The following is a 576,716-nucleotide window of genomic DNA, read 5'->3' as shown; positions in this document are numbered from 1 at the left end:
TTCATAATTTATGTTTTTAAGGTGATACTGGCATGCCCCATGGTTTACAGGGAAGAAAAGCTGTTAAAAGAATAGATCTCTGTAACCAATTAAGCCTTCTTGCTTCCATCAAGTACAGGAGATTTTCATGATAAGACAGGGAAGAGTGTTATCCTTGAGAAGAAAATGCAGAATACTTGCATGATTTTAGTATAAACTTTAACCCTGTGGCTTTACCTGTGAAAACTGCAAGAATTCCAGTGATAACTGCAATTGATGTCTTATGGCTTTTTAGGACACAAGCCTGTCCAAAAATCCCAGATATTAAAGTGGGCTGTCTTCACCTGTATGTAAAATGTAACAGCCTGATAGATGGGGCAGGCTGTATCTCCTTATCAGCTTCATCATTTGCAGAATGTGCAGAACACAGATGTGTCCTCCAATGGCCACAGAGTTTCCAGTTGTATTTTTACCTTAGGGGTCCCTTATTTTTTAACTGTTCTCAGTGAAAGAGATTTTAAAGCTTGATTGGTACTCAACAAAAATGACACCATTCCTCTGTCCCAAATAACAGCCAGAAGTGGATGGAGTTCCACAGAAAAATACCATCTTGGTGAATTTCTGAATTGGTCTCTTGAGGTTTCTGAAGCTGAGAGATGCTTCAGATCCTCTAATCCAAGAGATAAGTGCCAGATGTACTTGAGTTTTCTCATTTTTGTGTTTTTCTTCAGTAAGCAGAACTTAACTCTTTGCTGTGCCAGCATAACCTGCCTTTTTCATGCACTGAGCTTGGTATGAAGACTGACAGCAGCATGACATATCCTGCCCTCCAGAAGAAGCTGTTCCATACAAAGAGGTTCCATTAACAGAGCCAAATGCTGGGATGTGAACGGAAATCTGTTCCTGAAGAGGTAATGCTTGAAGTGGCACCACTCCCATTGGCAGCCTCATATCATCACAAGATCTTTACTCAGAAGAGACTTTGTCATCACCCCCTTATGGTTCTGTCTCCATTTTTCCTCTCTCCACCTTTCCTCTCCATCACATATCACAGCTCTTAGCACTTTGAGATGACTCTGTCAGGCATGCAATTACCCCCCCTGTGATGGCCACTGTGTGCATTCAGCTGCTCACCTTGAGGGGAACCCCAGCTCCTGCTACTGTGTACATCAACAGCCAAGTTCACACAGACAGGCAGGGTGAGGCTTTCCATCCTCCAGTGACCTACAAATGAAGGGCCCTGTAAATCTCATTCAAACTCTCTCACTTAAAATGGCATTAGCCAGTGGCAGCTCTAAATGCACTGTAATGTTTTGACATAAAAAAAAAAAAGATTCTCTACTACACAGCCAATCTGCTCATGAGCTCACACAGCAGCAGGGAAAGTTCAGGCTCATGATATAGTTACAAAAAGATGTTGGCTAAGGACAGCACAATTCCTAAAGCACACTTTTCTTTTTATTGTGCAGTGGTATCCACATCCAGCAGAGAATTTTTTAGAAGAATTGACAGCCGGATCTCTGAGTAAGTATATTTGTCACTTCTGTCCAATATTGTATTTCAGCTTGATCACATTGTCTAACTCAGATCACCACTATAACCACCCCCCCCCCCCCCCCCAAATGAAACTGAGTCCATCACATCAAACACCACAACTGATTTCCTATATACCTGTCAGTGAAAGCCAGGCAATTGCATGTACCTCTCTCTGCTCCAGAGCAGAAGGTGCACAATGCAGATGTACAGGACATTTGGAGTCACCAGCACCAGTGAAAAAATTCAGCTGCTCTCAGCACTGCATTACACAAGCCAACCTTGAAGAACATCTGATACTTATAAAGAAGAGATTAGCTGTGGAAATTTTTAAACAACCAAAAGTCAAAATAACAGTTAAACCTCAATAATTCCCATTTGTGTCTGGGAAAGTTAATTTTGTTAATTAGCAAATAGCAACTGAGTTATAATGGGAGCCTGTAGTTTACCATGTACTGATGCATTATTTTTAAAAGGTCATATTGCATTTCCCTATACCATCAGTATTTACAGCCACAAGAACATTAATAAACTATGAGTTTGCCCTCATATGTAGATAAATAGCTATGTGTGTGTGTATGTATGACATACACACCAACATATATACATTTCTTTAAAACCTGTAAAGCTCTACTTTGAAGCCTCAAAAGTGAAGCCAAACCACTTTTACTGCACAGAGTAGAAGATATTAGCAGCTCTCTGCTGCAGGGTCATTCATGCTTAAGAGACACTTGACAAACACCAATAGGAAATTGCCAGTAAAGTAAAGCAGGACATTGTTCTGCTGGAGGAAAGACTGACTTTCATCACTAATTGTCACTAACTTCCAGGATTAAGTGTGCAAGGAGGAACTAACTCTCAATTATTTCACTTTTAGGTGCTGGCTTGCATTTTCCCCTGGATTGTTGCCTAGGATTCTTGTCCTTCTCTCACACCTGCCAACACAAATTGGAATTTACTCCATTCAAGAAAAAACAGGGAAAGAAACTTAGGCCCTCCATTTGTTTTCCATAAAAAGTATTTGCAGTCACTCCTTACCCTTTTGTGATGACAAAGCAATCTTGGAATTTAACTTGATCAGCTCCTTCATGCTCTTCAAAGAGTGACATTTGGCACAATTACCATAAGGAAGTTTAAAAAAGAACAGGAGCAGCAATAACAACCATACTCTGAACTTGCTCCTTTTGATTAGGAAAATGTCTTATAGCTGTCAACAGCTAAGAATGTCTTGTAGCTCTAACACTTCTTTTAACTGGAGACCTCAAAAGGCCACATACAGCACGAAATGAGTCTGACAAACACTTTTGGTAGCGAGGGGCTGAGCAGACTGCAGGCAGAACTAGCACAAATAATACCCATGAGTGCAGCAGAGTAACTCTCAGGAGCCCACAGCAATATTATGAGTACCTCTGTACTGAATGAGGTGCTGTCAAGATCCTAAGGCTGTTTTGAAGTAGACAAGGTTTCAAGAACAGGAATGTTATTGAGTTCTGTTTTCAGTTTTATCTTAAATACTATTAACATTACTTTTCTCACAATGATTAAATGACATTGGGATAAAGCTCTAACATAAATAGAATATATAATATGAATCGTTGACCCTTGCAGAACAGCTTGCTTCATTTCTAGGTTGCTAGTGCTACTGTAGGAAGAGTTTATTTAAAATAAGTAACAAAGCCTCTGAGCAACAATGTATTCATGCAACGGGGTGGGGGGGAAATAGGAAAGTAAAAACTGCAAAGCTATAGGTTTGATCAGGTTGCCAGCAATACCTCATCCCCCAAGACATCTCACTTGAGATATGTCCATTTAGCAGCACTCTGTATCTGACAAAAGCAGATTTCATCCTCACCTTTCACATACAATGAGGACAAGGTGAAGAAAAGAAGTCAACAAGAAGAAAAGCAGCTGATACATCTAGTGTTCTCTTTACCATAAGAAAGCTTATCTTATAAGGGCTTGACTGAAATGTCCAGGAAATTATGCAGGAGGGGAGTTTCCAGTCCTGCATCAGGAGGAATGTCTCCTGTCTCTTCTGAAGCATGAATGACCCTACAGCAGAGGGCTGCTAGTACTGTCTACTCTGTGCAATAAATGCAGGAGGGGAGTTTCCTGTTGAGGAACTCAAGATTCCCAGGAGAGTGATGATAAGCTGAAATGATGGGTTATGATAGGAGGCATTGCATATACAGACAGGAAAACAAACCAGCTCCAGCTAAAGACATCCAAAACGTGTAAGCCTGAAAGTGCACTTAGAAACTATTAGCCTGGAAACATGCCTGCTTCAGCTTTCCTCCTTGACAGAGCAAAGCAGCCACTTTAGGACTTCTTAATCACTATTTCACAACTGCTGTACTGTCGGCATTCCTCCTGGCAGTATTGCTCACTTGGCTGCCCACATGCCTGATTATAATGGTTGTTTCTTGGCCATATTATTATTACTTCTATGAGGCAGCAGCCTCGCAGCTGCATGACATATGGAGCCCACAGGAATATACTTTTAACATATGCTGCATCTTGTCCTTTGCACTGCTCCCATTAAGCCAACACAAAATGAGGAGAGTGGGACTGCTCTGTCCTCTTAGCAGTCAGTATGTCCTGGAGCAAGAGATGAAAAGCTCCCAGTGTTGCAAGCCTGGCTTGAAGGATTAGGAATGGTAAGGATTAAACACTGCCATGTGTCTAACCAGACCTTCATGCTGAGTGTTCTTGCCTTGACTTTTCCTTGTAAAATACGTGGGGTTTTTCTAACCTACTTTCTCCTTTCAAATAGAAAAGTGCCCCAGAGTACTCTGGTAAAACTCATTCTGAATAAATACTCAAACACATTTTAAATTAGATCACATCACCATTGAGCCTATGAGACTTATCAGAAGGTGAAGTACTGATGTAAGATTTACATGACCTATTCCTGATTTATGCCCATTTAAGTGATAATTAAATCAAAGCAGCTTTTTTACTACAGTCCAAGATCAAAGTCTACCTGGCTGGCTAAAGAAATCGTATCATTCCCTTGGTCATTCATAGTCAGTTTTGAATTCGCAGTTCAACCAGGAGACTTGTATTCTGCTGGATATTGGAAATAAGCATTTGGTTGTGGAAAAAGTCCTTGCTACCTCTCCAGTGAGTTGTATAGAAAGCTTCTAATGCCACTAATCTTAGCCTGAGGTTAAACAATGATGCAGATATCTGTCTAGTCCATAGAAATGAGAAGTGAAATCAGGTAGATAGTCACCCTTAGCTTCTCTCACTTACATATACACCATATATATATGTACCTACACAGCAGAACCTGCTGCATTCAAAACACAGATGGCACAGGGAGGCACAGTCATGTACTGCAGCATTTAAAATAAACCATCACTTTCTGAAACAGCAGGTCACAAAGCATTACTTTGCACTGAGCTTTAAATGGGACCTGAGCAACCTGACTTTCATGCTACAATGTGTTTCCAAACAGCTTGGGTTTATGGATTAGGTGGTTTTCCACTCATATCTACACATAGTCTGCACAGGGAAGGAAGCAATATCTAGGAGGGGAAATTGCTCTCCTATCTCTTCAACTGTCTTCCCCACAAAAGTGTGTGCTCTGATTCTCCATTTCATGATAACTTGCAGAGAGAGCAATATGCACAGGCTCAGCATTACTGAGGGACTCAGTCTTGGCAAAAGGGAAGGAGAAAAGAGGTTTTCAATAACTGGGGTTTTTTTTAGCAACTTCAGAAGTTCTGGGAACAAAAGATCCAGCCTGGCTATACAATTGTAAAACCAGATTGCAGTTTATGAAAGTCTGCTCTCATCAGGAACTCAGAATCTCCTCTTGAAAGGCCAAAGTCCTCTAAGTGCTGGTGACAAGCAGCCCTTTTTCTTTTCCCAATGGCAGTCTTTACTTCCTATTTGAACCTGGGAGTAATGCCAGGCTATTTCTGAAATATTCAGACCTTTAGACCATTTGTCAAACCCCTAAAGCAGAGTACAGCAGAATGAAGAGAACAGGATAAATTTAGCCCATGCTGAGTCTCACAGCTGGATTCTCTGTGATATCCACTGCATTTCATTTAAATCTACCTCAGGAACCTCTGCATTCCACCATGACAGAGGCTGCTTCACAGAGACACACTGCCTCTTTAAAGGGAAGTCTGTGCTCCTGGTGAAAAATCATAAAGCAGGAACCATAGAAGCCCTTTGTGTACACTTCAGCCCAAGTCCTTTCTGCATTAATCTTCCCTAGCTAAATGGTGAAAGGGGTCTTTCCATGGTCATGTTTGGAAGGATGACACCACTGTGTCAGGGCACTGTGAATGACAGAGGCAGTGGGTGCTCCCAGAGGGACCCCAGCCAAGGACCAGAGAAGCCTGGGAGCAGCTCCAGCAACTTCCTGGGAATGGAGATAGGACAAGGCCAGGCCAGGATGTGCCCCCAGGGGTGGGGGTCAGGTTCAGGCTTGGTGCAGGAAACCAGGACCAGCCACAGTCCCAGAATGGCTGGGCAGGGCCTCGGGGATGGAACTGGGCTTGGCAGAGCCACGGCTGTGCTGAGCTGAGCCTCACTTCCTATGGCAGCACTGCAGGGACTCAAGTGGGGTCCTGGCCCATGGCTGGGCTGAGAGAGGCCCCAGGGGAGGCTGGGCAGGGACAGGGAGAGCCCCTGTCAGTGTCCCATGGCCCTGACAGCCTGGAAGTCACACCATGTGCTCCTAGAGCTGTCACAGAGCAGCTGCCTGACACAAGGCTGCAACCATGTTTGAAAGGTTTAAAACACAAGGAGGAAAAAACCTGTATGTAAATCTCTAGCAGGAAATGAAGAGGCAGTAGGGTTTGGATTTTTTGCATTTGGCAGGCAGAGGGCATACTCAGCCTAGACCTAAATATAGCCTTCTTTCTGCTTAGAGGCTATTTATTCTTTCTGTCTCCTGACACCAATACACACAATATTAATTTAACATGCAGCAGACGCAGCACTCATACAAAATCATACAATCTGTTTTGGAGAAATCAGTGTGCTGGGAATGCAGGACTGACCAGCAAGAAGCCACAACTCTGCCCCAAAAACCTGGAACTGGTACTGGGTATTGGGAAATAAGATGTTCAGAACCAGTTGAGGCAACTGGGATGACTGATCAAGAGTTTTCCACATGAAAATTGATTTTTCCAATAAAAAAATCAGACTCTGCTCCCCTCCAAAATTCTTTTTTCTGTCAGAAAGTCAGAACCACAGCTCCCTACCCAGCTTCCTCGACAGCTTTTGCAGCTTTATTCCTGCCTCAAGGAAAATGGTGGGTTTTGTATCTTTGCATGTAAAATAACTGCTTGAAAAAAAAGCAACCATTAATGTGTCAATGCAAAAGCATTATTTTCCAAATAGAGAGACTGCTGTCAGTGATTAAATTAGCAGCCTTAATCTTAGCTCACATATTCATTAAACTAATTTTATTATGTATTAAATAGTACAGGACATATTTCCTCAATTAAATAACTACTCATCTCATGGAAATCTGACAGATCCTTAATTGTTAGAACTGAAGTATTTTGCACACAAGACTGTCCATTTGCTGGCAAACCCTGTTACTGAATACAGTGAGCCAATTTAAATATCTACTGTACATGCCACTAAGATAAATATTTACTGAGATTATTTTTTTTCTTTGCAATATTGTTTGTCTATAAGCAGACACAAGTTGAGTCCCCAGAGGTGGGGTGGGTGCCCCAGATAGTGGGGTCTTTAACATCCCCAAATGACTTGGTCCTGGGAGTCTCTGTGGCTGCTCAGTACCCAAGCTGTGAGGATCCTCGCCCTTCCCAGATCCTGGGATCCCTGCCTTTGGGATGGAAATGCTGCCCCAGCTGTGGCTACAGTTACAGCTGTGGGATGAACCCAGCCCTGATGTCACCACTGCACGGCCAAGTCGGGCACAGAGAGATGGCACGGTTGGGGCACGAGGTGATGCTGCAGCAACGGCACTTTTCTTACCACCAAATCATTTTAAGATGATTCCTTTCCAGGAAAAAGTTGTGTTCCCTTGAACAGAACTATAAACAGGGGGAGGAAATTCAGATATGCTGTTTCTTGTTACCTGACTCTGCTCTCCTCCATGGTGGGTGTGGTTCAAGGGCTGGGGTCTGCTCCCAACACAGGGCTGATTATGGGAGTAGCTTTGTGTGTTGCTGTCAGTGTGTCCACTGATTCTTTAGCAGCACTCACTGCTGGTTGGTATTCACAAATCACATTCAACCAGTTCTTCTTTGCTGTTTGTCCAGGTTCCTTCTGTCCATTCAGTAGATGAGTTTGTACTTCACATTGCTGAGTTTGGGTCTACTTGGCTGCAGCTCCTGAAGGGACTCTGGTCTAAGTGCACTGGCTGCACCATGGCATGTGCCTTCTCAACCTATTCCCTGTCCATTTAAAATCTCAAAACATATCCATGGCAACTGTAGCTCTTGCTTGCAAGAAAACAGAGACGTTAAGAAATGCCTGGCTCTCCTTCCAGAGTTTGGCGTCAAAACATAGGATGCAAATTCAACGTCTCTCAGTTCCCTGGGAACCATGGCCATCTCCTTGGTCTCCATGGTCTTCCACAGGGACTCTGAGCCACTAGAGCACTACAGTTACCCTAAATACACAGCAGCAATCAAGCACAGCACTTGGCTTGAAGAGATCCATTTCATGCTTAAAGAATTCTACAGAGGTGTAGAAAAGATGGGACAGTAGGAGGAAGACAGTGTAGGAAAAGAATAAACTCATGATAAAGGAGCAAGATATGAAATAGCAAGCAGCTTGCATTTCATATGGGCAGAAAGGTGAGGCCTAGGAGAAAAAAACTGATGTGTTGGAACAGGCTGTTCCAGCAAAGCACAAAGTTAAATGTGGCACACAGACATGTTATTCACCCACAAGCTCCAAACCTACAGAGGAAGCATACGCCTGTCAACATTTTGACTTATAATAGAATTAGCATCACATTACAGCAAAACCAAAAGAAGGCTTAAAAAGATGACTCTAAAATGGAAGAGAAAAATGAAGGTATTGAAATGCCTTGTTATACTCTGCTGATCATGGCTGGCACATACCAAGAACAAAGAGGTGAGAGGGGCTTTGTATTTGTAAGAGTCTGCCACACCCCAGTATTTGTGTACAGCCACAAACCATACTGATCCTTTGGAGGGACAACAGAGTGACATTAGGATGATGCACACCTGGCAAGGGAGACTGCTGTCTGCTGTTTGACTAGTCATCAAAATATCTGCTGTTCCTTTTTCTTTCTTTTTGCTATTTTTTTTAAACTGTTGCTCAGACAATCAATGCTTCATTTGTAAATGAAAGCCATGTTTCTTTCTTCCCAGGGATACTACATATAAACAAAGAAAAGGGTGTTTCAAGACATCCTACTAAAATGCATGTCTTGTTCCTTAAGGTTGCAGCGATTCTATCCAAGGCTGAGATTTTAGAGATGTTTCTTAAACCAGCTAATACTATGGAGAAGTAACAAAGTTTTCTCAACCTTCTTGCGTATTCTGTTTTCTTTTTCCCAAGACCACGCAATTTTGTCTTTACTTTTTATTACATCTCTCGACAAAGTTAGGTAGATCATGCTAGTTATAGCATTTTATACAGTAGTCATGCTTGCTAAATCACAGCAAATTCTTTGTGAAAAGACACCACAGACATTAAAGTTAAAAAGAAGTTTTCTGAAAATATCTTATCCTTTTGTGAAGGTTTTGGATCAAGTCATAAGAGCTCAGCATAGATGCTGTAAACTCAGCTGAGAAAAAGGAGTCAACAAGAAAAATGGAATCCTTGGGTGCCTGAGTTCAGGTAGGAGACAGAAAAAGTACCAACAACATCCCACACAGATACAAAATGGTGTCTTTCTTTTCTCCTCACAAAACTGGAATATTTAGCTTTGGTATCTAAAGGATGAAATCATCACTCTTGTTGGATCTTAGCCTCACACTTGTGTTTGATAAGATCAAACAACACATATCACAGCTCAGCTTTACCTCCAACCAAGAGATTCTTTATTGGGATTTCAGTAACAACCAGGCAATAGCTGGTATGGTACAGAAATTGTGACATGCACAGTAACCAAGTATTCCTGCTAAGATTTGAGGGAAATGCAGAGGGTGACCCCTTGGTATTAACCTTCAGACCATGAATAAGACTTTGAAATGTGATTTCACTTGTAATTTTCATTACGGAAATGTAAAACAGCAGGTAAAGGAGGCCCAAATGAGGCTGCTTTTCCAAGTGCAACATCACCTTTGGAAGATTAAAAATCAAGAAGCTGTTTAAGAAAAATGCATTACAGTGCAAGTCAGAAAAACACCTGGGACTATTTCTTCTCTAAAATTAGATGTCTAGTGTGTATTAGATTGGAAAAAAAGGTTGGTTGAAAACAGCTGATGGAAGAACCAAGGGCCAGGAGTAGGAGAACAAACACAAAGCAGGATGCACAAGCAGCAGCAGACTGTGAGAGTGTACCAAGAGGAGGGAACGAAAGTAGGAGTTCTTGAAAGGTAGTAGAGGTACTGATGAGTTTTTCCACACCACCATAATGACACATGCTGTTTGTAATGAGCATTCCCAGCTGCACTGCTGCTATAGCTAAACCTTTATGTCCCACCCTGGTTTTCATTTCCAAGCAGTGGAACACCTCTGTGAAACTCAGCTATCCCAATCCTAAAAGGAAAAGCAAGCAACATTGTCTTTCCTATCTCCCCACATCCTTTGGTATCTCTTTCCACATCTCTGAAACCACTGACATTTAACAAAGGTGGGCATACTCTCATTTTCACAGACAATATTAAGACTCTGCAATCAATGCAGAATAGCACATCACCGCTGAAGGACACCAGGGGCACTTCCAGTGGATCCTTCTGTTCCACAGACAGCTAAGACTGCCAGGGAGGAGTGCCTTTCTGCAGTGATGAGGCTCTAAAGAGGCTGGGGCCTTGACAATTTTCAGACCAGAAATGGGAGGCAAAGAGCAAGAAATGCCAATGATCCTAGAGGGTTTATAGACCTTCTGCTCTTATTGAGTGCTGAGAGATTATTTTGCCTTTACACATCCTGCTGTAACCACATCAGAGCCCAATGGAAATTTGTTAAAGGGTCTCTGTTTAACTTGGAATTCGTTCTAGTTAGTCTGGCCTTTTACCAAGTGCATTTGCCCATCAGAACCCCTCTTGTATGTGCCCCAGCACTGTGAAAGCACTGCATGGCTGATTTATAGCTGATTTATTAGGCTTGAGGAAGAGAGGGGGATCTGACGAATGAAAATGCACCTCTGTTACACCAAATTCTGAGAAGGCCAAAATGTAGCATACACATGAATAATATAAGATAGGCTATAGTCTTCCTCTTGTTTTTCAGACACAACAGAATAACTCTTTAAAAACCTGGGAAAACCAAGCAGTTTTTAGAAAGGAGCCCATCTATATTTACATCAGGAGTGGGGGAAAGGTGAGCAGTGTAAACCTCTTGGGGTAGCTCCAAGTATCTACAGAGGCACACACACACACACACAGTGCCCTGTGTGCAGGCTCCAGGCATGGTGGGAAAACACTGCAGAACTGCAAGGACTGCACAGGAGCGCCAGCGCCTGCATGGCCATGGCTCCATTTCAAACCAAACAGGGACAATATTTGTTGTTCTTAGCTTGTTTCTTAGCACTCAGAAAAATCAAAAACCATGCTATTCTTCCCTTTTATGCTGGGCATTTAGAAGGCTAGTTGTCATTGGAGTGCTATCTCTCAAGAAATTTTAATAGGGTTTCTTTTCTTAAATTTTATCTTTTCCAAGAAATAACTTCAATGGTTTAGAATGAGTTGCTGTGAAAGCTTATCTGCTTGATAAATATTTGTGAAGTTTGATAGATCCTGGAAAACTGACAAGCCTGTGGAAGACTTTACACTGGGTTTCAGTGGGAACATGCTCTGATCCAACACACACTGCCAAATTTCACACCAGACAGCTAAGACTGGATAGAAAAAAACCCAAAAGTAAACAAAAAAACTTTCTTATGAAAATAATCAGTTGTTTGCAACATACAGATGAACATTGGATTTACCCCTAATCTGCCATTGCTCCTTTAAACTCTTAATCACTACTAAAATTACTGTGTCTTCCCTGTAACCCTTCCATGTGTCATTCAGGTCTGTTGCCTCTGTGCTGTTTATTTAAGCCTACTTTGGCATGTCTTTTCCCCTGATATCATTTTTATTGAGTGAGCCCAGCATAGCAGGAGTTTTGATCTCCTGGTGCCAGTTACATAACTCCTCTCCCCTTATCAGGAATTTAGGACACAGGCACATACTGCCCCAGATCCGCCTCAGGAAAGAGCAGCTTAATTCCCTATAGAAAATGAAAAACCCCAGTGTTATGGAAGATAAAACATGCAGATAGTTCTATTCCTCTGAGGATGCTTGACTGGCATAGTTAGGGCCCCTTTACTTCACAACATATAATTAAAATAGACTGGAGGTGAGCAGGTTTCTTTCCTACCCACTCCCTTTTACCACTTCTGCTGATTTGTAGTTAGACTTTCCTCATGAAACTTTACTTTTGCTAAAGAACTCACACAAAACTTTGAGACAGAGCTAAGAACAGATGCTCCACTGAAGAATCAGCCTCATACTGAAATCCCAGCAGCCTCAAAACTGAGACTACCCAGCCCTGAGTGGGAAGACAGGTGCAACAAGCCCTGTGGAACAGGCCACAGCTCTGCCCAGCCACCCACCTGGCTGAGGGCAAATACTCTCAGGCCTCCAGAAAGGTCCAGACATCAGGACAAGACTTCTCCCTGCTCTGGTGAGGAGTTCTGCCTGAGAGAGCAGGCTTGGACAGTGTGGTGACCAACAAACTGCATTGCAAAGCCTAATGTCAGACATCAAGATTTTGTGGATCACTGTAATTAAAACAGGTTCACTGCCAGGTACCTCATTGCAATGTTCCATTAGAAAGTGATAATCCAGAGATCTCCATTTTTGGGGTTAGGTCATACCTCAAGGTCACCAACCCCTTGCCTTGGACCTCTCCTGGGAAACAAGCAGCGAGCAGAGTTCCTGAAACAGCACAGAATCCTTACTTACCTGGTGGACATCCAGCTGCTGAGGGTGCAGCATGCTCAGGAAAAGCTGATTTCTGATTCAGTGGTCTCAAAATAAGGAAACTGTAATCAGGTCCAAGAGATGACTTTGATCCAGCATCTTGTTCAGTACTTTTGTTGCAGGAGACAGGTTATTTTTACAATCAGCATTTGAGTACACTGTCTTTTGGGGCATAAAACATTGTGTACAAAGGGTCCATTTAACATCAGTGCTGAGCCTGGTGCCCCTGGTCACATAAACCCTTTAATGGAACTTTATATGAAACAGAAGCATCACAACTTCTGTGCCCAAAGGCAGCACAGATCAGGTTTCTCCTTGGAGTATGATCCAATCTTTAATAAAGATGGCTCATTGAGGCTCCTATGAAGTCACTGCAATGCAGGCTTTTGCCATATTGCTTTAATAAAACAGCCTGTGAGATGTGGGAGCAAGTTCAGGGGAAGGGAAGCATCCAAGTTCTTTTTGGGCTTGTCTACAAAATGTGACGCATGAAATATATTTCTTGTGATGATCTGCTTTCTGGCAGGCAAGCCAAAAGGATTCAGTCATTGTCCAGTAAAGCTTTCAAGCAGGAATAGCCAGGAAATCAGTGCAAGAAGGAACAAACAATCAAACAAACACAAAAACTTCTGGGATTCTCCAATCCTAAAGCAAGGTCAAGCTTATGCTCAAAATGAACCTTTTTTTTTTCTCCAAACAGTATCTTGGCAAGAAGAAGTGGCCATTTATAAGTACCTTCGGCTTCACTCAGATGACTTCCACTGAAGTCACCACCTTATTCCTTTGTATGTTTGGTTACTGATGATGTGTTCATATGGGACATGTCCATCTCATTTGCTTTGTGGTCTGTCTCTGAAAGAAGCAGGTGCTGTGCATGCTGACCCAGCCAGGATAGCCACAGCAGCACCACAGGGCTGTGCTGGGCCCTGTCCTTAGGCACCACAGGCACAATGCCCTACAAAGGTGAGGTCATGACCAGTTTCCCAAAACAAGCACTCAACAAGCTCCTGCTCAGGCTGCCCCAGAGACTTCCTAATGCTCACGGTGAGCCAGGTGAGCAGGCAGCCCCTCTGGCATGAGAAAGAAGTGAAAAATTCAATGTCTGCTTCTGACACAGATGCACACAGACAGACTTTTATGTGCTTAGACTAGATTTCCCATTAGGACTGGGGTGTGCTGGAGCTGCTGGCCACCTGTGTCTCCCTGCTGCCGCCCTGCAGCTTTTTTCAGAATACTGTGGGAGAAGAAATGCAGATGTATTTCTGGAAATTACACAGTGCTCAGGACATCTGGAACATCTTTCACCCAGCCAGCACAGCCGCTGGCTTCAGCCACTTTGGTTTTATTTCAGCACCATGGTTCAGCAGTGCTGTGACATTAGAACTGTCACTCCCACCATGGTGCTGCTGCTGCCACCCAGGGAACCAGACAGGCTCTGGTTGTGGCTGCTTCCATGGGAGAACAGGTCAGCCACCCAGAGGGGTCGTGCACATGTGCAGCTGCTGGGACCAGAAACACAGGGCTTGAGGCTCCAGTTCTGGGGAAAACACATCCACATCTGGCTCATCTCAAAGCTGTTATCTGTTGGATCTATTTTCTCTAGTTAGCAGGGGGAGAAAGTAGTGACTTTTTTTTTTTTCTTTACTATTTCATAGTTACAATCCTGTGTCTCAGAAGTGCTGCTGGGACAGTTTGAGGCCCAAAAAACTCATCCATCAGCCACAGGACAAGCAGCAATCTTCAAAAGCAGTAAAGCCTGAAATCCTGAGGCAGTGACAGTTGTCAAACAGCTGAATAGCCTTGACCCACAATCCAATGTCCTGGAGAGTAACTTGATGACAGAAGTAATTTTTATATGAACTAGTGTTGTACTTTCCACATTTCAATTTGTATAGGTATCCTACAGTTAAAGCAAGAATTCTCAGCATCTCCAAGATGCTGTGGTGGCAGGACCTCAAACATACAGCACTGCCACTGCCAGGAAGAACTTGCAACAGGAACAGCCCAGCCTCACTAGAAAAGTATAATTTTTAAGAAGTGGACAAGGACTAGGCACTTTTCCAAAACAAGATGAGATATCTCAAACTCAGCTTTAGACTTCAGAGGGCCAAGTCAGTGTGTTCTCTGTAGGCTATGCTTCCTCTTTTGAAGGACAGAGTCAGATTTTACAAAGTTGTAGCAAAATTTTCTTAGGGTTCTAGCTGATTGGGAAAATTGCTCTGCTAGTGGCTGCTCAGCAGGAAAGCAAACATCACAAGTGGGCTGTTTTCCATCCCTTCACATCTTTTAACATTTTAGTGGCAGTGTCAGTAGGGAACAGGAAATCTCAGAAGTACTGAAAATAAAAACCCTACAATTCCTTCACTGCAATACACAATTCTGAGTCATCAGCAAAGTTTGCCCTCAGCTCAGAGCTTTCCCATTCAAATAAGCCCATTGAAACCAGCTGTGATCAGAAGGTCTTTGTCCTGCATCTAATTTACCCTGTCAAAGTGTTTCTTCCATCTGAGTCTCTGCAGGGAAGACAGTCATCTCTCTGTGATTCCACCCCAGTCAATGTGCCCTACTGAAGGTGACAAAGAGAATATTTTCTGGAACATCCAACAATTAACTGGTATTGCACATTAGGAGTATCACTCAGTTCATAATATTCTCCTTTATTCCAATGTAGGTGGAAGCAGGACAGGTTTTGTCCTGCAGTGCTTGAGAAACTGTTCAAATACACTCCCTTTTCTGAACTTTTCAAGGTTCTCTGCTGTTCTGTTCATTTTTGCCATATAAAGACACATTTCCTGTAAATGTCTGTGAACACAGGAGGAAAATACAGACTCTTCCACATATCTGTCTGCACCTGATCAAATCTAGACTCAGTTTGGAGTGGCTGTGTTACTATTTCTACTGCACTTCAAAAGAACAAAGCTTCTCTTCTGTCAGAAAATCATTTTGGGGAAGGGTAAGGCAAAATTATTATCTTGCATACTGCATTCCCAGCAGCCAAGCTTTTGAAAAGGAAAAAGCCTAAGTTTTCTGTATAGTTTGACTGCTCAAATTACTTCTATTAATAATTTGTCAGAAGGATTTAGGATAAGCTTCTTGAAGGCATATTGATTATTTTGAACCCAGAACAGCATGCACAAGGCTGCCAAGTAAAAGTTATCCGTTCAGATAATCATATTCATGAGGTCAGCAGAGGACACTAACTCAGCACTTTGTTTTGTTTCCACATGATCTCTTCTCCCTGGGGTGTGAGATTAGATTGGGAGGAAAACCAGTTACCTCTCATCTCTCAGCCAGGCATTAGCTCTGAATCTCTCAGTGCTGCTATGAGTCAGCTACAGATTGCAGCAACCTGAACTCACACCAGGCCACTGAGAGAGGGAAATGAAAGGACTGACCCCGATGATGTCCCTTGCTCCTTCTTTGCCTCTCTCCTGCACAGCCCACCCAAGAGGGGTTTATGGCACTCCACTGTTCACAGACACTGGCACCCTGCTCTGGCCAGGGCACCCAAGGAGATCAGGGCCTCTGGCAGTGTGAAGGTAGAAGGTGGATTGAGGTTGTTTCCCAACTGGGAAAACAACTGGGACTCCGCTGCCCTTGGAGCCCCAAACACCACCTCTGAGCTGACCCTGAGACACTGGGGGCTCTCCCCATGGAAAATGGCCACTGCTTGTGTCCAGCTGCATGTGGCTGACAGTCACATGAGATTTCAAGGCACAGAGCTGGGAACAGCCAGTAGGAACTCTGGGCCCAGTCCTGCCATAGTACTACTTGGGGATTCAGCGTCCTTCACTACACTGCAACAATCAGTGCAACTTCCTGGGAGCCTGGAGTACAATCCAGTGGCTCAGGCATCCATCTGGGACAGGGGTACTCAGCTTATCATTCTCCAGGACAGCCTGCCCATGTGGCAGACAGCAGGGCAGGCTGGCACATTTGGGATGATGCAACTGGCTCTGCCAGAGGGGCAGAAGAGAAAAGCAGACAGAGATAAGGGTGTTATCTCTATGGAAACTGCCAGGGAGCAGCACCGTGCTCACTGGGGGGGGGGAAGGGAAGAAAGGGAGAGGGGAGAACAAAACACAGAAAGCACAGTCAGGAAATTGCTAACCAGGGGAAAATGGAGGTGGAAGAAGAGCAGCAGAGCCCACTGTTCTGAGGGGAAAACAAAGGGCTCATGGTTTTTGTTCAAGGAGAAGACTCAAGTTCCCAGCACAGGTCGGCTCTGCCAGCCTCGCCCTCCGCATCCTGCAGGACATGGTCTGCTGCAGCCAGGCATGGCTTCTGGCAGGCCAGCAAAAGGTCCCCAGCCTCTAATAGGAGACACCAGAAAATGTGTGAGACTCAGGTAACTGCACAGGTCTTTGAGCCTGAGATGCCAGCAGTGCTGGCATCATACATAATGTACATGCATAATTTAAAGCGTGAAATATTCATTTTACTCAAACCGCAGATGAATATTAAGCTCAGATAAAGATGCCAGATGGGTGGTGAATAAATTATATTCCCTTAAATGCATCTGAAACAATGTAAAATAAATATTGAAAAAATTAGCAGGCTGAAGATCATGCCAGTGGTGTACAACTTGTTTCATGTCTGCATCAGAATACAATGAAAAGGTAGGCTGGATTAAACGAAATCACATTTGTTCAGTTTTGCCCCTTCCAGGAAAGCTTTAGCTGTACAATCTGGAAGTCAAGGTGAGAAATTCACTCCTTATTTCCCACACAGTCACAGCACAAGTTACTCCCCACAGAATGGAAACATACTGTGTTTGCACCAGGCCTCCTGTCCCTTCTCCTCTCCGTTCTGTTAGTCAGCAGTCATTCACACATCCTCATGATTGAGAGAGTAGAAACCAATTCCTCTGGCTTCTCTTGACACAGGTCACAGAAAGGGCTCATTTTACCACCTTACCTGTGTATGTGGTATGGGCTCTGCAGCTTGCCTCAATTTCAGTAGCAGTGACAGAGTGGTTTGCACCACCAAACTCTGCTTCAGAAAAAAAACACAATGCAAAAGCCTTAGCAAGCAGAGAGATGAACAGCCCCTTCAGACCGGTGAGGGCATTCAGATAGCACAGAAAATCTCTCAGCTGCTCATGCAAACAGAGGACAGGCTGCCAGCTCAGCAGTGGGTCAGGCTGAACAACATACAAAACCCAGAAACTCCAGGCTGAAAAATGTGCTTCCCCACAAAACCTAAAGTAAGGCTTCCCAGGCTGAGGTGCATCTGTGCTATTCCCAACCTCCCTCCAAGATGAAGGCAAGGAAAGCTGTTCTCCAGAGGCCATGGGAAGCAGCCAAGTTTACCTGACAGAGGTGTAGGAGATACTGCTCTCACCTTGGTGCCAGAGGAGATGGAGGCACTCAGAAAGTCACATCCCTCCATGTGACAATGGGCTGGCTCAGGTCCCCAAGCTGTGTTCTTGCTGCTGCAGCCTCCTCAGTGGCTGCTTTTTGTGAGGGAGAGATGCTACCCTTCAATGATGGACAGGCTTGGCAGGGTGTCCTCAGCTCCTCCAGAGGTTGGGAACAGGGAGGATGGTGGGTGGTGAACTGAGAGAGCCCTGACCACCAGCCAGCACCTCTGTGCTCCTCTTTTCCTTTTGGCAAGACTTGGGTGATGAAAGCACATCACCACACTTACTGCTGGGGACTAACTGTGCAATACCCTGCTGTGCTCACACAGCCACCCAGTTCAGCAGTGCACCAGCTGACTGTCCTGTGGAGACTGACATCATCTCTTGTTGTCATCTTGTTGCAGGGGTTCCACACTGTTGTCTCCTTATCACAAAAGTTCCATACCTTCTTGGTGTTTTCTCATAGGCTGCTCCTCCAAGCACTGACTCTTTCTTCTTCACAAAGCAGCCAACTGACTCCAGTTCCCCTCTCAACGAGCCACCCCACTCTTTTATAGCACTCTTCTTCTCATTGCTTACAGCTGTGGCCTGTTGAAGTCAGGCCTGTTCCTAATCTTTGATAATTGGCCCAGCTGCAACTCCTTAGGGGTAAGATTACTTTCTACACTATCTTTATGTTCTTCTATTCTACCCCCTACAATCTCTGCCTTGGGGATGAGCTGGGAAAGCTCTCTGCCATACAGCTCAACCAAAGCACAAGGGACTATACTGACAAAACAGAGTCTCTCAGGCTGGAATTTATTTCAGTTAGCTGCCCTATTCTCTCACCTTGCTGCCAGTTTTCCATTGCTCAGCTGTAGCCATCCATTAAAGCAAAGGGAACTGCCCTGAAACCATGGGCAGTTCACCAGCTCAGGACTTGTCAAACAGGAAATTTAGTCTCCATTAACTCAAATCCTGAATTTAAAAGAAATTTGCTAAACTGTATCAAATGCTGTTGGAGACACTCATATTCATAACTACTTTAACCTTGATTATGTTGATCTTAATTAATTTTCAGATCTAGGCTATTTTAGCTGTCCATGTATGTTGAAAACCATTCAACCACTGGAGAATGGAATTTAGGTTTCTTCTTGGTGTATAAACAGGGAACCAAGTTACAGCCCAGAAGCTGAGTCACAGTCACTGCTTGTGCTCACACTGTAACCCTTCACAAACATGATTTCCAACACATGAACACAAATATCTCTCCACCAGGTTTAAATGAAGGCCTTGCCTCACAGCTGCTGCAGGGTGAGAGTACCTGCAGCATTAGCTCAGCTCTTGGAAATAAACGGAATATGATCAAGCCTGTAGGATGAACAGAGAAATGACCCCAGTAAATGCCTATGGGATGAAATGACACGTATGCTCTGTGGAAAGGACACTTGTCCCAGTCAAGGAAAGTCACCTGAAGACCATCAGTTCATCTACAGTTAAGGATGCCTCTTTTCCATGAAGTGAGGGTACACAGGGCACCCGACTCTGGCTCATGTCCTCCACTGGGAAGTGGAACACAATCGTGAAGGGCATTTGCCATCCTCCCACAGGCTCACACAAGGCACCTCACACATGTGCAGCCCAGCTCTCAGCACACCCCTGCCAGTGCAGAGCCCTTTGCACAGATGTCCTACCCACAGTGGCAATGTGCTTCAGCTGCAGGAGACCTTTGGTCTTCTGTGCTCCCCTTCAGCACAGAACTCCCACCACCAGCATGATACATGATCAGTTCCACTGCAGCAAAGTGCAGTCCTTGGTGCACTCAGAGTTTGCTGACCTGCAGCCTGTGCTCAGGCTATGCAGACTGGGGTGTCCACATAGAACAATCTCAGAGGTAAAAAAAGCATATGATCTCGTCCCAAAGGATGAGCTCAGGTACCATTGTATGAAGGGACCAGGACAATTCTGTAACTGAAGCATTTTTGGGCAACTCTCCATAGGGGCATCAGCATAGCACAGGAGGAGATGACTCTGTGGCTACCTATCCTAACAACATAGGTTCCCTTAAATGGTGGAAGCAGTTTACATGCTGGAAACAGCTCTAAATCTCTTTCACATGATAAGTCAAACTCTTGAACTCTCTTGTATAACCTATATTTTTTCCTTCTTAAAAGAAGATTCATTGACCTGAAAGAGGGATTACTAAGTGAAAGACATTAGATTTAGGCTACCAGGCAGAAATCCTTACTAATCTTGGCTAATCTTGTGCCTGCTTAAATTCTGCTTTCAGAAGTTTTTGTCCAATCACTCACAAAACAACCTGTATTTGAAAGACAGACTGATGTCATTAATTACCTTTATCCCTCATCATCTCTCTGTCATCTGTCTTAAAGAAAAGCTTAACCCTGCAGTTAAAGCTTTATCTTGGACAGGGCTGCATGGGAAAGGCAAAGAGCTGCACTTCATTCCTGGGGAGAAGTTTGGTTCCCTGCTCCGCCACTGACCTCAGGTCCCCATCAGCCAAACTCTGCACTATCTCCATGTCCCTTGTTTGTCCAGGGAGCACAAGCTGTCCCACCTGATGGATGCAGGAAGCAGAAATATGGCAGGGTACAATACTGTTAAAATAATAAACAGTAAAATAATGACAGTCCCAGCCACAGGAGCCCAGGAGTCTCACAGCATCTCTTCCAGGAAAAGAGGACAAAACTCTCCCTTCCTTGAATGGGCACTACAGAAGCAGTGCTTTTATGGCCTATTCCACTGCCATCTGGCACAAACCAAGCATTCAGCAGGGACCTCACAGGACTGAGGTGCCTTTTCCAAGATGAAGACATTCACTCTCTAAAGTACAGTGTGAGCTCAGAGGTTGCTCACCCTGCTCTGGCATCCCCCCTGTGCCCGTGCATTGTCCCCAGTGCTGAGCAGGGCACGTGCCAGACCCCAGTGCCCTCTCTGCCCGTGCTCCAGGGCTGACCCTGCCCTGGCAGGAGCCCTGGCAGGGCTGTGCTCCACACTGAGTCTCTCTGGCAGACATAATCACACAGGCAACCGCCCCAAATCCCTGTCTGACGTCTCAGCCCTTCTGGATGCCGTTAGAGGCAATTTTCTGTCCAGCCGCCGGTTTTAATGGGATGTGCAGTTAAACAGATTCATCCTTTCAGCTTCACTCTGCAGAGCCTTCACTCTCCAGCTGCTGCTGCTCCTGTCTCAGGGAATTAGAGTGCTCTTGGTGTTTCTCTGTTGCAGGCAGGCACATTGCTCAGAGAAGCAGCTCTTGCCAAGAAAACTGTATAATCTAGAAAGCCACCTGCTCAGCTTTTGTTCTTTGAACTCCTTACAATCAATTTCCCTTTCCCAGGAGAAGGTGCAAATGTTTTCAGTGAAGTAGGAAATAGAGGATTCATGATATGCTAGAAAAGCATTACCAGTCCAAGGGAAAAGGTTAATTTGCCTCACTGTGGGGGCTGAAACATGTTATGTGGGAAAGCAGAGACACCACAGGATCCCCAGTGCTGACCTCCCAAATTTCAGGAAACTGTCCTTGTGCCTACTGCAGCACCTTGCAGATTATCATGTTCCCATCAGGCCAGGTTGCAATGTCAGTACCACACAAAACAAGATGTGGCACTTCAGCTTCATGACAGGTCTCTATTTCCTCCCTGTGACTTTCTCTGTGACTCCTGCTTGGGACAGGAGTATTTGGCATTTGCTACAGGGGGTTCTCTCAGCTGGTCCCCCCATGGCAGAGCACAGTCCACCTCAGGCCCCAGTGCCTGGGGCAGTGAGCACAAGGGCTGTGGGACTGAAAGCCACCCATTCTGTCTTTTGGTTTTGCAGATGTGCAAATTCATTTCATGATTCAATCATTTATTATGACAAAACTGTTCTTTGCAAACAGCAGCCACATGCACACATCTGCCCCTATGTCTGCAGGGTAACCTGAATCCCCACCAGCTTCCCTGGATTTTCTTGTTCAAAGAACCTGACAAATGACCATAGAGATACATCATGTGACCTTGTACAAGTGTAAACCTTGTGGCAAGCTGTCACAGCCAGTTCTCTTTTACGCAGAATAAAGTTTGGTTTCCCTTGAAAGGTTTCCACTATAAATACTTGTAAGACATGGCATGAAACAGGGATTGTTGGGATAAAACTATTTCTTTCCTGAAGTACACAGTTAAACTAGGTGGGACAAAGGGCTGCCTAAAGTTACCTATTTCAGCAGTGACAATAGAGAGGATTCAGCTGCCCTGGAAAACGTGCCTTGCACAAGGCCAGCAGCCCCATGCCCAGAACTGCTGATCCAGGCAGTGCTCAGGAGACCCCCTGCTCTCCCCATGCTGCTGAGATGCTGCTGTTTGCGCAGTGTCTCTGAGCAGGAGCCCCTTGGCCCCTCTTGAGGAGCTCTCAGTGGCTGGAGGGTACCACACAGGGATGTAGCTGAGCCACTCAGAGTATTGTCTGTGTTCTGTTCACCTAACAGATAAAAGGGCAGGGCTTAGAGGTATCTGCTCCTTTAGGAACTTGGGACATGTGAGCTGTATTTTCCTTGCTGGACAGCTGGGATCCAGAGGCCCTATGGTGTAAAGCCACCCCATAAAAATTCCTCACCAGGCCTAAGCCTCTTTCCCACACACATAATTAATAAATACTATTCAGTCAATTTTCACATCCAAATTCACAAAAATAATGAGAGAAATCAAAACTGATATCACTCTGTCTTCATTGATGCTGTCATCTGACTCCACGCTGGAGACTTTCATCTATCCTTAATTTGATGCCTGATAGAAACATTTTTTCCTGTGGATATTTGTGTTCATTTGATGGTAATTATGACCTTTAAGCATTAACCAAAAAAATACCCAGCCAACAGTCTCCATGCACAAAGAGTGTGACTGACCACAATGTCAGTTCCCACATATCTCCTCAAGACCTGGAGGAGGCAATTCCACCTGAATCACAGCTCCTGGTTAATTGCAACCACCTTGCTAAGAGATATCAAGCTAGAATCAGTTACCAAAAAAGGCACACCTGGGTTTGCTAACTCCCCCAGCCTGCTGGATTGCAGGCAGTCACTTGCACACATTCTGCCTGTGCTCAAACACTAAATACCAAAGCAGGCTTTCCAGAAACACAGGATCATCTTCTGCTTGCCCTAGGGGCCATGTGCCTCGAAGCAACTCCAAGCCAACCTCAAGCAGTTTGCAAACCTCAGCCAGTCTCATGGGAGTCAGCATTTTTGGTTTACTCTGATGACAATTCAATTCTGCATTCTGTTGCTTCCAAAATGCTTCAGCTGATCTGACAAAGGTGCCCTGCCACATCATCAGCTGCCTGTGGGTGTTCACCTCTAGATGGTTTTCTTGGCCAGCACATCAAATCCCTCAGAGTAACTCTGTTTCCACACCACAGTCTAATGGCACTCCTGAAACAGTGGTGCCACCCTCTCCCTCAGGAGCTGGGACAACACACTGCTTGCATTGGCAAGGCAGTGGGAAGCTGGGATGGGTCTCACTAGGAATCAGCAGTTTGTGTGGATAACCAGTTACTTAAAGACAACATACCAACAAAATGTAGTGACAGCATCAGCAGGTGAAATTACAGCTTGGCTTTGGTAGGAGCTGAGCCCCCTCATGCTGTGGTTGATCTGAGCCTCCTAAAAACAGCTTCACCAGGCAATCTCTGAGGAAGCAGCCCCATAGAGAGCTGCCACCTGCCCAGGGCAGCCCCACACATCCCAGAGAAGGGTCCCTGGGGCCACTGGCTGGGTGCCCACCAGCCCTGGCCCAAAAGCATTTCCTTCTTGCTGCTCAGATTCCATAAAAACTGGAGTCCATCAAGGAGCACAAAGAAAAGGAGCAAACCAGATGTCCAAGGGGGAGTTGGTGGCACAGCTCAGCTCTAGTTGTGCTGCCCTGGCTTTGGAAACACCTTGTGCAGGAAGGCTGCTGCAAACCAGCAAAGCACAGCAGAGTCAGGGCTGGTGAATCCTGAAGGCAGAGTACATCAACACCAGCAAGCAATGGACTTGCCAATACTGGTATGTTCTTCAATGCTTTGTTTCTGCCCCTCCAGCACACTCACCTTCCACCTTGGGAGGACCCAGCAATGAAGCACAGCAGCAGCCCCTACTCTGCCCTGCTTGCCAGGTGCAGGAGGCAGCAGCAGCACTTGGCTTCTCCCCCACGCAGGGCATGCTCATGCTGCAACTGCAAAGCTCCCCTCTCCATCCATCAGCACCAAAAATAATCACAGCAACTCCTGCTGTCCAAACCATAACTTCTATCTTGTTTTTGTTTGCATTATGTGTAGCTGGTTCACCAGACACTATCTGAGGAAGCACACAAATAATTCATCTCTAGCCTCCATTCTCCCCATATGTGCTTCCAAACAAGCCAAATTAATCTTCTTTCTCCCACCTCAGTAAACCATGGGTCAGGGATGAGACAAATTCCTATTGCACCTCCAGCCCTCACTGAGGTCTCTGCAAACTTCTGCTGGTGCAAACCAACCTCACTGGTTACCAAACTGCTCCCTGGCCAAGCAGCCCTTTTCTGCCACTGCAGGGGGCTGATGGCTCCTCCTGGGCTCTCATCCAGTGCTCCCCCATGCACAGCCCCACACCCAGCAGCCCCACACTCAACATGCCACCTCCTCTCCAAGCACACTTTTGGCCTGAAGTATCACATCTGCTTCCCAATTCTACTATATTCATGTCTTTCTACATGAATGAGTCTCTGCTGTGAAACTTAACAGGGAAAAAAACTTCTAACATCATCAATAACTCAAACTTGCCTTTGGAATCATTCATTTTTCTTCCAGTTCCCAGAGGAGGGTGGTGTGGACTGTGCACAGCAAACAGCTGTCAAACACAACACTGTCTCCTGCTCAAGATTTGTCTGCTGAGAATTTGTTGTCTGCATGTTTTCTTGGAATTACTCCATGAGTATTTTCTGCAAAAGCAATTTATTCATAAAGTGTTTCAAATAATCAGGAAGAGTGTAACATCCTCATTTAAAACATGACCTGCTTGATCAGGGGCATGTTCACACAGTACTCTCTGTTGCAGAGAAACAGCTGGTGAGACAGAACTTGCACCACATTTCTGACTGGGTCAGTCACATCTTGGTTACTGAACTCACAAAGCCCTCAACATCACTTCAAAAAGGAAACATTTTTTCAGGGACTTGCTATGGAAAGCAAATGCAAGACTGCTCAGCCTGAGACTGTGCAAAGGCAACCTGCCAGGACCGTGCCAGAGCAGTCTCAAAGAGCACTCGGGCTTTGGACCCGTGAAACACCTCCCAGCAGTGCTGTCCTTTGCTTGGTGTGCCAATCTGGAGACAGCTTCACTGGTACAATGTTATGGAAATGATGGATTTTCATGCCTGCCTAGGGCAGGGAGAGGGGCCAAAAAGAACCAAAACCAAATCCTGGTTTATAGAACGTGTACTTCACCTACTGCTGCTGAGATATGAGCCAGGGCCACCATGCTCAGCCCCACAGCAAATGGTGGAGACCTGAAGACACTGCTCCTGTGACCCCCTCACCTTTTTTTTGTGAAGCTTCCTGAGTTAGTCCCCTGCCTAAGGCTGCTGTCTAACCCTCTAGGAGTGGGACTAATGCCAAGGAGGCTATGACCTAATGTTTTAGACTGAACAGAGAGATGGGAGAGATGGCAAATCCTACAGGAAAGCACTCTCTCTATGCATGCAATTATCTGATAATCTATTTTGGGAGATGAATCTCAGAAAGAGGAACAAAACTTTCACCTTCTTTGCACTGGGAAGCTGCATTATCCCTTTAAAAACAGGGAACTAAATACATGAAAAATGATACAGAAAGCAGTGGAACAGCATAGTGCTTTAAGTCACACTGAATTCAGGAAAGGGAGGGGAAAAGGGTCAAGTCCTGCTGGTCATGTCAGCACATGAAATTTGGTAAAAACTACTGCTGATTTAAGACTAATCAGGCCTGTGAACAGCTGGACTAATTCAGCTTCTTCCCATGCTTCATGGCTGGATTCCTTCATGCATGTATATAAGCAGCAAAATCCAAGTGAGACCTCTGCATCCATCTTTTTCTCATGGCCCCCAGTGTCCCCCTCACATGTACAGGTCACACTGCAGCCCTGTGCCCCATGCTGGGGCCTCTCTGAGCTGCCTGCCCCATGCCTGCTTGGGAAACTTGCAGGAATTTAACACCTGTGAGGTGGCTGCCCCTCTGCCACACTTGACCAAGATGCAGTTTGGTAGGGTCAGACACACAAGCATGTGGACAAGACATCCCTGACCCCTGGAGGAACCAAGGCCCTTGGGAGTGGTGATTGTGTGGTGGCTCAGCCCTTCCCACACGTGCGGCCTCACCTGTGCTCACCAGCAGTGGAAGGATTTGGCAGACACTGGTGTTACAGTGCCTGGTTGTCCTCCTGAGAGCAAGAGCAAACTCAAAGGTTTTCCAGAAATTTGTAATTAATCTGTGCCTGGGAAGGAAAACATCATCAGTCTTATCTTACAGTTGAGAGAATGATAGAGAGAAAACAAATACTGTAAAGATGGAGGACTCAGTGGCAGAGAGAACTCAGGTAGATTCACTCCTGTGCTCCCTTCTGACAGACAGCTCCCCACACCAGTCCCTGAGAGCTTCTCTGATTTCCAGCTGTTCAACTACGCTGTAAGCAACTGCAAATGCCTGTAGCACTTTCGTGACTAACTCCCACAGAGGTGATACAGATAATACCCACCCATTCATGTGGGGCATCAGGCAAATCACACCAGCAGAGGGCCCAGAGAAGGCTCTTGTTCCACTGCAAGAAGCCAGGCACACCATGAAACACTTCCCAAAAAGGCCAGGCACTCAGTCCCCTGTGTGTGTTTGTTGCTGAAGCTGGATATGATTTTTCCATGTGTTCGCCCTCAAGGCTGAATTTTTATAACACCAACTGGCACTTGATCATTCACTTCCATTCCCAGTGATTTCAAAGGAACTCAGAGGAAGTGAGATGAGCTTTTGCTGCCAGCCCCTCTCTTGGTGCAGGAGGAAGCTGGAGCTGCTCCAGCTGTGGGGTTCTGGGTGCCAGCACCATGAATAGTCCCAACTGCCCAGGGTAATGCAGGGTGCCCCAAATTCTCTGCTCCTGTATCTTGGTACAGAATGCATGACCGTGGCACAGGACATGACATGAATGCTAAACATGGTATGAAAGCTGTGTGTGCATGCTATGGGATTTCCATCCAGCCACTTTGGGTTTTCCAAATGATCCAGAGTGAGAGCCATGTAGTACCCCCTCTACATGTGAGCACAGAAAGAAAGCCCTTCTCTCTGTAATTTCATGTTCATTTGTTCCTAACATCAGAGAAGGTATTTTGCCAGCAGTTCCCGTACAGACATTAGGACAGCCTTTTAGATTGAGGAAATCAAGATATTTCTAGACTTAAATGAAGCACCAAGAGTTAAGCCACTCACCATTCTTGAAGCAACTTCTCCCTTCTGAGAGGGATGCTTTCCAAAGGCTGATCCTTTGCAGCTGATGATGCTGGGGTAACTATTTCCATCATCCCTAACTGTAAGTAGTGAAGGCCAAGTGTTGTTTTTGTTATGTACAAACATAACCCGAGAGGGCAAAGCGTGAATATGCACCCTTACACCATTGATGTGGCTTTATGCCTTGCCTGAAACACAAAAGACATTTCTCCAGACCTCAGAGAAGTCTGAACACACACATAATCTAATGGAGAGATAAACAGAGCATTTAAGGCTGGATCTGAACAAGTATTGCAAATTTTACTGAAATGGTATTTAAGGCACCTGAGTTATAACCTTTGCAATAACACAGCTGCTGTTAGAGCAGGACCTTCTCTCAAGCAACTTACCCACTCTAATGCACCTTTATCCAGGTTCATGTAAAATCACTGCAAAATCATGGGTCAAAGTTGTTTCATAGCTTTACTCTCTCAGTAATGTGCAACATGAACATAATAGTGTTATTAAGAAGTCAAAAATAACTTAACACAATAGCTATATAAGATTTTTCCAATGATCAAACTTTCAGCAATTACTTTTTGTTAAGTTCAGAAAATTAGCATATTTGTTAATCAAATTAATTTAAAAAGTAGCTTTTAAAAATAAAAGCAATGCTTTAAATAAATATAGTCTTTTTATAACCATAAAACACTTAGTCCTGTTAAAGATAACACAAATATTCCACTCAAGCACAGTACTTAAACAATTGAAATGAATGTTGTGAGCACACGTGGGCTGGACATCGGGAGGGACGAGGATGCTCCGGGACATTCTGTGTCTCCTTTCCACAGCAGCACAAAGAGGCAGGCAATTCTCAGAACTTCCCCAAACACATGACATGTGTTAGGATATTTGTAGCTGCTGCACAAAAATGCTGGCACCCTGTTTTTCCCCAAGCTATTTCTCTACACTACACCTGCAGCAGTTCTTCAGCCCTGCTTTTAAATCTCTAGCATAGCATGATTTTAACCACAAAAACATTCAGCCAGAGCCTGCTTGTTTCACCCAGCTGGCTCCAACATCTACTCAGAAGGTGGCAAGCAAGGCCTGACCTCTCACACATTTTGCACTAAAGCTCACAATTTGTGAAATCTGAAAAACCTTCCTTTTAATACTGGCACCACTGGCTGTTTCAGAACAGCCTGAAGGTCACCTTCAGCGTTCATGACCACCAAAGGGTATTCACAGCTCTTCCCATAATTACAGGGCTGACTAGCTATGGTCATTACTACTCAAGTTAATGCCTATCAGCAAAGACTGTAGCTCTCTTGCAGATCTACAAGGTAGCAATGTTTTTGCTGAAATAAACTAGCTAGTTCTTACGTTAGTATGTGTTGCCTGGGTGTACCCTGAAGAGCAGTTTGCTAAATTCAGCAAAAAATACACCTCAAATCTACTGCTAATCTACTTAGCAACTCTGATCATTTCATATCCTGTTTACTTGGCTGTAATTGTTCACTAAAAATCACCTTCAGGGTCTGCAGCAAACCACCTGCTTTGTCCTCACAAAAACAGCTGTCAGTGAAATTTGTTGTGGTTTGTCTGTTTAAACAGTGTAACAGTAATATAACCTATAAGTAAAATGATAAAAGCTGGAGAGTAAAGTAAAGCCCAAAACTGATACAAGTGCTCTCAATTTGTTTTGATCTTCAGAATGAATAAGCCTATTCAAAGATGACAAAGGAATAAATTAGCAAATGGCTAATGTAATGCATAAAAGGGTGTCTACAGGATTTGCATGTGCGCACACACACGCGCACTTGCATACAGACAGCTTGGCTTCATTAGAAATCTCACTACCAGAGTTTAACTTGGATAAATTAACTGCATTAAAATACTGACATTGTGAGGATTTTAATACTATCACACCCTGTAGAGGGCACTCCTGTGTGAATTTTTAAATGCTTTAAAAAAATAGTTTAGACTTATTGAAATCTGTGACAAATGTGGCAGCTCTGCCTCTCCTCACAGCCTCCCATTCTCATCTCCAGTATCCTTCTCCTGTATTGCCTCCAGGCACCGTTTTGCCTTGGCATCTGCCTGCCCACTCCCAGTTTTGCTCAGTCCGCACGACAGGCACGCCAGCTGGATCTGCTTCATGTTCTCCAGGGCTTCGTTCTTGGCGTTCTTCAGGAGATCTCCTTGGCCCTGGGGATGCACAGACATGCAGGAGAGAGTCAGGGATTGCACACATTGCTCAGGACCAAAAGCAGCAATACTGCTCCTGTGTCCCTACAGGTCCCAGGTCCCGTCTCAAACCATCTCTGCCCCCTGGAAATGGGACTGAAGGCCCTCCTGCAGCTTGGTGCCAGCACAGTGAGGAAGGCAGCAGCCAGCACTGGACAGGGTGGGACAGGCACCAGAGTCCTCCCACTCCATGTCACCAGACTTGGGAGGTAATTTCAGCCTGAACAGAAGGAGGCTGCAGGAGAAGGCATTTCCTCTTCCACAGTCAACAGTAAGGTCCTGCCAGGGCCAGGGCAGTGATGGTACATGGCACCCCTCTCCCCAGGGCACTGCTCCCTCCCTGCTCCCTGGCATCACATCCCCCATGGCAATGGCTGCGTGTTCCCAGCCAGGGGCCCCTTAGGAGCTGAGAGACCCTGATAACCCACCCCTCCTTCCACCTGGATTTGACACCCAGCCTTGGGCCCTCCTTGAGCAGAGCAGGCCCAAGTTGTGCCCATATGAAACACATCATCCCATAGCACTCCAGTGAACCCTTCTGAACCATTTTGTTTGGGAACTTCAAGAAGGCAAATGGGAATGAGACTTCATGAACACACTGCTTCTGTATCTTCTCAGAGCCTGTAAACGTGAGGTGACTAACAGGAGATCAATCCAATTTGTAACAATCAGGAAAACTGTGTTACGTGAAATTTGTATTAAGGAGTTGGGGTTCAGAAATGGCAAAATGAATATTTATGCAATATTGATATCTCAAGTGCCGTGAAGGGACAAGGTTCTGGAGCTACAGGATACAAATAAATAAAAGCCAGGAGATGCATCTGGTTATTAAAACCTCAGTATCAGTAAGAACTCGAGCTCCTCTTCTCCTAATGTCACCCCAAGCACAGCTTGAAGTACATCACATGCTGCAGCTGGTTACATTCATGAGGAATACCTCCACTGACTGAAATGTCACACTCAGATCCCTGCCACCCAGCCTGACCACCTGCAAATCACAGGTACTTTGATGGGCCTCACAGGACACAAGAGACACTTCAGCAGGACCTTGGGCTCACTGGAGGGGTGACAGATCACTTGCCTCTCCTTGGGTTCTCCAAACCAATCAGATGTGTTGGATGAGTCACAGTGTGACACCTTCCAGCAGTAGGAGCATCTCTGCTCTCCCTTTCCCCAGAGCTAAGAGGAAGGATTTATCCTACACTGATGAGCACAGCTTCCTTTTTGCCAGTGCCTGGCACTGGACTCACAGGGTCTGAACCCCTGTACACAATGTTCACAACCAAGAAACAATGGTGGCTTGCAAGGCTGCAGCACTGATAAACACCACGTGGGACACCACGTCATCCAGGGACGACAGCCTGTGCCTGAGAACACGATTGCCTCATCTCCTGGTGTCACAAATTTGTCCCTGCTGAACGATGCAAATCACCATCCAGATGCTGGGAATACAACTCAGTGTGAGAATAACAAAAAGCACTGGGACTGTGTGAGCAGCTCTGTGCTATTTGCTGTGAAGCTCTTTTGAAGGGATTTGTGTCTCAGCAGCATGACAGTTCTGGGGATACACAGACAAAGAGCTTGGGATCCAGTCAGCAGGCACAATGTGAAAAAACAAAACAAGAATAAATTATGCAGCAGATATTTTTCATAGCTCTGAACTTACTTCTGTGTCAGAGGTTTTGCTTATGGTTAAAGACAGTAGGCAGGAATTCAAGAGCCCCAGGGCTGCCTGGAGCATCCAGCCCACCTTGGTGTCCCTCCCTGTCTGCAAATGGCACAGGAATAGTGGCAGTGTGTAGTGACAGAGACAACACCAGCACATAAACAAAGTACGTATCATTAACAACATGATAATGTCATCAGAAAGGGTCCTCAATGTATCTCCTCAACACATCTTCCATTTCTTCAAACTGCACAAATGCAGTTTTAAATAGTTTGGGTTTAGGATTAAATACTCCTGGCTGCTATTTTTTATGCACACAGGACCAAAGACACTAAAGACTTCACTATCAAACAGAGAAAAATCAGTGTGACCATGCTTTGCAGCCTTAACTTCTCCAAGCCAAAACCTGGCACTCTGTGTGCACGTCCAAGAACAGAAAAATCCCCTCAGTGCAAGAAGCAACCCCTTTCCAGGGTGAGGTCAAAGCTTGGAAATGTTCCTCAGGGTGGCCCACCAACTGTGTGTTTGTCCAGGCACTGAGACACACCTAGACTGGTGCTATCTGGGATTAGATGCACTGCCTGGGGGACAGCAGCCCCAGTCTGCCCTGCCAAGACTCTCACCTGCAGTCTGCAGAAGCCAAGGGCCTTCACAGCCCACGTGAAAGTGCCAAGCCACCCACTGTCCCGTATACATATTCTGATTTCACATTTGAGTAAACAGGCAATTCAGATTACAGATTCTGTCTGAGGCAATGCACAACATGTCTTTGGGTTCCAAGAAGAAACACACGCCTCCTGAGCATACTTCCAATATTTTGAAGACATTCTTATTTTACAGTGATCTAAAAACAGAAATGGACTTATCAAAATAGTGCAATTCCATTCATGTACAGACCAATTGATTTATGTCTTAGTCTCCTTGTGATTTTTATTTTTAAACAGCTGGTTCATTTGAGCAACACGAAGAAGCAAAAATTTTGAATCATCTGTCATGAGAAAATTAACGACAAACTAGCCCTCTCTGACAGAGCTGTCATAATTCTAGAGACACCATTAAAAAAAATCTGTGTGCAATGCTCCGTTTGAAGAGCCATCTGTTTGCTTTGAAAACTGGCTGTGAGCATAATCCACTTAAGAAGAATGTCAGCAAAATTGTGTCAACACCTTAACAAACTAAATACTGGATGGAAGCTAGAGTAAACTTTACAAGCATGATTACATTGAAATAACCTTCACAGACCAGTCATTGTGAGCATCTCTGTGCACAGAACCATCCTGCTCACTCTCACAAACAAGGAGAGACCATGACAATCCACCTCAGCATCTATCCATCTATCTGCCTTCTGCTACTGGCATCATCAGCCTTTCTGAAAATAAAAACTCATGAGAAAGTTTAAATTCAGCATTTGGCAGGACAGTGAATTAAGCCAGAAGAGCCTAAGCCAGAAGAGACTAACCAAGTGTTCTAACAAAAACTGATAAAGGGGCCATTTTCCTGTAGCCTTAGGGAATGTTAAAAGTCAGGTTTCATACACCTAACTGCAGAGCCTCAGCACAAATTAACATTACATGACAAATAATGCAGCTTTTCAAGGAACTACAAGATTCTAAGCCTTTACCTTGGCAGGTTTATATTGCTTAGAAAACCCTTAACCTGACATGGTTTTAAACATTGTTCAGTTCCTGTGACAAGCCATGAAAGGCATTAAGAAGCACAAGTAGCTCTAGACAGATACTGGCAATGGCTACAGATGGGACAAATTCCATGTAGTTGTAGGTTCAGTTGTTTTTTTTTCAAATCAAATACCAAAGTTTTTGAGTCAAGATGACAGCTCTAAATCCAACAGCAACCCACTCTGGGGCTCGGGAAATGAAAACCAAGTTTGGTCAGTGGCACCACTTCGTGTTCAACTTCACAATATTATTTATTTTATATACTTTGCACGCATATTTCTGCAAAAATATAAATACTTGGGCATGTACACTAATAATTACTGTTTCTGTGCTTTCTAGGAAGCACCCTGCAACACAGAGGCCAGGCTGTGGGCACCCCCAGCACCAGGGCCCCATTAAGGCACTGGCAGCACCCACAGCCTCTGTGTTGGAAGCTCCCACAGCAGCACCAGGGGCTGCAGGAGGACCCTGAAGGCCAAGAGTGGGCCCATGCAGGAGTGACTGCAGTGCCAGGTGCCCCACACGAGCACCTTGCACTACCTCCTGGTGAAGCAGAAAATCCCACTGAGCTATGGGAATGCCTTCCTGGCATTCCAAACTGGCTGTGTTTCCAGGGAGGCTGAAGCAGTAGCTGTGAAAGCCATTTTCTAATCTGCTGCTTGCTAAAGCAGACAGTAGCTTATCTCCTGAGCAGACACACTCTCTGACAGCACATTATGGGAGCTTTTCTCTCCAATCCTCAAGGGCTGAGTAAATACAAACAAATAACAGAGGCTTTAACACCCATCCCACATCATGCTCGTGATATTACTGTTATTTTTTAACTTATTCTCAAAGAGTCAAGCTCTTTCATTACTATTTAATCACAAAGTAAAATCTCCAGAGGATGCTAGTGTATGCCAGCGGGCGGCTGAAAAAGCCAGACACAGTCAAATGAAACAGCCACTCCACATTTCAGAGGCAACACAGGCACAGCAAAAGCACTGACAATCTGTGCCAAGGGACTCCAAATGCTGGAGAGCTGCTCTCACATTGGGATACTCTGTGTGGAGGCAGCATTTACTGCAAGGGGTGCATTTTCAAAGTGTCATAGTAGGACTAATTGTGTTTAATATTAATAAGGAGGCACACAATTAAATGATTGCATATGGCTTTGAAAATGTAATCTTGGGTAGGAAATCATTAATGAAAAGGTCAGACTGTTATGTTAAACTTATTACAAAAAGCAGATATTTTTCCATGTGTCCTCCAAAGCTAAATGTGGGAACAATTGATTTGAATTTGATTATGATACATTCACATTTCAGAACAGACTTCTCCAAAAACATAGTGTTGCTGAATCAATGCAGACTGTAAAAACCCACCCTTCTCATTATTACTGCAGATAGTTTGTCAACAGCTTTGCTTTATTGTCTGTGACAGAGATCATAATGCACATCCTGGCATGAAAAATTACTGTACACAAAGATTAGACACAAAGCTATAATCACTTCTCACACACTGAAAATAAAGGATTTCAAAAATGAGTTACACCACAGAAAAACCAGGGTCCAAATGTAACTTGCCAATTTATCTTTAAACCCTTGCACAGCAGAAATTCACTTCCTAACAGGAAAATAAAAAGGCCACAAATATAAAAGATGGCACTTAAATGGCATTCCTTGTGCTATTGGTGTATCATTTAAGGTCTGGGTTTTGGACACAGCTGCTCACTTACCCACTGTAAACCAAATGCAAGAGCTTGTTTCTACCTGGCTGAAACCAGCAACAGCTTTGACACTGAGTAAATCAGGTGATCAGACCGAGTGCTCGCTGGGGCCTGAGTCATCACATTTTGCAGGATGTGCTGGTGATTTCAGACATCAAACTGAGCATCTCATTTTGGTATATCAGCATGTTACTGACAGCCAGAGACCTCCTCTCCCATTTCCCAAAGTAGGGTCAAGCAAAAATTTGCAAGAAGGAAACAACTGGGAATCAATTATATCACACAGAGAACAGATCTGAGGTGTACAGAAAAGAAAACATCCACCTAGGGAAAGGCAGTTCCCATTACATATAAAGTGCTAAATCTCTGTAAGCAAGAGCAGCAAAGCGTAACTGCTGTGGAACAGATTATTGTGTGCAGTTTTGACACAAGGTTACACGATGAAAACCAAATGAAATTATCTAAGGTTGTGCCAAGCACCAAGGTCAGAGCTCTAGGGCTGATCTCCTCAATGCACTGTAGCCAGCAGCTGAGACACCTAGGAGAACAAGGCTGAGGATGATGACAAAGAGGAGGAGATGGATCATTTACAGGAACAATCTCCTACTAATTCTGCATCTAACCCAAATTATTCCTCATATTATCTTTTCTCCATTTACTTCATGAATCAGCCATATGGATGCTGGCTCCAGGCTTTCCTGCCTCTCTATTGCACAGGGAGCTGAGTGGGTAGAAACCCAAGCTCCTTTTCCCAGGAAAAGCATTGGGAAGCACAAACCAGCCCTGACTGCTCTGTATATCTCAACTGTTTTACTCCTTACTCAGGGAAAAAAATCCCATTTGGACCTGATATTTGCACGAGTCTGGAAGACAAAACCACACCTGCAAGGAGCACTCAAGGCCTTGAGGGCACTCACTGCCTCACCAAGACACTCAGCCCCAAGGTGACACATCCCAGCAGCCTCCTGCCAGCAAGCACCTAACCTAAGGACAACTGCAGGGACAAGAGCTAAGGAGCAACCATCTCTGCCAGTACCATCTACAAGGCATAGTCTCTTTTTCAGTGCAGCCAGTTGTAAGGGAGAGAGGACAACACCAGCATTACTCCAGGTGGCTGAGAAAATTCACAAGTCAACTCCAAAACAATCTGGTTCCATATAAAAGCAGAAAGGTCTTTTAGTAGTTCTAGGGAAAGAGGGCAGGAATCTTGGATTATGGCACCATTCAGCCATGGCTTGCCCTAAGACCCAGCATTTCCAGGGGATCAGCCTGGTCTTCTTTGAGACACATATCTCTCTAGGTGTTCAGATTCCACAGCAAAGGGACACAGAGGAAGTTAACAAAAATTAATAAATACATGACAATAATGAATAAATAAATAAATAACAAATACATGACAAGAATGAATAAATAAATAAATAACGAGCAAAGGAAACAGAAATTACAATGGCCCTAGCTTGTAACACAAACCAAATGTTCACCTCACATGTGGCTCGGATGCCATTACACACCATGGGCTGCACACACCCAGTGGATATGTGACTGCACGTGGGTAGTCTGACCCAGGGATGGGACCTGATGCTAACCATGTAAATGTGGTGTATTAAAAACAATATTCATGTTACCTGAAAACCAGCTCCATCTGATTTTAATTTTATTTAAACTCCTGAACTAGACCAATCTGACAGTTGCTCGGTATTAGGCCATCCCACGCAAAACCCAAAACTTTTACACTGATTCAATTCTCCATTCACATCTCACCCCAAAGGTCTGCACTGGGGAGGATGACCTAAAGGGATTTCCAGAGCTGTTCTGCATGAGCCTGGTTAGTTTTCTAGGAGGCTGGTGACAGTTCATTGCACAGCCAAGCAGTAAACCCAAAGCACATGGCATGACATAAATGGTTGGGAAGAGGGAACACCATCTGTCTCTGCTGGGATGGCACTCCCTTAAAAAACACCCAAACCATTTTTTGCCTTCTTTTCCAGCTGTTGGAAAGGTGCAATTAAAATCTAAATGGTTGTGCTGGATACCAAGAGACAGCCCCCACTCCACCACACTGGGCAAGGCTCCCCAGTTATTACAGACGTGCCAGTCCACCACTTTTATGTTCCCAAATTATGTGACACAGCCAAATACAGCCTCAGGAGCAGCCTGGGAGATGGAACTGAATAAACAAGGAGAACCTCAATGGGAACGGTCAGGCAACTACCAAAGAAGCAAATACTTAGAAAACCTTCTGATTCTGGCTGCTGGCCTTGCCAGCGTGAGGATATCACTGCTTTGTGCAGCCATGGCAACTTAGGAAAGAGGGTCTATATTTGTAATTCTCTTACAGGATTTGCCTAACAAGACAAAGGCAAAGGACATACATGGCCAGCTTGCTCTCAAACTCAGTTGAGTGCCCCCCCCCAAACCCTTGATCAAAGCCTGACAAGGAATTAACACCAAGCATTTGTTTGAACACCTAAGTGGCAAAAGCACTCATGCTACAGTCTTCCCTACTGATCTTTAAAAAGAGCTCTTCACTGAAATCCAGGGGCTCTTGCAAATCAATTGCACTGTATGGCTGCTAATTTATTCCTTTGAGCAGACATTTTATGTATATAAAAAAGTGGGCTTTTATTTTTGTTTTTTAAATAAATGCCTATGCTTGTGTCTCACATGGGCATTTAAATTAAATTATGTTATATCAGGCTGTCAAAAGCAATGAATGCGAACATTGACTGTAACTGTGCTGCAGCAGGAATTTGCTTTCAGAAATAATGCCATTAATTTGATGTTAGCCATGTGCTGAGCAGCTCAGCTGCCTGTGTCTCTCAGGCACTACGTCAGGCAGACAGTTTGCAAGCACAGCCACAAATGTACAGACTCTTGCTGTCAACCCCTCCATGCTAGGAACCTGCCTTTTCTTCTGGTGATAAGTTTAAAATCATAGGCTTGGCTGGAAGCCCAGGAGTGCACAACTAATACTAAGAAGAAATTTGGGCACTAAGAAGAAATTTTGAGACAAAGCCATGACATGAAAATTGAAGCTGTATGTCCAGGCACTTATTTTTTAGTCCCCTTCTCATCACAAAACCCAATTGCTCACAGGTACCAGTACCAGCACTAACTGGTAACTCCTGTAAGGTCCAGAGAGCCCCAGAAAAACAAAACAAGGGGAATAAAGATGAGGCAGAAAGCGCACAATTTGTTTTTTGCATTTGATTTTTCTGAGTAAATAGACCAGCTGCAAAAAAGAGATGTTTTACAGCTAATGAAAGACCTGTGGAAGGCAAAAAGGCAATCCCCAAGCAAAACATTTGGCTGGCACCCCTTGCTCCCTGGTGCCCTCTGTGCTGACTCTCAAATGCACAGCACACAATTAACACCAAAATTGCGACTCTCAGGCTGCAAGCACACAATTAACACCAAAATCATGTCCTTCATCACAGGGTAGCCAGCAAAGTGTCCCTAAAGTTCATCAGAGCCTGGAAAGGATTTAGTGGCCAACTCTGAGCTGATTCTGTTTTCACAAAAAACATGAAGACAACACGCACCTGTGCTGGTTTGGGTTTTTTTGGAGGGAGGGAGTGTTGCAGCAATGTCACAGTCTCTGCTCTCCTTTGAATTGCTGGAGATACCAGCTTTAAAAATACCTACAGCTGTGCTTAATGCTAACTGAAATAATCTAATCAAGATGAAATCAAATTGTGCCAGAGCAGATTGTTTGTAGACAGAGCACCTTCAGCACTGCTCCCACATGCAGCTCCTAAGGCTCTGCTCCTTTCTGCCTGCCAGAAGCACCAGTGCCTTAGCAACCATGTGGTTTGCAAATGCTGCTGGTGCAGTGGCTGCTGGCCAACACCACCAGCTGACTGGGCCATGGGAATCTGCAGAAGCCGTCCAAGCTCCCTATTCCTACTTGCCCAGATGGGACAAGGCACCCCTCTCCTCCCTTCATGCTAGGAGCTGTGGGCAGCCAGTTTCTAATCAGTTCACAAGCAGCACAGGCCACAAACAACTTTATGCTGATGCAGAAAGCTTGAAGCTGAGACCAAAGCCTCCAAATCACATGAAGGTTTAAGTGCAAAAAGAAAAAAGTAGCACAAACCGCTGTCTAAGTACTAGGAGAAAACAGGTTTTTATAGGATCCCTGAGCAAATGCTCTAACTTGCTTCACCCCTGTCCAGGGATCAGTCCTGTCATTCTGGGGCCCTGCAGTCAAAGGCAGGTTTGCTGGTGAGACTGGACACTGAGCTCAGTAAAAGCAGAGCTGAGCCATCCTCTCTGCTCATGTTGTGCCAGCCAGTGGTTAAAGAGGCTCCTGTGGGCTTAACAGGGCTTGTTTCCCCTGGGAGAATCTCAGTCCTGCCTTCCCAGTGCAGATGTGAAATCAAGTACAAACAGGAGCAGATAGGGTTATTTTTGTAAGCAGAACACTGACTGACCCAGCAGGCAGAGAGCTACTGAAAGGAAGCAACTGAGAGGGGAGGAGAAAATCAGCAGGGGTCAGAAACAGGCCTGGGTTGAAGTGAGAAATCTGTTCCTGTTTTTTACAAGGATGGGAATTGGAACACAGCAAACTGAGTGAGCCAAGCACAAAAGTTAGTCGTGCAGGATAGGGGTCGTATATTTACAAATTGCCCCAATATGTCAATGAGGGAAACTGAACAAGCATAATTTATAATCCATTACAATACCATGCCACGAGAAAATACGAGGCTTTTCAACCAAACTGAACTCAATTTTTAAGCCATTACTACAGCTGGCTGTTATAATAGCTCCACAGTTACTGGGGAGGGTTGGAGAATCTGAGTTTAGACTATCCAGCATCAGACCACTGAGCTACCCTCCAAAGGAAACTGTCCTGCTGCTGCTGGCAGCCTCCAGTCCCAGCCCATTTATACCAGACTGCTAAATTAGTCTCCTCAGGCTGTTCAACTACCACCACTACCAATGTCTGAAAAGGTAAAAAGAAGCACTTTTTTGCTTATCTGTGCCTTCCCCCTTCTCGTGGCTCAGCTCCTCCTCACTGCTACATACACCAGCATCCCTAGGTCACCACCCAACGGAGTGGGAAGCCAGGGAACAGAGTGAGAACTTAGCTGCAATTATCACCTCTATTATTACTATTCAGAGCAATCACAGCCTATCAGTCAGGCTCTTCCTGCCAATACCAGACCTATGTCTTACTGTAGCACAGAGGGTACTGGAGAAAAGAGCTACTAAATATGCATTTTTAACTTACTCCTCTGACTGCTCTCATATAATCGCCTTTCTGACATCAGAAATGCCATATTTTTCTTTTTGTGATCTAAAAATAAATAGCAGCTGCCTCAGCACATGAATCACTGGTTTTGTCTCTCCTTTTCTCCTCAAATGGATCCCACCTGTACCTGGGGAAATGACCCATAAGAAAGTGTCCTTTATCTCCCGCGGGTTTCACCACCTGACACTTGAATTCATCTGACCCACCTAAAAGAAGACTGCAGCTGTCAAAAATACAAGATTGCAGTTTCCCAATCCATTGTTCCTACAGTAAAAACTCACTTCCACCCACAAGTACTTGGGCTTCCCATTTCCCTAGCTCCTATGCAAGGTTTTTGAAATGCCTGCCGCATTTAGGGCTTATGGGGTCTACCATGATCTAGGGGAGAATAACTGCAGAGCAAATGCCTGGTCTCACTGAACACCCACAACTTCCACTTAATGCAGTTTGTGGCTTCTCACTGTTCCAGCTATCCCTGCAGACCCATATTTCCAATAATCACACATGTAAACACACAAGTCTTTACTCCACAGCCCTCTACTGCTAGTGGCTCCAGACAACAAAAATGAATCAATACCACCATTGAGTTAAAGAGTATTTTACTTTAACCACAACCCTCAGAATATGTAGTGGTGTGGATGAACACTTTTCAATGTCAGGAGGCAGTAATGGAATCTAGACTGGCACAATGAAACGGGGAAGGTCGTGCCAGCAAATCACTCCCTGCTGCATTCAGAGTTTGGCTCCCCTGACTCGTGTCACACTCATGCAAGTACAGAAGAAGTCAGAGGTCCTGCCTAACAATTGCATTATGCACATTCTGACATATGGAGAGAGGATTTCTATCAATGCTCAGGAGGGAGAAGGTGAGGACTTGGCTTTCACACAGAGACATGCCAGCCCCCAGCTTCAACCAACACAAGGGCCAGGTACTGCTCCATTACAAAGTACATACCTGGATTGCACTGAGGCCACTGACTGTGCCAGGGAAAACCCAAACACCATCTTAGGAACTGCAGAGGAGGAAGTTCCAATGGAGCAACCAGCAGCTTTCATCACCTCCTGAGCTCCCCTGAGGAACTAGCTTAAATGAGATACCCATTCCACCCCAGGGAGCAGGTTTTGTAGATGCTGGCACCTTGTTGTGTAATTCACACAACAAAAGGGGCAGTCAGCTTGTCATAATTTCTAAACTCTGGGAAACTGTATGTTATCTGCTAACAGGAGCTGTAAGGAGCTCTAAATATACCACAAGAGTAATTTTTAGAAGATGTTGAACCTCTTATCACACACCATTCAAACACAACCATTTTAGGTGACTACCAGTTACAGCTCCCAGGGAATGGCACAGCACAGATCTAACAATAAGCAAATGCTGGGAAAAAGCAATGTACAAGCAATTCTCTCTTACAATTAGTAAAAATCAGTGCCCTGGTCTCTCCCTGATACTCAACAAATTCAGAAAGTAGTTGTGGATGGAGGCTCCCTCATGAAGACCCACCATGGATGTCTTAGAAGCAGAGACCCCACTCCCTGAGGCTTTCAGTGGCATGAATAAACATGCAGGCAAGGTAGTGTGGGCTGCTGCCAGCCCAGGAAGGAAAAGGTCTCTGCAAGCGCCTCGGTGAGTGCCAGGCACTGGGGCAGTGATCCTGCCTTGGGCACTCACCCAGTGCCACCCAAGGGCCCAGAGCAAAGGCTCCCAGCCCTGCAGCACTGCCTGAGCTGTGTGGGCAGGGCTGGCAGCTTTGCTTGGGTTACACTGCAATCCACAACACCTGACAGAGGCAGTGGGTCCTTTTCTCTTCACAACACCTGACAGAGGCAGTGGGTCCTTTTCTCCTGTTCTTTGTTAATACAGCCATTGACAGATAGAAGCAAGAAATGTGTGAATTTCTGCAGAAACTCGTGCTTTCATTACAGCCTTTTTAATTCCTCTGAACAAGGTCACATTGTCAGATTGGCACAAACTAGATTCCCAATTTCCATGTCTTCCAGGTTGTGTTAATTAACTCCACTGCAAGTACAGCAGTGTTTGATATCCATACCTCAGATAAAAACATCCCTGTTACAGGGGAGGGAGTGGGTGGTGGCAGAAGTTGCCTAAGTTCCTGTGTCACCTGCAGTTTCTGCCTGCACTGTCTCTTCTGAGAGTGGTCAGTAAAAACTGACCCAGTTTTTATACCCAAGCAATCCTCCTTTGGTGAGGAATCACCTACATTCATCCATCTTTCCTTCATGCCACCCCTCCTCTTCCCACTGCCTCCCCTCAATAGCACCAACTTTCCAGCACAGTTCTGCAGTTCTGCCCAAGCACATACATGCAGGAATAGCTACTTCTCCTCAAAAGATGACGATCTACAAGAAACTTGTGACCCTACCTGCTGATTTTTCAAATAACCTCTTCATAGGTGATAATCTTGTTGCTGCCCAAAACAGCTTCCAGAGAACAAACTCTCTTTGTATTCCACCTGAACATTATTAATTACTTTTCCAGTTGCAGAGGCTTTGGACCCAACGAACACCCCCGCAGGAGAAGCTGGCCTTCACACCCAGGTGACAAAATCCCTGCCAGGCTGGTAGAGAACAGTGACGTGAGCAGCACAGATGGGACTCAGGCTGTGATGGGTCTGCCCCAAAGACACAAACACAGAAGTGCAAGGTCCCACACAGCCACCCCAGGGCAAAGGTGGCACAAAACACAGAGGAGTTACTCACAGGAACTGCATCTTAGTGAGGGACAGCATTAGAGCTGTGCAAAAATTAATCTAAATCAAGGGTGGGGGTCCATGTGGTTCTCCCCCCACACTGGTATGATTTAGATTATCATCTAAACTGGGGCAATGCAGAGGGAATTGGATTTGAGGCTGAGGAGAAGAAACAGTAAATACTGAGATGACAGTGAGGCCAAGAGAGGTAATGGAGTTAGGACGGACAACCAAGGAGAGGGCTTCGCTGAGCTGCCAGCCACACAAGAGAGCGAGCTGGGCATCTATTTTGCCTTTCAAACATCTTGACAAGCCTCCATTTGTCAAGTGACACTAAAAGTGGTTTTCTATGCACAGCACCTCAGTGTGCCAGCCCTTGGCTGGGCTCAAAGCCCATGCTGCTGAGGTGGCCCTGGCACAAGGGGTACCAGGCACAGTGACCCCACATGCTCCTGGCTCTGTCTCCCACCACAACAAAACCCATCTCACCCTGCAAGCACAGCCAGCAGCTTGGCATCAGATCCATGGCTTTTGGCAATTTGTCACATCACTCAAAATAAAAGGTATCACAAGATTGCTTGAGATCCATCTCTGGCCTATTTTAGTCAAATTCAAGAACTTAGAAAGGTATCACTCAGGGCTTTTCATACCACCTTTCATTTTTTCTACTCTCTTCCTTTTGTGTCAAAGTTACTGATGTTTTGCACATGTATTTGATGGCCTGTCTCACCTCCTGTATACATACATGCACGTGTGTTTGCACACATACAAACCCACCCCAATGCAACTGAAGGACTAATATTTAGACCTGAGTTTCAGAACTCTGTATTACAGTAAAAAAAAAGTTTATATCAAAGGAAGGCATGTCACAGTACTTGTTTTCTGGATGAACTTCAGTGACCCTCCATTTTTGGTCTGTCATACACTTGGGTCCACACTGACTGCAGGAAGGTCTTGTCCCTAATGCCACCATTGTGAAACACCTGGAGGAACAGAGCCCTGGCGCTGAAGGAAGAAGAGCAAAGTGAGAAAATTGGCAGAAACACACATTTCTGCTCAGATGACTCTGGCCATCAGCTCTTTCCCCAACAGCCAGATGGCTCCCTGGGTCTGCCAGGTATTGGGTATCACTGTGGAAAACAGTACAAACTCATACATCCATCAGCAGGAGGAACTACACAGCTTCTCACAGGCCCTTCCAGTCCTATTTTTTTACCCAAATAGGTGATAAAGGCTGGAGAAAAGAGAGAAAACTGTGTGTGCTCCCTGGAAGAGCAGAAACTAATAATTGGCTTTGGTTCTCTGTGTTGCTGGGGAGCAAGTGCTGCTCCTCACAAGCCCAAGCACTGCAGGCAGTTGAGTGCAGGCCTATGTGGGTTCCTGAGCCTGGACAGATAAACACAGACTCTGATCTGAATGTCTGGACAATCATTCCTTGCCAGCCAATGAAACACTCCTGCTGTGACATTTTTCAACAAAACCCCAGCAATAACTGAATAACTGGGGACAAAGTCTCTTCTTTTTGTCAGGCTATCCTGGGACTTCATGCCCTACAGAAACTCACAGGACCATGAAGGAGATCATCAACAGCTGTGAACCCTGGTAATCTTTACTTTCTGCTTAGTCCCTACTATTGCCAGCCATTGGCATTTGAAGATTCAAGATTGTCTGGGTGGCCTTCAAGTGTATTTTAAACGCACACAAATACTAACTTGTTCTAAATCCAACTCGTGTCTCAGAATTTTCCTTGGCCAAGAAAACAGAGACCTTGTCAGAAACATCACTAGGGCTTCAAAAACTCCCAGGGAACAGCCAAGTACCTGGAGAGGTCATGCTGTACTTGTTGAGACCTCTCACTCCATCCTCCCCAGAGCAATGCTCTGGCAGCATGGCTGAGGGCCAAGAATAACAGGATATTCCAGCTGATTAACTAGTACTCCTGATGGACTGGGATTATTCTCCTTTTACCCTAATACACAGTGTTGAAGCAACTTGAGAAGTTTCCATCACCAGATACAACTGACAAAATCCTCAGAGACTGTCTGTTGAAGAGTTCTGGTTCCTGCCTTTGGGCTTGGGCAAAACAAACAACAACCACTGCATTCACCACTTATGGAGGAGGTCTTTATCAACCAAATCAGTAGAGAACAGCACTCTGCTGTTCTCAGGTGTGCAGAAAGATCTGCCTATCCTACCTAATAATTGCATGGTTTGGTTGCCTTGGTTTACAAAATACACTGATCAAAACAGCTTGGCATGTGAAGCACAACACTCACCTCCTTATCTCATAAGTCAAGATCATTCAAAGGACTCTAAATCGCCTATCCAAGAAAAATCTTGCAACACCTCCACATACAGAAGAGCCCTGGAGCCTGTCCTGACAGCCAGGAGCACAGGCTTTGCCCTGGAGCTAGCCCTGAAGCTGAGAGCCTCCACTGCACTCACCTCTGCATTCAGAAAACACAAAGGTCTGGGAACAAGTTGTGCTCCATGTGGCTCCTCCAGACTCTTTCTCAGATTCAATAAAGAAAAACCTATCTACCTCTTCCCTCATCTTTCCCTCTTCTTTTAAATTAATTGCTTCCAAGTAAGCAGGTTGGTATTTAGAGGACTAAATGGATGTTGACCTCGATGCCCTCTTCACCTTGTCTCTAGCACTCTCAGAAAGCCAGCTGGTTTTTATGAATTTTCTCCTTTTTGTCCTTCAGTTCATGTGCAAGAGAGCAAGCTGATCTAGTCACTATGTGAATCATTAGAACAGCTCTGTATTTCCTCATTTTTGTAAAATCTGCCACTCAATCACAAACTGACTGGCTCAGATAATCTCTGCTCTAGCTGAGCACGTCTTGGCATAAGGCAGCAGATCCTTCAAAAGTAGCCAGGGCACACAGTCTGGAGAGGTTTAAAACTTTGATACACTGCTCTTAGTTCAAAAGTTTGAACTCCATCAACAAAACAAATGCAAACAATGTGGGGACTAGAAAGCAGGAAAGATATTTAGTCTCTCTGGAAAAAGGGCCTTTGGGGTAAGCACATTCAAAACACATTTATCTGGGTATGAATAGACATGAGGTGAGTTGATATGGAAAAACACAGCTCCAAGCCACACAAAGCACTCCTGCCTACTGCTCCTGCTGGACTATCACCATCAGAAGATGACAGCAAATAACAAGAATTTGTTGCTAAGACACTATGGCTTATATTTAATCTATTTTTGACATTTCACAAATTGAGCACCAATGTACTTATGTCCACAGAGATATGGCAGGAAAAAAAGGGAGATATGGTTTCAGGAGTTTTTGGGGGTGAGAGGAAAGCCTAAGTGACACTTAGAGTGAATAAAATGTATGTACATAGAATACAGCAGCTTTGTGGGGACTCATGAATCCATCATGCTCTCACTTGAGATCTAGATAGCATAAATTGTCATGCAAATCCTTTAGCAACAATAAATAATATGTGGCAGAAGAGATTGTTACCATTGTGCTTAACTACATATAAGGCTCCTACAATTCTGCTGTGCTGCTCTGCTGTCCACCCTGCAGCCTGCTAAGGAAAAAAGCCATGGTTCATGGCTAACTGCAGGAAAAAGGACTGATATGAAAAGACCCATATAAATGTCTCAAGATTTTATAATACCATAAAGTATCCATTCAAAAACACTTCCATAGTGCATGATAATAATCCTTAAATTAAGGCTGGGAATGGACCTAGTTCTTCCAAAGATCATCAGAAACTCTGTGTTTAAGGTGCTTTAGAATATCAATATCACTATCTGACGAGTAGTTTTTCTTCAAAAAGAAAACAGATACCTTATAGTGATGATAAATTCGCATCAGTTTAGGTGAGGGCAGGCAGCCTGTACGTACATCTGTCAGAAATCTCCTTTTTATCTCTGCAAGTAGCCTTAAAGTGTTCACTTTGGGGCTCTGCCACCCAAGTGAGGGGTCTGGGATGCTGCAGGTCTCCCAGGCAACTAAAGGGCATCATCCTGCAAAAGTGCCATTTCTGCACAGTTCTGCTGCATATAATCACATACACTAGAGCTAACATTGATCACAGCCACATCATAAAATTGTGGAGGCCTCCCCTAAAGAGAGAACTGTATTAGCAATTTAATAATTGTATCCTTCTGCATTTGACAGACTTCTCTTGATATAGTAATCAGCAGCAGGATAATTAACAGATACCCTCATGGATGAGAGCTGAAACAAGCCCTGAAAATGTAACCACTTGATGTCTTGTGTCATGCACTAATAGTTGGAGTCCTAGTCAGACAGAACAGACTTAAGACAGCAGGAACAAAATCTTATCATGGGGAGAAAAAAGATTTAAAAACACATGCGCATTTCAGAGCAGACTAGAATCAAACATTTGAGTCTTTTGCCCTTCAGCAGAAGACCAAAACAGTAAACACCACTTTTATCTTCTTTTCCCCATGTTTTGTCTTTAGATAAGCAGGCATGTTGGCATATTAACTATCTGGATATTTACCATCAACATACAAGTACCTCTTGGTATTGTTTCTAGACTTTGTATGTGCTGACCCACCAAAGCACAAAGAGCCCAGAAAAATCTGTCTGCAGGCTGTCAAAGCATGTCTGCATGAGAGCAGTTAATCTGAATCACAGTCAACATACTCAAACTTTGTTTGACTTACTTGCCAGGCTCTTGGGACTCAGGCAGATCCCAACTTCTTTGCTTGAGTGAACACCTCCTGGCAGTCTGTGACAGTTTTTCCTCAGCAAGGAGAGTAGTTTTGCAGGCTACAACTTTTTTCCCCTCAAACATTCTCAAAACCTCATATAGCAGTCACTGAGCCAGTGGTTTGCTCATGTGACAGATGCTAAGAGTGCCTCAGTTACTGCAAAATGCTTGGTACAATATCCCATGTGAGAGGCAGACCAAGTGGGCTGAAGAGCCCCAGGAGAGGTGGCAGCTGGCTCTGTCCTGTGCTGAGAAGGACAGAAGCAGACCCAACCTGGCTCTGCAGGACATCACCCACATGTACCTGACCTGAAAAGCACCCAGCACTCCACAGCGGCACTGAGGGCAGGGGTTATATCCCTGCTCTCAGGACTCATCAGAACTGCCTCAAGGAGGCTTCTCAGCTTCTGCCTTCCAGGCTCTGGTGCTCCCCTCTCTCCCAGCACAGGCAGGAGGAGCTCACTGCAGAAGCAGCCCCAGGAACCAGAGCAGAGGTGGCCCTGCCAGGCAGGCAGGAGAAGCACCAGCATATGGGGAGAAACAAACACGAGCCCATGCAACCACATAAAGCCTCTGCTCTGGGAAAGGGGGAGCCACCTGCTTTAAAAACATGAAATACCTTATGAAAATTGATAATGACCTTCTGTGACAAGGGAGGATCACACCAGAACAATTGCCTCAGCTGAACTGAGTAGCTTTGTGTGCCTCATAGGGTGAAATTAAGGGTTCCTAACACCATGGTCTCTGTGAGGGGGTTAACACAAGTTCACTACCTTTGTATTCTACTGGCAGTCAAATACAGAGAGGAAAACAAAGAGACAGAGCTGGTGCTGCATGGAAATAAAAGTGAAACTAAATTTAAACTATTCCTGTAATATTGCTGTAAGAGCATGATTCTTCTGTCTAGTGTACTTGAGTTATGCCTCTCAGCATTACTGACTGTGAACCTGACAGTGTTCTACACAGCATGGAACCAAAAGAGGAAGATGTGACATTTTATAAATAATAATGTCAAAGCTGACTGGTTAGACTGTCACCAAGTTATAACATCCATTCTTTTAGTTACAATTTCACCTTCTGGCAAACAGTTTGTCCTTATAGTGGGTATTACTAATATGTAATTAAGTTTATATAAACTAAGGAAGAAATTGACATACTATTTTGATTCACCTCTAAAAAGTACCCCAGGGCATTTTTAAACATGACAAATGACCACAGTTGGGATTTTTATAAAATACACTTTAATCTTGCAGTCTGTAGCTATTTAATGATTTTGCCAGTAGCAATTTCTTATTGCATCTCCTCTTTTATTCAAAGCTTACCTACTGCAATGAGTCTTTATAAAGAAACACATGAATTAAATATGCCTTGGCTTCACTAGCCTAGGAAAAGACTATTAATCATTTCACAGCACCAGAACAACATAATACCTGCTATTGCTCCCAGGCACCTCACACAAACTGACTCCTGCCACGTGATGCAATTGCCTCCAACAACCCTGAGCACACAGAGAGGCTTTCTCTCACCAGCCATTCACTCCCCTCACCTAATGCAGCTGATGCATTTGTGAGATGTTATGGAGTATGTTTTTCCTTGCCTTACAACCCTATAACAACATCAAGTGAAATGTATTTGTGATGTCCACCCTGCCACTGGACACGGGGAGGACACCTACGGCTTGGATGGGGCAGGGCTGCTGGTCCCTTCCCACCAAATCCTCCTGAGTGGCTCTCACCAGCACTGAGAGGACTCAGTGCTAAAGAGGAGATGCAGGTTTGTTTTGGGCAGGGTCACACTGTTTTTAAGGGAAAAAAGAAAAAAATATGAAACAACAATTACTGATAGTTTCATATCACACACCCAAGGCCCAACTTCATTCCCAGTTTTCTAATGTCATCCCTGAATTGGACTTCAGTCAGAATGAAAAGATGTGTCATGTGCATTTCATGAATGGTTGTCACAAACTCTGTTAATATTTTATTGTGTGAGAAAGGAACAAAAAAAAAGTTGTGGCTTACAAATGAAACAAGTAAATTATTCCTTGACCTTAACTAGATCTTTTTAAAAGCTCTTTTAACTAAGTTGACAATATGTTCTAGGCAGCAATTATTTTCCATGGAAACTGTTTCTTTGATACCCTACTTGTACATTCATTAATCATAGGTCACCCTCAGAGGTGCAAACTTCATATTTGACAAACATTTAAAAAATCAAAACATTTAGAGCAACTCTGACCATTAGACATTTATTTTACCTAACACAGCAAAAGGTATTCAGATTAATGTTCAGAACCGCCTAGTTTGCTTTGGGGGCAGGAGCAGGTGACAACTCTAGCTACCAACCTCAATTGCTCTGTGTGGAATAGGTTATCCATTTAAGTCTATAACTTTGAACTGGTTGACTTTTCTCTTCATGAGAGATCCCATTAACTGAGCTGACACTGACTCCATTCCTCACTTTTCCACTCTCTCATGGTGAATCAAGGTATGCAGGAAACCCCAGGTCCTCCAGGTCTTCTCTAACCCTTCTTTACCACTAATGGCCTCTCCCACATACTTCTGCCCTTCAGCCTCTCTCTCCCCAATTCCTTTTTTTCTTCTCCTGCTCAAGGCATGTTAAGGGCTCTTCTCAGTACACAGTGGTGATGCATACCTGTCCTACTGCTGTTGCATGCTACATTTAGGGGTATATTTGATGAGGAACTTAGTGAAAATTCCCTTTCATGAACTGGTTTGCTCTGGGACTTCAGCAAAGGGAAAGGCACTGGGAGGTCACAGGAAAAAGCTGCCAGACAGGGCAGCCTGGGAGCTGGAGGGAAGGGAGCAGCTGGGACAAAGTGAAGGGAAGTGTGATCCATCAGAGCAAGGTGGGAAATGAGGCTGTGAAAGGTGTGAGTTGAATGTTAACAACCTGAATACTTGGCTCAGGCCCTCTCCTTGTGCTGCAGCTCCACCAAATCCTCTCCTCTTTCCATCCCCGGCAATCCCTAGCTGTTTTCACCCTGGCTCAGTCACACAGCTACCATGACAATTTGTGGCTGGTTGGTGCTAAGCCAGTGGCTAAAGCCCAGTGAGTAACAACTTCACCCCGTGGAATGTCCCTGCACAGCCACCATGAAGGGGTGAAAATCCCCTTTTGGCTGTTTGGACAGCACTCCACTTTGGAAACATACTCCTGCAGGATGTACAATATTCCTCGTGTTTTTTCTTGACAGCCTCTCCGCCTCATGTCCCTTCCAAAGAGATGCTCCAGTTCTCATTTTACAAAAGAAGTATTTGACACACAGTGACCTCAAACAGGTCACTTTCAGGGTGCATGGGGCAGAACAGACAACCATACCCATGTCCCTGATCATACAAACCATAAGCAATCTTTCCTCTTCTGTTCAAGGCTTAGATAAATTCCCTTCACAGCTTTCAAATCAGAGGTGTAATTGATATATTTGATAAATATCAGTAAGTGGGGGTAATTGATACTTGCCATTAAAAAAAGGACAATGCGTCTTCAGAATTAGTAAGATGTACAAACAGAGGAGCTAAAAGAGCAAAGGTTTACTTATAAAGCTAATATGAGACAGGAGGTGGTACTTTCTGTGCTTACCTTCAGCACTGTGATATTCCATGCAAAACTCTCAATGGCTTTGCTTAATTTTCTTCCTTTCAAACCTTCTTTTGTCCCAAGGTTATGAAGCTCTTCATGGAATTCCATTCCTAAAAACACAGATTGCCACATCACTCAATGCACAATTGATTTTCCCATAAAAAATGTTGAGTGAGCATTTTCAGTCTTGTTGCTGGGACATCCTACAACCTCCTTCTGTGCTTTCCCCCCTTCCTTTTCTTTTTATTACTCCATCCTGGGAGAACATTTTCCAGAATAAAGGTGCCATGTACAGTTTTGGGGCTGTGCTTCCACTTGGTTTGTGGCTCTCCTTGCCAGTGCTGGGGTTCCACACAGGCACTGGTCCCTGCACAGACACTCCTCCAGCACTTCTGCCTGCAGCCTGCACTGCTGCCAATACTGTGACAAAAGGCTTGTCACTCTCCTTGAGTTGATGACTTTGCACCTTGGAAGGCTGTCTGACATATGTGGAAGATACCTGTTCAGCACAGCAAATGCAGGCTCCAATGCACATCTCCTCATTAATCTTAATCAGTGATACAGAAAAGCCCTTGCACTCCACAATGATAAATTACATCAGAAGCACCTAATTCTAATCACAGGACTGTGACTCCTGCAGCATGGAGAACTGAGACTTCAACCACAGCCCTCTTGCATTTCATTGCTAGTTTCTGTGGCAAATATCTGCAGATATGTTGCTGGATACAAAAATTTGGGAAATCTGGGAGTAAGTTAAAAATCTTAATGTATCCAATTAGCCCACCAATTTCACAAGATCTGCATAGTGTATGCAACCACTTCTCTGAGTCTGGTATGGATTGAGAGACAAAATTGAAAAGAGCTGCTTGTGTTCCCTTAATCTGTAGCTTACAAAGGCCAAACTGGCACTAAATAATTCCAAAGTATCTGAAGCCTATCCTGGCTGAACAACCAAGCTCCACCTGCAGTTGTTTCATAGCTCTCCCTCTCTTAACACTTTAGGATAAATGTCACTGGCGAGTTTGAGCTTCATTGAAATGACATCAAAGAAATGCCAATGGAGAGAACATCTGTACAGTGCAGATGCAGAGGCAGCTTGGCAGGTGGCTGAAGGAGAGTCCAAGGCAGGCTTGCACTCAGCACAGCTTGCCCAAAGCACTCCTGGAAGACCAAAATTGGTTTTCCTTCCTATGCACCAACTCCAGGAGCTCAATAACCCTGAGGCTGTTCACCCTTACACAATGCAAGATTTCTCTATTGTTTATATTCCAAACCTTCACCAACTCACAGGCTTTGCATGTCAAGGCTAACAGAGTTCCTGCAGTACATCCTTTGGAAAACTGTCTAAATAACTGCACCCCGAGCAAGATTTCCTTGTGGGTGTGCCTCATGCCAACTGACTTATAAATCCTTCAATTAGTAAAAGAAAATCTTCAAATTACTTGCTTTGTCCTGGGGAAACATAAGGTGGCTAATGGATCTTAGCTCTACGTGGACAGCCCTGCCTTCATGCAGCATCCTTTTAGTTATTCTTCCCTCTGGACCTCACTTCTCCACCTGTAACATGGACACAGCACTGCTCCAGAAAGAGGGAGCCACAAACATTTGTTAGGCTGCAGGTAGCAACACCAGCTAAAGCTTTTGCAGAGCCAGTCCTCCAGGCTGGTGCTGACCCCTGTGCATTGGCTGAGCCTGCACATTAAAAAAAAAAAAAAAAAAAAAAACAACAATAAAAAACCAGTCACACAAGAACCAGCCTGGGAGAGCCAGCAGGACCCTGAGGCACACGGAACCCAGACCAAAACAGGCTATAAAGCAGAGGTCTGGTGCAACACATGTTCAAAGGAAGCAGCACTGGGGTGAGGTAAAGGACAATGTCACAGGCAATTATACCTCTGACACCTCTTAATTTTGAGTGCTTCATCTCACCACATTTAAAGTGTTAGATAAAAATTTGCCTAGGTAACATTTGCAACAAACTAACTGGCAAATGAGCACAGGGAGAGATATCTCTCTCTTAGTCCTTTCCTTTCTAAATCCCATGGCTTCAGAGAAGCACTTCTTATCTCTCCAGTTGCCTTCTCAATCAGAAATTTTAAGGCTAATAGAGCAAACAGAAATGAAAATACAAGAAGATGGAGCAGCAAACCAAACACACTTGATTTTTTTTTTTTTTCCAGGGGAAAGGGAGGAGAGGGAAACTGCATGGAACTCTGGAAATCAGTGTGGTGGCATGCTACTGCATGGTATTTTCCATAGACATCTCCTGCTCACAAATACTCCAGTGCCCAGGCAAATGTCATAGGTTCATCTCTCTGCGCAGATCAAGCTCAGCAGAAAAATATTGCTGAGAGCCTACATAGCTCAGTGCTAAGTATTGCTCCTAAATTTTACCTTCTAGAGACGCTCCTGGTGCTGCATTTCCTTGTTAAGGTCCCTCTCCTTAACCCTCTGCACACAATAAAGGCTTGGGCAGAGGAATTTTATGCTGCTTATGGAGATCCACAGAACCCAAGGCATGTCACAATGATGAGGCCCATGACCTCCAGCCAGACATGGCCACTTGCCTCTTGTCCCTTTGCTACCACAATGCCAGCATGGCTGAAGAGCAGAGACTGGGTTCCATCCTGCTCTTGCACCACATAAAATCAGTTAAATGCTACTGCTTCCAGTTTCTCCTAATCAAAAAAATGAATTAAAGTATTAACTACAAGACAGCAGTTTCATTCATTATTTACATTTCATAGAAGGAGATGGCTATAGCCTGCATCACTTGCCAAATTCAAAAATGCCCATCAGAAACAATAGTATTTATAATTGTTATGGTCCTGTGGGTATAAAAACCTCTTGCCTGCTCTGTGTTCAAAGGGAAAACTGAGCTTGAGAATGCACTCAGTAAAGGCACCATGCCTTCTCACCCCTCTCTTTTTAGTGCCTTTTTGGTTCATTTGACTAATTTAAATGCTGTCAGACAGTTCAGAGCTGTAGAGCAGATGGAGAAATAACTTCTAAGGTGAAAGCTGAGTATTTTTGTCTGATCCAACTCCTGCATTGCTATTGGAAGATGAGCCTTCAGGAGGGTAGAGCATGCCAGAGAAAGATCAAAATGCTCACTTACATCCAGGTGAAAAATGCTATATTAGTCACAAACTGTAAGTAAATTATGGCACATTATTTCCCATCTTCCACCCAGAACTGCTCACTATAAATGGATTACCTGCTTTCTGGCACTGAACAATCTTGTCATGAGTGGTGTCTGCTGTCTCAATAAGAACCCTGCTCTCTTGAATCATCTGTCAAAAAAAAAAAAAAGGAAAAAAATCAGCATTACCAGGGTTTCCTGCAACATCTAACATACAGAAAGTACAAAGGTTGAAACTGGAGAGGAGGTTTGCTCTGAGAGCAATATAAATATTGGATCCTTCCTTCCTATGGGGGCCTCTCAGATCTGTATCAAGCTAAGTATCAGTTGCTCTGAAAATGTTTTGCTCCAAAAGTTAATGGACAGTTGTTTTACATCCGTGAGACACCACTGCAAACAGTATGAAGGAAACACAAGTGATTCCAGAAGAAAACAGATTTAGCAGACAAACTTCATTCTGCGTTCAACTAAGCCTTTCTAACTGGTGTTTTCTTAAAAGGGGAAGTAAGTATAATCCTCAACATAGGTGGTTTTTAAAAATGTTACCAAGTGTTGAATAGAGCTGATTTCCAGAGGTATTTAAGCCTGTGCTGGATTTTATTCTATGCAACAGTTCAGACACCTATAGCAGTTGTTGAGTTTCTCCTCTGAGAAACTGAGATCCAAATCCTATCCTATCCTCAATATTTCTGTTGAAGTTTAACAGAAAAGACAAAACAAAAAATCAAAACAAAACAAAAAAATCCACCTAAAACCAAACAAACCAAAAGCAGCAGTTTCAACAAGCTTACTCACAAGTTTCAAGACACCTCCCTACTTAGAAATCTTCCTAAAATAGCCCATTAACAGCAAAATGAAGAGTCCATTACCTGACAAGTTTCCTGAGCCTCCCTACATGCACATACTATTCTCCTTTGATGGTTACAAGCCTCCAAAACTTCTCAGAAGCCCAGGCAGACAAGAATATTGTTCCATTGTTCTGTTTTGTGAAATTGCAAAAGGTGGCACATACATCTGTTACGGAAGGCAAGAACATGCTGTTTGACAAACTGTGCCTGAGAATAACCTCACTGTCCTGGGATATCCACAAACCTCAATCAAACCCAAACAGCACGAGAGCAGTGCCAATTAGAAAGGAAGCAAACTCAAGAGTGACTGCCTAAAGTTACACCCTGAAATTAGACAAATCACCACCTGAAAGCTTTGCCAAAATGCAGCAACTGCTAAAAGCCTCCCTGCTTTCAAATACGCTAAATATGAAAACCCAAGTAGTAGGTTTTGATGGTTTTAGTGGAAGACAGCATAACAGTAATAAATTAACACTTGCAAATTAGCACATCTTACTGTTTTAATTAGACACAAGGAATGAGAGACACTTCCACTTGTCACACTCAAAGTTCCAGATTCTGAAGGAATTTAGATCCAAATTTTGCTTCTCATCTCATCTTCATTTCTAATTAAATGCACTAAGGCTGCATTTACCAAAAATACCGATGCCTTTCCTTTGATATAAAAAACAACACATGGAAAACAAAATCCATTATCAGCTTCACAGGCAGAGTGAAAAAAGCCTGATATACCTAGAGAGTGCAAAATTGTTTTTTAACAGAACATGCCCAGTGGATATGCCTGAGATTTAAATTACTTTCAATAGTGTCCTTTGCCTTTCATTCTTATTACTTACTTGTTCATGCATCACATTGATTCTTTTGCTCTTTGATATTTTCCCTTGTCATCTAGAAAGAAATGACAATTTCTACCCACTCTCTGGCTTTTCTGTACCACAGCACACTATCCTTTTGTGCTGAAGGAGCCATTCAGCTGACAGCTACAAATCCCAAAGGTTGAGCAGTGAACGCAGTACAAATCCCAAAAATCCTGCAAGTCACTGGAGAGGCAGCCAGAGGCCAAATGTGCACCACTTACACATGCAGAGCTGGGGCCTGTGAGGCAGTGCCTGCACTGCCCAGTTCAGCCAGGAGATCCCAGCATCTCCATGTAGACATCACCTTGGGCTTGGGTCCCAAGTGGGTCTGTGCCTGCACTTCCTACCCAGCAGCAAGGTTTGCCCTGTGAGGTCAGCTGCAGCCAAGCTGGTACAGGACATCCCATGTGTCAGACTCTCCCGTGCTCAGATCCCACAAGCAGAATGTGACTTGTGAGGTTCCTACATACACACATGCATACATACACACATACTTATGTATATACAGAGCCACAGGAAATTATCCCACCACGCACAAAAGAAGCAGGCTCGAGAATCATGCAACTACTGGGCCTACTCCCAGGAGTTTCTGGTTTGCCTGTTTAAGCATTCTCAGACATGAAGGTATTATATTCATTTTTTAAGAGCAAAGTAGCACCAGGATGTCAATTTTCCCTTACTGCAGAGTAGGTAGAGCAATCCTCTACTCCTTTGATGCTAACATCAAAGTCTCACTACCTTCAGTTCAGCAAGAACAAACAATTAGAAACAGATCATGCAGCAGAATTTAACCTGTTCCCATCTTCCTATCTGCAGTAATCTTGACAAAAATAAGCAGCTTTCGGCCCATGAAAGATCCTGAAAGTGGTTTCAGAGTTCCTCAGCTCGGTAACTAGGGTTAAAAGGCAACCTCAGTTCATCACCTGGCATCCTCCCTCACACACTCTTTAGGATATAATGCACTAGGTAGAAATAATAGGACCCAAAAGCCAGTTACGAGGTAAGATTTTGGCTGGCCTATGGCACCTTTACCAGCTCTGATAACACAGTGTGCAGGACCCTATATGTCTCCATGACAGACCAGACTCTGCCCCCAGCAAGAGCTGCATGTGCAGTTTCAGGGGGCACAAGATCCTGCTTCCTAATGCTGCTGTAAAAGATGGCAACAACAGGACAGGGCAAGGACACAGCCTGGGTGTTCACTTGTTAGAACAGACTGATTCAGTCAAGAGTGTAACAGGCAAGTAACTGCTATCCAAGAATAAATTTATAGCATAGGGGCATGGCATCTAGATACACTGTTCCTTTTTTGTCACTAGTTTTGAAATCAGTCCATGATTTCCCAGTTGGAATCATTCCCTGCTTTTTCAGCTGCCATCACATCTGAAACCCTGCTCAAGGATGTCACCTACTTCTTCTAGAAGGGACAAGAACCAGATGCCTTAAAAACACAACAAGAAAGGCTGTGAGATCTTCTGCTGGGAAGGTAACCTCATACAGGACAGCCTGAGATTTTCAAGCCCACTTTTACCAGTAATATATTGAAATCCACCAACCTATCTCAAAAGTGGAGAGTGAGCTTTCTGATGTTTGCAGCAGGAATTTCCATGCATCTTTGCTCTGCTCAGATATGCAGTGAGCAGCCCTCCAGGCAGCTGGGCAGTCCCAGCCATCTGGCTGGAGCCCATCAGGATGCTGTTTAATGTCAGCTCCCAAATGGCAGCTCGCTTCCATGAGTGACTCTCACAGAGCAAGAGATGTCCCCCTCTCTCGGGACTCCTGTGTTCCACCAGAGTGTGTTAACTCCTGGATGCTGAGCTTCAAGGGATTACCATCCAAGTGACATTGAATGAAAAGCAACCTTTAGAGCATGGATGTTGGTATCTGGGCCCACTCGGAGGGAGGAAATTTTTACAGCTGCTGAAGCTGGCAGGATTTCTTGAAATAACCTGCATTTTCCATGGCAGAAAGGTAGTGATAAACTTTACTGATTGATGTGTTTAACATAACTGGAGAGCTGAGGAGGAAATTGGACAAAAACAAGAATGAAAGCACACAAAACCTGATTCTGGTATAGAGAAGAAGTATAAACTTGATTCATCTCAATCCACCTGAAGCTCTCTGTAACAATCATGGTGGATTCTCAAAAAAAGTATGGGAAGCAGGAGCTGGCACAAACCCAGGAGTTCTCTCCTTATCCTGTATATGAGACCCAGGAATTGAAACAGACCAAGGGCTGAAAACGTAACTGACCTGTCTCACTCTACCATCTAAGAATAGCATAGAATATCAAATTTTAAATCCCAGTGCTTCACACAAAGAACAATGCTTTACTTTGTCACTTCTGTTAAACTAAATAAAATTTAAGTGAAATTTAAAATATCTTAATACTGAGGGCATCATATTACTCACATGAAATGAACAGGGTTATTTATTGCCTGTACTAAGGGCAGTTTAATCACAGGATCAGTACAAACTGAACAAAAGAATGTTCTTTTTACTTTAATGAACTCTTGTGCTAAAGACCAATTTCTTCTTTTCATTGTGAATTATTCTATAAATTGAAAAGGAGAGAGGAAATTAACACAGCAGTCTCACCAAAAGAAGAAAAAAAAAGAGAGGAAAAGCTCCTGGTGGCAAATTAAAGTACTGCTCCTGCTGGAAAGATAAATGAGAAAAAATGAACAGTTCAAGGAAACCTCTCATAAATATTCCAACATTTAAAACTGAAATTGACTGAACATCAGACTACAAGGAAGCTTTCTCTTAGGTGTCTCCTCATGGCCATTGTCCCAATTTTCTATGCCTTTCATTGACAATGAAGAGTTTTGCAAAAAAAACCCAAAAAAACCCCAACCAACCAAGCAAAAAAAAAAAAAAAACCAAAACAAAAAACCCTCAAAAACAAACCAAACCCACCACCAATCAAAAATAAAAGAGGTTACAAAAACACAATCAATTCAAAAAACAGCTGAAGAGAAAACTGAGCTCATGAAAATTTGAAGAGAATTCCCTTTAGCATTGAGTATTTCTTGTACACATCTGGGACAAGAAACAACCAGGCCATCAACTGTGTGTCAGCAAGTTTTGCAAGAAAAGAAAGATGGACATGCAGTGCCAGGACATGGGAAAGAAAGCTGCTGGCCACCTTGCTGTCCCTCACCTTGTCTCTGTCCCAGTATAGTTCAAGACAGATTTCAGTATCTGAGCCTTCTCCTGCAGCAGCCCAGCATGAGGAAGAGCTATCAAGGATGTTTACATAAACTGGAAACATCTGAAATACCTTATTGACTCAAAGTAGAGAAGAAACTGCATAAAATTCACCTTAAATTCCAACTTCCTGTTTTCAGTTAGAAGTATTTCTGGGAAAATATGGAATCATTGTTGCAGGATGTGATCTGTGCACAAAGACCAGTCCTCTACAGAACAGCAGGAGCAGTGGAGGAAAAGAAAGAGGTCAGTTTTCAATATGCTTATGCTAAAACAGTGTAACTGAAGTATCCAACTGGAACTTCCCTTCTCAGGGAAGTTCTGATTTGATTCTTTTCTGGTTCTGTTTTAGAAGTGACTAATGGACACGGGCAATCAGAGCAAGAAACTTTGAGAGCAGTGGGTGAGAGAATTGTAAGAAGCACAGAAAGAAACAGGACTTTCCTTAATAAGAAGTGGAAAAAGAAACTAACTTTCCCAGTTTATGTCCAATTTTGGATGGAAAATTCTTTAAAACAAATACAAATTCAAGACAATGTCCATGTGCTGGGCTGTGTGTGACATCAGTGAATTATGACACTCCTTTGGCAGTGGATGTTCTGCTCTGCAATATCCCTTGTCTTCAACTGCTTAGAGAATTGTGAAAATGCTCCTCTGGGGATGACTATATCCCAGCTGAGGTATGAATTTCAGTGAAAAAACTCACAAAAAATCTACTTAGTCATTTTGCATTTACATAATAATTGGGAAAAAGGATTTTCTTCTTGGGAATGTAGTTGTACCTGCACCAAGACAAACCCAAAAAGACTGAATATGAAAGAACAGCAGACAAAGAGCAGTTCACCTCACACACACTTCAGCAGACCTCTGCTAGCATGCATGGACCTATACCCATGTCAACAAAACCATTGCCATTAAAATACCTCTTCTTATTTCCCAGCAACCTCATAGATGCTTCTTGCCCTCTCAAAAATCCAAAATCCATCTCCATGTTTGCCAAGATGTTCTTAACTACCCTGCATCTCTTAGCAGTACCTGCAGCCACCCTGTCCTTCCATAACTGCTTCAACACAGCAAGATAAGGCTTGAATACAGAGAAAAACATGAATGTCAATGTGAGTTTATATAACAAATAGCTTCATTATTCAATCTTTTTTACACTTCTTGTTATTCACGATTTGAAAACACATAAAGATAACTTGGATGTCTCATTTTTCTTGGAAAAATTTCTATATACATATGACCCAGGAGACTGGGTAAAACCAAGAACATTTATTATCACTAGTTTATTGCTTTTGATTTTCAAATTATTCAATAATTTGATCTTGGAGGAAAATAACGCTTAGCCAATAACCGAAATGCAAAGTGCACAAGTGCCCCTGACTTCATGCATACTTGCATCAGCACATGAATATATCGTGCAGACACAGTAACCACAATCTGTTTCCAAACAATTCTCAACCAAAAAAAATCCTAACTTCACAGGATAACTGTTTGCAATGAATAATTCAACCATCTGTCAGGTCCAGCTGGGCCCCATCCCTTCTCTTCACATGGAGTAACTCCTTTTTAGGTGTGATCAAAGAGCACCAGCATTAATTTGACAGGTTGTGAGGCACACTGCACATGCTGCCCACCTGAGCAACCACCAAGGGGGAGGACACAGGAAGAGGCAGAGTGAGAGCCCTTCCTCATGGGAAAGGAAAGCTCTGAAGAACAACTCTAAAAGTGGCAGAGTACACTATCCTAGGATGTGCGTGTGGGAAGCAATGACAGCATGACCAGAATCCATTCAGCACGCTCTATGTACAGAATCAACTAAAGCTGTAAATTGAAATTACCCATTCTACACTGTATTTCTGATCATTGACACACTTTTCAAAATCGCTGTGTATAGTCAACAGTCCACCTTATTTTCTTAATTTTGGCAAATCCTATTCCCTCCTCTCCTCTGCAGAAATTCCTATACAACCCATTACTATCAGTTATCAACCCAGCCTCTTCATATATGAGACATGGCCAACAGTACAGCTCCACTAAACCACTGCAATGCCTCCATAAAATGAGGGAAACACAGTCCTGAAAAACTGTTCCGGTTCCTTAAACAAAGCACATTAAATTTTATTCTAATAAAGTCTCTCTCAAAAGGAAATATTTAATGCAGAGCACAATGGTAAAAATTGCCCAGGAAAAAAAAACAAAACACAAATGGGTCTTTGTCTATCTCACAGCTGACAAAGGCTGAGCAGGAGGGAACAGACAGTTAATTGTTTTCCAGATCATTGTGGCAGGTTTCTGAGCACTTGCACCTCCATTTCCTTGGACCCTCAGCCCTGTTTATGCCCCATTAAGCACACAGGCAGAGTCTATACTTTCTGTGGTAAAATAAAAAGGTATATTCAGTTGGCAATTTTCTGTAAGGGGGAAAAATTCTAACACATTAGGGCCGTTTTTATCAGAAATTATTTTCAAAGCAGGCTTTTCAAAGAATGTGGCACATGTAGTGTTTTCAGAGCAGCAGCACTCAAGCTGCTGCTTGCCCAGCACTCAAACTCCCTGTGCTGTGGGGCCCAGTGAGTGGGGCAGACCTGCAGTCACACTATGAGATTTAGGGTCAAACTTTTTTCCATTTGACTGTAAAAGGAATTAAGAAGTATAGCCTGTTCATACAAGAGACAAGCCAATATAAACAGATTTTATTTTATGCATTTAAAAATGCTCTTAGGCCTTTTCATTCGAAAAGCGCTTTGAAGTGAAGAGACATGCAGCAAGCACTTGTGGATCCAGTTCCTTGAAGTCATATTTATCAACAATATAAAAGGCTGAACTGTAGCATATCTTGAATTAAAATCAATAAATAAGCTAAAATATTTTATATTACTTTCCACCAACATCTCCTTGTGTTCTCATTTGCACAAAAAATATTAAAAAGAAACACACACCGGATTATATGAAGTTATTATACAGCAAGGAGAAGCCCCTTGTCAACATTGAAAATGCAAACCCCTTCCCAGACTGTGATTTCAAATATCAAGATTGATAGAGACAGTTCATTTATTCAAACACAGAAAAGGCTAAATAGATTTCAATATTCTGCTGCTGGCATTGTCTCAAAAGGCAAAGACCCAAAATGTAGCAAAACCACTTATTAAATCCCCCACGGGCAAAACCACTTGGGCACCCCCACGGCCCAAGAGGCACTTTCTTTTTCAGAAGTGAATAGTTTTAAAAAAAGAGGCAGTCACAGCCAAAGAGGGTAAAAAAAAAAGTATCACGTTCTCCTTAACAGAATTATATCTCAAATCAATCCTTGCATAGGCAAGGCATAACTCCCTTCCTCTCTCTCTGATTTTGAACTGTTTGCACGCTCTCTTGACATTCAAGTTACATTTTCCCCCATCGGAGACAAATGTGAGAACAACCATTATTTAAAACAGTTATACAAGTGTTTCTGTCTACATCCAAAAGAGGCCTTTCACCTATTTAAATTGAAAAACTGTTTCCAAAGTACAAGGAGGCCTTGAAAAGTCCCATGTGTACTCTTCACTATATAATTACAAAGATAAGAGATGACACGTTCATTTTGGTAAAACTCCATTAAGCAGGCCTCCAAAGACAGAAAAATCTCTTATTAATGTGGTATTTGCTCTGTCACAAAGACATGAGACCATGTAGCAAATCTACCCCAGAAAGATTCCATCTAAAATAAGGCAATCAACTGGATTTGCAAATCCTTGTTCTGGTATTGTTACAGCTGGCATTTTATTACCATAACTTAATCACTTCCAAGTACTAGAAACTATTCTGGAAGGAACCCAGGGGTTATTTAAGAGTACTTTTAGTATTTCTGTTTTAATCAACATCAGTGTCTTCTCCCACCCCACAAGAAGATTTTCCCTTGAAAAGTGTTTTATAAAGGCAAAAAAAGAGATGGGAGGGAGGTGGGCATTTGGCACATTGAATAGTTGGTCAAAGCTGTGACTACTCTTTGCAACCCATCGGGGTCTCTGGAAACAATTCGATACTCCCAGCATTATTCACCATTTTATTTCTTATGAGCACAAACTGCAGAAAAAACTGCTGTCCTCTGACCATGAGTGGTGATCCAGCCTGGCTGCCACAGTGCACTATTTCAGTCAGGCCTGGCAGAACTGTGCCTCTTGCTATCAGTAGCTGCACACTGCCAAAAAGGTTGGGAAGCAGCGGGGCACCCCCACGGCCCAAGAGGCACAGTGTGACAGCAACTTCTGCTGCTGGAAGTCACGCACAGCTGTTGCTCAGTCACCCACAGCAGTGACATATGTCATACAACGAGCAGCAGCACTCATCTGGAATGATTCCAGCTCGTGTCTCTACATTTGTGCAAGCATTCCTGTACCATACTGACCTCTCCTTCCCTGTGCAAGAAAATGGGCATTTTAACCTTCCCTTTCCAACACTGCCATGCCCTCCCCAAGAGCAACACTGACTGCATCTGACAGGGACAGGGGCAGCACTTAACATTAGTGCTGCTGCAAAGCATAGGGAAAGGGAGGGCTCAGCTTTGCCTGGGAACTGCCATGCTGTAGCTCCCTATCTACTGGCCTTGTGCTCTGCTGCGGGGAGGCCAGCGAAGGCCGGCACACAGATCCTGCTGCTTCCCAAGGACAAGGACTACCAGTGCCAGCACAGGCTGAATTGCCACTAGTTTTGTAAACAAAGTCCTCTTCAAACACCAACCTGTGCTAGCCACAACCGTGTTTAAAAAAGGAAACAATAACAAAAAGCCCAGTGTGGCATTGTGGTGACTGAAGGCCGACTCACCGAGCCCAAGTCATTTGAAGAGCCTTATTATTTGTTTAACTGGAACATTTGGGTGTGAGAAAGCCAGCGGGCACAGCCTCATTCGAGCAGTGGGGAAAGGCAGAGGGAGCAGTGCTTACCAGGTCATACGCTGCCAGGACCTTTTTCTGCACGTCGGGCACGGTGCCCAGAGGCTCCAGGTAAGGAAAGGTGTCCTTCATGCAGAGGGCCACCGAGGGCGCGTTGTCGCTGGTGACGAGGCGCGAGGACAGGGTCAGGATGCACTGCTTGAGGCTGGCGATGGGCGGCAGCCCACACAGCTCCTTCACCGACACCATGGCGTTCTGGGCAAGGACACAAACACTTCAGCACGTGTGGCCGCTCACCACTCAGTCCCCCCGGCTGCCATCACCGTGACAGCCCTTTCCTCTTCTCCCCTCTGATGGGAGGCAGTGCTATCCTGCTGTTCACCATCCCCAGGCCCTCCACGGACCACGGGATTCCAGCTGACACAGGAATTCCCTGCCAGCCCCATTCTCTTTCCTGAAGCCTACCGCCAGCTCCAGCTTTCTCCCAGGCTCAGGCATCCCAACTGCCAGCTCTTCAGCTACTTTGCATTGCAAACCAGCCCTATCAGGGACAAGTTCTGGTCCCCAGCATATTAAGACATCAGCCTAAAATGCTATTTCTCTTCCCAACTGCTTAGATTCCAATCGCTTTTGATGCTGTAATCACTTTGTTCTCCCATCATTATCATCCTCCAGCAAGAACAAGTTTGACAGACCTTGTATTTCCCATGGGAAAGGCAAGCAGGAAAAACTCACTTTGTTTTCAGCCTTACATTATCACATCATAAAGAAACACACACACTCTTTCTCCTCCATAGGTCACATGTAAGAAAATCAATACTGGATATACAGGTCAAACGAAACTGACACACCAGGATTTATTTATTTACCAGGTCAGAGGATATACAGCTGACATGCACCCATCACTTAGCTTCTTGAGTTGTACAAGAAGTGACCAAGATGCACAAAAACCAAGTAAGATATTATAACAACCCATACCTTGCAAATGTTGCTCCCACAACTTGGTGAAAAAAACCCCAATAATCAGACAATTCCTGGCTATGTTTTTCTCATTAATTAAATATGACAGCATGCAGTTAAATCCAAAAACATGTCTTTACACAGCATTCCCCATAATATGATCTTTTACTGAACTTTTGCTTGGAAGGCACAGTAATACTGTTTCTGAATCAAATTCAGAGAATTTTCATTTATATAGTTCATATATAGTGCCTGACCTAGACAGAAGGTGGAGTCAGCAGTTCCAACTAGTTACTTTCAAGGCCTGAGGAAAGGAAAGGCTGGGAAGAGTTTCCCATTCTTAAAAATATGCTGAGACAATTCCTTTGAGAGTGATTTAAAACTTATGTCATTTTGTAAACTTTTCCAGCTGTCAACATTTCATTTGCTTTAGACTCCATCCAGAAGAGTGGGGTCAATGAAGTGCTACATGTTTTTCTCCTGTTTTTGAGAGAAACAAATGAACTGTTTCTTTTTCTTTACCAAGGAGATAGCTACAGCTGATTCCAGCTATTTATTATGGAAAACCCATTGTTTAATGCAACTCAGTTTTGTTTCTAGGCAGTGCCTGAAGCTCAGAATTGAGCTGTCCTTTAATCAACCCCCAGTCGCTCCCACCACAGAAGAGAGCACTGGGGATGCTGTTGTTTGGCTTTGCTGCCACTTCACATCCTGCCAAGCACCCAGGTCCAACCCAAGCCCTTGTGACAGTGCTGTGCACCTGGGCCCTGATGCTGCTGGCCACAGCAGGCTCTGCTGCACGCAGCAGCACGGGTGCAGGGACAGAGTGCCAGGGGACCTTCTGAGCCAAGACACGGCACTGGTGTCTGTGCCAGCCCTCAACCAGCCCAGACAAAACAGCTATTCAGCAGGGAGGAAACTGCAATCCAAGTGGCATTCACTGCCTATGTTGAACATCTGCAGCCCTGGGGCAAACAGCGGCAACACACACTCAGGAAAACATGCTGCTCTTTGCACAGTGGGTTTCTTTGGTGTACACAAGATCTTAATGACACATTCACTGACTGCTCCTTGTATTTCACCAAAGAAAATTAAGAGCATAACTCTCACTCAATTAGCAAAACAAAAGCTTGTGCATGTTTTTTAGAGCCAACGAGGAAATACAGTATTTGGGACCAGAGGCAGGGGACACTAAAATGTACCCTCAATTCTGCTTCCTCAGGGAAAAAAATCAACCAGTAAAACATATTTGGAGAGGGCATACTGACTTTTAAAACATTTCTGCCTAATCCTACATTTGCTTGTTAGCTAGCACCTGTAACTATCAGCCTGCCAATGTCCATTTATGGGTTGACAAGAGCTGTGGGTCTGAAGTTTCACCAGCTTCCACTAGCTTCAGCAAGCCTGCCCTAGCAGCAGCTCACACTGGGACTTTCACTTCCACACTCAGGCCACACCAACACATACAATGGAAGTCTCATACCTGCATATTTTCTCTCATGTCAGTGGCCTCTCGCAACGGGTGCACTGCCAGCTTAAAGATGTCATCAATAATCTTGAGACCGGTGTTCCTCAGCATGGTGTACTCCCTTGCCTTCTTCCCTATCCTCACTGAGAGGCTACGCTTCTGTGCCTTCCCGCCTCCACTTCGGTTGGTTATTGCAATGTGAACAAAGAGGGTAACGTGCTCCATGATATCGCCAACAAAAGAGCGCAGTGGGATGTGCCTGTATCCGGGCTGTAAGCACTCCAGTGGGATGGTGTACTGTCCTATGAACTCATCCCCAATGTAGTCATCGTCCAAAACAACAAAGCGGATCATGGCCAACTCTGGTAGATTGATCTGGAACTCAAAGCTTTCATCAAAAATAGGGTTATCACTGTTCTGCTGCACAGTTTTAGTTCTTTGTTCAGTGCAGTCTGCAGGAATCCCATGTATTTCTATGCAGACATAGGGGTCTATGACATCCCCTTTTGCACACGCACCCTTGGGCTTTGGAAAATTCTGCCCACTGATAATTTTGACATGTAGGACCTGCGGGGAGACGCCAGGAACAATACCCTTGGTATTTGCACTGAAGTAAGACACCTCGTCACGCATCACTGAAGGCCTGAGAACATACCCGCATCCCCCGTTCTGTAGAAACCAACCAGTGTGTAGGTCCATCATGGGCCCTGGGGTCTGATAGTTCATTGCCACTATCTGGCAACCACAGTTCCAAAAATCTTGAGGATTTAAGTTACTCGAGTCTATCCTCATAGCACTTGGATATACCCTGGACAGAAACTTTTTGTTGTAGTTAACAAAATCTTCAGGGTATTCGTTTGCAATCCGACTGGCTTCTGCCTCACTGAAGGAGCACATTTCCCAATAATTTTGAGATTTCATGGACGTCTCAAAGTCTTTGTACTGGATAGATTTGCATAGGGACACCAAGTCAGACAACTCCTTGCAGAGCCAGATCAGCTTTGGTTCCCTCGAGAAGTCTTCTGACAGTCTTCGGGATATTTCAGCCTCTTCATCTTCATCCGTGACCTCTCCTTCTAATACATCCTGGCCGCAGGGCAGTTTCTTTCCCTTCACAATGATCTTCATTTTCAGTTTCTCAGGTGATGGGAGGTAGGCTTCTGAGGATAAAGGTGCCTCTGTGTACAGTTTGTTTCCAAAGATTCTTTTCATGTGTTGCACCACCACCTTCTGCTGCTGTACAGAGCAGTGGTTCCCCAAGCACAGAATAAGAGGGTATTCTGAGGCAAAGAAGGCCAATTTGTTTATTACTTCGATGACATTTCGAAAGGCAAGTGGCGATGTCATGTTGTTGCGGTTACAAATAATGGGTTCATTATCTGGGCCATCACAGACATCCAGTTCAATACTCCGGCAGCTCATCTTTAAAGCTCTGACATAACCATTGATATCAGCCGGCCCTCTGAGCTGGTCTTCTATTAGATATGTATTGTGGGATGCATTGATGTAGTAATGTGACAAAGGCTGTGTCATGTCTTGGACAATTTTTTTGTGCTCTGGGTCAAAAATATCACATTCTGAGGACAATAAGTATTGAGTAAACCCATCAATGGCAAGAAAACCTTTCAACCGCCCTTCTTCAGAAAGCTCATACCTGCGTATAATATCTAGACACATTTCTTCTGTTATGTGGGTCACTCCTTGCTCAGCCTCTAAAAACAGCATGAGGTCATTGGCATCCAGGTACTCTTTGTTTTTGGATATCTGCACAAGTAAGAAATACACTTCAGGTCTTGTGCAAAGTTCACTGAACGCTTCACAAAACTCTTCTTTTGTCACTCGTGTCGTCAGTTTCTCTTTGCTCTTCTGAATTTCCTTAAATTTTAATCTAATCTTTGATTCCTTTAAGGTGGGGTTAAGCTTCTTTATTAGTTCCACAGCTGTATCTTCTAACATTATGCCATTGCCATCAACATCTGCTGCTTCGAATACAGCTTTTAACCAGGCAAACCGTGGGGTATTATGGCTGTTTTCCATCAAGTCCAGGGGTTGTTTGCTACGAGAAACTAAGTACCTTAATCCTGACACCCAAATATTGGCCACATCAGCTGAATTGGCAACCAAGTCAAGGGACTCATAGTTCTCACCATGAATTACTGACAGTGCACAGTCCTCAGAAATCTGATCTGCTAGTCCATTATTCCTGAATGTCTCTGTGTTCTTCCCTAGTCTGATTTCTTTTATAGCAGAAATATCAAGCTTGGCTTTGTCCAGATCCTTCTTGGAAGGCTCCCAGCGAAGAGCCTGCAGGTCAGGATCCAGAGTAAAAAAACGGTTATAAATCCGGGAATTTGGACGAACTTTCTTCAATTCACACCCAGCCTGCATAAAGCTGATACAGTCGCTGGCACTGCTTATTTTCTTCTCTGATGGCATGCTGCTGAAGGACACTGTTTTCTTTCTTCCACATTTTTGGTTTGAAGGATCCTGTGGAATAATTACATTAAAAGAAAATTAGCGGGTTTTCTTTGGCCATTCCACAAGTGCATAAATAATAGAAAAGGTACATTTATGTAAAGATAATTAATGTTCTTCTGAACCTCAAAACACAACATCTTATTCCTTCCCACGATTCAGTTCCCTACTGAGCTATAAAAATATACCAAGCTATAAAGCAACTTGACTGACTGTGGCATAAGAGATAGCAAGTTTTCATGAGTGACATTTGCAGCTATTAAACTGTCCTCCAGATCTCAGCAACTTGCTACAGCTGTGAGGAAGCAGTACCCAGTTGTATACGTTATGTCCAGTTTCAAAGCAGATATATCACACTCTCTTGTCTCCCCACTTGTTTGGAAAAGTAGCTATTCTGGTCATTTCTGTGTACAACAACTACAAAGCACTGCAGGAAAATAGACAGCCAGACAAGAAATCCAAAGCCTTTGCCTTTAGGATATATTTTCTAACTCCTCTTGAGAAAATACTCAGCCAGACATGTGAGTGTCTTCTCAGTATCAACTACTTCTTGTAAAGCCAGCTGCCTACAAAGCTGTCTGTAATGTTAGTGCAGCAACTAAACTTGAACCTTTCCCTGCATATTATCAATTCAAAACATCTCACAATAATTATGAAGTATAAATCATTCTTTTCTCTGCATGATTTCCATCTACCCCATTAGTAAACTATCCAACAGCTACCAAAAATATTTCTAAAGCATCACTTAAGACTGCAATTAATTGTGAAAGACTTGTTAAAATTGCTTTCCCTCCTATTTCCCTAGCCACTAGCAACACTTCCTTAGTTTTCTGCCTTCTGTTGTTGAAGGGACCTCAGCTGCCTGAATTTTTAATGGAAAAGGAGCTGCAAGGCAAGGAAATGTTGATGCTGGGACTAAGCACTCAGGCCTCCACTCTGCTGCCTCAGGCCCAGACACCAGACCAGCACCAGGAACCAGCTTCCCAACAGCCCCTGGGGATCTGCTCTGAGATGCCAAAACCCCTGACTCCCAAACCCTCTGCAGCCTGGACTTCCCTTCCCTACCCCAGCAGCTGGTTGCTCTCAGCTGCAGTTTATCTGCTGTGTCATTCAACCTGCTCAGGCAATACTCCTCTGCAAATCCTATGAATAAGCTCTAGCAGGGCCCTCCATCTACACATCTCTGTCCTTTGATGCTCTGCACCATCTGAGCAGAATCTTGTGTAGCTGCCCAAGCCACAGAGCATCAGTTCTGGTGCTCACAAGGATCTCTCCACTCTTCATTTGCATGTCTGTATAGACACTTTTAGCAAATTAGTCATATGAATGTTTCTACAGAACTGCTGCTGTCATTCACTCATTTCATTCAATAATATCCAAAATATTTCCAAACCCCCAGGCCCCTAACTACTGAATTTAAAGGCATGGAATCTACTGAGAGCAAAATTAAGACCTCTAAACTTCTTATGACAAAGATTTCTCATTAAACCAGTACAGAGACTTTTACTGACAAGAATAATTACTCTTGCCATTTATTTAGTACTTATGAGAATGGGTCTCAAAGAAACAGGAAGAAAGTCAATGAAGCAAGTGCCTCAGGTCAGCTACTTTTTAAATTACAGTTTTATGCTAAAATATTCTGTTCCTGCATTAACATACTGTGTCTTAATACATAGCTTTGGTTATGAACACCTCCAGGCAGTAGATGCTAATGAATACAGACGAATTTAGCAGATTACTCCGTGGGTTTTAGAAGAGCCTCTTCTTTTTTATTTCCTTATGTTTACAGGAGCAGTATTTAGATTTAACATTGATGATTAATTAGTATTATTTTCCTCAGATATTAGATGTATTAATGTCCTTGGAATCTGCAGTGATTCATTCCTTCATAGGTTCCTCAGGGCCAGACCTGGAAATCTCATCAGAGCAGCCTATCTGATTTATCTACAGGTCTGATATTTTGTCTTAACTAGGGAGGCACAAATGTTATGTAAATGCATTATTTTCTGCAAAAAATAAAAGACATTTATTTTTAGTTCCAAGATACCTGTGTCTTTTGATCAAAGCAAGTCAGGGAATTAATCAGCCCTTTTTCAGGTATTCAGCTGGGAAAAAAAAAACAACCTAATTGACCTCATGGACAAACAACAAAGGTTTCCTTTTAACATTCAGTTTTAACCCCTCAGGGATTTTGGTGGGGATTAGATTATCCTCTGTGTTATCTTTACCTGCTTTTATTTTTGATAGCTATTTCTGGTTTTGTACTTAGTTGTAAGTAAGGAACATCAAAATTGTTAAACAGCACTTCATATCAGAGTGCTTCAACAGCATTCATATCAGAGTGGGACTTCCCCGCATCTTTCAATCAATGGAACAGAATTCAAACCTAATCCACAGACTAATTGCCTACAATTAACAAAATTTAATTATTATTGACAGTGATGGGATTATTTTAACTGATACTAACAATGCCCTCCATCTAATGTATAATACACACTAACCCCACAAAACTGCAATTGCTAAGTGAGCTTACTGCTGCATCAGCTATTCCCCTCTTGGTCTCTCCAGACTAGGAGCAGACTCAGTCTTTCAAAGTGAGAGCTGTTATTTTAGATATAATGTGAAAGTTTTCATTCATAATTATCACTAAGTTAATTATTCTGGTCTTGCAAAAAGTCAAAAGTTGTTTCTGTAAGTTCCAATGCTGTTTTCTCAGACTGACAGCCCGGGCACTCACCTTTGCATTAGCACACTCCTAATGCTTGAACAAGGCACTCTGGATGCTGACACCATGGTTCAGCCAGGCCACACACCTCCAGATCCCCAGTGACCACCCTGGGGAGCAGAGGAGTGTCCTCCCACCACCGGGTCCCACTCACACCGATGCCTGGAGGGGACTATTTCCATACCCTATGTCTCCCCACCGATCTTATGCTTGTTTGACTGAGACTCCAGACTTTGTGCTCTAATTTTAGTGTAGCTATTGCTTTCTCTACCTTAATCCAATTTCAACAGATTGATCTTCTAAAACAAGACATCCAGCTAAGAATACTGTGCTGCAGTGTCTCCAGTGGCTAAACTGCTGCTCCATTTTACTGGATACTAAGAACAGGAACAAGTACAGCCACCCAACAAACTAAAAGCTGCCAACATCTTACATGGATAGATAGGAAACCTGCTACCTGCCAAGAACATTCCCACTGCAAGTTATCAAAAAACCTCTCCTCGGTGTTCATCCATGCAGGAGCACTTGTTCCTCTTCATTAACCAAAGCAATCAGAAAGCACAATTAGATGCAGCCCTGAATCTTGGAACTGGAAAGTCTATCTTCCTCCAAGATGCTAAGGTCATCAAAATTGATCTTGCCTAGGTAACAGGACAGTAACTGGTCTAGGACTGCCCTTTATCCTCAGTCACTTGTACTGATGGAACTGAATTTATTGTGGCAGTGAAAGATGAAGAAGAAAGGATGAAATTTGCTAAAAAAGATCTACATCAATGTGAAAATGAGGACCTAACTTGTAGATTTTTCACTCTAAGATCTTTCCTACCAGAGACAATCAAGCTCTTTACAAAACACTCTTCCTGAAAACAAACTCAATCAGTTTGCATGCAATGTGCAAGCATAGAAAGGAAATCCCTGCTTACATGGGAAACCCTGTGTTTCCAAGGCAAGACACTTTTCAAAGTGACTCAAAACTAGAGTTTCCTCCAGTTCTTTGGTTATCCCCTATAAGGAGATCTAACAGGACAACTCCATCTCCCTCCTGCTCCCAAGCCTGCACAGTATCAATTATATAAAATACCTCAAGACCTCAAACACAAGACCACGTCAATATGCACTCAAATTACAGCATATGCACCCCTGCTCTGAAATCATTAAGGACCAAGGAGATGTATCTGTGTGCTGGCCTGACTGCATCCTAACATTTTCTCAATGCTTCTAAAGGAAGGATTCAGAGCACCACTCTAAGCACACTCCCAAAATAGGAGAAGCTCTCCTGTTGAACACATCATCCTCGTCAGAGGGACTGGATACATAAACAGTAGGATCACTAAGCCATCAGCAGTTGTGGGAAAACTCCACCCCGTTCACCCTGACCTCTGACTGCTCAAACTTCTGCTGTTTAAATCAAAGAGCTAACAGAAATAAATAAGTGGGATTTTAAAAAAATGAGTAAACATGCTCTCCACCTCATCCCATCCTCTTTGTCAAAACTGTAGGACATAAATTGTCCATCTAAAGTTAGGAACCAGAGCAATGATAAGAACTAGATAGCAAACCTGCACAGAAAGGTCAAGCTCATTAATTATTATTTGTCTGAAATTGAGTTTCCTGAAGGCTCTCTAAAGCTTTGACAGTCTTCCAGGATTCTGCTAAAGAGGATAAGAAAGGCAAAAACCATCACTTACCCAAACACACCAAAAACCCTTAAAGATCTGCAGGGCTCCTGTGAAAGGATGTGAAATTCAGCAATAATCCCGAGAGATAAACTCTTTAAATGTGATTAAGAACTATTTCCCCAAAAAACAATTCATATTTTCACCAGATTGATTCTAATATTTGACATTTCTCCTGAACCTAGCACTAAGAATCAGTAATAGACAGCTTAGTCTGTCCTCACAAATAGACTGTAATAAACAGTCCTAAAAGCTATCTGCTCTGGAAACTCCAGATGATCCAGTTAACTGGTCAACTGATTACCAGATTTTCTGTTTTGTAAGAGAAACAAATTAACTCTAAGGATAATCTTGGGGGGCAAACTTTTAGACATTTCAGTTATACAAAGACAGAACCCCAGTCTCTGAAAACCTTAAGGCTTTCTGTACTTGTGGCTTTACTTGTGGTGGAAAATGTACCTTTAACGGGAAAGTAAAGAAGCCAGTGAGTCACTAATGGCACTCAAAGCACTGTGTAGCAGGTTGACAAATGACAGAGTAGTTTTTCTAGAATGAAGTAAGCCAGAGCAGGGAAGATTTATACAAACCATCCAAAAAACCACAAAGTCAAAGCCTGGGCCAGGGCTGCAACTGGATCTCATACACCTGTGAGGCTCAGTCCATTTGATCAGATGTAGGTCAAAGCTTGAACCCACAGTACCAGCACATGATCAGGACAGGTAGCAATGATCACTGGAAGCCAGTGTTCATCCTTAGCACACAAAGCTTTGTTCTGTAAATCTAAATGCCATGTTCTGACCATCCTCAGAGAGTAAGTATCCTTGGACTGCCCATTCTGCAGATTTAATCAACTCTTCTCACAGTCCCTGCTATCACACCAAATTAAGGAGCTAAACTCCCTCTAATCTTTCTTGGCAAGGCCTATAGGATCTAAGCATCAGGTACATACCCACTGTGACAACTCACATGTCAACAAAGAAAAGGCTGCCTACTCAAAATTCATCCAGGCTGACAACTCATGGCACGAAGCAGCTACCTTTGCACAGGGGCTGAACAGCCAAACCACCTTATCCCTGCTGCAGGCAGCTATGAGGATGCTGCCTGTTACACTTGGGCTAACACACAGCTCAGAAGATGGCAAGGGCAATGTTACTGCTGTGAGATCAACCTTGGTAGCCTCTTGAAAGCAAAATTCCTACTAATTCAGGGATTTGCGTACATGGGGAATAAAAACCAGATCCAAAATTTAACACTCACACTGTTAAAAGCTGAGCTACACACGTAATGGAACAAACAGAAAACTTATGGCCGACCAAAAATACAACATGGATACATACAAGAGAAACAGCTTCAGAACACAGAGTCCAACAACTCTCCAAATACCAAAACAGTCCCACTGGCATGTCTGCAAAGCCAGCGAGTTGTCACTAACCAGCAGCTTAACTCAAGCACAAGCTCCACACAGAAGCCTCAGCACTATCACAATTCATAGAGAGCAAGGACTAAGGGAGCTCAGACACAGGAAAGAAAAGTGTCCTGGGGAACTGTGAGTAATATCTGTATTTACAGCAGGCTTTCCTCAGCTCCCCAGGACTACCAGGATATTGGGTTTGGGAACTGGGCTCTCATCAAGACCTACAATAATAACTATGGCCAGCTTCTCATGAAAAAAGTCACCCTGCAAAATGGGTACACTGCAAGGGCAGGAAAACTGAGTGAAGACAATAATATCCCCATGGAGAAGATCAAGAGGAGGCAAGACTATAACGGCTTATCTGATTTCCTCTTTTGCTCCACTACTAAAAAACACTTTCAAGTACTGTTGTGTAAGACTGGAAGGAGATACAAAAGAATGTCTGGAGCAGATCTTCAGGAAAAACACCTGAACCAAAATGATTTGCTGCTTAAGAAATGCTTTGTTGTGTACTTGCTTTTTTCATTTTCTTTTTCAAATGACTAGCGCTACCAAATTTATTCCATTTTACCTTGAAGATGATTTACCTTTGCTGTTTAAATGACAAATTAGAGCAAAATAATAAACCAGCAGCACATAAAGACTCCATCTGGAAATGCTTTTTGGAAATGAAAAGCACACAATGCAAGAAGGGTTTCTTTTCTGGCATGATACCATGCTGAAGTTACTACTTTTCCCTTCTTTTTTAGAAGTAGGGCCATGAAGCCAAGGTTGAAAAGCTTCCAAGAGCACAAAAGAACATGAGAGTCTACAATAAGACTACCACTTTCCAGAGCTTTCTGCCATTGTTGCTGAAGTGTCATCCAACTGGTTTCCATCAGTGCAAGTAGCTCTCCCTTTATGCATTAAGCAACATCTACAGAGAGAAACAGATTCCTGTATGACACTTCAATACACACACACAATGCCTCCATATAAGCCTACAGAAGACACCACCTGATGAAGATTTTTCATGGATAATGTCCATCCTCCCTGAAGAAAAAGCCCCTTCACTAAGGACACCCCAAGTGCCAGATCTACTTCAGTTGGAAAGGAAGCTTATAGTTGGTAAGGGACTGACCCAGCTCATTGGATGTACTGTCTCCAACCACTACTACTCCCAAATATTCTACTATTTTCAAGTGCTTGGGTTGCTCACAGGCTCTAATCCTTCTTGGTCTGCAAGTGCACCTTGGACATGGATTGGACTCATCATCCTGCAGGGAATATAAAGCTGAGAAAGACAGAAAGACACTTTCTGTCTTCAAGCAGAAGTAGTAACATCAAGGTCTGGAAAAAGGGGATCTCAGCTGCAGCATTCCCAGGTGAACTCCATTGTACAAATCCTCATTCTGTAACAGAACCTCCTTTGAAGGCATCTGAGACAAAAATTAAGACAATAAGAGAATGCCAGTAGCAACTCAGGAGGAAAAACCAAATAATTTTAGAAAGACCTAACTAAGGAAAAACATGCCCAAGTGGTACTCCCCTTCATTACATCTCTAAATACTTGATTGGCACTGCATCTATGAGTGGGTAATTTTCACTGTCAAAATAATGGAAAAGCTGAAAAAAGATTTGATTAAGAATAAAAAGATGATTAGCATTACCTATTTCCGACATTATGGAAAACAGAGCTTGTCAGACTAACCTGATATCTGTGCTTTTATGATATTAAAAGTTTGGATGATACACATGAAGTCACTGTAATAGACTCTAATGTATTATGGTTTTTGCAATGTAGTTGACCTGGTAGTGAATGACATTCTGATTAAGAAGATACAGCAATAAAAATAAACTCAGAAGGCATTAAATTAATCAAACACAAGATAAATGATAACTTTCAAATACAGCAGTAAACGTGAAACACTTATCATGAAGAAATGCTTCAAATGGGATCCTGCAGGGACCCATTTTTTATCCCAAGGCTATTTAGCATTTTTAGTGTGACCTGGAAGAAAGCATAAAATCAATACACATGGAGTCTTGAGATGATACAAAGCCAAGTTTCAACAGTGATGAATAACAGAATGTGAGTCAGCAGTCAAAAGACTGCTTGACAGGCAATACATAAAAAAATAAGTATCTTCCAATAAGGAGCAAAATACAAGGTCATAATTCTAAAAACACAAGGGCCAGTCCTTATTTGCAGCACTCTGACACAGGAGAATAATTTTGGGTTAAAAAAGTCAACTTTGTCATCATGGATGATCAGCACAGAATATAACAGAAAGATCACACACAAAACAGTATACTTGGTTGTATAAATATAGTATCTACTCAGGATAGAAAAGTTCTAATATTGTTGTATTTGTCCACCATGTGATGCTCTCAATTTACAAACTACCTTGAAAATTGGAAAGTTCACAAGTGCCACAAGAATCAGGAAGATTTTGGAAAACACATTCAAGTAAGAGATTAGAGATTCTTTTAGTTTAATACATATATTGTCTGTATTGATAATTATTGTATTAGTATTAATAAAAATGTGCATGAATATAAGGAAAAAACTTAACAGACACCCCATGCCCTAATTAAGGGATATCTGGGCACTTTTATTCAGAATGTAATGCTATCAATTGAGTAGTTTAATTAAACCCTTAATAGATGTACTTTAAGAAGTCCTCCAAATTATATTTCCTTATGGATCCCCTAGAAAGTAAAAATGTGGACTAATGTTGTCATAGATTTTAGATCACAGAATATTTTGAGCTGGAAGGGATCCATGAGGATTGATTACGAAGATGATTATATAAAGATTATGTGAAGATCAGTACTATCAAGTGATACATTCTTTTAAATCCTGGAAATTGACACATTCAAAATCAAGCCAAGACTCTAAACAAGAAAAACAAAACTGACAATGGTCATAATGTCCCAAGGATGCTGGAGAGTCTTCATCACTTTTTCATCAGCACCTGACTCCTTCCAAAACGACATCCCACAAGATCAAACATGATCATTTAAGCCCTATTTAATGGGGAGCAGACCAGACTTCAGTGCTATTTTTTGGCCTGATTATTTAGGTATTAACTCAAAAATTAAATCTCGTGCTTTTCCAAGAGAAAACAGTTGAATGGGACTGTGCCTTCTGGTCTGGTATCATGGCACTGGAGATTACCAAGCACTGGAGGCCCAAAATAGGGTGACCAATTTAATTTCATTCTGAATCTTACAGCAGTCCTCCAGGAATAAAATGTGTAATCCAATAAGCCACACAAATCTCAATAGGCTAATCACATTATTTTAAACCCTTTTTAATCAACTTAGATTATTTCTTCATTAATCACATTTATGCCAATTCAGATCAGCCCCTATACCTAAAATTAGCGATGAAGTTACAAAAATCAATAAAATTAGGTAACTAAACTGGTTTAATGGGATTTTTTAAAAAATTCCAATTGTCAGTCATAACTGAATTATTAAATAGGTTGAGATAAAATACATAATGCTGAATATGAAATATATGGGCAAGACAGGGCAGTGTTTTATCTGACCTATAACGCACAGGTCCCTGCGCAGCCCCGGCCCTGCGCAGCTCACCCGTGTGCGTGGAGGTGGCACTGTCCCCTTTGTGATTTATTAACCCTCATGCAGACACCCTGTCAACAAGCTCCATCACAAAGGAAGGATCAGGGAAAGCTTTCTGATTGCTCCTCTACAATATAGGCACCGAAATATGGCTGTACTTAACCACAGGCTCAAAAATTCCTCAAGTATTTTTTATTCTTATTTTACTCCCATCTACAGCTTTTTAGCTTTGCATCTATGGGCACAGTGCATAGCAGACATCCCCCTTCAGCACCCCTGGGCTGAAAAGCAAGGTTTACATAAATCATGCCTGCTGGTATCAGAGCAGTTTCAAGCCATGAAATGTGCTCCTACACTGCTAAATGAGTTGGCAGGGCTGAAAACAACGTACAAGTGAAACAATTATTTCAGTTGTGCACTTAGCAACGGTATGACAAATTAAACATCTCCCTTACAAGCAAAACACAGATTTTTCCATTAATAGAAAGGAAAGAAGGATTCAAGAAACAGCTGTGGTAGCCTCATTAAATCTTATTATGTGACTCTCATAAGTAGGCACATTCCAAATTTTTACCAATGCAGACACAAAATGTTGTCATTACTCATCAAAATAAGTAGTAAATTAGGCAGGTTACAAGCACCTTGATAAGCTGCAAACTGCAGCATCATAAACATCCAATTTTTTTAAAGAATAACTGATTTGCTATGGAGATGTGCTACAATTTTTAATTGCAGTCCTTCAAAATTATCCACCTTCAAGGGCAAAACTCTCCTATTTCCCAGAGCCCATATCTTAGGGAGAAAAAAACCCAATTGCTTATTTGGTTTAGGATTTTTTAACAAATAAAGGAATGCAATTATAATGTAGTTTTGGTCATATAAATACATTTGCTGAATAATCATAAATCTTTTATCTTAGAATTAAACTATGTGCATTCCTGAGTATTACAATCCCTTGGGTTTTATACATGAATTTTTACAGTTTAAGTATATCACCAACCTGGTATAATTGCCTCCATTCAGTTAATATTAATTTTATGAACTAGAGGTTAAAGGGGTTTTAGAAAAAATTGAACTCTAACCACTGTATAACTACACTTCAGCTGCTACATAACTTAGCACTTATGTGGAGAAAGTAACACCTCAAATCTGCAATAGTTTTGTACACTTGCAACATTTAGAAAATGTTGAGCAAGAAGAAAAATGTTGGATTTGCAGCCAGAAGAGTGGGAACCTCCTGGCTTCTAGTTCAGTTCAGAAGCCCAGGAAGACTTTGAGGAAACACTATCTGCTCTGGATTTGTCTCATGGTCTGCACAAGACTCAAAAATGTTTCTGACACACCAATCTCAGCACCTTCGGAGAAAAGGCATCTTCTGCCAGGGTCTTCATCCATCCCCTCATGGGGGACACATGGCAGAAAAAGGGGTGTCTAGCACTGGGGGCAGGAGCAGCTGGGCTGGGGTTTGGAGAAGCTTTTTGTTTTAAGAGGTCCAAGTTTGGTATTTGCCTTCTCGAGGACAGAAAGCCTCAGGCCCCACTGCTAAACCACAAGCTTCCCTTATCTTGCACAGTTGTCATTCACACCAACACTGCCCAGAGCAATTTGAGAGGGCACTCAAGGACACTTAAACACTGGCCACAGTTTTGTGAGTGTGAACAAGTGGTAGCAGAAGAGTGACATAAGTGAGCACTGGGAACCACTTCTGCATAGACAAAAATCAGCTCAGAACTCACGGTTCATTCAATGGGTCCTTTAAAATAGGTTATGATTTGCAACAACTGTGTGATTCAGTTGTTGCTCATTTTAAGCTTTAATCTTACAAATACTTACACACACTTAGTCCCCACGGTCACACTGTTCATTTGTTAATATTGTATTTAGATTAAAATAGCAGTGACTGTGCATTTGTTCATCCAACAGCTCCTCAAATCCTTTTTAAACCCCAGTGCTCTGGCTTTTTGAGACTTTTAAAGGTAATCCCTCCCAGCAGAGAAACAGATTCTAAATTTAATGGTGTTTTTTACAAAAGCAGGTACAGTGAAAAGACAAATGTTGAGAAAAAGTCAGCTTCTTCTTGAATTATCAGCTCCTTTCCTTCTTTCTTGTTATTTTTCATCAATTCCTTAAGTTGGATGTATGAGCAATGAATGCTCCCAAACACATATACTTTTCCCCTTTATTCACCTTAGAGCAACATCTCTATTCAGCTGCAGGACTTGCTAACTCTTGGAAAGAAGAGGCCAGAGGTAAGCAAGAAAGCACCCTGGAGGAAACCAGGAGCAGTGAATGCCCTGGACACAGGGGAGCACACCATTCTCAGGCTGGATGCTCCAAACCCAGCAGACCTGGGAGAGGCCAATGTCTGAGCTCCATTTTTACAGATGACACTAGTTTTTCCTAGCTGGTTGCCTCAGGAAAACAATATTGCTGTAAATAGACTGCTTCAGATTTTTTTTGTGTCTGTCTTTAAATGGAATACTAAAAAGGAGAAAAATAGAAAAATAATAGAAAAATTTAGAAATCACCTGCTTTGCTTGTCAGCTTTCCATTTCAAAGCTCTTGATGAAATTTCTCATCTTAACCCTAAAGCAAAGCTTTATGCAATGAAGGGATAACATATTTTATATCTGTTTAATTATAATAATGAGGACTTTGGTAATGCATTTAGAAGAACTACAGTCTAATCAGGGCTGTAACCAGAGAATTGCTTTGTTATACCCAGGAGAATTTGTCTGTCTTAATTAAGTCTCCTCTCTCAGACACAGAACACAGAGGCTCTTTCATCTGAGCTACCTTATGTAATTGCAGAACAGCTCTACTTGCTTCATACAGCATGCATTGTTTGCAGTGCAGTTTCTAACACTATCATCGTGTTTCCTAAAGCAAAAATATAGAAAAGAAAGAAAACAGCCTGAACAATGTCCTTGGATATGGTAAATGGTATGCACATACTTCTGTCTTGTAGTTCAGCAGAGGCTGCAGTAAAATATGGATGCCCTAATGCTCACATTGATCCAAATCACACTGAATTCCCTTAGTTCACACAAGGCAATTGTTGTTTATTTAGCTCAATTTAATGAATGCAGAATCTAGCCCACAGGAGCAATGTATGAGATCTGTGGAAGTCCCATTCTTAACTGTACCATTTTTTCTGGCTATACTATTTTAAGGCATCTTTGGAATCAGGAGAAAAGTACAAAAGCACTGTAACAGTACCAGATATTTTACACACAGAGTAACAAAAATTAAATATTTTTAGAACTACCATAGACACTAAACTCCAGACCTTATTAATTTCAGTGGGTTTTGTCGCTGCTGTTTTCTCACTTTGAATCAATATTGAAGCTTATTAAAAATATGTTCCTCCTTATGCCTATACATAAGCCAAATCAATTTCTTTTCTTTCCCATAGGGTGTTTTCATCTAGGATCATTAGTAACGAAGAGAAAAATAATCAACTCTTGGTAAAGCAGTAAAGTGGCAAACATGTTTCTTAACTGTGTACTCTGGGAAATAATACATTTCTAACTCATTTTGCAAAGACAATTAAAAGTGACACATGACCTGTCATTGAGTTGCTCAGCTACTAGGTAAATTGAGGCACATCAGATACTCTGTAATTGCTAAATTACTCTGTTGATCAAAGCACACTCTGGTAGCTCAGCAAACTGAAATAACATTACTGCCCTCATATAAAAGGAATGTTCTACCCTGCAACCATTTGCTGGTATTTTAAAACTCAAACACTGATTTCAGAGCTCCAAGTGAAATGTGTAACTCAACAAGCACTGCACTGTGCACCACCACAGCAATACAGAGATTTTGGTTGTAAAGTTGGCATAACCCCACCTCAATCTGTGGTTCCTTCCTAAACTCTCACAGAAAACTGTTTTCTCCTATTAATAAGAATGTTCCCAAAATAAACTCAGGTGCACTTTTCACTGGGAAAGCGTACGAAACTATGAAAACTACACCATCCAGAAATCACCCAAAATACTAAATTACAAAGGACAAATTTTGAAGGGGTCTGAATATATCCTTTGATTTCAGGGTCAACATGGTTATCAGAAGCAGGAGAAGTGATGTAACTAAACCTGTGAAGAACTGAAGGGCAGAACACTTTTAGAGTATTAACTGAGCTGGGCTGTTACCTCCCACAGTTTGGAGTTTACTTTTGGTGACACACTCATTCTGGATATCCTTTATGCTAAGCTTGGAGCTTCCTCTTTCTCTGCTGCCTGAAAATATAGGGCTTGAAATCGAATTCTGAAATCCAATAGGCAAATACACAAGACTGTGTATGAAGCAGGTTTTCCTTGCATCCTGTTTCTGAAAAATTCAAGTACAGATGTCCCATATATTGGACACAGAGTCAGAGGTACTTACAACCACTGAAGCTACAGATCTGACTCCAGAGTGATATCCACATAACAAGTTCCATTACTTCACTTTGCACGAAGCACAGATCTGATGATACATCCCCAGCTCTTGCTGAGTCAATGAAGCGTTTAAACACAGATCAACTGTATTCAGTGAAACTTAAGAGATATTTTAGTGCTTTGCTGATCTCTGAGGCATCTACAATCATGCAGGAAACAGAAGGCAGACATGCTGTGAATGCTGCTGACATGTTGTAATACCGAGCCACAAAGCCACCCTTCTGTTTTCAGAGACTGCTCGAGCTCTGTATCAAACCTACATGTTTTGTGAATCATATCTTCATGGTAGGAATGTGGCAGCACGCAGCAGAAATAAGTCAAACAGTTGTCTTGGTAAAATAAAATGTTTCTTTGCAGAAAAGACACCACACATCATTCCCAAGTGTTTTTTTCAATATGATTGCTTGGAATATCTTCCAGAAAAAAGACAGACTACATACCTGAAAAACAACCCTTTTCATTTCTGACCGTAAAGATAATCTGAGGGCAGGCAGGAGACATGGACTTGAAGCCTCTTAACCTGAACCATAACCCTTTCACTATGAGTTCCCCAATAATTAAGGTACAATAAATGGCTCAGTTTGGATAATACCATATGGTGGTTTCTTAAAAGTTTCATGGTAATTGTTTTTCCTTCTTGTATTTAAGAGCTCTTACTCACATAATACCAGAAAACATACACAGAAGTGCCTCACTACCTCCGCCATTTCCTTTTTAAAGACACTTACACTGATGACATGAAAAAATGTTTCTTTCAGAGACCTTGTGCAGAGCTCCTGCACAAACCCAAAACCAGGTTCCAAAGCAGTCCATATGCACAGCCTCACCATGAAAATTACATGCTGCCCATGGCTTAATCAGAATTTTCAGAGACAGAAAATGTCTCTTAAGTTGATCAGATGCAGGTGTTTATTCTACTGGGAAAAATGGAACTTAAGGCCTGGAAAATCATCTTGTGTTTTCTATTTAAGCCTTTGCAAAGAGACAATGTTTGGCAAATAGATGCATTTTAAATACACATCCTGGACATGTTTATACTCCATTTGTGACTAACACAAGGAGTTGAGAGTAAAGCTGTGCTAAGTCCTGTGGCTTGAGACAGGGTACATGGGTGTGAGCACACAGACACACAAACACCAATGTGCAGCTGTGAGAACGCATCACACAGCTAAGACAAAGCCATGAAGGGATTCCACCAACACCCTTCCAAATGCAACCTGCATAATAATAAAAAAAAACTTGGTACATTCTGAGGCATTGCAAGAGCAAACATTTTCTCCACACAAATCTCTCCTTGAAGCCTAGAGGGCAATAGCATCTTGCAGGGATGATTACACAGCATCCAGAAAGAGACAGAGAAGCAGAACAGGAAAAGAACTCCATCAGAGAGAAACTGGGAAAACCAGCACAAAGCTTCTCCCTCTATAATTATCTTGGTAGAATAATGGCAGAATTATACAAAAAGAGCAACTAGAGCCCCTTCCAGCAAACATTGCTACTGCCTGGATTAATCAGACAGAGCTGTTCCTGAAACTGATACATAAATTGACATTAGTTCAGTCTGCATGTATAATACCAATTCAATCTCATTTTTCATAGCAAATTATGTTGGATTTTAATTAAAATCTTTTAACTGAAAATTAAAATGTCAGTGGTGATGCACAGATGCTGCCGAACCAATTTATCTTCTCCTTAATGCAAATAAAACAAAAAATAAGAAGAAACACCTAAGAGCAAGAGTTTGAAGCAATAGTCTGTTCAGCCAGCAGCAGGGACTGGCACCACAGAATTAAGTTTCAGGGGTCTATTTTCTTTCTATACTCACCTTTCACTACCAGTAATATGCCAGCAGGATCAGGGACTGCCCAGCTGAACTCTATTAGACAAATAGCAGGAAAACAAAAGCAAATAGCTCCTAAATGCAGTATAGCAGTAATAATACATGACTCAGGAAACTCCAAACAGCTTTTTCACTCACCAAGCCAAAAATGGCCCCTTAGCAAAACAGAAGCCTTGAACTCCACTAGCAACCCACACAAACACACACAGTGTGTGATCATCTGCCTCAGCTTCCTCCAGCATTTGGGTGGGACTCAAATGCAGTGGCTGAACACCACCTTCCACCTCTCCAAAAACATTCACCAGGGGAGAAGTGATAACAGGGGAGCCATGCAGTGCAACACCCATTTTCCACAGTCATTGCTCTAGAGAAGCCTAACCCCACTTCTTCCCACTGCTAATTGCTTCAAATGACCTAGAGTGGTTTGACATACCAGCATTTACCTACCAACAGCTCCTGGGGGTGATCCCCAAAGCCCATTTTGGACCTGCTCCTAACTTCAAACTCATAACAATTTTAATCAGACTGTTCAATCTACACATCCACAGGATCACTGTCACAAAGTGAGACCTACAGCTCTTCTCTCCAAAGCTATGGTTTCTGATATTTCCAGAGGTTCATCTGGAAATATGCTTCAGCCTGAATTTCTAAGTGCACACATGTTTTGGGCCCAGCACCATACACAACCAGGCTCTACTGATGCTGCTGGTCATTTGCTGAAACACTTTCTCTGAATCCACAAATAAAGCCCATTCGATGACTTAATTTCATTTTCTAGCCATGAAATAAATAAGAGTGACAATGAAATGTTGCATATTGCAATGTACTCTTACAGTGAGTGAGGAGCCCTTAAGGAGAGTGGGAACATAAACAAAAATAAAGGCATGAGTCACAGAGTTCAAGTCAAAGAAAAAAAGGGAAAAAGACCAGAGAGAATAGCAATACACAAAGAGGGTGAAAAAATTAGAAACAAAGGACAGAAGAAATAAACAGGGGCCCATGTAGAAGTGGCTGTCAGGCATCAGCAGCACACTTCAGAAGGGGACAAGATAGAGCTTTTGACACCTCGCTCAGTTCAGCTTTCCATCCTCATTAAAAAGGCATCTGAAAAAGAAAACCTTGGTTCTCCTGAGAGCACATTTCCTTCTCAACAAATGTTACTGACAGTTGCACTATTGACGTCAATAAAAGGCGGGTACTTTAATCACTAGAGCTAGTTTTGGGTTGCTGATTTGATGGTGAGCTGCTGCTCCTGCTGCTAATGGTTTGAGCCTAATTTTGTGGCAATCTGACTGTATTCATCCTTAGCTTCCTTGCTGCTGAGCTAACATCACTCTAACTGTCAGGTCCTGGGAACTGAAAATTATTTCTCTACAGTATTAAAACAGCTGAAAAAAGAAAATGGATATTACTAATGGGCAGCACCAGCACTGATGTTTGAAAAAAATATGGCAGTTCCACAGAGCTGAATTACATTACATATTTGCACAGGGCAATTTGTACAGGAAATGCTCTTCTCCTTAAGTGAGTCTTGCTGTTAAAACAGATCAGTCTGGGGAAAAAAAAAGAATAGAGGTCAGAATGGGAGAAAAGCCAGCCTGATCTTTTCATCTGCCTGCAGAGCACCAGCACACCCCCATGCAGCCCTGCACAGCTAAGACTGGGGCTTCAGAAGGCAATCAGCAGTTCTTATCCTTAAGACTAAAGGTCAAACTGAACCAAGCCTGCAGTGGCAGCAGAGGCACCAGTGAACGCCCAAAGGCAGAGACGCACCAGGGTAGCCAGAGACACTCAGTGTGTCACCACTTCACCAGCAGTGGCTCTGCCCTAACTTGTCAACAAACAAAAGCATTTTGTGCATGACTGTTTCCAAGGGTTTCCTTCTGCTTGACCTTTGCAGACCTGAGGCAGGTTGGCCAGCTGGGTAAGCCCATCAGCCAGCACAGAGGCAGCAAATGCCTGAGACATGCAAGACACCCCCCACTCATGCGTGCACATGGTGACTCACAGCATCCATTTCAGATGCCAAAACTGTTTAATAAACTACTAGTAGACTTGAGGCTTGAAATTTCACAGGGATGTTTAGACTGAGAGCTTATACAGTGACAAACTTCTGGCTTTGAAAAAGGCTGTTAAAACCTATCTTTGGTCGTTTACACATCCTCTCCTAGTGCGAGACCTGCCATCTGCCTGCTGTGATTTGCCAGTTACGCTGCCTTATCCACAGGCACCGCGCTGCTAAAACACACAGGCAAAAACCTCTCTTGGTGTTCTTACCCACACACTGCTTTAGACCGAGAAGGAGCAAGTGGCTTCGGGTTAGAGGCAGAGGGCAGAAGGACTTGGTCATTTGTACCATAAGCACTGCCCTACAGAGAGGCTTTTCCTCTCCAGGAGCACTGAGAAGCAGTACCACCCCCAAAGTCCATGCAGGGAATCCCAGTGAGCTGGCACCCCTCTGCTGCCAGTGCATTGCCAGCAGCCCCTCTATCACAACTGCACCCACCCCTAACAACTCCACCACCCTGCTTTTTGGACGCTATGCAATGACAACAGCTCATAAAACTGTCATTTTCCAAATTGTCATTTGTCTTCCTCCCACAGACCCCTCATTCGACCTTAGACACAGTCAAATTCTCCTCCCTTGCATCAGTTCATCACCTGCAAGATCAAAACCACTCATGTTATTTCCATTCCTGCTCCAATCCACAAAAGCTGACCTGGGGGACCAGCACATGGAGCAGCAGCAGTTGTGTGTTCAGAGGACTCATTCACCTGGCATACAGTAAAAATTCATGTCCCCTGTTCCCTCTTCACCTGCCTGAACCCAAATGTATACAGTACACTGTTTAAGAGGGAGGTAATTTGAATTAAATAGTAGTCCTAGCACATTCCAGGAGCATTCCTGAAAACCAAGCATTTGGATGAATTTTCTTCAAAAGCCTCTAAACAAACACGCAGCTCTACTGTAACACTGCTGCTTTCCCCTTACCTTAGTAACTGTAGGAGACTATTTAGCTCATTCCCCTTGCAACATAAAAGCCATTTCTCCAGTGAAGCCTCTACATTGTAGATGGCTATTTTTTCCTTTATCATGAGCCTGCTGACAGTCTCTTTCCTAGGGAGGCAAAGCACCCCGCTGAATGATGAAGGTGGCGGCAGAGAAGCAATCACACTTGCACAAGGGACCTCTCCCAGGGTTTTACGCTGTTTGCAAAGGCCTGACTCCAGTGCCAGGCTGGCTGTACATCACTGTGATTACACTGACTAGGTTATTCTGATTTACAGCACAGACAGACAGAGAGGCAGGAAATTGGCCCAGCAATGATGTACTAATGTCTACTCTCCTCCAGAAGCTCAGGGCCTCAAAATACAAACATTTTTAAACCATGTTTTTGATAAGCATGACAAATCATATAAAGTCATTACAATTTTATTAGAGGAAACATTTTCAAATGCATTGATTAAATTAGGAATGATGACTTGGACCTGAAGTTATAAACCTCTAATCTCATCAGCACTAATGACCTCCTGAAATAAAAGGGAGGAAGTCAGCATCCTCACAGCTCAGACAAAGAACGCACAGCACACGACAACAGCTCTTATCAGCCATGCTGCAATGGATAACACTGAGAAGACAAAGACTGTGGAGAGCGAAACCACAACCTACATGTTAAAAATAGCTTCAGCTATCTCAGATTTTAAACCCTGTTTAAAACTACTTAATTCTTGAGCTCCAATCAAGTCTCTCCAAGATTGAGAGACTTACTGTAATCAAAAAGCAGCCTATATAATAGTAATGTTACTCTGTATGTATTCACAATGAAGTATATGGAAAAATATGAAATGTGTTTGACCTATAATTGTCTTCCCAATGCAAATGGCTTCTGACATGCATATTCCAAAGTGTAAGTTATATGCAAATATCCCACGCACCAAACTGCTGATTCTGAAGGACATGCAGCAAGGAGCTAGTCACAAGATGGCATTCACCTTCCCACTCTTCTCTTACTGAAAGTCCCCCTCCTCCTTGATCTCCCTCCACAGTCTACTGAGACAAGAAAGAAAAGGGAAGGTGTAGACTTCCACTGCCTGTAGAGACTAAAGACTGATTAAATTGCCCCTTACCTTCCTGGTGCTGACTGACAAAGAAAAAGTATTGTCATTGAACAGGCCTAACTTGTAACCTGTATTTCGAGGTGCCATTGTCAAGATTAGGGAGACCTGAGCTTGATAAAAAGCAGGAAAAAACCAAATATGACAGTGCGTTTTCTTAAATCTTCCCCTGGGTCCTGGAGGTCATCAGGACCTGTTCTCATCCCTTATGTGACAAAGACAACCTCAGGGTCATGTGAAACCTTAACTCGACTCCAAATACCTGCACACATCCAGCAGAGCAGGTGGAATGCAAAGCATGGTCCTCATGTCCTGCTTCTAGGGCTGCTGCAAAACCTGAGAAGTCTCTTCTCACTGAAGGTACTTCCTCCTGGTGGAAACAGCCTGCTAAAACTAAACTGCTCGTTCACTAATGTGTGCCTAATTGGGGCCTTCTATGCTGAATCCTCCTTTTTATCCTCCCCATCAGCAAACATTATAAAGGGTGTTTTTCAATTTTCTTTTTTTGCCCTCACATGTTTAGCTTGTTTCTCTCTCACTCTATGAAAATTGGAAGCAAGAATAAACAGTGGAATGAATGCATGCTATGTCTGTCAAAATATAATGTATGGGGAGAAAGCAACTGGTCTTCCCTAAGCTCAACAATTATTAGCTCATGTCTTCTGAAACACCAGCAAATATAAGAAACTGGTGATGGAAGAAGGATTGTTTTAATGAAGTTTGCACCTCAAAAAATTTAGCTAGAAGAATAAAGTAATAAATAAAATAAGAACAATAAAATAGCAAATAATGCAATATTGTGGATAACCAGAAAAATTATCTGAGCGCTTTTCCTCATCTTCCCTCATTTATGCAGATTTTAGTTTTATATACTTCTCTTTCTTCTAAGGACTACCTCACAAGATAATGCATTATTATTTGTTCATTAAACTTCAGCAGCGTTGTTTCATCTGTCAGATAAATGGAAAATACTGCTAATACGTAGCTGTGCATTAGCACTATTTTTGCCTGTTTCACCATGAGCTCAAATCCAAGAAACAAGCCTCACCTCTCACAGGGAACAATTTAGTATAACTTCCCTTCAAGACCCAAAAAACTCATCTTGCCCCTTCTCCTCCCCAGTTGAAGTAGCCTACATAGTGAAAAACTGAGTTTCAAAGCTTTGGATCTGAACCTCTGGGACCTTGCTGGCTACAGACACATTCCTGGTTGGTAGAAATTAAAAAGATGCTCTTTTGTACAACTTTAGAATTTCCAGGAACACAACACAGAAATAATCTCACTTGTGCATCCAGGAACAGGAGGGACTCACCTTTCACGCTGTATGCAAATTTGGTCTAAGAAGAGTGCACACAACTAATTACTAGAAGTGGATCACTATAAGATAATTTTCCTTAAACTGAAATTCCAGATTCATTCTATGAGTTCGCTTGCCATTTTTTTTTCCTTTCCTTTATTAGAGGAATAAACTTTCTATTATTAGTCTGTCATTAAATATGCAGTGTGTGCAAACACTGATGAGTGTTTCTTTACCAAATTGCTCTGTTCTAACAACTGAGAACAACATCTTTCACTGCATTACACATAGGAAATATTTAGAACAAACAAAAAGAGAACATTGGCTACCCACGTGCATTAAATATCTGATAGTAAAGTGAAAACAATACATGTGGTAGTGCAGCTGCACAACATTAGGATAATTGAGTCTGTTCTCCATCTCTCCAACCATTGAGTTTCAACTTTTTTCCAGTATTCTTGAGTTATCTTTTTTTGTTGTAAATAGACTTCATTTCCAAACTCTTCCCATCTTTTTTTCTTCCCTTGAACTCACCTCTGAGAGACTTAATGAGGACAGAAAATTGATCAGCGAGTACATTTTATTCCTTATTTGAAAGCACATAATGTTTCTCACAAGTCCTCTTTGTAGGAAGATGTGTCTGGAAGTACTTCTCTTCTATAAATATATTAAGAAAGATGAAAGAGAGACACAGCAAAACCCAATGACTTGGTTAGCACAGATGTGCTCCTGAGATACCAAGGCTGCAATATCTCTTCCAGCTATGCACTGCCAGCCCAGATGGTTTTAGGACTTTCTGAGAGATTTTGCTTACTCAGGTCACGAAACTCCAGTGCCCCAAGTAATTCACTTATGGTGAAACTTGGCTCCCTTTGTGCAGTGTGAAGCTCAATCCTATTCTGTCTTTTCTTATTAAATTAAAAAATATTTGCATTAAAAACAAAGTCACAAACAGCGGTTGGTGCTCAAACACAAATTTTCATCTGTTTATGGACCATTTCTTACATGTGGGAGTTTTGCCTCCCAGAGCTATCCAATTCCAAATTAATTTATAGCCCTGTCATCAGAAAAATAACAACAACCACAGCCTGACAAGACCTCAGCATGGGTGATATAAACAACCTTCAGCAGAACACACTGGGGTGCAAGTTAGCTAACATGCAACTACAAGAGTAGTAGGAAATAAAACCAGCTAGCTACCCTTAAAAATACCAACACAGTATGCTCAACATTTTCTTTTCTATTGTGGAGTGCTATAATTAGTGGTTAGTAAACAGTTGTGTGATGGCAGCAACCAGATGTTGCAACAGGGTGCTGCACAGCACTGGTAGGTGTGTGAAAAAAGAGGCAACAGTTGGCCTAAAAGGTTGAATATTGCTTGCATTATTCTAATTTCTAAAAAAAAAAAAACATCTTAGAAGGAAATTTAATTTAAAAGACACTCGGAAAATCCACTGGCTCATCAGTCAGGCTATTAAAACAGAGTGTGTTAATAATAATTAAAAAGAAATACTGTGTTAACAATAAAGAGAAATTATGCAGAGCAGTAACAATAAATTATATAGTTTGAGATAAAGCCTGGTAAGAGCAGAGATTTTCTTCTCCATATTACTACACATATTCTATGGGGTGGTGGTTTAAGACATGTCTCATGTTATACAAGAGTAATTTTAAAATTGAAGTGGAAAAGAGTTTGTGAAAAATGAAAGTATATTTAAGTGCAAAATGGACTCAAGACTTGCATTAAATGAACTGACCTTATCAGGCTCCATTCATCAGTATTTTTCACCCTCAACAAAAATGGAAAGTGGGTGGGGAGCTGTTTCAAGTGCTGTTAAGCTTCCCACTGATGTGAGCAGCTTACTTTAAACAAAAAGTTCAAGGTTTCTGTGGAAAGAGTAACAAACCCACCAGGATTTCAAGGGTGCATTTTCCCATGAATCCCTCTCAATTCTCAGTGCTGTGGGAACACGATGGCCTGTGTCATTCATGGCTCCTGTGTTTAATGCGACCATATCCTGCTCTCTTCCCATTCTCCCCCAGTTCATGCTAAATTTAACACTTATACTACATTGTTCAACATCTCCTTTGAAACTGCAAAATTTTATATTCATTTGCAAGATATGGAAAACAGGGGTTTAAAACCATTACTCTGGCTATGATCATTAGCCTGCCATTGATTTTCCATTTAGGTCTTTTCACTCATCTGTTACATTACAGACTACAACTCTGTCTCTTGAGCAACCTGAGTGTGCCCAGTCAGTCTCTGGCAGACAGAAATATTTCCCCCAGCCACACTGGGAGGTCAAATAGCACAGCTTAGCACACACTATAAATAAGTGGTCACAGTCAACAAGGTGATTATTTTAAGGAGGGAGATCCAAGCCTCTTGCCCTGCCTGGAGGAGACAAGGGAAGGAGAAGGGAGCCTATGGACCCAGCGGAGCTAAGGAAGGGAAGGTCCTCGCGAGCTCGTCATGCTGCAGCAGGAACACCCCTGCCAAGGCGATGGCAAGTCCCTGCCTAGGGGCTGCTGTTCAACAGGGATGGGGGAGCAATTGCAGGAGGACATGGAAAGGTGAAAGATAAACCAGGATGCACCATTTCCTTTCATACAGATTCAATGCAGCCCACGTGCAAAGCAGTTTCAGCAGGCACACTGCCATGTGCAGCCAGGGGAAGGCAGCCCTTGGCCCACACAAGGGCCGGCAGGATTGAACCTTCAGGAGACACGGGCACTGCTCCCACCCATCTGCCGTGGATGCACAGGCCCTTCCAAGAGCAGGAGGGGAAGCAGGAGCCCAGCCCTGCCACAGTGCAGCTCTGGGTAACAGCTGCTGCTGGGCTTCCCGGGGGCTGCATCCAGCTGCACACACCGAGACACCCTGCTCTGGTTCTGCTCACAGGGACATTTGCCAAGGGGAAGGCAGCTGGCAAAAGCTACTAAATCCTTCAGCTCAAAGTAGCAGAGATCCAACCTGCTGTGCCCCTGCCAGCTCTGATGGTGGGTCACATAAAGGGCTCTGCACTCCAGGTAGCTCATAAAAAAAGATTAAAGCATCACAGTCAATGAGAGAGTTTCCTTCTATTTGCCCACTCAGGCAGAACAACTTCCCCTACAGATTAAATTCTGCCTTCCTCCACTCAGTGGAGGCACCAGGGTGCACAGGTGGGAGGCAGGGGAAAGGCAGACCAGAACAGAGAGTGGCACAGCTGGGAAGGAGGCCCTGTGTTCCTCCTCTCCACTTACTCTCCCAGCAGTGGACCATTCCTATGGGATCAGTGTGCTTCCTGCTGTGGCACTCACACAGACCCATAAGCTGAAATGCAAATATAAGTAAGCCATTACAAAAATAATTTTTAAAGCATTTAGTTGTCACACAACTAAACTATTATTTTCATGGCATTTAGAAAGTCTATCCAGACTGACTGGTCTGGGATGGTCCATCAGACTGGGATGTACTCTCTGCTCCTTGCAAGTGTGGCTTTAACTGATGAGAGATCACAAGACAAGCATTAGTGACATGCCTTGTTAAACACTGCCAATAATGCAACAGGGAAACCAGAACACACAGTATGAAAAAAACAACAGATGGATATTCTGCCAAAGCAATACTGCTTTCCTCCAAGGACAGCCATGACCTACCTCCAAGCTCTGGAGATGGTCATTTATCATGTCAGCATCCCCACCTTCACCAAAAAGGGCAAATCTAGCTCCCCAAAGCTCAATATCCCTTAAACCTCTCCATCAGAAGGGATAAAAGAGAAAAAAAGCAATTAATGAATGTACATTAAATCCACATGAGCTATTCTTTTCCATAAAATCTGCAGAGCACCACCCAACTGAAGTCCATATGAACAAAAAGCACTTGGCCATCTGGTGGAAGGGAATTCACTGGCCAAGTCTCAAGTATGGACCTGCACAAACATTTTTAAAAGATGAAGGTATACAAAGGAATATACACACATATTTTCACCTCTATGTGCTTAATACCTATGTAGTGCTTCATTCCAGGTTACTAATTACACCAGGACAAACACCAACACCGTAGCTTACCAACTGCTTAATAAATCAAAGTTTTGTGGGTGTTAGTTGATATTTCTCAGAAAATGCAGTGTACTACTGAAAAACAGTGTTACAGAATTCTCTTCAAAAGCATTCAGTTTGCTCTTCCAAGCTGACTGACAGGTTAATACCCCTAATGCACTGAAAATATCTGCTGCACAGTCTCCAAGAAGCCCTGCTCCCATTAGCACAGGCTGAGGTTTCTGTTACCACAGTCTCAAGAGCACAGCAAGATAAAGAATCTACATTCTCCTATCTACAGCATCTCTACTGTAACTGCTGCTTACCACACCCAGCACAGTGCCTCCACATTCTTACACCTGGGGTTGCATTTACTGTAAGTTCTTTACAGATAGTAAATCTGAACTTTGTGGCCTGTATAAGAACTTTCATCTTCCAATCTGATTCAGGCTTCTATTAATTAACAGTTAAGTACAATATCTTGAGGCTTAATGGTCAGATTATTAAAAGCTATTTCAAAATTGTGAATAACAGAAAGCATCAGCTTTTAACAGGAGCCTATGTGAGCAAATAAAAAGACAAAAGACCCTTTCTCATCTGTCATATGACTGCTCACATTTTACTTAGTCTGTTTAGCATATTGCTGCTGTTTTCAAATTAAGATCACCACAATTTGCAGACAAGCATAGTTTTATAAAAAGTAACTCCTGTTGAGCTGTACAGGTGTGCCAATATATTTGGCCTCACCCCACAATAATAATGGTCTGCTTTACACTAAGCTCTGCCTAACACCATGGTCTTCTGGCATGCTCTTAATTCAGCTGCACCTTCTGGAAAGAGCCATGGCATTTTTAATATATTTTATATGCTTCAGACTCACTGAGACCAGCCATAGCACCTCCCAAATGGTGCATCTTTCAGGACTCCATTCTTGCAAGAGCCAAAAGCTTTGCCTTAAGCTCCCTCTGAACCATGCTTGCCTGGAGATACTGCAGGGCTCTCACAGCCACACGATAGCCTGGGCACAAGAAGGTCACTTTAATTAGTGGGTGACACTGAGATGACTTCAGAAATGGAGAAGTCTTGCTCTCTCATTTTCTACTTCACAGCCTATCCCCAAGTCTCTAATTATATATATTCACACCTCCACATGGAATTAAATAGGAGTAAAAAGAGATTGTTCATCAGAAGGCAACACATATTTCTCCAAAATGTGGAAAGTTAGGTAAAATGTCACAAGGAAAGAAATTCCAGGTGACTTTAGATAATTTAACTGTCCAGAAAAAGTCCTCACACATACCTTGAAATGAAAAGTTTCTTTCTATTAATAAAGTAATATACTTTTAAGATTTTGGAATTAAAAATGCATCAAGAAAATGTTCTGTCTCCAAGTTGGTGCAAATCTGCATAGTTCTGCTGATTTCAACAGACTGGAGTACAACAAAAATATTTTTAAGTGGAAAAAATCAGTTAAAAATATGTGTACAAATCCTTTATTTCAAAGTTGAGGGAGAAATTCTCTTCTCACACCTATCTCTAGGAGTTTTGCTAAAAAAAAAAAACCCAAGCAAACAACAAAACAAAACTAAACCAAGGCATGAGGGCAGCACCAGCTTCAGAAAGCCAAAGACCATCAAATTTCATCAGAATTGTCTGTTCTGCCTCTATCAAAATAAAATCCATCACTTCATTCTTCTAACAAATTATTCTGGTCAGGTTATTTACTGATGTTTCTACAACTCAGTACAAATTAATATTTTCATCTAGAAACATTTAAGGGATGGGACACCCAATAGATATATCAATGAACTTCCATTTCTTGGTAATCTGCTAAAGCGATCATTTCAACCAGTCACAGAAACCTAAAGTTCACTTTCTGAACACTTTTAAAATTGGACAGTTTTATGCACCTCTGCCACTGTGGAGGGAACATGAAACTCAGCAAGACAACCTCAAGCAAAACAGGAAGTTTTCTTTACCACAAACGAGTTTCTGACATAAGAAGGAAAGGTACGAAGTAGGAAGACTTCACTGACAAATTTCATTAGTAGGACTTCACTGAAAGAGAAAAGCAAACCAAGGCTCCAACATCAAACACAAGTGTGCTACCTCAAGCTCCACCTGGGACTGGGGAAAGCCTGAGGGCACTCAGTGAACCAGGGCTCATGGCAGGAGCACTGCCCAGTGCATTTCTCCTACAGCAGTGCAGCACTCACTGCCAGAGAGGAGCCACCAGCACCCCACAGTGACCCTGCAGCTTCCCACAGGCCATTCCCCACCCTGCCCAAGGGTCTGCTTTGGTTAGCAGGACCATAAACTGCTTCTTCCTCATGCAGATGCTCTGGACTGTGTCCTCCAGCCCACTGTGTTTCCCTGGAAAAGGCCACCACAGCCTTGTGAGTAGAGTAGAAGGACGGCCTCAGCTGAGAGCTGCAGGACACCTGCACAGGGTGGATGAAAAACTAATGCTTACCCCCAGCCACTCCAACACTGGGACATCCAGGCGCCATGCATCAACTCTGCAAGTATCAGCTGGTTTGCTGATTTTTTGGTTGGATTTTTTGTTGCAACAGCAGGTTCTGTGTCCAGCTTCCCTCAAAAACTCTTCTAAAAAGCACATGTCTACCACTGAAAGCTGAAAACCAACTGCAGTTACTGTGATTGTTAGGCTATTCACGTGAATGCATATTCGAGATGGGACATCCTGAACTCTGCAAGACAGAAATACATTTCCAGTGCTTTTAGTTTATTTAAAGAAGGTCAACTGCAGTTCTGTAAACAGAGTATACCTCCAGCACCAAAGGTCTGAAGTCACAAACTGAGCTGGAATATCCATCTCCTCCTTGCAAATCCCTTAGTAACCTCAAAAGCAGGAAATGAAATAAAAGCCCACAAATAAATTGTATTTCATTCGCTGATCAAAATACCGGACGTTTCTTCCCAGAACCTCTGACCCTTCCTCAATATCTCATGGAAAATAAAGATTCGAGGGATTTCTGCTTAGGATCACATTTTCCCCTCCTATGTGAATCTTCAGCCATCAGGTCAAAGAAACCTTAGGACCCAGAAAGAGAAGAAACCACAGTTCCCTCCAGAGCGCAGCTTGCTGTCATTGCTCCTCCAGCTGCACGGAAAGTGATCCCTTCTCCCACTCTCTCGGCAGGGAAGCACCATGTCCTGACCCTGGGGGCTTCCACTCAGCAGGGTGCTGCTGCTCCCCTTCCTCTCGGGATGCTGGCTCAGCAGGATGAAGGCAAAGGTCACCCAGGCACCTGAATCTTCTACCATGTCCATGTCCTGCCACTCCACACCCATATGGCAGAAAACAGAGACACCACATTAATCAGAACCTTCTCCGTTCAAGAAGTGTAAACTATTAGAATTATTTTACCTAATTCTTGTCAACATCTATGCTGCAAGATGTCACAATAGTACTATCAATCCATGGGATCATTTTCCAAATTTTCAGTGATTAAAGTGAAATTGCCCCACTAGCCTCCTTCTTTACTGGGGGAGAACACTTCAGTTGAACTTGGTTTGGGCTCTGTCCTCCCTACTCCTCTGGCATCTTCTCCCTCTCTTCTAGTTTTTACAGAAAACAGCAACCACCTAGTGCTTTCTCTGTGTCAGAACAGTCTCTCTGCATGCTATTAATGCTGCAGCTTCTTTCTGTTCATGACAAGTGCCTTCCAGGACATGTCTGTAGAAGTGAGAGACAAAAGCTTTTTTTTGTGCTAACAGGGTTGGCATCTACTCCTCATGCCACCACTTGCTCACAATTACACTTCACAGATTCAGCTCTCTTGCTCCTTATCACCATTGCTGATTCTGAGACACATTCCCCTACTTAAATTCTGCTTGAGCTCAAGTTGTGAAGTATTAAAATGTTTTTAATTTCTCAGGAAATGAAGATTTAGACAGACTGTTCTCACTTTTCCAAGTCACAAGCACACACAGCCTTCCCCTGCTCAGTACATCATTAGTATTTCTTTCCAAGAACTTCACTACTTGCCAAATATACTATTTTCAGGAAAATATGCTTGGTGTAAAATCTTGCACGGAGGTGTTCATTAGCCAAATGCCACTCATTTTGCATAGTCTTTTTTTTCCTAGTTTGGATCCTTAAGAACATCCTGGAAGGCTAGGGGATGGATAGGAAAGATTTGTGTAAAATGAGCCAAACATTTGCTATGAAATATAGACAAATGGGCATAAGCACCAACTGCGAGGGATAGATGAAGGTAAACATGGACATGGCAGCACACGGAATGAACACAAGGGAAGTGCAGCTCTGAGCAAAAGGTATCTTCAGGAACACCAACCGATGTCCTGCCAGTCACACACTCCAATATGGATGGGACCCCCTGGACAGCTACAGCTTTTATCTTTAGCAGATAAGGAGAAAACAGTCTATTATTGGGCTGCTTCTGAAACAACCCACAGGCACAAGAAAAGAAGACGACTTGAAGAAAATTTTTCTGCCATTCTCATTTATGCGACCTTCTGACAGGAAAATAAAACTCTCAACTCCATCCATTAAAAAATAGGAGGGAATAAACCCCATGTTTCAGTTAAAAAAAAAAAAAAGCCACAGTGTTGACCACAAAGACTTGCCTAACTCTGCTTCTGCAGAATTTATATGTAGGTAAGTTGGTAGTTCGTTACACAGGCGCAGCTTTGGAGGTGAAAAAAAAAGACCCCAAACACAAACATCAGGATTAGTTCAATTTTGCTTTGGTTTTACACCAAAAGGCAGGGGGAAAAATTAACAGAGACATTTTCACATTGGAACGCCAAAGCCATACATCTTAGTACATGTTACATCCCCATATTAAAAGCATAGATTACAGCTGGCGCTGCAAATACTTGAAGCCTTAAAAAAATCAGGTCACTTACTCAAATTGTCATGTTCTAAGACCTCTTTTAAAGCAATTTACCAAACTCACACAACACTTGAGATCTGTTTTACAAAACTGCTTGTTTCAGCCAAGATCAGATTTGACTTCAGAATCTGCTCACATAGCTATGACTACAGAAGGATTCAAACTTTGTGCATCCCATGGCCAATCCACCCACAAACCTGGAATTATTACACTCTAGTATAAAACATTTCTTCTAATTTATAAACTTTATCTGAGATAATATGGTGAGTGATGCTAGATTAAGGAAGTTCCTCCAAATTTCATTTGAGGTTAAATATCAGATGTTCAGCATATGCAAAAGGGGAAAAAAAGTGTTCTGGTTGGAACATGAAGCTGACATTTCTGAAATGCCAGCGGACTGGTTTCTAATTTTTGCCCAAGGAAAGACTACCAATATGTCTTTGCTTCTTTCAGCATTCCTAAATTTTCCCTGTCATCATTTTGAAATAGTGGGAGTCATCCCTCACAGTACACAACCCCCAAGCCTCTCTGATACCAAAACTGACAGCTATGTAGCAGAAGCTGTGAAAATTGTTTTCTCTCAGGTTAAAAGCAGAGCAGAGACATCTTAAAATAGGGCAAAACTCCAGAGATATTGAAAAGAATTCTGAGTGTCTTGAAAAACACCTAAACCAAAACTTTTAGAACAGCCAACAAATATGCTAATTCAGATACACTGAGAGCATGACTGAAAATTGAACCTAACTTAGAAATCCTCTGAAAATGAATAGCTACTGTGCTTCATATTCACAGAGAGCAGCATCAAAAAGGCCACACATTTGCCTACAAACCATGACAGCCTGGATGCTATACCAAAGGCAAGGGAAGCCCTCACTGGAGCTCAGAGAGTCGATGTGATCTATCTTTTCAGTTTACCCAGATGACAAGTAATAAGGGCAAACTGTTCAACTCCTGCAGAAATTATGTGAAATTGCAGTGTACAAAAGCACTTGAGTTGGATTAAGGGTAACTGAAAGAAGCTGGCTGATTAAGAGTGTGTTGCATTAGGCACTGAGGTGTTCAAACAAAGATTAAGAAAGAGTACATGTGTTTCGGTTGGGAGAACTGAAATAATTAAACATCACTAATCCCATTGTGTGGTGCAGCACACAGAGCAGCGCTGGAACAACAGGCCACAAATGGAGACTGTACTAGGACCATCCAGCACAGAATATCAAAGTTACTTTCTGAGCAACATAATAAAGCTTAAGTTTTACCTGAAAAAACAGATTAACATATTGTCCCACAGAAATTTCTCCTTTGGTTTCACCTTTAATATGGAAGATGAGGAAAAACTTAATTTGGAAAAGAAGGAAGATTAAAAAAAAAAAAACAAACCAAAACCAAAAAAACAGAGACAGCTAAGGAGCTTAACTTAGGAAAATAACAACAGGAAGGGGTCTTTCCTATGACCCAAAGCACATCCCCAAAAGACCTCTTCCATCAGCACATTGAAGCAGTATGTTTCCTAGCATGGCAGCAACGCTGCTGCCCAGTCTGTTCTAATAGCATAATTACTCTGTTAACCAAAAATCCCTATGGCAACTCTTTGCTACATAAGCTCTCTTTCTGGAAAAAAACAAAACAAAACCAAAAAAAAAGCCAGCTTTAAAGATCTTTTCCCTTTACCTACATGGTATTTTCATTGAACTGATGAGTTTGGTATTGTAATTGCTACGCTCATTAACGCAGCCTACATTCAGAACCACGACCTGCTCTGGAAGCCATGGTTCCTGTACATCTAGGAGCTGTGTTTACCACAAGAAAGGTGGAAATAAGAAGAAATTCAAACCTTTCTGTGTTCATTAAAACACCTAATGAGAAAATTGCTGCCTAGAGCAGTTAATGGCAACTCTTTATTGCTGACAAAAACAGTAGATCTCCTTTGTAAATACAATGAATGCTATTTCAGCTACTCTGGCCCTGAATAAAAGAGCCAGCATATTGTTTATTCTCAAAGAAAAGAGATGGGATTTGTATGGTCTGCAAGTACCTGAACAATGTACTTATTCCACTGAAGTGCAAAGCTGTACAGAACAGGATCCTCTTCTCACTGAGGAAAGCTTTTAGCTTAACTGGGAGCAAATTAAAATCTGGCACCACTAAGCTGGTAGAACAGTCAAGAGGACCTATCATGTCTAGAGATTTAGGAGCAAAGATAAACCAAAAAAAGCTTGAGTGAATCACTACATTGGGCAACAGCACAGAAAGGAGATGTGTGCCACCATGGCTGAAAAGCACAGCTAACAAATTCAGACAGACTTACAGCCTGGCACCATTTTTATTGTTCTCAATTGCTTGAACCAACCAAACCTCTGAGACAACAGGAAAATCATGCAGGTTTCAATCATGGTTATTTCTGGAACTGCCAAACTCAGAAGGGAACATCCTCTCCCACACATTTTTAATCTGCTTAGAAACACAACACAGGAATGTTTTCTTAATGTCTTGTATCACTGAACAGTAACACCTTCATCCCAAAACAAATTTTGCTACAGGAAGCTATTCACCAGGGTGATGGAAAGAAAATATTGCTAAGCTGCTCCTCACTCTATCAGTAGAGGCTGTAGCATCACATTTGGGCTCCACCACACCAGTGCCCCAGGCAGACACACAGTCACACTATGCCAGCATCCACTCTGGAACAAACCAGTCAATACTGCACTTCCTTGTAATTTATGAAACATAAACTTCAACACCTGTGAATGCCATTATTGCCATACAAACCGCTACAGGCATGGAACCAAAAATGGAACCACCGAGCCCTAACCACAACTTGGATCTGCTTTTCTTTTTGTACAGAGACTTTTCTAGCAGAATCTATTATAACCAGTATGGTATAAACTGGCAAAGTGACAGCAAAGCAAGCTCTGAAGAACATTCATATGGACCTGCTTCAAGGCAAAGGTATCTTTTTTACCATGCTAAGTTTAATACATTGTATTTCACCTGTTACATTAAGCAAGGGCAAGGCACTTTCCCATACTCGTGGCAGTGGAATTAAATTATGCAGAGCTAATTATGTGATGCACTGTTTAAAGCCTGTTATTATACATCTCAAATAAGGTGAATGCAAAAATGTAGCTCCCAGGCAAGTAGGAGAGACATGGATGTGTGTGCAATACAAACTTGCCTAAAGGACTGTAATGCCCAAGACACCAGCTGTCTATGTGCACCATCTGGACAGAGCTCAGGTGTGTGGCAGGGACCATGCAATCCTGATTGCTTTGGTCTCCCAACTGAGGGTGAGGTATTTTGGCAGATGTGGCTGCCTGATCTCTCAAATTCCAGGTGCTCTCTTAAAGGAGGCATGACTGATGAACCATCTTGCAAGGCAGCATAGCAGGCAGTTAGCTTTTCTCCCCTGGTTTTCCTTGTTATGCACATTTTCTGTAGTCTGGAGGAACTGCTAAGTTTTGAAAGCCATGGAAATCATGCAGTCCCAAACTTTCAGTGAGACTTACTCTGGCACATACCAGGAACAATCATCAGTGACCAGTTTGGTTCCCAGCTCCCCTCCTGCTCCCCAGGGCCAGCAGGAGCATCCCCACAGCACCTCTGGAAGCAGCACGGGGAGCCTGCCTGTCAGCCTGCCAGCAGCCACCACTCCTCTTCCACAAAAGGCTGGCAGGGCTGCAGGGAGCTGTGCTGGGAGGAGCCAGCAAGGAGGAAGTGTTCTCTCCTAGCATAAATACAGCTGTTTCCAGATGCATGCCTTGAAACCCACTGCTTCGTTCCAGGCAGGAGTGCAAAATCTGACTGGGCTTGCACATGTGGCCACTGTGGGTAACCACGGCTAGAAATTTTGAGAAAATAATTATTGTTTTTTGACCTGGAAAGGTTTGTCAAGAAGTGATGGCAAAATTAGCCTTCATCTGTCCAAAGACTAAATCATAAGATATCCTGAGTTGGAAGGGATCCATGAGGATCATTGAAATCCAACTCCTAAATGAGAATAAAGAAACTCAGGAAAGCCCCCAGGAACAAGCAGGGACGTGAAGCACAGGACTACCCTGTCATCAGCACTGTGGAATCCCTATCCCTCAGGAAAATAAAGTTCTGGGAGATAATGCTGTCATGGCTCCTGCTGATGTTGCTCCTGTCAGGCTCCATGCTGCTCCACCCTAAGCCTCCCAGGCAGCTCACAGCCAGTGCTGTCCTTCTCCTCCCAGAAGCAAGGAAAAGCTGGGCCTGGGCACAGTGAGCCTGCACCCTCCCAACAGCCCAGCCTGGAGGTCTGTCCATCTGCAATGAAGCCACTGCAGCTCCCCTTATTTACATTAGGACTGACACCAGGCTAAAAATTGAAGCAAGCTTCAGGATAACAACAAATAAATGGTGTCCTTCAGGGCGATGAAGCTGAACTCCAAAAGTAATTTCATCCAAGATAACAACAGTAATTTATAACAGTCCAAAGGATGTTGTACTTCCAAATCCAGCCCTTTTAAAGTTATTTTTAAAAACCTGAAAATGTCTGCTTCTTGGTCACAGTTGATATGTAATGTACTTGATTAAAAAGCTGAGCCACCAGCAGGACACCAGAACTGTTTGCTCTGTCCTGGTTTGTGCTGTGGGTCCAAACAGCCAGTGTGATTACAGATGGCCCAGAAGGTAACAGGCACTGCACAGAGGTAAAACTGCCAAGCAGCAAAAGTAGCCAAGTTCCATTCATCACTGACAAAATGTCCCGATGCTAAATCCTTCACATTCATCTTTTCCTGAGCTTTTCACTTTGCAGTTTATTACAAACAGAGCTTGGCTCCAGAACCTCAGTAACCCCTCCCACAAAGCCACATTTTTCAAACTGTCATCCCAAGCTGTCCTGCCACGCTCCTGATCTCTCACAAATGCTACTCCATATTTACATTATGTACATTAAGAACATTTTTAGTTATTCTTCCAGCCCAACAAATGAGCGTTCACGATAATTTGGACGCTGGCACTGCCTGCCTGCAGCAGGCAGATGCTACTGTGCTCAGTAGAAGAGGAAGCTATTTTTATTTTAGCATGAGAGCAGTAAAAGCTTCTCAGAACAAGCAGACACAAGTGAAATTGTTGCTCTTTTTTTTTTGCTGCTCCCTGTCCCTTGTTCTTTGGGAGAACAGCACTGCGCCTGTTCACAGCAGGGAGCCCTCATGGGGAGATGCAGTGCCAAAGGACAGCTGCTTTTTGATGGTCCACACATGTTTATATGAAAAGTACATATTCCTTAATACATGTGGAAAACCAGCCAGACTGTACACATTGTACATTTCAGTACTTTGAAAGCAGCATTTTTAAAGGATGTCAGGAACCTCTGCTTCTATTAAAATGGTAGCTATCCTGTGGATCAGCTGCAATTATCTTATGACTCACCTTCCAGTGGTGGTGTGAATTTTGAACAATTACATATTTTAACTAAGTAAGAAGATAAGAAAATTTTCATTTTCCACAGAGCACGATCATTAAAACAAAAGCTTAATAGGTTTTTTTTTAATCTTCCTTTCCTCCTCATCACATGATTTGTACCACCCTTTTCCTTAGATCTGACACTAGGTCATTAGGAGATACACACCAGCAAACACTTAATTCCCTTTGTTCTATCTATGCCTCTCAGTACTCCTCTGCCTTTCCTACGTCCATTGGCCTGCAGTTACACAGCCTGGCTCTCCTAGGATTTCACAGAAGGGACCACAGTTTAATGTACAAAATCTCCTGTTGGTCCTTGTCAACCTCAAATAATGAATGCTCAGACCATTCTCCTCACCTGTTTGAAGTTTCCATGTCAGCAAAACGCTCAGCAACTGCTTATACCCAAAAGAACCCAGGGAAACATGTAAGAGTTTTGTCTGCTACCAGAGAAAGGGGAGCTGGACAGACCCATGGATGGGATGCAAACACCTTGCAGCCCAGATCCCCAGGGCAGATACAAGATGCCTTCACCAGCTACTCCTAAAGGGTATGAAGACAACCCAAGTGCTCCATACAATAAAAACCCCTATAACTACAGCACTGCTCAATCAGCTGAGCCAAGCAAAAAGGGTTCTTCAAAAGCCACTCAGGTTCCCCATCACCATGTCATTCCTCAGCTCCACACACAAGCTTTATTGAATTACTGTTATTGAATTAACTGGCACAGCCCAACAACAGCCAAAGACGGCCGATATCTGAGCTGTCAGTAAATGTGAAACTGTAGCCCACGTAGATCTCTTTTCATTGGAAGTGCTTGCACCATCCACCATGCATAGCAAAATTGGTCCCCAAGGTCCCTGACACCAAGGGAAAGCTTCCCATTGATATTAGATTAGGCCAGATAGCAATCTGTTACCTTAGGGTAACTCTGAACTGCAAAGTGAGACTGAACTAGAGACTGCCTTACTGTTATCATCCAATTATCTTTATTTTTAGCTACACTTCTCCTTATCCTCTTCCCAAAACTTCATCTCCTTAGTACAGAAGAAGGCTGTGAGAGCTGAGAGAACATGAAGTACCTTATGACACATCTGTCTGTACATCTTCACAGTGAGAAAGTCTTAAATGCAGGCTGTAATGTCAAAAAATTACTAGGGCAGTTCAAAAGAAAAGACATTCCTGTGCCAGTGTTCAGAAGCTGATAGGATGCTCAAAGGTCACAATTTTCTTGCCATTCAAATGGCAGCTCAGCTGTGCAAATTCAAAATCAGCAGACTGCAGCAACTACAGATAAGAGTCAATGTACCTTGGTTTCCAAGTCAGGGCTATTTAAATTCTAACTCAATAAACTACTTGTGCACTCAGCATTTTGAGATTCAGTGGGCTGCTTGCTCTCCTAAAAGTTAGTGCTTTCCCAGAAATAGTCTCTAACTTACAGAGTAAAAGGGGAGAAAATCTGTTTGCTCAGCTCCACAGAAGCCAAAAACTTCCTGGTTTTGCCAGGAGAAGACTCTCCAATAAAGACACTAAAACTAGCAAAAAAACCCAAAATCCCTTCTGAGGACTTCTCATGCCCTGGGGCAGAAGTTACCACTGTGGAGAACAATGCATTGCAAGGCATGTGCAAGTCCCCAGGGACTTAGGTGGTTCTGGTTCACTGTGGTTTCTGTACTCTGTCCAGAATCAGCAAAGCACAAAAACCTCTTAAAATAATCACTTGATCTTTATAAAAGTCTTCTTCCATGCTAAAATACAACCTAAGGCCTTTTAATTGCTCTCTGAACAAACACCACAGGACAAAGTCCAATGATGCTCTGCTAAAACTCCCAACTGCAGACCACAGACACGTGCCATCAGTGACCACTGAACCCTTCTGCTGGGCTCTGAAGAGGCACTCATACACTAATGCCTCTGCATTCACGATGCAAAGCATTTCTCCAGGCTGGAGCTTCACTGCATGTAGTAACAAGCTGTAAAAACATGCCAGCAGAATGTGAGCGGACGTTGCCAAGCGTCAAAATAGGAAAGCATTTAAACATTTGCAAATCTTGCTTATGATACAGCAGCACAAGGCAAACATACACCATTAGAATTTCAAAAATAGTTTCTGTATGAAAGGAAGCTTTAAAAATAACTTTGCTTTCTCCTGGCATCCCTAGGCTAATAGATTCCTCTTTTAATTAAAAAAGTCTCTTGCATGCAGGCACCAGGCGTCATCATCTACTCAGACAATTCCAGATCCTCTAGCAAAACAAATCAGGATGTGGTGCACCTCTCACTTTCCCCCAGCAAACCTGGGGGATTTTTTGCATAGTCTAGGGTCTCATCCTACTCCAAATGTCCACATTCCACTCACAGGTGACAGTAAATTTGTGGTCATCCTTCCAAGAGAGCTCTTTCAAGTAAGCTACATCTCATCAGTGAAAAACATGATTAACTTCTACAGATAAATCAACTGAGCCAGAGATGAACAGATTCCATCTCTGATAGACTTCATCACTCCTCTTCCCTAATAGTTATTTTTGTTTATCCAAAGCTACCAGATGAATGCTTGTACTATCATTAGTATCATAGCAGACAGTAAAGCATTAAAGCAACAGGAATTAACATTAAATATAAGGTTAAAAAACTGAAAAAGTGAGATTTCTTCTGTAAGAAAGAGTAAGAGTATGTAAAAAACAAAAGTACCGTATTGCACAACTGCAGAGGTGCTGAGTTCCAGTTACACAGGCCTTCCTTACCCATAAGATGCTTTGCTGAGCAGTGCCAACATTTTTCCAGACCATTTTATGCATGTGTTGCAAAACACATTGAGCTGTTTAACCTACCTTTTAGTACACTAAAAGTGTTTTTCCACTTTGCTCTCATCACCTTCTCAAGTACCCAGTCCAGGTCTGGAGTTTGCAAACACTGGTAACTAATCCAAGAATTATCTACCTGGAAATCTCATTAGCTAAGATACAAAAAGCATTGCTAAAATAAAGATGATTCATTTTATTTCTATTAGCTGAAAGGACACAAGAAACAGCTGAGCAGATTTAAAATTACTTAACATGAAACAACACTAAATCTGAGTACAGTACTGAAAGAAAAATCATGAACAAGCAAGAACTGTGCAGGCAAGGTGCTCTGGAAAGGAAGTTAGTTACTAACATGATTTTTAATCTGTTTCATCCAGTACAGCTTTGGTGAAGATACTGTCTGTCACTGTTTTCATCCAGGAATTTAATAGACTTCATCACTCCTCTTCCCTAATAGTTATTTGCTATAGATCAAAAAACACCATCTTACTTAATATAGCCTTTTACTTCCCAGCTCAAAACAAGCAGACAGACAAAAGCACTGGTAGTAGCCACAGGTAGTGAAGAGACTGCAAAGTTTCAAAGTATTTTAGAGCTGGTTGTTAATGAAATTTCTATGTAAAGAAGTTCAGTCATCAGACTTTGACACCAGTTGGGGTAAGGAAGCATTTTTCTCTTACTATCTGAAGAAAGTAAGTTGACCAGCAGGAAAGGAAGGGGACTCTGCTGTAAAACCAGAATTAAGATGTGCCCCAGTGACAAGGCACAGCCTTTCCAGGCTATCATTCACCAATTAGCACTACAAACACCATGCCTAGTTTTAGCTTTAAGGCTTCTCATAACTATATATTTATGTTCATGTTTAAACATTTTAAGAAGTGGGTTCAAATTAATATAAACTGATTAAGTTCCTTAACTTCAAAAGTGATGGGTAAGTTTGGGCCTTTTATTTTAAGATAGCCTCCCTGCCACACCCTGGGAGGAGGGGGCTGATTTTCATGAAATACCAGGAGATCTCCTGCCGTGGATCAGAAGAGCCAGCCAGAACTGCAGGTCATGCTGGAGAGCTCAGGGTGAGCTATGCCAAACAACACATTGATCCAACACTCATCTTCCAATCCTGGCCAACTCATTTCCCTCTCAAGTGTCTGTTCCAGAGCATGGAGGCCGAATCTCTGTACCATATGACACATATACCTTGTGCTCCAGAGTGTGGCATTTAGAGTGATCTCTGCTTTGGCCTAAACAAAGAGGACATTCCCTTTCCAGGTTGCAGCCTTTTACAGCCAGTACCTTGTGGAAAAGCCATGCCCTGACACAGCACATCTCCAGGTGTCACACCTCCAGCCCAAAGAGCACTCACCCTATCAGGAGTGTACACTTCCAAAGAAATTGGCTGCATAGATTTCAAATCCTAAGGTTTTGTTCCAAATCAACAGGCTAAGAGAAAAAAAACAAACAAAAAAAATGCCCAAACAAAACAACAACAAAAATAAACAAACAACTCACACAAAGAAAAAATCCCCCAAAACAGTCCCAAGAAAGAAACACAGCGTAAGCAGGAAGCCATGAGCTTTAGTCAAATCATGTGGGCAGACTGTACAGACACAGAGAGATAAGGAAAACCTACATTTTATGTACAGCAGGGAAGTAGGTCTGGATAGTGGCACCATAAACTGTGCTGGCTGAAGATACAGTGTACAGCTCAAAACAAGTAGAGTAGATTGTACCAGTTCAGGTAATGGAGAAAGCTATACCAGGAGCAAAAAACCTTTTTTTTTCTTGGAAAGTATAACTCCATTCCAGCTAAACTTTTGTTTTCTTTAGACAGTTTTGCCAAAAATATCCAAACTAAAAATAAAATAATCACATGCCACCAACAGCTGCAATACAGCAAATCAACACAGCCTGGGTTTGTACATCTCTATCATATATATAACCAGACTGATCAAGTCAAGATCACATAAGACATACATCAGCACATACTGGCAGTTTTCTATTTCACTCCTAACCTAGGAGCAAGGCAATTAATTTCAGAGGCCTGTGGTGCTCTCAACTCCAAAGCTGCTCTAGGCTCTCCCCAGGCTCCGAACAGCTGGTGGTGCCTGACAGAAGTGGTCACACTGGAGAGGCAGAAGTAGCTATTCCATGTGTGGCTTAAAACATGTCCAAACCCAAACTCCTGCAGAGTGTGTTCTAAGCCCCAAACCAAACATTTCGACACACTCACTCTCTTGTGTCAGCAGTGCAATCCTAAAATCACACGGTCATGCAGGAAACTGATCCAGGTGTGTGCTAAAATACATATGGATGGTGCACACCTGTACCTAAGAGTCAGCAACATCCCTGAAGGAGCATCATGGGACACTTCACCCCTCAAAAAGCACAGAATTTCTCTAGAAGTTTCAGAAATTGTTCATCTGTATTTAAGTCATCTTCCTACATCTTAATACTCACAAAACACCTTGTCAATATTTATCAACAGATTAGACAGCCCTTCCCTAAAACTGCCAAATATTCTTATAGTCATTTTTTTAGGAATTAGCACTGAGGAATATAAAAGCAATTCTGCATAGCACTTTGAGCTGTGGCCCTCATTTCAGCTGAGCCAGTAGAAAAAGTGCAGGGGAAGGACTTACACTATTACACAGAATATTCGTAACACTATACAATACTTATGTTACACTGCAGAACTATTGTATAATAGTGTACTAGATACTGTTACAAAATGTTCTATAGAAACATGATGTAATTGGTACCCTCAACCACACCCCACCACAGGCTAGGGAAGAAGGCAGGGAAGATAAGGAGAATTTATGTGGAAAATTCCCTCCATAGAGAAAAAGTCTACTTTGAATTATAGAAAAGATTGATCTCTTTCCTCCTCTCTCTCCTGCCCAAGAACTGTCCCTGTTGGTCAGGTCAACCACCATCCACCCAACAAGGCACACAGCCAGCTCAAGAGAAGCCTTGGAGGCTGCAGTGCTGAGCCCTGCCAGTCTGGCAGCTTTGGGAAGGACCTGCTGTCTTGAGCCAAAGTCCCAGGCACTGTGCCTCAAGCACCAGCCCAAACAAGGGGCTGCAATCTTGGCTGGTGCCTTGCACTTCAGCATGCCCTGCTCAGGGAGCCACAGCCTCAGCCTTTTTCCAGCACAGCAGCCTCTCCCCTGAATGGTGACCAGCACAGCCCACTGGGCTCAGAAGCCCCCAGCCAAGCTGCCAGACTGAGCCCAAGCTGCCTCCCTTGGGCAGCAAAGGAATAGGACTTTGGACCCTCCATCCCTGTGCAGTGCTGGATGTGCTGCCCCAAGAAACAGCCCAGCACAAGAGATGAGATTCAACGTGAGCATCACAGCTCTGCTTTCATGTCTGCCCTCCAAAGGCCCCCAGACAACACCGTAGCAGTGCTGAATTGAGCCTCATAAATGTAACTGCTGAACACATTTTATGGGCATAATTCCCAGGGTCTGTGAAAACAATGTGTTCTGTCTCAATAGCATCGAAACCAAACAGGCTCTTTAACCACCCAACAAAGGCCTGTTTGATGTGCCACATTCCAGGAAGCACAGCTCAGTATGATTTTATCTGTGCCTTGTCAGGCCCCTTGCGCCTTTTGTTGAAAAACTAATACAGCTCCACAACAGGGGAGAAAATATTCCTCTCAGAGTATGCAGCCAGAACAAAAAAAAAGTTATTAAAAAAAAAGAACCACCACACCAACTTTCTCTGGTGTCACACTGTTTTCTTCCTTCAATGGTCAAATGCTCACCTCCTAGATGAGGGTCTTTTCTCAGGCCACCTGCAGTGACCAAAACATTTGTACTAGCCCAGCCAGTAAGACTAAAACATACATGTGTTTTGTTTACATGCATCCTCTTCAACCTCCAGTATCTTTAAGTTACCTAGTTTGCTTATAAGTCATTAGTCATGATGATTATCTCACTAAATTCAATAGGAGGCCTCACAAGAGACAAGAATGCTTGCTTTCTTCTCCTGAGGGCAGGATACTTGCTCAAGATAAATTTCACTTTTTTATATCCATATAGGCCTACACAAGCAAATAGGCTATGTCCTTCTCTAATGACCGTGCATAACCAGGAGGGAAAAGTCAATACCAGAGAAAAAGAAGTCCTATCCAATCTCTCAAGCACTCAGAAATCGCTGAATGATCACACAAACAATGGCTGAAAGAGGTGAACCAAGAACCTGCTATGCTTTCTTTGACAATTGTGAACATGGGAGACTTAGAGGAGAGCATTAGGTGGGTGACCTTTTTCTAGTATAGGCCCCCTGGACAAATTTTAGATATCTATGACCAAGAGACTTCCTGGGCCAGCAGTGACATTTTTAATAACTTCCAAAGAATTTTTTCATTATGATTTTGCTTTTTTGAAACAAGTTCTGCCTTTAACATTCCCACCAAAATATGTCTGACAGAGTAGTTAAGCTTAGATGTTTCTTGTATGAAAACAAGTACACTCTTTGGGCCTGAAAGTGCCATCTGACATTTTCACTTGGGGTATCTTTGCTTTATTATGAACAAAAATAAGCATTTGTTTCCAATCTATTTTATTCATACTGCTCCAAGTTTGTAGAGTCTGTATCTCCTTTCTGCAGTCTTTTTCCGGGATGAAGACGTTTAATCTCGAAAGTCTATAGTCACTTAGAAGACAACCCATAGCTGGGACCATTCCTGTCACCCCACACTGTGCCTCTCCAGTACCATTTAGACTGGTCCAGCCTGGCTGAGATGAGCAGCTCTGCTCACTGAGTCAGTACTTCAGTAGATTTGAAAGCACCTGAGAGCTGACAACTCATTTAACATATCTCAAAGCAATGTTTAGCAAATGCCTTGGGGTTATTACTAATAGCTGAAGGCAATCAGCATCCGCCAGCAGCTGCTGGCCACATTCTCTACCGATCTAAAGTTCCAGCTCAATTAATAAAGACACATTCCTGACGGCCTGGCTTGTTCTTTTTAATGATTTCATGTTTTCATAGAAGGGTATTGACTAAAGCTTCATTCCTGCAAACAGTGTACACTCAGAGCATTTGCATATCTCATTGGCACTTTGGTGTCCAATGCAGGTGTCACAAAAGAGTAAAATTATCCTTCTTTTAATTTGTTCTCCTTTTTTTTTATTAGTTTCAATTTTTATCTCTGTACTGAGTCCAGGAATGAAAATTTAATTTGCCACTGAGGCACCCACTGAGCTGCAACTGCATCCATGGCAGCCCAGCAGCATGCAGGGCTTTGCAGTGTTAAACACCACGAAGCCCCACTGCTGTGGCTGGTGGCACCCAGCTGTTGAGGCAGGCAGGCGGGCAGGATAGAGGACTCTGCCAAACATCTCCCCAAACACTGCCCTGCTGACTGGCACACCGAGCTGCTCTGGAGCAGATGCTGACATAGCCCCTCCACAAATGGCCCCAGAAAATGAGGAGAGCAGATTAAAAAAAACCAAAACAACTACACAATATCCATGACAGTTGTGACCATTTTGTTCCAGGGCAGCAAGCTGAAAATCCCTCGCATAAGAGAGGGAGAAAATGGGGGAAGAGGGGAAATGTTGAATTAAAGCTGGCACAAAAGGATGCTGCTCTTCCAAGAAGCTGAGTACAGCTATCAGGGCCTCAGAAATGGCCATTTAAAAGAGAAACTCTTTTTTTTAAACACCTTCCCCAGAGTTTGTGCACAAAAAGAAGCCGTTCAACCCATGGGCACTGAATCTGTTGAGCTAAATAACAGCGTAATAACAATTCTGCACTCCCACATATCTATTTTATTCACAAAATATGTACATATTAGTCAGCATGCCTTTGGAGCTGTGGTGGGGTTGTGAAGCAATCCTGACCTCATCAGCCACCACTGCACTGCCAACCATTAACTTCTGCCCACTGTGAGACCCCCTGCGCTGCCTGTGCTGCTGCAGCCTTTGCAATTCAGTGGCTGCTCTGAGAGGAGAGTACAGATGGAGCCATCTGCACATTAGAATTGACTTTCACGGTTCTCTACACTATTTCATTTCTCTGTGGTAGAGATGTGATCCCTTTTCGAGCTCAGCACCTCTCTCCCTGCATTTCAGGTTGCACTTCAGGCTTCAGTTGCTGGACTGCTTATAGCATATGTTTTACAATAGCTCAAGCTAGGCTTGGTTATAATAGCTAAAATCAGCTTGGTTAATATTACTATTTAACAAATACATAATTTCTTACCTTATTTGTGTTAAGTGGGGCTCTTAGTTCCTTCCTATATTACCTTACTTTTGGCTGAATGAAAACAACAGTGATTTACATCATTCTGTAAGCTGATGTCCTCACTATTTGCACTTCCACGTGCAAACTCTACCAACAAAACCTGCACTGTCAACAATAACTATGGGAAGACATGAACAGGTCTCATTGTTTGTATGTACATGCTAAATTAATTTCCAAAATCTCAAGTTTTAAATCCACTTAGCAGGTTAATTGAATATGATGTGAGGTCTCTGGATTTAGTTTTTAATCAAAAAGACACATACGAATAGTTCCAATGATTTAGAGAAATCCAAGCATATTATATAAAGGCTTTTCTTTTATCATGAAAGCATATAACCCTATCAAAAGAAAAAAAGAGCTGACAAATCTACCAGTGGTTAAACCATAGTAAGTAGGAATTATATTTTTAGCCTTTAATACTTTGGAGTATTAAATTAATACAGAGTCCCAAACAAGCTGGCCCCTTTATGCCTGTAGCTAATATTAAGCCAACCTAACCTGCACTCAAGGGTTATGCTTTTCAGCCCTTTTTCAACGCCAGAAGGGCCTAAGAGTCCCACAGGCCTTTGGAATCTTCCAAGTTTGTACAGATTTGTTAAGAATCGATATTGTTTCAGGCTGGTTCCAGAAGTCTCTCCCAAACTCTCCTGGGCATTACTTCTCAGTGCTGAAGGATTTCAAACACCTGAGCAGACACTGCCTTGTCACCTCTGCTCCCACACAGAATCCCTTTCCATACACCCCCACAGCACAACAGGGGACATCCTGCCCTTCAGCCTGGCTGGAGCCTACACCAAGCATCTCCCCTTACCCAGTAGTTAGCTCTCTGGGAAGTGCCATTTAGCCTATTCTCTCCTGAGACTGAATGGCTTATAACAAATTCCCACCTCCATCTTGTATATACTTAAATATACAGCAGACAAAATAGTTTTCAATATGTAATTTTTATAAATACTACCTCAAGATACAGCCACTGGTGTACTGGCACATTATCTTCTTGTGTAGGCACAGTGCATAAGTGAACAGGCAATTGTGGCTTCTCACATATGGATGTGGAAGAAGAGAGAGAAACCCATTGCTCGTTAAGGAAGGGACTGCTTTGAAGTACATCATCAACACACTTAGCATAATGCAGTTTGCTGACTGGGGCTTCCAGCAACAACCAGAATGTAAGCAAATTATAAAGATAAGGTTTCTAGAAATTATTGCAAGACTCATTTTTCTGTTTTACACAGCACCAGTATTTTAACCCAATGACCTGGCACCTAATCTAAATGTGACATTTAATTAACATTGCTTCCACGCATCACTTCCTCTTGCCACCACATCAGAAAGCTGTTCCCTGCATAAGAGAGCATTAACCTTTGAGTGTGTGCTGTTTGCACACACACCCTGCAGAATTTGCATGGAGCTTGATAAAGGACACTGATCCAGTGCACTTTGATGATCTCCCCCACAGCTGTGGTCTCTTTGTGCTGGCTTGCCAGGTGCTTGGCTAGGGTCCCATGGAGAAGAGCTGACCCAGCACGGGCAGGGGACTGATCTGCCTTGTGGGACAGGGGACCTTGCCCTGCCAAGTGGGAGCTGTCTGGTCAACTATTTTGAGCTGATTATGCCTCCTCCCCTGGGTACGGCTGCACCAGCTACTGCAATCTGTGCTCACAAACATTGCTGCCTGATGCCTTTAATGGTCATTTGTGGTCCAAAAAATATTTAAAGGCAGCAACAAGGGGCAACAGACATTTGTTAGTTCTACAGAGCAACTGGAATAAATAGTAAATAACGTATCATATTCCAGACCCATCTTTTGCATTATGCAAACATCAAGACTCCTGTCTGGCTCCAGAGAACTTTCAGTCCCTCTTCCATGCTCCAAAATAGCAAGAAGTCTACAATAAATTTGAAGAGTTGCAGCACAAACTTAAGGATATTTGTATGTGTCCTTTCCAAGATAGCAAGCAGTCTGCCCCTACTGTTATCATTAGCTAGATCTGTGCCTTCTACTACTTCTCACTTTCCACCCTCTCTTTTATTTTCCTTCCTCTGACTTGGAGAGGCACACTGAAACTCTCTGATGTGCTAAAGTAAAGCTCAAAACCAGTCACAATTTAATAAGCAAAACTGTGCCTGTTTTATTTATTTAGGCAGCTTCTGTGAACTCACAGTTGTATTTGCATGAGTGCTCCTCATTTTGACTAAGTGGATGCTATTAAAAAAACCCCAAAAAATTGGTATTTCATGAAAAACATATACTTTATGAGCTATTTTGCTCCTAGAGACCTTTCCCCTGGTTTTATGGTCTTCTTTATTATGAAGGACATTTCTCGACAACAGGATCAGGGGTTCTTAGTGAACATCTTCTATTAAAAGCTATCTCCCAAGAGAAGCAAATCTTACTTGCTATGGCCACACAGTGTTATCAACTTCAATAGAACTGTGTGTGCAAAGCAGACAGGACTGACCTCAGCCAAGAACTGTGTGCCACGTCCCTGAAGGTTGCTCCTGCTACTTTGGTGATCTTGCACCCCAAAGTCTTAAAGTACTACTTTAAGCAGAAAGATGCTAAAGAAAACAATTTCCTGCTGCAGGAATGTATGTATGTAGCTCAAAAGAAGAGAGGAAGACAAAAAACACGTAAGACCTTTTTCTTCCCAAAATGTTTCTATCACATTTCAGTGCCTGTTTCGCATAGATAAATTTCTCCCAATACTGTTTTTCTCTCCAGTACTTGAAATAGGAAAATGCTACAAACTCAATCTTCTTGTGTGGGGTTTTTGATACCAGTTTGGGGATTAGTGAATTAGTCATCATTGTGTTGGGCTGGGACATGGAGTAGAAAGTTACTGCAAAAGGGAAATTAAGGTGAGCCCAACCACACCAGCTGGCAAATCTGCAGCGTCTTGAAGGCCGTTACAAAAACCAGGTTTTACACCAAATCCTCCTGCCATTGTGCCTTGCACAGATACATGACTTCATACATAGAAGTAACACCTGGCAATTTTTGAAATATCTCGGTTTAAAGCTACACATATACAATATCTTCCTACAGGCAGCTCAGGCTGCTGCAATTGGCATGCTTGGGTGACATTGTTACTGTTTCCTTTGTGTTCGTACAGTGGGTGATAAATATAATGCTTAGGAACAAGGAGATTAACCACACAGTATGCAGTGCTGAACTCCTCCATTCAGCCATTAACCACAGCAGTTCCACATTGACATCTCAGCTGTAATGACACATCCTGTCAGAGCTGGACTCCTTTCTATGCATAGTTTAAGTCCAAGCCTCCTTTTTTGTTTAAAGAACGATTGCAAAACAACCCACTACTGCCTAGATGGATCCATACAGCATACATATTTTACCTCTGAAAGTGCTTTTCTTGCATAGCTGATTCATCCAAACACTATCCCAGGATTCAAGTGCGCTCCAGTCACGAAGAGAGCTGGCTAATTCCTCACAAAGTGACAGCAAATCCACTAAATAGTACAGTTTCGTGCTCAGCCTTGCTGTGAAGGAGTGAATCTGTGGCTAATCCTTTTAAGACTGTCCATCACACATTGACTAGTAAGGACCAGTGTCACTACAATGAAAAATGTTGTAAGCAGCAAAGTATTCGTTGCTTTTAGCAATTATTAGAAATAAAGCAACTTTAGTTGCTTTATTTCTAATAATTATAGCTCTTTTCATACATAACAGGTATGAAATATTTTTAAACCATTTAGAATTTTCTTTTAAGTACAGAAGTTAACACTTACTCTTGAGTCCTTTTTTCTGGTAGTTAAAGCATTTTCAATTCAATTTCCTTAACTGATGAACCGTATCAGAAAGAGCTATTTAGAACACAAGCTTTACATTAGGACCTTAATTTGGTTGTGTTCCTCCTGGGGACTATTGCACTGACACTCCTTAAAAGATGCCGCAAGGGCAGCAGCATCATCTTTTACCTGCACCCATACCTCTTCAGCAATGCACCCATAATAACCCCTGGAGGAACAGGGAAAACCCTTGAATTTCATATTTCACATTCATAAGGAAGGGATACCTTCTGAGTAAAATCACCACAAGAAGCAGGCTGGGCTCTAGTGGGGCTGCCGAGTGTCACACACCGCAGCTGCGGGCTCAGCAGCGCGGTCCCGAATTCCCTGGCCAAGGGGAGCAGCGCAGCTTTCCGCAGGCAGCAGCCTCCCTGCACGCCCTGCCCACAGCCCGCAGGCAGAGACACCAACCCGGGCACCTAATGAGGGGAGTTACAGGAGTTCCAATTATCTCTGCAATCACTTCTCTCCCAGCTCCTTTTATGGCATTCTACTGTCCGGCTGGCACCAAAACCAGAAAATGAAATGGAAATATCTGGAACACAAGATATGGATGCTGCTAGTGGGAAATTACCAACTCACTGACTGGAATTCTCTACACATCTTTAAGGGGATTACCAGTAGTTCTACTGAAGTCTAAGAACTGACTAGACATTTGGCTCAGAAAACACATACTTCCTTGGGAAAAAAAATATTATGTATCACTTTCTCATCCATGTCTTTTTTTTTCCATATTAGTGAAGACAGGGAAGCAACATAGCTGCCTGACAATTCCTTTGCTCTACTTTATTGATTTCTCATATGAAGCCATGTTCCCCAGACAGTGATGTCATTTATTTCCATAGCAACTGTATAACATCAGAGGACTATACCTAAGCAGGTGGAGGAAAACCTTTAGGGAACAAGAATATATTATGTCCCTGCAAATCTGCCTAGAAGATGTCTGAAAGCTGGCTCTAAATAGTCTTATTTTAAAAGAGTGAGCAGTAACTGTAACAATTATTATCCATTCTTCATTGGTAGTGGTCAAATCAAATTCAGATGGGCAAAGCCTATTACTCTTCTCTGCAGAGCACTGCTCTGTACATGCCACGTTCCGAGAAGTGGCAGAAGGACACAGCTTTCAGCAGCCCACTCCAACCACCATAATCCCCTTCCTCCTGCACAGAAAGTATTCACCAAGTTACCAGTGAACTCAGGCTGGTTACCAGCTTTTCAGAAGCAGGACTCAGCTTTCCAGATCAATACTTAAAACTCAAATCACCCAGTGTGTGCCATCTCTATTGCTCTATGGCTTTGCAGCACAAACTTGTGCAGCAGCTGGCTCCAGCCACACTCTGAGGTACTCATTAGGCAGACAAGATAGCACATAAGCAGATCAGGGACAGCACCTTTTGATTAAATGAATCCCTAATTATACTCATGATCTCATTCAAAAGGTAGTTTTACCCAAAGTACCACCACAGGTTCTGGTCATCAAAGCTCAACAAAGTCCTAGACATGGCTCCTCTTCAGCAGTCACAGTATTTGAGCCAAATGTCATCTTTTTCCTACCAAGCTGGCCCATTTCTCCCCAAAAGGCACAGCAGCTCCCACACAACATCAAGAAAACAACCCGGCTAGAGTCCTTTCTGCAGCAGGCACTGCAGTGTGCTGGTGTCCAGAGGAGGCACCTGCCCCAAGGTCAGGGGCAGAAGCGCTGGGCCCTGCTGCTCCTGCTCACGTGAGTTAGCAGTGTGAGGAGGGAGAAGGGACAAAGGGGTCAGAGATCACCAGAAGGTGACAGCAGCTGCATAATGCAGAGGCTTCTCAGCAATGCTGGGCTGGGTACAGACTTGCTCCCTTCCAGTTTTCCCATAGGCAAACACAGGATTTATGACAAATGACCAGATGTGATCAACTCTTCCTACCATCAGCAAACACCAAGTAAGCAACTCTACGTCCATCACTGTAAAATACTTTTATAATCTATACTGATTATGTATTCCAGGCTGATTTCTACTTTGTACAGAAAAAGTGAAGATGCTTCACATGACAAATAAAAAGTAAAAAGTAACCTTTTTTTATCTGTAAAAGTCAAGAGATAAACACCTGAAACAACATTCAGCGAATTAATTTCTCATACAACAAAAGCACTCCACTGGTTACAGTTGCCTGTTCAGCAGGTTGCTAAATCCATGACTGTGAACTCCTGATCCAGTTCATTTCAGAAAAGGATAAACTGAGGCTTTTGCTTTTAAAAAATAGCAACAAGATGCTGGTCTTCTCCTTTCCTATTAGCAAAGCAGATAAACTGAAAGGAGATGCTTTGGGTAAATTCAAGATTTGAATTATTCATTAGCTTGACTAATTAATCTGCAGTTCAATTGAGTTAATATTTTCTTTAAAGTAGCCTCAGAACTCGGGGAGATGCAGAGCAACAAATGACAGTGCAAACAGATTTCTCTTTTTTCCTATTACCACCACATTAGGCTGTGCATAAATCTCTCTTTTAACATGCAAATACTTTCCCATTGAGGTAACACACTGTGGATTTAGATTATTGCTGCCAGTAACCAGTATTTTCCATTTTTATGATCTCCATATCCTTCAGACACTTCCCTTCGCTTTATAATTCCATTGCCCATCCATTGTCAGTTCTCTCCTGCATCTGCAACCTGTTGTCAACTGTGATTTGATTTACTTTGTCAGTTATGCATCTTCTTGTGCCCTTTGGTCTGTGCTTACACATAAACTATATTGACAGCTAGAGAGACTTGACTGACAGCCCTGTGCATTCCCCTTTCAGAGCTTAGCCTATACATGCTGGGTATGGTCTCATGAGGGCACAGAGACAAGGGGCTGACATCACTAAAGATGCCTCAGTGGCAGGCAGCCTCCCTGAAATACCCTGCAGATATTCCCCCATTTCAGATGGACCCCAAAGACAACATGAATATTCTTCAGCTGATGGTCCCTGCATGGTTGGATTAGGGAACACATAAAAAAAATTAAATAAACTACTAATGAGTCAAATGATAAAATGCAGTTCTTCCTGCAGAATAGATTATTCTCCAGAGTTGATTGACCGTTTCCTACATTAACTCCTTCTTTTGCATTGAATAATACCAGACATCCTGCATGCTGAGGTGTTCAGCCTGTGCAGCAGTGCCTTACTGCTACTGTACAGCTACTGCAGGAAGGTTGATGGAAAAGCTTGCAGGGCTGCATCCCCTTCCTCCCTTTTCCGGGTACCACAAGAAGGAACTGCTCATCTGGGAGCAGCGACTGAGAGAAAGAATATTAAACTAATCTAGAATCTCTTTCTTACCCCAAATGATACTGGTATGCACCACTATTACCTCTACCACGTAATACCACATGCCTAATGTTCCAAGGGCAATACCGAATTTTGCAGTCTGATATTTGGTGATATTACGTAGAAAAGGGAAGTGGAGCATTTGAAAAGTATTTTCAGCTCTCCATTTAATCTTCACATGTGGAAAAATATTTTTGTTCATGCAATAAGCTACAACCCTAATGTTTTCCTACTGAATTCACCAAGCAACAGCAAGAGCTGAGCCCAAACAGGATCAAAAACAAAGCAAGCTGAAGCAAACCCATTTATGTCTAGTTCTGCTCCTTTGCCTTTTGTGAGCAGAAGGACTACGTATGATGGACAGCTACCAGCCTCATGAAATCAAATCAGTTTCTTTCAAAGAACATTTGTATTTTGTAAACCAATTAAACCACATGAATAATACAAGCATGAATAGGCTTTTGTTTTATTCAAATTAAGATATTTTGGATTTGTGAAGCTGCAAATAGATATGACAAAAAAGGTAACAAGGATACAATAGAAAATTATGGAGCAGGGAGAAATTTAATTACATGCCTCTTTGATTGAAAGTTCAAGGTTCTTTTTGTATTGCTTCATATTTATAAATTCACAGATCCTGTCTCACTGTTGTCCAAATATGTTCAGGAAAATACATTGGTTGAAATTGTCCTTCCATGGCTTTTAATTTCAGTGGCATGCTGTTTAGATCCTTTTATTTCTATAAAATTCAAAAGTAGTTCCAAGCCATGAACTAACACACTTCCTTTTAATGAAGGCTGGATCAAAATCTGCAGTCCCATAAGGGGAAAATCCTGCAAAATTTAACAGTGCACAATAACCCTTCTAAATAAAAAGTTTAAAGAAAATCTAAGTCAGCCAGGCAGAGCTCTATATCACTGTATTCAGCAGCTGGAAGAGGCAGGCTCTCCATCAAACAGTTTTTTAAGCAGACTATTTCATTTCCATAAGTAAAACCCTCTCACTACACTTAAAACAGAAACTCCTACTGACACAACCAATGTGTTCTGTTTACAGCTCAGTTACAGCCTGCAGAGCCGACCACCTTCACTGCATCACCTCCTCAGGGGGGAGTCCCAGCCTCCTTCAGCATCACCCACTAATTCCCATGCAGTTGAATTTACTGGGATGTTTGGGTTTTGCTGGATTAAAAAAAAAAAAAAAAACCCACCACCAAAAAACACCTATACCAAGATGTGAATTTACAAAAATATACGCATGATAATAGCCTTCCTCATTTCAGAGACCATATTCAGGATACTGGGAGTGCTCCAAATGCCAGGAGTTCTGCTCTATGAGTCTTGAACAAGGACTTCAATCATCTGGGCCTAATCATACTCCCATGAAAATCAAGAGTTCAGTCAGTTTTACTAGGAACTGTGTGATGTGCATGACACTGACAAGGGAACAAGACACCTATGGAAAACAAAAGGACTGATCTGAGTCTTTATCAACTTGTGTGAAATGCATGGGGTCACTGCTGAGCCCTGTGGGGCAAGTGAGAACAAGCATTAGGAACATGACTCCAAAGAATAACGTGGTGTCACGAAACACAGAAAACTGCCCCTTTCTTTCAGCAAAGAAAAACAGACTTCAGCCTTTGGGAGTATCTGTTTTCATTCTGCCATCCTTTTGAATGCAATCCACTGCTCTTTGTGGTCCCAGCTGTATAAACAAGCTGCCAGATGACCTAAAGGGATCTGCAGAAGTGGTAGCTCTATCCCTAAAGGTAAACAGCCAAAATATACAGTTTGTCCCGTGCAAGAGGTAAAAAAATCCTGACTGTTACAGAACACAAGCCAAAGAAGCCAATAGTGCAAGGTGCCAAGCATCTCCAGAAAATTAACTCCCCATGTTGCCAGACCTAAAAAAGGACACAGCAATACAGCCTGCTGCTACTGGAAGGACAGTCATATAACACAATTTTTTATCCCTCTACATGACAGAAAAAAGTTGTACAAAAAATGACTTACAACAAATGAATTACATGATGCTGATCTGACTTAGAATTCTGCAGAGGCTGCAGGTGACCTGTCTGTACAGTGTATTTGAATCCAGCTGGCAGCAAGGACACAGCCCTGGTATGCTACCATGTCATTTGGGCAGAGATATTTTCCAAAGAAAAGCTGCACTTGAAATAAACTAAGCTAGAGGAAAAGCAAGAGCACTGGAAGTTATTCCAGTCCATTGGGCTGCACAAAACAGTAGCTTTAGAAGAGCTGTTACAGGGCAATAAATGTGGTGCAATTAATACAAATAAACCCTGGAATACAGCAAAGCACATTTGGAATGAATTGAAGCTGGTGGCACCTATACAGAAGGAAGGATTCAAATAAGAGAAAAGATGTCATAAATGAAGTGAGGTGAAGTTTGTATTTTTGGAGAAACTTTTATGGATTGCAGGGCCGTGTTTGAGAGTGCTGGCAGTGGTGCATTTGCTTGTGCACAGACCTTTTGCTGAGTTTGAGCTGTGCATGGAACAGAGCTGGGGTAGGATTTAGGATTAGGAGACAACTGCATGAAAGCCATGTCATTTTTATGATGCATTTTCTTCTGGGTTTTCTTTCACCTATTTAATGGGGAAGCAACAGAGCCCGTAATGAAGTCCCAGTTTTTAAACCATACCAATCTCATTGTTCATTGCACATTATGAATAGGATTTCATCAGTTTTAGATGACCTGAACAGATACAAACTTCAGAGTGAAAGAGTAGCAAATGTAATATACAAGCTTTATAAACTGTAGATTAAAGGTCCCAGAACTATGAGGAATTAATATTAAACTTTAGCATATTGATGTTTCTGTCAGTCCTGAATTGTTGTTCATACAGCTTGATATGCATAAGGCTCTATATTTCACATAAACTTTTGCTATAAATTACTTTTTCATAAACAGTTCCCATTCCTGACAACTAAAAATACAACAGATGCTTTCTCATAAAAACAAAGTTATTACTTATCATACTGCTGCATTGGTTTAAAGTGATTAAAAAGTGAGCACATGACATGATTAACTATTTAATTGAGTGTAAAAGAAAGCCTGAGCTCTCCAGTTCCCAGCCTCATTGTTGCTGGATCTTGTGTTTTACAAGGCTTTTTAGCTAATATTATAAAAATCAAATCACACTATTGTTTTAGCAGAATCCATTAGTTTTGCTTTTATGAAAGCTTGAAAAACACCTTGGAGCCTTAATGAATGTGTTCTAAGTACAATACTGTGGACTGCTTTTACACAAGTATTAAATGTATAACTCATCCTAGGTTTTTAAACAAAGCAGATTTTTTTAGCATTATTACACAATGATTTGTGCTCTGTTTATGTAGATGTGATATTTGTGTGTACATGGTGTCTTATTTCCAGCAGGTACAACGTGACCTTTGAAGGGCCTTTCTTTAATATCTAAGATATTAAATATCCATCATGTTGGATGGTTTCAGAAACAGAAAAGTTGGACCATCCTCACCTTTTATGTCCTTCAGAAACTCTCCTTCACTGACAACTACTCTCCTTTTCCAATTTTTTTTAAAAATTCATGTTGATGTGCTGCAAATGAATTAAGCTTAAAATACTAGAAACACATAGCTTTGGCAAGTGTTTCAAAAATGTCTTAACAACCTGATGAGATGGGAGTTCCAGCCTTCTTCCCTCAATGTGGGGAATTCTCTGCTTTATGGTGAACTCAGCTGCAGCACCCACACTTCCTCAGGGTGCTCAGGAAGTTGTTCTGAAACCCACAGATGATGAGAAACCCTACTTGAGCTAAGCTGTAGTGAAACCTGCCCGTGCACATGCCTATGCACTCTCCTGCCATTTTCCTACAGGGAGGGACAACATTTGTCTCACTTGAGGTTGCCAGAACAACAGTTTTTCTTTCCCTTCTTTCCCCCACACAAAGTGGTTTTGTAAGATTCAAAACCCTGGTCTGCTTTACAATGTAAGTATGTGAAATGGCCTTTCAACATTCCAGTCTTAAGCATGATACACAGCACAGTGCAGAATAAGGGGAACTTTGTCTCTATAGAGCCTTTGGCACCTTTTTTATAATGTAACAAAATCTATGCACTGAATCTGAAAGCTGCTAAGAATGATGGCAGTTATTCCTCTGGCTCTGAGCCATGCCTTTTGGCACCTTCATTGTGAAGGGATATGCAAGTGCTGGCTGAAAATGCAGAAAGATTATATCACAATTTATCTTCACAAAATATGTGAAGCCTGAGACTCTCTGGCTGATTCCAGCTGCAGAGTTGAAAGTTCATGTCTTCATGCAGAGTGCAAATACAATGCCAAAGGTTTATGCTCAGGCACATGGGCTCCTTTGTATCTTCATGTTGGTCTGTAGAGCAACAACAGAGCAGGGAAGGTGGGTGTGGACGTGTGTTAGTACAGCAGATTGGATCATGACTACAGAGAGGTAAATTGGATTACTTGGCATCTTCCATGAAGCAATCTATTCTATTCTCTTGCTTGCAAATCTTCTTTCCCAGGATTTTTGGTTGACATGTTTCAATTTTTGTCATAGGTGAGCTGAAAGAGCCAAAGGAGTGTCTGCTCTTGTCACACTCAAGGCAGAAGAACATTTGTCTAACAGGATGCTGGATTTCACTGCTGGAGAGTCCTCTGGGCAGCATGGACTCCAGCAGGACCCTTTATACTCCTCTGCCACTGCTGAAGCACTGACAAGAAATGAACATCTACTGTTCATTCAGCAGCTCTTGAAGGTCAGCATGAAGTAAGAGAGGGAAGAGAGCTATGGGTCAGTGCTTTCCCAAAGAGACGTCAGCGTTCTGTGGTGGGAGGTGTTAGGTATTCATCCCTGAGCACACAGTGCCTTTCTGCAGTGCCTGCCCATTAATTCCAGAGAAGCACTAATACATTTTTGCTCATCATTAGCCTCCAAAACAGTAACTGGCACTCAGAATTTTTGAAAAGGAAGCTTTGGAAAGTCCATTTGTTCAACGAAGTATACAATAGCATTTCTTCTTCTGTTAAACCAGTCCAGGATTTGGGGATCATGTTAATACAGAGTGCTGTGAATTGATGCTTCTCTCTCAGCTTTTCTCTGATTGCGAGTCCTCTTCCACAGAGGGGCTCAGCTGTTACATTTACAGGTTTCTCTTGTAAAGCTGGGGGGGGGGGGAGTGTGGTATCTTCCTTAGGATACTCTGCTCTCCTACTGTGTGTGTTTTGGGTTTGTTTTTAAAGAGGGTTGTGGATTTTGAAGTTTATGGTGTCTGAGTGATGTCTGCTTCTCAGAGGTAGGATGAGTTATTGGCATATCTGACTAGCAAATCTGCCTTCCTTAAATACAAGCATGTTGGAGGCAATAGAAAGAGAGTTACATCATTTAAAAATGGGAATGACTATAAAATGCCAGAGGTATTGGAATGACATGTCGTGCTCAGCTTGGGAAGGTCTTTGTCATAATAATTAAAATTTCCAGCCTGCTGTACAAATTATAAATTTGAGCAGTCTTCTGGGGCTAGTGTAGAAGATCTCACAGAAGTAGAGGAGATAATCAATATTTTGCTGACTACCCAAGTATAAGAATGTTTATTGAGCGGAAGTGTGAAGTCACTGAGGTGGAAACCATATGGAAGTGACGGCGATATTAGGGTTGTCATTATTAATAGGACTGTTGACTAGAACTGCCCTTTTTGATCAGCTGCTCCTTTATCCAAAGAGAAGCTTTTAACTGCGAAGAGTGAAGAAAATTGGAATTTATATCCACAGAAAGCAGAATACCAACAACCTCGGGGCTTACAGCACTGCCTGTTATACACACAGCCTGTTTGGGGATTTTAAGGCCATTAAATTCTGCAGTTACTGCAGAGATTGTTTTGCAGAAGTAATGTTCAGCTTCCACTGGGCATCCATCATGGCTAGATTTAATAGGGAAGGGGAAAAAAAACTAAAAAAGCCTTGCTGTCTCCAAGTTGTTATGGAAATTCGGTAAGGGGATGGTACGTGCTGCTGACAAGAGAGCACTAGCTCTTGCTGGACCAAGTCCTGCAGCATTCACTCAGGCAAAGATTGCTCCCAGGATGAAATAATGATCCCATTGGAACCAGCAGCAGGTTCCCCACTGATGTCGTTGCCGGCAAGATTTCACGCTGAGGCTACTGGATAACTACTTGGAAATTTCCACAGGGGACTGTAGGAAGAAGAAAGGAAGGAGCAGTGCTTGCAAGTAAGAAGTCGTACTGTATGGAAGACAGTAACATCTGCCTTTTGTCTGTGCAAAAAGTCTGCAGATGTAATTGAAATAGAGGGCTTCTTCAAAACCCTAACAATAATGCCAATGTAACAAGTGCACAAACCAATAATTGTGGCTGACTTCACAGCAAAGTTCAGCACAACTCTTCTTCTCAATTCAGCCTGCATCCTAAAGCTGAGAACCCCAGAATATTTTGCAAGAAATACAAAATCTCACTCATGTGTTTTCAAAACTTGACCTTAGCAAACTTGGACTCCAGTCTTAAAGTACTCAGATCACCAGAAGTTATATTGAAGATATACTGGCACATTCACCCCCCAGCACCAGCTCTCATCCCACCTCAGTGGGCTCTTCAAGATACACAAAGGGGCTTCTGTTCTTTTCTCACTCTTTCCTCACCACCACTGCCTCAGTGCCCATGCTTACAACAAACCTAAACACCCTCTAGTCCCTCCTGCCAAAACCAACTCTCATGCCACACTAACTGCTCCTGAAGGGGATCCAGCAAGAACCAATTAGTGCTTTCTCCAGGGGAGATAAAGTGGCAGCTCTGACACCTGCCCAGAAGGAAAAAGGGGTCCTCAAGCAGACTCTGATGAACCTGTCAGTATTTCAGGCCTAAAGCAGGCAGCAACTAAGGGACGCTGCCATGTTGACTGTTCAGAAGCTATGGCAATTCTCTGTGCATTTCCACACGCTCCCAGGCCTTAGGCAGGATGATTAATAGTCCTCTCTCACAGCTCTGTGAATGGGAAGATAACGACAGTGACAGATCACGGTAGCTCAGGCTCTCCCAGCTGCTGCTGGAATGTTATAAAATGCTGTGATTTCTTTACCCCCGGGGAAGGTGTGTCAGCAAACCTCGCTCTAGTTAAAACCCACAATTACAGCTTCATGCTGGTAACTCTCAGCTGAGAAAAAATCCTTTAACAGTCTAGCAAAGCACTGATCAGGGTGAGAGAGCTAAAAGGTCAATCACCAACTAAGTCATAAATGTTTCATTTAAATTTGAAAAAGTTAAAACTGTTTAAAAACTCAATTTTTCCTTTTTTAACTGCCGAGCCAGGAAGACAGATCTGCAATTTCTAAAAGGATGGAGAGCCTGTCACTTCGTCCCTTCTACTTCTGCACTTCCCTTTCCTGATTCTAAAAATCTCTAAACACCACTAAATCTAAGCTCCTAGAGGGATTCTGATAACTAATAAAGCCAAATCATTCATGTTATCCTCTCGTAAAATCAAGCCTGCTTTTAGATGTCTTCCCTGCTCAAATCCTTGCAAATTCAATTTGCATGCTTAATTAGCATCTATGCCCTCACACTGCTCTGTTTACATGAAGCAGTCCTATTACACAACTATGAATCTGTATTTCCTCTGCTTCTGAGTATACTTTGTACATTTTTATTCTTGAATCTGGTCACTGGCTGGTTTGGGTGTGAGACACACTTCAGCACTGAAGTGCCAGCCTGCCACCTTTGCATTTGTTTTGCTCAGGTATATTCATGATCCAGCTCTTGAAATTTTTTTCCATAAAGCTTTTCTGAAATACCTGAAATCCATCACAGTTTCACTGTACAACTGTGAAAAGCCTTTTGATCTTAGAAGTAGAAATTACCCTGGAAGCTCACACAAACTTGAAAACTAACTCAAAGGATGGAGGGCAGGGAAGTTGAAATCTAAGTGCTATATCAAAATAATAGCTTTTTAATGAGCATTTTTCCCAGTTGTATACCCTTTCTATTTGGACATGGATTTAGAGCACCTGTCTACCTGCAGCTCTGCTCAGCTTCCAGTGCCCTTTCTTTCCACAGAGAGAGAGGTTCAGCCATGCAAGGGAAAATGACACCTTAGAGACTGGGAATGGGGTACACACCCACAAAGGTCCTGGAAGAATTAGACAGAAGTATTGCAGCAACCTATTGCAAGAGGCAATTAAGAACACCATGAACATATCCTCCTAGGTACATATTAACTTTCTATTTGTGTCCATGATGGATCAACAGAAGTTGTTTAGGAAACAAATTTAACACAACCTGCAAATAGCCCAGATGCTGCTGGTGAAACAGCACCAGAAGAGCTTTATGGCAAAATCATCAGAGCAAGACCAATTAAATAAATAATAATAATAATCCCATAAAAATAATCCTATCCAGTTTATATCCTATGCCTAATAGCTAGCTAATAAGAGACAGCATCATTTTAAGTCTGGGAACATTTTATCTGGGAACATTTTATGTTCCATCACAATACAGTCCTTGGGTAATAAAAGCTTGGAAAACATTGTGTTAAACTGTATTAAAAATATATCTCCATCTTGCAATACACAAAGCCACAATATGTGGTTATTTGTGCACTGGAGTGCAAGGTGCATGTTGCTACAGTAAGGGTGAGCTCCATCAGAAATGACCTCAAAATTCTTTGGTGATCAAGTCCAAGTCATAAAGCTGTTTAATAAAAAGTACAGCATAATAAAGCTTGCACTGAACAACACTGTGTAGTCATTGAAAGAGGGATATCCCATGGAGGGAGGAGGTTTTCTGACATTTCTCTTGCCCAGGAGGAGCACAAGCTCTATTGGGGTTGCTCTGCCCATGTGACACAGCACCAGGGCAATGAGAGGGTCAGACTGAATGCCCATCCAGCCCAGACAGTGGAGAGTCAGCAGCACAGAGCTTGGCCTCAGCACAGAGCCTTTCTCCAGTGTACACTTTCAGTTTTTAGAAATCCAGAAGTTACAAGCTGCCACACAGATTGAAAAAAATGCATCTTTATAGAGACTTAAAGAATTTTATATGCAAGGGTCTGTTACCAATGCTCTTGTTCCTCTAGCAACCAATAAAATATATTCCTCACAATCTGCAGCACCTTATAGCCAAATAAAAGGCATGACTCTGCCTCCAGCAGTTTCCAGTGGATAGAGGAAAACATGGTAAAAGGCAGAGAAGTGGAACAAGAGACTTGATACAGCATAGTGTCAGGAGGGCACCTGCTTTCATGCTTCAAGCATCCTGCTGTTTCTAGCTTTTTAAACACTGGCACAAGCCTTCAGGACTGTGCCCTACTAGCACTAACATGCCAGCATGGCAAGCCTAACTTTCCCATGAATGATTCCCTTCTCTAAATCCTTTTTCCTTTGCTTGCAATGCTATTGTTCCCATAAGATCTCATTACATATTAATAACCATTCACCCATTCATTCTGATTCCAGAAGGGAAGTACCAGCTACATAGTGGCTGACAGAATGAGATTTTATTAACAGGTCTTAACATTTCACTCTTGTTTCCAACTTCACCATGGTTTTTGAAACACGGAGAAAAGAAAGTCTGGCACTCAGCCATGCTAACAATCTACTTGACTTTTTCCAGAACTACAATCTAAATGTGTGCCTGCTTAGATCAACCAAGAGTTTGACTCTTCAACTGTCATCTCATTCCTTCGTCAGCTATGTTTTCCAGCCAGCTATCCTTTCATGCCTTTTTGTCTCCACCTGTTTGATGCAGAAGAGAAAACCAGTGCAGTGGGTTTAATCACGACGCAGCCTTCTGTGATGTAGTCATGAATCTCAAACAAGGATACTGATAAGAAGCATATTAACCACCGTGTGAGAATTTTAATCATTTCACAGTCTTCTCCACAAGAGCTCTGCTTGCCATCTCTCAGTAAAACATAATGGCCCCAGACTGCAGTTTTGCAGCCCTGCTCACTTCAACTGCTTGCATGAAATGCAAACATATCCCTGCAATTCCGCACTTTCACTGCCACCACCCTGCATTGTGACCCTGGTAGTGAATGAAAAGAAACAGTATTTAGAACTCAAATTCTTTGACCTGAGCATTTTTTATCTGTTCATAAAGCCCCATAATGCCTGATTTCTCTGCTCTTTCTACTGTTCTCTCTTTGGAAATGGAACAATCTATTTTCAACAACACTGAAGCCTGTGTAAAAACAAACAGCCATCTCCGTAACACAAGGCAATTATGGCAGTTTAGTGTCCTAGGTCCTCAGGCAAGTTACCCATCTGATGATAACCTAATTACTAGCCAAGGTTTGAGCATACATTTATACCTTAGCTGTGCAAAATGATCATTCGGATTTGAGATGTTCTATTAAAAAAAAAAAAAACCCTACCCTTTTAAACTTGAAAAAAGTAGTTACCAGGACAAAAGGGTTATATACTAAGCATATCACACCTTCAATATTATTTTTTTTAAATATTTTGTTGCTGTGATTTTAAACAGCAGCATGTATATGTGCAAACAGATTCCACTTATCACTATGTGAGTTGCACATATGTGGAAACACATATATGATAAAGAGAAGATTCAGTTACAGATAAATATATTTTCCATGTATGATTCACTTCGATTAACATCTCTTAAAGCTTGAAGGGAATGTACTTTGTAAGTAAAAGGCTAGCACATCCTTTACAACTATTTCAATCCTTTAATGGCCTGCAAGGTTTACTTAACAGTTCATTATTAGGGCGACCACAAAAGTCACCTTCATTCTCACAGGCACCGAACCTGCATGGTTCTTTCCCAGATCTGGGCTTGTTTGTTGGCCTCTTGCACCCTCCACCTTCAGTCCCACCAAACAGGTTGCTTATTCCCCATTTCTTCAAGGGCTGACTAAACTCTTTGCCTTGATATCCAAAGATGCTAATCCATTTGCAAAACTGTGGGATCAATTCAATTTCATGTGGGAGTCACCAGGCATTTTAAACTTGCCCCTCTGTGCTCAAAGAACCTAATTTCCCACATATACTACAGTGTACTACCTGCAGATTTTTCATGATGCCTTTTCACTCTCCCTATTCCAAATCAGACCATTTTTTGGCAACTGGAAGGAAAAACATCTCTCTACCACTATCTCCAGCTTCCTCTGTATGCCTGTCTTAAACTAGAATGTGAGAGAATACTGTAGCCACTATACAGAAACCAGGCTGCCTACATGCATAGAACAATTGGACAATAACCAAGCACATCTCTAGAGGTTATCAGTATCTGCAGTTCTAAAGAAATTATATTTTATCTTTAGGCACCACTTTAGGGACCGCTAGATCATGCTTTCATGCTTCAGTTCATGAAGATGCCCAGAAAGACAAGGCAAATCAATACAGTCATTGACAAGTTGATTTCAATTACTGTAACTCTCACTGCCAAGCAACAGTTTGCAGTTAAACTGCAACTATATCTCATTCTGAAAAACACACCAGTGCACTACAAAGAAAGGCATGTGTTCAAGACAACTCCCCTTAAATAGAAGCATTCCTTTGGCATGAAAAAAACCCCAACCAAGCAAAACCCACTTTCTCAATTACCTATGCCTGGGAAGCTTCCTTTGGCAAGCCCACTTTTTTTATAATTCCAGCAGAATTTAAACTCTGCCTGCAAAACATGAGTTAATAATCTTGGGTGGGTAAAAGACAGGCAGTTTTCAAATTATATCAAATGCAAAGATTCCTGCAGAAACTGCTGGTATCTCTGGCACCTCCAAGCACTGCTATCACCTTGTCAATAGAGTAAAATTGGAATGTCTACAATTCAATCCAGCAGGATTCAACAACACTGAGGGACAAAACACACAGAAATAACAGAAATAAACAAGAACCACATCAACTTGTGAGAACACAGAGCAGCAGCTGAGGGCAGACACATGAAACACTGCAAAATAAAGAGCAGGAAGAGCAGGAAAAGTAGCATGTTCTAGCAAACCCCAGGACTCTAAACCCACTCCCAAATGAAACCAGCACTCTTGTCAGGAGGGGAAGGAAACAAAGCGTCTCTGCTTTGCCTCCAGCTCTCGAGCAGAATATTCCTACCCATGCACTCCTCTAGCACAAGCGTCTATGTAACTGTACAATGAGCCAGAAATAACTCAAATACAAAATAACTAACTATGGATGGAGACTCCAAGGTCAATGAGTAAGAGCAGAGGAAAGAAGGATCGTTTCCTCATCCTCTCCAGTAGTTGAAGGAGGAAGCTGAAATACCTAAAGTACAATGCCAGGGTGTCCACACTCAGCTAACACATCCCATTTCTCCCTAGAGCTGTAGCTCCTCAGCATCCTAAGCACTGCCACTCATGAACAGGGGTTATTCATCAACCCTACCAGTGCCAAAAATATTGACTAGCCCTTTACATTTAAAAGTTCAGACCTTCAGTGCTTTGCATGCAAGCATCCTGCTTTCAGCTGAGTTTTCAGTCGACTCCTTTGCATTACAATGCATATAAACAGTGACTGCATTTTAAAAGGAGCTGTAAGCAACTGGAGATACCTCCCTCTCTCCCCAAGGTAACTGAGTAGTTGCCACCAATGGAAAGAAAAAAGCAATGAAAAATCAAAGTGCATTAATATATGTTATTACAGAGGTGAGCTCTTTAACCTCTTTCTGACCAGTGCCTTTCTTGTGACATTTAGCAGGCAGCCAAAGCTTTTAATGGAGGATTAGTGGAAAACAGCTTTTCAGCAGGCATTGTCCAACAGAATTCTGGCACATCAACTTTCACCACTGTCTCACAAGACAGACAAGCAGGTTTTATACCCAACTGTACTTTATATTACCTATTTAAACATTTCTGCATGTAAAAACAAATAGGTAGAGGCAATTTGTATCTGCTCATCCCAACAACAGCTTCAAGGTTTCTTCTAAAGTAGTATATCCTTTCAACCACCATTTGTGTTTCTCCCCCACTATGTTATACTTTTCAGAAACTCAAGTTCAGTCATTTACAAGCTTGTACTAAAAATCCACTCTAAGACTAAAATCCACTTTATCTCTAAAAAAAAAATAATCCAGCTTTAGTGACATGTGCCCAGTCTTCTGTATACTTATGCCAACTTTAAAAAACAGAAGCTATTTAATACTTAGGTCCACTGGGACTTGTATACAAATAAATCCATCAAAAACCATCATCCTTATTTTCCTTCTTCCTTATGCTAGGCCATCTGTGCAATCCATTGCACAGCTAGAGGGGAAAAAAAAGAAAAACCAAACCAATAGGAGATGCTCTAACATTAAAGGGAAACAGTTGAGACAGGAGCATTTCTGCTGGTGGCAGTGTCTTCAGCAGATAGCACTTTGGAATTGAAGGAGAAAGTAATGCTTGTTTTAGGGGAAGTTTGTCTTTATCCATATCCTGATAGAAACCTCCAGCACACAACTTCCAGCTCCAAAATGTTTCCATCACATTTGGCTCTTCTTAACCACACTAACAGATGTTTAGACCAATGCCTTGTTTAGAGGGGTTGGACCATGGCCTTGCACCTTCTCTGCACACAGAGCATTATTTCATACAGAGCACAAGATTTCTCTGCACAACTCACCCCTGTAAATCAGCTCCACTTTACTCCTCAGTCTTGGTGAAACAGTAAATTGAAGACCATCTTGTCTCTCAGCTAATACTAAATCCAGTTGTTGAGAGACAGCACAGAACATTAAGCCTTATACAGGTCAGTGAGTCATTTCTGCAAAGACAGTTTGGGTCCCTCTTCCTCATATCAGTTTTCTTGGATAATTGTATTTTGGAAGGGAAATAGCATCCTTTAAAACCTTAGCAAATGCACTACAGGAGACAGCCTGCTTGTACTACCTCAGGACAGCACAAGACAGACTTTGGTTGTAGAAGTACCTCTCTCCTTTTAAGGAGTGACACTGGCATTAACCTGTCTCTCTGTACCCTTCCAGGTACAAAAGTCAGCCAGACTCCAGCAACCATTCACTTCAGCTCCCCAGCCCAGCTGTCAGAGAGGCCGAGGCACAAAAGGAGACTGAGCCCTGCCTGTTTTCCAGGGAGGAATGGGGTGGAGAAAGACCAACACCCATTCTTCTCACTGACACCTCCAGGCTTGGCAGACAGATGCACCCTGAAGATGTGGAGCATCACTGCAGGAGGGGAAATAACTGCACTGCCAAGTGACAAGATCAGAACTTTTTCATCCCTCTCTGCTTGCTACATATGGATAGACAATATCAAGGATGCCTAATTGGAACTCTTAACAGATAAGACTCCACATTCTTAATTACGTGCCTGATAGATCTACACTGTGCCTAAATCACTGCATGTAGTATTGCCAGTAAATTAAATGTAAGAGTAACACAAATAAGATGGTCCAGCTGTTTAAGCCCCTGCTTCCACTTGCAAGGAAAACTGCGACTCCTCATCTACACAGCAGTCTTGCAGGAATATAAACTGCCACTGCAGAAGCAGTGAGTATTTTTTCCATATAAAACAAAACAGCTTTGCTAAATGCACAAAATATTCCAAGTTTCCGCATTGTGTCACATTTGTGAATGCTTCCACTGAACGCATCTTCGTTTCAGTATTTAAAGCCACAGAAAATCTGGAAACTGTTTTACATTATTCAAAAAAACAGAAATACATATGTTTCTTTCATATGTAATTAAAATGAAATTGTTTTTCACTGTTCACTGTCATTAAATTAAGTTGCAAGCTTTATTGGAGCTAGCCTGTACCTTATCAGTCTGTTTCAGCTGTTCTGTGTAATAAACAGATTTCAATTTCCACAGAGTCACGTCTAACAGACTGTGGATCTTGCCCGATTAACATAGGGCAATGGATGGACAAACTGAAGTGTGCAAGAGAGGTGATTAAGGTTACAGCAAGTCTGATTGACCATTCCATTAGAACACTGCTGTTTCTATGTTGTCTCTTTCCCATAGGACACTCCTACAGTACTGCAGCCTCAGAAGGGCTACCACTTCTCCATATGCGCTGTTGTGATCCATCCCTAAAAGACACCAAGGGGGCATGGAGCCCAGCAGGGGAGTCACCTGCACAGACCTGCACCTTGTGCTTGCTGACTTTATTCAACCTTGGTTTGCCACTCTCCCCTGTTTCTTCCTTCCCTGCTTGTCAGCTCAAAAAGACATCTGGAGTTTCATGCCCTTTGCAAGTTACAACCCATTATTATGGGACCTACAATCCAGAATCATTTGATATGACTTGCACATCCTGCAGAAAGATAAATGTCTAAAGGATCCCACAAGATGACCTGACTCCAGCCCTTCCACTGATGTGATAAATGAATCCTGCACATGAAGGTCAGAGCAGCAAACATTTTTGCCTATAGCAAGGTTCTGGCATCTGGCACCACTGTATTCTCTATGTATGTTGCAACAGCCTCTATTTTTAACAGAAAATTGAAAACAAATTTTAAAACCTGTTTTTAAGAGTTACATACAACAGAAATGTGCTAGACAGTTCCCCATTTCAACTCTAGATTAAAGCCCAAAGCAGTTAGTTTGATAAGATCCATACTTTACATTACAGCATGCCAGGGGTCCGGACCTTCACTCTGCTGGCACTCCCAAGGCCTGGGAGGCTTCCAGAAAATATAAAAAATATAAACAGTTCAAGATTTCATCTTTTTAAAACAAACCACAGGGAAGCAGGGGGAACACCAAGCATTCCCCATACTTTGTAGCAGATGGAAATTTTCTCCCATGAACATCTACTTGAACAAAAGGTTATTTGTCTTTAGAAGACATTCACCCAAAGATTGCAAACCATCTTTCTCAGCCACTGCCCCAGACAGCTTTGCAGATCTTCAGCTCAGCAATAGAAGTCATTTACTGAGTCAGAACCAGGTATCTATTAAGTTTGAACAGCTTATTAGAAAGATGTTTGCTTTTTTCATCGTAATTTAATTTTACAGTTTCATTGTATCCTCTGCCTAATTTATCACCTCTTTTACTATGTTTTATTATCCTTAAGTCTTTCAATAAGTATCCACCAGTCAAACCTACAAGTACTCCCCATGGACAGCTCTCCCTAGAACATTTGCTGACTACCCCATAATTAATCTCTAGTTGAATGGCTCAGAAACCATTTTCAGCCTCCAGAGAAACAGCTTGCTTTCTATGTTTGTTTCATTCTTCTCAGTACCACTCATAAGAAATAAACAAAAAAACCCTAAAACTACAACATCTAAACAACATGAGACCTTTTGCACTTTTGATTTCAAACAAGAATTAACTCAAGGCATTCCAACAAGTGCTGTCCTCTGTATACTAAGATGGGAAAAGGAACAGCAGAGACTTATGTTTTGGCCTATATTATTTTTCAAACTGCTTTTCAAAACAAGCCAACCATATGGATGTCATTTTTAAAAACTTGAGTCATACTGCCACACACTCTTCAGCATGACCTACCATTATAAATGAAAATTACTGTCAATTGAACATGAATTAGCTCTTTTGTTCCAAAAAGTGAGAGATGACAAATTGTTTGCTCCTAAACTAACATTACCCAAATATCCTCTAGATTGAAATATCGCTATCCCCACTTGTCATCATTACCTAGTAGTGCAAACTAATTATAAAATCATTTCAATTGAGATCTAAAGGGTCCAGGAACAGTAAATAGTAAATTAAAAAAAAATATTTGAATACTTACATTAAGTACATAGATTGTGCAATTATTTCAGCAATTGCAGACTAAAAACTGATTGAATATGTGTGGTTTTATATAGCCTGCCAACCCTGAAGGACCTACAGCCTCTATAAAGCTACTGAATGAGGACTGTCAGCCTTGCAATCTGAAAACCCAAATTTACATCAGCCTCAAAGGAAACCTAACTTGACTTTCTAGAACACAGTTCTTCACCCCAGTTGGTGCTACTTTCATTCCCTAGTCTGTGACAATACTTCAACTGCATCCTCAGGAGCAGCCACATTCCCATGAATGAACTTCCATAAAACAACTGCCTGCAAACACATCACAGCAAGTCCTTCCAAACATCCAGTTTCAAAGACAAGGGCAGCTAACCAGCCATCAGCATCTGTGGGATTTACACTGTGTAAAAAATTGATGACCATTACCCAGATTTTGAAGACGTTCTACAGCATTTATTTTGTCTCCTTTACTACATTCATACTGCATTCATATGTCTCAACACTTCTTTTTTCTTAATTTTAATAGTGGCAAGAAAGAAAAAGGTTCGTGCATATCCTGATAATGTGAGTATCAAACACACAAAAGGGAGTCTTGCTTTCTGAGGCAAGGAAACAAGCCCTCATATCCTCATCAGCTGTACAGCTGGATAGATAGCTCAGTCCTGAGGTAGCCAGAAAGTAAAAATGCAGAGTGAAAATGGTCTCCCTGTATTTCAGTATGAGCTCAAAGGGACAAAATACAGCACAGTCTTAGCAGCTTTTATCAGGGCATATTTGAGGCACTGCAGTATTTTTGTACACTAGGAGCAAAGTAATTACAATATGCCAGACTTTGCAGAGTGCTCTCTGCTGACATGGTAAACATGGCCTTTTCAAACAGTCTGAGGTTATTCAGTCCACTTTACTACTAGTGCTGGATTGCTTTTGACAGGGTTTTTCCCATACTTCATCCAGTTTTGTTTCAGGTGCCCCTAAATGGAATGTGATTATTTTACTTGGGAGATAATCCCCAAACTGAAGAGGTCTCAATGTCTAAGAAGAAATTAAGCCCTGTGAACCCTAAGAGAAACTGACCTTGGCTTTCCTTTTTTCTTTTTTTAATTTCACCTCATCAGTCTTAGTCAGAGCCCCTCATAAGTATAAACCAATTGTACCTGATGCTTTCCTGATAAAAGCTTGTAATCCATTAGAAAGTCATCTGCAACCTCAAAACTCAATTTAAGTATGACCTTTTAAGCCATCTGATCAAAATTATTCCAAGTCACTTTGGGTAATGTCGGGTCTGACCTGCAGACGAAGGAAGCTCATTAAGGCCATACTGAACTGTAGATGCTGATGTTTCTCCCTGCAAAAGAGAGCACATTTCTCAGAGGTTCCTCTTCAATTCCTAGGTGAATCATGAGCCATGTCGTATGTTTTATCTGCAGCTGACATCTGCTTTTGAATTATAGGATCAGGAGAGACAGTCAAGGATACAGGCACAGATGCATTAAAACATTCCCTTAAGCCAATTTGTGGGAAGATCTAACTCTTCTCTCCTAACTAGCACTTATGGCTTATTGTGAAAAGCAATAATATAATGTGAGGGTATTGCAAACTAAGTATGGCTTTATACACAGAAAGAATCTCAGGACTGGTTTGTTCCCATCACTGTGAAGTGATACACCACCCTACTTAGCATTTTTATTTACTTAACTTTACATCAAATAAATCTGAGTAATCAATTACCTAACAGTGTTTCTAGACTTCTCTCCTTGGAAGATGCATCTGATCTTCTGAGAGCTCTGGCTTACAACATAATGATTTGTACTTCTTTCCCTTGGATAAGAGTCCAAAGCAAGCTGCCTTCATACAGCTCAGTTACACAACTGACTAAAATATTAGCAACTTAAGTGTTTATAGAGGCCATAGGATTCATAACACAAAAACTATATGCTCTGACAGCAGATCGCTGCTTAGCCTGGAAAGAAAAAAGTTATTGTCATTCTGCTGCATTTGCTAAGGAGGGCTCTTCTGCTTGGCTAAAATCTGAACGGACTCCACGGCCTAGGAAGAGTCTTATCTCACATAGCCACATCCAAGGGACTTCACAATTCTTCAAAGCAAAATCCCCTGTCCATTAACCAAAAATATCTTCTCAATCAAAGTAAGGATTAAAAAATTCCCAAGGGGAGGCTTTGGATCTGAAAAACCCATAGCTGGGTTGGAAGCCTAGAGGGGAGCCATAGTCCTCTAGATCCAGATTACCTCCTACAAGCACAACACCTGAATGAAAATAAAGAACATAAAAGTCTCCACCAGGAAGCCCTGCCCATGCTGTGAGATAAGGAGCCCATGAAGATAACCCAAATAGACAGAAAGGTAGGTAACAGGATCTTTGTGCTGACTTTCTCATTTCTGTTTATCCCTGCCTTTGTAAAAGGTAAACTGGGGCTGAAGTATCCTCTCAGTGCTCAGAGTTCACTTCTCCGAAGTGCAGCTCACACCCTCAAGCAAGCTGCACTTGCCAGCAGGGTGGCACTGGCTCCTGGCCTATACTGGTACGGTCTCAGGTGTGTGCATTGGCTGGGCACACCCTGATACAGCACAGAGGGAGGGGAGTGCCTGCACCCCGAGCAGGCATTTTTAACAGGCAAACTCAAACAGAGGACTAGCTGTGTAGATGAGGAATTGCCAATCTTTACAGCAGGACCACAAGAGGTAAAGCACAGATGGAACACCACACAAAAATGCATTTCAGGAGAGCTTGCCAGACCTGGACTGAAGCACTGCAATCACACATAGCGGCTGATAAAGTCCACTTCACAGCCAAGGGCCTCACCAAGGCATTAGAAAACACCAAGGCAGCAGGTTGGAGTGAACTTAGTACACTGCCACTAAACAGAGTTTGCAGCATACCCACAGTTTTCGAAGAGCTGTGAATATTAATACACAATACAGCACTTACTTGTTGCTTATGTTTAAAAAACCACCTCATTTTAAATGCAAACCATTCACATCTCATTCTGAGATAGGAATGCAGCAGGCTTGAAACCTGCCAACAGGTTAAGTGGCAATTTGGATAAAACACAAGAGGATGCTTTTCATACTCCCCAGTGTCTGTGGCATCCCTTTCCTGCAGTCCTGCTCTAACAGTCTTCCTGCCACTTATAATTACCTATTTTAAGGCTACCACATCAGTCAAAGCACTGGCCTGACAAAGCAAGATGTCCTTCCTCTTTTCAGGTTAATTGGTCCACAGCCCCTCCACATGCAAGACTGACTTATGTGGCTGAGGATGTAAAGAGGAACTGAGCTCAACACAGCAGCTATCATAAGGCAGCTCATCCTTCTTAACCAAGAATTTTCCTCCCTGTCTCTCTACCCCACACTGCTCTGTGCAGCAGCCTTCCACCTCTTCCTAGCACAGGAGAAGATGACCTGTCTCAAAAGCCAGAGCCAGCCCACAAACTTGGCACTGAACTGCCCTGACACTCAGCAACCAGAGCCCAAGCTGCAATAAAAGTCACTTTCTGCTCTCTGTCCCCAGGCAGCTGGGGCCACACTCTGCAAAATGCAAAGCAGGAAGAGACCAGAGTTTCCAAAAGATTGTCCCTACACAGGGGTGCAGATTAACCATAGCCAACTAACAGCTTATAGAACGTGCAGTGAAAACAGGAGAATGAGGGACATGTAAAAGTCTGAAAGAGAAAGAAATTAGGACACAGGAAAGGAGGTGCACTTGGCTTAATTAGCAAAGCAGCCAGAAAAGCTGGGCTATGGGAAGTCTAACAACAGCCTTTCAAAATAGGAATGATCCCCCTCCAACCTGTCTGGGAAGCACCTCCCCTCTCAGTGCAGCATTTGCAGTACTTTTATCTAATTACCACCAACAGGCATCTGCTGCTGTTTGCATCCTCGCTCTAATGAGCAATGCAGCAGCCAGATAGGGCTGGAGCTGGGGACCAGAACTGTGACTGCAGAGTTTCTTTTGTCCTAAAGTTCATCAGAAGTACCTGCTCCTCAAGGAGGATCCAGGACTTTCTCAAACCTGGGAAAAGGAGCATGAAGTGCACCAAAGATATTAAAATAAGAAGAGTTTTAAAAGCAGGCAGTGAGTGCAACATTGACAGGTACACCCAGGGCTAACTGCTAACCCCCACTGCTCAAACCACAGGGAGATATTTTGGAAGGGATCAAAACCTATAGCTGCCTTTTGTGAAGGCTGACAAATTCAAGCTTGGGGAAATCCACTAGGTTGTTTTTTCTAGTACTCCACAAAGGAGCTGTATCCTATTTCCAACGTAAAAACGAGACAAGGTGCTCCAATTAGAGGTGTCTCTAGCTCCTAATGCAACTCTTAAGTGACATTTCTGGTTTACCAGCTTTAACAAAGTCTATTTTGGAAAGCCTCACAATGCACAAGGTGCTCTGGGAATAATCTCTCAGCACAGAAGCAAAGAAAAGACGGTTAGACTTCCTCATTCAAAAAATTAGGTATTTAACTTCTTACAAACACACCTTTTTTTAAAAATGTAGTAACTACTCCATGATTTTGTTAAAAATGTACATTGGCACAAGGTTACTTACATTGCTGGAAAAACCAAGTCCTCTCCAAAAAAAATGCTTAGGAAAAGCTATTACTGACCCTGACAGAAAGGCACAGATGGTGAATTTAGTTCCAATAAGTCTGATAAAATGCTGCACGGTCAATAGATGGAATTACTCTTTCTCCCTTTCACGTCATTTAGGCCATCAGCCCTAGATAACAGATGTAAAACATTTGCCTCAAAAGAATCACTTTTAAAACATGTTTTCCTATCATACACAGACTGAGATTTTAGAGTAGGAGAGAAGTATGGGTATTTTCTCTTTTATTTCACTGTAATAACCTGAGGTATTTCCTCTTACATTTTGAGAAGCTCCTACAGGCCTCGCCTTAGTAGGAGTTTGAGTCATTCAGTTACCTTGGGTAGGATTATTATGTGAACTGTCAGTCTCCCTCAAATATAATAAACGTTTTCCATGTAGCACTTACTAAGTTCATTGTTGATTTCTTTGTGCAAGAGCCTTGCAAAACTTAAGTCTGAGCACAAGCACCAATCTGAAAAGATTTGCCTGTATTTATCCCCTTCTAATCATATAACCTAGGGGCACAAGGGTCCACCAACAACGTCAAGGCAGAGCCCTGGGCAGACAAAAGGAATCTAAATTCTGAGAGTATGAAACTGGGGAAATTGGAATTGCAGGGCTCTAACAGCTACAGAAGTGTCACTACCTGCTCATACCAAATATCAAAGTATCAAAGGAGACCTCTGGATGCCCCATAGCTGGATTTTCATAAATCCTTTTCTCCAAGACAGTAACATGCTGAAGTAGTAGCTGTACTTTACTTCAGGTACTACTTCCAGTAGTAGGTCCAGTTCCACAGTTATGAGTGTCCATGACTTCACTACCATGAATAAAATTGCAATGTATTTCCAGCATAAGCACACTGGTTAGCAAAACTGTCCTTCATCAATAGTTTAGGACACCTTCCTTCTTTGCACCAACAAGTACAAAGGAATTAAAAAGAGTCAAAGGAGTCAAAATGCTTCCCTCAGAATGTAACACCCCCACCCTGCTGTATTGCAGAGCTGTCCAGTTTGGTTTTCCAAACTTAGATGACTGCTCATACTGGTAACAGACCTTCCTATTCTGTTTTCTCAAGCCTGCTTTACCCCCCAAAATAAGAAAAAATACTTTTTTTTCAATTGCTGTTCCTAAAAATCTAGCCGGAAGACGTTTTATACCCTGACTCAAGTGTTTGCATAACATTTCCTTAAAAATGCTCTCAGACTACATACTCACTCATAAAAGCTGTCAGAACATGATGAAACTGTTCTAAGCAACAATTCAAGAAAATGCAGAGATATTATCCTGCTTGTGCTGAACCATTCTTTTTCCAAAAACAGATTGTGGGGAGGAGACAGATTCTTTCCTGTGAGAAAACAGTGTGGGGGGAAGATTATCTATCCCTCTCTATTCCCAAATGAGGGTGCTAAGGAAGAGTTGCCTCTGCGAGGAAGACCCCCTCACACTCAGCAGAGCACCAGGCAGCTACTGGTGCAAATATTTGACTTTAGGCTGCTGCACACAAGCCCTCATCAGTACAACTTCAAACTTGAACCAATCTTACCAGCATGTTGAGAAGGAAGTCTCCCCAAACACTACCAAAATTATGAATAAAGTACAGGTATTAGCCATTCTCCAGTGACACAACCTGCTTCAGAAGCTGAATGAGACTTGAGGAGACTACTGAGGCAGAACAATTTTTCCTGCAGAGAGATGCTGGGAGATCAGGACCACCTCTGCCTCCTGCTGCTACGCACCTGATCCTTTGAAATACATGTTGCTTAACACAGGGTAGTAAAGTCACTTACAGAGTGAGGTGCTCATTAAAGGACTGGGTCCACAAAAATAGTCCTTCCATAAACAGTGAATACATTCATGGCTTCCCAGTGGCAACTGTTGTGATTGCAGGATATAAGAAACATTCACAATTACAGCTGGATTGCAGCCATGCCCTTTGGATATATTCTCCGTGAAGGGCACGTCTACTAATTAGAATGCTACCGCTTTAAAGTAACAAATATCGAGCAGAAACTTCTGATTTTTCTAACTTCTTCATGCTTTTATTTTAATGCCTGTTTCACACTAATCATATAGTATGCAATTTGGGTGCAAAACCACAAGTATTTACTTCTTAACCTAGCTGAGACCCTTCTCTCCTAAGACATTTGAACACTGTAAACCATACAAAAGAAGTAAGATCCAGTTTCAAAATAAAACCTAGAAAGTGTTCTATACATAGTCTGCTAATGGATCAGTGTCTGAACTGTAAAGACCTTAACCACACACCTCCTCAAATCTACTTACTTGACATGCTAAAGTTTGACTGGCATGCACCAACTACACTACCAAAGAGCTGCCTTAAGACAATTACATTTCCAGTTGCCTGAGTCAGCCTAGGTTTATCACATAAGTTCTTCCATTCCTGACATTTTGATTCTGCAACCTAGACACTATCACTTAGAAAACCAAAGCAAAGCTTTTCATTTTTAAAAAGGTGTTCTCAACAGAGCCATTTGACTTTTTTTTACGAACAGCTCACTCCTTAAAAAAAACACTTTGAAATATACAAAACCCTTATTTTAAAATCATGCCTCCATGCTAATTTTGGAAAAAATGTCTGGCTCACAGCAGGGTCACCAAAAGTCCTGTAGGCAATGTAACAGAGATAGATGCTGGCATGTCTTTTCAGCTGCACACCAAGCTCCTGCTGCTCTCCCTTCCCATCATCAGCCCCAAGTCCTTTCCAGTACTGCTGTTTTCTAAGGGTCTTCTTTCACAGAGTATCTGCATTTTTAATTAATTATTTCCCCAAAAACATGCCAACTTGCATTTTCCACTTTAAACCTCATTTTATTTCTTAAGTATGTTTTTAAGCTTCCAGAAACTCTCAATTTACATTATTTCTCTGACTTGCCAAGCAGCATGAGCAAATAAATTCCACCACCAAGTTCAACCACCTCTGCAGCTCACTTGTGCCTTTACAGAGAAACTGTTAAACATTATGAAATCATCCCCAGTCTGGGTCAGGACTCTGCACACACCACCAGCTAGTCAGGCTGGGAAGAAGACCCAGGTCTACATGTCTGACAGCCTCAGTGAAAAATCTGCTTTCATTCTCCTCAGCTGAGCCATGACACAAAACCTGATCTCTGGATACTCCTCCCAGCACTGCATACTGCTGTTCCCCACTCCTTCCTTGAGTGGGAACACTCACTTCATCCCACAGCTGAGCAAGAAGCTCCTGCAAGACTAATCCCTTCATTACAAAGCAGTTTCATCCTTTCCTAGATAGAGCAAGCACTTCATCACTTACTTGTGTAATTTGATCTAAAGTTTTGATCAAATCTGCCTGGCAGAATTTGTCCTTTATAACCTGATGTTGTTTATTGCTCTTGATCTTCTCCAGACTTCCCTTCCTAGCTCAGAGCCAAGAAACTGTCTCATTTGCTACACAGCTATACATAATTGTGTGACTTTGAGGCCTGTTGATTTTCTTTTCCCCACACCCCCCCAGGGTGCACCTCTTCCTTCTTTTCACCCAGAAAAGAAGGCTGTGGGTTTACATAGCTCATCTGGCTGTGTGTATCTATTAAGTGTGGTTTATAATTATTTTTGTAATTTGGCTGCATAAGGCAATTTTTTTTTCAGATTTCTCAAAGGAGGTGTTCCCTAGTCTGTTAGCATTATAGGATTATATAGATCATTCAAGGGCCTGTTAACAGCTGCTTTGAATCTCCTGCATTTAAGGGACAAAACTGACCTTGGTGTGTGTGAAGAAGTGAAGAAATGCAGGTTATCAGAAATACAGCTCATCCCAGCTACCTGTGCTAAGCCATTGCCAGGCCATGCCCCACTTCCAGGACTGCCCTTCAACCCAGTGGGGGACCATAAAAAGTGCCTGCAGGGCGAAGGATGGGGGGGGGATACCTCCACCAGACCCTGCAGAAAGAAGCAATGATCCCAGCCCTGCCTCCCCCACCACATCCCTTGGCCTCCAGGCAGGGCAACAGTGCGAGCTGCCGCTGGCTCCTGTGGCAGCTAATGGTTTTTGCAGGTATTTTTCCACAGCTAGCCTAAATTTCTGTAGAGCCACCAGTGAAATAGCCCAGAGCCTGCTTCCCAATAGTGAGCATCCTTTAAAAACAGACTCATACACTGTTGGCAAAAGGGGGTTCTCTGGTACAGATCAAGTTTTTCCTAGAGCTTTTCTGAGATCAGTTCACAGTGTAGCTCTATCTGGAGACAGTGATAACTTTTACTATGTTCCACTGCACTGGGATTATAATTTTTTTAAGACACTAAAATAACACTTTACATACTCTATTAACACTTTACATACTCTATTCTCTTTGTGCACATAAATCCTTCTGTTGATAATGAGTGTTATTTTTTTCACATATTTAAAGGAAAAGCAGCCTTGTTTAGAGGGTTAAAAGGGCTCATAAAAAAGGACACTAAGCCAATAGAGAAATTACGAACACTTCTAAGGACAGTTCCTACGGAGTAATGTCACAAAATAGACAACTCTAGCACTAATTGTGTCTCATTCTGAGCATCAGGTTAGTATGATACTTATGTCACATTTTTATTTTTCCTGACTAACAAGGTGGAGAAAGTATTACTGACATTGAACAGTCTATGTGTTAATCACAGGAAGGACCAGTCCATTCTTTCCTTGTACATTGCAGCTCTGTTGAAAACAAGAATTACTTGCATGTGTCTGAGCTCAGCCCTGAAGGCCTCCTCTTGCCAAGACTCATTTATCAGTTTAAGTAAACTGTAATGCAATTTCAAACAAAAGTTATTTGAACTAGTAGCTGTAGTATTTCAACAAATAGCTGGCCTGCTTTCCATGGCTATCTTGTAGCAGCTTTCAAGACCAAAATTAGTACAGAATATGTATTTTCTTCATAAAATAGTCATCTTTAAGGAGCTCTACTTTTTTCTGAATTTATTGGCCACATATTCCAGTGCATAAAGTTGGCATCTTCCCAGTAAAAGCCAATGGAGCTATATGGCCTTAGTATAACTAAAATCCCAACATTAGCTGTGCTGTACATTTCATTTGTCAGTATATTGTTTTGGATTAATCATACCAGAACAGGATGAAAAAATACATTACTACTGTAAAAAGAATCACATGCCCTAACTATCTCCTCAATCCTCTCCCATAGCCCTATTAATCATGTTGCTTTCTCTGAGCTAACGTACAGCATCTGTGAGGGTAATTGTCTTCTAAAAAATGTGTGAAAAATACATTTCTTGGCTTATACTATGCAGTGAAGGGGATCACATGAAATGTTGCAACTTTCATATAAATACAGCTGTTCTCATCTTTTTCCTAGAATATTAACTTGTCCTAATATACACTTACATGAATCAGAAGATTGCATCTAACAATTTATGCCTGCTGGTAGCAGTTACTTGGAAAGGAATTATTTCAGCAAAGCCAGTATAATTACTAATGATCTCATGACTAGTTACTCTTTTTAGATGCTCAGTAAACCATCCGTAAATTCATTCCACCTACTATCTGTTTAACTTGTCAGGCAAGCTTACTGACAAGGGAGCAAAGAACAGCTTTTAAAAGGAAGGAACCAAACCAAACACGTACACCTTTGCCCTGAGCAATAAGTGCAACTACTGAGGCAAACCCAAAAAAATCTTTTAATCTGCTGTTGTAAATGCCTGTTGTAACATCAAGCACCACTCCAAACAAGCGTGCGGCCACGTGCAATGACCACATGCACAGCAGCTTAAGCTAGTGGGTTCTTTCTTTTTGTTTTTCTTGGTTTTGCACAATTAACTCTTTTCCCACTTTTCAACCTCTGACCCATTCCATGCCCTTTGCCACCTCTTCTTCCTTTCTTGTGGCTCAGCAGAGCTGGCAGCAGCTTGGTTCCTCCAGAGCTGAGAAGCAGAAGTCACCTGCAATTACAAGCTGCAAGAGCAGCTCCTCCCCAGCTTCTACAGGATGGAGTGGATGAAGCAAACGAAGCAGTTACCAACAATCTGCTCCTTCCTGATCCATTTAAACACTTTGCAATCTCCTTTAAACTTTCCCACAGCTCTGCTAGAAGACAAAACCCACTTGGATAAATGCAAGCTGGAGGCAGTATTTCTGTCTGTTCACAGAGCACTGTGAGGTGGCAGAGCAAACCCAATTCTTCACCAGCCGGGTGCTTCCAGGTTCTGCCCTTGTGACTCACTCCAGAAGCATTCAGTGCTGCTGGCTGCCCTTCCAAACACATGCTGGCATACACAGTCTAAATTCAGCTCCACAGAAACATGTTCTGGGAGCAAACAGAAGCTCTTGATCAAGTTGCGTTGTTTGCAGTTCAGCTAGTTGAATATGAGCTAGATACAACCTGTTCTCCTCCTCAAAACCAATCCCATGGCAATCATGTTTTCTTTTAAATAGATTTAAGTCTAATGTTGCTTATACTCTTAGTAGAGCTACAATCATCCCTTTTCCAATTATTCTGTACTCCTGCAGGTTGCCTAAGTTGTACAGCTATCAAAAGCCCCCTATCCTTTTACTTGTTTACTTTCCATATTCTTTTGTGTTTATTTTTAAATAATTTAAAGGAAAATTCCATGGGGTTGGTTTCTGTTTTGTTTTATTGTTTTGATTTTTTTTTAATAACCAATACTCCTGGCTCCATGAGTTAGTCACAACGGACTGCTCATTTTTTGGCATGTCTTCTGAGTATTTTTCAGCACATTCTCAATGGCATTATGCAATCATTTTGTTAGTCTCCACTGTTTCACTTGGCAGTAAGGTGAGTTATAAAATTATGTCAACTGCTGGAAAAATAGAACAGTCAGAGGACAGTTTCAGGGGTACACAAACACTAAAATCACATCCACCTGGAATTCAGAAATCTCCACTTGAATATTTGTGATCAGTTTTTCATTAACAGCCATATCATCATGTCACAGTTATCTAACACATATGGAGCTACACAGCTACTCCCATCACCACTCCATTACCCACCCCTAACCCAATTAAAAAAGGGCACATTCGGTCCTATTTTTAGAGAACCTTTCAGACAACCAAAAGTGAACTCGCATCCAGTTCCATGCACAAGACAAAGCAATGATGTACAGCCTCCCTCTCTGTGCTCTTCACTATTGGGGTTTGGTATGATAAGCATGACATGAGTCAGCACAAGGCAACAAAGCATAATTTGTCATCACCTTGCCACCTGACAACCCTACTGAGCAGTTCTTCTTCTAGAAATAAAGATGTAACTAGATCTTCCAGATGGCTGAATACAGGTAGTCTTTCACAGAAGATACACAACCTGTTTTTGCCTCAAGTCAGTCAGTTTTGCAAGCCAAATGTTTCCAGAGGAAACAAAAATAAGCATCGATGTGGTGCTGACAGAAAAAAAGCTGTTTCTTGAGCAGGCAATCTCCTTCCCCCCGTCTTCCATGACACTGGATGCCAGGTGGAATCACCTCTTCAAGGGCTAGGGAATTGAAAACTGAATGCCCAGGATTAAAAAGTAAAATGTGAAAAAGTTGATTTTATTATTGAAGTGCAATTATCTGAAGGCCACCTGACACATTCAAGAACTGCTGGCAAACATGAGACATGGGAATGGACGTTTTGCCTCTTATCTCTAGACATCTACAATTAAACAAGTAACACAGCAGAGCTTCCCTCACACACAGATCCCAAAACAGTCCAATACTAGTGCTGTTTTTGCAAAACAGGCTCTGAGCATTTGGATCTTTTCCCAACTCCAAAGCAGCTGGCACTGCAGTCTGGAGATCACATTGCTTCTGTCAGCATCAGGGTTTGTCATTAGCTGTTAGTGCTCCAGGGGGACAGGGTAATCTTCACAGGAAGTAAGGCAAAAAGAAAGAGCCTCATGGGTGGGGAGAGCCTCTCATCCCCAGTTCAGCCCTCTCGAAACAGCCTGACATAATGTGGCAAAAAGAAGACGAGGGAAAATCCTATTGTGAGAGGAACAGTCACAAACTGAGAGCCCCCAGAAATGCATTGTGCTCTCTCATACAGCCGAGCATGCAATTTTATAAGGAACAATTAGGGCAATGCATAACAGCCAGCAGAGCAAAGAACTGCTGACAAAAGCTAGTGCACCTATATATGTCAATATTTTTTAACCAATATCTACAGGAGTCTCTCTAAACTCCTGTCAGAATGAAATATGCCCCAAACAAGAATTCACATTTTTAAACAATGTCACTGAAATTAAATACCATACATCAAGTGGATAAATAAGAGACTACAAGTAAAATCTGTGGGGTACAGGCAGAGCAAACCAAAACCCATGCCTCATTTTTGTAGCTAGAAGAAACTATTGTTCTTTTTTCAGTGACTGCATTCCATTCTTAACACATGTGAGACCTGGAGAAGAAATGATCCTGAAAGCCTTTAAAAATAAAATTGAGCTACTATTTGTACTTTTCCTCTAAGCCAAGCTCTCCTCTGCCAAGCACTTGTGTAGGTATTTAATTGCAGCCTCACTCATTAATCAGAATCATTGGGAGCACAGAGAAAAAATCCACAAGTATCTGCAAAGACCACAAAGGTCAAAGTAACAAAAATTTAAATAGTTAGGCTCTGTTTCAAATGCACCTTTAAATACCCTCATAACGAAGACAAAAATTTTTAAAAAGGCAAACTGTATGAAAAGCTAAGAGAAGATGTAGAAGTTATTTATGGCACTACAAGAGTATTTATTTTTTTCTTATTTAAAATACAGAAACAGCCCTGGATGCATCGTCTGTGCTTACAGTGTCTAGTGCACCATACAAGTCCCTGCCAAATCTGCTATAGCAATGCATTCAGCACACATATGCTGACCTGGATTTTTTTCCTCAAACTTTATAATTTTGCCTTCAGGGTATTTCAATTCCAACACTGTTCAGAAAACCATTACTCAGGTAAGCATCTTTCCCTGTGTTTTATGTAATACACACTCAAAGGAGAGCAAAATAAGATCCTGAGAAAGAAGAGCCAACTACTTGTACATCCTTAGAGAAGCTCAGCAGGAGCCATGGTTTGGTGCTTGTAGAGGAATTTCAGGCATCACTGTTGCATTAACCAGTGCTCTTCCAGTTTAGAGGCTCCCACTGATTAAATCTACAGGGGATGCCCAAACTAAGAGAGACTCAAGTCAGCCCACATGGACAAGTGCTAAGTTCATGGCCCCACTCTGAACTAGGGGATTGTGTTCGCTTTATCACTGGATGCAGCTCTCTGTGATGGGCCTCCCACAACAGTCACAGCCAGCTGCAATGAAGGAAGAGGAGGCAACAGTCAGAAAAAGAAGCAAAGAGATAATCTGGTACAAAGCAGAAATAAGGGAAGGAGAAGACCTCAAAATACTTCTCAGAGGCCTTGCTCCTCAGAGCTTGCTGTTCTGGGATTCATCTAAATGGAGTCAGCAGACACTTCTCTGCACTCACAGCTTTGATAAGCTCTCACAGTCTGGTAGCTCCAATAAAGCAGAAAGAAAGAGTGACTTTGCCTTTATTACGGCACTATGTGGTACACCATAAATAACTGCTTAGAAAGAATAACTAGACAAACACTTCAAACTGCATTTGTCAGATAAACTGGGTAGAAAACATTTGGTGATCATATCAGCCTTGCTATTGTACTTATTAATTTGCTTTTAAATCCAGCAAGCAACAGCACCGACAGCATGTCTCTTAGTCATTCATGAACTCTCGTTGTTCTTTTTACTCCTCATCCCCCAGAGGCCCACAAAAAAGAATGGGGCATTAGAGAGAGGAAGGCTTGCTAACCCTGCCAAATCCAGGGAATGCAGCCCAGCCATCAGAGCTCGACCTCTGGGCCAAGGTAGCAGTGTGCTGTGGGTTCTGGTGCATAGGTTCTCTGCCTGGCAGAAAGGAGACACCTCCTCCCCCCCACTCAACATCTGCACCTCCTCTGCAGGCACCACGAGGCAATGCCAAGGGCTCTGGGGACAGCAGCCACAGAAAGACTTGAACCCATTGGTGATTTAAGCCCTATACAGGATTCACTGTATAGGGCTTAAATCACCAATTCACTGATCTATCAACAGCATAATGTGTATAACTTCAAGAAATATAACTACATGGATGGAGTTGCTTAGCTGTTTTAAATAATCTGAAAACATGCAAAAAAACCCAAAAAACTTCCTAACAATCAGGTGTGCATAGCTGATAGTTTATTCTTCTATTATTTCTATCTGTTAATTTTTTTTTCTATTGGCATACCCTAACATTTGAAAATGGGCCACAGAAAACTGCAATAGAAACTGTAAAACGCTCTCTCAAACCTGCGCAGTTAGAAAAAAATGTTTCATTGCCATACATTACTCTCTTTCATGCTAATTTTGTGGGTGAAAAACTGGTTAACACACCATCTTCTATGCTGAAAGCAGCCCAACTGGATTTTCTTTAGAAAGGGAGCAGGGGGCACGTGGAGGACAAGGAGCAGGGTCAGGGCTCCTGGAGGGCAGCACTGCAGCTCCCTGCACAACTTCAACAACACAACTGCAGCTCTCAAATGGGCTCAGCTGCACCTGCTCCCACTTTGAAGCAGCTACTCCATCACTGTGCCATAGCTTGCTTGCAGTTGCAACCAGGCTAAAAGCCTGTTCTTAAAAAGATGGGATTTCTCCAAGACAGGGGTTAATTTTCATGATGGCATTAACAAAGTAACCTCTACCCATAGCAATGCCTTGGATGAAAAGGGACATTTGTTTGCTGAGTTTATTCCCTGTCAGCTGAGTTTTCAGCCATAGTAACTATTTATTTAGCACCAATCCTTTATGTGACTGAAGTCACATCTCCTTTTCAATAATAACTTTATATTTCATATTCATCTTGTGGAAGGAGCCACTTGACCACACTGAAAACTCTGATGCTTGGAACGGCTTTACTACCCCCAACACAGCTTTTCTCAAGGCTCAACCAAAGATGAGAACCTCTGTAAACCATCCCAGAGGCATTAATTTTAGTCACTCAAATCTTTTTAAAGGCTCATCAGTGCTAATGAGCATCTTTATTACATTCTCAGCAGTAAGTAACTCAAGCAATAGCTCGCAATTAACTAATTGTATGTGCACCAAGAAAGAAACACTTGAGTTTCTTTTAATAATGCATCATTATTCATTTACCAGTAGCCTAATAACACCATGACTATTATATTCAAAAAAAGTTCTTCCCATCATAACAGACAACCAGCCTGTATAAAAGAAAAACATCTAGTAACCTCTCTTCTAAAATCAGGAAATCATAAGTATCCCTGCAAGTTCCTACAACAACTATTTTATTGCTTTAGGAAGAGGAAAACAAAAAAATCACTCACAAAGTTAAACAGCTATCATTTCTGCTTGGCATTTTCAAAACAATAAACGTATGTGGTAACTGTTTGTGCCTTCAGGCCACTGAGCTCTGACTTGACACCACTAACTAAAGCAAACCTACATCATAAGAAACATCTCAGCAACAAGCATGGTTTGAATTATTCAAATCCAAAATGTGAGCTAACAAATTCCCTTTTTTAAAGAAAAAGTGCTAAAAAATTATCCTTTCTAATCTGGCACTGCAAGCAAGAGATTTTTCGTGATTTTTTTAATGCTAACAGCCTTAGCTGAAGGATGGGAGTGGCTAATCCTTAAGCAAATGTTGGAGTTGTCTTGGCTGCTTCCAAGAGCTCCAGAGCATTTAGTGGCATTTAGCCACAGTGAAAGCACTGACAGAGTACAATGTACTTGGATCCTGCAAATGCCATGGCAAACTTGTTCACCCTTTGGGAGGTCTGTACCCTCAAATGCAAACATTTGGACCATGATTCCTCCTATACAAATGCAGAGTGGTGGGTGGGCTACACTCCATGTGGCCGTGTTCAAACCTCCTGGCTTGGCAGCAATCCTCAGTCCAGCAGATTCCCTCAGCATATGCATAATTTTAACACACACTACAACAACATTTAAAATATGGACATGCTTAGTTTATTGGATCAAGGCATGAGTATCTACGCCTGTGCCTCTACACAGATGAAATATTTTCTGTGAGACTTGCTTTGGGCAAAACTCCTAAGCTTTTGCATTGAAGGTTTTCTTTCCTGTGCTGCCCAAAAACAGTAAAAGCAACCATGAAATGGATTATATAAAACCATTTCTTCCTCCTTCCCTTCAATCACCTTGCAAGTCAGAAAAAAAAAAAAAAAAAAGGCCTGAACACAGTCTGTTCCAACAGGCACAAGTCTGGGGTTTTTTCCATTATAAATATTTGTTTCGGCAGCCTATCCCAATTTGGTATAATTTTGATGTGATACAACCCTGTTTACTTCTGGTCTCTGCCAACATTATCTTCCTTTTCTATTTTGGTTCCACTAAACAAAGCATTTAAATGAAAAGCACACTAATTTCTTTTGTGTTCTAAAATACACACGTCTGTTATAAATACCTATCCCTTTCTAGAGCCCTCAAAACACACACCTCACACTCCAACATCCCTAGATTTCCCCTTGGCAATATGCACCAAACCAAACTGAGCAAAGCTGATCCTAACATGGGAAGCTGCAGCAAAGAAAAACGTTCAGGTTCTTGAGGTTATTTCTGGCAGATTCATCAGTATGAACTTTTTACACCCACTAAACAAGTTCGAGATTGCCAAGTAGCAACATACACTGGAAGTATCAACAGAGTCTTTCAGGGTGAAACAACATCCTGAGGTCATGTAACTGCTCCATTTTTGAGGAATCTGAGGGAAATGTATAAACAAACAGGCATACCTCCTGTATAGCACAGATATGTTACTTGTGTTAAAAATAAAGAAGCGTGGCAGAGGGGGGAACCCAACCCAAACCAATGGTAACTACAATATCAACTCCTTTAATCTGAGCCATTAATAATTCATTTTTTGCAAGCATAAATGATGGGCAGTTCTGCAAGCTCCTAGATGCTGAATCCCCGTGTACATAACCATGATTTCAACTGTTACTTCAAAATAAAGAAACCAAAAAAGGGTTAGACCTCAAGGTCAGAAAAACAAGCAACTTGCCAAAAGGGCCAACTGAGTTCTCTATGCATACAGGACAGATAATACCCCATCAAACTTTATGGGCTATTGGATCTACAACATCATGCTACATCTAAGAGTTCTGTTTCTTTATAAGGACCTAATCCAGCCTAACTCCAAAGCGTTCACTTCTATGAATTATCAGATGCTGGCAGCAAATGCCATATTCTTAAGATTTCGCCAGTGTTTCCACAAGTAGACTGGAAACACATGAGACTGACAGTAGCTCCATCCCAATATCCTCAAAGTGCCCTTCCCCTCACTATACTCAGAGACACAGAACATATTCACAGGTGGCTCTCCACCAAACATCTTCCAGATGCAAATCAGAGTCAGCTGTCCTCAGTAGCTAACAGCATTTAAAACAAAGCAGAGTTCTCGGGGCAGGACCCATTTTTATGGTCTGAGATGGGGCATTTTAGGTCATGACAATCGCTGGGAAGCCTTTCAAAGAGGGTGGGTCTTGAGGCTCCATAAATTTTAAATTTGCATCGCCCCTATATCCCAAAACTCCTGTTACCCTAACACCTACTTTCAGTGGTAACACTACTTAGTTTGTAGAGGTCAAGCTTCCCCCCAGACTAGAACCAGCATCTCCTTCACAACCACAGCAATGGAACAGATGATTGATCAAAGTCAATAACTCTGTCCCCTTCTTCCCCCAGCCAAATATCCAGGGAAGTCCAGGCAGTGATTGATTGCATTCCATTTAGCTGAACTGGTAAATGTACAGTATAATATTTCTACATAAATCTGACAGCAACTGCATACAGAATCTCAGGCTGTGCAGCTGAATACTCAGTATGGGTGTTCAGATTCATACAGTGCTTCTCTCTGCTTTCCCAAAATGCCTTTTTTCCCATTTCCCTTTATTCTTTATAGATGACAACAGTGCAGGAGCTGTGGCAGACAGACAGTTTGCTCCAAATATGGAATGGCTTTGATTCAATTTTATCTTGTAGAGTAGCTTAGCCAAGAGTCACTGCTTTTGGTAGGAAAACACTTCAGGCTCCGCTTTCATCAGCTCCACTCCAGCCGTCCTAAAAGACATTTTCAATCAACCAAGCAGCTCGTTGTCCTGACCTCGACTGCAGGCAAGGGATGACTTCTCAGAACCTCAAATATTCTTCTGGGGAGCAGAGATGGGGATCACAGGAGTGTTCATGTGAGGAAGCATTACTCAAGCCCTGTACAGCATTACCAGACCAAAGATTGTAAAGAAACTAAACCAGTGCAGCAATCAGATAATCAGTAAGAGCCTTGTGCACCATAAACCACAGGTTATCTGAGGATCATGGAGATCTTGCTTCCTCCTGAAGCTGCAGGTGCCTTGGCCATGTGGGTACAATGTTAGGGGCTCTGCCAGCCCTGCGCCTTGAGGAAGGATGTGGCTGTAACCCAGCTCCACAAAAGGCAGGCAGTGTCAGGGGACCACAGGGTGGGTGCAAGCAGAGCCCTGCAGGACTCCCCAGGTGCAGCACCAGGAGCACTTGGCTGTATCCTAGATAAACATCAGTGCAGCCAACAGAGTCTTTGGAGCTGGCAGAAAAGCTTGTTTGCTCTGGAGTTGGGTTTCTTAATTTCTTTGTTTTGTTAGGAAACAAATAAAACCTTACCAGTGGCAAACTATGCAAAACAGAGAAAACCTCTTGGACTGCCTCAAGACAGTCTCCACAGCAGAAGGAGTTTTAACATCAAGATTACTTACATTGCTAATTTAAATCAAGATACACTGCAACATAAAACTTTAAAAAAACAGATTTAAATCACTGTGCTATTTTATCAAGTCTGCTTCATTCCTTAATTACTTTCCAAGGAAAAGCCCATTCAATCTATGAGAGCACAGCTCAGTTCAGTAATGAAATTGCAGCTCTGTACATCCAATATAATCCTGTCCATTTTCCAGTTTGTAAAGAAGCAACAAAAAGAAATAAACAAAAAAAAAAAAAACCAAAAAACCCACAAACAAGACAAAACCTTAAAATTTAAAACAACACCTAGCAATATTTTCTATAATACAATGAGTCATACCTGCTAATGTCGTTTGCTAATGCAAACGAATAAAAATAATGGCTAAAGTCTAATCTCCTGCATTTCCCAGTTTCTGCTTTTGGGGGTTTTTTAATCCTCATCTTCTCCATGTGATTCCTCTCTATATTTGGTATTTTATCATGCTCTTCTAGCCTAATTTTAAAGCTAAACCATTTTAACCAGCAGAATTACTCTCATTTCAGTCTCCAGCACCTGGTGTTCCTTGAGCTTTGCATCTTGTTTGTTGCCTTCATGATTGTTTGCACTCTGGCTTCATGGAGATCCTGCTTCTGCAGTCTGACTTCTTCAGGCAGAGCCAGGCCTACAGAGCTCTATCACACCCAATGGCCAGAACAATGTGCTCACATATCCAGCAGCAATGCTGCACTCCCTTCCTTGCTATTACACTCAAATGGGTGTAGATTTATAGCTTTCCACAGTCTACACTTTGCCAAACTTAATCTGTACTTGCTTCATTCTTCAGACTCTCCTACAACATTTTAGTTATTTATTGCTTTCTTATCTTAACTCCTTCCCGTTAATCTGTGTCTTTCTGACACTGAAAAAGCACAGAAATAAATCAGCATTTTAAATGCAGATACCACAGCTTTATAAACCAGGTCTGTAAGTTACAAGCAGGCTCTCATTTAACTTTGACCAAAGTCTCCTTGACCACTGTTGCTTGTCAAATGTCTTGCCCCACTGAAACGTCTGCTTCGGCTTTCTTCTATAGAGAACCACACAATACACTTGATTACATACAAGGCTGAATTTCATTGTCTCTTATTCACATTCCTCATGTCTAAAGCTGTCATATTTTACTATTTTCCCCATCTTTAAATGCACTTGCAATTCCTGTCAATATGCTATGATCTGCAAGTGGTCTTGTCTCTGGTGTTCCAGCCTGGAAGCCAGGTCTCCATGCTTGCCTAGTGGAAACCTCAGGCAGATTGAGGACCTGGACAAGGTACACAACAGCTCCCTCCTATTCCAGATGTCTGTATTTCCTTCCAATACAGACCAAGCATCACATATGAAGGCTGACAGCCATTCTCCACTCAAAATATTTCTCCTGTTACCCCCTCCAGCAGGTCACCCCTAGTGCAGATTGACTGACTTTTGCACAAGTCCTGTACAACAGTAACACCTCCTTAAGGACATCTGTATGATTTACTAAGGAACAGTAGCATTCCAAAAACTGGGATTCATCCATCCTCTCCATGAGGCTCCTGTATTACTACAGAGAGCTCTACGCAAGTGCAAGCAGATGAGTTCTTCACAACCCAGAAGTTTGTTAAGTCCCCCACAGTCATTTTTCTGTGCTTTTCCAGACTTCCTCATTTACCAGTGTTGAGAATCTCAGCCCACACCAGCAGCACCCATCACTCTGTCACTGTGCCAGTGCAAGCGAGCACCAGAGAAGAAGATGTGATGTCTGGAATTCACTGCTGCTCAGTACACAGCTGTGTTTGCTCATGCCTTTAAGGAGAGAGCCCACATCCACTCCCTGCAAAGGCTCAGGCCACAGAGACCTCCACAGCCTTTGTTCAGCACCTCTTGCTGAACACCAACCTTGTGTCTGCCACCATCACTCTTCCTCACTTCTTTCTGGCATGGCCAGAATCCCAGCCACACTCCTGCATACTCTAAATAATTAGTAACCCATGTGTGACACAATATAACCTGCATTATTTTTCCTCCCTCTTTTCTAGTATCACTCCTTACTACAGTAGCTGAGTATCTTCCTGTAAAAATCAATGCTATGGCAATCCCGAATGTATTGGTGGAAGCCTCTGGCACTTCTATTTTTGGCCAAAATTACTTCCCAATGTAGGATGTAAAACATTTATATTTTAATAATAGCAGTTTCTCATATTGTGGCTACATTTTATGTATATTTTTTTAATAAACTTAATGGCAATTCTGTGATTTTAATTTCACTTGGAATATAGCTAAACCACTAAGTCTACTCCAGAGACCTACTGATTTATGATCATCTTTTAATAAGTTGTATTTGCTCTGTTGAAGCACCTCTGGGTGCTATTGCAATGGAACTATTTGTAATTGCAAATGAACAGTAAGGCAGATTTTCTAAGCAAAAGAAATCCAGAGGGCTGCAGAAAATACACACAAGAGATACAGCTTCGCCTACATGATTGCATATAATTCAGTGAAATGCCAAATTGCTACATACTGTAGCAATGTTGTTTGAACTAGACTACCACAGCCCTTAGGAAGAAATGTGGGTTTTTGAGTGCTTCTGTAGGGAAACCTGGACAAACCTGTGTCACAGATGCATTATTCACAAGATGCATAGCAGAATTATAATACATTTTTATATTAACCCTTAAGATACTTCTAAACAAAAAAGGGATCTAATACAGCCTGTGAAATTAAATCAGCAGTGCCAGGAAATGAAGCAAACCTCCAAAAAGCACTAAAACTAACAAAGAGATGGTGGTACTCAGTTTGTAGAAAATATAGCACAAGTGCTGGCCACACTACATTTACAATTGCCTTGAAACAGTTTAAAGGAGGCTGATAGACCTCTGTCAAAGCTGGATCCATCCCATCCTAGTATCTTCTGTCAAACCAAAAGGAAAGAGGAAATAAACACAGAAAAAACTAGCAAATAAAAAAAACACACCATGAATTGATTTGGCCTATTGCACCCTCCGTGGTTTTTGGTTTTGCCACCTCCTTCACATGATTAATTCTTCTGCAGACATTATTACGTTTTATGGTACAATGGGGATTTTAGAATCAAAGACAAACTGCTGTTATAACCAAGTAAACACTGCATGGGATAACAATACATTCCATTGTATTTTGAAACTGCAAAATCAAGACTGCAGCCAAACTGGCAACGTGACGAGGAGGTCAGACAAATACGTAGAAAGTAAAAGCTACAAGCTGTACTATAAACTAACCACCTCAATAAATTTAATTTTGATCCTTCTCCAAAAAGGTTCCTCTTCTCACCTCCCCATCCCTGAAAAAAAGCACTCCAAAATCAAAAGACAAAACCATTGGTCAGCTATAGATGCCTTCAACTCTTCTGGTACTATGCAGAGAAGGCACTACAGAAAATTCAACTTCACCTTGGGATTCAATAACATTATTCAGCATGATAAGAGGGTATTTCAAAAACTTGAAGTAGGATTCCAGACAAACAAGCTGCTTCTCAGGAATACTGCATACCTAAGAGCTACTAGATAATTTCCACTTGCCAACATAAGAAGCCAGGCACTACCTCCAGTGTGACAAGCTGTGCCAGAATCTGTCTCACGAGGATCAAGAGAGCTCTGAAAGTAGTTGGCAAAAAATTCTGACTCCTAGAAAAACTGGAACCTCAGAGGGCACAGAATATGGGAGAGGGAAAACTATCCAGAATCTTTCTTTGGGTTTTTCAACATTTACTGCAGCATTTGAATGACCTCTCCTGTCCTGCAGGGAAACAAAGACAGCACCAGCAGCTACAACCACATCCACAATCCAGTCATTCCTAGCGTGTGGAACAAGTTAAGGTTTGACATAAGTCTTCAAAAACATACTGAATGATAAATCAAATAGCACAGAAATTAAGTCTAAATACAAGCTATCATATTGCTTAGAGCATAAATCAGGGCCCTGAAGAGGATGGAGAACACAAGCACATCAATAGAAAGAAAAATGCTGAGTCAGACTGATCACTTATTCCTTAAGCAAAAACCTGATTGCATTTTGGCCTTTGCCCCACTCAACCCTCAGAAGAGATTTATTCAGCTGATAAGTAGGAGAGAGTAGCAGAAATGGCATATCCATTCCTCTCCCACAGATGAACATCCCATGGAAGCAGAAAAGGACGATTTCTGGATGGTGATAGTGAAACAGCTGTGTTTAATAATGGTTTTCAAACTTCTTTTACCAACTAGGCTCCTGCATTTTTTTTCTAGAGGCAGTCTGAAGTGTAAGTCTAACAAAAAAAAGGTTCAAAAAATCCCATAAAAGTCCATGAACTGGGTATCTGTGCCCACATGCTACCCAGGCTCTCCAACTCCCTGACACACTCAGCTCCAATCACTGCCAAACCCTCAGCTCCCTTTTTGTCCCACAGGGCTACTGCCATCACACAACTTTGGAGGTGGTGAAGCCAGGAAGACTTGCTTTAGCCTAAAGAGTAGTGTTTGACTGTTTCCCTCCTGAAATATGATTACTATGTTTTTAAACAGACAAGCCCAACAAGCATTTGCTCCCCCACCATAATTTCAGGCAATTCACTCCTGATTTCCACCAGACCCTGCTCTAGCACTTCTTGCTCACAGGAGGCAAGAAAACCACTGCCTAGGACAAAATAAAATAGCTCAGTGATGAAATGAGAAATTTGAAAGGCCTGATCCATCTCCACCTAATGAATATGTGCTCTGCTCACTCCAGGACAACATTTAGAAACGTGTTCTATATAGTTCTCATGAGTTTTATAGCCCTGGGAGGCTGCATCACAAACCTGACCCCTTTGGACTCATCCAAATCACAGCATCTCACCATGCAGCACAAATGCTGACAGTGAAAGCCTGTTTCCTTGTTTACAAGAATAGCTTCAGTGGATACAGGACATTACATAAAGGATTTCAATTTTTATTATAGCTCTCATAGAAGGGCTATGAATAATTGCTGCCTTCTAATCTTTATAATCTTTAATTTTTGTTTCATAGCAGACTGACTTTTGTGGTTATGGCAGAGAAGGAAAGAGAATGAATAGGAATGGGGAGTAACTCAAAATCAAACCAGAAAACAGATACACCAGCAAATCCTACCCTTTCCTATTAGCAGAAGTATTTAAACAGAAAAAGAGCTTCCCTTACAGGAAGGATGAACAAGAAATAAAGTGAAAGAATATAGTAAGATCATTTTAAAATCCTTTAAGAATGGGTCCCTTCCAATTCAGCATATTCTATGAGCTGACTTGAATAGTGCTTGCCCTAAAAAGTTCTTAACAAAAAAACCCAATGTATTGTGCATATATGAGATGCTCAGAGGTGTAAAGCCAGACTGAGATGTGCAGATTTCTTCTCCCTCTCCCAGACTAAATGGATCCTAGCTGACAGCTCAATCTTTATAAGAAAAATCATACATGCCCCAAGACCCTAGGAAAGACTTAAAGATACATAGGACTCTGAGTATAATGGTGATTACAAGACAGTAAACAACCTATACATGTTGATTTATGATGAGGAGTCCAAACTTTCTTAGTTCATACTAATTTGTATACATCAATCTCCAAGCAGCAAATATTCTATTTTTTTTTTAGTGCAAAACAAAAGCTATGTTTATTTTGGAGTGTTCCTGGGCCTATTTGTTTGCATAGTATAATGCAAACATGATTTTTGTTTGAGCCAACTGAACACAGTTTGCAGAACACAGGTACAGAGGCAATGCTCCAGCAACATGCTCTGAAAAACAGACCTTTCCTCTATTGCTCCTAAGAGAGGAGGCAGAACAAGCTCTCAGGCCCAGTGGGAACTGTGGTCTGACAAGCAGGGATAAGTACAAAAATCATGCAGTGCCTGAGGTTATAAACACAGTGTGCAATTGCTGCTTGCAAAGCTTCAGATACACAGGACACTGGCCATTATCGTTGTGCTTTATTTTCCCCATATGTCATCTGTGAAGCCAGATAAAACAGTACCAGGCTATAAGAGGTGTGGTATCTTCAAGGACAGGTTAAATCAAACTGTGCCATGAAAACACCATTTTCACACATGTATTTTTAGCATAATCCCAAGGATATAATTTTATCTTGCTCCCACACAGTGTCTTCTTATCAAGTCCTGCAGTCTGTGTTATAATTCAGAGCAAACAGCCCCAGCTGCTGCATGCTGCTGTTGCAAAAAGCCAGGGCTATTTATTGGCTTTCAAGCACCACAAAGTGAACTGCATTGCTTGCATGAAAAATGTGACAGAAATATTCTTAAACTATTGCCCTTTTATTCCAAATAGGAAAGAAGTCACCTCAAAGAACTATAAATTCAGAGTAGGAGGACCAGATCTAAGCACACCTCATTAAGTGATGCCATGATTTTAAAAAATTAATCAGAGAGTCACAGAAAGGTTGGTCAGAAAGAGACCTTAAATATTATCTAATCCCAACCTCCCTGCCACAGACAGGGACACCTCCCACTAGACCAGGTTGCTTAAAGCCCCATCTAACCTGGCCTTGAAAACCTCCAGGGATGGGGCATCCACAACCTCTCCGGGGAACTGGTTTCAGTGCCTTGCTACCCCTATAATCTCAGGGTTTGGTTAGAAAAATAAGGGTTTAGCCCTCAAACTGGGAGATTTCAAAGTGTGAACTATGTGAAATCTCTATGTAATTATTCGTCCAGTCCACAGTCCCTCTGAAGTTGTTCCAAATAGAGTGAAGGGCATTGTGTATTTGGATTTTTTTAAGTTGGTAGTCTTGGTGACAGTGGAGAGAGTCTCAAAAAAACATGAGCACTTTTTTTTTAATAAGCCAAAATTTTACTGGTTCAGATTGCACCTCCATTTCCTTCCCTTCTGTTCCGGTTTCTACAACCGCTAATAAACTTGGGCCTTGGTACTAAGCTGTGTAAACCCTTTTACATTGCAAATATTTCAGAACTACTCTGCAAGCATGACAGATCCAAGAAACAAATCACTGTAGCAGAAGGCATTAGTAACATCTTCCTCCCCCACTTCATTTTAACCAAACATGAGAAATTTAGATATTTCCATAGTTCTCTCACTGTGGGGAAGTCCTTGTCATTGACAAAATAAATACAAATTGTAGTACTAGACAATGAGGTACTGTAATGAACCATCTCAAGGTTAAAACCTTGGAGAAGGAACTGGATGTAAGCTGTGGATTCATTATTACAGGCTACAGCTACAGTGCTAGTATTCTCTAGGAAAAAATCTAAAACATGCTATCATATTTCCTGACTAAGTTCTATTGCTCTGGAGTGAACTGATGGGATCACAGCACCTTCACTGCTGATTAAAGGTAAAACAGTGTTCCCCCTCAAAACATTAAATATAAAAGCTATTAATAAGCACATACATGGGAATAAAAATGACTGGTACATCTGAAGCTCTACATCTGAAGATCAAAGAATAAAGCAACAGCAAAAGAACTTCAAAGTGTTTCCTAACTGCTGAAGTTTTTACAAGGACATTTCCTTTCTCTTTTAATCCCTGATTAAATGTGTGCCAAACGGTCTGGCAAAAACTCCATCACCAAACATGGAAAAACCATTTGATGCAGGTCTCTGTATACACAAGTGAGTGCACACACATTTCTGAGAAATTGAGTTTTATCTTCCCCCAGAACCAGCAAGGTCAGTCTCACATACAACAAGCTGGCAGATAAAGCACAGCAATAGGATTCCTTGCAACACTTCTGTTCTAATGCCCCTGCCTAGACACGGTTTGTGGTATTTCAGTGCTGGGGCAGCATGAGCAGGGCATGTACCTTCTCCTGAAGGGGCAGCTCATGGGGCCAGAGAGCTGTAGCTGCAAAAGCAAGGCTGTCATCCTGCAAAGTAGACTTGACTGCCTTTCAAATGGGAAAAGGAATTCTCAGAAACAATACCTTCCTAATATGATTTTTTGCTAGAGCAGACTTATCTAAGGGATGCTGATGGCCCAGGCCCATAGCTGTACTTTGAATAATCAGGCTCTGTGCCAGGCTGTGGGGGGCTGCTGACTGAGACTAGCACTTGGACAGCTTGCCTGGGCTCTGCACTGAAACAGAGGCCCCCTTCAGAAGCTCATCAGCATGGCAATAAATTAAAAAGCAAGTGAAAACTTATTTGATGTCTGAAAAGTCAATAAACCTTTCATCGCAAAACCAGCAGTAGGTAAACTCCTTTTATCTCAACACTACCATTTTTCTTCTCTACAATACAGAAACCATAGAGCTTTTCTACTTAACAGGCCTCTTGATCTGTGTAAATCCCTGCTGTCTTCATTCTCAGTTATTTTAATAGGTACATGCAATTCTAAAGTACCCAAGCCTATAAACTGTGTGTATGGCTCAAGCCACATCATCTTTCCACTAATCTGGTTTAAAAAAAGCACAGGATGTAAGGCTAACATTTTCATTTCATGTTCAAGATACAGGTCTTGCTAGAGTGTTACCAACTGCTTTCCTTTTCTCTGGTCTCCACCCACAAACAGCATCAGTCTCCAGAAACTTTCTAGAGTTTTTGTTCATTTTGGGGTGTTTCATTGGGTTTTAAGAGTTGAGTGAATGTTTTAGTCTGTCTTGCCTGTTTTCTATAAAAGCAGAACATGAAGAATGAACACTTTCCATCCATCTGGCACTTCACATATATAAAGTTTAACATAAATACACGGTTAACGTGTTTGCTTTTTATTTTTTAAACAAAATTATTTTAGGGTCTTACTTTTAAAGCAGTTCTCTAACATAGTAAATCCTAGTGTGCCTGATTTCAACAAGATATACAATAAGATGAACTCATTAATAGCCATAGCATCACATGCATAAAGCATGCATGAATGGAAACCAGCATGTGTTGCATTGGCTATAAAATCTGAAGAATTTAATTAATTCATTACTACGTGTCAAACTGGTAGTGCAGTGGCACAGGACATCATTGGACCAATATCCCAACATTAATTAGGTTTTATTTGGAAGGAGATCATTGGCCAAGGGGAAAAAAAGATACTGAACCCTGCAGTCACAAGTGTACAGCCAAATTTTGGAAGGCTCTTATACACGAGAGACCTAGATTAAAATCTACCAGATGGCAAATCATTCTGAGGAATAACAAAACCTTTTCTTGATCACTGTTTAAGGGCTGAATACTGTAGTCTTCTACATGGCCGGATACTGCTTAAAGTTTTATCTTGTCATAATCTGAAGGAAAACAAGTGTTTATTTCAACTGGCTCCCCTCACTGTTTTAACTATTAAGCAGATGATTAATACTAACAGTGATTAGTATTTTTCTGCCACCTCTAATTATATTCTTTGCTTCCACAAAGATTAATATAAAATTGGTACCAAAAAACCTAAATATAAGTGTGACTACCACACACGTACAAAAAAAAGCTTTATCTGGGGAAAAACTAAAAGTATCATGTATGAGCATCATACTTGGCCAATTTACTTGAAGAAGGAGGCCCTTAAAAGAAGATTTCATATTCAGACTTCACTTGACAAATACTTTTAAATTAATCTGCAGGCTGAAAAGTAGAGCAGTATAACTGGGAAGGTAAAAGCTACCTTCAGTTATATTTAAAATATCATTTGCCTACTTTATCAAAACAAGGACTGGTATATGTGATGCCAGAGCCTCTCTTTCTCCTCCAGCTTCTGTGCTCCGACTGAACTGATAGCCAAGTCACACTGCTACAGCAGTAGGAATTGCTCAAAATACCACCCCAGTCCTATTTCCAAGCCAATATACCCCAAAGACAAAGAGGGGCAAAGTGTTCAGTGCCCCAGCCATCCTCAGCCCTCTCCTGGATCCCTGAGAACCCTGATAAGGCTAAGCTTTAGCCAAGTGACAGCATTGACTATCCAAGTTCACCAAATGCTAACACGGCCTTACAAACTGGTTGAACTTTCAACCTAGAGACAAAAGACTCACTTCTGAGCTACACTGTCCCTAGGGTTTTCCTCTTTTAAATAATTCAGTCATACATAGCATAAGTGAATCATGAAATCGTTTAACAGTGTATCAAACCAAAAGAACAAGCAGTTATAGCTATTTTTGTACCTTGTACAAACTAGGAATTACCCACCTGTTGCACTATTTAGTTTATTCACATTTACCTTTACCTGGCTTCCATTTTCATGCTAAGATGAGAGAAGTAAGTTGTCTAAACAGCTACATTCAAATATATCTGCATTCAGATTCAGTGGAGGTAGAAGGGGGAGCAAAACCAGAAAAAAACCTGCTAAACAAAAATATATCAAGTTCAGCATTCATACAAAGCGTGTGATAAAGAAATGCAACAAATGGTTTGCTGGAGCAGAGCCTTCTCACATTTCTACAAAGTTGTTGTTTGTAACAATCAGCCAAGGACCAAAGTAGGCAGTGCTGGGATTTTTGATCCTGCAGTAACTTTTGCTCCTTAGTGTTTTCAGAGATCATTAGCTCTCACTGCCAGGATATACACAGGAGACCAGCCAACTACATTGACACATGCTCCTCTCAGCTGTGCAGACTCATTTTTTTCCCTCAAAACACAACTAAGCTAATTCTACAACTTCTTTTTTCTCCCCTAAACAAAGACATCATTTAATTTCATAATAAAATGGAAACCATCTAAGCCCTTCTCCCCCACTGGTAATAAAAAATACCACCCTCAGGGGTGAAGTGGCAAAAGCACCTGGAGCTGCAATGACCTAGGTGCTGCAGGACATCAGGCCCCAGGCTCTGCAGCAGAGGAACTGACCACTGCTCTTCACTGGCAACAAAGGTATGTTTCCCTGGAAGGTGATGTTTGTGTAGATGAGTCACATTAGTTTTATTTCAAAGTAAACTAAATAGGGAGAATGTTCAGAACGAGCTCATTAGCTGCCTTCAGTAGTATATAAATGGTTTGCCTTTAACTGCAGTTTCACAGCAAAGTCCCTATCATTGCATTTCCTACCTTTCCAGAGGAACCTTCCCCAGGGTTTTAAAGAAAATCAAGTTGTCCCAACTGTTATATATCAGATGTCAAAAACGATTATAAATTCACAAGCTAAAAAGGACTGTCTTTGTAGAATACCCCTCCAGGCATTCCCATCATACTAGAATTGTCCTTGGATAGCTGGAAGGATCTTTCTCATGGAACAATCTTGCAGCTGTTACCTCACTTCCACATTCTCATTAGGTTGAGCTATTTTAGTTGGCATTGCAATAAAATTTTTTCTTAAATGTCTTTGGCCCAGCAAGAAGAAATTGAGCCCCAGGGACTGACATCCAGAAATAAATAATAAAATCTATACAACTAAAGCACAATATGCAAGCAGTGAATTTTCAGACAAACTGATGTCCTGGTGGGGCCAGCTTTGCCCGTCCTTACAATGAACAAAGCCCTCATATGAAAACAATGTTCAAACTGTTCAAAACTGTTCAAACTGTTTATCTATGGCAACAGCATCAACTGCACCTTGCACTAGTAAGAGGTTATGGCACAAGCCAGTAGTGACAGCACTGAGTGTGCAGGTCCAGCCGAAGTGACCCCAGTCCCCATGCTTGCTTCAAACATCTGCTTTGTCTGTTGTCCTGGACCACAAGCTCTTGAGAATAAAGATAATTCTCTGCTTTATATAAATACCAGGTTTAAATGGATGTTGAGGCCTTTGGACTATAATTAAAACGTCAAAGCAAAATAGCTACCAAGGAACACTGCAGGAACATTTTAGCTTCATATTTTTAGGGGTTTGGGTTGGCTTGGGTTTTTGGTTATTTGGGGGGTTTTTTTGCTTCTTTTCTTTTTAAAGGACATGTAGTACCATGTGCCTTCAAAAAAAAGTACTCATGGCTGTAGAATAGAATAGTAAACAACAGCTTGAAACAGTCTTAAACTTTTTTTTAATCAAAAATGCAATTAAAATCTCCCTAAGAAGATAAAAGTCTAGTTTTTGTTCGAAGACTTATCATGTGTACAAGTTTCCTGCCAAGAAGAATGATTATGATACTGCCTATCAACAACTTGATCTATTTTCTCTTCCTGCTGTCAAAAAATTAAATTTTATTATTTTACAAAGATGAATATCATCACTATGACAACAAACCTATGACCTGGAGGATGCCATGAAATTACGTGGCAATAAAAATCAACAAAAGGAAACAAAGAATGATAATGGTTCTGGAAGCATTCCTCTTTCTGGGAATGTTCCTTTTGCAACAAACCCACTTCAGGAAATCTGCAGGTCCACTTAACAAGGAATGTTCTCTTCTCCTAAGTACCAAGTGATAGGCCAAATTGTGTCAGAGGAGTTTTAGACTGGATATTAGCAAACATAACTTCACCAGAAGGGTTGTCAAGCACTGGAACATGCTACCCAAGAAACGGGTGGAGCTGCCATCCCAGGAGGTATTTAAAATGCGAAGATGTGGCACTTAGGGACATGGTTTAATGGTGGATTTGACAGTGGACTTGACAGTGTTGGGTTAATGGTGGGACTCAATGATCTTAAAGATCTTTTCCAACCTAAAGGATTTTATGATTCTGTAAATTGCCTTCAAAGCAGTCAGGTCTTGAAGCAAAAGGTCACCTCTGAGTTATTTTGGTTCCTCACTTAAAGCATTTTTATGTGAGCTACAGTGGAACAAAGCCTGTACTTTGCACATGGGCATTTTTAAACTCATAGCACAGGTGCCTTGAATATATGTGACAAATATGGAAAGAAATCAAGATGTATCCCCTTGTCATTCAGAATTGCCTTTGACTCCTCTTATGTAAATTTAAAAGAAAAATGTGACCCTACTTTATATACTCTAAATACCAATTACCCTCTTTTACTTTCCATAACTTAAAATCTTTTCATATCTGTTTCATACCTTTTTTTAATGGCATACAGAAATATTGCCTAAGGCTATCCAGATGTAATAAAGCATCTTTATCATCTTGAGTCATTCCACTTATTAAATCCTAAACCAATGTCAAATTAATATTTATGGAAGAAGTGGATTTCCATAAGTATTTCACAGCCAACACTATAAATGTCATTCCTAGTCCATATTTCTAACTCCTCAGTCTCAGCTACTTTGTGAATGATAATCAGTTCACCGCTGTTACTGTTCTATGACTGTGGTGCTGCATGTACCACAAACAAGGAAATGCAATGGAAATTAAAATATTTTTTTTACATTATCACAAAGTTTCATGCTAACAGTCTTATTTTTAATTCATGTAACCACTGAATTAATTTATAAAATGCATAGCCAGTAGAAAAGACAGTTGGCATTTCTCTCTAAAATGAGAACCAGACTTAATATTTTTCAGCTTTTGTTTTAGACAGTTTACTTTGTCAAAATGTGTACTTCAGAGTAACTGAAATAACATGGTGAATTTTCCCAAACACTCTGGCCACAACAAAATGAAAAATGTTTTGAAAATGTTGGGCTTATTTAGTTCAGATTCAGCAAAACAGTACACCTCTGAAGAAAAAATACCTCTTAACTGTTTATTCCAGCAGTTCCAGAATAAACTATAAATATTTCCACAACATTACATTTTCAAGCTCTTGTAATAAACACCTGCCCACTAACAAATTAATGTTAGATTTGCAAACCACTGTTCCCTGTTACCCTTCAAACCCTCCTCACTGTAGAGAATCCACATGATCCTGGTTTCACTACTCTTGTCCTACATGAGAAGTTGTGGAAAATCCCAGTTTCCACTGCCACTCTGAACCTGCTAAAGGATGGTGGCTGTTCATGGTGGCCATGGAGTGCTGGGAATTGGCTCCACAGCCCCTCCAACAACAATGAAAACCCTGCACACTGCACTTAGTTCAAGCTTGCACAAGCTTGAATTCAGAGAACTTCACTTCCCTTTGCAAGGGGAAACCAACACACTTTTGAAAATGTCAATGCAATTAGCTTCACATACATCAGAATCAATTATTTTGACACATCAAAAACGCTGCATTTGACCCAAAATTAAAAATTCCATTTTCCTTTATTTCAGTAAGAATAACCTTTGAATTACTTCTTTTTTTTCCTCCATCCTCCCAGTTTGATCAACTGGAAACATCAGGCATTTGCATCAAGTAGATGTTTTTCTTATCCAAAATAAAGAGAAAAGCTGAATAAGACTATCAGTAGTAAAGTAACAGCAGAAACACAATGTTAGTGCTTTTCACAGTCAAAGTTCTTCAACTACAGAGGAAAAAAATCCCTCTTTTTCATCTGGATTACAATAATACTTGATGACCCATCTAAGGCAAGCTTTCCATTGTGCTCAGTAAATGATACCATCCCAACTAACAAAAGAAAAGAGCAAAGAGTAGGAGAAGAAACAAAAGCATGAAGATATTTAATAACTCACCCAAGGTCACCTGAACTTATTGGAAGAGCCCATGACAAAGCCTCTGTGTTGTGCTTCCCATGCACAGCTCATATTGAGCCTAAAAGCCTTCTCTGGGAAGCTGTTCTGGAAGAAACACTCCATATATGCAAGAACTACATACAAGCAATTTAGAGAAGAATAAGTGACCAGTGCCCCTCCACCAGCACTGCTACCACGGGACCTGCAGTTTCCAGCAAGGGGAGCAATGCCAGGAGGGCCAGGATGCCCTACACAGCTCAGGAAAGTAACCACAACCAAGAATGGTATTTGTACCTACAGCAGCTTCCTCTGCAGTCTCAAAGCCTTTGAAACACTCAAGCCCTAGATGGTTAAATCTCACCAAACTCTTAAATCTAAACAACAAAAAGGTGATTTATCTGCCTAGTTTCCACAGTGCCTGTAACATAAATCCTGCCCTTCCAAGCTAAACCAGGCAGACATCCCTGGAGACACTTCTTTGGCAATCAGAGTGTGTTTTGAGAAGCTAACAAAGATCCAAACATCATATTCCATTCATCAAGGCACTTCCTTCTCTTGCATAGAGCTGTGCTGCTTAAGTAATTTCATTTAAATAAAAACTCAGGGTCCCTTAGAGAGCAACCTCAATTTTGAGTATTGAAATGACAACTTTAGAATATCAGCTCAAAGCATGTTCAATTTAATTCATTTTGTGTTGGACACTCAAATAAAATCAAGCAGCAAACCCAGAGTTTAAGTTACATGAAAGAAACTAACATGCTACTGTAGGGGCCAACAAAACACAGATCAGTGTTTGTCTGTCATTCTCCACTACAGATCAGCAAAACACTTGGGGAATGTGACTTAAAAGCAGTTTTCCCTCCTCCTGAACTTTCTGCACGCTCATTTTCATCAAGCCATGAGAAGGCTAACAAAAACATTAGTACAAACTGAATTCACTTACAGATAACTGAAGGAGACAATACAAAAATTTCAGGTTCTCTTTCAGCTCTATTTATCTAGCTTTGAGCAACTGCCATAAATGCATTTCACAAAATTAAAGCCATGTTGATTTTACAAGTAAATAGTGCTGCCTACTTCCAAATACAACTCTGACTAAAGTAGCAATAACTTGATATTTAACAGGAAGCAACCAATTTCCTCCTCTGTCAGTAAATTCTAATATAGCAATGGATTTCTTTTATATATACATACATTGATGTTGCTATTCATCATTAGGCACTGATTCCCTACATGAAGAACACATATTTCCCTATTTCCCTAGTGAGGCATTATGAAGGTCTCCTCTCTGAAGATTATAAACCAAATGCAACTTGCATTTGTCCCTCTGAAGAGAAAATTGTTTAGAGAATGTGACATGCATTCATTCATGCTCTTCCTTATGAGTCAATTTACCTCTGGCTTTCCATTTTGCAAGACTTGTATAACTTAAAGGGATGTGAGGCAAAAACTTGTGAATCAAATTTCTTAATTCTTTAGTGTTTTCCTTCCAAATCAACTTCCAAATAGTGTTTATATTTCAAATCACCAAGAGCCCTCGTACCTGCAGCCTTCTCCTGTTAGCTCCATCTCTCCAGACTCTTTCTTGCTATGTATCTTCCTGCATACCCCTTTTTCTAGATAAAGTCTCTTCTTTTTTTGGACAGCAGCACCTATTTTCCCGGCTTTTGCCCTTTTACCCTAGTACTCAGATCTCTCTCCAAATCTCCTCTGTCACATTGACTTCATATTGTGAGTAGTTTTTCCCTTCCAGCTGAGCACCTCAATATTTCAGAAGACAAACATCTACAATAAGAGACCAAGTTCTCCAAAAGTTTTATGTGCCACTCTAGTCAACCTTCTTGGTACATTATCAAAACAAACCCTTGGTCAGTTTGCCTTCATTCCCCTGCTTCTCTAACACCCCCTCAACCCCTTCCTTTCCTTTACCCCTTCTGAGAAAAAAAAACCAACAACAACAAAAATCAAAATTAAACATAAGGGTGCTCTAAAACTTGTGAAGACAGTTTCCTTGTGCCCACACAGCACACCTGGGTGGGTGACAGCAGTAGGGCAAACACACTGCCCATCCTCGCTGCTTGGCCACACTGAAAACATGACATGACACAGCAGTCCCAGCCATTTCAGGCTTCTGCACCACAGTGTGTATCTTTTGTGATTTGGGTATTTGAGTCTAAAATAAAAGGGAAAGAGCGCAAAAACAAAGAAGCAAAATCACTCCAGCCAGATAAGCACATTAATCAAAACCTAACTGCACAGCAATCACTTACCTGCATGCAACATCTACAAACCTTAATAGCAATGAACAAGGGTAATAGAGCAATGAATGAGGGTAATAAGTGGCACAGCTACACGCTTTTTTGGATCACTTGGTTGAGTGCACAAAATACTAAAAACTTGAGGTGTGTTATTTCTTATTAAAAAAATAAAACCAGAACAGTCTGCATCTCTACTGCATAAAAAGTAACTTCAGAAGAGAAAAATTTCTGCAAATACTTCTATCTTTATTTCAAAAACAACGCCAGAACAGCAAGCAACAGGACAAACAGTTAACCCACCTAACCAACACACAGTTATTTAAGAACCAGGAGGTACAACTGAACATCCTTCCCATACCAGTAGAGGATATTTTAAAAACAAGTCCAGCCCAAGCCACACTGGAAACCAAGGGTCTCCACTTAATTCACAGAGAGTTTTGAGCTAAATCAGAAAAACAGTCAGAACACCTAATAACTTGAGCACCAACAGGGCAGAGTGGATGTCAAGGCAGTGGGAAACAAGGTCATTTTGGCCTACAGCAGTGCTCCCCTGAAGGGACAGCAGTCCTGAGGAGGTGGCAGAAGGAAGGAAGGACTGGCAGGGTGCATGGCAGGCACAGGGCAGCAGCTCCTGGTGCCTGGCTGCCTGCTGTGCCCATCCAGCCAGCCCTGCTGCCTCTCCCTGCCCCTTCTCAGGCCACAGCATTTCAGAAGAAATTACCTAGGTGAAGGATAAAGCACTCCTCTGTGTGTGCCTTGTTTTAGCACTGCAACCACCACCTGTACTGCAGAGACCTCTGGGTATCCTTACCAACAACATGATAAGGAATAAAGAGTAAAACTGGGAAATGGGAAAAACAGTCTCCTTGGTAAGGGTTATTTTTTTCCCTCTTTAGACTTGATATTTTGTTACATGAAGAAGTATTCCTTCCCTACACAGTTACCCATCAGGCTTCAATTTAGAATCCATATTCAGAATAGAAAAAGACATGCTGAAATTCAAACAAGGGATTAAATCCAGCTCTTACAGGGTTTAACAACAGGAAAATATTAAAAGGCTGGTCTTGAATAACAATATCCTTAAGACTAATATTAAAGTGCTCTCTTGAACAGGGGCCATGAGAAACTGTGACCCTGATGATTGGGCAGGTGGAATGGGGAGTTAGAATAAAACCAGTTGTAAATTATTATTAACATCAGGAGCTGCAGGAGTCTATTTGTGTGTTTTGGTTCATTTTGTTCCATATTTGTGTCTTGCGATCAGCAAGAGGAGATGTGTTCATGCAAATGAGTGGTTTGACTCAGAAGGGTTTCAATCCTGCCTGCTAAGAGAAGTTACACTGTGCTGCACCCAACAGCTTACAAAGGAATAGAAAGAATAAATGTCAGTGAGTTACAAAAATTGGTACTGAATAAATATATGCTAAGTACACATCCACCACTATTACACAAGCACGGGTGCTGTGAAATCTTGACACTCAAGCATATAATGCAAGGAAACTGAGGAAACAAAACACGTACACCTAATTTCTTTTGCTCTCTAAATAGTCTTCCTTACCTGCCCAGTCTACATGAAAAATTAACACATAAATACAAAAATCCCCCCAAATAGCAAATTTTTTGTATTACTGCAATACACATGTCTATTTACTCCAAAGGACACTTGCTAATACAGCCATTTGATTTCCACTGGCCTTCACAACATGATTCACTATGAACTATGATTGCTGTTTCTGCACTGGATGCATATTATATTGTAGTCAGAAAGCATTCACAATCAGATGAGCTAGATCACTCTGGCCATGGCTCTCCTTACACTAAAGCCCTTTACATTCTTCTGGCATCAAAAAGGAAAAACATTAAAGCAACTATAAATCTAATTGGTCCCCATTTAACTGCTTTTATTAATATGCAAACATCCATTTTCACACTGTCAGAGACAAAGCTGGACTGAGAGACAACCCTCCACTGAGTCCCTAGGCTCTTTTAAAAGAAAAAGCAAAACAAACAGCTTCATAAGGAGAAAGCCCACAGCTAAATGTAATTATTAGCATTTTACTTTGGGTCCCAGGAAAACAATGCAAAAAAGCTGATTGGTTGACTGAACTGAGAAGTTAGTACCAGATCCCATGGAATAAGATGGTAAATGGATTTCTCCTGCAACACAGCTCATGGTAAATGGATTTCTCCTGCAACACAGCCCACAGGAACACCCAGCCATGGTGCCATCCTGCATCACATTCAGGGACTCCCAAGGCTGCCCAAGAGCTGCCCTGGGCACCCACTCCCATAGCATGGGTTAGCCAGCCTCGCTTGGTGCATCCCAAAAGCCTTGGAAGCTCCAGCAAACAACATTCAGAGGAGGAGAAGGGGGCAGCAACCTGATGCCACCTGTTAGTCTTCAGTGCTGCAAGGATTGTAGCTGGTATGGAGGTGGTAGCAACCATCTGCCACTGCCACAAGTGAGCGTGCAGATCATCACCAGCTCAGAGCAGACAAACTGCAGGGAAAGAGCAGACATCTCCTGATAAAATAGACTTAATTGTTGATGGGCCTGATTAATCCTAAGGTTACTTAACACTCTCTACCTTGTGCAAATTAAGTGTTGTCTTTCACCAGCTGAATTTCAAATCAGACACATCTGCAATTTACAAGAAAGACATTAGAGGGGGGAAAAAGCCCAGCTCTTCTTCCTTGTCTTCATGTGTCAGAAAAACATTATAACCCTCTCTTTGATCTATTCTTGTAGATATATAATACTAAGGACTCTTCAAAACAAAACCTTTTAAATCAGGTTCTAAGTAACACTCTTTTCTCCATGTCTCAGTTACTATGCTTATAAAATTAAAGATATGCCCTCAGTTTGTAGGCACAAGTAATTACTGCCTGAGCAACACTAAGCTATTATACTAATGAGAACCAAGGGACATCTCGTGAGTTAGTTAATAATCCTATCCCGAAAGCATCACTTCAACAGCACGCAGGAAATACAGCCTGGGGTATACAAACAACAATGACAAAAACATACAAGAGATGGTCATCAGGTAAAAACTACACACTCCTGTGTGCTGGTTAAATAGGAGTCTCAGAGAAAACATTCTGTGGGTAACCATAGAGGAGAGGATGAAAACATATACATGTGGTAAGCTATGGCATGATCACCCAGGCAATAATCTGCCACAGTCTCCCTTCCAAGAGCTGACTTCACCACCACACTGATGATCTTTCAATGCAGGAAGAGCTGTTTGTTTATGAGAGATAAAGGAAAGCACGTCCCTGCTCAATTATTTAGGTGAGTTTTAAAGGAAAATACCACACATGGCAAAATGTCCCATGTCCCAGCCCTCACGAGGCTGAGAACTGCTTTCCTGAGGAAACAGGAGCTACAACCCAGCTGTCTCCAAATACAGAGCAGCCCAGGAGGACCCCAGAGGCCAAGGAGTGGGCGTGTTCACAGGCTGGATGAAGGAGCAGCACTTCTTCCCTGGCCCTCACAAAGCAAATAAAAATTACATGGAAATAGTGAGGGGAGAAATATCCAGCATGTTCTTCCAAAACAAGTGGGAGAAGAGACAGAGAGAGTGCACTGTGTGGAGAGCTGGAAAGAAAGATGCCAAACAGCTCTGGCACAAGCTGCCAGTACTGCAAGACAGCAGTACCAGCACAGCTTTGGTTAAAAAGCAAAGTGCCTCAATACTATTTGGTCTGATGTCAGGGCACAGAATCAGACCTACAGACCACTACAAGAATGATGGAATATAATCAAAAACCAAACCTGTTCTGCAAGATTTAACAGCACACAATGCAGAACAGAACAATTTTTCAGTGGATTAAACCTCATCTATACAGAGGGGTCAAACTAAAATTAGAAAATAAATTAAATTAATCTTAGCATCTAGCAATTCTGACAAGGCAAAAGTAAGCCTTAAGCATCAATATTAACTTACTTTAGGTTTTCCTAAATACTGCTTTTAATTCCTCTTTTTTAATGCTTTGGTTATTTTAAATATATATGAAGGCAGAGAAAAGAATCCATGTTTATCTGTTTCTTTCCTGAGAATTAAAATTGTTTAATTATACATTTCCATATTAATTAATAGCAAAGATATTTATCTGGTTCACCTCAGTCACATAAAACCACGATATAATCATGTTCATGAAACATCCAAAAAAAATAGATCTACACCTTATAATAGAAATTTAAGGTGAAGTATCTTATAAGAAGGAATTAATCAAAAATCCAGCCCAAATTAATTCCAGTAAGATTTTGCTGATTGACTTAAATGGACTTTGGATTGCATGTTTACTAGCTGTGCTCTCAGAAAGCAGCAATGAACATTAATTAACAAACGTGTTTTGATTTAGAGTACTCTCATTTTCAATGTACTGTTCAGCTCCATTGCACTGTTCCCCCACAAGTACTCACAACCAATTTTACACTTGAACTTGCCAACAATCAGCGCTTTCCCACTTATGGGATTTCAAACCAAAGTCTTTTAGCAAGTTAAATATTTTAAATCCTGGGGGAAAGGGAGGGAGGGTAGAAATCAGGAAGCATGCAGTATTCAAACAGTCCCTCCAATTTCAAGAAGCAAACAACACAACCACAAAAGGATTCTCAGTTTTCCATTCATCTCCCTCACCACCAGGAACCGTCTGGGTCAGTGCCTGCTGACTGCCTCCACAGCAATTTACAGCACAGTACAGGTTTGAATATTGTCCTTTGTATGCACAGGATGGAGGACTGCAGGGACTGCAGAGGTGACAGTACCATGTGATTTGTTTCATTAAAAGCCACAGATAAGAAAGAAAATGTGTTTACAAATGCTGCTTTCTTTACTCAAGATAAAAAAAAAAAGTACAAAAGAAAACCCAAAAAGCATTTTTTGTCCATCATGATTCAAATTAAATTGGAGAAACAAACAGCAGCTGATAAGGTATCCAGTGATTGCTTTTTTCCTTAGGAATATCAATATGTGATAGCCACACATGATGCTTCTTTAGATAAGACTTGATATTAAGGGTTACCTTAGGATCTATTTTAGTAATCAAGTTGACTATGACCATACAGGTTCACACAGTGGGCACCCCAGAGGGATGTTCTGGGTCTTCATCTGGCACCTACAAATGCTGTGGTGCTTCCACCAACAGCCCACACAGACAATATCCACTCCAAGGTGATTCTTTGTGTTACCTAAGCCTAAGCTTCCCAAGTCTTGGTGGCTCCAAGGTACATCCACAAATATCAGTCATTTGGTCAATGACTGCTATATTTGCTGTCCCCAAGAAAGGGGGAAAAACACTAGAATTGTAAAGGAACAGAACTGATTTAACAAACATAAAGCTGGAAATGCTTTCTATGATCTGGGTTTAAACATGGTCTTACCTCAGATTATCCTGAGCAGAGCCACAATAAATATTTAGCATAGTTATTGTATTTGGTTTTGGAGGCAGTCCTAAGCCACTATACTTTGAAATACAAACTTCCTCTGCCAGACTACAAACAAACAAAATGCTAATACTACAGTCTCCACAGCCAAGAAGGGTCCAAAACCCAAAACACAGCGCGTGTGCTGCTCTGACAGGAGGGTCTCACCAGGTCCCAAAACTGGAAGAGCCAGCATGGAGGGCAGAGGAACACATTTGCACACGCTTGTGGTGGCCACAATTCCCACTGGCTGTAAGGAACAAAGATTTCTGCCTCTCTTCAGCATAATTGTCTCCTCCTACCTTGAAAAAGGAAAGAGGCCGTTGTTTCACAGAAGTGCAACAAACTAAGTACATCTATGTGAAGAAATATTGACCAGTTGTCAGGAGGGTTTAACCAAACCATTAGGGCTTTGGGAAGAAGTAAATGCATTCTCCCTCATTTCTTAATCCAATTGCCTATATGTGTAACAAGGCATTAGCACTAAGAAGATGCATTATCTCTGTGTTAATTATCTTTGGTACAGACTATGAAAAATTCTGTAAGAATGAACAATACCTCTATTTCAACTCTATAAACAATACATGCTTGTGAAAACACACTACCACTGGGGTGTGCTGAGTGGGTAATGACAAGATATTGTACATGCCATTTTTTTTCTCACAAACAATTCAAAAGAAACAGGTCTACTATTTCCCCTTAAGGGGAAAATAGGTAAATAGGAAAACAGGTGATGTGTAAAGCACAGAATTGAGCTGTGCTTTACACATCACCTGATTCCCCATAACCTGGCACCAGAACTGCCCAACTCAGCTCAGTGATGCTACCTTTGAGGGACTGCATTCCTTTGATCCAGTAAACCACAGTTCATTGGTGACAGAGCCATGGTTCCCAGAAAAGGGCTGGAAGACCAAGATGACTACCAGCTCAGCAGAATGCTTTCTCTGAATTTTTCACAGTTGAGATTTGTCTGCAGTTTGCTGCCTAGAGAATAGGAACCAAACAGCAAAGCTTTGTGTGCATGTAAGCAAAATTACAGTCCTGCTCACCTAAAAACTTCAGTAGAAAACAGAATTTTTCAGAGATAATAAGATCAAATGGAGCCACAAATGCTCTCCTAATGCAGAGAAGATGGAAGGGGCTTTTTGCATTTGAGGGTACACAGTTTTTATTTTACTTTCTTTACACCCCATGAAAGCTTTATAATGTTAATGCAAACCCATTACTCGGGAAAGTGAAAATACAAGGATATCAGTGTGACCTGTACTACATGTGAGCAAATTGAAAAAGCAAAACTGATGCTGACTTCCTTGTGATTGTCTTCAAGATTTTTTCAGCAGATTAGACTGCTGTTAGGTAAACTCTGATTAAATAGTGTTGACAAAATATTTTTAGCTCTTTTGAACTGTATGTTCAGAAGTCATTTACAGTGAAGGCCAAGCCAATGAAACCATCTACTGATAATTTTGCTCACTAGCAAAAGCTTGCCTTTTTCAGTTTCTTTTACATTTGCCAGTTTTCAATTCTGAGCTGAAATTTTCCCTATCAGCTACCTACCTTTAGAGAACAAAAAAAGAAATTAAAATACCAAAATAATTCAGCAGGAAAGCTAGGAAAAATAAGTTGCCTTGCCAACATCTGGAGAAAGGTCAGGAAAAAGTTTCAAAGGCATAATTGCACACAAGCACCTACACTTTGAACATCTGACTTTGTGACCTTACTCTAAGACTACTTGAAGGAGCTTTTTGTGTGTCATGTACTATTAGATGAGGAGTCATGTACCAGTTGAGCTTACCTCAACTCGTAGTTTAAAGCACACGTAGTGGAAAGCATACAATGCTGCTGTTGAAAGTTGTGTTTTCCCAAGAAGGCAGAGATGGGGCAATCACTTGTAGAAAGCTTGTAAGAATCAGGCCCTGGAACATTTGTCTTTGCTTCCTGGAATCTGTTTCTATTTAAAAAAAAATATTGCACATATAGCCAAAGAGTTAAAGAACTCCTTACTTACATTAATACCTACCCTTACTGATAGCTACCCTCGACCAGGAAACAGAGCAGAGTCCATATCTGATGTCTGCTCTTCCCTGCAGCCTTCCAAGAACATCAAGATCATGTACCAATATTCAGATCAAGCATGAAGAGCAATGCAAGGGACAAGGAAATGAAGAATCATCTCTTGTCATCTTTGTGCTGCAGCAAACCCAGCAGAAGCTGAGTGTGTCAAGAAACAGAATGAGTAAGCAGTCAAGTGGGTGGTTCAATATGTTCATTTTCCTCCACTATTTCCATTTTAAGTGTCAGCTTCCCAAAATGTATTTAATTTGTACTATAAATTTTGATTTCCAAACGCTTACCATGCTGTTCAATGAAACAGTCTGTACATACACATGTAAAAGGAAATAGTGCACAAAACCATAACGACAGAAAAGGCCTTTGTATGGAATCTGTTGCAGCTACATTTACTTCCAGACCTAAAAAACTGTAAAAGGTTTTTTGACTGGATGGATCTAAAGATAAATAAGAAGCAACCCCCTACCATCTTTCCTTCACTATGCAGTCTGCACCAAGCAATCATCCAACAACAGCAGCAGACTGCTGACAGTGTAATTAAAGAGGCTTCTGTAGGCTCTTAATCACAACTGTAGCCTCTATTACAGCAATATCCTTCTGACTCCTCATTAAAGCACAGCACTATATTGGAATAACCACATTCCATCACTCCAGTTATTTAACCTTTGGGATGTCCTGTAAATGCAACAGAACTAATGAAAATGCTAGTCTCAAGGTAGCTTCATTGTAACATGGAGAACCCAAAGAAGGACTCCTTGTTTTAATAGACAGATGAAACATCCCTTGCCATAGTCCCAGAAGGAATGACAGCATTGGTAAAAGCCCACTCCTCCCTACCCCTTGCCATGGCAGAATCTCACCCACCCTACTCCTGGCTACTTCAGCAATATGCATCAAGTAGTTTAATCAGAGAGAAAAGGGTCAAATGTGAGAAAATAGCCATACCCAAGTGAGCAGGAGAGCAGCAAAAGGGAGGGCAGCACATGGCACATGGTCCCCAGCAAACAACCACAGCAGAGTTTGCCAACCTGTACCTCTGCCAGCCTGGTGCTCACCTCAGCAGGCTTCCCACAAGCCCACACAGCACCATGGTAATCGAGGGTGCCCACTGCAGTCCTGTCCTACATCTGCAAACCATAAATATCTGCCTCCAGCAATAGAAGCACGCCCACTGCAGCAGAACCCCTGCAGAAATCCAGTATGGCAGGCATTTGCTTCCACCAAACCTCAGGAGGCTCAGGCTGGCAGGGCAGCCAATGAACTCCTTTCATCTCAGAGGCAGACAAAGACTCAGCTCCCTAACACTCCGGGATGCAGCAGTGAGCGGATGAGAACAATCTGCACACCACCTGTACTGAGAGAACCAGAGGGACAGCATAAAAAGCAGGTTCTCATAAGTTAGAATTGGAACTAACAGTAACGCAACATTTAATGAAAAGTAGGAAAACTCACTGATCCAAGCTCAGAACACATCAGTACATAGATAGTAAAGGGGGAGGAAATCCCTAATGATACACTGCACACCATCAAACCCCATTACTCACTCTAGCTGAATGGGAAAGGGGAATTCTGCAAGCCTGTCATAGAGAGGGATATACTGTACAAGCTCTAAATCTAATTGTCACTTTGTTTCGGAAATGTGATAAAAAAGGGTGAATAAATATTAAATAATTGATTGCAGACTTAAAGCTTCAATAACTGCAAAAACTGTTAATCCCCTTATATTTACACTGTTAAAAACAGCATCTCTCTTTGTGCCTATCCAAATACTGCTGCAGAAGTGGTGAGTTTGAAAATGTACATGGAGCAGACAGACAAAAGTTACTCATTATCAATACCATGGTCAGTCCTTCTTGTTCTAGATCAAGTATGTACTGGGGCAGAAGCAGTACTGCATTAGGAGAGCTACAGGATCCCCTCCTGAACTCCAAAGTCCAGCAACAGGGGGTGACAAAAACTGCATGAGCTAAGTCTAGGCTTTTTCCTTACCTGCAAACACAGCTCTCATTGGTGAGTCTTCTGCTTCACTGGCTTTTCTTTCAGAGCATTACAGACCGAGTTGGAGGGTAACAGAAAGAAAAGCCACAATTTTTTTCACTTACAGGATGTTTTCCTCCCTGTCTATCAAGAGACAAGGCTGATTCACTTCTCTGCTGGAAAGGCTGGAGAACAACCTGAGGAACAGAACTATTAGGATTAACTGGGTAGTCCATAATCAAGAGGTTTATGGGCATTCCTCCATAGCTGTGCAACATAGGTGAAACCTTGAGTTTGCCAAGAACTCCAGCAGTTTTTAGGAGTTCTTTCCCTGATATCACTGAACCATGAGTCTTACATATGAATCAGTTTACATCAACAATGCTCACAAATGGAGAGGGATCTCCAAATCCTTTTTGCTGACAGTTGCTGCTAAACTCTAGTTCACAATTATCCCACTATTATCCTTTAATCATTTATGCTGATTAAAATAATTTCCTCCAAGTACTTGCAACATCCCTGTTAGCAATGCATCCGTTATGGTGGTTCCCCATTCAGGTTTCCACATCCATACCAGTCAATGACCTCAAAAATTGCAGGTCAACGATCAGCTGAAGCACGAACCCAGATACAACTTCTGTATATGATGAAATCCCTGATTTGAGACTGAAAAATATTCTACTTTGTGAAAACAATGCTATCTGCCTAGCACTCCATCTCCTTATGAGATGCAAAACTGCTCCTCTGCAGTACTTCACCCTTTTTGTCCTGTTTGTACAAATACTGGACAAAGACATCTAACAGCAGCTGGTATGGAGAGAAGTCAAATAGTTCAGTCCCCAAATAGATTTTCGATAATTCAAATTCTACCTTGCTGTTTATTCCTATAAGCTTATTCACAAAATCAAGTTATTGCCCACAGAGCCACAAACTTTCACCACAACTGACCCTGAATTTTTCAAAAGCAATACTAAATTGTGAGCTTAACAGTTGTCTGCAGGCTCCAGAGTACACAGTGAAACCAATTTAGAAGGTTTTTTTGTCTTCTTAAGACCAAAGTAACTGCATAAGCCTAAATTTCCTTCCCAGGCCACTTAAGGCCATTTAGAACACTGGGAAACAGCTAAGACAGTAGCAATCATTCAATTTATTTTCATTTGTAAAGAAAAAGTTACCTGTTAAAAAACCTCATTAAAAGTTTAAGGATGACACACACCCCTACACAAGTCCCACCCCAAGTGACACTCAACATGTTTTGCTTGTCTTTTTGTTCAGCAGAAGAGTGAGAAGCCCAAGTACACCTTGGAGCTGGGCAAAAGGTACTTGTGCACTCTGTGTACCCAGAGTGCCTGTAAACCCCAATTATGGACCTTGCTGATGCAGTCTGTGCTCTTCACACTCATTCAGTCTCCTACCGAGGCACTGGACTTGAAATGCGTGAAGAGTCACGAACAGATGATCGGCTGCACGTGGGCTCACAACAGACATGTTCCAAGCAAAGCCTTGACCCACATCATGTCAAAGACACTTTTAGATCATACAACATTTCATAGTTCTGCTTTCTTCTAGATCCCTCGTTTGTGTTGATATCAGAAAAGGGATAAACAAATGCAACTGCTGGTTTTTAAATCTACATACAGTGAGTTTGACATGAATATCTGTGTCAGGCAAATCAGTCTCACATCCTTTCCTGACTTATTGCACATCTCAAATAGTAATCACATCTTTAAGAACAGCTTTACCGCTGAGCATGAGCTACATGAAGCTAAATTTACATAGTATTGTGGGGTTTATCCTGACAGTATTAACTCACTCAAATCAGTTTGGACTAGAGCACGTAATTCACTTTTTAGCTCCAGAAAAACAGGCCAAATAAATTCAAGATTAAGATTATCAAGTGGTGAGAAAATGTGTATATTTTTATAGTTTACATAGTATTCTCTGAACATATTCATCCACACGCAATGACTTTTTTCACCAATTAAGAAAATTGCCAACTCATAAAATGAATGTCAGAGAGGTCTAAGAACAACCAGAATCATTTAGGTTGGAAAAGTCCATCAAGTCAAACTGTAATAACACATTGGTATTACAACACAAATGTTTATGCTTATTTCATAAATTTATCATTCTCAGTGTGGACAAACAGAAAACCTTACTCCATCTCTGCTTTCTTCCTGCTTCTGAAAGGAGCTGCACTCAAAGCTGGGGGTCCTTTTACTCCTTGCCTATATACACAAAGGCTTTAGATCACAGGGAACACCCTATGGATCAGCAACAAAGCAATTTTACTGAATCTATAAATTTATCTGTTGCTCATGGCAAACATCAGAGCTGATTTTACTTGCTTCTAGAAACAGTAAGTGACACGAGATTTTACAAAGATGACGTATCCAAACCAGCATTTTTGCACACATTAACAGAAGATGCAGCACTCAAGAACAATTTGTATTCAAATGTTGAGCGTGAAGACTGCAAAGATGTATTTACTTCAGACATTCACCAGGACATGGATAGGATTCCTCTTCAAACATTAACCATCACTGGGTGAGCCACAGGCTTACCAGGTGTTTCTTATCCAACATTAGAACTGTCAGTAAAACTGCCCAAAGAGACTTGAAATATATGCAACCTAGAGATTAATATTTAGTGTGCATGTGGGCAAATTGTTTCCTGTCTCAGTCTTATTTTTAAAAATGTCTCCATTATTATCTCTGAAGTCCCATCCACAAGTGTGCAGTGGATTAAAAAAGGCAGTATCTGGCTTAGTCTACTTTCGTAGTGATTTACATCACAAATTCAGTGGGAGATCGTCTGGTTGACGCAGATGGCAAAGAACAGAGCTAGGCATACATAAGTGGTGTTTTACAAGTCCATTGCCATGATTAAAATGAATAATCCAAGAGATAAGCCTCTCATTTCTCCAAGTACTCTAGTCCATACTGCATCACTCTGCAGCAGAACATACTAAGCTTCTGTTTACATCACACAAATTGCTGGGGTAGGAATAAAAATACTTATGAATTACTTTAGTATTTAGACTAACACCTCTGTCTCAGTGACCATGTTTTCTTCTTCACCTCTGATGCATAGCTGTTGACAAATTCTGAATCTGAATTTCTCAGCAGAGCAGTACCACTTAGGAGAATTGTATCATCTCCTTTTTCTAACATAGTTCTCGCCTCAAAAAATTTTGTCTAGTCCAAATTTATCTTTGAAATTTACTTTTATAGAAACTTATGTAAGAGCAACACAATTTAATAGCTCCAACTTAGTTTTCTTTCCAAGGGTAGGCACTGCTACTACAGTAAGTCCTACAGTCATCTGCCAAAGCAATGAGAACTTTGCTACCCTGGACTATTTTGTTTCACACCTTTTTAAAGCTGTCAGCTTTATCATTGTTGAGAGGCTGCTGAGGAGACCAGAAGTCAATCAGAGGCATATCACAATGAGTACATGCACCAGTTTAACTGCAAGGCTTCCTGAGGTTGCTTCAGCTCAGCAGCAGTAATATCTCGCTGATGCCAGAAAAACTTATCCTTTAAACATAATCTCTAATTCATCTTGATCAACATACATAAACATTTTGTAAAAACATTTTCACAAGGCCTAACTAACCATTTAAAGACCTTCCTTGGATTAACAGCCAAACCCCAAGGTTTTACTAAATAAGAACATATTAGTACAAAAAAAAATCCATGAAAAGCCAGAAGTATTTAATTTACAACCAAGCCTGCAGTTCTCTGCTTCCTACTTTCACAACAAAGTTGAAAAAATGAAGACAGGAAGAGGAAATAATAATTCATCCATCAGCTTTGAAACCTTTCTAGGCCTTGGAATTATCACCAAGACAGTATTTAGAGGAAGGTCCCCACCCAGCACAAGAAAAGTTGGCCTCGTCCACTTCTCTCAAATCGGAACTAAAAAAAGGAAACAATCAGTTTCCATTTATAATTATGAGATAATCCAAGAAATAAAACATTTTCTTCATGTTTTTAGTTAACTGGATCTTTGAAATATCTCAATATGAAATAATAAGCTAAAATGCATCTTTCCCAAATCATAACACTGTAAGAGCTATATTACGTCTAAATTAATTGCATCTAGACCTATTTTGATCCAATAGTTTCTATAGGACAAAAAATTACCAGTAAACTAACCCAAGGGAGGGTGCTTGTTCTAAACCATCACATTCTTTTAATTTAATGGTCATGTTAGTGAATTAGTTTACCATGCTGCTTTAATGTTGAAACTACATTTGACATCCAAAATTTTGTAGCTCCCAGGGAAAAAAAGGAAAGCACATTAGCTTCCTTTATTTGGAACTGAAGGACTGTCATAACATGCTCTGCAGTAATGTTGCTTAACAAAGATGAAATAAAAATATTTACAGATTCAACTATTACAAGGCTTGGATCATCAACAAAATAGCTATCATAAAACAAAGCATCTGGAGGAACAGTGAGCAAAAGGACACTTCAGTACATGAACTCCATGGCAAGGCCAAACACAGCAACTCCAGTGAGGAGAAAATCAAGGCAGTTGGGATGGTCATTATAAACCACTGCAAAATAAACTAACACGAGAAAGATAAGAAATGACACTTCTGAACAAACATCCTCTGAAAATTAGAGGCAAAATAACGTTCTATATGCCTTGTCCCATATCCCCTCAGCTGCACAGCAACATCCTCAGCCTCTGCAGCCTTCTTTGCTTCCAACTGCAGTTCCCCACCTGTGAGAGCCTGAGGCTGCTCCTCACATACCCCTAATTCCCTAGAACACCCCCCTGGACTGAGCAGGGCTGCCTGTCCCAATGCAGGGGCAGGGCACCAACAGAGCTCCCTAGACAGTCTCCACACCCAACAGGGAGCTGCAGGGACTCTGCCAGAAGTTACAAATCCCACCTCCCTGGCAGCCAGTTCAAAAGGATGGTCACATTAGCAACTGGACCTTGGCAAGAAAATACTGCTTGGAATATTTTGCAATATGCATCTTGCAGAGCTTTTCCTCACACAAACTAAGTATGGCATTAAGAAACAAGAAACCAGTTCCTCCAGAAAATACATCCCATTGATTACCTGAAAAGTTGTAATAGCCTCTTAAAAAAAAAAAAAAATAATCAGTTGGTTACCAGAAATTGCAGATAGGACCTGAGAATTTCATTGCCTTAAATACCGCTCTGGTGGCAAAAATTAGTAACAGGAAGTTAGTTATGAAAACATTTGCATAAGAAGTACCATAGTTACACCTCTGTCACTCAAATCAAAGTAATAGTTCAAACGGTTTTTACATGCTCTGAAGCTCTTACATCCACCATTTGCTTCTTCAAAGGAAGAAAGAACTGAGAACTCTATTTATATGTTAACTAGTTTTGTGTCATTACTAGAATAGTCTTGGAGGGGGCTTTTCTGTGGAGGGGGTTGTTTTAGCTCATATTTCTCCATCTTTGCAAAAAAATATTAGAGCTTTTATATGCAAAAACATTCAGAAAAACAAGCATCAGGAAGAAATTAAACCAGACTCAATTTCAGGATTTTCAATTGTCACTAATACCCACACTAAACTATACCTTCTAGACCTGGCTACAGTAATGCAGATTCTTCTCAGTGCTTTTCATATACTTTGCAATTACACCTTTTAATGAACTGATTTTTCAATAAGATCTCATTTAGATTTGACAACACACTAAAATAAGTTTTCCTGTTCAGCAGACCCTTTCATGGATAAAACAATCTTGGAAGAATAAACAGATTACCAGTTCAGAATCTGTATATTCTGGCAATATACATATACATATATACATATATATGTCCAATACATAACATGCAGTATCCAGAATAACAGCTATTTGGTGCCTAACACCAAGAATATTTCTCCTTGGTGTGTCTCTCTTGTGGAAGAAGGAGGTTTCACCGCCGTGAAAGTATAAAATGTTTTGAGAAAGCAATCCACCTTTTCTATAGTAACACATATGTCAAAGTATTTTGCAAAAGCAGCAGAAGTACATATTTTGTAGTCAGCAAATTTCAGTTCACATGGTTGTAACCTTATCAAGCAAGATATATTTGAAAAACAAAGCAGAACTACATAGATTTTAAGTAAAATAATAACTGCTGACTTCTGGTAACAGTAGCCTCCAGTTTTGCTTGGCTACAGAAGCAATCATTCTAAAACCCCTTTCAGTTTGTATCCAACATAAACATCTTAGGAAAGTTTATTTCCCCTCCTAAAAACTGCAGGTTGAGATTATTTTATCCTTCCTCAAAAACATGCTTAAAGTAACTCATTATGCTGGTCCATCACTTCAGCTCTTGCCATTGCTTCCTATGAAACTGATTAGCATAGTACTACTTGCATCCTTCAGTTATTTTCTGTATCCACTGAAGTATAGATAATTTCATTCTGAAAATATTTTCAAGGTAGTGTTTTTCTTCATAGTAAAAACTTCTAATTTATAGGACCCGTAGAATATAACAACATTTGGGGGCTTCTTTCCAAAATAATGGAGTTTTAACAGTGCTGGCAAATTCCAAAGGCCATGTAGGAAGACAACTGAATTAATCTTTGAGACAACTCTACAGGGCAGAGCAGGAAAGAATAAAATATCAGACTGATATCAGTTCTGATTCCCTACATGGCAGTAGGAGGTCTTGATTTCAGGAACTGGCAATCAAGGATTTGTTCTCTGACTGAAGGATTCCCAAATAGCCAAAAACTTTAGCTTATAGCAACACCTCCGTCAAGGGTTATTTATGATCTGCCCGAATTACCACACCACCAAAGCAGCTCCAGGAGGCGAGAGCAAGTCCAAAGGGAAGGTATCCAACCCAGTGAGAACACACAGACTCCAAGAGAGCAATCAAATACCACAGTGAAATGGCCTCAAGCATTGAAAAATTCAGAAAAACGTTGGAGAACAATGAAGCCAAGAGAGTGTCATTATTACACTGAAAAGAAAAATTCTGGGGCTAAAGAGATTCCATCAGTCTGCAAAAATACGAAGCCTAAATAGCTCCAGGACACATTCCAACAAAAGGTGAATGCTGAATACTAAGTAGGATCAGCCTCCAAGAATATTCAGCTTTTCACAGTTGCTTGGGAGAGTAACGTACACAACCTCCACCCTTCCATGCAAAAAGGAAGAACCACTTGCAGAAATAGAACATGACATAAATACACTAAGATTTAAAGCCAACTGCTGCCCGAAGAGTACCTAACAACTTGGCACACAAAGCAGTACATGTCATATTTGAGACAAAGGGGTCTACTTCAGTAAAAGCTGTTCCAAAGGAAACCCTGATTTCCTCACCTGTACAGCTGTGGCCAGCAAGGACACTGGCTGTGCAGGCTGGAGCTAGAGCCAAAAGCCCAGCACCAGAGACACTGTACCCTCTTTAACCTCACTGACTGCAAATGCAAAAGAGGTATCTGACATCCTCAAAGCCCAATGAAGAAGAACATAAATTTATTTCTGTTCTCATATAGTGGTTTAAAAGTTTCATCCTTCTACAGTATGATCACAAAAACCCCTCTCATATTCAGTAAAATAATCTCTTTGCTGTTCTCATTTGTCTCTCCAGCATACTCTTCTTAATCAGCATTGCAGACATACTGCTTTTGGGGAAGAAGCTTATTTAAAAAAGCAAACAACCTTTTATTGTGCTGCATCGTGTCCTTAGGGAGTTTCTGCCTTTCTTTCTCTTACCATCTAATCTTAAACACACATGAAGGATGGGGTTTTCATCTCTGAAACTATAACACATGAACTAAAGACTCACCACTATGTTATCATGGTAACATGGCAACAAAAATAAAAACTTTCAACACTACTGTGGAGGTAAAAGAAATCAACACAGTAACTTCTACATGATCCAAAGTTAGTTTGTTTGCTTGAAAACTATCTAGCTTATTCCATATTCTGAAGTCAGGGGACACTGGAAGGGTCTCACTTTTGTTAAATACAGCAGAAGTTTTTAAAAGCGTGATAAAAAAATCCCAGAACTTACTGGGATCAACAAGTCTGCTGACAATGTGATATTGTCATTCTCAGTAGTCCAGTGCTAGCACCATAGTGCAACACTCCTGCAAGTCTTGGCAAACCCTACTGTTGTAAAGGTGCTGCAGGGTGATCTTGGGCAGAACCCCAAACACACTGAAAGAACTGGGTCAATACTTAGCTTTGATCTGCTCAGGGACAGCACAGATACAAGAGTGACAAGATAAATGCATCAAGTCAAAATATGTCTTAGAGCTGAACCCACACTTAGCAGGGAATCACAGTGACAGTGAACTTAATGGTTTTTTTTCTTCTTTTCTCTCTGATAATCTGGACTTCTATGGGTAGTTTTTACATCTTTAGTCAAATTGTCTTCCAGTATAGGCAAGGCCACAGACCAAGATCAAGGAGCAGATTTTGAGTTGACGGTAACATGGTTATGATGGGGGGGAATAAAAAAATCTGAGCAAATATTCAGAGGTTGAGCACCATCCCTGTGGCTTTTCCAGACATTAGGAAAACAGTGATCACATTGCAAATTGTTTCAAAGCAGAATACATTTAAATCCAACATACAGGGCAAATACCATGATTATGTGGAAAAAATACTGCAGATATACAGTTTTTAACCTGACAATGTCATTAATGATCTTCGCCATTAACTGATGACTGTTTGCTTCGCAGTAAAATAAAAGGTTCTAATTTTAAGTGGCAAGATAAGATTGAAAAAAAAAAAAACCAGGAAAGAGCAAAGGTATTTGGCCATAAAATGAGGTAGAGAAGCGGCTATTTAAAAATGGCAAGCAGCCTCTAGCGAAGGTTAAAAATACTTACCCCAAGGCCACATTAGGTTCCATTGCAAGAATTCTGCACTGCTCCCTCCTCTACACATCCAGCCTATTCCCCCAGGCTGCCAGACACATGCAGACATGCAAGGCTCCTGTGTTCCTGACTTTCAACACCAGGCACTGGCTTCACAGGATGGACAAAATGTGGCTAGCCAGGATGAAGCTTTCACACATGAACTATTCTTGCTTACAGAATAAAAATTACAGGAAAAATGTTATGAAAAAAATTTAACTGGGCTCATGAGACATTTTCCCCCCTTTGCTGCCCCAGTCCAAGGGAAGGATTTTGTAGGTCCACCAAAAGCCTTGGCTGTCTGTGTGAATACATCCTTCCATACTATCCTGTATCTCCATGTATTTTGCCAGTAATAGATACACCAACACCATCCTGAAAATCCCTGTGTTTTGGCTCGATGCATACAGTAATTAACACAAGCAACAATTTCTCCAGCAGATTATTTATACAGGATTACATGGGAAAGGTCCTTCCACCAACATTTTCCAAGCTCTGCTTTCTCTTTTGGCCAAACAGTCCTCCCCCTAAAAGTAACCATTTCACAACACACTTTGAAGTGAGCAGAAGCATGGAATTATTTCCTGAGCTGTTCTCTTCCAAGTCTCTGAATGCTCCTATGTGCAGTTATTTGGCAGTTAAACTTTTCTTCTTGCTTTTCACACCTCTCAGAATAAGGTACAGTGGTGTCCTCAGGGAAGAAGGCACTCAGACAGATTTGTAAAACCAACTACAAATCCATTATTGTAATGACTCAATTAATTAAGCAGTTAGGCATGGCTGGAAGTGACCTGCTGGGAGAGACAGTGCTAAACTTCTCCTATAGTATATAAACTACCAAGAAACAAACCCTAGAGCAGTCAACAGCAAAGGAAGCATTAATCATGGAAACACCATGAAGCTTATCTTGAAAGTTAAAGAACCACTTGAGAAAAGCAGCAATTCTCCCTGATGCATTGCCTGGATTATTTTACTGCTATTGAGCACTAAATCATCACAGAAAAGAGAGAAGCCTGGCATTCACTGGTTCTTAGTGGCTCATCTGACACCATTAGAAGCTCGTTTAACAGCTGTTATGGGTCCAGCCATCTCAGGTCTTTCCAGAAGGATGGTAAATACCTCCCTGATGTCTTGAGTCCAATGCTCCTGAATTTAGCCTCTCCAGCCTTTTTTAAGGGGATTTAAAATTATAATTGCAATTGAACTGCCACAACCCATTCATCCAAGAATGACAGGTATCCCAAAAACCTTCCTGATGTAGTAAAATCTTTTACACAGCAACCAAAATGCATATCATATATGCAATGGTAAAACAGTAAAAACAAAAAAGTTAAAAAATAAAAAAATAAAAATAAAGAAATAAAATAAAAAATAAAAAGAAAACAAAACAAAACCCACAACCAACCAAAACAAACAAACAAAAAAAAACACCAAACCAAATGGAAAACAAAACCCATTGTATTTTCAAAAACATGAAAGAGGGAGGAAATCTTCAAGTTTTGTACTTCAACAAAATCTGGTGTAGAGATTAATGGGTAGCCAAGTCACTTGAGAAGCAACTGATGACATCATAACTTAATGATATCAAGTTATACATACATGCAGCATGTTTGCATCTCTTCTACAACATTATTCTTTCATATAATTTAATTTCATATTTGCATTCATCCATTAATTACTTTACTGGAGCACAATAAACTCAAAGGGGCAATACAAGGTTATACCCAAATGCTCCCCATGGATTCCGATATCAGCTTCTAATTAGAAACATACAAAATTCATGAAGGGAAAATGCATTTTGAACAACCACTAAAATACAGGTAGGCACAACAACCAGCCCCCAAAAATAAACACAAACAACAAAGAAAAACCACCACACAAACTATTTTATTAATTCAACTGTCTAGCTGACCTTTTACATACACAGCCAGGAAGATCAAACAACAATTTGCCCTGCCCAAACTGCAAGTAACTGTAACATTTGTTGCCATCTTATTACAAAAGTTCTATACCTTCTTGGTGATTTCTCATAGGCATCTCCTCACAGCACTGACTCCTTCTTCACAGCACCGCCAACAAACTCCAGCTCTCTCCTCACCCAGCTAACCCACTCTTTTGTAGCACTCATCCTCACTGGACACAGCTGTGGCCTGTTAAGGGCAGGGCTGTTCCTAATCTTCTGTAATTAGTACAGCTGCAGCTCCTCAGGAGTGAGATTACCTTCTGCACTATCTTTTTTTTCTTACATTCTATCCTCCCACAAGTAACTGCTATTTTGCTGCTGGGGGCATTCATTGGTCCTACCCTGAAAGAGGGCATTCATTGCTAACTCCCACTACCCAGCACTCACAAAGGTAACACTCATTTGGGATACCAAGCTCTTTGTCAAATTAGTCTTTTCTACCTAAGAACCATACAGATCAAATCCTACTTTGGTGTAGCAGGCCAGAAGAACAGACAACCTCTGGCCTGCAACACCTCTGTCCAAGCAATTCTGTTGGCAAGAGGAGTGCTCTGTATCTCAGTCTGCCACAGCAGCACGAGTCAGTCTGCACCTCTCTTCCTGCTATAGCAGCTTTTTGCAGAAAACACCAGCTCAGGATGTAGGTAAGCACACCAGTTTTGCAGCACACACACACCAGTCTATGGATGCAATGTTTGCTCTTCTTCATTTTCTGATTTGTTATAAATGATCAAATCGAGAGCCAAACTTATAAGAAAATTTAGCAATGATTTATTAATTTGTCCACAAGACCGAATTTTGATCGTCAAAAACCACCACAGCCAAGGGCAGCATCAAGCCCGGGTTCGGCGCTGGGTGAACACAGATCTGACTTCCGAGTGTCAGAGTCTTCCCTGTTCACAAATGCTGCTTCACACAGCAAGTTCTTGTACAGTTTATTCTGCCTGAGGCAGAGATGACCGAATGTTCTTTGTGTCCCTTCACATGCAGAACCAGGGCTTTACATGTGCAGAGGCAGACAAAAGTCCAGTCCAGGTGTCTAGATGTTGTCAGAGAACTTTGGGGAAGTCGGCATTCACATGTAACAGGGTGGAGCCCGTTTATCATCATGGTAGATATAATCTTCGAGGTGATAATCACTCTCGAGTGGTCCTGGTGACCCAGGGAAGCCGGCGATTATCACCCTGGAAGTCTCCATTCTTACGATGCTATCTAAACGTAGTCCAAGAACTGGATGTATATGAATAAGACACTGCTCCCGGCCAGGGTGGTCAAAAGACATAGTTTGGATCTTACAATATTTTATACATTAATAGCATGAATTATCTCTATCATATACTACATGGTTGTTCTCATTCTTATTTTCATCTCCATCTTACAAGAAATGGGGCCCTTGGCCTTTGTTCCACACAGAAACTTGTTTTAATGAAGACCCAGTGTAAATCACTATATAGGCACTCTAGTACCAGCTTTAGTTTTAGCTACCTCCTGATGACCATCAGTTCTAAACTTGAGACTTGTCCATACACCTTTTTTTTTTTTTAAACCTTTCAAATAAACCATTCCAAGTTGTATTTACATTATGCCAAAAAGAGCAGGAGATGGAAAGAAATATTTCCAATACATGCAAGTAATTTAGCAGTGTAAAGTATACTTGACCTTCTTATTCATATACTTCTGCTGAAATACTGAATTTAAATGCCCTTTTCTTCCTTTTGAAAAGAAGTTGTATCTTCCAATAACTACGACATTCAGTTCTTGGATTCATGCAAGGAAAAAACACCATAATTTCCCACTGCCAAAATTATGCAATAATGCATAGTTTTGTGCATAAAAAGTCAATTTAACATGTTCTGTGAATTTCTACTATCATGCAAAGTATATACAATACTTATATACATAGATGAAGGGGAAGATAATAAACTGAGCAAGTGGGAACTATGTTCTTTAGAACATACACATATCCAGACACAAACACTTCAGTGTTTTCCTTGAGTAGTATTTGGAGAACTGTGCAATATGTGCTCCTGGCTGCAATATGTCACAACACAAGCTAGAGACATTCTGCGATCCTTGAGTAGGTGTACAGATAAATAAACAAACGAAATGGTATTTCAAATGAAATGTAAAGTTCGAGATTATACCCTACCAATGGTGGATTTCAGCAGGGTCCTATCTTTTTCCTCACAACTGTTCAAAGCAGACAGAAAATGCTGCAACCTTCTTAGGTTAGAAAGCTGATATTTCTTCTCCTGGTGAACAGAACACTGTGCCCACACTGTTCCTTTCAAATCCTCAAATTTCTAAAAACTATGCCAAATGCACTTGCAGTAGGATATAGCTAGCTGTTTATTCAAGCTGAGAGCCGTGTATCATTGCAGAAGTTAAAAGCTGCTCTGAAGTGAGATACAGTTTCCTCTTTGCAGAGCAGGGCTGTGTGGAAGCCAGGCACCAGCTTTACACCAATTTTCTTAAGTAAGCTAAGAAAAATGTCTGGTCCTCCATACTGGGAAGGCAAGGTACTGCTATACAGGATAAGAGTGTACTCTTAAACTCCATTTTTTTTTTATTTATCAGGATTAAAGTCTTGATAATTTCAAAAGGAACAGAAGTGCTCTCTTCCCCAGACATCACGGGCACTGCCACAAGCAGGTACAAGGTGCAGCTTCCCAACATCTCAGCTCTGTGCTCTGCCTTGCCCCGTTTAACATGCTCCCTGTTCCTCAGTCTCACCTCTTCTGGGTAAACAGGATCATCCATCCAGCCCCAGCTCACACCTAAACATGATACTGGCCATTAGCCCTCAGAAAGGTGAGCTCTTTGGGCAAAGTCACAAGATTTTATCACAAGTGCTTGTATGTCAGCATTTCACAGCACATGGGGACATGTTACAGTCTTTATGCTGGTCAATGCAAATGAGGATGTTAACCTCATCTCATTAAACCAACCTTTTTTCCTATCACTTAAGCTTTACCTGCTCCCCACACCCATGCCCCTCCCAGCAGAGCTGCTGAGCCTAGGCAAAGCAAGATGCTTAACTTGCTCACATATCACTCTCCCAAGCCAAACAATTTACTTATCCTCCCCATCTACTGCTACAGCCCAGCTTCTTCTGCAAGAAAACACCACAGTCCTTGGACTGATCTATGTAATCTATGCTCAGCAAGAGAATGTAAAATAATTTAAGTCGTTATAATGGTTAAAATTCTAAAAGAAGTGTTCAAAGTTGGAAGGTACTGCTGCAGGACACACTCCTCTGGCAACCAAGGGTACCAGGAGAATTTTCTGAAGGCCACAAACAGCTCCAGTTTGATCTCAAAATCAAACAGAGATTTGGATAAGTCCATTGAAATCACTCCCTTCTAAGCACTAGCCTTGTCCATCAAAGTAGTGTACCTCACTACCGGGTATGAGAGTACCTCCCTTTCATCCATAAGGATGTAGCAAAAACAAGTATTGAATATGAACAGAATTGTAAACCTGCATCCAGCACACAGATGCTGCAGCAGCACTGCCAAGCAAACAAATGTATTTGCTGTGAGTTAAGCCATCTATTTTTTTCTCAGTTCTAATAGAAACTTAGTCTTTTTTGTGTTTCTAATAAGAACAACTTATCTAGAAATAATCCCCCAAAATTCATTCTTCAGCAGTATTAGTGCTGATATTTAAAGTCATACAGTTTTGCCAAACAAACCTTGCCTAGCTCAAAGTAGAATCAGCATAACATAATTAACCACATTTTGAGAGTCTGAAAAAGAAAATTGTGAGGTAAAATAACAGGGTTTAGTGATTGGCTATTTGTGTTCAATCCAATCCCTCCTCCGTTGATGGCAATGGGAAAATTGCCACTGATTTCAGACTGCAGAAACTATGTTTATACTGAAAATCTGCATTGCTTTAGGGAGCAACTGCCACTGTGAATCATAACACTGAGGAAGAAATTCACAAGCTACGTGAATGCCATAACTTGCATTTCCAAATCATACACAAATACAACCGATTTTACATAACACTAGAAGACAAGCCTTCCTTCAGGATGCACCCATGTGTATGTCTCAGGACAAACCTGTCCTTACCCCCGTGCCAAGGCTTGGGTGTCACCCACAGAGCAAGGCTGGCTCCAGCAAATGAAGGCTCCATTCCCAATGAAGGCAGTGCTGCTTCCAGGCAGTCTAGGGGACAGGGCTCCATCTACCACTGAACACAAAATGTTGGCAGAGTCTTTTTTCTTATGTTGCATGAATTCCAACATCTATTTCTTAGCCAGTGCTCAGAGAATTTTTATGACAGTATTTACATGAGGTAGCCTGGAGGTGTGTCATACTCCAATGGAATATAGTACTTTTATTAAACTATTATATTTGCTAAATTAATGCAATAACCTCCTACATAATCTCATTCAGAAAAAGAGGAAGGATCTTACAATAATCCATTCACAGTGCTTTCTCCTGATAGCTCTCGTTCAAAGAGTTCAGCAGTCCCTCCAGGTGAGCAAATACAACTTCTAATCCGATATTCATGGAAGTTGTTATAAAATCAAATTAAAATAACAACAAAAAAATTCACGTGTCTTCCAAGCAAAACTACAGCTTATAAAAAAATTAAATGCAAGGACCCAGAACTCATCTACATTTATGATAAGTGATGCCCATAATGTATTTTGTGTCCTAAGAGAAAAATTAACATTAAGTAAAAATTATTCTTCTCCTTCTTCTATCCAAGTAGGCTAAAACTGACAGAATCACTAAGATAATGTATTTCCTCAAAAAAAATCCCAACAAAGAAAACAAAACGAAAACATCACTGTGATATTAAAATTCAGTATTAAGCTTGCCTAAATGCTACAGGGGGTATGGAAAGCTTAATAGGTGATACCCAAACAGGCACCAATCTTCACTTAAGAAGAGAGAGATGCAAGGAATAATCACTGCCAAGCTGACAAGAGCAGGACCAAGGCAGCCCTCAATCATCCTCCCACTGCTCTCTCAACCAGAGCTGCTGTAAATGTTTGTGGCATAAAAACCCTCTGGCTTCTGGCAGCCACCTTGTACCCTTTTCCAGGTTCCCCAAAGCTGACATCATTCAGCAGCCAATCCCCTCAAACACTTCACCTACACACCTCTAGCACAGTACATGCCCAAATGACCATGAAACCAGAGCAACCCAGCTCAGGCAATGAACTGGTATTGTCCTGTGTGACTTTTCCTGAGCAGAGCTCAGAGCTGCATCTGAAAATGTGATCCCCATGGCTGTGCTCAAAATTCTTCCTCAAATCTGGTCCCCCACCTCACCCCTGTCCTGCTTGTGCACCCTTGGTTGACTCCTGACTCCAGTGCCCAACCTCGCAGCCAGGCTCCCTGGTTTTATTTCAGCCTTGCCTGCTCCCCGTGACAGCCCTGCTCTCAGCAGCACTCTGATTACATATAATCCAATTTTCTGAATTTCACTTGAGCTTCTAGACATGCTCTCACCCTGCTCTGGCCTGTGGCTTTTCTGGGGTACTCAAGCACTAGCATCTGATTCCTGATCAAGGAGTTTTACCTCTTATTGCTATTTACTTCCTGCCTTTTTCTTGCAAGCATGTCCTACCTGTCATTCTCAGGCAGTCTCCAAAGCACATCTACTCTTCAAAATGCATTGACTGCAGTAGGACCCAATATAAGAGAATTTCTTAAATACATGGCATCATGTTCATCAATACTCCTGGCAGAAGTTTTTGTCTGGCTGCTTGCTCTTCTGGTTTGCTTTTTAAGCAGACACACTCTCTAGAAGATGCATCAACACAAAATGGAAAAAAGTCCACCAGTATACACAAAAGCAAGATAGATATTTCCATGAGCAGCAGGCATCTCATACAACAAGTGCACCCTGCATTTTACTTAAGAAACTTCCTTTTTAGTTGTATTTACCCTCCAAACTACCTGAAAGAGTGAAATAGCATTAAAACTTTTCATAGTCTACAAGCAAAACAAATTAGTACTCCAGCAAACCCATCTAATGAATTAAAAACACTCTGTGTTTTCAGCACAATACAGGTAATTAGGTCCAAATGACTCTGGGAGAATCACCATTCAACACTAGTTTAACAGACTTTGGGTCCATAAAATAATAAATACTGAGCACTGCATTTTACCTGATTCTAGACTTATTTGAAAGGTATACAATAGAGCAGCCAGCTTCATACTGAATAGATTTCCAACTGATGTTCTTACTGCCCATTCAGAAGTTGGATCCCAGTTACCCAAACAGGCATCCACTGAACAATGATTATTTGAGTCCTAATTACCAACCACTCTGCATCTTCCATAGCCATTTACACCCACACAAATCAATGAATGACAACAAATATCTGAATAAAGAACTGGGCAGCAAACACATGCTCCTTTTACCCCTTCAAAGAGTACCAAAGCAGCATAACATAGGTCAACCTGAAGGACAACCAGGATCCAGCAGGATGGAGAGATTCTGGAGAAAATTCAATATGACTCTAATGAATGTTTTCTGTAGCTGTTTCAGCTGGGATTATCTAAAACATGGTGCCTCAGTACACCCCTGAGCAGGCCACTCAGGAGAAGAATCCAATCTTCACGGGACATACTTACAGCTAGAATATATTTTTTTAAATCCCCTCAGTACAGTAACACTTTGATGCCAGTTACCTTTTAGACTGAGGTACACCTTTAAATAGGCATCCCACAATAACATTACCTGATGCATGCTGCCTCAAATAATAATCCCAAGGCTAATTTCATTGATGTATGTGGCTCTGGAAGAGGAGGAATATTTTACCTCCATTTGATTCCAGTACAAAGTCTTAATGGTCAGAGACTTTCAACTTAATAAATCCACGCTAAGCAGTGAACCATGACTGAAGAAATTAATAATGAAGATATTACAATAATCTCAGCAATTTGAACACATTTCAGGGAGGGGTTTAATAATCACTTAAAACTGCAAACTTTGGACATAAGACTCTTCCAGAAAACAGGATTCTATATAAGTAGGCTTCAAACCCCAGAATATTTATGATACAAAAAGATTTAATAACAAGGCTTTGATTGTAAATACATTTCCAACCTATACAAAGACCTTTATGAGTCCTCAGAACTTGTTAGCATTTAGTAAAGGCATTTAGCTATTTGTGGCACTTATTTTTAAAGTCTGAGTAGCTCTTGAATTGTCATGCATGTAAAAACCTTCGAGTCACATTAACTAAAAAAAAAAACCCAAAACTAGAATACATGTGTTATTAAAAGTAATGTTAATCATCCTTCCTCGTGTCTTAGAAAAATCACCCAGTATTACCAGAAATTACACCAACCCATCAAATATGTTGATTAAGTTTACAAGAATGACCAGCTAAATGGTTCACTACAGCAGATGTATTATTGGTTCTACAGTAACTGCCTGCATTTTCACATCTACTGTAGGGAAGAACAGAAAAAAAAAAAATACCATTAACTCAATTAAAACATTTTTGTTACAGATGGCGATGATCTCAGTGGAACTACAAAATGAATAAAATATTAGCATGAGAAACAGGATTTGCATCTCCACACAGATATGAAAACTTAATTTTATTAACAGCTGCTTAACATATTTGGAAAGCAATAGAAAGCTTTCCACCTCTGCCACTGCTCTGTCCACCAGCCCCATTACTTCAGAATACTATTTTTAATCATTTCTGTACTTCTGCACAAAAGTCTTTATGCACATAATTTAAAAACAAATCAACCAGTATCACCAACTTCATCTCTTACTCCCAACCTTAACAGCTCCTACCTCTTACCTAGAAAACCTATCAAACAACTTCCTGAAAAACCTGCCAGAACTTGTGTTTGCAGACCACTGGACTTGCTGTTATCCTACAGAAAGGTCACCTTTCAGTAATTCCAGTGCAAGACACTCAAATCACCTTGACTCCTATGAACTGGTACAGAAAAACACCCCAAACACAAGGCTTCATCCATCTGTACCCACATGTTCACTGAGATCACTGGTTTTGTGTTACATTATGTGCCAAGTGGAACCAAACCAAGAAATATGGACTACTACTAGAATAGTTAGCAGACATTTTTACTATAAACTTCAAAGGAAGCAGTTTGGCCTGGATGTAGGTTGTTTGGATTTGTTTAAAATTTTCAAGCAGTAAAGTTTAGACAAGTCAGTGTAAAGGCACCCATTAACTTTTAGCTTTTAGCCAGATGAGCCTTTAGGACAGCTTCCTAAGACCTACACGCCCAAATCTTGTACTTGAATCATTTTATATATAGTGGTTTCCACTGCTATGATAATTATTACTGATAGGTTTAGGTCTTGTGGAATTTTTTATGTCAAGCTTTCTCATTACAATGTTACCAACTTAGGCACAGCTATACTGGGTCTACTGATGTTGCTCTAAGAACAAAGAGATGGAAGTTAAACCCCAGTCTGAAATGCCTACTGCACCCCATGAGAATGTATGTCAGTGATAAACACAACAGGTCAAAGAAAAACTGCCCAGCTTCACTGATACTAATTACTGACCATAACTCATTTGACAAAAGCAGGTCTATAACCAGTATTTGTTCTGTCCAAAATTGTCTTGAATAGATGCTTAAGGAAAAACAATGGTGTATGGAATAGAGGCACAGTGTTATGAAAATATAAACAGCTATGCCACAACAATCCAAAAAATATCTTTAAACCACTTCTCTTCTGTAAAGGTGGCAAATATTAATTCTAAATAACTAAATGAACAAAGATTCTTTAATTTCTAAGGAAATTTTGTACTAGCAGTAATAGGAACCAGTTTCCTGGGTCTCTTCACAATTCATTTAATTTTTTTTTAACAAACAGATACTGAGTTAGATAAAGATCAACCTAGTCTGGTATCCCAAGATGAGTACATGCCTGGGAGACATATAAGAAGCAAGGAAGTACAAACTGGTCAATTCTTTGCTGCAGCTTCCCAGAGTTCAAGCACTTGTAGTTCAGGAACTTTCAAAGCCAGATGCTTTTGGTGCATAGTGAAGCTCTCTTCATCAATTTGTCATTTCAAACCTGCTCAAACCCATTTACATGTCTGACTGCACAGATTTCTGGGGCTGTAAAGTGCAGATTTACTCACACACTGCATCAGGAAATAGTCATTTATTTTCAACCTGCTGCTAAAGAACTACCACTGTTTTTTTCCCTGACTTCATATTCTGTGAAACGAGCAAATATCAGTTCCCTGTTTACCACAATGTTTGGAAATTTACATACATAAAAATATCACCCACCAGTTACCTTTTACCAGATCTATCTGGTGAATTTCCCATTTTGTAGCAGTCTTTGCATGGCTAGACGTGTCATTCTTGCCCTTCCAAATGCCTTTTTAGGTTCTACCACATTATTTAATGTAATCTCAACTTACATATTCTCCTTTTTTCCTTCTGGTACATATACATAAAAGAATGCATTCATGATAAAATCAGCATTGGACTATCAAGTAGTTTATCAGCTTTAATGAATCTTACATAGTCATAGTTTAAGATTATTAAGCAGCAAGTGCCTAAATGCAAGCTCGCACAACAAAAAGCTACGTAAAAGCTTCTGGAGAATCATTACAGTCCTGAAAAACTGTCTTCTGAAAACAATCTTAAATAGTTACATTGCATAGACAGATGTGGTGTGTATTCAAAATACTTGAATTCTGTCACCACACATCAGAACAAACTGAAAGAAACTAAGCCTCACTGCTTTCATTGCAGGGTTGTTTTTTTTTTTACAACTGAGAACATCACAAACATAAATACAAGTCTTGAAATAAGACAGCTGGCTATCTTGATACACTTCCACTGATTAAACTGCAAAACCCTAAATAAGACTTGCAGTTCTTAGGCTAGTAGTGTATTATAAGCAAGGACAACTCAACCAGCTTTTAAAGGAAAAGAAATCTCTACATGAAGCAGGCAAATAGCCTTTGGAAGAACTTCAGTGAAAGGACTCACAGCTCTACTGCGACTGAAGTTAAAGTCTCTGAGTTAGAGAGTCTGCAGCTGCTACTTGAAGTTCATTTCATGGGCACAGTCTGCTGCGTTATCTGCTACAGTATCTTAAAACAAAGATCCAGGAAGAAAACAAACACATGATCCCAAAAGTTTGTCTTGCATGCAAACAAAGCAGAGAGAGATGCCTGATAAGAATTGACAGAGAAGTATTTTGGTAGAAAGCTACAAAGTATTTCAGTAGCATTACATAACAAATTACACAGCCTTCCTACTCATTTATTAAAGTGCTCATACATGGCAATGGCAGAAGGAACATGCCAGAAGGAAAACAACATCCATTTACTCTGTTTAGAGGCCCCCACACAGGAAGGCTTGCAAAACATTACATGCAAAGAAAGCAGAAATCCAGTTCTCCAAGCACTGTCTTCTGCTCTCCTGGCCTAAAAGTGGTTCCAATTATTATTCTATTTGCAAACAACTGAGCCTGGATTATTCACAAGCAACAACAACAACAAACCACGTGGCAAATCATTTAGTCAATGTATACTCCATCTTTAGGCTTCCTAGAAAACAGGTCAAGTTCTATGATCTCTTGCCATTTCTCTAGTTTTATCTCCAAGCATTCTTGTCTGCCGATTTCAGGTTCCTCACGGCAAACTCCCATTCTCATTCCAGTTCTGTAGTAAGACCACTTACCTCTTCTATGCATTAGGAAAAAAAAACACAAAACCAAAATACAAAACCTAAAATAAACCAACTAACACACGTTAGTGAAACAACCTAATGCACAAGAACAGCTACAACTATTTCTCATTAATCTTATTTTACATTTACCTCAATATACAAAGCTGTGAACATCAGCAAAGCAAAATGGGAATAACAATTTTCTGGCTACACTTTGTTCTTTTTATATAAATGAGTTCTCTTGTTACTGAAGCCAAATATAGAGCACATGAACATACTGAAGATTATTTAGAAGGGCTCATATTTTACTTGCAATATATGCCAAGTGGATTTTGCTGCAGGGAAGGTTTTTAAAACAAGTCCCTGTTCAGCCTTTGTACTTCACAGTAATACTGTGGGTGCCAGAACACTCCAATGTAAGCAAGTCTGGCTTCCACTGGAACTGAACTCTCAGATGCTAACCTTGAGACTTCCAAAGTTCCAAAAGACAGCTGCGGAAAAAATGCTGTTAGAGGTGTACTTTGACCATGTAAATTTACAGAATTTTAACTTTTTGCTTAACTGAGCAAGAACACTCATGTTTAAAGTACACCTTTAAATAGTTGAGAGGTAAATGGGAAAACAGAGCAAGAATGTTCAACTCCTGCAGAGTAAGAGTTTGTCCTTGCTGTGCAACTTCCTTTGCTTTCTTAAGTCACATTTTTCAGCAGATAAGATCAGCTTAGAGGAAGCAATGGAATACTATTTTGACTATATATTTATATGAACATATGGACATTTTAGAGTAAAATAAATATAATAAATCATTAGCAAATTCATTTCCCTGTAAAACATAATGCTTGTGCAGAAAGCCTGCATGTTGAAGTCCTGAAAAAAAAAAAAGTAAGTTGGAGGGTCTTATCTTAATTCCAACTAAAATTTGCATTTAACACCTGATGAATATGTCCTATTACATTAAAAAATACTGAAAATGCAGTCAAATACATTATTTAATTTCTACCCCAAGTTAATAGTACTTCCTAGTATAATGCCAATGGAAAACTGAGATTCAAAACACTTTTATATACCACTGAGACAACTTGAGGGAAAAGAAATGCAATGCTTTCTATGGGGTCCCAACACTGTGCCTTAGAGATGCACAGTCTGTGAATTCTCAAGTTCAGACACCTGCTATGAGACACAGCCATGTTATCTAATTTAAACCATCTATTTAACAATTAAATTTAAGATTAACAATGGTATTTTTCATTCCACTCCTATCAAAAGACCATTCCAAACCCTTACAGGGCCCAGAGTAACTTTGTAGTTTCCAGACTCGGTCTACACATAAGAGTCCTTTGCTTTTGTCCAAGAAATCTATTTCCCCTCTCATACAGTATTCACTCCAGAGACCTTATCAGCCCATTCTAGCTGTCCTTCTGTGCATCTGCTCCAGTTTGAATGCACCATTCCTGAGCACAGGAAACTGAGTTTACTCACTATTTCAGATGAGGCCTTACCAGTTCCCTGTATAAGAACATTAATACTTTCTTACCTCTATCAGGAATCTTTCTCCTTCTAAACACCGTCCTGAAATAGGTCTCAAGGAACTTCCTCCAGTTAGAAGAGTGATCGTTACCACTATGTGCTAATGTGCTGATCATTATCAGATGTGCTAAATTATCAATATCAATTACCAACCAGTAGTGAAAATGATACTCAGTCATTAACAATTACACATCCTTTATGACGTTAAAACCTCTACCACATGGAACTGGTATAGTCTGTAAAAATAATGATACATTTTCAACTGAAATCCAAGATTGTGTATTTTCAATTTCTGAAACCTTCACACGATTCTAAGAGAAAACATCATCTTCTTACCAGTACAGTTACAGAACTTTGGTCCTGATTTAGCAAAGCATTTATACCTTTATGCAACTTCAGACTGAAGCATTCCCATGTAAAGACATAGTGGATGTCTTTACAAAACTAAAACCACCCTTAACGCTTTGCTGGACTTAATGGGTTAATACTTCAACGTGAAACTTACAAAGGACCCTCGAGGCTCTTTTGCATTTAACCACCTCGGTCTCTTCTGAACGTTTATGGACTTAAAATGCAAAAAGCAAGTATTTCGAGTATCTGTTCTTCCGCTGAATAGACATATTAAGCTGCAAGAGCTAAGCATGCGTCCTGAGCTTCCAGCATTAAGGTAGAGCTCTACCCAGCGCCTTCACACATTTACAGATGAGAAGTCTTCTTTTCCGCTGTTCTTCCGATGCCTCCCAAGTGCAAATCACTAACAAGAGGATCACGTGTGACCATATGCTAAATTAAGTTCGCCCAGAAGATTTCATTCATCGGTTCCCCAGAAACTGACGATTAAGCCTACACACTTGCAAGGAGATGCCATTTAATTCAAAACCACAGAGTTTATTTAAAAAAAAAATTAAACCGGAAAAAAAGGAAGAATCAACATAATCATAAAACCATTTTCCTTACCAAACAATAACAAAGGCGAAGGCTTTAAGGTCACGCCCGACCTATTAATTTCACATTAAAGGTGCTAAACACCCGGGGCAGCTCCGCAACAACCTGTACTACAGTCCGTCTCCAAACACACCTTCTGTTAATTTGTGACACTGCATATTTTGCTGCTCAAGAACTAAGAAAGCCAGCGCTGTAGAAGCTATTTATTCTGCCTTCCAGGTACTTCATCAATATTAAATAAGAACAGATACGAGCTGCTATGCAAAAACTTTACAGCTGGGCGGGAAGCTGCCCCATGGGTCACGCAAGAGCCCTTTCAGCGCTAGCAGGAGCAGCACCCCAGCACAGACCCGGAGAGCCGCTCGCTCCGGGCACGCACCTTGCCCCGGGGGCTCCGGGGAGGCGGCGCCGCGGCCCCGCTGTCCTTGCTCGCCGCAGGCAGGGCAGCGGCGCTGCGCGGCCGCTTCACCTGCGCGGGGGGTGCGGGCAGCCCGTCCCCGGAGGGCTCCCACCACCCCTCTGCCCACCCCAGCCCCCTCCCACGGGCAGGGACGCACCGAAGGGCGGCTTCAGCCTGGGTAACCCGGCGGCGGGACCCGCACAAACTTCGCGGCGGCGCGGCACACCCTCACCTTGATGATGCTGCTCCTCCGCGGGGTGGCCTTGGCCGCCTCCAGCAGGCAGGCGTCGGGGTCGGGCGCTGCCGCTGGCCCCAGGCTGCCGCCGGGGAAGCGCTCCGCGGTACCCACGGCCGAAACGCCGCTCCGGCGCTCCCGCCTCCTGCCCCCGGCGTCCAGGGATGCCGGCTCGGGCTCCTCTTCAGCACGGTAAGCGGCGTCAGGAGGAGCACGGCTCGCCGCCGGCTGCTCTCTGCCGCCAGCAGCCTCTGCCATCGCCCCGCCGAGCGGTGTCAACTTCTCCGGGGTGCTGAGAGGGCGGGGGAGTCACACGGACGGAGGAACGGACGGCGTCCCGCCGCGCTCCTCTCAGGGCACGGCGGCGGCAGCGCCAACTTTCCCCGGAGGAGCCATGTCGGTCCCCGGGGCGGAGGGTGCCCTCAGGGAACTCCGCGGAGCCAGAGGAGCGGGGCGGGGGACGCGGACAGCGCGCAGGAAGTGCGGCCACAGCCCCGCGCTGTTGTGACAGGAGCCGGGCTTATGTTGACGGACGGCGAGCTCGGCCAATCGGCGGCGCGGCCGCCCCCCGGCGGCGCAGAGGCAGCCAATGGCCCTGGGGAGGGGCGTGCCCGCGGGACGCCTGGACGGGCGGTCGGGGCGGTGCGCGGGGGGCGGCTGGGGCGCTGGAGGAGGATTCGTAACACCTGGTCGCCCTCGCCACAACCTTGACGAAGAGGGCCTGTGGAGGACCGTGCTGTCTGCCGAGAGCGTTCGTGTGCCAAGGCGGCCGGGGAATGCTTCCCCGTGCGTGTTTGAGGCAGGTTTGGGCTGCCTCTGTAAAAGCAGCGTGTGGAAGGGGTGACTTAGGTTAAATACCCTGCAGTGGTAGCACCGAGTGGAGGCACCGTGGTAGGAACAGGGACGCTGCCAGCGGCGGTTGTGAGGGCTGCTGCTGTAAGGGGCACCTTGAGGCTGCTGACGGCGGGCCGGCAGAGTGGATGCGAGCCGTAAGAGACAGCTCACAAAAGACATCGAAGACTCACGTTGGGATTCCTCTGCCGCTTAAAAACGAGCCAAAAGAGAAGCAGGTTGTGCGGGGCTGCTCCGCTCTCGGCCGCCGGCCCGGGGCGGTCCCGCTCCTGCCCTGCCCCTCACAGCCCCGGGCCCGGCAGCGCTGGCAGGGCCGACATCGCCCCCTGGCGGCCGCAGACCCGCTCGGTGCCGGTGCGGGGATCCAGAGGGAGCCTCAGGGAAAGGGCAGCCTTGGGAAGAGTTCATGCCAGCGTGGTGCTGTCCCTTGTAATTCTTCAGGGGGTATTTAGTTATAATGAGATTATCCACGTGGACACGTCAGGAAAGGTGGGGTGGAGTGCAGCAAGGGTGAAAGCCCAGGAAAGAGGTGAGGAAGAGATTATACAGCGAGATGGAAAATAGAACGGGTAGGGCTGGGCGAGCTGGTAGTTCACTGGGGATATAAGACTATTCAAAATTATAGTTACCAGCTTTAAAGGCAGTCAGGCTCTGTAGGAATATTAATTTCTCCCTGTTTTCTAAAGTAATTCCCTAATGAATGTGTTTGGCACCTGTTGGCAGTCATGGATTAAGGAAGAAAATAAAAGAAAACCTCCTTACCTTAACCAGTTATTAGCTACTAGCAAATGCCTGGCTACAGGGCATAATTGCTACTTAAAGGATGTGAAATTTGTATATGTATATACACACACAATATAAAAATTTAAAATTCCATGTTTAAAAAGGTCTAGAACTTTTGTCAAAGGTATTGAGGCATTTATCATATTCAACACAAAGAAATGCTAATTGAGGGACAGATCTAGATATCACTGAACTTTTTTTCATTAGCTTCCTTATAAATTTTATGTTAAAATGTAAAAATACATGTATACCACAGTTACTTTGCTTTGTTTCAGAGAAAAAAGTCACAAAATAAGTAACACTAAAAGATAGAAAATATTCACATTGAAGAAACATTTATGGAAAGAAGAGACTGTAAGGGAATGAAGAATTTAACCCCAGCCTGCATTGTACAAGACAGAATATCATACCAAGTCACTGCAATAAAGAGGAGGGGAAACACCCCAAACCAACTAAAAAAACTTATCTACAGACTGACTTAAGAAGACTAATTTAAAGACAACAGAGAAGATAATTACCATGAAGTATTTTAATGGGAATTATTGCTTCATGTAGAAATATGTTGGAGATCTTTCCTGTATGTTGTGAAATCATACTAAGTTTAATCATTGGTTTAATTATTTGGGAACAACACAGTGCTGTCATAGCTCAAGTCTGCATCTACCAAAAACTCTGCATTGTGTTTCAAAGACAGATTTGTATTACTTATTAAAGAACTTTATCCTTCCTAGGATATGTTTTACACATTTAACATTAGAAAGAGATTTATTGTCAAACAAATTGTCTTCTGACATCAAAATTAAAACCTTTTAATTTTCCCCTTATATCACAACCTTTGACACCTGAAGTCTTTAACTGGAAAAGGTCTACAGGGAATCTACAGATTTTAAGTTTCATAAAAATCAAACCTACAGGGAACACTGGGCAAATTGTATTTTTTATCTGTTTGTCCACAAGAGGCAGAGGTTTGAGAATTATGTATAGTACAGCTAAGTGAGGGTTTAGTTAAATTCTTCTCTAGAAGAGAATAAAAGGTTGTCTGTTTTTCTGACTGCATCTCTAGCTGCTTTTGAGACATCTGCATTTATCTCCTTCTCTTTGTATGTAACCATGAATTATGAAGGAAAAGAGCAATTGGTTTTGATACTTCTTGATGTGTAATAAAAAAGAGAGCTGACAAAAAGAAGCTTTACAGTAAAAGTGCTTGCATAGAAAGTTTAAAGAAAGCAAGATTGGTTGGTGGTAAGAGTATGTAACAAGTTCTGTGTTCAGTTTCATGCAGTCCCTGTACAATGACACTGCTGTGTTGTCCATACCTACTTCAGGTATACGAACAGATTTTTGAGAAGAGTCAAGGAGTTCACTCAAACTAAGAAAGGTAAGATTGTTAAAAACATCTATGTGTTTGTCTGAACATAAGTCAGCAAGTGCCTGCAATATCTATTTTAATGTGGATTTTTTTACACTCATTTTGCTCCATCTCCATCCTTAAGGCACACAATTGTTCCTCAGTGGGCGTAGTTTGTATCATAAACTGGCTGAAAATACAGTTGTCTTGGAGCTGTGCTGAAGCACAGCTTACATAAGCCAGTACTTGCACCTAGACACTGCATTTTGGGAATGCCTTAAAATTAAGTGTTAAGCTGGGAGCCAAAAGTGATTCTCCTGTACCAATTGAACAGGGCTGATGAAGTGTGAAAACTGACAGATTTTCCTGTGTGATGAACATCTAACTTCCAAGGCAGGGAAAACAATGGGGGGAAAAGTTTGATTTCTTCACATATGCATTCACACTGACAGCAAATCATAACCAATTTTAGCATTGATGAGACTTAGGCATAGCTATTTATGGGAAAATGTTTTGCTAGATAATTCTTAAAGAAGTGATATTTTAAAGCCTTTGCAGTTATTGTGTCTCTGCTGTTACATCATGAATGTGATATTATAAAACAACTAAAAACAAGAATGATATAATTTATTTATACAAATATGTACTTGTTGCTAAGTTTCACTCACATTTTGGCAAAGGAACCCCCAGTCATATTTTGCCTGTAAAGCTATAATTAAGCTCTGAGGCTGGGTAAAAAATGCAATGTAAAAAAAAATGCAACTGCAAAATGCAATGTAAAGTAAACGTAGTTACATCTTCATTTTAAAACATACTGCATATGTTTTCAATTTTCATATTTTAAATATATTTACACACACAAATTGATTCAATGCCTCCTTTTTTCTTTTTTTTTTGTTAAGTCTTGTTTTGTCTTGCTTCCTAGATCTTTGAAAAAGCTTCACTATACTTACACATCACATTGTATCTTCTAGGTAGTAAAAATGTTGTGTCTTCTCTAACTTAACAAGAGAGACTTTTGTGATATGCCTCTGTCTTAATTATGTTCTTATTCCACATGAAGTCACTGAGGAATTCTTTTCAGTCTGCTGATACTTTCAGGCAAATCCAGTGTTATTAATAATTAAAATGCGGTTGTTATAGAATATTCCTGCAAATTCTTACCTCTGAGGAATAATCCTTTATTTTAGGAGTATTGTTTTCCCCAAAGCTATGCCAATTAAGTGTGAGAAATGGTAAAATCAGGACCTCAAATTATATCATATTTGATCCTATTTCACAGCCTCTGCTTACTATATAGACACAGGCCCAAGCCTGAGTGGAGCCCAGATTAGGTAAAGCCTGGAATGAAAAGTGGGGTAAAATTAGAGATAGATTCTGTAAACAGTCATAGCAGGTAGCAACAATTGAACCAAATTTTATAGACAGGAAAGGGTAGATTCCTGGTAAGAAAGTGATTCTTCCACCAAATTTGGCAGCAGGTATAAAGAAGAAAGTGACATTAGAAATTTAAGGGAGAACAGTAAAATGTCTTATTTAGTTTTGTAAATAAGTAACCATTTTTTTCCAATCTGATTTTCAAGGGTGGATGTTTGCCAAGAATTAAGTTCACTTACATGAAGATTCACGTCATAAGTCACACTCATCTTCAGATTTTTTGGCCACAGTGATTGAAGTTTGAGACATTAACAAGTAACTGAAAATAAGGTTTTTAATGGACAGCCTGAAATGATGCCAGAAGTCATGCTACAATCTAGGTAAAACAGTTTATTCATTTGTGCAAATAGTGAAGCTTTCTCAAGTTGCCATGTTTAGTTTTTGTCTAGTTTTTAGGGAGGGAAGAGAAGGCATGCCATATACATTATAGCAGAAAATTTCTTGAGGATTTTAAGGAGTCTTGACAATGAATTCTTATTCAAGTCTAATGATAATAATAATGACTCTTTTTTAAGGTAGGTGTAATTCCACTTAATGAGAACATTTACCAATGACTGTTTTTCAGAGTTCTTTTTAACTCCTCTGATCATTGCTTTTAGTATTTCTTCAGCTGTGACACATACATAGAAATTTAATTGTAGTTGTTGCTAACTTTCAGGCTATGTGAACTTCTTAACTACTGTGAAGAGTATGATCCAATAGATGTATTTCATTTCCTCCATTCTTTGGTAATTGCTTAAAAGTAGGTTCAAGTGTACTGTGTACCTTGCTAGCTCAATGGATATATTCAGAGTTAGAAATGTACATGGCACCCACACACTTACCTGCAATTTTTTGGGATTATTTGGCTTATCATGAACTGCACAGTTGCTGGGGAAGCAGCATTAGTTGCAAATGATACCTATTAGCCAGGAATTCATCCTACTAAGGCTGGAAAGTATTCTGGTAATATTCTAGTTCAAAATCTACCCTTACAGTCTCTAATCTTACTACCTCAGAAGGTAAGTGCTACCAACATCAGAAGGAATAATGTAAAGAGTTTTGAGAAAATCTGGTCAATATACTGAGAATGGAATTGAGACTATTCTTCTGTCTGTTAATCATACAATCTTCCTCCTAACATGTGCTCTCTGAAAGATATTTTGCATTGCCTAACTAGTTTTGGACATAAGTTAATTGTGAGTATCCTGGAGCATTGAGGTGCTATGCAATAGCCTAACCACCAGGAGAAAATAATTCATTTAAATTCTTTTTGCAAGGTCCTGAAGGATGTGAGGGAAAGTATCAAATAACCCAATAGTAGTGGGTCTGTGTGGGGAGAGCATTGGTGATGAGAGCCTGAAATCCATTCCATTGGCACTTCGGTGAAAGTACAGGTCCAGTCCCAAGGACAGAAGATCTGTACATTGGAGAAGATAACAACAGCTCATGGTTTCAACTGAGAGGTCAGTTTGCACTCAGAAACTACTCCATGATGTGAACCAAGTTGGTAAATTAGGATAATCCAGAGATCTGCTTCAAAACTGCCCCTTGATCCAAACAAAAATGCTAAACCAGATGCACCTGAATCAAGTAAGTGTTAAAAGTACATTGCTGTCTTTAGATCACCTGTGCCTGACTGGCCTCACAAGGAAAGAGCTATACCCACATTTGCCTCATGTCAAAGAAAGTTGGTTTCCTGTGAGAAAAAGTCAAGACAGTATTTCCCAGCAATATTTCTGACAGCTTCTACACTGACTAAAGTGGTAGTATATGCAAACAGAGAAAAAATACCATGTAAAGTCCTCCTTTTTAAACTGAAGATAAAATTATATGCAGGCTGGTCTAGTCCTTGATACCACTTCCAAACACAGGGTTACATGAATTTGAAAACTGCTAAAAACATTTTATATTTAGTTCTTTTTCATATGTGTAAAGTTGGCCCCTCTCAATTCATTAAGAAAAGTCACCTCAAAAAAAAAAAAAAAAAAAAAAGCAAGCTGATTATGATCACAATGTAATCCTCAAAATAACTTAAATTCCTCTGGTATTAATTGAACAGGATTTTAAGAAGATTAAAAATATTTTCCATCAGGGATGAAGTGTACTTAATCTTTTATTGCAAAATTTCATGTTTCTTAATGTCAGGTTAGAAGGATGTGGGGAAAAAAGCCTAATGACTAATCTAAGTAAGCTTATTTTCCTCAAATTTGCCACTGTGGGAGTATAAGATGCATAAATTGGAAGAATTGTTAAACACTGTTTATCTGTGTCTTTTCTGAGTGGGGTTCAGTCAGCTGTTGGTTAAGATCTATATGCCATCCTAACTCCCACTGTACTTTACATTAGGATTAGCACAATTGAATCATTCTGCAAAGACAAGGCCAGGAGTGTTTTACTCCCAAATACACAGATTTACAGACTAATCACTAATAAAATGTGTTGGGCAAACTTAGAGTCACCTGTTTCCTTTGTGGTTTGGAAGAATCCTCTCATTCTAACCAGCTACCCTCTCTTCATCTTATCTTAGAGGTATAATCAGACTTGGTAGCAAGATTTAGGAGATTCAGGTGTATTAACTCTTCAGGCTATGCAGATGTCAAAAGGCAGCAGAGCTTTTCTTTTATATACGCTGCATGTTTGATGTTCAAAGATGCCAAGAAATGGTTTTATGAGCAGATATTATACACAATGAGCTTCACTGAGCCATACTTTAACATAGCACTTTTCAAAGGTTTGTGATTTGGGGGAGGATAGGAAAAAATTAAGGAAAAATGGGAGAATGATGTCTCTTGTTTTGTGAATCCCAAGGTCCATAGTGTGGGCCAAAACTACCCTGGATTATTTCCTATGAGCCACTACAAATAAAACAAATTGAATTTAAATTACCTATTTGTCCAAACACTTAAACCCCCTTGAACTGAACGGAAAGCAAAAGGTAAAAAACATTTCAGAGCTCACAGATGCCCTGAGACTGTATTCTACCAAATGTAGGAAAAAGAGTGAATTGCAAATTGAGCAAAATAATATAGAAACAAGCATAAAAATCCTGTAATCACTCACAGAGATAAGTGATCTCATAAAGCTAGATTCTAACTGAAACAATATAGAAAAACCTCTTCAAATTCAGTGTTAAGTAGGAAAATAATAGCAATCCATTTTAAAAATCAATGCTTTCAGTTCTTCCTATGTATCTACTAATTGTTTTTAAATAAGGGGGACAGAGACAAGAGGAGATGAGCAGGAGTGTTGTTAGGGCAACCAGAAACAAAGTAGGAGCTAGAGACAAAGGTTAGAGAGAAGGGTGGAAACTGGGAGGGCGTGAGAAGTCACAGCTCATAGAGAAGAGAGATGTGCCCAACCCAAAAAGGGAATGTTGTGGGGAAAAGGGCCTGCAATATGGAAATATCATATAAAAGAAATACAGCCATTTGAATAAATGGAGAACTTACCAGTAACTTCTGCATTTTTCACATAGCACTGACCATAACTTTTACACAGAGAACTTCTTAGGTGACCATCATCAGTGCTTCTAAGCACTGTTAACTCCCTCAAGAGGCCTCCTCCAAGTCCTTGAAGACCTAAGAGCTCTTGGGTTTTTCAGTTTGGGCTCAGAATGTAGAGAATCCAGTCACAAGCTTGTAAGAGAAATCAGTGTGTACATCTACATAAGATAAATATTTTTCTTTTAATACAGTTGTTTATGCAACAGAGACAGAAGCCAATCTTCTAGTACCATCCTAAGAAACATTATTATGAACTTCAGAGCAGGAAGTAAGTAATCTTTCATGAGGTACGCCTTCTGACAAGGACATATTAATGCTTAAATTTCCATGAAAGAATCTTAAAAGGCTGGTGGGAAAACTAGTGTTGTTATCCACAGATAAAAATAATAGTAGCAAAAATGGTAGCATGTCTTTTCAAGGTCAGTGAATCAGTGAAATAGCAATTTGTGGTAAGGCCCATGTATTACTCATAAAATATACTTGTCTTTTTCTGCCTGGAGAATTCTTTTCCTCCTCCCAATTAATTTTTTCTCCTTATTTTTCTCTCGCTTTTTCTTTGGTTTATTTTTCCTCACTTAACCTCTTTCTCTGATGCTAAAAAAAGGACAAAAGGCAAAAACCTACAGGAACCAGCATAGTCAGACTCTTGTCTTTTACTGCCTTCTTACTGTCCAGCACTGCCTTTTAATTTGTGGGAGAGAACAGCAGGGGAGATAATTTCATGCTGTATATATTGCTGACTTGTGGAATCAGGAAAAACAGTTGCACTCCTGACTTCCTTTGAGGGTGGCTCCCTCAGCCAGGAAACAATTCCCTTAATGAAGCAGCCATGCAGTACCAGGGCAGCCCAGCAGCCTTTGTTGTGATATTCAAATCTTGTATACATGGGAGTATTTTATTTACCAGCTCTTCTCCTAATCTTGCTACATTTATAGGTGTGTTGAATTTTCAGGTTTTAAAGCATCACAGTAAAAAATAGCTCAGTCTCTCTCATTTATTTGCAAAAGTCCCATTTTTGTCACAATTGTCTTAATTTAAATGTAAATGTCCCAGATTTGGGTTTCTTAACTAAAGGAGGAGGTATAATGTAGAAGATACAACAATTAAAACTGTAAAATACACTTTTATGTCTCTGAATGTTTGTTTATTCTTTCAGCTATTCTCACTTTAAATTCTCCAAATCAAGATATGAAGCACATGAAAGGCTTGGGCTATTCTGCCTTTCACATCATTAAAATGTAGTGCTGTTCTCAGGATAAGCTTTGTTGCTGTCTGATAAATATTCATAAAATGAATGCAATTCAGCAGAGTGCTGTAATCTCACAAAATAAGTACTTCTAAAAAATCCTATCAGCTCTGCTAAAATTGCCTTACTTTTATACAACTTTCTCAGCTAAAAAAAAAACCAAACCCAAAAACCAATAGTAAGAGTTAAGCATTATATTGTTATATATTACCGGCACAGAATTATTAGAAACTCTTCTAGGATTGTGGGTTTTTATTCTGTGTAATAAGAGTAACATTACAGAAACTGATAGGTGTTGAAGCAACACCAAAAAAGGAGCAGTGTAGAGTCCCATAAGGACTGCAAGTCTGCTGTCCCTCAGGGAGTCTTACATGATGGGAAGGGCTGTTTGGTTTAGGTGGGATGGGTATAATATGCATAAAGCACAATACAAATATTTGAATTCAACTAAAATATAAGCTAGACATTGTCAAGATATTCTTCCTTGAAGTCTTTATTTTAAAGCAGCAAGAAAACATAAACCACAAGAGTAACTGTTGTCATTATATTACAAGGGCTCTGTATTGCTAGAGTTTCATACCTCCTTGATGTTGTTCATAGGAAGCTCCTCTAAGCACTAACTCCCCCTTGTCCTCACAGCAGCCAACTGACTCCAATTCCCCTTAACCAACCAATCTACCTTTTATAACACTCTTCTTATTGGCTACAGGTGTGGCCTGTTAAAATCAGGCCTGCTCCTAATCCTTAATAATTGGCTCGGCTGCAACTCTTTAGGGGCTAAGATAACATTCTATACTACTTTTGTTTACTTATATTCTATCCTCCTACAAGTAACTAATGAGAGTAGTGAGCCTGACACTGAGTCTCGGGGTGACTTAGCCTGTGCATGTTTGACCACTTTGAAAAAGTTTTCCCTCTGGTGTGGTTCTCTCAGCATACATTTGTCTGAATATCAGCTCCTGCTGTCATCAGATCAAGGATTTTTGTCAGGCTGCACCTTCATACCTGCATTGATTATGAGTTTGTCATTTGAATGACTCTTTTTTTTTCAGACCAGTTTAATTCCAGAGATATTTTAAGGTCAAAATTTATTTGCAGACAGGATGAAATCATGGAACAGGAGGGCAGGTTGTAGTGCAGTTCAGTAAATGACCACAGAAGTACACTTGACACAAGCATTACTGTTGGTGCTTCTCCTCCAGTTCAGGAAGGGTGGAAAAAAGAATATTTTGAGTATTTTGGGGGGTGGTCATTAATGTGCTATTTTCCAGTTCTCTTGAGCAGACCAGAAATTTTATCTCCAAGGTCATCCCTAGCCTGCCTACTCAAGAGTCTTTTGGGAATCTTAGGAAGATTGTTTGAGTTGAAATAGGACTTCTACTTCACACTGATGGCTATTCAGTCTAAACTGTGTTCTAACACCCATCAAGTATAGCCTGGTAAACCAAACACAGGTAACTACATCCCCGGACATTTTTGTTTTTCTCCCACAGAGGCCAGATGAAATATGTTACCCTGTTTTCCTCCCCGTTTCACACCCTAGTTGGGAGGATAAACCCAGCTGGGATTTGCCTCCCCAGGTGATAGGGAAATTGCTGGAGGGAGGTTCCTGGGCTGACTCAGAGCTTCAAAGCACGGTTCCGAGGGGTGGTACCGACACCCTCCTCAGAACTATCACCGCGGGGAGCCAGCCCGGACCACCCGCCCCGGTGCTGCCACGGTACCCGCGGGGAGCGCAGAGCAGCCGGGCCACCCGACACCCGTCGGGGCATCGGCACAAGCGGCTGGGGTTCTGCGCAGCGGAGCGGCCGCGAGCCCGCTCCGGGAGGCGCGGGGACACCGGCAGACCCAAGGCCTTGAGGCGGGGAGGTGCCGGGACAGAAGCACGCCTGGCCGCCCCGTCGCAGCGATCCCGTGAAAGTACTCGGGGACTGCGGGGAGAGGATTTGAGAAAGAGGAGATTTCTCCGCGGAAGGCGAGCTGAGGCGTGCGAGGGAAGGGCCGCTCCGTCGCGCTGAACCTCCAGGCTGCGCCTCCCCCGCCCGTTGCAGGCCCGTCCCCTGCGGGTGCGCGTCAGCTGGGCGCGAGGCGGAGCTGAGGAGCGCGACGCGTGCCGGGAACGTGCCGGGGGCCGAGGCGGCTGCGAGGACCGATGGATCCCGAGGGCGCGGTGAGGAGCCCGGCGGGGCCGCGGGGCCGGGCAGCCGCCCCGGAGGGCGGGCGGGCAGCGGGGCCGTCCCGCTGGGGCGCCCCGGCTCGCGCCCGCCCGCGCGGGGCCGCCATTTTGTCAGTGGCGGCCTCAGGCTGTGGAGAAGCCGCTGGCGGCCCCGGGTGTGCGGGACACGGTGCCGGGGCAACGGGGTCTGGCTCGGACCTTCCAGCACACGGACTCTGGAAAGCAGAGGTGTTTAGGGAGAGAAGTACGCTTAATCACCAGGCCTTCGTGGAGTTAGGTTGTCTGGCTGGGGGTGTGCTCAGTGTAAAGTGAATATTGCGATTCTGCTAACGAACAGCTGCCAGACGCACTAAGTAATCGATAAAAATATTGATGGATGTAAATATCCGTATTAATTGGGGAAATTGATAAAAAGGAAGCTTACAAAACAGTAGAAACAAATATTTAGGCAAGTGATGTGGTGATGGCACGTATTTGGTCTTTTAAATACTGTTTTCTTATTGCCACACTGATGATAAAGAGGTGATTATCGCAATGCAAATTTTAACATGTAACACTTTAAACTCACTGGGATTTACCGTATTTACTATTGTGAGTTCATAAGTGGTATGTTTAATTCCTCATTTCTTCCATTGGGGTATTTGCGTTTGTGGCTTATTTTAATGTATCGGCTCTTAAAACATGTATAGAGAAAATGCAATTTGGCCTCTTTGAGGTACGGAATACGTTTTGGCTGTGCTGTCAACTGCTAATTGTTATAGTTGAATCCAGAAGTTTGTGTGCCGAACACAGTTGCCAGATGATTATACAGTTGGAGTTTGCTGTGAGAGATGGAGACTGTAACCTGTTTTGTTCTTCAGGAATTTTTTGCTGCAAAAACAAATCCTCTTGGGGACTGTAGTGGTTCCTTGCCTGCTAGAGGTGGGGTTGGTTCAGGTTAGTGCTCTAGAGCATTCCCAGTAGGAGAGATGCATACTGGAGTCTCTTGAACAGATTGGGTTAAAAGCCTCAGGTTTTTCTCTTCCCCAAGTGTATGTGTTTTAGTACATTTGGAAAGGACTTGTGTCTTCTCTAAAACTGAAATTGCATGAACTAAGCTGGATTTATTGTCTTTCAGATATCCATAATAATAGCATTAACCCATTACTTAGAATTAGTAGGAGTAACTCTTAGGTAGCTAAAGAAGTATTAAATAATCCTGTTGGAGAAGTTAGTGACAATACTACACGGCTGCTTTCCAGCTATCATCTTCACAGTTAGGGTTGACTTTGTAAGGCAGTATTGTTTTGTTTTGAAAAGAGTTTACAATTAAATTGTTTCACTGTTCACAGGTGTAAGCATGGTGGAACTTAAAACATCAGGCAGGCTTCACCAAATAATGGTTTCCATGACATCCCATTGTGTTATGCTCTTTTACTGGGGCAAGAGCAATCTGGTTGTTCTTCTGCAGAGGGAATTTCTGTTCGGCCCGCTGTGTTGTGTTTGTAGGCTGAGAGGATGTTGAATTAAAATACCAGTCTTCAAGACCTGTTCTCATCGGGTGTGTGGAGATTGTTGATTTCCTGTGGCAGAATTATGGGTGCTCAGCGCTTGGAAAATTAATCAGAGGCTGTTGCAGAGAATAGACTTGTGTAGATGTGTGTGAGAGCATAGATTGAGCTTAAAATGTCCATTCTGTGTAGGTTAAAAGTAAGGGCTTCTAGGAGCGAGAAGATATGTTGTATAATAGAATTCATAACCAGAAATTCATGCAGCAGGGTGCTTTGCAAGTTGAAGCAAGATTGGTGTCCTGTTTGGAAGTGTTTAACATTGGACTTCAGACCATAGTGTATTCACCAAGTTACAGAATTGATTAAGATTGAGTTTGTGTTTAAACACTGAGCTTCATTCTGAATAAATATACATGGTTAATGTTCAATATCTGCTGTGCCTTCTGAAAAATTCTGTATGCATTGTCTGTTGAGAGTTGTTTCATTTACTGATAAATAATGAGTAAGATTTTGAAAATGTTTTCTTTCAATCAGCAGGCCACTGATCAGATGCAAACAGAATCTTTACCTTCATGTCCCAACACTGTGTCACCGGTGAGGTTAAACAATCTGATCGGTTCTCCAAGGTTTGGAACAGTTACCCCAAATCGTGTCTTTGTTGGAGGAATTGATTTTAAGGTACTCTTCCCTCTTTTTGCTGTTAAATTATAATTTATAACTGTATAAAAATCAACAGGGAAAAAAGAGAGACACAGTCATGTGTATTTGTTTTGTTGGTAAGTCCTCTTCACTTTAATAGCCAAACCTACAGTAGAGGATAAAGCTTTAAGCCTTGATTTCCATAACAGTCCTACAAAGTTGACTCTGTACACCTAGCTACTAGAAGCTTTTGATATACCAGTTCTTCAGAGTTTTCTTTTTTCAAAATAAATAGCTTTGTTATCAGCAGAGCTGATGGAAGAAAAACATGTAGAACGTTTTGTTTATGTATACCACTTAGTGTAATTTAATAAACTGTCACAATGTTTCATATGGCCAGTGGAGCAAACCTCAGTGGCTTTTGTTCCTCTAACACTTCTGGTTTACACAAACAATTACAGTGGGCATATTCCTCACCATAGTAATTTTCTTAAAGGCAAGAGTTTGTTTTTAAAAGAAGTGTGTAAGCTTTTCTGGGTAATTTGCATATTGATCTTAATTCCTAGAATGCTTGTGCCTTTGTGTGTTCCCTAAAATCTTTAAAGAGCAGTGAACATTGGGCCACTCTCACCTGCGGGAACTCAGCACATCACTCTGGATGTCCAGAGTTACTGAGAGAACCCTTGGGGGGGCTCAGAAATCCTGGAATGTTGCCAGGAGTGCCTGGTGGCTTGACTTCAATCCCTCTAGGGATGTGCCACCTGTTTGAGGACATGAGAGTCACTTGGGAGTGAATGGTGCAGGAATGATGTATTTACAGGGTGAGATGTAGATTTTAGGGTTTTGGTACAGGGGGGTTATGGAGACAAGATGGAGGGATCGAGGCGTGTCTTGTCCTTCTTCTTTCTTCTTCTTGTCATCCATTTTTTGTGGTGATGTTGGCACTTGGGGATTGGTCCATGGTGAAGGTGCACTTGCTAATACGGGTGAAAGGTATTGGGAAATAAAGGTAAATATGATGTACGTAGTTTTTAGTATAAAAAGACACGACCGCCTCGTGGGTGCTCAGAGTGCCCTTGGCTGCCTTGCAGGTCAGACCTCTGCTGGGCAGAAAGAAAATTCTGTAGATAAGAAATAATGAACAATCTGAAGACCAAAAAACTGAGGAGTCCAGACTCGTCCTCTGAAGCGTGGGCTGCCCCAGGACCACCCTACGCGTGTCTGGGCAGAGACAGACACCCGACTGGACACTCACCTTGTTCAGTTGCTTTTAACATTTGTGATTAGCTTAAGGTTTTTTCTCTCTTCCCCCTTTAGATAACTAATTAAGCCATTGACTTTTGCAAAACATGCTTAGCTTGCTTAGCTGTTGCTTTGTTCCCACCAAGAGTATTTTCTCTGCATCAATCCTCCTAGGCTGAGACCTTCTGAGTACTGGCTCATTTGAAGAGGAACAAGAATTGACAATTCACTTAGACTATTTTACATAACAAGTGCCAGAAATTCCAGAATCTTCTATTTTATTTGGCAGAGATAATTCAGAGGGGTTCATATTCTAAGATCTACAGGACCTTCAGTACATTTAGACTTCATTAAGTGGCACAGTAGCTTTTTGCACCAATAGTAAGCAAATTTCTGGATCTATAAAAAGACTTCTCTTGCACTCTTCTGTCTTCACTGCAATTTCAAAGGTTAAAATACTTTTCTGGCTAAATCAACATTTTTATTAATTATCATACTTATTGTTCATTGTGAAGGGTCTCTTGACTTGGTTCAGTTGCTGATACTTCAAAATTTATTATGAAATTGTATTTTCAACAGCAGTTTAAGCATGTTTGTAATCATAAAGAGGATGGAGTTTTTTTGCAGAGGGGCGAGGAAATAGAAGGGATGAAACCTCTTTAGCCATTTTAGTTGCTTTTCCGTTTGGTATGATTCTTTATATCAAACACAGCCTTAAATTTCTGATCTCATCCTCATAGGGTTTATATGTCAGGCTTGAATTGCTTTCTATTGGCAATCTCATGGCAAAAAGTATCGGCATTTTTGGCATTTTTTTTAAGCCAAAGGTCTTATTCAAGTCACTTGGGGTGATGCAAAAGCTGTTGACTTCATTTTTGTGGGAAAGGGAGACAGTTAATCAACAAAAACTTACTTGCTTTCTAACAAGTTCTTTTATGATTTTGCCATTTTGTCTATCACCATGGCAGTGATTCCTGTTTGCAAGAGGAAACACCTGGTCTCTCAAATTTAGAGAAACAATTCAGCAAGGGAAGTTAGAGTTGGGAACATTTTCATCTTGGTCTGATGATGCATCTTTAGTGGTGCAGGCCATGTGTCACTGACAAAGGCTAATCCTAAGCGTTTACCCTCCTTAAAGAATCTGACAAGGGCCTTTCTATTATCATAAGCAGGAAAAGGCAAGGCAAGTCCTGAATGTGTTTCTGCTAAGTTTCTAAATATTATGTCTGCTCAGATGCTTGCAGATTTCACTGTGCATCTTAGAACAGCATTTCCTTCTTATTCTGCATTAATGCAGTGCTCTGCATGTAAACCTTTGTCTTTCCAAATTCATAGTTCTGTGTAGCAAGCCCTTATGTCCTTGGGTAGTACTTTGAGCACTGATCAATTTCAGACTTGGATGAGGCACATAAACCTTTGATGTGCCGGAGAGGATTCCCTAAATTGTATACAAACAGTCAAAGTCATTAACTTAGAAGTAAAACAATACTTGGTATACTTGAAGGTAAGGAGGAGTATAGATGAGTGGTGTGTGCATATAACTGTGCTTCTCCCAGTGTTAGGTGTAGCATTAACTAAGGGCTATACAGAATAAAACTTAAAACTCAAGAGTGATGCTTACTGCATCATATGTGATATATGCTTACATTGTAAAAAAATATTCATAGAAGGCAGAGGAGTGTTCACAAAGCTTAGGTGAGTCTTTACATTAGAAAGTTGTCTTATTCCCTGCATACTTGGAAAGAGGCAGTTCCTTCCAAGTTGACTTGGACCACTCTCCATTGGAATAACATTTTCTTTCTTACAGTGGGGAGTTTGTGTTGTGTGCTTGTATGTATTTGCAGACTCTCATGTTAAAAACACTTCAGGAGGGATAATGGTATATTGAATGGATTTGACCGCTAAATCACTGTGGTTTAGGGGGATTTATGTGGCCTGTGTATATCTATATGCTCTGTTGTATTGCAGTTGAAAGTATGGCAGTGATTTTTTGTACTGTAAACTGCTCTAGCGTGTAATTAACAGAAAATAAAGTTTGGATCTAGTACACCTGCTTCATTGATCTTAACTGTAAAAGGACAGTTGTTACATAAATCTACTAATGAGAAGTTTCTAGAATTACTGTTGAATAATTAATGTAGTAGTTAAGTGGGCCCTGAGGCTCATACTTACTCATTCTTCTGTCTTCATAAGCAGGGTTATAATTAGTTTGTAGCAAAGTACATCCATTAATAGTCTTTAGGTAAACATTGAACTAATTAATTGAATAACTATGCAAACCAACTTTTCCTTTTTTTTCCCCTCTTGATTTACTGTACTAGACTAATGAAAATGACCTGAAGAAGTTTTTTGCCCAGTATGGCAGTGTGACAGAAGTGAAGATAATAAATGACAGAGCTGGAGTATCAAAGGGGTTGGTATAGAAGAATAAGTGTATTGTGGAAATTGAAAATAACAGAAAGCTGACCATAGTAAATTTCCTTTTTATAGTTCACAATATTTTATCACTGATGTTTCAGTTATTCCATGTGTGTGAAAATCTGTTCTTGCCCTTTAATATCTCTATATAAATGTCTCCAATTTGCATAACTAAAACTCTTAGTCATGTTATAAGATGAAGCTGTGTGTAGCTAGGACAGAATTAATAGTTTCCATTTTTTTCAGGTTTTCTTAGTGACTATTACTTAAGTAGATTATCCTAGCAAGGTTATTTAGTTATTAAATATATTTTTATTACTGAAAGCCAGTATGGAAAGGAGCCTAAAGTGGAGGAAGAGCTGAGATACACCCGATTGTGCTGGAGTGCATGGCAGTAACAGACTTTTGTGTGAAGATTTTTGGAACAGCAGCATAGGGGACAAATCTGATATTAAATCATGATTACTTACAATGGAGACTGAGACTGGAAGTCAGGAGAAATGACAAAGAACAAATACAGAGAAATATTAAGCTTGCATGGTGAAATTATTGCTGCAACCCAAAGGAAGGTGATGTCAATAAGGTGGGGAAGTGCACTGCCAAAGGGAGGAAGAAGGGCTGAAGCAAAAAGGAGTGTGCATGAGAGTTCACCTCTAAAGTTCTCTCCTGAAGAGTAAGGACAGTTTAATGCTGTCAGAGCTTAACATGTGTCAGCAAGTTATGTGCTGAGCTGCAGCTCTTGGCACAGAGTGCACTTGCATGACTTCAGGAATTTGGTCCAGATCTGTCACCAAGCCTCTTGCCCTTTTAGTAAACTCCAAGAAGTTCCAAGAAGTATCTGAAAATAGCATGTGTGTGTGTCCATATAGCCCATAATAATTATGCAGTTGTGATTACCAACTTATGTCTCACAGCACATCTGTTGGAAAATAATTACTTTCCATGCTGTTAGGATTTCTACTGAACTCCAAGCACAGGCTTTGTTGCTTCTGCTTGACAAATTATTTTAAAAACTTACAAGTTTGTGATTACATCTATTAGTTTATTATCCAAACAGTGTACAGAATGAAAATTCTGTGTAGGTAACGTCCCAAGCAGGAGAATACTTTGTCTTCTTTGAACTTGGAAATGTTTCCAGTTAAGAGATGCCAATACAAGAAAAGCCCACAAATTTGAAAGTACAGCTGGTCAGATTTATTGAAGTTCTGTATTAAAATTAACATACAAATGCTCACAAAGAATGATAACCTTGTATTGCAAAATCTGATCTGCTGGCCGGAGGGGTAGGAGCTCGTACCTTCTGTAATGTGACCCTGAGAAATGAGCCATGACCTTAACAAACCATGTGCACAAAAATACACATTTCCTAAATTTCAAATATTTTTGAATCTGTGAAGTCAGATTTATTGGAGGGGGAGGAAGGTTTTTTGGGTTTTTGTATGTATGTGTTGTATACATTCAGATACTTACTTTGCACTGGCAGTGCCACCAAGATTACTCTGGGAATGATTTGAGGGGGTTGGAAAAGCAGGAGTTCTGAGTGGAAAGCCTGTTTGATTTATTGCAGCAGTTAGAAGGGGTATTGTCAAAGACATGCTATGTCACAAAGTATGAGAATTGCTTCATCCTTGATCTCCACAGAACTCTTTTTAATGCTAATCCTATTAAGAATTACAGGAAAATTCACAGATAATGGCTGCATCACTGCTTTTTTGAGAACTCAGTTTAAAATAGTGGATTGTGTTTGTGGCAGTGGGGAGCATTCACAGTTGTTGCTGAAGTAGGTGGGAGCTGTACTATGAATTACAGTAAAATATTAACTTGGAAAAAATCCAAATGTCTCATCTTTGTCACCTCAAGAAGTGAAAGGTTTAGATCAAAATCTTTTTTTAATAGCAATGAAGGAATTTAGGGCATAGGCTACAAGAACAGCTGGTCATTCTTGGTAGTATATTGCCACATACTTGAATGTAATTAAAAAGGTGCTAAGAATGCAGTTGTTAATTCAATCTTTACTTCTAGGGTTGTTTTTTACCCATTAATTTGCCTTGTAATGCCACTTGTAGTGTACATCAAGTAAGTATGTGCTGTGTTTGTAAATACAGACTTTAGAGGCTGAGCTGCTGTCATTTTTGTTTAGGTATGGCTTTGTTACATTTGAAACCCAAGAAGAGGCACAGAAGATTTTACAAGATGTAAGTGACAATCCCCATTATGTTTGTCTCTTAAATGAATTAATTGATTTTGTACTAGGCCTGAGTACTCTGGTCCTCTGTTTGCCAAGTTGCATTTGAAGATAAGTTTGGTCTGATAGTTAAAATGGTTTCAAGAGATCTAATATAAGATTTTTCTTGTATGAAATTCTGATCATCCTCTGATTTTTATTTTTTTCTTTTGTCCTACTCTTCTATTTTGAATAATGTTTCTAGAACTTCCTTTTATGTTGCAGTCTACTAACTGTGTTAGTATTAAAAACAGACCTTGAGGAATTTCACCAGGTTCCAGACACATATCCTAGGATCTGGTTTCAACATAACTGCTCTCATGCTCAAGTGTCTAACCTACTAAGTTATTTTTCACTTCTCAGATACCTAGATCTGTGTAGAAAATAATAATGTCTTATTTCTTTAATTCTAGGCTAAAAAGCTCAACTATAAGGATAAGAAATTGAATATTGGACCAGCAATAAGAAAACAAGTGCGGAGTCCTAATGCTCGTATGTATTTTTACTTGCATTGGTGTATTGTCAATGCGAATAGACGTTTTTAACCAAGATGTACCTGGTCTTGCACTGCATTAATGCTGTGTGTGGCACGTGCTCAGAATGGTTTGCAGTGGAAGCAAATGCATGCAAGTGGAAATGTTGAAATAAATAGATTAATGGTGTCTTGGTTCTTTTATCTCTCAGTGTGTTGTTTCTTTTACTTTATTGGAGAGAATTACCTATCTAGGAACAAACTGAATGGAAGTTCAAGTTGCCTGAGAGAATCTTAAATCTAAACATTCAGTGTGTCCTCACAGGTTCTACAGGATAAAGCAGGCTCTGCTGGTTAGTGGCGTTGTTATTCATTGATTATTTTCTGTTATTAAAACCCATTAGGATTGTTGCATCTTGCTTTCTTTGGTAGAAATCATAAGGAGTGCGTGGTTGTAGTCCCCACTCTCTTCTTGAGCTGTTTCTTCTAAGATACTGAATGGATACTGAAAATGTAGGCTATAAACCACCAACTTTTAAGAAGAGATCTGTCAGTTGTCTTCAGTAAGGGCTGTGTGTCAGAAATGTAAAATAGATTTATTTTTCAAGTGCAGCAGGCAATGAAGTGTACTTTGGGACTTGGCTGCAGTATTTGTCCTATGGTGCCTTTTGGAACAGTTAGGAAAAACCCATCCTTTTGCTCATCTTCATTCTGAGGCCAGAATACAGAAAAATGTTGATTTAATTCTGAAGCTTTCTTTAATTTGTCAGCTCTGTTATTAGTGGTTCACGTATACACTGCTGCTGTTGGTGCAGACAAGCTTGCTGAAGACAGGAAGTCTGCCTCCTCCCCTGCTTGTGCCCAAGTATGCCCCTTTCCCTTGTGTAATTGTATGGGTTATTATTTGCCATGGGGAAATGGAATACTTGTTCCAAATGTATAGTTTCTTTGCTCTAGAAATTATTCAGTATGATCTTTGCTCAGTCATCATCATGAGATTGTATGCCATTTTCTTGCTATGCTTTATTTCACTTTCCATCATTGACTTGTATTTTCTCAGTTGTGTTGCCTGACTTGTGGGAGTTCCTTCCTCTGACTCTTGTAATGAATGTGTAAATTGATAGAAAAGGGGCATATATCTGTTTTAATTGAGACATGAGGCAACAGAGGGGTAACCAAAAATCTTTAAAAAAAAGCTTTTCAAAGAAAGCTGCTGCGTTCTTTTGAGATCTTTATTTGTAGACCTGTTCAACTCCCTGTTGTCATGCCTAGGATAGATCTGTGATATAGGATCATATTGCCATCCAGGTGCTTCCTAGGGCCTGGTTTCAGTAAGTCTGCTCTCATGCTCAGTGTATCTGTCACCAGAATGCTTTGTCCTACTGCAGCTCATCTTGGGTTTGTGAAGCCAGAACACCTGGACTTAAAATGTCACTGTAGAGCTGTGGGTTCCATTATATTACACAGAATTAGAGAGCTGGACAATTAACTACTGTCCTCTGTAGCCCACATATATAGTGCTTGTCTTTCCTACTGCAGAGCAAAATTATTTTTAGCTCTTCTGTCATAGGATCATTTGGGATGAGAGCTTTGAACATAATTGGGAGAGCCACTTGGTTTGCTTTTCCCCAGCATCAAAATGTATTTTTTCATCAGTGAATTTTCTGCGTTTGATGAGGAAGATTTCCTTTTTCTTTGCCAGAGATTTACTCAACACTGGCAGAAAGTTTGTGCAGTTACTTGTGCAATTACTTGGTGGCTAGTGGACAGGATTGTTGGCCATGGGATTGTGTTGATCTCCTCATCTGAGATAGCAGTAAGTGCTATTCTAGATTGCTGACTGGAACTAAAACAGCCTTTAGCTTTCCTGAGGTGTGCTTAACGTTATCCTAACATTGTAGCCTGTCTATGGGTAATCTATTATCTGTGTTGTATCCAGGTGTCTTAAGGCTTTTCTAGGAATTAGTCAAACTCTTACTATCAATAAAAGCTCTTGAATCTCTGTGGGACCCTTCTTGGTCATCGTCCACTGAGCATTCTGGTTGTCTCTGCAGTGTTTTGTCTGTTCATAAAATGGCACTTCATTTTATGAAGTGTTTTTTGGGGTGGTTTTTAAGTGGTGGTTTTTACCTTTGCAAGGCAAGATAAAAGACTAAAACTTACTTAGTGATGTTTATATTGTGTTCTTCCTGATTTTTTTCTGTACTATGTTACTATTTTGTGATTTCATCTTCAGCTGCAGAATTAATTTTGTCTTTTTTTCTCTCCAGAAATCTCCCCATATTATGGGTTGTGTTTAATTATTTGTATGGATGTCATCTTCTGCAGCCTTTCCCATCTAGCTCTGGAGACATCCTGTGGCCATCTGCTTTCATGATCGTATTTGAGAGGGAATTGAGATGGCATTAGACAAGCTGCTCCATGTTCCTTCCTTTGAATGTTTTCTTTCTGTGAAGATCAAAAGTGATCTTCTCTTTTTTTTCTTGGTATACACATCTGAAAAAAATTATTTACAAGTAAGTTTTTAAATATTTATTCCAGGTTCTGCTGTGACACCACAAGCTGGTACAATGTATGCAACTACTGCTGTATCACCAGAAGCTGGTACAATGTACTTGACCACTTCCAGTGGATATCCATACGTTTACCATAATGGAGTGGCTTATTTTCATACATCTGAAGTCTCTCCTGTTCAGCAGCCATGGCCAGTAAGGAATTTATTTTGATACTTATGCTTTTCTATGGACCAGGCTAGCTGCAGTGTTCTCAAGTCCCTTCTGCTTTATTTTCTTCAGCTATGCCTCATTCTAGATGCTTAATTGGCTTCCTTATATTAGACTTTATTTTGTGTTGCTTGGTTGTTTGTTTTTTTTTTTTAAATAACACTTCAGTTTATTGTGCTTCTACAGAGCACTTTTCCTTTGTGACCTACTGAACAGGACAGTTCATAATCAGTCTGGGCCTTGCCCCAGGAATAAGTTCTACTGTCTCTAGATAGTGATGGCCTAGTGCTTTCTAGGAAGGTGTGAGTGGGTATGCCAGAGATTTTTGTTTGATCTACCATAGGCTGTTAGAGACACTGGATTTGAAGCAGTTTGGGTGTAGGTTAAAATTTTGTGAATCATTTTCAAAAGGGAGGGGCGTGGTTCAGTATCGTAGTACTCCAGAGCTGTGTGTAATAGGAGTGACAGTTGATGAAATTGCTGCATTAAGATTTGTAACTTCTTTTCTTTTGAAGTCTCGCTCTGTTTCCAGTTCACCTGTGATGGTTGCTCCACCTGTTTATCAGTCTCCTACGTACCATTATCAGGTATCTGTTTGAAAATGATTTTCAGACCATCACTAATCCTCCAGCCATGCAGTACTATTTGCAGCACTGTCCCAGGTCTGTTTATTCTTAGGAGATAGTTTGTAATAGTAGTGTGAAACATATATTTTAATTTCATTGAAGATTTTTCAGTAGAATACAGTTTATTTTGCTATGTAACTTCATGCAAGTTTAATAAGTTACATTTTCTTTTGTAAAGACAAAAAAAGATTGTTGCAGGACAGCTGGCTTATCGTCTAAGCCAGACTCCTGCTTAGAGTAGGGCTGGCTAGATCAGGTTTCTTGGGTACTTGTCCAGTTGGGTTTCAAGTAGCTTCAATGATGAAGATTCCACACAATGTTTCTGGAGAGCCTCTTCCTATACTTGACCCTTCTCACAATAAAGACCTTTCCCTTAAAGGCACATTTTTTACTGGTCCAGCTTGGGTCCATTGATTCATGTGCTCTGAGCATCTCTGTTGAGAACCTGACTTAAGTTTTGAAGTTTATGAAATGGTCAAGTTGGAGGCTGAGTGGAAATAGATAAAACCATGTTCCTGAGTAATTTGGGGCTTAATGAAAATCATATTTCCTCTTTTTAGTTAAAAATTAATTACAGATTTGACAGTAGTAGTCATTCTGTGTGTATTTGTTCTTCACCACATTAGTGACAGCTTCTTGTTCAATTTTAGGCACCAACACAGTGTCTTTCAAGTCAGTGGCAGTGGTCTGTTCCACAGGTAAATACAGGTTGTAGTTGCAGCATTTTACCATTACTTTTCACCTAGTCTGAAGGTTTGCTGTGCTTATCTAAGAGTGAGATTTCCCACTATTCACAACTTGGTTGAAATTAGTATTAATTGCTGTGTTTTAGTAATGTATTTACAACATTTACTGCTACAATGGAAAGGATAAAGTAACATCTGTTGAAGCATTAAATGTAAGTCTGATGTAGAGAAAACATCTTCCCCTCCCCTTCCATTTAGCAAAATATTTGTATCAAATTAGCTAAGAAATTCTTTAGAAGCAGTTAAAAACTACCAAATTTCACCTGATTAAAGAAGTAGCTATTAACTTAGTAATTAACTGACAACTCTGACATTTCATAGGGGTAGAGTTATCAGGAGCACGTGGACACAAATTGGGTGAAATTAGACCCAGGCCCTTGAAGTAGGAAGAAGTTATTGTTAACTTAGTCATTTTGTGGGGAGAGTTTATCTGTTTTGTAAAAGAGCAGCTTAATATGGAAATCTGAACACTTGAGGAACTTAAAGTGTTTGAACCTGAAGGGAGGACCAAGTCTCTTAAGCTTGAGCTGTTGCAATGCAGCCTCATTACTTTAATAGCAGCCAGCCTTGTCCAGTTATGGTCTGTTCCACCCTAATAGAGCAATCCACTGCTTTGAAATCAGGATGCTGAATTACAGAGATACTCTAATTATTTTAAAACAAAAAACTTATTTTGCTAGTGTAACTGTGTTGCAAGGGAAAATTTAACTCAAGTATGTTTCTGTGATTTTGAGATTAAATGTGAATTTTACAAGTTTTAGGATTTTGCAATGCTCTCCAAAATGTGAATAAAATCTGAAAACCACATAAAATTAAAGGACTTTTTTTTCTCCTACTACCTGGCCTTTCTATCCACTTCCCTCTCATTTAGTCTCTTTAGGTTATCAAAGATGAATTTGACACTTTAAAATAAAGCTTTATATTTTGTTTATATGTAGCAAAGACTGTAAAATAAGCTCTTCTATTTATCCTGCTTAAATTAGAAAATTTATTTGAATAATGTGTTTTATTTCAGTCTCCTACCTCTTCACCTCCACTTCTGTACCTGCAACCATCTGAAGTCTTTTATCAGCCAATAGGAATTAACCAGGAAGGTGGATGTATATCTCCACCTCTCCTAATGGAAGCTGCAGTTCCTGAGGTATTATAAAAAATGCAAAAAAAAGTGCTGAAAATTAAAGTGCTTATTCGTGATTGAAAAATACAATCTTTTATTTTAAGCACTGGCTATTAGAGCAGTGAGGTCAACTGTTCTGGTACGTATGTTGATGTTAAATAATTTCAGGTGTCCTCAAGTTAGAACTTCTATTACTGTGTAGGAGAATGCTTTGATTCTGAAATATTTTAGAGAGTCACAAATGTATTGCAGACAGCAATATAAGGACTTTTGAATTGGTTTTGTTTGCAAGTAATGTTTAAATAAAATGGGAGTTCATTCTTTGGAATGTTGGGTTGAATATCCCTGAACCACAATATTTTTCTAAAGTAATTCTTCTCTGAGTAGAAGCTTGTTTCTAAATATTCTGATGATCTGAATTAATTAAGAGTGCTTTATTATACTTTAAAAATTTCTTAAGCATTAGAAATGTTACTGATATAGAATCAAAAACTGTAAGCAAAAAAAACTTATTCAATCAATCTCTTGATGATTGGATATGAAAAATTATAGTAGATGGCTACAGGAAAAACTGAATTACACACATTTTCACTTTGGTATTAATTGGTACTCCTCAAATAATTGTTCCTCATGAACAGGGAGGCCAAAATAGATGTTAAATTAGGACATCTAATTAATAATACTAGTAATCAAGTATGGTTCCAAAAGTAAATGGGTGTTTTATTCCCACAAGAGAAATTCCAAAACTGGTATTTCAGCCATCTGAAGTGGAAAATTCTGACATTCTGAAGTAATTTAATTTCCCTACAAAGGTACTGAATAATACAAGGCTTGGGTTATGGGGATTTTTCTTCCTTTCTGAAGGGGCATAAATCCTGGTATATATTTTATAATAATATTATTAACAGTACTATTTTACCTGTACTATTTCATGATTTTGATATAAAGGTGTACAAAGATCTGAAATCCATGAGCACTAAGAAGATAGTTGAAATTATTTAAAGAATATTTGGATGTAATGTGCTCTTGGTTTACAGGTACAAATTGCCTACAGGTAGGCAATTTGTTCATGTTAAAGGAAGCAGTGTGTCAAATTTCAGAGGAATGGTGTAAAATTCCAAGAGTAGTCAGTATTACTTGTATGTAAATATTTTATTAGTATGATACTGCTGGGAATTACATTTTTGATGTGCTAGTCTACACATTTAAACACTGTTCCCATTAGAACTGAGCGAAATTTGTAATAGAGAAGCTGCTACTTCTGTCAAGGAAAGTGATTTGTGACACTGATTTAAGATAAACTAAGTTTACTAAACTTTGCTCATCAGTGGGGAAAACATAGATTTAAATATTGAAATTGTGTTTTAAAAAAGTCAGTAGTTCAGCCCACAATTTGAAGTTTTAAGGATTCTAAATTCATACGAAAGGCTTAAAAAACTTAACATTGTGAAACAAGCTTTTGTGCTAATTTTTTGTATTTTTGTTGTATCAGCTGTATTCTGATCATGGAGTTCAAACACTACATCACCAGCCCTATGTCCAGAGTCACATAGCCATGCCTGCAGCTGTGAGTATCAAACCAAGATAGTTATAGCAAGCACAGCAGTATTGCTGTCTTCTTTCTTGAAGTAGTGACAGTAAGACAAGAGGGGAATGGTTGAAAAAGTCTTTCTTTAATTAATTGGTACATAAGGAAATGGGAAATATTGGAAACAAGCTGAGGTTTTTCTTCAATTGAAGTTTTGTTACAGAGGGACAAACATGTTACTTGTTTTGGAACTTCTTGGAGAAACTAATAAGAAGTCAAAACATGAGTAGTTATTTTAAGACTGAGCTACAAAGTAAACGGCAAATAAGAAACATTTTGAGAGAAAATGGTGAACCTTATTCAGCTCTTTAAGATGATGGTTACAAGTCCTTGTTGCTTTCTCTGGGTCTTTACCTCTTATTCAATACTTCAGCCTTAGAAAAGCACCTCATGTTATGAAGAAATTTTGAAACATGGAGAATGAAGAGCTGTCCCAGTCAGTCACATCTGGGTGTTTCCTTGTGCACTTCTGATTTAGAAAGGCCATTTGAATATTATTCCATGTCACCTGGTGAAAGTTGTTGGATTTTTTTCTGTTTCCAGTTTAAGGTGCTTTTACCTAAATTAATAAGGCTATTGATGCCATATATGAAATAACGTCAAAACTGATTTGCTTGATGACAGAGATCTAAAGTTGTCAGTTTCTTGATATTACGGCACTTACTCTTCTGTGAGGGCTGCTTACTCAGCTGCAAGTGGAAGACTAAACATGAGTGAATGCAAGTCATGTTGTAAGCTCCCTTTTCCTCATATTTTAAACTTATTTTACTTGTAACATTTTTCCAGACTATTGTGTAACAATATGTACTGGGTACTTCCAGCAGAGGGGGCTGTAACCCAAATGTCGTCTTGGAATAAAGTGCCCTCTATTTCTTGCTCATTCTTTCCTGTTTCCTCAGAAGTCTTGTTACCTAGAATTAAAACTCCACTCTGTTAAGGTCTCAAGTAGATTCACAGGTAGTTAAACCCTTCTAAAGGCTTACTGAATTCTGATAATTTTATTCATTGCAGGTTGATGCTGAATAGTCTTTGTGGTTTAAGTTTTATTTATTTAGTTAGCTTCATTTACTAGTAATTAGTAGTTCTAAGATAGAACTTTCCCTTTAAAATTTTTATACTACCTTTTCACATACCACTTGGAGTTTGAATATGTTTCCCAGGTAATGAATATGATCAGCTTGTATTGTGTGTCTGTGGCTGAGCTCTCATCAATGATTGAAAAAGGCAAATGTTGGCAGCACACTGCTATGTGTTAGGCAAATGCCTGTGGTATTACCACCTGCTCCCCAGCTGCAGAAGGCAACTGCCTGGTGGCTATAGTCTGCTTAAAATACCCCAACAAACATATCTGCTGCTTGAAAACTGCCAAGTGGTGGCAGTAGTAATGCCTGAAGTAATGGCTGTACCTTGGAGGTCATCTGCTAATTGCCTCTATTGCACTGTGTATTCCCAGGGCAATTCCTGGGCTTTGTCCTAGGAGCTGTAAGTCAGGTGGTGGGAGTGGGATGCTACAGCTGGTATCCAGGTATTTTGACAGTTGTAGACTTCTTACAGCTTTCAAATGCAGCTCACAGCACATCATTCTTTCTGTCCTACCATCAGTACAAATAGTAGTAACTATTGAGTTTTGCCAACAAAATGCTATTTTTTAGTACAAAGTTTTTAATAGTGCCAATGAAAATTAAAAAACAACATATTCCAACTGCCAACTATAAATTATTTTGAGATCCAAATTTGGTATTTAAGATCAAGTTTGAATCAAAAATGCTAATCCTCTCCCTGTTGTTTGTATGTTTGCTAATGACATTGAATATATTTACTTGAAGCTTAATTCTTTTGGCAATTAACAGCATGCTCTCTTGATGAGCGTATGACTTCAGATATTCACGTCTGTACAAATGGATAAGGCTAACATTCATTCTCAAAGGCTGCCAGGTGATGCTTTTTTTTCAGGAAGTGAGAAGATCTCTCATCTCTACTGGAGGTTTCAGATTATCTCCATATTAGAAGATGATATAGGAATGTTTTCATGTTTCCAAAGTGTATATGTTAAATAGTGTCTGGTAGCAAAAGTTACCTGGACCATAGTAACAGTGGGAACTTTAGTGAGGATTGAAATTTGTGATCTTTGACTTCAGGCCCAGGACAAATACCTGTGAATTAAGTTTTGGTTTTGTTAAGTGTTTATCTGAAGTTCGGAGGCATTGGCCTGGTAAATGTTAGTTGTATATTTTGTGTGTTTATGAGGGAGACCCCTGAGGCCTGAGGAGCTGAGCACACAATTGCAGTCTACAGAGTGAGCAAAGTGTAAAAGGTTCGGGCACATGGATGGAGTGGGTGGGTAGAGTTTGTTTTATTTTGTGCTTTTAGCTTTTTTTTTTTATCTATCCTTTTGAGCTGCAGTGTCCCCTTTGGGGGGTAGGCATGGTTCTAGTCTGTTGCAGTTACTGCTTTTCCCATAGTTTGTGTCAAGCTGTGGTTTTGGGTGGCATCAACAGTACCAGACAAAGTGTCATTTGTGCTGTAGTTCATGGATGCTTGCATTCACATCATAGTGGTGCATGATAGCCTTTGCATTGTGAGTGTTCTGTAAATTTAACTGAACATAGCACTGTTGTTCTCTGCAGGTAAGAGTAATAGGGGAATATTTGTGTTCAGTGTGTGTAAGCCATATAAATATACATGTGTTTGTAAATGTTTGTATAGATACACATGCAGGTAGATTGATATAAATTGTGTCTATCATAACAGTTCTGGTGTAATCATTTGGGGGAAAGTTTAGTTATTTTATACTTGTACTGCATTATATTGTCTGATGTTCCATCTGAAGCAACAAAAATATTGCTGCATGTTTTCTGTATAGGTAAGTGAAATGGAAAGAGGCTAAGCCTTTTGCTTATAGATATGTTAGTCTAAGAAATGTGAATCTAAACTTCTAGTCATATGATTGCCAAGAGACTTATCACTAGCTGCAGCTAGGTCTTTTGCCCCTAAAATGGCTGTTTTAAACTCCAGTTGCTAATTGGATATTACCATGGAAAGGTACAGGAAGTGCATGCTTTTTCTCACATGGTTTCATTCTGCGTCCTGTTTGCAAACTTCTCTTTTCTGTTTGTTTGCTCTTACTTCAGTTCAGTGGGTTTTTTTCTTTTGCTTTCTCTTTGCTTGATGACCCTATGGAGAATTCACTATTAAACATTTGGGCCATTCTAGTCTATCTTTACTGATTAATTTTTTTTTTTTTTTTTTTGTGTCCAGTCCTTCCTGTGTGGCTGAGATCCATCATCACCATAAGAGCTAGCAGCTGCCAGTTGTGGCATTTGGGGTCAGTTGTTTCATTGCAATGCTTGCTATTTATGAATTAGTGAATAATAAGATGTGCTCAGATCTAGCACAGTCTGCAGCATCACTTGCCTGCTTCCTGCAGTTTGACACTTGCTAATAATTCTCTTCATAAACCAAACTCTATATAATCAGTGTCATTCATCCCTGAGATGGTAATGTATGTGTAATCTCCTTCCTTTTAGTTAAATTGACTGAATTCTATATCGGTTTGGATTGTTTTCCTTCAGCAAGAATGAAATTTTCTGTACTACCAATGTATGATTCTTTTATTTCTGAAAACTGTTTTAATTCCCTACTGACAACTTCCCTTTTTCCTCTCCCTATTTTGTGCAATTTCCAGTAGCTTGTGTTTATAGGGCTGTACTCTGGCAGGTGCTCAAGCATGCTTTTACTGTGAAAATGCTGCCTCTGTTGCTTACACTGTTTAAAAAATTAGGATTTTGATGAAAGGAGGCCTGGGGAAGAATATGTGTTTTGCACATCTTAAAATTAGAGTAAATTTCTTACTTGATAGCCTTTAAACAGTTCACTGATTTGTAGCAGGGCCTTGCTGTATGTTAAAATGTGCCTATGATTTACCCCCAGCTGTGGCTTTTAAACAAATATTAGAAGCCTAGCAGTGTAAAACTGAGCATAATTTTCTCAGTAGACAAAGAGAATGTGTTTGTGTCCTACCTATACTAATAGGAGTTAAACTAAAGAAAAAGAGAAACACATTGGGGTTGAAATCCTGTAAAGTGGATATGAAAACTGAAGAGCATGGAACCTTGGAAGTTTTGAAAAGCAATGCACAACATGATGGAGAGTTAGTAGCTGATGAAAAGAGACTGCTATCTTGATTATAGTGGTTTGGATACCCTGACAGAGGTGTATGAACTGCAGCTGGTTGTATTAGGAAACCATCAGAGCCAGACAGGAGAGTAAAAAGTTAAATTTAACAAAACAGAAAAGAAGTTAGTGATGAAAAGGCCTGGCATAAGAAATGGTTAGAAAAAAAGGACAATCTGAGTCTGTCATATGACATAGTTAAGTAAAGAGTAAAAGAGATGGACAGTGTACCTTTGGGATATAGAGCAGCTGAGATAGGGGGATTGTAAGAGAATTTGATCTTTGGAAGAAGAAGCAGAATAGTACAAGTATTCTAAAATCTGTTTGTGCCAGTACCTAAAATGGTAGCTGTGTTTTCTGCACCTTGCCATCCTTTTGTCAGCAGCTAGTAGCATCCACTGACAAATTATGTAAGCACAGTCCATTGCCTCTCAGTTTACAAATAAAACAGCTTTCAGTTTGTTAGCTCAGGTTTTATGGGTCTGCTACTAAAAACTTAATGTCAACATTATTGTGAGTACCCATAGTAAAGCATTGCTCTAATCTACATTTCAGAGGATGCTGAAGGAAAGAAAAATGCAATTGGTTACATAGGTTTTCACAGAATACTTTGTAAAAAATAAATTTTCTCCATCCAGTTAGAAAGATGATACAATTGCTTTAATACCTTGGCATCCTTTAGTAAGACATTATGATCAATGAACAAAATTGGGGTTTTTTTCTTTTAGTAAAAGCATTCTGAACTCATTCTAAGATTCCATGCTTGCAAATAAAGGAGGGTATTTCCTGCCACTGTGGGCTTTATGACCTAGGTCCCTAAGAAAAATCTGTTTTTCCTGTTTGAACCAAGTCTGTCCAGCTGATGCAATAGTGGACTGTAACTATTCATTGAAGCATTATTAATGCAGTAAGTGGGACACACTTTGGAACGGAAGCAACAACCCAGCATTTTTCCCTCTCTTTAGGAATTGAGGTCGCATTCTGTGAGAAGAAATGTTCTGCATCATTTGCCTGTGAGTCTGAAACCTCAGTATGCATGGAGTCATCAGTTTTCTCCTAGAAAAGATTACAGAATGGAAGATAAAACTTTACCTTCTACAGATGCTGTAAAACACTGGGGTTTTTAGCTATGTATTTTGCTAAAATACTTAATCACAGAGAGGATATGTTCTTCCTAACTTCTGATATTTCCTTGCAGGTTCCCCAGTTAAAATACCACTACTTTTTGTCAAGTAATAGCTTGAAATTTTGTAGTTTGGTCAGGTAAAGCCACATGAAATAATAATTTTATCCCTGCACTTCCCTTCTTAATAGAAACCCTGTTACAGAACAAGAGGGTGATTTCTGAAACACAGACTGCTGTATGTATTCCAGTTACTAACTCAGACTGAAAGCCAGCATACTTCTACTGAAGAAATAATGTCACCTTTAATTTCTGGGTTACATAAACTTTAAAGATACATTAGTTACAAAGTTGAAGCCATTTTGCCACATACAGCGGTTTTGTACTGTGGATAAAATCTGATTATTTAAATCGATGTTCATTTTGTTTCCATTCCAAAACAATTTGTCTAGCTTAATTTTTCTTGCTATCAGTATTTTCTACTTTTATAAAGTGTTTTACTTTGTGTCATTTTAGTGTTTGCAGTAATAATTTTTAAAATAAAATTTGGACCCCTAGTTTAATAATGATTTGTTCTCATTCTAATATTTTTATTGCATATGCATTTGGATTTGTAGTATGTTTTTAGCTATAGAAAAAGGAATGAATTGACTACTTGAATTAGAAAAAGCAATGAAAATTTCTTTGCTTCTTTGGGGTTTTCTGTTGTCTGTATGAAAATAAGGAACTCCCTGGCACTGTCACAAATTGAGATGAAAGACTTCTTTTCCTTGATTTCAGGAAAATAATTTTGGTTTTTTGATGTGGTTGGCTGTTTGTTCATTTTTGTTTTTGCTTCTCCCCTCACGTCCTATGGTTCCTTCTATTCATTACAAAATCAGATTCCCCAAAGGTTGAAAATACAGGCCCTGTATTTACAGGGGTGCAGGGTATGGCTTATTGCTTCTGTAGCACTGAAGCCTTTATTTTTTGTGTCTAAAATATCCTTGAGTTATTCAATTTTATCTGTTTTGTAGTAATTTAGGGGTTTTCTTTTTGTGTGGATTTGTTTTATTAGTACTTTCTTCCTTTTAATCATTCAGAGATCTTGCCAAACAGATATTGTCGTCAGTGAATAATCCATGTATGATATGTAAATATCTTTAAAGATTTTTATGGTGTTCAGTAGTGTTTTGTGGTGTTGTCCAGGAAGAGAGTTGGAGTCTGGTTCTGGTTTTATGCTGTTTTGTAATTGTTAGGAAAGGAGATGCCATGTATTATGTCTTGGTTGCAAGTTTCCTCAAGTGACTTCGCATCTTCTGCTAGGTAGAAAAATTTACACAAATATAATTTTAATAATTTCTCTTTTTAACAATTTATTGCTGTAGCAGCTGTAGTGGATTGTTTTACCACTAAGTATCAAAAGTAGTATACAATTCTTTGGGAGACAGGTAGAGTTCAGCCTGTTTTTGAAGGTGGAAGCATTCATTTGTTTTAGGTTCTCATGTTTCTGAGCAAGTCCGTACCACTAAACACATCTGGCCAGTTCTGTTTAATTTTCACATTTTCAAACTCCTTGATACAAATTTATCACAAAAATCTTGGCTCTTCAAAGCCATAATTCATTTCCATTGAAGAATTTTTACATAGTAAATATTTTTAATGAGGTTTTGTCTCTGAAGGTAGCAAAGAAAGATTATGTTCTGGTGGAGCCTTACTTCTTGTGTCAGGAAACACACATTTGACCCAGGATTCTGGAGATTTAGTCCCAAGCCTTTATTTTTGAAATCTGCACTTTGTTTACCAACTGTGACTTCCCTGTTTTTAATTGTGCTTCAGAGATTCAAGAAAGTAAATTTTACAGTGAGTACTAATTTAAAAGAAGAGTACTTAGAGGGAAGTCTCTTGAACTAATTGCTTTAAAGTGTACAAATACTGTGCAGTCACATGTCATCAGATTGTGGCTCTATTCCAGCCACCCACAAAATGTAGTTTATTTTCTCTTAATTGGTGCAGATGTTAGATTGTTGATAATGAGTTAATCCCATGGACTTTGCTTCAGAGACCACTCACTTTCTTTTTACTTGCATGTGAACTTGATTGTAAGGGTACTCAGTGCCAGTCACTGAACTATTCCTGTAGCGTTCCCCTGTGGGATGTGTAACATCAGTCTGGAGGCACTGTTAGGGTTGTATCTTCAGGTCTTAACAAAGCTTTGTTTTGGTTTAAGAGACTGAGAAGAAACCAAGTAGCTCTGAATATTTGTTTTCCTCCAGGAACTGGCAGTCACTGTTGAAATACTGAGGCCTTTTCATTTACATTGTAGCTCATCTTTGTTCAGAGTGCTTGCCAAGAGTGATGGCGTGACATCAGACAGCAGTGACTGAACCAGCCTTTCAGGAGTTGCATCTCCCTGTAGGCACTGTTGAGATGTACCTGACTTAGCTGGTGAATCCCTGTAGTTGAATTAAATGTGTACTGGGGAAGAACTGCATTTCCTCAGTGCCTACAGTTGTGCTGTTTTGATGTTCTGGCATTCATGGCTTCTTGTTCCTTTACACTGCACTATCCTATTCTGCTAGTTCAGCTTTCTGGAATGTGGAGATTGCCATGCTGTTAAACAGAAGTAATTTAGTCAGCTGTAGATCCTCAGATGAGGATTTTGGGGGTTGGAGAAAGGGTCATGTTCTCTTTGGCCTTGTGCAGTTTCCCACTGATGATAGTGAGGCTCCACACTCATGCCAGGAGGGAATGTATCCCCATGTGCCCTGTGGGCATGCAGTAACTAATAGCAAATCACCTTTATGCATTGGCTCTCACATTCCCATATTAGCAATTTTCTGGCTTCCACCTCTTAGAATTTAGGAGAACTGGTTGGTATCTTCTACCGAGAACTGGTTGGTTTTTTACTGAGCTAGCTGTTACAGTATTTCTAGCAACTGCTGTCTGCTTATGTTACTTTTCCATTGCAGAAGGTTAGTTCTAACATTCTCTATTTTATTAACACTGGATAAAAGCTTGGACAGGCAGAAAGTTATTGAAGTTGTCTCTCAGGTATTTTTGTATATCTGTTTGGTTATTTTTTCTTGTAAAATGTAGAATTCTCTGGTTTATTAGCATTTTTGGTTCCTGCTTCAGATCTTATGCAACAGAAGTCTATTTATTGTTCCTGAAAAACTGTTTACAGTTTTTATTTTAAAATGGCATTTCTTTGTATTCAGATACTCATTTTCCAAAAGAGCTAAGAAGTCATTGAGTAAACTGCATTCCAGTAGTAACTAGCAGAATATGTGGCTCTCTTGAAATGTTTTTGTCTGTTTAACATAGTTATAAAATGTGAAAAGTTGTATTGCTGCAAAATACCTTTTTTTTTTTTGTAAAATGTTTGTGCCTTTGTAATATTCCAGTACTACAATAGGTTCAGTTCACCTGCTCTAACAACTTCCTAAGTTTCCTATTGAAATAAAAAATATTCAGCTTAAGTCCTTATTTTAAGGATGCAGAATACAGTGCCATGTGTGCAGTCCTGCACGCTAATTCTTATCTAGCTGTTATACAGAAAGAAGATCCACATCTAGCCCATCCAATTTCTTTCCAGAATCCATGGGTTTAGTTGGTGGCTAACATGGCTGAGTGTTTGATACTGTATTGGAGATACAGATGATACACTTGCTACTGCCTTGATAAGTGAGACCCTGTGAATGCACAGAGAGAAAAGTTTAATAAATTTGCAGATCTCATTTTAGAGAACTGTTAACAATTTTAGAAATTAAAAGCTCTTTTAATTGAAACTGCTTGTAATACAGCAATAATAAACAAGCTTCTGTAGTTTTGGATTTCTAGTAGAGTTTTGAGTTGGTAGCTACAAGTTTAATTCCAGCTGGTCTATATTTACTGTTTGGATTGTAACTTTTGTTTATTGTAGTATCAGAGTTTTAATATGGGTTTAAAAAAACATGAAAAAATGAAATTTAACTTTGATCATTAAACTATGTTTTAATGATTGCAAAAGCAAATTATTGTTGTCATCTCTGTTCATTCTTTTTAGTACATTTAAGTTAAAACTTACAGCAGAAAAGATGGCTTTTCTGCTCAAGTTAAGGTGTTTACCAAGACTGTTCCTGTCACATTCACAAAACTCTTCCTTCAAAGGCAAAACATTTAGGCTGAAGAAAAAAAGCAAATTTCCAAACCTCAGAGCCTTCAGAATGGAATCCTGATACTTTGTTAGTATTTTGAAATTGAGTCATTCTGGAGAAAAATGAAAGAAATGTCAGTGTTTTAGTTAAAGTGATTGCTCTTGGGAATGGGGGTGTGAAAAATATTTGACAACTGAGTTGCAGAATTCTATTGATGGAAGCTTTTTGCTTTTTCTGTCATCCTCACTCAAACAAAAACTTAACATTTGCTTTCAGTCATAAAGCAAAGGAAGTAAGCCTGAAAAAAGTTAAAAGGGGAACTAAAGTTCAAAAATGTTGCAATTTGAGGTTTTTAATATTTAAGGGGTTTTAAATGTGTTCTTTTTAAGTCCTCAAACTAGCTGTTCAACTACCTTCAGGTTCCAAAGAAATCTGACTAATTTATCTTGTGTTTGTAATTTGTTGTCTTGTATCTTATTTGTGTCTGTGTCCTCTGTTTACTTTTTTTTTTAGTGATGACTGATCCATAGCAAATAATAATGCTGATTTCTTTATATTTTTTTCCATGTATCTTTTATAAGCATGCAGATGTTTCAGCCCAAATAGAAAATGTGTTTGGTCCAAATACTTTGCGTTTTGACTTTGTCAGAGGGAGTTATCCCTTCTATTTTTTATTGAGTCAGTTTTGGTCCTAGTGAAATCTTTATTAATAATAATACTTCAGGTAATTGGTTGAGGTTTAAGGTATTTGCATTTCTGCTGCTCACTACATCACTCTTGAGAACAGGAATGGATCTTTACTGGTGGTACATCTATGAGAAGGTTATTCACTCAAAATTTTTCACTGATGAGCTTACCTTAACCAAATTCACTGATACAGGCTGCCCAGACTAATGGTTTTTGTCCCAGTGGTGGCCTAACACCACTGGGAAGATGGAAGATGTTCTCCTCTTGGAGTCCTCTAAGTCATGGGATTGAGCAGGAGTCATGTCATGGTTGTGATACACCTTAAATTCTATAGCCCTTAAACAAAGGCTGTGATTTATATTTTGAAATGTAAAATTATAATACTGCTGCTTTTGCTTATTTTTGAAGTTAACGTAGCATTAAAGCAATATGATTCCTATTGCTTTTAACTCACTAGCCAGTGTCCTAACCAGAAAGAGAAGGGTTGTGTCTATGATAACATTTGGTATGCTGGTATAGCTGACTGAACTGCAGATTCAGTAATTTAGGATCCTTCTGGAGTTTCAGTTTAGTTATTGTTCATACAGACAAGAAACATCTTTTGTGTACTCGTTTTCCTAATTTTTCCTTACATTTCATTATTTTAGTGAAGAGGAAACTCTGATCAGGTATCATCTCCCATTCTTGATCTTCTAAGGTAATGGGGGAGGAAATGTTTAAACTGCATTGTTAAATGGCTTATGCAGATCATATTGGGTTTTGGAGAAGTAAATAATTTTATTCCTGTAAATAGGCTTTGTGTTCAGATGGGTTTGTCACAGATGTTCTAAACCTCAAGCAGGGTTGTCTTAACAATTGTCTGAACAATTCTAGCAAGAGAGATTTCATCAAAAAGGGATGCCAATGCCACTCGTTTGGCACCAAGGCCATAGGCAGAGCCTGCCCTGGCTGTCATATTGATTGCAGCTTAGCACAGAGTCAGGAACAGGGGACATCTATTTCCAAACTGCAGTCTCAAGCAGTTTCAGTCCTTTTGTTCAATAAAGCTAGTAAGGTAACAAGAAAAACAAAAATGCCTCCCACACAAAAGCTTTCAAACCTCCCCCAGACAGGAGGGAACAAAGCACATCATGAGCAAGGAAGGAACGGCCCTGAGGTGTGGGTAGACAGCAAGGCTTGCTTGTCTCACAGTCTGGTCAAAGATGCTGTGCAGAACTGCTGCTGCTGCTTCTCATCCTGTAGGCAGTCAGTAATCCAGCATGGGACACACATCCCTATTGATGTGCTTCTCTTGCTGTCTTGGGATCATTTTTCCATGTAATCAGAATAAAAACTGTTGGGGATCCTGGAAGCCTTCCATAGAGAGGCAAAGTTCCTTTGGACTCATTGGTCCTTTGGCTGGCTGTCTTTGCCTTCTTTAAAGTCTAAAAATTTTATCAAGCTTCAGTGAAGGAGTCACAGGCCTTTCAGAGGGGACATTGTAAATACAACATGCTGGTGAATCACAGGGTGATTTAGTTTTAAGCATTTGCTCTCTGCTGATACCCATTCCCAGAGCCTTTGCATTTTGGGTCACTGGAAGTAGATTGTTTTGTAGTTTGTATCCACTTGGTAACAGGAAATTGCAGCTCTTTAAGCAGCTCTTGAATCTTAAGAATCTTGTGATCCTGTGTCTCTCCTGAGTCATTCAAGTGTTTTGATGCAGTTTTCAACTCCAGTGAGAGATGCTGCTCATTCTTGCTGATTTTGTTTTGTTTTCTTTATTTTGGTCTGTGCAACCTTTGCTTGTATTAGTGACTTGAGTCAAGTCTGCAGTGACAACTGTTGACTGACTTCCAACTTGGAAGCTTATAACTATTTATTCTTATCTAGGATTGCACAAAATATGGACCATTGCTTTTGTCTGTAACTGTGATTCTTCCTGGTGTTGTAAGAGTTTGTTTATATTATGGAAAATCCTGTCTTGGTGAAGGGGTTGTAATATTGTGTAAGCCTTGTCATGAAGAGTTCAAAATACATGTTCAGAATGACCTCGTTGAAAATTTAGCTATTTTAAGTTAAAGAAATATGAAAAAGCAGCCTGCTGACAACTAGACTAGTGCTGTAAAGAAGTTGTTTTACTTGCAGCTATCTTGCTCATGCCATGGCTTCATACAAGCAGTTAAAATGAAACTTAAGGGCTGTGTAGAACGGAGCAGCTGGATTCTCAAGGCTGAGTGGACACTTTACATGTATGGCTGATATGGCAACAGTTCAGGGATAACCTTTACTGGGAAAAAAGTCATGTTTGGGAGCAATTTCTGTGTGAGAAGACTCTCAAGAAGATGAAGAATTCTGCATATTTGATATTTTTCTTAGGTTTTAATTGAGAAGACAATGTTTGAGGATTTCCTTTCTGTTTCAGCACCTGGGAGCCTGTTTTAGAGACTGAACTAATTACAGCTTCAGTTCCAGGCTCTGCACTAAGTGATTGTAAATTTTTTTCTAGAATTAAGTGACTATAATCTATAATGTATGTTTCAAAAGGTTGTAGTCTCTAGACTTATTATGCCTGCTAAATTACTTAAATAAAAACTTAGATCACTTTGCAGTAGAACAGAAACCCACAAATAGTTAATTTCTAACTTGGAGTTATTTTTTTATAGAAGCTATTAACATCTTTAGTAAGGTATACATATTTCAATGAAAAAAGCAGAAAAGCCTTTTGAATTTAAATGTGCCATTCATATAATCTAAAATGGTGTTACGAATCTTCAGTTTTTTTCTAGATGACTCTGAATTTCTCTAGGCGCAGTCTAAAAATAAAAAGGCCAATTTCTAACAGTTCATCCTGGAAACAGCAGGGCCACAGAAAATCACTCAGTGATCCTTTTTTCTCCCTATGCATTATTGTGGCCTGCATCAGGTATAGTGCAGTTACAAGTGACTTGCAATAGTTAATGGAAGAGTAATGAGAGCCCTTAAAATTATACTGAGTTTTTAGAACCTAAAGAAAAGTTAACATAGAAAACTTTTTATGGTGTTGATAGTCTGTGGCTGTACCAACTAAGGTGAGTTTAATAAAGGAGAAAAGATTCTGTTTGTTCAATGCCCAGGAATAGTGGAAAACAAAGTTTTGTAATTTTTTTCATATGTAGTATTGACAAAGTCTTTCCCATTTGAAATGAGGAATATTTCAGTGTAATTATTTTTGGCATTTTTCAAAACCAGTTACATAAGTTAATTTTCATGCTAAAGATTCTTATTGATTTTTCTGGACAAGAATTTACTACATATTTTTACACTATTACACTGTGTTCATGTTGTTTTTGTGGATTTTTTTTTTCTCTGTAAGAAAGTCCCTGTAGAAAGGAAATAGGAGCCAACTCTAAAATCTAAAATAAGGACTAAACAGCTTTTCATTTGCCTTTCTACCCTTTGAGATGCCAGAAGCAATTTCCTCTTGAAGCTGACTTCCTTTCTGGAAGTGATTTTCATCTCCAACCATGTTGAGGCTCTTTTCTCATTCTTTCTTTCTGACTAACTTGCTTTTTTCCTGTCTGACTTTCTACTGCAGTTGGGAATTTCTGGAGGTAAGTAATGACAGACAAGTTTCTCTCTAACTTTCTTTTTCAGTTCTTCTTCCCCCCTTGCCCCCCCTCACCCAGTCAGTCTAGAAGGACAAACAAAGCACTATTGGTGTCCTCTGCAAGAGAGCACTGATAGGGGCTGGCTGTAAATTGACGTGGCATGGAAAATCTCTGCTAGTTGGGAGCAGCTCTAATGTTGCTGCGAAATCCAGCCTACTCTTAGCCAAGTTTGTAGCGTGAAATCATCACGAGCTTACTGCTTCTATATTAAAAATGAATGGAAAGTACCTTTGCTTTTTGGTCTGGGAACTGGACTTTTTCTCTGTTTGGAGTTACAGCTAATAGGAAAAAAAAATCGAGGGGAATTATTTGGTTCCTTTTTTTTCCCCTGTAGTAAGAGCGACAGATCTTGCTGCTCCCCCCACCTTTTCCTGCGACTTAATCATTTGCAGATCTTGCCATGGGGTGCGGACTGAGAAAGCTGGAAGACCCAGATGATAGCAGCCCTGGAAAAATCTTTTCTACACTGAAGAGACCACAAGTTGAAACAAAGACGGATTCTGCTTATGAATATGTATTGCTGGATTTTACCTTAGAAGGTATTTTTTTATGCTGTATCTTTACTATTTTGAAGTAAGAAGGAACAGGATTTAACTTCATTTTGTCTTGTTTGACTTACAGTAAATCTTAGGCACTTTTATCAAAGCTAGCCAAAATGTAAGACTTTTATTTTGAAACACAAATCATGACGAAGGTTCTTACTTGTATAAAATTACAATGGAAACTGCTGAAGTATTTTTAACAACCAAACTCTCCAAATTATACAACTGTCCTCGTTAAGGAAGCTGGCTAGAAACTGTTAAGAGATTTTTCCTAGTTTCCTGTGAGTCACATACTGCCATCCGTACTGGCTTTGAATAATGGTTGTCTGAATTCAGTGTGACGGTTCAGAAAATACACTGTGCCTGAGCCTTAATTGAATAACAATTTTTTAAATGCACTCAACTTCCGAAAACAGGCTGTCATTGTCCTTGTTTCTTTATGCAGAAGTAAGTCTGTTCCTTAGTTGTATATCAGGAGTAACTTCCCCTCTTACGCCCACCGCAGTCTCTTGGTAGAAGTTTCTGTTATAAGAGTCTGAGTTTTGTCTTGCTTTTTTTCCCAAATGCTTTACTTGTAAGTTGTTGAATAGTCTTTTGAAATTGTGACTGAAATGAAACTAAATCTGTATGCATAGCTAGAGGCAGACAGTGCTCTGTGGGATACTTCCTTCCCGAGGGTGTCCCATCTCTAACAGAGCAACTCCCTGTTCCACAAAGTTGAAAACATAAACAAGCCCAGATGGCTGCCCTCAGAGCATAGACAGCTCAGTTTTACAGTCACTTCATAGTAACTTGCATTTTGTAACAACCCAATCTACTGGAAATGCTTAATAGCAAGGATTTGAAGTAAATGCTGTTACTAGAAGGGTTGGATAAAGGGAAGTAGTGTAAGTCCAGGTCTTAGTGCAATTGCAGGAACTTTTTCATAAACAAAACTTGGCTTTTGATGATTTTTAAGTGTTGTAATATTTTTATTTAAAATACAAGAGTCTTTTCATTAAAAAGCTGTAAGATACTAATTGAAGATATATTTGCTAGGTTATATAGTACTAGTATCTAACTTTGTTCTGTTTATTTACACAAAAAGTTTCTCACTGTTTTTTTCCTTTTGAAGAAACAAAACTATCAAATAAGTAATGGTAACATACTGGAAATAAAGCTAGACTACCTAATGCATGCATGGATTAGCTACTGATACAGGAAGGATAAATTTTTTGGAAACTGAAGAGCAGTGTTCTTAAATAACCTCTGTTCCAGATAGTTTTGCTGTGTTTTCATGTTACAGTTTCTAATAGTGTTTTATAAATTACTTGTATTAAAGGTGGTTGTGACCTTTGAAGTAATAGCCCATCGAACATGTGCAATTAAAGGTGTATCTCTGTTTTAATAACCTAGCAGTACAGCAGTAAAGATTCATTTTCTGTTGTTTTGTCTGATAATCAGAATTGCTTTGCTGCAGTGGAATTATGAATGTTAATAACTGAGATCAGTTTCAGATAGTTACCTCACTCTTTTTTAGATTTCTTACTGGAAGTAAGGGGATTTGTAAACAAAGATATCTTTCTGTTGAATGGTTCTAGATATGTATATATAACCTTAAGTGGTTTTTTTGAAGTCTCTATTTTTAGAGCCAAGATGAATACAGAAAAAGAACATGGTGCATATTCCTACTGTCTTGGAGGCATTTTTCAATTCTAAGTGTTTCTGAAATGGATGGATTGGCTCAAGTACTGTGGAGAATATACTGAGGTTTTTTTCTTTTTTTTCCTTCAGTCAACTTGCTCATGTACTTGTTGCTCTTTGAATGTCCTTTGACTTAATTAAACTGAGAGCCCTTTATCACTTCAGACCAAAGTTTTTCCTCTGCTGTTGTGTATTTATGGCACTCATTCTACTTTGCCTACTTCCAGAACAAAGTCTTCCTCTGCATAGATTTCTGTGTGCCCGAGTGATTTCTTGCTACTGGATCTTGCACCAGTGCAAAACAGAAAATCTGCACTTAATAATATAATATTTTAAGATCTTACAGTAAACCACGTCCTGCGTCAAGATAACAGTATAGCAAGCATAAATGTGTTATTTCAATTCAATATGCCTTATTCTGTGCTTTATCAGGTATATGCAATGTGAAGTCAAAATGAGCCTGCTGGGGAAACTTTCAGCAGTCCCTGATCTTTTCTCCCAGGCCATGATGCAGATTAGGTCAACCATGCTGTAGTCTGAATTTGCTGGCTGGAGTCCCTGTACATCTTAACTAGTTATTAGCTGTGCACTGAACCTTGGCTTCTCCACTTCCTGGTCCCCAAAATGTTCCCATCCCTACTGTAAAAATTAGCTTTGAATTCCATGGAGGGTGATGGCCATCAGGGGAATCCCAAACAAAAAAAATCACAGCCAATCTTTTATTTTGGTGGACTGGAGTAGTACAAGAGGGAGCAGCGGACTCTGAAGTGTAATTTTAAATGCTGGTCAGTGACTGTAAATCCCAAGGTCTCAGTCATGAAGCATATCCCAATCATACAAACAGCTGCTATTTTTTGAAGTCAGTTTAATCAGAAAGTAGGGATAGTTTCTATATTTCTACTAAGCAGAATGCTTATGCATTATCCACTATCCTCCTATTAGGGAAAAGAAAAAATATTAATGCAACCTACTAAGATGACATGCTGTCAAGTTCTTGTCACTCTGAATACCAGTGTGAATATGTATGAAATAATGAGGATGATGACAAAACACCTATCCTGCATCTGAGGCTTACTATGCAGCTGGAGAGTTAGCTGGAGTTCTTATTGCTACAGTATTTTGGATACCTGTTGTGAGAGCATGTCAGGAAGGAAACTTTTGTTATGAAAAAGGGTTTAAGACCTTTATAAAATCAGGAATTTGATGATCATATTGCATCATTCCTGCTTTTTTGGTCTGTGGGCTATGGAGCAGTTATTTCTCAATACATGTGGCTCCTGGATTTGCAAAGAGTGGAATCATGGGATGGGATGTTTACAAAACATGTTTACAAAAGGGAAGCTGTGATACTGTGTCTGCCTAAAGAATAAGTGCAACAGCCCTGTCCTTTTGACTAAGAATGACTGACAGCTTAGTTGATAGCTTGAATTTGCTGGTTATCAGCAAAAAACCATCAATATGTACGTTGGTGATAATTTTTGGTAGTGTGTGTTTCCCTGGTATAAATTGTTCTGGTTCTTCTGGATGGCTTTTCTGTTAAGGCTCTTACACTGACAAGCATAGTAGGCTACCATCCTTTTCCCATTAATAGAAATTGGTATTAAAAAGCATTTGAGTGTTGTAAAATACTAGTTTCTGATAGTTTGTGGGGTTTTCGTGGTCTTTTTTTAAAGCCCTCACTAAGTGTATGTATGTCAATATTATCCACATTCTATAGTGTGAAAGCATTACAGAGGCTTTACAGAACACTACTTGTGAATCAGCAGAGTTCTAATTCAGTTTATTAGAATAAAATATTTGTGCAAACTAAGGAGTCATATCTCTGGTTTATGATAGTTTAAAACAGTAGGATAGACAAAGTTAGTGACTTCTGTGTCGTAGGTCCTTAAATTCCTTGCTGTTGCCAACCTGCACTATAATGCAGATAGACAGGAGAGGGTAGGGACAAGAAATTAACTCAGCAAAGTGATGAGAGATTTATGTAATTGCATTTACTTTATTTTTTACTTCATGCATTTTTTTAATTACAAAATCAAAGAAGAGTTAGTGTATTTAATTATTTTCAGTTGTATGGTTTGAAAGGGAATGTTCAGGGCAGCACATTACAGTTGCTTGTATATTGGAAAAAGTGTTGCTTAGTTTTAATTGAGGCATCCTTTGATGGAGATGGGCACTGATCTTAATGCATAGAAAGTCCTGCAAAGAGGGATCCATCAGGACCCAGGCAAATAGGCTGCTTGGAGCAGGGCTCACCAATAGACCAGCAGATTTCCAGCCAGGCTGTTTTGTTATCAGAGTTCCTAAGTTCAAAAGATGAAAGCTTTGGCAAATCTGTGCTGGCATAATGACTCTTCTCCTGCTATTTGTGTATGAGTATTGATTTCCTGCTTTCTGAGAGCATCTAGAGTTCCAGCTGTACTTGTGAGAAACAGGAATTACTGACCCATCAGACTGACTGTAGCAGAACATGTATCTGTTACCAGCATGGAGTCTTCCTTTTCTCTCTGCAAAATCTGTGGACCATTCAAAAAAGGTTCTCCAAGAAGTTTTCCCTAACAATAATGTATTATCCAGGTGCTGCCTATTGATGCAAAATGCCTGCACACTCTGAGAGGGACCCTCCTTAGAAATCAGTGCCAGCACAAGCTTACTTAGGTGATGTGTAAGTCTGTTGAAAAAAGGAATTGGGACTGTCAAAATGTCAACTGATACTCCTCAGATCACTTCTAAGGGAAAAAAATAAATAGAAACAAATCAGTTGTCGTAGGCTTAAATCTGTTATATGGGAATTTACCTGAAAACTGGAGTTGAGGGATACTGCATTAGTATGTTTAAAGCTTTGGCTAGACAAAATAGTTGCTTTGTTAAGTTCAACCGTATTATGTGTTTAGATGTTAACACAGCTTTTAAATCAACTTGGCAGACCTTGATCAAACAGAAAATGTTGCCAAGTATGTTAAAAATAGATTGTATTAAGTTGTAAAAATAGGTACTTGAAGTAGTTGAATAGTGTTGAATCATCCGTGAATCTGCTTTTTCTTGTGTAAATAGAACTGTAGGTTTTAATAAATGGCTGGGGATAGGTTTTGTGGGGCTTACATAAAAGGAACTCACCCGAAGTGTTTGTAGACATACACAGTATCATGTGCTTCTCTTCTGCTTTCAATGCTTTTTAGCTTCTTCAAATCCAGAAGTTATCAGGATCAGTTCTGTGTTGGATATAGCAGCTCGGGTGGAAGAGTATTACAGCAAAGGCTATGTTGTGGGAGCTGTGCATCCCATTCTGCTGCCCGTGGGACGGAGGAGGAGCTTCCCTGCAAGTCACATGTATCGAGTGGTGCTCTCCCGGTTAAAGCTGAGGTAACAGGGAAATAACTTGAATACACTGATCCTGTACTGAAGCCATTTGTAAGTAGGCTGCTCAACATTCATTGCTTATCAATTTGAAATGAGCACCTCAGATTAGCCAGTTAGTAATGTCTTAAATGCTAAGCACACAGTAAGCTAATGTTTCCTTTGCCTTAGTAAATATCCTAACAAAAATCCAAAGTGTAATATCTGTCTTAGAACTTGCAGCAAATAAAAGATTAACTAAAATACTAGGAGAGTAATAAGCTGCTTTAAACTGTCTCATGCTTGCTTTTTCTTGGTTTTCAAAACTTTTGTCTTTCCCAGGGGAAAATGACATAGATTGTGAATTAATTTGTCAGGGATAGTTTGGGTTTTTCCTTATTAAGAAGAAAATCTTCATTCTGGAGCAGAGGTCATACAAAAGCTTAGTTTTGACACTGAGGGAGAGGCAGGAGCTTGTTTATGTTCCAGATCCATGGTCTTGTTTATTACTCCTGTTTTTACTGCATTAAAATCACCATGTGATCCTAAAAGCACATACAAAGCAATGTTACCATTCATTAGTTCCTTTGAATGCAAAAAAAATAATCTCTTGTTCTTATTTTGAATAACTAGAAAGTGTATTTCTTACGGCATTAAAAGCTGTGAAGCTTCCCCTTCTCTCCTGAGTCCTTATGTGATGCACAAAGGTTCTTGTCTTTATTTGAGGACTGGGAAGGTGTGAATTGGAAGCTGCCTTGCTTCCAAATACTGCCACTGCAGTAATGCTTTCTCAAAGTGTTCATTTGAGAGAAATTCTCAAGCCCTTTGATTAAACAAGCATTTTTGGGAGTATTTGCTGTTCATTCAACTTAACCTTTATAAATTCATCTGCAAACAATGTGAATGCTGTTCCTGTTGGCAAAAAGTTGAGTAAGAAAGCAAAATGCTTGCCCTGGAGCTGAGGCTTCCAAAAGCTGACACTGCCAGCACACAGCTCCCACAATTTGCCTTATCCCTGTAGATGTGGCATCCTTTGGAACCTTTAGGCCCTTAAATGGGTGAAGGATGAGACTGTAGCATACCTGTGAAACTGGGGTAGGTTCCAGTTCCCTTCCCAGGTGCCATATGTACCAAGGCTGGTTGTGCTGTGGGCAAATACGCCTTCTCCAACTACTGTTTGGAAGGTCAACGTCTATATTTGAATGTCTAATAATTTCATTTAGAATTGATTTTCTAAATGAAATTATGATACAAAGAAAGCATCAAATAAAATCCCATTATTATTGGCATACACTAAATATTGTCTGTCTAATAACACAACTGGCTTTAGATGAAACATGAGTACTCTTTTGTAACTTTAAATGGAATTTGGGGTTTGTCAGCTTCAATATGAGATATTCAAACATTATTTAACCCTCAGTAAGTGTTTTTGCATTGTGTTGCTAGAATTTGCCTATACTGTTTCATTTAACAGCTGCAGCTCTCCTTTAGTTACAAAAACTAAGCAGCAGGATGTTAACAGTGTAAAAGGACCATTTCTATTCATGGTGTGTTTTTTACAAAATCGAATCTGCTTTATGCTTACTAAATTTATAGTGTAAATGTGTGTGTTTTGCATTGTCAGAGATTTTTGCATTTATTTATTACAAAGGCAGAGCTGTTTGTCAGTAAAGCTTCATTTCCAAAATATCTCTCTGCATGGTCTTCAGATGAAATTCCTGTTAAATATTAATATTCTTATCCTGGCATTGAAACACATAGTACCTGTCACTTTGTGTAAGAAACGGCACAAAACACCAAAACCCACTGACTTCTAAATAGTATGAAGAAGCATTGTCAGGATTTCATTCATAACCGTTCCAAAAGAAAAGAATTCTATATGCAAGCATTTGCTCAAGTTAGCAGCAAATTCCTGACAAAGACTGCTTTCTTTCTGTGTTCTAGCCAAAAGCACGCAGCACCCAGAGGACAAAGGCACCCCAGGCTGGTGATTGAGGAATGTCCTTTAACATATGAAACACTGACAAATGAAGTAGTGAAAGAACTGCTAGAAAAGGTAAGGGAGGTTGTTTCCAACTTCTCTTCAGATTTTTGTTTCTGTTATAGGTCTAAGTTACATTTAGTGGTTGTGGTTTTAGTTTTGTGTTTGTTTTATAGAAGCTACAAAACGTCTCTCAAAATGAGAAAAGAGTTACTTTTTGTCATGTAGGACTAAATATCTCTGTAAAGCTTTGGAAGTCTTCACTGAAAGTGAAATCAGGCTCAAGCTCAGTTATAAAACACTTGTATGATATGTGAATTTTATGTTTTTCTGAGTTCAGTACCCAAGAAGAAATGTTCTTTTCTTTCTTGAACAAAAAATACAACATGTATAGAAACTATAATAAATATTTACTTGGCACAGCTTTTGAAAACATTGTATAGTTACAGAAAACTTCTACTGGAATGCAAGTTATAGTTCTAGTTCTTTTTGTCTTTAACTTCCTCTGCAAAATTGAAGACTTGCTCTAACAGGAAGCTATTGTTATTACAAGAGTTAGTGGTATCTTTTGCATTAGTTGCCAAGGAGGGTAGTAGAAGAAAAAGCATGTTGGAGATCTTTTTAATGATCTTTGAAATTTCGGGAGTTGTTTGTGTTTTATAAATGGCTTGTTTTGACTTTTTTGGGTTCTTCAAATGTAAAATGTGATTACATTATGCATTTATAATATATATATACCTGTTCCAGGTTGGTGGTGTAGTGTAGCAGACAGAGATTAGAAGGAAAAACACACTTGAAATGAGCAGTGATGGAGTCTTGGAAGCATATCTGTTACAGAAGTAGTATGTGAGAATAATTTGATTTTTAAATGCCCTCAGTTTTAGAAGGACAGAACAATTAATCCAGTCAAGTCTTAGTACTTTCTTTTTTAATATCTGAAACAATAAAACTTTGTGGTGTTTCAGCAAAAAGATTTTTGTATTGTCGGTTTTTCTCTGTTGCTTGTTAAATTTAAAACTATTTTGGCTGTCCTTGAAGCAGCAGCTCTGTATATATGACCACAGTGATTGGCATACTGTATCATTACTGTACATAAATAATGCCAGTAGATAGACTGAAGTGTCACTATCATGGCACCAAAAAGGGATTGCAGTACCATCAGTCGTTTGATCTTTACTCACCCTGGGGATTAATAGTTCATGTGAGTAAACTGAACAAAGATCCTTCCCCCTCTGCCCTCACTTAATCCAGTACTTCCCATGTGATATCTTCTTTCTGAACTGAAGCTCCTGTACTTTCCTTTGAGGACTTTACTTCACAGGGGAGCTTGTAGTACAAAGTGTCAGTGGGGTCACCTTCCTAAATGGCAGCACTCCTTAACCCAGGGAAAAAAACCATCTCCAAGAACAGGCACATCCCACAGATGGCAAAGATGTCACAGTTGTGCATTGAGACTTCAGTGCCAAGCAGACACCACTGGCTGAAATAAGAGGAACTTCATTTGCTTCTAGCCCCCTCCTTACTCTGCTCCTCCACTGTCTTCAGTAATAACAAAGCTGAGCAGCCTCCAAGGGAGCCAGGGGGTAATGACTCATGGCTCATGGGAGAGATACTGACCTCCAATATTACAGAAGTATTTTTAATATGACTGGCATCACATATTTAGAGAAATACTATTTATTTTCTTACTATACTGCTTATCAATAACACACAGTAAATAAAGTACTTTGGGTTTGTTCTAAATGAAGGCTTTTGTTTACTCTGAGGTCAGTACCAGTGTTGGCCACCTTTCTTGGCCTGACTCCAAAGACATGCTGGAAAACTTCCATTTACTTTGAAGCAGGGGCAGGATCAAAGAGAAGTCACCCTTCTGTAATACAGTGTTAGGCCTTTATGTCTACAGCAGTTTAGTAAAGTGGTTCATGTATGTACAAGCTGTAAAGAAGAAAAAGGTCCATGCAATTCTAAAATGACTTTGCAGCTAAATTTATGTTGTATTGCAGGTTAATGAAGCTGCTAAAAGAGGAAAGAAGTTTGTGGGATTTGTAACACAACATTTTCCTCATCCTAAAGCCTGTAATGGAACAAGTGCAGATGGAGGTGCAGAGCTGGAATCCACGCTGGGCAGAAGAAATAGGGAACACAGACGAGAAAACTTTGAGGAAAACTATAAAAACTGGAATGAAGGGACATTAAGTGGTCACTCATCTGAGAGTGGGATAGAGGAGGAAATGCATGGAGAAAGCAGACTGTTAGAGGATTCAGATTTCCAGTTTGGAAAAGAAGTCAGCCCTTCTAAACCACGGAAAGGAGATGGTAATAAATGCTGCTTGTTTGTTGCAGAAATAAGGTATTTTATTGAGGCATTGGAAAAAATAAAACAGCATTTTCTGTTGTATCAAATACTGGTTTTGGAAGATGCCTCTGCACATAGGTATGTAAATGTATACATATTTCTAAAAGAGTTGCCAATAAAAAAAGCAGAAGGAACACTCACCTTCTGTTTTATGTATGTGAGCTGTAGTAATATATTAAATGATATTTCATTTTCATATAGACTATTGTAGATGTACTGTCAGAATTCTAGTTTGCAATTGAAAGAAAAAAAGAAAACCACAAACACCCCAAAATCACCCACAGTGTAATTGTGGCTTGACATGTGGCACCTTTGAAGGTTTTTTGCTCAGTATGTGTATAACAAACATGTGGCAGTAAAAATCCTTCCTTTTAGAAGGATGCAATTGTTATAAAATATTTTCTGCAGCACACACGTAGATATACTCAATATAAAATTACAAACACGTAGTGATTTCAAAGTATACCTTGTGATTCCAGTTGTGCCTGTTTGAAAGATGACAACAAAGAGAGCCCCTTCCAGCTAGAGCCATAATTTTACATGCTTCCAGGCAACTCACATAATGTACACCAAATAAATCCGTTCATAATGGATTCTTTCTGGTTAATGTGCCTTCAAGAAGTGTCCTGAAAGAGATGGCTGAAATTAATGCATTGACCATGAAATCGAAGACAATAATTGTTACAAAATGAATTTCTTAGAGAGAAGTGAGCACTGGAAGTATAGGAAGGAAAAGCATAATTGAAAAAATGTTGATGCTGTGATAGACAACTTTGTTGTAGAAGGATGAGGTGCTTGGTGTAGTCTGTGCAAAAAATGGTCTGAAACATTGACTTCTGGTACTGAAACTCTTAAGGCCTCCTGGCTGCTAAGAGGAAAAGGTAAAAAGAAAGAAGTAATCTGAGTAAGAGAACTTATGCAAGACAGAATTGTGTGGAAAGCAGGCAGCATGAAACTCCATGTCAGGCCGCATTTCCTGATGAGCCAGACATGTTTTAATTGCTCTCAAAAGCAACCTTTTCACTTTGCTGTTCAAGCAGCTCTCCAGTTTGTAGACTGTGAGAATAATGACTCTAAACACAGAGATAATCAATGTCCCTCTTATTTTTAACACTTGAGTAAAAGCAGTTTTTTTACAAGTGAGTCTTTACAGCATAATCTGGTAAAGCTTAACTCTTTTCTTATGGCATGAAATAGTGAGTTTGCTGTGTATTAACAGTCCTGTGAGGAAGAAGTGGAAAAACTAGGTTCTGTTCAGGAGCACTGTTTGTACAGGCTGGTGTGACCAGGTAGATCACCAGCCAGTGCATCCCCTACATGCAGTGTTCTCAGCAAACTTCAAAAAGCTTTGACAAGGGTATGCCAGGTTTCTCCATACTAGTCAAATAGAAAATCACTGGAGTTCATAAGGTAAAACTTCTGGAAACTTAACCACCTTTCTTGGTCTATTTTTTATGTAAAAATCATTTTGAAAAATGCTGATGTGAGTTTTCCAAGGCAGTCTTGCATGTGTGTAGGTGTACTGCTATGCCAGTGTGCCACTTCCATTTACCTCTGCTCAAAAGAGGCAAAAAACTATGTCTGAGTTATAGATTTGGGAATTGTAAGTATGAATTTTTACTGTTATGTTGCTTTTTGAACTATTTTATTGAATTTTGACTATAATACATTGCTTGCAGAGGTAAATTTCTGGTAGATGTGAGGAATTGAATAGTTGTATTGGTAAACAATTTCCTTTTTCTGTAGAATAAGAGATCTTACTTCAATATATATTAAAAGAAATTAAGGTTTGTCAGGATAAACAGATCACTTGTGATGTAAGCACCTGTGAAAGTGATAAAACTGTATGAAGAGTTATCTCTTACTAAAAGTTCAACATTTTGTTCTGAATTTCCCCTATTCTAGGCACCTAATGCCACCTGCAGTGGGTGTAGTAAGGCTTCTCAAAGCAGAGAGGGATTCTTTCAGATTACTTAGAGTACAAATCCTATTTTGGAAATTTCTGTTTCTGGAGCCTAGAGAGACTAACTTCTTAACTGGGGTCATCTAAGCAAATTCCTTTGTTTTGACAGTGCAAAAAAGTTTGATATTTAAAGGTTGGTTTGCATTGATTTAGGCTGACCAGCAGTATTAAGCAATCTGAGAATATTTCTGGGCAGCTGCTTTGTGTTACTTGTCTACACCAGTGACACACAAGTGTATTTGTAGAACACACTCACATAGTTAGGGTTTCATAATTTGCACCACTGATTTCCTAATATGCTGTGGATATGTCAGTTTGTAATGAGTGCTTGCTTGTGACTGGTTTTGTTACAGCACTGTATTAATACCCAGACAGAAAACCAATTTGAGGATATGTTGGTTTTGTATCTTTAACTTCCACTGATCATCAGTTACTATGGGAAAATCCCAGTGAGCAACTAATTACACTGGTACTTCATAGAATAATGGGTTAAAGTCAGTGCAAGGCATTCCTTGCATTTGCAAGCTTAGAAAATCGGCTTTTGTTTTTATAGTTGTAAATATTTGTAGCCAGAAGTTCCACGAGTGGCAGAAATGAAGGCTCTTTCCACTGGTTTTTCTAAGTCCTTGTATGTTTTCTTTATGCAAACCCCAACTACCCTAAGAATTCAGTGACAGCCCAGCTGTAAGAAGTTCACATTTTCCTTATATCCCAGAGTGTACCTCCCCTCACACCTTGTCCTGAGTGTGTTTAGGTCTTAAGCAGAGTAACATTAAGAACCAATTAGTAAAACTGTTGCTTAGAAATAGAAAATGTTGTTAAATAGGAGATGAGTAATATTACAAATTTTGGAGAACTGTCTTTGAGGTTCTTTCTTCCTTTCTCTCTCCTTAGACAAGCTCTATACAGTCTTCAATGTTTTTGATGATGATTCTACCTGCTGGACCTACCATGAAGGTGTTTTGTCTATGAAAGTAACAAGAAAGGGGCCAGTTGTTAGTACACTGGAAGCAGACTGGCTAGAATTAACTACATTTTATTATAAACAAGGATTGGCCTTAGTTGATTCTTTTGTACACTGGGAAACTTCTAAAGGTGAGTACTGTCCCAGGATATCATGAAACTTCTGCTTGTTTACATAGAACTATGTAATTAAAAAAAAATATTATTCTATTTTGCTTCTTGATGGGAGGGTATATATGTGAGCATGTCCAGGTGGATCTGTAACTGCCCAGAAAATAAATTACTCCCTTTTAGGTATCAGATTCCACAAATTTATAAAAGACCAAGTAATTGAAATTCTTACTTTGTTTTATCAAATTGACAATTTCCAAAGCAGCAAACTAGAGTAGCTTTATAACAAAATAAAGCTCTTGTGCTAGTTCTTCTGGTTTGGTTTGTGCTTTTTTAAGGAAAAGACAGTGGGATGAAAAGTGTAGAACTCTTGAACACTGCTGCTGTAAAATATGTAATTGAGAGTTTGATTTCCATTTGAACTGGATTTGTCTGAAAGCCAGAAGTTAAAAGTGTGCAAAAAAGTGGTGACTACTGTTGTACAATTACTTGAAAAAAAGTGAAGAAAAAATGTAGTTCCCTAGTGTTAGGAGTACAGACCAAAACAAACTGAGATGATTAATAAATTCCAAAACAATTAAATATTTTAACAATTGCTGTTTGATAGCAAACCTACACTGTATACTTCACTTAGGTGAAGTATACAGTGTAGGTTTTGGTATCAGGTATATTTGGTTGCATTTGTACCGGTCTTGCTTGTACCAAATTGCAATTTGTTGATGTTCCTTTATAATTAATTATTGCAGTGTAAGCAAAATAGAGGGTTGCAGTAGAGAAAGGTCTTGTTAAATGTTAGTTGAAAAGGCTCCAGGGACCTTAAACAGTTTTTTGCAATGCTCCGGATGATTAACAAGTGCAATAGATAATTAATAATGTATTAAATTGGCTTTCATAAGTAATTTTGTCTTCATTATATTAGGAGGGTAAAATTACTGTCAGTTTGAGCAGCTACTATATTTACTATGCCTTATGCTTTTTTCTGATAATTTTGATTTAAAACAATATGAACTCTTGGATTATTGAAGGCCTTAAATGAAAAAAAAACCTGCAAAACATAAGATCTTTACAATTTAAATTATGATTCTTCAAAAACAAAAGCCTGACACTAATGACAACTCTTCAGTTTTCATTGCTCTCCACGGTTTTGAATGTGAATCACTGTGTTTCTGTAGCTCTGCAGTAAATTTAGTGACTCAGAGGCACATAAGCTCATCAATGTAGATTTACTTCTGATGGAATTTGGCAGCTAGTCCCTCTCAAACTGCATATTTTGTGCACATGAACAGTCTAATGCCACAGTTTGTAGCAGTCATCTTTTTTTACTTTGAAACTGTTACTCCTTTTTATTGAAATCGGTGGAACAACCAAATTTCCTTCGGTGGAGGAGAGTTGAGAATTCAGACTTGTTTTCATTATAAAGTTTTTTTAGAGCTGGAAAAGAACTCTCTGGAGATCTGTTACAGTTCACTGAAGGGTGGTTTTGCAGCTGTTGAAATTAATCTTTGCAGCTGTTGTCCAACAACAGTTTTACAGTCTTCCATTCCCCACAGAGAGAGCTGTCTGCTCTTCTTTGCATGAATAATTCCCCATCTTTAGTACCCAGGTAATAACATATCTCATCCAGTATTGGAGGGGATTTAATGCTGATATTCTGAGGATTACATGATTTTGCTGTACCAATTTAATTGGTTAGTCAGCTGTCAATGTAAATCTCCACAAAAGGCTATTCCCAAAGGCTGTTAGGAGGAGGAAAATCAGAAACTGAACCAATATTTGATGCACAGCTTTAGTTTGGGCCAAACGGATGCTACCGGCCTTTGACATGTGAGTCAGGGACTTGTACTCTGAACTTCCTTCCCATCAGGAATCCTCCTACAATTACTTGCTTCAAGCTCTTCCTGTGGCCATTTATGTATTTAAGTGGCTGTAGTTGAACTTTACACTTCATGGTTCACTCATTTTTGTGCTCTCTCCCACCACACCAAAAGCCACATGTCTTGTCAGGAGGACAATATTGAAATTCAGAAAAAAAAGGTTGTGCCCATCCTCTGCAATGGATATGTTGAATACAGGAAACTGGAATTCATACTGGAGTGTGGAATGGGTTAATGCTTTTGAGACAGTTGTTCACAGTTCAATTTGTGTAGGAAAAAAGGGGATTTTAATAGTAAGTTGACTTGCATACTCTATAAATAAGAAATTAGAGTTTTCTGAATCATTTCATTTTATTTAGAGAACTGTTAGTTGAGAAAGAAACATCTTGTGTACATCTTGGTAATCTGTCAGCCTAAAACTTAATGCTCATGTTTATGTTCACAGGGGATTATTTGCCCAAATCTTTAGAAGGATTATTTATCTATGAAGAAGAAGGTGCTGGGGTTCCAGGTTCTACCAGGAAAGGAAATGATGCAATAGTTGTTGAACAATGGACAGTCATTGAGGTAAATAGGTGATGATTTAGCAGTGCTATTTCCTACTGGTATTTTTCTTTGTTTTTTTCCTTTAGGGTGCTGGTACCAGTGTTCCATAAACATTCAGGATGGTTTCCTGAAGTCACCTGCATAGGCCTTACTAAAGCCCCAAATGATAAAAATTAAATCAGATTTGTGGGCATTGGTAAATGTACATAAAAGAAATATGCCAGAGGAATTCTGGCCTGACATTTGTAAATGTTCATACCAACAAGTACAACTACCAAAGAAAATGTCTTGGGGTTTTTATGTGTGTGTTTGAGACCAATTTAGGTGTAATTTCCGCAAGTGCGGGTCACATTGATAGTGGGAAGTGATTTTTAAAAAAGGGGGAGAAAACAGCTAGAACTAGAAAAACAACAAGAGAAAATTGATAGGGAATTAATTCAGTATGATGTTCAGATATGTTTTTATGAAAATTTTACTGCTAAATATGAAACACTTGGGTTTACTAATAAATTTACTACTGGTGTAGTAGGTTACAGCAATGAAATTACTTAAATGACTCTTTAGAAACATATTAATCTTTTAGGATTTTTAGTATGAATGATGTCTGAAAGCAGTTATTGTTGGATCATGTTGTTGGATTTTCTTTTGAAATATCCAATGATAAATACATTTACACATGTGAAAAAAATTAACATCAAACTAAAGACTTGTATATTTTTAAAAAAAAGACCACCACCAAAAAACCCACCAAAACCTTAAGTATGTAGCGAAGTGAAATGCTTATTTTTCATATGTGGAGTAAATAAAAATGTCAGTTGAGACACCTGATTATGGTGCTTAAAAAGTTTTAGGCACTAATTTAGCAAAGTGACAAGTTTAAGGAATAAGATACTTTGAATTATGTCTTGATGAGTCAGGGCTCATACCTAATGTTAATAAGTTCTGTTTTCCATTGATTTTATAGTCTTGAACTTTTCAAGTTGTTTTCAGTTTGAAATAACGAATCTCCACCAAACACAGCTTGATGTCATCTCAAAGGATTATCTCATTAAAAGTGAGAGGGGAGGTGTTGTAATTGTGTAGAAATGCCAATAAAACCTGTACAGAGTCTCTTTACTACTTTTTATAATTATTAATGTAGGGGTGTGAAATTAAAACAGATTATGGACCTTTACTGCACACGCTGGCTGAGTTTGGATGGCTCCTGACCTGTGTCCTGCCTACACCAATTGTACGACATGACAGGTACCCAAACTCTTGATTACAGCATTCTTGGTGTCTATGGCTGAGAATTATCAATAATTACTTGCATACATAAATGTAAAAGGAAGAAAAATGCTGATGATGTGAAATGTATGTAAAGCTTGAGATGTAAGTAGCATTTTCATGGAGTGCTTTGCCACATCTGCTTAGGACTACTGATTTCAGTGAGTCTAATTCTAAATTTAAAATACATTGTGTTAATCTAAGCATGAAAGATTTTATTTAGGAAACTTTTTATCACATACCCAGTCCACAGCAATGAGGTTACTCATGCTTCAACTAGAAACAAGTGTTGAAATGTTTCACTAGTTTAGGACCTTGGTGAATGACTGATTTAGACCATGGCAAAAGTCATGTTGTCACAAGACAGTCATGGAGTGTTTGTTGCAAATTAGGGCAGAGAATGTGCTAATCCAGCAAGTTATTGGGCTGTTTCTCTTCTCTAATATAGACATTATGGTTTAACTCAAATATAGTACCAGACTACTGGATTTTGGGTCTCTAGCTGTAATGTTTATTTAGAGCATTGATGAGACTCTGTTCTACATAAGAAGAGCTAAATTGCAGACCTGGATTCCCCATAAGGCTCCAGGCTTGCTTTTTTCTTTTTTTTAATTCTTAAATTACCCCCTCCCCCTGACAAAAGAAAAAAAATACAACAGTAGACCAAGAATTGTTAATGCCTCCCTTCTCTCTCTTTTTTTTTTTTTTAAGTTCTCCACCCATTAGATTAAGACTGCCAAACTTCAAAAGCAAACAAATGTATTGAGGCAGGGCTTAGGGCTCATTAACAACTGTGGAAAGAGTGGATGACTTGAGTAATCTTTGGATCCCAGACCTCACTGTGTTAAATCAAGACAGCATGAAAAAGATGTGCATGAAAGATTCTAAGAAAACTGTTGCAAGAAATTAGAGTTCTGCTTAAGTGATTTGACATAATTAAATCAACTCACCCCATGTAAGAAGGAGGCTTTAGTGATCAGGAAGTAGGTGTTGGGGTTTTTTGACAGTGTTTTTTCCAATAGTTGACTTTTACCAACTGGTTAAATGCAAAGACAAAAGAAGTTGTGGTAAAATATGGCATGTTCTGTAGCTTTTTTTTTTTTTTTTTTTTTTTTTTTTTTTTTTTTTTTTTTTTTTGAGTGTCTCTGTTTTGCTTTCCTCTGGAAGAAGTGGTTTCCAGAATATGAAACAAATGGTTATCCTTTAATTTCTTTTAATTTCTTCAATAATTTTGTAGTCTAAGTGTATTAGCTTTCAACATGGTGACTTATAGACTATATGAACTACCAGGTTTTCATAAACAGCTGAAATTTTGGCCAAAATTTGGGACTTGAGAGTAAGTCTTCAGAATCTGGGTTTAATCTTTGAAGAATGGCAGGGAGATTTCAGTAGTCATGGTGTGTTCTGAGTCACAGGATGAGAGAATATTTAACTTCCAACCTTTTGTGTCCCACAAGCAATGTAACTAAACCCATCCCCACAGAGTTTGGGCAGCAGGGTCAGGAATGTCCTGAGCAGCTGCTGAGTGACACTCTGGGAGTGTCAGCCCGTGCTTGCAGCACATCAAATGGTGCTGGTTTGTACCTCAGAGATCACAGAGCCAAGGCAGGGCCAACTAAAAGAGGCAAAGTGCTGTAAGGGAAAAAAAAACATAGGATGCAGTGCTGTAGGAAGCATTAACAGATTGATTAGGCTGGGGCTGTTCCTTGGATCAGTAAGAATGTACCAGGAAGATATTAGGTCTCAAGCAGTGCTGCATCCCAGATGTGAAACAACCAGAGCATTAATAGCAGTGTCCATGCTAAAGGGGTTGTATCCTGGCCAAATCTGAAACTGGATTCATTTTGTATCCACACCAGAGTAACTCAGCCTAATAAAAACCCTTTGTTCTCTGGCCTAAATGGTTGAGTAGGACTCTGTATGAATTGTCTAATGCTTGTTATCCCATTGTAGCTTGTGAGTTACTCTTGGAAGAAACAGGATGAATCATGCTTTGTGTGCCTGGAGTATATCTCATATACAGCAATTCAGTTTGCTTTAAAAAAATGAAAAAAGCTTATGAACAAGAATTCCTAATTAGGGATTGAGAATTCATGAGAATCAGAAAATTGTCTTCCTGTTCTGATAGGCTGAGTAGTGATTGATAACTACTATTTTTAGGCATTGATGTTGGTATTTAAAGAGGAGAAGAAATTCCTGCATGGTTACTGTGTGTCTGCTATGAAAGATGCCATTACTGTGGTGGTGGTGGGTTATCCCAGGAATCCAAAAGTCTTAATAAAGAAGGACACTTTATGCTGCTCAACAGCTGTTTTTTTCCCCAGACTCAGAACTCTGACCTCAAAACCCAGCCTGAATATTAAGAGGTTTCAGAAACAGTGAAGAAACTAAATAAGCAACAACTTGGAATGATCGGACAAAATTATGTTTTCATGTTTACTTCTAAAATAGAATTTTTGCATAGCATTTAAAGAAAATCTTATCTATTATCCCCATTTTTACTCACTGTAGTATTTTCCTCTATTCTGTCTTCCTTTTCTCCTAATTTATTGTAAAACTTTTCCTCATGTCAGATCTTTTGTGAGTATTTGCTTGTAAATTTTTAGTACAGTATTACCAGGAGTTTGTAGAAGTCCATACATGTTTGTCATTGAAAACTAGAATTACTTTTAAGGCTTTTAAAATTTTTCATTTAATAGAACATTTAAGCCAGGACACTTAGTATCCCAGGCTGGTGTCTGTCTCCAAACTGAAAGTCTAGATGCTTTGAGTGAGTGCAAAGTTATATTTTTTGAGAAATAAAGATGCAAAAAAAAAAAAAGGCCGCAAAAAAACACACCTGCATACATGAAAATAATTAAATAATTTATCTTATTCCCTTTGGTCATTTTCAGAAAATCTTGTCTAACATCTCTTCTAAGTGTTTTTTACATAAAATATTCATGCATTAAAAAATGGATCTGTAAAAAGCAGAGCCCTTGGCAGTACTACTGAGCTTGTAGCTTCATGGTGTTTTGGAGGACCTAAATATCAACCTGTAAGAGGACAGACACAGTTTCACCCATACAGCATAAGCAGACAAATTGCTGGTGTTTCAACAAAAGAGTCTCTGTTGCTCTTCACCACTCTTAAAAGAAGAGACAGGAAAAAGGCTTCAGCAGCCTTACTCTGCAGTGACCTTTATTTCCCTTCCCTGATTACTGTAGTCCCTGAAATGTCCAGGGCAGCTCTGGGCAATGCACCGCAGAAACACTGACTTTATGGTTATTCATTTATCCTGGCTCACCCCTTCATCTGTATTTTCAAAATGCCCTGACTTATGAGGCAAAGAGGGGATGTAGAAATGTGAGAGAAACTGTGGAGCTTCCCTTGCTCTGAGCACTTTTTCTCATTTAAATTCTGTGGAAATCCCACTGTCATTGAGTTCTTTGTGAATTAAGCTCATAGCTGCTTTGTCGTGTGCAGCATTTTAATAAGGTCAGACTTAGAAATTTGTTAATTTACTTCTTGTCTACTCACCATCATGTCCTTTTTCTGTTCTAGTAGAATTTGTACAAGCTGTAGCTCAGTGTTTGGGTTTTTTTCTTTTCTCTGAAGGAATGCAGACACTGTTACAAAATAAGCCTTAGGCTCTTCCCCATGCCAGAGACTGTGCTCAGCCTTGTTGCTTGGAAGAGATATTTTTCAATTGATCAAAAGAGACATAACTGAGGCACAGAGAAATACCTAGCCAAGTGGAATAAGGTTGCAGGATTGCAGATTTCCTTGTAATGACATAAAATCCAAACACTTTCTTTTAATGAATGCAAATAGTGAGGTAGGGACTTTTAGAACAGGAAACCTTGTTAGGCTTAAGGAAATGAATGAATTGGTTCTCCTGCATTTTTGTTTTTCCCACAAGCTGGAGTTTTAGTTCTCTGTTCTCATCCAAGGAATACATGCAAAGATATGCCGTGACCTGAGTTGAGCCAGACTGAAAAAAAGATTGTGAGGGGCCAAACAGAATCACAAATCCATCATCACTAACTATAGATCTGAGTGGCTGTTTATGCTGAGAGTAGTACTGGCTTGTGTACTTTCTCAGAGCTTACTTCCAGAAGCTTTACTGGGGCAGGCTGTTGACCAGCTCTTCTGAGCTCATAGGAACAGTTCTAATCCCTGGTTTTTCTTGGAGCAAATCCCTGATGTTAAATGCAAAATAATTTTCAGTTGTGAAACCTGCACCAGTTGCCTTGACTTCATGTGTGTGGTGGTTGACCTTGTGACATATCCATACTGAAGTAAAAGCTTACATTGTTTTAGTAGTTCTTAGTAATGTTATGCATAATAACACAGTTTTCTAGTTGATAGAATAGATAGAATCATAAATACTTCAAATGAACTGCCATCTCTTTGGTGTTTCTGTTTTGCTACTTTTATTTAGTGCACTCTTAAATCTGTAGTCACCCCTTGGCCAGACAATTTCAGTGTTTTACCTTTATATGCTTAAAGATCTTATTGAATACTGGCCAAAAGCAGCTCAGGGGAGAAGAGCTTATAAAAATGTAGTATCTGATATTGAGAAGAAAACAGAAATTTTTAAAATCTTCTTATTCTGGAGTTCTTGTCTTGAAATTGTATTACATATCTTATCAATGTGGTGACATGTATTTCTGGTGGAAAGGTGATGGAAATACATTAAAACTTAGAGGATGTATTTACCACCACTACTAAGGGGGTGTAATGATTATGAAACATCATATTAATAATATCTGGTCTGGGGAGCAGCTTCACTTGTCGTGTTTATTTTTCTACAAGAATTCTCTTTTGGGAAAAATCCCAACACCTTTGCTTTGTGTACCATAACAATATTAGCATCTGTAAAAGTTCCAGGACTGAAGTTGCTCTTCTTTTTTTCCCTCTTCTTTATTTTTCTTACCAAAATATTCTTTTGTCCTGCCTATGCTGGTACCTCCCTCGTATGAAACACCTGGTGTCATTCATCTCATTCTGGATGCAAAGCTTATTAAAACTGAGCTGAAGCCCTTTATCCATAGGTGGTGAGGCAGCAAGGCTATCCTGCTGTGTCAGTTAGATGACATTTTACAACTTTTATTTAGCACTAAATAAGTTTCATGCCACAAAGTATTGAGAGATTTGCTGAATGGATCTATTAAGATTGGGCCTGGTTGTTGTGATACTAATAGGTAGTAATATGTTGTTGTATATTTAACAGTGGAGATCAAGTTAAAAAAAGACTTATGAAGGTTTGATTCAGATGTAAATGTGCAGACTTGGATTAAAAGCAGGAGCTCTGATATTTAAATTTTCACAAGCACACATGTTAAATAACTCTAGTCATGGTAATACAAGTTACTGGTCTGTCCATATTTTCATGTGTATCACCTTAACCTAATCCTATGCCTCTGTTTTTAAAAAAATATCATTATAGAACCATTGAGGAATTAATAAACTGGATAATACTCTAATCTGTCCTCTTCTCACTTGTGAACTTACACCCTACCCTAAAGATAACTTCAAATATGTTAGTGACAATTATTGCTTTTAAAACATGGAAACTATTTTCTTTAAATTTTAGTGAAGGAAATCTAGCCACAAAGCAAGTAATTTTTCTTCAGAGACCTGTTATGTGGAGTTCTGCTGTCCAGACACCAGAGGTGAGTAACATTTTTGTGGTATTAATATTAAAAAAATTAGAACTTCACATAATGGTAAGATACAGAAAGAAACTAGACTTGAGAATTAACAGGGGAAAGAACTGGCAGAACATGGTTTCCCTGCAAATAAGTTCAGGTTTGTGGATGTTTTTTGCAGCTGGATCACATGTTATTTTTTTCCTCAGCTGTTATCTCTTAACCCATAGAGAAAAGCATGAACAGGCTAAAAACCTCTTTTGTGCTAAGGAATTACTGTGTCTCAGGTGAATGTGTTTGGCTATGCTGTATTTCCTTGGAGTCTTTAGGGAGTCTGATCAAAATCCTGCATCTCTTGCACATGAAACAGAAAACTATTTTGACCTTCAAAATGTCAACTTTCACATTTTTAGAAGAAAGGAGTGTTAAGCTATGCTCTAAAGGATACTATAACCTGCAGGTTATCAGGGTGAAGGGCTGTTGTTGGGCATGAAAATGTGTGACAGAGATAGAGGCTTTAAAATTTCTGCAGCTGAACCTCAACAACTGCAGGAATTGCAGTTAAACCTCAACAACCTTGTCCCTTTTGGGTGGAGGTTGTATCAAGTGCTTTGAGGATTAAGTGACTGACAGTCTCCACATTCTGCTCCAAGTCAGTGTCACAATTACTGCACCAGCACACTGCTGCAGTAAATCCTGCTGTGGCCAGAGAAGGGGGAGCTCCTGGTGGGCTTTTCTTTGCCAGGTCTTTTGACATACTGTGATGGGTTTCCATTTTTGGTTCTTTCTCATTTTCAGTAGCTGGTCAGCCTTTCTCCATTCAACATGTCTTTCCTGTGATAACCTTAAGCAGTTAGGAAAGCTAAGAATGTTTTCACTCATGTCCAGCAGTGAAGTGGTAACTTCACAAACCCATTCATGGCATATAATTATATGGCAGTGATACCTAGCTGTTTCTTTCTCTATTTGTATGAATACTTCCATAATTCTTCAAATTTCTTGCATTTCTATTTGATCTTTGTGGGTTTTTTTTTACTGTCTGTTCAATGTGCTGCCATCATCTCTGTTTTCCTTTGTTTAGTGTTTCTAAAATATACTCTTCCTTTTTTTGTTCTTCTCCAGGCTTCTGCTTATCTCCAGCCTAACTTCCTTCTCAGTGTGTCCCCTGATAATTAGTACTTCCATGCCTGGAAGAACTTGCCTTCAACATGTACACTTCAAGTCCTGTTTGTTTTTGTCTCTGCCACTGTCTCAGTTCCCAGATAGTTCTTGTATGCTGTAATTTATTTCTTCATTTTCAGAATTGGAGCTTTTGCTTTTTTGCTCTTCAAAGTTCTGTGTAGTCTCCTTTGCCAGTGTATTTATCTCTCTCCATTCATACCCTCTCCTAAATTCTGCCAGTGGAATTTTTTCCCTAACCACCCACTGTGTCAAAAGCACCTCCAGCTTTTATCTTTAAAACCTTCTAACTTCCTCTCAAATGCCTGACTTTGTAGCCTTTACTTTTTTCCTAATTCATTTCTGAAATTATGTTTTGGACCACAATTTTTGGTGGCAACATTGTAAATATATAAAGCAAAATCATGTCAGCCACAAAATGATGGTTTTCCTGATGCTTTCCTACTTCTTTAATAGTCTGTATATAATAAGGGCATGAACTCCTGATACTTTTTCCCTTGGTAAGGCATAATGTCACTTCTAACTATGTGTCTCTTAAAAGGCAGTCTAACTGTATGTCACAAGTTGGATTCTGCCAAGAGATGTAATACAAACCAGTTCTGTAAAAACACTCAGTGTGAGGAACTGATGAATCTTTGAGACATGGCTGAAATTAAAAATAGGAAGCATTGTACTCACTGTTTAAATTCTTTCACCCTGTTGTAGGGTGATGAGCAGCCTTGAGTATACAAATAAAATGTGTTTTGTAGTTGTTTTATTTTGTTGGATTGGGAAGTGTTTGACTTAAGCCATAAACATACTCAAAGTAAACAAGAAATAGCTGATTTGTAGCCATTTACATCAGGATTTCTATGTTTGAAGTCTGAACAAAATGTGTTTTTTCAGTACCAGTGAGTGTTTTCCTTCTCTACCAGAAATTTCATTATGCTGAGGTCATTTAGCTTGGGCTAAATAGGTAACTGAGGCTGAAGCTGAAATATTTAGCAGAGTTACATTTTCCTTCTGTTTTGCCAGTTATGTTGGTTTTCACCATAATTTTAATCCCCCATTACTTGGTCTCTTACTGGGGAATGGAATATGTTATGTCCTCACAGCTCATCTCTGTGCCTTCCTGTGTATATGTGGGGCAGTGAGTTATGGCCTGGCTTATGATTTATGTGATAGTGCAAAAGCATCTTGGGTTACGAGGGCTGTACTGTCTCTGTGGGCTTTCTGTTTGTCACATACCATTTGTTTTTCTAAGAAAGGGTTCAGAGGATGAAATGCAAGATTGAACCATGCAGTGCTTGAGGGGTTGTTTTTTTCTTTTCTCTTTTTCTTTATTTCCCTTAAGCAGACTTTTCCATCCTCTTTCTGTGGCATCCAGGCAAAACTTATTTCCTTCTGTTTCTCCTGAGGCAGTGCTGTTTCCCTTGTTTAATTTCCCAGTGTTCCCTATAACAGCTTTCCTAAATATGTTTCCTTTAGCCACATAGGCCATTGTTTTTACTGTTTCAAAAGGATTTGAGAAAAAGCTTAGCAATGTACAGAAGGGGGACACAAACTTGCCAAAGCATAGTAAGAGTCTGTAGAGTGTTTGTTTTTGTAAAGTGTCTGCACTGTGTCCTTCATGCACTAAAATGCAGCTCCCAATACTAAAGTCAGGCTGTATTAATCCTGAGTTCCTCCTGTGCAAGGACTCTGTAGATCCCATCTCCAAGGAGCTGTATAGAGCAGCCACTGACTTCTATCTGCATAGATTTACCATGGGAATGGTAATTGCCTCCTCAGATAATGGCAATCTCTTATTTCTTGAGAATTGCATTCATGATTAAAATGCAGCTACACTAAATTTATCCATGATCCTTTGCAAAGTGTTTGGCTCAGCTGTTTTTCCCCTAAATAAACTAACATTTCAACATTTTCTTGTTTTTCAGAGGAAAGCCTTAAGACAAATGACTGGGGAAGAAAAAGGCAGAGTGTCCAGCAGAAGTGTGGGGTCAGACACAGCTGCTTTCTGCCCTGTAGAAACTGGACAACCACCTGATGAGTTTCACCTATCTCCTTCTAGACAATGTTGGATCAAGGAGGGATCCTCCCATTATGGAGGCTTCCCAGGATTCAGTAGCAGTGATGGAGTATTAAGGGAACTGGATGATGGACAATTTGACCAGGAGGATGGAGTCACTCAGGTCACGTGTATGTGAGAAGTAAGTAACTGCATCAAATGGACATGTACATAAATCACACAAATGGGTTTTTTTCAAAAAAAACTACACTACTTTAAATACATTGGTATAATCCTATGACTCTTCCCAAACTCTTTTTGTATTTTTTTCATTTTCCATGTTGTGTTAATCCTACTGTAGTAATAATACTACTGCAAAATAATTTGTTTTTCTGTCTGTCTTTAATAGTATAACTACATGACTTGGGTGCTCTGCTAACTTAATGCTTTTGACAAGCAAGGAAGCAAAAGCTGCAAAACAGTGACAGTTTGAATTGTGTGAGAGAGAAAGGAATGAGGATGTTTAGAATTTTCCACAAGCTGGAGGAATGCTTTTGGGTTTGTTTGGTTGTTTTGTTGTTCGGGTTTTTTTAAGGATGTTGTATATATTGGTGGGGAAAAATGAACTGTCTGGCTGTTGTTAAGTTTTAATATAATTTTCACTTTATTTGCCTTGTCTAAGTTCAAAAGCCTAGGGAAATGTCAAGTCTTAGACTAGAGTGTTAATAATTTAAGCTACATTCAGACTTGGTATGGACAGAAAAACTCAGGAGGCTGTAGGTAGCTAACTTGTTCCTGGAATATAACTTCACCTATGCAGTTTTCACAAGGTTCCTTGTACATGTAAGCCAGGAGTTTATAACTTGTATTATAATGATGTGTTCATAATGTACTCATGAGTGGAAATTAGGAACTGCTCATCCCTTGAAAAATAAGTTGTAGTCTGTAAACAGGTAGTTTGAGAAGCTCCCTAGGAAGCATTGAGAGCAGTGTGATGCTGCTAATGCATAGGAGGAAGATGTAGGCTAAACTTCATAGGCAGTATTAGATGGATGTATATATAAAATGTCTCAGCTAAATGTATCTCACACTGGATAAAGTGTATTGAGCTGCATCCAATACCAGACTTGATGTTCAGAGGAAAGGATCAAGTTGCTGTGCTTCCATCCTTACTATGGGGAGGGGCTGCTTGCATTAAGGGAGGTTAATGCTGGCAAGGTGCTGTGGGGAAAGGAACAAACAGCAACTGCTTTTATGCTGCTGTCTGGAAGGTGTATTTTACAGAGGAGAAGCCGAATAAAAATGCATCTCCAGAAGGTAAATGTGATTATAACTACAGTGTGCATTTTTAATTTAGTTCTAGAAGCAAAAAAAAAAATTATAAATGCTTGTCATCTCTAAGCTAGTGTAAAATAATTTGGTCAAAATAAGTCAGAACTGAGCAAATGTATTCATAACTCTGTTCTCAGTGTTTGCAGTACAGCACACACGTCACCCAGGGATTTTGGTACCTGTCTTTGTGTGTTGTGCTGCAAACATAGATGTCATTAATCATTTACCTACAACACCCCATTCCCCATGGATGGCATCCCACCAGCTGCTGTGCACTCTGCCTAATCCACAGTGGTAGATGCTGGCACTAAATGCAGAGGGCAGATTAATGCAGTGACTGGAACACCAACAATTAACTCCAAATAAGCACCCCAGGAGATGACCAGGATAGTGGAGGTTCAGCTGCAGTCTCAGAGCTGTGCAGAAAGAACACAGCTGCTTATTTCAGTAAGCAAAACTAATTCATGCAGAAAAAAATACAATTTTATAGGGTGGGGGATGTAGGGGGAAAACCCATTCTACTGACATAATTAGCATGGGGGAGCTTGAAATAATATTGCTTTGGAGCTGCTTCTGAGCTACTTACAAAATTCTTACTGGCAGGCTTGCTTATTTTTCCTTTGGAAGAGCAACTTTTAACTGTTTGTAGCAGTTTGAGGGCTTTTCTTCCAAAAAAATCTACAGCTCTGGAGATTAAGCTTCAACTTCTTTTTCCCATTGCATGCTGTGGGGAGTGATGGGAGCACCTCCAACAGGAGGTACAGTAAGGAACCCTTCTGGCCAAGGCTCTTCTCCCAGCTTTCCCACCAGCATCTCGAGGTCAGGGATGTGGGTGGGGCATCAGCCTTGTGTTCATGGCTGTGTGGGGCAGTGAAGGAGGAAGATCCCTCTGCTGGGCTGGGTGTCCCTGCAGAGCCTGCCCAAGTGCTGCTTTCTCTTGTGGCACTTCTCAGGGAGCACTGGTCATGCTCACAGGCAGCAGGGATCTCCTCCATGGGACACAGATGGGCAAGAAATATGAAATACAAGTTACAGCTGCCTCTGGCAGAAAGCCAGGTAACTCTAGCATGTTAAAAAAGGAGCAACAGCTGGTCTCATGCAACCGGGAATATGTTGCTCTACTTCTAGAAGTATTTTTTAATGAGTTATCCAAAACTTGTGTGTGTGTAATTTTAACCATTGGTCATTCTCCATACAAGTCCAATCGGTAAAATGGGCAAAATTTGGTCCAGAACTCCAGTTCTGAATAATTCAAGTTAGAGCTTTTAAATATCAAAGAAATAACCTTTTATAAAGCAAGATCCTTGCTTAAGATAGTTAACATTAGTGAGTCCTAAACCAAAACTGAGCTGTAAGTATTTAAGTTACAAAGTACATTTAATACAGTTACTCTTTCTAGAATGCATTAATTGGATAAAAATGACTTAATTTTTAACTGAGATCTTTCATATCACCTGTTGAAAGGGCAGAAAATTCAAATAAAACAGTATCTTTCTAAGAGAAATATTCTCCGTACAATTAATGGGATGTACACAGGAGAGACTGTTTTGGAATTAGGGTGGAAATTGAGTATGCCCTGGATGTCCACAGGTACACTAGAACATCATCACTTTCAGCAAGAAAGGCTTCTTTTAAAATGAAATAAAGCCATATTCTTTTTCAGTTATAGCCCTCAGTTTTGACTATGCTTTAGTCCTTGCTCATGAATCTCACAGCTGTTGACAATGCTCCACACCTCTGGATTCCTTTCTTTTTAATGCAGTATAACTATGCTAAATTGTTTCCTCTGAACCCACACAGCAATTCCTGGATTGTTAAGGACAGCTGGGTTTTTTAATGCCATTTGTCTCATAGTATCAAAGTAGCCTGTGCTGTAGAAATATTCATCTGGATTGTTGGCTTTTGGCAGTCAGGGCACGTTGCTTGCTCAGCCTGTGTGAAGGCAGTGGAAGAATTACCTGACTTCATGCACTTGACCACTCACCTTCCTAAGGTTTGGATGCTGAAACTGAAAAAACTGAAAATGCTTCTAAAACGAGTTATGGAAAATCATCTGGTTTGTTCCTTGTAAAATATTCTGAGAGACAACTCATACCTTACTTGGATGAGTGAAAAAGGGAGGGTGCATTTTGGGTACAGGAGATTTGATTTCAGATCCTCATCACCTGGCTGGCACAAACCAGAGCATTAAGGTTTGCCCTTACTGGTGTGGTGACCAGCACTGTCCACTAAGTAAAGCAGCTTTGTAAATCAGAAGAATTCTCTGAAAAGAACAGTAAGTACACTTTCTGTAGTCAATAGCAAGGCTTCAGCCAGGAGCCCTTGTGTTTGAAATGTAGTAGGAAAACCCCTTTCCTTGTTGTGACAACAGAAATGCTCTGCAACTATTAGAAAGAAGGCAGCCATGTTCATGAACCTCTGCAAAAGACTGTTTATACTTTCTGATGCTTAAATTGTTTGGAGAGGAAATAGTTTTCTAATGTTTACAAACAGGAAGAAACTGTCCACAGTTAAATATTTTGTACTTTGCTTATAACTGTCAGAACAGTTTATTTACATACCTGGTCAACTGCAATAAATGGCTGCTTCACTTGTTTTTGGTCTGTAAAATATTTTCTTTTGTATAGGTTCAGATCTTTTCTGTAGTGCATATAGGAAGGTTCTCACCATTAGAAGTACTTAGCAAATCAGTTCCCAGTTTATAGTGTTTAGCTCACATTGACATTAACTGGATCAATGCATACCTTGCCTCAAGTTAAAATCAGCTTTTTGCAGTCTTGTCTGAACAGCAAAGCCTGATAAAGTTAATGCCATCTAGTAAAAACTCATTAGGTTTTCCCTGTTCCTCGTATATTCATCTTTGGAAGGCAAAAAATGAAGATTGCTGTCTTGACAGCTGAACACCATGGCTGATGTGCTGGAAGATGTACTAAGCCAAAGGTGAGGAAAAACCCCAGTGACAAAGGAAGAAGTAATGTGCCAGTGAGTCTTTGCTTACAGCCTTTGTGACACGCAGTCAGAAATGTGCTTATTCTCTATCTAGAGGGCCTCTTCTAGACCTGTCATATTTTAACTGTGGAACCAGCATGTTCTGATTTGAGGAGTGTGAAATTTGAGGTCTGACTTGCAAGTTCCTAATGAGTATTTTATTTCTCTGCTTTGGAAAGAAGAAAGACAACCTGACTTGAGCACACCTTGGAGCAGAGATGGGGGAGCACCCAAGGGTCTGTTGGAAACAGTTGCTGTGTTGACAACATGAAAAAAGAGAATAACTTGTCAAAATATAGTGGTATGGATAAAGAAACAGTTTAATTTTATCCTTTTTTTACAGTATAATTCAAAGACAGTCTCAGTTTCCCTATGATGTAAAGTCTAAATTAAACCTGTTAATATTTATTAGACAAATCAATGGTTTGCTTAGGCTAACTGAAGTTTTATGGTACCATCCAGGCACATGTGTGTACACAGTACTCATGTAAACAATAGCAAGGGAAAATACAAGCAGTGTCTCACTTAGGCCTTATATAAAATCAGCTAAGTATAGCAAGTCGATTTTACAGTGCAAATCTGAATGAGAATAAACAGGATTCAAACTTCCAGAGTTTTGTTTTGAAGTTAAACTCTTAAAGCGTAAGAGGAAGAGGTTTAAAATTTGAATGCAGTCCTGAGCACCACATCATTTTCTTCAATTTTGTAGAGGAAATGTAATTAGCAACACCAGTCCCATGTTTTTGTCTGTCCCAGTCACCATGGCCAATATACACGTGCAGAGTGACTGTACAAAGGAGCCACACATGGATGGTCCTAGAGCAGACAGCAACGAGCTAAATACATTTTACTACCTCCAGAAAACATCCTCCTACCTGCAGTACAAACTCCAAGGTATCTATCAAAATCAGGTAACCTGGTCTATACAAGGCAAGTTACAGCTAAGTGTATAGACAGTAACTAAAGCTACTTCACTCTGACAACATCTCATGCAATTACCCTGCTGACAGTTAAATACAATGATAAACATGAGACAAGAAGCTGCTGAAGAACACAGCTGTTGAAGTACTTAAGCTTAGTCTCTCAATTTTCTCATTGTTCATATTCCCTTTACGTCCAGGTGATAACAGTTGCTTGAGGTGTGCTTGATTCATATAAAGAAAAATAGAATTTAAGGCATGTTTAGTATATTATGAAAAAACACTTAGTAAAAATATGTGGACTCCCTTCTTTCCATGTAAATGTAATGTAGAAAACAAAGTGTAAATTACTGAAACTAGCTGAGCTAGTCCATTCTGACCTGCTGAAAGAAATAAAGAGGGCTCCTGTCAACCTCAGAGAAACAAGCTAACTTCTTAAACAGCAAAGCAAAATTCATTCAAGAACACTGCTACTGCTTTTAGACCCTGCATTCATGTACACTTAGCAGTATTTCTCTTATATGCATCTCTAAAACATTTAATTCTATCTTTCTAGACAAAACACAATTAAGCAGCACTCATGGAAATTGTCAGTTATTGCAAATCTGCAAACACAACTTGGAACAGACAGGGAAACTGATAGGGAAGCAGAAGCATGAATCCCAGTCTTTCTGTCAATATGGTTAAGGTAAATGAAGAGAAACAAATGTATGTTGAAAACACAATTAACTCTTGCAAAGAATCAGGTTGGATATTTCAGGTACATAGCATGTTTTGACTAGGAATACAAGCAGAGACTGTGCCAGTGTGTTATGTAGTGTAACATGAACAGCTGAGGTATAATCTGTAAGCAGTTGCCATAAATATGCACAGGTATTCTTTAGAGAGGTTGTGAACTGGAGAACAGCAGAAGTCTGCCTTAACAGGACAGCACCTGTCCCCAGCTGCACACAAACCTCCACTGCTGACAAAAAAAGTCCAGAAAGTGTGTTAGATATATATCAAGAATATATATGTTCAATACCATAGTGAAATTGTCCTTTTGGTTAATACTATAGATGCTGTTAGTATCTGGATATACACATACAGCAATATGCATATCCAGAAGTAAATCTTCAAAGCCATTTAAAAAAAAAGGTAAATTAGGAATAAGCTACATTGCAAGAAGCTTCCTGCAGAATTATATATTTAAGGTGATAATCTTTGAACTAAGACTTAATATAGCTACTGCATTACAAAATGGCTTGCTGTGAAATCTCACTTTTGCCCCACCCAATCAGACACATGTTCAGGATTGTAATTCAATGATTGTTTAGCAGCATTTTTAGAGAACTGTAAATTCTTTTATTAACAGGCATTATAAACAGATACTACTACTTTTATTTAAAAACCATGAGTGCCACATAGATGAATATACAGCTCATGAATAACTTAGAAGTATTTCCCATATTAAAAGGCAATGCACACAGCATACAAAAAGTATACTAAACAAAGCTATGAAGATACGTGATTGAAGTGTCTAAAGTGATATATACAGTACATAATTAATGTTTTGTTTATATTCAGTACAGGCTTCTGTACTGCTTTTGCCATTATGCCTCACTCTCCCCTGACACTGAATTTTGCACTTCTTCTTCCAAAATTGGTACAATCAGGTTATCCTTGGACATCAGATTATACTTCATCACAAACTTAGTGAACCGGTGACACAAGAAAGTTTCATTCTGGAGGTGAAAAAAGGGAAGAAAACAGTATGTACAGAAGGATTACTTTAAATCATTATGAGGAACATGCTGAGCAAAAAGCATACTCTATGTAATTGTCTTGTTACATTTACAGGTCTTATTCAAACTTTATTAGTAAAGTCATTGCTTCTTTTGTATCTTTACCGGTTGCTTATAGTTACTACAAATACTAAGAAACAGCACTTAGTGCATGTAGGAGGAATTTCAGAACCATACTTTTAAATATTTAAATATATTCTTGTCTATCTCCAACACAACAGGGCACAATCATTTGTTCCAGAATCCTTCAGTGGGATTTGGCAAAGGTTCCCTTTTATATTTAGCTGTACCCCTTATCTCCTTTCTATCTGTTAATTTCTATTTTCCCATTACAAAAAAAAAGGTTACTGGTTGTGCACAAGTTGCCCTCAATTACTCTGATTCTTTACAGTTACACAATTAGAATTCCTTAACTGTTGTGCAACATACACAAACAGGACATGATATATATTTGTAAGCAGTACTAACTGCACTCAGTGCTTGAATACATTCAGGATTCTTAAATACAAGATGAATTTGAGTTGTCTGTAAAAAAACCTCCAATTGTGGTCTTTTCTCTAAATCAAGGGAAACTATAACTAAATACACTAATCACATAGATGAATTCTTGTGTGTATATGTAAATATATATAACAGTTTTTCAGTTCTTGCAAAACTGGAATCGACTGTAATCAATCCTTCATTTGAATACAGAGCTTCTAGTAGGACTAAAATATTTCATACAACTCCATCACAGCTGTAACTTCAGTAAATACCCTGCTTTCAAGATGTAATTTCAAACTACTTACTTCATATTCATCAAATATCTGCCGGTGATGAAAGTAAGCGTGTGAAAATATCCTGTAAATCCTTCGGCACACTGATCCTAATTTGGCTACAGAGGATTCCTTTATGCTAACCCTGTAAGCAGCAGGAGAAAGGTTACACAACTGCTCTAAAGAAATTACTACTAAGGAACGTGTTGACATAAATTTTGATTGTGAAAACTATTCTGTATAATTGCATATGAAATTTAGACTTGTTGGTGCAAGCTCCACATTTACAAATTGTACTCTGACCGCAAAGAAGTTCTGCCTATAATTAATCATCATCAGTAATTCTGGTAAAGGCTGGATCTCTGGTTTCTAGGCTTTATGGGCAAAGAAAAAAAGAGATTTCCAGTTGCACCTCCTTGTCTATACTGAATTCCTCGAGAAGCACAATTTTGACTTCTCCAAGTTTTCTCTGATGTGACCTGCCCATTCAGTAGCCTGTCTCTGTCTTCTGTGATTGCCATGTCCCCCAGTAGGTTGGTGTTGGCTTCTGGAGGGTTTTGGTGCTGTCCTGTTGGAGGCATTTGAGGTGCAGCATCTGTCCAAAGGCCATCCTCTTGTCTATGTGGGCACTACTCCAATAGAAGCCCCATACCACTAACAGATGTCACTAAAACAGTTTTTACCTAAAAAGCATCCCTTAGCTCCAGTAAATGGCAAACTATTTGAATAAGCCAGAATTCTTCCTCAGCTCAGAAGTGGCAATAGGCCTCCCAACTCCTAAGAGCTGCAGGATTTTTGATAGTTCCAACAGTAGTCCATGAAACATGCATTACACTTCTCCCTGGGCTTTGTCACTGTCTTAAGTTCCAGCCTCCTCCCTCCTTCTCTCCCTCCTCCCAAGAGAAAATGTTTTTACCTGCTGGGGAAATATTTATTGCTATTCAGAAGACATGCAGCTCCATCAAGTGTGTGCCTGGTGTAGTCTATAGCAGGACACTACAGAAACAGACAGTGAGTGAGCACATGCATGACATTGTCAGAACTTATTTAAAAAGAAACATTTTATTATATTTTCTGATGCTTTGAACTTCATTGGTCATTTTTATTCCCAGAAGTTTCATATAGCTTGTCTAAAGGTATAACTATATATATAAATATATATATATATATGTATGTATAACTACATTTCCTCCTTAAGCGAGTTCTTTTCTCTGCTTCACAACCCATGAAAATTATTTCAAGAAAAAGTTACTATGGCAATGCCATTATGCACATGAGTAGTGAATTTTATGCCTCTCCTTGAGCAAAGCTGTATAATAAAAATACATGCTAGGAGTACACTGAAAGGAAAGATGATTGTTACCTCACAGCTCATTTGTTTCCCACACAGTCAAGTTGCCAGACTTGTTCTTTTACAGGCTCTGAAACCAAACCTGCACCTAAATCTATCAGTGCTTTTTCATTTGGCAAAGAAAACTAAAATCATACATGTAATTAAGTGTGTAACAAGCCATCCCTGGCTCTGCAATCAAGTACACCTAAAGGAAGAAAAGATGAACTGAGCCAGACTGAGAGAAAGAATGTCCATTGTCCATTCACCAATTTTAGGAAAAAGACTTGTCAGCTGTACATTTCTCTCAGCAGTTTAAGGTCCCATCAGCCCCTATCTGACCATGAGTTGGTGGCAACTGCCATTGAAAACAGGAGAGGAGTGCTGCATGCTCAGAGATAAAAAGAAGCCTGAAGTTCTCCAATCCAGCTGAGGATCACAATGCCAGACATGCCAAGGTACTGACTACAGATAGGGGTTAAAGGAGAGAGTGGGAAGTTGGCTAAATCCAAACATCTCAGGAAAGTAAAAGCAGAACAAAACAAGAAAAAAGACCTTACAGGATAGAAAAGATAAGGTTAAAAAGAACCAATACCTTATTCTGGAAGTTGAAATACAAAGATAAATATGACAAACTGCACTACTATCATAACCAAAAGCAACAAAGACTTTCTGAAGGAAAAAAAAAAAAAAAAAAAAAAAAAGATGTATCAAGTGGTTTAACAGAAGATCTGAACAAAGTTTAAACTAACTGGACATGGAGGAAGACAAGCTAATGCCATGCTGATAAACCAATTTGACTAGAAACATCTTCATGACTCCACCACCTTTTTGGAGTACCTGCCCCAAGAATGAGCACATGCAGTCACGTTTGGAGTGTCAGGTTTACACTGTGGATCAAGGCCAAGGTTTGAAGATGAGAGCCCATCCTCAGCATGGACTCTTCTATCAGTTAAACAAAGAGCTTTTTTCCTTTGAGTTTCAGGCAGGGTCAACACCAACCCAGAGAGAAAAGGGGAATGTGCAAAGCAGCTAATACTGAGGTAAAAAAGCAGTTCCTTTTACCTCATCCTGTTCCTCTGTAAAACACTACAGAATGGTAAAGAAGAGTAGCTCAAAATTATATTCTTAACTCACATAAGCTCTCAGTTTGACTAGAGTTTGACTAGAGTTTGACTAGAGAAACCACCTCTAACAGGCTCCCCATGAACCTATGAACTGTGAAAGAAAATTCCTGCATCACTGGAGTCAGTTTTCCAAAATACATCCATACCTCTTTGGGAGTTTTATGAGCTGCACAAAGAAAAATCCACTGTTCAGTTGCTGTCATCTGAGTACATGTGTCAGGGTGACATTCACTCTGTTAAAACAATTGTTCAGTTAAGAAAAAACCCCAGCAGCAAAAAGGAGCTGATCTTTTCAAATCACTTCCTTGCCCTGTCCACCCCCCAAAAGAGTTATTTGCCATATGCCCTTAAAATATTACAAAACCTCCAACCACTGCTTAGCCCAGCATGTATATACTTAGAAGAAAGCTCTGCAATCTACACAAAACAAAGAAGTCTCCTCCCTGACAAAATGTCTCAAGAAAAGAATTACCTGAAGCTTGACAGCTAGTCCATTGAGCTCAAGGCAGAATTGTCTAAAAGAAATTGAACACAGCAGCATCAAAATCAGCTATCTGTTTCCTCACTGCAAGTATCTCATAGAAAACAGCTTAGACACTCTGATCTTCATACCAGCAGATGATTTTCTTACTCAGCTAAACAATTATATTTTAATTCTTCACTGACAGCAAAGGCTCAGTTTAACATATCATTAGTGGAAGTATTGTACTGCAACTTGAAAAACAGAAGTGGACAAAAAGGTTTGTTTCCTTACAAGCAGAAAAAGAACTGTAAAACATCCTGCTGTTCTTGCCTATTTGCCTGCTAGTTTCAGGAAAAGCACTGGGAGCATCTGGAAATCACATTACCCATTAGTGGAGATGGAGAACTGACAACACTACGAGAAAGTGCTGTGGAAATTCATGACTATATCTTCCTATTCAAGAAGTGAGGTACAAATAGTTTCTTTAAAAAAAACATTAAGATCAGAGCATATTAAAAATCTTTAGAAGTAACACGGAATTCAGAAAATAATACCAATATTTAACAGTGGAAAAATCAAGTTTCATTTAAGCTAGTTTTGATGTGTCACATTCAAATAGATTCATTCCAGCATCAATGAACAAAACTTAGAACCAAGACAGAATGTTAACAACAAATGGATTTTTACCTTAAATGTTCATACTTCCATACACCTTCATCCTGGCCTTCAGGAGGTTCAAGGATCTTATCAATGTTGGAACAGTCTGCCCTTATGTTTTGTTGAATATACTGGGGAGGGAGTAGACATAAAACTAGATCTTGTTGTAATCACAGTGAGGAAGTATACTTAAAACATTACATCTTAATTTTTACTTAAATTATTGACAGACTAAAAAATTCAAAAGTAGATGGGCAGGGTAAGGAAACTGGTATTAAAAATGCCAGATCTGAAAAATGCCTTTCTTCAATTAAAAAAGGTAAAAGAACAGAGAAACTCCCACCATTTTCCTAAATCTGATTTGTTTAAACCAGACATGGGAATTTAAGTTATTTCTGCAAACAAAATTAACCATTAATTTGTTAATATACATAGGTGCTTAGCCAATTCACTGCTGTGCAGCAACACCCTAAGCAGATAAATATCAAGCCCTGTTCAATTTTATATCCCAGAACACAAAACTGCACTCATTAACAACATTTCATGTAAGTAGGAATACCTGCTGGACAGCTAATGTACTATCCATTTCTTCAAAGGATTCATCAGGCCAGTTGTAGAAATCCTGTTTTGAAAAAAGAAAGTTTAAAGCAATGTAACAAAACCAGAGGAGGAGGAAGAAAGGCACACAGCCTACAATAAGCCTGAGCATGCAGGAAAATAGATGCAGGAGTTGATACAATTCCAGGAAGCTGCATCTGAGCAGAAGCAGCACACAGTCCTGGCAGGAAGAGGGAGAGGATTTCCACTCCCAGCACTGCAGCAGCAGCACACCTTGAAAGGAAAGCTCTGCATGACTCGGCAGGTGAACACCCCCGCTGTAACTCCCAGAGCCTGCATTTATTCCATGAAATACAGCACACAGCACCCACTGCAGGTGCCAGACCAGGCAGCCGTGGGCAAGAAGAGGTCTGCAGAGAGCAGCAGCATACTCTGCTTGTGAAACTAAAGCTCCCAGTGGTGACACAGCAAGAAAAACATCTCTGAACTGAAATCACGCAACGCTCTGCTGGCCTAACCTGGTACCACATTCCCACCTTACCCCTAGTAAGGTCAGTATGCCTTAATGAAATTTTCTGGATGCTTATCAGCCTTGTTAATGATAAAGCCTTGCTCAAGTTTCACCCCTGATCCAGCTGCACCTGTGTTCTGCAGCAGTCCACATGTGCTGCACCCACGATCATCCCAACCACAGGCATTTTCTTACTGTGCATTTTTCACATCTAAAATTTGGTGCTACTCCCTCATATCATGCAGAGATGCTGCATGTCAGCTTGCTGTAGTCATCCCAGCAGGTGCAATGACTCAATGAAAATGTCCCAACAGCAAAGCTTGGCAATCTGTTCCTGAGAGAGCAAGTCAGCTCTGGCAGAAATACCTCAAGTGCATATCCACTGTTGAAATATCATTACCTAATTGTATTTGCAAACTGAACAGCTATACCAGTGTCATCCAAATCAAACGTTAAATACAGCCACACACAAAGAAAAATCATGTTTATGGAGAGACATTATCATCGCTATACACAAAATCCTTCAATCTACATGAATTTCATAATAGTCGACCAAACCTAGGTCTATGTCCAGCTGTTTTTCAGAATACCTCAAATTTATCAAAGGCACACATCTCACACAGGAGACATTCTGTCTCCTTCACAGATTAAACACGCATAGAATGACCTGATTTACAGGATTGTGTAATAATTTTACCTCTCTGCTATGACAAAGAACAGGAAAGGACACTTGTCTTACACGGCTCCTTTCCCAAAAGCAGAGGGGAAAGTCTCACATTAAGGTCTGACTGATGTCTCTGAAATAATCTAAAAAATGCATTTTCTGTGTTTGAGGCGTGCCTGTTCCAGCTGGCCGTGTAACCTCAGAAACAAATGAATTCCATTTTGATTAAGAGAAGCGATCTAACACCAGAATTTCCTTGTGTGCAGTTACGTAAGGGAGGGATGACATCCCTCTGGGAGGGCAGGCAGGTACGGTCGCTCTGACGGTGCCGAGCTCCTCCCGGAGCCCAGTGCAGGGTCATGAGCTCCCTCCCAGTATTTTCAGAGCAGGAACAGCAGCAGTGCCTGACAGCACCGGGGAGCCGCCCTGCCTGCACCAGCCTGCGGCGCTCCCGCCCGGCTCTCGCAGGTGTTTCGTTCTCGGCCCGGCCGGGGCCCCCGCGCTACGGGACGCGGTGCCTCCCTCGGCCAGCCGGGCCCGACGCGACCTCCGCTCCCAGCCCGCAGCCTGGAAGCTCCGGCGGCCTTTCCGCCGAGCCCGTGGGGAAGGAGCCGCCGCCGTTCCCGGTCCGCTCCCCCGCAGCCTCCGGGTCTCGCCCGCTGCCCCGCGAACAAAGCGATCTCCGTAGCGGGGCCGGGGCCGCCGCCGCCCCGGCCTCGGTAGGCCCGGTGCGGCCCTTGGAGCAGCCCTCGGCGCCGCCCCGCTGGCCTCTGGGCCCCGGCGGCAGCGCTGCCCATGCCCCCTCGCCCGGCGGCCGGGGCGGCGGTGGCGGTAACTCACAACTCACCTGGGCCTTGGTGCCCGGGCGGTTCCGCCGGAGCACGGCCGTGCCCTCCGCCATGACCATAGCGACCGCGGGGCCCGGATGTGCCGCGGGGCCGCGCGGGGCGGGGCGGAACAGCCGCGGGGCGGGGCGGGAGCGGCCCGCGGAGGGAGGGGCGGCACGGCCAGAACAGCCGCCGCGCGCGGCGGGGCGGGAACGAGAACGGCTCTCGCGAGAGAAAGCGGGAGGGGCAGGCGGGGGCGGCCGTGAGGGGAGGCGGTGGTGATGAGGCCGCCCCATTCCCCGTCCCTGCCCCTTCCCGCCCGGCAGCGCTATCGCGCTCTCCTCTGCGCGGCGCTGGAGGCCACGGATGCTTCCCTGTGAGCGTGGTGCCCTGCGGGTCCCTCTGTCAGAGCAGAATTTTGTATTCCTGAGACAACACTGACACCCGCACACACACACACACGCACAGAGCCTCGAGTGGGGAGGTTTGGGGCGGCCGCTCGGCGCTGCGCGGCGGGACCGGTGTCGCAGCGAGTGACCCGGTTTGTGAGGCGAAGCCTCGCACGGAGATTGATGGGTTGAGTGGTTATTGGGAAATTCATCGTATTTCATCCCGTTTGATCAGCATCCCCCCGCCAACCCCGGCTGTGCGTACGCTCACCCAAGGTTAGTCCTCGCTGCTGTCTGTACAACCGAGCCCCCGATGCTCTGTGCAATACAAACTACAAGGATGTGGATTTAAAAATTATTCAGAGTTCAATATGCAAGATTTATTTTAAAAATAATGAGTAAAACCCCGCCCTAGCAATGGTTGTGTGGGGCAAAATAATTTTAAAGTAGGTAGGAAACCTTTCTAGGTCTCCAAAGGCAGGATTGAGACCCCTGTGAGCTTGCTCTGCAGAGGGCACAAACTGCTGTGCTAATGGCAAACAGAGTTAGCTCAAGTTTCAAGGGTTACTGAGCCGGGTGTTGACTCTATTTGAGAAGAAAACAAAAAAGACACTGTTACCTCATAGCTGGCTGATAAATACATCTCCCTTACAAGCAAGTAAACATTTTGAAAGACTAGAGTGATTTATAGTATTTCTGTAGGGTAAGTGAGAAGAAAATTATTTGAAAGTTCTTCTATTTCTCTAAAATACGTGGTAGAAATGAGTACAGAGTAGCGAGGGGTGAATTGCTTCTGGCTGTGTGCGAGAACGATGAAGCAGCGAGGTACCATGAGACACCTCCCTCACACAGTCAGGGAATAAATGGTGGCAGCTGTGGGGTGCAGAGTGGAGAAGGTTGCTGGCTATCTGCTGCTGTCCCTGCTCCCACCGCATTTCAGGGTGAGTGCTGGTTGTAGTTTTCCCCTTCACTCAATTGTTATTTTTGCTATAAATAACACGTTAAAACCCCTTCCTTCTACCCCGTGAGAGCTACAACTTGTGAAACATTTCTAGATCTAAAACACTGAAAAGTCTCTGATTAGGCTTTCCGGTCAGAAAGAGAAGTGCACTTTGAATGCTGACTTGGCTTGGGCAAGGCTGTGAGCAGGGCCCTGCCTTGCTCCGGAGGCCAGGCTTGTTCCGGGAGCGGGACAATGTGCGGGCAGCAGAAATGGGTGACGGGGTCAGCAGTGCCCAACCCGCCGTTTCTATTGCCGGCAGAGCAGCCCCTCTCACGTTACACTGTAACGCGGGGCTCGGCATTCCTACCCGCAGGCGCCGGAGCTCGGTTTGCACTAGTTACTATTTTACTCCTGGCCAGCATTCCTGCCCCAGGCATGTCAGGGATGTCAGCTCTTCGGGTCGTGTGGCGAAACCCAGCTGTGTAAGAAACTATCAAAAGGTTTAAAATGCTGCGAGAAATTGGTGTATTGGAATGAGGAGTAGAAATGTCCTAGTACATCTTTAGACCAGCTGTATTCCAATATTTTTTTAATGAGATTGATATTATTATTAGCCAGTTTTGAAACACAAGCAGTTCTAGCTGCCTGAGTCCTTCAAAATCCAGCCGCTTGTTTGCATTATTCTTTTATTGTTGTGGATTGTTTTTTTTTTCCTATCAGCATATTCAAGGTTTAACCTTAAAGCACAGAAAAGTTGGGGACTTGATATTTCCATTTGTCCCTGACTTTTATTTCATGGCCATCTTGCTTTTAACATGGAAACAAATCTGACCATGAAGAAATACCTCTCAGAGAAAAATATGTCTCTGTTAGTTCAGTCTGAAGATGGTTCATGTGCCTGCAGAAAAAAGGAAAGAAATCTGCCTCATTTATTAAGATCTTAAATTCTATAGGGTTATCTTGTGCTGCTCCTTGATAATTAACCCTGTATTCCTGGAAGATGTTTATTATTTTCATTTCATTAAATTTCAAGCTGTCTTTGAACAAAATCTTAACAAGAGGATTTTCAATTTTGGGGTTTCAGCTGGTCCTCATCTTATGGCCTTCATAATGAAAATTTTAATATTTGGTCAAACTTTTATCAACTGTGCATGTGCTGTTAGGGACGTGTCTGTCCTTTCTTCTCTATTGGCATATAAATGTTCCATCCTTTTCTTACTGTGGCAGGATAACATAACCAGGGTGAGAAAACTCTGAAAACACTACAGCTGCTGAGAATGGAAGCTATTCTGAAGTGTTGAGAAAAGAAAGTCACAAAAGAAGGGAGTCCACCTGGTTTCCTTGGGATTCACACAGACTGAAGAAAGACTGAAGACTGTATCTCCTCAAAAAAGCAGGTGGGGCAATATGCAGCATTTATACCAAAACTGCAGGTTTTAGATCATGTAGAAAACAGTGGAAAGAAGCCTAATTCCCTACAGGAAGAACATAGTAAAGAAAGAGGGTTTGTGACTGTCTGTCCTTGCCTGAAGAACCCGAGGGATATGGGATTTGGCACTCAGTCATGGCCTGAGAGGCAGTAACACAGATGGATCACCTTGCCTGGGTGGCAGTTGCCTTGTCCTTGCTTGCAGAGAGAGCCTTGTGGTGCAAGGATGGAACATTCCTGTCAATCCAGCAAATGTTCCAGTGTGTCCTCCATGTAATTAGTACTAGGAACACTCTCTTTCCCCCACATCCATAAATTACTTATTCCCATGAAGTGTGACCTCTGTTTTTAATCACCTACGTAAACTGTACTAGATACAGCCATGCTAAGTTTAATAAATAGGCATTTTATATTTTATTTTATTTCTATAATGAATAGGCATTTTATATTTTAATAAATAGGCATTGTATCAAGCTGCCGAAAACCTGCTGGCCTGAAAGTGGAGCTGGGGGCAGCCAGGTTGTGTGGTGAGGGCTCAGAGGGATCCTATGCAGTTCATGTGTTTTACAGCCATTATGGAAAGAAATGGTGAAATTTTAGGCCTAAACATTTCTCTGTTGGCAGTAAATTCCTACTGCACCTTGAGCTGGGGTATAGTCTCTCAGCCATTTGTAAATATTTAAGATACCTTCTCCTCTTTGCTGTGTGACTGCAGCAGACTGCCTGCCTTATCCTGGGAGATAAAGGCATGCTGGCTGCAGTGGGAGATAATGCTTCACAGGGAGTTTGTGTTTCATTACACAATCAATTGTCTTGCAAGGTCCTTGGGGTGTGATTATCTGACGTTTCAGCTTGAAGGTGCAGTGCTGTAACTACTGAAGTAAAACTGCAACACTGCAGATTTCAAGATGTAAGTCTTTTATACTAAAAAGTGTATTTTTATTAATTTAGCATCTTCCCTGTCTGTCCACAGTTCAGTGCAAATTTAACCCCCGGAGCAGTGCCTGGTTTGTCTTCAGCTCCAGAGCAAGCAGAGGTAAGCAGCCAAGAGCAAGCACCCCACAGCAAAGGGGGGCAAAAGCCATTGCAGCCAAGCCTGGCAAATGCAGCTCCTGCTGGAATGGCTGGGTGATCGATGGCATCTAGGGAAAAGCCTCGCTCCAGCTGACCTCTGTGCTGTGCAGCTGATGGCAGGGACTTTGTGCTGGCAGAAAATACATTGTGTTTCAAACTGTGTCAGAGCTTGAGTCGCTCACTGCAGCATCTGAGTGGAGATCTGAAAAATATTTTGTTACAGTTCTTACTGGTACCTCTGGAATAAGGGTTATAATGTATCTAATAGTGCTGCGTTCCTATCAGCATGACTAGGATGAGGGAAAAGTGGAATTTAATTCCTGCCAGTGAAGTTTCAGCAGCAATAAGTCATGTACTGACTGACTTCACTAGGATTACCCCAAAAGCACCTTAAGGCACTTTCTGTTCTTGGGCTGCACTAGATCCCTCTGTGCACCCCAGCTTTGAAAGCCTTCTCAGGAATAGTGCAGATCTGGGTGCTCCTGCACCTAAAACCCTGAATCCTTGTCAAGGCAAGAGAAAGTGGCCAGGAATACAGAAATTTCATTGCTTCAGCATTACCTAAGTCAATGTCTTGCTGTTTAAGAATGGTGTGTTAAGGGTAAAGGAAATGGAATTTGTCAAAGCAGGGAAAAGGGAAAGCTCAAGATCTGGGTGTGATGGTGTGGTAATCAGTAAAGAAACTTCATTTAAGATCAGCATCAGCCCCTCTTCTGCCTGATTAACTGCTAGGGGAGTTTTTTTATTTTCTATTGGTAAAGTTTAGTGAGTGATAAGCAAGAATAACCATTAATTCTTATCTGCTCCATGTGGGAACTGGATGATCCTCTAACAGCAGAGACATGACTGGTACTAAGCTCCTTCCAAGTGCTGGGGGACAGGCTGTTTGTGTGCCTTAACCTTCAGTGTTTCAGGGTCTTCAGACAGAAGTTAGAAGAACCCATGCTATCTCAGGAGTCCAATGTGCAAGGGAGCTGGATAAAAATCCTCAGCAAGACTGCATCTGTCTGGTAACCATTTTAAGCTCATTTTATACAAACTTGGTGAAAATAACATATTGCTACCATTGAATGGTGCAGAGAGCTCATTACACATCGAGACTCAGTTTCACTGAGCAACAGCAGAAACTGAGACAGAAGCAGAATAGTTTTATCAGTTTATTGTAAAGACCTTTACAATCTCAGTACAGAGATAAGGATATAAAATGATGTTGTTTGGAATAGTTAAGGCTGGTTGGTGGTCATCCAAATTTCACTGTTCAATGGAACTCAAGCAAGAGCAACTGATTTCTGACTGTACATATTTTTATTTGTGTTCCATCGTTACAGTGAGATCACAAGTTATTTCAAAGACTCAATGCCTGTTTATTATAAAATAAAGGACATTATTTACATGATGAAAGAAAAATTTCAGCATTTTAGTGGAATGGATGACTGATACTGCAACAGGTTTAGTCCACATATTTCCCAAGAATGTCACCATCTCTAAACAAGTAGTAGTCCTGTAAAGAAAAGAAACAGCTTCTGTCATGTAAATATTTTTCTTGTTTTGCAAATACTGTCTTGTTCTGAGTCAGCATTATTGCAGCCATTAAGTACAAAATCAAAAGCAAGCTAACCAAGAAGTCAACATGTAGAGCTAGTCTTGAAAAAGTTCTTTTTGTTCCTGAGATACTCTTTAGAGAGTTATCAAGTTACTACTTCTAGCAGTGGGAAAGCGCAAGAACTGTTAGAAAACAATTCTGCAGGCTTTCCCTGCTAAAAACAAGGATGCCCCCAGGAATTCCTAAGCCTTTTTGGATTCCCTCTAATATGCACCTGACATATGGAACATTTTGCCCACCCAGCAAAGGTTGGGTCAGAGGTTCCTGTGGTTGCTGCCTTTTATGCAGGGGCAGAAGCAGCAGTAGCAGAGCTGTCAGAAGGTGGCTGGATCCAGCTGCTCCCTTTCTTGAATGGTGCTAACAGCACAAAGCAACCACACTATTTATCACTGACGTTTCAGGAACCATTCTGATTTGCACTCACAAAGCTGGGAAACCTACCTTATCTTCCAGTACGATCTTAGTGCCACCATATTCTGGGAGCAAAACCTTTTCACCAACTTTTACACTCACTGGCTGAATCTCACCATTCTGAAAAAAGAAAAAAAAAATCCTTACTTTTCTGTAATAGAATTCCTCCAAACTACAACAGTCCATCCATGTACAGAAACATTCAGGAAATCACAACTCTGCATTTAGTTTTGACTGTAAAGACAAAACCAAAGTGTGAGGTCTTTGCTTGACACACTGAATAGGACTTCACTTAAAGAACCATGAAACCCCCTTGTAAAACCAAGGCACAAAGTTCATCTCCATATTCTACAATCAAGGATAATTTCTCCAAGAGCCAGTTTAAAAAGTACCTTCCCATTTCTGTAACTTTGATCAACTTGTCACTGTTGCCGTCAATTCAATTGTTTAGAAACACCTGATAGAGTTTAACGAAATTTTTGTATTACAAGCAAAACATTAACACATTAGTCAAATATTATCACCTTTTCACAATATAAACTGTTAAAAATCAGATCCTGACACAAACCAGCCTGGGATGTAGAGGGACTCATGGTAAAGAAAGGCCAAGGCAATGTGCCCAGGTTGAAATTTAACCTGCTTTCCAGCATTGCTACTGACTGAACACTGCTCTGATGGAGAACCAGCCCTTCTGATGTGGAAGCCCACAGGCACTGGCCTTTTTGTGAACTGTCTTATTTCCATATACATATCCAATGTGCAAAATTAACATGGAGTCACTCAACACTTATTTCCTTTGATTGCTGACCTTCTTTAGTCCAATAAGCCTAATCCTTATGGACAATGGTATTGGACACAGCACAAGGCAGCCAATAAATAGGCATTTTATATTTTGTGGAACCCCCCACATTTTGGGGTTCCACCCTGCTCACAAGTCACAGACATTTGAGCATGTAATAATTTTAACAAAGAAGTCTGCTGGTCCCTCAAGGTTTTGGCTGAGATGTGATGAAACACGGTATCACACAAAACACTGTCTACATATTTAAAATAAACTAACACCACCAACACCTCCCCAAAAAACCCCCCACCACCAACAGCAAACAAAAGAAACCCCACTCCATTTTATAAATGATTAAAGGAATGCTGGAGTTCATTTCAGGACAATTTGAGATTTCTACCTGCTTTTTGAATCTCCGCTTTCAGCCATCACAGTCCTCCATTTTTGTCAACCACTTTTGCACTACAACCATCCCACTCTTATGGCAATATTGCAGCTACCACCACCCCATTCATTACTGGTTCTACCCAAAGGGAATGCTTTGGGTAATTACCTTTCCTCTGCCTCCAGATCCAACTGCTACTACTGTTGCTTGTAGTACCTTCCCTTGGGATTTTTCTGGTATCATGATTCCTCCTTTGGTTACTGTCTCAGCGGCACATCGCTCAACCAGTACACGATCAAAGAGGGGGAGAAATTTCCTAAATGCTTTTCCTGCCTGTGGAAGCAATTGTACATTGTAACAAGAGAGCCATTACAACAAAAACTGCAATTAAAAGGAGTTCTAAAACCCCGACACATAATGGTTTCTCTTTTGAGAGAGAGATGAATAGTGTAAGACAACTGCTAGGCACTTATTTAATAGCAGCAAATAGCAGCTCTGATTGCATCAGAAACTCCTGAAGGCACAGGCAGATGCTGGGCAATCCTGACAATTCAGCTGTAGAAGATGTACTCCAGCTGGGGAATAAACCACCCACGGATGAGCAGACTCCTCTGTCTGGAAAAGCCTCTAGGCTTTAAACACCAAACCCTCAGTTGCTATAGCGTGGTGAACACCATTATTGATGATTATATGCACTGGGTTTCTCCAGCTCACAACCAGATCTAATGAAGATTAAGGACTCCCTGGGAGAACTGCACCTATACTTGTGAACAGGTTTAGAAGCACAGGTCTAGCCAGGTGCCCCACTGTCAGTCTTTCTTAGGTTATGCTTCTTTGAAGCATAACCCTTTCACCAAAAAACAGTGAGAATCTGCAGCCTGAGCCACAGTGCTGGTGCTTATACCAACTTCTACCAACAGATTCAGAAAAAATTACAAGAAAGTTTAAGTCAAGAAAATGAGAAAGTAGGCACCCTTCTAGCTCAACTGCTTTAGTATCTGCTTCTGCTTAACCAGAGTCAAGGTGAAGGGTTTTGATTAAGTTGTTGGGTTTTTCCCTCACATTTGGGTTAGGTTTGGGGTTTTTTTGCAACTACTTTCTGCTATCTGTCTGCATTTCAGAACCAGCAGTCTAACTGCCATAGGCCAGATAAATGCAAGCAAATGCACTTATCCCAACGCACGGGGGGTCAGGAAGAAGGAACTTGCTTTGATTTAGAAGGAAAGATATGGCAGGCTGCCAAGTCACATGGAGATAGTGCTCCACTGGACAGGTACAGAGCCCACGCTCAGAGAAAGAGCTAGAAGGGCCTGGCATCCGTGTGCCCTTTGCTGGCACTCATCGCTATCCACACACACTTGAGAAGGGGCAGAAAGCAAAGCCACGGGCAGAGCACGAGCAAAGGGCAGCACATGGAAGATGCTGTATTTGACTGCTGCCAGCAGCACAGGGATGAAAGATAACCACGGGAAAAGGCTGCCAGTTGTGTACGTTTCCATTCTGTGAAGATAATATCGCTGACCCTCCTTTTTAAGAGCTGTTCTATGTTTACCAGAAATAAAGCTGCCAGACTTATAACCATCAATATTTTACACTAAGTTTTAATTCTTCACGATATTATTATCCTAAGAATCAAGTTTCACTGCGAGAACAAGGGCAACTCAGTGAAACTCTCCTTCTTTATAAAAAATTTTACAAAACTTATAGAAAAGAGAGCTCCGGAGCGTGGCACAGGTTTCTTGTCTATCTCCGCAGAGATCAGCCGTGGCCTGCGCGGCCCTGCCCTGCAGCGCTGCTGTCACGGGGCCATTCCCGTTACTGCGGCGGGAGGAACCCTGAGCTCCAGTGTGCGCGCAGCCAAAGGCAGCCCCTGCAAACCTCCCGCCACGTCCGGCCCGCAGCCCCCGCGCCTACCGGGGGAGTCCCTCTGCCCCACGGACTGCGTGACCTTGCGGCGCCGCCACCCCCCGGCTCCATCTTCCCAGGTCCCCCCGCGACCCAGCGCTGCCCGCGGGCACGGCAGGGACCGAGCACACCCGTGCGCGACTGCTCGGGGCCCCGGCAGCGACCCAACCGCGGGGAGGAGCAGGAGCGCCGCCAGGCCGTGCGGGCTGTCTGTCCCCGCGGCGGCAGACACGCAGCGAGGGGCAGCCCGGGAGCGGGCCCGCGGCAGCGCTGGGGAGATGGCGGCAGCAGTGGCGGCGGCGGCAGCCCCGGCACTCACCATGATGCTCCCGCGCCGCCCGCACCGAGTGACCGCGCCACCGCCAGCACACACGTGAGGAAGGTCACGGCGTGCGCATGCGCGACCGGCGCCCCGCCCCGGGGCGGAGCAGCCCCGACCCCCTCCCCCAGCCCCGGGGACGTTTAGCGCCGCTGTTTTTTTTCAACCTCTGCGGCGCCATCCCGGTCCCGGGAACGGCTGCGCCCCGGCGGCACCGGGGACCCGCTGCACAGCTCCTGCGGCGCCCCAGGCCGGGCCCCGCACGGAAGTGAGGTCAGCTCACCTCTGACCCGCGGCGAGCATGAGCGTTCCAGAAGGTTCTGGAATCGCCAGGCCCCGGAACATGAATAGTTCATGCTACAAGCCCTTAGCGCATGCGCATTTTAGCCCGCTGCGCAGCGCGGCAGGCGGGCTGTGGGCGGGCGCGGAGGCCATGCTGGTTCCGGGGCCGGGCGGCCGGAGCCGCACATGGGCCGGCGGCGGCGCGGGGGCGGGGCCGAGGCGGTGAGTGCCGAGCGCCGCCCGCCGCCGCCGCGCCAGACGTGCCCGCGAGTCCGCAGAGCCGCGGTGCTGCTCCCGCGTTGCCGCAGGTGAGCGGGAACGCGGCCGGGCCGCTGCGCCCGCGCCGCTCTGCCCGGTCTGGGGAGGGCGTGGGGACCGTCTCCCCTTTGGCCGCGGTTACCGGCCGGGCCGTGCGCTGGGAGTGGCTGGGCCCGAGCGGCCGGAGCGGGGGGCGGCCGTGATGCAGGCGGTGCGCCCGGGTGGCGGGAGCGGGGCCTGCACCTCCCTGCGGGCCGCTGGTGGCGCGGCGGGCGGCGGTGGGGGGCGGGCGGCGCTGACCTTGCTGCGCGTGTCCTGGTGCAGCGCCATGTGCCCGCGGGGCCCTGCCCGGCCTGGGGCCTCCGGCGGGCCCGCGGTGGCGGCCGCGGCCTTGTCTCTCTTCTCTGTGCCCTTGGTGGCCTAGCGGGGTGTGGGAGCAGTACCCGAGCTCCCCTCGGCACGGCCCTGCTGCTGCAGCTGCGGGCAGGCGGGCGCGGCCCCCGCGCCGAGCACATGGAGCCGCAGGCGCTCCGCGGTGCCCTCGCCGTGTCCTGCCCCGCTCCGGGCGGGAGGCGCTCGGACGTGCTGCAGGCCGCGCAGGGAGGAGCTGCTCCGCGCGGGTCTCGGCGGGAAGATCGGGGACACCCAGCTCGGTACTTGCCGTTGATTGTGTGTCTCGATTTCAGCCGGTCGAAAAATTAAAAATTCATCCTGCCTGCTTTACTTCCTAAATTTGTTCCCCCTGTTTTCCTGTAGAAGTAGCTGCGCAAAGCTATAATGCTTTTTTCTGTTTTGTTTTTCTCTACGTTTCTTTTAATATTTTAGACATGCTCCGTTTATCTACAGTACTCCGTCAGATAAGGCCAGTGTCCAGAGCCCTCGCCCCCCACCTAACACGAGCCTATGCAAAAGATGTGAAGTTTGGAGCAGACGCGAGAGCTCTGATGCTACAAGGAGTAGATCTTTTAGCAGATGCTGTAGCTGTCACCATGGGGCCAAAGGTAATGGAAGACTGGGCCTTTATGTCAGCACAGACCTGGCTGAAAATAATTGTAAGAGAGAGCAGTTGTTGGGTTTCTCTCGGTGGAGCCGCACGATTGTGTTTGCAGAACTGCAACGCAAAGGGCTTGGGGGATGGACAGGCTCCTGCAAGCAGCTGTATTCTCATGTCCACCAAAAGTGGGACAGTAGTGCATGTGCTTTTTGTAGTAACAAAGTAAAATTGCTTGGATTCCTGTGAAGGTACATTATATTCGTCTAAACAGTTTGAAGGTTAAGGACATGTGCATAATGTGTTACCAGCTCAGTTGATAACCTGTAACAGTGCTGTAGATAATGTAACTGTCTGTGTCGTGGGGTTGGTTAATTACCATGTGGGTGGCTTGGTTGGATTTTTTTATGATGCTTGTTTTGTTTGTTAATTTTTTTTTACGAATTACAGTTTTGTATTAGTTAACCTTTTAAATATTAATAAGCTTTAAAAAATATCTAAAGTGTAATGTTGAGTTCTCAGTTGGCTGGTGAATATTACCAGCCTAAGTGAAATTTCATGGTAGAGGCATTAATTTGTGTTACCCTATATTCTGTCCTGTAAGGGAGATCTGGGTCTCTTGGAAAACCAGCTATGGTATTCTGCATAGTCATGCAATGTGCAGTGGGGCTTGAAATGAGATTCCTCTTTTTGAGTAAGAGACACTGATTTTCTTGGGGCTTATGTGAATATCTGTTCCCTGTAACAGCATGTGCATGATAGTTCTTCTGAGGGCTGCTTGGCCTCTGTAACGTTATTTCATGTATTTTCTGCACATTTTTAGTGCTCTACCAGCTTCATTCAAAGGCAAAAATGCCATAAAGCTGAGCAGATGAAGATTAAGGAACAATTGTGTCAGGAAACTGCGGCTACTTCCACAAAGGAACAAAGTTTAAGTGTAGTTGGTTAATTTAACTCCTGGTTTTTTGGATCAGGCTACTCTGTGAATGCTGCAGCATAGTTCTAATCCACTGGCTAAAGGGCAGTTGCTGATGCAACTTCATGCAATCTTAGGGGATTTTTGCTGGTTATGCTGTGCTTCATGTAAAAATGGAGGGGTTACTCCAGTGCCTGAGTCAGCCTCTGGCATTTTTAAGAAACATCAGTCTGGTGAGGAAACCTCCTTTGGGCCTGTTCTACATTTTAAGGAGTCCAATTTGCAGTCTCACACAATCTTTTGGTATGCTCCAGCATGTTGAACAGAACTGGTTTGTGTGGGGGCTCAGCTTCTCAATATTGCAGACCATTCGAAATGCCTGTGCACTTACTGGTGATGTTTGTTCCCTTCTTCAGGAGCACAGGCAGGTGTTTTTGCTGGGAGCAGGCCCTTTCATGTGATTTGTTATCTGTGGGTTTTGTTGTGCTCCTCTTCTCAGAGCTGCAAACCAAACACTAGTAATAAGACCATATCAAAGTACAAAAGAGAATTAAGCAAACTAGGAGACATTATATGAAAAATGTACTGGTAGCATGCTCCTCCAGAGAGGAGTTTTCTTACTCTTGATTCACTTTTATATTTAGAAGTGCAAGTCAAATAAGATAGTAGTAGGGAATGCATTTTGGCATAACTGTTCCACGGCACAGTGGGAAATTTCCATAAGCCGTTCCCCAGGTTCAGCCTGAGGAACTGAAGCAGAACCTTAAGGCTGCTGGGGTGGTTGTGCTTCAGGAGCAGCGAGGCCTCGTGCCTGGCAGGCAGCCAGGGCTGGTTCAGTCATTGAGGCAGATGTGGGTGGGCTCTGAGCAGGGGAGGGGCTCCGGGCACCACAGCCCTGCTCGGGAATCCTTGCCCGGCTGGGCTGGCAGAGCTCAGGCTGGAGCCGGACCTGACTCACCGAGGGAGGGCACTCGTGCAGGGACAGTGCTGAGCTGGGGCACTCGCTCTCCCTGTGCTCCTCCAGCAGCCCCAGCTCTTGGGACAGTAGAGGAGTTTCAGGGCAGCAGTAAACCAGAGGGGCTCCCTGCGTTTCTGCTGCCTCCAGCTCAAACTGGAACGTGTTTGTTTGGGACAGGTATTGGCTACTGGATTCACCTGTGAACAAGCAGGAGCATTTGCCTTATGGTGAACCTGTATGGGTCACAGTTTGCCGTGTTAGCTGTGTCTGTTAGTTATAGTACTCCAGCTTTTCAGTTGGACCCAAGTGTGAGCTGAGATGAGAAAAGCTTGGTAACTTGCAGTGGGTAAGAAATTACTGTAACACATGAATACAAATTTGGAGTGTTCTCAGTTGTCTTTGCTAATCACTATTTACTAATCACTACTGAGGTTTGCAAGTCTGCTTTTTTTCCTTCCAGCACATGCAACAAATTGAGCTTTTATTTGTTTTTCAATCACAAAGAATGCATATTGTGATCTGATGAAAATTTTGAAAATTTATTCTAATTGCTATATTTTTAATTTTGGGCTAAAATATTAGTATTAGAGGGAATCTCTTCAGGTTTTTCTCTAAGGTCAGTGTTACTTAATTGCAGACTTAAGCAGTATGGCTGAAGAATGGAGTGTCATTCTGTGGAAGTATAAAGCCTTTGAGCCATTTTTCTGTTTTTGGAGAACCTTGGTATTAAAGTGTGTGTTTGAGAAGTCCCAGCTGAATGCCCTGTGTAAGGTGTTCAGCTGCAACTGTTCAAAATTCTCAGTTGAGCTCTTGATGGTAACATGCTTTGGGTTTGCTTGGATTTAAAATTTGGTTTTTGTCCCCCTAGGGAAGAACAGTTATTATTGAACAAAGCTGGGGAAGTCCCAAAGTGACAAAAGATGGTGTGACAGTAGCAAAGGCAATTGACTTGAAAGACAAATACAAGAACATTGGAGCCAAGTTAGTCCAAGACGTTGCCAACAATACCAACGAGGAGGCAGGAGATGGTACCACTACTGCAACAGTCCTGGCACGAGCCATTGCCAAGGAGGGCTTTGAGAAGATCAGCAAAGGAGCCAACCCAGTAGAAATCAGGAGGGGTAACTTTTTCCTGTTGTTTTTCATGTTTGATCGTTGTCTTTTATTTTTCATATCCTAAATTTGACTTGTTTTCTGTTTGAAGAGGCACCATAAAGGGTTATATGATCTTTAGAGAACACAAATGATGTTTTTTTATACTGTGGACTCGGAGGAACCATTAATTTGATCATTGTACTATTTTACATACAGTCAACTTATTTAATTTGTTGTAAGTGAACTCCAATTAAAGCCATTTCTGCATGTAGTTAATACAATAGCCATGTAAACAAATCTGTCAGGAATTTCAATCATGACAATATTTCACACCAGTTTCAAAAAACCCAGCACTGCATACACAAATGACAGTATGGAACAACAATCATTTGGTTTTGAACGTGCAAACAATGCATTTTTGCAGTGTGGACTTTTGTTTGAAGGCAAACCTGTTTGTTGTGGTGGGTGGGTGCTTGGTTTGTGTTTTCTGTGCTCTGTACCTTGTTTTGTTCACTCACAAGCGCCCTGTTCGTCCTCAGGGGTGATGCTGGCAGTGGATGCCATCACAGCTGAACTGAAGAAGCTGTCAAAACCTGTTACAACTCCAGAAGAAATTGCACAGGTAAGAAAAAACACACAATAAAATGTAGCCCAAATTTAGGCAGCTGTTTCTCAGAAAAAGTTTTGTGAAACTAGGTTTAATGAAGTTATGTTGTGTGCATCTTGACACTGGGTACTTTTCTTTATACATCAGAAATAGTCTTCAATTGCACTGCTAGAAGCTCCTCCAGAAGTGGGCGGATTTTTTCATTCCAAAGTATGGTCTTAAAACACAAATGTGTGTACTTGGGAAGAATTAATGGGAGCAAAGCTCTGTAGTGAATGGAAGTGATGGCAGAGTACTGAGGGTGTGGCAGATCTGCTGTGGGGAATCAGGTCCAGGTGTGTTGGTGGTCCTGGGTTATTTGTGCCTGTGCCTGGAGGTGGCCTGGGTGTGAGTCCAGGCAGGGAGTCTGGCTCAGGGAATCTGTGCTGCAGCTGCCCACGGGCCTGAGCCCTCCTGCTGTGAGTGTGCTGCATTCTGCTGCCCTGCCTTGGCAGAAATGTCAGCATTGCACATGGTTATTCTGATTTTTTTTATCATGAGGAAGCACCTTGCATTGGGAAATGAGATTAAATGCCTTATCCTTTCAGGTTGCCACAATATCAGCAAATGGAGATCAGGAAATTGGCAATATAATCTCTGATGCAATGAAAAAAGTTGGACGAAAGGGTGTGATCACTGTCAAGGTAAGAACTGGCCAAGTGACTGTCTCTGCTCTGTTAGGGCTGGCTTCTGTCATGTGTGATGCTGCTGCTGCAGCTCCCATTCCATAATCCCCACCATAATTCCTCCCCAGCTCCTTTGGATCAGAGTTTGATCACTGTTCCCTCTTACATTCTTCCTGTTTTGGAGAGAAGCACATGAAACTGATGGGGGATCCAGAGCCTTTCAATCTAGTGTGCATGATATGCTAAAACTGTACTTGTGCTTTTGGCAGCAAACCAGAGAGATTTTAACGCAGACTTTCTTGCATCTAAACAGGATGGAAAAACTCTAAATGATGAACTGGAAATCATTGAGGGTATGAAATTTGACAGAGGCTACATCTCTCCGTATTTTATTAACACAACTAAAGGTGAGTTACAATAAGTTATGTCAAACACTTCCAGTGGCTTGTGTCAGTCAGAAATAATGGCACCTGTTAAAGGCTTTGCAGTCCCTTATGCTGGGCACCACAGCAAATAGAGCAGGGGCTCCTTGCCCATCAGAAACTTGAACGTGCTAAAAGCTTGGAGGGTTGGGGGTTCCTTTTCCTTCTCTGTAAAGTGTTCCTGTGAGCACAGGCTGGCCTTGCAACACAGCAGAACAATGGAGAATTGAGAGTGGAGTCTTGGAGAAAACAAGTTGTCTTCTTCTTAATGCAGTTGGAAAGTGCAACCATTGCTCCAAAACACCTGCTTAAGTTAAAAGAATGCTTGATATGTTTTTGTAATGGAACTGTTCAGATAATTCATGTTGTTTCTGCAGGGCAGAAATGTGAATTCCAGGATGCTTATGTTTTGATCAGTGAAAAGAAAATCTCTAGTGTACAGTCCATAGTTCCAGCTCTTGAAATTGCCAATGCCAACCGCAAACCTTTGGTCATCATTGCTGAAGATGTTGATGGAGAAGCCCTCAGCACTCTAGTCTTGAACAGGTGAGGATTAAAATCCATTTTTTTCTATGGTGTATGGCTGGTTGTTCTTTTACCTGTGCCAAAGAAACAGCAGCTTTTAACACCACCATGCTTTGTATCAACTCGGGCAGAACTCCAGTTGTGTCCTAACTACCTTTTTGAGAAAAACCATCTCAGTTTGTGATGGTCTCTTCGTTTGCTTGACTGCTAGAGCTGCACTGAAATAATTTGGCTTAGTAATGAGACTCACTCTCTGAATTTTTGTCTTTAGACTGAAGGTCGGCCTTCAGGTTGTTGCTGTAAAAGCACCAGGTTTTGGTGACAACAGGAAAAACCAACTTAAAGACATGGCGATTGCAACTGGTGGTGCTGTAAGTAATGATGTTTTCAGTGGATTTTTGCTCCAAAGGATGTTAATGCTTTTCAAGGAGGAAAATACTGTGCATTTTTAGGTCCTTGGCTTGTATTTGCTGAGTTGCAGGCTGTATTCTGTTCTTTCAAAAATGTAACAGTAACTGATGTTTGAAACTTCCTGTTGTTTAAAATGCAGACACTGATAATTGCTGTGTAATGCAGTCCTGGCCAACCATATGTCCTTATGACTGACTGAAGTCACATGAGATCTCCTTGCAGGATTTCGGTTTTTAAGGGAAAGGAGGAACTCCAAGGCAATTGTTGCCTTTATAAACAATTGCCTGGACTCAGATGTGGCAAATATAATTATTTTAAATGTTTGGAATTGACTGAATGAATTTTCTTACTACTAAATTTTGCATATAGTTGATGAGTTGATTAATGTCCCTTTATGCTGCCCTTTTTTAATATGCACTTCAAAATCATAACATGATATTAGGACCCAGAGGATACTGTTGAAATAAATGTTTAAGGTAATGGGAGCACAAAGTAACCAACCAGCAAACTGTTCTTCAGTCAGTGACATATCACTATCTATGACATCTCAAAATACAAGGAGATGACGGTGACAGGACTGAAGGAAACACCATGAAACTGTGTCAGGGGAGGTTTAAGTTGAATATCAGGAAGAGGTTCTTCACCCAGAGGGTGCAACTGCAGTAATGTGGTTATTCTGCACCATTAGCCTGCTGTATGTGTTCATGTACTTGTAGATAAAAATACCCAATGTGTGGGGAACCTGTGAATTGCAGCTTTTCACATAATTTCTTTCAGGTGTTTGGAGAAGAGGGTTTGAACCTAAATGTGGAAGATATTCAGCCTCATGACTTTGGTAAAGTTGGAGAGGTCATTGTGACAAAAGATGACACCATGCTCCTCAAGGGGAAGGGTGAAAAGGCTCAGATTGAAAAACGCATTCAAGAAATAATCGAACAGCTAGAGGTTACCACCAGTGAATATGAAAAAGAGAAACTGAATGAGCGACTGGCCAAGCTCTCTGATGGAGTAGCAGTATTGAAGGTATGAAGAACTTGGTAAAATCATAATGAATTAAAGCTTAGGCTTCTTGAGTGCTGAGCTACAGAAGAAGATTTGCCACTGTGGGAGAGGGTGGGTTGGCTTTCTGGCACTTGTTAGGCATTGGCAGCTTAATCTGGTGGCGGCAGTGCTGTCCCACCTGGGCTCTTGTGCAGCCCTTGACGTGTGGCTTGCTCTGCCCGCAGGTGGGCGGAACCAGCGATGTTGAGGTGAACGAGAAGAAGGACAGGGTCACGGATGCCCTGAACGCCACCCGTGCGGCCGTGGAGGAGGGCATCGTCCCAGGGGGTGGCTGTGCCCTGCTGCGCTGCATCCCAGCCTTAGATGCCTTAACTCCAGCCAACGAGGATCAGAAAATTGGTAAGCACATGACTTGAAGGTGTGTGTGTGGAAGTGATACAAGCACACTTTCCCCTGTCCTGAGGCTTTATCAGGTGGCTTTCAGTTTGCTTTTAGTTACTTGATCTTAGGAATATCACATTTCTTTGGTGTGCTGGTCTCTGCTTTTGAGTGGGAAGGAGCTTTTTCACTGGACTGTGTAAGACCCAGCAGCAGTAAAGCAGCAGTATCCCAACACAGAGTGGCAATTGTTTAGGGTTGGGAGCTGGCTGTTAGAGTCTTTGCAGACACACAAAATCTAATAATGCTCAAGAGACTGTGTGGCAAATCAAATGGAAAGAGGCTTTGTGTCATGTCGCACATAAATGTAGAGAGTAATAATACTTGTTAGTATTTTTTGTGGAAGTAAAACTAAAATGTGCATGAATATCCTGCAGAGATTTCATTTGTTGGCAAGTGTCAAGTAGCAGAGAACCTTCCCTCCTGGAACTGACAAAAATAGCTTATGTTTCTGCTTGGAGGGTTTTCTCTTTGTATTGATCTCCAGCACTAGGGCATTCCTTGGCAGTGGGAGTGGTGTTTGTACATGGAGCTCCAGCTATCCTGTTTCTTGCAGGCATTGAAATAATCAAGAGAACACTGAGAATCCCAGCAATGACTATCGCAAAGAATGCTGGTGTGGAAGGATCATTGATAGTTGAAAAAATCCTGCAGAGCCCGTCAGAAGTTGGCTACGATGCAATGCTTGGGGACTTTGTAAATATGGTAGAAAAAGGAATCATAGACCCAACTAAGGTAACCTAAAGCTCTTAATTCTCAGCTTTGCTTCCTTCCACCTCCTGTGATGGTCAGCAGGTTTTAAGTAGTTTCTTGCTTATTTTTAGGTTGTGAGAACTGCTCTGATGGATGCCGCAGGTGTTGCATCTCTCCTATCAACAGCAGAGGCAGTGGTGACTGAAGTTCCTAAAGAAGAAAAGGAGCCAGCAATGGGAGGAATGGGTGGGATGGGTGGAGGCATGGGAGGTGGCATGTTCTAATTCCTGGGGTAGGGATGCATCATGAGCTGTGCTGTTGAAGACTGACAGTTCTGACTTCAAAAACTTGAGCTATCAGTGTGAGAGGATGGATAGTGACTGAAGTGAGGCTGGTGTTGAAAAGAATCACTGTAACCATCAGTTACCGGATTTCATTTAACACACGTGTAATTGTTTACAGTCATTGTCCATGCCTACAGATAATTTATTTTGTATTTTTTGAATAAAGACATTTGTACATTCCTGATAACTGGGTTGCAAGATCCATCTACCAAGGTCCTGATTTGAACTTAATTAAGGCACTTGATATTCTATTTCAGAATTTCTTGGTGCTTGCCAGTACTAGAAAGAACTTGGAAGCCACTGTGCGTGAGACTAGACAATTGTGTACAAAGTAGGCAAATAGAGTTATGTGACCTTTATGTAATAAACTGCTCAAAAGTTACAAAATGTATCACCTCCTTCATCTGCACACCAAGCCATAGTTATGGGAGAGCCTGGAGAGCCTGCTGTTGCTTCTAAGATGTAGTAGAAATTGACACTTATGCTTGAAAAAATGACAGGGCATTTCAGTCCGAGAAACATTCCTTTGTCTAGAATGGTTCTCAGAAATGCAAGTGCTTTAATTTTGGTAAGAAATATCTAAGCTGAACTGCACTACAGTTCTTTGAAATATTAAACAATGCTCTGAAAACAAGGCACGTGCACTGACTTTATTTTGCCCTATCTGGTTGTTTCACGTGCTGGAACAGGCCCAGTGCACCTTTCACAGTCCCAGGGGAAGAGAAGTGCCCTGAGGTATCAAACAGGTGAGTCTTTGCTAAGAAAGGGTTCTGGGGTTTTTAGATCCTTCCTTTGCTCAGGTGTAATATGTGATTACCTCCTCACCTTGAGCCTTCCATTCTTACCTTCCTCCTTTCTGGTAAGAGGTGCAGGATTTAGTGATTTTGCACTAGAAATGTTGCTTTGCCTCTTTCTGTGTTCTTTGACGTGGCACCACCACTAACATTGTGCTGTCTTTTCTGCTTTCCAGCCTGCAGAACAATGGTGTTCCCAAACTTGTGTATGTTTATACTTGATTACCTCAATCAAAACTGCTTTACAACTTCTCAGTTCTGTACAAATGACCTTAAATCCACCTGTTGCTTTCCTCAGCTTCCTGCCCTTAATAAGAACTATCCTTCCACAGATGGGACGTGTGACATTCTAATTTTAAGTAAAATTATCTGAAACTCTTTCAGGGGTGTCTTTATTTTGAAACATACCTTTCTATGTTATTTAATATGCTGTTCTTAATTAACCATATGGATTACATGTGCTGCAGAGAAAGGACCAGCTTCAGCATCTGGCCTGAAGCTTCACCTAATTTCAGTAAGGAAATTTGGTAATGCAAGGCAGCATAAAGTAAGGGTTTAGAATCTGTTCAAACCTATTCACTTGGTTTTTTTAGAGACTGGGAAGAGAACATTCAAGAGTAGAAGTAGTGAACATGTATGTAATTAGGATGATATCACAGTTGGGAGTATGGTACTGAAAAACCTCAAAGAATGAAGGTTTAGTGCTCTCTTACAATGATTTATGATGACAGCTGGCCTTGGCTGTTCTTGTCTGCAAGGAAGCACAGGGCCTCTTGTTACCTGCTTCCAGGGAGGACAGCACAGGTACCTGGTTCTCAGAGGTAAACCTTGCTTTAAGGTGTTCTGTTTGCATTAGGTGAGATGGAGGTAACCAAAGTGCAGCGTGTACCAGGGAAGGAGTGGCAAGGAGCAAGTTCAGCCTGCCAAACGTACACTGGGCACCACTGGCTGTGGCTGAGACTGCTGCACTCAGATTACAGTGCTCCTTATGCAATTCATCCCTGAAAATGAGGGGAGTTAGAAAGCAGTTGCTGGTCACTCTAGGGGCAATGGGAGATCCCTGACTTACCTCTGCCATTCATTTGAATTCAAAGCACCACTCCTCAATGGCTGCCAAGCTGTGCCATTCTCTGGGAAGGCAGTGTGTCAGTTGGCCTCTGCCTGGGCAGAGCTGGCTGAGTTGATGCTCTGAAGTTACATTCCCACCAAGCTGCGTTAATAAGTTACAGTGCTGAAAAACGCCAGGAGCTTGGCTAAGGCAGAGCTTGGGCTGTGATTCCAGGAGCCGTTTGGCGTTAACGGCAGCCGAGATAGCCTGGGTTACAGGAGCTGCCAGGTGTCTGGTACTGATAAGGCTTTGAGCTGCACTTGATTGCAGCTTTTGAACATTCCATGTCTGTCTGTCTGTCTGAGCAGGTGTGTTTGGCACAGGGTAAGATCACACCCAAGCTCAGATAAGAAATGAATGCCCCAAAGGAGGAGCACGGCGCTTTGTACAAGTGAGGCGTACAAACAAGTTTATGGCTGAGGTTGTTACAGCTTCCCTTCTTCCCTTTACGTCTGATGAACTTCATGCAGCATCAGCTCCCGAGGGATGCTGGTTTCTGGGCCGTGGAGTTTGGATGCTCTTCTTTCAAAGGCAGCAACCATCTGCTTTACAACTTCATCAAAAAATAGTGTAGCAAGTTTTGAGTGTAGAAGTGAACGAAATTCAAAAGAAATCTGTTTAAAAAGTAAAAGATAATTATTTTTCTTATATATACTGTTGTAAAATGCTGTTACAAATAGACAACTCTTAAAGAATCTCCAGTGAAGGCTGCAGGTAAGTTACAGAACAGTTAAAACTGAGGAATAGGTGAATGTGGCTGAGAAGGAAACCCATGTTTCTAGGTCTAAGGACTGTACTTCTGGGCTTTTCCATTAGAAGAATCATCTCAGTTCTCTGAAGTAGTCATTTACATTTACCTAAGCTGTCTTTTCTTTTATAAATGGTTCATTACAAAAGAGGTTTGGGGTAATGAAAAACTACTGACAAACAATAACTTATTTTGTGCACAGAATTCACTTCAGGGACAAAAGTTGTCGAAGAAAATCCTGCATGGCAAGACAACAGACTAACAGGTAAGCTGAAGCATGCCCAAGAAACTTAAAAGAGACTTGAAATAGTTAACTATTAAATGCCAATATTTTAAATCAGTCCTTCCTTTTGGTGGCAGTAGTTCTGGTAGGTTCAAACAAGCAGTGTAATGGCTAAAATTACAGATTTGGTTTGTGTGTCACATCTCCCACCTGAACAGCTCCCACTCCCAACCTGACACCAGCAGTCAATGAAATGGATTGGGAGTAACGTAATTTTTATAATTCCTGAAAAATTCAGATTTAATGCCACAAGGAGCAATTACAGCCCCAATTCCCTATGAGCAATGCATGTTAACAGCAAAGCAGTTGCACAGAAGTAATTAAACAGCTTGGCCCATAAACCAAGTGTAGCTTCATTTACATTTGCTTGACCTCAAGCATCAATAAAATTAACGTGCCTCTTGCCAGTCTGAGAGCTGTCATTGAGGGCATGCAGAGTTCTGCAAGTGGGGATGTGGAGTCTGGCATTGTGTTCAGCAATTATGTCAATCTTAAGGTATGGTATGCATTAATGAAGTTGCAGGTGGTAAAAATGGTGGTGTGCTTCAGTCTATGAACTAAATAATTTCAGAGCTGAAACCAAAGTAGGAAAAGTTCCCTGTTGTATGTGGATGTCTCCTGGAATCAGGCTGGCACAACAGGATACAGCAGCTTGTGGGAACCAGCATAGCTCAAAACTCAAATAACATTTTCTAAAGCAAACAAGCATTATTAAGTTGAAGTTTTCTCTGGAATATCTGTAATTGCAGGGCCTGTTTTGAGGAATTAGTTGTGAAATGTTTATCATCCCTGCCTGCACGTGCCCAGAGGCAAGGAGTAGCAGGGCAGGAACTGGCAGAGGTTCAGCTCAGCCAACTGCACTGGCTTCCTTTGCTGCCTCCAAACAGGGAAAGCAGTAAGATGTGTTGATAGTGTTCCCCCAAGAAAATAAAAATGTCCATATTCAGTTCCATTTTGATTCCATTTAACTGAAGTTCTTGACCTGAAATGTCAAAATGTGGCTTTGGTTTATGGAGGTGTGGTGCTGTTTTCTCACAGAGCCTGTATGTAGAATGTAGGCTTTAAATAGTTGTTTAATTCAAGTTTTCTAACTGATTTATGGCTTGGGTTAAAAGATAGCTTATATATGTTAGTAGAAAGAACTGACACTTATTTGCTTAAAGAAATACAAATAACATGAGCACATAACATGCAAACCATTAAAAATTGTGGTTCTTTGAGCACCTGTAGATTAATTTTTACTGTTGAACTGCATGAAGTGCAATATAGTATTAAGCTGAAAGTTAATAACCTAAGGAGGTTAATGTGCTAGTTTAAAAATACTCTAAAAGTTTTTTCCTATTCACTGAAGACAATTTTCAAAGCAGGACATTCCAGCAGATGGCAGCAGGATTAGCCCAGCTCTGTGTACTTTAGCAGCCTGTTACAACCCCCAGCTCAATGCTTTGTTACACACTTTGTTATAAAATGCAAGAAAAAAATGTGATGGCAGACAAATCAGACAACACGGAAAAGCAGTAGCTGGAATGGAAACAGCTTTTCTGGGAGTGAAATCAGGCTAAATCAGGTACTGGAATTAAAGAGCAGTACTTTTGGGCTGCAGTGATATCCCATCACAGATTAGAGACAGCAAAAATCTATTACACTTGTATTAGAGAAGGAAGGAGTAAGGCTTAAAATACGTGAAAGAGTAAAACTGGAAGACAGGAAATTAAACTGACCAAACTGCAGCCCAAACAGGACAGATGGCAGGACACTGACTTGCTGGTACCAAGAGCATTTAGGTTGTAGAGTGATTAAAGAATATAGCAAAGTATATTTAGCATTTTTCCTGCACTGGACTGTCTAAAAACTTCAATGTGTTTAGAACTGTAGGGTGAGAGGTGCCTGTCCCAGACTGTTTCATGACACATGGACACCTCACAGAAGGCTGCTGTTTCTGAACAATACTGAAGTGGTTTCCAACAGTAAAGTTTGCAAAATATTTTTTGGACAGAACTGACTAAGGCTAACTTGTTTCTGTGTCTAAGTGTTCAAAGAAGTAGTAGAGGCATTTTAAAAAGCACCCTCAGTTGAAGATAAGTGTTTCTATGTGCTGCTCCTAGCACGTGGTAGTTTTAATTACCATACTTACTGAAAAATCCAATGTACATGTCCTTGGATAACCAGGGATACCAGGGCTCAAACGCCACACTGTTTCCAAGTGATTAAAGAGTTTTCCATCTGTGCATGATGCCTAAAATAAAGTTTTGAAAATGAAGCTACAATTAGGCTTTTACAAATGTGACAAACAGGTATTACTGAAGCTTGTGTTTACATTTTGTTAAATAGTGATGGTTGTGGCATAGTTAAACCTGTTCTTACAGCACAGCCAGCATGAAATCCAATATGAAAAGATGTCAATTATGGCAAAATAACTGAGGTCCTTCCAAGGCAGAGGAAAATACTGTGTCTGAGTGTCATAACACAGATCTGTGGCATGATGCATAGAACATCCAAATACATAACCTCAACTGGCTTGGAATTCGTAGAGAAAATTTCTGTAACTTTTTCTTGGGTCATTTTTTTACAAGTTCTCATTGTTAGCCCAAGGAGCTCTGCTCCAACAGACTGCCCCCAGGGAATAGGTGTTGTTTGGCTTGGAGAGCTGTGCTGAGGTGACTCATCTCAGAGACTAATCACCAGCACAAAACACCTACATTTCTCTTTCCAGGAATGAGATAATGCGTGGCCTTGCTACTTCTATATCAGAAAGGGAAGGAGTAGAGGGAAGATTAGATACAAAATGCTGGGCCTGCTTTTCCCAACTGCTATCAAAACAGCAGGAAAAATGGGAAAACTGCCAGTGTGTTCCCTTTTCTCCCAATCTTCAAGTAGCAAACTCACTCCATTCTTTCCCCCTCAGCAAAAACTGCTGTTACCAATCTGATTTTTCCATTGTTTAAGCCCTAAAAAGGGGGAAACCTTAAGCAACAAACCCATTCCCATTTTGTGCCTGAGCAGCACACAAGGTTCCTTTGCCTGGAGTTACTTGGGAGGACAGTGAAATGATCCAAGCACACAATCACTTCCCTAGAAATGTTCCTGCAGCTCTGTGGACATAATGTAAACCTCTAGGAAAAGTAATTGCAGCAGAGAAAAGGCTAATGAGCCTCGGGGGAGGCAGTCTGAAGAAATGGCTTTCCTCACCACTTTTTTTCCTTATGAAAACAGGTTTGAACATATAAGACAAATAAATAGAACATCCAGGCATAATTTAAAATATTTTACTTGATACTTTTCTACTTTTCTCTTAATTATTGCTCTTGAAAAGCTGAAAGGAAAAATATAACCGCTTCTCTTATGAACAAATTAATTGTAAAAAAAACTGACTTTAAATCCACACTTCTTTCTTCTCATCAATATATTGAATAACCATCTCTTCAGCACATTGTACTGAAGCTTAGCCTTTTTTTTAGGCTTTTCATATTAACTAGTTAAAATTGTGAGAAGAAAAGTAATGACAGATGAGTCATTATTATTCATTAAGGCATCAGAAGCTAGAGTTGTCTGACAACTTTTAACTGAGTACTTATTTTGCATTCAGAGAGGCTCGGACAAAATTTAAACAAAAAAAAAACAACCAAAAAAACCCCAAGCAAAACCGTTAATATCTTCATTTAATGGCTCCCAGCTTTGCCAATAAAGACAAACTAAAAAGTGATTTCCTCTCCTCCCTCGTGTGGCAGGTTGTTGAAAAACACATTCAAATTCTCCCCAGTTTATCGAAAGTCTTTAAAGAAAAGCAACACAAGTGTTGAGCCACACAAAGAACTTCCAGCATCGATTTTGTTTTAAGGCAAGACATTCCTGGAATATTCAAATTTCAACAAACAAAAGTTAAGGAAGATTATGGTTATTTTCAATAGGAGAAAAGAAAAATGCAATTACCTTAACTAAATGTGGTCTCACTAGGGTTACAATTGATGTGTATCTCTCTACTACAGGAGGGAATCCTATTTCTAGCTCTGCTTTGCAGTACCCAGAGCGCCTCGAGAGTATGTCTGACTTTTTACACCAAGGAACAAAGAGTTTGTAATTCTCCACAACAGCAACAACTTCATACATTTCCTGCATGGAATACCTGGAAATGGACACAGGAACATTACAGTTACAAGGTATTTAAGCTTCAAATTACTACTAAAATTACTATCAAAGATGGTATATGTGGCATAGGCAGTTGAAAGGTGGACATATTCACTACCATTGATTTTGGAAATTGAAAATGCAGCTTTGCTAATTAAGAGGAAAGGAAAGTAATACACTGGTAATTGCTTTTTGCATAAAGAAGCAAAATATCACACACCATCCAGCAGTAGCTTTAGTGAATAATGAACCTAGTGCCTGCTACTTTCTGCAATACCAGCTAAACATGCATACTCTACAAATGTAAACATTTTTTCAGCACAGCTGTGTCTTCATTTAGGCAGATGTTGGACATTGCACCAAAAAAAAAAAAATCCACACTTCATGGCTCCCAAAACAAGGTGTACCAAAACTCAAAGTACTAAATTTCCTAAGGTTTAAACAAAGGAGCACCACCTTCCTAATTTAAGCCCAAATAAAAGCTTAATTAAAAAACAGATTCAATGGGAAAACCTTCCAGCATCACAGAATGGCTGATGTTGGAAGGGACCTCTGGACCTCATTTTGTCCAACACCCCTCCTCAGGCAGGATATTGAAATCAGATGAAACACTATTAGGGCAACATTTTAGCTGATTCTGCTGTAACATGGCAAAGTATTACATAGCTATGGGTTTTAATTTTTCATTCTGACTCTGAAACAGATGGGATTAAGCATGTGCTTAATTTCCTTTAAAATGAAGCATATGTTCAACAGCACTTAGCAGTGAGGACTATGGGACAAAGGCCCTCTTTGAGTGACTAGGCAAGACCTGCTGCAGTTCAAGAACTATCAAAAAAAGGAATGTTAAGTATAGTAACAAAATATGCTAATAAAAAGTTCATACTGTTGTGAACCAGAGACTGGGCAAATCCCAGTATCATTGCATAAACTGGGATTTTCCCACTAGCTCTAAGGCAAACAAGGTTTCAAAATCTTTTTCTGTGTGAAGTTTCTTTATCACAGAACTAATTACTTTTCTTCTTTTAAAGAAATAAGAAAATCTTGAGAAGTATAATATAATGTAAGTGCAAACTTTAGCATGTGTTTGGGAGAGAATGGAACAGGGTTTTAACACCTGTTGATTTATTCACATTTTACTAGATTAAAATCTTAGTGTATTACTCCATTTCAAGGTTGGTTTTGTTTTGTCATGGAATGGAACAGTTATTTCTGCTCTTTCTTGCTATGGGCCAAGGGCTTTGGGTTCCTACTTTTTTATATTAACTTTCAGGCTGGTAAATGTAATCTGTACGAATTCTGAAAGTCAAAACTCCTTTCTATGCTCCAGAGTCTTAGGGACATGTGTCTTCAGGGATACCCAGTCTTCTGAACTACTAATGTTTTGGATTAATTACAGCAAATACAAAATCAATAAGCATTTAAAGCATCTTTCCACAATCTTATACAAACCCTATAATTCTTCTTTCAGAATATTCTTTTCTTTTATTTGTTAGTGGTGCAGCAACATTGAAGAAGTTTCTTGAAAAAGTATGGCTCATTACAGGAGAATTTCTGGTCATCAGAATACCACAAGAAGCCAAGTGCCTGAAACAGGGAAAATGTTTTTAGATGTGTTTGATATCAGCAAAATAAATAACAATGCATTCAGGTAAGACAAACCATCTCTTGTATAACACTATAGAGAATGTCAGCCAGATGGAAAAACAAAGGCTTGTGACAATATAAACTGTCAAACACACAAGGGGCCCCTTTTTTTTCCCCCTAAGAGGAACTAAAAATAGCCCTCAGCCATGCCAGAAGTAACTGGCAGAGTGCAATACAAAGGGCCTCATTAAGCACTGGCTGCATGGCAGCTTGAGTTCATGCCCAAGTCTCACATGCACTGAGCCTGCAGAAGAGGCTTTCTTAATAGCAAAAACGAGGCATAGTTTGCAATGCTTTACCCTTTTGGAATACACAAAGTAGAGAAGGTTTCACTTGGAAATGGTGAACTCTGCTGTGATCCCTCTGCTGCCACTCTTCTCTTAAAAGGACAATTTCATTTGAAAGTCTTTCAGGAGGTGCTTTGTTTACCCAGCTTTCAACATTTCCTTCAGAAAATATCACCAGAACCTTGAATGCAGTGTTTTCAGAAGAAAAACTTACAAAATTACCTTTAAAAGTACTAGTGATTCTAAGACTGCACCTTTGTGTTCTCAGTGAACATCTACACTAAAATCTAACAAATATTCACCATGTTTAACAGTTCTGCTAAATCACTGCTTTTCCTCAGATCAGGTCAGTCAAGATGCAAAAAGCTGCCTGAGAAGCTCTGAATTTTGGCACCAGGAAAGTAAAAATACCACTATTTGCCCACAATGAATCTACAAACATAAGCTAACAAGTAACCCAGGTCTTTTACTCATCTTCCTCTAACTATATAATCAGGACTATACTTGTAGATTCATGTGGTTAAAAATGGAGCCAACCTCTTTTAGTCAGAACTAGGCTTCTTTGGGGTTTGGTTGATTGTTTTGTTGGTTTTTTAGACACAATGAACAGGTAAATGCCCTTTTTAATTTTTTTTTTTTTTTTTTTTTACCAAGCACCAAATTAGTTATCAATTTTGAATTAAATTTAATTTAAATTAGCAATATGTTCTTTAAAAATCAGCATAATTTAGAATTTTAATGAAATACAGTAGTTACCCATGACTGAGCACATCAGCTCACATGGTCACTGTATTAGGAGTCAGGTAAATAACAAACTGGTAGAGTTTAGAGAAAAATAATCATTAGCAGCTGGTTAGAAACAATCTGTACAGACTTTTAGAAACCAACCATCCAACTGGGATATATGAAGCATGATGCCTGAAAACACACTGTAATCACTGCAGTTGAAGAGAAACTAAAATGGTACAGAAGTATTGCATCAAAATTAAGAGGGGATAGGTCCACTTTAAAAGCCTTTAGACAACTCTGCAAATGTTTGTAACAGTATCTCAAGGGATGTGGACAAAGTCTGTTTTTTCCAGACAGACCATACAAGAAGGAAAAGCTTTGACAGGAATACTGGAAGAATGCCAGCAACATTGTAGCTGCCTCAACCAGATTCACAGAAGGTGTTCAAATGTGTGGAGCAGACCTCATTCTGCACAGCTGATTTAAATTCCATTACCTGGGGCTATGTACAGGACACAGTCCAAACCAGTCACCAGGGTTTGGCTCTTGGTTTGTTTTTTACTGCAAGGCCGTGCCAGTCTATTGTTTCATGCAGTTGTATCTGAACTTGTTTCAGCCACAGGGCTGAGAAACAACCCCTCCAAATAATCTCTCAGCTGCTGAAAGACTGTGTCCTTGCCACTCGAGGAAGGCAAGGTTAAGAGGCTGTAATGCTAACAAGTATGGTGAGACTCCATCCCTCTCCCAGTTTTATCTGAAGAACAGATGCTGTGAGAATGTGCTGGGCTGGCTCCCAGGTCAGGGAAGCAGATCTCTTTAAGAAATCCTTTGGTTTCCATGGACTGTCATGTGTTTTTGTGAACCTGACCTGGGCCTCTGAAGAAAAACCAAGCCCATTCTAGAATTCAGACACACCTGCCACCTCTGTATTTATCTCCTGCCAGTGACAGAAGCATCTCCACTCACTCCCACTCACTGCTTCCTCCCTGAGCACTTGAGGACCACCCAACTCCCATGACCTGAAAAGGAAGCATTTCTGGAGTATGACATGCACATGTAAGTGATCCATATTCTGTGATTTTTTAATATATATATTTTTTATAACTACACAATTTTCTAAGCCTGAAGATTAACTTTTTGGAAAAAATGGCTCTCTTAACTCCTCCATGTAAACATTGAAATTAGTGCCAGGAGCATGTCAGGGTAAATATATTTACAGTAACCCAGCTGATACTTTCATCAGGTTAGTGATATCTGACTTTATGGTCTGTGAGGCACGAGTTGATCCCATTCAAATTCTTTGCCAACAGCTGCTTGTATCCCAAAAAAAATGAGTGTACCAGCAAGTGTCCTCACTAGCATCTCAGTCTGAATAAGCACATGAGACTAATTTACCACCTGAGCCCTTGAAGCCTGCTAATGAGCACGGTGAGGTCCTGCCGAGCTGGCAGCAGGTACAGAGTGCATCCAGGGGACAACTGTGCAGTGAGGCGTCCCCAGCTCCAAGGCTCCAGGTAGCACAGCACTGGGTTTGATCCAGCTTGTGCTTGCTTAAAGCCAGCTGCCAAGATCCTTGCAGCTTCCACTAGAAACATTTTTAAACTGAGTTTGCAAGCAGTTACTTAATGGGTTTCCTTATACCAAACACGCTTCCAGCAATTGATTTTGCCCTGAGGACTCTAATAAATTACTCTTTAAAACAGCTATTTGGTTGACCAGGACTGAACGAATTTAATATTGCAGACACGACACTGAGATTATACCACAAAGAATATACAGTAAAAAGTGTGGTCCAATGTTACATTTTACCACTGCACAGTTAACAGTTTTGTCAAATGACTGCATGAAATTTGACATCATGAACCAATCCCTGTTTCACTTTTTGACAGTTTTTATGAGGTTGACAGAGTTTGATAAAGAAACACAGCAGCACTGCCATGGTGAGACTCCATCCCTCTCCCAGTCCCTCTCACAGCAGCACTACCGTAACAGTGGTAGCAGGTGAACCTTTTATACAAAGATTTTCAAATCGCACTCTCTCATCTGCTTGCTGTTTTTTCTTTCAGATGAAAGGTTAGCTCTTCACCAAAGCATATTTTTTATCTCAAGCTTTTGCAGCCAGCTTTACACATGTTCAGGTGAGAAGGAACTTGTTGCATTATCTGAAGCGGAAAACATCCGGGCGCTCCCTCAGTTTTTAAATCCTTTTGGACGGATTGCTCCCAACTCCGCCACTGTCTCGGGCAAAGAGCAGGCGAGTTTCTAACCGGGAACGCGGCCCCTCTCTGTCACGCCCGCGGTATCCGCGCCTCGCCCCGCGTACCTGGCGGCGGCCCCCGTGGCCAGCGCCCTGCCGAGCGCCGCGCCGCTCCGCGCCATCCCGCCCGCGCTGCTGCGCCCGCCTGTGGCCCCGTCCGGCGCGGGGCTGCCCGTCCTGCCTGCGGGGGCGCGCGGTCACGGGACAGCGCGCGCGGCCGCGGCGCCCCGCCTGATTGGCCCGGCGGCGCGCGAGTCCCGCGCGCGGCCATAATTGGGCTTGAGCGCGGGGGGCGCCCCCACCGAGCGGCGGGAGCGACTTCGGCCCCGTGTCCGTCCGCGTGCCCGGCCCCGTGTCCGTCCGCGTGTCCGTCCCATCCCCCGCAGAGCGCCTGACCCGGGCGGGTCCGCGGGAGGAGTCGCTGGTGCTCGTCCCGCCTCTGCTCGCTGCGTGCTCAGGGTTACGGTCAGCAGCAACTTAACAGTAGGGCCACAGACCTGTCTGTAATCACAGAGCACCGTCTGACCACAACTTGGGCCAAAGAAATCAATTTATTAATCAACTAATTAACGCTTTCTCGTAATTCACCTTTCAAATACAGCCCCTCTCAAGGAAAGCGTGTGTTACAATTGCGATTGGAGACCTGCTGTTTAAATAGAACTCACCACACCTTTCATATTGTGTGTAATATGCGTTTATGTGTTACACATAAATTATTAAAAGGTAAGACTGCAAAATCTATTCCCATAAAATAGTTTGGGTTGGCTTTTTTTTTTCTTTTTTTTTTTTTTGTTTTTTTTTTAAATTTAGTACCAGGTATAGGCCTGACTAGGAATCTTGAACTAAGACTGGTATTTTCACATCCTGAACTTGACTTGTGTCTGGGCTGTATGCACTAAAAAACCAGCCTGGATATATTGCCAGCAATATACGGGAGGAACCCATTCCCACCGATTTACAATGTAAATGAAGCAGTGTTAGTTAAAGCTGTTGAATGCTGAATGCATTAAGAACTGAGAAGATTTCTGGACAAAAATAACAGTTCAATCATATAAAACTACAACAACATCCTCTTCAGAAAATTGATCCTTTTAATTATCCCAGCCTCCTTGCCATTAGCAAAATCACTCATCATTAAATAAGCACACCACCAATTTGGATGACAGACTGAATGGAGCAGCTTTTACTTTACCACCTCAGGGTATAGAGTTTTTCAGATAAGCTGTCCTGCAGCATGTCTCATTAACTTGATGAGAAACAGAAATCAGTAAAAACCCATGACCTCCAGTGCAGGTGAAGAACAAACTGCAAAGCCAGAAATACAAACAAAGCCCCAGTCCTGTGTTGTCCTCCCCTCCTCTAACCCTTGTTACTGACCTCATCTGTGTGTTTTGCAACTTCCACGAGTGCTGCTGTTACTTGCTGGATTCTGTGTCTGTTGTTCTAGCTTGCTCAGTGGATCAGGAATTACCTCTTACAAAGACTGATGTCGGTCAGTGTTTAGAATATTTGAAGAGTCAGGCATTGAGAAGTTCAAGGTGATGGATTCCAAAGGCACTTAAAAGGGTTTTTGCCTTTTTTGTTCTCTCTTGGTAGGCTCAGGATGGAAGTTCTTAAACCTTGCTTGATACCTGTTGCTGGAAGAGAAAGCTGCATTTATTAACTTTGACAGGAAAAGTGGCCCAAATTAATCCTTAACACCAGAGGGATACAAGACATTTCTGATACACTAGAAAGAGATGTACTGTAGAAACACACAGGTTGGGTTTTTTTTCTAAATGTTATTTTTATGACACTACCATCATTAGAAGGTTAGGTTTAAATTCTGATTGTGAGGTTTATACTATTAGAAACAATAATTTTAATGACACCTTTCAGTGGGCAAAGAGTCAATCTTTGACAAGGAGAGCATATCCCTGTGTAAAAAAAGGCTATGTTTTATTCAGATCTGTTCCTACAGATGTGTGAAAAGAGCAGCTGGTTTAGTATGTTCCTCAGGTAGTCAGAGATATGCTGAAGAAAGCAAAAATATAGCCATTGTGTTCCTGTTTATACATGAGTTTTGAATAATACTTGCCTTAGAAAGATCTCAAAATACCTCACAATTATACATGTAGGCTTGGAAGAATTATCTACATACATAGATGATTAATCAGGATATAAAATCACATATTTTTTTTATATTTCATATAGAACCAGTGAACTTGGTGTTAGTAATAAATGAAGTATTTGGCTGTAAAGGATTAGACTTGTTTGATCTTCATAAGGTTTTGGTGGACCAAAAAATCCAAAAAAGGTTTAAATCTCAGCGTATATTTGCTCCCAGCCAGTTTTGAAATCCAGCTGCTCTGTTCTTCCTCTGTCCCACTTCCAAAACAGTACTGTCAGTATTTATTAAAGTGCTCAGGAAGAACATGATCTGCACCAAACCATGCAGAGCCTGGGCTCAGCTTGGGCAGGCTGGGGAGGATTGCTGTGTGGGGAGGGGCAGGTGTCTGCAGCAGCCCTTAGCCAAGCACCCAGCCCCTGCCAGCCCTGGGGACTGTGCCTGGCTCCTCTTGGCACAAAATCTACAAATACACCCTCAGACTCCCTCAGGGGAGCCCACAGGACTGTGGGAGCACAGGTGACCGTTCCATCCCATCCCATCTTGATGTTCCTCAGCCCAGCCTTACCGGCAGTGACACAAATGGTTTGTGTCAGGTTATGCACACCCTGCAGAACACAAAGCAGCCCTCATTTGAAATCCTCCTAAAGGCTTATCTTCCAATGTGTGTTTTTTAACTCACTGGCTTTCCAGTGACAAAAAGGATCCTTTCTACATTATTTCTTCTTGGCATCAGAAACAGAAGAGATTTTATTTTGTGCTATTTTTTTTCTTTTGCTCATATTGTTTGAGAAGTTTCTACAGAGTTGAAACAGCTGCTGTGGTTAAATCCTCTCTTTGTTTTAAGCACTTCTGCCCTAATCTTTAATAGACACATGGATGTCAGTGAGATGTCCCTGGCACCTGAAGCTAAGCACAGACCTGGGCAGAGTGAAGCACTAGGAGTTTAGCCCAGGTTTTACCTTTTTGCCTAATGTCAGCTCGTTGTACAGCTCTTTACAGCGGTGGGTGGGGGGAAAAAATGCCTACAAATAAAAAGTTACTTTTGGAAGAAGCAGCACGAGGATGTAGTCAAAAGCCTGCCTTCTTTGAGTGAACCAGTGCCAGAAACTTCTGCTGGCACAATAGATGGGGTCAGTGAAGGACAGGCAAAGAGTCTGGATACTTCTTTCAGCAGCAGTGCCAGCTAGTGACGGCTTAAGCTGCCCTTGAAATTGGACCTGAATCTTACATAAAGCAGGACGTTGAAGGTCTGTTACTTAGGTAAATGATCTGCAAAGTTTGAGGGCTCTTAAATCCAATCTGCTTCAAATCCATCCAGGAATCTCTGTGAACTCGGTGGTCACTTTTATGTCTGGGAAAGGGATGGGAACTCAGTAGGGCTGGTAAAGCACTAAGTAACAGCCCTGTCTGTATCCTGTGGAAGCTGTGGGATGGAGTTCATGTTCAGGAGGCAAAAGTACATATTCAGGCATTTGACAGCCAAAATGAACCCAGGGCAGCATATAGAATTTGGTGGAAAAGTAGGGAAGAGACACAAGCAAAAGGCAGTTTTCTCATTGTTTCATCACAGCAGAGTTTCTGTTAGCACTCACAACATGTTAAGTCCCTTTTATGTGTGAAATGGCACATTCCAGAATGATTAAAGTGTTCCTTGGGACCTCATCCCTCACTCAGGTCTGCTTAATAACAGAAGAAATGAAATATTGTAACTGTTCTGCTTAACATAAGCTGGAAGTCAGGCTGAAGAAAGGAGAGAAAGTTACTGCAAATTGATCTTCATAGTGAGCATGTGACATTTCCTTAAAATAGTTACATGCATTAAATTCTTGCAGTAGGGAATTAGTTTGCCTCAACCTTACTGTCACATGTCCATGGGCAGCTGGTAAATATCTCCTTTTGTGGCCTATGAGTACGTGCAAGTGCATCTTTCTGGAAATGCAGAATGTGAGTTTAATAACACTGAGAATAAAGGACAGAAGACTTTCTGCACCTTCAAGTGACAGTTCCTCTTAACATTTGAATACATGTAGTTAGTAAATAATAAAAAGCAGAACTGTTCAGCAAACTCCTGCAAACCAATCAACAAAAAGCAGACTGACAGACCTTTAGATCAGCTGGTCAATCAAATACACATATTAACACAAAAACATGAGCTTCACATTATTTTCTTTAAGACAACCCTCAAAAAGCTATAATGTGAACTACCAGCTTACATAAGGGGAGTGATTAGTGAAGAGTCAATATGAGTTTTTTCATCATGCATTCATCACCCTTTTCAGAAAGAGTTTATGCATTTTACCTGACAGCAAGTTCTCAAGTTGACTTCATTTGTTGCAAAGGCTTCTGAGGAGATTAGGGATTTAGCAGGTGTACAATGAAACATATGATAATAAATAAACTATAGAAGTTTACACATTACACTGTGTTATGAAATATCATTGATGTGCTGAATCATTAAGCAATTGTGGACTTTGTACCTAGATTGCATAACCAGCCTTGGTGTTTTACTACTACTAAAAGTTGAGACAATAAAAAACTTGCTTGTTCACAACACGTGACTGTAAGGGGGAGTTCCCAGGGCTTTGCATGTGGACAGAATCAATCCTAGTCAGTTATCAGGTATACAATAGACAGTGATGCTGAAATGTGTGTATATCACATCAACAGAACGGGGGAAAAAAGTTAGTAATTCCCAAATGAAATGTGGAAGTGGTGTGAGGGCAGTTATTGCAGAACAGCTAAACAATTTGTTTACATCCCCATCTAGGTCATGTTCATAAACATTTAATTGTTCCTCCTCTCTTCTAGACTATACTGAGTTTGCTCAAGTCTCTGATAAAATGCCATCAGTGGCTTTGACTGAGCTAAGTCAAGTGAAACAATTGTTTTCCAGGTTTTGTACGCAACACAATTTTTAATGGCCTGGAGTAAGACTTAATTCCACTGCAGCAGCATATTGCTATAGATAGTTGTATAGCTTTGATTTCCCATGTCATCCATTTCTGACTATTTTTGCCACTTTGAATTCATATAGTGACTTAAAATTCCAATAGGTAGTAACTTCTACTTTTTGTTGAAGTTTACCTCTGTGGTCTTAGATTATTTCATGTGTGAATCAATGTCAGATGATTCTTAATTCCTTCTTCCACCTGCCAGTTTGGTGTCATCTGCCAATTTCGTTAACACAGCTACCCTTCCCTCTTTCGAGCCCTTACTAAAATATTGAACAGACTTGACGTGCCTGAAGGGCTGCAATCCGGTTAACCCCCATCTTGTAGCAATAAACATATATCGGCTTTATTTTATCTAGCGATCCGCCTGTTGGCCCTGAGCCAGTTGCCCTGACCAGATGAAACCCACGTCAAGCAGTTTGACAAACAGAGCTGAGCACCCAAATTCCAGAGGAGCACCCCTCAGTGGCTGTGGGAAGGAAGTTTTCAGGAATCCCTCCCATATTTGGCTCCTCCATTGCCCCCGCCCTCACCGGATGTTCCCTCACGGCGGGCCGGCCTCAGCGCGCGCCCCCGCCGCTTCCAGCACGGCCATTGGCTGAGCGCGCGGTCCATCAGACGATGGGCAGGGCCTGGCCCCTGGCCCGCGGGACGGCGGCCGCGCCTGCGCGCTGCGGGCTCTGGCGGCCCCGTGTGGCGGAAGCGGCGGGGCTGCGCCAGTTCCGCCTCGGCGTCGTTGGCGCTGCACAAAATGGCGAAGATCGCCAAGACCCACGAAGGTAAAAATAGCCCAGAAGGCCCCATGTCCGCGGTCGCCCGCGCCTCGCTTGGGCATCGCCCGCTGCTTGTGTTGCTCCCCGGCTCCGGGCAGCGTCAGGCGCGGCTCGTCGGGCGGGGGCCGGGAGGGCAGGGCCTGTGTGTAATGGCGGCTGCGCTCGTCACCACCGGGCCGGGCGGGGAACGGGCATGAGGGGGAGCTCTCGCCGTCCTGGCGGGGGACGGAGCGGCGGCCAGGCCTGTGCGGGGGAGCTCCCCGCCCCCGGCCTCCTTCCTCCCGTCGAGCCTGGGCCGGTGCGCTGTGCAAACCCCGCGGGGCCCGTGCGAGTTTCGCATCGGAAACGCCGACACCGGGCGTTCCTTCCCCCGCCGAGCCCTTTGGCCTCGGCAAACAGGGCTGCAGGGCCCGGAGAACGGCGCGGCCCGTGCCGGCACTGACCCGCCGCGGTGCTTGCTGAGAAAAGTGCCCCGAAGGAGGGGAAGGATCGTGAGGTGTGGAGCGTTCGAGCTGCCATTTTACACAGACTTCCTGCGGCCGGCTGTTGATGCAGGGAAGCGGCTCCCGGGGCTCTCTGGGCCCCCTGGGCCATGGAGCGGCCGAGCGCTTTCCCAGGCGGGCTGTTCTGCCCTGTGCGCTGCTCTCCAGCTCTTCTCAGAGGGAATCAAAGCGCTCTTTGTGGGCATTGCCTGCGGCTTGCCCTGCGCTTAAGGATTCTCAGGCACCGGAGAATAATTTGTAGAATTGCACTGCTTCTGCGTTTTTGCTTCGGGGTTTTTCACTTGTGTTTCTGTGTACGATAGGTGCTCTGCTGTATTTTGTTTAATTTATATGCGTAATTCACTGATGGAAAGCTATCTCTGGATGGTGGTTGTGGTTGTGCACCCAGAGGGCACAATGCCCAGGCGCCCAGGCATTCATTGTCTTTTAGTAATTTTTAAATTTTTTTTTTCAGTTTTGCCCTGAAAAAGCTTTTCAAATGGAAATCCATCATCTCCCCTGGAAGTGGGGTTAATGTAGTGTTTACATTACAAACCTAATCTGAGCTTAGGGATGAAGAAAAGCTTAAACTATTGTGCTTACTTTTTTAAAATTTAATTTGATTTCTTTTTTTTTTTTTCCAAGAATTCTAGAGTATTTTGGTATAATTACAGAAATTGTCTTGTCCTTTGTTGATATGCTGTGACATGCATAAAGGTTGTGTGAGATAGTACCCAAGTGAGTATTACCCATCACAGTGCTCTGCCTCTCTTACTACCTAAAGAGATTCTTGTCATAAAATAGTAGAATTGTTGAGGTTTGGTTATTTCTTTTTCCTTTTTTTTTTTTTTTCCGAGCTGAAATTGCTTATTTATTGGAGCAAATGCTGATGCACTGACTTCAGTGAAGACATTGACATGCTTCCAGTTGCATGTGTTTTGATAAGTGTTGTATCAGAGCAGGTTTTAAGGGGAAGAGTAGTTAAATAAAAAATATGTATAACAGGGTATGATCAGGTAAGGGTCTTTCCCAGCATGGAGGCATTAGCTGAGCAGCTTGATTATTTTGCTTCCAAGTTCTGTCCTATTTTTTTCAGTTCCTCACTAATCTTTCAAATTGAGTTGTTTGTTACTAAATCATCTTAAAATATTTTAATCTATCTGTACCGTTTGTTAAATACTTACTGATTGATGTGTTCAAGATACAGCTTGAAAGAAGCATCAAAACAGTTGGAGTTTGTGTCAGCTACAGGGGAACCCCGAGGCTGAAAAGTGAAGTTTCAAGTGGCAGCTTATACAGCCTCCATAAATGTGTGAGCTTTCAATGCTGTTGAAGGTCATTTTTAGTTTAATTTTTTTTTCTTGCTGAGAAAAGAACAGAGATCTTCAAACATAATAGAGCTAACGTGTAAGAGTGCTAAAGTAGCTGAAAATATAAAGCCATGCAAGGGCAAGCTAAATGTGCAAAATATGATAAGACATGAAAACACAGAACTTGTTTACCCTGTAAAATACCTCTCCAGCACAGGGTTGTCTTTCTTTTTTTAATGTTTAGAGTAGAACTACATGTGTGGTAGCAGAGCACATAGTTAGAGAAAGCCTCTCTGTGAGCTAGATGTTCAGAGACTTCAAATTCCTTGTGTTGACTTAAATAATGTTCAGCATTTGTGGTATGTTTTGAATCAACTGCTTCTTAAAGTTACTTTAGCTAAAATACTAAAATATATAAATAATAGAGTAAAATACAGAAAAGAAATGATCAGTAGAATATTCCCCTTCTCTTTTTCCCCCCTATATCCCACTCCCTTTACTGTTTCTCTGTGAGTGAAGTTTCCATTATGTCCTGCTTGACTAAGCCATTAAACAAGTAGTTTGCTTTGCACAATGTATCTTTAGGCATTGTAATTACTCATTCTTAATTTGCTTTTTATTAAAGAGCTTTGTTAAACATGGTGTGAGCTTTTCAAAGGAAATGCCACTTAGCTCAGGGAAGCTAGCTGGCACATCTTCAGTGTCAAAATAGCATTTTCCACCTAAATTTGTGATATGATATGCTTTCCAAACACAGCCTGCCCTAGGCTAAAGGCCTCCTGGTTCAAGGGCTTTTGTGGGCTGTTCTCTCTAGAGTGCTTCATTTAAACTGGCACCTGGAGGCTGTGTGCTATTAGTTAACAATTAGAGTGGCTATCAGTAAGGTTTGTTGAGCCTATATAGACTTTATTTTTTTGGTATAGATAACCCAGCAGGTTTTGCTGTAGGAAATGCTCCTTACCCTACTAACAGATGTAATCCCCGTAATTTAAAGGAGAAGGCCAGTTATGAATGACACCTCTACCCTCTTAATGAAATATAGCTGTTTTAAAGATAATGTTGGAGGACAAGGCCTTGGTATGTTAAGTGTTGGTAAGAACCATCAATAAGAAAATATTTTTGTGCTGACACTTCCACTGCAGAAATCCCCCAACTGTTTTACTTAACTCTGTTGGTGATAGTAGAGGTGGGAGGCCAAGCATGAGCGAGTCTCTGGTGTGTCCTGGAGTGCAGGGGCTCATTGCTGTGTTTGTTATGTGCTGGAGCTGAATGCTCAGGTTGATTCAGTGAACAGCTGCTGGTAAGGTATGATGATCCTGTAGGCAAGATCCAGAGGCTTTTTTCATGTTGAAGTTGGTTACAGCTGTGGAGTTTCAGTCAGGCCACTGAGGAGGCAGGGTGTTTGTTGTTCCACTGACTGCTCTTTGGAAATAAGGGAAACACTGGGATTGTACCCTCACATCACCCACTCAGTGCTGGTAGGGTTGTCCTTGGTAGAGATGGAAGCTCCAGCCTTCCACCCCAGTACTGCAGTGCACCAGGCTGCAGAAGGAATCAGGAGCCTCGTTTGCTCTCTGGGAGAAACAGAGATAACTAAAAAATCTGTGGAGAAGGTAATTGAGTTTCATTGGCTCTATAGCTGTGCCATAGGATGATTGCTCAGAAGTGGAATACCTTAAGAGGAAACTGTAAGTGCCTCTGAAGGCAGGCAGAGGCCTCCGAGGGCAAGAAAAGATCCCTAATTTGGAAGTAGTTTCTTTCTGCTGCTTCACAGAACTAACACATTGGAGAGAAATGCATTCCAAGTTCTAGACTCACAGGAATCCCCTGGGCTGTGCAGGGTTTTACAGGGAGCAGGATGTACCCCCAGGCTGGATTCAGGAGGTGCTCATGCCAGCAGTATAAGGCTTTTGTGAGCTTTCAGCTTCTCATGAGTCTGTAACACAGAGGTGACTGAAGTTACTCTGCTCTAGAAAGCTGCAGAAGTTCAATGGAAGCCCTGAAGTGGCTGGAGCAAGGTTCTCCTTATAAGCCTTTAGGGTACATCTTCTGTGCTTGGGACTCTTAATGAGTTCAGAACCCATTTCAGCTGGGTTTCCTCACTAGACCAGTGCAGGATTTGCTGATTTGCTGCCGGGTTTGCTGTGCTTCACACGAAGGCAGTGCTTCTTTCTGACTAAGTGAACTCTTAGTTCTGCTGTTCTCACTCGTAGCTATAAGGCAAAGATTTCTCAGGTAAAATTAGAACATGCCTTTGTACTTTGTACAGGAATCATAATTTGGCTTACTGTGGGGTTGTGGTTAGTTGTTGTTGTTTGTTGGTTGTTTTTTTTTTTGGTTAGTGGCAGTCTGTGATAAGAAAAGGACCCAGCTGTGACATTAAGGCTTGAAGTTTGCAGTGTTGACATTTTAAACTTTTAAACAAAGCAATTCTGATCCAATAATTTGCATTATAATGCTAATAACCTTAGCTTTAGAAAGAAGTATTCTTATTTTTTGTCAGGTTTCCTAACAGGTGTTGCATAACATTGTGTAGTGTCTTTTCTAAGGTGTCTTGATGGTAAAAACGTGTCATATTTATTCATCCTGAAAAGAGAAGTGAGCAACAGTACTAAACAATTATTGAATACTCAGGATTCAAGATTATTTGTGAACAAGATTTCCTGTAGCTTTTTTGTAAATTGACAAATTTCCTTTAAGTTAAGGTAGCAGGCAATAGCACTTCAGGTGGGAGAGGGTGAATCCCAGGATTATTCATGTTGAAAGGGTCTTTTGTAGTCTAATTACAATGTAATCCATCCTTCCTTGCAACTGTGATCCTTCATATTCCGGCAGCCATAAAATGCAACTCTCGGGGGTTTTCTTGTCCATTCAAGTAATTGTTTGATCTAGTGAAATTTGCATTGTATGGATAATTGTCTTTCCATATCTATTAACTAAAAATTCACATGAAAGCAATAATAATTTTTACACAGCTGTGCCTCAACATACCTACAGTTGCATTTGTTGAAGATAGTTGGATTACTGCAATTTATTTTCATCTTGCATTACAACAGATGGGAGGAAGGCATGGTTTAATTTTGTTCCTTGTTTTTTGGATTAAGAAGTTAATGTTCTTTCTGAAAGTACCGAATTTCTAGGGTCAGAGATGGCCACCAGAGTTGATTAGAGTCAGATCCTGATACAGTACAAGAATGACAGAGCTCCCATTTGTCCCATTTGAAGAGTGTTTTGTTATCCAGAAGAACAGCAGTCTTCAAAGATGGTGGTGCAGGCAGAAATAATGATGAGTAAATAACATTTGAGCTTCCAAAGTGAAAAGAGAGTCCCTAAGTTTTGGCGTTTTTTTATTAACTTGTTACCCAGTGGCATATTAGAGTTGAGTTTTTTATTTACTTTTTCAAAGATAGTATAGCTTTGCAATATGTTATGAAACAAATACAGTGTTGTTTTATTAAATCTCAGGTTTGAGAACCTGTGCAGTAATTCTTTTGAACAGAGTTGTTTAAATTAGCAAAATTGGTGATAACATTGTGAACATCTCATTTTTTTAATGAGAGGATAACATTTGTTGTGAAATGGTTTTGTTAGTGTAATGTTGAGAAATACTGCTGTGGTGTAAATTAGCTTCTCTGCTGCCTCTGTCAGAAGATGAGATGTGGTAACAGTGAGTTAAATAGTTTGCTTTAAGCTATATAATTAAAGTACTCTTGCTGGATCATATTAAAACGTGAGGAGAAGCTTTTTATGAGTATCAGCTTATGAATTATGATTTTGTCGTTTTGTATGTCATGTATGTTTATTTCTTTAGTGATAATCTTTCAGGTTGGGCAAAAAACTGTTTGGTGTACATAGTAACATGACTACTGTATTTTGTATGTTTGTGTAACAAGACTTTGTGTGTGTGTCTTTACCCTAGATATTGAAGCACAAATTCGAGAAATTCAAGGAAAAAAGCCTGCTCTTGATGAAGCACAAGGAGTAGGCCTTGATTCCACAGGATATTATGATCAAGAAATTTATGGTGGCAGTGACAGCAGATTTGCTGGATATGTCACTTCTATTGCAGCTACTGAATTGGAAGATGTAAGTGATTTTATTTATTTTGTTTGTTTAGGGCCTGCATTGTAACTATTTCAGAATTGATTTTGAGTCATTTTTAGTAGCAGTTGCTTGAACTAGAACCAATTTTCATTAAAGCCATAGTGGACCAAGTTATGTCTTAAGTAGGAAGCACATAAGCATGAAATAATTTGGGTTGGAAGGGGCTTTAAAGATAATTTTGTTCCAAGTGTCATGCCAGGGGCAGGGACACCTTTCACTGGACCAGGTTGCTTAAAGCAACTTCCAGCCTGGCTCTGAACACTTCCAGGGATGGGGCATCCACAGCTTCTCTGAGCAGACTGTGCCAGAGCCTCACCACCCTCAAAGAAAACAGCTTTTTCCTAATATCCAATCTAAACCTACTCTCCTTCAGTTAGAAGCCATTTCCCCTTGTCCTGTCACTACATGGTCACATGAAGAAGTCCCTTTCCAGCTCTCTTGTAGGCTCCCTTCAGGTACTGGAAGGCTGCACTTAGGTCACCCCAAAGCCTTCTCTTCCCCAGACTGAACAAACACAATTCTCTCGCCTTTCCTCAAGAGAAGTGCTCCATTTCTCTCATCTCTTGATGGCCTCCTCTGGAGCCACTCCACCAGGTCCCTGTCCCTCCTGATGCAGGGTTCTGGGTGGGATCTCAGAGCAGAGCAGAGGGGCAGAATCCCCTGCCTTGCCCTGCTGCCCTCGGGGCTATGGATGCAGCCCAGGACACGTTTGGCTTTCTGGGCTGGGAGTGCCCATTGCTGGGTCATGTCCAGCCTCCCCTCCACCAGCTGCCCCCAAGTCCTTCTTATCAGGCCTGCAGTTCTTGGTCTGGCTTGTACTTAATGATTTTTGCTTTGAGAGCCTTGTAGGCCCAAGCAGAAGGCAAAAAGTTGTGGCCTGGTACTTGATGTTAGCCTTGGCTGGAATAATTAAGTTTGTTCTGTTACTGCTGCCAGGATTACAAATGACAGTAAAAAAATTAATAAAACTTCAGCCAGCAAACTGTAGTGACTGTTTTAAGATTCCCGGTTCAAATTTTAGAGCTGTTTTTAAGAATTGGCCTTTTCACTGTGTTGTGTTTTCTTTATGTATCCTGCTTGTAGGATTACCTTATGTTAATTTCTAATGTTGAACATTGGACCATGTTTTCCATTGCAGGAACCATCAGATCTTTAGGCCTTATCATAAGTACAGAGGCAACTACATCATACACTGAAAGAATTTTATTTCTAAGAATGAGGAAGATGTTTAGTTTAATACTAGTTGATACAAGAGGTGTTTTTTTAGTGATGTACTTGTGTCATCTGCAGACTTCTAAAAATGCCTTATCAAAAATTTCCATTCTCTGGGGCTCACTGAAAAAGTTTCGTAGTTTTATGAGCAGTTTTTCTTTTGGCTTGCTGTAAATAATTAAATAGAAACTGACTACTGATGTGAAGGAATAGCAAAAGCAACTGCTTGTTATTGCCATTGTGATTGAGTAAGCATAACCAAACTAACATGAATCCATGAATCTATCTCTGAATTTTTCACTATTTCTGAAGCCTTTTTATAGGGTTATTAAGTCTTGTTCCATATATATATATATATAGCTGACTTGAAAAATAGTTTGAATATCTCTGCACCAGTTCTCACACACCAGCTAGGGAGCTAGTTAGGTTCTAACGGTAACTAGTTGGTTCTAATGGTGCTAACTAATGGTAGTGATGATATGAAATACAGACTTTTTGTCTAATTAGTGTAGAGAGCATACTTGATTAAGTGTAGCATATTGAAGATTAATTGAGCCTTCTTAGTGACATGAGCAGGTTTATCTGATTCACCAGTTTGGGAATAATAAGAAAAGCTATATGAGAAAGCTTGCTAAAATTTTGAATTACCTATTGTACTTGTCTATTTTCATCTTTTCTATGACCAGAGCATGTTTATTTGATGTTAGTTTATCTAAGTATAATACCAGCATGACAAATTCACCATGTCTTTACTGACAGGATGATGATGACTACCCTTCCACAAGTCTGCTTGGCCAGAAGAAGCCAGGATACCATGCTCCAGTGGCATTGCTTAATGACATACCACAGTCTACTGAACAGGTACGTCTTCATTGAAGGCACAGTAAAATACTCTTGTAAGCACTGAGGAAAACAAGTGTTAATAACAGGTTTTGTTTGCTGGAAATAAAAGATGTATGTAAAGAGCTATGGTTTTTTTAATGTTGCTGCAAGCTTGTTGCTACTTTAGTTTGGAATTCCACAAGGTGATAAAGATTCGCACTTGTGAATGGAAAGCCAACAGGAATATAGAAACTCAACTATTGAAATTTTTAAAAATTGAAATCTGATACTTCGTTAAAGTAAAATAACTGGGAAACTTAATATCCTTTATAGTTCTCTGGTTTTAAGGAAAATGCAATCACCAAAGTTTTACATTCCTGGAGTATTTTTCTGTAAAATTTAAAAGCACAGGAAGTAGCATTAAGTCACCCTGCAAAAAGAAGGGGAAAGGTCAACAGTATGAAATGCTTTGGTAACAAGTGAATAAACTCTTAAAATACCAAATTTTTATCAGAAATTATTTCATAAGAAGTTCTGTGTTTAAAAAACTGAAATTCTAGTTATGGAAGTAAAAGTTACGTTAGTATAGTGTTTTGACATTTCCTGCATAGTTGAGGCAAAAAATAATTTAAGTCTTTTTAATAATACTTAAAATGAATACAGTACCTGACACTTTTCATATTAATGTTCATAAATCTGTGACTAACAGGCTCTCTTGGTTTTTAGTATGATCCTTTTGCAGAACACCGTCCTCAAAAGATTGCAGATCGGGAAGATGAGTACAAAAAGCACAGGCGGATGATGATAATTTCCCCTGAGCGTCTTGATCCTTTTGCAGATGGTAATTTATTTTGGCTTTTCTATACCCTGTATGAAATTTTTGTCTTTAATTGTCTTTAGCCCTTTGATTTCTGTTGGCATGCTTATAAACTTAGTTTTGTTTTAAACATCCCCTTTTCATAGAGATTTGGTTGAAAATTTAGATGCCATATTCTTCATCTTTATAATACGAGTTTTCTTTCCAGGTAGAAGGACAAGAAACTTGTCAATGAGCCATTGCCATAGAAACACAAAGGGTTAAAGGTTTCTCTTTTCATTTCGTTTTGGGTTGTGCGTTGTACTTTGAACAGCTTGTGTATTGAGTGCTCAGATTCATTCAGTACCTTGATAGTTTTCATTCCAAGTTATAGACTTACAGGGTTACTGCTTTTGAAATGCTAGTAGAGCACCTAATTCTTACCATCCTATGTAAATTTTAGGTGGTATAGCTAAAAGAAGCAAAAGCATATATAAGACTTTGATACTATTAATAGTTCAAGTCTGTTCTGATAATTTTAGAATGCAAGTCAGGAGAAGGGGTGTTAGTGGGTCTGAAATTTTCTTCAGGTGAGTGAGTTTCACATGTGGCAATAAGGTGCCTGTTGGCTTAAAATTAGTAGCTATTTTGCAGGTTTTACAAATGAGAATTTCAGCCTGCATGAATTAGTAGGGATATTAATTATTTTACTTGCTTAATTGTAATTGATATAAACATGTATTGTCAGAATTCACAGGCCCATACTAACTGTCCTTAATTTCTTTCCTACAGCAGTACTGCTATATGCCAGTCCTGTCTGCATTCTTAAGGGTGCAGTTCAACACATCCTGTGTAGATTATGGTGAAAAAGTATTCCAAAGGAAAGTCCTATCAAAGCTAGTGTCAGAAAGACACAGCCAATTGGGCAGTGATCTTCAGCATAGAAATGTTTAAGAAGTTTATTTTTTCCCTAAAGTATAATAGCTATACCACTTGTATAGCAAATCTGCACATTTTTCTTAAAGAAAAGTGTTTTTCTTGACAAGTCTCATTTCTATAAAGTTGGGCTTCTTTTAATGTATTTAAAAACTCAGTTAATGCAAGATACAGAGCATAAAACAACATATGGTGTACAAAACCCATTACCTGTGAGTATTGTTGTGGTGGTGTATGTACTGTATTGCATTCAGATCCCAATCACAAGTGTCCCTTGAGAAGAGAAGAGGGGGAAAGTGTCATCAAACAGTATTTTGGGGTTTTTTATTTTGTTTTATTTTTATTTTTAATGAAGCCCTGTTACAATATGACACTAGAAGGTCTGTGAGACATGTCCAGATTTGTCAAACTTATAAATGGGTCTTTATGATAAAACAATTTAAACATTACTTAGGTATGCAATAGTTATGTATAGTCAGATAACAAGTAGGATTTAACAGCTTACACAAGGTAATGTTTTGATTATAAATATCTTTCCAAAGTGTTACTAATGGTAAAGAGATAATTTTCTAGGCTTCTATTCTGCTGCTTGAAGTCAGAACTGCTGATGGAGACAAAGGCACGAAAGTGTACGTATTCCGGATTAGCAACCCAGGAACCCATCACTTCTGAAGACTCTTAACTGTGTTGTCATTTTATCATTTTTATCGGCTTTAAAATATTTGTTTGAAACTGCAGTAGTTATGTTTGTGTTCAAACAGGTTAAATTGATCAGCAAACTGAATAAACGTAAGATACATGTAATTTTAAAAATTTTCGATCAAAAAGTAAAATTAAATGATCATGGAATAATATAATACTAGAGCAGGACAGTAGAAGTCCATAGTTTCTGCTTATCCTGTACTCATTGTGCTCCATTCCTGTTGCTGTTCTCTTCTGCAGGAGGGAAGACTCCAGACCCTAAAATGAATGCCAGAACATACATGGATGTTATGCGTGAACAGCATTTAACAAAAGAAGAGGTGTGTGGAGGGGAGGGTTTTCCATTTGGGCTGAGTTTCATGTTACAGCCTTTGAAAGCACGTTACAGAAGTGGGAGTGTAAATTCTCTTGACTTTGTCTTGACTTAAAAGCCCCTTTCTTTGGAAAATCACATTCTTCATATGTTGAAAGTCAATAGAATTTAAAGATGAAAGTTCTAAAAAACATCTGTTCTATTTAATACTTAAGCAATGCAGGGAAAAATAGTCTCAATACATTTTAATCTGGATTTTTTTTTAATAGAACTTAGACTTTCTCTTGTTTATTATCTTTGAGAGGAGGAGAGAAAATCTAACTGAGAATTACTCAGTGTGAGAGATGTTTGTTTTTCTGAGTTCTGTGTATAGGAAGACAGGGAGGTTTTCAAAGGCTTTTGATGAAGTACCTACAGCAGTACTGCAGTACTGAGATCGGGTATAAGATTGGCATTTGGTTTTAAATATTAAAAAAAAGGAGAAAAACCAAAAACATGCTTTAAAATTTATTTAATAGTTAAAAAGATATTGGTAATAGAAACAGATTTCTTGTCTAACACCTACAGTACCATCTTGCTAATTGGAACAAGACCTTGTAGTTCCAGTGACTTCTGACATTGATTTGTTTTATCTTGAGTGAGGAATTATTTCATAATTTTGGCAGTCATACTGCTTATGGATCCACTGATAAGTGCAAGACAGTCTTTGTTAGTGTGCTGTTTCAGCAGTATCATCTCAGGATTTAAAGTAAGAATTTCAGGGCTTTTTTATGTCATGGGATGTAGTTCCTGTGAACATATTTTCTAAGTCATCCATCTAGTTTACTGAAGTGGTATTTATTTAAACAGGTGGGTAGTGGTCTTAAGGCATATACCTATTGGTGACAGAAAACTGATAGCTTTAAAAATTCCCTGTGCATTTGCTGTAAGAATGGCTTTTATTGAAAAATTAATTTAAAAACAGCCCCTCAAACATAGCCGCTTTGGCACTATAGAAGAATTTGAAAAAACAGTGGCCTTGAAATGAAAGCAGTGGCTAATTGCAGGTTATTTGAGCAAAACCTCAAATAAAGCATAAAAAGATACTGAAAAAGCTCTTTTAAAGGTATAATTTGAAGAGTTCTTACGATTTTATTTTTGTGCTCTTGAACAGAGGGAAATTAGGCAACAACTAGCTGAAAAAGCTAAAGCTGGAGAGCTTAAAGTCGTCAATGGAGCCGCTTCTCAGCCACCTTCAAAACGCAAACGGCGTTGGGATCAGACAGCTGATCAGACTCCTGGTGCTACACCTAAGAAATTGTCCAGTTGGGATCAAGCAGAGGTAATGACCTAGTGCTCATCAGCTGTCTACAGAAGGTGTTACCAGTGCTCATCCTCTTGAGCGTCAGAAGTTTCTAATTGTACTTAAGAACAACTAGCAGTGTTTTATTGTACAGGATGAGATACTGACACTTGGTTTTGTCTCGTGCAGACTCCTGGGCACACCCCATCTCTGAGATGGGATGAAACCCCAGGCCGTGCAAAGGGAAGCGAAACTCCAGGTGCCACCCCAGGCTCCAAGATCTGGGATCCAACTCCCAGCCATACCCCAGCAGGAGCTGCAACGCCTGGCCGGGACACGCCTGGGCACGCAACACCGGGCCACGGAGGTGCCACTTCCAGTGCACGCAAAAATCGATGGGATGAAACCCCCAAAACAGAAAGAGGTATTTATGGCAGACTGGGAGGTGCATCATAAGTTTTGAATGGTTAATTGTACTGGTTTTTTTCACCTTAAGTAAACAGTGAGTTCAGAATCCAGGCAAAAAGTAATTATATTCTGACATCTAGTGGTTGATGTGGGGAGTTGTTCTTGTCGGAGTTCTGAGCATCGGGTTCTGCCTGTGCCTAAGTGGCACCCATGAAGGTATCTCGGCTCAAATATGGAACCGTAGTTTTGTCATACCTAATGACTGCTGCAGGTTGGGTTTTTAATGTATAAAAGACCCAGTAAAAAAAGCACATGTTGAATTACTTTTCATAATATGTTTGTGTGTGTTGCTTTTTAATTGTTACAGTTTTTTTTAAGAGGTTGTTATTAAAACAAGTTAGAGAAGCATCTCATGTCCCTAATTTGAATTTGACTCTGGTGTCAGAGAGCAGTGAAACACTTGTTACCTAATGCTTTTATCAAGGGAGTACATGGAGTACTTTGTTCAATTCCTAGAATATCTGAGTAGATCTTGTTTTTTTAGAATCTTTTTATGCTAAGGTTCAGTAAGAAGATGACACTTTTTTCATAAAATCAAGTTCTCTGTTGGATGTTTTTAGTGTAATGCCTGGGTTTTTTCAATGTTCAGCAAAGCGGTCTTTACTTTTAGCCTATTCTTTGTTAATTTGATACTGAAAATGGATTTGAATATTGATAGTATAGTTGGAGTATATACTGTTCAGCTTTCTGAGAATATTTGGTTTATTCTTCCTTAGATACTCCGGGCCATGGCAGTGGCTGGGCTGAGACACCTCGTACAGACAGAGGTGGTGACTCCATTGGTGAGACACCGACCCCAGGAGCGAGCAAAAGGAAGTCCCGCTGGGATGAAACACCTGCGAGCCAGATGGGCGGCAGCACTCCTGTTCTGACACCTGGCAAAACACCCATTGGAACCCCAGCTATGAACATGGCAACCCCTACACCAGGTAAGCTCAGTCCCTTGTCCAAGGCTTCTCTTTGTGTTGTGGGAATGAAGAATTGCCTTTTGTATTGTCTTTTGAAACAGATTTCTGCTCAGCATGCTCTCCTGCCTGTATGAAAGCAGTCAGTGTATGCTCAGTTCACTATTTTTGTGGCAATGCCCAGAGCAACACATTTCTGGAGAGGAATTGAGACTAATGTTATTTATCTGTTGCTGTTTAGTTTAGTTGGTAAAAAAAAATGATAAAAGGCTCTGTAAGAAGTTTGATATCTTATTTGGCTAGAGTTCAGGTGCTATGGAAACTTTGACTCAAGAGACCATTTAAAAGTTTAGTAAACAAATCATCTGCTTCTGCATACAAATGGATTTTTTTTAATACTTTTTTTTTTTTTAATTTGAATATAGGTCACATCATGAGCATGACTCCTGAACAGCTGCAGGCTTGGCGCTGGGAGAGGGAAATTGATGAGAGAAACAGACCACTTTCTGATGAGGAATTGGATGCTATGTTTCCTGAAGGTTATAAGGTAATTAATCTGGATTAAAATAACAGCAGACCATGATGAAGTTTTTTTCCTACCAGGGATTACTGTTTTTTTTCCCCCCAGAAGTAGAATGTTTCACATTAAGTATTGATTGTACACACTTGTTTGACTTGATTAATTTTAAATCCCTTAGAATGGGGGTCTCACAGGCAAATCACTATTGTGCTTCTCAGTGCTGGAAATGCCTGTCAAGACCAGAAATGTACTCTGTATGGACTGATAGAAACTGTAAGTCCAGATGTGGATAAACATGGAAGAGGGTCATAAATACTGAGACAGCAAGTATACTATGTTGATTCAGTTATTGAAGTACTTCTTTAATCCTTGGAGATTTCATAGTTATTATCGCAGCTCTCAGCAATGGGAGTGAGCTTTCTTCTGAAACGGCAGTACAGGATAAGTGCACAAGCTCTCAGGGTGAGTTTGTATTGCTGGGAACATGGGATCTGTTGTATGCAATAACAGACAAATCCCCAGACATAATAAAGTGAAGGCTACAACTTCAAGCAGTGTTTTTTGTTTGATGGCTTCTTCTTTTCGTATCTGTTGCAATTAAAATGAATTTGGTTTTTCCTTCTTCAGGTTCTCCCACCCCCAGCTGGTTACGTGCCCATCCGTACTCCTGCTCGGAAGCTCACGGCGACTCCCACGCCGCTGGGGGGTATGACAGGGTTCCACATGCAGACAGAGGACCGCACTATGAAGAGTGTTAATGACCAGCCATCGGGCAACCTGCCGTTCCTGAAACCAGATGATATCCAGTACTTCGACAAGCTGCTGGTAAAGGAGATTTCATTCATGCTGATTAAACTTCACTGCTTTCTTTTGATTGTGTGGCAATGCCCATTTATTTGTCTGGAATTATTTGTAGGTTGATGTCGATGAATCGACTCTGAGTCCTGAGGAACAGAAGGAGAGAAAAATAATGAAATTACTTCTGAAAATAAAGAATGGCACACCTCCCATGCGAAAGGTAAGGTGAATTGTCAGATATGTTTATGTAATCTCATTTTTCAAAAATTGGTGTTTGTTTTCAGGTTTAGCTTTAGTTGTCCATGGGATTCCCTTGAAGATAATTTTGTAAGCTTTGCTATCTATTGTGATTTAAACTCAACTGTTAACTAAGCCCCACACAGCTATTTGCTTCTCCCCTTGCTTCCCTTAGTAGGATGAAGGAGAGAATCAGAAGAGTAAAAGTGAGAAAACTTGTGCACTGAGATAACAAGAAATAATAGTAAAGGAAAATAACAGAAAAAATAAAAGAGAAATAAACCCCAAGGAAACAAGTGATGCAGATGGAAAACACTTGTTCACCACCAATCAAGTGATGCCTAGGCATTCCCCTAGCAGTGACTCTTGGCCGGTTTTCCCCCTGGCTTGTATGCTGAGCCTGGTGCCATATGATGTAGAGCATCCCTTTGGGCCAGCTGTCCTGGCTGTGTCCCCTTCCAGTTTCTTGTGCCAATCTCCCTTCTCAGTGGTAGGGTGGGGTCAGAGGGAGAAAAGGCCCTGACTCTGTGTAAGCCCTGCTTGGCAATAACTAAACATCCCTGTGGTATCAGCACTGTTTCCAGCATAAATCCAGAACACAGCCCCATACTAGGGGCTGTAGAGAAAATCAGTTTCAGCCAGAACAGCACACTCTGTTTAGCGCTTTTGTTCTTTCTCTTCTATATCCGTATGGCTTTTTTAAATTCAGTGTAATTTAATACTACTGCTCTTTTAACAGTAATGTCAGTCACTAAATTATGTAGGCCTTGTATAATTTTTGGGTTTTTTACAATTATGAAAAACTGGATTTATAGTGTGTTTTGCTTACACGGCTTTGTAACTTTCTGGATTTTGCTTCTTTCACTTAAATTAGCTTCTTAGTGTAGCTCTTCTTTAAGTTTTTGCCTTAAGAACTAGGCAGCATAAATAGCAGTCTTCTCTGCAAATGCTCTAAACTGACCAAGCACTGAGCTGCCTGGATGCAAACAAGGGCTGTGAAGCTATTTTCCAAAGGGAGCTGGTATTAGCTCAGAAGTATGCTTCTCTTGAAGACTGAACACCTGAGCACTAACAACACAGTGTTTGTCACCACACATTTGTGTTTTAACAGATCAGCATAAAATTGCTTGAAATAGTTTTGTGGTGGTTGGGGCAAGTATTTGGAAGCCTGTGGATGCAGTCAGTTACATTTTAACTTGGTTAATACCTGTTTGATGATTGTTCAGTGTCATTTCCTTAGTTTAACTGGCAGGTTTTCTGGTTTTGTTCAGGCTGCGTTGCGGCAAATTACCGATAAAGCTCGGGAATTCGGAGCAGGGCCACTGTTCAATCAGATCCTGCCTCTGCTGATGTCTCCAACACTCGAAGATCAGGAGCGGCACTTGCTTGTCAAAGTCATCGACAGAATTCTTTACAAATTGGATGACTTGGTCCGACCATACGTACACAAGGTCTGTTGTAGTTTGCTGATTCATCTCTGATTTGCATTTTGCTATTTGATTTTTCTGTTTCATCTCTGATTTGCATTTTCTGCATTCTATGTGCATATGAAAAGAGGATGATACCACTTTTTTAAAAACATATTTCACTTCCATGTTTCTTAAACCAAACTTTAAACTTTTCATAGTGTGATTGGAGTGTAGGTTGTACAGTATTGAGGCATTATGTAAATATGATATATACATATTTGGAGGTGGGAAGGACCTTATCTGATCTTGGTAGTGTCTCCAGGCTACATCCTTAAGAGACTTAAGAACTATAAAAAACAATGCAATAGATTTAATTTTTTCTGATCATTGTAAGGCTTTAAGCTGGAATTAATGGAATCATCTTGGTTTCATGGACTCCAATAGTGCTAGAAGTACTATAGTAAGTACTAATAAAAGGAAATATTAATTTGTTTATCTTTTTCAGATCCTTGTCGTCATTGAACCACTGCTGATTGATGAAGACTACTACGCTAGAGTGGAAGGCAGAGAAATTATTTCAAACTTGGCTAAGGTAAAACACCATCCTTTATTATAGCACTGAGTTAGCTTGCATATACCTGCATGTTTATAGGCATGGCAGAACAATTAGCTGTGCTGTTCATAAATACAACTGGATTGTTTTGTGTTTTGTCCTCCAGGCTGCAGGTTTGGCAACCATGATCTCCACAATGCGACCTGATATTGATAACATGGATGAGTATGTCAGAAATACAACGGCTCGAGCCTTTGCTGTTGTTGCATCTGCTCTGGGCATTCCTTCTCTGTTACCCTTCCTGAAAGCTGTCTGTAAAAGCAAAAAATCCTGGCAGGCCAGGCACACTGGCATCAAGATTGTACAGCAGATTGCTATTCTTATGGGTTGTGCTATCCTGCCTCATCTCAGGAGCTTGGTTGAAATTATTGAGCATGGTAAGTTCTGCTTTCTCAGACAAAGTTCTTTTGCCCACTTTATATTTGGAAGTTTTTATACTTCAGTAAGGCACAGTGACAGTAAAGTGCTGGTTTTGTTGTTGCTATGATACTGAGAAACATTTCAGGTGACTTTGAAAGATGAAGCAAGACTAGTAGTGGTTCAGTATTTGTGAAAAAAAGTTAATCCCTTTTACACTGCTGCTCTGTTTTTGCTAATTTGAACTTAATACACGAGTACAAGAAGTGGTACTAAAGCCTGATCTCTTGCAGGGCTGGTGGATGAGCAGCAGAAAGTTCGCACCATCAGTGCTTTGGCCATCGCTGCTTTGGCTGAGGCAGCCACTCCCTATGGTATTGAGTCATTTGACTCTGTCCTGAAGCCCTTGTGGAAGGGTATACGTCAACACAGAGGAAAGGTAAATTGAAAATACTTTCTTTAGTTTGAACTGAAATGGATGTGTTCCTGCTGTAACTTATTAGAGACATATTTTGCATTTAAATAGGGTTTGGCTGCGTTCTTGAAGGCGATTGGTTACCTGATCCCACTCATGGATGCCGAGTATGCAAACTACTACACCAGAGAAGTCATGCTGATTCTTATCAGAGAGTTCCAGTCTCCTGATGAAGAGATGAAAAAAATTGTGTTAAAGGTATGTCACAATGATAGTTTTGCATTGATGCTGAATATGTATTAAAAAAAAATTCCAAATGAAAGCAAAAATAACCCACACCCTACACCAGATGAAAATTCTGTGATTTTTATTTTCTGTCAGGTGGTAAAGCAGTGTTGTGGTACGGATGGTGTTGAAGCAAACTACATTAAAACAGAAATCTTGCCACCCTTCTTCAAACATTTCTGGCAGCACAGAATGGCACTGGACAGAAGAAATTACAGACAGGTATTTTTTGTCTTTTTTTAGCTGGGAAATTATTTACAATAGAAGAAGAAAATTAGAATATTCATTCAGGCTAAATACTTACTTTTGTCTGTGTCCTGAAACTTGATTTTTGTTTTACTAGCAATTTAGAAGTTGTGTAGCTAAGGAGATTTTCAGGTTCTTAGGAGGTTATCACAACATTTTACATCTGTGAATGTCTTCATCACTTGCAAGGTGGGGTGGTTCACCCCATTTATGTTCTTAAAAACACTGGATGATTTCTAAAGCTAAAACTAGTTTTTTGTAGTGGACTTAATTTGATTCTTCAGACTAGGGAAATTATTTTCAAGATGTAGAAAGTAGATTTTAACTACTTTTAAGCATAATTTTAATGCATGCTTATTTCACATTTCTGTATTTCAGTTGGTTGATACGACTGTGGAGCTGGCAAATAAAGTTGGAGCAGCAGAAATTATTTCTAGAATTGTGGATGATCTGAAAGATGAGGCTGAGCAGTACAGAAAGATGGTCATGGAAACAATTGAGAAGATAATGGGAAATCTGGGAGCAGCAGACATTGATCACAAACTGGAAGAACAGCTCATTGATGGTATTTTGTACGCCTTCCAGGAACAGACAACAGAGGTAAGGCCTAGGGTTGGAGTATTCCATTCACTGGAATTGTAAGCCATCTCACTGTTAGTTATACAGAAATGTGTGCTTCTGAGTTAGATTTTTAGAATCCCTTTTTAGATGTCAGTGCTCTAATCAATGAAATCCAGAAGCAGTCTCTGGAATGTTAGCGTTTTAAAAGCAATTTTAGACTATGGCAAGTTTAGGTAAAATGCAGTGTTGCTGTTTGTCTGATTTTCCTTTATTGTTTTTTTCCCTCAGGATTCTGTGATGCTGAATGGTTTTGGCACAGTGGTTAATGCTCTAGGCAAAAGGGTGAAACCCTACTTGCCACAGATCTGTGGTACAGTTTTGTGGCGTTTGAACAACAAATCAGCCAAAGTCAGGCAGCAGGCCGCTGACCTGATCTCTCGTACTGCAGTTGTCATGAAGACTTGTCAAGAGGTATGGACTTCTCTTCCAGATTTGCTCTAGCAGGTCACAGTAATGAGAGGGGAGGGGAAAATGACCTTCTAACTCTTTTTGCTTGGTTGTAGGAAAAACTGATGGGACACTTGGGTGTTGTTTTGTATGAGTACCTGGGTGAAGAATATCCTGAAGTACTGGGCAGCATACTTGGAGCACTGAAGGCTATTGTGAACGTTATAGGTACGTTTTTGTCTTGATTACTTGTCTGTTCAAGAGCAAAATAGAAAAACTACTGTAAAACTAAATGTGCCTCTTTGAATTCAATAGGTATGCACAAGATGACACCACCAATCAAAGACCTGCTGCCACGGTTGACACCTATTTTGAAGAACAGACATGAGAAAGTACAGGAAAATTGTATTGATCTTGTTGGGCGTATTGCAGACAGGTAAGCTGAGTAATGTTAAAATATCTAACCTTCTTTGTGGGCAGTTATTATAGCAAAAGCTCAACTTTGGCTTCTGAGTATTTTTTGCTGTATCTCTTGATATTTCTGAAGTTGTGCCTAAAACTAAAATATTTAGCAGACACACTCTTGAATTACCTAATAAAGGAAATGCTTAAGTTTAGCTCTGTGGATAGCAAATGAAAAGGTGCTACAGTTTGTGGCTTTATGTAAAAATCTCTAGCATCACTGAAGAGGTAACTCACTTTATTCTCTTTCAGAGGTGCAGAGTATGTTTCTGCAAGAGAATGGATGAGGATCTGCTTTGAACTGCTTGAATTATTAAAAGCTCACAAGAAAGCTATCAGAAGAGCCACAGTGAACACTTTTGGTTATATTGCAAAAGCTATTGGGTAAGTTGGTTTAATGCTTGTCCACTTCTTCACACAGTTACCAAATATAGTGGTGATTGTTACTTTTCTGGTGGGAAATACTCAAACTTCTCTACATTTTATATGTGCAGACATGGTTTTACTGATTTTGAAAAATACAATCATGTATTCTTGGTTAACATAGGACATTGCACTTCTGAACAAAATTTATGAACTAATAAGGTTAAAATCTTATTTGGGAGTAAGAGCTGTTGTCTCATGAATCAATGTCATGTGCATTCAAACCCTCTTTGTATTATTTCATAAACTCTCCTTTAAATAATTTATCTTGTCTCTCTTTTTTTTTCCCCTCCCCCCCCACCAAATCACTAGTTTTATAGATTCTTAAAGGTTTGTTTCCACTAAGGTCATACTCCAAGTCAGCACATTGTAGAATGAGGCACAGTTGCCACCTTTTATGTGTGTTCTGTAAGAGACTGATGACTGGCTGAATGCAGATAGAGCAAGCAGCCAGGAGTGCTGTAACTCTTCTCCATGCAGGACATAACCTATCTCTGTCAGTACTTGCTTTTATACAAGTCTGTAATTTCCTCTGGGATCAGAGTAATAGAGGGGAGACTCTGCTACCCTCCAGAGTTCACAAGAAGAAGAGCAGGGAAAAAGCTGAGTCTAGACTAAGTAAAAAATGTTGTTATGAAAATAAATCCTTTAGCTGTTCTGTTATGTTTAAATGCTTCATGTTTAGTGTTCAGTTTGTTTCCTAGTTCTCTAAACTTTTTATGGGGGCTGAACCATGTATCTCTGCCACTTCTTTGAAGCTTAACTAATTTTATCCAAATCCTCACTGAATCCATTGACATGGATGTCCATGTTGTCTCTTCCAGACCTCATGATGTATTGGCCACACTGCTCAACAACTTGAAAGTACAGGAAAGACAGAACAGAGTATGTACTACAGTAGCAATTGCTATTGTGGCTGAAACATGCTCACCCTTCACAGTGCTGCCTGCACTCATGAATGAATACAGAGTTCCAGAACTGAATGTCCAGAATGGTGTGTTAAAATCTCTTTCTTTCCTGTTTGAATACATTGGAGAGATGGGAAAAGATTACATTTATGCTGTTACACCATTGCTTGAAGATGCTTTAATGGACAGGTGAGTGCACTTCTTTTGTGGTACAGTTACCCATAGTCACATTTTTAAGTATATACTTGATTGTTAATGATAGAAATATGCATATTGTCCTTGTTTGCTGAAGGCTTTAAGTGATCAGCATAATTTGGAAGCCATTATTTGCAAACTATTTGGACTATATATGCTCCAATTTTACTAATAATTCTGAAGATGAAAATTATAAAAGCGTCTTCAGTACTGGAGTCAAGACTTCTTCCATTAAAACTGCTTTTGATAATTTCTATTGTTGGTACTTCTGTGGAATTTCAGTGCGTTAATTTGTCAGAAAACTCCCATCTTTTTTCACTTTATTGATTTTTGATACTCTGCCTCTTGCTGTCAGTAAGTATGGCTTGAAAGTGTTATTAGTGCTTTCAAGAAAAGTGTTGGTGAAAAGAAACAGTATGCTTGTCCAATCATGTTGCTTGTAAGTCTCATTTATTAATACCCATTGTTCTCTTTGCAGGGATCTGGTACACAGACAAACAGCCAGTGCTGTGGTGCAGCACATGTCCCTTGGTGTTTATGGGTTTGGCTGTGAAGATTCTCTTAATCACTTGTTAAACTATGTGTGGCCCAACGTGTTTGAAACCTCTCCTCACGTCATCCAGGCAGTTATGGGGGCTCTGGAGGGCCTCAGAGTGGCTATTGGGCCCTGCAGGATGTTACAGTACTGCTTACAGGTATGGCCTGTGTGCTGGGGCAGCAGAGAGCACCTGTCAGGCAGAACTTCCTTCCACCAGACAGAACAGTCAGTTGGAGATGATTTCCAACAAAGGAAAAACGCCTTTTTGTCTCCAAAGTATTTTTTAAACAGGATATTCTGTGCCAGGGACTTGAATAGTGGAAATAGGCAGTAAACAGAGGATTTGGTATAGGGAGATAGCTGATTACATCACTGAACTTGTGTAGAAAGAGCAGGTAACTTAACTTATCAGTTGACTAAAATAGCCTGGCACTTTGATTTCTAAACTGGAAGCATCTCAAAAATTTTGAGCATGTGAACTAATGACTGGGGAATAAATGAGCTGTGGGAGGGGTTATGACAATCAGTGAGATAAATAAAGGAGAGGATAGGATTAAGAGTAGTGATTTGTCATTAGCCAAGAAAAAGAGTGAGATGTTTACAAGAGTGCAGCACTATAAACAGTGCTTTGGTTAGACTTGGTACTGCTAGAGCAACACTGGGCAGTTCAGCTTCTGTAAATGGGGTGGTAAAATCTGAAGGCTCCTTTTCCGTGTCATAGCACGTGACAGTGGCTGTGTTGGCTATGGAATTAAAACTCACTTAACAGGTGGGGAGCAAGGATTAAAGTCATGCAGGTCCGTGTAGAGAAGGTGTGACAGCATTTTAGTAATAATTTGCAGATAGGAAATTTCAGACTTTTGCAGTGTGGGGACCTCAGCCTGAAGATAGATCAGAGGGAAGGTGAAAGTCTCCTGCAGTGTATATTCCTGCAAGTACTGTCAGTGTATTGTTAGTACATAGAAATGTATTTTCCTAGAGCTTGTATGTTCTGTCCATTTATTAAATGCTTGTTTTGCAACACTTGATTAAATTCAATAAAGGAACATTGGAACTGCAAGCTTTTATTACATTTTGTTGTGTTCTGTTTTCTAGGGTTTGTTTCACCCTGCCAGAAAAGTCAGAGATGTTTATTGGAAGATCTACAATTCAATCTACATCGGCTCACAGGATGCTCTGATAGCACATTACCCAAGAATCTATAATGATGAAAAGAACACCTATATTCGTTACGAACTTGATTACATCTTATAATCTTCTTGTTCAGTTGTTTGTGTTTAATGCACAGCTGTTGTTCAGTTAAATGCTTCGGATTTCATGATGTAAAATTTTAAAATTTTGGAGATCAGTGTAGAGCTGGTCAGAGGCAGAGCTAGGTATCCAGTAGCATGATTTTTTAAATATGTCCTTGTTTTTTGATGTTAAACAGTTAAAGCCAGTAGTGACCAACAAAACAGTAATTACAAAGTACTGGAGGGATTTTGTTTTGGATCCATCTTTATGAAGATTTAGATTTCATTCCTTGTGTTTAAAGGGGAAATTTATTTGAGAAATAAACATTTGTGTATAAAAACTAATTGGTGTGTGGTTTTTGGACAGAGGGGCTTGTAAAATAAGTCCCTTTGGATTAAGTATTTGTTTATGTAATGAATAGGTGGTATAAAACATTTTAACCCTTTTTGTCATCCACTAGCTTTTGAATAAATAAGAAAAATGTACCAACTGTAGTTAATGTGTGTATCTTTGTCATGCAATAATGTAGCTGTAGCCTGGCTGATGGTTATAGTAGTATCAGGTTTTTTTCATGGAAAAAGTATTTAATTGCTTGTTACTGCTTCATTTGCAGTATCCTGGTAGACATGGCTTGTTAAATTTTCAGAAGTTAGCAGTTTTATTGTAAATTGCATTTGTAAAACCAGTTGTGAAAATGATGCATATCGATCTATTTATAGGCTGTGCTGTAATTCAATTCAAGAGCTAGGAAAGTTAAGTCCCCAGCACCTCAGATGAGCCAGTTTCTAAGAAAAGCATTCTATTTTCTCATTTGCTTTTTGCCTTTTGTGTGTGTACTACAAAGAAGAAGGTTTTGCTATCAGTAAACCATGTAAAACCTAAGGATAAATGATTTTGTTAGTAGTGTACATTATACCATGTTTGTAAGGTAACAGGGGGCAGTAGCTGGCTATCACACACCTTGTTCTATGAGTCCTTGACTTCAGTGATTCATTTCCATTTACCAAGTTCAGGGCAGTGGTGTTACCTGACTTGTCTCTGTTTTACATAAATGTGAGAGTCTTTAACTGTTGAGCATATAGGAAAATTTGACCCTACCTTTCAGGTCTAATTTTTTGTTACGGGTTTGGGATGGCACAAAAGCAACTTGGGGCCCTTTTGTTAATAAAGGTACTACAGCTACTTAGGAAAGGGGGAAAGTGACTTTTTTCAACAGTGAGTTGTATTCTAAAACTTAGGTAAAACCAGCTGCAACTTCTTGAAGTCTTTATTGCTAAACTGTTTCCTCTGACAACAAGGTGCATTCTAGTCTATTTTTAGTGCTTTGTTACTGAATAGTATTGTTTGTATTACAGATAGCCTGCCATCTTCCTTGCCTCAGAAGGTTCTGCAAGACAGAACCAAGCAAGTGCCAGTAGAGAGGGAGAAGGGCTGGAAAAAAGCACTGAGTTTTGAGAGATGAGCCAAAAGAGAGCTCCAAAACAGGTAGGAATAGATGATGGCTCCTGACTCCTAGATATGCTTCAGCAAAATCATTATTCTTTAGAAATAAGAAGTGAAATTGTAAAAATTTTCTCCAAGTGGAGAGCAGCTTCACATTGTTACCATTTTTGTATTTTTGAAGCTCATCACTTATAAATCTCAAATACTTTCATAAATCTTTTTGAGGCAGATGCAATGTTTCCCTTGTTTCTTCAGAAAGACAGAAAGGGGAAGGAGAACTGTGTGATGGAACAGAATCATACATAAAACTGTGATGTTCATGTTTGGGTGTTTTGCTATCCCAAGTATCTGGTATGAAATCAGGTTTGAAGTGACAGTATTTAAGTGCAGCTTTTGATATGCAGAGTCATCAGGAAGCATTTTTATCCTTGAGACTTTGTGGATCTGTGGAACTCTTACCTAAAGAGGCCATCTCTGGATCATAGACTGATGGGATTTTCTGGGAGCCTACAGCAGCTTGTAAAGGATTTTGCTTTTGTTGTTTAGCAAGCACAGGAAGATTAAGGAGGAAATTTGGGGGAAATAAATAACTACCTGGATACAACATCTGTCTATGTAGACAAATATGTTTATTTTCCAGTACAAACTAAAGTCATTAATGAATGGGAAAGTTTTACTCTGAGGTGGTGGCTGGTATTCACCTGCAGGCATCTGGTTCTGGACAGCAAAGACCAAGGAGTTTAAATGAATGGAAGGATTTGGATCACTACTGTTTAAATTCCTTTAATGGATAGTAAATTGTGCCGTTAATGCAGAAAAACAGGCTAAGTGAACAAAACATCAGCTGTTTTGCTACTTGTTTATAAAATAGGAGACATGCCATGGCTTGGCAACTAAGCAGTTAACCTAGTCACAGAATTATGTGATATTTGATAAATAAAAATGAGCCAACAATCCCTCAACTTCCTTAATTAGGTTTTCTTTTAAAGGGAACCAAGTTCCTTTCCAGTTGTCCTCTAACCCCCTTTCTGGATTTACATAGAGCTCCTAGCTTTCTCAGTGAATTGCAAAAGAAGCTCTATGGACAGAATCTTCACTGACAGTTGATCATCCTGAACAGGCTCATCAAGTATGCAGAAAGAGTTGGAGGTGCCTATAAGAAAAAAAAAAAAGGTATGTGATTTTTTATTTTAATCTATTTTTAAAAAATAATTACAATTATGCATTTGGATAGGGGCAGTGAATGAGGAGAATGTAAGCCATACTTCTTTGGGCTCTTCCTAGTTTGGAATATTTTACCACTTAATGTGGGTTCTGATTTAATCAAATTTTTTTCATTTGTCCTTTTTAATGGAAAAAAAAAAGATGGATTGGTTGTATATGCCTACATTTCCTTACAGTCTGAACTTCTCTATCAAAGGATGCCCTGCCCCTTGAGCTGATGGAGCTAAAATTAGCCAAGGCTAGCAGTTATCCTTTAAGGTATGCTAATCTTAAAAGTTTGGGAAATATTTTTTGGTGTCCAACCTTCTTTCTGAGAGCAGCTGAACATAAGGATCTCAAGTTTCCTCAGTTTTATGTTTGGTGTTAGTTGCATTTTATTGCTTACACTTCTGTGTCTTCTGATCTAATTTCACACACAAACACCTCCTTCACTGCCACTGTTGTGATTCAGTTGTACCCATTTTGCTTGTACCTCAGTTATCCATGGATCTCTCTAACCTGCATCTCTCACCTCATTTGCTGCCCTGAAAGCTGCACTCTTACCCCTGTGGGTTAAGGAAGTCAGACTTCTTTTCACCTTGCATGTCTTGGCACAGTAGCAGTAGTGGCAGTGAGAGCACTGAAGAGAATTCCTCCTGCCCTCCTGGTTGCCCTTGTAACTGCAGCAGTTCCTGGATGTGTGGAGAATCACTCACTGCTGAAAAGTCCCACTCTGATTCTGCTCCTCGTGCTGGGCCAGGTCCAGGGGGTCTGGAAGAACACAGCTGCCAAATTTTAATTGTTTTGGAAAATACTAGGGAGTGCAGTGTGCAAATATAGTCTGGTCTTTCTTGCCCAGCCTGGCTACAGGGGCTCTTCCTCTGCCAAGCCAAGTGGAGAGATGGAGCCTGTTCAGTGGCTTTCTACATTCAACTTCTTGATCTTATAGTGAAATCATTGTAGGAGTCAGATTGAATCCGTTACAGTGTTCTGTCCAGACAAGGAAATGGGATGCCAGATTACTGAAGCGCTGCATTTTCTGTGATGGTCTTTTCTGTGTACCTCCAAAGAGAGCACAGCAAAGCTTATTTCCAGGCACAGCAGAAATTCCAACCTGAGCTGCTGCTCGAGGCAGAGTTAACAAGTTGATTCATAAAGATTTGCAAGTAACCCTGAAAGTATTTTACAGGTTGTTGTTACAGACATAAGGTCAAGTTTAATTCACCTTTTTTCAGAGATCCTGAGATGGCTTAAGGTTGTTTTCACAAGAACAGGATTTTGATGCCTAGAATAAAGTTTTGAGATTTTTTGAGAGAATTTCAAAGAATTGTGCAGCCAAGTATGAATGTGATCATTTAAACCAAAATTGCATGTAAGAGTCCTCAGTTTTTAGCCAGACTCCCAATAGTTTGTTCTTGTCAATGAAGTAATTCCACTCTGAAAAATGGTTGATTGTGAAGTAGCTTCTGACATGTTACAAAAGAGCTTGGAGCTTGATATGGTTGTAATAAAGAGAATGATCATAGCAATAAATGCTAGGAATCATTAGGAATGTTTGCTATCAACTGTGGCATACATTCTGTTTACTGGCTTCACAGGCAAACTAAACCAGGGTGTTTTCCTCATCAATTTTACAGCCATGTGATGCCCAGAGATTACATGGCACAAGTTTCTATTCTGTTACTTTTTACAAGTTTGTCACTTAAGACCACTTAAACCTTTTGGTGCAATGACTGTTGTGAAATCAAGTTTCAGCCAGTGTTGCATCACACTGATAATTCTACATTTTTTCCTCCAAGCTAAGGAACATATTTTCCCTCAGTTTAAGCTGCTGTAATGAATACCCTCATTACTAATAGATTGGGGTGGGACTGGAAACAGCTTTCAAATTTTGGTTCTTCACTAACTGTGGGAAGTGTTGATGTGCAAGTAAAGTGATTGCCTGTTACTTAATGTACATCTGTGAGCCAAGTGCAAAATCTCACTCTTTGTCAGTTTAATAAAAATGGAAGAGGTGAGTGTGAGAGTCTCTGATCCAAAGTATAAATGTGTACAGCAGTGTGATGCCATATGCTGTCTTGAATCTCACCAGCAGTAATGGAAAGATTTCTGCTCCCCCTGGCCTCCAGTGGTTCCTGTGACCTGTGTGGTTTGAAGTGCAGCCCTCCCTCCTCTCCCCTCCCAGCTGTACCCTGGAAGCCATGGTAGGGCTGGTAAAGGGATCCAGCACACCACTGGGAAAGGAGTGCTGCTTCTTCACTCCTAACATGAGCCCCAGGCCAAATGTTCTGGAAGTTCTGAATAAGCTGATCTATTTGCAGGCTAAACAGCAGCAAATGTTTTGTGAATTCTGAATAAATGAGGAGGGAGTAATTAACGGACCTGATCTATTTATCCCATGATTGTATCAGATTGATCTCAAAGCAATTAGTGTGACTTAGTGTGACTGTCAATTACTAGTGGTCATAATTAGAGTTTTGGGTTTTATGAAAGCTTCCTTTCTTGATGGGAAGAGATTTTGTTTGCTTGCTTGTTTGTCTTAAAAATCATCTCCAGAGTTTACACACATTTGTTTTCTTCACTGGAAATCTGTTCCTTTCAGAGGTAGGAGACATTTTGGTCACCTTCATAGACAAATGTTTTTTTGTTTTATTAGCAACCATCTTCTTCACTGAGCTGGCCAATAAAATTCTTCAATATGCTGTACAAGTCATTCCCCTTGTGCCTCATTTCCTCTGAGGGCTTGTGTTTCTTGCTGAAGAATGCCATCTTTCACTGGTCCTGCTGCTCTGGAGCAGTGGTTTCTGTTAAAACCATCCCTGATCCAAGCCTGGGAACAGGCTCGCCCTTCACTGTTGGTTCCTGGCTGTTGATTGAGACCAGATGTGACAGCTGTTCACCACCGTAGGGTGACAGGGTCTGAGGTGACTTATTTCTAGACTTTTCTTGGGTAACTTTAGAAACAGTGACCTTCAATCCCTGCCTGTCATCCAAAACAGTAGAACAGAACTGTGTTCAAATAGTGATTTTGCTTTGAAAGCCATACATTTTTGTCTCTGTTGAACTCTTAAGTCTCCAAGGATCTGCAGGTCTTGAGCCCAGCTGATAAAAGGAATGCAACTGGCCATTTATTATTTTAGCTAATAAAAGAGGATATTGTATATTAACTTTTTCACATTCCAAGGCACTAACAACAGAATGAAGGTTAAAGGCGTCTGATATTCACAATTAAAGAATGGAGCCTTTGTTTTTAGCACAGTATGCAGCTGAGACAGAAGGAATATGGCAGGAAATGAAAACCAGGTGGCTTGAGTTTCAGTTTTTAAGACCAAAGAAATGACCTTCAGAAAAAGCTGTTTCCTCACTCAATAAAAGTAAGTTAAATATATACAAAATCCTTTAATTATTCTTTACATTAGTTTGCAGATGTTTCTGTACATGTATCTTACTTTTCCACAGAATTAGGACAGTGATGTGTAGATTAGACTTAAAAACCCTACTGAGATAGAGCTAGAGCTTTCTGTAGCTTTAGGTTCTAAGTTCATTTTGACAGGATTGGAATGTACATAATATTCAGTGAGTGAATTTTTTACTCATTTCAATATATATGAAACATCTGTATACAAATGTTAATGTTTATATTGCTGTAATACCATTACTAGTTACAGGGTACTCATAGACTCACGGAGTGGTTTGGGTTGGAAGGGACTTTAAAGATTATCTAGTCCCCCTGCCATGGGAAGGGACATCTTCCACTAGGCCAGATTCCTCAGAGCTCCATCCAGCCTTGAACACTTCCAGGGGTTGGGGCATCCACAACTTCTCTGGGAAATCTGTTCCAGTGCCTCACCACCTTCATAGGTGCCCTCTTTCAGTTAAAAGCTATTCCCCCTTGTCCTATCACTCCATGCCCTTGTAAAAAGTCCTTGTGCAGCTTCAAAGTCCCTCTCCAGATTGTGTCAGTACCTTAATAAAGATTGCAAACACCTGATATGTTTTTAAAAAAGCAAAATCAAAGGCATAATTGTTTCTCATTCCCTCCTGTTTAGTGTTATATTTATCATGAAAAATGTAACCATGGTAACTTAAACTTAGTGTAAGGCATCCATAAAGTGCAATGACAACTCATCCTTTAATACAAGTACAGTTTTTTTCAGGTACAGGCCTCATTTAAAGCTTAGAAAATTGGAGACAGCACACTTTGTAAATCAGCTTGGGATTTTTTCTCTTGAAAATGGTGAACATGACTTCCTCGTGAGAAGCTGGAGGGTTGTTTTGCTACCCACGCAGCGGCAGCAAAGTTGTAATTGCCATGAGAGCTCCAAATTCCAGTGCAGCTGGAGTCTCCTGCAGGAGGAGGCTGGATCATCTGCCTGGCTGATGCTGGAGCAGTGCTTTGGAGCACAGGTGTCTTAATCAAGTAGTGTGTTTCCAAAAACTGTTTTTCTTGTCTGAGGTTATTCTGTGTTTCAGGATGAAATTTCTGTTTGAAATTTCCTGCCACCTCCACACAGAGTATCATAGGCCTGGGATAGCAGTGGGTCAAGATTTATTCAAGAAACTCAGCCTTACTTCTCCAGTCTTTTCTCTGACTCTGGTATTCTACTGAAGAAGCAAGTGGGGTTCTTGATTTGCCGAGCAAGTCTGTCTTAGTCCAAGGTGCTTCCCTACTAGTCATCACCACCCTATGATTTTTTGATTTTGATGTGTTGTGTGTAAGATTTTGGTGGGACACCTCTGCAGTGTTTACAGAAACAGAGATGTTTTATTACCAAATGCTGTCATGCATAGCATCTGCTTACTGTTTGTAGAAGTTACAGTTAGTAGATGCATAAGCATTCATGTGGCTTATATATATTAAGATCTCTCTGAGTCACTGTCTGAAGATGGGAGAATAACTTCCCTGATATTCTGTCTTCCCATGTTAAGATGCATTTACATACCCATGTGTAAGAAAAACCCACATCTGTGCTCCTGGGTGCAGGTTGCTTTTTCTCTTACAGCCAGTTAAAGTTTCTTTGTATACTTCTCTGTGTTGAGGCAGCTTCTTGGGCATTTCAGTGACTAGAGACAGACCTGCAATACGAACTTCTTGCAGTTACTATATTTTCCTCCTTTGATTATTCTGTTGGTGTTAGAAATGCAAGTCTGCAATTCAGGAGAGCCTGTCAGCTGCCAGCTCTGCTTCCTTCATGCTGGTGTAATGCCATGTACCAGTCATTTTTTATGTAGTATAGGATATGCAGTGATTAAAAAAACCAGGCAAAACCAAACCAAAGCACAACCACCACCACATTTACATTTTAGTGTGTATCAGTAGTTGCTTGAATCGCATCTGTTTTCATTGTGTTATTTTTAATCACTTTTCAAGCGTGGCCTATAAAGAATTCTCCATTGTCAGAGGCCTCCAGTCTGGATCCTTGCTGCCACTGCAGGATGCCTGTGTGATACAGATATTGCCATCTGGGAGATGTTTTGAGACTTCCTGTGCAGTTCAGGTATCAAAGAACTTCCTCACACATCTGTTAAAGGTTTTGCCTCTGTTCTTGCCTCCTTTCAAATTCTTGATGCTGCCTTGTTACCTGCCTCTGGAGTTTTGCTACTGGAAATTGGAAATTTTTCTTCCCATAGGAATTAATATGCATCTGATTGTAATACTTCTGTTACCATTGCAAATCATCTCTGTAAACACAAGCAATCATTTTATTTATTCTTCCCAATTTCAGGCAAGTGTGCTCTTCCCATTGGTAAAAGTAGTAATCCTCAAACCTTCTTAGTTCCTCCTTAACACCCCAGCTGATGGGCAATTACTTTCAACTTTTTACTTTAAACATGTTTCATCTGTTGAATTTTTATATTGTTCTGCTCATACAGTTTTTTCTTTAATTGGATCATTTTCTTGGTACATCCCATCAATTTTATATGGCTTAAAGCCAAAATAAAATTCCAGCTATCTTAATCAAGTACCAGCTACCACTATGTTTAGCTCAAGTGCTTTCTTTTTACCCCAGAATATATTTCTTGAGGATGGAGATTTAAGGTCTTGGCCCAGTGTTGTGTAGAACAAGGGTCTTAACAAGCAAATAGTTTTGTTTTGCTCTTTTAATTTACAGTTAAAATGTGGAACTGTCTTGTACACCTGCTGTGTTGTCAAAAGTTTGACTTATGCGCTTAAAATCAGGCAAGTGTGGGTGTAAAGAAGGAGCAGTGCATAGAGATTAAAGCACCGTAGTGGATACTGGGACTTCCTGCTCTGCCAGAGTATTTTCTGTGTCTTCATTGCAGAAATTGTCACCGTACCAGTTCTGGGAAGCCATCTTGAGGGGAGTCAGGGGGGTCTTTCAGTAAATCAGAGGACACTTGTTACCTTGTTCTGAGGGGAAAATTTTGCTTAGCATGTGAATGATTAATTTTATCTGCTGTTTTCTTGAATGTTGTGTACACATTGGATACAGTACTTTGGGTGGTTTTCTGTTTCTTTCTAACTATGATATATCACTGAAAGTTGGCCCTTTAGCCCCAGTTTCTACTTGGATGTTTCTGTGGAAAGAAGGCATTTTTTTTCCTCTGGAAACAATGGACTTAGAGTAGGTTTTAGGGCCTGCAGGAATGAGTGTCAGGATCTGACCTCTGAGGAGACCAGGAGATGTGCAAGCCAGGACTGAGCTGGTAAATCCCCTGTAAACCTTGAGAGAGTCACTTGAGGCCACGCTGCTCCCTGGGCTCGAGCACCTGGGAGAACTGTACACAGTTGGGAATGCTGTGCCAGCCATGCTTGCAGTCCCTTCCTCTTCTTTCTAGAGATATTGATGCAGATTAATCTGTTTTATCGATAGTCTTTCACATTCAAGAGCACTAAGAAATACCGTAGTTCAGTAGCTGTTGAAAATTTAACCACTTATTTGCATCTAGGGTAGATTATTTCAAGGCCATGTTTGGGGTGTGAATTCTTTCCAGCAGCCTGCCTGTAGAAGGCCTTGTGAGAGCCCTGCTGGTGCTATTCACTGTGACAGAACAATGCTTTCTTTCCTTCGGGAGGCAGGTTCCCTTTCCTTTCTAGGGCTTGGCTGTGTCTCATTGCTGAGATAAGAATGCTTCTTAGTGTTTCTTTTTTCATAGCAGCTGAACTGAATTGCTGGAGTGAGCTGAGGCCATCTGTCCTGATGCTGGAAAGGAAGAGTACAGCCTGCTGTCAGCTATCTTAAGCTCCTGGCAAATCAGGGGTGTGACGTGGGGGACTTAGGAAGGAGTCTCTCGCTGAATTGCAGACCATGGTGATTAAACCAGTCTGCCCTACTTGGCATACTGGTTCAAGATATTGCTGTTTAGTGGGGAGCATCCCAGTAATACAGACACAGCTTTTCCTGCCTCTCTGACTGGATTCTCCTCCCCTCTTCCATGAGAGTGGGTTTGAGTCCATAACATACTGTTTGGAAAATTAGTTTCCTGCGTAGTCAACAGAAAAAGTCATGGAATCACTAAAATATGCTACTGAAACATGTTTCCTGTGCTAAAGGAACTGCAAAACCTGCCAGGAAGTGCTGTGTGATAGCAGTATGATTTGTAACATTATTTATTGTAAGTAGTCACTAATTCTGCCATGGCTGGACAGCAGAGTTAAGATGTTAATGCATTATTAAATCATTAGTACTAGTATACAAGCATAAATTTGTTCTTAATGTGAAGTATAAATCAAAAAAGCTATATCCTGATACACTCACATAGTTTTGCTTTGAGAAAGAACAGAATGAACTCTCACCTTGCCATTCCCCAGACACGTAGGTTTGACATTTTTGAACTCCAAAATTCATCTCCCAGATCTGAACACTGGCTGCTTTATGGCACTGTTTTTCTACCAGCAAGGTGCTTTTTCATTCTCACTGTGCTCTGGGATTTAGGGAATTAGAGGGGAGTAAGGCAGCTGTACCGTAAGCTTAGAAGCTCATTTCTGACCTGCTTTATTCCTGTAGCTGTATCTGTGGCTATGTCTGGAGATGTTAATAGTGACATTATCTGGAGCACAGCCATTGACCCAACCTTCTGATCTTGCAAGAGGATCAAGGAAGACATCTGCACTCATGCAGAATTTTACAAACGTGCTTCAGGCTTCGTGCAAGTGCAGGGCCCATCTGTGTGGGCTGCATCTATAGATTTTTATCTGGGGACCAGGCATGTGTGCTGAGCATTATTTATTCCAGCCATTGCTAAGTCAAAATACTGTGCAAAACACATGTATAGGAATACACAATGCCAGAACTTTAGCTATTGTACTCTGCACACATAAAGAGTAATTCACATGGTTTTTTAGGAACATAGAGCAGATATTCACACTGTGTGAACTGTAAAAGTCTTCTACAGTGAGAGATAAATCCATTTAAAAGGAGATTGAATAGACTGCAACAGAGGTACTCAATCTTGGAGTCATGACTTTCCTCTCTGATACCTTGTTCCAACTTAAATAAATAGAGGGTGGAATCATCATTTCTTAGAGGCAAGGTAGTGTTTAGTTGGAAATGCTTCATATTTTAGTCTGTTGGATCTTTCTTTTATTGAAAACTCTCCGCAGTTCTTACCCACAGAGGCAGGGTTTTCATAAAGAACGTGCAAGATGAACTGATGTTGATGTTTGTAAGCCAGAGCAAGATTATGTGCTATCCAAAAATCCAGTAGAAATAAAACAGATCAACCACAGGATGTTCCTATCCATGGCACTTTTTCCAAGGACTCCACCAGTGGCAGTACGTGCTGGGCTCTTCCCCAGGATGTATTGTGCAGGCAGCATGGCCATCAGGCAGGTTATCAGAATGTCACCAATGTCATTGCAGTTAAGGATGGATTCCTGCCTCTCTACCATTTCTCTCCAGTTGCTGTAAGGCTTTAAGAGACACTCATGAGCTAAAGAAATTATTTTTTCCCTCATAGGAACACAATAAGCCCCTGTCTAAACAATCAGTTGTTTATTCTGATGAATGTATGTGATTATTAAAAACAGAATAACCTCTTGGAGAAATGGAGCTTCCATCAAAACCTTACAAAATTCTTCCATTACCTTGTTTGGAAGTTAAGAGGAGTTGGGGTAGAGAATTCTTTGTTTTCTTTTTCTTTGGAAACATCCTTATTTGGCATCTGTAAAGCATTTACATTCTCTAGTTCTGGATCAAAGTCCTTTCATGGCTCATGTTACTTATTTCTTTCTTTAACTGAAGCACAGAAAGAAAAATTGATTTTTTCCTCCCTCAGGCTTACAGTATAAACCATTGTGAAAAGTCAAATCCTAGTTTATAGCAAGGAAGTAGTGAGCATAAGGAATAAAACAGCTCAAAATCTATAATCTGAAGAACCACCCTCACCCACTTCAGAATGAATAATCTGTAAATGCAAGTCCCTATAGCAGTTATAAAGCATGTAAGGTAAAATTTAGTAAAACTAAACTAAGTTAACTGTGCTGCTGGATTTCTTTCAGTCCTTATGTTCCAAAGGTTTGTGCTCTTCAGGGAAAGACCTTTGTCCTCCTCAGCCTGTGTAGCAGCTAATACAGTTGGCCAAGTATTGGGATACAAACTGCAGTTGGACCAGGACTAGAAAGATTACAAGAAAAACACTATTTTCTTCATTTGATGAGTAGCAGGATGAAATTTGGAGTTGGCAGAAGTATTTTCTGATAGAAGAACAAGAAACCCCTGTGTATCAGCTATGACACATTATCTTGTGTTAAACTTGCAGGAGAGTGTAGATAGTTTTGTTTCTGAATGCAAAACAAACTCTTTCCAAGTCTGCCCCTCCCCTTGGTTCTGTGCCCCAAAGAGCTTGGTGTTTCTGCTTATTTTCAGAGTTGTGCTGGCTGTTTGCTGGCTTTCTGCCTTTTGTACACACATGGAGCTGAGCCCCATCACCCTCTTCAGCTTGCAGACAAGCTTCTAGGCTGTGGCCTGTGACCTTGAATATTAGTTTCCTCCTGTTTCCAAGTACTGCTACAGAAGTGTACATAATGCTTGGGTTTGATTTATCTTCTAGGAAGAAGTTGGATGTATATCAGTTTTAGCATGGCTTGGAAGGATGCAATTAGCTTGAGGTAAGCCAGTAGAATAGTGTATGTACCCTTTGTTCTGCTGGAAATAAATCATAAATTCTCATCTGTATTTTAGTGTGTTGAGATATTTAAATTGGTCTCCTTCACAGACTTTCATTCTGCGAGGTTTTAGTCTAGCATTTCTTGCTGTAAGGGAACGTACTGTAGTGCAAAGCATGTTGATATGTTTTAACCATAAAGCAATGTTGACTGCAGGCTGTTGGGCTGATTTGTTTCCATTAGCTTGCATCCAGCAGATCTGAACTTATTCCAGAGTTCCAGCATTCCTCCAAAAATAACGTTACTGATACCCTCTGTCACACTGTTCTCCCTACAGAGCTCTGAGCCACAGAATTTCCCTAATGCAAGGGAAAAAGCCCCTCCCTTTGGATTATGAGCTAAACCCTAACATCAGAGAGGAACACAAACTGCCACAAATGGTGCTGCTCCCTCCTTGGTGGCAACTGCATATTGGTCACTGTGTTCTTTCACACCCTTTCTAATTAAATTCAACTTCAGGAGTTGCTTTTCATTCTTTGTGTGATGTAAAAAATTAAATCTGCTTGCTTTTGGGCCCTGTAAAAAATATATTTGAGTTTGGGGAAAGACTTTGCTATCAGAACATTCACAAATCTTGCCTGGGTCTTAAGAACTGGTATTGGACTCCTCCTGCTCAGGCATAGCCCTTTCTTCCTCTCTGCACATTGAGAAGGGATAAATATGGATTCCCAATTTTGCTTGTGCAATGTTCTTCACTCTCAAGACTGCAACCTTGGACAACTGACCGAGTGGTTTCTTTCTGAAATTAATCTGTTTCAGCTGATGGATTTCAGCACTGCTGGCATGCATCCATTGGTGTCCCACTGGCTACCCTAATACTAGACAAAAATGAAGATTATGCAGGTACTGTGAAGTGAAAAGACCAAGGATATGAAATCTTCCTATACTAAAATCATGATGACTTCCTGATGCAACTAAGATTAAAAATTTACATTTTATATTAATGTGACAGTTCAATAAATTTAATCTTGAGGATGCAAGTGAAAAGGAGATTTCAGAACTAAGAATTATAAGTAACTGATTGCTATAGTTTATATAGTAAAGTGGTGTGTAAAGAGAGGTTGGTGTAGTGTCCATTTGAACTCTAAATTATATCTTTTTTAGGGAGTGTGACTAATTTAAATGAATACAACTTGTACAATTACCTGATGTTTCACTCAGAGGGGTACAGGGGATGTTTCAATATAACAGGAATCCTACCCCCTGGAGACTGCTGAATTCTTTAAAGGTCAGGCATACTTCAAAATGTAAGTCAGTGGAAAATTTCTCTTAATGTTTCCCCAAAAAGATTACTGACATAGAAAATTTAAGATATTTTATATACCCAGAAATTAAATAGGGTTGAGGACAGAAAATTTGAGTACCTCTTGTTAATCTGTTTTGCTCATCCTTCTTTTTCCCAATTTCTTTTTCCTCTTTTTTTTTTTCCTAGTACTTCAGTATCTGTTGGTATAGAGTGTCAGTTGTGGTGGATCTAGACTCCACAGCCAAGTCTGCAGCTCTATAGTGTGGTGAAGTGTCTAATGTGTTGGGGTTTTTGTTGGTTTTATTTTGTATGTTTTGGGGTTTCTTCTGTTGGAATGCTTAAAGCAGAATCAGATAACTTGGTGTTTTCCAGGGAAGAAGATCAGGAGATAAAAGTAAAAACCCCAAACAGCAAAGAAACACAGATCTCTCTGGCCCTTTTTATGTGAAATAAGGCAGTATACTTACCTGGTTTCTAGATTGAGCACTGGCTTATGTGACAAATTGCTGAAAATTTTGTTGCAGCCTCTTGTCAGGAATGGTAAAGATGGGTATATATTGTCACAGGCAGGCCACTAACATGTTTCTTTAAGAACTGAAGCGAGGCTAATGCTTTCTACTGTCAGTGAAGTCTTTTTCTTTTGCAGAGATGCATTTCTAGACTGCCATAACCAGAAAGGAGTTGACCCTGTTTAGCCTGTCTAGTTGTCATCTGCCTTAATTCCTCCCCTGTTTTCAATACCTGGTGCTAATTACATGGACATCTGCAAGAGAGGTGCTAGCTCAGACCAACTGTGAGGACACCTTAATATATGAGGGAACGTTTATTCCTTTTTGATTAAAACAGCAGAAGGTTGTAATAATTATAATTCCAGCTTTAAATTCACAGGTTCTTATTGTATCATATGTCTAATGCTGTGCATTAACTACATGGCTGCAGAAGTATAATCAAGAAGTATTTGAAATAAGAGGAGGAGAGCTGTGTCTGCACAAGTGGAGGTGCTTCCAAGGTCTCCTCTTGCCCCTCTCTGCCCTTATCAGTGGATTGATTCATTTTGTTTCACTTCACACTGTCCCCACCCCACCCCCTGTCCCATGTAAATATTAAACAAGTAGGTCTAGGAGGAAAAATAGCTTAATGGCATAAAAAGTATCACCCTTGGGAAAAAAATAATAGAATAAATTCCACTTTGTGATAAAGAATCATACTAAAACAGAGGGAAGAAGACTTGCAGAGGGCAGTGACAGGCAGCTTTAAACATCTGAGATGACCACTCCCTTCCCACCTCACAGTCACCCTGTGTGCTGGAGCAGTGCAGAAGGGGAGATGGTGACAGCAATGATTAGTTACTGTCTCTGGTGTTCTGCTTGTTCTGCTTGCCAGTCTCCTGCTGTGGCCAGTCTGCCCTTCCATTTGAAATTCACACAGCTCTGTATGTTTGTGCTTGTTTTCCCCACAGTAGACACTCAGAATGATGCTTGTACATCACTCTAATCTGACTCCCACTGATCTGTAAGGGAGAAGAATGTGCAGCAAGATGTTCACATGCTGCTGTTAGGGGATAGGCAACAGGTAGGGACCAGAGGCATGCCAGGTATCTGGTGCTATTAGAAATAGTTAGAGATAACAAATATTTCTTCTGGTATCAGTTCTGTCCTTCATCTGTGCTCAGCAGTGGCAAACAAACACTGCTGAGGAGTATGCTGACTGTGTGTACATAGTTTCCTTCATGAGGCAGGAGCCAAACATATGTCTAGGAACAATTGCACCCTCCATCTGTGAGTGATCATCATGCTTAAATACAGCAGCAGACCTGGCTTTGGAGTGAAAAACAGAGCAGAACTCTTCCCCTGCCTCTGCTCAACAGTGCAGGCAGAGCAGGAGCAGGGAGGAGGGTGGCAGTGCAGACTTTTGGCTGCCTTAAAGTCACCACATCCTGTTCGGCTGCAGAAACATCAGACTAATGCAGAGATCTGTGTGTTTGCGATGCAGGAGGGTTTGTAGGGATTCAGCAGATGATTTGCAGACATGTTTGTATTGCTGCAGGAAGAAGAGGGTGCAGGGAGAACTCCTGAACTTGCTGTTTTGTGTAGGCTCTTAGGATTGGGTATGGGTCAGCAAGGAAGAAATTCCCCAGCTGTGCTTAGAGGGTTTCTTTCCACTTCCCTGTCAGAGGCCCAGTGTGGCCCTAGGGCTTTTTCCTTTCCAAATACAGGTTTAATCCAAGATGACAGTATCTGGCAAGCTCAAGTGTATTCTCATTAAGGATGTTGCACACCTGTTTTGATGGTATTTTTCTCGGTATGGAAAGTGAACATTAGTGCTAAAGGTTTGAGAGTTGCAGGCATGACCATTATTTGAAAAGTTAGCTAATAGCTTTGTGACTTTTCTTCAAAAAAAGGACAGCTGAGCATTTGGCATCATTTCACATGAAAATATGTCATGGAATTAGTTATGTATCAGCCTGGGCTAAGAAGTTGTTGAGTAAAATAGCTCAGAAAAGCTTTTGTTGATTGTGCATGACTGGAACATAGTTGTTTGTGCTATTTTGTGAACAGGAGAGGAGGACATTGTATTTTCAGAGAAATCTTGGACTCCTTTACTGTGTGGGTAATGACTGTAACACTGTGACTACTCTTGGCAGTTCATGCAAATGATCCTTTAAATGGGAAGTAAATAAAATTGTAAGGACCTCTGTAATCTTAGAGCTGTCTGCTTAATATGGGATGTGAACACTTTCTGCAGTTCTGCATGTCCCTGGGGGCCTTTCCAAGGAGTGGCATTGTAGGTGGTTGGTCCTGCTAGACACCATCCTGTGGGGCCTGGGAAAGAGGAACTGGCATGAGACTCTGCTTGTTGGGAAAAAAATCTTGAGAAAAATATTATTACACTGTCATGACCCATCTCCTCTATGATCACTAGCTCGCATCTAGCCCAGTTATTGACTCCCAAGCAGCTGGGCTCCTACTGTACTGCAAATTTCCATTCAGATGATTTATCTCCCTGACAGGAGTGTCAGTGGTCCCAAAGAAGGTACAAGGATTTGTACCAGATTTTTAGATTAGAAAGTGAGGGGAGTAAAGAACAAATCTGAAAAATCATTTTCCTTAGATTGTCAAAACCAAATTTCCAGCCTGAATTGGTGGGACACAGAAAGTACTGGATTGTCTTACTGGGTTGTTTTTTCCCTTTAAAAGACTAATTTGGAGTAAAACTATTTTACCATTAAGACCCCTTTAAAACTGTTGGAGCCAAAACATGTTGTAAATTGTATGATATTTTTAATCCCCACTTATAATGATGCCTCAAAAGCCTGAAACCAACATCTGTTTCCTTGCTGGATTGGTTTTCTTCCATAGAAGACACTTCCCTTTTTTTTAACTACTTAAGAGTCGCCTCATTCTGTAATTAAGGGTTGAAAAGCCATAAATCACTGTCATATTAGATGTGTTGGAGCATATGGGAGTTTCTTACTGCAGAATCTAACTTGGGAGAAAATACCTGGCCTTTGTGTGACTTGGAGGAGGGGAAGAGTGAATCTTCAGCCCTTTGCTCTTCAGTTACATGTCCTTGGAAAAAATGTAATTACCCTCATTACCTTCAGCATGTGTGTAACCACTGTTGCTGTGCATTGTACCAATGATTTTAATCAAATCACATGCTTCAGGGATTTAGCTAGTCAACTCTGAGGGGTAAGAAAGAACGTAAATTTAAGAATGTAAATTTACCCCTTTATGATTTTTTTTTTCTTTTTTTTCTCTTCCCCCCTTGCCAGCCCCTGGCCTTGCATGCCTGGCTGTGCGCTGGTGCTCAAGTCACACTGACAGCCAGCTCTGAGGGTGGAACTGAAGTTTCCCCTAGGTCAGCTCAACAGGAACAGGGGATGATGTTCATTTTCTCTACAGCATGAGGCAGGGACTCTGGGGCTAGTTTGTTTGCTTATTAAACTGTACTTATTATTTAGTATGTTAGTTTTTGAAAAATTAAGTAATATATCAAGTAGGAAGATATCTGGACTGTCAGGAGTTACCAGATTTTTCAAGATAGTTACTAAAAAAAGAGATTAAAAAAACCCCAAAAGGCTCCTGTCAAACAGTTGTGTCTGTCTGATGGAATCTGACGAATGGATTTGAACGCGCACATGGAAGGAAGGGAGAGGTTAAGGGTTCGGCTTCTCCTTCTACCCGGGCTTGGGTCAGCACGTTCGCTGCTGTCCCTCAGCGCGGTGGGAACAGGCGCGGCCCCTCAGAGTGCGGCCCTCAGGGCTGCAGCCGGCGCGATGCCCTCGGGGCAGCCCCCGCGGCGGGAAAGGGGCACCCGGCCCGAGGGCAGCGCCGTGTCCCTCAGGGGCTGCGGCTGATCCCGTGGCGTGCAGCAGGTGCCCGGGACCCCGGCCGGGGCGCGGGGCGGGTCCGTGCGGGTCCCGCCCGGTCCGGCGGCACCGCCCCCCGCGCTGCCCGGCGGGGCGGGGGCGCCGAGAGCCCCGGGCGGCCCTCGCTCCGCTCCGCTCCGGCAGCGGCCGCCGGCGCGAACAAAGGCGGCGGCGGCAGGCGGCGGTGGCGGCGCGGCCGTGCGCGGCAGCCCGCCCGCCCCTGCTTCCTGGGCCGGACCAGGCGAGGCGGCCCCCGCCCCGCCGCGAAGCGGAGCCGCCGCCGCCGCCGCAGCAGCGCCGGTCGCGGGGCGCGCTCGCCGCCCGTCGCGGGAGCTGCATGTGCGCGGGAGCCGCGGCGGAGGATGGCCGTGCTCAAGCTCGCCGACCAGGTGGGCGCCGCGGGGCGGGCGGGAGCGGGCGACGGGCTCAGCCTCAGCCGCAGCCCCCGCAGCGGTGCGGGCGGCCGGGGGAGGCCCTTCCCCCTGCCGGGGGCGGCCGCGGCAGCCCCTTCGCGGGGGGCGCCGTGTGGTGCCGGGTCCCCGCTGCCCGCCGAGCCGCCGCCGATGCGCTTCTCTCCGCTTCCCGGCGGACATTGCCTGTGTGCGGCGGGCCGGGGGCTCGGGGCCGGGCAGGGCGCAGCTCGCCGGGGTCGCGGCAGCCGGTACCGGGCGCTCGCCCGTCCCTGCCGAGCTGCCGCCCCGCGGTCCCCGGTGAAACCCTGACATCTCCCGTCGGCGGGCTGGGATGGAGGTGGGTGTCGGCTCGTTCCGAAAGGCCTCTCGGCTCTGCCTATCGTTCCTTTAGCTTCTTCTATCGTTTCTTTGCCGTGCCGTACGTAGAAATCATTTTTCCTTTTTACTTAGGAAGTGCCTCTTCGGATAAGCTGTTGCCGTTCTCCACAGGCTACTAGGAAAACCCGTAGTATTAACACTTGGATCGTGTTAAATTTAGCAGTGGGCAGACAGCTGTAGTCAGTATTAAGTATTTCTTATCACTGGTAGCTAGAAGCATTTATAAATATTTAGTAAATTGATATTATGACTCCCACATCCTGGTTTATCCATATACTCTACCAACTGTTACACACTTTGCGTGCTTTAATCTGCTATTTTTAATTCAGCGTGGTCCGCCTGTGATCTGCAGCGTGGGTGTCCTGCAAGCCTCAGACCCTTCCTGTGGGGTTCAGAAGGACTGCCTGCAGCCAGCCCCTCTCCAAATACCCCTACTTGGAGATCACAAGCCTCGCTCGCAGTCTATTTATGCTTTTCCAAAAAAATCTTCCACATGCACAAAGCTGCCACATAGCACATTGAAAAGAGTTTTGAAAGCAGCAAATGATAAAGCTGCTTCTAAAGTAAAATCAGTTCTGGGGGACCAGACTATAATGTGTTTCCATGTGTAACAGAAGGCAGCATTTATGGGCTGCCTCCTGACATGTCCCTTGAATATCCTCATCTTTAGATCTGATGCTTATGACTGGCAATGAAAATGTTTCACACCATGAGGCTTCACTACCCCATTGTGCACAGACTGAGTGTCACAAATAAGGAGATTTAGGTAGGAGCAGTGTGTTAAACAGCACACATTAATATTAAAAATACATGTGCTACAGAGGACCAAAAATGTACCATTTCAGTTCTTTTTACATGTTTAGTGAAGCCCTTGAGTTTTCTGCCTTTAGTATTTTTAAATCTTTGCTGACATCTTACAGCGAGAATTTTGCTTCAGCAGCAGCAGTAGAAGTCAAAATATATTTAAGGCAAGTAGATCACGTCTTGATGAAGTCTGTAGTGCTGTAGAAAAATGATAGGCTGTTGCCTTAGGGTTCTCCCTTTTCGTCTTCTCTAAGAACTCTCAAAGCAGAGGGAGGAGGCTCCTCAGAGCTGCTGTGACACCCCTGCAGTGTGCCTACTTTGAGAATGCTCAAAATTTTGGTGAATGCTCGTCATTGTTCCTGCTCAGGCTGTGGCCTGGGACATGATAAGACAAGCTGATAATTTTTCTTTGTGGACACGGGTTTCCTGTTGTTTATAGAAGGATATGTTGGTCTACCTGTACCCATCCTACTGGGTCTCTTTTAATTTCCTTAATTTTCTTCAACAGATCTTTTCTTTCACTTCCGAGAGAGTGGAGGAGGGGGAGGACACATTCAAAGCTGGCTGTGGTGCTTCCTCTTAAACCGAGAGCAGAAGTTTTTGTGTGCCTGTTTCTGTGTGCTCGGAGCTGTTCCTGGTGGAGCCATTGCCACCTGCAGCCTGAGCAGTGTCACCAAGGCACCGGGGCTGCACCGGCAGCTCCGTGTGATTCAGGGCAAGCTCTGCTTCTCGTCTGTATCACACTGGGCGAGTGCTGTCCCCAGGCTGGCCCACCTTTAGCAGAGAGACACACAGTAGCAGCAGCCTTGTGTGGTTATAGATAGATTCAGTCAAAAGAGAGGTGAATCTCTGCTGGAAAATTATGTGTCTGGGAAGATTTGCATTTCTGTAACAACTCCTGTGTGTACTCCGGCCCACTGGGGTAGAGAGCAGACTCCTTCTGCATTTCTTCCTGCTCTTGAAGACTGAGGCAACTGTGACAGTGATAACTGGCAGCGATTCAGGAAACGGTTTCCTTTTTCTTAAACACCAAAGGCCACAGCTCACAAAGTCCTGCAGTGAGATTTGGAGTGTAGGACACTCCACACATCCCTGCAGTGCTCAGGACCTGGGCTGCTCTTTGTGCAGCCTGTGTGAGGTGCTTCAGGTCTGAGTTGTGATGCTCAGGGAAGGCTGACTCTGAAACCAAGAGCTCTGTGCCTGTCACTGGGATTTCTGTAGCACATGCTTCCTTCTGGATCCACAACTTTTTTGACCAGTGAGGAGAGCATCATGTAGGAGATGACTAGAGAACCTCCCTGCTGGGAGTTTAAACATTTCTTTCTCTTAAGTGGCTGTTTCCTCCTTGCCTCCATGCTTGGCTTTTCTTACCAAGTGTATCTAACAGTACAGGTAGTATTCAGAGAGAGGACAAATTAATCACACCACTTCTCATACAGGCTTTGAAGACAGATAGATGTTAATAGTTGCTGCTTTTTTGATATAGCTGAAAGGTGCTAAAGTGCCGCTACACTTAAACCTTAAAAGAGATTATCAGTTCTTAGAGCTGCATTCACTTGTTAGGCAGGAGAGCTTAGTTTAAGAGTTTAGCGTTAGTGAAGGTTACTTGAATTTGCTTCCAGAGATGGTAATTATTAGCTCCTCAGTTGAGCCAAGAGAAACCTGTCGGTGGTTTAACCACAGGAAGTGTATTCTACCATCACTCGTTTCTAGATTAATTTCTTTCAGGCATGTAAGTAGTCACTTTTGAATGACTAAATGCTAAGCAGAAAACAAGTTCAAAAATTCATAGAACTTAAACTAATGAATAGGACTATAATCTTTGTGCATAGTTGTATCTGTGCATTTGTGAATATTTTGATATTCTAAATATTTCTGTTGTCATATATACAAATATTGCAAAACTTGCTCTAAATCTTAACACATTTATCTGGTCCTTTTTTTTTACAGTCTCTGCCGTGAAGGTTAATTACAGCAAGTATGCAAGTTGTTTTAAGGACTGAAAAAAACCTTTTTTTCTTTTTAAGTATAAGAGTTATTGTTGTACTGTTCCCTATCCAAGTCATTGGCTGTACCTTTTCCATTTCAATAAGCATTAGTATTTTATATTGTGTGAGGGTACAATTGTTTATGATAAAAGGTTGCAATTAAGCTAGAGTTCAGAAGGAGCAGAAGACAAGTGGTCCAACAAGTGAACAGCCAGAGGCTTTCAGGTGTGGGTGGTGCTCTCAAAGGGTGAAGGTATTGATCTGCTTGTGACTTTCATGGCTGCTTTTTGAGCAGCAGTTGTTACCTAGACCCACCTCTCTCATCCTTTGAGTAATCAGCAGGTGTAGGGCTCTTCCTGCTGCCTCTCCCCCTGCCTGCTGTCTGCAGTTCTTTGCTCAGCTTAATCCTCATACTTGCACCAATTAACCTGGTTTCTTGAGAACTGTTTGTTTGCCACTTGCAAACTTTTCCAGAGAAAGCCTGGTAGCTGATGTCCCATCAAGTGTGCTTTTCATCCTCAGGGTTTCCACTGCTGGTTCTGGGCAGCAAACAGACAATTGCTCCTGTAAGTGTGAAAGGGTAAAATATCTTAAAATAATGCTGTATGTAAACTTCTGTGCTTCACCTTTTGGAAAATTATTTTGGGAGAACCTAAACTTTCTGTAGTGTCTCCATGTCATTGTCAGTTTTGCCTTGCCAGTTGGGGCCTTCCTTGCAGAGTTTCCAGCTCTGCCCTCAGGTCTGCAGGTTTTCTCTTTAGCTAACTCTGTCATGTTCTTTCTGTTTAAAGCCAGCAAAGTTGCTCTGTGCATGGCAGTTTGATTTGGGATGCCAGCTCTGCCTTCACCTCCTGGCACAAGTGTGCCCATTGTGCCCATCAGAGCAGGGTGTGCATGGGACAGGCATTGGTGCCTGCCAGAGGCTGATGCAGGCTCCACTGCCTGTTCTTGGTTATAGTTGTGCATGTTGGCAGAGGAAATGTACCACTCTGTCTTTGAAAGACACTGGGAAGGTTTTCTATGAACAACAATAAAATGGGAAGTTACCTAGGAAGTGCAGCCTGTGTAGCTGCTTGTAAGAGATGTGGTGCTTGGTGGCTTCATGCCTGCACTGCCAGATTCAGTGAGAAGCTTGCTGTGAATCTGAGACAGACACAGGCTCTAGCTAGCCTTGGGCCAGTGCATCTGGAGAGTCATAGTTTGCTGTGACTTCAGTGTCACCAGCCCAGGCCCTGTATGTACAGAACAACAGAATTACTCTTAGGCTGCCCTCACAAGCATGCATATGCATGCATAAGGGTAATGGAGCCCAGATGAATGGTAGTGTATGTACTTAGGCTGCTATTAACTGCAAGCCCTCATCCTGTCTCCTGGTATTTTGCCTGTTGTCCTTGATTGCTGAGGGTAATGCAGTGTGACTAGAACTGAAAGGACCATTTCTCTCCCTTCCCCAAATGTTTTCCTGTGTTTGACAGTTCTTTGCTGACCATCAGGATCTTTTTTATTATGGTCACAGAGAAACAGCATTAAACAGATGTTTAAATAATTTTAAACAGATGCCAAAGATCATAAAAATCTGCTCGGCAAAGGCTGGACTTGTGTCTGAACACACTTAAAGCCAAAATGAATACAACAGTAACAAATAGTCTCCTAACAAAACCAATTACATTTCCAAGTGATGGTGTGTCTAACATTTCAGAATCATTCAATTGACAATAATGTCTTTCTGTGCATCCTTTCTCTGTGACATATAAAAGCATCTGAGAAAATGCCCCTGAATCTACTGTATAAAATAGGAGTAATGAACCTGTGCCCCATGCCCACAGGCAGCCCACGAGTTAATTTGGTGTGGCATGTGATGCCACAATTCCTCCCCTCCTCATATTATGACTAGATAATATTAAGGTGTGTATATTAATTTGCAGTCTTCCAAGTGGTTTTGAAAGGGCTCAGAGCCAGAAAGAGATAATCCATTTTAGTACAAAATACTCAGCCACAAAACTAAGGTAATTGTGGGGAAGGAAGGAGGAGGAATTTACCCACAGGAGCATGTCTCTATTATTTTGTGTGAAATGAAAATGTGGTTGGACCAAAATAACTCCTCTGTGGCTGCCACTGTCTTCCTGGAGCCATGATATTCCTAGGTATCATGCATACTGTGAGACATGGCTCCATGCTTTTTAAAATAAAATAAAAACTTTGGAAAAACTAGGCTGTGTCAGAATTCCTGGTCTTGTTCAGACCTATAGGAGTATTGGTTGCTGCCATTTGGTATAGATGGCACCTTAGCTCTGACATAGAATCATCAAATTGTTTAGATTGGCGAAGACCTTCAGGATCATAGAGCCCAAGCATAAACCCAACGCTGCCAAGAACACCATGGCAATATGTCTAAATGCCTTCAGGGATGGTCCTGTTCAGAGGAGGTGGCTTTGGGTCACCAAAGAGAGCAAGATACAGGCTCAAAAGGGAAGCAGAAGCTGCCTTTTTTTTTTTTAATTTTTTTTTTTTAAATCATGGCTTCTGCAATGTTTCACTTCCTGATAATTTTGTAACTTGTTTCAAGGTAAAAAAGAAGAAGCACTTGAGTCAGGAGAATTAATTTATGGTGTGGTGTAGCGTGCTCAAGTATGTCATAGATATTTCTTTAGCAGAGGAATCCTGCAGAAGTTTGCTCTTTGGTAATGCTGGGAAGGTTTGGAGTGGCTGTGCCTAGATGCCTGGCTGTTTTGAGGGGGGTGTGCCTGCCATGTTAGGGTGTTAGTTTTCTTGAATTCCAGATGGCATCCAGCAGAATTTCCCCTCCTGTACCCTCTTGAGGTGTGGTATTTTATCCAGGCCTGACAAGGGCCTCATGACCTCCTCCCGTTCATCTCTTCAATGAAGATGTCGTTGTCATGGCTACATTTAGTAGAGAAATAAACGTTGCTCCCAGCTTGGGTGCTTGTGTAATGGCTTGGTTCCAGGAAGGTGATGTTTTTATCTGGATCCCTGCTCGAGGGTGGCCAGGTGTTTTCTGTGGCCTGGGAGCAGCAGTGCCCAGGCTGGAGCTGGCTGTCGCTGGGCTGCACGTGCCTCCCCTGGGGTCAGTGCTGCTGTCAGCAGCACCTCACTGGGCTGGGAACAAATCCCTGCAAGCAGAGAAAACTTCTAAGCGTTGTTTCTAGAGGTCTGTGTGTAGCTGATCCTGCTGGTTTGTTGCCAAGAGAGGCAGAGGCTGGGATGTGTTGGTGATGGGAAGGGTTTCCCTGCACTGGCTTTGCAGTCTGTTCAGGGAGGAGCCAGGCCAAGTCCCTTCTCCTCTTCCTGAAGCTGCACCACCACTAACAGATCTTTGCTTGTGGAATGAGCAGCTTACTCTTTAGGAGCCACTTTTGCAGTTAATTCTGTCTTCAGGCTAATAACTAATGCTTCAACTAACATATTACATTTTTAGGCTTTTTTTTTAACCTCTGTTCAGAAGTTTTGAACTAATACAGGTACTAATACTAACCTGGTGCCAACAGATACCTGCAGGAGCCAGATATTGTAGGTATAAGCCTGGTAGGCAAATGTTTCAAAGTACATTTTGATAGCATTGACCATTTCCTCTGTCTTTTATTCCTGCTTTTTTCAATGCCCTACTTCATATACTGCCTCTGTATGTTGCAGAACATACAGATGGGCTAACCTTGCTGACAGACTACCTCTGTATTTTAACTCTTTAGTGCATTTTTTGGCTGTTCCTGTATTTAAATTAGCTTTATTTTGTTGTTTCCAGAAGTACATATCTGTCATTTGTCACTTTTTTTGTTAGCTGAAAAGCTTGGGCTGGCAAGTTCCCACAGCTGCTGTCTGTGGCTTCAGCCTTTTTTTCTTTGCTGCACTAGAAACATGTAGCAGCATGTTGGAACCCTTCAGCCTGGTGATGGGTGGGAATCAAAGCATTACAAAATTACATTTAAAGGGGAGAAATTATTTTGCAGTTTCAACCAAGGGTTTGAGGTCATTCTTGGATGTTTGCAAGGAGTTGGTCAACAAATTACAGCATTTAGTTGTGGCTAGGTAATTGTGACATTCTGAAAGAGTCTGTGCCTTTTGATGACAGCCATTTGCATGTGTTTTGCTTTTGGGGGAAGAAAAATCTTTCCTGTCTGCAGATGTACAACCGAAAATGGAGGCTGTTGAATGAATTTCTTCCATGCTGTGCTGAACCTCCTGGCCTAGCAGGCTTGTCTGCTTGATGTTTGTTCTTCGAGTTATGAGCTGGTTTTTATATAGGGACGTGCATTTTTGTGCTGGAATTATTTGTCAAGGCTTGCTCTGTTGTTTTTAAAAGAGTACTTGGGAAGAATGCCCTCACAAAGCCCTGGTTCCCCTCACAGCTGCATGCTGCTGCACCTTTGTGAGCAAGTAAGCAAAAGCAGAGGACTTAAATCCTGCATATGGTCTTAACTGATGTACCTGATGGCATCTGTTTACTGAGCTGAGGCTTCAGCTCCTTTCCATAAAGGAATTGGTTTCTTGTGGAAAACCCTTGTGTTACTAATTATGTACGTGTAGGATTGCTTCAATGGCCATGTGTTGATATCCTTAATAGCACAAAGTCTGCAAATAATCTTTAGCGATGAATAATTTTCTATTTAAGCATTAGCATTTTTATTCTGGTAATTTTTTGGATCTTATTATGTGGCCTGTTTTTTTCCCCACCTTGTAGCCTTTGTAATTTTATAGACCTGTTCCTTGAACAAATGTCTTTTGTCCACGCAAAAGCTTTAGGAAAACAAGTTGTTTGGTGTCTGCTTGGTTGCATACCTCTAACTACATGTCTCTGTAAATGAAGTACTGCCAGAAGTAAAAAGCATGTAACTTACAGAAATTTAAGAGTAAAAATCAAGTATTGTATCTGCAGAGTATCAATTGAAAAGAAAGCACCAGTCAACTGCACCATTAGGTGCACAAGCTTTCACATTCTAAATGTGATCAAATAATTTCTCAAATTATTTGAAAGGAAATGAGTGTGAACATTAATAAGCTTTGATATGCACTTTGTCATTAATAATGTAGATAATACCATTCAGATGGAGAACATAACCCATTTCATCACAGCATCATTTTAACATGATAGGCTCCTTACCTTTCCAAAGTGAAAGAGCCACAGATTTCCTTCTGAAATCTCATCCTCTAATGAAGTTTTGCTTTTGGCTGTATCAAATCTAGACCAGCTTTGCAAGAATATGAGGAAGGTGCTTTGTATTTATAATAACCCACTGGTAGCAGCACCTGTCTTGCTGTGTTTCTATGTATAAAGTTAATTTTCCCCATAGTTTTAAGAGGTAAAGGTGGACATCATGTCCTTTTCACTAGTGTTTTTATTCTTGCCTCTCTAGGTGTTTGTTTTGTTTTTGTATTAAAGGTTACTTCTGGTGTCTTCTGTGCAATAAGGCAGCACAACAAAGCTGTGCCTGTGCTGTGGGGCCTTGCTGGCAGCAGTGGATGGGTACATCCAGCTGTGTGGTGTCACCAGGCTGGGCTGGTGTCACTGCTGGAGCCAGCCCTCTTGCCATGGGAGCTGGTGCCAGCAGGGAGCCTGGCATCTTGAAGCTAGAATCCCACAGTATTACCTGGTAAAACACTGATTTGCCCAGTGTGGTCTTTAGTTGTTTAGCATGCCCAGGGTAAAAAATTAAAGAACAAGGGCCTGAAAAACTTTATATTGTCTTTCTGCTTCCAGCTGTTTTAATGTGCTTGCCAATGCAACATGCAGCACTTATGTCCAGTTTAGAATCAAGAGAGGGACTTATTTAGTCATTGACTTCAGGAACATTTCCAAAGTGTTCTACCAATGAAGTCAATGTGGTGTGCCAGGTTCTGCAACCATTGCCTCTGCTTGAGAGGAGCAGGCTTAGATGAGTGGTCTTGTTGCACCCTGCTTGGCATGAATCAAGCCTAGTATGAGGAATTTTTTTTCTTTTAATGTAAACAAGCCTTGATCCTTTAGCTATATGCATAATCCTCTTCCTCTTTAGGAGATGTGGCCCAGCTTCTGATGGGGTTTTCTGCAAGGGGAGCCTGTGGCTCCAATTACCTTTGGCTAGACACAAATCTGAGATTTTTTTTTTTTAAGAAGCTGCCAAGGTGGTTTTAGAGTTTGGAGAGAGGAGGTCAAAGGAGAAGAGTTGCCCTGGGCAGCTGAGGCAGAGAGCAGGAGGGATGATAGGAGGAGGCAGAGGAGAGGGCAGGCACTGTGTAGCTGGAGGTGCAGTGCTGCTGCCTGATGGCACTGCCAAGAGAAGATGCTTGTTACCCTTTTCACAGCTGGAGAACTGCTGCAGAGAAACTCTGTGACTTGAGTCAGGCTGAGAAGGGGGCTGGTGACAGAGCAAGAGCCAAATCCTGATTTACCTCTTTCAGTGGCTGATTCACAGTGATGCCCTTCCTTCCTGCAGGTTGTTTTAACACTGTTTATTTTACTGTGTGGGCTGATACCAATCTCATGATGTTGCAAGGTGAGAAATGAATGGTGGCATGCATTGTCACAGTGGTGTTAAATTCAATGAACATATTGGGGTTTTAGATATTTGTTCTGTAAACTGTAAAATCAGAATTGCTGCTGCTGAAGAGCAAGTGCTCTGTTAGGAAATGGTTTCTAGGTCACCTGGTAGGTAAAGACTTGCTCTGGCTGATTGCTGTGGGTGGCTGTCTTTGGTCACTAATCCTGTGTCACGGGCTTAGCTTTGTGTCCTGGCAGCCCAGATGGTAAAAGTGAGATCAGCCTGTTATGTATCAATACTGCTTGTTTAGCCTAAATGTCCTAATAATCCAGGACTGCCTGACTCTGCCATGGAGCACACACACACACATGTGAAGCTGGGTCATTCAGATAAATGGAGATTAGCCTCTCAAATCTGAAAATTTACTGTCAGTGGATTAGATGGTGCCCTTTGGGTACGTTTCACACAAGCTCCATTTCATGTCTGGCTCAAACTCAGCAGTCTTAGAATCATAAAATCATTTAGGTAGGAAAATACCCTTTAGATCATTGAGTCCAGCTGTTGAAAACACCATTAAACAGCCATCACAGCTGGCACACCACAAACTCATCAGGATACAACACAGTCCTGCAGCAGAAATGTGGTTTAACATAGTGCTGGCTGATTCCCATACCATCTTCGAGTCATTTAGATACCTCCTTAAGTAGGGATCAATACATTTAAATTCAATTGTAACTCAGGTAATCCACTTGAGCACAAAGCAGGCATTTTAAACCCATTCAGAAACCCCACCCATGTCTTCTCACTCAGCTCTGCTTATTACAGGTAAATATTTATAGACATATAATCTAGTTTCTAATTAGAAGTTTTTCCTCCTTCCAGAATAATTTTCAAGAAGTCTGGTAAATTTGTCCATCCCCCCTGCTTCCCAGAGGAGTGTTATATCTTTTCTGCAAATGGGAGCCAATGGAGCTGAACAGCTTCACCCTCCTCCACGGCGAAGGTTCAGACCAGCTAAACCAGCCATGTAGCCTGTGCAGCTCCAAGAGTGAATTCTCCACACCTGGGCTCTCTGAGGATGTGCCCACTGTTGGTGGGGAGATCACACAGCCCAGGAGCACCTGCATGCTGTGGCTTGGCAGGTGCAGCTACCTGGGGTGGCTGGTTACAGAAGCCTTGCCTTTATCCTCTTCCTACAGGCACAGCTTTCACATTAATCAGGGATTGCATTTGGGATCTCCTGGTTCCTGTTCCTGGGTAGAGTTTGCATGTCTTTAATGGGGTTTTATGCATGCTTGGTGCCCTCCAAGGCAGGTTTGTGATTCACCAGAGAGCTGTCTGGAGAAGTAGAGACAAATGACGGCAAACCACAGAGCAGGCACATGATCTTCAGCACTTCTTGTTCCCGCGGGGCTGGCTGAAGATAGCTCCAAACAACTGTCTGAAAACCCTTGTGTGACTCCTAAGGGATGACTCTCTGCAGACACGTGGTCTCCAACCCTTCAAAGACCTGCACACTTTCAGGCAGTTGTCTGGGGAATTCTTCAGTTGGCACTGAATTCTTCAGTGGGAGGGACAAAAATTAAAAGGAGGTGTACAAGCAGGTGTAATTCGGTGCCTGAAGCCTCCATAAAGCTTTAGCATAGAACAGGCTTTCTCCTAGGGCTTGTGTTCAGCTGCTTGTCTAGGACCAAGCAAATAGGGAAGGGTCTGACCCACAGAAGTAACAAAATCTCTTAATGCATTTTCTTTTCCTTTGAGATTATTGAGCTGTTCAGAATTTGCTGGACTGAATTGCACTGCTACTTGCTGCGATATTGTAACATCAAAACAAAAAAGTACATTGACAATAACTGCTTCACCTCTGTGGGTACAAATCCAGCCATAGTGTCACATTTGTTTTATTCCTGATGCTGCTTCTGTTGATGTATTTTGTTTGCTTTCAGCCAGTAGGCTTTGAGAGAGCACTCCAGAGTTTTGTCTGTTCTTAACAAAGTGTTCAGCTGATACATTAACTTAACCTTGAACATGTGCAGTAATATTTTTAAGCCACAGTAGATGTTTCACCAGTAAGGTAATTGTCTCTAAAGAGGGATAAACAGTTTGCTCAGCCAGAGGGGAGCTTGCTATCTTGTGCCTTATTGCATAAATTCATGCATGTTGTACTGCCCCACAGAGTTGTGCTGAGCCCTGGTGTTCATAATATGACAAGTGGAATCACCATAAAAGCCATCTTTCTGCTGAGGTCTGCCTTAACCAAGCTGAAAAACCAGTCAGACCTATTTTATATTGCCCATGCCCCATTTTTGGGAAACAAATGTGGTTGAAGACAAGCTTTGTATTACCAGTGAGCCCTTAGAGGGTAGTAAAACTGCCTGCAGAAATATGAGTAGAGGGGCTTTAATTGGTTGGGGTGTGTTCCTTGGTGCTCTCCTTACCTGCATAGCAGAGCCAGGCTTGGGATACTGTCTCTGGTTTCTTGCCCTACCACCGGCAGGCCTGGGTGCTGATTTGCCTTGAGATGTGGGAGAACTGCCACAGGTTGGGCAAAGCCAGAGCAGCTTTATTGGCAGTGACTGCCCAGGTCCTGCTTCTGGGAAGGGGCCATGTCTGTGTGAAGCGTTTGTTCCCCATCCTGAGGATTAGGGATCCAACCTGTGGGCTTCTTTCTTTCACTGTGGAGGTCTGCTTTGTTATGCTGCCAGCCCTTTCCCTACATAGTGGCTAACCCTGGATTTAAGGACCCCAGAAGGGACAACAGAGTTCAAGTGTCTTTTTGGTCTTTGTTTCTGAGGCAAAGTTGCATCATTTGCTGTGAGCTGATTTCAGTTGTGCTTGGAAATTTACTGAAACAGCTACTCTGAAAAAACTATTCCAAAGAGATATTTTGGTGTGGGCGCCCATATTCTTGCATAAGAGTGTAGTTTGCTGGTCTGTCTTAGTGCACCATGGAACTAAAATAATTGCTGACTAACTATTCAAGAATAGTGCTTTTGGTAAATGCCTGAGCACGGAAAAGCCCACTACAAAGAACAAAGACATCCCCATCCCATCCCATTTGCAATGAGGATCTTCTTCCCAAGGTATTTAAATAGTTCTGTTCATTCATGTTTGTTTAGAAAAGAGCAGTGGTAAGTTTTATGTTGCAAGGTTTAAAATATTTCATATTCATTAACAAACAAGTACCAATTAATTTTACATTATGATGCTTAAGGGGTAGACTGCAAGGAATGGTATTTAGCTGTGGCTGTTTGGCAATTATGACCTTGTATATAATAACAGACTCAATAAATTCTTGATGTGAGAGAGCACCATTAATCAACACAGAGTTAATTAACTGTGCCGCTTACTTAGGAAGTGCTGTGCAGAATGGTCTCAATCTCTGTAGTGCTACAGCCTGAAAATGTTTGATTTGTCTGATACCTGCCTTGTTTACATAGAAATTTCCCTCAAAATTGATGCTGAAGAGGGAGTGACACTTCCTCCAGGTGACTGAACACCGGTCCCACAGGTCATTTTCTTCCATGGCTCTGACACTCTGGCAGACTTACATGGGTCACTGTGTCACTTAGGATTTCTGTCACCTCCATGTAGAAGGTGCAAGCCTTTGGATGATTGCTGCAGTGCTAGTAATGGAAAGTGCTCTTGCATCAATGGTTGTGTTTAGCTTAATCCTATAAGACTACCAGGAAATTAGGAATTATGGTGCTAATTAGGAGTTATACTCATCAGCTCTAATTTAGACTTTATACAGGACTGTTTTTTTCTTGTGTATTTTTTTAATAATCTGAAATGTAGTCCAAAAATGGGAAAATCAACAACCTAGCCCTTAAGCATCAGCACATGTTCAGAGAGACAAGAATCCACCTCTGTACCACTCACCCCTCCACACTCCAAAGAGATCTTTTCATTTTCCTGATAATGGGATACTTAGAAGTATGAAACTGTCTTGGCATTTGGAGTGGCTATCCTTTTGTTGGCTCGGTGTGCATATTAATGTGAAGGATGGATTTCTAACCTGGCATTGTACATTTTAATATATATTTTTATTTATATATGTACATTTGTTTATATATGTACATTTTAATTACATTGTGTATCATCTGTCTTTTTTGCTGTCTCTTGAACCACTTCAATATCTGAGGTCACTGTGGACTGTCACAGAAGGATTCAAAGGTCTGAGCCATGGGAATGCTTTATCCTTGCTGAGAACAGTGCTCACTAAGAGCCACTTTGGAGAGTTTGAATTACTCCAATATGAGAGAAGTGAGAGAAAGCAACTGTTTTCTTGCTGCTGGAATGTGAAACCTTCTGAGTTCATATGCCCTGTTTTTATTCTTGAAGTTAATTTAACTTAGAGGTATAGCACAAGCAGTCTTCTCCCTTTTCTTTTTTTTTTAAAGTAAGTGCATTTAAGTGTAATCCTTCATCTTCTGTCCCCTCTCTGCCATCTGGGCTCTTAGTCTTAATGAGAGCCTGTTTAGCAAATAGCTAATACAAGAGTGGCTTGGTATTACTACCACGAGAGATGGCAACCAAATAGGGCCAGAAATAGATGAGCAGAAACTGTGTAGACTGAAAGTGTAATGGAATGCTCTTTACCATTTATAATGATGCAACTAATTATAGGGGCCTGAGAGTGGGGAAGGGAAGGAGAGAGGAAGAGATTTTCACTTTAGATCTCAGGGCAGAGAAAAGTGATGGTTCAGCCAATCTCTCGTCTGCAAATGGGATTTTTCTGCTGCAACCAAGAAGCTTCTGTATTTGATACTGGAAAGAAAAGCAATAACTCTTAAATGATAGAAAAATAACTGTTCTTTTTCATTTTTCCTGGCTTTTTTACTACCCACTCTGGGAAACAGAAGTCAACTGACACCTCTTCTTATTAACCCCAAAGTGTAGCTGGTGGTTACGGCCTGGCATTCCTCCTTTTCCAGCCTCCCATCCAGCTCCCTCCCTGAGCGGCTGGCATGGCTCCTGCTGGCTCTGGCTGCTCATCCCATGCTCCAGCTGCCATGCAGACAGCACTGCAGAGAGCCTGCTTCACTCAGGTATGTAACACCTTCTCAAATTCAGCCTTGGGCCTGCTGCTCCATGAGTCAATCCAGTGAATGGGCAGTACTGTACTAAGCTGGTATTAGTGACAGCTCTTCCACCTCAGTGCTATGGCCCTTGGTCCCACACACAGATGTTTCAAGAGATGCACTACATGGTACATGTATAGATCCTTAACTTTTTTTTTTTTTAATTTCTGAGTTGCTTTCAACCATAGTTTTCTTTAGAGCCATGCATTTTATTCCTTGTTTGGAGAAGCCCTTTCTCCCTTGCCTGTATATTGGTGTGTGGGGAGATAGAATGTAAGAAAATAAAGATAGTGCAGAAGGTAGTCTCACACCTGAGGAGTTGCAGCTGTACTAATCACCAAAGATTAGGAACAGGCATGCCCTTAATAGGCCACAGCTCTCCAATAAGAAGGTGAGTGCTACAAAAGAGTGGGTTAGCTGGGTGAGATGAGCTGCTGGAGTTTGTTGGCTGTACTGTGAAGAAGGAGTCAGTGCTGTGAGGAGCTGCCCATGAGAAATCACCAAGAAGGTATGGAACTTCTGCAATAAGATGACAACATTGGCGTGTTTTCCTTCTTCATACCCTTTGTGTTTTCAGAGTGTGGTGGAAGATGGTCTCTGCTTTCCCCTGTGCCTGGCTTGTGTCACAGAGTCCAAGTACTGGACTTTACTCCTTGACTTTACCCCCTTTTATGTTTCCAGCATAGTCTCTCTTTTCCTTTTTTTTTTTTTGGCCAGCTGCTTCAGTGCTGTGAAGTCAGATGAAAGGTAGCAGTTAAAGCTCCCTTTGCAGCAGTCCTTCCCTTGGGTGTGCTGGTAAAAATCCCTTGGATCTCTGCTGAAGTTTCATCATCCCCTTCATTCTTAGCTTCAGAAGAACTAGGATCGTTCAGGAGTTCTCGGATCATTTTCTGCTGACACCACCAAAAAACCTGAACTGGGGACAGTACAGAAAGAGTCATTAGTTTTCAATAGTTTTAAGTATCATATGTCATTTGTGGCTCATCATTTCAGATGATTTCATGAAGACATTTTTCTCCATTTATTTTGGCCTTATAAACAGCCCATATTTTTTCTCTTACAACAAAACGCAGATGATTTTATGAATATGTTAGGTGTAAGTTGAAGATGATAAATGATACTAAAGATCAGCTGGTTAGATGATGTAAAAGATATACAAGTAATGGATGCAATCTGAGAAGGCTGAAAAATTGAAATGTAAAACAGCCATAGTAGCAGTGTGACATTTTAGACTATTTTTGAGTATGTGAAGGATGGAGAAGATGCAAGACTGGAGACAGGCAAACGCTGTGCCTACTTTAAAAGGGGGGAGGTGAGAAGCCAGGGAATTAGTATAACACTAACACTTTGAAGTATACCAAGCAAGTTGTTGGACAGATTTATAAATATCTGGATGATGTTAAGGTAATTAAAAAAAGAAAACTACAGAAAAACATGGAAACAAATGTTAGTCCTAATGAAGGGCCCATACCTTTACTTTGTTCTTACAAAGATTCAAAGAGGTGGGAAGGCTTGTATTATTTCACATTTTGGAACTACCATACCATTTGTTATAGTTAATTTTTTTAAAAGCTTTAACTATGGTGAGGTGCAGCCTGGTTCCCCAAATTTCAGCAGCAGTTGAACTTCCATGTATTTAATGGCATCCAGCCTTTTTGATAATATGAGGAGGATTGTGATGTTAAAAAGTCATAAAATGTCTTGTTCCCAGAACTCTTTGGCATGACAGAATTTCTGTAGATTCTTAGAATCTCAGGATTTCTGAGAAGCGAAGTCTCTGCTGTTGATTTTTCTGCTCTGGTCAGGGAATTGGACTGGGTGCGCGTTTTTTGGAACTCGCAGACCCCCAGCAGAAACTGCCCTGTGAAAGCCCCGGACTCTTGTGAGCTGCTCCAGCCACGAGGGGAATAATAGGGAACAGTGGATGCTGGGCTTGTTCCTTATATGGGTGTGATGATAGAGGCTGACACCTGGGCAATTTTCAACTGTTTCTAAACTGGGGAGCTATAAAATAACCCACAGTATCTTCACCACTCCTTTCTCATGCCTCTTCTTTGCAGACCCTCAGAAGGGAGCTCTTCACTTTCTGCCAGTGATGCAGCTTTCTGATCCAGCTTTTGCCATGGCTGCAGCAAACTTGGTCAATAGTACAGGAAGAAAGACTCTTTTGGCATGGATAAAAATTACAGGATTTTGTTGCCAAGGCAAGCAATTCTAGTTTCAGCATGCTGAAAAGGGGAAAAATATGCCATTGTCTAGTTTAGTGAAAGCTGTAAAACTGAAGGAAAATAAATGTCCTCTAAAATATGTGAGGAATTTGACAGTGTCTGAATTTACCCAGAATTATAAGGTAGCAATTGCTTGTAGATACTGACTCTTCCTTCAGAAGCATTTTTAATCCTTAAATGGTGAACTGAAGTTGTTTTCTTGCATTCCAGTATAAATATTTCCATCATGTTACAAGACAGATGAATGAATGGAAGGAAGAGAGATAAAGTGGTATTATCTGATGACAAGATTTCTTCTTTAGAGGTCTAAATGAGCTGTCTGTTGTGAGCATTTTGATTCTGTTGGTATAGGTGAAGGACAATTGAATAGAAGTTTTAATACTGGGGTGTGACGTGGGTGTCTTTGTATCAGAATTCCTCCTTGAAAAAGACTCTTGCTTAATGGCTTGCCAGATGAAGGAGTTAACCTCTTACAATATTTGTTATATATTTGGAATTTCGAATATTTTATTCATCTGGCTGCAGCTAGACAAACCAGAATTTCTGCTGCTTGTATGGATTTTAAAGGTTTGATATATTTGGCTCCTTTCTAACTTTATAATAAATTCCATCTGAAAGGAGCGGTGATTAAGGAGAGTTAAGAGAACAGATACCTATACACAGCAGATTTCAGAGTACATTTTCCTGTTTCTCATGACTGTAGAACATACACTGTAATTGCTTGAGAGGCCTTCAAGCTGAAGAGAATTAAATCTAATCTTAAAACAAAGGACAAGTTAGATGAGGAGAGGAACAGTACGGAACATGATTTCCGCGTGCCTCAAATACCTGGGATGGGTTATTTTGTGATTTGAGGGGCCTTTGTGGTAAGGTAGGAGCTCTCTGTGGCTGATGCCAGTTCTTTTTGAACTCCATGCTCTCAAACCACATGTAAACATTACCTTTACCTCAGTGGGTTGGCTGGGTCTCACAGATAGATTTAATGCATTCTTGAAAGCATTTGAGCTTATTGATCTCTTTCCCGTTCCAGTCAGTTCCTGATGAAACCACTGCAGGTGCTTGTTCCAAACACAGGGATCTCCTGGGGAAGCTGGAGTAGAGAACAGGAATGATGAACTGCTGTGTTTCCATTGGGAAGAAGCAATACAGACATAATGCTTACAGCATTTCCTTGTGCAAACCTTAGGAATTGTCTTTTCAGTGACTGTGCTGTTCCAACACGGACTCTTGGGCATGGCTCTTCCTTCTCCCCCTCCCTGAATGTAGAACGAGTGTCCATCTAGTTTTGTAAAGGTGTAGGTTTGCACACAGGCAGCCACACTTCCCTGATGTTCCAGGAGACCCTGACCTATCTGCAAGCTTCCACTGCAACCAGTGATGCCAGTGTTTGCAGTTCTGGATCTGCATGGCTGAGCCCACTGCTCAAAAAGGAACGTTGCTGTTTCCCCCTCTCTTACTGTGCTCCTCCAGAGCTTGTTAACCTCAGTATTCACTGTTTGGGGTTATTGTCTTTGTGTTGTCAATGCTTGCATCTTTCATAAAAAACTTAACACCGTCTTTCCCACCTCATCCTAGCTCCAAACTGTTATTAAATTCAGTGTGTTGATCCCCTGTGACATTTCTCTCCTTGTTATCAGAGTAGCTGAGACTCTTTGGCTGCCTTTGCTTTTCCCTTCCTGAACTTTGTCTTGCTTCCTTTTGAACCACCCAAAGACTGTCTCTGCAACTATCCTATAATTATTTTCATCTGTTTACTTTCTTTGAATTTTTCTCCTGCTGTAGTCTTGTCTTCTGGAGCTATTTTTTGCTTTATTTTCTGCCAGCTGTGATTTTGCTTGGCTAATGCTCTTGGCACCATTGCAGGGTTTCTGTAGAGAGGGGGCCTCTGCAGATGGCCTGTGGGCAAGCTGCTGTGGCCAGGGGGATCAGCTCAACATGGTTGCTAAAACCAGCAGCCAGAATCAAGGTCTGGTGAGGCAGAGCCAGGTATTTCTTGTTAAATGAGGAATGCTTTGTCTGATTGCTCATGTGCCAGGGATGATTTTACACCCAAGTACTTTGTGAACAGTGAAACTTCCAGATAGTTTCCCCAGTCTCCTGGTTGAAATAGTTTCAGCAAAGAAATTCCTCATTGAAAGTCATTCTCTATCACAGGGCCATAAAATACTGTGCCTTGTATTTTGTATTCTGTCTGGCTTTGAAGTATCTGGTGCTAAAATCCATGTGTGAAGCACTCTGGCATGCTATTAGAAGGCACCTACATTTATAGCTGCAATTCAGTTTCAAAAAATGTTGACTATTTTATTAAAAAGAATTTATTTGGGTGTGTGGCTTAAAACAGCAATAAAGCCATATCCTGTCTCTAAAAGGTAAGTGTTACTGAATGTTCAGGAATGTGTTCAATATACAGATATAAATTAAAAATTCAATCCCTGAGTGCTGTAATAAAAGAAGTTAGGACTAAAATAGCAATAGGTCTGTGAGTTTTATTATGTCATTGCTGGAATTTCTGTGAACAGTGCACAGAAGACCTGGATTATCTGAAACTGGCTGTCCCAAACCAGCCAGGGCTCCTGCCCCCTAGTCCCTAGGAGCCAGGGAAGTGAGGATCTCTGCTGGCTCAAGCATTGTCTGCCAAAGGAACTCCCAAAACTGAGTGATGCTCCAACATAGCTGCTCTAGCAAGATGCCTTACAGCTGTGTGATTTTGCTTTAATTGGTCCTATCTGTTTTGTTTCTGATGTCTGTCTTCTCTCTCCTTTAAATCACAATTATTTTCCCCCTGAAGGCTTTGTTGAAAAGGTGACAGTATTTTAGTTTGCTCCGTATCTCTTGCAACCTTTGGACACTTGTATGTAAATTTAAGCTTGATGGTGACCCTGACAGCTGGCAAAGGAAATGACTTGCAGAGCAGCTTTGGGCTCTTGCTCCCCTTGCCCCAGGCTCTGCCCACCTGAGCAGTGGTGCTGCATCCTGGACTGCTTCTGAGCACCTTGGTCTGAACTGCTCCGTGGAATAACCTGTGCCTTAACACGTGCTGTTCTGGGATTTCTGAGACCAGCTGGCCTGGCACAATATCAGAGCATGCAGAGGCTCCTTTTTATTTGGAGGAACAAGTCATGGGAGATATTGATCTTCTGAAAGACATTCATTGCTCCTTTTCTTTGATTCCTGTTTCACCTTTCAAGGTGAAGATGACATGGCAGGACAAAGTAATGGCTTGGAGGGCTGTCTGGGGCTTGTGGGGCCATCTGTTTTGCAGGCCTGGTATTAATTCCCTGCATATGTGTTGTTGCTCTACAATCTGTTTATACAGTATGTGCAGGTTCAGAAGAAATGTGCAGCAAGCAGAAGAAATGGATTTATCTTCTGCTGGCAGAGACAGCAGCCCTGCAGAACTGACTTAAAATATGGCTGTTTGCTTGTGGGATAAGCAGAAATATCTTTTCTCTGGTTGTCGAGCAATTTCTTTGAATGTCACTTGCTTTTTACAATTACCCTCTCACAAAATACCTTAATGAAACCTTCTGGGCATTTTTAACTCCCAGCACAACTTACTGGATTTATTTAGTTGTCTATAACAATAATGGCAAATATTATTGCCATTCAGGGACTACCTTTTAGATGTGCAGACATAAAAGCTTGGCTCTACCAAAATTTATGGGCATGTTGCCATTACCTTGAGCAGACTAGCATTTTCCTCTTGGATGTTGGCTCCTGATCCTGGGAATGCTCAAGAGACAGCCTTGTTTGCGTTTCATATGTGTGTGTTTGCATGAGCTCCTTGGGCTGGAATCACCATGCTGGTATCACCTTGGGCTGGTATCACCAGCATGAAGTATTAATCCAGATGAATAATTTAACACAGGTTGTATTCAGAATTTTGGACGATCACTCCTTATTTCTAACTTTGTCTTTAATTTAGGTGTTAATGCTGGGATTGCTGAAATAGACTGTTGAAATTGAATGTGTCTTGAGCCTGCATGGTGACAGCAGACAGATCTTGGTCTTGCTTTTAACTTAATTCCTGGTAATTTCCTTATGTTAACAAAGGGTGCTGGAGGAGGCACTCTGATGCTGGCAGCTGGCCATGAGGCATCTTGGAGAGGGTGGAAAAGATTTGGTGAAGGGTTGGCATTTGGAGTTCACCCCCTGAAAAGACCAGGGTGCCTTTTGGAATAGGCATCAGTAAGTCTCTTTCTTAGTGGGTAATGCTGAGAACAGAAACAGGAGCTGAGTAGAGTGGTGCTGTAGTGGCACATAAAACGTTGCTCTGCTTTTCAGCTGGCTCCTCCTGGGATGTGCTTCTCAGGTGCTTCACTGTGGGGGCTGTGCTTGGCCTCCACCCCTAAGGGGGCACATGGTGCCAGTCATGGGGTGGCCAAGTGCCCTGAGCTCCTGTTCTAGCTGCAGCACTGGCTCAGGCCTCTGACCAGCCTCAGCTGTGACCCTGCTGTGGTGGCTGCTGTGTTGTGGCATGTTCAGGAGATGCCCCTGCTCTCAGAGGTGTTTGGTACCCTCTGCAGGCACCCTACAGAGGCAGATTTTGGCACAGCACTCACAGGTACAGCCTTGCCACATTGCCCCATGCCTGCATCCCCATGGGCTGCCTCTCCTTGCCAAGCCACAAGTGTTTACTCCTGTGCACCAGGTATTTCCATGCTGGTGCCATGGCTGTGATCAAGGTGTCCTCCATTGCTGTGTCCAACAGCTCCTGACAGAAGGGAAAAGTAAACTTTGAACACAATTTTTCTCTTATGGTAGAGTCTGTCTTTTTTTGTGGCTGCTGAAACAGCCTGCAACCAGAGTGGTTTTCAGGATGTTGCTGGAAGGAATGGAATGGAAAATCATGGGGGTGTATCACATGGCACAGGTTCAGGAATTGTCTGGCACCTCTTGCTTTAATGTGATGAGCTTCGCTGCATTTGTTATCCTCCTGGTGATTCCATGCATTGGGCATTTGGGGGGACACGAGAAAAGGGTGTTCCTTTGGTAAATAACATTTACCGTGTGTGAAATATCCTTATTTTCTGTCTAATCTTTTGTGGGAATGGCAGTGCTATTAGTTTCTAAGTACTTCTTGATTCTTACTTTCTGTCCTGATCTCTTCAATGATGTTTTCAACTGTTCCACAGTTTTCTTTTTGCACCCAACCGTGTTTAGAACAATTTATATCCCTTTAAAATCCCTGTGAATAGCTTTATTCTGGTACCTGTATATTTGACAGCTGTTGCAAACAATGCCAGTTCTTCCTGAAGGACAGAACTGGAACTGACATATCCTGTCCTTTCTATTTTGTATTCCTGGTTCAAATCTAGGAAATGTTCCTTTTTGTGTATGATAATAAGATTAATTTTATTTTTTTATTAGTGACTAACTTCAGGGATTTATCTTCTTCCCAACAAGGCTTGTACCTACAAGAATCTTCTCTGGTAATGTGAAGATGAAATTATTTAAGTCTAAACATTATAAGAAAGGGGAGAACACAATATAGCTGCCAACTAGTTAATTTTTAACTGTATTATTTTAGACACTAAGGAGTGTTTTACTGATTTTGTAATTAGTAAAAATACAATTTCTTCATGTCACGCTCAGGATGTTAGCTGCAAGTTTAAATGAATCTGCTGTCTTCAATTACATGTAAGCTGCATATCAGTTTGCTGTACTTAATAGCAAGGACATTCTGTAATTGAGGTATTCTGTACTGTGACAGACAATTTTATATAAATAGGTTTTTATATACCACCATCATTTCTAATATTGAGGGATCAGTGGTCCATGAAATCAGATCTATGTGGCTATTCCTGGTGTATTAGCATTACCTAATTTTCTGTGACAAACTTGGGGAATACAATATGGTAGAGGGCTTTGGTTGCCTTTGTTCAGCTGGAAATGACCTTCATTTTGTGTTAACCTGACACCTGCACAACATTCTGTCCTGGTTGCCTAGATGTACAAATAAAGATGATAAAGTGACAGGTGCCTGTTTTTCTAGATGGACAGGTATTAATTCAGAAGAAGAATGAGAAGCCCAGTGCTCAGCAGGAGCAGTGAAAATTCCCATCTACTTACTTCCACATTATTTAAGTGAAAAGGTACATGTTCAGTTTGTGTAGTTTTAGCAAGAAAGTTTTAAAAGAACTGTAAGCAGATTTGTGTATATACTGAGCAGTAATTACTTTATGTTCTGTAGTACTCTGTACACATTTGAAATATAGCATATGAGTACTTCATGTGACAGCTAATGTTATCTTTAAGAATGAGGAGTATTGTGAACAGCACATGCATCTACATGAAATATTGGTAAGCTGGGAGTAAAACTCTTTCCTAACTGGTTCAGTTTGAGAGATGCAACTCTCAAGTGTAATGTTGTGCTGTGCTTCTGCTACAAATGCAAAGATTTTGAAGCTGCTTTCAAAATGCAGTGTTTAATACGACACTATGTATGTCAAAATACAGATGGAGTAATGCCAGGACTCGTACAACAAAAGATAAAACAGAAATGGAGACTGGGAATTTTTTACAGAGAACAATAGTGTGAGCAAGTTTTCACACATCAAAGTATGAATAGAAGCTTAAGCTTGCCTTCTTTTGAAGGTTATATTGTATTTCTGATTTGGAAAACAATATTACAACATGCTATATCAACTCTTTTATGAGCTGTCCCACTAGTTCCTATTGCTTCTGTGACTGTTGGTATACCCTTTGTTTCTTCCCTAAACCATGACACTGAGAAGGTTTTACTGCTTTCTTTAGGCCCCAGCAAAATGCAGTGGAAAGTCTTAGACTGACCTGGTGCAATGTGCTCATCACTAAACTGCTGACCAGGCCCTGCTTCCCTACCCAGTGCCACCAGTTCCCCCTGCCCTCTCTTGAGAAGAGCCACCCCATTATTTCTAGGCAGTGGGACATTCCCAGCAGCAGCCCAAGCAGCTCAGGGGTGAACAGAGCTTGCTGGTCCCACAATGAAATAATGATGAGCGAAGTTAAGAGCTGCAGAGGTTTCTTCTCAAATGTGTTGCTAGCTCAAAGCAAACAGTGTTGGGAAGACAGAAAGGGATTGTGCTCAAGGAGCAAGGTTGACTTCTGTGCTTTCTCACAAGTCAGCTTAGGTGGGTAGGTTTTGGAAATTTTCCATACAAAGGCAAACAAACTGTGTGGGCAGCAGCCAGGGCCCCAGAGATAAGGCAGCATAGCAGTGTTTGTGCCATGATTTCTTTTGCTGGGCCTCATTAATAATGAAAGAACTGAATGATATAATGTGGGCTAATGTCTGCTAGGAGAAGTAGTGGCCTGGATTTGACATTAAGTTGGTGAAAGTGAGTGAGACTCTGCTTCACCCCACTCATTGTTATTCCAGTTGAATTGAAAACTCCTTTTAATGTCTCCTGCTGTCTCCTCTTCTGTCAATCAGATGGGAGTCTCAAACTAAGCTGCACGAGTTGAGGCTTTTTATCTGGAAAATCCTTGACAATTCATGAATGCTCTGTTCAAGTGTTGAGCTTTTTTTGTTGCGTCCTCTGTCTTCCCTGTTCTGAAGTGTTGTGAGATCCCACCTTTTATCTGACTGATCTCTGAGAATGTGATTAATTTTGGCAGGTAGAAGCTAACATCTCCTGGATTGAGGATGGAAGTCAGTCTAGATTTCAGGCATTGTTATAGAGTTGTGATGGTATAGCATAGCTTTCAAATACTCCAGTTGTTTTCTGTTGAGATAAATTCTTGAAACTGCTTCTTTAGCCTGTACCAAATTTCAAATGTGTTCAGAGTGTGAGTTCTCCCTCCTAAAACTTCTCAACTTTCTCTTGTTTTCCTTTTTCTGTAGCATGTTCTAGAGGATGCTTACAAGATGAGATCTGGAAAATGAATGATACTTTTAATCTGTGCAGAGACTTTTCAGTCCTGTCTGCATTTTCTGTGTGCTCTTGCAGATTGAAATTTTCAAGGTTTGCCAAGTGATGAAGTCTCTAAGCTCAGGTAAAATGAATTGGATGCTATAAACATCCTACTTCCCTCCTTCCATGCCTTAATGATGATCTCATTCCTCTACACAGTGCAATTTAGGATTTTTATAAACAGGAAACATTATCAAAACAAATTGTCTGCATCCACCCCTAGAACTTCAATTATATTTCAAGATCTTGCTTGAACAAAATAGACTATATTTGTGTAAAAGCATGGAGCTCTGATTATATCACTGTATTTTTAAAAAAAGGATTGTAATTGTATGTGAGAAAATTTTGACTTTCACAAGAAAAACTGGAAGATACCTAGTTCTAAAGTTGGCAGGGTTAGTTGGATAATAATTGAAGGTCTGCCAGGTCAATCTGTTCCATGCTACAGTCTAACAATTGTATAATTAAAGCTGCTTCTGCCTTCTTTCTCCCAAATAAATTTGGCAAAATGGTGTTCTCTCTCTAGCCTGGGGAGTAATGAAAGTCACTGACTGTAACTATGAATTACCTGGTGAACCCTTCAGAAGCAAGAGAGATACTGTCTTTGTGAGTCTCTTCTCCAGTTTATTAGGGCTTATTAAACAACATTCATACTGCTCAATTATTTTTTATACCGAAGTGTGCTCGTAGGTTCATTTTCATGAGGAATAGAGATTAAAAAAACCCCAACACCAAAAAACCATACCAAACAAATCCCTGGCCGGCCTTTGGTAGCTTTCAAAAAGAGATATTAAGGCTAAATTGTAGCTGCAAATGTATTTTAATTTTCTAAAGCAGTTTGTGTGTCTGTAGATTGCTTCTACCTGGGGACAGTGACTCCAGCTGGCTCTTAAGAACCCTGTCTCTTCTGTACCTGGATGGACTTCATGCCTGCATGGCCACTGCCTTCACTGGCATGGTGGGCTTGGTGGGTGAAGTTCTGCTACCTTTGCACCCTTTTTTATTATGTACCTGTGCTGTAGGCCATGGGGAAACCTTTTTGTTGTTCTTTCCACCCATTTTATATGATATTTTATGGATGCACTTCTGCACAGACCTATTTGTCTGGTTCTTTTTGAGCCAAGCAAGAGTGCAGCTAGTACAAGCAGGTAATTTACAGTTTGGTATAGGGAGCAGCAAGAGGTGATGATGCAGAAGGAGATGGTGAGCCATGATGGGAGAGGATGGAGACTGCTGACCAAAAGCTTGGGCAGGGTCTGCTGCAGACATCAAAGCTCTTCATTTGATTTTTACCTTGCTTGTTTGGAGGTTGCTGTTGCCTGGCTGTTGTGGCTGGAAGCTCTGCTGGTTTCTGTTCTTGAAGGATGAGCAAGAAGCCTGTAGGTAAACCAGAAACCTCAGTAAGATGATCTTGTTTTGCTCCACTTCCCAATATTTTTTTTTCCTTTGCTTGGCCTTGTGCTAAAGAGACTTTTGGGGTTACTTGAGGGGAAAGGTAGAGGAGCAGGATTGGTCTGGGATAGCTAATGGATGCACACAGGGTAAGTGGTGCTGAACACAGGGCGTTGGCATGCCCTGCCCCTGCTGCTCACCTCGGCTGTAATTACAGCAGGAGATGTCTCAGCAGAGAAAGTTGTTTGTAACCCTGGTGCTGCCTGTCAGTGCTGCTGGGCTGTTACTCATCCAGGCTGCTGTTGGAGAGCCAGTATGGCAGGGAGCTCAGGAAGTCCTGGGGTGAAGTGCCCTGCAAAACAGGCATCCAGCCAAACCAGGTGGTTTGCATTTCTGTCACTGCTTTTCAGAGCAAGCTGGTTATTAAAGCTATCCCAGACAAAATAGCACAGTTCCTCTTTCTCTCCTGGTGCATCCCAGTGAATGTATTCATTCATGTTAGTCATGCCAATCTCTTAAATCTTTATATGTGCATAAGCAAAGCTTGACTTTTCATTGAAGTTCAGCAGATGCATAAATGTTAAAAGTGCTGTGTGTTCTGTAATTTTTTCCTGATGTAGCAATTTGGCCTTTACCAATAGCCTTAGGTTTAAACAGCACAAGATATAAAATGAGTTAGTTATGCTGCTATGCTTGTTTAAGAATAGTTGTAAAAAGTGCCTTTGGGTTTCTGGGGACACACATTTAACAGAAGGTGCATTTCAGTGGCTTTGCATGGTACCTGATTTTCACAGTGGTTCAGCTGCTGTTCTCAGGAAAAAAAAAAGGCACAACAAAAAGCCACCTTAGTGGGAGATCTATGGAAATGCAGTGAATTTTACTAGTGTTTGGATTTCCCTGCATCAGCTTCATGAGAGTTTGATGCTGTGTGTCTGCAGAAGGAATATTGGTTAGGGAGCCTTGACATCTTTAAAAAGGTACATAAAACCTGAGTCTGCCCTTAGGGGAGGGCAGCTCTAAGGACCAGCCTTTGCCCTGTAGCCAGTGAGGGCTGGGAGTGTCTGGTGCAGAACTGGCTGCCCTGTGACTGAGGAGGGAGCCTGAGTGCCCAAAGCGCCTGCAGAGCTGCTCCTCCCTGCCCGTTTAACAGCAGCACTGACACTCTGGCACAGCCCAAACTAGTTTTTCTGGCATGGTCATGATATGTTATGCCAGTGATGTAGTAAAACTGTAATTTCCCCTTGAATACTGTATTATATAAATATATATAGTGTGTGTATATATATACACACTATATATATATATATACACACTATTTATATATAGTATGCTATACTGTCCTTGCTCTGTTGTGATGTAATAGCCTTGCAGAATAATAGGATCCCTAATCCACTGGAAAAGGATGTATATGATTTTATTTTACAATAGGGTATTTATTTGTACTAGTTGACTGCAGCTGTCTTTTCCTGTTATCTTTGCAGTTTAGGTATCAGAAGGATAAGATGCTCAGCTGAAATGTACCTCACCTATTGACTGATCAAATTTGAATACCAGAGGGCATTAATAAAGCCTTAACAATGCCATATGTATTGTAAACATAGTTTGCTGGTTTTAAAAGAATCACGCTTCTCTTGTCAGAAACCCACAGTGGCCTGGTTCAATTGCTTTTTTCTACAACTCAGGGCATGACAGTGCTTTATACCTCAGACTTTCCCTTCAGTCATCCTTACCCTTATTGTGTGACACCAAGTCCTAGAGGAGATTTGGCAGAAGAAATCATAAACAGCTTATTCCCAGCAAACTGCCTCTGCTCCTCCCTGCAAAAACCCTTATGGATTAAAGAGCATAAGAAGCATCTGATGGCATTGGATCCACTTCTAATCCCTTGTTCCATTCCTCGTAGGTGTCAGGTTCTGAAATTGAGAAAGGTGCTAGGATGCTGAGAGAACACAGATGATGGGTGATCTTCCTATCCACTGAAGTTTGCTCCTATTGTTTGAGTTAGATTAAGGCCTGAAATCTAGCTTTGGAGATATTTTTGGAAATATGTCTGTGGTATATATAACACAGATATGTGTGTATGTGAAATACATGTACGTGTATAAAGTGTTGCACATGTTATTGGTGAAGTTTTGACTTCTAGATACAACAAAATTCTTGGCCTCAGGAAGCATAGTGAAAGGATCCCAGTAATTGCTGGCAGGTTTCAAAACTGTCTGCCTGTGTCCATGTTGAAAGAGAAGCTGAGTTGTCCACCCCAGCAGCAAGCTACAGGGTAAATTCTGCTTGGGATCATTTCTCAGTGACTAAGAAACTCATAATTGGTGTGTGTGGGCAGAGGCTCTGTCTGTGGTGAGGCGAGAGCGGCGCAGCAGACACAGAAAGTGTATGGGAGTGACGAGGTGGGCTGTGGCCTTTGTCCAGCGCCTCTGTGCTCTGCTGTGTTAATTGCTGCTCTTCAGAAACCCTCTCCAGTTTTTTGATCCCCCTTCATTGTGCCAGGAGGAGGAGGGTCATGCTGTGGATGTTAAAGGTTAACATACTTCCTGAAAGACAGATGCTTCATTGTTTCCTTCCTATATGAGTTCAATTGACAATGAACTCTCAGCAACATTCAGTAGAATTGGCTGGTTTCGAATGCCTTCAAAATAATTAGCCAAAGCTGAAATTAATTATAACAACAATGAAAATCCCCCCAAAAAACAAATAATGCAACTCCAAATTTTGCAGTTCAGTCTTCTTAGTTGTGATTACCTAATGTTGTCATTTTTGAGGCTACTTTGTTGTTAATGTCTACTTTGATACTGTTTTACTTCTGTATTTTAAGCTGAGATGCTGCCCTCACAGCTGTTTGATTTAAATACTAGAAAAGGACAAACGAGTTGTGCCCATTCTTGTTTAAATGCCAACCCCATGAATGTCGTTGTTGTTGTTGTGATCCTAGTATTACAGGCCTTATGTGAGCATTTATTCGTATTTTAAAAATATTGATCCTTTTTTTAGTTGCAGAAGGGAAAAGGCATTACTTCCAGAAAAAAAGTTGACTTCTTCATGCATGTTTACTTTCCTTTAACTCTGGAAAACTCAAGCCTTTCATTTGAGACTTTGAAGATGTTTTCCGTCTGCCTTGTAAACTCAGTGCTTGCTTCAAAGCACACATGCAATTTGTAGGCTTGTATTGCCTAGGGAATTGTTGGGAATCCTTGCTTGCTGTGTGGAGATGAATGCACACAGAAGTTCAAATAATTCCTCTAATTTTTTTCTTTCACCAGAACAGAGTTGTGTTTTTTTCTTTTTCCTGCAAACAGATCTGAGCTCTTATTTTTCCATCCCTTCCTTTCTTCTCTTCTCCCCTCCCCTCTTGAATTCCTATTTCTGTCTAAAGTGCTAGTGAGTAAAAACACAGGGGTAAGTAAATGGCCACTACAGTTGCAATGGCATTAATCTTTCATCAGGTAAAAACCTCCTCATGCTGGTTGTCATGGTGAACACTCCACTGCTCTCCCCAGGCTGTGGTGCTCCATCTCTCCTCCTGCACTGTGGTGAAGGTCACTGGTGGCCAGAGGTGGCCTCTGCAGGTGCCCAGGGCTGTGGATAATCCTCCCCTGCTCTCTGAGCAGGGCTGCACAGCCTGCACAGAAACAGGCAAAAACACCAAGCTGCTACCAAGCCTTTCTTCCAGATGTTAATGAAAACCGGCTCAACCAGTGAGGTATTAGATATGTAATTCATTTTATAAGTATTTCCATCTCCAGCTTAACAGGCAAGTGCTTATTAGTTAAAAAGTTTGCCAGTGCCTGAAGGAGCAGTCTGAGCAAGCAGATTTTAAGGTGCTGAATGAAGCCCAGTTTCCAGGCATCAACTAAATGAAGCTGCCCAAGGACAAGAGATGAAGGAAGAGGGCTGTGGGGAAGAATTTCTTTCAGTAAGCAAGGGATAAAACCCAAACCTGTGCCATATTTTAGGTTCTGCCTGGGAAGGAGAAAACTAAAATTTTCTGGAGAAAATTCTGGAGAGGGAAAGTCTTCTGGTCTTTTTTTCGCTATCTTATGTTTTGTGATGTGACTTGGGAGAGCTGAAACCCAGACCATGACCTTTGGATGGCCATGAGCCCTGGGCCATTCGGTTGTGACCTGGCAGGAGCTCAGCAGGCCTGCCAGCCTGGCACGATGTGTCCTGGCATTGCTTCTCAGGCTGGGCTTGTGCTGGGGTGGAGGCAGCACTCTGTGCAGTGTGCACACACTTCCCACTGCCACTGTGAGCCATGGCAAAAGGGGGGGAAGTGGAGAAAACCAACCCAGCAGTGTGTATGCAATCCCCAGTTTGCAATACTGCCCTGGTCAATAACACCCCTTTCCCTGCAGGGCAGTAGGGTGCTCTCCCTTCTCACGGTGAGGTCTCAGTGAAATGCAGAATTATTTTTGGCTCTGCCATAGGATGGATAACAGTCTCACAGTTCAGCTCTTCACAGCCCTCCTGTGATGTGCAGTTATCCTTCAGGCCCTTGTTTCCCTGCTGTGCAGTAGGGATAGATAGGAATGAGTGTGTGTGAGATGCCATCAAGAGAGTCTGGGGACTGTGGAGCAGGAACTGATGGAAACTTTATATAGCACGAGATTTTGCTACAGAAAAGCTTGAACTTCATGGGAAGTGTACTAAACATGGTTACATCTTGACACATCATTTCTTATTATGTTGAAACTTTTCAATTTTTCCCAGAACAAGATGCTGTATAAGAGACTTATTTAAAATTACTGCTGGAATGTAAAAGCTCATGAGTATGTTGGGAGAGGGAAAAGACCCAAGCACAAACCCAACCACATTCATCTTCAAAGGCTACAAAGTTGCGTTTTCTTAAAATGTTTTTTCATGTTTAACTTGAAACATTGATTAATGATTATTATTTAACACAGGAATTCAAGGACTTACAAACTTTGAAGCAATGATTTTTTTTCCTCAGATTTTTATCTTGAAAAACATGGAATAGATGTTTATTATGTAAAGAGTTCATGGAAGACTGGGATTTGCTCTAAAGAAAATTAGTCTTTCTCCAGACAGCTTCATGCTGTCTGATAGCCTCTCCTTTGTAGGCTGTGATAGTATCAAAGAGTGCTTTATTTTTGCCTGCTTCATGACCTCCGAAGGGAAGAAACAGAAGAACATTAACCTTTCAATATGTACATGTTTGAAATTATAAACTTAAAAATCCATGAATGTGCTTCCGTAAAAATATCTTCCCAGCTGGGTTCCTGGAGTCCAACTCATTTCACTGTTGTCTTTTGGTAGTGAAAAATGCTCTTGCTATTTACAATGCGTTTTTTGGCTAGTTGCCATTGCTTGCTGTTTATCAGAATTCCTGATATTTTTAGTAGAGGAAATACCCATGCTTTTTGTTACATATAATCAAGTTAAGCATAGCTTAATTTACTACTTTCTTGCTTTGTTTTGTCTTTGTTGCTGGAGACCTGCAGACATTTGTTTGGCATGCTGGATCTGCTGAGGGAATTTGTGAACGTGTCTTTTGCATTCCCTGGTAACTGTTTGCTGAGCTGGAATCTACCCTGGCATTACTCAATGAAATTTCAAAATTTAACAGCAGCTCTTTTTTTTTTTTTTTTTTTTTTTTTTTTTTTTTGTAATTCATGCACAAACACTAAAAGAGATCGTCTGAAATTCTCCTATGATTTCAGTTTCTGAAGGAAAAAGGAATAAATGTGTATGATCAGGTGATGTAGTGGTAGGCCTCAATTTGTTAAAAAATTGGTTTAACAAGATTTCAGGTACAGGTTACTTTGTGTGTAACACAGTCTATATGCTCAAAATAGTTTTTCCTAAATAGTGATTTTTAACTTCTATCAAAAAACTACTTCATCTGGAAAATTGAAGGACAGTTTTTCACATGTCTGGAGTAGGTTAGAGATCCAGGCAGCAAATGGTGGCCTCTGTAAAGCAGACTGCCTGACTTGATTCTCTTGTTTTAAGGATCTTGGTGAATGTCAGTGTGTCTCATTCTTAAATATGTTATGGTTATCTAATCTACGAGTCAAGTAATGTATTTCTTTTAGATCTTCTTAGAACTGTGAGGGTTTTAATAGGGCATCTACCAGAGTAAAAAAATACTTGAAAAACTACTATGTTTCCTGGTCCATTTCTATAGTTGGGACTGAAAGTAAGAAAGATTATGATGTGTGAAAATATTTGTTAAAGACTTCCAATGTCTGAAGACAGCTCTGATCTGAAGTTCTGTTCAAGCTGGACTGCAATACAAGGGTCACTGGTAGGGATTTTAGGAGTTTATGGTGTTCATGTGGGTTTTGGATGTGAGCCTGCCCTAAAATGATGTGAATGTTACTCCTGCAATTTTACACAGGCAAGCTATGAGCTTTCTTTGCTCACATCCAAGTATAGCATCATGACGTTTTTGGGGTGGGACTACCTAACAAGTAGTTTGTAATGGAAATTCTCATCCTCCTCTTGCCACCCTTTAGATGATTTGTCACCTCCTTCCTCCACCCAAGATGTTTTGCTAATATTTTGAAGCAAACAGATAATTGCAAGTAGATGTGACTGTGTTGCAGCATATCCTTCCTTTTATGCCAGCCAAGCTGCACTGGAAGGAAGCAACTTGAAGATCTTCAGAAGAAAATAAAAATCCTGTCTGCAGCACATCTAATTTTGTTTCAGGTCTGAAATGGTTGCCTGTGAAAAGTGATTCTGTGCTGTCAAGCAAGAAGTGGTGGCAAAACATTTAGAAATGACTACATGTTTCCGACCACTGTTTCCCAGCATAATGAAGTGATGGAGCCGCCTCACGAACCTGACTTTGAAAATTGATGTGTTCTGTTTATCTTGCACATTTTCTTCATGCAGCTGAAGCTTACTGAGCAGTTGAACTTCTGGAGACCCATATTTGCCATTAGATTTGTTGATTGAATTCTAACCTGACACTAACATATTGCTCTTCCCTGTGGCCTTTCACAAAAGATTTCTGTTGTCGTCTAAGTCCTCTCTCCATCACCTCAGAATCAATGAGGAACTTGGTATTTCAGCAAGAACTTTTGTTGTGGTTTTGGTTTATTTAGTATGAAATAAGTGAAACAGTTGTCAAGCAAGGGTCTACATCAATGATTTTGTCTCCCTTTTAAAATCATGTAGTAGCTGGTTGTTCCTGCACAAAAGTCTGTGTAAACATAGTTTGCCTGATTTTTTTAGTTTTATTGTGTAGCGAAAGAAATATTTTTTTCTTTCTTTTAGTGAAAACAGCCAAACAAATATGGCCAGTTTGTTGTATCATGCCCTCATGATGAATTAGGCTGTTACTGTGCCAGCTGCCATCCAAATACAAAGCACCACAAGAGCTTCTCCAGCAGGACACACTCGTTCCCTGGAGAGGAGTGGGAAAGGCAGGGTGGCAGGTAGCTCTGGCTCTGTTGTCTGCCATGGCAAGTGCCTCTGTTCTAGTGCAGGACCCTGAGGGTGCTGTAAACATCCCTGACAGCACTGATCCTCTTGGCCACATCTGAGGAAGCAATTAACTTGGATCTGGGCTGGGCTGTATCTGACTGCACAGCGTCCCTGTAGCTGAAATCATGTGAGTGTTGTGTGGCTGAAATTGTTTGCCTGTGGAATAGGAAACATTTTTCATTTTCTCCTTTTTCTGTGAGGGAAGCAGTGATTCACTCAGATGCTGATCTCCATGTCTCACAAGCACTGCTTGAGATAACCCTGGGCTGCACAGGCAGTGTGCCTGCAGATCCTGCTGTGGGTGGTGGGCTCTGCCTTTGCCCTTCCTGGGACAGTGTCCCACCCTCACCTCTGTGTTTCCCTGCCTGCAGAAAGGGGACAAGGCTCTCAGACCCCTCAGATCCTGGGTGTTTGTAAGGGCTGCAGAGAATGGCAGTGCTGCGGTGTGATCTCTGCTTCCCTTCTCTTACCCATTGTTTACGCTGGGCTCAGATAAGATGAGTATCTTTTGTTTTTCCTGTAGATAATAATAACAGCCTGTCTCTACCAATACAGGATTAGGTTCTTTCAGGAAGACGTGGGAAGAGAAAAATGAATGTGGACTTTGGTGAAGCCCGTGTGACAAAAAGGGTCTCAGGGCAGGGAAACAGCAAGGCTGCACTCTAGATGGGAATCCAAGGTGGCTTTGCTGAGCACTGTGCCCTTGGAGAACCACTGCTCACTTATTCATCACCCACACTGCTCACTTATTCATCACCCAGCAAGGTCTCCTCATTGTCAGCATTTTCCCTTCATACTGAAATACTGTCTTGCTGCTTAATGGTCAAGAGCAATTATCAAGGTGTCTGATAACTGTGACAAATAACAAATAGAAGTGTTGCTGTATGGGTTGGTGAGTTTCCTTCACTGATCAGATCAATCTTATCTTGTCACCTTTCTTTAAAAAAAAATGTTTTTCTCTTCCTTATACCTGTTAAGATTTTTGTGCATCTGTGAATGCAAAAATCTGATCTGCTGGTTCTGGTAATGGTAGTGTCTTGGAGTCAATTTCAGGTTGAACAGTGAGATGCTCTGCTAACATAATTTTGGCCAAAGCTAACAAGGCAAAAGCTTTCATTTTGACACTGTATTTATGGGAGCCTAATGCTCTGGATGTTCTTGGATATTTCTGTAGGAATGCAGGTGGGTGGATTCATGGATGAACACCTGAAAGGAATTTGAAATCTTCAGACTTGTCATGTGTTGTTAGGAATGTAAGCTGGGACAGAGCCCTCTTGTCTTTTTGCTGCTCTGTGCTGAAACGTGGGTGCTGTAACGTAATTGGGAAGCATGTGCAGAGAGGAAATTCCTTGGAGGGTGTTCATAGTTCTTGATGCTAATTTGACTGTTACAGGGGGACCCATGGTTTGTGTCTCTCACTGATTCATTCATCAGCTCAAGGTAAATAGGTCCTGTAGGTGTGATTTGTCAGCAGATACTATGGAGCTGGTCTCTTTGCTGTTCACATGATTCCTCTCTGCAATGTCTTCATCTTGGGGCTTTGCTTAATGCAGAATTCTGGGAGTCTGAGGATGTTTTGGTTCTGTTCTGCCGCAGTCTGTGTCCATGCTGTTTGGAAGCAAGACCAGTATTTCCTGTGGCCTCCTTTATGTCTTGGTGCTCTGTCTCATGGAGACTTCATGCCTTTTTTATTTTATTATTTGTATATATTTTGACTGTCTTATCCTATGAAATGTCCTGGCATTTATCTTTAGCCTGAAGTTACTCAGATGATTTATTCCCTCCTTGTCTTCAGAGTTTAGGCTTACTTTAAATGAGACTTATTTGGATGTCAGCCTCTTGCACTGCAATTTCCCTCCAAAAGGCCCTTTGGGGCTTGTTGTGATAGGACAGAGGGTAATGGTTTGAAATTGAAAGGGGGTCCATTTAGATTAGGGATAAGGAAGAAAGGTTTTTTGTAGTGAGGGTGGTGAAACACTCTCACGGGTTGCTTGGAAAGGTGCTACACACCTGATCCCTGGTAACATTCAAGGTTAGGCTGGACAGGGCTCTGAGCAACCTGATGTATTTGAGGATGTCCCTGCGGGAGGGTTGTGCCAGAAACCTTTAACAGTCCTTTCCAACCCAAACTATTCTGTGAAAAAGATTGCTACATCTGCACCTATCAAAACAGAACTTTGGAGCAGAGTGGATGGGTTGTCCCTTTGTACTACTTTCTTTTTTGATATGGTTTATGGTAGTTTACTGTGTGTTTGGCTGCTTTCTTTGATACTTGTTTCATCAAAACCTTCTGAGATGTCACCTTTTGCAGTTCATCCTGCCACTCTAAAGGAAGCATTAAACTGAGTAGTGGATGCATTTCTGTTACCTTGCCAACAACATGCTGGGGAGAAACCTTGGGCTGGAGCAGCACAAACTGTCTGTTACAGCAAGTGTAATTTATAGCAGGAATTTTCTACTGCCAAACTGTCAAAATCAAGGGATTAACCCTACTGCCTTCTGAGAGAGGCACTTGTAGGAGTAGAGAATCCTGATGGTGTTGCACAAAAGATTAAATTGCTGGTGATATTGAAACATGGTTTAAGGTTCAGAATATCTTTTCCTATAACATGTTAATGAAATCTAGGATGTGGGCCAAACTTGCAAGTTGAGGTTTACCTTGCTATTTCCTCAGATGTTGTATTTTCATAATTTCTTGCTATCTATTTGAAAGAGACTGTCTCTTATTCTCTAAAGAATATGTGACAGTTAGGTGTCCTGATATGCTTTTCTCTTCTGGTTTTATTAATTAATTTTTTTTCTGTCTGAAAGTCTTTGTGAGTGTTTTGCAATGCCAAAATAGCAAGGCTCCAAGCAAGCAAAAGCAGTAGAAATTGTTCATCATCCATGCAACTGGGAAATGTGTTTATCCTTCTGATTTGTACAGTTGAGGCCCATTGTATCCCTGGGTGCTCTCGGCAGCACTCTTACCAGAGGGGTGATGTTTTCCAAACTCTTTGCTTGGATTTCTGGTTGTATCCTGACCCTACAGACATGCTTGCCCTGGTGATGCTGTTTATCTTCACTGAAAGGTTATCTGGTGCAAAGGATACTCGCTGGCTGGGCTGTAACAGACACCTGCCTTCAGTAATACAGCTACCCCTATTTTCATTTTGTTCTGGTGTCATCTGAGACATGGTGATCCTGTGTTTGAAACAGGGGAGGGAAAAAACCTCCTCCTCAGACCACTTAGACATAAGGAAAAGCTGTGGGAGACTTCGTGGCTTTAAGGTCTGAGTGCTGTTGTCTAGAAGCTAACTGTATCTTTAAGAAAAAAAAAGGGTATTTATATTTGGTGTCTATCTGAAATCATGTTTACCCTACAGTGTTTATTAAACCTGAGTTAATTTTCCTCCTGTCTTTCCATGGCTGCAGGAGCCTTGCCAGTGATGCATTATAATGGCTGTAGTGGAAGGAGGTGCAGGCCACGTGCCAGGTTCCTGTTCCTGCTCTGTGGGCTGGCCTGGAGACTCGCTGCTCCTGCCCATGCTGCTCCTGCCCATGCTGCTCTGGAGCTGTGGCTCGCTGAACCCAGCTCTGGCAATCCCTGCTTAGGAGCCCCAGATGCCCTGCAGAGGCTCAGACCTGCAGCTGAGCTCTCTTTTGGTTAAAAATAATAATTATGAATCCTTAATTACTCTCTGTCTCTCTCCTGTCTCCCTTCTGTCCATTACTCAGAAGGGTTCTTGAAATAGAGTAATTAGCATCATGCTTTCACATGGCAGTCTTGTGCTCTTTTTAAAAATACAAGATCTCTGTGTCTGTTATCTTTTATTTTGTGTGATGAGCAAGGATTACTTGCTGTTTCTGGTCCTGTGGTGTTTTTGTCAGGACTGTCTTGGCTGAGGTGAGTGCTGTGAGTCACAGCTCTGTCGGCATTGGCTTTTCATCTGATCTTCCTCACTCAACCAGCATGTGCAGCCTGAGGCCCAGGAGCTGATGGCTTTATTGCCACATTGCTTCCACGGGCAGAATTTGCTGTTGGTTCAGATCTGGAATCTTGTTCAGTTTGGATGCTCACATGGGGAATTTGCAGAGGAACTTTGGGATCTGACACACACGCCCTCGGCACATTTGGAAGAAGCTGTTGCAGTCTGATCTGCCTGCAGAGGTGGATTACCTGGGGGAGACTCTAGGGGATGGATGCCTGACATACCCAGCATATGCATACAGTACAAAGGTGCTGAGACCCCAGGTGCTGATGTGTCTGGCTTCTGTTGCACATCTTCTGGCACCCTTGCAGTTTGCTGGCATTCCTGGGCACAGTTCCTTTGTCTCAGTTGTTTTTTCTACCAGTTATCCCAGGGGTTTTCCTCCAGCTCTGAAAAGCATCCAAATAAAACATTAAAGACCTGAGGGGCTGGTGAGTACAAGAGTTGTTCTTGGCCCAGCAGTAAATCACAGTTCTGGGCTGTGAAGTGTAAGCTTTTAAGGAGGAATAACATGTTTCTGTAAAAGTAAAAGTGAAGATTTTTCCTGTAGGTTAATCCTACTCCATTATTGTCTTTAGCTCAGCTGCCTGGGCTAGGATGTTTCTATGGAATGGGGTGAACATACACATTGCATATCCACATATGCATATATCAGCATCTGAATTATAATATTTACATGATATTCTGCGTCCATGAGAAATTTCTGTTAACATGTCAGCCCAAGGCATTGTAGAGGTTTTCTGATTTCAAACATTCTTTTTTGGCCTCCCACATTTAGTGCTGCTGTATTTTAGTTTGTAGAGTGAACTGCACAGACTAAAGTCGAAAGTAAACCCCAACAAAACCATTTAAAATTCTTCAATTCCCCCTTGTCTTTACTAGGATGTTTTAGTTTATGCAGTAACATCAGCAAAACTAATTTTCTTTCTCCCTCAGCTGAATGGTTCATACATAAGAGATTGTTTTCAGTGCCTTACAGCATTTTAATGCTCAGCAGAGCATATTCTTGGAGTGTTTGTAAGAGATGAGTAAATAAGAACCATCTTTTCTGTAGATAAAAACTTACTTTTTCCTCATTCTACTGCTCTCTTCTCTGCTGATTTATTTATTTAGCTATTTTATATTAGGGAAACCTGGTTAAATTTAGCTACCACCTAAGAGAATTGCACTAGTGTGTAGCAGTAATTGTCATTTCTTGAAAATGAGATTAATGCTTGGGACCAATGCCAACTGTGTGGTCTTGGGCTGTAAAGTCACCTAAACATGAGATGCTTGCATCTAGACATGGTTTATATTGGTCACAAGCATGCAGAGACAGCACCACAGTTGTTTTTGGTTTTCCATGTTTTGCTTTTCTAATAAATTAAGCTCTGTTTTGGTTTGAATTATCTGTGAAGAGATGTTCTTTTTAAGAATATGGATGCTGATGCATGTCACCCTCATGTGATAGATCTGTCTGTCGTTTATATGGGCTGGATGCAAGCTGGATGTTCTGACAGGGAAGAGCTCATTGTCCTGTGACGTGTGTCTTGTGCCTTCCTTGTTACTTTATGAAAATTAATTTTCACTACCTACAGAAATGCACTTCATGTGCTTTATTTGTCCAGACTTTATGCCTGTATGGAGGAGAGAATGCAAACTGCCAGTCAGGGTTTTTTGTTGCCTTTCATGCCATATATGCTGGATGTTTTTCTCTTTGGGGTTTAACTGTGAAGCCTGTTGAAGCTAAAGTTTAGTGGGCTGGGGCTTTTACTTTCATGAGATGTGTCATTTGCAGGTACTACTGCTGCTTGGGGTTTTCTTAAGGTCGCTTTCTTTTTTTTTCCTGCTTGTATATCTTTCTCCAGACCTCTTTCCCTTGAACCTTTTTTGAGATCTCAAGAGAAGTTGAGGGAGTTGTTCACATGGAAGAAGATGAGGTAATCACAGAAAAGAAATGTTGTCCCAAAGTTGTCCCAGACCGCTCTGAATTATGCCATCCTTAGGACTTTAATTCCTCCAGGTACTTGAGGTTATCTTTACAAGAAATCTGTGTATAATTTGTGTCCATATATGGCAGGTTTTTTTAAAGCAATCAGAGGAACAAAATGTTATTGTTTAAGTGTTTTTAAGAAAGCAGAGTTCTTATACCTACTTTCTGTTGGATCTTAGTCCTTGAAAATATTTTAGGTTCCTGGCCAAAGTGTTTCCCCTTTTTCAAAGCTATGCTCTAACTGCAGAGTTGTCAGTGAACCTCAGTGTTGATTTTGAAAGCATTACCAGCAATCCAGCACGGGGCATTTGAGGCACTCTATGTCCTTCAGTTTTTCTCAACACTCATTTTAACTGGCTTGAACTCTTGCAAGAGAGGAAATTTTTTTGCCCATGTAAGGGCTCTGATGGGCAAGTTCTGGCAGATTTGACTGTAGTGTAAGGAATTCTTCCTTTTCAGCTACAGGTTCATGGCTTGCCTTAAACATTTTTCTGGTGGCTTTTGCCCCAAGACCAGTGAGAACAGAAGGGGTGGGTTTGCCAGTGCTGTTGTCGCTGTAGCAAAAGCGTGTCCCTGCTGGCAGAGCCTGACTGAGGTGCCAGGAAGGGTTCACAAAGCAGTGCACTGATGTGCTGGCAGCCTGCAAGGGATGGCCTGGGCCCTTGCTTGCTCCTTGCCCTGCATTCCTACCTCATCCTGCATCCCACTGCTCACTGAGCTGCTGAGGCTCAAACCAGCAGAAAAGTACTCACTGCCTCCTGGAGAGTAGCATTCAGCTCCCCAGAACTGTTCTGTGTAACCCTCCTGGGTGTCAGAGGGGTCTGTAGGGGAGCAGGTTTGGGGGAAGTGGGACTGTCCCTTCTCCCAGGACAGCTTTGCTGTGCTGCAGATGTGGCACGTGCCTTGTTCTGGTGTCTCTGCTGCTGGAGAGGTGCAGAGTGGGTGCTTGGGGACATCAGCACCTCAGGCTGCCACATCCCTTGCCAGAGCTGTAAGACAGAGTGAGTTTTTGACCTGAAAAAAAAAAAAAAAAGCCAAAACACTCTGGCAGTGCAAATCTCCGTAAGAGAGGCAGCTCCTAAATTGGAGGTTTCAGTTTCTTTTCAAGCCCACGAAAGCTAACGTGACTGAACTTTCATAGCAGCCTCAGTCTGTGTGACTGTGACCTGATAGCTCCCAATTTAGGGCAGTAAGGCTCTCTGCTTTGATTTCTGGAAAGCACAGAAGACAAGGTAGAAAGAATTGAAGCTTTGCATTCTTTAGGCTACTAAATGGAGGATGCTGATGGATAACAAAAACTTGCAGTGTTTCCTAGAGAAGCCTTGTCTAAAAATGCAGTTAATGCTATATATTTTCAGAGGATTTATATGCTGCATCAGGTTTAAATGTCCAAAAACTCTGACAGTAAATGGGAAAAAAAAAAAGTGAAAAATCTGAGCAATAACTCATGCTTTATGGAGCAAAGCATCTACCTCCTGCCTAGTTTAAAAAGAAACTTCCTCTGTAGATAGGGTTTGATGAACAACATGTCTCTGCAAGACCTAGAAAAAAGAAGCGTTAGAAGCTTGGTCTGCTCACAATAAGCAAAGGCACTTTCAGAAGACTGATGGTGCCCATTGAAAATGAGTAATTTCTGCTTTCTACAGGAAGAAATACCCTCACCGGCGACTACAGCAAATTAAAAAACATGCAAAAAGCAGAACCAAACCAGACGAAACTAGGGGAGAACATATATATGTTACAGAGCTATAGCCAGGAATTACCACCTGGAAATACATAGAAAGATACAATTTTTATGCAGCGGGTTTTACAGTAAAATTGCCTCTTTTATAGTAACCAAGATGTTTGATCCATAGCAAGTTTTATTTTGAGTAATCATGGAAAATCAAGTTATTCACTGTGGGGAAAGGCAAAGTGAAAGAAGGGTAATAGTGATGACAGCAGGAGCAATGGTTGTTATCACTCAGCTTGCACACAGACATTGTCAAAAACAAGTTTTAGTCCTTCCTTGCACTCTTATGGAACAGAAGAGTTTGGGGTGATGAAGAATTGTAGTTTTTGAACTGGAATAACAAAGACTAGACTTCTAGTCTCTGACCTAGTGCAAAAGTGATGGGGCCAGGTAATGTTTCTGGTACTGCTGTTATGTGGATGGATGATTCCACCCCCAAACCTGGCACATTTAGATAGTCACTGGAATCATGGGTGAAGTTAGCATGCATTGAGCTTCAGTTTATTATTTTGATTTTTTTGCATCTTATTAAAGCATTAATGGCTCCCTTATACTCTCTAAAAGGTATGATGGTTTAATCTTCTGGTTTTTCAGTTTTACCACTATTTAGCTCATTTTCTCCTTGAGGGCTTATTATTGAGTTCTTCATTCAGTGACATCGTTGCCCTTTTTAAATCAACCTTCTAGAATTTAACATATGATGTTGTGTATAAGGATGAGACCATTTCTACTTCATTATTTTCACTCCAGTAATTTTTATATTACAGTGAACACCCTGATTAAACATTTATCTGGAAAAGGCTATAATGAAAAGGAAACGTAATTAAATATAGGAACTAAATATTGAACTCCTGACTTGAGGCTGAACTGATAAATGAAATTAAATTTACATGGGAGGAAAAAAAAGCATTGTAAAACTCATCCAGTATTGCATTTTAATGTTTTAGTCAACCACATCTACAAAGCAAGCTGTATATATCAACTTCAGTAACTGCTAATTTTTGAAGGTCTTATTTAGAATGCACTTATTGTAATTGTGTAATACTAGAGTTCCTTGGCCTTTGAAAAAGGAAAAAGAATGAATCATCTGCATTTAAAATTCAAGCAGCACTGATGCAGAAGAGTCGGTTATGGCATAGTTTGGCTTTAAAAATTAAAAGATTTAAAAAACAAAGCAAACAAAAACCAGCAAAGCATTATACTTTATAAACAAGATTACTAAAGACAAATCAGTCTGTGTCCCTCATATAAATTCAGGTGTCAGAGCAGAACTTGCTTTTGGAAGCTGTGCGTATCTGCCCTCTCTGCATGTGTGCTCAGACTTCTTGGCACTCACTGTCCCTGAATCAGGAAGACAGAATTTATTTTCCTGTTGGACTAATTATAGCTCTTTAAAGAGATTAGTTAACCCTTCTTCTCCTACAGAGGGACTTCAGCAGTGAGTCCCATGTCAGAGGGAGGCTGCTGCTTGGGATGGCGTTCAGGGATCGGCAGTGGCAGTGCAATGATGCTCACAGCCAGTCTCATGTTGGATGTGTGCTGGTTACCAAACTGCCTGTGTACAATGTACTGCTTCCAGAACTACACTCTGAGCCTGGAAATACTGCTGAAGCCACGGCTCTGTGAGATACAGTTGCAAAAAACTACTTACGGTTAAAAGGTTTTGGATATTAAAGTCAGAATGCATTTCTTCTGCTTTGTACTTTGCACGAAGTGCTTTTCATCTTCTGTACCTATAGCATGGTAAAATTGCCTATTCCTTTCCTTCTGTCCTTCCTTCCATCCTTCCTATGTTCTGTGGGTCTGAAAAATGGTTGGTTATGTCTCTGCTGTCTGGTTAGATAAGAGCTGCGTGCTGTCCTCTGGGGATATTGGGCAGCTGACAGATGGGCTGTTGTACCTGAGTGATGGAGCCCATAAAGTGTGGGTTCTGGGGCTGCAGACCACCTTGCCACTCTGCTGGCATTTCTGGACCAGTTCCATGGGGAGAAGGGGCAGGGAGGAGAATTTTCCCCCATCACTACATTAATTATTGTGCCATCTATGTGACTGAGAGCATTGGTGGGATTTTTGGTATGATATGAGACAGCAGCACTAGAAAGGGAACAATCGTGGATTCAGTTTTTTTACTGGAGCTATTTCATGACTAATGCCAGCTGCTTAGGAAGGAAGGGCAGGCAAGTCCTGAGCTACTCAGCTCTCCCTCAGGCTGGGTTTTTAAAGCACAGGCCAGTGTGGGAACCAGTGTTGCCCAAGGAGTCCGGATGAGAGTAACAGAAATAAAGTGTTACCTTGGCAGTAGAAACTACATGTGCATGAAGATTCTCTGGAGCAATTCATCTTTGTTTCCTCACTGCCTGGGTCTTCTCTCCTGGCTTTTGATTAGCTGTGATTAAGCCAGCTGGGCTCTTGACTCCCATAGGTTCCTCTGATGTAACCAGGATGCTCTGTGTCTGTGTAGGGTGAGCTGCCTGAACAGCTTGGAGGTCTCTGTCCCTCATCCTCCTTTTCTACCCTGTCCATGGTGCCTGAGCTGTGAAACTCCCCTATAGTGGATTCTGCTTCATTGATATGGATGTGGTTTTCAGTCACTGATGTGTTTTCCCTTTGGAAATCTTTGTGTCCAGTTGGGGCCCTGATGGGGACAGCCTTTGAGGTGAAGTGTTTTAAGTATGTACATTTGCATCTTTGCTTTTGCAACCAGATTCAGAGCTAGGTAGCATTTTTCATACAGCCTTGACTTGATTTTTATGGCACCTACCTTGGAAAGGGACTGGGACTGATGTTCACAGTCTCAATCCTTGCTTCCATAGGAGAAAGAAGACAACTAGGAGTGAGAATGAACAAGTCATCCCAGAGACCAAGTGCAAGCAAGGATTTTGAAATTCTTGCTCTTTTGAATGAATGGTAGGAATGCAGCTGTGACCCCAGTGCTGTGATGCCATACAGGTTTATGAATGCCAGGTTCTCTATTAATGTAAATGCCTTTTGTGGGTGGAACAGGATGGTGAGGAAAGCACAAACAGTTTTTCCTAGCTTCTTATAATTCCATTGCTAAGGTGCTGGGAGTTCATTTACAGATCTTATCACCATTTCTTCTATAAATGCCAATTAACTTAGGAAATTTAAAAATGATATCACTCAACAAAAAATATTGGAGAAATATCTTAGTGCTTTGCAAAAGTTGAAAGCATAAAACCTGAAAATACCCGAAAGGAGAAAGAGTCCTATAGCAATTTTATACATGCTTCTCTGTGCTTGTTTCTTGGTCTGTAAAGTTGGGATCTGCCCTTATGAGGGATGAAAAAATGTTTTTATCTCCAGCTGCAAAGTGTGGTGGCTCTGAGCCCCAGTTTGGAAAAGGAAGATGTGGCAGTTCAGGTGAGCTCAGGCTTCTGCTGAGATGATGAGCTGTTACAAGGTAGATCTTCAGTATGCAGTGAGTGTTCAAGCCTACTCAGTAGCTCAGGCTGCAAGGTTTGTGTCTTTAAGAAATAAGTCATGGGTCATTTTTGATGTTAGATGTGTTAGAGCAACTGCAAATTTGCCATTCTTTGTAGATGTATTTTTTTGCCATGTGCAGTCTGACAGTTTTCTGCTGCCTGTCTAGCTTGCCTACAAAGGGCAGTGAGTGCTTTATTTAGTTTGAAGGCAGCAGCACACACATTTACCAGACACATTTACCAGCACCAATGTGACTTTTGTCACTTTTCAAAATGAGCAGTGGAGATAAGTAAGAGCAGGATGTGTCTGTGGCTCGATGAGCCAAGTCCTGGGGATGGACAGCTTGGGAGGAATGCTTCCCAACTCCTCTGCTCAGCTGCTGCAGCACATATTGCATATAAAACATGGTCTGAGACACCTGCAATGGCTTTGGCAGAATAAAATAGCAGAAGCTGCTTGTTTCTTCTGATTTGTGGATTTCATTGTAGTTGTCAGTGTCACCTTAGTGGAAGTGTGTAAATGCAGCCTGTCAGCTTTAATCAGCTTTAGGTAATACAATTCCAATCTGCTATAAACCAGCACAATTACCCCTAGTAGGCTTCAGGAACCTCCAGCTTGTTCAGCGGGAGTTTTTCCCCTCATCATGCAAACAGACTTGGTGTTTGTTCATGTCTCCAGAACATGTTAATTACATTTTAAATATGTTAGGGTGTTTGAGCAGCAGTATTTGCGAGAAATGATTAGGAGAAATGAATGTGAGAACTGGCTTCCTGACTATGAGAATAAAATTTCTTCCCAAATTTTCTTAAACTTCTTTAGAAATTAGCACTAATTAGAGACTCTAAAACAACCTCCAAGCAGAGGTGTGTAGAGATATCACCATCATAGGGCAAGCTACAGGCATTACTTGAATTCACCCCAGGTAATTCAGGGTGTAATTCTTGACTTTCTAGAAGCACAGTTTTAAAATCACTGTGGAGTGGTTTGAAGTGAAGTGATCATTCTGGGTGCTGGATACCATTGTTTTTGTAAATCCATCCTTGACAGCTCTAAGAGTTTGCTTACATTTTAAAGCTGTGTGATCTTTAATATATAAATTTCTTAATCTCCTTTTCATTATATTGTTCCTGAGTTTCCAGTTGAGGCTTGTGGGCACAGCATTGGGAATTGTACTTATTCTAGGAAAACTACTTCACCTTCATGACAGGCCATGAATTATTTTTTTTTAACATGTGTGACAGCTCTTCACAAAGACTTTCAAACTGACTCATGTTTCATAATAACAGCAAAAGAGCTTCTCACTGTCAGTCCTGAGCCACAGTGCATTGGTGCTGCTGGCCAAATAATGGGTACATGTCCACTAGGCAGGACAAGTCTGAGTTCAGTCTGTGCACACAGTGAGATTTCCTTACACTCTGCACTTCAGGGCTTGGTTTTCAGTAGCCCTAAACCTGACTGTTTTCCTTTTGTCCAAATATAATTCTTCAAAATTAAAAACCCTAACTTCTTGCAGTGAGCCAGTAGTCTGTCCTTAATTTTTCCAGTTAAATCATATACAAAGGACAAATCTTTTTCAAGTGACATTGCTCTGGAAAGGTGGAGCCTGTGCCTCTGAGATTTTAGCCAGGAGAGAAGCTGCAGAGGACACAGCTCAGAGACTTTGTGTGTTTGGATAGCTACAAACACACAAGGATAGCCCCATCCCCTATTCAGGGCCAGGTCAAATGTTGTTCTGAGCAACCTGGTCTGGTGAGAGGTGTCCCTGTCCATGGCAGGGGTGTTGGAACCAGATGGTCTTTCAGGTCCCTTCCAATCCAAATCATTCTGTGATTCTGTAGTAATTGCTGGGAGAGGAAGAGCAACTTGGTCAATAAGAAAGGCACAGCAAATTGTGGAGATGGAGAAGCATAGGATTTGCACAGCAAAGGACATTTTGACATTGAAGGTAAGTGCACATATCCAGCCTGAGTGGAGTGTGGCTGGAGGCTGGTGAGTGGTGGCCCCCCGTGATTTACCTCCCCCCTTGTCTCTGTTAAGCACTGCTGAGCAGACTCTGAGTGCACTGTGGCCAACTCATGCTCTCTTCATACAGAAAGCTGAATGAAAGCTGGAGTCAGAGAGCACTCCAGTGAAAAACTGCAAAAAGGCTGGCCTGTTATCAGTTGGTACTCCTGCAAGAGCAAGCAGCGTTGTGCGGTTCCATTATCTGAAACTGAGGGGCTGGTGGGGCTGGGTGCAGCCATTTAAAAATGTGATTTGTGTTTTTCTTTCTTCGCAGAAATCAGCCTAAAATACTTCCTGGGGCTTTTCTCAGAATCTGTGTCAGTGCAGCAAGTTAACCAGTGACAGCTCTGTCTCAGGAGAGTAGAAATTTAGCATGGTGACACTAATGTCTTTATAAGATGACCTAGATTAGAAATGTCTTGTTCTTGGTTTGCAGAATTCTCTTCAAATATTTAATATGACTTGGAGATGTTTTGAGTTTGTTTTTTTTTCTTCCTGTAGAGACAGAAATAAAATTAGTTAAAATGCTTTTAGGATCCAAACAGTTTCAGTGGTGGGAATTCTAGTTCAGGAACTAGAATTGGAATACATCAGACACATGGAGTTTGCCCCCCCTGGTCTACATATTGCTATGGCATGAATAGAGATGAGAAATTTCCTGTGTTTTGTCTGCTGTTTATGCCTGTATGGATTTCACCTCCTGAATTTCACAAGATATCCAGCTTACAAGTTAGAAGTTGGAATTAGATTATAAATGAGACTGCTGAAAATGCAGGTTGCCTTACTCAAAGCATGTAGGTAACTTCTTGTTGAAGCCTGGAGGAGCAGGACCAGTGTAGTCACAGTTTTGGTCCAGACCACAGAGCTGGCTAATCCAAAGCATGAAAGCAGGTGCCAGGGGTGGCTTGTCCTCACCAGGAAGAATTTGCTGCTTTTCCCTCCCCTCTCTGTGGTTACTTCCTCAAGATTCTGCCTGTGTTTAAAGAGCCTGAAATAATCTGTATAGGCTTATGACAAGGATGGAGAAAGGTATATCCAACTGTTTTGTTAACATCACCATTTCCCCCCGTGGCTTAAAGCTCTCTGCCAACTCAGAGAGCTGAGCTCAGTGCACTGAATTCCCTTTGGGCAGGCCCCATGTACAGTGAAGTTTCAGATGGTCTGTGAGAGGCAGCAGATAACACAGAGAAGCTGTCATCTACTCCTCTGACCCCAGAGGGGAAGGGGTTCTGGAGCCTACATAAAGTAGCTGCAAGCAGAAGAGTGCTGGACTTCCCCATGTACAACTCCCAGCGAGAGCAGTATGGCAGGCTTTTGGGAACAGTCTGCTTCCTTTTTTTAGCTTCCTTCTTCAGGTTTTTTTTAACTCTTTGCAATCATGGTGACTTAAGATAGTGAGATGGCACAACCTTTCCCACCCCTCTGAAAACTTATCCATCCCTCAGAAAGATCATGCAGCTTCATGTGTTTGGGATTTTTAAAAGCACCAAGCATTGCTATCAGTCTCTTAGCTTTGTTTGAAAGTTTCTGCCCTCAACTTAAATGTGAACAGTTTTAGGTGGCCCTTACATTTTGTTTAGCTTGTTCTGTAAAATCCAAGGCCTGTGACACAGCAAGGCTGTGCTTTTCTATATTTTTTTCTGAAGTGTTGGAGTGAGCTGCACCCACACTTCAGTTGAGTGAAACAAGATATCAGAGAAGGAGACCTACAGGTCTTGAATTAGGATCATCACCATGAAAAACAGGTGAGAGCTTCTGAAGGACTGAGAGGAGGAGGCTGTGAGAAACAGAGAGATTTGCTTTGTTTAGCAGATCAGAGGGGCAGGGTAGCCTGAGAGTGGTTAAATCATGCAGCAAAATAGGACAGTGGTTTACCAAACCAGTTCCTTGCAAAGGGGTTGAGGGTAAGTTCCATTTCCTTGCAAAAGGATAAGTGAAGGGCTAAACCTGGGCTTAGCTTAGATGCTCTCAGCTTCTCATGCATTACTTGAGTCACTTGTAAAAATCTATGAAAATTAGTGGAGATGGTTACTAATTTAGTTCTGCAGGCTCTGTTTTGTAATGTACATTTAAAATGAAAACTGTAAGGTCTACACCTGCTTATTCTTGAGTTCATGTATGGGGTTCATATCCAGTATACACAATTCCAGACAGCCATCCCTTTTCCAAGAGGCCATCTGGGATATCTAGTGGCAGTACAGACACATTGCCTGAGCTTGTCCTCAAACATCCTCCTCTCTGATGGGCAGCACGACTCAAAGAGCTCCCTGTCAGAAGGAAGTGTTCAAATACCACAGGCATCCACAGTGGTGTGGCCAAGGAATCAATCACAAAAGAATGGTGAAGTCAAGCTGGCTTGGGAAATCCTCTGGTTTGTTTTGGCTTTACCATTTAGCTAGGTTACTGTAATTCAGTATTAGGATCTCATTAGGCAGTTGATCAAGCTGCCACCAGCTTTTTCTGCTGTTGTCATTAGAGAGGTAGAGAATAATGCCCTGCTTAACAGCACAGACAAAAATGAGTGTTAAGCACATTGCCACTGCCCTGACAAGCAGCAGTTACATGTGTTAGCTGATTAAGGGGTGTTTTGTATTAAGGTTGCATATTTACTGGGCTAAATTTAACAAGACTAATACATGAATATTCACAAAATAACTGAGTGGCTGTGTTTAGGGACTCAAAATAGAGATTTGTTGTTTTTTAATATAAAAACTGTAAAAAAAAAAAAGCCGCAACTAATTATTTTTTAGCAAGTTAGGTGCTCTTTTTTGCAAGCATTTCTTTTGGTATCAGACTCATGGTGCACGACAACAACACAGAATAGTAAGCTTTTCACTACTGAAGTAGAATAATTCACAGAAAATAAATGAGAGGCTGAAGTGTTAAGCTATGCAAGTCTAATTAACTTTCAGCCTTAATAAGCTATGGCCTCTCTAGCAAAATTAAAAACGGGGTTTGAATTACAGATGGCAGCTACAGTTTGGGCTTAAAAAGTCATTTTTAAAAACAGGGGTTTTTTGCACCCCCCCCCCCCCCCCCTTGTATTTCTGAGCACTTTGTTTTGCAGAGGGCCATCTGAAGTGGACTGCCCTCTGTCCCTCTCTTGTCTTCCCTTGTGTTCACTGGATAATTCTTTGCCCTCCTCTGCTGCAGAGAGGCTCTAATGAGACTGCTCAGGAGTAAGGGGGGCTTGCCTTGACTTTGCAGGACCCTCACTCTATGGCTGAGCCTTTTTCTCTGGAAAAGAAAACCCCATTTGGGCAATGGTTATCCCAGACCAGAGGGATCAATGTGTCTAGATGTGACATGGACAGAGAGAGGGTCTCTGACACAGCTGGATGGTGTCTGACTGCCAGCCTCACCCCACCTCTCCGCAGGAACTGGAAGGAAGCATGCAGAGACAGCTGCGTGTACAAAATCAGCTAGTGCTGGGAGCTGGGGTGCTGAGCCCTTGTCTTGCTTTTCTTCTCAGTGCTGAAGGGTTTCAGCAAGAGAGTGTGACCATGACTGGAAGCTATTTGAGGGGAAATGGAGTGAGGGAGATTTGCATGCCACTTCCTGGGCCGGTGAGAAGGCACACACACCCTCCTGGCTGGTGCTGCCCGTGCAAGGTCAGCTGTTCTCACACACAGAGATGAACCTGACACATGGCATCGAGTGTGATGAAGGGAAGGCTCACACTGAGTCTCAAAACGGTGACACTGGTCTCAGAGACATCTTGCAGGCTTTTCAGAGGGTATTCAGACGAAGCTATTCATAACTTGTTGGAAGAAAGTGTAATAGCTCATTATAGCTCTCCAGCTCATCCTTCTGTTTAATTTGTGTCTGTACAAAGTAATTTTGACACTGCTGGATTTGTCACAGTCAGATGCATCATGCTCTGAAGATACTGAATTGTTTTCTGAAGTGAAGACAATTTTGAAACCTTTTTAAATTTCCATTTAATTTCTTAGGCCTGGCTGTCTGACATTGCACTCATCAGCAAAGCTTGATTTTTTTTTCCCTTTTTTTTTCCCTGTCAGCTTCAATAATTTGGTTGAGGTAGAGAACAAGGACATTATCAGGACATGTTGAATCAAAGTAACTTTGCTAATCTGTTCCAGATTCAAAATAGAGGTAAAACATCTGCTTTGGTTGTTGAGCAGAGCTCCATGCCAACTGTAGCATGCCTAATGTAAAGAAAGAGATGAAGTGGTGTTATGAACTGATCTTCATGTTCACACATAGTTACTCTGCTAGTAATGAAAATAACCCTGTCATCAGCCTCAGTAGTTAAACATTTTTAATCTGAATTTTATATCAGCTATGCAGAAAACAACTATTAGTCACTAAAATCTGCAAAGGATTTTAGTATTTTATGAAAATAGTAATAACCGACTGTGGTGCTCTTCAAGAGCCCTGTGAGCTCCATGACCTCTAAGAGAAATCAGGAAACATCAATGCTAGTCTTTAATGTCTTGTAAAGTATATTTGGCCCTGGCTGTGTAAGAGAAGGTGAGTTGGGAGATTTTCTGAGTTTTTCTGGAGCTGGCAGGAGGGTGGCTGTGGGGGTGGCAGCTGCTGGCCAGAGGAATGAGCTGCACTGCAGCGTGTAGGAGACAGGCAGTGGTGAGGCTGTGTGTGTATGACGTGCAACACAAGGGGAACCTGAGCAAGATCCGCTTGAAATATAGTGGTAAGATTAAACAAAACAGATAGATAGTTCAGGTTTTCTTTGAGTCCCTAAAATGTCTTCTCCCTCTCTAATGTTGTTTTCATGATCCTGGAGGTTTGCTATTGTCTGAGGCTTGGTTTAGATACCCATGACATCAGGACATTGGAAATGTTGCAGGTCACTGTTAAGAGGAAGATGAGGTTCAGGAACACATGAGATTGTGATTGCAAAATGTATCTGTCCTTAACAGAAACTCTGTGCATGAGCTCATTGAAATAAACCTCATAGCTGAAATTACCTTCTGATGAGTGAATAAGATGGGATCTGAAATTCTGCTGGAGTCCTGCCATGTATTAGTGTGCATCTAACCAAAGGCACTAGACTCCCCTCCAACTTTTGGAAATATATATTTTTATTGATTTCTGCTGTAGCTTACCCTTTTTGCATTAACCTTTATCTTCATGTAAGCATGCTGTGAATTTTTTTTGGCCTCCATTGCTTTCATATGTTCAATCCTTTGCCTACTGAAGCCTGCGAAAAGAATACCTTTGACTTTCAGTGATCGTTGGACAAGATCTATTTTTGAAATACAGTCTTCTGCAGTTCACAGTTTGTAACTCGGCCAAATTGGTAACCCATGTCCTCATTTGTGTTGCCCTTAATGGAGCAGAGATGCATCCTCCTTGTGTGCAGCCATTTAAGCTCTGTGTATCTTGGATGTGGAAAACAGATGATTTCTTTTAATAACAACCTTTTATGTATTGCAAGTAGTTCTCATGTTTCCTTTAAATTGTGTTCTGTGTATTGTGACCAGCTCTGATCTGTTTAGGTTTTCCCTGTAAATCATGTTTTAGAGCTCTGTTTTGGTCTTCAAGGCAAGTGATGCCCTAAACTAAATGTCTCACTCTAGCCTAAGAAGTACTGAGCAGTGTGGAAGCACCTCTGTGTGCTTGGCAAGTCATAATCCTATTTTAAATCTCTTCCTCTTTCAGAGCGTTGTTCGGTTACTTTCAGTTAGTAAAATGCAGTCCTAAATTCTTTCTTACACTGCTGAGTAACCACCCTGGATTTCTCACTAACAGGCAGGCTATGTTCTCCTCCATACTGAACAGTGTCCTACTCTTCCTGCGGCCTGGCTGTTTGTATAATTTGTCAAGGTGGTTATAAATTCTGATCTTGCCCTCCAACGTCCTTGTGTAGTCTCTTGTAGTTCTGAAGTATCTACAGATTTATTGTGGCACTCTCTGTTTCATAGCTGCCTTCTTTGTGTGTACAGTAATATAAAACAGACCCCATTAGCCAGCGGAAGTCCTGATCTTACCAAGTAAGATCTTACAGGATCAGCTGCCTCTTTAGAGTTCTCTAAATCAGGACTAATTTTCTGAAAATGAAAGGGTTTTTATTAGTGTGTGTGATGAGTATCAATGTGTGCTGCATATATCAGATAGAGCACTTAATTACAGATGGACTGGACTATTACTTTGTCCTGCTGAGTGTCCAGGCTGCCAGATGAAAAGCAGCTCTTGCTGTGCTGCTGCACTGAAAGAGGACTATGGAAAGGTTTTTTGAGCCAGCTGCAGTGTGTGTAGCAGCCCTTGCACACACTTGCCTTGGCAAGGAAGAGGGGTAAGTCACAGTTTCATAAGTGATAAACTGAAGGGAGATAAACTTGCAGCATTTCCGTTTCTTTTTTCCTTTTTCTGCTTGACTGCCATTGCTGCTGATGGAGTTGGGTGCAGGCAGGATGTCAGTGGTCTCCAGAGGATGTGGGGCCACTGAACGGAGGAGATGTCCCAGGTTAAGTTGACCAGCTGCATGAACCCCTTCAGCCCTCAGAGCGTTCCTCCCTCCACACAGATTTGGTTTTAATTGTCTTTTATTTTTTTCTCTCTTGTGGAATTTAGCACCTAAACAATTGGTTAAAAAAAAAAAAAAGAAATGTGTTTGAAGACAAGTGAGCAGGAAATTAAGCTTTTGGCAGGGTTGGTGTTTTTCAAGCGAGTTTCTCCCCTAACTGCTTTATTCTGAAATCTCTAGCGAGGAGCGGACGTGTCACTGGGCTGCTGTTGCTCTGTTCTGCTGCTGGCAGTTTCATTTCTCTTGAGGTTCATAACCTCACACTGCCTTGGCCACCTCTCAGCTGTGCCTCTGGTGGGGACAGGGTGCAGGGCCCTTTGGAAAGCAGGTGGTGTAACATGGCACAGGGCCTCTCACTTGGAAGTTGGCTTCAGCTGATTGACACCAGCTGGAATTTATGCCCCCAGAGATTTTACTGTCTGCTGTGCTCTTGTTCAGAAACACTGCCTTGGTGCCAGGACTTCTTCCCTGCTTCTGACTAAATGATTGATGGATTATGGGGGAGGGGGAAAAAGAAAAGACAAAAGCTCTGGGAAACAAAATATGGATATGACAAGAAGTGCTCAAATGGATAAGTAGTGCAGCACATGCTGCTGAGAATGTATAAAAGGAATTGGATCCTTTTTTTGGTACTGCCATTACAATCCCAGGACTGTTATTTAATGGTGCTGCTGATATGTCTGTTGTGAGATATTACACAACACACAGTTTGTATTGAGACAAAATCCCAAGAAATTTTGAACAAACAAGTTCAGGAGGACAAGAAAAATTCAGGGTACTCTTAGATTGATTATCCTCAATCTTTGTGGGTATTCCAACAAATTCTACTATGCTGTCTGTGACAGACTTTTTTCTACTAGAATAGGTAACAAACACTGGTGAATATAACAAATGTTATGCTACTATGTTTATTTTTGTCTCCTTTAAAAAAGCTTTCTTATTTTAACTAGTCTGCCTCGTGCTGAGTCTTTGTCTCCACTTGATTAATGTAACTTCAGGACAGTATTTATTAACTAATTTTCTGATCTGATCTGGAGGCACTTCAAAAAACCCATCCACCCCCAATCCTGAATGCCAAAACTAAAACCAAACCCTAGCACTTAAATCAAGACTGGTGGACAGCCTCCAGTAATGAGAATGAAGGAAAGGACGCTGGGCAAGCTGAATTAAACAGTCTGAGCTCTTTTCCTTTTTAGAAGTGATCTAAATTTAACAGGCCAAGAGTTATTTTGGTGCCTTTTACTGATAAGTTCAATGAAACCTAGGCAACTTGCAGCACTTTTCAGTGTGTAGAGGAATTTCAGAATTCCAGGAATGGCAGGATGTAACCTTCACTTCACCTGGAAATATAAGCAATTCTTGGGGCAGTTGATAGGCTTCCTAATGAAAAATGGGAGGCAGCCAAAATCTGGAGCCAAGCTAGCACCAGAAATAGATCTGCCAGAGGCTTGTTTTGCACTGTCTAGAATGGCGTATCACAAATTGTGTGAACAGAAATACCAGGCTGGGTCCAGCATTGCACAAGCAGGATCAATCCCCTGACTATTTTCCTTTTTAAGTATCATGAAAGCTTGACTAAATAAATGTCATGTTAAAGTTTGAGCTGTCTCAATATGTTGTTTTCAAGTAGGAGAGGGGAAAGGGTTGAGCACAGAGAGAGGACCAGGGTGCAGGTGGTGGTGAGGAGGCAGGGGTTTAGCTGGTTTATTCTTGTTACTTCACAATATGTGTGCTTTTGGGGAAGTGTAGTGAAGTATAGTCTGGTTTGCACATCACTTACTAAATGATTATTTGTGATTATGTTTAATTATAGAATCAGATCTATTGTCTTCTCTGTCTGGCTGGAGCCGGGGAGTTTGGTGGGTGGGGTGTAAGCAAAAGCCACCAGGGCCTTGCTGAGTGGGAGCGAAGAGCCAGAAGCCTGTGGGGGCACAGCCTGGATCTCCAATCCCAAGCCCAGCTTGTTTTTGCAAAAGCTTAGCTGTATTGGAGGGGAAATCATTTAAAAGCAGGTGATGCAGGATGTGTTGTGACAGCCCTGCTCTCTTTTCAGGGTTGAGCTATGCTCTAAGCAGTTCAGATTGTTCTTTTCCAAACCTAGTGTAAGCAATGTTCAAAACAAGATCCTTAATGGAAGGTTATCATCAGACAATCTTGTTTCAGACAGCCCTACTGCAACTACTTTAACCCTTTTCCAGTGATCATGCTTTTCCTTTCCTCCTTCATTGCAGCTATTGTACATCAACAAAATATACTTGTTCACCTGAAGCTGAGGATGTGCTTTTCCCATCCAGAAGAGGCAGAAGGGTGTTTTGGTAGGCTGTAATTCCAGCCTCTGAACCGGGTCAGTACTGGATACCAGGTACCCAGCTGAATTCAGCTGGAGGGGTGTGATGCAGCCCTCTCTGGCCATGCTGCCTGAGGCTTTGCAGTCTGCTCCAGCTGCCTGGCTATCCAGCAGTAAGGCTGGAGCTGCTCTGTTTCTGTAGCTGTTTGTGATTGCCATGCAGTCAGCAATGTACACCAGTGATTACTCTCAGGTTTTTGTAATGTTACCAGCAATGGCAATATCTGCTGGTCGTGTTAGAATCACTGCATTCCAATTAATTCTGCACCAAATATTTCTGTAATGTTCAAGTCTTTGTTTGGGAAGTCACTGTGGGAAAGGCTGAGTGCATGCCTGTGTGGAACTACCTATGGACTGCGTTAGCATTGCATGAACTATTCAGACATTTGGGAACAATTGCTTAGGAACCACTTCTGCCTTCCTTAGAGGGGAGAAAGCACCAAGCACATTGAGCATTGTTTGTACCACGCTGAGGGTCCTTGCAGACATCCTCTCCTGGTGCCCTGGGTGCTACTGAGTACGTGTTCCTTATGGTTAGACCATACTGGGAGCCACAGGTGTGCACTGGGGAATTTTCCATTTGGTCACTGAGCAGTTTTTGGTGTTTTGATGAAGTTGCCATTCATTAGATGAAAGCATTGGAGGGAGAGGCTTTCAGCTGTGGGCTTGTGTTGTGCAGGCAAATGCTGACACCCCCCCTCCAGCTTTTCTTTCTCTAAAAAGTTAGGTAAAATTTGCTTTTGAAGCTAAACATATGTTCTGTTTGGAGTTTATATATAATTTTTTACTATTCTCAGGAGTGCATAACAACAAATGAAGCTGTGATCAATTCTCTACTGCTCCTGTGTGCCCTGTGCCACTGATGTGAAGTCTTCTTTATGCTCTGAAGGACCAACACAGCCTGAGGCTTTGGAGAAGCTGTTATAAATGACATAGATAGAAATGGGGGCCATTACAGGAAAACCCAACACTTGTTGCAATAAAACTTAAATGCCCATTACATCCCTCTAAGCAACTTAGAGCACAGCATGGCAGCAAGTTAAAAAGCCATTGGAGCAGGCAAAGTGTCAGAGCACAGTTGCATCCTTTAAATGACTGGCCTAAGAACAACATGAAGATCTCTCAGCTTGGAAGTGCCTCTGTCATGCAGAGGTTCTTTTTTAGTTTTGGGAATGTTGGCTCATGTTTTTTTGAATACCTCTGTGTGTCATATAAGTTTGTTGGTCCTTGAGCATTCAAACACAGTGGAACAAATTGAAATAAATAGCAGTGTGTAGGCATGCATGCTGTCCTTGCTGCAGAGGATTGATGTGCAATCCTTAAATCACTGGGCTAGTCTGCAATAAATGGAAGGACATAATAAGATAGAATTAAATTAATTGAATTTTTTTTCTGTGGTGTTTGAAATGTTGCAGCATACAGGATATTTATTGATCTGCTCAGTATAAATGTCCTAAGTGCATTTGCTCACTTAACAGTGCTGTTAGTTTGTCACAGTGCTTCCAGGGAACCAGTACACCCAATCTACAGATTTGATTCTCTCCACTGGCTTTTCAGTTGCCTGGACAAGTATTCCTTAAGTCACTTAGTAAAGATCTGTAATTGCTATGTAACACCTTTTACCAGGCATCCAAGGGCATTATTCGCCACATACCAGCTCTGTGAAAGTACTTTGTTGGCAGAAGTGTATATAGAAATTCCTACAACAGGATTGCATCCATTGAATTAACAAATTATGAGCAAACCTTTTTGGTATTTACCCAGCAATTCATTCCTAAAACACAGTAAAAGGCTAACCCCTGATGCAAGGGAACTAGACTACAAAGCCTATTGAAAATTATCAGTGTTGAGTAATTTCTGTACATGGAACTGTATAAATACTAAGCATCAGGTAAAGGCACTCTAAGAATTAAGAGAAATCCAGTTAATGGCTGTTCACTAATACAGACTTGTAAGTTAAAACTGCATTTCAGGTATTCATGTGCTGTATGTGCAGAGGGAAAAAGTCCTAAACTAAAATTAGGGAGGGGAGCAGCCTTTTTGCTTTGGCCAATGGAAGGAAATAGATGTATGTGAGGTGACATAGCAGACAACCTTGTTATCTTGATTAGTGGGAGTGCTTTCAGAAAAAAAAGAGGTGTTTGTCTAAACACTGTCAGAATCAATACCACTTTGAAATGATTGTGTGTCTTGATACATTGCCTTGCTAGTTACATGAATACATGGATATATCCAAGTGTTTAGTCCAGGAACTTGATGTAAGGCAATTAGAACTAATAAAGGATCAAAATGTAGCTTTTTTCACTCAAAGGAGCAAATGATAGTCTGTGAGATCAAATGGTCATGGGAGTCAATCATCCTTTCCCTATCAACCTCTACCTCCTGTCAAACAAAAATCTGGTTAAATAAGTCCTGATCAGTGAGTCAGGATTTCTAAAATCAAGGCAAAATGTTCAGTATATGTCACAGTTACTAGCTGCTCAACATAAATGCCAAGTTTGCTAGGAGGTTCAGCACCTGCTTTGGACATCATAATTAAAATTATACTTGAGACAATCCCCTTACATGCTTCATCTCCTCTGGAGTCAGAGATTTGCCAATGCCCCTTGGTAACAGTCAGATCTATGGAGGAGAATTTCCCCGTGTTGCACTTTTTCTCTTGGAACAGCTTGTTGGCTCTGTGGAATCCAGCTGAGCCACAGGACATTCTTCCATGTGGGTTTAAATTCTGTTGCTGAAAAAATCACTGTGCCTTCAGTTCAACAAGTTAATTTTACCTGGTGGGTTGAAGTCTAGCTTATGATTGCCCTGCATGCAGTAAAGATAGGAATGTGTTGCAACACTGGAAGGTGTCCGCAGACACAATTTATTTTTTACTAAAGTGCTTGTTTCAGCACAAAGTAAAGAAGCGTCTAATAAAACTTATTGCTAAGTTTCATACTTATCATAGTAACTCTGTAGAAGAAGTCACATGGAAAGGTTTTTGTTAGCTGCTGGAGTTTATTTTCAGAAAAAATGTGAACACTCCCAACTGAAATTCTCTTTAAGAAATTGGAAGCTACAGAGAGCTGAGCTGATGAAACAGTTGTTCATCATTCCAAAACCCTGCACCCTTGCTTAATTCTAATAATAGTTATATATAATCTGCTCTCTGCTTGTGCTTTCCCCCCCCTTTATTATAAGAATTTAACAACTTCTTAACAATTTGAAGACTTTTAAAGCAAAATATTTCTGTTAATGAAATAACCCATTAATGATGTCACAAGTTTTAGAAATTACTTCCAAAAATATACTATCCTTTAATAATTAGAAAGGAAAATTATTTGCCCTTCAGGAATTAAAATTTAAAAAAAAAGGCAATTTGAAGTCATTGATGCATGAATATAGTTATCAGTGAAGATCACTGTTCATTGGGCATCCATCATCAATGTGTAACTGCACAAGCCCCATTCCATCCCTGTCAGCTGCTGAATGCAGCAATGCTTTTTCCATTGTGCTGATGGATGTGGAGGCATCTTCTCAGCTCTGACCTCAGACTGAGCAGTAATGCTGCAACATAGTTCTGACATGGATTTCCTGGACAGGTCATTAAACTTGACTGCACATCTTACACTGAAATAGGTCTCAATCTGTAATAAAATTGCCTCAACAATAAATAATACATTCTCATTTCAAAACGAATACCTTTGAAAATAAAGTAAAATAATGACATAGTGAATTAGAAAAATGGCCAGCTGGAGCAGGCTGAACAGCAGTGACTCAAGATGGTTATTAACCTGTACTGGTTTTATCTCCTCTTTCCAGTTTCCAGGCTCTGATCATTTTATCTCCTCTTTCCAGTTTCTAGGCTCTGATCATTTTTATCTCCTCTTTCCAGTTTCCAGGCTCTGATCATTCTCCGTTATCTCAGTGTCTTGCTGCTACAGCTATCAGAGATCGATTTTATCGTGATTAATTTATAAAAATTAAATCTTACAGGGGAAAAAGGTCTGAAAGATGAGGCCTTTGAAATGGGTATATGGCAACTTTCTCCTGTCAGCAAAGGTTACATGTATAAGTGGTGGGAGTTATACCCTGCTTCAGAGGCACAATGAACACCGGGGTTTGATCAAGGAACTGCGGGTGGATGTGACCATGGTATGGTGGACAAAAATTGAGATGAGGATCTTCTGTGTGTCACAGGTCTAAAGAACACCATGATGTTCTCAGTCTGCTTTCTGTGTTAAGTGGCTCATGCTAATTGGAAAGGTCAAACATTTCCTGTAAAACCAAGGGTTTGATTCAGATTTCTGGCAGAGGGAAGAAGGGTCAAAGTGCCTTACTGTAGACCTTCCTTTTTTTTAATGTCATGATGCACAATACTTTACTCCCTCCTTTTTTAAAAGAAAAACATCACCTGTAACAGCACTTTACTTGGTTGGGTTTTTTCTTTTTGTTTTTTAAAATCTAATAGATTTGAATTTTGAGGGTTTTTTCTCTTACTTCTGTCTGAGGTCTCACCTTAAATGTCACCAGAGTCTGGCTGATACTTTTCCTTGGGTGCTGGGCATACTGCAAATGGGTTCAGGGATTAATCTAAGATGCTGGGGGTGTTTGTTTCTTTACTACTGGATTGTGATTGCCATTCAGCTTGAAATTGAGGAGTTCTCTGCTTTCCTGTTGATTTTTTTTTTCATTTAAATATTATGATAAATGCACAGGAAATGCAAATATTTTGGTGGAATCATAATAATTTCATAAAGATTCACTGATTCTTCATAGCTGTTAGTTTTAGGAGAGAAGGGTCTGGTGTTTGCATCCCCTGTTGGGAAATATTCTCTGCCCATTCTGACATGGCTGGGAAGGGAGCATGCTAAATGGTTCCAGTGAAATGCAATTTTTTTTCCTTCCTTTTTCAAACATCCACTACAATATGTAAGACATAGACAATGGTGATGAAAGATGCTGCTTTAGTCCTTTTCATTTTTGGAAGAGTAGCAAGAATGAAATTCAAGTATGAATGTTTCTCAAGGACATAAGGGATTAATATGTCTTAAAATAGACACCATTAACTTTAAAATGTATTTTCTACATTTGAATAAGAAAAGATAGGGAGGAAATGGTATTTACTTTGTTCTTTCAGCCTGTTTTGTGAATTTTGAGATAGCCTGTTTACAAGACAGCTAAATTCTGTAGAATCTCAAGAACTGCAGTTTTATGTGCTTAAGTAGTCATGCATGCTGCCATTTTACAGGATTATTTTAGGTTCTGGTGATTGCATGGCACCACAAACTCCTTTTGGCCAGTAGGACCATGAAGCAACCAGGAGTGAGACTTGGGGGGCACACGTTGTCTTCAGGAGGGTGTTGGTGAAAGCGGGGCCTGTTTCAGACACATGCTTTATGGGATAGGGGTCTCTGTGAATTGTCCCCTTCTTTTCCTGAGTCTCCAGCAGCACAGTTTTTCTTCTTTTAGTTCAGTGTGCTGCCAGCTTGGTTACTAGCTCAGAAATTTGCTGCCAAGGTGGTCGGAAGGGCTGAAGTCACCAGCTCTGGCTGAGTGTGGCAGCGCTGAGCGCACGCAGCGCTCCCTCCCGCTGCCGGCGGTGACGCCAGCCTTGGAGAGCAGCGAGCATAGCGAGCATGGCACATTGTTTCTCCTGTGGGCCTGGTTATTTATTCCTGCATTCCCATTCATAATAGCATAATAACAGACTTGAGACAATAAGATAATTACTTCGCTTCTTGGGTGGTTAAAATTAACTGCGCTCATGGCGTATTTATTCGGGAAAAAAAATACAAGTTGTTTAGTGATTGCTCAGAAATTCATTATCTGCATAATGTTCTGTTTCTAAATGTGTATGGCATGGCCATTCATCTGTGCCAAGAGCAAGCATGCAGCACTATCTGATGTAATTAGTTTTCCCCTTACATGCCAGGGAGAACATCTGGGCTAATTGTGTGTTGTTGACAAAAGTTGCTGTTCTAATGGGGGTCCCTGTTTGTGCACACACATGCTCATTATAGGCACAAACATGCTCATGATTTCAGTTTATCCTCAAGCAAACTGGTAGCTCTTACTGATGAGATGCTCCTGGCGATTTGGGACTGGGGTCACACTATGTCTCTGGGCAGATTTAGAAGCTGTTAGCAGGAGTAAAGTGCTCTCAGTTTAAACAGAAAATAAACAAACCTGTAATGCTTCTGCTTCTGTTTTCTTTTTCCAGCCTCCACTGGTCCAGGCGATTTTCAGTGGTGATCCAGAAGAGATACGGATGCTGATCTACAAAACTGAGGATGTCAACGCCTTGGTATGTGACTGGCATGTTGTGCACCATGCTTGTGGCAATGACAGTAGTAAAAACGTAATTGACAAATAACAGAATGGAAATTATTGGGAAGTAAGAGATTTGGGGCTTCAGTGGTATCCTAAGTAGGAGTCAATGTAATTGTCTCCAGCAGATGACTTTAAATTTTTTAAGTGTATGGTAATTATTCCAAGTGTGCAGGTCAGTCAGGGACATTGTTTTTTCTCTTACTGAGAAAATGAATGAAAACAGCTGAAAATTGCATATTTTTACTCTCTGTAGGGCTTCCTTTTATGAAGTCTTTGCAGATCAGGAGCTGTTATGCATTTGACTCTACTTGAACTAAAGCTCCAATATAATTCTCAGTAGTGAGAGTAAGGAAGCAGAATCTTGGCCACAATTTGCCCACAAAGGAATTACTGTTTTGCAGATTGACTTATTCTAGCCAGAATGGTAAGCAGCTGTAAACAAGTAGTAGTTGAGTGCTTTGGCAGTGAAAAATATACCTCCAAGTCAACTTGGTCTTTTTTGCAGAAATTGGGGTGGGTCTTTTCCCCCTGCTTTGATTTTAACTTATATCTATACTGATAGAAACAAGCCCTGCCAGTCCTGACTACAATCTGTGGCCTCTCAGAGTGGTGAGAATATAAAGCAGAAGCAGAATGATAATTTCCAGGTGTTTCCTGGACTTTTGAATCAACCTTCCTTTTCTTCATGTCTTTCTGTGTTCAGAGCTACCAAAAGGAGCTAGAGAGGTGATCCTACAGGGCTGGTCAACTGGGGTTCCACCCTGTTTGCTGTCCAGTAGAAGGAAAGATGCCAATCTTATAAATCTGATCCAAGACCTTGATGTTAAGCTTTCCCCATGATTATCGGTACCTGATTATTTTCCTGCAAGTTCCTGAAAGTGCTTCCTTAAAGAATCATCTCCCTTGAATTTCCTCCTTCATTGTTTTTTGCTGATGATTTTAAAGAAAAAACCAAACCCAGCCAAACAAAACGCCCTCAGCAAGGTAGATGAACACCACAGTCCCCAAATTTCATCTGTATTTCATGCTGGATTTTCAAAGCAGCATTTCCTGTACGAGATTATCGTGGATTTCTCCAATGTTTTTCTATCTTTTGGCTGCAAGTGTGTTGGTGATGGTTGCTAGGGAGATGCTCTCAGCTGTCAGGTGCAAGATTAGATGAAGAACACGTGTTTTGCAGATGAGTCCCATCATACTTAATAGAAAACGTCATTGAATGGTTTTGCCCAGAATACTGCTTACAATGCTCAAAATTCACCCAGGAATGCTTTGCCTCCTCAGGAGCAAAACTCAAAGTTGTTCTTTGAAGTAATTAAAAAGCTACTGGTCAACACCAACTCTGAGGGTTGTGTTCTGAATAGTGACTGCAGGGAAGTGTCAATTGCTTAAAATATCACTGAAGAAAGATGAAAAGATTTCCCCCTCATTGTGCTGTGAGCTGGCAATTTGCATTCCATGCTTCTGTTTCCATTTTAAGGGTGTTTTTAATTACTTCCATGTTAGCTTTTGGTTGCTCACATGAGAGGAAACTCTGACACCGTTTGGCAGAGATTTGTCCTTTGTTGATTATTTTGGTTGGCTGTGTTAACGCTGGAATAATTCAAATGTAGGTAGGACAGGGATACAATGTAGAAGTGTGCTTTTGCAGCAAGGTTGGGTTATTTCTGAAGTTTAAAACATCTGGGTATTTTTGATCTCCATTAAGAGAAGCATTGTAAAGTGCATGGAGCAACAACACAAAATTAGGAATGCATGTGCAGATGTCCCAAGAGAAAATTAATCTCAGGAAAGAGTTTGGAGGAAACCAGAAGTTTAGAAGATCACTTTTTTTTTGGTCTGGTAAAATAATTAGTAACTTCCCAAGCCAAGGACTTGTTGATGAAAATGGCTACATTTGGATACTGCTGTAATTGTGATTTCTACTTTAAACAAAGTGAAATCTGTTTGGATTACAAGTGTGGTTTTAATTCGTTCTGCCACTGTAATTGTCACTTTGACCTCTCCAGTCCCTGCCTGTGCTTTGGGGGCACATGATGCCACCTGTGCATCCTGAGGGCATGGACCCTGTTATATTTAGCTGGCAATGAACAATTCCCTCCCCCTGGGTACTGAGTACACACTGTGTCCTTGGGAAGTGTGGTCAGCATTCAGCAGCCTGTTTTCCCAGGACATTTGTGATGTCATTTGGGCAATCCAGGCTGCCAGGTGAGTTGCAGGTAGACACTTGTACACTTGCTGTCTGGTATATTCAGAAGCAGCAGGGTGATCATGCTATGTGTATGTAGAGGGGGATATTTTGGAGTGCTGTTTCTACTTAGGGAAGAGTGGGAGAGAATGACCCCAGAATCTAGGGACTAATCTGGATCCAGGTGTCACTCCTTCTTATTTGGGATTCATAGTACATGAGCTGTGCAGCACCTTGTGTCTGCAAAGTCCAGTTGTTGTGTGCAATGTTATAAACCAAAATCCTCCCTGTGAAATTTCCATTTGTAACTCAGTCTTCCAGTTCAGTTTCTCTTTAAAATATCCAAAGTCAAAAAAAAAAGTAAAAAACCTTCCAGTATTCTTCCCCATAAGTGATGTGTTGTTTGCAAGTCATTGATTCTCTCTCTTTTTGTGTTTTATCCCCTAATGCTGTGTTCTCTTGGATAGACCCCTGTTTCTGGCTGCCGAGTGTCTGCAGAGGAGCAGGCAGCAGCACCAGCAGAGATGGCAGGGCCATACGTGCAGGACTGTGTATTTAGGGGGTGGTTTATTAGGAGATAAAGAGGGAAGGAAGGAAGTCATTATGCAGACACATGTATGTGTGCAGTTCATGACTTTTTTCCTCATTATCCTGCTTGGAGAGGCATAGATTTGCAGGACTGCCTTTGTCAGGAGGATTCAGGCTCATTCCAGGCCTTCCCACATGCACACAGGTTCTGTATATTCCTCTACTATTGCCAAGCATGTTTTTAGAGGTGCTGTGAGTGCTTGAGGGTACAAATAGGCACCTGTTTAGGGTTGTGAGTCTGAAAGGCTTTGCATGTTTGGGATAGCTGAAGAGGGTATTTAGCCTCTAGTAGTGCTGTTTAATATGCTGTTTATTTAAGTAGAAAGTGATGGAGAATTCTTTTTCTACAGAAATTATGAACAATTCTCCATTATGTAGCAAAATTGAATATAAAATTACACTGATGTTCTCAATGCAAGGTAGCTAGCATGACTTCTGTTTAGATGAAGTATTATTTTTTGCTTAGATTTCTTAAAAAATACTTTATAAAGAAATTTTTTGAACTGTGAAGAAGATTCTGCTGGAAAGATTGAGAGTCTGAAATATTCTGGGTTGCATTGCAACAGGGTGGTAGTGTAGTAATGGTTACTATGTTATATATATCTGTGCTGGTGACTCATCTCATCAGTTTGAGGCAGTTAAGGATCTATAGACCATTAAAGTCTCATGGCAGGGTTTGGCTGTAACTGCATTATTGTCTTCAAAAGTAGCAATATCAGCCTGAATTACTTGAATTTTCTAAATCTTTTCCCATCCTGAGTGATGTGTGCTCCCATGCCTTAACAACCCCGCATCCAAAGTCAATACTGTGTTTATAAAAGGGGAGGAGTTGTTCAAGTCTATCTTTTGAGTCTTACAGTGAACATCAGTAATCATCAAAATATTTTCATTCTTTAGGATAACAGTTTCTATGGTCTCAATCTGGAATTATTTTTTAAAGTTATGCTTTTCTAGCATAAAAGTCACTGTCAGCTTCATGGAAGGCAGTTGCTAGATAAGGGGGGAGAATAAAGATAATTTTTCTTGTTCTGAAAGATCAAAGTATTTGCCTCTTCTGCTTCATGAACACTTGGCAATTTAAGACTCAGCTCAGAGAAATCTTTATTTCTGGGGCTGAGCTGAAGACTGTGGGATGAGAGGTGCTGGAATGAGGATCTGCATTTTCAGATGGGAATTTCTGTTATGATGCAGAAGAAAGAGCACAAAGTATAAGTTATACAGCTTGACTTTCACCTGTGGTGCTCACAGTCAAACACTTTGATTTACTTTCTGCATTACAGGCTTTAATAAAAGAATATATGAGGAGGAGGAAATACTCGAAGCAGCAGAGATTTTCTTGGTACAACATCAGCTTTTGGCTCCAAACAGTTGTAAATAGCCCAAGAAATAGGTGCTCATAAGCTTTTAGCCTCTTCAGTAGTTCCTAACAGTTCCCAATATTTAATTTTCTGAAGTCAGCTTGTATCTGAAAAATTTTTAATGGCTGTGCTATTTAAATGAGGTATACTCAGATGTAACAACTGTAAATGGAGTGAATGAGCAGGAGGTTTGTTTCTGCCATTATTTTGCTTAGACTTGATCAGTGGAAGTTATATTCATTCATATGCTTTATTCTGCCACCCAGGCACATTTTGAAGGTGATGGGAATCCAAGGGCTTCAGTAACTCTATTTCTGTGGTGGATTAAACTCCAGCTATTGCTGTTAGCTGCTCAGTCAGTTTGGTGACAAAGAAAGGTTACATACATTTATTTTCTGCAGAGTTGCATTTACATTTTAATAGTAAGTAACTCTGTCCTAAGCATCACCTGATCTGAGCAGTTGCAGTTGATAACAAAATTCAGATCCATTATCTCCTTTGACATGTAGGCTGTGTTGAGGAGAAAATGTATGTGCCTTTCCTTAATGTGCCTGATAATTTTACATGTGCTGATATGATTCATTCAGCTCACTGTTCTGCTAATCTTCATGTACCCCAGGCTCTGATCCAATAGAGCACTTAAGGACTAGTCTAACTTTAAGCCTGTGAGGGCCTTATCTGTGCCACTGTGATCACTTGAACAGTTTAAGCATGTGTTGAGTGTTTTTCTTGCTGAGGCCTTCTGCTCCTGATTGCCTGGCTGTTAGATTCTTAGTTTCTTTTATCTGTATTATAAAAAAAAAAGAAAAAAAAAAGTGTACAGGTGATATTAACCTGCAGCATCATCTTTTCTGTGAGCTAATATAGGCTACTAATGCAGTTTTCATAGAAGCATAGAATGCTCTGGGTTCAAAGTGACATTAAAGATCATCTCATTCCAAACTCCTGCCATGAGGGACACCTTTCACCTTCCACCAGACCAGGTTGCTCCAAGCTCCATCCAGCCTGGCCCTGGCCCTGAACACTTCCAGGGACAGGGCATCCACAGCTTCTCTGGACAGGCTGTGTCAGTCCCTCAGCACCTGCACAGTAAAGAATTTATTCTCAGTATCTATCTACACCTGCCCTCTTTCAGCTTGAAGCCATTTCCCCTTATCCTATCACTACACTCCCTTGTGAAAAGTCCCTCTCCAGCTCTCTTCAGGTACTGGAAAGAGAGTTTATCTCATATCAGCATGATTTTCTAGCCATTGTTTATAGCTTAGCTACTGTCTATTGCTGACCTTTTGTTCTTCTGAGAACTGCACTCGAAGCAGCTCTGATTATTTCTCTTAATGCTTTTTGTAATCCTGTTATCATCTCTTCCCCTCACTTATTTTCCTTGCCTTGATAATGTATGTTGAGGTTTGGGGTTCTGCCAAGCCTTTCCTTGAAAGGACATTTTTTATCCCTCTCTCTGTGTGTAGCCTCCAGTGTTTAGATCATTATGGATTCACTTTTGTGCTCCTGTTCCCAGCAGCACAGGACGAGGAGCTGGAGCTGGATGAGTGTTGGGGTGCTGGGTGCTGAGCCAGAGAGTGAGGAGCTGTGGCTGTGAGGGACCAGGGCTCTGAGGGGGACACATGGCTGTGCTGGGACAGACAGACAGAAGCCTCAGTTCCTCTGTTGGGGAACCAGTGCTGTGCATAGCCTGAACAGGAGCTCAGGGATGTTCCTCTGGTGAGTTGTTCACTGTGCACAGCCTGAACAGGAGCTCAGGGATGTTCCTCTGGTGAGTTGTTCACTGTGCACAGCCTGAACAGGAGCTCAGGGATGTTCCTCTGGTGAGTTGTTCACTGTGCACAGCCTGAACAGGAGCTCAGGGATGTTCTCCAGTGAGTTGTTCACTGCCTGCTTGGCTGCAGGAGTAGTGTGTGGGTTTCTCCCTGCCAAACTCCTGAAAATGTTGCCTGTGTGCAAGTCAATGCTGATTTGTGCCTGGTTGTGATAAATGGATAAATTTCAGGGTTTTTTTCCTCTTGTAGAAATGAAGCTTAAATTCAGTTTTGTGAGTAACCCATCTTTCTCTGAAAATTGGATTCACACTCAATATGATAGGGCTTTGTATTGATTTTAAAAACTGAAAGCTTAGAAAGCTCGTCTGTAATAGTTAGTTGTTCCTTTTACAGAAGAGTAAAATTTTCTGTTTCATTTCCTTTCCTCCCTCAGAATATCAAATTAGCATCAGTTTTACAGTTTAATACAGAAAATTGCTTATAATTAACAGAGCCTTGGTTTCACGGTACAGAAAATTGCTTGGCCTTGTATCATTAGCATTCAACTTGCAAGTGCTCTGCCCTTGCCAAAGTTGGCTGTGTTGCACTGACAGGTACAATGGCTATTACAAGTACTGTGTTGTACTAAAGAGGGCTTCATGCATTAATAACAACAAACTAAGAAAAAAATAAAACTGGTTCTATTGTTGTATATATGTTTGATCAGTCAGTGTATTTTTTGCCATGGGTAGCCTTAGGACAGGGAATATGAAAGCCATGGAAGATCTCACATACATTTATGTAGCCTGTAGAAGCTGTTCTATGGTGTTAGGAATGAAGCATATGAGAGTAGCTTGTGGTACTGGTTCCTGAGGGAACACTGCTGCATGGACACTGCTTAATATTCCTTTGCTTTGCCTACCATGTGAGAAAGTGAAAGCCTGTGAGAGATCTTCCTTCCCCTCTGACCTGTGACAATCAGGGTTTTATGTAACCAGTCTTCTGGGTGTTTCATGTGCATGCCCAATACCTAAGATCAAAACCCAACACAGCACAATTTGAGGATTATGTACATGATATATGCTTAAAAAAACCATACAAACAAAAATTAAACATAAACTGTTCTGGTGATCAGTGGCTCTGGGCTTCTCAGTGCCAGAAAACAATTTTCAGCATTCCCATGACAAATGTTTCTGCTACTCAGATTTGTCCACATTTATAGCATACTTTGAAGATATTCCAAAACAGCTCATGGTAGATGATAGCTTGGGCATGTTGAAAGTGATATTTTTCATGACAGGCTCAGAGATCTTTTTCAGGGACAGGATGTAAATATTGGTAGGATTTCTCTGTTGATACTATTTGCAGGAAGTGTTGAATTTGTTGCCAGTTTAAAATATTTAATGCTAGTAGATTGCAATAAGTTGGATTGCTAAGGTCTCTTAGAACTTATTTCTGTGGTTCAGAAACCAAAATGAAATAACATTTAGGACTGGAAACAGCACAATGAGCAGTATTAGCATGTTATTGCCCATATTGTAATATTTAGCAGTTTCTTTTCAAGGCCTGTGTTCTGGAATCAGCTGAATAAAGCAATAAAACAAAGGGGTTTTGTAAACACTGTATTTATACCCCTTGAAATGATAATAAAAAAACCCTGTGAAATGGACTCCTTAATTTGGAAAATTACAAAAATCAAAAGAACCCTGCATGTATTTCAGAAGTTATATATATATATATATGTGTAACTTCAGAAGATATATCTATATGTAACTTCAGAAGTTATATATATATATATATATATATATATGTAACTTCAGAATATATGTGTGTATATATGTGTGTGTGTGTATATATGTATGTATCTTAGCAATTCTTCTAAGTGTCTGGTAATACTTTATTTATGTTTAAAGGTCAGTCAAGATGTACATGCCCATCTTGGGCTGCTGTACATACCCAGGCTATGGTCTACAAGAACCTTTGTAGACCAAGAAGAGTTTGTATCTTGACCTTGTGTGTGGTTCCAAATAATTCTCCTGAGTTATCCTTTTGAAGCCTCTGGTTTTGTACTGTTGATGCAAACTGCATTACAAAGTCTGATATCCAGAAGCATCTGGATTATGTTGCTGTGATACCGAAGAGTGGAAAATGTTTTTGAAAGAGACCTAAAGATGCTGTCTTTGCTCATTTTAGCTTTGATTTCATCTACCTGTAACAGAATATCAGAGTAAAGGCAATATCTCTGCAAGGTCTGGTGGAAATGAGTGATAAAAAATAGAGGATTATTGGGAGTTGAGTTGTTGAGTTCTTGAATTTTGTTCTTTTCCTGGCTGAGATTGCATTTCTAATTGCAAACAAAAATGCACCCAGAAAAAGAAATATATGGAAATCCTTTGCTCTTTTACACCAATGGCTGCACTTAGTGACCATGTTTTATAACTGTGGTTTTGTAGGATGCTGAGAAAAGAACGCCCCTTCACGTTGCATCATTCCTGGGGGATGCAGACATCATTGAGCTTCTCATTTTGTCAGGTAAGGTACAGTCCCTCACTGCTGTTAACTGGTAAATCAGCTCATTTTAAAGCTACAGCAAAGCATATATGAGGGAGTTTTGGGCATTGTTTATTTTTGAGTTTCACAGAGCTTGTTGCATTTCTTGCAAGCTTAGAAAGTATATTTAAATTTGGTGATAAAATCATGAAAAGCACCCTGTGACTGAGCAGAATTAATAAACAAAGTAACTTTTAACAACTTTCAAGCTTACAGTATTTGTGATTCAGAAACTTGCTGAAGTACATATTTGAAATGTGGCTTCATATCCTGGAGTACAAGAATTCCTGTTAAGCAAAAATTATGGAACAAGAGCAAAAAAATTATTAATCAGCTTAAACGAATTGTAAGTGCTATTTACATTAGAAACATGTTTCTAAGAATCAGGAAGTTTATTTGGATGTTAGAAACTGTATAGTAGGAAGTATCTAAACAAAAGAAATAAAAGTTTCCCAACTGTTGTAGTGACAGAAAAGATGATCAAAATATGTCAGAACAAAGCATAAAGCAGTCATCTCTCAAGAAGGGAGCATAATTCATGGCAAACTCCTGGATGTGCTGGCAGATTTCAAAGCAGTGTTTTTCTAAGCTGGAGAACTGTAAGAGTAATGAGGATTATGAGGATTTAAGAATGTGGGACTGAAAGGAACCTTATGGTACAAACTTCTAACCCCTTCCAAGCAACTTCGCTACACAGTTGGTTTCACAATTTTTTAGACAGCTCCTTCAAATGAATTCCATATATTTTTTAAAGTTATTTCAGAATTCTCAGCCTTTTGATTACAAGGCACCTTCTAATTTCCAGCCTTGAATCCTAGATTAATTCAGGAAGGTATTTCTAGAGATGACCTGATCCAGCCTCCTGCTCAAAGCACTGAATTTCCAAGTTAGATCAGGCTGTTGATGAGTACATGCAGAGCACACAATTGTATTTCTTTGGCTCACCAGTCTAGCCAGATCTGGAGAAGGCAGAAAATGAGAACTCACTTTGCTGTAGCTGTGTTTCCTCTGTTCATTTTGGGGGAATTCTGGGTTGCTTAATTGCTTAGTGAGGGTAACTAGCTGGCTATACATCAGCTCTTCCTGCTCTACCCCTGACAGCAGCAGAATGGTTGAAAAGAGCAGTGCTCTGCTGGCAGGTTATGCTTGGATGGGTTTTCAATGTGCTAAATGCAAGCATTATTTTCTTTCTTGGGAGGAAGGACTTAATAAATTTAATCTGTGCATGTGTTCTTGCAGTGTGTGCTGTTTGTCACATATTGCTGTTCCATTGTGGTGTAAGGAGATTGCAGGAACAATGTGTTTTTTCAAGTTTTGCAAGCATCAGCACAGGCAATATCCTCATAAAGAGAAATGTGAAACAGTTTTGCCCATTTTTCCCAAACAGCACCCAAAAATGTCCCAGTGAATGTTCCTGATGAGGGAAGAAGGCTTTCTAGAGTTCTTCTGGGATACTTAGTTCTAGCACCTCACTGCCAAAATGTCATCCATGGGTTATAGGGTTTGTCTGATCAACAGCATAAAATGTAGGTGGTGCACCTTGGGGAGTTTTTATATATGCAAGTGAGTGTGAAAAACTTATAATGTGGGCTTTTAAAAATTCGACTTTGTGTCAGTGGGACTGTGCTTGGGTTCAGTCTGCAGGAACTGTGTGGATCTTTTCCCCACTAGCTCAGCATGAGTCAAAATTAATTTTGTGTTGTATATTCTACTTATTCATTGTTCTTTAATATCTGAAGAATCATTACTCATGATGAGCATGAGTGCTTGTATCCAAGAGCAGGTTTGGAGGTTTCTGAGAATTGAAGGAGCAGGTTTATGACTTGTTACAAACACCTCTTTGTGACTGTGATCTCTCCATGAACCAGGCTGCAATGACAAGTGCAGCATCTTCCTCTGCTTCACCTCTTCAGTCAGCAAATGGTAGTAGTAGTGAAATTGTATCATAAAATATTAATCTGAACATAACATTCAGTTACATAAGCAGAAAAACTTTGTTGTCTGACTTAAAATGCAAAGGTGGTTTCACAGAGAGAAAGCACACAAACACTTGCTGTTGGTGTCAAGCAATATTCTCAGCATGAGCAGAAGCTAAGAGCAGTATCAACACTTTTCATTTTGTACAGTGTTCAGGAGAGAAATTAAATTAAATAAACACCTTCTGACATTTGTGGTCCATAAACTGGTGGTGGCACAAATAAATGTAGTGTCTAATGGATGAAATTTCTGCCCAGGTGGTTGGAGACAGACTAGGAATGGCTTTCTAGGTGGCCACTGGAATGGACTCTGTTTGGAACTGGTTCAGGAGGGAGAGTGCCAGATCCCTCAGCTGGTGTGAGTCACCATGTCCCATTAAATGTCAAAGCCAGAGGGGTTTACACCAGCCCCAAGGTCTGATCCATAACCAGATGGTTCAGGCTGGGGAAGGGTGCTGAGGGGTTTTGTTTTTTCAGGCTACATGAAAGCAGGGAGCTTTGAGTACTTCTTCACCTCCTTCTGTCAGAAAGGAGGAGCAGCAAGGTAACCATCTCCCAGAAGGAATCTCTGTATGGTGCCACAGTCATGGACGTGCAGGAACAATTGTCTGGGCAAATACAAGCTGCATTCCCATTTGAGCTGGTTCCTGAGGGCATCATGTTTGAGCTCAGTCCCTTACCCCTTGTTCCCCACCAAGGCACTTGCCATCTTGGCAATGTTACCTTGCTTTACTCTTTCAGAAGGCTCTGGGCTTCTTGCTAGGAAGCTGTCCTTACATTTTGGTGGGCCTGTTGCTGTGTCTTACAGGAGAAATTGGAAAGGTGCAAGTAAATAATGACATTAATAGGTTAAAGAGTACAGTTTTCTTCCTCCATTGACTATCCCTAATGTTGGAGATTTAGACTGTGGAATCTAGAGATGTGGATTTGGCAGATGTGCTGGATGGAAAAGTGTACTTCAGTTATGATAAAGAGATGTTAACTTTATTCCTGAAAGCCAGCAATGAGTTGTTTATTTCAGACCTCAAAAGAACAGAGGCAGTTTCAGATTTATTTCCTCTTTTGGCAGAAAAATTTGAGTGTGAAAAATGGCAAAGATTACAAAACAGCTATATTAAAGAAAAGTAGACTACAGAAAGTTTCCTCTCTGTTGATTTTATCTGTACCATTATATGTGATGTTCTCTACTTCAGCCTCACAAAGCAAATTCCTGCAGCTAAGCCTTTCTGTCAGGCTCAGGAAGAGCATGGTGGAGAAAGTGAGGCTGAGAAAAGGCTTTACTCTGAAGAGCTTCTTTTTTAAAGTGGATATTTTATAGGATGGGTGTGTGCTGTGGCTATCTGAAAGGATTTTAAGTGAAATCTTTAAAGCAACTTCTATTTTCAAGGAAGATTGTGCCATGAATGACACAATTTACACCAATTTGAGTGGCTTTCAGCCCTCTTTGTCCTTATAGACACACGGATTAATTCATGGAGTATTGTAGGAAGTGCACTGAGACGGGGTTAAGGTACTTGGTCCACAGTGAAGAGAGGGACACTGAATTTCTGGTTGACTTGGAGGATGTGTTGTGGGATGGTCTTGAGAATTTAAGTTTCTGGGGTTTGTACACAGCCCATTTTAAATGGGATAGTATGTTCTAGAGCACTTAGTCTTTAAAGGATTTCTGTGTTACTCTGCTTTCAAAGGGCTGTCACAGGATGGGCCCCCAAGTTTCTGGAATGTAGAGGACACCTTTGAAAACATGAGCATTGCTCTCCCAGTGCCTCTGCTTGATCATCCTTAAAATGACAGATATTTTCTGTCCCCAAATGAGTGCATCAGTGCTGGTGAAGTTTTTTCACTGTTGTTAACCATTGCCTGTGAAGAAGTGCTGGGAACCTAGAAGCTGAATTTTGGTGAAGGAAGTGGCAGTACAAGAGGAAATGTTTTGAAACATCATTTCAGAAGATGTGCATCTCAGTAAATGCACAAGAGCATGTTCTGTAACAGGCAACAGGTGAATTGTGTAGCTCCTGGAAAACAGAAATCACAAACATATTCAACTGATGCACTGCATTAGACGCCTAAGAGCAATTTCACTGTTTTCACATGAAGAGGCACAAAGAGGTAAAGGAATGGAAGACATCTGAGAAAGAAAAGGCTGATAGTGTGCTGTGCATTATTTTATTTACACTGGTCTTGTTTTCCTTTTACTGTTTTCTTCAGTTGCTTTCTTGGTAACTATTTCAGTTTTTCAAAGGGTGAGTGGATCAGTGAAGGGCATGAATAGCTACTGATGGAGATACTTCTCTAGGTTTGCTCATCATCTTTGTACTCACCCATGTTGCTGGAGTTGTTAAATACTGAGGAATAATGTTGGTCATACTTTGCTACTCTACATATTAGCCTTTCTTATTTGTAGCCCTTTGCTTGTAGGAGTTAGTGAATGGGTAGAGATAAAATAAACCTTAGTTAAGAACATAAGGCAAAAAAACCCTAGGCAAATACAGAAACAATTTCTAAACCCAAAAAGTTTAGAGATTGCTGTCAATCACTAGGAATTCAGGTAAGCAGTTTCCATCTCCAAGACCCCTACCAGGCCAAACCAGGATAATGGAAGGTGCCTTGAAGTCCTGTCAGCTTCCTGATGGTGAAGAAAGTCATTGCTTTATTGGTCCCTAGAGCCTCTCACAGTGCTCGCAAAGGGCAGGATGCTAATGTGTCAACTGTAATGGTCTTCTCACAAAGAAAAAAGAAGGCAAAAGCTTCCTTCCTTAGACAGATTAATTAGAGAAGTCTTTGAAACTGTATCTTTTCCAAAGGGTGTTTTTCCAGAGGGCAGGTTGTACCACCAGTTACCAGGTTCTGAGGTGAGTTTGGAGGATTGCCTCTAATTGTTGCAGTAGCTATGAAAGTGGAATTGTTTTTCGTGCAGCCAAAAAACTGCATCCTGACTTGTGGAAATATGCAAGAACTTGTTTCTTCTGTGATTATCTAGAATGATTCCCAATAACCACTGTGATTCACAGGCAAGCATCTTAATATTCCTGAGAATCAGCTCTCAGAAAGTACTGGTGATTCAGAGAGTGGGATTTATTAATTACAGCCTTTTGAATGCACTGAAGTTATGGTGCAAAATGAAGCTTAAGCATCCCTTTGTTCATGAAGTTCAGAGGCTCACCCAGGCTGTGCTTCTCTACATTTTTTTTCTGCATGTGCTACCCTTCTCAAACTAATGCTGCAAACTAATACCCTTCTCAAACCTGCAGACCTGTGAGGTACAATATTTTCAGGTTAAGCCCTTTTAAAAATTAGTTTCTCTAGTCCTTATCACTAAATGTCCTTCCTGAGGTATCACATCAGTGAATAGCTTTAGTATTTCTTGCAAAGAAATCTTTTTAATCACACAAATGTACAGGATACCTTTAAAAAAATGGGGGTTTGCAGTCAGCCAGGACCACTGTGGTTGTCAAATATTCTTCCTTTATCCTTTTTTCTGGCAAGCCAGCCCAAATCCATCCTCTTGCCCAGCTGCCCTTGTCAGAACACCTGTTAGCACTGGACTGCACAGGAGGCAGAGGAGTTGTGTTCTTCATCCCTGCTCTTCTGTTGTTTGCCCAGTAACACCCACAGAACCTGATGTATTAAGTGCCCAGTTCTGTCTCCAACCTGGTCATTTCCTGGTCCTGTTTTTTTGATCCCAGCAGGATTTGTGAAGCAGGGAAGTGGTTATTTTTTGGTGGTCTGCCTGATGGAGCTGGAAACAAGGAGTGGTTGCTCAGGCTAGTTCCTTTCATGTCTGCAGACAGCAAAGTGCTTTGAGTAAAGGGTGCTTTTCTCCCCCCCAGCTGTATCAGTTGATCTAAAATAATGCATTTACATAGTCACATGTGTACATGCAGACATAGGTTATTCCTTCCAGCAAATCTTGCTTCTTTTGTGTCCTGTAAACAAAGCAATTCCTAATAATAGTCCTATCTAGCTGGTTCCTTTCTTTCTGAATCCCACTTCATCCATCTGACATCTGTTAATGCATTTTCAAGGTGAGCATGGTGCCAGGAGGGTCCTGGGGAGCATTGAGAGTACCAAGTACTCAGCTCTGGTTACTGGGAAGCAGCTGGGCAGGGCTCTCAGTGCACACCCAAGGCATGCATGTAACCTCTGCTGTGTGTTTGCAGGCGCTCGTGTCAATGCCAAGGACAACATGTGGCTGACTCCTCTCCATCGAGCAGTTGCATCCAGAAGTGAAGTGAGTAAGATTTGATTACCCTGCTTTTGCACATAACCAACGTGCTGGGGGAAGGGCAAACCCTGGAGAGCTGTGCTAGGTGGCATGGGCATGCAAAGAGGGAAGGCCTTGCCTGCATGCAGGGCATTGCAGCTGGAGGTCAGTGCTTACATGTTACCTGTAGCTGCCCTTGAGCCTTCATGTGCTTGATTCCCACCCTGCTTTACATTACCATAGCAAGTCACAGGGAGCAGTGAGCAGGACTCACATGGGATAGAGTCCACAGTGGTCTACAGTGCCCACTCTATCTTCAGGTGGTAAAAAAGAGAAATGGATCCCTGTGGGTGTGTGCATGGTGTGTGTATGCCAGAAGGGAGTGGATGTGGATGTGATCCAACATGCATTACCACATAATTTGTTTTGGTTAATTACATTTCAAGGCATCCGCTAGGTTTTCTGTTAATGCATTTGATTCATGCAGGAAGGGAGGGTTTGCCCATATTTCTTCTACTTGCCAAATAGAAATATTCTGGGATCATGTTGTACCTCTTCCATTGCTATCTTAAAAAGGAGCAGCAATAACTACTGGGAGTGCAGCTCGGGCATTACTCTGTTTCCAACTGCACCATTATTCTTGGCTTTCCTTTGTGGACCTCCCTGTCTACTTTCACCCTCCCAATACTTCATTACCAGTGAGCCCAACTGCAGACTGAGTTGGCTGCTGGGGATGAGGGGAGGGGTTGTGAAACAGACAGAGGGTGGCTGTCTTCCAGAGCCTGATGGACTCGAATCACCTCTGTAACAATCCAGCGCTTGCCAAGCCTGGAGGCAGGAATCCTGGGCTTGCTTCTGAACTCGGGCATTGTTTGGCTGCTGGCTGAGCTTCCCAGCTGCTGGCATCCCCTGAAACCCTCTGAAAGGAATATCTGATAGACTGTGAATGCTGTAATGAGGCACAATACAAAAAGCCATGTTGGAAAACAAAGATCAGACTTGAACCTTAAAAAACAGCCACAGTCTTGCTGATGCGGGAATTGTAGCGTGCTTGGTTTCTGGTTTTGGATGTGTCAGAGTACATGATTTTTATCATCAGCCACAGTCCTAGCAGAAAATGTATGTCTTTCTGTGGCTTTGTGTCTCATCTTTAACTCTTTGTCAGCTGAAGCACAATGAGAAAGTGTGCTGGCAGTTCTGGTATCTTTCAGGGAGTACCCAGGGGCATTAATGAGGCAGCAGAGGAAGGCATCAGCCTTTGATCCCTTTTCATGGTATATTTCATAAACACATTCAGCTTTCTTCTCCTGGCATTTTTTCTTCATTATTTATACTATAATTGCTACTTTTGGTAACAATTTGGAAACAAGAATTATTATTTTTGAGGCTCTTTCAGTGCTGATTTTTACCTTCTTACACAAGTGAACAAATGTGCAGCTTTGATGGTGATAGTAATACATAGCAGTAGGTGAATTCAGAGTTCCCATTGATAGAAGATGAGCTGGTGGTCCAGAAGCTGACCAGTAGGACTTGGTGTAGTTTTGGAAGTTCTTGTGAGCACAGCTGTTTTTAGAATGATCACCAGCAAATTTTATTATCAGTCTTTTACTGTGAAGATTTCAGAGGATTCAGAACTTATCTCCTTGAATCCTTTTATATGTTGATTAAAAGAATGGACTCTTCTTTACTTATGTCTTGATAATTTTCAGGGGCTTTAGGGATTTATCTTTATTTACAAATCAGCAACCCTTAGGGTGTCTGTGTAGGATTGTTAATGGATATATCAGCTTTCAGCCCTAAACAGTTTAAAAAAGTTTAGAGAATTCACTGTGATCACTTGGGATAGCTGGAGACACTGACTGCAGAGGCTTACACCATGGCTGGCACTGCATACATATGGAGAAACTATAATAAAAGGGTAAAGCTCATGCTCTAAAAACAATAGAATTGAAACTTTTCCATAAGGATTTTAACTTCCAATCCCAAATCTGAAAGAGCATCAGACTGCAGATGTAAACAGAAATGTGTAAATGTTTTTCTTTTAAAATCTAAGTATTTTTAGCTTCGGCTATTCAGTCCTTATTATTTACTTCTAAAAATTCTCCTTTAACTTTTTTTTTCTTTCACTAAGAGCGCATGAAGTTTCCTGCTGACTTCATGTTCCAGCTGCGTAGGTCTCCGGTGAATTACATTGAAATGATTCTTAAAATAGTAGGCCTGTAATTTAAAAAACAAAATCCTGTTGAGACATCAACAGTCATATATCATTATTGGTGCTGTAAGAGATGCAGTGTCACTCACTGAACAAATATGTTAGAGGAGAGTTTGTGAGATGGCTGTAGAAAATGAAACTGCTGAGATCATTTGAGGACAAAGACATAAAGCTCCCAGTATATATGTAGTGTTGATACAGACTGCAGGCACTCTCCTGGGCCATCCTAGATATAAAAGTACTATGTAAACATACTGTATGTGTTTGTTATTCATTAATAAAATTTTGGCTGGGCTTAACAGAAAACTTTGCAGTTTGCGGAAAAAGAATAAGGTACTATGTAGGACTGGGGCTCTCCCACATACCAGATGTGAGTTGTATTTATCAGACAAGGCTGCTTGAATGCTACTGTCTCCCACTAGTTCCTCTGTATTTTGTTTGTTTGTGGGGGGAAAAGAGGAAGAAGAAATGCAATTTTGAGAAAAATTTGTGGTTTTTATCTGACTTGTTTAATGGCAGATGCAGGAGTAGAAGCAGAAATGAAGTGATTGTGAATTCTCCAGCAAGAGGGGCTCTCAAGAGAGAACAGTACATTTTCTCACTGGGAAATATTTACTTTTAACCAACAAAATTAACCTTAAAACATGTTGTTTGGCCTCAGGCTGACAGAATGGATATTGCAGTCAAGACCCTTGGCCTATGCTTAGGCCTTGGGGAGGAAAGGAATGCTAATGCTGAGCTGGGGACACCAGCATTCTCATGTTTTTGCAAAGCTAAAGTTTTGTTTTCACACGTTCTTCTTTATTTTCTCATTTTTCCTGTTTATAAATAAAATGTGCAGCACTTTGCTGTTATTTTGACGTACTTTTCATTTTGTGAATAGTCTCTGTAGCAATATGGGTTGGGTTTGTGTGGCAAGGGTGTGGTAATGGGAGTGCTGTCTGTGAGAGGCTGCTGGAAGCTTCTTCATGTCCGACAGAGCCAGTGCCAGGCAGCTCCAGGAGTGTCCAGCTGCTGGCCAAGGCTGGGCCCATCACTGATGGCAGGAATGGCTCAAGTGAGTTCATTTTTTCACTGGAAGCACAGCTATGAGGTACTGATGGTTAATCAACCAAACAAGATGGGCTCTCTGCATAGGACATGCTCAAATCCACCTGGCAAGTTTTGACTGTGAGGCCTTTTTACTGCTCCCAGTGACAGCGGAGTGATGTGTGCTGAGCCATTTGAATGGACAATGCCATTGCAGAAGCCTGGGAGGTGGTTGGGATGGCTGCTGTTCCCTGCTGGCCCGCGTGCTGTGTGTGACACGGCAGCTGCGTGCCAGAGCTGTCGGGGCCGCGCTGTGCGTTTGCTGGAGCTGAGGGCTGTGGCTGTGCTGCCCTTGCAGGAAGCCGTGCAGGTGCTCATCAAGCACTCGGCCGACGTCAATGCCCGGGACAAGAACTGGCAGACCCCGCTGCACGTGGCAGCTGCCAACAAGGCTGTGAAGTGTGCCGAGATCCTGATCCCCCTGCTGAGCAGCGTCAACGTGTCGGACCGCGGCGGGCGCACGGCGCTGCACCACGCCGCGCTCAACGGCCACATCGAGGTGAGCGCCGCCAGCCAAGCTCCTGCCTCATTCTGTACTCTAGTGCTAGGCACAGTCTGGACTCTGTTGTTATCTTATTGCAAAAGTTCCATATCTCCTTGGTGATTTCTCATGGGCAGCTCCTCACATCACTGACTCCTCCTTTTTCACAGCACAGCCAACAAACTCCAGCTTGCTTCTCAACCAGCTAACCCATTCTTTTATAGAACTCATCCTCATGGGACACAGCTGTGGCCTGTTAAGGGCAGGCCTGCTCCTAATTTTTGGTAATCAGCTGCAAACTCCTCAGGGGTGAGATTACCTTCTGCACTATCTTTATTTTCTTACATTCTATCTCCCCACAAGACTCTAGTCTAGTACCAGTCTACACTCAACTCTTGTGCTCAGTCTAGACCCACTGTGGCTGGGTCTAGACTGAGCCCCGTGTCCCTGAGCCCCAGGGTTGATGCCACTTGGCTGCTTCCCAAACTGCGGAGGGGTTTCCTACCTGCAGGAACACAGCAGTGGCTGTGTAGAGCCAGGCTATGAGTGAGGTGTGCGTGCACTCCTGGAGAGCCAGCTGTGCCACCGCTTCCAGCAGCTCTGGGGCCTCCTGGCATCTTTGGAGCTGGAGTGCCTGTGAAAATAAGAGTGGCAGAATGGAAAGAAGGGAAAACTGGTGGATTTGTTTCATGCTGAAGAAACATGCAGCTGTGTGAGATCCAGTCGCTTTGCTTTTCTAATTGGCCTTCTATAAAACGTGCTTCTGTTTTTCCCTACTTATACAAGCAAACCTTCCTAGTATTGTTATTTAACTATATGAAAAAGCTTACGTAAATAAATCCCTTAGGTTTTTGCCTCCTAGGTTTTGATAGTCTTTAGATCTGTGTTTAAGGATCCTCTTTTTCCCATTCCACACCTGAAGATTTAGGTAGGGAATAAAAACTCTTAGACTGGAACAGTAAGCTTCTGTCAATGAAAGTTGATGAGTTGTACTGTAATTAAAAGAAGAAAGAGGAATGGTAGGTCCTGTAAAATGGTGATGGTGTTTGTCTTTTAAAACACTGGACTGTAGGAAAGAGACAGTAATGTCTTTGTCTAACTGTCATAATCTGAATATTTTTGATAGAGAATATCAAAAGGATCATTCAAATGCAGCATTTTGTGATCCCAGCTTTATTGCAAGATTGGTTTGTTATAAACCTTCGAGTGTGTGATCTGGAGGGTTGGTTTACCTTCTCTTGTTACTTCTAGATGGTGAACTTGCTCTTAGCCAAGGGGGCAAACATCAATGCTTTTGACAAAAAGGACAGAAGAGCTCTTCACTGGGCAGCGTACATGGGTAAGGCTTGGGCTGCTGCTCCTTCTTTTTCATTTCCTATTCACAAATGGGTAGCATGTCTTAAAATGGACAGGAAGAGACCTGGCCATGGAAAGAGAGTGTTGTAATTCCCCTGAAGAGGGAAGGGTTCAGCTGATCTAGATAAACACTGTCCATTTATGGGTTTGCAGCTAGGGAGATCTTGGCTGTGATTTCCTTTTTAAGACAGTTAATTGTGGGGTTTTTGTGTTGCTTTTTCGTTTTGGTCTTCTTATCCTGACTCTAAGTCATACCTGAACTATATTTGTGCTAGAAAAAAATCCAAGTTATATTTGTTTCAGTTTTTGCTAAAAGATACTTTCAATGAAATGCAGATAACTGTGACTAAAAATTTTGTTGATTATTGCAGTGTATAAGCAGCTAGGTAATGATATTCTTAGGAAATGCACAATAGGCACTTTCTTCCTGTTAGGAGAATATTGTCACCTTTTATTCCAGAGTGGACAAGAGCAACTGAAATCTCCTCAAAAAATAAGTGGTGTTACCATATACTGCCTAATTCAAGCAGTTTGCCTTATTATTCCTTTCAGGTTAAAGGAAAATTTCTTACAGTGGGACATTATAATTCAAAAATACAAGATTGCCTGTGATAGTGGTCATGCTTGTTCAAGAGCTTTTGTTGGCCAAGCTGTATATTTCAGGTTACAATTGGTAGGGAGCTGCGCACCCTCAGCCAGGAACTCTTTATTTGACGTGTCAGAAATCTTTATTTTAATCCTGCCACTTTTAGGAATGAGATAATAGGAGATTTCCAACTGTGAGAAAAACATATTGTATGTTTTTTTGATATACACAGACACAGATGGAAAGGCTCTTGCCAACAACTGTGATGTGGCTTTTGAGCTAATGAGCTTTGAACTTCACTCTAGATTTGAAAGGCTCTTACATTGTGCTGTGCAATTCCACTCCTCTTTTCCATTTAAATGTTTTCAGAAATTCATTATGCACTTTTAAAAGTATTTAGATAACATCTAAGGCCTAAATTAGCAATGGAGTCTGTAGTGCATTTTAGACAGAAGTTAGATAATGAGATGAGAGCTGTAAACCCTCACAGAGTTTCTGGAATATTTAATTATTTTTGGACACTAATTATCTATAGACTTTGTACATATGGTTTCCTAGGTCCTGCACATGACAGAGCTGCCCTTGTCATGAAAGTGCTGTGCAACCCAGATGGAGCACAACTTTGTATGGTGTTTGACATAATAAATGTTTAATTCTAAGACAGACAGTTCTGTCTCAGTGTGAAGCAATAAGATGTTCCTCTTAATTTTATAATTTATTAAGGTTATTTTTTATCTCTAACAAAACCCAAGAAGTTTTAGCAGTTGTGTTTGCAGGTGACATCAATAGGATGCTGTTTTGGGAGACTTGCATTGCCATGCTCCTGTGCTCACTGTATCACTATGCTCTGTAAGAGGGAGAATAAAACACACTCTGTTGGCTTGAGAGAAATAAATGGAAAAGAGGTGTGGTTTTGTTCTTTTGGCAACTGGAAAATCAATTCAGTAAAGAGAAATTTGACACATTTGGAGAAGGTGAATGCATGGATTTCTGCAGATGGCCTAGAGCTAGGATTAGAAACGTTTATGAAAATGCTTTTTCTTCCTTTGTAAAGCTGTGGGAGCACTTTGAAACAGCAGTGAAAGGGCAGTGTGTTAGCAAGAAAGCAGTAATCTGGGAGAAGTGATGCTGTGGGATGGCCTCCTCATTGATTACTCTCTTTTCTCTTTTGAAGGTCACCTGGAAGTTGTTGCCTTACTGATTAATCATGGTGCAGAAGTGACTTGTAAAGACAAGAAGGGTTACACCCCACTTCATGCAGCTGCATCCAATGGGCAGATTAACATTGTGAAACAACTCCTTAACCTGGGGGTGGAGGTATGTGGTAATGTGCACTTTATTTCTATTTAGAGATAGTATTTTCTTCTTTCTTATGGATGCTGCTAAAGAAAGGGACTTCTAAAGAAAAGGGGTCCCATTTTCCAGACCACCTCATGCTTCATGTGGTTTATTGGTTCAAGAGTCAGGACACATTCTGTATTAAAGAAAGTCTGATATGGACAGTAAATTGCAGGCCACCTTGCTGAAGGAATCAGGAGGTACATCCTGTTCCTGCAGAAGAAGATGGAGTATTGAAATTTTCCTTGGGTCAGCATTTCCTTTGATACACTGAATGGTTGTTCTCAGTTTATACACTGAGTACTTTACTAAACAGCAGCTCAGGCTGTTTCAGTTTACAGACCTTTATTTCCTCTGTAGCAGATAGATTGTTTTCACTCTGGAAAATAACTTTTTCCTTCAGGGCACAGACTTCTTGTTATTGCCAATTCCTCAAAGCAGTGGTGAGATGACCAGAGGAGCCTGATCAGACAGTTAATCACAATAAAGACATTGCTTTTGCCATGGTATTTTCAGCTGACTTGACCTGCCAGAAAATTATCAAAAGCTCATGTTCACAGGCTGTTGGCTGTGAAGGGGAATAGCTGTTTCCTGTTATTAACAGTGCTATGCTAATAAGTCCCTTTAAGTTCCACATTCTCCACCACTGGGGATATGATCTTAGAGACGCCTGTGTTTCATGGAAGACTGTTCATGCCATTCCCGAGTCTTTTGTGCAATCTGTCTTGTCCTGTTTTACAGAAAAGCCGTTGAATACTAAGTTGGTCATCAAGAAGTAATGTAATCTTAATTACATCTTTATAATACTGAGCTACTGAAAGTGGTTTCTTATTGAAGTGTAAATATCTGTGCACTTTCACATTGCTTTCGCTCAGATACCCCCACTCCCTATCCAAAATAAAACTGTAAACAGCTGTTATGCCTGGTTCTGTTCACAAAAACTCAATAGTCACTGTTGTAATCTTTTTAAATATAAAGATTGTGAGCTTTTTATTCATCCTGCTTTTCCACTTATATTGAAAATCTTTCCAGCTTGTTAGGAATTTTGTCATCGATATAGTCATTACGTAGTCCTGCTATCAGCTTTAAGCTTCACACTGGTTTTAGAAATTGTCAGTAGGATAAAAAGTTAATAATAGGAAAGGTAAAGCTTTCCAAGGGAAGCTGTCTGGGAGTATAACTTGTTGATGAAATGTGCTGGTGAGAACTATGCCCTATGACAGTTCAGGCCTCCAGCTATTTCCATTTGCAGCGTGTGACACATTACATAAATGCTAAGCCGATGTCTGTAATTTTAACTATGTCTCCTTGTCTCATTTCAGATTGATGAGATGAACATCTATGGAAATACTGCACTTCACATTGCCTGTTACAATGGTCAGGACTCTGTTGTTAATGAGCTGATTGACTATGGTGCTAATGTAAATCAGCCTAATAACAATGGATTCACCCCCTTGCATTTTGCTGCTGCCTCCACTCATGGAGCACTGTGTCTTGAACTACTAGTGAATAATGGGGCAGATGTTAATATTCAGGTAAAACTTGAATACCAGCTTTACAGTTTTACTTTAGCCTATTTTACATGTCTCAGGAGGAAATTGTAACAACAGCTACAGCATGGCTCTAAATCCTTGATGGAATTGGAGTGATGCTGAGAATGTTGATCATGAAAGTGTTTGGGTGAGATTACATCCCAGCAGGGCAGCTTGCAGTGCCTTGATAAATGAAATAAGAGCTCTAAACTCCAGGCCAACCACTTTCATGAAGACATGAAAAAGTATTAAAATATAGTCCCAAGACCTCTGTCCAAATGTTATCTCAGGGAATGGTGCTAAGTCAAAGAACTATTCCTTTTTAGTGTTTTTCTTCCCCATATAATGTAGATTTAATTAAACCTGACTCCAAAAAGTTCCCTTTCCAGGGTTGCTTGTTGCCTACTTTAGACCCCCAGCTTACAAACTCTGATGCTCCTTAGGATAACTGAATATTCTTGAAGGCACAGTCTTGATGAAGCTGAAAGGAACTTGCTGTTATCCAGCAGAGGGTACTGGTATAACTATTAGAAAACTTGAGGTCTTCTGAGTTCATACAAGATTTTGGCTACTTTTCTTAAAAATTTTTGAATTTCAGTTTCCCATCTATGAAACTGGCATTTAACTTCCAGCATTTAACATCTCTGGCAAGTCCCTTAAGATCAGTGAATAGTCAATGCACTGTTTAAACTCAGAATTATTAAGAAGAAGTTAGGGATTGTGCTTGCCAGTGAAGGTGAAACCCCATGCCAATAAACATGAAGTGATGTGAGTGGAGGCCGGTACCACTCCCATTTCTTTTCTCATTGCTCAGATTTCCTGGTCTGTTTCTTTCTGTAAAACCCAAAACATTGCTCTGTACTCGCTGTATCTTTGCTTTCATAAGCCTTCACATGCTAAAGCAGTGCTGTGTTTCATTCCTGGCAGAGTAAGGATGGGAAGAGCCCCCTGCACATGACAGCTGTCCATGGGAGGTTCACGCGCTCGCAGACCCTCATCCAGAACGGTGAGTTTCTGGGAGCCCCTGGAGTGGCTGGCTCTCCCAGAGATCAGGCGTGTCCACTGTTGCAGTTTTCAGTTCTTCTGGCCCAGAGGGCAGCTCCATGAACTTGTGCCTTTGAGCTGAACTGACAGCCCTCATTCCATCATGTCATCACAACCTCAGATTTTGGTTGGTAACAAAATTCCATAATCTTCCAGCTGACAGTGGGCCAGATGATCTACTGAGATTCTTAACCTGAAAGCAAGAGTTCATAGGTGTATTCAGGCCTGTTTTCTGCTGAGAAAGATGTACAATTTTCTCGTTGTCCTCCTTTGGGAGCCCTGGTGTTCTTAGAGCTCAAACCATTTTTTCTACTCTGCACTCAGCAGCTGTGCTTTTCTCACCATCCCTTGCCACTGTCTCCATGAAGTGTTGCATATGTACTCAGCAGGGAGGAGCAGTACTGCCTTGTTTGTTCTGGCATAGCCAGGATTCCTGATTATCTGTCATTTTTCAGGCAACTTTTTTTGTCCAAGAATACTATAGAATATAGCAATTATTCTTGTTGGAGATCTGGCAGAGGTCTGTTTCTGAATGACAGAGGTTGCTATTACTGATTCTTTACTTAAGCTTCCCAGTTTGGGCTACTCCCTGAGACAGGATGATCTGGGCTTTGTTCATTGCTTGGTTTTTTTTGTTTTCCAAAATCCCAACTTGGAACTGAAGTGTGAAATATTGGAGATGGTTGAACAATTGTGCTTTAAATGTAATGACACATTTAAACAAGATTGTCTTTTAAAATGGAGGTCTCCAGTAGATCATGCTTCTTTCAGGTCATCATGCAAATTGTTATCTCTCTCCTGGGATTAAAAAAGAAGTAATAATAAAAGGGGGTTGGGGCAAAATGCAAGAAACTGTGCTTTACTGCAGTTTTTAGTTGTTTAGTCTAATAGGCTCAGGCTTAGAGCCATTGTTTGCTCACTGTTGGATTTGTGTGCGAGAGGACTGGCAGTTCTTCATGTGCCCTTCAGGCCTCTCTACTCTTCTTCCACTTACTTGGGTTTCACTTTTTTCTTTCTTGGTTTTCTGCCCCTCTAATTTTAGTGTTGTACACAGATCTCATTGCAAGTGACTTTATGCCTCATTGCCATGGGATCTTGGGGAAGATGAAATGTCAATGATTTAAAGCAATAGAGTTTCATTCTGCAGTACTTAATGAGCTGGCTAACTGTGTCTCAATTTCTGGTTGCTGTCTCTAGCAGCTTGTAGATGAAGAATGGATTACCTTAAAATTGGAAAACTGCAAGTGTGATACCTTTATTTAAAAATGAGGAAAAAGAAATGCTGGGGAATGTTACATAGGTCAGCCAAAGTGGGCAATATCTTGCATAGATTTCTCAAGAGTAAAAGAAGCTGGAACATCACAGTTCTCTTCTACAGCAGTTTAATAGGCTTTGTAAACACAGCACACTTTTCTGACTTTTCCGTGTGCAGTTCTGTTTGTGGACCTCCTCTGGTGGATGCTCTACCCCAGGGAACCTGTTCAAGCATTTCACTGACCTTCATTCACCATTAAAAAATTAGAAATTAGAAAGGTTGGAAGGAACCTTAAATATCATCTAGTTGTAGCCTGTCTGCCATGGGGAGGGCATGCCTTGTACTAGATCAGGTTTCTCAGAGCCTCATCCAGCCTGTCCTTGAACACTTCCAGGAATGGGGAATCCACAGCTTCTCAGGGCATGTTGTGTAGTGCTTTACTAGAGCTCTTCCTGTTGCAATTAAACCCTGTGAGTAGCAGACATGTAGTAAATATTACCATATCCTGATGTTAGCAAGACTTTTTACATGCTTTCAGGAAGCATTCTCACAGCAAACCAGCAGAGTATTAAAATACTACAGTGCTAGTGCATAATTGATTGTAAAACTACACTCAGAGATTAGTAATGAATGAATTGTTGTTGAAATGGAAGGTGTAGTGAGGGAGTTTTCAGTTTCCCTTCTGAGTCTGGAACTATTCAGTATTTTCATTAGATGCTTGGATAATGGAATAGAAAATGTGCTTTTAACATTTGGAGAAAAAAAATGGAGTTGGGAGAGACTTAGTTTGGCAGAAGGTGGAGTCAGAATGAAAAATGATCCTGTAGAACTGGAGACAGAGGTTGTAATGCAAGTTTAGCAAAAGAAAAATCACCCACAGAGGCAGGAGTATCAGCTGGACAAGTTCAGAATGTCAACAGCCAGGTGGGTGGCAGTCCCTCCAGAAGGGATCTGGGGCTTGTAGAGGATCAGAAAGTTGTTGACCACAAGTCAGCAGTGTTGTGGTGCTTAAAGAAATGGATAATGGATGTCCATGGTGCTGTGCAATGTCCAGGAGTGCACAGATAGGAGTGTAGCCAGCAGGCATGAAGTAATCCTGTTTGCTTAGCTCAGCATTGGGAGATGTTAGCTGTAGTACTGGTTTTGGCTTTTGCTTCCACAAGGATGCAGGCCAGCTGGAGAGGACTGGGGGAAAGAGAGAATAGTTGGAGTGCAGTAAACCTGACTGGCAAGGAGAGACTGAAAAAGTTACAGTTCTTGGTCCAAAAAGAAAACAGGGACTTGCCTGTAATCTATCTAAAGAAATAATCCATTTTTCCTCCTTATGTGAATAAAACACAAGATGCCAGGTTTAAATTGCAAAAGGAAAAGTTCTACATAAGCACTGTTTGGTTGTGCTCTGGTAAGACACACAAAAAGCACACAGCACATTTGTTTGCAGTGTGTTCCTGATGGCCTCTGGAGTGAACTCTAATTTACACTGTTGTACAGATAAGGCTGAGTGGCAATGCCTTTACAAATGAGGGTGCAGTTTCAGCAGATTATTTTGTAGTTTATTTCAGGGCACCCATTTGTACCTTTAGATAGGCAGCAAATCCAAATCATGTACCTGACCCTTGTACATCATCCCATTCCCACCACTCTTCCCCACCACTGCAGGTGGAGAGGGAGGTGTGAGTGCTGCTGCAGACCATGGCTGACAGCTGAGAGCTTGCTGTGTGCTGGTCCTTGCTCTGGGAAACTCAGTGTCTCTGTGGCTAAGAGAGCAGCTCGGGGCTGCTCATGGTGCTGAGACAAACAGCACTTGTGGTCCCTGGTTCATGCTGACTTTTTCAGTGTTAATCTGTATGAAAATCTCTTCTGCAGGAGGGGAAATCGACTGTGTAGATAAGGATGGTAACACGCCTCTGCACGTGGCTGCAAGATACGGACACGAGCTTTTGATCAACACCCTCATAACCAGCGGAGCCGATACTGCCAAGTAGGTGCCTCAAGTGGAGCTTGTTTGTAAGGATCAAGTGTTGTGTCCAATGCCTGGAAACACAACTGCTTCTGAAGTGGGAAGGTTAAAACTGACAAGCATAATTGTACTGTACTTCAGTGGGTGACATGAGACTAAAATATGAACAATTGGGAAGTGTGCAGGGGAAGCAAACTCTGCTCAGTTCCTGTTGTTCCCACTTGCGTGATTACAGGTTGCACAAGCACTGCTTCTTTTCCCTGAAGCATTGATGTGGGACAGTGGTGGTAATGTACATGGAGTAGGGATGTGTGTGTGTATATATATACACACAGAGAGTTCTTGAGTATTGTTTAGTTATGCTCAGGTTCCTAGGGTCTGTCAAAAGGAAGTAGCAAACCTGGGCATAAAAACAGGGGTATGAGATCAGGATAATGTAGTGCCATGAGGGATATCTGTACCAGGTGTTTCAGAGCAACATCTGATTTCATGAATGTAAGGTTTTGGAAATTACCTCCACATGTCTCTAAAATATAATTTTTCTTTTACATAGAACCTGCCCTAGAAATCAGGGGCTTCTCTTGATGTACCTAGTTAGGAAACCCTGCTTTCAAATGCAAATGACTGGTTTGAATTTGGGAGAGAATTGCAGCTCTCAGTATTTTGTTTATTTGCTTGGTGGTGTTCATGCAAGTGACACATTTGCCCATTCTTCTTTGCTAAGTACAACTGTCACCCTACAAACTCAGAACGTGGAACAGATCTTCAATTGGCATGAATAATGCAATTCCACAGGTTTCAGCTACTGTCACTGGGTTTTATTAATACAGCTAGCATGAAGATCTTGGTATCTTAACAGAAATGTAGTTTTTTCCTCTCTCCTTCTCCAGTACAGTCAGTCACTATTATCTTGAGGTTTTAAGGGAAAGTGAGATGCACTGGGATAGCCCACTCCACTCTTGGAATCAGGGTTATCCAGTTAGAAATTTCTATTTCACAGTTGGGTAACTGGAACATTGATCAAATAAAATACTTTTTCCAGCAGCAGAAATAAGTGAAATAAGAAGTTGGCTCAGAGATAGCAGGCAGATGGAAATGATGCTACTGCCTGTGCTAAATGTGCTTTCAATATGTGCTGCATGTAAATAACTCTGGGTGAGCTCCCCAAATAGGTTTAGGAAAGAAAATTCTGCAGCACTGTTCACCAGTGCAGACAGCTTGGCCAGGCTTTAAGGCAATGCACTGCAAGGGCAAGTGTCCAGGTGATAGGAGGAACCAGTGTGAACAGCACTGCAGAAATGGGACACAGGCTAGCAAAGGTGCAGATAGTGGATTTCAGTGGAAACCAGCCAAAACATCTGCTGGGTGGAAATCTTGACCAAAAAGATGAATAGTACTGTGTTAGATAACTAGGTGGAGGAGGAGGCAGAGGGAAATATGCAATGTCCAATGTTCCCTTAAATAAGTGAATCCATGGCTAGAAAATGCAACCTGTTTGTACAGATGCAGCAGCTCAGTGGAGCTTGCAATGTTTTCTTCAAAGAACAGGCTGTCAGATCATCTCTTAATAGATTTACTCTAAGATATAGATGCTGCTAATAGTAAAATTCAAATCTGTATGGCAGCACAAGTCAGTGTAGTGAAGCAGCAAGGAGGACATGTGAAGACAGAGAAAGAATGGGCCTGTGGGTTCAGGAAATAATAAATTTTTGAAAACAAACCCAAATTAGTTAAATACATTTATGTATAAAATCCTGGAGATAGCAAGATATATTTGTAAATATCCACATAAAATTATTGTCTTAAGCTTCCTAAGTAATTATGATTTATGGTGTCTAGAAAGACAAGATCTTTTGTCTTTGGGTCTGTATCTGAAATCCTCTCCTATGAGATGATCATACTCTCCCATCCACCAATTGTCTCACAGAAGTGAAGGACTGATAGGAATCCATCTGCTATTGTTCCGGAGTTTGTAATTTAAAAAAAAAATCTGCTGGAGCAGGCAGTAGATGATAATCTTGTCAAGCTAGTTGTTTTCAGAGGCTCCATGTTTATGTGCACTTGGAGAACTGCCAGCAGGATAATATTTCTAGAATAACAAGATGCTTTGCACAAAACAATGCTGAATGAAAGACACCAAGATGTCCAGACCCAAAAGCATTCTAAGACAGTGAGCAGTGGCATGCCTAGGGACTGAACTGGCATGATTTCCTGTTATTAATTAAAGTTGCTGAGTGCTCAGCTTGTTTAAAAACTACATGTTTGCCTGATATGGAATTAGACTAATGATAAACAGGCTCAATCTAAAGGCGCCCTTTCTTTTCTTACCCATCATGTCTGCTCTGAAAGTTTATTGTGTGATTGAAAAGAGGGAGGAAAAAGTGAAAGGGGAGGTGAGGAGAGTAGCTGGAGCAAATAGGAAGATTAGATTATTAGTTCTTAGGCTGTGGAGGAAAACTGACATGGGAGCCTAAAGGAAAGTGTGAAGAGTCATCTGCCAAAAAAAATTTTAGAAATAATATAGAGAAGATTTTGGCATTTACATTTCCCTCAGAATGGCAGTTGCTGTATGTGTAGCTGGTGCAGAAATTTGTGGCTCACTGGGCAATTGTCTCCAAGCAGTATCTGCTCTCTTACTTCCTCCCCTACCTTGGCTTCGCCTGGAACTTTTGCAAACCATCCTGCCACATTCTGTTCAAAGCAAAATGCCAAGATTTTGCTACATCAGAATATTTTTAACTCTCAAGAAGGCTGTTAAGGAAATACAGATAAAAATAATGGCAGGCACCAAGAAAGAATCTTCCTAGAAAAGCATGAGAAAATGTTGCCTTTCTGCAAGGAGCTTTTGATGTGCTGTGTGTGTATGTAACCTGCATTTTCTCACAAGGCTGTTGTCCCTTTCAGGTGTGGGATCCACAACATGTTCCCTTTACACTTAGCAGCACTGAATGCCCACTCAGACTGCTGCAGGAAATTGTTGTCATCGGGTGAGTAAATCCCCCAGTGTCCCTGGAACTCGAGCAGTGTTTGTCTGTGCTGCTTGCAGTCCCTTTCCATGTTTGTTGTGAGTTATTCTAATGAAAGTGCTGCTGTGTTGGGCTGTGTGGGGCAGTGCACCAGAGCATGCAAGGCTTTCCCAAAGCCATGCTGGTACTTCCTGTGTTGTTCATGTCCAAAGCTCTTTTCTCCCTGCAGAGAGTTTAGACTCTGGGGAGGGAGAAAATTTAGAACCCCTTTCCAAACTGTAGGAATGTGAGATCTTGTTTTGCTTTGGGGATTCTCCCCCTTGCCCACCAGAGGAGTAATTCTGAAATTATCTTCTTGGGGTCTGCACTGGCACAGGGATTTACAGTTCACTGATGATGATGATGATGTATTTTGCATGCAGCTAAAGTGTGTTTTTGAATCTGTAGTTAAGAACTTAGGCTGGCCAAAGCTCTGGGGGCATGAGAGGGAAAATGAATGGAAGTGCAGTGTCAAGAGAACAGGCTTGGGATCCTCACCAGAGCCCAAAGCAAAGGAGCCAGAACTTACTTATGCAACCATTTCAAACGAGGCAGTAATTAGTGGCCAAATCCCAAATTCTGCTTTTTCCAGGCAAGAGTTCCTATGAGTTAAAAAATCCTGACCCAGATCATATGAGTTTTCTAGAAAACTCCTTCATTACTTAACATGTAAAATGTCCTACAGCTACTTTTCCCCCTTAACTTGAGTCCTGTAGGGTATAAAAGAAATGTGAAAAATGGTAATTACATACCCTATTATATTGAGACTTGGTGTGCTCTGGCCTTGACCACTAGACAGGAAGAGAAAACACTCTGGATGACCACAGTTAGCACTGTCAGGCTGCAGCCTTGGCCTCGTGCATCTTGATGAATATTCCCATGTGCTGCTGGAAGCCTCTTCCCAATCTGACAACCACACGCCATGAAAACAGCCCCAGTTCATGTTTAGGCTGACTCTGTGGTTCTTCCTCATGTCTCCATGTTCTCTGTCTTCCTGTCCTGCTGTCTCAGCCTCCCAAACACCCATCCCAGGCTGCAGACAGGGGTGTGGAGGAGCTGGGTGTAGAAATAGGCTCCCGTCACTGTCACAGCTCCTCTTTTATAGCGCTGCCAGTGCCAGCAGCTGCTCGCCGTCCCCGTGCCAGCCTCTCTGACTGTGCCTTGCCTTCTGCTTTCTTCCCAACTAACTGATTTTTCTGTCTCTGCGATGTTTCCTGTGGTTTAACTAGGACAAAAGTATAGCATAGTGTCCTTGTTTAGTAATGAGCACGTGCTGTCTGCAGGCTTTGACATAGACACCCCCGACAGCTTCGGGAGAACGTGCCTGCACGCGGCCGCTGCCGGAGGGTGAGTACCTGCACTGAGGCTGCTCTAGGGCATCCTGGGGCACATTTGGGGCCAGCCAGCTTGGCTGTGCTATCCACAGAGGAATTTATTGCTGTGCAAGGCAGCCTGATGCCATAGTTTGGGTCATTTTAGGCTCTCTTTTGCCCCTGCCCTTGTGTGGGGTGAGCTGGGTTGATTTGAAGCATGCGTTTCAGGCAGAGGGGAATACTCTTCCTTTTCATGCCCTGAGAAGGCTGTTTCAGCTTTCAGGCCTCAACAGTCACCAATGGGCCAGCAGTCTCCAGGAAAGCATCGGTCTGTGGGGAACACCCAGTGAGGAGCTGGAGCTCCTGGCATGCTGCTGGCAGGGGAGGTACTCCTGGCCTCCATCTCTGGAGCATGTCCTTGTCCGAAAATGCAGCTGTGCAGCAGTGCCCATCAGGTTGCAGCCTTGGAGTTCAAATGTAGTTCATCTCCCTCTCTTTCATTTTTCAGGTGCAATAAGTTTCTAAAAGAAAAAACAATGAACTAAAGCAACAACAAAAAAATAACCAAAACCAAACCCACAGCCTCCAAATTAGAAAGTGAGAAGGCTGCCCCTCTCTCAGGGTGATGCGTTCCTGAAAAGTGCTGGAAGGGCAGAAAAGTGAAATCGAAGTGGAAATTGAAATGCTTCAATTTAAGATGTAAATGTAGCATCCAGTTATTTTAAATATTTCCAGATAATCCAGTCAGTGAAGTGTTGAGAGGTTAATCTAGCAAAAGGACACAATGTTTGGCAAGCATTGAGTTTTGACTCTTCTGTTTGAGTACTTTATGGCTCAGAAGACTGCTGAAATGGAGCCTTGGCTACAGCCCTTGAATTCTCTGTGGTTATAATAAGCAGAAATGCTCATCCACAGCAAATACTTGGCAGTCATTCTGGAAGTTGCTTTTTCTTCTCAGTGGACCAAAATCTGTATCACAAAGTTTTTGTTTCTGAGGGGAAAAAAACCCCAAACCCTAATAAAATTGATCCAAATATTGGTTTTATTATTGTTTTGGTATTATTTATCTTGATACTATTTTCACTTTAGTGTAAGAGGTACGACAGTTACTTGGATGGAGATTATTTTAATATTGTTCAGATGCTACCTCTTTGATAAGGTTGCACCCCAGAAGGATACTAAAAACATCCTGGAAGTCATAAAGAGAAGGAGAGGCTTCAGTAAGAAGCAAAAGTGACTCATGAAAATAAACCATATTTTCCCAGTGGTTTATTATGATTGTCATCACTAGCAAGCGTTTTTATTTTTAGTGCATTGTGGTGAGTGTTCCATAGTTATTTTATGCAACAGCAATTTAGAGTTGGGATCGACATACACCAAAATATTGCATTATTGCACCCAGTCCCTTTTTTTTCTGTAGTTGGAGATCTACAAAAGCCATTAGTGTATTTCCTGACACAGGCCTCTTACTGCCATCACATTAATGGGAGTTGCATGGGTGCTAGGGAAAGAATTTCAAAGGTCTGCTCATCTGATTGTGAGCACAAGTGATGCCCCTGTGAAACACAAGCAGTCTTGGAAAGTGCTGCACTACTTTGTCATTTTCTGGCTCAGAGTCCTACATTTATTTTTTTGAATTACAAAAGATCTCAGAATGCAGCTGGTTTGTTTTCTATTAAAAATTACCTGGCTTTAAACAAGACGAAGAAACAGCCAGGATGTGGTAAATTCTCCTCCACTTTTATAAATGCAGTGTTGATGTGACAATCACTATAATAGCCACACCCCTTTGCTAACAAAGCACTTGGAGATGGGCTTAAATCCATCAATAGTCAACAAATCATATCAGAATATACCTACAAGTGATTCTTGTGATTATATTTCGTTAAATAAACAGGATTTGAGCAAAGTGCTTACTGTTGAATGCTCTGCTGAGTGGGGGTGGATTTCGTTAAATGTCACCTCTTCATTATTAGACTGGCATTTCATAAGCTAGCAACAACTTAATTTTAAAGTTCCCTTATTAAATACCAGGTCAGAATGGGTGCACTGCAGTACAGCTGCCATTGAAAATTTCCAAACATACTGATCACATTTACTGTGCTCTCTTTGGAAAATTAATTATTTTCTTCTGCAGAAGAGAAGATTGAGGTTTTCTAGTGAAAAAAATAAAAAGAAAATAATTTATTTTTAGAGCTTCACTTTCTGTTTGATTGAATTTTATGTTATAGTTTTTGCACAGCAAATAATACAAAAATAACTAGAGTAACTTTTTCCTTTTGGGGGGCAGGGGGAAATGCAGGTGTAAGCTTCTGTTTTATTCACGTTTTGTTTTCTTTACTTCTCTTTCCAGTAATGTAGAATGTATAAAACTCTTGCAAAGCAGTGGAGCAGATTTTAATAAGAAGGACAAATGTGGAAGGTAGGTAAATTACAAAGCTCTTTTAAAAAAGAAAGAATCTATCAGGCAAGGAAGAAAGGCCGCCTCAGACTGAAAATCATATGTTCTATGAAAAATGGTAGCAAAATCAGGTAGTTTGGCCTTCTCTGCAGAACCCTTGCTGCTGCAGTTTCATGCCAGCCCCACAGGTGCAGGCTTCATTAAATCCATTAAAGCTATCCCACCCTCTTGAGTTTTTCTTTTTAAAAATATCACAGCTTTTCTTTTTTCCTTACTGCCTAAATTCTTGTGCTGGTGTTCCCAAGACAGCACCTGAGCTATGATGGCAGGACAGCTGCCATTGGCTGTGCTTCCTGGAGGGTTTTCCCCCCTCAGAAAGCGTTGCTATGCCAGCTGAACAAGATGCTGTGATGGACACGGTGCTGTGCTCTGCCTCCCAGCTGGGAGAAGGAGCGTGTCTGCAGGGCCACAGCAGAGGCTCTCACAGGCTTCAGGCTGTTTGCAGGACAGAGATTGATGCTCTGTATCCTGTTAGGCTTCGTAGCAGTACCAGAACTTCCTATTAGTGCAATATTTTGTTAAATTTCCATAAAAGAAAGCGCTGATATTGACTGCTGGAAATCTGTAGGAATGCAGCAATGAAGATTTATCTTTATCCTCCTCAGTACATGTTGGAATATGAGGTAACAAATTGCCACTTATGTTCCAGGACACCTTTGCACTATGCAGCTGCAAATTGTCATTTCCACTGCATTGAGACCCTGGTGACAACAGGAGCCAATATTAATGAAACAGACGACTGGGGACGCACCCCTTTGCACTACGCTGCTGCTTCTGACATGGACAGAAAGTAAGAGAGCTCTGGGGAACTCCTGCCTCAAGTGTTTCACTAAACCAGTGTCATTTTAGTCTCTTCATGGTGCTCTGCTGTTTGAGCCAAAAGAATGATCCCACTAGCACAGGAATTTCTCTCAGATGTGTGCATAGCTCCACAGTGGGTTGCTGTGACTGGAAGCCAAGCCCCCAGATGATGTGGCATTTCAGCTCCACGGTTTACCTCTGGAGGAGGACACAGTTCTGCAGCCAGCCTGCCCTACAGAACTATTTTCACAGTGTTGTGTCCTCTGTTTTCCTCTCTGTGGTTTCCTCACAAGATTAAGCTCAGACAATTTTCTGCATTTGCTTTGCAAGTCCATCAGAAGGGATAGAGCAAGAGATGGCAGGAGGAGAGGTTTTCTAGTGGGACTGCAGTGACAGACAGATATTTGGCATTTTGACAGATTCGTGGGAAGGGTGGGATGGATCTAACCATCAGTCTCACTCCACTGTCAGAGCAGATAAAAATGCTCACCCTGTCCAAACAGGTTGCCTTTTTAGAGAGATGTCTGAGGAATAGCCTTTGTCAGAACGCAGTGGTGTTCTTGTGAGAAGGGGGGGAAACAGCTGCAAAACTTAGAAATGCTGTGGTTTCTGACTGCAATTTTAATTCCCAGATAGTTGAACATTCTGCCAATCTCTTCCTTATAACATACTGTATAAACCAGACTCAATTATCCTGTTAGCTCTCTCTTAAAACTGTTAGCAAACTGTATTTATTTTAGGTCATCCTATGTTTTTCTGTCTCACAGTGTCTGTCTCTAGACACTAAGGATCTAGTTTTTGCTTTCTTGTATAGTGAGGTGTGGTGAAAGTACAGCTGCATCTCTCCTAACAGAGCTCCACCTCAGTGCCATGGCAGGGGAAGTCTGGTTTAACTTTATGGCAGAGTTCTGAATGCCACATCAGAGCCTCGAGAGCTTCTTCATAATTTTCTGTGATAGTGCTGATATAAAAAAGGTCTTCCCCATCACCCTCAAACCTGGACAGTGCTGGGGAGAAGGAGGCAGAGTCATCAGAGGTCTGTGCTTGGCATGAAAACCCGTGTAAGCTTGTAGGAAGGCTTTCACCACTGCCTGTTTCTAATTCTGTCCTACCAGGGTGAGGTGTTACTTGGGGGGGTTGAGAATGATGATTCAGTGTGTGTTTTTCAGCTTTTGGTTCTTGGTAGGTGAGGTTCCTGCATTTAAACAAGCTCTTGGTTAACTTCAGGATGTTTCTACTTTTATCCCTCATTTAAAAAAAAAAAAAAAAAAAAGCTTATTTTAGTCACATCCTGAACTCTGGAAGAAGTATATGGCTTTTATTTGTCCTCACAATCCAAACCTAAATTGATTCTGATGTGGTGATGCTGTCTTCTCGTTAAATTTTTCAGTTTGAGATGTTCTGGAAGAAGCCTTATTACATAGATCAAATGCTATTTGCAGACCATGATTTTATAGGTCAGCAAATCTTTTTTTTTTCCTGCTGAATGTCAAAAAACTTGCAAGGTCAGGCGATCTCATTCCAAAGAATGTTCATCATTAACTCTGGATGTGGGTAGTTAATGTGCAGGGAGAAGAACCTGACTGAGATCACACAGTGTTGCCAAGATATTTGACAGAAAGTGAGGCCAGTCAGCTCATGCAGACTCGAGACAGTGATTTAGTATCAGTGATTAAAGTTGCTCTAAATCCTAAGTGCTAGAGAAGAACCAGCAGCTTACTGCAGGAGAAAGCAAAGTGTAGTAATCCTGAGTTACTCTCTGGAAAGGAAAAAACATTGCTGTGGTTGAAACAGAAGGATTGTAGAAAATGTTGGTCAAACTGTACCTGATAGAAACCAGAATTAAAAATTATTTTTCTTCCGGCATTCACCTGGGGGGCAATAAACTGCCACACTATGGTTGTCTCCCCAGCTTTGAAAGCTTACTACCTGCAGACCTATGCAGTGCACTCATTTAACTCAGAATAATCCTCATTGCTGGCTGGAGGAAGTCAGCTCCTTGAAGAGGAGGTTGGGGGTGGGTAGCAGACTGCATCAAAATCACCGGTGTGGTATTTTGAGAATAAGTTGCATTTTTCTGTCCTCTGTGCTAAGAAGAAAGAATATTTTAGGTAACTCCCATGAAAATGCTGAAGAACTTGAAAGAGCCACTGAGATGAAGGAAAAAGAAGCTGCATTGTAAGTTTGGTGTCACAAATGCAGTTAGACTTCATTCCTGGAGAATGCCACGGCTTTGGCTTGCAGCCTTACACTCTGCTCTTGCTTGTCCTTTGCTCTGCTAAAAACAATGCTTGGCTTCAATGAGGGCTAACCTAAAGGAAAAAGCTCCACTCTTTTCTCTGTGCACATATTCCCTGGTATTTCTGTTTCTGTGCTTGTTGCTGTTTCTTAATGGAAGATGCACAGCTTCAATAATTTTATAGTTCTTTAATATCATGTGCTTTAGTATCATGCAGTGTCTTTAGTGTCATGCACAGTCTGTACGTTGCAAAAGGAAGTAGCCAATGGCTTTCTCAATGCATTCACTTGGATTAACATTTTCATCTGTTTGCTTAATGTTTTTTTTTAATCCCCTTTATGATATAATGGCCTTACATTCACTCCAGATTACAGGCTAGGCAAGGAAGTACTAATAACAAAATGACAGTACCTCGATGGTATAAGAGAAAGTGGCAAGAGCTGGAAAGAGTAAAAGGGATCTTTTGAAAAACATGATTGAAAAAAAGTCAATGAACAAGAGAATATATTCATGTAACTCAGTTAAATCTTTGTTCTCCAGCCTGCCCTAGTGCATGTTTGGAGACTGATGGTTTGATATCTGAGTTTTTGTGTGAGGAGTAGCAGTTCTAGGCTGTTTATGTCATATGTACAGAATCTTTCAGGTTTTGTAACAGAAAATCAATTTTGTAGACTAGAGTAGCCACAAGAGTTTGGTTGAAGATCTTTTCCATGAAGTTGATCTTCAAAGAGGAGTGGGGATTTTCTGTTTAAAAACATGGTGAATGTGAGGAGCTGTTGGTGAGAAGTGATTTGCTGCTCGAAGTACAGGATTCACTGCCAGATTTCAGTGCCACTTCCAGCTGCAGCAAGGGATGAGCCTGTTAAATCTTGGGAGCCCACATTTACCCCAGTGAATTGTCCACAGGTGTCTCGAGTTCCTTCTCCAGAACGATGCCAACCCCTCCATCCAGGACAAGGAGGGCTACAACACCGTGCATTACGCGGCTGCCTACGGGCACCGGCAGTGCCTGGAGCTGGTGAGTGCTCGCCTTGGGGCTTCCCTGTCTGCTGATAGGGAATGTGCCTGTGCCAGCATGGGGAACTCCCCCCATGGCTACTATTGGAGCTCTTTGGATAATAAGAAATCTGTAGAAACCTGCAATATGAGGCAGTAAACCCAAATATTTGCACCCAGATGTATCTTAAAAAATATGTTTATCTTGATAATCAAGTCCTTATTCAACAACCTGGTGCTTAAGGGTTGTCTTCGAGTGGAGTTTATGTATGCACAAATTAATTTTAAGTGTGATCAAAATATTCCCAGTGTATGCCTAAGTGCCAGGAGTAAGGGACAGTTCCTGGTAAATGACAGTGTATGTGCCTGATCCACCTGGCATTTTATCTGACCTGCATACTGACAGAGTAAATAACTTCTGCTTTATACCTGCAGGTTTTTTTTTGTCTCTGGCGAAACAATGGCAACATTGACCAAGTTACCATAATCAAGATCAACCTTATATGCAAAGCAGCTGAGAATTTTGGGGTTTTTAAAAAAAAAAATTAATTTTTTTTTTGTTATTCTTTTTTTAATATTCTGGGTCTGAGTGATTAGCAATTGCATCTTCTAAGATGCCAACAATTTTTAGCCAAACATTGTATTTGGGAGATGTACAGAATGGATTTATAGATGTATCTGACTTAAGTGTCATAAAGGTGGGAGTTAACTGCTTGATATACAGGATGATCCAAAATTATATATATGTAATATATATATTACATGTATTATTACTATATACATTATATATGCTATATAATAGGTAGTATATATTACATATCAATTGACTTTAATTGCTTCCAAAAAACTAAGCTCCAATTGGAAAATTGTATAGATATTCATGCTTTAGTGAGAACACTGTGTGTTGTTTAGTGTTATGTGTTGTTTGGTTCTTTCTTTCTGTGTTGAAGAGTCAAGTATTTGGTTATTGAGTAGGAGCTCTGCAGAGCACATGCTGCTTTCACACCACACGTGCCACAACAGGAAAACGCTGCAGCTGGCCTGCAGCTGGTTCCAGCAGCTTGGAAACCTGGGGCATTAGCTCTGCCAGGGCAGGCCTGGGGCAGAATTTCAGGTGGGGTGTTGAGCCTTTTTAGCTCCCACCTGCAAGCATGTATATTTAGGACACTTTAAATAGCACTGCTCCTTGTTGCTTGTGGCAGTGAGTTTGGCCTTGCCTTCTTCTGGCACTGATCACTGTGACTCTGCCTGTGGGGATGGAGGGGGAGCATCTTCATTGGGGATTCTCTTTCAGCCTCCCTGTCAGTCCCTGTGTGCTGTGAGGCACAGATTGGAAATGGAGCAAGGCCCCCTGTCTTCTCTTGTACTTGTGGCTGGGCACATTTCCTGCACATCTCAGTTGCAGGCAATGATCTGCTGTCAAATCCTGGCATTGCTTAGGCTGGGCAGACAAAAGGAAGAGCTGGGAATGCAGTGCATGTCAGAGGTGTTGGGTTTTCTTTTAATCTGGTGGGCCAGAGACAGCTGTGCAGCAAGTGTTCTATATTGAGGCAGATAAACTCCAAGTTCTTCCCTGTCAGTCTTCCTGTATTTGTGACTAAAGCTGCAGTATGGAAAACCAAGGTCAAGCATCATTTACAGAGTTAGAGTCACACAGCTATTGTGTGTACAGTGGTGAAAAACAACTGCCATGAATTTTAGTCCTCTGCATGCACAGGACCAGTGTTGTGTGCTGGGGTGCCAGCCTGAAACATTTGGGGAACCAGGATTTTTCCATTGGTGTTTGGAGGGTAACGGGCATGTCATTTTCTCTCTGGAATAGAAAGGGTAAATGTGTCAGAAAGCATTTGTGCTCATCCAAGAGCAGGACCAGGATCTGTCATCTTTGCACCCACTGGCAGAAGAAGCTGACTTAGTTTTTTTGTCATGAGTTACCAAGTCCTGAGTTTAACAGCTTTACATTTACATAACTCTAACTAGTTGATACAGGCATCACCATTACACTGATTTCTTTGCAATGCTGGGATTCAGGATGGCAAAAGGGCTGAAAACAAAGTCAAGTGGGATTATGTAAATAAACCATTATTTTTCAGTGCCATATTAGCTGTTATTTTACTATTTTATCCCCTGGGTAAATATTTTTGTTTGTTATTGATAGCTGATAAATGAAAATAACTAGGAATTATCTTGCCTAGAGCAAGACAGTTCTTTATGGTCCTAAAACCTGTTAGAGGAAAGAGCTCATATGAAATATGGAACTTTAATAAAACCTGTTAGAGGAAAGAGTTCATATGAAATATGGAACTTTAATTGTGGTCAAAACTAAGTCAAGGTGGGTACAACAATAATCTTGTTTTCCTATGAGTAATGACTGCTAGTAGTTCTCTACATACACAATACCAAACTTCAGCAAAATGTTAGGGAATTATTTTGGTGTTCCAGAATGTGTCAAGTTTATAAAATACCTTGTAAGATTTTTTTTTTATTTGCCTTCCCCCCTCCCCCCAGTTTTTAGTAGGTATTTAAAAGACCTTATTTCTAAATAAATGTTTACTTTTAAAAGTAAATCCAAAGAAAAAAATGTAATATCCAGTGGAGTTTCCTTCACTGGGTAATTTGGTCTGTGCTCTAAGCACCACAGTTTCTCAGCATTACAAAATATTTACACATTTGAATGCAGTTAGGGAAGGGCTGGTTTATCTATGGGAACGTATTTTCATTCTTTGACTTTTGTGTTTCCCGTGAGTCCAATACCTTGGCTGGAACTTAGCTACATTTCTTTGTGGGGAGGTGTTAGGAGAAATAAGGATTAAGAGTAAAAAGGTCATATCTTTGACCCAAACCAAGTTTATGTTCTGTGTGTTCAACCACAGGGCTCAACAAGAGAAGCTTTTTCCTGGAGGACCTTTAGGTTGTCTGGAATATTAGTGGGGTATTTGCCCTGCAGTGAGTGATGTGATGTTGCTAAAAAGAGAAGAGTGGAAGCTGATTCCTCAGCTGTCTCTCCATCTGTAGGGAGCCATTCATAAAGGCTGAATGGTGGGCATGTGTGCTTGCAAGCCACTGAAACTCCCACCTGCCTTCCTGCTTCTAGAAATAACCCCAGGTTTGTTTAGGCTGGGGATTACTTTGCTTACAGTCAGTGATACCGGTCATCACTGCTACCTGGTGTTTCAGAGCTGATCGCATTACCAAACTCCTTTAAAAAAAGAAAAATGTTGTGGATTTTTTTACATTTAAATGGTCTCTTATCACAAGAGCTTTATTGGTGTGAAAAGACTGGAATTTAAATTGTAATTTCACATTAGAATTCTACCCAGAGAGACAGTCAAGCACTTTGTGCTGATAAAACCAGGTTTCTGTGCAATGCTAGGCCAAACAGAATGAAATGCCCATCTCCTCTAGTGAAATCTCTTCTCTGACTGTAAGAAACAATGGATACTTTTTCTTTTAATCTGCTCTTCTCTTTATTCCATCAGCAAATGTAATTCCCTCTCTGACTAAAGAAATTGAATCATCACAGGGGCTAAATTGTTTAAGGATGGGAGGGGAGCATGGTTTAACCAAAAGCCGTGCCCAGAAGAAGAGGTAAATCCCTGTGTGTGTGTTGGGGAGCAGGGGCTGAGGGAGGTGTGTGGCCAGCACAAAGGCACACTGGGAATGGAGAGGCTGGGGAACACCTTTATCAGAGCAGCTCTGCACTGCAAGGCAGATAAGCCATGCCTTCCAACACTTGCTTCCTTAACCTGTGGAGAAATTGCAATCATTGACTCCATAAATCTCCAGTGTGGCTGCTGCTAATTACCTGTCTCCTATCAACACAAATGTGTTCATTCATCCATCTGAGAGCAGGACCTGGTAATTACTGATGAGTGAAGCACAGCAGGGCTGGGATAGGTGGTAAAAAGCTTTTATCCACGTGGGGATCTGGCTCCAATGCTTGTCCAGTGGCAGCCCCTGGGCCTCCTTCTGACCCAGATCTCTTTATTTAGGGGAAACAACCTGGGTTTTCTCCTTTATAGTTGCCTGTTTGTCTCCACAACCAACACCCTCTTTCTTAGAGGGAGCATGTTATCTGAAGCCAGGGGCAGCAGTGTTTGGTGTGATGAATTACTTTGTGTCTATGAGAGCTTTTCCATGTGGAGCAGAGAAGCACAAAGTCATTAACTTAAGTGGTTCTAAAAAGGAGAACAATTTAGGAACTTAATGTTCAAAAATAACTTTCATACTTCTAATTTGTCTGTCAGTTGTAGAATCCTCCAAATCGTGGTAGGCTGATTTAATTGGTTGAGTTTTGATGTCAGTATTTGTGCAATATGTACCCACTGTTTAAATAATCAATGGGAGCCCAAATATGCTAGATACACTGATACAAGTTAGTTTATAGAAGTGCAATTTGTCTTAGATTTTATGTTTTGGAAAGCAGATAATTTGGATTCTAAAAATGTTTTCTAAAAAGCTAATGCTGCTTAGGAAATCAACAAGGGCAGGGATTTACTGTTTGCCCTGGCACCCTGTTGGCACTTTGCCTTGTAGGATAGAGTATTGCTTAGCATCTCTGGGGTTTATTTTCTGTCTCTCTGACACATCTTGTCTTTTTTAGTCTGTGTTTTTATTTTCCTGGGGTGGAGAAGCAAGACACTCTTTTGACAGAGAACAGCAAGGCCACTGCAGAACTTAAGGAGATATTTTTCCTTCAGTTAGGAAAGAGATCACAGACTTCTGCCATTGCCTGAAATACCTTTCTCTGTATCTGTGTGTGTGGTGTTTAAATGTTATGTGTGAAGAATATCTGGCTCCCTCAAATCTACTGAATCCAAAGAAAAGGACATTTGATCAAGGCATATTGCATTGCATTAGAGTATCAGGCTCTCAGGAAGATCTGTGGTCACTGGGATTTTAGGGGTGCAGTCAGGTTTATTTATCCAAGGCAAGGTGTTTGCCTGCATGAGCAGAATTTCAAGCAGAAACTGTCGCTGTTTTATTGGTATTTGTAGGTTTACAAAGCAATCTCACTTCATTAAGCAAAGCCTCCCACTGTGTGTGTGTATTATGTATCTGTTGATCTGTGTTTTGTCAGTTGAGGAGATTGATCTTAAACATTGTCATTATTCTCCCCTCTTCCTTCCTCTCTTATGAAGTAATGTACCTGATATCTGTCCACAATGGCTGTGGGGTCATTGCTCCAGCAGTATTTCTGCTGGGTTGGACAGTGCATGGGGACAGACAGGGATGGGGCACACAGGCTCAGGTCCATGGTTCTGTTCATGCACTGCTTGCAATGCAGTTATTGTACAGGAAAAATAAACCAAGAAACATTTTCAGATTACCATTACACTTGAGTGTTTCTGTCTTTAATTATTCTAATTCTAATTGACATTTTTAATTAGATTGGAAGCAAAACTCCCTTGGATATAGTGAGTAAATGAAAAGCGATTGCATGTTGTGTATTTTTATTTCATCTTCTTAGTATTTTGCAAATCCTTGTATTCACTCTGGTGAAGCCTGAGGAAGAAGAATCACAACTCTTAACCAGCATGCCATGTACTTGAAGCAATTGCATGTGTGCTGCTTCTGCTTCCATTGGAATTCCTTCTTCCTGCTGCTTGCAGGCTCCAGCTTTGCCCGAGGCTGTTGCTTCTCCTCAGTCAGTCTTAGGGGCACGTTAGTGCAGTGCACGTACCTGGCTGGCATGACACTTCCCTGGATGTTAAAGTAACCTTGCATTTGGGAATGTGAAATGGAATCACACTTGGCTGTTTTCTGGAAGTTTGTGGCCAATTTTAAAGTGTTTTGGAGAAGAAATGTAAATTACGTGGCTTCAAGCGAGCTTGAATTTAAAAAGTACTTGTGTTTCAGAGTAGAGGCTCAAATGAGAGGAGAGTAGCAAAAATAACACTGAAATACACATTTTCAAAATTGACTGTCACTATATTTCACCAGTCCTCAAGTTTTCTATCTAAAGAGGAAACTTCTAATAATTTCTCTAAATATAAGCCTTCCTATACCTTTTGCACACCTGTACAATTTGCAAAAGTTGTCCTTAAAGCAAAGTGTGAGGTTTTACAGAACCTCTGAGATAGAATTTCTGGCCAGAAAGAAACATGATTTTGTGATTTGAGTGTGAAAGTCCCAGGTTCAAATCTCTGCTCTGACTGACACAGGAATTGGACATCTACATCCCAAGGGTTAACCAACATATGAGGCAGGCTGGTGCTGGGGCTGATCTCTCACTCTCATTTGGAGCTGTTCTGCATTGTTTAAATACTCCCTGGGTGACAATCACCTGTCCCTATGAGCCACTGAGTATGGCACTCCTGTGGCTTAACATGAAATGATTTTGTATGGAGTGGAAGAGCTCCAAGAGAAGATCAGAGCCCCAGCTGAGAACAGCTCAGGGCCTGGAGGCCTGCTCGAGTTTTACATTTAGACATGTTTAAAGCCCTGAACAGTGTTCTCTGACATGCCAGGTAAGTGTCCTGTTTGCATGGTGGTGACTGGTCTGTTGGGTATTGGGTACTTAAACTTTCTACTGGAGGAGTCGCACAGAGCCACTCACACATCTCTTCAGGCTCAGCCTGAGCTCTTGTGAAAATACTTATTGCTCAAGTTAATTTAACTTCACCCAAATCTGTGCATGTGAGTGAAATTGATGCCAGTACTGATGAATTGGATTTTTAAAGCCTGATCTTAGGAAAGCATCAGCACTAGGTTAAGAGGCATATTGGTTTTAACCTGATCAAATGAAAATAATTTGATCATGTGTATTTATGAATATGGAGAGAGCTTACAGGATTGCTTGTTCCCCTGAGGATATATTTGTGCCACTTCACCTTTGAATTTTTCATCAATTAGGAACAATTCTGAGATTTTTAAAATGTACTTCCCTGATTAGAGATAAAGTAGTGAAGAGGTTCATTTTACTGCTCTTTTCTGTATCATCAGAAACAACTGATGAGGGTTTTCAATCTTGTCCTGGCTACTTGCTGGAAAAGCCTTTATTTAAAAGAAGCTGGTGGTAGGTTGTTTTCCCAGAGGAGAGACAATTATCTGTTGCAATTTATCAGGAAATATGAGATGGAAAGTGACACCTAGCTCATATATTTGTATTCAGTTCTGAAAGTGACATTAAAAATCGTGACCAGTTGCCACTTCTGAATGACCTTGTGAGTGATCAGCAGCATCACTGCAGAATTCCAACCATTTCTTTTGTCTTTATTGCCTTTTGATTAGCTCTTCACATGTGTGGATATTTCTGAACACTGTTAGATGAATAACTCTTCAGAGTAAAGGTCATTTTTAGAATATACACAGCCAGTCTAATGCTTTGCCATTTTACAATCAGCATGAATGGCACCAAACTGCAGGGGTTCACCAGCAGTACTGCCAGGGTGTGTGTTGGAATGTCAAAGCTGCTTTAATAAAACAGTAGAACTCTCAGAGAAAAGTCCCTTTAACTTCAGTGTCAGTTAGCACAAACCTGGGACATACCTATTGGGAGTGCACTGCAATGGCTGTGCCTGGAGGAGCCTGTGCATGGTGGCTTGGACAGATTCACACATTCTGTTCTCGTGAAAGGTCTGAGATAGTTCCATAGTTCCCATTGTTTCATTGTCTATGGCTTGGAGTTTCTTTTGACTCTTGCTTTGAAAAGTGCAGCTTTAACCTTTTATGCATGATGAAAGTATTATCATTTTTTTCTGCTTTATGGTAATTTTAAATTACTGACATGCTCCATGAAGCTGCATTTATTTTATTTTTTTTAATACCAGAGCTGAATTTTGGCATATATTATGAGGACAATCATAGGAAATATCCTGACTCATTAACTGGCATATCTGAATGCCCCAAAAATGAAGGGGGGAGCCCACACTGTATCCTGCTATAGAGTCATTTATTATAACCACAGAATAAAATCAGGCAGTAAATCCTCTTATGCCTGTAAATACCCTTACTGCACCATTGAAATGGTGTGAACTGTAAAAGTTATTCATCTTCATGCTGAACTGGGGAAGAGAGTTTATAATAGTAACCTTGTAGTGCTGTTAGTTTGTAAGACTAGAACTGAATAATTGATGTTTAATCTTAGTCTGCATCTCCCAAAGCATTCTTGTTCCTGAGTCTGAAGAAGACTTCACAAAATTACTTACAGTATTAAATGATGCTGTCACAGGAAGTGAAAGGGTCATGCTGGGAATTCCCAAGAGGCAGAAAGAGAAGAAGGGTACCCTTGCCTTCAGAAAGGTGGTGACCTGCCCACAGGGGAGAGTGCCCCTCTCATGCAGGGTCTTTGCACAATTCTGACATCCACCTGAAATCTGTGGCAGTCAATACAGAGAAATGCAATCTGCTACAAGGCAAACTTCTAAAATCTCAAAAAAATTGAAATGCAGTATGCTGGGACATGGTCCAGTCAGCCACCAGTATCCGTAAACTGTTGGCAATTCATGCTTATTTGTGTGTCTTTGGTGAAATGCAGCTCCACAGGCAGGGATGGATTGCAGCACAGCAGACACGCTGGGATTGCTCTGTGAGCTCTCTGGGATTTAAGCTTCCATGGCTGCCAGAACAAATGACTCTGAATGATAAATTTACCTTTTTATAAACAGATGCAACTATGGATAGCTTCTTCCAAGTATAATGGAACTAGAGTCCCCCAAGGACACACTGTTCTATGTGTTATTATAGCAAATATATGTAATTTACTATAAAAGCATCCTTAGAACCATAGAAACACTGGTAAAACTGGAGGATTTCTTGGTGACTTGGACTTGTTTTTTTTTTTTATCTCTTTGTACATTATGTTTATCATTCAAGTGACTTAATTGTTAAAAAACGATGCTTGACAAGGAATGCAAAAAACATTATTAGTGCTGTATCCTTTATCTTCCTCTTCTTGCTCTTCTTTATAATTTCTCCTTTTGCAGTGTATGGCTCTGTTTCTGAGAGCTTCCAGGTTTGCCATCAAATTCGTGTTTGCACTTGACTTTCTGATGGAGACATTCAGCCTTATGACTAATAAGCTCATTGAGCCTGGTCTGCACCAGCCTAAGCTGCTTTGACTAAGCCATGGAGATGCCTTTTGTGAGGGGCTCTCCAATCCCACAATTTGTGCCTTTAGAGCCTTAATTTTGTCAATTTTCTGTGTGGGTTTTTTCATCTATTTGAAAGGCAATTATCTGCCTTGTTCCTGGAGACTTTTGGAGCCTTCTGACAGGTGAAGGGAAGTATTTACTTGTTATGATTTTGATCCTGGAATTTCAGCATGGTGATGATAAATGTAATTAAAAATGATTAAATTAGTCTGCTGTGCTGGCCTCATGGACACAGACTAAAGGCCACTATCAGGTAGGCAGGGGAACAGGCTTAGTGCTTGGGTTTGTTGAGTGGGATTTTTTAGGTTGTTTACACACTGGAGAAAATCAGATGCATTTGTGTATTCATAGCTGGCTACTGCTTCATCCTGTTCACAGCTCTCTTATATAAGAGAAGAACAGTGTTTCAACTGGAGGTGGTTCCACATGGCAACACCAAATGAGTTTCTTAACTCTGCCCCAAACCTACCAAGAAACTGGTGGGAGGCTCGATTTTTTTTTTTTTTCTTCCTCTTAGCTGCAGGGAAGTGTTAAAATTTGCATTACCTGTTAATACACACACCTACTTGCTTATGATTTTTATCAACACGTAGTCTTGACATATTGCTAGGCACAAAATATGCAAGTAAATTAAATTGCTGCCTAATTTTCTAGCTTTTCCACAGGATTCAGGATAAGAGATTTGTAACACCTTATGCATTATTAAGGTGAATTTGTATTGCAGACTAAGTTGTTACACCAAAAGTTCAGGCCCACATCATTGTTTAGGAATGTGCCATCATCTTGCAGCACAGGCAAGCCCCTTGTAGCCTTTCATGGTCTCTTCGGAGAATGTTCTATGTTATCATAGCCTAAAATTGTCTAGATTGTCAAAAAACTCACATACTTTGCTATTTTTCAGTCTTTTGATTAATTCCTTAGTGTCTTAAAAAAACCCCAGAAACCAAACCAGCCAACCAACCAAGTGAAAAACCTTGAGAAAGACTGAAAAATGTACTTCTAGTCTTAGAAACATTACAAGTCAGTTTTAGTTGACTGTCATGCTTTTCTGTCTTTTATACAGCCTCCCATTGGTGATTTTCTGTAAAATGCTAATTTCCAGTCCCAAAGGCTTTTGGAGACTAACTCTGAGTAATTATTAAGCAAAAGGCCAAGGACACGAGCAGTGCCACTCAACAAATGATGAATTGTCAGTAGCATTCTCGACACTGTGTATGATTTTCTTTGCAGCCTCAGCTGGAGAAGTTGTCAGTGTCCATGTCCTGTTGTGGAGTGGTGCTTTTCCATAGCTCCTCCTTCTAGATGGATGGAAATGTCCTTGGTTTTAAGCTGTAAAATGAAGAGGATTATACAAATTTGTTACTAGATATTACTGGATGCCTGTAAGAGTTCAGGGACATGTTGCATTTTGGAAGGCTGTCATTGCAGGAGCAGATTGTTCTTTGAGTCAATTTTATAATTTATCAGTGATTCACAGCTCAGTTATAATTATTCCCAGTGCTAATTATGTGTCAGAATTACCCAAAACACTGTATCAGACATGGCTTGCACATGCTGTATAATCATGAAACTGAGCTTTCTGCAATGTAAATTTACTGAGGGCTCTATTCCACAAATCCATTGTTTTAAGGGCTCCTTTCTCACCCAAGCAGGCCCCAGGATTTCATGGAAATTAATTAATCAGGGTAAGGATGTTCATGACAAGCTTTTAAACTGGTTTTATTGCTCTACCCTGTGCAGAAAAGCTTGAAAATACTTTGCAGTCCTTCAATAATTACTGTGGCCAAAATACATCTTTGCTGATTTACAGATTTATAGTCCATGAAAATTTATCCTGTCTCATGTTTTAAGACTTTATTTTTTTCTTCCCAGCTTCTGGAAAAAACCAACAATGTGTTTGAGGAATCTGATTCTGCAGCTACAAAAAGTCCTTTGCATTTAGCTGTAAGTATGAGATGTGTAAAGCATTTGATCAGTATTTCCTAGAATAGTTCCTTAATCTCTGTCTTTGAAGCAAGTGTAACTGTGGGCTTGTTTTGAAAAAGGTGGGAAGGGATGTAACAAAGCCAGGTTCTGGGCTGGAATTGTTAATTAAGTTTTAGGCAGTTGAAGCTCTTGGCTCTTCCTGACTCTAACACTTGGCTAAGAAGATGACACTGACACTGAAGTGAAATTAAATGGAAATTCACACTTGTATTTAGAACCAGGTTACAAATATGTGGCCAAAGCTTGAGCCTAGGCTTTGCTCATGGAATGAGATTCTCTGATGTTCTGGTGGAGAGGTGCAGTGCAAAAAGACTGTTTGGTACCCAGCAGGGTGTGGGACAGCATTTAAAGCCCAGCAGTGCCCTGTGAGAATGCTATGGACACTGGCATATCACAACAGGATCCAGCAGTTTCAATGTCTTTAGGCATGGCGAGTTCACAGCTTCAACAACTCTGATAACACTAACTATACAACTGGCTGTAAATAAAAAGGATGCTCTGATACAGCAGTGAGGAGAGGAGGGCAAGCCCTACAAAGCTGAACAAAACATTTCCAATTTCTGGCACTGTTCACTGGGTTTTTGCAATGCTGCCCCTGTTTGTGCTGCTGACCCCAGGGTGGCTGTAGGTCTGGAAGTGCATCTGCTTGTTCACTGGAGTTGTTTTACCAAATGACCCTGCTGGCAGGAATTCTCCATGAAGCCTCAGCTGTAAACAGCAGGTCAAGTTTGTATTTGCACAATAATCTGGTTTGAGAATCACTTTTTTTTTAATTGGAGACCAGCACATGTGTCGAATTCAGCACCAGTCAGGTGATAATCCATGGAGCTCTCTAGTAAATCTGGTTTTTGAAGCAAATGTTTCCCTGTCAGATACTGTAGCATGTGGAAAATGAATTGCTGATTGACCTGTGCTGGCTTGGCAAATTATTGCCTGAAATTTCCTCACTTTGGATTGTACTAGAAGGTTGGAGCAAATCAAGAATCATAATTTCTTTTCCTAAACTCTAGGAATTTTTAAATTTCTTGGGTACAGTGTAATTTGGAAAAATCCTTTCAGGCTGAAGAGAGAGTCATAAGGAATCAATAAAACAGATTTCTGTTGTGTTTAGGAGACATTGAAAGGGCTGGATTTTATTCACAATTTATAGGAAAGGTCTTTGAAAGACAGGAGTTGTGTCCTTTACATGACACATTTCATAATTCTAGGCCTATAATGGTCATCATCAAGCTCTGGAGGTGCTTCTGCAATCTCTGGTGGATCTGGATATCAAGGATGACAAGGGACGCACTGCTCTGGACTTGGCTGCATTCAGAGGACATGCAGAGTGTGTGGAAGCTCTCATCAGCCAGGGTGCTTCTGTCACTGTAAAGGACAATGTCACCAAAAGGACCCCCCTCCATGCCTCAGGTGAGTGTGATCTTATGCTGCTCTTGTGGTGTGAACCCTCCCACACTGAAGCAGGTACATTTACTTACCTGCTGTTGCTATGCACATTTCTTCTAAAGGGAGGAACATTCTCACATGTCCTGAGGAGTGATACTTTTTTGCTGATGTTGTACATTTAAACCATTTCTCTGCTGTTTCATTCATCTTTTTCTCCTCTACCCCTGTGGTTCAGTCATCCCTCATACAGAATCCCATATTTTTGCATACCACTACTGCTCTGCCCTTACCTGCTTGCCCCTCTCTGTCACCACCTACTCTTGAGGAGGTGTGATGTTTCCCTCATGACACCTTCCCTTGCTGCTTCTTCAGCCAAATAATCAGGGGAAGAGGGAACACTTGCCTCGCTGCTTCTCCTTTGGAAGAAGGGTTGAAAAATAGATGTGGGCTCTGATTGGCAATGAAAATGTTCTGGTGTTCAAAACTTGCACCCATTTGCAGTGGCAACACCACAGAAATTCACCCCCCTCTTTCAGGCTCCTCCTCCTGAGCCAGCCTGCAAACTTGCACTTGCTGGCAGCCTGCTCCTTTCCTCATGTGTGGGGTGTTAATTATGTAACATGCAAAATGAGCTGGGAAATGTAGACTTTGTCATTGATTTGATGGTTATTATTTGACAGGTACCTGTCAGGTAAACATGCAGAGGTGCCAAAGGGATTGTGTCTCCTCTGCTGGTCCAGGAGGGGCTCCGTGCAGGGTAGCAGTGGCCTCTAGTGGGAAGGAAAATTAATACCACGTGGATAATTAATTCAGGACCAGACTTAATTGTTTTCCTGCTTATCTTTTAATCTTGCTGAAATGCATATATATTCTGTAGTATCAGGTTATTCTGTGTGTGATCATGTAAGTGCAACCTAGAAACAGAGGTCAAATAGACTTAGCAATTTTGTCTGCAGTACTGAAGGAAATGCTCGTAACAGACCCATACTGCATACTAAAAATGCTTCCTGTCTGCTTAAACTTTGCATCAGAACTCAGAACATTCCTCCCCATGATAAATACTGATGGTTTAATTAATTGAAATCAATATTAGTGCTACCACAAAACTAAGCTGGGGTGATCAAGAGCTTTCCCTGTAGTTACTTCAAACATATCCTGGGATCTGATGTGAACAAGGTGTGACTGTCTGGCACGTCATCACTATAGCAAAGATTTGCATTTATTTAAAAATGTGGTTATAGTGACATAAGTTTCCAGCTGTCACAACTGAACCATAAAGGTTCTTCAGTACTTCAGTACAGTGAATGGTAACAAAGCCGTATTTTTGTTAGCAGCTCTGACTTAAAATACTAATCTGTTGAATAAATTGAGTACATTTGTTGAATGGAAGATGTTATTTTAATACACACTTTTCTTACCTTCACATAATTTCAGATTGTGTTCCCCCCACCCCCTTTTAATTTGTTTTTTAATCACCTCCATCACTGTAGTATTGAGTGCCTTCCATGTGAAACCAGTAGGAAGATTCATTGCAGACTTTTCTGGTCCATTATGCTTTTCGCTTCTCAGATTACAAAGCATTCCCAGGAGTGCAAATAAATTGTTCTTTAAATTTGCAGTGAAGCAAAATAAGTCAGATAGATATGTGTTAAAAGCAAACACACACATATAGAAAAAACCCAACCAAGAAAAAAGGCAAAAAATCCTACCCAGGAATGAGACACAAAAGGGAACATGTACCTTGAGCAGAATGGAAAGTAATGCACAGACGGGTCGAGTATTTGAACTCCTTAGTAAAGGAAATTCACCACTGGCATGAATTTGAAAACTTTCAAATGTGAGTTAAGTGCACTTCAGGTAAATATTCATTAAGACAACGTTTAGAACCCTCCACTCAAGAGCTCTGTAGAGTTCTGTGGAAATGATCTCTGGGTAAAGCTCCTACCCCCCCCTGCTCCAGACATCCCCCTGCAGAGTGCCCGTTTCCATGCTGCCGTTCCCAGGGAGGAAGAGTGTTGGAGCAAGGCTGGTGCCACCTGCTGGGAGCTGCTGGACGTTCGGAGTCTGTGCTGCAGGTGTGCGAGGTCAGCTGGTGCCTCCTGAGAAATCCAGCAGAATTCTTGCTGAATGATTCCCCTGAGTGCCAGCGTGCATTTGCACACACAGAATGAGCACTTGCTCGTGCTGCACCGGGAAGAAACACGAAGGCAATGTGTGCCCATCCCCTTCAACTTGTTTGCCCTCATTCCTTCTCATTACACCAGCATAATTGCTGAACACTGAGCTCAGGAGGCCTCAGTGGTGGATTGGATGACAGAATTCTGCACCTTTGTGTCAGTAAAGGGATTTGTGACTTGAGAACTCACCTAATGAAGTGTTTCTTTTTTCTGACTGTACCCATGAAGTAATAGACTTCCTCTGGCTTCATAACATGGAGAATTTCCTTTGCCCAAATGATATGTTCCCTGTGTAATTTCATTACCACCAGCCTCTCCTCTGGCTAGGCTGGGGAATCCATTGCAAGTGTTCCCCTGGTGTTAGTGTTGTGGGTCTGTTGGCAAAACTAATGTTCCCTGCAGGGTCTGTAATGCTTAGCAATCACTGGGTCAGCTCCTAGGAGTTCCTGGGAGAATCTCTTCTGAAACTCATTTACCAAAATCATTTTCACACATCTTTGTGAACAAGTTATGATTTCTCTTCCTCCTGCTGGGAAAAAGAACAGACCTTTATTTCCCCCCTCAATCCAGTGAATCACCAGCCCTGCAGAACTGTTTACATGTTATCTATATGTCATTATTTAGTGGTAAATAACTAAAAATGCCTTTTATTTTTCTGGGTAAATCAACTAAGATTATTTTTGGATGAGTAATTTAAATGTGATGATGTGCACCAGTTTCTCTGCCAGCATGATGTGACATAGGTGGTGTCCAAGGGTTTTGCCTCAGCCCACAGGGTGTAGGCAGTGTGAATGCATGACTTGCTGTAATAAGAACACAACGTGTATCTACTGAGCACAGGAATTGTTTTTCAAAGAAGAAAATATCAGTCTCTTCATCCCATGAAAGTCTGAAGCCTTAGAGCCAGCTGACACACAGATGGGATTCAGTGTCAGGCCCTACAGAATGTAGAGACTCAAAGCTGTTTCATAGCAGCAATGGGTTACATAAAAAACCCAAAACAACAAAACCCAAAAAAACCTCCCCAAATATTCCCCCCCCCCAGCAAAATCCCCAAACACCACTAAACCCAAATGTTTTGATAAGTCTTATTTTTGATAAAATGGATAATCTCAAAGGAATTTTAGTCTCTGGTGTTCTGTGCTTTTATGAATATGGCATTTGTTTCATTGGTCATTCTTTACAGATTTTTTTTTCATAGCAGCAGTGAAGTACTCACTTGTACAGTGCAGATAAAATTAAGGAGCCTTGACAATGTTCTTCCTGCTGTGTTCCAACCCTGAGCAAAGAAAGCCTTGCCTGCCTGCTCAGTCTAGGGGATTTTGAAATGCTGTCTGCTTTAGTAGAAATCTTCTCAGAAGGGAATATCACAATTTCTGTTTTACTCATTTGGGATTTTTGTATCTAAGAGAACCAGTCCTCACCTTCATGAGGTCAAGGAAAAAACAGCTCACCATTTCACTGGCACAAGTTAAATGAAAATTGGGGGAATGTTGATCTGTTATATGGTGGAGTATTTTCCTTGTTTATAAGGGCATTTCTTATCCCTAAGCATTCCAGTGGAAAAATATCTGAAATTAAATACATTTTTTTCCTTTACAGTCATTAATGGCCATACACCTTGTTTACGGTTGTTGCTGGAGGTTGCAGACAACCCTGATGTGACAGACGCCAAAGGACAGTAAGTTTTCTTTGTGGGCTTTTTTTTTCAGCTCTGTAATTCAAATAGCATCTCCTATTTCTCACAAAAAAAGTACTTACTTGAAACACTGTATTTCCTGCACTTCTCCTCATAGAATTTGGCAGAGATTACAAAGTACGCATTTAGTTGATGTAAGCCATGTGGAAAGGACTAATCATTAATCTTAGCCTCTGCTCCATACTTTAAACAGTCTTTTATAGATGTTGAGGGCCAGATTCAATAAAAAGTGAACAGGCTGCTGAGATATTTCTATAAAGTCATCTTCTTTCTAAAAGATTGCTATTCTAGGGTTTATTTGATACATTAGACTGGTGCAGTAGGACACAGTGTTTATTTGAGGTGACATATGCATCTGAGATGTTCCTACAAAAACTTTACTGCTTCTTAAATGGCTGTTATAGAGGGAAAATAAGATACATTTTTAAAGTGAAAATGTGAATAGTTTAAGAAACTCATTTGGGGTGTCTGGAACATATAATGTTGTACATATAATGTCTGCACATTTAATTTTAAATGGCATTAGTCTGCCTAAAACCAGATGGAGAATAGATCTTGTTCAGAACCAAATGAAAGATATGTTAGTCTAACTTTTAGCTTGAATATTTCCCTCAGGTCTCTTCATCCCCTTTAAGCAAATGTGCAGCATTTGCAAAAGAAATACTTTGGGTCATTGTCATCTTGGTAACTAGCAAGGACAGGCATTCACAAGACTTGGTATTGTAAAACTCCTGTGTCACTGGAGGTGACAGTAATTGTAGGTTATTAAGGGAACAGATTGTCTTGAATGGTGTTGCTCTGTAAACTGCTTACAAGTGGGTTTGTTACTATTTCAGTCCTGGCAGTTGGTTGTTAAACATCTCAATAATTTCATACTAAAGGTCTTCACTTGGGTGTCATATATGAGTATGGGGAAAAGAAATGGGTTCATGGGTAGGAGTGGGAAGAAATGCAGAGCTTCCTGATTTCTCTGTGTAAGTTAGCAGGGACAAATAGTATCCCATTTTATAGCTATGACTGCTCTGTTTGTTTGTTTGTTTGTTTTTTCCCTAGAACTCCATTAATGCTTGCAGTGGCATATGGGCACATTGATGCTGTTTCTTTATTACTTGAAAAAGAAGCATCTGTAGATGCAGCTGATCTCCTGGGATGCACAGCTTTACATCGTGGGGTGACTTAATTTTTATAATCCTTTATTATTTGTTTTGCTGTGACTACAACTCACTTATAAGTACAGGGATGTTTAAATCTAGAGAACACTGTAAATGATTGGAAACATGACCAAGCATAATCAATGAGATGCAAAGCAAGGCAGATCTGCTCTTAATAATGCTTTGCTTTTATTTCACATTTGTGTTAATAATGATTAGATCACTTTTTTTTTTCTCTAGACACTCTATAATAACTCATTATTCTTGTAACTGACCAGCTTAAGAATTCTGAAAATAATTTCTTTGAAAGAACTGGCCAGTAGTTACTTTCATATTTCTTGGAATGGTGCAAGTCCTGTAAGATTTTTTCTAGAGGCAGTGAAACTTGAGGTAGGTCTAATCTTTTCTAGTCCAGCTTGACTAAGCTGACTTTCCTAGCTAAGTCTAGCTTCTTACCCAATGTGGAGCTGATGCAAGGGATGATATTTATACAGAACTTTATGATAACTGCAGTGAGCAGTTCAGCAGGTGAGCAAAGGGACTCTCATCTCTGCCTGCTGAATTCCATCCACACATTTCATGTTCACAGGTGTCAATCACATTGCATTTTTGGGGCAAGAATCTGTGTTACGTCAACCTCTTTACTCCTTTCTTTGTTACCAGATCATGACTGGGCATGAAGAATGTGTTCAGATGCTGTTAGAGAAAGAAGTCTCTATTTTGTGTAAAGATGCCAGAGGCAGGACCCCTCTGCACTTTGCAGCAGCTCGGGGTCACGCCACGTGGCTGAGCGAGTTGCTGCAGGTGGCACTTGCCGAGGAGGACTGCAGCCTCAAGGACAACCAGGGCTACACGCCCCTGCACTGGGCTTCCTACAATGGTAAGGCTCTCCCGGGGCTGCTGCCAGGGTCAGCTTGGAGGGAGCTGGTGGAGGAGCTTGCAATGAAGAGGCAAATGAACCCTGTGTGCTGTCTGTCCTAGCATTTGCTGTGTGCACCCTTCAGTTCGTAGCTCCCAGGGACTTTGCGGCTCGTCTGCTCCAAGTCACAAGAAGCCAGGATGAAATTCTGGTTTTATTCATGTCCATGCTGTAATTGATTTCTGTGTGACCAGGAATGCTCCTTTGAGCTCTTGGTGTAAGAGACCATGTGAATAGATGGATATTCTGAACTGAACTGATTATTCTAAAATGGATAATCTGAACTCATTGCTTGATGTAAGGATAAAGCTTCTTTGATATAAGGATAAAGCTTCTCAGTACTGACATTTAAGCTTTGGATGTAATGCAACATACATGACACCACATTAAAAAGAGCTTTTTTGCTTTCCTTTTTTCTTAATAAATGCTAATATTAGCCCAGATCTCTCTTGCTGCTGCCATAAAATTTAAAAATCCTCTGATTTATCACGTAAGAGCTTATATACACATCATGTTCAATTTTGACCTTAAAAGTGTTAGATTCCAACCTATGTAAGCCCAATATGAATTAAGTGAACTACCTGCTTTGTGCAACACTGTGAAATATCTGCTCTCTCACAGGTCATGAAAACTGCATAGAGGTACTATTGGAACAAAAACTTTTCCACAAGTTCTATGGTAATAGCTTCTCTCCATTGCACTGTGCCGTGTAAGTAGAAATCTCCAGTAACAACTGAGTGTTGCTTTAGGATATGTCTGCAGAAAGTAGCACTATGAGAATAAACCAAGCTTTTTTGGAAATTATTTGCATGAGTAAATGATTTTAAAGCTGATCACTTGAAATAAAATTCTTTTGGCTGAAACATATTATTTTAAATGAGAATTTCTAGTAATTAGCTTTGAAAAAAAATTCAGTATTTGTATTATTTTAAACGAGTATGCAATTTTCAAGACTAATAAAATGTGTGCAATTTAAACATGTGTGCAAATTTAAAATTAAAATAGCTTTTAATCCAATGTGGAAGTGTGTTACCTATGCTGTGTGTCTACTACTGTTACTAAATGCTGTTCATTTTCATAAAGAAATGAGACAAATTAGCAGAACCCAGAAAAAGTGTTAATTGAACACATCCATCAAATCAAAGTACCAAATGTGTGAGTTGGAAGGAGATGTAGGTTTCAGTACCTTAAACATTAGAATAAATCTCTCTTTATGTAAGTGTCTATGACTGAGTGCTTTCCAGGCCCAGGGGTGTTTTACATACAGGCTAAGGATTTTAAGATATTAAGGTTTTAATCCTAGCTTTGTTCTGGACTTGGAAATTACCTTGGTGCATAGTGAATTACGCATCAGCTTTGCTTTAGAGACTGAAATCCATCATAGCAGATGCAGTTTGGTTAAAAGGAGAAATTATGAATATGCAGAAGTGTGACTAAAAGCATTAAGACAAAGGCATATTAGGGTAACTTAGAAATAACCACTAAGAAATATTAATGGGCAGTCAAGTAAACCAATATTGGAAAGTGAAAAATATGTAGACATGGCCTTTTAAAAATGTGTTTTCTTTGGCAGAATCAATGATCATGAAAACTGTGCATCACTACTCATTGGAGCCATCGATGCCAGCATTGTCAACTGTGAGGATGACAAAGGAAGGTAACAGTTCCTTGGACAAATTGCATCTCATGACTCCATTTAGTATTTTTCATAGTTCTTTCTGAACCTCTGGCACTAATCCTTATCTGCTATGGTTGAGCTAAGACTTGTCATGCTGACTCTTTCAGACAGCAGTTTACAGCACAGCTAAAAGGTGTCTCACTTGAAGCAAGAATATGAAATATTCAATGTCAGAGTGCATATGAAAAAATATAGAAGTAATAGTATTTTGTTAGTTTAGAACTGCTATGGCTATAGGCCGTTTCCCTGGACCTGTTTGCTTTGTTAAATGTTTAAACACATTTATCTTTGCTAAATGGAGTGATATTATGTACATACAGAAAAGTATTTCATTAATGGTTTCCATGTTATGTTGGCATTCTCAGGGCACACAGCTGAGAATATTTACCCAGGAAAATAAAATTATTACAGCAAGAGATGGGCATTCAGCCCAATCCTTTATTTGTCACATTGAGAATCTCCTCACCATATATGTATATATTTAATTAAAATTGCTAAAGTTCTAAAAAGTGAACACTTATTGTTTTCTTTGATTAGAACAAATTTAATACCCTCAGTAATTACATAATTCTGTGAGGATAAGAGCACCTCACCTTTGCTGATAAGCAAAACAGAAGCAGCACTGAGCTGGGCTGTGTACCAACTATCTTTCATCTCTAGCAGTCACCCTTCCGACCCAAAATGCCAAAGAGCCACAGGGAATGAATTCCAATGTCTTTGTCTTGTAGAAACTGATAACCTTCAAGGTGGATTGAATTCCTTCTGCCCTTTATAGTAGTGTAGTTATTTGTGGCTTGTTGCTGCAGTGTCTTTGACTACAATTCAAAATATTTAAATTTTTTAAAATAATGAATCTATTCTTTTCTGATAGTTCTTCCCAACTGAGGCTTGCTAAAAAGTAAAATCAGATTAATAAGGACGAGGGATTGTACTGCTTCTCATGTTACACAATATCCTCTATTAAAATAAATAGGCTGCCAATACAAGATTCTTCACAGCGTCATATCTCCACACTATCATATCCACCTTTGGAGACTGGAAATATTATTTAACTTACTTCAGCTGCTGCTACTACAACCTTCTTATGGTGATAACTCTGACAGGGAAAAGCCCTGAAACCTCTTGCACGTGGAGGTTTTTGGGGGGCTTGGGCTGTTGCCCCTCTGTAGCTGTGTGGGTGTTGCTCCCCAGGACTCCCCTGCACGCCGCAGCCTTTGCTGACCACGTGGAGTGCCTGCAGCTGCTGCTGAGCCACAGCGCGCGGGTGAACGCGGCCGACCGCGCGGGCAGGACGCCGCTCATGATGGCAGCGCACGGCGGGCACCTGGGCGCCGTCGGTGAGTGACCGCTGCCCTGGCCCTGCCCTCTGTCCGGCACTCCTGCCCCACAGGGGAGCCCTGGCATCCTGGCAGAACTCAGCAAGGAAAATGGATTGTGTGCATCATGTCCTTCTGCGAGAAGATAGCTTTTCATCCATTAAAAATGCTACTTTCTCTGCAGTCTTAGTGAATATTTGCAATAACAATTCTGAGTCTTTCTTCCTCCCAAGAGCACGAGGGCAGTAGTAATTCTGTTCTCCTTTACTTCCTTGATTTTGAGGAGCAGTAAAGCTGCATGTATTAAAAAGATTATGTAAGCTTTTCCATCCTGTTTTATAGGAAGCCCCATTCTTGAAAAGGCAGCTACTATGTGCCACAGGCACACTGATTGGGGACCTTATGGGCTTTGCAGAATTACCTTTTCTCTAGCTTCAACAGCACAGGCTGCACCCCAAGTTCTTTATATCCCCTTAGTCCTCTCAAAGCAGGATTTACAGTTGTTCTGAGGCAGAGGATTCAGGCTAAAAATGCTGATCTACAAATAGGGAAGTTCATAAATAAATTAAGATCAATATATGTTTGACAGTTTGGGGCACCACAAACAAGCTGTTAGCTCTGCATTTGCCTGCTGATTAACTGCACAAGATTAGTCTGTTCTCATTCACTAATTTCATTATTATAAGGCTTACATCATATAAAGACTTAACTGATTAGTCTCTATGCACATGTATATTGAAATAGTAATTTTTTCCTCTCTTTTGACATGTTCATCTGCCCATTGGATTTCTTCATTGATTTCTACTTTATACCTCAGACTTTTTGGTGAACATTGCCAAGGCTGACCTGACATTAAAAGATAAGGAATTAAATACATCTTTGCACTTGGCTAGCAGTAAAGTAAGTTGAACAGCTCTCTGTGCTTTTATTCTCATCAGTCCATATGAATGTATGTGTGTGTTTATGCTCCCAATTTTTTTTCTGCAGTGGAAATGTGGTGGTCACATTTGTGGTGAGGAAGGGAAAGTTGTTCCAAGCTTTTTCTCTTGTCTGTTTTAAAGTATTGTACATTGAGAAATAGGCATGGCTCTTATGACAGCTGAAACATAAGTAAGTGACACTAAGAGAAGTAAAGGAAACCCTTTAAAGTTTTACTACATAATCTCACTGTAAAACAGCTTAAAAGGTTTAATAACAAAGAAAAATAAAATTATTTTTTATTTATCTCCAATTCCTGTGAAAGGAGACCAAAATTTTCTCTTAACAAAGCAGGAGTGAAACCAGAGGTTTCACATTGATTAGATGGGTGATGGTGTCTCTTCCTAAGCCTTCTTCCTCTTAATTCCAATTTCTACTGCTATTTCTGCAAGAAAATATGCACAGAGGATTCCCTTTCCTCTTCTTTTGCTCCTACCCACAGATTGGATTCCAGTGTGATCATATTACTCCAGTTTCTGCAGACACATGAGCCTTGCTGAATTCTCAAGGTCCTTCAGGCAGCTCTTCCCCTGCCAGGACTGTAGGCTCAGCATCTGCAACTTGTGGTGCAGAAACAGGATCAGAAATAAGGCCTGGATCTGTATTATTCCCAAAGTTCCTTTGTTAGAGCTCTCTGACAAGGAAGAGGTTTTCTAGCAGCTTATTAATAATACAGAAAGGCATTTAAAGAGCCACAGAGTGTGGTATTCGTTTCTGAGATGAAAGCATTCTCTCTCACTGTGTAGTTCTGATAAATCATCCACTGAATGTTCACTCAAGAGAAAACAGCATTCTCTGAAAGCTGAGGAAGTGAATTCATATTTAATGAATGCAGGGTTGAAAGACAGGTGAGTGTCTGCATTTCTAAATGTGCTCAAACATCCCAGCAGTCGTGTTTCACAAATGGTATTTTAGGACTCACTTAGTTCACCTTCTACACAGGCTGACTGAGCAGCATCTTTTATATTTCAATTGAGTTATTAAATTTCACTTTTATTATGTAACGTTTCTTTTGCTTCAATTTCAAACTCCTCAGCAAATTAACGCTTTTGGGTTTTTTCCCTGACTACAGGGTCATGAAAAATGTGCCTTGTTAATACTTGACAAGATCCAAGAACAGAGCCTTATTAATGCAAAAAATAATGCATTGCAGACGTAAGTATAGCCTGATCCTCTCAAGTTCAGTGGATTTACCAGAATATTCCAGTTTACCATTTCAAATTCATGTCTCAGATTACTTAATAGAACAGTAAAGGTAATTTCTGATTTTTTGGAATGCTTTCCCTTGAAAAAGACCCAAACTGTATTGCAGTCTCACTTTTAATTTTGATTCTGCTCATGCCATTTCTATGCATGATCTGGTGGAAAAATTATATGAGGTCATTTATTTAAAAACTATATCAAAATGTCTGTTAATCATGTGAATGTGTAAGTGTACATCTGGCATTTTCTAGCTTTTTGAGCTTCACCCCAAATTTAAATAATTTATTTAGACTTACTTAGACAGACAAGTGTCTGTCATTTAGTTCTCTGAAGGTTTTTTAGGTAATATTTTATGTGCAACTTCTGTCCATAGCATATGTTATCAGCTGCAACTGTTTGTTGGCATGGGGAATCCCACCACAGGAGATTCAACCATGAGTTCAGGTGGCAAATCACCTAGAGCTTGCAGAAGAATTTATTCCATCTTAGCCCTTTTTCCCCCTCTTCCAACATGAAAATGTTTTTTCTTGTCCTGCTAGCTGTCCCCAAACCAGAGCATTGGGTGTTGGGCCAGGAAAGGAGCAAACCAATGGCTATTTTTAATTTCCAGCTCCTCTGCAGTAGCAGAGATTAGCAATTGAGTATTCAAGGATAAAAAGGCAATACAATTATATTGAACAGCCTGTAGCAGCCAGAATTAAGGACAGAACACAGGCATTTATTCAGTCTTGGATTCCTTTTCCTTTTAAACATCAATTGTGTGCTGCAAACAGTGCAAAAATGAGAACCTTTTAAATAAAGTCTTTAGGCTGGAAAGTATTAAGCAATGGCGTGCTTGCACAAAAAAATTCTTGTTTTTATAGATGTGGAACATGTCAATTATTTCAAAGGCTGCAGTAAAATTTAGTGTCTACGATATAATTCTAATGATCCAAGGAAGGAAACCATTATGTTTCACATGCTCAATATGCTTTAAGCATTGCCTAACTTTGTTTAGAAAATCTGTTGTAAACTGAAGTTGAATTTAGTTGTTATGTTTTTGTAGACCTCTTCATATTGCTGCACGAAATGGCCTAAAGATGGTGGTTGAAGAGTTGCTGGCCAAAGGGGCCTGTGTCCTGGCAGTAGATGAAAATGGTAAGTAAATGATACACTATGACAATCTTCAGTGGGACCCAACAGGTAATTTTACAACAGACTGAAGCAATAGACTTAAAAGGTAATGATAGACTTCATTGATGCTTTTATCCTTCCAAGAACAGACAATGAATTGTGTGAGTACCTATTAAAATGAAGGAAAATTAAAAGATACTCTTTCTTTAGTATAAGAATCTACTTTAAACATCACAGTGGCCCCTTTTACTGTTCATTTTGCATGTACTGTCAACAGCTAGTCTTTTTTAATGCCTGAGTGCAGTGGTAACTTGAATTTCCTAAACATGCAAGTGGCACCGGATAATTCTGACGCCTTGCAGAAGAATTAAGGAATTTGCATTCAATCAGCGCATGTTTTAATGGGTAGGAAGAAAACCATCAACATGTGTTTGAGTGTGTCCCAGCTCATTCTGAGATCAATCCTTGTGCTTGCCAATTATCTGACCAAGATGCAATTAAATTACTGTTGTCTCAAAAATACATAATTGGTTACTAAATTAAATAATTTTATTTCAGACTTCAGTGAAGTCCTCCCCTAAAAATTATAAGGAACCATAGAGGGATATGATTCTACAATTATAATTTTTAAAAATATCTTCCTGAAATAAGTTGGTCTTTCTCACAATAATAACTTCATGGCATTAATGTAACAATTGGGTATCTTTCCATATCTGTAAAGTAACACTAAATAAAATAAATAAAACTACTCACCTATCATTGCAAGACATTTGAGATCTGTGGATGAAAAGAGCTGATTGGTATTTACTCTGAGCCAAATGCTACTTAGCTATACTTGCGTGAATGAGTTCCACAGAAGTCATCTGACCCTAACCTCACTTTTGAGACAGGGGACAGAAAAATGAACCAGACTGTCTTCTAATCACAGATTTTATCCTTAAAACAGTGCATACAGGTCCAGCTAATTTGTATATAACAAATGACAATTAGATTTAAATTTTATACACATTTAGTTTTTCTAGAAACAGCATACACATTTGAAAAGAGAGATGTTCAAGTAGAACCTTAGCACATTCACAGATCTAAAGAATATTCAACACTTGGAACACATGGAAGAGGAAATGCACTGACTGCAATCAGTGCTTAAATGTGGGTATTTTGCAACAAAACTGAATTCACTTTTTGCTTACCAAGTTCATCTGTGCTGCAGATCTTGGCTTCCTTGAGGCAGTAGGTACCAGAAGTGGCCACTGCCTTGCATTATTATTGCTGCAGGGCTGAAGATTTAACCATCTGCAAAAGAATTTTTCAGCTCTTAGCATAAAAGGAGGATTTGTTGGAAAGGGCTGGAGTTCTGCACAGCAGCATGTAAAATGTACAGACAGTAAGTGTAATGAGCACACTGGCTTCCAGGGCTCATGTACATGAAGAGCTGCTTTAGGGCAGTGATTGGACAGGACCCAAGTTAAACTGCAGTGAAGACAAGCTTCTAATAGCTCCCCAGTCCTTTGACTGACACTGGAGTCTTATTAGCTGTGTATTTGAAGTGTATGCCATGCTTGCTGAATACAGCTAATATCCTTCTAACACAGTGTATAGTTGGGTAACTAAACATCCATGTTTAGTTGGGTAACTAAACATCCATGTTTAGTTGGGTAACTAAACATCCATGTTTAGTTGGGTAACTAAACATCCAGTCACACCTGCTATCCATGTACCCCCTGCACTGGTCTAATTATTTTATAATATAATTCCTAAATAAACTGCTTGCCAAATTGAGTAGATACTCAACTGATCAATCTTTAAAATTGTTCGCTTATTAAAAGTTTTTAAACGAATATCTTTCATGTTTAATGCAAGCTGTTGTTCTCAGAATGAGACTCGTTCATGCACACAGAAGCGATGGCAGTTTCTGTCCCTGTTGCTGCAGTCCCTGTGTTCTGTACTGGCCATGCTGTGTGTGCTGTAGAACTGTGTTTAGCTGTGGTTGACCTGGCGCAGTGTTTGCTGCCTGGTTTCACACAAGCAGTGCTTGTTGTAGTCCCGGTGACTGCAGTGCCCCCAGTGTCTCTCCCAGCATGTCCCGTGAGAGTGAGTAACACGCCTGGCATGTGTAACCCCATGCTATCCCCACGGTGTCCCTAGAGATGTACCTGAGGAATGCCGGGTGCCCCAGGTGCCCTCAGTACTAACCATTGCCTTGTCTGCGTTTGTGCCCAGGTCATACGCCAGCCCTGGCTTGTGCTCCTAACAAAGACGTGGCTGACTGCCTGGCACTCATTTTGGCTACCATGATGCCTTTTTCTCCCTCCAGTTCAGTGACGGCTTTCAACTTCGCTTGTTTTAAAAAAGACAATTTGGGCAGGATGCATCTCTGCGATGGCTCTGCTGTGGGCACCATTAACTCTTATGATAAGCCCTTGAGTAATAACATAGGAACAGAGGATGGGTACAATGAAAATGATTCGGATTCTGAAACATTTTGACTCATTGGTATTCGAAAACTTTTTTTGTTATTGTTTCGTTTCAGCTTTAATTTTTGTCTTTTTAAACAGCTTAAATCCCACAGTTATATTCTTAACTATTATTCTTGACAAGTAGGTATTGAAAGATTTGTAGTGCTGATGAGAATCAAGCCTTTAAATAACAAAATTAGAGGGATTTACTGGAACATATTCCTATTAGAGTTCTGCAGCTTTTCAGTTTCCTGATGTTTTCTTTAGGCCCAAAGTGCCCCTGTGGAAAGTCTCTACCTCTTATTTTAAGTAGAAAAAGAGAAAATGCCTTTTTTCTTTTTGACAGCACAAATAAACAGGGAACTGTTTGTAAAGAGTTCTTTCATGTTTTAGCTGCACCTTTAGTGCACAATCCTATTTCCAGCATAACCTTCACAGATTCGAGCATCACCCCTTTCCTATGTTTGTCTGTTTCCTGCTTCCAGGGGCTCTGTTAATTAGATAATTTTTTTACATGAACCAAAGGTAAAGTTGTAATCTTAAAACTGCCTGTATTACTTTTCTACAGGAAATGAAACCTTTTACATTCTGCCTGTATTAAGCACTTAAACGTACAGAAGGCACTTTTTACAGTTCTTAGTTGCAGTACACAATTAGAAAAATGTAGTTGTTAACTCTGAAGGCCAAATTCTGCTCATCCCACCATATTTTCCCATTAACATCACTTCTGTAAAATGCTAATCACTTGGCCCTTATTTTTTTTCAATTCAGCACAAATGTTTATTTGCACTACAGAATTAGGGTCATTAGATGTTTCTGTCACCTGAGCCATTAATCATGAATCCAGTACCAGTAAAAAAAGGGGAGGGGGAAGAAATCATGCGTAGAGAAAGGTGCACGTAAAAGTTTCTAATGATTTGCCAACTTAAATGGCGCTTTTTTCCTTTTCTATGGTTAAATAATTTATTTTTACTGTAAACAGTATTGAATTTTAAAATACTTTTGCCAGTGTTTGGATTAACAGAGCAAAGGTAAAGCAATGAAAGCGTAACACCAAAAGTTGAAATACCAAACACCAGAAACATAGCAGTGTACCGTGTAGGGGACCAGAGATAGATGCTAAAAAGCCTTTTGTCACCAGCTTTTAAAGCAGTGTCAACTTTGTGAATATGTTTACTCCTTCTGCCAAAGTTTCTAGGTCAAATGGACCCCGACCCTCCTCTGCAACAGATGTACAAAAGGAAGAATGAGACTTTGTAAACAAAAACAAATAAACACAAACAAAAAACTGTCATGAACTAACCAGCCGTACCAAGAGGACCAAAATGCTTCAGTAATTCAGTTGAAGACTTTGCTACTTTTATTTTTTTGTTCAAATGTGAGTGACATAATGAAGTAGTTTTTTCTAAATGATAAAAATATAAACTTTTGAGGTAAAAGTAGTTTTGGGTGAATTTTACATTTTATGACACAGGTTTCAAGTTGACATTTTTAACTGATGATGTGTTGACCACAGGTGGGTTTTTTTCCCAGACTTAAGAATATGTTCATATACTTTTAATGTACATGTGTTTCTATTTATTTGAGATGAAACAAATGCCCAGGAAAAATCACTATGGCTTGTTCTCCTAGTTAGCATTCATGCATACTGAAATGAAATGTGAATCTGGCAAGACTGAGGGCCTGAGGAGCAAAAAGGAAGGGCGGATGCACACTGGGAGAGTGGCCATCTTGTATGGAATGCAAAGGTCCACTGTCTGTGTTGGGAAAAAGCAGAAAGCAAAACACCTTCCTTTGTTAAAGAGCTTAAGAAGGGTCCAGCCTCTTGCCAGACAGGTGAGAAAACCCACACAGCTGTGGCAGAGCAAGGAGTCCTGTCATTCACACTCAGCTTGTCTCAGGCCTGTGTCTGTGCTGGGAGGGTGAGATGAGCTTCCTCGGTGCTCGCTTTTGGCAGAGTAAAGGAAAAGTGAGGATTTGAATTTTAGTTGCGGTTTTTAGCCCTGTTCTGCTGGATTGTTGAAAATCTATTTGCAGATTTTAATCCTTTAATTAGGAAAAAAAAAATAAATATTACGTTTATTTTGCCTTACTAAAATTGAGCATTTTTTCCTTGATCGTTAGCAATCTTCCGAAGTTTATAACAAAAAAAACCCCTTTTCTCTCAACTCTGTAGTTTCTACAGTAGAATGACAGAGAACCTACAACCTTGGTTTTCTCCTCAGAAATAGCACCAAATAACATTTTAATTAGTTTTTCTCAGCATTTTTGCTTTTAAAGGTTGCAGAATAGCAATAACCACCTTACTTAAAACACTGAAAATAAGAGAAGAGAGCATTTGTTAAAATTTTCTGTGGTGCCTCTTCCAAAATGAATAGTAATCCCAAATTTTGGGGGTTTTATTATGTAGAAGGATGGCATTGAAAACAAACATATGGGAAGTAGCTGCCACCTGTCTAACAGCAGAATCAGCATTTTAATCTTATTTTAAGCAGAAATGTAGGCAGGCTCCTTGGCAGGATTAGTTATAAGTCTCACCCTGAAATACAGAAAATTACACTGTCCTACATGACAGTGCTTCATTAAGAGAAAGCCAGCCCTCTTTATAAAAAGTTGTTATATTATTTTAAGCAGCCATTTTAAAAGTTTCAGTATTTTCACCTGCTGCCCATCCAGTTACCAAAACTTTTTCTAATTGCAATACCTCGTAACACTGGTAATTGTGGAGTGCAACAGCTGCTGCATCCCAGAAGCAGAGGTGATTTATTTCTGAGTCATGCTGGTCCTTCCAGGAGCCAAATCCAACCTTTACCCATGAAACCCCACAATGCTGCCAGGATGCAGCATTCCAAAAAGCACAGGAACGTAGGCTGTGCCCACTCACCTCCAGGGCACTGCACAGGTCGTGCTGGAGGGCGCTGGATTTAGAAGGAAAACTGCCACAAGCGAGACACTGGAAGTGCTCAGTGTTGGCCTCTCCCACATCTCATGTGAGTTACCAGAATCCCTTTTTTTTGTATGCTGGCACATTAATCTGTAATTTATCACATGTAGAAATCAATGTGCAGTTTAGGGCAGGTATATAAGCATGCGAGTAATGTTACTCTTGTAAATAATCTCCTTGCCTTTCTGCGGACTCCTTACAAGAGTAATCATACAGAATCGTTGCACTTAACCCTGGATCCTGCAGCATACACACGTGGACAGCTTCTGTGTCTGCATCCAGCAGAGGGCACCTGCGGAGGGGCAGCTCCCTGCCCCCCGGGTGTGCTGGCAGGATCGTTTCATCCTGTATTTTAACCACAGCTGCAGGTGGAATCCAGAGCAGGATGGGCTCCCAGGTCTCTCTCGTAAATTCTGAGTTACAACCTCCGGACTGCCTGAAATAGCTGTGAAATAGCTCAGGGGATTTCTGTTCATCGCTACTAAAAGGGCACCATAATGTGTTTGGTACTTTTATGCAGTCAACAACTGCCAGGTTATTGAATTAGAACAAACACATGAAATGAATTGTTTATCCATTGTACTGTTGAGAAACTTGGTTATGTATTTGAGGATGATTTAAAAAAAATTGTGATTTTTATTCTTAGTCATGTAAGAAATATTAGAGTGCCTTTTTATATTTGTGTATAATGGAAATGTTTTGTGGAACTTGTCTTTTTTTTTTTTTTCATTTGAGTGTTATAAAAGCAATATATTACCAGTAAATTTTCATTTCAGACCTTCTTTGAATGTATAAAGTGTTTCTTCTTTTCATATGTTCTACCTGCATTGAAATGAAAATTAATATGCTAAATTTCTATAGGAATAATGTATAATTTTCGCAGTGCTGAAAATGCTTTCTTATTACACAAAAAGTAAACTTAGGTCAGTGTTATAGGAAAGGGCGTTTTAAACTAGTGACAATCTTGAGTGTGTGTATAAAATGTAATTTTATGCATTTCTTATGCAGTGATCTACATATTAAAGCCAATATCTTATGTTTTGTAGGTTTTGTCTTATATTTTATGCTTTAGCATGTGCAATATATCTTTACAAACCATGGTGATACGCATCTGGTGCCAGTGTTATATTTTGCATAACATTTGTAATAAACTATATAAAATATTGTTTGATGGTTTCGGTGGGGTTTTGTCGGTATTGTTTGCTTTTGTAAATTGAAGTTTAAGGACTTGGGTAAATGTCACATATGAAATGAGGAAAAAAAAACTTAATTCATTGAATGACTTGGAATTTAACCTGAATCTTCTCAAGCACAGTTTAGTAACTTTTTAAACTACTGAATGCTGTATTAATGTAATAAAGAACCCTAACTGTAAACTACTCTTGCAATGCATTCAGATGGTTATTTTTACAAATAAAAATGGTACAAATACAGTGGAAAACTGAGTAAATTTTGTTTCTCTTGGGGGAGCCGGGGAGGCTTAAGTATTTCTCAGTTAAGATGAAAATTCAACTATTTCCTACTTCCCTCATATGTAAATACCCCTTGCCCTAGAAAGCTGATTTTGCTTTCTCTGTAGATTCGGGGAAGGTGAGGGAACAAAATAAACCACCACAGTAATTTATTTTTTTTTCTCAGTCATTAAATACTTTACTGCTGGGTGTGTCCTGCAGCCGGCTGGGGCAGCAGTCCCACAGGGACTAAAATGCAGCAGAGAGCTTAAAGACAGCGATAGTAAGGTCTCAAAAGTACCCGAATTAAAGCAAACAAACAAAGGGTCCGTGCCCAGCGGGGTGCGCGGGTTTATTTTCGGCAAGGTGCGCTGGCCCGCGCTGTGCCCGGGCTGGCTGTGCCCCGGGGCCCTCCTGAGCGCTGCGGGGCCGAGCGGCCGCGCCCCCTCACGGCCCCGGCGCGGCGCCCTCCCCATCATGGCGGACACGCCTCCCCCGCCAGCCGCGACATGGCGGGCGGGCCCCTCGGCCCGGCGGCCGCCCGACCTCCCCAACATGGCGGCCGCCCCCTGGCGCCGGCGGCGGCCAGGTTGAGGCGCCGGCCCGGCCGCCCTCCCGCTCCGCCTCCCGGGCGCGGCGCTCCCGCCCCGCCCCGCCCCGCCGTGCCCGTGCGCGCGGGGAGCAGCGCTCCGCTCCGCGGGGCGCCATGGGGCGGGCGGGCCGCCGGCTGCCCGCGCTGGCAGCGCTCTTCTACGGGGCGCTGGCGGCCCTGGTGCTGCTGGGCGTGCGGGACGTGATGTTCCTCTACGAGGAGAACCGGTGCAGCATGACCTACATGTACGAGTACCCCGAGTACCTGGTGAGTACGGCGGGGTGTAACAGGTGGGACCTGCCGCTCCCGGGGCGGTGCCGCCCGCCCCGCCGCGGCCGGAGCCCGGAGCCCGGAGCCGGGAGCCTGAGGCGCAGCTTCCATGGGCCGGGAGAACAGCCCCGAACTCGGGGCTCGCCGCCGTGCTGGAGCGGAGGGCGGTAAATGGGGCACGGGCAGCTGGGGCGGGAGCGGGGCCGGGCTGGCAGGACGCGCTGCTGTGCCCCCGTCGTGTGGCGGTGCCCCTCGGGGGGACGGGGCGGTGGCAGAGCCGCCCACCTGTAACCCTGCGGGGCGCTTCGTGCTGCCGCCGTGCAAAACCTGCCCGCGGTCAGAGCTGCCGCTGCCTGGAGCTCCGAGTGGCTTTGTGAAACCCAGCACGTTGGGTTTCACACGGGTGTTGGCCGAGGAAGGGGCTGGGCCAGCTCCCGTGGCAGCACTGGCAGTGCCCAGGAGGCCGAGCCTTGCACTTCATGGCCCTTCTCCTGACTTCCTAGTGAGGAGTAGCCAGTGTGTCAAAAAAGCGCAGAACTGAGCTTTGACTAGTAGTGTACCTCTCAAGGCGATGAGCAGTGGTGCAAAGTCTTCTCGGTGAGCACTTCGGAGGTGGCATGTCCCACAAGGTACATGGGAGAGCTTGTAAATCCCTCTGAGGTCCCTCTTGTTTTGCTAACAGCCTTGTAGAAGTCTCTTTGAAAACCTGGGATCAGTTTGAGAAAATTGATATTTTCCACACACTATTCTGGTTTAGTAATGGAAGGATGTAAATGCATGTTAGTAAGTTCGCTGCTAATGCTGCAGCACGCAGTTGTTAGAAAACTATTTCTCTTTTTGATAGTAGTAAATACTACAGCATTTTCTCTCTTCTTAAAAGCATAACTGGTTGACTTCTGAACATTCATTTTTCATTATCTGAGATCTAATTTATGTTGGGAAAAATAGTAATTATTCTGAATAACACAGTTCAGAAGTAGGTTGCAAGCTGGCTTGCACAGTAAAGAAGATGAAAAGCAAAACTTCAGTGTCTAAATTCGTAATGAAGCAGAAAGTTAATTTTTGGGTCTAGTAACCTTCATTTCCTAACCTTGATATAGCCATCTTAGCCTACAAAAGAGGAATTTGGTATGGCTACAGGGATTGTTTTGTCAGTGCTGTAGAACAAATTCGTTTAAGCAGTTATAAGTACTTAAATACTGCACAGCAAGTTTTGAGATCTCCTGGCAGCCAGAACCTACTTCAGCTTCAATCTGAAGCCAACCAACAGAAAGTTACTGGCAAAATCCGTGTGATGGTATTGGTGGGTGCCTGAAACTCTTGTCTGCCGCCACATCTTTTGTATTTACTCATTATGTAAGAGCCTAAACTCAGGCATCTTTAGGTGGGATGCAAGGCTTAAAGGTGAGCAGTAGTTCCATGCAGGAGATACAAGTCACAGCTGGCTGTATTGCCCTCTGGAATTTCTGCTTCCTGTGTCATCACTTTTACCCTGCAGAAAACAGTGCTTTGGGCTGGGGGGAAAATTGTGAATTCGTTTGGGTTTGCTAAAGTATTGTACTTTACACGTAGCTTTTTATTGTTGGAGGTGTCTGCTGTGTGGGCAGTGCTGCCTTCCCTAGGAAACCCCAGGGTGGGAGTTTCGGTGGGAGGTACCTGTCCTTGCTTCCGGATTGGTGTCACATTACAAACAAATAGCTGCTTGAGCAATTAAACAAGAAGTTTCATTTCATTCGTGCCCATCAGTGTGGGTTAGCTCACAGTCTGCCTAGTAATTAATCATCTTTTTTTGCATGAGTTCTAGAACTGCAGTGTTAGAATTTAACCTGCCCTTGCCCTGTTCAGCTGTACTTGGCAAGAGATTCAGAAGTTAGTAATGAGGACTTGTTCCCATAAACCCAATTTCTTACAGGACCAGGGTGAAAAACCAAGCCTGTACTGACATTGTAAAAAGTTGCTGTAGCTTGCTACAACTGATTGCATAAGCAGTGTCTTGGGAATTCACAATTTAAACCCACTGTCATGGAACATGAATGTCTCTTTTCCTTTGGAGTTATACATTTCCACTTTGTTATAATATTTAAATACTGTGATTTACCAAAAAAAAAAAAACCCAACTCCCCAGTATTTTGACAGTACAATTCTCATGGGTTGTGTGGGTTTTTGTGTTTGACAATGCCCCAAGGAAGAACAGCATGTTAATTTTATGTTCCATAAAAGTTTTGAAAAGACAATGAGCCAGGAAGTTTCTGTGGATGAACAGTTGATTTGATCTGTCAGGAAGTCATATAAGCACATCTTGGTGACACTCTTAGTTTAGTAATGGGAACTGCTGAAGGTTTTTTCACATAATTTTGAAAGCCTTTCCAAAAGGAGCAGCAGAAAGAAATGAGAATGGGACAGTGAGATGAATGAAGCTGGAAAGGCAGGATGATGAAGAAAGGGAAAAGACCAAAGGATGATCTGAAGACATGAGCCCTGAATGAAGCTTAAATTTTCTTCTTCTCAGTGAAAGAATTTAACTCACAGTCTCACACTGTGTTAATGAATCAAGATAATTAAAAAACTGTAAACAATACACACACATAGATACATCTCATAGAACAGAGATTTTATATATATATAAATATATATATATATATATATATAAATAAAAAACATCATTTAAATAGTTTGCAAATAACCAATAAACCAAAAATTTTGAAGGCCAAGGGGAGAAGAAAATAGTCATTAGCTGAGCAGAGACGGAGAAGAACAGGGGAAGGGAAGGAGTGTGGGGGCACAGAATTAAAGCTAAATCACCTTTATGGTAGATGCAGCTGAGAGAAAACAATAAATGATTTGAATTAAAGATGCTTCTATTTCAGGGAAGCAATTAAGAGAGACTTTACAGGAGATTTCTGATACAAAACTGAGTTTAGTCTTGACCTTGTTCTGTAGAAGTGTTTCCTTAAAATAGAAATTACATGTTAATACATGTATCTTTGTATTATCTTATTTTTATCTCAATTGTTACATAATTGTAACATAAATAATCAAACATTGGAATGAGTGTATTTGCATTCATGAAAATTTTAAAAATCTGTATCTTAGAAATTCAGAATTATAAACCAACCAGCCTCTATGCAGGTGCTAAATCAAGATAGTAGTAAACAAGAACACATTTAATTAAGACAGTGCCATATGACTCTGAGAGATTGACTTAGTGGTGTGAGATTAATCCTCACCTAGCCCTTGGGATCAAAGAGATTTTGTTCTTTTCTCTTTGGGGATCCTAATCCTGTGAATCAGATGTGTGCTAGGTTAGGGGGTTCCTTGTTGTTGTTGAGTGACAGCTGGCATGGATGTTAGACCTCGAGCTGTTCCAGAGCCAGGCACTTTGTCAGACCACAAACCCAGCTCTGGGAAGGAAACAGAAAAAGCCTCAGAGGACCAGGGGTTTGTTTTTCCTGCTGAGCTGTGTTGTGGTGGTAACTGCTGTTGTTTAAACTCCACTGCAGGTGACATCTCTGTAAAACCAGCTGAGAGAATTCCCACAAGAGCTGCAGTGCACCCAGAGCTAGCAGGTGGTACCTGACAGTCACCCACATCCCGCTGCTCTCCAGGTCTGGCTGTCGGATCCCTGTGCTGGGATCCATGGCCTTGGGAAGGGTTCCAGAGCCATTCCAGTGTGGCAGGAATAGTTAGCATCACTCTTGTGCCCCAGTTTCTGCTCTCAGCTTCTCCTCACTTGGGAGAATTGGTTGGATTTTGACATACCTTTCTTTTCCTTTCCCCCACCTGTATTATAGGGCTGGATTTACTTTGGGAATGTGCAGCTTTGATAGATACATAATTGCATTCATTTGTAGTTTGTTTCAAAGCTAGTTGAAGGTAATCACTACTTAGAGTAACTAACTGCCCATTCATTATGTCCAGTAACATTTATTTAAACAGTTTGTTTGATATTCCATTTTTAATTAGTTTTTTTTTTTAAAGCCAAACCCAGTTTTTCATTCTGTATTCTTTAGACTGTAAAGAATATTTTTATGGCTGATTTCTTCTGCCATAAAAATAAAATCACATATGCCAGATCATTTAAATGGCTGAACAGCCACTGTATTTTCCTGTTTGTAACTCTATAAACAAGGTCTTTGTTTTCTTTTTAACTTTTGCAATAGAAAATAAAATTACCCAAGAAAACAGCCAGACGATACCCAGCATATGAGCTGTATCTCTATGGGGAAGGCAACTATGCTGAAGAAAACAAAAATCTCCTATTGACAGGAATTCCAGTTCTCTTTCTGCCTGGGAATGCTGGCAGTTACAAACAAGGTAAGTTTTTAGCTGAGTTATAGCTTTGTTACAAAAAAGCTCTCAGATTTGTGCATTTGGTAGTTTTGTATTTGAAATAATACCAGACAGAGTCATAATGGTTGATCATATTAGTCTGTTTAATTCCGAAGAATCAAGATACATGATTTTTGTTTGAAATCAGTTGAATGGTTAAGCTGTAATATTTCTCTGGAGCAGCAAGGCTTTTGAAAGCCAGAAACAGTACAGTTTATGCAGTTTATGCAGTTTATGTTCTGACAGCACTGCACCCTTGCTGTACTTTTGATTGCAAACATCTAGTTGGTTTTGATTTGAATGTTTAGTGCAGTTAGTGCCAAATAAAACATGACCTGAATTGGATTCAGAGAAACTGAACCATCTGTTGTCTGTGATGTAAAGGAATTACATGCTATAGAAATTCATCTAAGCTTGCCCTCTTGTTTCATTATTCCCTACATCTTTATATAGTGGTGTTTTTTCCTTAACATTGGCTTCCCACTTTACACACAGCCTCTTTTGTTTACCCTCTTACATTTCTAGACTCCAAATGAAAAGCAGTAATCATTTTAAAGCATTTTTATTCTTCTGAATACCAAAGCTAATTGTACATGAAGTTTCGTGTTTCAATGTTTGCTCTGGTACCTGCTATTCCTTCCAGTCTGGGTTTGTCAGACTGTTATTTTTGTTCCCTAAAATGTGCTTTGAAACAGTAAATAACACTCTCATGATAGAAAATGGATGTGTGTGGGGGGGAAAACCAGCATAGTCTGAGCCTTGATTTCTTACTGTGATAATTCTTCCTTATATTAGCACTAAACTTGATGATTAAATTACCTGATTTCAGAGAACCTTTAGAGAGCTGGGTTTTTTGAGAACATACTTGCTTAGCTTATAACAGTGTAAAATATTTTACCAATTAGTATTTTTAGAAAACCCATAGAGACTTCCAGGCACAATAGCATCCAAAGAAGATTATAAACATGATGATTATGAGAGGTGCCATATGGACTTTTGTGATTGTGCATCAAATATTGCAAATCTGTGAATTAATGCTGTCTCTAAACACACGGCAGTATATCACTATGCAGGAAATAGAATGGTACTCTCAGGGCATTTTAGGAATTAAAAGGAAATATCTGAAAAACAAACTTACTAGGTGAGTAGAAGTACTACATGCTATAGGAACAATAAATATTTTAGTAATGTTCTTTTTGGAATGGATTTAGAGAGACTGGCAATACGTCATCTGTGCATTTTGGAAAACTTTTGTTAAAATTAATTCATATTAATTCTTACTTTGTTCAGAATTCATTGTGAAATAACAGTTTTATTCTGATGCCTAGATGAGCAGAGAAGGTGTTGCTATTGTAATTTTCTTAGTTGTTAAAATATATTCATATTTGCTGAACAATGAAGACAAGTGCTGCTGCTGCCTTTGCTGGCCTTGTTATCTTCATAGAACCATTTAGGTTGGAAAGGACCTTTCACATCATGGAATGCCAGCATTAATCCAGCCAAGCCCACCTCTAAGCCATGTCCCTGAGTGCCACATCTGCACAGGTTTTGAATGTCTCCAGGGATGGCAACTCCACCTCTACCTTGGGCAGCAATGTCTGACCACCCTTTTTGGGAAGAAACATTTCCTAAGATCCAATATAAATGTCACCTGGTGCAACTTGAGGCCATTTCCTCTTGTCCTTTGACTTGAAAGAAGAGACTCACTCACAACCCACCCTCAGGAGTTTTTGATGTGGTTCCAGGCATTTTTGAAATATTAATTCATCATCATTCATGGGCACTAAAATGAAATTTGTAAAATGTACAAAATTCAGACTTTGAGTAAAAGACAATCTGAGAAGGAGGGTTCTGCTGTTCTCTCAACCTGTACTCCAGGAGAATCTTGCTCCTCTGGGCTGGATTTGGGCAGACCTTTATGACCATCATTTGTTATTTTATGTAGGCACTTTTGGGACTTTCTCTTTCATTTTCTGCTTCTGCTGCCATGCCTTCTTATTTGCAGATGTTATTGTTCCCATCCTGCATTGTCTCCATGGAAACCTGGGACAATTCTGCACACAAAAGGCTGAATTGAACAGTAGCCAGGGTTAGACAGGGAAGACCAGGTCAGAAGCAAGACCTTGTAAAGTGAACATTTTCTCACTCGAGGTTTTAGGTGGACAAGTGTCCTTTAGGGTTTGGTTTTGCAATCCCCCGTACTTATCTTAGTGGTATTTGGGAATGTTTTCTTAGATGATGGCCTTCAAAGGGGTTTTAGGAAATCCTAGCAGTAGGACTGCCTCTACAGTTGGAATCAAGGATGCCTTCTTCTCCTGGTGGCACTAAGAAGGTGCAAATGAGATGAGAAATGCAGCCCTAAGGTGGAGGAACATGATGCTTGTATAAATTTGTTCCTGACATAAAATACCTCTGTTGTCAGGAGTAAGCTGAAAAGAAATTGTTTGGTTTAGAATGTCTTTTATAAATGACTTGAGGTGAACAATGGATTTAATGTATTTGTTTCTTAATTGATTATGTATTTGTGTGTTTTTCTGCTAAAGTGATGCTAAGCAGTGACTGCTGGACTGTTCTAATTGATGTGGTTTCTTTTTCTAGTACGTTCTCTTGGCTCCATTGCACTTAGAAAAGCAGAAGATGTTGACTTCAAGTATCATTTTAATTTCTTCAGTGTCAACTTTAATGAGGAGTTGGTTGCATTGTATGGTGGTAGCCTGCAACGACAGACCAAGTTTGTGCATGAGTGCATCAAAGTAATCCTTAAGTTGTACAAGGTCAGTAGTGCCACGTGCTGAGTAATGCACTTCCCTTTGGGAATGGAATTCTGGGCTGCCTTTCCTGCTGCAAAACTGAGGAGTAGGGGAGGGAGACTTTTTGAAGGTGATAATGATGCAACAGAGAATTACTTTTCTTTAACGGATTTTTAGTACTTTTGACACTCCCAGAGCTTTAAGGAGGTTCTGTGTTGTGTTTCTAAATAAATTCTTCTGTGCACAATGGATGTCTTTTTCTAGTAGAGATGTAAATATTTGTAGTTTACTAAAATATTCATATATCATTGCCTTACATCAAGTTTTCTCTGGCAAATTTCTTTGATGTCCTCTGTTCCTAAAAACTTCAGAAACTGAAATCAGCTTAAGTTTGCTAAGCTTACACAGGCTACACAGTATTTCCTTTTGAGCTGGATAATTCATACTAAGCACATTTTCATGAGATAGGGAGTACATTTTTATTGAATTTGTAAGCTTGTTAAGTTGATGCTAATTCATGTTGTCCTTGAAGACCATGAGTTAATTGAAGGTGGGGGGGATCTACAGCTGATAAGAACAGTTCAATGTCAGATCTGTTTCTGATGTGTCTGATTGCTCTTTGCTGAAGGATCAGGAATTTGCACCGAGCAGTGTGGCAATAGTTGGGCATTCCATGGGTGGTCTTGTTGCAAGAGCATTGCTCACTCTGAAGAATTTTAAGCCTGAACTTATAAACCTGCTCATTACACAAGCCACACCTCACGTTGCACCTGTAATGCCTTTAGACAAATATCTTACTGGTGAGTATTGCATTTGTCTAACCACATGGTATTTATTTATTGATCTTCTCAAGCTTTGGTGGGGAGATTCTTGCAAATCAACAGCAAAATGTGCTGCTTTGTTTACTGTAATGAATCTGTTCCTTTGTTACTCAGGTAGTAGAGGGTGCCAGGATACTCAGAGAAAGTCAAGTGTCACATAGAATGGATTATGTGGACTTGAGTTTCTGTGTGAGGCCTGGAGCTCTCAATAATTTGTAATTTAATAAGTTGCAGGGCATGTTACTAAATTTGTAAGCTTTCCAGTGAATGACGTATTTGCTTTCTTTTTTTTTCTCCTCTTTTGAAACTTGACCTCTGTAATGACTTTTATCTTTATTGAATGAGATAGTGTTAGTTCTGTAAAAGGTGATAAATTTAATGATTTTCATACCCAAAGGTTGTAGAAGTGAGAATATAAATATAGATGTAATTAGGTATTTTAAATATTTACAAAAAAGAGCATGTTTTCCCTCACCTAAATAAGTGTGGCAAAGAAATGAAGCATAATCATTACACATGTGCTATACACTTCTGAAAAGCTAGAGTTGATTAAACTATACTGATTAAATATGTGTTTTGTGGTATTTGGGCTGCTACATGGAGATACTGAGGGAACTGGTGAAGGAAAGGGAACAGACATTAATTTTCATTGTTCTCTGTGACACCCAAGAGGAATGAATTATCTTTAGCTGCCGGATTTGATTTATTGTGCTTGTATTAATTCTCCATCCTACAATTGGTTTCAGTGCAATGTTTCTTCCTTACTGACTGTTTCTGGACTTCAAGTAAATCTCTGTCTGTCCTTCAAATAAACCTATGGATTGCTACTCTAACAATATATGTGCTCAGCTGATAAAGAAAATGTATCTGTCTTTCCTAACTGCTACCTCTTTGGGTTAAAATAATAATTTTCCTCCCTTACATGAATCAAAAGTGATAATCAGAGCTCAAATGTCTCCCAGGGGGCTTACGGAAACTTTTAGTTAATGTTTATATAGCTTTTTTTTTTGTATATCAAATAGGCTTATGGGAAAATGGTGATTGATTTTAATATATTTTATAGATTTTTATACAGCTGTAAACAATCATTGGATTCTAAAGGCCCAAGATTTAAGAAATTTAACTACCCTTTCTGTGGCGGGAGGATTCAGAGATTACCAAGTTCGTTCAGGACTGGCTTTTCTACCAAGATTGAGTCAACATGACAGTGCCTTATCTGTTGTGGTAAAAAAGCAAACTGTTTCTTTGGTTTTGCATGGAACTGTGTTAGCTAGTTATTAATGTAATGCATGTATCAGTGTCTGTATGGGCAGCATAGTGTCAATAAATATGAAAATACTGCATGTTCAAACACTAGATGGATACTGTATGCTTATAAAATCAAAAATAGTTGATGTAGTCTAAATGAGCCTCCACTGGAGGAGTATGTGTGGCACTGATTGGAACCATCTATCACTTGGTACTGTTTCTTCTTACCACCTGCTTGCACTTCTTCAGTTCCAGAACCCAGGTTATATTTCCCCGTGTTTTTGAGAGAGATGTGTATATGGAGAAAGGTGAAGGTGTAGTATAGAAGTAGAGTTTTCTGTTATAAAAGAGAGCTCTGGCATAGCACCTTGGTTTTGTTTGTATTTGTTGTTTTTCAAAGAATTTAGGAATAGGAAGGATGCAGAGGATCATCAAGTCAAATTTTCTGCTTTTTGAGGCATCTGTCCTTTCAAAATTTATCGAGGGTCATCAGGAAGTATTTAGGTTTGCTGTTCCATCCTCTCTCCATTGACTTGCTCCCTACATGGACAGTGGAGAAACTGGAAAACACTCACAAGGAGGTGGAAAACTTGTAATTTCCAACTTCCATTTACTGCAGAAGCCAGTTTTTTAATGCCTTTTTTCTGACATCTTCTTAAAATGCTATTTGAAATAGCTGTCATTCCCTTGGTGTTTACCTCCCTGTGTGTTGTACAGAAGGCTGTCTATAAATAGGCTCAGCTCAGCTCCTGCTAGGCTAAGAGGATTAACTCTGCATTCCCTTTGTCCTAGTAACCCTTCTCTGCATCTGCTCTACTTTCATTTCTCTTGAGTGTTGGTGACCAGAATTTTGAGATTTCCTGTGTAGTGGTACCAGTTCTTTCTGGTTTTTGTTTGGTTTGTTTTGGAGGTTGTGTTTTGGTTGCTTTTGTTCAGTTTGGTTTTTTTCTTCCCAATGAATTAATAGTTCATAGTTTATTTGATTCATGTTGAGCAATAGGTTGATGACCTCCATTTGTGGGAGGCTTTTTTGATTGTGTTAGTCCCTAACATGAAATCCATTGAAAGCAAGTAATAGCTTCAGACTGCCCAGACTTTCTTTGTGGTGTTCTGATGGTTCTTGCTGTTGAGGATGCCCTTGGTTTCTCAAGAACAGCTTTCATTGGCATGCTGCTATTCTCATGTGCCAGGATCACTTATTAAAATAGTAAGATTAGTCATAGAAGCAGTCTTTGAAGAAATTTTTGGTAAGTTTCCTCCTCTCCATTTTCTGCCCTTTTACCCCTAGTCTCTGCTATCTAACATTGATAGTTTGGTAATTTTGTTTTATCGTTTCCATCTTGCACGTGCTGCAGTGCTTGCAAGATGGGTGACTGAAGTGACTGAAGAAGTCATTCTGTTGCACCCCAAGCCCTGAAACTCTTAAGATGAAGGCTGTTCTTTTTAATGATTGTGCAAATATGTTTAAATAAGGAGGGGAAAGTTTTCCATATAATTTTAGAATGTTGAGTACTAACAAAAGCTTAACATTTTTCTTCACCTGAACAGAGCTCAGCTGTGCCTAGAGCCTGGGCCTCAACTGACCATCTCTCCATAGTGTGGTAAGAGAATGGAACAAAGGTTAATTGACTGACTGTGCATAGCTCTCTTCTCCACTGTTAGCACTTTCTACCATAATTTAACTTCACTTTTATATTATGGTGTAGTCTCTTCTGACCAATTTTATCACCCTGGATCTTGCCTTTCTAGATTTAATTTTGCTTATTCTGTCTTTTAGGTGCAAAGAATTGATCCTGGCTACCATTAGAGCTTTTTTTGATCTCATAGATGAAAACACAAGGCAGGTCTGTATATGTGATCTCTGTATATTTACCCATCACACTTTCTTCTTCCATCCCAGAATGTTTAATCAGGAGAGATATCTCCCTATTTTACAGAAAACTCTTTCTTGATTATTCTAAGTCACGCTGAGAAGTTTCCATCTTGTACCAGTAACTGAGAAATCCCTTTGTGTTGTTTGTCCAAAGAGTCAGAAATAAGGTGTTAGCTCAGTTTCCATTATTGACTGCTTGATGCTTTATACCTGAGCTGTGGGCTGAACACATTTCTTCCACAAAGCAGCAGGTTCAGTCGACCTTGCACCAGGATAAACAAATTTTGTTGGATCTGTAGCTGTGAATTTGACCTCTCAATGTGTACATAAGAGCAGAGCCCAAGACACAGAAGAGGAAGGATTTTAGATGTCCCTTCTGAGGCTGCTTGGGACAGATTTCTCTAGTTTTTCATGTGTACTTATTTTATTGTGTGATTTAGAGAGACAAAAAGAACAGTACAATTGTTCTGCAGCACTGACTGTGTTAGAGGGTAAAACTTTTCAGAAATCAGTTGTAGTGGCCATCGTTTTGGAAAGTGGAATAGATAAAAATTAGGCCTGGAAGGCTTATTTGGAAAAAGCAAAACCAAACCAATCAAAAAACCAAAAATCCCAGCCAAAATCCAAACAAAAGTGAATCGCAGTGTGGCTATACAGCTGGATATGAGAACTCAGATTAGCTTAAATGTGAGAATTTTTCTTAAGCTCTGGCCTAAGTGTCATTTCAGGAAGAATGTGTGTGTTTATAAAGAAAGTTTAATGGGATGGTTTCCTGGGTTATGAGTAGGTGAGAATGTAAAACTCCTGAAAGTTTTGGCTGTGCTTTATAAATTGTAGATTTTCTGTAGTGATTGACTGTTGATGGCACATCAGAGTATTGAATTCAGAACAGAAGGGGCTCAATGACTTCTAACAATCTCTCCTGCCTTCCCCCCACAAAACTGTGTTGCTGGCTGTGATCATGAGGTGATCTTAAATCATACACATTAGTAAAGACTTGGTAATGTGCTCTTGTTTTAGATAACTGAGGATCCAAAGAAAAGAATGTCTGTACTGAATCACCACTTTGTGAGACACCCTGCAAAGATGTATGAGGAAAATCCTGAAGCTTTTACACACCTCACAGGTGAGCAGCAATTTTCTTTTGAATGGGATTCAGTGATGTGGCTTTGTTAATGGTTAATCTCCTCATAATAAGGTTTCAGAATACCCTTTGTCCTCCTTCAGGCAAACTAAAACAATATGCAGGTTATAGGCCCAAGCAATCTGCTTTTATTTGGTTTTGGTATTAAATTGATTAACAGGGATAGGTGCAAAAATCTGTCACTTATGTAGCTCAGATTCTGATGACTCATATTTACACCAGGTTGTCCAGTAAAAAAATCTCAGAAGCTGGGAATTGCTGGATGTCAGAAGGGCAGTCTTATCTACAATGGTTGCAAGAGGAATTGGAGGGGTGTTGCAAAGCCATTAAGGGGGTTTTGTGCTGCTCATGGAAATCCTGAATATTCAGACCTGCTCTATCAATCACTTTTTCCCATGACATGGCAGGGTGAAATGAACCATTCACCAAGGGTTTCCTTGTAAAGTTCCTTCCTAAGGATGCAGAGTTAAAAGTGAGAGATTTTGACTGCATGGAGTCTTAAGGACTAAACACAACTAATGTAGAGCAAAGCTTTATTTTGCTGAACTGAGCTGAAGCATTTTTCACAAACCATTTTATTTCAGGAATGTTCTCAGTGTAAGACATTGTAGAAGTACTGTGTGGCTTGAACTTTGGTGTCCACTTTTGGGCACCCTCTCACATGAAAGCATTTGTACATTGGCATCTCTGAAATGAGTGTGGAGCAAAGGACCACCAAAATGGGCAGTTCCTGAGGCATAGGAAATGGGGGAAGGAGGCTGAGTGAACTGAGGATTTTCACTGTGAAGAAAATGCTGAGGAGGGGTCATGTTGCTGTTTTCAACTTCCTAATGAAGAATTGGAGAGAAGATGAAGTTAGATTTTTATCAAAGGTTTACAATGATGGCTCAATTGGCAGTAGAAATCATGTTGCAACAAAAGACATTCTAATTAGGTATTAGGAAAAAATATTTCACCAGGAAGGTGGTCAAACACTAGAACAGGTGCCCAGAGAGGTTGTGAAACTGATATTTTGGGAGGGTTGCCTTTTTTTGGGTCAGTTTTAACAATAAGAAAAATTGATTTAAATTGGATTTCATGTTTCTGTCTTCCTATTCGTGGTGACCTCTTGACATTTAGCTGAATTTCTATCATGAAGTTGTTACTCTCCTTAAATGGAAGAAAGATACAACCTCTTTGCATGACAATTGGCATTGTTTGTACTCTGATCTCTTCATTATTGTCTTATTCTTTTCCCTAGCCATATTTTCAAACTGCTCCTGTTTTTTTGTGTGTTACTCATTTTGCTGATGTTCTTCTGCACAAGTTTCTGTATAAGCTTTCTAAAAGGCTGACAGGAACAAAGATTGAGGCTGTTCCTAATGTTGCCTCATCATTAATCACTCACCCTATAATTACATGAATATAATTTGGTTTATTTGTTTTGTTATCTTTATTTTGTTTCAAGATCCATGGGGTTTTTATTTTGCCATTAGTATTTACTAACAGGATCCCAGGGCTTTATTGTTTCCTGTGTAATTGATGATAAGTGTTGCATGTAATTGTAAGCAGTAGCAATCCTCAGTGTTGATTAAAGCACATAAGATTTATATCCATGTATAGATAGGAGATGAGACCTGTGATCAGTAAAATACAAGGTTTTGGATGTAAGGATAATTGTTCCTGCAGTGCAGCATACTGAAATATTTATTTTTAGGAGCTTTCAATTGGATTACAGTCAAAGCCTCAAAATGGACTTACTCAGTTTACAATGTAAGTAATATATTTCCCCATTGTGTGTCTATGTTTTTGTTTCGGTTGTTTTGTTGGGAGGGTTGTGGTTTTTTGTTTTAATAATGAGCTTTTTTTTTTTAGGATTCTGATGGAAAATATTTCTCATTTCCTCTTGCAAGCCACAGAAAATCATACAGTCATGTTTACTGTGAAAATAGTATGTTGGTGAGAAAATACTTCTTTAATGTCTGGCATTTGTTTATAAAGATGCAATTTTTAATTTCCATTTGCTGTGGTCTTTTAGACAGTTAGTGGGCAGCTGTTGAAATTGCTGTCATCCATTTACAGTCACAGCCTAATGCATGTAGAGGTACTACCTGTTTTAGCATGTCCCACTTAGTATTCAAGATCTGAAACCTTCAATGCCACCTGAGCCTCAGATGTTTTGTTTCCAACTCTTCTGCTTAGCTCTAGATTACCATGTCCTTTAATTTAGTGCAGTTCTGTATTGATGGTTTTGAAGGAAGAAGTTGTTTTTAGTGCTGCTATGTTTTTGCCATACTTCTAATTTGGGAAAGCTGTTTATAGGTTTGCTTTCCCATAATAAAATTTAAGTGAGCCTGAAATGCTGCAGAGATCTTTCACTAAGCAAAGAAAGTGAATGGAAGACAGATGAAGAGACAGCACCATCTCAGTTGTCTCCTATGAAGAGGAAACACCATAATGTGCATTTCTTGTATTTTTAACTTGAGACACATACATTCAGCCAAATTTTTTTTTTTTTTAGTTTTTTATACAAGAATGAATTTAATCTCTTGGCAAACTGAAGATGGATAAATACACTTTTCAGAATCACGTATTTTACATTAGTGGCAAGAAAATTGAGGTGCTTTCCTGTTTCATCCTGCCTGTCCCTGTTGCCACTCCTCCCCTTGCAAAGATGGCATTCATACCACCACTCTGAACAGCAGTTGCCTGTGCTTGGTGCTTTTGTAACTTTCTCAGTGGCACCTTCAGTGTGTGCATGTATGTTGTGACCTTAGCTGTGCTTTGATAGGGTAACTTTTCCCTTGTTATGATGTCTGAAACACAGGCCCAGGACAGCTTGAGAGGAGGAGGGAGGTACAAAACAAATGTCTGAGAGCTGCATCATAGTGCTGTTGCTTCAGAACACTTAAATTCTCAAGGGATGGAGCAGTAGAACATTAAATATCTAAAGTATTCCTCTACTGCTTAGAATAGTACCTTGAGATGTTCCTTTTAATTAGAAGAGATTAAACATGATATGTAAGATGGATATTTTTAAAAGAGAATTTATGAAAGCTTGTTTGCTTAACTTTGTATTTATTCATACAAAGGGGAGCAAATTGAAGTTATTTAAAATGGTTCCTAGAAACCCCCACCAGTCACTCTAAAGCTTCACCTATTTGTCCTTGCAATTATAATTGCAAGATTGATATCAGTCTTTTAATTATCATCAGTTTTAACCCTTGCACTGTTTGAAGTAATCAGTATTTTTAATATATTTATAAATGCAATCCCACCTAGGTAATGGAGTATTTTATGGTATTGACTTGACAGGACACAAGTAGCTGGATTTATGGCTGCATGAACACTAATTCATCAATGTGGTGAGTATGAATAAATCCTGTTCTTTATTCAAATGGGTTTTGTGAGGCTGTGTTTGAATTTAAATTGTATAAATTATCCTTGGTAGGAAGGGATTGGGAAGTAAAATCATTATTGTAAATAATTCATGCTTTCTAGATCACCAGGAAAACAGGAAAGAATAGCTTTTCTGAAAATAGGTGATATTCTTCTTTGGGGAGCTGTGGTTTTGACCTTCATAGCAAGAGCTGGAGAGGGACCTTTCACAAGGGCATGAGGTGGCAGAACAGGGGGTAGTGGCTTTAAACTGACGGGGCAGGTTTAGGTTGGATACTGGGGAGAAGTTGATCACTGTGAGGGTGGTGAGGCACTGGAGCAGCTCCCCCATAGAGGCTGTGGCTGTCCCATCCCTGGAGATGTTCCAGGCCAGGCTGGATGGGGTCCTGAGTAACCTGCTCTAGTGGAGAGTGTCCTGTCCATGGCAGAGCTGTTGGAACTAGGTGGTTTTTAATATCCTTTTACCCACTCTGTCATTCTGTTTCTTTAGAACCCTGTGACAAAGACATCAAATGTCACACAGAGCTTTCAAAAGAGTGGAGTAAAGCATCTCTTTCTTTCTTACTTCAAATTTGCTACTGTCATATGAAAAGGATTTAGAAGGGCGTGTGGTTTAGTGGTTATTTTTTATGACAGTCATTACAAAATAGATTTAAAACATTGTCTTAGCTTAAATTTGTAAAATAGACTCAAAGTAAATTCAATCTACCCTTCAAATTAGGGAAAGCTTCCAGGCAAAATTGAACAAGCAAAGTTTTTATCTGTTCTGGGTTCACTGAGGTGTACAGCCAGAGTCTTGCCTCCAGCAGATAGCCAAATGTCACAATTGCTTTTTCCTGATCCAAGAAGTTGGCTGTGACTCCTTTGTTGAACCTTTGATCAGCATGAAATGATGAAGTTACTAGTTCAGGACTGCTACTTAATCCTCATCTAACAATAGTGGGTTGGCTGTGGACTGTCCTGAGGTCATGAACACTGTTTAGAGAAACAGCAGTATTCTGGTATTCAAAAAATCAAAACCTGGTGACCAAATGGATGTGTTGCAGTTCAGTGTGTGAACACATTTTAGAACTGCTACAAACTCTTTACCAGCTAACAAAATTTTTTATTTATATTCTCTATTTTAGGTATTTCCATAGGAAAATCTGTGGTTTTGATGTTTAACAGATGCTAATAAAACTGCATAATAATTCAATGCTAGTGCAGTTTTAGCTCATGAAAAGTTTTCTTTTTGTGTCTGAGCTGCCTGGCTAATACATGATGCAGGTTTTCTGTACGAGAGAGTTGGAGCTTTGCTTGGCTTGGTTTTGCACAAATAAGATTTGCACTATCTGAAATTACTGCAGTTTGATAAATTGCTGGGGTAGCAGTACAGCCAAATTTCTTCTCAATTTAAAATGTTAATTCAGAGAGAGAGAAAAGCTGGTATGTTAATCCACTGCCATAATGCTGGGCCTGCATAATGAATATGCTCATCCTTTAATGTGCATGAATTTTTACAGCCTGGAAGCTGCTGATTTATCCTGGAGAGCTGAGTTACTTCCAACCACCAAGGTAAGTGTGGACCTAACTTATAGGAGGGAGAGGTGCTTCAGGGGGTGGTTGCAAGTCATAGAGGAAGGAGCTGTTGTGTTTAGAGCATTGGGACAGATTGTATTCCACAGGAGGTAGAGAATTGGGAACTGGCAAGGGGCAAGCTAAGGGGTATGTTCAGTTATGGCTTTACTACTTCCTTCTTTCTTTTCCTTTTTTCCTTTCTTTTTAAGGTTGTAATGCTGAAACTTCTGGACTATCCTTCTTTGTCCCACATTGTCATTCAGGTACCACCTGCAGTTGGCAATAAGGTAAAAAAATACAACATTCAGAAATTGCTTGCTTAGTGTATTTGTAACTTGCGGGGGCAGGAGGAAAAGGAAGTATATTTAATATGTGCTAAGTTACTTTGAGAAACCATAGAACCCACAGTGTAGTGGTTTGAAAGTAGCTTCTGTAAGCTCAGAAACACTTTGATAAAATAGCAAACAACAAGGCAATGAACAGCACTTGAAACATGTACAAGGCCATGGTTCTCAAATCAGTTCTTAGAGTTCCTGTTGGAGATTCTAATGGTAATGTTGTTTGTTCTTCTTAATCCTCTGATTGTTTTCCTGAATGTTCATACCTTTGAAGAGTCATTTCTCTTACCCAGGTTAGCAGAGAATACAGATAACTGGAGGCAGCACCACCTGGGTTCTGGCAAGCATAGGTCAGATAGAAGCTCTTAAACCACAAATGATGTAGTCGCCTGAGTTGTGCAGAGTTTAACAGCTTGAGTCTCACAAATGAGATGGATATCTTTGTATCAAGGGCTCTCAGGATCCCAGTAAGAGGGATATTTGGAGGCTTGGTGTGTACCCATCTGGATCTGGCAGACCTTTCCAGTTAGTCCTGGAAATGGCAGAGTACTGAATTGGAATTTCCAGTCTAATCAGAGCTGACATTGCTTTCTGTGACACAAATACAGACTCTGAGTCTGTGGTATATTAATCCATGATCCAAGAAGTTTATCACAACTTCTTGGATCATGGATTAATGTGAGTGTGATGTTCTTCTCTGAGTGTATCTTCAGATAGTTGTGACGGAGGCATCTTGCAGTGAAATTAGCAATGCACAATGTTCAGGGTAAGCAAAGATAGAGGAGAGATCACTTGGGAAATGTAATTTGGCAAGTACAAAGGCTTTCTAGTCTTGTGCTTTGGTTTAGATCTGGTTTTAATATCCTCAATTGCAGTATACTTTGGGCTGTGAATTCTTCAAAGAGGATTCCAGAACAGTCCAGCTCTCTGTAACACATCTTTTTTCATTTGGTAAGTATAGCATATTGCTTTTGGAAGAAAATGGAAAACTAATATAACTAACCTTTGGATAATAAATTTGCCTAAAAATGTCTGGTCAGGCGGTTTTTGGGAGTTGTTTTTCACTAAAGCTAACACTGCTTTTGTTAGTAACAAAGAAATAAATGTGGGGATTTAGACTTACAGATATGAAAGTATGTAATTTTCCTAAAAAGAAATAATCTGACTATGTAGTGAGTTCTCAGATAATTTTCTCTAATAAGTGAAAATATTGTACCCTTTCCAGGGTTTTCTTCAAGCAAAATTCTATTAAATTCAACTGGACTACTTTACAATGTACAGCTCCAGCACTTCAACCAAGTAAGAATGTTACTTAAGTTTTTAAGGTAATGTTACCACTGTTTGTCTGGAGAAAAGTGAGTGAATTCTATTTTTTTTGTGTTCTAGATATATCAAGCTTTCAAAATTTATATAGACAGTCACTGCCAGTCACTCAAAGGTAAATAGAAGTCTTCTAAAGTACAAATTTATTTTTAAAATTGTTGAAAATTTGTAGAGACTAAAGTCTTCTCATGCAATGGAGTTTAGGCAATGCTGCTATGGTCTGTTCAAATGTGTCTGCTAATATCTCTCACTTCCCACTTTAAGAAGGATGGATCAACAAAAATGAGGAATTAGTCTTTTAATGTTTGTTTTTCTTACTTCCCAGCAAAGGGAAGTTGAATTTCCATCAGGATTCTGCCTTATATTGAAAGTGTTTCTTGAGAAAAGCACATTTGCTTAGGATTTTTGTTTTCTGATAACGGGACTCGAATTTGAATGTTGAGCTACATAAGCTTAGACGGGATGGGTTGCTAAAGGACCCTGTTTCAAAAGAAAGAAAGTGATGAATTTATTAGGCTGAGGTTTTGTTTCATATTGAAAAGCAGAACTCTTCTCAAAACTGTTCTTCTTTTAAACATTGATGTCTCACTGTCTTGTCCTGTAACAACCTGAGTTTAACCACCATGTAATTTTTGTTTGCTGCTAACTGCTCTGATCTGCATTGCAATGTCAATGGCAATGTAACTGCAAGCCCAGAAATTCTGTGTAGTCATCTGTGTGCCACCTTTGTTTTACTGGCCCTGGAGTTTTTAGAGACAGTTGCCACATCTGGTTCTTAGTTAAGTTTATATTTTTTAATGCTGTTCCATTTCAGAAAGAAAACCAAGTGTTTACAGACTTCATATCCCCTGGTCATATGAAGACTCAATAACGGTAGCAAAGTAAGGACTTTACCAATTAATAACTTCTTGATATGTTTTTAAAGAATATTTGCATCCTGTTGTGGTAATATTTCTGATGTGAAACAGTTTCTCCAGTGTTAAGTGTTCAACTTCTGCATCCTTTCCTCATTTACCTTTCTGCCCTTGTTGACACAGTTGTTTTGACATTTCCTAGAATAAGAATACCTACTAATTGTTTGCTTAATGGTTCTCACTAATTTTCTTGTAAAAGAAGTCAGATATGCTGGTCTGAAATTCTCAGGATAATCAGTGACCTTCTCATCAGTGTAGAGCAGTGGCTGCTCTGGATGCTGGCTTCCTCCTGGAAGTCAGGGTTTGGATTACACAGCAGCCCTATGTTTGCTTCAGCAGCATAGTCCTGACAAAATCAAATGATACAGCTTGAAATATATTTGTCACTTATGAAGTTGAACACCTGACTGAATTTTAGATGGTAGGAAAACTGTATTTCTAGTTTATTTTAGAAGTCTTAAGGACACCTCACAATTCCCAGCACCCTGTGTTTTCCAGCAACATAATACTTTCAGGAAACTGAATTGTATTCCTGAGAATATGTTCTTTCCCTTCCTGGCACTCAGGATATTTGCATGTTCTATGTGTTCACTGAACCTGTCTGCTTTCCTTAGTGCCGTGTCCCAGGATAGTTCAGAGGAGAGGGAACTGAGGATGTTATGTAGTTCTTTGTCACAGGGTGAACAAGTTCCTTACACCATTCTGCTCACAGCTTGAGGTGACACTTGGTGTGGTAGATTTGCTTTATGTGCACTTGTTGAAGACTGAGACACCTTTGGTTGTTCTGCTTGGTCATAAGGACAGCAGTGACCATGTAAGTTGCTGTTTCAGAGTTCCATCTCTTGCTGAGATTTCTGCCAAACTGCACATTGCTCAGCCTCACAGTGACAGCAGACTTCCAGAGTTAAACATCTACTCTTCCCCAGACTGTCAGTATGAAGTGAGTAAAACAGTTTTATTTTATAGCTAGTTTGCATTGCCGGATAATTTTTGCATAATTCAGTTTTTTAAACCATAGCTAATTAATCTGAATAAATACTAAGCAAATTCTAAAGGTGGGCTGTTTGGTCTTTTTCACATGTAGTGTGTGTTACAAGTATTTTGCAACAGCTGGGTTAGTACTGAAAGTTGGACTCTAAAACTTTAAAGCATTTGCTTTTAATTGTCAATAGTAAGGTGTTGAACATTTTGTAGGATTGCTGTATTCTAGAACTTAAGTTTGCTTCTTAAAAATAAGGAAGCATTGTATGAAACAATAGGCTTACCATTGTATGAAGCAATCTATTTTTTTTTCAAGGTAATTCTGAAGACATCACTTCTACAGGTTCTTGGGCAAGTAAGAAAACCTAATATTAAATTGGTTTTTCTATGTCAGTAGCATCTATAGAAATTTTTACTTCCTCCCTTCCTTACTGTGGCACTTCAGGTTCCTTCTCAATGCCAAGAGGAAGCACTATTCAGTGATCATTTTGCAGCCTTTTCCCTTGGCAAGGATCCCTCCTGGATGAATGTCAGGCCCTGGTCCTTAGAGGAGCAGAAAAGCTCTCTAGCTCTAAAGAGCTGCTGTAAATGTGCAGTATGTGGCTTTGTGGTGAGCTCAATATCTGTAGGTCACTTTAACTTTCTTGCCTGATGAGTCAGTGGTGTTAGAACTTTAAAATATATTTGGCATCAATTAAGTTGGGGGAAAAAGTCTAAGTAGGTCCATATGCTCCTTTTCAACCAATCTTCTTTGGTTATCAATGAAGAATACATTTCGACATGGGGATCAGTAAAAATAGACTGGCCATCTGCAGCTCTCTGCATCTGAAGAGTAATTAATTTGCAAGCACCTAAGTGTAGTGCTGGAATAAAACTGGCAAGAAGGTTCTCTACATGAATATATGCATTTAGAGCAAGGATTTTTCATTTTGTTGTTATTTTGCAACATTTATAGAATTTATAGGCTATTGGTATATTAATCATTACTTGAGAGAGTGGAAGCCAATTAATACATGTATATAATTGCTTCCAAAAGTTCTTTGCCTAAAAGCATAGATAACTATATGCAGATTTTGCTTGAAAAGCGGCCTTTAAATTGTTTTAAACTTACTTTACTGAAATGTAATACTTGATTTTTTTCATACTTGTCTTGACTGGGGAAAAAACCCCAGTTGTTTCTAATTTGATCGTTTATCCAAATCTGTTTCATTAACTGCTTATGAGAGATTCTAGTATTTCCCATCTATATATTGTAGATTACCAAATATGCATTAAAATGAGAAGCTAGATCTTTTAAGAAAGATTTTCTAATCTCAGTATCATTCTGGCTTCATGATAGTATTTGTGTATGTGTTCTTTAAATATATTTTTATAGATAGAAATGAAGTTATCCCTTTATCCTTGTCTTTCAGATAGTAAGGTTCCATGCTGGTGCTTTTCCAGTCTATATTGTTTCTAATATTCTTCTTACTTATGGAGGACAATTGAGCACATTGAGATCAACAGGTAGCTTTCTAAAAATCTGTATATTTTTCTCTTGTCACAAGTGTATTTAAGGAAATTGCTTATTGAATTTACTGATGAAAGACTAGCTAAATGTGAATTTTTTAAGATAAATATCATTCAACTTGCAGAAATACTTGGATCTGTGCTCTTCATTTTAATTTTTTCTTGGCTGGTAGTTCTTCAAGATTGTGTTGTAGCAAAATATTTCTTTATTATTTTAAATTTCAGTCCCTCCCTGTGAAATATCGGTGTTGCACAGTAGTTTAGAATTACCAGAAATCTACCTAAAAATACATGTAAAAGTTTAAAATACATTGTTAATGTGTAGAAAACACTATTTCTTGCAAGAAGATGAGAGTTGCATTGCAGCTTTCTTATGCTATCATGTCTTCAGACAAAATGCATTTTTATTAAAATTCAGGGGGTGTTTGTAGCAAACTCCACAATGTCTCTAGAAGCTGATGTGCCATATTACCTTAATGTGGGTACCACATTATTACCTTAATGTGGGGACCCGGTGGAGAAGGGCCTTGGTGGCAAAGTATGCAGCCTTGCAGTACTCTTGCAAGACATGGTTATCTTGTTTTCAAGTCAACTCACCATTGTCTGAATTTATATTTTGTTGTGGATGATGTTTGTTGAAGTTCATGACATGGCAGTAACTACAGCTGCTCTCTGTTCTTGATCCTAGGCCAGTGTTCAGACTTCTCCCTCCAACTAGTTAGGACAGCAAAACCCTACAAAGTAGAACCTCTTATAAGCATTGTTGTGTTTCTGCAGGGGTGAGTTTGCATCATTTATTTGTTTAAAGCAATTTCCAAACCAGAAGTTTCAGTAAAACTGTTGCTAGGGAGGACTGTTATTTTATCTGTAGTCACTGTAAACACCTGACTGTTATTTTGCTTGAAAGACTGTAATAGAAGGAATAGTTGATAGGTATCTAACTGTAAGAGCAATTGGAAGTGATAAATAATACTGCTTTCATGTTTTTGGCAGGTTTAACTGGTTTAGAGAGATATGGGAGTCACTGTCACTACCAGAGGTGGATGCTGCTGTACTGAGTAGTCAGGATGCATGGTTCCCCCTTGTGTCCCTGATTCTATTTCTTTTTGGGACAGGCATTGCCTACTGGAGTGGAGTATTTTTCTCTACATCTCTGAGACTCTTCTCTTCATTATGGTTAACTCTGATTAGGTAAAACAACATGATGCTATATAATTATGCTCTTCTAGATGACTTTCACCCTGACAGTTGTTTTTTTTGTTTGTCTGTTTCTGTGTGAATGCTTGGGCAAGATTGAATTCTGGGCAGATTGAATTTATGCATGATTTTAGACATCTGGGTTTGAAAGTAAGAAGAAATTGATGTCTGAGAAGAAGTACAACAGGAGTTTTGTTTCTGGTTTGTTTTTTGTTTTAGACCTCCTGAACTTCAGAAAGATAAATTGATTACACCCAGCAGACTCTGTGGGATGATATCCCTTGCTTTGGTTAGCTGGACCACTTGTGGTGCATTTGCTGTGCTCATTATTTATCTTCAATACTTGTTCAAGGTACTGAAAGGCTAAACATTCTGTATGTTAACTGAATTGAAACTTTTAGGTGCTTTGAATTAACCCCAGGTGAAAAGCAAAAATCCAGATTACCCTTTTTCATACACAAAAGAAATGTTATTATTCCCATACTTGAAATAGGTATTTCTAATTTCTCACTGTCATAATCTTATAATCTGTAGAATTTTCTTCTTCTCTGGTTAATGCTTCTTACAAAGAAATGTGTGGTCCCATGTGCCCACTACAACAATGCAGAAGATTGAAAATTTTAACTTATAGCTAAGCAATACTATAAAAACAAAGACTAATACCTCCCTTGAAGAGTAAGGACTCCTCAATTTCTTTTCCTGTACTACATCTTTTATGTGAAGAATCCTCACTAAACAAGCAACTGCTTGTCTTACAGGTTGTAAAACTGCATGTAACTGTAAGAGCAGAGCAAAACATGCACAACAGGGTGAGTCTGTTTCCTGCTTCTGTTCCAAACTCTGGCCAAAAATTGTCTGGCAAACTTCTGCCTTGGTACTCTTAGGTTGTGCTGCAGTGAGTGGGTAGCTGTAGTTCCCTTGCTGCATGTGTGGTGTGAAAGAACAGGCAGGCCATGAGCAGCCTGCTCCATCACACATGAGTGCTGTTTGAAGGTTCTGCAATGTGAACTTGTTGTCTCAGAAGAAAGCTCTGTCTCTGAATACACACAGATTAACAGGGTTTGTCTAAATTTTTGGTCTTTGATTATGCATGGCTTATCTTAAAAAAAAATAAAAATCTAGGTAATAATCTATACTGCAGGTAAAACTGCTTTTTCTAGAGAGGCAGCATGTGGAGTTCAAGGTATTTTAGTCCAGAGATGACAAATAGGATGTGTTAGATGAATATGGACTGAGACTGCTGTAAACAGGGAGCTGTTAAAAACACAGTGAAGAAGTGTTGGGCTCCATGCAGTGTGAACTTTATTTTCTGGATTACTTTAAGGTATAGAATCAAAGATGTAAGCAGGTGTGGATAACAGCATATGATAAGTACCTGCTCTTTTTTGCAAACATAGAACAAAGTCTGACACAAGAAGTTGTTGGAAGTTTTCTTTGGGTTTCTTTGAGTGGATTTTTCACGTGTTTAGTTGAAAATCCTCTCCTTTTATCTCTATATAATATTTTGTTTCATTTGTGGGGGTTGCTATCACTGGAAGTTAGTATCTGCCAACACATTAGTTTATCTTTGCTATTTATTCCTACAGGTAATATTTTACTCCCAGTTGCATTACTTCCTATATCTTTCCTGTGAATGATCATCTGTGATTTTTCACCCCCATGCTTTATTACTCCTTTTATTTTGTTCTTCCCCCTTCCAGGAACTGCTTTTCATTTCATTGGTGTCAGGGCATTTACAGTCTCCATTCTTTTCTTCCATAGACATATAAACTATTAGGGTATGAGAAATTTCTGGTTAAATTTAGATACTTTAAAATTGAACTTTGCTTTTGGTGGCTTTTTGAGGCATAAATTGCAGGTTTTCTTCCTAAATCACAGCTGGTGTGATACTGTTAGGATATTTTTCCCCTCCTCTTTCCCCAGCATGGGTTCTTACAAGCCTGTGCACATTTTTGTGACTTCTGTCTTTCATTTCCAGGATTCAGGCCACTCAAAAGAAACTTCACAGAACTCCAGTGCACCCACAGTCGAAGCCCAGAGTTCAGTGGGCAGCATTCCAGAAGCAACACAGTCTCCTTCCAACAGTAAAACATCTGCTGAAGCTGCTAACAGTCTTAAGATGCACATTACAGTCCTTAATTTATTCACATGGATTGTGCTGCTCAACTTGCCATCTTTAATTTATTGGTTAAAAAATCTCAGGTAAGTTCTTAAATTGACACAGAGGTGGAAGAAAGTTACAGGAACTTGTGAAGATAATAAAAATTATAAATGTTTGGTTCTTTACATTATTAGTTACCTTACAGTTTTTATTAAAGAGTACTGTAAATTATTACTGTTTTCTCTATCCTGTCTGGTTTGTATTGTGGTGTAAATAGGTGTTAAGTGAATCAGTGATATGCTGAACAAAGTAATGTTTCAGAAGGGATTTTAAATCAGGTTGGGATGCCATATTGTTTTCATGTATATTTTTTGTCATCAGCACATGGATATTATTTGGCAGCCTAGTTTAGAAGTGATGTGCTTTTTAAACCATTTCTTTGCAGGTACAGTGTTAGGCTTGATCCTGATCCCTGGAGATCCACAGCTATTATCCTCGTGTGCATCTTGGAAATTCTAATGAATTCAAGTACTTCTGAAGTGAAATCAAGGTACTGTAGCCCAGTCTCTAGTTTTGCTTTCCTGTTTCTTTGTGAATTACCATTTGTGTGGTAAAATTTAATTTATGCTGTAATTGTTCAGCCTCTATAGAGATTCATGAACTCATATGGTTAAGTCTAAAAGATGAGCTAAGATTTGTGCAAAAGTGCCTCTAGTTCAGCTAAGAGGAAAAAACCCCCTGTATTTGCCACATGGAAATAAATGAAGTATGTGCTATCTAAGCAATTGGCTGCATAATAACTTCTTGAAAAGTGACTTTTTAACAATTCATTGAATTATTTCAAGTGTCACAGAATCCAAATATGTGGAGCAATTATTGTCAGACAGTCACAAGGAAAAGGGAATTCTACAGGATTATAGTTATGTTCTTGTAGCTCCCCTTATGGGAGAAGAAATATAATGTGTTCTCTACTGGATTAAGAAGTTCTGAGAACTTGGTTTTGCTTGACAGATTATTTCTTGTTGAGATATGAAATTAGTTGATGCCTCATGAATGACAATAAATAATAACAAATGTCATTTATCCTCTTGACCAGTACCTGTTATCTCAAGTGATCCAAACCATTAAGTCTTCCTATGTTACAGAGAACAAATTTCTAAATTAATATATTTTTAAGGACATTAACCTTTTTGAATAATTTCTCTTGCTTATGCATCAATTTTTATGGCCCATTAGACCTAGTTGCTCAGTTTTAAAGATTAACAAAGCCTTGAAATAGAAATTATTTTGCAAAGGAAAATGATATATGGCATTTGCATGTTTTCTGCATATGTGGCTACAAAATGATAATTTTTTTTCTTTCTATTCTTATAGTAAACTCTTGAAGATTGCAGCCAAAGTTCCACTCCCTTTGTCTGTTGCAATGCTGGCCTTTGGACAAATGCATTTATACAGAGTCCCACACTTTGTAACCTTTTCTCTTCTTCTACACGTGCTGTGCTGTTTTGTGTAATGTTCATTCTATATAGGACAATGCACCCTAGAAACTTAACACTGGAGATGGGAAAAATTGCAACACAGAAATGCCTAAATTAATATGATCAGTAGTTTACATTATGTGGGAAAGAGGACAGAACTGTGAATACTTTGCAGAAAATTCATGGTTTTATTCATGTTGCTTAGAAAACTTTTCCTGGTGTTTATTTCGTGTCTCTGAAAATGGAGTGATTTAACTGTGTATAAGCACATGACTCATATCAGTGCAACATCTCAATACTCTGCCTTGTAGACACTTTGGTATTTCACTGTACTGCTTTGTGAAAACTCCTTTTTTACTCACTGTGCCATGCAGTGTCTGTGTTCTGAACTTGCATCTCTTGCAGGTCTAAAGTATGCTGGTTAAAACTCAATACATTTCAAGCACACTGTGACTATCACAAAAACCACACAGCCAAGTATACTTTGAATGATTTTATGTTATATTCAAAAGCTGCCACATTTGTGTCTAGACAAACTAGAATGTACTGCTTATATAGAACTGTTATTTCTATCAAATCATTTGTTCAATCAGTGTGAGTTGAACATTTGTGAGATTATTGGAAGTCTTACACATTTTACTTTTTGTGAGAGTGAGAAGACAACAGTATTCTATGTAGCTTTCTATTCAGGAAGGATACCAGCAGATTCATAAACAATTTGCTGTAATGTTGTTTTAAAACATTGTCAGTTTTCTCTGGAATTTTGAAATTAATCCTTAGACTTTGTCCATATGTAGAAGCTAGCAAATGTTGAGATATGCTGTGAGTTACCAGTTTGCTGCACTCTTTCTAAGTAGACAAGGCAGGCTTTTTTCCTGTTGTAAACAGAGAACCAACCATCTCCTAATAAATGCCAGTGCATAAAATGAATATGGAATAGTTACAACCCTGCAAACTCCTGTCCTGCCATACAGTGCTAACTTCTGCATGTGGGCAAACTCAGTAATTGTGGGAAATACTGACCATAATTATTAGCTCTGTATAAATTTTATCTTAGTGCCTAGATGCTACAGTGACTGCCATTTATAATAAAGCCTACAATAGCTATGTGTAAGGAATTCTGTCCCCTGGGCATGTGTTCTGCCAACAGAAGAAATCTCAGCAGTCCTTAGTTTTGAAAGATGTATTGATTCTGTGTAGAGATGAGCTTACTACTTGCTTCTGTGTTAGCTATCTCTGCTGTGTCTGAGATACCTGTTCCCTTCATCTGGAAACACCAAACCAGCTCAATCATCTTATAGGAATACCAAGAGGAAATCTGCTGCTCACAGTCAATCAAGAATACTCTTGATCCAGTCAGCCTGACCCATAAATTCCATCATATCTTAATAATCTTGCCTAAGTGCCTCAGTTATTTCTAATGTGTTGTAATGGTCAATTCCTTTGAGCTGGTGGAAAGACTCAATTCACACAGTGACTTTCCAAAATGAAGGACAAATGTGAAGAAAGCCACGTGTGTTTTGTTTGCTTATATCCATATCAGCAGTTCAAGTTATTAATAAGTCATTACAAGTGCTGTAACTGAGTAAGGGTATTGTAGTTAGCCACTGTCACTGTTTTCAGTAATCTATGTGCTGGTATTCTAGTCTTAACCTTTTCAAAAAGAAGGTTAGAATATATATATATATAGTGTTTGTAAATCAGAAAAGTTATTTGAATAGATTATATCTTGATATTTTCTAATCAAATGTATGCTACAGTATATGTATATAAGATAGTTTGTGTGATTTAATATACTTGTAGCTAAATGCACCAGTTGGTTTCACTAGAAATTGCTGTTCAGACAGAAGAACAGAGTTCTTGTACTTGCAAATGGCTGTGAATGAAAGATGGTGGCAGAACTGCACAGGGCTGGCAAAGGGCTGTGAAATGTGCAGGGTCTGATTTCTGTGGAAAAGATAGTTTTCCTTGACTTTCATGGTCCATTTGGCTTACTACTCTATTTTACTTCTGATTTTGTTTTGCCACCTTAACAGGCTCTTTCTGCATGAATCCATTTGTTGGAATTGTTGGAAATGAAACAGACTTGACATTTGGTATCTTTAATAGCTTTCAAAATATGCCATAAAGTGAAACCTACTGAATTACAGCAGCCTAGGATAACAACTTTTTTTTTTTTTTCATTTAATGATTTTTTTTTTTAGCTGGAGTTCTATTGATGATTATTAGAACTCTTCATAAAGTGGGTTCTGGTATCTTGTGTATTCTCCTGCCTGATTTTCAAGTTGGAGGTAGGAATAGGTATAATCCTGAGTCTGAGATCCCAGATGACAAGAGTTTTTCACATCTCCCTCAACACTCCCTTTTCTCAGAGATGGTTTACCTTTACTGGGGAAAAGAGGGGAAGTCTTACTCCTATTTTGAATTTAAATGCCTTGTGTGCCATTTAATAGATTTAAACTGTTGGCAGGGATGTGTGTCTGGATTGTGCAGTGATCATGGACTGGACAACTTCAGCTCTTTGGCGGATCAGGAGTTTAATCCCAATTAGATTAGCCATACAATCAATGGATAGTAATAGGATTAGAACGAGTCTTAGAACTCATCCCATTCTGAGAGAGGATGAATTCTCCTACTTGTCATTCTGAAAAGGACTAGATTTTGTAACAGTCTGAGGTTGTTTTTCGGGTAAAATACAATGATTGCTTGTTGTTACTTTTGGACAAGAAGCTTCTGTTAGGTGAATCTGTAGTTCTGCCACTGTTCAATTATCATTGCAGCAGAAACATAGGATAACCCAATATATATATATATACACACACACTGTTAATTGCATATATAAGGAGATGTAAATATTACTGAAATATCCTTTATTATGAGTGGGCTGCATTTATAGAACAGCTTTTGGCAAATACCTTATAATGTCTCTTACTACCTTTAATTACATTAAAATTCCACTTTATTCTTCACATTTTAGATTATCCAGACCATGTGGGAGGAGACCAAGGCACAAACTGTAAGGGTTTAGACCTCAGGATGCATTCAAAATAAAAGTATTTATGTGGATCTAATATGATTTTCTTATAAGCTATCAGAGACAGAATGAGGAAACAGGGTAAGAATTAAAATACTAAATGCCACTAACTTTTGGTACAGCAGAGTCTTTCTGTGACAGGGAGAGATTTAATGAGAAGCTTTGGTGGTAGCTTCATACCCCGAAATTACTCTGGAAGTATATAATCTTTTCTGCTTGATGTCATCAAACATGTTCCTCACAGTCTCATCATGCTGCAATGACATGTGTAGCTAACACTTCTTAGAAATTCTCTGTGTCTGATAAGGAAAAACTCACATCTTCATTGGAATTACCAAATGCACCTTGGAACTGAGTGAATTAATGTTGTCCAAAGCTAATCTTCTAAGTTGTGATTTAAAAGTTGCAGTGAGTCATATTTCAGCATCCTGTTGAAAGAGGATTGGTTTGGGGGTTTTGGTGGGAGATTTCTTTGTATGTTTTATTTCCAAGAAACCTGCAGTAAATGGAATTTAAGTTAGTATTATTTCTGACATTTAGAGTTCTGCCCTGATTTTGGCTTTTCATGAAGCAAATCATTCCTTAGTATTAATTTGCTATGTTTCAAAACAAATAGATGACAAATGACAAAACTGTGAGCAGTGCAGTACTAATACATTGTAGAAGGCATAGAGACTGCTGGTATGTCTAAGTGAATTTTTCATTTATAACCTAATTGGACTAACTTTAAAGTCAGTGATTAACAAAATAAAATGTATTGACATTTAACCTCAAAAGCATTGCATATGTCAGTGTTTGATACATCTCATTTTCCGTATGTTTGCCAGTAACAAGTGATAAACTCAGTTGATGTTCTTCTGAAATCTGATAAATCTGATCCATCTGAGCACAGAATAAAGTCTGTTATGTAGTCATTAATAAATGTAAACATTTGAGAAACTTCCATTTGAATCAAGTTATTTCAATACAGGGTTGAGTGTGTTTAGGCTTTCATTGTATTTATACTGAGATGAAACCAGCCATTTACTGACCTTTAATACTCTGAGCTATGAAAATGTTTTTGGAAGTGGTTGTAGAGTCTGTACAGAATTGTGCTGCTGTTCTAAATCACTAAGCTACTAGGAAATTGTTAGTTGTAAAGTAGACTGAATTCTTGATGCTTATTTTCCATTTAGTGTTTTAATGGTGAATGTTTCTCAGTTAATTTACAGCTTTGACTTTTTGCATGTCTTTTTATGTTTCTGGGATATAATCAGGCTAGCTTTTGTAAGCATTTAGCACTGTAAAATATAAAATTTTCATCACTGTTCCTTTAGGGGAGACATACTTCTGTCACCAAAGCTACATACTACTGTTGTATAGCCTCCAGGAAATGTGTGACAATGAAGGACAATTCAAAACTAGTCCATTTTTTATTTTAAAGTACAATTTTTACCTTTTTTTTAGAGCCAGAACTTTGAACTAAAATATTAGAATCTGTAAAGTCTTAAAAAATTTGAAAACGTTTTGCAAAGACTATACTTTCTGATGTATATTTTTATTTATGGGTGAATGTGTGCAAAGCTTTTAATCAGCTCATCTATCCTCAAACTCAAGTAAAAAGTATACACTTTGTCTTATTAATAGACACTGCTGCTTTTAAAAATGAATTTTAAGCATTTAGAGAGAAAATTCCATAGCTCTTACTTAAGCAAATCTGCCCAGCCCTCAGTTTTTCAGGTCTAAGCACATAACTGCCTCAAATATGTGCTTATTGCCTTGTAGGATGAAAACCTGAACTGTGATATTTTGCATTTATTTTCTTAAGATGTAAAGTTTCTTTCTGCATTTTTAAATGTAGACACATGTTGCTATTCACGCTGTCATAAACAAACCTTGTAAGCATTGTCTCCCACAGTTATTGGCAGTTGTGCTCTGGATTCTGTAGGAATGTATGGTGTCAGAGCTGAGTTTGTCTCTAAAAACCAGGAGTGCTGAACATGACTATATTTGTTCTTTGTGGCACATCACTGTGGGTCCTCCTTCCCCATGCAGCTCTCTCTGGTTTGCAGTGTCCCTGGCCTGCAGTGCCCAGCAGGAGTGCCCAGAGCAGTGGAACTGGGACTCACCTGGCAGGAAGTGCAGCAGCTGTGTCCTGTAGACTCCTTCTGTTTGTTGAAATATCAGCCAAGACTGTTTTCCCCCTCCAACTTAAATAATTCAGGGTATATCTAAGTATCAAATGTGCAAGTGTGTTGATGTTTATTTTTACAAAAGGCTAAGTGCACTATTTTAGGATCAGTTCAGGCTTCAGTATTTTCCACCCACTTCAGTCTGAGTTTGGAAACAGGATTTGAGACTGCAGCACCTGACAGCTGGAATACTTTACAGAAATCTACAGGTAGTAGACAGGACACATATGATTAGAGTGCCAGGCCAAAACTGAAATGTGAAATTCCTCACTGTGACTTTAAACTTGTAGCTTTCTAGAGAGAGAAAAAAATACATATATACTGTGCCTTAAACCAGTAAATGAATACACTCCAACTGTAGCCTGTGGACTTCCATAGCCTTATATTTGATTTTTGAAGTTGACCAAAAATATTTGTGTGGATCATACTGAAACTTGATTTGGGGAAAATGCTTAAAAAAGTTATTTTGACCCCATTTTACACTTAGAGAAATGAAGATTTATGACAAGTACAGCATATTTTTTATTTGGAATCACACCAACCAAAGTCAGAAGGCTTTAGCTGAGCTGAATTTTTCAAGACTTTCTGTTGTGACCAAAAGAAAAACAAGGAAGGAAAACTAGTTGCAGATATCTGTCTTAGCTTTGAAGTCTGTGTGTCAAATTATTTTTAAACATTTTGATATTTGGTCCTCAATTTTAAAAAAAATCTCAATTTTAGTTTAAGCAAAATACTGTATTTAAGCCATTAAATAGCAAAATCTTCACCAGTGTAAGAAAACTAGACAGGGGCGGGGTTGGTTGTTTGTGTTAAGGCTCCAGAAGTTTTGAATACTAAATTTTACTTTTTAGGAAAAATATTCACATGTAAATCCCTGAAAGTTCATATGTAGATTCCCTTTTTTGGAGAAAAAAAATTGCACTTTTTTTATCCTAACTCATTAAAGAAAACTAGAAATACTTAAGATCTTAAAATCTAGTTTTAATATAGTAGAAGGATTTCTTACATATACTTTTTAATAAAAAGAGCTCAGGAAAAGCCACTGCTGGCTTTTCTTATTTGTCTCTAGAGGATTCTCTGTGTGTTTTGAACAAATTCTGATTTCCCTCCCCCTCCCATATAGCACTGAACCTTGGAAAGTGATGCCATCTGAGAGGTTATTGCTGTACTGGGGGTATTTAGACATGCACACAAAGAACTGCCTGCCACAGAGCTGCTCACAGAGCTGCTCACAGAGCAATACACAGCAATGTTAGAAAACATTTCCTTTCACTGAGCTCCTGCTTCCGTCTGGCTGCCACAGTGCTGCTGCTGCTGAGCACAACATGGAACAGACCATCCTTGTGTCTTCCCTGCTGCCTAAACTCATTCCAGTCACCTCACTTCTTACTTTGTGGTGATGTTTCAGCACTCCTGGCCTTTGGTGATTTTCTAGCCACTGGAATATTCTAGTACTGAGAAGGTAGAAGTACCTTTAAGGCCTTCATGTATGATGATGACTCGAGAGAAACCGTGTAACTTGATTCCCCACTGACCTTTTAATTGTTTTTTTCAAGCACAAAGACAGAATAATGTTGGTCAAAATACCTTGTTTGGGTGATTAGTGGGGAGGGAAGGATTTGTTGGTTGTAAAAGGACTTAAAACTTTGAAGAAAACACGTAATTTTGGGGAAAATCTTATCACTTCTCAAAGCAATCTGTCTTAGAAGTTTTTAACTCTGCCTCTGTGTTCAGTTATTATGTAGCTACCACAAATGTGATGTTGTACATGAACTCACTCTTAATATTTACAGATTTTTAGAGATGTTGACAGGGTCTTATCTATAAATGTTTGAATAATGCTATAGCAAATTACTGTGCTTATAAAAATGTTTATAACTAAGTTCTTACAGATCATGTCATGTATCATAAAGTTTGGCAAAGTCCTTGTCTTGTGAGATGCTGAGAAAACCTTGGAGAAGAGGTATTTTCAGATGATGTTGTAATTGCTGAAAGATGACATCTCACAGCCTTTAAAAACTGCATTTAGATACTTTTTTGTTGTAGTTGAGGGCAACTTGATTGGGAGCTGCTCTGGGATGTTCCTGTTTTGTTTCCTGATTTCCCTGGCTGCAGTGTGTACTTCAATTTGGTTTTTGTCTTTTTTTTTACCTAAGTGTGCATGACTTTCAGTACACTGTATAGCAAATGCCCTGCTAAAGAAACATTTCTGTATATTTTTGTATGGTATTCCAACGTGCTTGCATTGGTACAAATGGTTGTAAATCCCAAAAAGTGCCACTTGCCAGTGCTGCTCTGTGTTACCTGTATGCTGTTGTACAAACACGCTGAGGAGTGTTGTGAGCAGTGTTTGCCTTTAGTCTTGCCTCAGGTACTCATGTGGAGCAGTTTGGTGCTTTTCCTTCTGACTTGTAATACTTGGGATTCTAAGCAGAAAATAAAAGTAGTAAACAAAAAGCCTTGTGGTTGGAGCAGTGCTTTAACAGGTGCTTCTTTCACACCTCAAGTACAGTGCAATAAAGATAGTTGGATAGACAGGGTGAAGCTTGCCTCAGTGTCTTAACTCCAACACCTCAGGCTGCATGGCCGGGAAATGCAATAAAATTCAATGTGTTTCCTGAACAATACACTTTATACAGAGCATCAAATGTATAAAACTTGTTCTCAGCTAAACTAGTATATTTTAAATTTGTACATTTCAGAGGTGAATTGTGTGGAACTGAGCAAGTAATGCTATCAGCATTTTCATCTTCACAGCAGTTTAATTCAAACATACATGAACATTACTTCCTGTGCCAGAAAGGTTATATAATTAGTATAGACACTTCGAAAATATTTGATTTATTGAAGATGTTTATCAAGAAAACCTGATGCTTAAATTTGGGTGCATTAAAAAGGCAGCCCCCTGACATCTGGCTTTGATAGCATTTAGCTACTGTCCTCAAAAATGAGGTTGCAATTTTATTCAGTCAGTGTAAGTATACTAATAGTATTTTAATATGAATGTGTTCTGCTTATATTTGACTTTCCCTGAAGGAAAGAATTGAATTTACTAAAAAAAGACCAACCCACACATTAAAATGAGCTATAGGTCTAAACAGACTTTTAGCTCCAACAGTTTCTCAGAGCTTTAGCTCAGGAAGCAACAATACAAGTGTGTATGGATTTTTTTTTCAGACAGCTGACAGAAAATATATGCTAATTGAATCTCTTGCATATCTGCATGCTTCATCAGTCACCCACATTGCCTGAGTTCCTCCAGTACCAAAGCTTGTTTCATATTTGCAGATGACTTCAATATGTTTTATTAGCTGAATACACTGCATATCCCCAGTCCTTTGTAAAGAAATCAATGGAATAAATTAATTGAGGGGGAGAAAAGAGGTAGAAGAAAACTGCCCGCTCTTCTGGCTTTTTTCCCCCTCCTCTTTCCAAAGATAAGGAACTAAAATCTAATCCCAAACTGTAAATCTTGCCTTTTCCCCTTCCTGTCATTTTCTCTACAGGAGCATATTTCTGTTTCTAGCTGAAATAAGTATCTACCTAGAATATCAACAAAGACAGTTCCTTTATGCTGGGACCTACCTTTTTTGTGGTTTTCTGGTGCTACTGCTCTGTTCTTGATGAGTCAAATATCTGGAAGTTGAGTGTGATGAAACATAATTGATGGGGCTTAATGGATTTTCTTTGTTTTTGTGTATGATTTTTTTAAAACTTCAAATATGCAGAATAATAAACAAACTGGATAAGTTGTCTTGAATTTTTATATATTACTGTAGTCACAAAAATAAGCTGCTGTTTTAGCAGAAGGGAATAAGAGGAGAAACAAGTGCTAACTGTGGAGTTATCAAGTGTCCTCCCCTTGGCCAGTGCATATCCTGGGGATATCTGGGTTTCTTTGTCATCTTTGGGAATGGAAGACTTGGTGCTTGGGATCAGCTTGAAAATAACACTGCTAGGATTTTGTTTACTGTGTTGCTAATGATGTTTGGATATCCAAAACTTCACCTTCCTGGAAGGGTGGTGGCAGGTTTTTATTTTGCATTCAAAATTTAAACCAAAGAAAAATGTAAAGCTTCTAGTCAGACACAAACATCTACGCTTGGGAGTAAGGTGATGGTCAAATATTTTTAGTTTTAACATGTCTATTTAGGGACATATGTGATGCTAAATCATGTATCATCTACATAACGGAGAGAAGAGTGCAGTGAAATAATAAAAAATATGAGCAGCTTTGATATGCAGAATGCTATGCACTAAGGCCAAGGTAAATTAGCAGAGTTCTCCTTGCAGCCTTTGTCTTAGTTTCTAGTGTGACAGGAGAATATTAACTGCTGATAAAATCAGGGTAGGAAAACAACACTTCCATTAAAATGTTATGATTTTGGATATTGAAGCAGACCTTACTTTTCCCTCTCTTTTTCTAGCATCAAGAGAGTGATCCAGATCTCATTCACTTGAAAACCATTAGTCACCATTCTAGAGAGACAGCTAATTACTTTTAACAAAAAATAATATTTTGATAAAGCTGTGCCATTTCTCCTGGGAATTGTTTTAAACTTCCTGTATGCCTACAACCAATTTCTGCAATACAGCTTGGGAGGAGTTTGTACTGCACTGTTCGATAGCAACAGGTCTGAAGAGTACCAAGGATGAAATTCTCAAGGGTCTTTATGTCATGGTTGGAAATGGAATCATTACTGTATTTTTGACGTTAGCTCCTGCTAACGTCACTGACACCCACCTACAGTCTACTGGAAATATAAGTGCAGAGATCAGGTTGTTCACAGATTACAAGGAGACCAACCAAGAAGGGGCAAGCCAAAGCCAAATTCCCTGGTAAGTTCTATTTTAAAGAATGTGAGAGGGAGAATTCCTTTTCTCCTCCTGAGTCAAGTTGTGAAATGGATCTCTAGTATGTTAGACCAGGCTGTATTAAATACCGTTGCACTTGTTATTATATGTAGTAAAATGTAATGCAGTTTTATAAAACTGAGCTCTCTGGATCCTGGGTCATATTTTTGCATTCTCCTTGGAGCATACAGAGGTCTGGTGCTGTACTAGCCACTGAAAATGGCTTTGTGTAATAAATGTAAACTTACAAATGTAATATTTTGTGTTGAGTGTTCTACCGGTCCATCAGAGGAGAGTCCAGTGTCTAGAAATAGCTTTGGTATGGGAAATGCTTGTTTAGAATAATTTGTTCTTCCAAGGACCTTAGTACTATGAAAAAAAAAAAGAGTTGCTAGCACATGGATGTAATCTGCAGTGGGCAGATTTGCTTGGATTCACATGCTTTGTGTGTTCCCAGTGACAGCTGTATAGGATTTAAGGAGTATGTCTGTTTATCCCTCTAACAGGCAGTCTGTTCATCTCCAGCATGTGGAAAGGGCTGCTCCTGGGTCTGTACGTAGTATTGGCTGTCAGAGGACTGGCAAAGGGTGCTCCTTCCCAACCAGAAGATAAATGGAAGCCTCTTGATAACCCCAGAAATAGAGACCTGGTAAGGAGATGTTTCAAGAAAGAGAGCTGAAGTTCTGTGTGGTTTTTTTTTTTGTTTTCCATTAAGAGACTCCTTATTGTCTAAATTTAAAGGCAAGAGGGGCCCATTTGATGTAATGTTAGGAGCTGTGCACTTTGTATGGTCAATAACCATTTCTCAGTCAAGATGTACCCCTTAACTGAAGAGACATTCTCAGAGCACAGTAGTGCTCAAAATGTGCTTATATCTCCATCCAGCAGCTTTCATTTTTAAAAAAATATTTTTATTATACAGCCACTTGTTTCGTGAAACAGAAGAGGAATGATTACTGTGTTTCTTTCAGATGTGTACTCTGATTGCATGTTGTTTCATCTCATGGAAGTACAAATAAGTTTGCACCTGACAGCTACGAAAACACCACTCAGAGAACATTTGCACAATCTTAAAAAGAATTTGTGAAGGAAAAGAATCGGTTTCCTTTGATATTTCCTCAGTGTTTTAAAAAGCTTTAATTTCTCCTTGGAAGTGATTACTGGGGAACAGTTCAAATAATTGCCCATTGTTGCTGACTCCTACTGAAATGTTTACAGAGGTGTCCAGTTTGCTGTCAGCAGGGGCTTGGCTGTGCCTGTTTTCCAAGGGGTGCAGTTATCTCACAGCCCCCGTGGTTCAGTGGGGAGCATAAATGAGCAGGACACAGTTGCTGCTCTTCTGACTTCACATAGATGCACAAGGCATGGATGGAGGGAGTGGGCATGTCTGAGTTAGGTTGCCTACACTGTATCAGGTTATTATCAGAATTGAGGATTTCATCCCACAGAGGAATAAGCATTCAATCTAATTTGTGTCAGTAGAAATAATTAATCTCCATGGGTCATGCTCTGTTTATTCTCACATCCACGATCTGCTCAGTTTTTCAGAACACTCCAGGCTTACTTCTCAGGCAGGGGTCTGGATCTCAGGAAGTTCCCAGCCACTTTCACTGTGAACAATGAAGGACCAAGGCTCTACTCAGATCCTATTGCTTCTGCATTTGCAGATTATGAAGAAAAGAAAAAATCCTTTCAGAACTATTTCAAAGGCTGAAAGATTCCGCTGATGAAGGTAAAAGAGGGTGCCTTGTCCTCTGATGTTACGTGTAACCAAGAAAGAGTCTGACTGAAGTATACAGCAACTTCTTTCTCAGAAGGAATTAAAAATTTAGTACCTTAACCCTTGCCTGAAGTGGGGTTTAAAATTCTTGAGGCAGAGATTTATGAGGTCATTACTACTTAGATAAAATAATACATGGTGCTTGTGCAGACCTCTATAGACCCTGATTTATTTTGTTTTCTCTTTTTTCTCCCCGTCTTCGTATGGAGTAGAATTCTGCAAATGTACAGATACTAGGGGATGCAGGTTTTGTGTAAGGAATTGAAAAGAGTAAGATTACAAATTGAGATTAGTGGTTTTGTGTGATGTATGTATATTAAGAAAATTATTTTAGCATAAGTTATTGCACTAACAAAGCATACATTCTCTTTTACATTCACAGTAAATATTGTTTTCTTCTGGTTTACAAATAGCTGAGAATTTCAACAAGATTTAAATCAAAGCATTTTGGTGATTTACTCAGTATCTTAAAGTGCTTAAGTTGTAATCAATATTCAGCTTAGGATTTCCAGCTCTGTCCTGTTCTTGGACTGTTTAACACCTTGTCTGTTTATAATCAAAATTAAAGCTTTATTCTTATTATCATGAACCATAATAAAGACTGCACTCAAATTTTAATACTAAATTCTCTTTTTGCTGAGTTGTTATGTAATGAAAAATTACACAACACCAAAGAATGTATATTTTGTGCATGGAAAAACAAAAAGAAAAGGGAATTCAGAATGGATGTTGTACTACAAATCACAGCAGCAGTGAGAAAATGACTGGTGGAAACTTTGTCCTGCATAATTCAGGATGGTTGTGGTAGTTCTTTTCAGTGTTCAGAACTGTTTTGTGGGAACAGAGGTTCAGCCAGTGGGTTTTTGTCTTGGTTTGGATCACACCTTGGTTGCGTATGGATATTTCTGTATTAGTCTCATGTATTTGTATTTTTTTTGGTCTTTTTTAGGCATTAACTTCAGAAGTCCATGCAAAGTGGAAACCTTCACAGCAAAATTTTACTGCTTTGACTTTTTAACTGTTACCTGACAATTCCAAAGTTTCTTCACTGTCCCGTTTCTGCCAGTGGAATCTGGTGTCCTGCTGCAATGAGCATTATTCTGTCTGTTGACAAATGTGTGCTACTGCAGTCTATGAGCAGAATTGTGCTTAAGTGTGAATAAATGGGGAGTGCAACAGCGTGCATTTAACTACTGCTACGTGTCTTTGTTCAAAGCTGGGAAATAAACGTTCCCTTTCGGTTTATTAGAAGGAGACGTCCCAAGGTGTTCTGTGCCAAATGTTCACATCCCCTGAGGGTACAGCCCCATCCTTGGTGGCCCTCTGGCTGCTTGGGCCTCATCCCGCCCCGCACGCCCATTTCCGACCCTGCCGTGCTCAGAACTGCCCCATCCCTCTGAGTACGGAGTTAAAGCCCCTCGGTGCCGAGCTGGCCGAGGCAGCAGAGGCCGCCGAGCCCCGGTCCCAGCGCTCGGTGTCCGCCTTCAGGCGCCTCAGCGCCGCGCCGCCGCACGGAACCCGCGCGGGCGGGCGCCATAGCGGCGGGCGCCATAGCGGGACGGACGCGGTGCCTCCCTCACAGGGCTCCCCCCGGGCCGGTGCGGAGCCATGTCGGGCTTCAGCCCGGAGCTGATCGAGTACCTGGAGGGGAAGATCTCCTTCGAGGAGTTCGAGCAGCGCCGCGAGGAGCGCAAGAGCCGCGAGAAGGTGAGTCTGCCCCGCCTGGCCGCGCCAAGGCCCGGGCCGCCCCCCTCCTGCCAACACCTGGCAGGTGCTCTGTGTGTGGAGGGGCTCCCGCTCGCTGCTCCTGCGGCTCCGGAGTTGCGAGCGTCGGTGTCCAGGTCAGCAGAAGGCCGCGGTGGGGGGCTCGCAGGACGCGGCGCTGCCCTCCCGCCGCTCTGGGCGGAGGCACGGGCCCGGCAGCACCGCCCGGCCCGCGGGAAATCGGTGCTTTGGGTCGGGGCAAGGAGCTGGTTCGGGTATAAACCCATCCAGATTACGCTGCTCCAGCTCCCCCTCCAGCATCTGAGGGAGAGAGCCTGTGCGGTTCCTCGTTTGACTTCTTGGCAGCAGTAAATATAGGGAAACACATTGTGTCCGACGCTATGTAGGCGGTGTGATTAAAAGAAAAACACGCGTGATTTGTCGGAGTGTTGCAGTTCTTTTTAACTTTGCTATATTTGTGTCAACGTGCTACTGAATTTCTGCATTTCTTGGTGTTCAGAGAGCACATTCAGCAGAGCTCAGGTGTCATGGAAGGATCAGTGTTACCCTGGGGCAGCATTCTTACCGGATTCATGAGTGCTGTTGTGATATTGACTGGCTCCTGGGAGGATTTGTCCCACAGAACTTCTTTTTCTACCACCATGTCATCCCACCTCACTGTAATGCCCAATAATCAATGGACTGGTCTCTTCAGTCAAATGTAGTGTGAACAGTCACCATCTGAGTCTCCCCACTGATAAAAATATAAATGTCCTGAAAGCAAGGAATGCTGGGTTTTATTCACTTAAAAACAGAGTGCTTATTCTACCTGTTTCACCGGCAGTGCAAAGGCTGGAAAACCAAATGGTAGCTGTAAATATGTGGGGAAATAAAAAATGAGTGATTCTATAGAGGTAATAATTTGGTTTTTTGGTGTGTGTAGGATGGCGAAAATGCATCTGCTGAGGAAAATGAGGAAGATGTAGAGGCTCCATCTTCATCCAGAAAAGCATCTGGGAAATCCCAAAGTCAGGATGAAACTGATGGTTGGTGTTTCTAACATAATCATTCCTATTTTAAAAGGCGGTAGAAGCATTTGCTCTTCAATAACTGACTTCATAAAAACCTGGCTCCGTTTTTCCCCTTCTGGTCTCTGAAGGGACTGAAATAAAAGGGAAAATAAATGATTATGGGTTTTTTTCAGATGGGGGCAGGGGAAGATAAGTCTTATGTTTAGATGCTTTATATCCAAGTCAGAATAAAAATAACCAAACATATCCAAGTCAAAAAAAAACTATAAACCTAGGTATGGTCCCCAAGTTCCTCTCCTACATAGGCAATGCATGGTAGATTTGTTTTTCAGTCCCAACTTGATACTGTGGTTATTTTTAAATCAAATATTCAGGTGTCTAATCCCCCAGCTCAAACCTTTGAACCCTCCATATTTTGAGTTTTGTATATAGAGCTGTGGTCAATTATAACACTGGGTTCACTTCATAATGAGAAGCTGTAAATAAAAAATGGGAAATTTCTAAAAAATCTGTGCCTTAAGCATATTTACTCAGAGTACATAGCATAGTTTTCTTACTTATTTTAAAGAATTCTGTTCTTTTTCCAGAGAAATGCAAATAATCTGGATTTTGTATTTACACATGTTAAAAGGTACTTGTTGTCATGGATGGACTGGTTACAAGATCTTGTTTTCAATTGCTTTGAAAAATTGGTTGCTGGATTGTTGTGTAGTGAAATTCTCTGCTCACTTACAGCCTCTCCATCTGAAAAGCTGATTGCAGCCAGCCAGCCCAGTGCTTGAAAATTGCTTAATATTCTTCTGGACTGAGAAAAATGTTGATTAAACTGTGGCTTCATTCTGTGTGTTCCTCCCTGCTTTCATTTCAGATATCCAAGAGATGTTACAGGCTGGGCCATGCCAAGCATTGGTGATGAATAATCCAGAGCTGTAAAACCAAAGAGACTGTCAGTAGTTGTTGTGCATTTCTGCAGGCAGCACTCTTACAGAATAGCTGCTTCAAGTGGGCTCTTGTTTTCTCTGCACTTGTCCAGGGAAGCAGCATGTTCTCTTCATTATATCAAAAACCTATTTTACTTCTTTCTCAACCAGGAGAAACAGCAGATGGGGTCAGTAAATCTGTCCATCGGGTCTTTGCATCCATGCTTGGGGAAAATGAAGAGGAGGAGGATGAAGAGGAGGAGGAGGAGGAAGAAGAAGAAGAAGAAGAAGGAGGAGGAGGAGAGGAGGAAGAAGAAACTACAGAGCAGCCTACAGCTGGAGATGTTTTTGTTTTGGAGATGGTTCTTAATCGAGAGACCAAGAAAATGATGAAAGCAAGTATTTAAACTTTCATATAATTTCCATGTGTCCCCTGATCATGGTGCATGAATTCGACTTTGTGTGACTTTTAGCTGCTTACTGGGAAATTTGCCTGAAAATTGTTTCATGTAGGATAATCCTGCTTATGCTGGTGTTTGTTATGCTGTCATTGTTTATTACAAAAGCATTGTAGTTTACTGTTTGAAAGCTTTCAGAAATCATGAAACCAGTTTTTCCAGTATCAGAAAACTATGAACATTAGCAAGTCCTTTGGTCAGTCATTTATTATTGCTAATACTTAAATAACTTGGGGTTAGGTGGTGTTAAGCATACAGGGTGTCTCCTGAATTTGGGCACAGATCATCCTTGGGCAAAAACAGCATCCCTTTTCCATTTAGGAGAAAAGACCTCGCAGCAAACTTCCCCGTGCCTTGAGGGGTCTGATGGGAGAGGCCAACATCAGATTTGCTCGAGGAGAGCGTGAGGAGGCCATTCTGATGTGCATGGAGATCATTCGACAAGGTATGGGAGAATGGGCAACCTTTGGGCTTTAAGGATGGAATCAAGTTTCCATGTGCAGGAGCAGGATTCAGTGTGGCTTCCCTGAAGATGAAAATAAACAGTACAAGCAAAGTCATGGTATAAGGAGTAGAATTAAGAATATGTGGTACACTTCCTTTATTTTTTTGCTTATAAAAAGAAACTAGCACCTCAATTCTGCAGAGCCCATGCCTTGGCTTAGCTTTACACAGTTTGCTTGTACTGTCTTTGTAGACACAAGATATGAGCATCAGCAAGCCTTGCAGTATAGAATAATACTATAAATGGTTGTTGTTAGATTCAGTCAGCCAGTTTAATAATTTACAGACAGGAATCAGAAACTTGTCTGCAAGTTTTTCCTGAATTTGAACAGCACATATTTTATATAATTCTGATACCTGTTCTTTAAGAAAGGCGAGTTATTTGTGTCCAGTGTGGATTTTAAACAATAAATCTTAGTCATTCTTTTTGCCTTTTCACAGCTCCTCTTGCTCACGAGCCATTTTCCACTCTTGCCATGATCTATGAAGACCAGGGTGATATGGAGAAATCATTACAGTTTGGACTGATTGCAGCTCACTTAAATCCTAGCAATACTGAGGAGTGGGTTAGACTGGCAGAAATGTCACTGGAGCAGGACAATATTAAGCAGGCTGTTTTCTGCTACACAAAAGGTAGGGTAGCAAACATTTTAATAATTTAAAATTAATGCTGTGTGCTAATGGCAATAATTTTGTTTTCTTCTCCTTTCTAGTTTAGTTTGCTTCAGGGTGCTAAGATTCTGATACCTTTGTCTGGACTTTGATAAAAGATAAATGAATGATGAATGATAATGACAAAAGATGAATGATAAATGAATCTGTAATATAGGATGTCCTTGCAAAAACCCTGTGCATGTCCATTAACACAAATCAAGGAAATGAATGTGAAACCCAGCGTTGCATTTGCTAACCTCCTGCCGTGCTGCTGCTCTCCCTGTAGCTCTGAAGTACGACCCGAGCAACGTGCGCTACCTGTGGGAGAGGTCCAGCCTGTACGAGCAGCTGGGGGAGCAGAAGATGGCCATGGACGGCTACCGGCGCATCCTGAACCTCCTGGCTCCCTCCGACGGGGAGCGCTTCATGCAGCTGGCCCGAGACATGGCCAAGTGAGCTGGGCTTGCCAACAATGGTGTTTGCTTTGCCACGGGAGGGAGCCTCGGGGTTCAAGTGTGTAGCTCTCACCCAGTCATGTTTTACCTGTGAACTGCTTCCTTGTGGAAAGCTGTACTGCCTGTTTCCAAACGGTTTAAGGTCTTTTGATCTTCACGTTTGGGAAATGTATCAAAAAATACAAGGATGGGTATTACAACAATGTTATTAGTGAAGGTTTCTTGAAGCAGGTTAATGTGGGAATGACTGATGTCCAACTTCATTGAGGGAGACTGTGATGAAAACTCCAGTAATGTCCTTACAAATATGGGAGAAAAAAATTGTTAATTATTTGAAATATGTAAAAGTTTTCAACAGTTGTAAGGAAAGGAAAAACACCCCCTTTATCACTGTCTTTTATAACATCCACTTGCTAATGAAAATCTTCCCTAATCAGCAAAAATCAGAGAAATATGAAAATCCTTTCACTTTAGTTCAAAGTATACATTGTCAGTTATGTGAAATACCTGACATCTCATGCCTGTGTTTTATAGGAGTTACTACGAAGCCAATGACGTGACCTCTGCCATTGAGATAGTGGAAGAGGCCTTTAGCAAGCACCAGAGCCTTGTGTCCATGGAGGATGTGAACATTGCAGCTGAGCTCTACATCTCCTCCAAGCAGTACGACAAAGCTCTGGCGGTACGGACAGCTCAGTGCATTTGGGTGGCATTTTCAGCACCTCTTTGCCTGCCAGAGTGGATGGTTTACGTTCATAATTTATGTTCGTGCAGTGCTAAGATGGGGTCCTGCCTCTGTAAAAATAGAGCTCATCAGAAACAGACTGCTTGCTATTAGTTCTGTAGTAATTAGCATTTAAATTAATGGGTGGATTGAATTAATTGAGGGCTGATAGATTTGTACGTTGTTCGAGGTTTAAAATTCTGGGATCCTTCCTCTCCTTCTCTATAGTGACCATAATCTTAGTAGCCAGAGAAGACCTTCAGGCTGGTTTTGTGAGTAATACCACAAAGGTCATTCTCTGAGTGGAAGGTTAAAATCATGACACTGAAAGCTCTGATTGTTCAAATGCAGATTGTTGTGACTTACCTGGCAGACTTGTGTTGCAACTAATAATTTAAGCATTAAGCACTAAGCATACATTCCAGAAAGACAATACATTTTAACTCTAAAGCATCAGGAATTAGAGAATGTTGCTTATCTGGTCCAAATTTGTTTACTCTCACTTTTGAGGCATATTTCCAACTGGATTTGGTCTGGCTTTGAGAGGGAAGATGTTGGTGTTTGGCCATTGTCGTACTTTCCAAGATTGATTGAAAAGACACTGTAAATTGGGACTTCTTGTGAACATTCTTATTTGTTGATATTAAATTACTTAGGGGTTTTTTTTCCTTCCTTTAGATTTTTTTCAGCTCTCTGTCAGAGCACAGTATCATGATCCTGCAAACAATTCCTCTGACCCTTTTTTGTATTCTTCTCTCCTTAAATGTCAGTCAGTCAATTTTATGTACACAGCATTTAGCTACTGGATTTATTAATACAGTACAACTGAAGTCACAGAGCCATTTCCCTGTTTCTTTTTGAAGGTTCTACTTGGGTTGATGAATGCAGCTTTACCTCTGATAACTTCTGTGATATCTAAAACTGTCTCATAGGCTGGTTACTCCATTTATGCTTTAAATCTTTGAAATTATCCAAGTTACTTTTCTGTTTTAGGTTATTACAGATTTTACGGGAATTGTACTTGAAAAAAAAGCACCAGAAAGAAGTGCAACTGAGGAGAAAAAAGGTAAGTAGCTGTCAAGTGGTTACTGTGACCCTGCTGTTCATGTGATATGACATCTTTCCTTTACCTTTTCAACTCCTGGGTATATTTGCTGCACTGTTGACAGGTTTTTCTCTATTGAAATGTGTGGGTGCTCTTAGTGAGTAACATGGCATGACCTCAGCCTGCTGTAAGAAGTTACTCTGGTGTCCCCATAGCCCTGCTGACTCACTGAAGACAAGGACTGCTCTCCAGGCAGCTGGAGGGCTTTTAAAGTTCTAAACATTCCTCTGAGTGTTTACATCAGACCAGCTATTTCTACCAGTTAAATAACTTCTAAAAAAAAAAGATAAAAAGATAAGCTTAGTGGCAACTGTGCTCAAGAATACCAACCTTTGCCCTAAGAGTAATGTTCTTTATGCATCCTGCATCTGTTATTAACCAGCTAACTGAAATCTAGGCATACTAGCTCATAATTTAATCAAGTAGGTTGTCTTTGAGAAACCTGCTTTATCGAAGTCATTTTATCTGAAAATGTTTATTTAGGCTGTAGAATGGACACAGCACACCAACTCCATAAGGATACAGTCTGTTTTGTGATTAAAGTGGTTGTCTCAGCAATCTGATCCAAGCACAATAAGATATTTCTGTTGGCTTTTTGCTCTGATTGGCCAGGTAAAAATACAGTTTATTTATGAACAACTGTCCTGATGGAGACTTTCAGCAGATAATTTATAAGAAACAAAACTATAATGAGTCTAGGAATTGGAACACAATGTTTCCAAGTTACCTCCTGTGTGCCATTGGTTGAGAGAAGGCTTCTAAAATAGAGCTGGGTTCTCTACTCTCTGTTGCTTTGTAACTTTTGTAATTTTTACAACTGCTTCCTGCTCTGCTGTCCTTAAAAACCAAAACAATACAACACAAAAAAGCCCCAAACCAAAACAAGAGAAACCCAGTCCACTTTTCAGAGTAAGCTGCCAATCAATTATGGATTCAAAGGCAAGTAACTACTGGTTAATCTGATAATCTTTTTAAAAAGATACAGGTGCAGCAGTAGAAACTCAGGAAAGCCAGGAGGCAGTGACTGACAACCAGAGTCATCCAGTTGCTGAATCCAGTGCTTCAGGTAAGTAATTTTTTAATTTTAGTTTTTTAAATTTCAGACAAGTCTATGAACTGATCATATGGTTAGGATCCAACTTGCAGTCATATAACATCTGGAGATTTCTAACAGCACAGAAACAGGACTTCATCCAGAAAAGGATTCTTCTGTACGTTTTTTCTTTCCCTTTCTCAGAACTTCCCTCTAATCCAGACTGACAGTTGTCATTTTTTTAAAATATATCAGTAGGGGAATAGTCACCCTTGTGTTGGGTATTGCAGTGTTCAAAGAATGATGAATTAGTCTGCATGTTGTGATTTGCAGTATAGGGATGTGGATGTAGGAGGTAAAAGGGAAACCTTAGGTTGGAAATCCCAGTTTTCTCAGGTTTTAGCACTGAATGTCTGGTGCAAGCACTGAAGTGAAGGAGAGCTTAACCAGGAGTTAAGGAGGTGTCATGACTGTATGTGAAGGACCTATGATAATGGAATTTCATTGTGTGACCTCTCATTTGCTGGCATTGTCATGGGTAGCTGCTGTGCCTCATGTTTGCATTCTGATCAGGTTGCATTCAGCCTACCTGTTGTGTGAAGTTCTGTATTAACTCTGTATAACAATGTGTTCAGGCAGTGCCTGCTCCACAGGACTTCACTTAGCAAGAACAAGAACCATCTTGATACAAGGCATTTCCTTCAAAAAACAAAGGAGAAGAGGGTACAGGTGCATAAATTGTTAAAGGAAAGCTTTATTGAGCAATAAAGTAGGCAAGGATCCTTAAGTAGGCAAAGGATCTAAGCACATGCTGTGGAATCCTGCTGTTGGACTTGATGCAGACTGACAGCACTTGGTACCTCACATGGAATTATTTGTCTCAGAGGCAGTAGGAAGTCATTGCTCCAACTCTTGGAAAAGATAAAGGAGGAAAAGAAGGGCAGACAAACACTTGCTAGAGCTGATAAGAATATTTTCTCAGTTCCTGAGCATGGCCTGGAGGGGATGTAGTGCTTGAGAAGTGCTTCTTAAAGCCTCTGAGTTCAGAAGGAAATTCTTTCTCTTGTCCCAGCTGTGGAGAAGGTCAGCTGCTGCATACCTGAGGGTGTTCCCATAGACATCACAGTCAAGCTGATGGTGTGCTTGATTCACCTGAACATCCTGGAGCCACTCAGTGTAAGTGGAAACCAACTCATAAGGCAGGGGTAATGTTCTAAGAAATCACAAAAACAAGTAATTGTTCCTTGTTCATAGACTGAGGTGGTTGAGGGAGCTGTGGAGATTCTTTTTGTGAGGAGAGAAGCCTCACAGGCCTGTAATAGCAGAAATAATATCTTTGCCCTTAGAAATTATGCCAGTGTAAGTTACATTACTAAAGCACAGTAAGTCACAGCCTGTGTGCTGTGACAGGCCCAGGACCATATTGAAAGCTGTGAACACTAAGGAAGATGTTTTCACTTTGTTTTAAAACCATACTAAATCTGAAGACTGTTCTTTGATACTCCTCACTGATGGACACTTTAACCCACTGCATGTGTGAAATGTCTAGAATAGAAAAATGGGGCTTCTTCAGGAATGCTGACTTTCAGATCTTTTATTTTTCACTTCTGAAGTAACATTTAATTAAAGGAAGTATAGTTCAGAATACAAATGAATAAAAAACATAGGATAAAAATGCAAGCTTCCAATAAGCATGCCTTTAAGAAATTTATTATTTGTATCTTAAGTGCTTGTGTCATTTTTCTTAAAGCCTCTTTTGACTACTCTGGTGGAACAAAATCCAGAAGAAATGGGTGACTTGTACTTAGATGTTGCAGAGGCTTTTCTGGACGTTGGAGAATACAACTCAGCCCTGCCTCTCCTGAGTTCCCTTGTCTGCTCAGAACGGTACAACCTGGCTGTTGTGTGGCTTCGGCACGCAGGTGAGAAGGGGGCAGGACTGCTGAACATGGGGGACTGAGAGATGGTAATACAGTGCTGAGCATTTCCAGGGACCTTTATCCAAGATCACAGGAATTTCAGATTGACTGGTTGAATGAGAGTTGGTATTTGCAGAATGAAGCTTCTCATGACAACTCTGTCAAGCATTTTTTTTGTTCTTCATGTGCACTGAAATTTACATCAGCTAAAAGTACTTTATGTTCATGTAAGTGAAGCAGCATCTATTCTGCATTTCATCCTGTGTCAGCTGCTGATGTTTGAAGTGAAACCGTGGATACATCATGCATATATCTGAATATTATCATTTAAAAATACATGTTTGGGGTGATTTTACTAAGAAGGTATGTTAATTTATTTGCAAACTTTGAAATCTTCTTTTTCTGCCACTTAAGTGTCTTGTGTTGCTTATGGTATTTCTAGAGTGCTTGAAGGCTTTGGGACACATGGAGCGTGCTGCAGAGAGCTATGCCAAAGTTGTTGATCTTGCCCCTTTGCATCTCGATGCAAGAATCTCACTTTCAACACTTCAGCAGCAGCTGGGCCGGCCTGAGAAAGCTCTGGAGGCTCTGGAGCCAATGTATGACCCAGATACTCTGGCTCAGGATGCTAATGCTGCACAGCAGGTGGGTAAAGTGTTCTGTGCTTCCATTTAGGATGTATTAATCTGCCAAACTGTGCTAGTAGTCCAAGATGTATGCACAGGATCAGGGATTCAGACTTACCTCCCCATGGGGAGCGTGCAGAGCACAGTGTCTGATCCATTCCAGCGTCAGGGACATGTCCTCCTGACTTTCTCCCTGACCATTCTCTCAGCATTTCCCCAGTCCCATCTGATAACTTCGGTGCAATGCACAAACTTTTGGCCACTGAGCCAGTCATGACTCTACATCAAGTTGATCAGCAGTTGCTATGTGTGAGCTACACAGTTTGGCCTCTGTTGATTGTAAGCAGAGGTTCTGAATCCCCTCTCTAGAAGCACCCTCACCATAGGTAAGAGTCATGCCAGATGTCTCTGAATGGGAGAATTTGGAACAGTAATGCCTGAGAGCAGTTTAGGGAGAGCTCACCTGCTGCTGCAGATTCTTACAGCTTTCTGGAAGCTTTTACAATCCTATTAGTACTGTACTGAGTCAAAATTATTTGATTTATAAACTTTCTCTGTGCAAGAGTTTGAATAAGAGTATTCACTGTTGTCCAGGAATTAAAGCTACTCCTGCATCGCTCCACGCTGTTGTATTCCCAAGGCAAAATGTATGGTTACATTGACACCTTGCTCACAATGCTGGCCATGCTGCTGAAGGTAAGCCAGTCTGTCCTGCTGCACTGTAAGAAATTGGGCAGCTGTGACTTGGGTCAAGACAAACTACAGATGAACTCAGGAGGAAAGCTAGTGGGCTTTCTTATGTGAGTGGTTTCATAATTTTGTTAGGTAGTAATCTTGCAGGTAGCCTGCAGTACTGGTGTTCCTGCCTGTAGTGTTCAGAATAGAGGTCTGTTTGTGTGTATAATTATTGATACAGTGACTTCAACTCCCTGTTCTCAGTGTGCTTACACTGTATTCTAAAGCTGCTTCTTGCCTTTTTAACACTGAACACACAGCTTTTTTGAGGTGTTGATACTGGCTTCTATTTCAACAATTTTCTTTTTGATTTCTTTCTTTATTATTTTCTTGTGATAAAAGGACAAAATAAGATTTTTTTTAGCCAGTAAATACAGTGGCAGTGTTTTTGTTTTAATTAATTTTTGTTTATTTATAAATAAGGGAGTGAGTTAAAGGAATATTTAGACCTCAGTTTCATCCATCTGCTCAGCACCTTGACTATTGTATTATACTGGTTGAAGAGCTGACTATGCACAAGCTTCTGAAAATGATAGAGAAAGGCATTGTTCTTCTTATGCTTCTCTGCAAAGAGTCTTGATTTCAGTAAACCCAGGGATGTTCCAATCCCAGGAGAAGTCTTTTTAAGTAGCTTGAAGAATTTGTATATGGCTTTTGCTTAGCCCACTTTGCACTGGAGCACAGGGCAATGCAGAGATGATATTCCTGTTGGGAATGTTTTCTCTGATGACCTTGCTCTATGGTGGTGTCACTGACTGTTTTGGGATGCAAGGTGAGCCAGATGGATTGGCTATAAAGCTGCCTTCGTCATAGGATGTTACATTGTAATCTGAAATGCTGCCCTTAAATTTGTTTCTAGGTAGCAATGAGCAGAGCTCAAGTGTGTTTGATATCTAGTTCCAAATCTGGAGAGAGACACCTCTATCTTATTAAGGTGTCAAGGGATAAAATTTCTGACAATGATGACCAAGAGACAGCAAATTGCGATGCGAAAGGTAACAAATCACAGATTGTTCATTAAAAACAAAGCAACAAGGTGAACTCCATAGTTTTGAAAAATGATAAAATGCTCCTATTTTGCATGCTAAATCCATGCAGTTCATGTTAACATTGCTTTATTTCTCGGGCAAAGAAGGCAGCAAAACTGAAGATAGTATATCTTAAGGGAACAGTCTCCATTCAGAGAAAAATAGTAAGATTACAGAATAATTCAGATTGAGAAGGGCCTCTAGAGATCTTATGGGCCAACATTCACCTTGGGGGAAATATCATACATGCAAATCTAGAATGTAATAGAAATACATTGTAAAAGTGGTGTGATTTGTTTTTTAGCTGGCCCAGGTGTGGTTGAGCCAGGTCACATGCTCTTAAGCACTGCTTGATAATTAGGGAGAGGAACTCATTGCATTCATGTAGTATGTTTACAGCTTGAACTGGGTGTATTGCTTGCTCTTTGTTCCCACTTTGAGAGTGTTTTTTGCTGGTGTTTTATGAACTGCCCTTAAACTGAGAAAAAGTAAATACTTCCTATTAGCTGTTAGTGCAATGTCTTTGAAAATATCAGTTTGATATATGCATCTATTTTGTAAAAAAATTATATTTCTTGTTCTAATTTTTCTCAACTTTCTGGCTCCAATATTTTTAGCAATTTTTGCTGTCCTCACAAGCGTTCTGACAAAAGATGACTGGTGGAACCTTCTCCTGAAGGCAATATATGCCTTGTGTGACCTCTCCCGGTACAAGGAGGCAGAGCTCCTTGTGGATTCCTCTCTGGAATATTACTCATTCTACGAGGACAGACAAAAGCGCAAGGAGCTGGAGTACTTTGGGCTCTCTGCCGCAATTCTGGACAAGAACTTCAGAAAAGCTTACAACTATATCAGGTGGGCTGCTGGGAAGGCAGAGCAGTCTGTGCTGTAGTTGCCTCCACTGAGGCTGTAGTCACTCTGCTGAAGTAGGCAGGCTGATACTTTCCAGCCTTGGCTAAATGAGAGAAGGCTACTGTAACTGAAGGAGCTTTCCAATAGCCTCAGATTGGAAAATGCACAATGCAATGGGTTGTTTGATTTGGCCAGAACCATTGGTTCTGTTTTTCACTCTCATCTTTGCCTCAGTCACTGACCTTCTCTTTGAGTTTCTGTTGTTATCTTCCCCGAACTGCTGAGATTTTATTGAAGAGACTGTGTATACTATATAGCATTTACTAATTTCTTGCACACATCTCATTCTGTAGAATCATGGTCATGGAAAATGTCAATAAGCCCCAGCTGTGGAACATCTTCAATCAGGTCACTATGCAGTCTCAGGATGTCCGTCACCATCGCTTTTGTCTCCGCCTGATGCTGAAAAATCCTGACAATCACGTGCTGTGTGTCCTCAACGGGCACAATGCCTTTGTGTCTGGCAGTTTCAAGCATGCTCTTGGTAATATCTTTCATGTTCTAATATCAACAAATAGAACAAGTGAAAGTTGATAAAAAGGGAAAGATTTTTTTTCATCAGAAAATTATAGGTTCACAATGCTAGTCTGGTGCTTTAATTATTCTGTACACAAATCAGAGCACTGCTGAAGGGTTTTGCTAATAAAAATTAAGCTGGCACGTTTCAAGTTTAGCACACATTGCAAATATAACTAACTTGCAAAGATAATTGGAGGCTAATGATGATAATAATGACAGAACCAGCCCAATTTAAACAGCAAATACAGCTGGTTGCATGCTTTAAGCAGGCCTTCAAAGTAAACCTGCTGCTTTCAGTCAAGTCCTCCAAATGTCACGTTTAAATGGTCCAGCAAGGACCATGTTTGCCTTCTGTGTCTCATCATTTTCTGCTTCCTTTTTTACATCACAGTCTGCCTTCTTCCTTCAGAATCCAGTGGGTGCTGAAAATACACAATTTTCTTCCCTGTTTTTTCCTGTGTATTTTAATGTAGGTATATTAAACTGTTTCTTTTCTTAGTTCACGCTTCGAATTCAAATATTTTCTTTCTTGCTTGTAACTTCTTAAGGAATGTTTTTCACAACCAACATCTTTATTAATTTATTTGCTTTTAGGTCAGTACGTGCAAGCCTTCCGTGCAAACCCAGACGAGCCTCTGTACAGTCTTTGTATTGGCCTGACTTTCATCCACATGGCCTCTCAGAAATATGTGCTGAAAAGGCATGCTCTTCTAGTACAGGTGAGGCAGCATGATTCTTGTTACCCACAGTGTTTGCTGGCTTTGTATCTTGCAGATGGTTATGGCCACAACACACTCTGTTTAAATAATTTTTCATAATTAAGATGGCATTTCTAAAGAGGCAAGTGGTAAAGCATGAGCACGGATGAATGTGCTTTTGAACTGTAGTTACACCATCTGAATCCCCTCTCCTTAGGATAAAGGTAGCTTGTTACCTTGATGTTAACAGCTGCCAGCTGTTTGTGAAAATATTATATAATATATATCATAATTTATATATATAATATTATATAATATATAGAATATCTTGGTGGTTGTAATCTGAGTTTTCTTTCAAATTTTTTTTGGCTTGCATTGCTGTAGAGTGGAATCTATGCCACGTGCCCATTGTAGCTATGTCTCATAAACTGCATTCTTGAGGCAAATTGTACAGGCTTGGAAGGTGGTTTTTTCCCCCCATCTTTCTTTTCCCCTTCTAGGTGCCTCTGCACACTCTCTTTGTAAAGATCTTGTGAGCTCCAGTTTAGCTACCTTCAAATTTTCAGCTTCATTATTCGCATTTTTCTTTTCATCTGCAAGATCCAGTTACAAACCACGGACTGAGTAGTCCTAAACAGAATCTTGAAAGTAATTTCCTCTACTTTACACCAAGTGTTTTCATTAACTTGAAATGCCTTTTAATTCCTGTAGCTGCTGAGCTCAGTCAGCACAATATGTTGAGGATCCTGAGCTCTTGTGACTTCTGAAATTGCTGGAAGACTGTAGCTTGCACTGATCTTGACAAAAGCTACAGGTCCCCAACTACTGTAACACAAAACCAGTTATGACAGTGTCCAACTTCAAGACATTTTGAACTTGCAAACTTTGACCTAATTTTAATACTTTTATCCACTTTTTTCTGTAACCAGCCTGCCTTTTTTACAAGAACTGCCCTGTTCTCTTTTTATACATTCTTGAACAATGTCCTATTTATATTACCCCCTGGCAATACAGTTCCCTTCTCTCTCTCTTCTCATTTCCTGCTTACTATACTCAGTGATTTTACATCATTTCTTGCTGCTGTGGTAGTTAATTAGTAATTCAACCAGAGTGACCTACTGGCAACCTAAATTATGATCATTAGCTGCTTGTGTCTGAACTAATTCCTCATATTGAAGGAAGTACCTTCTCTGATTACCAACAAGGTCCTCTGTTTACATCAGAATCATCACACTCCAAAATGGTAACCAAATAAAATGCACAGGAGGGGAGGAAAAGGTTGTGTGCTCAATTTCTCTTACAGGGATTCTCCTTCCTTCACCGCTACTTGGACCTGCGTGGGCCATGCCAGGAGTCCTTCTACAACCTAGGCCGTGGCCTGCACCAGCTGGGGCTGCTGCACCTGGCAATCCACTATTACCAAAGAGCACTTGAGCTTCCTCCCCTCACCTTAGAGGTACTGTAACTTTGGAAGTTATGGACAGAGAATAAAATTTTCACAGGAAAATGTGAAGAATTCCTTAGAAATAGTTAAAATAGGTACATAAAATCTCTGTAGTTGTGCCTCCTTCAATTTTTATTTTAATTCCTTGTCATTGGAAGCCCAAATCTGATTGTCATCTGATAATGTATTTAAGCAAGTGTTAAGTTCAAAGATGTATGAATTTTGGAGGATTTACTCACAGGCTGAAGCAACAGCAAAAAGGATTGCTAAACAACTTTTCCTGTTTAAGTAGCTGACCTTTCTATATATTACATGCAATGAATTATAACTGGAAGTTCTGTATACTCACCCGTGCTATAAAACAGCATGCTGGAGCAAGATTGACCAGTACTGGGAATGCCTAATTGCATCTGAGCCATAGTTTAATTCTAATTGATCTGTATTGGATCCTAATTGATGTGTAATACATCTACGAGTATGGTCTGTGAAATGGGTAGGTAGAAACATTGCAAGGGTGTTTAGAAAATGGGCAGTGTTGGTAAAGTAAGAGCTGAGGGTGTTAGTCAGCCCTGGGAGTTCAGAGCTCCACGCTATCACCCTGTAAAAGATGCAGGCAATATTCATGTTCTGGTTGAAGAAACAAATACTTAGCATACAAAGACAAGGTAGTACTTTGCTGGTTTATGAGCTGGCTATTTAACTTAGAGCCAATGTTTTGAGTGTGAAATTTTATCACTTTGGTGATTAACAACATGCATTGGAAATTCCTTAAAAAGGGAGAGCACAAGGAATACCTGTTTTGTTTCCATACAGCTGAAAGCCTTCATTGGCTATGAATATGTCATTTGATTCCATTGTAATGGCTACTCATGTTTCTTTTTTATAGTATTTTTGTGTACTGATAGCTTTTTCTAATCATTGTTTTTACAGGGAATAGAAACAGATCAAACAGACTTGAGAAGAGATACTGCCTTTAACTTGTCACTCATTTACCAGAGCAGTGGGAATACGAGAATGGCTCAGAAGATGCTGTATACCTATGCGGTTGTGTGAAGAGGTTTGTGCAGGTGGAATTGATACCCTTTGGGTTGACCTTTGCATTATGCAGTGCTGGGGAAGCTGGTTTTAATTACAGCTTTTTCTGCAGAGGGTCAGGGATGTGGCTGGTGCTGTGCTGTGGCTCTGTGGACTTAATTCTGCTTCTGCCCTCAGCACTGTATCACGTGTGGGTGGGAGCTGGCCATCCTGAGCACACCCCTGGTGTGCTCACGAGGGGCTGCTGTTAGCTCTTCTCCTTGGTGCACTGCTCTCTAAATAGATTCAGTCTTGTATGTAGAGTCAAACAGTGAAAAGCAAGGCTCAGTGTGATTTGCTGAGGGCTTTTGGTGGGGGAAAATGTACAGGTTGCAGTATTTCAACTAATTACCATTGAGGTTGCTGAAGAAGCCATACTCACTGGCGATGAGGGTATTTTAATGTGCAGCATTAAATTACAATAATGTGAAACCATCCTAGAGGATGAGGAATTCAGTATTTCAAGATCTGTAAAATATTCATAGTTTTCTAGGAATTCATATCCTAGCAGTTTTTTTATTTGAAGAGGATTGATCTTTGTTTTACTGAAATCAGTGTAACTTTTGTTCTTTCTGCGAACTTGTTAATAAAAATTCTGAGATTAATGATGTTTACCTTTTCTCAGCTAACATATCCTACTGAATAGGACAAACCTAAAGCCATATGGCACACACCTAATTTTAAGCAGCACAATTTAATGAGGCTCAGGGGTGTTTAGCTTTGCTGGTGTGCTGAGCCACCCCTTTGTCCTCAGAACAGCCATTTGCCTCAAGGGAGAGAGGCTCTTGCATTAGTCTGCAGTCCTACCATATAAATTACAGTTTAGGGCCAAATTTCTGGAGGAACAGAAGGAGACAATTCCAGAGTGTCCTTGGGCTACCCCTGAGCTCCAGAGGCATGCAAGACTTTTCTCCCTACTATGCTAAAGAAGTATCACAAATAACATGTATAGGTCCCACAGAAACAGTAGTGCCATGGGTCAGAGGAGGTGGTGAGCAGCTCTGCTGAAGCAGGTCAGAGTGCAACACCACCTGTCCTGAAGCCAGGTTGTACTGACACCCCATAGAAGAGTAGGCCACGATGAAGATGAGCTGGTCTTTGGTCTTGAAAGCTGGTCTTTTGGTCCATGCTGTAATCATCTTCAGCATATCATGATGGGAGTCTCCTGCTCTAACTACTCTTTCTCCAGTCTGTTGTTCCACAGTAGGATAGGTTGAACAAATTCCACTAATTCTTATGAAGGTAAGGTGATGTGTGGTGTAACATCACACACCTAATGAATTCCTTCTATGCTCCTGAAATAGCCCAAAGCTTATGTTCTCTCATGACCCAGATATCATCTCCCATTATAAGCAGCCAGTCCTGCCAGTTCCTCCCTGCCCCAGTCACGTCAGCATCCAGCCACAGGCACATGACTCTGTCTTCAGAAATTCACCTGAACCCTCTGCAAACCAGTCTTTGTTTTGATAGCACCTGCCAGGCCTTAGTCTAAAGCTGGTGAAAGAGGGATAAAAGCAAATATGTAGCCTATCAACAGCATATGGTTTACAATGATCAAATAAAGAATAATTGTTTTGTTATAAATAGTAATTTTACTATCTGCCTCATAATGCAAAGAACCTGAGTCAAAAGGACAACGTGAGAGGTCAGAGTTAATTCAAATCAGCTGTTAGGCTTTAAACAAGGATTCAAGGTTCCCTACAGATGGATGCCCTGTGAGCACCTTTTATCTGCAGCTGGCTTCAGCAATTCCCACCTATTCAATTCACACACACTTTACTTGCTCTGTCAGATTCTCCCACACCTGGGTGCTAGCAGGGAGTCTCCTGGCTGCAGGTGATGCTCTCCCAGGGCCGGGAATCACCAGTCAGATGAGCTCATTTCCTGCACAGCTCACGTGAGCCTCTCCAGGGGTGAGCTGGAGGCCTGGTCCTTGCCCTGGCTGTCCAGGCAGGTATGAAGGGGAGACTCCTCACTTTTCCTCCTGGGAGAAGATGCACTATCTATTGAAACTGATTACTCTTTGGGAAATCTTTGTCATAACTGAAGAAGAGATGAAGTTTTAGCAGTTTAATACTGACTTCTCTAAGAAGTTAATTACATGGCTGTACAAGAACTAATTATGGAGAAGGCTGAGGAACCTACCCAGAGAAGGTAAGCATGGCTTTTGGAAAGGTGTCTGTAGAGGGCATGGACAAGGGAAGCTAAACCACTGACATGGAGCTGAGTGCAGAGGAAAATAGATTAGCTGTTAGCTTTCAGATCAGTGTTTGCTTAATGAACATCAACCAGGCATGAAGTGTGTACAAAGCACCTTTTTTAAGTACAGAACTGTCCCTTGAAGTTCTCCTGTACCTGTAATATTCCTTGCTGCCCCAGTATGTCTTTTGGCAAAAGGGGAGGAAACAAACAAAACTTGAAGAGATCTACTCTCCACCCCTGAGTGTAAGGAACTACAAAAGAAAGGCTAGAAAACTGAAATTATGTCTCATAATAGCCTGCAAAATACCATTCAGGTAATTTTTCTTTGCTTCCTTCTTTGAAATAAACTTGTTTGCTTTTTCTACCTCTTTTTTGGAGCTGCTCTCTTCTTGGCTCGAGGTTTTCAGGACTTTGCAGGCTGTCAGACTTAGATGAGAACCACTGGTGAGTTGCTGCTTCTAGGCCAGTTGTGATCTAGGCAAGGTGGTGTAATTAGAACTGCAGGGAGAGCAGAGATGGTGTGCTGTGTCCCACGTGTGAGGGGCAGGAACAGCACACCCTTAACATCTTTCTCCTGTAAACAGGAGTAGGAGCTCTGTGATGCTCTCTTGTGCTGTAAAATCGAGTTGCCCCTCTCTTAGAGGGGTGGTGAAATCAACATGGGTCTCCAACACAGCATAAAATACAGAGGCATAGGAAAGGGGGAAAACAGATGCTGAGTGCCACAAACTCCTGAGAAAATGAGGGCAGATTAACTTTACCTGACAAGTGCTATAGAAATACTCTTTTGCTATTGGAATCTCTTTCTAATCATAGAACAATGCTTGGACTGATAAAGCAGCATGTAAGACCTGAGGCTGGGGCACTTTAATAATTTTTTTTTAATTTTACTTTGTGCTGGTTCATACTCTATAAACATCTAATCCCTTAGGTTTTCACTCCAAACTACTACAGTAATCCATGCAAGCTATAATAATTTGGATATTGTGATAAAACTCTGTAAGGACAAATGATTCTGGGGGCAGGGGGTGTGGTGGGTGGTTTTGCATGATGTCACATACAGTGACATAACAGCAGCACAGGGGGCAATTTACTTGGCCACAACACTTCTGTTTGGTTGGGTAAGAGAGATATTTTGATCCTGGTAAAAAAAATAGGCTGGGGTTAACAAAAGCTCTTTATATAAACCCCACTAAATTGAACTGACTTACAGAATTTTTTTTTCTTTTAAAATATGATAAATACTACTTAGTTTCACTTACTTGAAAAGGCCACATGTGCACTGCACTCTTCACCAGAGGATTATAGCTGAGAGTGAAAGGGTTACTTGGTGCATATGCTCAATTAATATCTTTTTATCTGGCTTTTGCACTTCAGTCTTAAAGAAAAGAGATGTTACAAAATAGCTCAGCTTGCTTTTAATGCAGAAACAAAAAAGTATTGTTTGAAGTGGAACACACAAGGGAAGTGACGACGTCTCTTCACCGAGAGCAACTGTTTTTTTTTCTCTGAGTCTCATAGCAGGAGAAGCAGGAATCACTTATAATTTATCCTTCCATAGAAATAATTCCAAGATTCATTCCAGCAATTAATTTAATTTTAATCTAAGTCCAGTGTCTTGGTCACATCCTACTGTCACTGCCATCAGGACTGTTGCATAAATGCAGCTTTCTTGCTCTCTTATAATCACTACTCATTCTGTGCTGTTTGAAGAAAAGTGGAAATCTTTTCACCACTGTCGCAAATTCTATTCCATAGATAACCATGAATTAAATCTTTACGTCCTGCTTGTTTTTCATTACCACCAGTGTGCCTCCCTCCTTATTAATCAGTAGGTTTTTTATAGAGTTTTAGATGTTTCCAATCTTTCAACCAATTTTTACCCATCTATTTTGTTTTAACGCCCCCTGGTGGCTCTTAGCCATTCTGCTGTTTCCACACATTAAGCAAATTAATTATCCCAAATCCTAGAGATGCATCTTGACTCCCAGAGGCAGTATGAGCAGCACTGAAGAGGATTTTGATACAGAACTCTCTTACTATGCATTTTTCACTAAATAAGTAGAGAAAAGAAATAAGCACTTCCTTCCAGATGATGTACAAAAGAGCTCAGGTTAAACAACCTTATCTTAGATGAATAAAAGCCAAGTTTTCCCTTTGAGGGGCAAAATAGGATGCTGGGAGGTACTTGTACTTAGTCACAGGTCAGTTTATTCTTGCTGACAGACAGTTCTGCCAGCACCAGTTGTACCTGCTGCTGGGCACACTAGGGGAAAAGAAGTAGAAGTCACCACCTTGTAGGTAAACAAAGCAAAAAACAACAACAACAAAAAAGTTCGTGGTCTATAAATTGCTTTAGGTATAAATTTTCAGTTATATGAAACAGTAAAACAGATTTTAAAAATCAAAATGTCTTCAAACCAGCTTATTTTTAGGAGTAGCTGCTCAAATTAGTACAATTGTCTGGATGGCTGCAAGAAGGCCACTGTCCTAGAAGCACAGCCAACAGAAAATGGAAAGATGAAAGAAACCTTTGACAACAGGGAACGGAGAAGCAAAAAATAAGTAGAAGAATAGGAAGGCATGGACAGAATTAAAATAACTTAGACAGTAAAGAATACAAAAAAAGTGTGACATTTTTTAATGTTCTGAATGCTCTATTGATTCATATTCTTTTAAGGGAGATGACAAAGGAGTTCTGTGTCAAGCAGAAAAAATATATCAATATATTACAGAGTAACTACTGTAGAAATGAAACTTTGAATATCAAATGACACACATTCAAAAGATGTTTCAACTAATTTGTTTCAGCAGTGTGATTTTATGACCCAATCAGCAGTTAAGTGTTTCTTAGGATCTCCAGTGTATGAAAGTGGCTATCACATCCAGCACTGTAAAACTAAATGGTAAAAACATTGGTAGCACAGTATTACTTTTTACTCAACTTTTTTGGAACCAGTCAAGTATCCTGATCTAGGTGAGTGAGACTAGTGAGAAATAATGGAATGGGAAGAAGTAAAAAATGGGAATGAAGTGCCAAGTGCAAATGAAGAGGGAAGTGATAAACACCCTCTTTTACTACCTGCATTCTTTGGATTCAGTTCCTTTTCTGTCTGTAGCCAGAACACTCTCTAACTGACATGTGTGGTTCATCAGTGTTTCACAGTTCTCCCATGCCAGCTACCCTGGCCTGCACAGGGCTGATGGCTGGCTGAGTAGCAGGTGTTTCTGGGATCTCTGAGAGGAACTCTCCTGTAATTTGCTCCAGGTGACCCTGCCTTGACTGGGGAAGGGGTAGAGGGGTGATTGGACTAGGTGATCTCCAGAAGTCCCTTCCAGCTGTGACTCTCTGAAATGCTTGAAGCTGAAAATGAGGAAAGACTGACCTACTCTGTGTGCACTCTTGATGGACCTGCAGCAGAGACAGCTGAGGCACAGCTCATGGCGGCCACTACAGAGCATTGCTCCTGCTGGCTTCCCCCTCACATAACCACAGCATGTGAGTTCTCACTTGGAGGGGCCCACAGGGATCATCGAGTCCAACTCTTAGCCCTGCACAGGACACCCTATGCCACAGAGTGCAGAGTTCTTGAGCTCTGCCAGGCTTGGGTCTTTGACAGCTTCCCTGGGGAGCCTGTTCCAGTGCCCAGCCACACTCTGGGTGAAGAACCTTTCTCTAACATCCCTCCCTGACACAGCTTCAGGCCATCCCCCTGGGTCCTGTCACTGTCCCCACAGAGCAGAGATCAGTGCCTGCCCCTCCTCTTTCCCTCACGAGGAAGTTTTAACAGCAATGGGGTTTCCCCTCAGCCTCCTCCGGGCTAAACAGAGCAAGTGACCTCAGCTGCTCCTTGTATAGCTTCCCCTCAGGGCTCTTCACCATCCTCATGCCGCACCTTTGGATGCTCTCTAACAGTTTTTTGTATTGTGGCACTCAACACTGGACAAGGAGTCAAAGTGAGGCCACACCAGCACGGAGCAGAGCGCGACAATCTCCTCCCTGGAGGGGCTGGCGATGTTTTCTTTCATCCCCGGCCCGCTGCATCCCCTCCCGGGGCCCGGGCCCCCCCCCCCCCAGCCCGCGGCGCCTCATGAGGGAGCCCCGCGGGGCTGCCGCACCCTGCGGGGCCGTGGCTGGCCGGCGCTGCTGAGCGGAGACCCGGGCTGGCCCCCGGAGCCCCTCGGCAGGGCTGTGTCAATGAGCCTCGCCTCTGTCTGGTGCTTAGATTTAGATGGCGCTAGCGGTGCAGCGTTTCACAGCAGAGCACTGAGGGGGTTTAACTCCGGCTCGTGGCGTGCGGAGGCTCGCACCTCCCCCGGCAGCTGCGCCACAGCAGCGTACTGGCCTTCGGGCTAAGGGTTGTTTTCACACGTGATTAGTTTAGTGCACATCAAATGATCTGCAAGAGGGAATGGTTGGAAGCTGGAACACAGTAAGTTTAGATTAAATACTAAGAAAACTTCACTGAGGTGAGGGATGAGGCTCTGGCTCAGGTTGCCCACAGAAGATGTGGATGCCCCATCCCTGGAAGTGTTCAAGGCCAGGCTGGTCGGGGCTCTGAGCAACCTGGTCCAGTGAGAGGCGTCCCTGCCCACGGCAGGGGATTGGAACAAGATGTTTAATGTCCCTTCCAAACCAACCTCTTCTATGTTCACTTGGGGCCCTAAGCAAGCCTAGTGTTTTATATTTTTAACCATACAGCTTGCAGTCATTTAATACAGATACACAGACCAGCAATTGTACTGCATTACACTGTCTCCGCTGTGCATCTGAGGTGTGGGACTTTTAAAATGGCACCCCTTTTTGTACTGAATTTCTGTTTTATGCAGAGAGGGAAACTGAATTTGTAGCCTTCTGGTTAAAATGTACAGCTGTGGAACTGGGAGGCCTTCTGTCTGAAGTAGGTAGTAAGTAGTAATGCTACAACCATTAAGCATTAGATGTTCTGGGGACTCAAGTAAAGGTATTTAAGCTGTCTATCATAGAGATTTAGAATCTCCTTTTCACTTTTGGCAGCTCATATGGCTTCTGAGGGACATCTCTGTGTGACTCAACTCCTCCCATGCATTGGACAGGGACCATGAGCCACTGATTCCCGGCTGAGGATTTTCCTCAGGAGCAGCATGCAGTGTGAACACCATCAAAGGACCATTCAGGGACACGTCCCATGGGCTCAGCTTTTCCTGAAGCTTCTAATATGCTGAGGTAATACTATTGTTATCATGTATGTTTGGGGTGGACTGTTTTGTAGGGCATGCTGAGATGCTGTTATTAAATGTTTATCTGGAATGGAAAAGTAGATTTCTAAAAAAAATCTTGAAGTCTGTCTGTAGATGGCAGCAGAGAGGAAAGATATTTATTAGGACCTCTAAATATGGTGACAGTGCATTTTATAACTTGTGCAACTGCAGCTGGTGGCTCTCCATTAATGCTGAAATTTTTGCACTTTACTGATGAATATAATTATTTTGATTTAAGGATCTTTTGGCATGAATGTTTATTTTGGAGGAGGAGTTGGAGCTTTTCTGAGCAGAGGGTGACTCTGCAGACAGGGCAGCAGTGCATTTGATCAGTGCTGTGTATGTAATAAAAAGATCCTCAGCTGACATAAGGATGTCATTGCTCCACTTGAGAATTTGCTCCAGAAAGCCTTTGCCTGGGGGATGTTGCTAGGAGGCTGTGAAGAAATGTAGGATGTGAGGGAATATAAAAATCACTAGGGAGAAGGGAGATTAAAGTGATAAATTAAGTAACTCTTAAGTTTCTCACCTAAAGAAGGGATGGATAAATAACATTGTTTTTATTGTACAGTTTCTCAATAACTGTTGGTGCTGTGTTAGGCTGGTCATTAATGGGAGGATTTTGATATAATGACCATGTGGGGGTACCTGGTTTATGCAGTAGAATGGTGTGTGTATAGGAGGTGAGAACATAAAAGAGCAACTGATATGTGGGTCAAATGGAAATTGTATTTCAGAGATCCTTTCATGAGCTGGGGTAGGGTAACACTATTTGAAAGAAAGATGGCTGATTCTGACAGCACCTGATAAATTTTGAAACAAACAGATCATATGCTATTCTTACTTTAGTGTGCATTAGGAGGACTGCTTGATTTGAGCTTTTTGTTCCCATTTGTTATTTTACTTTCAGAAGTTGGTGTATAGTCTGATAGGAGTTACTTTGTATAAAAAAGTAGGGGTAAAACATGTACATCAAAATGTCTGTAGCATGTTTCCCATGGGAAACTTTTAGGATGACTGTGATCAAAGGAATGAGTGTTGAAAGTTGAAGTTAAACAATTAGATGTTCTTGTCTGCTACAAATATCCTGTCCAACAGTTTCACAGAAGTAGTCAAAATAATCTAAGAATAGTATTTTCTTTCATTTTTAATGTTGTTTATATGGCAGTAGGAGATGGGGTGGGCAGGTGCACTGTAATGACAGCTCATCTACTTTTTTTCCTTTCATTCCTTTTTTCCCTACATTTCCTCTATACTCTGCCAACTAAAATTTATTCCTGGTGGAATCATGTACAAAGTTGCAAGCTAAACTGGGATAGAAGAATGTTTTCATTTGTAGTTAAGAACAGAAGTCTACTTTTGTTTCTTACACCTGTGCTTTGTGTGATGTGTGCAGCAGCTCACAGCAAAATAAAGCTTTCATGTAAATTATATGCAAAAATCAGAAAATTCATGTAAGGTTTGGAATGGCATTTCTTTTAGCTATAGCTTTTTTTGCTATTCTGACAATGTCTTTTAATTTCTGCTTAGATTTGCCCTGTGTTTGCAGATAATTAATGCTGCAACTGTCATTTGTTAACAAAGTTTTATTCCTGCATAGGTAAAAGGCTTTCCTTGCATTGATCTTCTTTGAATTTCTTCTACTGTTTTGAGGTAGAACTGAAGTCTTTGTTCAAGGTGGAGTCTGAGCTGCCAGCACCGTGGCAGTGCTTGTCTTTAGAATCCTTTTCATCTCACTCACTTCCTTGCTTATGCAGAACACTTTGGTATGAAGGTAAATCAGAGAGCAAACTCCATTACAAATATCTCTGGTTTGGATTCCTTGGATGGCATGAAAGAATGCTGCAGCAGTAGGTGGTATTTGCAGGTTTGAATTGAGAGGTGGGATAAATTAAATCTGCTAAATTGGATCAGTTTGTCCATCCAGGTTAGCATTCTGCAAAGGGAGGTGCTTTGTAGGAGTCAGTGCCTCAACTGTTCTGTCACTGCTGTAACTCTGCTTTCTCTGAGCATTGCTTCAGTTAGTTTATCCCATTCTTCCACAATGCTTTTTTTTTATTGCATCAGGTGCAAGTTTTGGAAATTGTGAGCTGAAAATTCTCTCTTCAGAACCCTTTGTGATTTTTACTTATCCTGTCTGCTCTGAAAATCTCCAGTCAGAGTAGTAATATCACAAGTTCCAGTTAAACCAATAACAACACTCCTAGGAATATTTTTTCCTATTTTTAAATTTAAAAAATCAAGAGCTGTAAATTGTATTGATGTGTTTTTCATAAACAGAATTACATTTTGAGTAGGAGTTTGCCTCTTGCCTTAATGCCAGTGACACATAAGCTTAATGTATCTGCTGGCCTATTTTTGAAGGCAAGAGTCTCTAAGGGTAGGACACTGACGTGATAGCCGAGGTAAATGACTGCTGTGTTTACTGGAAGAATGACTTCTCCTTCAGAACAAGTGACTGGCAAAGCAGGAGAGCCCCATTAGTGAGATAACCAGCCTCAGATTTAAACCAGGGATGCACAACAAACAAAGGCATCACGCAGGATACATTAAATTTTAATTAACATTTTATATTTGAGTTCAGGCTTTGTTTATGCAGCCCTTAAGAGGAACATTTTCTTTTTGCATATAATCAAAAGCCAGCCCGTATTTTTGGGAGGGATTTGGCCTTATTATATACTAAACCTGCATTTTACACTCTTTGAAGAACTGTGCTGTTTTTGTGTGAATAACCAGGGACTGCTGCAGGGCTTTGGTGAGTGTGGCTCCTGTCCTGGGAGTTGCAGACTTATGTGCTGTAAAACCAGATGTGTGCACAAAAGGACATTGCAGCTTGCCTTTTTTCACTTCAAATTCTTGGCTCCACTTTGTACAGAATTATTTTGTTAGTGAGAGGGAAAGTGTAATTTATCTACTTCAGATTTATGGTGGACCTGTGGGGACTGAGCCATGGGACTGGGGATTTGAGCCTGGATTTTTGCCAGCAGCAGGGAATACAAGGAGGAGCATGACCTCCATTGTTGGCATCCATTTTGCACTGGGATCTAATGGAGCACACTGGAGTGCAGTGCAAAACACCAGTTCCATACAGAGAATCCAGTCTGGTGCCTCTTAAAACAATTTCCAGCAGTAACAGGTATTAATGTAGCTAACATGTTGAGTTATACTGAGTAGCAGAGTTTGATTTATATTCAAAACTTAATACATTCAGCAAAACATATATAATACAAATAATAATGCTTATAATTTTGGACATCCTAAGGTCAATCTTTCTAAGCAATACTCTGTTATTAATTATTTTATTTTTATCTATTGGCTGTCATTTTTATTGAACAAGGCTTTTTTGTTGAAAAGGTGATGTTCTGACTAAAAGGCTTAACTACATTTACAAACAATGCAGGGTTTGCTTTACTTCCAATGGTGCATTACTTAATTATGTTAAAATGCAGTTGCCCTAAATACTGCTTTATAAAACACTATTTCTCTCTCCTGACCTTGTTTCCTTATGTGCTGACAGATTTTATGTTCTTAACTCTCTACGTCAAACTGCAGACAATATCCTGGTTCCAGCTCATAACAAAGAGTATTGATGAATAAACAGTACTTATTTAGAGAAAACATTAAAACCCTTCTGCTAACATTTACCTTTGTCAGCCTGCTGACACCACATGGAATTTGATGTTTTTCTCCTGACTTTTTTAAAAAAGACAGATATGTACAGTAGCACTGGAGCCTTTGTAAGGGGCTTTTCCTGACACTTTCAAAGGTTGTTGTGGTTATGGACAGAATGCACAATTGCATTCAACAGGGCAGTGTCAGACCATTAAAAATCTGTCAGAATTTTGGGACATCTTTTAGTAACTGGTAGGGTGCAGGACACAATGAGCACAGATTCTTACCTGTATGATTCTTACCCTATTACTGAATCAGAGGAAAATTAAGCTGAATAAAACATTGACTCTTGCTGAAGTCTGTAGCATTTACTGGCTGAGCTTATAAGGACAGGGTTTTTTTGTCCATAATATTTTGTAGTCAGAATTCATAACTATGTACATCAAAAGTGTATAATATGCTGCAATCTGCATTTTCAAGGTAATCACTATTCTTTATAGAATTTGTGGCCAGACTTCTGACCATGTGCTCTGATGTCCTGTGTAAAATGTCTCAGAAGTGATTCTGTCATAATTCATTCTGCTGTAGGGCAGAAGGATGGACTAGATTGATATGAGTAAATCAAAAGCCTACAGACCATGGGAACATCCTAAAAAAGAGATGGTGTCCCCATCACAAACATCATACATTTTCATGTGATTTAGAAGCTGTATGCCATTGACTTTTGACAGGCTAAGTCAGAAATTAGGCCATAATATTATTATATTTTAAATGGATATTTTAAATGAAAATTATACATATGGTAACATTTAAATTCATAAACTTTGGTTGCCTAAATGCTAAATATTTATCACATGTCTTCCTACCAAGAAAAGGAGTACAACACTTTCCACAAATTGTTTTTCCTGAAGTGCTATCTGGTCCTTGGATACTAAAAAGGGTTTGGAAAAAATGTTCTAGATGAACTCTCTCTATTCCTTCCAATACTTTCCAAACAACAACAACAAAAAGTGAAGATCTGAAAATACACAGTACAAACAGACTGAAGAAAGAACAGAGTGTTCTAGCTGAGAATCTGATAGCTGAACTTTTGGGTACCAGCTAAGGTGCTGCTTTGGGAGTAACTCCAGATAAATCAGTAATCTCTTCATTTGCCCCTGGACACACACATAGCTAGGGATCCTGTCCATCTCTGCAGTGTAGAAAGGCAGTGTTTTGCCCAGGTAATTGAAGATTCTTTATTGACCTATACTCTATGTGTAAAATAATTATGATAAAAACCCTCAATGCCAGAGCACAGGGAAGTTTTTTTTTTATAACAGAGTCCCTCTGTTAAGGTAATAAAGTTTGCATTAATTTGTCAAACCAAGGAAGAGCATCTTCCCTGATCACAGAGTTTTGTGGAGCACATAGGAAAAGTGGTAGAAGTAGAACAGCCATGATTTGGTAGAAGTAGAACAGCCATGATTTGCAATGCACCAATGTGGTTCTTTGTGGCCACATGTAAATATACTTTTTTTCTATAGTGCTCCTAGTAAATTTACAGTGGAAGCTAGTTTTAATAATTTTCTTCATTCCACCTTTATGCTCACCATATTAGAAGTTATTTACTATTCCATGTGGTTTCAGGGGTGACTTAATTACTGCCTCCCTATACCTGAAGGGAGCCTACAAAGAAACATGGAGAAAGACTTTACAAGAGCATGTAGTGACAGGACAAGGGGGAATAGCTTCAAACTGATAGAGTGTAGGTTTAGATTAGATATTAGGGGGAGGATCTTTCCTGTGAGGGTGGTGAGGCCCTGGGACACATTTCCCAGAGAAGCTGTGGCTGTCCCATCCCTGGAAATGTTCAAGGCCAGGTTGAATGAGGCTCTGAGCACCCTGGTCTAGTGGAAGGTGTCCCTGCCCATGGCAGGGAGTTGGAATGAGATGATCTTTAATGTCCCTTCCAATCTAAACCATTGATTGGAAGGGACATTAAAGATCATCATAAAAAAAAGCAGGACTACAGAGATATCTTATAGCATTACCATAGCAGAATATTCCAACCTTTATGAAAAATTGCAATGATGAGGTCACACTTACTAAAAGGAAAAACAAATAAACAAAAACCTTCAAAACTGATTGAACTCTTCAATTACATTCCCCCCCCCCATCATAAAAAATAAACAGGGAGAGTTTAATCCCTTTGTAGCAATAGTGGCAGTGAAATCGGCTGCTACATTTGAAATGGCAATTCAAAGGAATTAAGCTTTGTGGTTTAGAATACTGCAAATTATATTTGCAGCTCTTTTTTCAGTGAATTGAATAGATGCACTCAAGTACATTTATTATAAACTAGCAAAGAAAAAACCCTACCATCTGTCTATAATATCAGAATTTAACCACAGAGTCTCACATGGAATTTAAAATTAAGCTTTTACAATTCAACGTAACAGCTTTATGTTTGACTGACTTCATTATTGCCAAATTTTGAGTTAGGATTTTTACTGTAAACAACTTTCTTGTGACATTTCTATGGCCTCCAATAATCTGATGGGAAAAAAAAATAATGATCTAATTCTGTCTAATATTGTATCTGTTTTTTACACTCATTTTCATTCATTGATTATCAAATGCATGAAATATACATCTTGAATGAAAAAATTACATCTTTTTCTATGCAGCTGTGCCATTTTATGTTCCAGATCTTAATATTCTTTCCAATACTCACTTAGATAAAATTCTGACTGGGTTCATTTGAAAGTTCTTATTTCTCAATCCATTCTTAACACTTTTAGACTTGAAGTCCTGGACTTGTCTATTGTTCAGGAATTTAGAGGTGCACTTGGGTGTGATGAAAATGTACTTACAAAGCAGGTAGCTGAAAGCAGAAGCCAAGTGTCCAGAGAGCAGACGAGACTTAATATTTAGATTTGAAGTCAAAATAACAGCATTGTGCTCTCAGACAGACATTTTCATACTTTTCTCCTTGCTGTGTGTTCCTAAACATGGGATCACCTGTCTGTCAAGTGGGATCCCGTGCCACTTGGATTCTACAGTAAACCCATTCCGTTTGCTAACTTGGCAAGAAACCACACACACTTTTACTGTGTGGGTATTCTGTCATTTCAGTGAACAGAATGTTCTTTGCCATGCAGTTTGGTGACTGCTAAAGCAGATGTAAAGTAAGAGATGGGGCTGCTTGAGGAGAATTGGTAGGAGTTTGGACCTCACCTTTTTGATGGTAGTGAGATGTTGACTTGTCTAAAGCTGTAACATCAAACTGCCATTTTATAGCTTTTCTAGCACTGTTATATTTTACTTCTAAAATCTAAAAATGCATACCCCTGTCAAAAATACATTACAGTTTCCAAAATACATTGCATTTCCCTAATTTCATTCAAAAATTTAAAAGTGTGGGGTATCATGTGTGAGTCAATAAACTTGTTCAGTTCTAGTCCTCTGGTTCAAAGATTTGAGAAAACAGTGATTTCTGGACACATTCCAACTGGGGACTGATAAATCTTTGCTTAATTGAGCGTCAACCATATGGTCCAGCTCAAAGGTCTGAGGAAAAATGTGCTGCTGCTGCTTAATTTTTAAGCTTTACATTAGTGTGCTTGCTGTGGGAGAAACAGTATTTCTTTTTCTGCCACTTTCTATTCATGTGTCAACCTGGCACTTCTCAGAAAAAAACAGCCCTAATACATTAAATAAATATAAGCTTCAGCAAGCTTCTCCAAATCAGGTACACTTTGAGGCAAATTAAGAGTTTTAACAAATGCACATTAATGGTGTTCTCCAAAATACATCAAATTGTAATCATGATGGTTTTTAAATAGTTACATTATCTGGAGTATTTTGTTTTTCTCATTATGTCATACCCGCTTTTGGGGAAGTAATGTTACAGCTTTGTGTGAAAGCAGTAGCTTGATGTCTAAATAGCATTTGTTATTCATATGAATATTATGTGGAGATTATGCTTTTTTGCAGTAAGATATTCTAGAACCCCACTGAAGTTATTCAGGCACCTTTGATAATAGCAAAGTGTCTGAATTAGCCAACTAGGCTAAACTAAGTAACCTTTATTACCTTTTATTTTTCCTGCTACATTCAGCTTTTTGCTAGGAAATTAATTCCACTCATGCTCATCGAGATGTGTTAATTTAGAATTAAGTGTGCTATTCAAATCTAATTAGAACAGACTTTGCAGAATTTAGAGCATTTTTTCCTATTCACTGGTAAAATGCAGGTGCAAATATCCACCTTGCAGAATACTCACCTTGAAGTAATCTGGTCACATTATTCTAGCTCACATCATCTCCAGTCTCTGCTGTTAAGGAATGGCATCTTTGTCTCCTGAACCAGAGCCCTTAGAATGAGGTATATTTTTGCACATATGGGCTGCACTCCATAGCTGCAGGATTGTTCATAGAATACTGAAAGCAATCTCTGGAGTCATGCTTTTAAAATCTGTATTTATCATCTGTACCACACACTCAGACTTCATTAAATCTGGGAGCTGGTGTTTCATACAAGATATGAGGCAGTGGAGAACAGCTCCCATAGGCTGCAAGTGGTGATGCAGTCAGTCTGTCTGCAGGCAAACCCCTGCTCTGGAAATCTGGGTATCTGTCAGTGTAGCACACAGGTGGAGTGTTATGTCTGTACTTTCAGCTTTTCCACATGTGAACCCAAGTTTCATAATACACAGTCTTTATTATAAAGAAGTTTGTAAAATGGAGTATAAGCAAAGTCTCAAAAGTTGCCTTGTAAAACAACTGTTGTTGTAAAACACAAAACTAAGGTTTACATCTATCAACCAAAATCAGCAGCAGGGTGCTGACATGGCAAAATTCTTTGTTCTGTGAATTGTACCACAAAATAAGGAAGACAGAAAACATTTTGGTTTTTATATAAAGCAAAGTAGGCAAAGACACAACTGTAGAACATTTGTGCTGCCTACCTCAACTTAGTAATGTTGCTATAAAAACAAACCCACATTCCTTAGCGAGAGGAACACTTCTATGTGGTTTCCGTCCTCCTGGAATGATTGCCATGTGATTCCTGCTCTGAAATCACATACCAGCCCAAAACCATGCATGGAATTTAAATGGTTGCCTAATACAGTGATGTGAGCTTAGCTGAAAACTGACAGGTATTCCTGATCCAACTATGCCGGGATAAGAGTGACTCTGATGTGTTCCAGCTGCACTCCAGATGTCCTAAGCAGTGTGTCATCTGCTTCTCAGAACATCTAAATCTGTAAATGCATGTAGAAATTTGTTTTCTCCCTGCTAAAGTTTTTAGAGAACTTCTGCAGCCATACTCCAGACAGGTCTTATTCTACCTATTTTTCCTGTCCTTTGAGCTTGTAATGTTTCAAGGCTTCTGTTCTTGGCTCTGCTCTTCCAAAGCATCTTCAGGACTTCATGTTTAGTTTCCAGTATGGAGATGACATGAACAAGAGTTCACATTCAGCAGTATTGAGCAGTGTACACCCCTTCTCTTTTCTACAGCTAACACAGCCAGACAGAGATTTGGGTAGAAAGCTCAGCAGCTGCCTGTACTGTTCATCACTCTGGGGTTCTTATTTGGGCCTAATTTCTTATACTCTGATTTTATTTACTCTGTGAACCCAAATACTTGTTTGTTGTTCTTTTTTAGTGTGAAGAATTCAAATATCGTTATTTCTTTGCTACTGTCAATTCTTCTCTGTCATCATACTCTTCTCCTGAGCAATTTGTGAATTTGAATGTGATTTCATGCAATGGTTTTACTTGTTAGTGTTTGGCTTAACTTGAGGTGCATATCCAAATTTGTCCCTTTTCAGTTAAGGAGTTTAGTTTGTATTTGAATTCAGGTGCATGGTTAATCTAAAGCATATTCATAGGATCTTAGAATGGCCTGGGCCAGAAAGGACTTTAGAGATCATCCAGTTCCAGCCCCCTGCCATGGACAGGGACAAGTTCCACTGGACAAGGTTGCTCAGATTTTGCGGCATGTTAATGTGTGCCATTGTGGCTTTAGTTTGGAGCTTTATTTTTAGATATTGTTCACATTTCACGTTGGTCAGGTAGCTTACACTTCATTAAATAAATAGAATAACTTACAAATATCTTCTTGTGGAATGAGTGCTGCCATTATTGCAAACCGATAGTTTACCACTGCTGTTTTTTTCCACATGATAGCAAGGAAAAAATGCCAGGTGGAAACTAACATTGAAGTTGTATAACACCTTGGAGTAAGAACAAGGTAAAAATATAAAAATCAAGCTCTTCCTTTCACTTAGAGCCTGAGCAGGGGGTGAGATTATATTTGTGGCTGTTAGGAATTTGTTATTATCTTTGTAATTGTGCTGGATATGGCATGGTGACACTTCTACACAGAAATCTGGCTGAATGCTGGCTTTAAAGGCACCATCATTTGTATATTTTACACCCACTGAATAAATCTCTTCTCTCCCTAGATATGACAAAAGTGTTTGGGAAGGTAAAGCCCTATTGATTTTCACCATTCTGAATTGAACTCTTAGCCAAAATAATAGTTTCAGCATCTGTACTTTAGATGACTGGATTCTTAAATATAAACTTATAGTCTTTTCATAAATGGAAAAGGATAGAATGTGTAAGAAAGCTATTGTGGATGGAAATCATGTCAAGTGTCTGTTTTGAATGGGACTATAAGAAGGTTTAGCTGGATTAGGCACAGGCAAAAAGCTTCTTTGTTGATTCCTCAGGCTTTCAGAGTGGCTTTATTTTTCTGGCATTAATGTTTATTTGTTCTGTGGCAGGATGAATGTGGCTCAAGCGTTTGACAGTTCTCTCTCGGCTCATGATAAGTTGAGTTTCCATTGCTGATCATGGCTGTTAGTGAAATGCATATTCATGTTACTCTGTCTGATAACGAGCATTGAAGCTCAAGCGTCTCGTGAAGGGAAGCCTCAATTTGCAGTGAGAAGTAAATTATTTCTGCCGGAGCTGCAGGGGCATTTTCAAGCTCTGCTAATTCCACATTCAATCCTATGTGGGATGCAGAAGGAATTAATGTCACTAGGGTAACCTGCTGCTTAGTTGCCAAAGAAGTTACTGCTTCCTTCCAATCATTTAAAGAGAATTCACTGGCAGGGTAGCTTGCTCACCTACTATCTGCTGTATTTGCTTACTGAGTGCATTTACATGTATGTGTTGCTGGTGTGGTAAGCACTGAGATTCCTAAAGAGATCATTTGAAGATTTTAGTCAAATTATTGACTAAATGTGTAATTCAAATAACCCTTGTCTAGAGGTGTAAATGAGCATGAAGAGGAGCACCAGATAAATATTCTGACATTTGAGTCTTAGTGATATTAATGATGTGGCAGCTCTGCACCACCTGCTCGAGCCTTTTCCGCTCTCCCTTCACTGGGTAAAACCAAGAATTGTTCCACTACTGTCAGTACAGATCTTTACATTCTCTGGGGTTCTGATACAGATTTGTGATTCTCTTTTCAGCCTCACTAATGTCTTGATGCCTTCACAGTCTTTATGTAATTTCTCTCATGATGTTGGACTGTTTCCCCACAGACTTTATTTACTTGCTTCAGCAAGAATATTGTAAAGAAACAATGCAGTCATTTTTTCAGTTATGGAAGATTTCTGATTTTACAAAAGCATGATCCAGTGACATTACCTCACTGGAGCCTAGTGCAGCCTTTCTCTGCAGGTCTGACTGACACATTTATAAGTCAAATAGCAAGATCATGAAAGTGTGTTTTACAAGTGACATTTCAGTATTATTTTATGATGCAGTGTCTATGGGTCTAATGCTATATTACTTGCCTGAGGGTACAGTTCTAAAATTAAATCTCTGCAAGTGCCAACAGAAACTGACAATTGCTTTTATCATCATGACTTCAACTCCAATTCAGTGATCTTTATGCACATTTCAGTAACTATTTGGAAGCATTAGGAACTGCACCAGATTTCATTTCTGTACTCAAGAACTATTCCAATAATTTAATTAATTGCTATTGGTAGGATATTGCTTTAATATTGGCAATTAATATACTTTTCATGAAAGGTTTAGATGTTTCTAAATCACAACTCAGCCATGTGTTTCTTTGCTCTCTGTATTAATATTCCTCTCAGTCCAAGGCCCGAAGACCAGCTCAGGTAAGTGCTCAAAGATGCCCATGGGGGTTTTGCTGGACTGGGGACTGCAGATTTGAGCTCTAACCAGATTAGCCCAGATGGCCTAGTGCAGTGGGTTCCCTCCCTGTATTCCAGAGGAGTGGAGAGCTCCTGTGGAGCCCCTCCAGTCTGTGGCTGGATGAATGCCTGCCCTGGCACTGACAGTACCAGATGGCAACAGCTCTTGAGGGCTCATGGACCAGCTGCAGGTGGCAGGGGCAGCAAACCCAGGAATGCTTTCCCTCACAGGGCTCTCCCCTCTCTCTGCTCAGATTGTAGGGGAGTGTGGCCTCCCATGGGCTGGACAACTCCACAGTCACTCAGGAACTCTTTTATATTACAAAAAACCTGCTGGGGAGCTGCAGATGGTTTTCATTCTCATTAAGTCTTTTGTGCAGCACAAAAGAGGTGGGACAGGTCAGGGAATATGTCCTGCAGATTTTGGCACCTAGGGTGATTCTTTCAATTAATACTTTCACCTGCTGAACAGTAATCTGTCCAGAAATCTTGTGAAAGATTACATTTTCATCTCACCCAAATGTTTTTCTGGTTGATCCTTTAAGCCTTTTCATGTTTTGCTTTTTAATAGCCATGGCAAAGGAGCTTATATTTTGGACATTCAGCTTGGCCCACTGCCTTGTAAAGAGCTGATTAGCTGAGAAAATATGAAATCTTTGTGTAATACAGAAGAGTGTTCCTTGTCTTTAAACACTTCTTGCTGTGGTATAGGCAAGTTACCCCCTCCAAGGGCATCTTTTTCATAGCCTGCTGCTGATCCCATGGTGGTAAATGGTGACCTTCAGTAATGATTCATCAAGTCCTTTTTGTTTCTTCTAAATGATAATGAAATGAAAAAGAAGGCAGATGGGAAATACTGGTATATAATTTTATTTTCTTTGTACGTGGCTTGCCAAAAGGTTGTATTTTGCTTTTTTTGTACTTTTCTCCTAAGTATTTGTGTGAAAGTAATTAATAGTGCTAAGTAAAATGTATATTTCTTTTTAATATGAATGTCTTATGAATTACATGTCCTCTTTTGTTAAGTTACCGATGTCTAAGGTTAGAGCAGCTGAAAATGTTGCAAAGGATGCATCCTTATGTCAGTATGTCATAGCTTGTTGTCATATACAGGATATTAAGGACATTAATTAGAAATTTTGGATGTCTAATTTATCATTAGAGTAAAAGGTTTCTACAGTTGATAGCATTTTGCATTTTCATTACTAAATAATTTTTGATGATGACTGAAAATTGTTTTTTCTTCAATGAAACTTTTTCTAAGGACATAACATATTTGGTAAGCTTTCATATTCTAGTACTACTTCAGCAATTTTTATGTCCTAGTCTCAGGTGAGAGCAATTATAATTTTTCCAACTTTCACTCAATAGTAGCTTTGCCTCAAATGTATTGTAACTTAACTTTGAGAAGACATTTGTCAGTCTGGAAAGGTATTGCCATGTATTGTGCACTGCCCATCTCTGTTACAGAAGGTTAGAGAAGGCAGTAGGAGTTTCTGGTTTTTTCACATGAACTTTTTGGCAAAGGAGAGATAAAAAGGATCAAGGAGGGCTGGGTGAGAGCAATAGTTGTTGGAAATAGGAGAAAAGACATCTGCTCCAGAAAAGCAGGCTGGTTTTCTGTGGTTTTGAGTCTGTTGAGGGTAAACTACCCCTTGCCTCAGTGCATGGCTCTGAAAAGTTACCCTCTTGCTTGGTAGCGTGGTGTGTGAGCCCCCATGAAGACTGAAGTAGCAATTCCTCTGTGGAATGTGTTCATTTTCTAGTGTGCACCCTGCTCTATTCAGGTGCAGCCAGAGCTACATCTGAGGAAAACAGGGAAGAATCCTAACTCACCCAAAGATGTGGGAACTGTTAATTAAGGATTGCATGTAGCATCAAATATAATGTGAATATGTCAGGAAAGCATGCATAGAAATCAACAAGTTGTAACCACTGGAAAGCAGTACTGCTGAATTTCTACAAATACATTAGATTTTACTATTGTGACTGCTGCCGTTTATGTTTGGGGGAAGTCAAGAGGATTCATAGGAATTAATGTTTATGCTTAGTGGACAAGAACATTTCCAGTATTCATTTGAGGGAGAGAAACCCAAAAATCCAATGCATTGGATTTATGTACTTTTTAATTTGACAGATGAAGAGTCTTAACTTATGGAAAGTCTTCACTTATGTCATACAGTCAAAGGGCTTTAACATCTTGCAAATCCACTGAGAATAATTCATTAGCTAAGGGTTTTCATCTTCTGGGTTTCTCATCTTAACATCAAAAAAATGTCATGATAACCAAAAACAAAGGACAAATAATCATAAATGTTATGAAACTCTTGGCACTGCACACTTTTTTTTCCTATTTTCATCTAGTTTCAGAAAGTAAAATAATGTTACATTACTGGAGCTAAGCCAAGGTACTGCTGAAAAGAGTGATGTGTCTACAATGTCCAAATAAACATTAACCTATATATGATCATCCAAATCTGATCCTTTAATGTAAATGCAATTGCACATCACAGTAATACACTCTTTAGTATAAGGAATGAGGGAAATTTTGTATAAGACTAATCATTTGCATACTAATCATTTGCACATTAAGCTTTTTTAAAGTACTTTGGGCCAGTGTGCCAAAGGGTGTGCAAGTCACAGAAAAGAAACAAACCAAAGTTTTAAAGCTTCAGGTAGGTGGAAGATTGTCAATGACTTTTATAGCCTGACCTACTTTGGAATACAGCTGTGTACACTCCTATCTGGAGCAGTTCCTCCAGTACAGAAGGGCTGAGGAGCAAATTCCCTCCTTCTATTGAAGCCCAAGCCCACGGTGCCATGGACTTGAGTACAAAAAGGATTTGGAGCCCAGGGCTTTGAGAATGCACTGTATTTACTTTTTATTTTGACATGCATTAGTTTAATATAGTTGCCATCTGGTTATTCTGAAGAAACTGTGTCTACAGAAACCCATGTAGTTTCCAATATATATATATTATATATATTAGAAAACAGATGTGGAATACAAAGGAGCAATGACTGATGTGCTCCTTGCTTGTGGGAAGATTTTATTTTAATATGACTTAGAAAACAAAGCATGAGGTGTTATCTCATAATAATAATCATAACCTTGATAGTGTAAGAATAAGTCCATTTTTTCCTGCTACTGACATTATCGTGATTTTGTTGGGCTGTGATTCTGCAGTGTTTCACATCTCTCTTCCTCCAGATTACTGTGTTTTGTGCATATGAACGTATTTTAAGTTTTTA

General features: G+C 40.9%; 11 protein-coding genes and 2 long non-coding RNA genes across 37 annotated transcripts; 10 read left to right on the top strand and 3 right to left on the bottom strand.

Moving 5' to 3' along the window:
• Positions 1–27,887: 27,887 nt before the first annotated feature.
• On the bottom strand, positions 27,888–216,887 carry PLCL1 (phospholipase C like 1 (inactive)). Of its 2 annotated transcripts, none has more exons than XM_071434584.1 (6): positions 216,828–216,887; positions 66,361–68,832; positions 63,969–64,172; positions 54,207–54,282; positions 50,990–51,099; positions 27,888–29,631 (listed from the first exon to the last, which is right to left on the bottom strand). In XM_071434584.1, the coding sequence occupies exons 1-6, from the start codon at positions 216,843–216,845 to the stop codon at positions 29,449–29,451; spliced, it is 3,063 nt and encodes a 1,020-aa protein (XP_071290685.1). In that variant the 5' UTR covers positions 216,846–216,887; the 3' UTR covers positions 27,888–29,448. The 2 variants fall into 2 exon arrangements, with proteins under 2 accessions (XP_071290685.1, XP_071290684.1); XM_071434583.1 differs by lacking the exon at positions 216,828–216,887 and adding an exon at positions 207,094–207,611.
• Positions 216,888–220,493: 3,606 nt separating this feature from the next.
• Positions 220,494–233,728, top strand: BOLL (boule homolog, RNA binding protein). Its single transcript, XM_071434582.1, has 7 exons — positions 220,494–220,591; positions 224,116–224,210; positions 229,492–229,616; positions 230,147–230,218; positions 230,908–230,955; positions 232,019–232,144; positions 233,613–233,728. Exons 2-7 carry the CDS (start codon positions 224,183–224,185, stop codon positions 233,706–233,708), a joined length of 495 nt encoding a protein of 164 aa, XP_071290683.1. The 5' UTR covers positions 220,494–220,591; positions 224,116–224,182; the 3' UTR covers positions 233,709–233,728.
• Positions 233,729–247,144: 13,416 nt separating this feature from the next.
• Positions 247,145–276,783, top strand: RFTN2 (raftlin family member 2). 2 transcript variants are annotated; one of them, XM_071434574.1, is made up of 10 exons: positions 247,145–247,381; positions 247,773–247,977; positions 252,840–253,023; positions 254,941–255,052; positions 256,981–257,293; positions 260,191–260,391; positions 262,690–262,811; positions 263,932–264,035; positions 269,635–269,713; positions 272,785–276,783. In XM_071434574.1, exons 2-10 carry the CDS (start codon positions 247,839–247,841, stop codon positions 273,052–273,054), a joined length of 1,524 nt encoding a protein of 507 aa, XP_071290675.1. In that variant the 5' UTR covers positions 247,145–247,381; positions 247,773–247,838; the 3' UTR covers positions 273,055–276,783. The 2 variants fall into 2 exon arrangements, with proteins under 2 accessions (XP_071290675.1, XP_071290676.1); XM_071434575.1 differs by lacking the exons at positions 247,145–247,381; positions 247,773–247,977 and adding an exon at positions 248,736–248,867.
• Positions 276,784–277,471: 688 nt separating this feature from the next.
• Positions 277,472–297,066, bottom strand: LOC139593558 (MOB-like protein phocein). 4 transcript variants are annotated; one of them, XM_071434579.1, is made up of 9 exons: positions 296,851–297,066; positions 293,955–294,119; positions 284,771–284,833; positions 284,242–284,342; positions 283,564–283,606; positions 283,238–283,324; positions 281,551–281,630; positions 280,668–280,779; positions 277,472–279,819 (listed from the first exon to the last, which is right to left on the bottom strand). In XM_071434579.1, the coding sequence occupies exons 1-9, from the start codon at positions 296,878–296,880 to the stop codon at positions 279,688–279,690; spliced, it is 813 nt and encodes a 270-aa protein (XP_071290680.1). In that variant the 5' UTR covers positions 296,881–297,066; the 3' UTR covers positions 277,472–279,687. The 4 variants fall into 4 exon arrangements, with proteins under 4 accessions (XP_071290680.1, XP_071290677.1, XP_071290678.1 ...); XM_071434576.1 differs by lacking the exons at positions 293,955–294,119; positions 296,851–297,066 and adding an exon at positions 286,792–286,948; XM_071434577.1 differs by lacking the exons at positions 277,472–279,819; positions 280,668–280,779; positions 281,551–281,630; ... (2 more) ...; positions 284,242–284,342; positions 284,771–284,833 and adding exons at positions 291,751–292,107; positions 292,651–292,740 and having other exon boundaries at positions 296,851–296,895.
• On the top strand, positions 286,995–292,045 carry LOC139593560 (uncharacterized). Of its 2 annotated transcripts, none has more exons than XR_011680343.1 (3): positions 286,995–288,101; positions 289,331–289,500; positions 290,506–292,045. It is a non-coding gene; the product is annotated as an uncharacterized lncRNA (long non-coding RNA). The 2 variants fall into 2 exon arrangements; XR_011680344.1 differs by having other exon boundaries at positions 286,997–287,436.
• HSPD1 (heat shock protein family D (Hsp60) member 1) lies at positions 296,442–305,804 on the top strand. Its single transcript, XM_071434573.1, has 12 exons — positions 296,442–296,600; positions 297,376–297,551; positions 300,284–300,536; positions 301,050–301,132; positions 301,705–301,800; positions 302,096–302,189; positions 302,582–302,750; positions 303,001–303,100; positions 303,918–304,163; positions 304,367–304,541; positions 305,137–305,315; positions 305,405–305,804. Exons 2-12 carry the CDS (start codon positions 297,378–297,380, stop codon positions 305,555–305,557), a joined length of 1,722 nt encoding a protein of 573 aa, XP_071290674.1. The 5' UTR covers positions 296,442–296,600; positions 297,376–297,377; the 3' UTR covers positions 305,558–305,804.
• COQ10B (coenzyme Q10B) lies at positions 302,156–317,782 on the bottom strand. 2 transcript variants are annotated; one of them, XR_011680342.1, is made up of 6 exons: positions 317,662–317,782; positions 314,128–314,262; positions 312,481–312,673; positions 310,685–310,786; positions 307,481–308,133; positions 302,156–302,803 (listed from the first exon to the last, which is right to left on the bottom strand). XR_011680342.1 is itself a non-coding variant. In XM_071434580.1 (5 exons), exons 1-5 carry the CDS (start codon positions 317,715–317,717, stop codon positions 307,966–307,968), a joined length of 654 nt encoding a protein of 217 aa, XP_071290681.1. In that variant the 5' UTR covers positions 317,718–317,782; the 3' UTR covers positions 304,036–307,965. The 2 variants fall into 2 exon arrangements, 1 of the variants encoding a protein (XP_071290681.1); XM_071434580.1 differs by lacking the exon at positions 302,156–302,803 and having other exon boundaries at positions 304,036–308,133.
• Positions 308,330–318,453, top strand: LOC139593561 (uncharacterized). Its single transcript, XR_011680345.1, has 3 exons — positions 308,330–308,532; positions 312,537–312,707; positions 314,172–318,453. It is a non-coding gene; the product is annotated as an uncharacterized lncRNA (long non-coding RNA).
• A 4,829-nt stretch (positions 318,454–323,282) lies between these two features.
• SF3B1 (splicing factor 3b subunit 1) lies at positions 323,283–346,893 on the top strand. 3 transcript variants are annotated; one of them, XM_071434570.1, is made up of 25 exons: positions 323,285–323,435; positions 329,141–329,307; positions 331,297–331,398; positions 332,086–332,200; positions 334,034–334,113; positions 335,260–335,427; positions 335,578–335,812; positions 336,573–336,785; positions 337,187–337,308; positions 337,909–338,106; positions 338,198–338,299; positions 339,588–339,767; positions 340,231–340,317; positions 340,445–340,715; positions 340,989–341,134; positions 341,222–341,368; positions 341,492–341,617; positions 342,020–342,241; positions 342,491–342,673; positions 342,766–342,877; positions 342,965–343,085; positions 343,364–343,495; positions 344,359–344,631; positions 345,116–345,332; positions 346,271–346,893. In XM_071434570.1, exons 1-25 carry the CDS (start codon positions 323,408–323,410, stop codon positions 346,427–346,429), a joined length of 3,906 nt encoding a protein of 1,301 aa, XP_071290671.1. In that variant the 5' UTR covers positions 323,285–323,407; the 3' UTR covers positions 346,430–346,893. The 3 variants fall into 3 exon arrangements, 2 of the variants coding, with proteins under 2 accessions (XP_071290671.1, XP_071290672.1); XM_071434571.1 differs by lacking the exons at positions 323,285–323,435; positions 329,141–329,307; positions 331,297–331,398; positions 332,086–332,200 and adding an exon at positions 333,027–333,720; XR_011680341.1 differs by lacking the exons at positions 335,578–335,812; positions 336,573–336,785; positions 337,187–337,308; ... (14 more) ...; positions 345,116–345,332; positions 346,271–346,893 and adding an exon at positions 333,665–333,720 and having other exon boundaries at positions 323,283–323,435; positions 335,260–335,376.
• Positions 346,894–364,559: 17,666 nt separating this feature from the next.
• On the top strand, positions 364,560–497,041 carry ANKRD44 (ankyrin repeat domain 44). 12 transcript variants are annotated; one of them, XM_071434567.1, is made up of 30 exons: positions 364,560–365,190; positions 427,107–427,190; positions 435,555–435,633; positions 441,788–441,858; positions 445,431–445,631; positions 446,865–446,952; positions 448,730–448,872; positions 450,216–450,428; positions 451,353–451,431; positions 454,591–454,705; positions 457,589–457,671; positions 458,919–459,036; positions 461,356–461,424; positions 462,113–462,253; positions 464,359–464,442; positions 465,410–465,521; positions 470,890–470,916; positions 476,467–476,538; positions 477,789–477,990; positions 481,746–481,824; positions 482,896–483,013; positions 483,657–483,873; positions 484,534–484,621; positions 485,486–485,569; positions 486,782–486,927; positions 487,724–487,806; positions 488,957–489,039; positions 490,133–490,224; positions 490,534–490,605; positions 492,421–492,559. In XM_071434567.1, exons 1-29 carry the CDS (start codon positions 365,164–365,166, stop codon positions 490,569–490,571), a joined length of 3,036 nt encoding a protein of 1,011 aa, XP_071290668.1. In that variant the 5' UTR covers positions 364,560–365,163; the 3' UTR covers positions 490,572–490,605; positions 492,421–492,559. The 12 variants fall into 12 exon arrangements, with proteins under 12 accessions (XP_071290668.1, XP_071290660.1, XP_071290667.1 ...); XM_071434559.1 differs by lacking the exon at positions 490,534–490,605 and having other exon boundaries at positions 464,362–464,442; positions 492,421–497,041; XM_071434566.1 differs by lacking the exons at positions 490,534–490,605; positions 492,421–492,559 and adding an exon at positions 493,848–497,041.
• A 421-nt stretch (positions 497,042–497,462) lies between these two features.
• PGAP1 (post-GPI attachment to proteins inositol deacylase 1) lies at positions 497,463–528,664 on the top strand. Its single transcript, XM_071434552.1, is given in 28 exon segments — positions 497,463–497,684; positions 497,687–497,910; positions 502,074–502,227; positions 504,841–505,016; positions 505,621–505,792; positions 506,877–507,037; positions 508,610–508,662; positions 508,839–508,905; positions 509,955–510,060; positions 511,775–511,830; positions 511,933–512,016; positions 513,373–513,422; positions 514,959–515,010; positions 515,223–515,300; positions 516,227–516,302; positions 516,577–516,650; positions 516,738–516,789; positions 517,489–517,555; positions 518,420–518,528; positions 518,886–518,924; positions 519,982–520,075; positions 520,767–520,857; positions 521,072–521,269; positions 521,495–521,627; positions 522,034–522,084; positions 523,254–523,477; positions 523,822–523,926; positions 524,751–528,664. Coding segments are annotated over 28 exon segments (3,009 nt in total). The 5' UTR covers positions 497,463–497,560; the 3' UTR covers positions 524,890–528,664.
• Positions 528,665–532,652: 3,988 nt separating this feature from the next.
• CUNH2orf66 (chromosome unknown C2orf66 homolog) lies at positions 532,653–537,871 on the top strand. The gene is made up of 4 exons (XM_071434556.1): positions 532,653–534,898; positions 535,420–535,562; positions 536,454–536,645; positions 537,643–537,871. The coding sequence occupies exons 2-3, from the start codon at positions 535,440–535,442 to the stop codon at positions 536,625–536,627; spliced, it is 297 nt and encodes a 98-aa protein (XP_071290657.1). The 5' UTR covers positions 532,653–534,898; positions 535,420–535,439; the 3' UTR covers positions 536,628–536,645; positions 537,643–537,871.
• A 147-nt stretch (positions 537,872–538,018) lies between these two features.
• Positions 538,019–554,841, top strand: GTF3C3 (general transcription factor IIIC subunit 3). 5 transcript variants are annotated; one of them, XM_071434553.1, is made up of 19 exons: positions 538,022–538,400; positions 539,341–539,443; positions 540,520–540,743; positions 541,128–541,251; positions 541,752–541,943; positions 542,251–542,416; positions 542,954–543,101; positions 544,137–544,209; positions 545,228–545,314; positions 546,354–546,457; positions 547,032–547,203; positions 547,643–547,845; positions 548,421–548,522; positions 549,421–549,556; positions 550,207–550,444; positions 550,795–550,985; positions 551,615–551,739; positions 553,022–553,174; positions 554,093–554,841. In XM_071434553.1, exons 1-19 carry the CDS (start codon positions 538,302–538,304, stop codon positions 554,213–554,215), a joined length of 2,763 nt encoding a protein of 920 aa, XP_071290654.1. In that variant the 5' UTR covers positions 538,022–538,301; the 3' UTR covers positions 554,216–554,841. The 5 variants fall into 5 exon arrangements, 3 of the variants coding, with proteins under 3 accessions (XP_071290655.1, XP_071290656.1, XP_071290654.1); XR_011680340.1 differs by lacking the exon at positions 554,093–554,841 and having other exon boundaries at positions 538,019–538,400; positions 551,412–551,739; positions 553,022–553,045; XM_071434554.1 differs by lacking the exons at positions 553,022–553,174; positions 554,093–554,841 and adding an exon at positions 551,412–551,489 and having other exon boundaries at positions 538,019–538,400.
• Positions 554,842–576,716: the final 21,875 nt, after the last annotated feature.

The sequence above is a fragment of the Agelaius tricolor genome, unplaced genomic scaffold (genome assembly GCF_023055355.1).
Source record: "Agelaius tricolor isolate 1412-34295 unplaced genomic scaffold, bAgeTri1.0.p SCAF_10, whole genome shotgun sequence".
Taxonomy (NCBI): Eukaryota; Metazoa; Chordata; class Aves; order Passeriformes; family Icteridae; genus Agelaius; species Agelaius tricolor.
The sequence above is the reverse complement of the archived record's forward strand: the minus strand, read 5'-3'. Positions and strand labels throughout refer to the sequence as shown.

Bases quoted from the DNA above. Each gene is read 5' to 3' on its own strand.
- PLCL1 (XM_071434583.1), bottom strand. From the start codon at position 207,354: ATGGCAGAGGCTGCTGGCGGCAGAGAGCAGCCGGCGGCGAGCCGTGCT. The intron at 68,833-207,093 runs GTGAGGGTGTGC...ATTATTCCACAG, and splicing joins GGAGGAGCAGCATCATCAAG to GATCCTTCAAACCAAAAATG. The intron at 29,632-50,989 runs GTAAGCACAGAA...GTGCATCCCCAG, and splicing joins GGAATATCACAGTGCTGAAG to GGCCAAGGAGATCTCCTGAA.
- BOLL (XM_071434582.1), top strand. From the start codon at position 224,183: ATGACAGAGCTGGAGTATCAAAGGGGTT. The intron at 229,617-230,146 runs GTAAGGAATTTA...TTTCTTTTGAAG, and splicing joins CTGTTCAGCAGCCATGGCCA to TCTCGCTCTGTTTCCAGTTC. The intron at 230,219-230,907 runs GTATCTGTTTGA...GTTCAATTTTAG, and splicing joins CTCCTACGTACCATTATCAG to GCACCAACACAGTGTCTTTC.
- RFTN2 (XM_071434574.1), top strand. From the start codon at position 247,839: ATGGGGTGCGGACTGAGAAAGCTGGAAGACCCAGATGATAGCAGCCCT. The intron at 260,392-262,689 runs GTGAGTACTGTC...TTATGTTCACAG, and splicing joins ACACTGGGAAACTTCTAAAG to GGGATTATTTGCCCAAATCT. The intron at 269,714-272,784 runs GTGAGTAACATT...CTTGTTTTTCAG, and splicing joins CTGCTGTCCAGACACCAGAG to AGGAAAGCCTTAAGACAAAT.
- LOC139593558 (XM_071434579.1), bottom strand. From the start codon at position 296,880: ATGGCGCTGCACCAGGACACGCGCAGCAAG. The intron at 284,343-284,770 runs GTATTCCTACTT...CTCCCTCCCCAG, and splicing joins GTACATTAGCTGTCCAGCAG to TATATTCAACAAAACATAAG. The intron at 281,631-283,237 runs GTATGGATGTAT...CTGTTTCTGTAG, and splicing joins CTCATAAAACTCCCAAAGAG to TGTCCTGCTATAGACTACAC.
- HSPD1 (XM_071434573.1), top strand. From the start codon at position 297,378: ATGCTCCGTTTATCTACAGTACTCCGTCAGATAAGGCCAGTGTCCAGA. The intron at 297,552-300,283 runs GTAATGGAAGAC...TTGTCCCCCTAG, and splicing joins CTGTCACCATGGGGCCAAAG to GGAAGAACAGTTATTATTGA. The intron at 301,801-302,095 runs GTAAGAACTGGC...GCATCTAAACAG, and splicing joins AGGGTGTGATCACTGTCAAG to GATGGAAAAACTCTAAATGA.
- COQ10B (XM_071434580.1), bottom strand. From the start codon at position 317,717: ATGGCGCGGAGCGGCGCGGCGCTCGGCAGGGCGCTGGCCACGGGGGCC. The intron at 314,263-317,661 runs GTACGCGGGGCG...TCCCTGTTTCAG, and splicing joins GCCACGGGGGCCGCCGCCAG to GCACTTGGCTTCTTGTGGTA. The intron at 310,787-312,480 runs GTAATTGCATTT...ACTTTATTTTAG, and splicing joins TGAGACCACATTTAGTTAAG to GCATCATGCACAGATGGAAA.
- SF3B1 (XM_071434570.1), top strand. From the start codon at position 323,408: ATGGCGAAGATCGCCAAGACCCACGAAG. The intron at 338,107-338,197 runs GTAAAGGAGATT...AATTATTTGTAG, and splicing joins AGTACTTCGACAAGCTGCTG to GTTGATGTCGATGAATCGAC. The intron at 340,318-340,444 runs GTAAAACACCAT...TTTGTCCTCCAG, and splicing joins TTATTTCAAACTTGGCTAAG to GCTGCAGGTTTGGCAACCAT.
- ANKRD44 (XM_071434558.1), top strand. From the start codon at position 365,164: ATGGCCGTGCTCAAGCTCGCCGACCAG. The intron at 445,632-446,864 runs GTGAGCGCCGCC...TGTTACTTCTAG, and splicing joins CGCTCAACGGCCACATCGAG to ATGGTGAACTTGCTCTTAGC. The intron at 464,443-465,409 runs GTAAGTTTGGTG...AATTGTCCACAG, and splicing joins AAGGAAAAAGAAGCTGCATT to GTGTCTCGAGTTCCTTCTCC.
- CUNH2orf66 (XM_071434556.1), top strand. From the start codon at position 535,440: ATGTGGAAAGGGCTGCTCCTGGGTCTGTACGTAGTATTGGCTGTCAGA. The intron at 535,563-536,453 runs GTAAGGAGATGT...CGATCTGCTCAG, and splicing joins ACCCCAGAAATAGAGACCTG to TTTTTCAGAACACTCCAGGC.
- GTF3C3 (XM_071434553.1), top strand. From the start codon at position 538,302: ATGTCGGGCTTCAGCCCGGAGCTGATCGAGTACCTGGAGGGGAAGATC. The intron at 539,444-540,519 runs GTTGGTGTTTCT...TTTCTCAACCAG, and splicing joins AAGTCAGGATGAAACTGATG to GAGAAACAGCAGATGGGGTC. The intron at 545,315-546,353 runs GTAAGTAATTTT...CTCTTGTCCCAG, and splicing joins TGCTGAATCCAGTGCTTCAG to CTGTGGAGAAGGTCAGCTGC.